The sequence below is a fragment of the Musca domestica genome, unplaced genomic scaffold, assembly GCF_030504385.1.
Source record: "Musca domestica strain aabys unplaced genomic scaffold, Musca_domestica.polishedcontigs.V.1.1 10, whole genome shotgun sequence".
Lineage (NCBI taxonomy): Eukaryota > Metazoa > Arthropoda > Insecta > Diptera > Muscidae > Musca > Musca domestica.
Window position 1 is genome coordinate 5,162,359 of NW_026712115.1, and position 560,624 is coordinate 5,722,982.

Below are 560,624 nucleotides of genomic sequence, written 5' to 3' on the forward strand. Positions count from 1 at the left end.
CGCATATAAATTTTCAGTGCTCTTACTATTCACAATAACCCGATATCTCGTGTACAATATTTAGTATTAAATTTCAGCTTTATACATCCACCCAATACTATATTTAGTACTATTTAGTACACTTCTTATAATTTTAGTACGCGTTTCCAAAACCACCTCCATATCTCAATACCAGATACCAACAGAGACCACAATATTAAATTTGAAAATTCCAGCTCCATCCCTTCACCCAATACCAAATTTCGTACCATTTAGTAATTTTCGTACAAATATAGGACGCATTTCCAAATCACCGCCACATCCCAAACACATATACCATCAGTAATCTAAATATCGAATTTCAGATTTGTATCCCTTCACCCAATACCAAATATAGTACCATTTTGTACTTTCCGAAACCACCTTCATATGCCCAGGCTACACATGAACAGCTACCCTAATACCAAATTTCAGATTTTAAGCACAAATTGTGCCAAATATAGTATCATTTAGTATTTTTCCAAAACCACCTCTTTATCATAAACCTATCATCAACAGGGACCCCAATTCAAAATTTTAATCCACATCCACAGGGACGCCTGGGCCCGTAACAATTCACCTTTCTGCGGCATAGCCGTCTATATCAACGGTTCAAAGATGGAACGCGGAACAGGAGCTGGTGTCTTCTGTGACACTCTTAATCCTACAAGCCTATAAACGACTGTAGCGTATTCCATCCGAAAATCTTTGCGTTCAAAAAAGACATAGACCTTTTGGTCACGAGGAAAAACGAGGTTAGCAATCCGTTAACTTTATACGTCAATAGTCAAGCGGCACTGAAAGCCTTAGACTCCTATACCATATGTCGAACGAATGGGGATGCAGCATCTCCAAAAGAATCTGGCCCACACTCTCGGAGAAGAGGACAATTTCTCTACTGTCATTGTCGAAACCTGATTTAAAACTTGTGGTGGGTATCATCAAAGGTCACTGCTAATTGAGGGCAATGACCTAGAAATGGGACAGAGATGATCTTGACTACGTAAAATCTGTCAAGACGAAGAAGTAATTGAGACGATCGGTCATTTGATCTGCCATTGTCCAGTATTCATTAACGTGAGACTCATTTTGGTGGGGAACAAGTGTCACATGATTTGTCTTCGTTCTCAAACACTGACCCTACAGTAATTCTTCAATTAGCCAGAAGACTTAAGTGGCTAAAGACGACTCGACAAGATTTCTAGTCGTGGATCACCCTTATAACTATATCTCCCATCAGTAATACCTTCACTTTTTTCCACCATTCTTTTCATTCTTCCACTTTCTTCATTAGAATAAACACAGTGGACCACCAGGTCTACCAGTGGAGCGGTTACCAAAAGGCAATCGTGCGTCCTTTAACCTTACCCTACCTAGTACACATTTCCAAAACCCTCTTTATACATCAAACTCATTCTCCTTCCAATTTTAAGTTTTTACAGTTCACATAATACCAAATGGTACATTTTTGAGAAGTTGTATATAGTATAAGGATTAAAAAATATTCAATCCTACCATTCCTTCTTTGGAAGAAGTAAAACTCAATAATCAAATAAAAAATATATTTTTAATTATAGTTTATTTATTGTATAAGTTTTAAATAATGCGTGTGTGTATATAGATCGAATATCGTAAATAATACATTTAGAGTTCATAACAATAAAATAATTATATTAAGCATATTACTGTAATAATAATATTATTAATTTTATAGATCTTATAGAATCCATTCCACAATAATATATTCCATATCTTTATTTGTTCCCCCACATCCTTTACAACATATGACTTGGATCATTATTAAAATATAATGGAATAAAATACAGTTTTATATACATACATAATTTTGACTTATTTGTGTGGTATTATGTATATACATACAGACAAATTGAAATATTTATTCTCAAATGGAATTATAAATGATGATAAGGAATAAGGGAACAACGACAAGCTTTACCAAAGAGAAAACAAAAATATTAAATAATTTTCAGAGATTTCGTGTAAATATGATGATAACAAAAACAAAAACATTAAATAATAATCGAACAAAAAAAAAAAAGAAAAAATACACATTTTAAGTAAGAATTTTAGACATCTGATTTGTTTCATTGGTTTTGTAGTATCTGTATGCCGAAAGGAGTTGCATTTATTGATATGGCTATGCCATTTCATGTGCTATTATAATTAAATATAACATGATATAAATTGTACTATATCTTTACGCTTATGTTGGAAGAGTAGTTGAAATAATGACATGCAAATGGATTGATTTTTGAACTCTTTCCAAAAACTCTTCTCTAAATTTTAATATTTGGAATTTTCTTACATTCGTTCAAGTCCCATCGTCTCATTGTTATATCCTCACAGTAATTAGAAGATGTTACCTGATGAAAAATTATATAATATTAATATTTCCAAATCACATTTGCCTAATCTTGACAAATGTTATATAAAACTTGTGATCCGATATGGTGCAATTTTAATAGCAAACATCCTAGGAATTGCACCAGTTTCTGAGAAACATTTAAAGTTAAATTTTAGAACCTTATGTCTTTGCCTTGCCATAGATGGACACTAAAATTTTATAAGTTTTCGTTAAAAAATTTATCAAAATTTATTTTTCAACAACATTAAAAATAGTATTAGAAATCTCAACTTATAGTCACTTGATTTTCCATATCTAATATCCATTTGAATGGTCTACATTAACAGGTATATTTTGAAAGGTATGGCTGTGGGTAATCGTCCCCACAATAGGGGTTATATTCTAATATGGGCCGACATGGACCAGTTTCAACAGCCTTATTCATATGAACACTAAACCAACAAAAATACCAATCATTTGACATAACCGCAAAACCTAAAGGCATTTTTGGAGGTTTTTAAAAATGTTATACATTTTCTTTTAATATTTGCTGGATAGAATTCTTTGTAAAGATCATATTTTAAAATATATTCCAACACTTTCAGACTCTCTTGAAGAAAAAAACTGAGATGTTTAAAAGGAAGTGTATTCTGTGGATCTTTGTGGCTAGTGTCAACATTTAAAAAACTTCTTATTCGGCATTTTTGGAACACCTCATTGCTTTAATTCGATTAATGACTTTTGCAGAAAAAAAACTTATTTTACATCCTTGGATGCCTAGGGTCCCTGGTTTATATGTTAAGACCGTAGAAAAAAAAAATTATAGACTAAACATATTTCCAAAAGATCTCAAACACCACTCAGCCCTCAACGGAACACCTATTATATTTATTTCTCCTATCTATAAAAGTGTTACGGTACCACTTTATTAAACTTTATACAGCCAAACCTCTTAGAGTACTTTCCATGTTTAACTTTATTTTCTCTCTGACCTATTTTAAATATTTCTTCCTAGATGCCTTCCCAGAATAATTGCTGTGTTATTTAAATATTATCGGGCTTAAACGGTGGCAACCTGTTTATTCAAGTATCATTAAAAAAACTGTACCACAATTTAAAATGTAGAGAGTTTTTAAGGCACCTGGAATATTATATAATGGAACCATTTGAAAAATTTTTCTAAGCTTTTGATCAAGAACAATTTTTCACTCGCTGTTTTTACTAGAGATCAAATAAATTATTATTAGATGCCATTATAACAATTACATTGATAATGTCCATTGAACTTGTAATAACATACATATTAACAAAATAATTTGACTTATTTGGAATGACTTGGAAACACAAATATCTGGATCTGATAAGAAATAAGCATAACACAATATCAAAAATAACAAACAACTCCTTTCGTTATACATTAGTTTTGTTTTTTTATAAATATATAAAGATAATATCTTTGAAATGTATATGTATATAAGTATGAATATAAGTTAAAGAGTTCGTTTCTATCTCTCTAGATTTTGTTTCTTTTGTTTTTTTTTTTTTTTCGCATTTATTACTAAGTAATGTACTTTTGTCAGTTTGCCTTTGGCATAAAACCTCTAACCCGGGGTTGCTGGTTTTTATTGCCCATTGGTCATCATCAAACCACACATTATTTCAATTACTGTTCAACCATGCTGCGCTTGATGGCCTCTTGCAGATCATCATCAAATGTTTCCGGTTTCGAATAGTCTGCACTGAATTTCTCCGGTAGTTTAGCACCATTTTCATTTAATGTGGTGGTACCCGCAGCCGCAGCAGCGGCTTTTTCTGTGTTCGACACAGCTGTGAGTAAAGTTTGGTTTTGTACTTTTAGTAAATTTTCAGTTCTGGGTATTGCAGATAAACCTAATGATGATGCTGTTTTCGATTGTATTGTTGTTGCTGCAGATAATGGCAATGAGTATTTTTGTTTGTTATTATTCAAGTTTGTGATGTTTGTCGAATTATTGAAATTGTCATTGGAAAAAGCATCGAATTTTGCAAAGTTGTCAATGTTAGTGTCGTTGTTGTTAAATGATATTGGGGATTTGTTTTGTAATTTTCCTTTGTTCAAATTTGTTTCTTTGACTGCAGTATTGGAATTCTTGAAGAAATCATCTTCAAAGTTGTTATCATTGAAGGCATCAAACATTGACGCAGCTGTAATTTGTTCGCCGGCCCCTTTACTACTGGCAAAACTGCCACCACCAAATGCATCAAATGGTGATTGACGTGACTTAGTAGTTTCCGGTGCAGAGAAGGCATCGTCAAAAGCATCCAAAGAGCTAATAGATTTTCCAGTCGATTTCTTTGGATTACTGTTCGAGTCGTAACTTTTGTTCGAATGCGTATCGAAATTATCATTAAAAGCATCTAAAAATGGATCGGGTTTATTGATCTTAGTCGATGATGCTGACAGGGTCGTTGTCTTTTTGTTCGATTCCATTGTTGAGGTAGACGATTTCGTTGAGAATGCATCAAAATCAGCAAAATTATCAAATAGATTGGATGAGTTTGATGTTGTGGTGTTGGTGGTATTGGTTGCAGTCGGTATGGGTGTATTGCTTTTCGATTTGCTATTAATGGGACCATCCATGGCACCCATGCCTGTAAAAGCACTTGATGAACTTGAATGATGTGATGGCACTGGACTGGGATTGTTATTAAGATTGAAAGATTCGAATTGATTGAGGAAGTCACTGCTAACGGTCGAATTTGATTTTGCCGTGCTATAGATATTGGAGGTTGATGTTGATATGGTTTGCATGGAATCTTGAGTGGTATTGTTAGTGGTGTTCGTTCTGTGTTTGTCGTCTAGAAAAAGTGAAAAGCAAACATTTTTTTTATTTAAAAATGAGATGTTTGGGAGAATGTTAGTAACAATATAAAAATTAGTAGTAGAATAATAGGGAGTATTAAATAGCATGGATAAATTGTATAAAACATTTGAGTTGGCTTAGTAATGTTAAAAAAATGATCAGAGTTTCATTATTCACAATGTATTGTTCCATCCCATAATGTATTCGTATGGATACACCATTGTAACCGAACAATAAGTATTACGTATTCCAGTTACCAAACAGTACGGATGTTATTTAAATAGCTTGAATAATGTCTTCACGTTATTCATTATCTAAATAGTTCGGATAACGTTTTCACGACAGCTTGGACAATTATCCACGTTCTACGAACAGCTTGAATATTATGCTCGTATTATTCAAACAGGCAGGAAACTGTATCCACCCTATCCTTTTTGGATAACGTATATTCCTTATTCAAATAGCTTGGGAAAATATCTTCACGTCATCGGTTTGGAAATCGTATCCATGCTATCAAAACAGCTCGGATAACATATCTACGATATCACCTCTATCCAGGCAGTTGATTTAAACAACAGGGAAAGCGTATCCATGTTATCCAAACAACCCGGATAGAGTATCCACTTTATCCAAACCATTCGGATAACGTACCTACGTTATCCATGTTATCCAAACAACTCAGATAACGCGTCCAAACAACTCGAATAACATATCTACACTATCCAAATGGCTAGAATATCTTATACAAATTATCCAAAAGCAGTCTATATTATGTTATGTTTTATTTCTGCTACAAAAATGTTAGTCATAAAAGGTTTAAAAACCACTTTACATATGTTTTTAACATGATGTGGAAACCTTAAACAAAAATCCGAATTAAAATATTTACAAATCATAAAAAAGTGGCAAAAGGTTAGTAGTTTCTGTGTTGTGATCAATCATGATTTATTAAATATTTTCTTAAACTCACCATCTGAGCTTATTTCATCCTTAAATACTTTCTCCGGATCTGTTGAAAACTCATCATCGTCATCGGCAAAGGGATCCTTAATATTAAATGGATCTTCATAGCGATAATCCTTGAAAGGATCATCATTGAAATCTGTCGGTCCACTGATTATTGAAGATGTCGACTTAATCGTACTAAAATGATCCGTTGTTGTTTTTGTTGCTACGGGTGCAGAAAACGCATCAAATAGACTTGTTCCCAATGTGGTCGCAGCCAGCTGCTTTGGTGTATTGGAACGGGAACGTGTTAATGATTTATTGCTATTTGTGACATCAAACGATGTTGATGATGGTGACGATAGGGCTGTAATATTTGTGTTGTTTGTATCCGTGTCAATGGATGATGATGTGATGATATTCGTGGTGCTGGTTGTAGTGGTGTTAACGTTTTTGAATAAATCTGAAAATGAGTCATCCAACTGTTTTGTTGTACTGCTGGAATTATTCGAGCCTAAAGTTATCGATGAGCTTGATGAAATGTTATTACTGTTCGTAGTAGCAGTGGATGAAGAGGTTGTGATATTGCTGGTGGCTGGTGTAAGTGTAAAATTTTCAAATAATGATAGGTTTGATGTCGATACCGAAGACGACGACGATGAGTTGGTGTTGGATGGTTTTGTCTTTAAGGGATTTGTGGCTGATTTATACGGTATCGTTGGCAGGGGCGGTGGTATAATGGGTGCCTAGAGATTCATAAATGATTTTTGGTTGTAAAAAAAAAAACAAAAAGAAAATAAAAGAAAAATATATAAATTAAAATTTAATTTAAATAAAAAATATTCTAGAAACAAAAAATAAAACAAATGCAAATTAAAAACAAATTTACAAAGAAAATAGATAACGAACTCGATTGGTGCAACCCTAAAATAAAATATTGAACCTATGTTGTTAGTTCAACAATTTATTTCAATAAAAAATTAACAAATGTCCCAATAAAATATTTTATAAAAAAAACCATAAGATATGTTTCTGTATGGCAATACAAAAATAAACTCGAAAGAAGAACGCAAGTTTTATGAACATTTTTAAAATTAAATGAAAATCAAACATTTGAAAAACCTGTAAGAATTGGGTGTTTTTCTTCTGAGTTATCTTTGGAATCCGTACACAAAACCTGGTCATTAATACATTTAGAAATAGATACTGTTCAAAAAATTTGCAACTATTTCAAATAGTATTAAATAAAAGTGGAGTAGAAAAAATTATTCACTCAAGTTTAAAAAAAATCCCAAGATTTGAAACATTGACATATTGTAGATAGTAACTCATTTTTTTAAATAAATTTCTTTTTGTAAATTTAAATATTATAAAAATTAAGGTTGCACACGATGAGCCCATATTGAAATTTAGCATACTAATGACACAAACAAACATCATACATAATGAATGTTAATACTATAAATGCAATAAAAAAACAATAATAATAATTCCCAAAAATTAACCTTGACCAAAATAAAGAATCCCATTTCATTTATTCTTTCAATACATAATTGTTTTATTTATTGTTTATTAATGCAATTGATCTATGCACTTCTTCTTTGTTATCGCTTAAATATTTTCTCCATTCATTTGTGTTTTAAATATAAATTGAGAAAAAATTAATTTGTTTGTTATATTTATTATATATAATAATGTAATTTTATGCATATATGTATATAATGTAATATTTTCAGAATGTTATTGTTTCATTTTTTTGTTTAATAATTTAACTATAGCTTTGGTTGCAATTGATAAATATTTTTTCCATAATTTGTTTTTGCTTGTTTTAAATGATAACGATGGGGCGATAACTTAAGTGTAGGCGTGTGCGAGCGCCAGTTTTGGTTGAATTGGTGCGTGTTGTAATTACAAATATCTTTTAGTTTCCATATTTGCGTTTGTTATTCATATTTTTTGTTCATTTGTTATTTTTTTCCTTATATGGGTATGTACATGACATGGTTGGGAATACGAAATGCTTATTAATTTCCAAGGTGGGAAATGTCGAGTTTATTGCCCTAGCAGAAAGCCAGCAATTGAAGATATAGTGATTCAATGTCGGGCATCAAGGAATGCAAAGGCCAAATAAATGGCTAGTTGTACCCATTGCATACACTTCTGATAGTAGATTTTCCCATTTCCCCTCGAGAGATTCGATTTACATTATGAATTTTCATAACTTTCCATCTTCTTAAAAATTCGATAAATCGATAAGCCAAAAGTCAATTTACGTAGCCCTATTACATTCAATCAATCAATAATCATAATAATAACTCCAGTTGATTTTTTTTATATTGCGCCTGAAAGTATGTGAGCATTACAAAATTCAAGTTTAGTAGCTGTAATGAAATGCACATGTGAACATATTGTTGGAGTTTAAAGAAACCATGGCAGAAGAATACAGGTAGTAGACGCATCAACGATTGGAAACATTGATATGTCAAAAAAATTGTGAATGGCTTTTCAAGTATAAGTAAATTTTTATATGTTTTCTTATACGACGTCATTCGGAGGTTTTCATATAAATAATTTTTCATTCAGCATTTTCAATTCCAAAATTGGTTTGACACTTCATTGTCCCAGCAGCTGTTATCGATGCGTCTACCTATATTCTTCTACCAAGAAACACATTTTTAAACACTTCAAATCCATCAAGTTGCCATGGTAGGAGAATATAGGTAGATGCATCAACGCTTGTGAACATTGAAATGTCAAAATTTGAAAAATATTTTGTCAAAAATAAGTAGATTTTTATATGTTTTCTTATACGACGCGAATCGGTGGTTGATATAATATGTATTTTTCTACAATTTTTACAAACTTCAATAATTTTTCATTCATAATTTTCAATTTCAAAATCAGTTTGTCCCACCAGCTGTGTCGATGCGACAACCTGAATTAATCTACCATGCAAGTTGCAGAGAGCCCATATCAACATTTGGCCATGAGCCATTTTTATTATTTAACTCTATATCAATTTATATGAGTCAAAGCTTTACAGTGGAATTCACCAAATTGTACCGTGATAATTCGAAACCCTCAATAATTCATAGCCAATTTTCAATCACTTGATTTAATGTTACTCTTAATTCAACTCCCTAAATCGAAATCATCCGAGATTGAGCAATATAACAGATAGATTGTAGTTTGTGAATTTTTATGATGAAATATTAAGACCAAGAATTCCGGCAAAATCATCAACAAGCTAAATAAACAGTAGAATTCCGAAAACGCATACCCACCCCCTAGATGAAATCTATACATCTGGTCCCATGAATATTATTTATTCTTAAATTGTAGCATTCATATTAAAATAAGTAACAAATCACATACACTGTCTGGTCCCTTGTCTCTTGCGAACCATCGGAATAGTACTATATGTTGAAATATCACATCATTAATAGAATCAACACAAAATATTATATCCTTTAAATTTTTCATAAACACGATTTTAAAGTCTTGTATAAAGCATCTTTGGAAAATATTGCAATTTCGTATACGGTTCCAAGAGACCAATCGTTGGTAACACTGCTTGACAAAATTCAGTTTTTCAGTAATAGATTTTGAAAATAGAGCTGAAAATTTGTATTTTGGATTCTTACGGGGTAGAACATTTTTCAGCAAAATATAATATTGGGTTCTTTTTGTATACGGTCAAGGTTATTAAAAGGACTTGACAACGATTGACCTGTGAACCTAAAACTCTTTTGGGGGTTTGGTGTACAAACCGAGTACTATGAAATCCACTTTCACAGACTGGCAAATACCGATAAAGTGTTACATTTTTTGATTTTTTTTTTTGTAACTGAAACATATGAGACATGAAATTTCAAAAAGTGCAAGAACTTACCTCGCAACGGAAAGAAAATAGATTCAAAAGAGCTAAAGAGTTGCTACGCTTGGCCGAAAGCGGTGAGCTGCCGAATTTGGTTTTCTCCGATGAGAAAACCTTTGTTGGCCAGCAGTTTGTAAACAAACAAAAAGGTCGTGTTTACTTGCCAAGGAGGTCATCTGAAAATGTGCACCTTCGTGTGGCAACCGAACTCAGAATAAATGTCGAATATTATCGCGAAAATATTCTGGAGGTGTATTAAAGCCTTGGACAAGCAAAGATTTTGGCCACAGACCTTGGACATTCCAACAGGACTCAGCACCATCGCACTCACCACGCGCCACCCAAAAAAAAAGGTTCCCCACTTCATTTCCAGCGCACAATGGCCATCAAAATCTCCGGATACCAATCCGTTGGACTATTGTGTATGGAGTATTTTTAAAAGCAAGTGCCAATATAAAAAATACCAAAGTGTGAATGAATGATGTCAGAAAATGGAAATAGAACGAACACAGCTGTATGAGCTGCTATAACAACAACAATTATGCTGTAAACTATGCGGCTCCGGTGTGGTGCGCCAGCGTCAGTGCTAGTGGAAGAATCTTCAGTCCTGCCAGAATGCCGCCCTTATAACCGCAACAGGGTGCCTTCTCATGACACCTGACGATCACTTATATGAGGAGGCGAAGGTCTTACCCGTGCGACAGCATAACAAAATGCTGTCAATGCAATACCTGCTTAAGTATTTCAGACAAAGCCATCCGAATCACCATCTTGTGGATAGGCAACCTCCACCCAGGCACGTAAGGAAAGACCTTCACGATCTAGAGAGAGAGGTACAGAGGTATAAGAGAGATCCTCTAGATCGACAGGCTATCAAGCGAGACTGGATAGTATTCACTCTAATGCGGTCTCAGAAGCCATTGAAGGACATAGAGTCGCAGCTGAAGAACGAGATCTACCCCGACAAACCCGAGTAGTTTTGGCTCAATTACGATCCGGATGGTGCAGCCGCCTAAATTCCTACTGGGACCGGATTAGCAGCGACGTGCAGAACATCTGCCCAGCTTGTGCCACAGGCTCACATGACACGCTGCACCTATTTCGCTGCCCAGCCAAGCCTGCTCACCTAACTCCAGTCTCGTTAGGGACATAACCCATACAGGTTGCATCCTTTTTGGACTTAGAGGCAGAACCTGATTGAATGGAGTCAAGAAAATGGACACCGAACGAACACAGATGTATGAGCTGCTACAACAACAACAAAAGTGTCGATCACCTCAAGCAAGCGCTTTGCCGGGAATGGGTAAAAAAACCCTACCCAGCAACATTCGGGCATCGTGTGACGGTTTCATTGGCCGTTTGAAGGCCATAATTCGTGCCAAATTCGAACAAATCTAAACTTATTCTAAAATTTAATGCTATTTCCGGCTCAAATTCAAAAAAAAAAATGTAAAAGTTATGTCGTTCGACTTTGTTGCAGATTTCTATCTCACTCTGTAAACTGATGCTTTATAGGAGAATTTTGCATACTCGAATATGAAGTAAGACTTTAACCTTAAAATGTGTTTTTAGCGTAGCTATTTTGTTGTTGCATAATATATTTTCGAATGTATAGTCTTTATAAAACAACAATACCGGTTTTAAGCCTATTTTTTTAGTATTGTGTCCGTATTTTTTTTTTTTTTTTTTTTTTTTTGGATTAGAAATTGAATTTTCAATAGATTAATTCAAATTTTAGTTGCTTTCCGAGCATGAACACAGATTGGCCCGTGATCCATCTATATAAATTCCACTATGGAATTCACAAACATTTCAATCCAGGTTCTTTGAAAACATGACTATTGCTGGCCCATTATTGCTAGTAAAATTTTTCCACAAATTGGTCATGTACATGCGAGTAAAAGGAGTCGCACATTTTATATACGTATGGAATTTTACAATACGAGAGATGAATGGAACTTATTAGACATTTTGTAATGAGAATGAAAACAATTTTGGCTAACAATATAAAAGGTAATTTGTTTAGAACTTCAAATAACTTGTAGTGTAATTAATTGAAAATGCTTTCCAGATATAGATTAATTCACAAAACAATTTAACACAAACGAAAATAAATTTGACTAGATGTTGTTATGTTATTCTTGTTGTTATATTTTGGATGGATGGTTCAAATTAGCAGTATTTGTTCAGCATGTTTAATAATTTTTCTAACATTCCTATTGCATACACTTTTTTTTTTGATTAGTTAGGTTTTGATAATTGTTTGTTTTTTCGTCAAATATAAACAGATAATGAAAGGAAACTTTGGTTAAAGTATTAGAGTACAGTATAATTTCAATAATGCGGTAAACATACTTAGGACCTGTTTATGTATGTCGAAAGAAAATGAATGCGAAATCCCATCCGCGTTTTGGTTGGAATCTTTATAATTTGAATAAAAATCAAAAATTTGAAAAACACACATTGAATTTGTGTTTTTCTTCACCATTAATATTCTTTCGAACACACATAAGCACACTGTTAATCTCTCATTATATCATTTCACCTAGATACATGCGAGCAACGAGAATGCATTTTGACACTTGATTCGAATCACTGAAATCATTGAAATTTACAAAACTAACTGTAACAGAACCTGTGCAAAATCTAACAAAATATTCTTTTGTATGTACCAGGCATTTTGATTGTTAACAATTCCCATTATCGAAAATATACTATATAACGAACGTTTCATAGGTTAAGGTACACGAAGACTAATAATTGATATAGTTATGTATGCTTATGTTTTCGTTAAGTGTTTAGGGAGATAGCCGAGGATAGTGAGTATGTATTAGGATTTCATATTGTATTTCATTTTTGATGTATGTAAAGGCTAATATATTGCATTTTGTTTTTTTTTTTTTTAATTTCTTTGCAATAGTATTGTTTATTTTTTATATTATTAGTAAATGTACTAAATATTGTTAAGTCACTTTTGTTTAAACAAAATTAATTATTGCTGAATTGGCCAAATTTTAAATAAATGACAAATAACAGAGAATTACATACACTAAACAACATTATTAGTCCGTTTCAGAACTGCAAGAATGTAAAAAAAACGCTACGATAGCCGATTATCCCTTTATGAAATCTTAAAAAATGCAAAACTAGTAGATTCTTGCAGGTTCCGGAACAGAGCATATATGTCATGCAACCTGTTTTAAGCTTAAGACCCGGGGATGATTAGAGAATTTGTGAATGTCATAAATAAATGGTAAAACTAATCTGCAGATTGTGAGTTTTTTAAATTAGATTCTAAACATCAACCTTACCAAATTTAATGTATGTTCACCGGTTTTGAAACTTTTTAGTCCAATCCAGAACAATTAAACATAAGAAACATATGGGATATTTCGGCTTGTATTTTTTTGTTTGTTTTTAAACTTTGACTAACATCTCGTTTTTCCGAAACAACGTCAGGACATGGAGAGAATCCTTAGAGAAACCCGATTAATTTTACAATATTTTATGAGAATTTTTTCGTTTTGAGTCGGCGCCCCTCTCTCTTTGTCTGCATGTCGACTTCTTATTTCTAATATGAAAAACATGGGGAGGGACGCTTTTAACTATTGCAGGTTATCTAAGGATGAAGAATCGCCTTTTTCGACTTCAACCACATTGACGTTACGATAACTGAAAGGGACGCCTGGGCTGGTGGTGAACCACCTCTGGATGGGCGGGGGTTTCAGTGATTCTTGTAATCAAGAAGATAGCCGAATCAGTAAAAGAACTATACAATAACATAACAGAACCAGTGGCTATATATGTCGATAGTCTGGCGGCGCTTAAAGCAATCAAATTCAGAACCACCCAAGACTGCAAGAAAACCCTCATTGCAATACGTTGATTAATTAAGCTTTTGTATAGATCCATAGCACAGCAAAATGGTGGAGAATAAAGTGGCGATTTCCAGTCAATTGATCTATCAATTGATGAAACTTTCATACCACCAATAAACTATTTTGTCAGCTGCTTCAAAAAGTCTCTTATCAAAGAAGTTGTCATTATGAAATGACAAATGAATTTTTTTCTTTATGGGGATATGACAGGACCAGTGACAATATATATGTCGATAGCTAGGCGGCCCTTAAAGCTATAAAATCCAGAACCACCTCAGCTCTCATTGAAATTTATGGATTAATTAAGCTCAATTTTTCATTAGGAAAAGGCAAAGGATCCAAGATTTGAATTTATGGGGAAATGACGATTGTCATTGAATTGGCCCAAGACTAAATTGGTACAACGTTATGACAGCAAGTCATGGCCATTTTTCTTAATTCTCTCTCTATCTATATATCTCTCCAACGACTATTAGTACGACATGTGCTATGAAAACTTAATCAAACCTTTGGAATGGCATTTTAACCCAACCGTTGCTTGCATTCTGGACATTTTGTTTACTAAAATAGGTTTATAAATTAAAACTCAATAATTACTCGTATCGACAAGTACCTTTGAGGAATTAAATCGGATCGGATCGGATAGAACTAAAGCAAATAGTAAAATCATGGAATGGAACACCAGGTTATGAATGTCACCCTAAAAATGGAAGGCAAAGTGCATCCGGAATTAAACCTGCTCTAAAAATTCAATATCGACTTAAAAAACCAAGAGAGTATTAATTTGTCAGGACATATCCCAACCCATCTATTGATGAGTAGAAATATAGTAATATTCTTTAAAACTAGCCAAATTGAGAGTAATCCCCTTTAATGATAGAGCAAGTTTAAAAACGACATAAGTAAACGGTATGAAAAGAGTCATCTGATTGCAGTGATGTCGAAGTGAAAGAAACAGATCTGTTCAGAATTTCCAGGCGAAACTTTTCTAACTGGAATAAAAACGATTTCTGAGCTATACGGCTTTAATATATAAAGCAATTAATGATGCAAAAAATTGCATTGCCTGGATTGACTTACTAATGTATTTAATTCTCTGCTAAATAATCAGTTATAAGTCTAGTTTTGCGTATTTGCAATTTATGTGAAACGAACACGAGGAGCTACAATTATTATATATAGTAATGACTAGGAGTTTGATTTAATTTATACTAAGAATGTATGTACGTTTGGATTTGCTTATCAATTGAAATACATACATCGTTTGGTAAATTGTGATTTTTTTTTTTTTGTTTGTGAAAAATCAAGAGAAAAACATTTGTAACATTTATAATAGATATAATTTCTTTGTTTGTTCAAGGGTTAATTTTCCATTAACGTTTTCTTTTTTTTTCATTTCTTATGTATGTCATCGGGTATATATGTATGTTAAGTGTTTGAGTGTGTTAATAAATTGTTAATAATTATTCTATATAAAGGAAAATTAAACTAGATTAGATACGCGACAATGAGATGTGAGTTTTTTTGGTTTAATGATACTTTTTCTTTATGGCGTTCACTGAAAATAGAAAATTGTTGCAAGAGAAAAGATATGAAAAGCATACGGTTAGTTAGTTTATTGAGGTCTTCTCAAAAGTATTTGGGGGGTTTGATTGAAAAGAGAAGAGCGGGAATTGGATAGCAAGAGAAAATATTCAAAAGATCTGAAAGCAGATCTTTCGTTAGCTTGAAAATAAAACTCATGAATATTTTTGTTTAGTTTAGAAAATAAATACCGAAATAAAGAAAACAGAATGAATGATAAATGTTTTTTTTAAAGCCATCATTGAATGAAGGATATAACGAACATAAAATTTATTAGTAACATTAGTCAACAAAAAGGCCAAAATAAAAACAGTAATTATTTAAAATTAAAAAAAAAATAACCTTAAAAAATTAAAAACAAAATATTTGTAAATTACTGCTCAACAACTATAAACGATAAATGTAATAAGCGGTGTGCATGCATTACCACCGATCCCAACGTACTGAAAAATTACCAACCTTAGTATCAAAATCGGCAAAATCAGCAAAACCTCCTGAGCCTGCAGTCGAACCAAAGCCCTCCGGCTGAGCTGGGCGATTAGGAGCCTAGTGCAAAAAAAATACAAATTTAGGGTAATTAATATTTAAATCATAAATAAGGTAGGTTACGTTCATGTCGCCTTCAATCTATTGTATGGAGGGCCGACATTTGCGTAACTCTTCAACATATTTCGATAATAAACATATAACGTTAAATGCAGCCTTTTGTGGATGTTGAAATACTTATTAGAAAATCTTCAGTTCATAGTAAAAAAAATTAATTAAATATTAAACATTCTATCCAAGCATGAAATTCAAATCGAACTGGAACACGACAGGACAAAGGTCGTGGATTACGCCGATGATGTGGTCTTGCTGATTGCTGGGAAATTCCCGCAAACTTTCTCAGATCTTATGCAGGGATCTCTAGTTAAACTCTCCAGATGGGCACGCTGCAATGGACTTGGCGTGAACCCATCAAAAACTGAGCAGAGTACGAGCTGACAAGGAAGCGGAAAATTCCAGACTTTCCACTACCAATACTTGATGGTGTTATGCTAAGCCTCTCTTTGGAAGCAAAATATCTTGGTACCATCCTAGACCAGAAACTAAGCTGGAAGAGGAACATCGAGGAGCGAAGCAGGGTTTGATTGAACTTTATTTCTGCAAAAACTCCATAGGAAAAAGCTGGGGACTCAAGCCTTACATAATCAAATGGTTATATGAGTCAGTCGTCCGACCAATTCTAACCTATAGGGGCTCGTTTGCTGGCACTCCTTGGGGAAAACCACCTTCAGTAAAAGCATTGATAAAGTCCAAAAAGTTACATCGCTACTAATTAGAGGCGCGTTTAGGAGCACACCCCAATCCGCACTAGACACCCTACTCAATTTAGAACCGTAAGGTCTATTTATAGAGGAACAAGCTGCTAGGTGTGCCCTCTGACTCAATGAACTGGGACAATGGCGGAATCAGTCCTTTGGACACTCCGTCATTTTGAAGTTTGTGGAAAGCAAAGGAAATCAGGCCATAGCTAGCGATTATATATCACTTAGGCACAGTTTTGAACTACTTGATATCCATATACCTAACAGAGACATCTGGACCCCCGACACTCCACCCAAATATGGAAAGTGGAACGAGAACTGGGGTCTATTAAGTCTAAGTATCCAACGATCCTTCAAACTAAACGACGACTTTAGAGTTTTTCAGGCAGAAATCTTTGATGTCAGGAAGGCCATAGAGCTATTGACAAACAGAATCAATGAACTAAACAGACCGGTGACTCTATATGTCGATAGTCAAGCGGCCCTGAAGGCTCTAAATTCATTTACAACCAAATCTATGGCAGTTCTGAAATGCAGGAATGCTCTGGAAAATGTAAATCGTTTGTCAAACTATGTTGGGTCCATGGGCACTGCAACATATCTGGCAATGAATTGGCCAGACGCGGATCTGTGTCAGTAGATCTAGAGATTAAGAGCTCAGCGAAGACACCCTTATGTCACTTCTTCCAAGTACTGCATAAGCATTATCTTGGAAATTTTAACAGAGCTGGCTAACTGGAAGAGGATGTAATGTCTCCAAAATGATTTGGTCGGTGAACTCCGAAAGGAGATCAAGGTAACTCACTATCCATGACGAAGCTGGACTTGAAGCTTGTGGTGGGCCTAATTACAGGACACTGCAACATAAAGGCCATGACATCCAAATGGGAGGTGACGACACTGAATACTGCAGGCTTTGTCAGGAAGTGGACGGAACTGAGACGGTGGGGCACTTACTCTGCCACTGCCCAACTCTTATATGAGTGAGGCAGAGGCTACAGGGTAAGCAAATTCTGCCAGACTTGTCCTCCCTCTCCGACATCGAGCCAGCAGTCATTCTTCAGATAGCTAGAAGACTAAAATGGACGACACACACGACACACTGATACACCGTGGATGCAAAGCTACTAACTTCTCTACTCTTTATTTAGATTCTAACTTTTTCACTATCCGCTATTCATTTCCTTCTCTTCTCTCTATTCTATTCTTCTATCTTCTTAAATTGGGACGAACATAATGTACAAACAACAACAACAACCGGGCATTCGGCAACTGCAATAAATCGAAATTGCCCAAAAAGACTTGGAAACGAATTAATTCTAGAATCTAACTAATGAGATTTAGGGAATATACAACAAATTTCTAGCGATCCAAAATGAATAGACGCTTAGTTAACATATGAAGTAATGAATTGGTTAATAATATTTAAAAACCAGTAAAGAAAGTCTTAAAGTCGGGCGGGGCCGACTTTATGATACCCTACACCACTTTGCTAATTTAGTAGACCTCCACATAACAATAAAAGTTTTTATGGGAGAATTCAATCATAAACGCTATGATTATAATTATAATTTAAAGTTCAAAGGGCTAAATATGCCAAAGCATTTGTATCTCTTAAATTCGGACTTGTATTGCCCATTTGGTGCACAATTAATTTGAAATCGGATAAAGCTATATATGGGATATATGGAAGACTTGGATATAAATCTGAACCGATCTCGATAAAATTTGGCAAAGATATTTCTGAGCTGTATTTGATATATTTCCCTGAATATCGTTGTTACGGAGTGCATACTACGGCTGTGGGTAACAAATATGACAAATCGGATGAACAGTATATATGGGAGCTATAGCTATATCTGAACCGATCTTCACCAAATTTGACATACTAACTTCTAGACCCAATTCGGTCGTAAGTGCCAAATTCCATCCCATTTGGACAAATATTAGACGTTTGGTGCACAATAAAAAGTAAATCGGACGAAGTTATATATGGGAGCTATATCCAAATCTGAACCGATCTCGATAAAATTTAGCAAATGTATTTCTGAGCTGCATTTGATATATTTCCCCAAATATTGTTGTTACAGAGTGCATATTACGGCGGCGGTGGACAAAAATAACAAATCGGAAGAACAATATATATGGGAGCTATAGCTATATCTGAACCGATTTCGATCAAATTTGGCATACATATTTTCAGACCTAATTTGGGTGTATATGCAAAATTCCATACAATTCGGGCTGATATTACACGTTTGGTGCACAATAAAAAGCAAATCGGACGAAGATATATATGGGAGCTATATCTAAATTTTGACCGATTATTTCCAATTTCAATAGGGTTCGTCCTTGGGCCAAACAAATGATCTGTGCAAAATTTCATCTGGATCGGGCAATAAATGTGACCTGTACTTTGTTTACAAAAATACATGGACAGACGGACGGACGGACAGACGGACGGACGGACAGACGGACGGACGGACATGCATAAATCGACTCAGAATGTGATTTTATGCAGATCATCAAAAGGAACTATGGGTCTATCTCGTTTCCTTCTGCCTGTTACAAACAAATGCACAAAGACATAATACCCTGACCACCTTGTGGTGTAGGGTATAAATAGACGATATTGGAATAGGCGTCAACCCGAACTCGTTCAGTAAATAAGGGAACATGGAACTGAGATGTAAATATTAAAATGCTATCAAAAAGGTTACCTCAGGAATATACCAAACCAAACTGAAGGTAATATTTTTAAAATAGTTTACAAAGATGTACATATGTGATATCGAGGAGCAACATTATATTATTCATCTGTATTATTAATCTTCAAAAGGGAGAGCATTTGGTGAACATGAACATGCCAAATTAAGCAATTCAGTTGAAAACTAAAGCTAAGGATAAATGACCTATATTGAGCATATTTTCACTTTGGGAAACACTTTCTTTACAACACTTAATACAATTAAGATATGACAGTTAAACAAAAATATTTTTCATCGTGGATTTGTTTTTGCATTCTTACCTGCAAAGGTCTTGGGGGAGCTGGCCTTGGTGGGGGCACCTTTGATTTCTTTGGAGGTAAAGCTGGACTAGGTGATTCTGGTCTTGGTGGAGGTCCTGATTTAGCAGTGGTTAGGTTTTGCTGTTGTGTCTGTGTATTTGGACTTAAAACTTGGCCCTGTCCTGTAGGGGCATGTAGGGCAGCAAATGGATCGTTGTCAAAGTTATCCTTCGCGGGCTATTTTAATAGAAAAATATATTTTATTATAAAAACATTCGAAATTCTCAATTTCCACATACCTCTGCCGGTTTGTTTGCAAAAGCACTACCGCCAAATGCATCGCCACCAAATCCGCTAGTATTGCTGCTGGCAAATGCATCGAAATTGGCATCAAATCCTGTATTAAAACTATCATCAAAGCCACCCTTTGCCGGTGCTGCAGTTGTTGTACTACCGGTAAATGGATCACTATCAAAGCCATTGCTTGCAAAACCATTATTTTTGTTGTTCATTGCTGCGGTGGTGGTATCGTTAAATGGATCATCTTTGGGGATTTCAATTTCTTTCTCCAACTGAATGCGGGCATCACTGAAGTCAGGTTCGATTTTCAATTGATATTCGGAAACTAATTCAGCATTTTCAGCATCAATGGCAGCACGACACATAAGTAGAGCATCAGTCATTTGACGTTGGGTTTCCATCAGTTGTGTGACCATAGATCTTATCTGTAATGGGAAGTAAAACGCAATCAATTATCTGCCTAAATGTTGAAAAAATTACAAAGAAGATACTAACCGAACTAATTTGTAATTGTGTATTCTGCAAATGATTGGTAAGCTTTTGTAATTCACGATTATTTTCATCGTATTCCTTTTGCAGTGAGTTCTCCTCATCTTTGAGTTTTTGCAACTCTGAACGTTTGGCATTTAGTTCACCCTCTTGTTCGTTGATAGTTTCCTCTTGTTTCTGGCATTGTTCACGAATCTTGTTGACCTAAAATAGAATTGGAATTAAGAATAATAAGGGATTAATGTTTGAGCACTGCAAATGAATGGTAAACGAAGAGATGGTATTGTCGCATTTAACATTAGTTGTTGGTTTAGCTAGCTAGACAAGAGCAGAGACACATGCACAAGATTTCTTATTTTTCGACGTTTCGTTAAAGCAGTATGTAATGGGTTTACAACAACAGAGGTTAATACAAAAAAGTATTTATTAAAATTTAACACACTTGTATACCTTTGGTATACCATAAAGAACAAATTATGAATTTTAAGATACAAAACAGAAAATGTAAAAAAATGACTAAATAATAGGGAAAGCAACACAAAACTTTTTAAGACAAAACAAAACTAAAAAAGAAAAACACAACACAAATTTTTCAAAGGAATAACAAAACCAACCTGATTTCTCATTTTAGGAATTTCGAGATTTATGATTTGCAGTGACTTCTCATACTCTAGGCTCTATGTAAATGTATTTGGGGGAGGGTTTCAGTGAAATGCGTTTTGTATTTTTTTATTTGAAATTTAATTTTCCCAGTTTGGGAGGAGATCGAATGATGATGTTGTTTTAAGAGGAATGGGCAGATTGATATAAACCAAGTTTTAAATATTAAAAATAAACAAAACAAAATTAGCAAAAGTAATCAAATAAAACAATTAAAACTCAACAAACTTGTTTAGATGTTTTCAAATAATACAATGTTAAAACTTACTTGGGCTTTAAGGTCGTCCAAACGTTTTTGGGCTTCGCCGCGTTGGTTTTCCAATTGTTTTAGCGTGGCCGAAAGAGTGTCCAATTCGCTCTGTAAAAGAAAAATATTGTAACAGAGTATCAGAAGTGAATATTCAAAATTTTGCTGTATTCCACGGGAAGAAATATTTATAGACAACTTATTCCGAAGTCATTATAAAAGACCTAAAGAAGGTATCTAGAAACAATCAATTCTTTATAAAAGGAAGGAATCAATTTAACAATGTAGTTGTTGGCTGACAACAAAGGAGACTTGTAGGTGTAAAAAATTTAGTGTTTTTATAGACAACTAAAGACAGAAGTAGCCAACAAAAAACTTCTAATGAAATGTCATTTTGCTATCAATTTACTTTGCGTGACAACCTTTCGTGATATATTTGTACATAACTAGTCCAAAGATTTCTATAAATCAATATGATTCTTGCTTTAGATGATTTGAGTGCCTTTCTTAGACCCATACAGGATTATTACTATATTATTTATGTGGTTCTTGTTTGTCTGTTTCACATATCTTAGCGGAATATCCTCTGTCCGCAGTTGGGCTATGCATTGAAAAATTTATTGAATTTTCCAACAAAAAAAAACACCACCTGCATGGAATTTGGATTTGCATATCTTACTATCGCATGAACTTATTTCCTAATTATAATAGTATTTACAATATTAACTTGCACACAAGGTCTTGGCTACCAGAGGGCCTAATCTTGTACGTAGTATAATTTAATTTAATGAAATAAATTGTAAATAAGTATTTTTTTATAAATTACTAACCTGTAAACTTCTAACTTCGCCATTTTTAATGCGTATATCAGCTTCCTTTTGAGCAATTTCAGTTTCTAAAGCTCTTCGTTCTTTCGCCAGCTCTTCGATTTCTTTTGAAATCATTTCCAATTCAGGATTAGTATATGTCGGTTTTGGTTCCTATTGAATAATGTAATTTGAAATCACTCAGAGCATTCAACTGGATTAGTGCTTACCTGTGGTTGGATATCTACTCCGGATACAATGCCCCGCATAGATGGTGGTACCATATTGGCCGTCAATACCTGAGGTGGATCAATACCTTTTTGTTTGCGTTCTACCATCCACATAGCCAAGGCAAATTGTTCCAATGTCAATTTTCCCGATTGATTGGTATCGCAAAGGGCCCTGAAGAAAATAAATTATTTAATAACATTCGCTATATCAACAAAAGGCATTCATACCAAATATGTGCCAACATTTTTTGTGGCACTCCCGATTGCAAGAAGACATTCTTTACCTCCAAACCAGACACTAGACCATCCTTATCGCGATCAGCTTCCCGAAACATTACTTCAAAACGTTTAAATTCTTCTGCACCCACAACCCAATCAGCATTGGCAGTAACCGATGGTGGAGCACCGATGGGTATTAAAGGATCTGTAGAAATTAACGGGCCAACAGTGGCTGGACCGCCAACGGGTGGAACACGCTGTATGGCTGGTGGTATGGGTATGGCCGGTGGTGGAGCAATGTCTTTGGGAAAGTTTGCTACAAAGCCACCATCACCGAACCCATCATTCGATGGTGCACGAGGCATAGTAGCACCACCAGCTATAACAGGTGGTGCCGGTTTTGGTGGTGGTACGCCTGGTTTTCGCAACTCTGGTGGCAAAACATCGGGCACCGTACGTTTTTCCAAAGTCTTATAAACTAAGTGCATGGCAACAATGAATTCATGTTTATCCAAATTGCCATCCTTATCTTGATCAGCTAAATCCCAAATTTTTCCTAATGTGTCCATAGGAAGTTTGGAATCCAATAATACTCCTTTAACCTTATTGCCGGGTAACATTCCACCAACAGGTTTTAGTGATTCAAATAGTTGTTCATATTTGAGACGATCAATGACACGAATTGACCAATCACCCGTCGGTGCAGCGGCGGGGACGGCACCAGCAGTTACAACCGGAGATGGTGGTACACGTGGTGGCATTATCTTTGGTAAATCACCCTGATCATATAAAACAAATGCAAATTAATAACGTTTATAAGATCTATTTAAAAATTTAATTTTAATGTAGTTATACAGAAGCTAGTGCGAATACGATAACAGTTTATAAAATATATGCAAAAAATTAAAAAAAAGGTTGATATTTATAATGGATATTACTATGCTTGTATTGGAACCAATTCTAGTACCACATTCAAATTCGTGGAAAATTATATGAATTTTCGAAATCCACCAATTAGGAAGTACCGATATATGTCCAAAGTGTAATTAAAGTTGAATGTATGGTCATCAGTACGGTAACAAGTAATAACTGCCGAAAGTATCAAGGTCAAGATTTCGGAAAGTGTAGATTTTTGGGAGAAAAATATAGGAATTCAATATTTAAATAATGTTCCATTTTAAACTGGAATTTAAATATCATAAAATGTATAGTGCCGTTATATAGGAGCTAAACCGAAACTGGAACAGGTACACATTGCAAGTAACATGCAAAAAACCGTGAAAATACCGAATACTGTACATAGGACAATGTGGACCTACGTAGACAATGTTCTCTCATTTGAGATAGATCCCTTTAGAAAATGTAGCTAAAGTTGTTTAAATACTGAATATCCGGGGCTATAGGAAAATGTAGGCTTATATGGACAAAGTACTGCCACACAAGCTAGAACCAAACTCTAAATACCAAATTTAAAACAATTTCGTGAGAAAATGTTACTAAAATTATCCAGATAGGGAGTACCGGGATGTACCGATTTATGGTGGCTACAGGAAAACTAGGACCTGTAAATATGCTACAGTAGTTGCAATTCATTGCGAAGATCACAAATAAAATCATAAGACTATCGAAGAATATGAGACACACAGGAAAAAGTGTATGAACATGGTCCAGTTACAAAACTTGACCTACCTACTGACAAAAAAAAATATGTTCAGAATTTTAGGCTTTTATTTCAATTCTTTTGGATGAAAGGGTAAAAAGTGAAATTCTTGAGGAGTTACAAACGGAATGACAAAATTATTATACCCGCCGTAGTATAAATTCACAAATATCGGAACAGGTTTCATTCAGGGACACCTCTCGGATAAGTTTGAAATGTTTCCCTTAGTCTTGTTATACATATTAGAGCGTTATAATTTTAAAACACCTTTTTTCAGATGTGAAATTTGGATGTTTGGAAAAAAAGGTAATTACAAGAAATATTTTCCTATGAAAAAGTCGAATTTGTCCCGCTCATACTATAACCTACATATGATATTTCGAATCATTTTTAGGTCATCAATAAGACCACGCCCCTTATTTAAAGTTATTCCAACTTTGAGTAATTAATTACAAATGTTTAAAAAAATCCACACTAAAATGCAACTCAACTCAATGGTATAACAATACATTACATTGCAATTTTTCTGATAACTAATATACTACACTGTTATTTCGAAATTGCACATTGAAGCAATTTCAAATCAAGAAAATGACAGATTAAAATGATTATTGCATTTAATCACATTTTTGCTTCGAAATACTGCACCATCGGCATTTTGCAAATTTCCATAATAGTCAACTATCAATTACGCACAATGTGTGTCCTTTTCATAAGTCACACACACAGACATGACAACGATATGTCCTTTTTCGATTGTGTAACTTCTTGTGGCAGAGCCGTACTCGGTATACTTACAACTTTTGGTGGTTTCTCCGTATCCATGTAAATGTTGTTCATGTTGTAGACATGGCCAGCCTGAGCCAATGACACCAATTTTAAGGCCACAAAGAAACCTGGCTTGTCCAAATATCCCTTGCCATTGGGATCTGACAAATCCCAGACCCGACTGAGCACCACATCACTAAGGCCTGACTTTTTGAGAAATTTGGCTGCAGCCATTGCCTCAATGGTCCCAGTTCCCTTGGGATCCATCTGTAACAAGTACACATCATTGTGAATCCAAACCAATTTTTTCTCCTAGGAACTTCCGTTCCAATTTGGTCTAAAAACTATACCTGTTTGTAGTAGGCCTCATAGATCGGCGTATGTTTGCCACACAATTTTACAAAATCGATGTTCATTTTTTGTATCCTTGTCTTCTTTTTCTATTGTTTGCGCTTTAAACAAATGAAATATCCAATTTTTTCCTAAAACATTCAATGGCAATTGTGTAGTTGGAGGTTGGAGCAGCAGAAAAAATGTATTTTATGTGTTATCACGAATCGATAAACTACTGAAAAAAATTCTGACAGCCAACACAAAGAGAGCCCGAGAGAGAGACCAACAAACAACTCAACACAACAACAAACAACACAACATACAAGTGGTGAGTTACAAGCGGCCGCAGAAAATTATTTTGCAGTGAAAAAAGACGACACCCTTTAATTTGTTTTTTGCTTTAATGAAATGGAATCACTTGCACTGACTTTAATTCATAATTTTCGAGATACCGATTGCCAAAATCACATAATATATATTTTACAACGCGAGAATTTTCCTATGTTTTTCGATATTTTACAATTTTTTCTGACTTTAATTCCTTTACACCACTCCGATAATCACATTAATCAAATTACACAGTAGACAGTAGGGATACGTAAGTCGACTTTCATTAATCGATTAGTCGACTTTTAATTTTGAAGAGTTGAAGTCGACTTGTGTCAGTGGTGAAAACTAAATGTGGACTTTTGTAATCGATTTTATGAACATTGATTTTGGGTCGATTTTCATTTTCAAATGTTTCAAATGTAAATGCCATTGTTGAATGAACGCATTGAGCCATGTTATTCGTTAAGTATTACAATCTTATGGTCCTTGTCGGTAGAAATGTAGAAAACAAAAATGACTGAAAATTGGCCACTTCGGATGATCCGGCTTCTGGGGTCAGTTTTTTCAATAGAGTAGAGCCTGTGTTTGAATCAGCTTTATCAGTTGCAATTATTTTGCAATATCATAAATTGAAAATCAGTTATCGTATCAAAAATTTGTACATTGCGTTGCGTTTCTGGAACAGACCAGTTGTTATAATTTACAAAACGACATTTTTTAGTTCAATTAGTTGATTCTTGCAGGTCCTGGAACATAGCATTTGATTTCTATTCGAAAGAGACTTATGCTCTATTCCAGATCCTACCAGTATCTAAACACTAATTTAGAACAGAGCAGTAGTTTTTCCACGATTTCTTAGCGATTCCTTGAAGTTCAAAAAAACATCAACATTAAACATTCTTGGATTACTAGTCCACCATTTACAAGTTAATAATCCAAATCCCAAATTATAAAATTGACAAATGTCTGTTCCAGAACTGCAAGAATGTAAAACGTTTTTACTACTATACCCGATTTTACCTTCATGATATAGAAACAATTAAAAAAGCTGTAAGTTCGGCCGGGCCGAACTTTGAATACCCTCCACCATTTGGTACAATATTGGCAATTTTCAAAAATATAAAATCCGTTAAATATTCTGTTAAAATCTTAAAAAAATACCGAATGTAGCCGTATATTAAGGTCTATACGACGACGTGGAGCACAATTCAATATTCAAATGTGAAACTTGAAAAAATCTGTTTATAATGTAGCTAAAATCATTAAAATACCGAATATAGGGAGGCACCATAGGGGGTAAAAAAAAACGTGGACCTGCACAGACAATTTTCTGGCATAGGCTGTAGTATCCATTACGAACTTCAAATACCAAATTTGAGTTAATTCCGTTGAAAATGTCGCTAAAATCATCAAAAGTACCGAATATCGGGAGGTACCGTTATATGGGGCTATACGAAGACGTGGACCTGCATAGAAAAATTTCTGTCTTTGACTGTAGTATCCATTTCGAAATTCAAATAATAAATTTGAAACAATTCCGTGAATAATGTCGCTAAAATCATCAAAATACCGAATATCGGAGGTACCGTTATATGTGGGGCTATACCAAAACGTGGACCTACATGACCCTTTTTCAATACCAAAAGTCCTGCAGATATAATATACATTTGAGTAAAATTTTATCAATCAACTTAATTTCGTTCGGAAACTAGAGTTATTTTCACGGACGGACATCGCTAAATCGATATAGAATTTTATGCTGATCAAGAATATATAGACTTTGTGGGGTCTTAATGTACCCTCCATACTATGGTGGAGGGCATGGTACAATAAGGAGATATAACAGCTTCGTAAAACTAGAGAAATGCAGCCCTGAGGCAAAGGCCTGCTTCCGTCAGAATTATTCAAAATTATATGCAACAAGTTGTTTTTATTTATTTGATATTATTTTTTTATTTTTACAATAAGTCAAAAGGGGAAAGACGAATGAAATTGTAATCAGCTGGTAGTTCTACCTTACTTTTTTATTGTGGACGGCATAAACAAATTGTATTTAGGGGTTAGCTTTGTTCTACCTTCTGTAATTATATAATGGTGCATACAGATTATATTAAGAATCTAATTGCAATATTAATTTCCTTTTTAAAATATTTTTATTTTCAGATAGATCAGTTATGTATATTGTAAAATTGATTGAATTAGACGACTAGGAGACCCAGTGGATCATTATTTGCATAGTTATTCCTATAATAGCTTTTAAATTTACTAGTTTTGCTATTTTTCTCGAAATCATAAAGGAAGATCGGTTATCGTAGTAAAAACTTTCACATTTTTGGTGTTCTGGAACAGACCAAATATTGGGCTGAAGCTCTTGGAAATTCCTTGTACGTCTATTGGAAACCTTTATCGAAATTCTGCTCATCACTAAATTATGAGATGTATAATGTTCTGTAGATTTTTCAATGAAGAAAGTTTTCATATATTAAGTCTGGTTTCATAAAAGGGAAATGTTTCATGACTCCACCCATGACTACGCAAAGCGAACAATAGAATTTGTTAGAAATTAGAGTGCATTGCATAAAAGGTGAGCCAGACAATAGAGCCATATTCAATAAACTTCGAACAGAGGAAATATATAGTTGTTTTGTGACTAGGGGGTCCGTAATCTCCTTGCTCCATCTTTTTATAAATCCTAGTGTAGATTAGCTTTGTTCACCATTGCTGAGGATAGGATAGAATAGTTTTTGAAGTAGCATTGTTAAATGTTTCCTTTTGCATTCTTCCTGATAAATAAGACTTGAACCATTTCACCAGACAATTAATGAAATCCATCTTATCAAGTTTCAGAAGCAGCAGATCATGATTAACCTTGTCAAATGCTTTTCCGATATCCATGTAGATAGTGTCTGACTGCATTCTATTTTTAAAACCATCGTTTACAATAGTTAGTTCTAAACATTTGTAATAGTTAAGCGATTTTTTTCGAAACCGTGCTGAAAGTTGGGTAATACAGAGGAGACTTAAAAGGACAGCGTATCACTAAGAATTTTCTCAAAGAGATTTGGTATAGCACTTAGCTTAGCTATACCTCTGGAGTCTTATTATGTCAAGTATACCTTCAAACATGCAAAAACTGATTTTGTTTATTTAATTTTCTTTTTCATTTTTTTTTTCAATTTTGCAGTTGGAAACACCACAAAACATGTATGAAATATTGGATTTTTTCCACAAAATTGAATCTAAGACTGAGGGACAATATTTGGTCTGTTCCAGAATTGCAAGAAAGTAAAAAATTCAATATTAGTAGATTCCTGTAGGTACTGGAGCAGACCAATTGTTTTATTCTAAAACTATACATTTTTTGCAAGTTAATGTGGAAAAATATATTTCTGTTGCATAATTTCAAACATTTTTTCAAAACAGAATATGGGCACCAAAAATATATTTAGGCGGTTGTCATCTACATCTGACGCTATATATAGGTCTGTTCCAGAACCTACTAGTTTTGCAAATTTCTCCAATATCTTAAAGGGAAAATCGGTTATCGTAGTAAAAACTTTTACATTCTTGCAATTCTGGAACAGACCATATATTGACAAAGACGGGTTTTATGTAGCCACTCGTACAACATTTTGATATATGTCCTGTTCCAGAACAGCAAGGATTTTAAAATTTTTACTACAACCGATTGTTCCTTTATGATATAAAGAAAATTGCACAACTAGTTGATACTTGCTGGTTCTGTAACAGAGTCTTTAGATTTTTTAATAATGTAGACGCTGTGCTTGCATATGACGTATCTTTGTAAACCCCTAAATTTTAATTTTTAACTTCTGTGTCCAATTTATATAAGAAGTCTGTCTCGTTTCTTATTGATATTATCAGAGTACTGGTCAACATCATCATATAGACTGCAGTTATAAATCTTCAATAGCGAAATGGGAAAGATTGCCACTGAAGTTTAATTTAAGCCGCCCGAAGGTTAACTGAATATGATATGCACATGCTTCTTGGTTGGACTAAAATACCATGTCAAAGGTCTGTTACAGAACTGATTTTTCCTTTATGATATAGAAAAAAAAACGCAAAACAAGTAGATTCTTGCGGGTTCTAGAACAGAGTAAACTTTACGTTAAAATATAAAGGAAAGATGGTCTGACACATGGCTCAATAAGAAAGGTTACCTAACTTCAAAGAAACTGGAAAAATGCTACTACAAGAATGAAATTTTGGTGTTGTTCCACAAGATTAAATCTAAAATAGTAGGACAATGCAGTTTTATCCCAAAATTGTACAATGTGTTGCCCTTAAACGTCAAAAGTATGCATTTATTTTGCAACCGAATTTGAAATAATTTCAAATTATTGCATTTTTCATTCAAAAAAATACACACATATACACAAAATATGTATATGTTTTGACAGAATAAGGGCACCAAAAGAAACAAATTGTATTAAGGAGGTAGCTTCGTTCTAAACTAGAAAAATGCTACTCTGTGCTGGAGATAGACTTTTAAATATGCAACAGTTGGTTTTGTTTATTTTTCTTTTTTTTTAACAAAATTCTTATATTGCGGAAAACCCGCGAAACAACAAGAATGGAATTTTTGTGTTACTCCACAAGATTGAATCTAAATCTGAATGAATCTGGCATTTGCTTATCGGACAGTTCATATTTAAATGAAACTTGTATTAATGAAAAAAGATTTATTTGTCCGACAACATCAATTTTTTATCTATATAGATTTAAATTAAAAATTCCAACGGATTTCTATGTGCAAGTATCGGTTACACATTACGCAAAGTTATCGTTCGTATCGATAACAGCTCTGTTTTGCTATAAACATTCGATAGGTCGTTTGTCGATTCATACAACCCTAATGTTGGAGTTGGAGCATATATAAACAAAAAATCAAAGTTTGAAGGAAGAAAAAAACGAAGAAAAATTTGTAATTCTCTTGGGCAGAAACAAAACTGCTACAAAATTAAGCTTTCAACGGCAACAAAACAATATAAACGGAAAAAATCAAAAATGAAATTGGAGCCGAACGTAAATGGGAGTCCGAGTCCTTTGGTAACACCATTGAAAATTTCCGCAACTCTTGGGGGAACGAAGGTGGAGCCCGCTATACCACAAGCTCCACCGCCGCCAGAGACGCCGAAATCTGAAAACGAAGAGGATTTCGATCAATTTCCGGAAGCTGATGAGGATTTAGATGATGGCAACGGTAGTTGTGTAAAAAATGAAAATGGTAGTGAGTTTAGTTCGGAATTGAAAACCTTTGCAAAAGTGGATGAGTCTGTCGACAATGAAACGGGTGAAACGGAAGAGTCGTCCATGGGCAAAAAGAAATCGGTGCGAAAAAAACGTTCCCTCAACTGGGAGGAAGCTGAGCGTGTAAGTTGACCATTTCAGCTTTTTCACTTGTAATGTCTTCCACTATAGTTGACAGGATACCCAAGATATTTTATGTATGCAGGCGTTTTTAAGTAAAATGTCTATAAGAAATACTGCGAATGTTTGTGAGAATGTGTTATCGGTGTGAATGTTAAGTTGTAGTTAAATCGTTTTGCCACCATTCAATATGGACAAGGGATACCTACCTCGTTTTTGGTCAGTGTTTGTTCTTATTGGATTTTTTGGAAGAATGTGATTTTTTTGGTAGTGAAAAGAAATTTGTTTGTTCAATATTAAATTGGGTATTTATTCAGATTTCCGTGTTCAACTGTACAAACAATAACAAGCAGTATATGATCGTTATGTGAGTAGGCCAGTAGATGGCGCTTAAAGATGTGCGTTAATTCTTGGCATATTTTTAAAGATGAAAAGAAACCTGTGAAAACTTCCAGATATTCAGGCCATTTCAACAATTTAGTTACACCCTCTACCATGAGATATAGAGTGTAATTAATCTGTCATTTTTAAACCCTCTTGTTCAGTTGAAAATACTAAATTTAAGAGGCAAACTATAGGCTAAAATTTGAACGATATATGAATGAAATTTGGCATAATTGTTTGTAGCACTCCCAAGTTGTTTGGTGTTCAAATATCGGTCCATATTTAGGTATAATTCTAATAAAACGGTACATTCAGATTTTCGTTATTTGGATAAATAACAGCTGCAGCAGACTAGAAATTTTATTAAGGATCCAATTTCTACCATTCAGCCATTTTATTCAAATCTTGGTTATTTGAATACAAGTTCTACATCTTTTTTTCTGAGTTATGAACATTTATATTAAGCCTTATAATATAATAAAATTCTGTGGAAATAGTTGACCTATTCTTGTTTACTTTAAAAGAGGTCACAACCGAAGACAATTGAAGTTTCAACACTTTCTTCATAAAAAATGCATAGTCTTAGAAAAAAAAACTTAAATTCGATTATGTTTCTTAGTTTAGTAAATTTAATTCGTATTCATATGCCCATTATCTTTGCTCTTTTAAATCGTGCAGTTTCTAAATCATAAAGTTTCTAATGTACAGGGTGAGATAAAAAAAAACTGCAACAAAGTCAAACGCCATAATTTTTACATTTTTTTTAATTTTATTGAATGAAAGCAAAATATGTCGGAAATAGCATCAAATTTTGGAATAAGTTTAGATTTGTTCGTTTGCTTTCCAAAATTTTCCAGACGCAATAGTCCAACGGATTGGCAACCGGGGATTTTTTCGGCCATTGTCCGCTGGAAATGAAGCGAGAATGTTTGCTTGCCCAATACTTTAATACATCCTCCAGAATTTTTTATTCTGATGCCACGGTCGATTAATACGAGCGGAGAGCGACCACTTTCGACCAAGCGAAACAACTCTTTAGCTCTTTTGAGTCTATTTTCTTTCTGTTGCGGTGTAAGTTCTTGAACTTTCAATTTCAATGGCTTTACCACAAGCTCATTTTTCAATAATTGCCGAATGGAATATTGCTCACGAGCCATTTTCGGCCACTGTGACGCGGGTTTCGATCAAGTGGCTTCTTTACTTTTTGAACCATTTCTGCTGATGTTGCTGTTCTCTACCGTCCATTTTATCGTTACCGTTATTCACATTTAAATGCTGGAATGCTCTAACGATAGTCACTTGTGGTTTTCCAGCCAAATATAAAGAAATCACACTATCACGCTTGAATTCCATCACGAATAACTTTTTTTCTGGAAAATTGTCACCAAAATGCTTTTGTACGCTTGTAACAAAATACAATGAGCTGTCACTGAAATAATTTTAACAGCTGTCGGACAAGTGGCTTAGAAATGACAGCAGTCTGAAGTTGGTTGCAATTTTTTCATCTCACCCTGTATATCCAACGTTTTTTCACTCACATTTCATGGTATCTTTTTGCTGACATGGCATTCTGAGAAAACTCTACAAAAGCTCACATTGTGTTACGTTCAGAGTTGCTTGAGTCTGAGAATGGATTTAGATATTAGTTTTCAAGCAGCAACTCGCTCATCTGGTCATTCTTTTTTAATACAGAAATATTTGTGTGAAGTGAAACGGATTGTGGAATTACAGGGACGAAACAAACGATAGTATGTATATATGACAAGCTTATGGAATATTTTTCTATAACAATTCAAAAGCAATCTCGATATACCTATATCATATTATGAAATAATAAAATCAACTGGAGACATTTATTCATTTAAAAATTTCCATTTGAAACTTTCAGTTTCTGACTCCTGATGTAAATCTTTTCTTTCTACAAATTGATCTAACACTGACTGCGTAAAAAGTTTTTGTGCTAAGATTTTTATATATATAGTCAGATTCTTCATTAAGTTTATGTTCAGTTGTGAATTTATTTATTTAATCTATAATTTAACTTCCTTCGACTTAATACGTAAATTTCATTGAAAGAGATCGAATAATTTTTATATGTTGTTCTCCTTTTCAGGGCCTCTTAGTGGAAATCATTAAACCAAAGGTGGAATTTGTGGAAAATAAATCAGTCGATGCCAAATCAATTAAATCGAAGCGTTTGGCGTGGTTACACGTTACCAAGCAGTAAGTTACGCACATTTTATTTCGTTGCTCTTTAAAAATTAACATCTTCATTTCTCTTCCCCCAAAAAAAAGCTTCAATGCATTAAATTTCCGTCATCGTTCGATGGAACAAATACAGGTGCAGTGGCGCAGCATGAAGAATTCAGCTAAAAAAGAATATCAACAGAAAAATCCAAAATCTACAAACATGCTGGAAGGTTTACAAATGCTCGAGTTTATGGAGGAAATGTTAAAGGAGCCAGCCATTGGTGGCACACGTAGTCAGACCCGTAACTCTGCAATACAAATTAAAAAAGAACTGCTCGATGATTTGGACGAAGAAGATGATACACCCTTGGCCGCTTTACCTGCAACCCTTTTCAATAATACCAGTAATAGTGAAGATACCCAACCTACATCAACATTAGCTCTATCGCCATCCACCTCGGCCGAATCTCAGAATTTAGAATTTCAACAAATTAGTGAGCCCATAAATGAAGTGGTGCCCGTGAAGAAAAGAAAAGTGTTACCAAAATTAAAGGAGAAACCAGCTAAAGAAAAGGACATAAAATCGCCGGGTGACAAACCCGTTATAGGTTTAAAAATAAAACGACAAAAATGTGAAGCTGCTGCATCGATGGGTGATCTGGAAAACTCTACAGCTGGTGTCACAATGACGATACCCTTAACATCGAATCTGAATGCAAATTATGTCGCTCCCATGGAAAACAAACCAGCAACACATACCACCTCCAACCTGTCAACACCGCCGCCATCACCGCCGGCGTCTAGAGATGAGAAATTCAAAAAGCAACTGTTTGATCTAATGAAACGTGCACGTTTAGCTGAAATGGATTTTGCTCGCAAAGAACACGAACAGAAATTGCGCCATGAACAACAAGAACAGGATATTAAATTACGTTATATGCGTGAATTACACGAACAACGAATTCGTTTAGCCCTATTGGAACATGAGGCTCGCATGCGTGTCTACTCTCAAGCCAGTAATATGTCATCGACAAATGAAATGGCAGCAACACTTCCGGCACCGACAATGGATACACAATAGACAATATCATAGGAAACTTTAAACGGTATTTATGTATAGACGCAATTATTGATAATATTCTATATAGAGAGTATGTAGAACTAATCGTTCATCTCAAATCACTTTGAAATACTATGCCAGATGTGAAATTGGTTGAGGCGAAACCATCTTCTTCACATGTTCAGTCGTTTTTAATAGTCAGCGACTTTTAAAATATTGCTGTGCTGTAATTTGGTTTATTCTTGGAGAAGAAATTGAATTGCCAGTAATGTAGTTGTCAAATGGTTTCTAAACTGATGACAGTTCATCCAAACCTAACTAATGATTTGATTTTCTTCAGGTCAAGGGCAATTTTCCTGCAGTTGACAATATGTTCTCATGCGAGAATTTTGGGATTTTAATGACGAAATTGTTCCATATTTCATTTATCTTCATGGACACAAATTAACCGTGAAAAATACTATCTTGAAAGTATTTCTTCTACTACCATCTTAGGGTTACATATGCGTCAATGTTTTATTGTTTGCAAACATTTTGTGAATGTGTCCCACTACCAAAACTCCTTTAATGTTCGGTTTTGCTTATGGTTCCCATTTTTCAAAAAAAAAATTAGCATGAAGCTGTGTTTATTTTGGGGCAAGTTTTGAAGTTATAGAAACGTACTCTTTAAAATTTCTTTATCTCTTATCGTTCGTATGCGAGGTAAAATGACTGTTAGTTTGTGTGTATAGTATTACGATTTATTACATTTTGCAATTTTACAAACCAATATGCATTTTAATACTAAATCAGATTCTCATTTTTTGTTCGAATCTGTTAAACTTGATGGTTTATGTTTAGCTTTTATTATTCTTGTTTAGTCTGAAGACTATTTTCTCTTATTGTCATACTTTTCTCTATTGATCTTTGTAATGAAGCCCTGCATGGGTCCCCTAACTTTGCAGGTAAATTAATTTTATTTGCATAAATTTCATAAGTATTTTTGCTATGCTTATGTGACAAAATCTATTGGGTTGAGTTTTAATTTTGAATATTTTGCAAGTTTTACTTTTTTATATTCTACTTTGTTGTTGTAACAGTAATATGTTCCATGTTGCTTTCTGTTGGTCAGATTCTAATTCCAAACTCAAAAGTGCAGCTACTTTCAAAGACTGTAGACAAGATTTTCCAAAGTGCAGCGTAGTATGCGGGCCTGTGTCGTACGCTAGGCAGACTTTTTGCACATCTTCATCTATTCGCGCCCGAAACTACCCTGGTTTGTCTAGGTAGCCGAGGTTCTTCAGCTGGAATGGATGGGATATGAACTCTGAAGACGGAATTCATACTGTACATGGAATCTGTATCAGTACGAATGCCAAGATAGTCTTCTTGATTAGAGACTCTCATACAGGTTCTTCCTGACACGCCATCCCGAACATGCTCTATAACAAAATCATATGATTATTGTGACGTAAGAAGAGAACGTAGTCTGCTGCAATTCTTGGGCGGCATTCTAGCTAGTCTGAATAATCTTCACAGAGCACACTGCAGTCGCGGTGCTAAGCACAGGTCGACCTAGTAAGACTTTCTTTTAGAAGGGCAACAAGGTCTTCTTATCTGCACCACAAGTGCTGCCGGCTAACACCTTAGGGATATTGTTCCTACTTTTGAATTTATTTCAAGATGTTGTTGTTGTAGCAGTAGTACATGCATGTGTTTGTGTTCTGCTAATCTGGTTCCAGCTCCAGGTTTAGAAATTCGGCTACTTTAACGGCCTGTAGCCAGAGATCTTCTGGGGTGAGTTGGGTAGGTTTGGCTGTGCAATTAAAGAGGTGTAGCGTATTGTGCGGGCCTGTATCAGGCGCCGGGCAGGCGACACGCACATCTTTATCAATTCGTGTTCGAATTGAGACGAATACACCATCCTGAACGTAATTGCACAAAAACTAGCCTGGTTTGGACGGTATTCATTCTATAACTGCTGATGGCATCTGCTACTGCATCGGTATGAATGCCACTTAGACCTGCCTGATAGGCTCCCGATCTAGAGGTTCTCTCCTATAGCGTTGGACCTTCCTCTCTAGATCGTGTATGTCCTTTGGTGGTTACGATGATTCTCACGGTAACACCCAAGCAGGTACTGCAACGGAAGCATATGATTATGCTGACGTAAAGGAAGGATTTTCGCCTCCTCATGTAGATGGTCCACTGGTGTCATGAGAAGGCACCCTAGACAAGATAAAATCGCAGATAGCTGTGGCTTACGCGGACAACTTGAACATGCTGTTGAATGTGACCCCTAGAATCTTGGGGTAGTTCGTGGTCGGTATTAAATTCCTCTCGACCTGCACATTCAGCTGTGTTCTCATCTTCTCAGACCATGTGGTAAAGAGTGAGGGCGTTGATTTCATGGCGGATATTTTCATATTCCTCGCGTGGAAGTATGCGGCAAGCTCCACGAGTTAGGGGTTCAGCCTTTCACATATGTCATTAACCCGACGTATCGTATGATCGCCGTCTGGAGGTCGAGGAATTCCTGAAAGGTAGCGGTTAAACAGTTCCGGAGATATGACCCCACCTTGAGGAATTCCACGTACGACTGGCGTCCACACATATAGTTGATTATCCAACGTTTCAAATTTGGCCGGAGGGTGGTTCTCTACACGTCCTCAAACAGTATGGCACGATTGACCGTATCAAATGCCTTTGATAGGTCACACGGCTTGTTCTGGTTCAATCCTCTACTAATATGTGCGGAAATGGCGTGTAATGATGTTGTGGTACACGCCAGATAATTGTGAATCGCGCAGGTGACTTGGACATACCGTCGAATGTGACGCCTTAGCAGAGGTCGGATCGGTGCTCCTCGATTTGTATTTTCAGCTGTTTTCTTACCTCCGCAAATCATGTACTAAAGAGTGTGGCCGTTGACTTAGGGCGGTTTTCTTGTTCTGGAATTCCATGTATGACTGACATTCACATATTTAACTGTTTTTCAACGTTTTAACTCTGCCGGAGGGTAATATTCTCAACGTAATACATGTGGATATAGCTATTGTGATGCTGTGTTTCCTACGAGATCATGTTGGTGATCAGCAACTGGATAACTTCCTCTGATGCTGGGTAGAAGTAATTCTTCAGGGGTCTTTACTACAGGCGATAAAAGCGAAATCGGCCTGTATGATTCACCTTTGCGGGTATCCTTTCCTGGCTTCAGTAGTGGGACCACCCGGCCCCTTTTTCAGGCTCAGGAACGATGTGGGTGTCGTCCATGCTCACAAACTAACCTACTGCGAAGCTCATCACACTTATTTGATGGTCCCGCTGCCTCTGCTGGGAGGAAGAAGATATTTTTGAATAATAGTTTAGTAAGTCCATTGACGTCGCTTAAGTATTAGATTTAAGTGTTTCCTGACAAATATACATGTTCTCAACATATCTTAACGAAAACGTATAATTCTTACATGTTAGACTTCGGAAACAATTTGTTACATGAATTAGGTTCTTGGATCGGCCTGATATGTGTACTTTTCTCGAAGCTGAGTTCAGTATTTTTACTACAAATTACCTTTAACAGCGGCAATAGACTTTGATATAGCCTTTTATATCTGCTCATTTCATTATAACATATCGAAAAGGCCATAGGTTGGTTGACCCGGACGCTATTTCACATTCTGGTGTAGTATTAATATGCATGAAAACCAATAAACTCATTATTCAATTATGTACTATAAACTAGGTTCAGTTGCATTTATAAAAAAGAAAATTACATTTTCAAAGACAAATGAAAAGAAATACTCATTTATACAAGGTTGTATTATTTGTTATATAAATAATATTTTTTTATTTTATATAAGTTTATTTTTAACTTACAGAAATGAATGTAATCTTAAGGAACAATTATTTTACATTTTAAACACACAAAAAATACATGACATTTTATTATGAAACTGCAACAACGTATTGAGATTCCTTAATAGTACATTTTGTATACCTATCAGCTGTTTTTTTAAATATTTTCGTGCTTCTTATTAGAAGTTTACACTACTATTTTTTTTTACAAAATAACACTTTTAAGATATTTTGATATTTTCCGTCTTTTTTATGTAAACTATAAATCAGTATTATACGATAAAAAGTTTCAATGCATATATAGCGAGCAGATCAAGTATTATCCATACTCCCCTTGGAGTATGCCAATCTTTTTAAACATTACGAATTAAGGAACATAGTTTAAGTTTGAGCTATAAGTTCGTATTATCTACTTTCCATCGATTGTAAAGCAGTAAATAAATGAAGAAATGTACTTAAAACGAATTAAAAATAAAAAATAAAACATTATTATCATTATTATGATTATTATGATTATTAATAATAGTAAAGTTGAGTTTTTATTTGAATGATGCAGCTGTATGGTAAGATTTCTTAATGAGAGTTGTCGTAGTCTAAGTGGAAAAAACTTGATTCGCACACCGGGTATTTTTAATTGTTTAGTCTTCCCGATTTATGATTTCCATTTTATTAAATTTTCGCATATAAAGCCTTCGGCAATATTACAGATGGCTACGCGTGGATTATACTGTGCGACAAAATTTAATTGTTTCAATACTTACGGGGGAAATTTGGCAGATTATGAAAGTAGAGTTAACAAGTAAAAAAGCAGTAAGTTCGTCAGGGCCGAACTTTAAATACCCTCCACCATTTGGAACAAATTAGGACATTTTCAAAAAAAATCCATTGAAAATTTTGTTAAAATCTTTAAAATACCTAATATCGGAAGGTGCCGATATATGGGGGATATACGATTTTGTGGACCTATATAGACAAATCTATGTCTAGGGGTAAAGTACTCACAAGGAACTCCTTGTGTGGATTTTCAGATAATTCAATTGGAAAATGTGTCTAAAATTGTCAAAATACTGAATAATTGTCAATAATTCCCTTTCAGAGGCTAAAGTGCTCACAAAGAATTCCTTGTGTAGAATTTCAGACTATTCCATTGGAAAATGTGGCTTTGATGAAGTATATATATTCTTGATCAGCGTAAAATTCTAAGACGATTTAGCCCTGTCCGTCCGTCTGTCCGTCTGTTGTAATCACGCTACAGTCAAATGGAATAAAGATAGGAAGCTAGAATTTTGCACAGATCTGTTTTTGTCTGCAAGTCAAGTTCGAAGATGGACTATATCGGTCCACGATATAGTATAGCTCCCATATAACGGTACCCCTCGATATTCGGTATTTTGATGATTTTAGCCATATTTGTCAACAGAATTGTCTGATAATCCACACAAGGAGTTCCTTGTGGGTACTTTATCCCTTGAAAGAGAATTATCTATGTAGGTCCACGATATCGTATAGCCCCCATATAACGGTACCCCCCTGATATTCGGTGTTTTGATGATTTCAGCGACATTTTTCAATGGAATTGTCTGAAATTCCACACAAGGGTTTCTTTATGAGCATGGACCTACATGGCCCATTTTCAATACAAACCAGTAAAGAAAGTCTTAAAGTCGGGCGGGGCCGACTTTATGATACCCTACACCACTTTGCTAATTTAGTAGAGCTCCACATAACAATTAAAAGTTTTTATGGGAGAATTCAATCATACACGCTATGATTATAATTATAATTTAAAGTTCAAAGGACTAAACATGCCGAAGCATTTGTATCTTTTAAATTCGGACTTGTATTGACCATTTGGTGCACAATTAATTTGAAATCGGATAAATATATATATAAAATTTGGCAAAGATATTTCTGAGCTGTATTTGATATATTTCCCTGAATATAGTTGTTACGGAGTGCATATTACGGTTGTGGGTAACAAATATAACAAATCGGATGAATAATATATATGGAGGCTATAGCTAAATCTGAACCGATCTTCACCAAATTTGACATACTAGCTTCTAGACTCAATTCGGTCGTATGTGCCAAATTCCATCCCATTTGGACAAATATTAGACGTTTGGTGCACAATAAAAGGTAAATCGGCCGAAGTTATATATGGGAGCTATATCCAAATCTGAACCAATGTCGATAAAATTTTGCAAATGTATTTCTGAGCTGTATTTGATATATTTCCCTAAATATTGTTGTTGCAGAGTGCATATTACCGCAGCGATGGACAAAAATAACAAATCGGGTGAACAATATATATGGGAGCTATAGCTATATCTGAACCGATTTCGATCAAATTTGGCATACATATTTTCAGGCCTAATTTGGTTGTATGTGCAAAATTCCATACAATTCGGGCTGATATTACACGTTTGGTGCACAATAAAAGGCAAATCGGACGAAGATATATATGGGAGCTATATCTAAATTTTGACCGATTATCTCCAATTTCAATAGGGTTCGTCCTTGGGCCAAACAAATGATCAGTGCAAAATTTCATCTGGATCGGGCAATAAATGCGACCTGTACTTTGTTTACAAAAATACATGGACAGACGGACGGACGGACGGACGGACGGACAGACGAACGGACGGACATGCATAAATCGACTCAGAATGTGATTCTATGCAGATCATCAAAAGGAACTATGGGTCTATCTCGTTTCCTTTTGCCTGTTACAAACAAATGCACAAAGACATAATACCCTGACCACCTTGTGGTGTAGGGTATAAAAAGCCTGCAGATTCATAAAATTTTGCTCAAATATTATATTTGAGTAAAATTTTATCAATCTGCTTCATTTCGTTTGGAAGCTAGAGTGATTTCCACAGAGGGACAGACGGATCTGATCAAGATATATATACTTTGTGGCGCCTTAAATGTATATTTGGAGGTGTTACAAATGGATTGACAAACTTAATATACCCTCCATACCATGAGTGTATAAAAACAGGCTGCTGTTTAAATCTTGTGGAGAGCGCCTTGAAGTATGCTATAAAAATGTTTAAAAAAGATGTGGAGAAATCACTTTACTTATTATACTATAAACATATTACAGTGAGCAATAAGTGCGCCTTGTCTCTAGCTTTAATTTATAGCCGATAAAAATTCAGTTTGAAACAACTTAACTTTCCTGTCAATATCCTGCGTATGATAACGCCGGGTGAAAACCGAATATTATAAACCGAACATCACTTCTGATTTTTTGTGCGCAGAATCAGTGAGAAATAGGGTAACTAACTATTTATGATTTCAATTCTAGCTATTGTGTGTTTAAAAATGCTTATTATTGCAAAAAATTATTGGCATAACTGAAGTCGATTAAATTTGCTTGAAATATATATTTGCCTCTACTATGTTATATTTAATTGAGATATATCTGCATTTTTTTTTACTTTCGTTGCTTCTTAAAGTTGGGAATTTTTGCGCATTTGGAAACCCTGCTATAGCCATTGTTCTCACACCAAATCCTTTTCTCTCCCTCCATTTACTATTGAATGAATTGTAAACAGAACATGAATGAATTTCCACATTGACACACTGACTTGCTTTCATTCGGTACTCGGATACGGAAGTGTGTAAACGTTTAAAGCGGATACCTGTCAGACGAAAGCTACAGGTCCTTTAAAGAAAGTTGTTTGTTTTTGCTGCGGTAACAATTAAAAAAATGGCGCGAAACTACCTAGAACAAATATGAAGATACATATATTTTAAATTTAGTTAAAATATTGTACACAAATATTAATAACAACATTAAAAGCATTATTGTTGGAATATTAATCCACTAACCAATAATAGTGGTCTAGGGATTATTGCCACTGAAATTTATGACATTCTGTAGTTCTCTTTTTGTAAATCATTTGAATGAGGTCCACGGGTGCGATAAAGTGTCAAATATTATTTATGATAAAGTGTTGGCAATTACGTGTGGTGTTGATGTTTATTGCAAAATGAAAAAACAATGTGTCAACAATAAATTAACACATTTTTTTTGTCACAAAATTATTAATAAAAGTGTAATTTTATCGAATACCGATAGAATGCAATTAAATGACATCAAATTTACGATTAATATTAAATTGATGCGCAAAAAGTCTAAGAATTCAATTGTGGATTAGATTAACTCAATACATTCCCGGTAAGTCTGTTATTCCCATATATTTTTCACACCCTATATAAATCCTGCAATATGAAATTTCAACATTAATAACAACAAGTTCGGCCGGGTCGAAATTTTAATACCCTCCACCTTTGGGTAAAAGAAATATTTTTATATAAAAATATCCGCTCACCAACCAAATTCTCTTTCTTTTACAAATCATCAACAAATCAGTGTTAAAACATTATTATACCCTACACCACAAGGTGGTCAGGGTATTATGTCTTTGTGCATTTGTTTGTAACAGACAGAAGGAAACGAGATAGACCCATAGTTCCTTTTGATGATCTGCATAGAATCACATTCTGAGTCGATTTATGCATGTCCGTCCGTCCGTCTGTCCGTCCGTCCGTCTGTCCATGTATTTTTGTAAACAAAGTACAGGTCGCATTTATTGCCCGATCCAGATGAAATTTTGCAAAGGTCTTTTGTTTGGCCTAAGGACGAACCCTATTGAAATTGGAGATAATCGGTCAAAATTTGGATATAGCTCCCATATATCTTCGTCCGATTTGACTTTTATTGTGCACCAAACGTGTAATATCAGCCCGAATTGTATGGAATTTTGCACATACACCCATGTTAGGCCTGAAAATATGTATGCCAAATTTGATCGAAATCGGTTCAGATATAGCTATAGCTCCCATATATATTGTTCATCCGATTTGTTATTTTTGTCCACCGCCACCGTAATATGCACTATGCAACAACAATATTTGGGGAAATATATCAAATACAGCTCAGAAATACATTTGCTAAATTTTATCGAGATCGGTTGAGATTTGGATATAGCTCCCATATATAACATCGTCCGATTTACCTTTTATTGTGCACCAAACGTCTAATATTTGTCCAAATGGGATGGAATTTGACACTTACGACCGAATTGAGTCTAGTAGCTAGTATGTCAAATTTGGTTCAGATATAGTTATAGCTTCCATATATATTATTCATCCGATTTGTTATATTTGGTACCCACAACCGTAATATGCACTCTGTAACAACGATATTCGGGGAAATATATCAAATACAGCTCAGAAATATCGCTGCCAAAGTTTATCGAGATCGGTTCAGATTTGGATATAGCTCCCATATATATCTTTATCCGATTTCAAATTAATTGTGCACCAAATGGGCAATACAATTCCGAATTTAAAAGATACAAATGCTTCGGCATATTTAGTCCTTTGAACTTTAAATTATAATTATAATCATAGCGTGTATGATTGAATTCTCCCATAGAAACTTTTAATTGTTATGTGGAGCTCTACTTAATTAGCAAAGTGGTAGTAGTATCATAAAGTCGGCGCCGCCCGACTTTAAGACTTTCTTTACTGGTATATTTCTTTATTGTTGATTAATAGTTTCATTAATACTTTCGGAACAAACAACTTCATATTTAAAAAAATTGAAATAAATCGTAGAAAACAAACAAATGAACAAGTTAAAAAGCAGTACGGCCGGGCCGAACTTTTAAATTTTCAAAAAATAAAATCCTTAAAAAATTCTGTTACAATTTTAAAAATACCGAATATAGCCGTTATATTGGGGTCTATACGACGTGGACATACGTAGGCATTGTTTGTCATAAGCCATTACCACATTCAAATTCGAAACTTTAAATAAACGGTGAATAATGTAGTTAAAATCATCAAAATATCGTATATAAGGAGGTGCCGGTAAATTGGAGCTGTGCGAAGACCTGGACCAGCATAGACAATTTTCTGTCACAGGCTGTAGCATCCATTACGAACTTCAAATACCACATCTCAAACAATTTCGGTGAATAATGTCGGTAAAATCATCAAAATACCTAATATTGGGAGGTACCGTTATATGGGGGCTATACGAAGACGTGGACCTACATGGCCCATTTAAGAACTTAACCTGCCTACTGGAGAAATAAACATGTGTGCAAAATTTTGAGCCATATATCTCAATTCATTCGAAAGATAGCGTGATTACAATAGACAGACGGACATCGCTAAATCGACTTAGAATTTTACGATGATCAAGAATATATATACTTTGTTGGGTCTGACATGAGTATTTCGAGGAGTTACAAACGGAATGACAAACTTAATATACCCTCCATACTATGGTTGTTGTTGTTGTTGTTGTTGATTATGAAAGATGACATTCCATACTAAAATACAAAATTTTAGGACCTTCTCGATATTATTTTTCAGATATGGCGAAAAATGGTCATATTTTGCACTAATTTACAAAAAAAATATAGTTCAGATTGTCAAAACATTTGTTCATCACCTTTTTCAATTAAACTATGTATTTTTATTAAAAAAGGGTATAATCGCTTCATGTTTAAAGCTATGAGTTTCACTTCAATACTTTACTTTTGATTGCATTTCATGGTCATTTTAGATTCTGTCTAACCCACAGCTATTTGCAGCCTTATTTCGCAGACGTTTTACCAACTTTTACTATGATCGATTATTTGCGCTGGCATTTGGCAAGAAAATGTGTTGGAAAAGCCTTTTAAACAAATATTTGTATTTGTAAAGAGAGGCACAATCGTAAAAGAGAGAATGTTTAAAGTTTACGTAGAAAATGCAAATATTTGTGAAACTATTATATTTCAAAAGCACTGGTCAAGACGATTTTTTTTAAATTGTTTTTGATTAAATAACTAATAATCATGAACTTTAATTTTACGTAGTAAAAAACAGTAAATTTTAATGCCCTATTAGCGACGACAATATTTCTATATTTGCCGGAACCCTTACTTATTTTATTGGGTTGAAATATTAAAAAAAAAACTCAAAAACCCGAAAAATCGAATTTACCGTTGTATGAGAATCATTAACAAACTTTTGATCACTATATACATGAAATACCATCGACTTTTTTCTTTTTTAAGGCAAATTGCTTAAAGGCTTGACATAACTCATCTACGCACCTTTTTTCCTGGATTTCCATTTTTTTCTCCCTAGACCATTGAACACCTTTTCTAGCCCATTTCTAATTTCCGATTTCGTTGATGTTTCACTGAAGTGATTATTTTCAATCACATTGCTCCTCTAAACTAGGATGAAGGTAGGAAGATTGAAAGGCAGAAAATTGATTACCAGTCATGAAATCTTCCATTTCAAATACTTTTTTTCTGACACCACCGCCAAAATGTTGAGCCTATTGGCTACTTGATATCCTGCTAAGATAGACAAACCGAGGGAAAAAATATGGCTGATTATTGGCGTGTGTATGTCTCAAAGCCATTTATCAAAGAGTAGAAAACTCCGGAGACAAAACTTACCACCCAACAATGCATACCACGGTCGCGTGTCCCAAAAATTCTCTCGAATCATCGATACAGCAAATTTCTCAAGGATTCAGTGACAAGAAACGAAGAGGAGAATCTAATTTAATGCACGCTTGCACAATCGACTACAATTCCAAATGAATTTTGGGAAAGTGAATATGGTTGTGGCTTGAGTTATGAATCTAATATTATCCGGACATAAATTCTATGAACGGAATTGATGCGTGATAGTGTGATTTCTTTATATTTAGCTGGAAAACCACAAGTGGCTATCGTTAGAGCACTCCAGCATTTAAATGTGAATAAATCTCTTGTGTCTCGTACCATCGCTCGTTGTCGTGATTCTGATAGCGTAGCCCTACGTCAGGGAAGTGAAAGGAAGAAAACAGCAACATCAGCAGAAATGGTTAGAAAAGAATCGATCGTGTCGCAGTGGCCGTAAAATGGCTCGTGAGCTGAACATATCGCAATATTCCATTCGGCAAATATTGAATAATGAGCTCGGGGTAAGGCCATTGAAATTCCAAAAAGTGCAAAAACTCACACCGCAACCGAAAGAATAAAGACTCAAAATAGCTAAAGAGTTGCTTCGCTTGGCCGAAAGTGTTGAACTGCCGACTTTGGTTTTCTACGATGAGAAAACAGTCATTGTTCAGCAGTTTGTAAACAAACAAAATGATCGTGTTTACTTGTCAAAGAAGTCAGCTGAAAATATGCACTTTCGGTTGGCCACCACAACTCAAGCGCCGGCCATGGTGATGGTGTGGGCCGCCATAACTGCCGATGGTCGCTCTCCGCTCGTATTAATCGACCGTGGCATCTGAAAAAATGTCGAATATTATCGCGAAAATATTCTGCAGGGCACGCAAACATTTTGGCGCAGACCTCGCTTTATTTCCAGCGCACAATGGTCACCAAAATCTTCGGATACCAATCAGTTGGACTATTGTGTATGGAGTATTGGCACTAAAAAATATCAGCGTCGATCACCTCAAACAAGCGCTACGCCTGGAATGGGCAAAAATACCGCAGAGCAACATTCGGGCAGCGTATGTCGGTTTCATTTTGAACATATTATGCACTTATTCAATAAAATTTTAAAAAAAGTAGAAACTATGGCGTTTGACTTTGTTGCCGTTTTTTTCTCACCCTGTAATAGTATCATCCGAAATTCGGTATTTTGATAATATTGCCTCAATTTTTCAACGGAATTGTATTAAATTTCGTATTTGAAGTTCGTAATGTGTACTACAACCTATTACAGTAACGGTACCTCCCTTCATTCGATATTTTGATGATTTAGCAACATTATCGACCGGAATTGTTTAAATTTAATATAAATAATAGTGTGATAGATTGATACGTAGGTATAATAATTTTAAAGAAAATTACGTTCGAAGTGTACCTGTTGCAAGAGGAAATTGTGTAGTTAGGCTTTTTACTCCTAGCTTAACACGTTTCCATTCTAAGCCAAAATCTGGCTTAATACTTCATTTTTACGTACAAAATTGGTTATTTAATAGAATATATCTTACTTGAATCCTTGAGGCTTGGATGTTTTGCCAACTGAAATATGGCGTAAAATATGAAAATGTCCACACACGTTTTTCTTATTTCTTTGAAACCGCTTTGACTCAAATTTTTCGTAATTTTTCATTATTATGTAATTATGATTCCGCCATAAACATGGTTCAAGTTCATTTATAAGGAATGACTGCTTTAATGCTACTTTACAAATTCTTCTACGCTTTACATTATTATAATCTTTTATTTCCCCATCTCTTTGGTTCGCCGTTTTGTGTGCTGAAGCTATTGTTGCTTTTTGTGCAACTTCAAATGAAATTTTTTTCTTTGGAAAATATTTTCGGGTTGGTTTGTTTGGGTTGAAAAGTAAATTTGTACATGAATGAATGATGCGTTGCGTTTTTTGCAAACACGAAAATAAATAAATAAAGATTTACAACGAAATTTTTTAGAGGAAAATACTTCAAAATACTCTTTAACGATTTTATCACATTCTTACTACCACTATGCATATTTAGTAGAGATACTCGTAAAAAATAAACGTTTATCTTGAGAATTGTTCTACTCGTACAAAATATCATTTCTGTAGAGGAATAGGAATCTAGTTTCAAGAAATGGAAAAAAATTGTCGAATGTGCAAAAATCGATTCAATTCATCGATCAAAATCTGAACCGGGTTTGAAAATTTAAAAATTTTAAATTGGCCAATTTTGTCCAATTCGTATCTGACGTAAGTCTGATATAAATATTACAACGTGTCGTCTGCTTCCTTTACTTCATATAAGATATGTGCAAATTTTTAAAAAATATTGAAATATGCGTGAGGTACCAGATATATCGGACCGAAATATTCCTCAAAAACAGACAAAACCAGTAAAGAAAGTCCTAAAGTCGGGCGGGGCCGACTTTATGATACCCTACACCACTTTGCTAATTAAGTAGAGCTCCATATAACAATTAAAAGTTTTTATGAGAGAATTCACTTATACACGCTATGATTATAATTATAATTTAAAGTTCAAATAACTAAAAATGCCGTAGCATTTGTATCTTTTAAATTCGGACTTGTATTGTCCATTTGGTGTACAATTAATTTCAAATCAGATAATGATATATATGGGAGCTATATCTAAATCTGTACCGATCTCGATAAAATTTAGCAAAGATATTTCTGAGCTGTATTTCATATATTTCCCTGAATATTGTAGTTACGGAGTGCATATTACGGCTGTGGGTAACAAATATGACAAATCGGATGAACAGTATATATGGGAGCTATAGCTATATCTGAACCGATCTTCACCAAATTTGACATACTAGCTTCTAGACTCAATTCGGTCGTAAGTGCCAAATTTCATCCAATTTGGGCAAATATTAGACGTTTGGTGCACAATCCAAGGTAAATCGGACGAAGTTATATATGGGAGCTATATCCAAATCTGAACCGATCTCGATAAAATTTAGCAAATGTATTTCTGAGCTGTATCTAATATATTTCCCCAAATATTGTTGTTACAGAGTGCATATTACGGCTGCGGGGAGACAAAAATAACAAATCGGATGAACAATATATATGGGTGCTATACCTATATCTGAACCGATTTCGATCAAATTTGGCATACTTATTTTCAGGCCTAATTTGTTGTATGTGCAAAATTCCATACTATTCGGGCTGATATTACACGTTTGGTCGCTAATTAAAGGCAAATCGGACGAAGATATATATGGGAGCTATATCTAAATTTTGACCGATTACCTCCAATTTTAATAGGGTTCGTCCTTGGGCCAAACAAATGATTTGTACAAAATTTCATCTGGATAGGGCAATAAATGCGAACTGTAATTTGTTTACAAAAATACATGGACAGACGGACGGACATACGGACGGACGGACATGCATAAATCGACTCAGAATGTGTTTCTATGCAGATCATCAAAAGGAACTATGGGTCTATCTCGTTTCCTTTTGCCTGTTACAAACAAATGCACAAAGACATAATACCCTTACCACTATGTGGTGTAGGGTATAAATATTGGTACGTGCAAAATTTAAAGGAAATCGAACATTTAAAATTTTTAAAAATTGGAGGCCGTAATTCGGGCCAAAAGTGACCAATTCGAACAAATCCAAGCTTATTCTAAAATTTTATAATATTTCCGACATTTTTTGCTTTCATTCAATAAAATTAAAAAAAATGTAAAAATTATGGCGTTTGACTTCCCTCTACAAGTCATTGCATAGTGTATAAACGCTACTCTGGTGCGTATACAAGAGGTTTTATGTATATTTCCCCGAATGTATTGCTAGATAGTTAGCAATGAACATGAATCCACTTTAAGAGGATCATTCCAATGGCAAAAGCGTTACATGTTATCATCAAAAAATAGGTAAGATATTATAAAAAAATGTTTCTTGCGACGACCTGTAGCTTTTTTGCAAGCTTTACATGGATATACATGCAGACTTTTAATGCCTCCCCACCCCAAAAAATAGTGGATTAGGTATGTGATAAAACTTTGGAAGCAGTTTCCTTTTAAAAACTCGTTGTAAATCGTTTTAATAAAGTTTTTATTTTCGTATTTGCAGAAAACGGAACGCGTCATTCATTCATTCATGTACAAATTTACTTTTCAACCCAAACATATGAACCCGAAAATATTTTCCAAAAAAAAAATCTCATTTGATGTTGCAGGAAAAGCAATAATAGCTTCAGCACACAAAACGACGAACCAAAGAGTTGGGGAAGTAAAAGATTATAATAACGTAAAGCGTAAAAGAGTTTATATGAACAATAAAGGAGTCATTCTTTATAAACGGACCATGAACCATGTTTATGGCGAAATTAGCTTCCAGGTATATATACGGGTCATAATTACATAACGAAAAATTTGAGTCAAAACGGTTTCAAAGAAATGAGAAAAAACATCTGTGGAAATTTGAATGCTTTACAATATGTTTCAATTGGCAAGGCACCAAAGCCTCAGGGATTTAAGTGAGAAATATTTTATTAAATAAACAATTCTGCACCTCTCTTGGTATTAACAATTCAGAACCAGAGGCATTGACGCGACGGAAATAAACAGAGGGCCAAACGAAAGTACATACATTTTCATCTTCTATGGAATTTATAAAAAAAAATATTCATTCGTGTACCCTAAACTGAAGTACAAGGCATTATGTATTTGTGCATTTGTTTCAAATGAAACGACACAGGCCCATAGTTTCTTTTTGATGTCCTTCATAGAAAACATATTTTGATTTGATGTCCGTCCGCCATTCTGTCTATATATTTTTGCAAGCAAAGTTCACATCGCATTGTCCGATTGTCCATTTGTATGGCTCAAAGACTAACCAATATTTTTCATCCGATTTAATATTTATTTCCTGTACAATCGTATTATGCTCTCAGTAATATGCACAGTGGTGTAGGGTATTATAAAGCCGGCCTCGCCCGACTTTTGTTTTTATACCCTACAACACTATGTGTTGGGGGTATTATAAGTTTGATTGGGCCAGAATTTATGTAACACCTCGAAATATTGGTTTCCCATATAGGAAAGTATATATGGATCTTCCTATCTCGCCGAGCTGAGTCGATCTAGCTATGTATGTCCGTCCGTCTGTTCGTCTGTCCATGTTAATTTGTAATCACTCTGCAGGTCGCAATTATGGTCCGATCTTCACGAAATTTAAAATGGAGGTGGGGTTAGGGTCAGAATAGAAGCCTATTTCTTTTGGAGATGATCGCCAAATGTTTAGGGGTTGAAATGGACCAAATACTGAAAAAATATCGGATTTTGCAGTAGCTATACAGGTCGCAATTATAGACCAATCGACGCGGAATTTCGTATGTAGCTAGAGTTTAGGGCGGGGAAGAAGCCTACCAATTTGGGTGGTCATCGGATAATATTTAGCGGGTAAAATAGACCATATCTTTTGTGTTGAAAAAATTTAAAATTTTTCATTAACCCGCGAATATATTAAATCCCGGCGAAATCACAAAGCCATGACAAGGTTACTTCTGACCTTTACATTGATTTTAACATCCAACAAATCGGATATATAGCAAAATATGTGCGATATATATGTCTATCAAAGAAGATATGCTTGAAAGATCTCTTATATGTCGAGAACGGCTGCACTGATTTCGACAGTTCTTATTAATTCAGAATGGCCTCTTGGCAAGAAACCAAAAACGTTTTAAAAAAAAAACTAATAAAAATGTCTCTCTAAAGATGAAAATATTGATTTTGTAACATTTTCTCATATTTTTTCAATTTTGTCATATTTTTGGCATATTTTCATTTTGAATCAAACATTTGGTAATATTTCTACAGCTAACAAAACTAAGTAGTTAGGATATTATATACAGATCGCATTTATGGCCCGATCCTTACGAAATTTTGCATGGGTATAAGATGAGGGTCAGAATAGAAGCCTACTCTTTTTGGAGATGATCGCCATATATTTAGGGGTTGAAATGGACCAAAAAACTGCAAAATTGTCTGCAGGTCGTAATTATCGCCCGATCCTCACGCACATTTGAATGGGGGTTACCGGACATTACAAAAGCCAAGCAGTTTTGGATGGCCATCCAAAAATATTCAATGTGCGAAATAGTTTGCCAACTTTTGTAGACAAAATACGAAAATGTCCATTCCAGTGACTTTTTGGAGAATTCACAAATACAGGAAAGACGCACTTCTGACTATTTCGTTAACGCTGATTTCGTGGAAGAACATAGTCAATTGTCTGTATCTCATATAGATGCGTTTCAGTCAAAAACCAATAATAAATGTTAATCTTTTGCCACTGTGAGAGATTATAGGTCTTTGGGAAATATTGGTTCCAGATCTAGGAAGACCATTTAAGTGCAACATCTACCAATAAATTGGAAATGAGCAAATTAGTTTAAGTTGCTATTATTCGAAAATTAGAGAACGAAACCTGATTGTTTTCTTTTATAATTTGTCACAATATCTTGTGGAATTCTTTCGAGTATCTCGCCTATATAAACAGTATCGTTTATTATAGTGTTGTAGGGTATTCAACGGTCGGCCCGCTCGACTGTAGCCTTTGCTTACTTGTTTTTACTTATTCATATGTATTTGTTATAGTACTTACTTTGGATATAGCTCCCATATATATTTTCGGCAGATTTCACATATTTGATGCACCAAACACGATACGTCCGATGTTCCGTCCGATTGCAATGAAGTTCGGCATGAGTGACTAAATTTGGTACAAAAATAAATTTCCCAAATTATATGGAAAATTGGTTAAGGTTTGGGTACATCTCCCATATATATTTTTCGGCCGATCTCATGAATGTTATGTACCAAAAACCATATGTATGTCCTATTCCAATGAAATTCAGAATGTGTGGCGGAATTTGGTTACGATAATAAATTTGTCATAATAATTAGAAATCGGTTAAAATTTGGATATAGCTCTCACATATAATCTCGTCCGATTTCATATATTTGATGCACCAAACACGCTATGTACCTCCAATTTCCATGAAATATGGAAGGTGTAACGGAATTTGGTGTAAAAGCACATTTTTTGTCAAATTATATTGAAATCGTTTCAGATTGGGCTGTGATATTATTAAGAATCATTGAACCACTACGCCTTTGCAATGGTACTAGGCTAACAGTAAAAGACTATACAACAATTTAAATAAGGATACGATTATTACGCGGAAGTATGTTGTTACCTCGAAATGTCACTCAACTTTGAAAGATTGCAGTTTCCTGCACGTTTGTCATTTGCTATGAAATTAATAAATCCGAAGGACAAACCCTTCGTGTATGCGGATTAAATTTGAGATGTTTCTACTTTTCTCATGGTCAGCTGTTCCTGGCATGTTCACGCATTACAATAATTACGTTTTTAAAATTTTTGAATTTGTTTTATTTTTTTTTTTTAAACCAACAAATATTCATGTATCTTAAATTTTGAATGCATATAAAAGCGAAAGCGCCGGCTTCACCTAGTATGTACCATAAACCAGTAAGGAAAGCTCAAAAGTCGGGCGGGGCCGACTATATGATACCCTACACCACTATGCATATTTAGTAGAGCTCTCGTAAAAAGGTTTATACAGGGCATTTCAGAGCTCTATGAGATATTTGGTACAAAATCAAAATCTATCTAATTCTATCGTGCATTTTACGAACTATAGCTATCTCTGAACCGGGTTTCTCCAAATTTTACGTATTAGCTTCTAGACTGGTGATTTGGGCTGATATTGACCATTTAGTGCACATTTAACCCGAAATCGGATGAAGATATATATGGGAGCTATATCCAAATCTGAACCGATTTCGATAAAATTTAAAACAGCTATTCCTGTGCTCCATCTAATACCTGGTACCAAATATCACGGTTGTGGAGTGAATATTACGAATGTGTGGGACTAAAACTCTAAATCGGATGAAACATGTATATGGTTGCTATATCTATATCTGAACCGATTTTCACTAAATTTGATATACTTGCTTCTAGGCTGAATTTGGTCCGATGTACTAAAATTCAGTCCATTTGGACTTATATCGGCCATTTGGTGCACAATTAACCCGAAATCGGATGAAGATATATATGGGAGCTATATCCAAATCTGAACCGATTTCGATAAAATTACAAACAGCTATTTCTGGGCTGTATCTTATATCTGGTACCAAATATCATTCTTGTGGAGTGCATATTACGAATGTGAGAGGCTTAAACACCAAATCGGATGAAAGATATATATGGGAGCTATAGCTATATCTGAACCGATTTTCTCCAAATTTGATATACTTGCTTCTAGGCCGAACTCGGTTGGGTGTGCCAAAATTCAGGTAATTTGGACTGATAGTGGACATTTGGTGCACATTTAACCCGAAATCGGATGAATATATATATGGGAGCTATAGCTGTTTCTGAACCGATTTTCTCCAAATTTGTTGTATTTGCTTTAAGGCTAATCTCGGTCACATGTGCCAAAATTCGGGCCATTTGGGCTGATATAGGCCATTTGCTGGTCAATTAACCCGAAATCGGATGAAGATATATATGGGAGCTATATCCAAATCTGAACCGATTTCGATAAAATTTAAAACAGCTATTTCTGTGCTCCATCAATACCTGGTACCAAATATCACGGTTGTGGAGTGCATAGTAGGAATGTGAGGGACTTAAAGATCAAATCGGATGAAAGATATATATAGGAGCTATAGCTATATCTGAACCGATTTTCTCCAAATTTGATATACTTGCTTCTAGGCCGAACTCGGTTGGGTGTGCCAAAATTCAGGTAATTTGGACTGATAGTGGATATTTGGTGCACATTTAACCCGAAATCGGATGAAGATATATATGGGAGCTATATCTAAATTTGATCCGATTCTCACCAATTTCAATAGGGTTCGTCCTTGGGCCAAAAAAATATTGTTTGGAAAATTTCATCTCAATCGGATAATAAATGCGACCTGCATTTTGTTCACAAGAATACATGGACAGACGGACGGACGGACGGACGGACGGACAGACGGACTGACATGCATAAATCGACTCAGAAAGTGATTCTATGAAGGTTCTCAAAAGTAACTATGGGTCTATCTCGTTTCCTTCTCCATGTTACAAACAAATGCACAAAGACATAATACCCTTACCACTATGTGGTGTAGGGTATAAAAAGCATACATTTTTGTACCCTACACCACTTAGTGGTAAGGGTATCATGTCTTTGTGCATTTGTTTGTAACATGAAGAATAAAGCAAGATAGGCCTATATTTACTTTTGTTTATCTTCATAGAATCACTTTCTGAGTCGATTTATGCATGTTAGTCTGTTTGTCCGTCCGTCCATGTATTCTTGTGAACAAAATTCAGGTCGCATTTGTGTTGTATTGTGTCTAGGATGAAAATGAGATATATCAGTCCTGAAAATTTCTAATTGATCCTCCTATCAAAAATTCTATAAATTTAACGGCTGTAATTAAGACATAAGGGGCCAATCGTAAAATGTATAGTATTTTCTGATAAGAGGATTACATATTGTACATACAGAAATCTAAATTTTCAAATCTTGTTTTGAATTCTCATAACCAATACAGAGGACGTAGGTATTAAGATATTACTTCGAAATGTTGCATCACCTCTTGGCTTCGGTCAAAAAAACAAGATATCCCGTTGCATGAAATGGACCAAAAACATACATATGTTTTAAATTCAATATTTTGGATTTCAAATTCCAATTGTTGCATCATGATCTGTATCAAACTTAGATTTGATGATTGTAAAAATCTCGTATTTTGCGAATATAGTTATCCAACTTATATTCAGTTTAAACAAGTAAAAAATCTGTAAGTTCGGTCGAGCCCAACTTGGAATATCCTCCACCAATTGGAACGAATTCGGCAATTCTCAGTAACAATAAAATCCGTTAAAATATTAGAAATACCGAATGTGGCTGTTCAATACGATGACATGGACCTGCATAGGTAACTTTTGTCATAAGCCATTACAATATTCAAATGCGAATAATGTAGCTAAAGTCATCAAAATAGCGAATATCGGGAGATACCGTTATATGGGGGCTATACAAAGACGTAGACCTACACAGACAATCTCCTGTCATAGGCTGCAGCGTCCATTACGAACATCAAATACCAAACTTTAAACAATTCCGGTAAATAATGTCGCTAAAATTATCAAAATACCGAATATCGGAATGTATCGTTATATGAAGGCTATACGAAGACGTGGACCTGCATAAACAATCTCCTGTCATAGGCTATAGGGCACCCATTACGAACATCAAATACCAAATTTGAAAGAATTCTGATGAATATTGTCGCTAAAATCATCAAAAAACCGAATATCAAGATGAAGCGTTATAGGGGGGGCTATACCAAAACGTGGGCCTACATGGCCCATTTTCAATACCAAAAGTCCTGCAGACATAATATACGTTTGAGTAAAATATTATCAATCTACTTCTATTCGTTTGGAAGCTAGTGTGATTTCCACAGACGGATAGACGGACAGACGGACGGACATCGCTAAATCGACATAGAATTTTATGCTGATCAAGAAGATACATACTTTGTGGAGTCTAAAATGTATATTTCGAAGTGTTACACACGGAATGACAAACTTAATATACCCTCCATACTATGGTGGAGGGTATAAAAATGGACTACCACTCAGCTTGATTTCCACTCTTCAATGGTAGTACCATATAGGGGTTATTCGGTAGTATAAGTTGGTATTTGTTTCTGTCATGTATTGCCTACACACTTTTTTGCCCAGCCGCATTGATTAGTTCTTTAAATTGACTTTTTTACATCCACTTCTGCAACAGACAAGGCATTCGAATTGTGACAATGAGACTTTTTTGTTTTGTTTTGATCAATACCATCTGTTCAATCTGTTTTTTTCTTCATCTTTCTTCGTTGAAATTTTTAATTTCCTCATCTCTCAATCTGTAAAGAAAATTTGCAAGTTGTAAAAAACTACCTTCATACATACATGCATGCATACGAACGTACCGAAATACATACCCACTTTTGTATGGTGTTGTCCGACTCGCATGAATTCAATCAATATTATGAAAACATGTTGGCTAAAAAAAAAAACGATGCAAAAGGTTATAACAATAAACGTGAACCGTTTCAACAATGCAAAGTAAAAGACATTTACATTTTTTTTAAATTAACTGAATTAAATAGAAACATCCTTTGTGCAACATTTAAGTTGGATTTTTCTGTGTGGCCAAAGTTGCTTCATAATTCATTGCCACCAACAGAAAAAAATAATTGTGGCCGACCACATGAATTTATCCTCGTTAGCGAAGCGGCGAACATGATTTTTTTTTTGGTTTTTAAAAACAATTTACAAAGAATTTCCACCAATAGGAAAAATGTTATTAATATTGTATATCCTGGCGTTGGTTTCTTCATTGTTACCCTAATAATGTGCAGTAGTTATATCGTAAATTATTAATGGGAAATAGTAATTAGTCAGATATATATTTTTTGTGTTAAATGTTGGTCAATATTAAAAATTCCACTAATTTCTTCATGTTCTGGTAGGGGATGTTGTATAGACTAATTGGGGATGAGTGATAAAAATTTGGCCGGAAATTGAGTATTCATTTCGCCCAATAGACTGTAACGGAGATTCGCAGGTGGACACGGCATTTTTTATAATCTGCAACATATAGTGGTAAGGGTATTATGTCTTTGTGCATTTTTTTGTAACATGGAGAAGGAGGCGAGTAGACCCATATGTAGGTACTTTAGAGGATCTTCTTTATTCATCTTTATTCATGTCATGCAGCCCGTCCGTCTGTGTATGTATTCTTGTGAACAAAATGCAGGTCGCATTTATTATCCAATTGAGATGAAAATTTTCACACCATATTTGTTTGGTCCAAGGACAAATCGTATTGAAATTGGTGATAATCGGATCAGATTTAGAGATAACTCCCATATATCTTCAACCGATTTCAAGTAATTGTGCACCAAATGGCCAATATAAGTCCAAATGACCTGAATATTGGCTCATCGTACCGAATTCAGTCAGAAGCAAGTACATCAATTTAGGTGAAAATCGGTTCAGAAATAGCTACATGTCCCATATATATGTTTCATCCGATTTGGTGTTTATGTCCCTCACATTCGTAATATGCATTCGGCAATAATGATATTTGGTACCAGATATCATATAGAGCTTGGAAATACCTTTTCCAAATTTTTTTTGAGATTGGCTAAGATTTTGATATAGCTCCCATATATATCCTTAATCCGATTTATCAAGATCGGTTCCGATTTAGATATAGGTCCCATAATATTTTCAACCGGTTTCGGGTTTATTGTGCACCAAATGGCCAATATCAATCCAAATTTGACTCATTCGACGACTTAGGCTAGAAGCAAGTGCATCAAATTTGGTGAAAATCGGTTCAGATATAGCTATAGCTCCCATATATATGTTTCATCCGATTTAGTGTTTAAGTTCCTCACATTCGTAAGCCCAAATGTAGTGCATTTCGGGACGTACATTTCTATTTTGTGGAACTCGGCTCCGATATACCTTTTTTAATATAATCCCTTTCGAAGTGATATCATGCACTCTATAGCAATCTTATTTGGTATAAAAGATTAAAATATCTCCGGCAATTTTTTTGAGTTAAAATTTGGAATTTTGGAATTTCATATTGAGATCACTGTTCATTCACTATTCTTCAGATATCCCGAAGTCCTGGATTGGCATTTGCAATTTTCTGTCATAGACTGTATTACCCATTATGATCTTACAATACGAAATTTAAAACAATTCCGAAGATTAATGTCACTAAAATCATCAAAATACTGAATATCGGGAGTTACAGTTACAGGGTGAGATAAAAAAACTGCAACAGAGTCAAACGCCATAATTTTTAGTTTTTTTTTTTTTTAAATTTTATTGAATGATTGCAAAAAATGTCGGAAATAGCATCAAATTTTAGAATAAGTTTAGATTTGTCCGAATTGGTTACCTTTGGAACGAATTATGGCTTTCAAACCACCACACGATGCCAGAATGTTGCTCTGCGGTATTTTGGCCCGTTCCCGGCGAAGCGTCTGCTTGAGCTGATCGACACTTTGGTATTTTTTAGTGCTAACCTTGCTTTTCAAAATACTCCAGGTACAATAATCCAACGGATTGGTATCCGGAGATTTTGGTGGCCACTGTGCGCTGGAAATGAAGAGAGGAACCTTATTTTCGACCATTCTTGGGTGGAGTCCTGCTGGAATGTCTAAGGTCTGCGGCCAAAATGTTTGCGTGCCCAAGGCTTTAATGTACCCTTTAGAATATTTTCGCGACAATATTTGGCATTTATTCTGATGCCGAGATCGATTAATACGAGCGGAGAGCGACCATAGGCTGTTATGGCGGCCCACACACCATCACCTTGGCCGTCGCTTGAGTTATGTTGGCCAACCGAAGGTGCACATTTTCAGCTGACCTCTTTGGCAAGTAAACACCGTCATTTTGTTTGTTTACAAACTGCTGAACAATGAATGTTTTATCATGGGGGAAAACCAAATTCGGCAGTTCACCACTTTCGCCCAAGCGAAGCAACTCTTTTGCTCTTTTGAGTCTATTTTCTTTCTGTCTTGGTGTGAGTTCTTGCACTTTTTGGAATTTTAATAGCTTTAGCCCGAGTTCATTTTTCAATATTTGCCGAATGGAATATTGCGATATGTTCAGCTCACGAGACATTTTCGGCCACTGCGACGTAGGTTTCGATCAAGTCGCTTCTTTACTTTTCGAACCATTTCTGCTGATGTTGCTGTTTTCTTCCGTCCATTTCCTTGACGTCGGGCTACACTACCAGTATCACGGTAACGAGCAATGGTACGAGACACAAAAATTTATTCACATTCAAATGCTGGAGTGCTCTAACGATAGACACTTGTGGTTTTCCAGCCAAATATAAAGAAAACACTCTATCATGCTTGAATTTTATAACGAATAATTTTTTTTCTGGAAAGTTCTCACTAAAATGCTTTTGTACGCTTGTAAACAATATAATGAGCTGTCACTGGAATAATGTTAACAGCTGTCGGACGAGTGGCTTAGAAATGACAGCAGTCTGAAGTTGATTGCAGTTTTTCCATCTCACCCAGTATACAGTTTGTAGGGTCTAAAATTTAGATTTCGAGTTGTTACTAACGGAATATCAAACTTAATATACCCTCTATACTATGGTGAAGGGTATAAAAAGGAACGAGAACACTATAAATACGAGCCCATCAATATTTTTGAGATCGATGATATCAAAAATTGTAAAATCCTTAAATGTACTTATGTAATCGTATTTTATAAAGCATCAAATCTTTATTTTGAAGAGTTATAAACGTGACAATGGCAAGTAGATGCAATAGACCCTATATTTCGCAGACACCATAACAAGTATCAGAAATTAACTTTGTTAAGATATAGTATCGATCTACTACTCTTAATCTGTTTAACACGCGTTTTGTACAGTTTCCTGGAAAAGACATTCAAATTTTGTGGACGAAAACTTTCTTCCTATAAACATTAAATAAATTCATTTCATAAATGTTATTACCAAACCAAAACGACTGGATACTATTAAATGAACCGTATAACACTGTGTAACATTTTTAGGCTCTTAGCTATAAATTCGAAGAAGGATGGAGATAGAATAACATCTGGCCATAAATCGTAATGGTATCTAGCAAAACCAGAGTTTACTTGCAGTATCATTATGTATATTCCAGGAAATGCTTATTTCAATTTTTTTTCCATTTCTAGTGTTACACTGTGTAATCAATATTCATTGATGTCCCTTTCAACACCAGCAATAGCTAATAATATTTTTGACTGCCGTATTATTTACATAATTTTTTACCCCAAAATCAAATAGGATTTTGTTTTGTTGGTCTTTGTCTCGTTTTAGTTTGTCCAATAAAGTGGTCAATAATAGAAATTCACTTAATGTCTGGCACATTTTTGCCACACACACACACATACATCGTGATGGGGTCATATTTATATTGAGTTTAAGTGTCGAAATTCAAATTGGATTACATTATGTAGGCATTCAAATTGGATTACATTATGTAGGCACGGCATGAAGGTCAATGTTTCATCTAATGCTTTTTGTCAAGCGGTTCAGGCTGTTCGATATGTATGTGTGTATGGCATTTACATTATTTATAATAATGAAATAATGAATTTAAAATTTAATAAATGTGCAAAAGAGAATGGACTGTACAATGAGGAACAATACATAGAGCAAAAATAAAATACGCATAATGGATGATATATAAGGATAATTTATGACATTTGTTATTACTAATTGGCTCTAGGGTTTTAATACCCTACACCATAGCATGTAGGGTACATAAAGTTAATCATTCCGTTTGTTACACCTCAAAATATACAGTTTAGGCACCACAAATTACTCGTATATACAGGGTGAAATATAAAAACTTCAACAAAGTCAATCGAAATAATTTTTAATTTTTTTTTTTCAATTTTATTGAATGAAAGCAGAAAATTTCGGAAAGAGCATCGCATTTTAGAATAAGTTTAGATTTGTTAGAAATGGTCACCTTTGGCACGAATTATGGTCTTCAAACGACCAATAAAACCGTCACACGCTAACCGAATGTTGTTCTGCGGTATTTTGGCCCATTCCCGGCGAAGCGTTTGCTTTCCAAAATACTCCAGACACAATAATGCAACGGATTGGTATCTATTGTGTACTGGAAATGAAGCTAGGAACCTCATTTTGTAATCATTCTTGGGAGGCGCGTGCTAAGTGCGTTGGTGCTGACTCCTGTTGGAATGTCCAAGGTCTGCGGCCAAAATGTTTGCGTGCCCAATACACCCTCAAAAATATTTTCGTGATTATTACGAGCGGAGAGCGACCATCGGCTGTTATGGCGGCCCACACCATCGCCATGGCCGGCGCTTGAGTTCTGGTGGCCAACCGAACAACCGGTGGACATTTTCAGCTGACCTCTTTGGCAAGTAAACATGACCATTTTGTTTGTTTACAAACTGCTGGACAACGAATGTTTTCTAATCGGAGAAAACCAAATTCGGTAGTTCACCACTTTCAGCCAAGCGAAGTAACTCTTTAGCTCTTTTGAGTCAATTTTCTTTCTGTTGCGGTGTAAGTTCTTGCCCGTTTTGAAATATCAATGGCTTTACCCTGAGCTCGTGTTTTTCAATATTGCGATATGTTCAGCTTACGAGCCATTTTTCGGCCACTGCGAAGCGGGTTTGGATCAAGTCGCTTCTTTACATTTCGAACCATTTCTGCTGATGTTGCTACGCTACCAGTATCACGGTAACGAGCGATGGTACGAGACACAAAAGATTTATTCACATTTAAATGCTGGAGTGCTCTAACGATAGCCACTTGTGGTTTTTCAGCCAAATATAAAGAAATCACACTATCACGCTTGAATTCCATCACGAATAACTTTTTTACTGGAAAATTCTCACCAAAATGCTTTTGTACGCTTGTAAACAATATAATGAGCTGTCACTGGAATAATTTTAACAGCTGTCGAACGAGTGGCGTAGAAATGACAGCAGTCTGAATTTGGTTGCAGTTTTTTCATCTCAACCTGTATAGGAAAAATCGTCGCAAAGAACTGTACTTATAGATCCAAGTTTACATATAGTCTCCATATAACTGTATCTTGGGGGTATTATAAGTTTGATTGGGCCAGAATTTATGTAACACCTCGAAATATTGGTTTCCCATATAGGAAAGTATATATGGATCTTCCTAGCTCGCCGAGCTGAGTCGATCTAGCTATGTATGTCCGTCCGTCCGTCTGTCCGTCTGTCCATCTGTCCATGTTAATTTGTAATCACTCTACAGGTCGCAATTATGGCCCGATTCTTACGAAATTTTGCACGAAGGTGGGGTTAGGGTCAGAGTAGAACCCTATTTCTTTTGGAGATGATCGCCAAAAATTTTCATTAAACCGTGAATATTTTAAATCCCGGCGAAATCACAAAGCCATCACAAGATTACTTCTGACCTTTACATTGATGTTAACATCCAACAAAACGGATATATAGCAAAATATGTGCGACATATATGTTTATCAAAGAAGATATGCTTGAAAAATCTCTTATATGTCGAGAACGGCTGAACTGATTTCGACAGTTCTCATTAATTCAGAATGGCCTCTTGGCAGGAAAAAAAACGTCTGAAAAAATCGCATAAAAATATCTCTCTAAAGATGAAAATATTGATTTTGTAAAATTTTCTTATATTTTTTCAATTTTGTCATATTTTTGGCATATTTTCATTTTGAATTAAACATTTGGTAATATTTCTACAGCTAACAAAACTAAGTAGTTAGGATATCAGGATATCATATACAGATCGCATTTATGGCCCGATCCTTACGAAATTTTGCATGGAGATAAGATGAGGGTCAGAATAGAAGCCTACTCTTTTTGGAGATGATCGCTATATATTTAGGGGTTGAAATGGACCAAAAAACTGCCAAATTGCCAGCAGGTCGTAATTATCGCCCGATCCTCACGCACATTTGAATGGGGGTTACCGCACATTGCAAAGGCCAAGCAGTTTCGGATGGCCATCCAAAAATATTCAATGTGTGCAATAGTTTGCCAACTTTTGTAGACTAAATACGAAAATGTCTATTCCAGCGACATCTACCAATAAATTGGAAATGAGCAAATTCGTTCAAGTTGCTATTATCCGAAAATTAGAGAAAGAAACATGATGGTTTTCTTTTATTATTTGTCACAGTGGAGTTCTTTCGAGTATCTCGCCTATATAAACTGTATGGTTTATTATAGTGTTGTAGGGTATTCAACGGTCGGCCAAACTCGACTGTAGCCTTTGCTTACTTGTTTTTGTTTCTTTATGTTTTTTTTCGACACAACGACACAAGATTATTTTATCAGAAGCTGTATATCTTTAAATAAAATAATTTCGAATTTTATTTAATTTTTCTTCATTCGCGAAAAGTCCATCTTTTCTAATTCTTCAAATTTATTCAATTTCAGAAGTTTGAATTTTGATTTTTAATCAAAACTTCATACACCGTACTAAATTCTGAGAATTTCAAAGTTTTTGTCTATTATGTAAGTTTTTCTTTTTTCGGATAGAATAATAGGAAAATGTTTACCTTTTACATCAAAAAGTCTTCAGCTGTTTCATTTTGAAGTTAACCGAGGAGGAAATAGGTAAAACTATTGTAAAATTGAGCCATATCCAATTTTTCTGTCGAAAACTATTTTAAAGCCTCCATATCTCAGCCTCAGATACCAACAGTGACCTTAATATCAAACTTTAAGATTTCAGCTCTTTAATTTTCCCCATAACCAAATTTTGTACCATTGAGTACAATTGTGGTACACATATCCAAAACCAGGTCCTTCTCTCAAACACAGACACCAACAGTGAGACCTATTTAAAATTTAAAGATTTCAGCTCTATTTCAGATTTCAAGCACTATCTGTTCACACAAGTTGTACTGAATATAGTGATATTTAGTACTTTTCATGCACCTGTAGTACACATTTTCAAAACTACCTCTTTATCACAAACCTACCACAAACAGGGACTCCAATAAAAACTTTCAAAATTCTAGCTTCATCCGTTCACACTAGACCATGCTGTTCTAAATCTAAGACCATTTAGTACTGTTCGCACAATTAGTATACATTTCTAAAAGCACCTGCATGTATCAAACTTACCTTCCAACCTTGATTCTTATACCAAATTTCAAGTTGCTTGCTCTATCTGTTCACATAATACCAAATGGTAACATTTTAGAACTTTTCGGAACCCAAAAGTTTGAATTTCCAAAAAGCCTTTAGTACATCTCTCCATCAGCGACTCTCATTTTAGCTCATTCCGTTTGCCCAATTCAATATTCAATTTTTAGAATCAAGCCTAGTCACACACCTACGCAACAACACTGGTCCTTGTGCAAAATTCCAATATTCTAGCTTCAGTTAGTCATTTCTAAGCCACTCGTCCGACAGCTGTTAAAATTGTTCCAGTGTCAGCTCATTATATTGTTTACAAGTGTAAAAGAGTATTTTGGTAAGAATTTCGCAGAAAAAAGTTATTCGTGATGGAATTCAAGCGTGATAGTGTGATGTCTTTATATTTGGCTGGAAAACCACAAGTGGCTATCGTTAGAGCACTCCAGCATTTAAATGTGAATAAATCTTTTGTGTCTCCTATCATCGCTCATCACCGTGATACCGGAAGAAGCGACTTGACCGAAACCCGCGTCGCAGTGGCCGAAAAATGGCTCGTGAGCTGAATATATCGCAATTTTTCATTCGTCAAATATTGAAAAATGAGGTCAAGGTGAAGCCACTGAAATTTCAAAAAGTGCAAGAGGATGGTGTATTAAAGCCTTGGGCACGCAAACATTTTTGCCGCAGACCTTGGACATTCCAACAGGACTCAGCACCATTGCACTCAGCTCTCGCCACCCAAGAATGGTTACAAAATTAGGTTCCTCGTGTCATTTATAGCGCACAATTGTCACCAAAATCTCCGGATACCAATCCGTTAGGCTATTTTGTCTGGAGTATTTTGGAAAGCTAGGTTGACACTAAAAATACCAAAGTGTCAATCACCTCAAGTAAGCGCTTCGTCGGGAAAGGGACAAAATACCGCAGAGCAACATTCGGGCATCGTGTGACGGTTTCATTGGCCATAAATCGTGCCAAAGGTGACCAAGTTGAACAAATCTAAACTTATTCTAAGATTTGATTCTATTTCCGACATTTTTTGCTTTCATTCAATAAAATTTACAAGAAAATGTAACAATTATGTCGTTTGACTTTGTTGCAATTTTTTTATCCCACCCTGTATATGTAGATTATGGCTGATACTGCCGTCATAAAGATTTAAATGATAGGAAAAACTCTTTTGTTTCTTGTGAATCTTTTTTAAATACCCTCATTTCTATCGATTTCCTTATTATATTTAAAATATTAAACGACGCTTGCAAGTTATGCATACTGCATTCTGCTAATATGAAATTACAGCGAATGTCATTATACTGCATTAACTGTGCCAACATTTCTTTCCTTCCATTTTCACAAAAACTTTGACAATAGGTTTATTATTATTACTTTTTTTTCTAAAAGAGACACAATATGGCAAATTAAAAGTACTTCTTAAAACTAATCAAACACTCAGTCAGAAAAGAACATTCAGGGAAGTTTTCGAACAAAGCCAACGATAGTTGCTGCCACAAAGAGATTCCTACCTTGCATTTATATTTCGAGAGAGGGGTAGTGGGCGACATACTCTTGGCGATGACAACGATGATGTGATGCAGTAATTCTGTTGGCAGATAAAGAAAAGTTTCGAGTCAACATTGCCATAAAACCACTTTTAATTAGCTTTCGGCGAACAGAAGATATTAAAGGGAATAATTTAAAAGTCGCTGGCCACAGATGAATTAAGCTAATATATGTTGACGTTTACTTTCTAGTTACTTTAGGAGTTAATGTACTTCAAAATGTGTAACTTATGTTTATAGATTACTAGCTGAACCCGGTGCGCTTCGCTACCCCTTTTGATTTTATATGCATTTAAAATTGTATTTACAAATATATGTTGGATAAAAAAAAAAAACAAATTTAAAAATTAAAAAAAAAAAAAATATTGCACTACTTTAATGCGTTAATAAACAAAACCATTAGAAAAGCAGTAACATGACATGCATACACGAAGGGTTTATCCTTTGGATTTGTTTATTTCATAGCAAATACCAAGCGTGCAGGAAACTGTAATTTTTTGAAGATGAGTGGCATTTCTATTGCAATTAGTGAATTCGAGGTAGCAACATACTTCCCCGTAATAAGCGTATTTCAAATTAATTCTTGTGTTGTCTTTTAGTGTTAGCCCAAGGCGTTGTGGGTCAATGGTTCTTATTAAAATCATATCCCAATCTGATCCGATTTAAATATAATTTAAAAAAAAATACTTTTACACCAAATTCCGCCACACCTTTCATATTTTATTAAATTGGTGCGTCAAATATGTGAAATCGGCCGAGAATATATATATGGGAGCTATATCCAAATCTAAACTAATTTCCAATTAATTTGTCACATTTATTATTGGAACCAAATTCCGCCACACATTCTGAATTTCATTGGTATCGGTCATATATATCATGTTTGGTGAAATCGGCCGAAATATATATGTTAGCTATACCCAAACCTCAACTGATTTCAATATAATTTGGCAATTTTTTCTGGTGCCAGATTTTGTCTCTCTCGCTTTGGGTGCATCAAATATGTGAAATCGCTGAGTATGTATATGGGAGCTATAATCAAATCTGAGCGTATTTGAATATGATTTGTCAAATTTATTTTTGTACCAAATTTAGCCACTCATGCCGAATTTCATTGGAGTCGGAAATACGTATCGTGTTTTGTGCATCAAATATGTGAATTCGGCGAAAAATATATATGGGAGCTATATCCAAATCTGAACCGATTTTAATATAATTTGACTAATTTATTTTCTAATCAAAATCCCGTCACACATTCCCAATTTCATTGGAATCGAACATACATATCGTGTTTGGTGCATCAAATAAACGAAATCGGTTGAAGATATATATGGGAGCTATATCCAAATCTGAACCGATTTCAATATAATTTGACGAATGTATATTCGTTTTAATTTCCGCTATACATTCCAAATTTCATTGAAATTAGAGATACATAGCGTGTTTGATGCATCAAATACATGAAATCGGTCGAAAATATATATGGGAGATATATCCAAACCTGAACCGATTTCAATATAATTTGACAAATTCATTTTTGCTCCCAATTTCGTTACTTATTTTAAATTTCATTAAAATTTGACATACATATCGTGTTTGGTGCACCAAATACATGAAATCGGCCGAAAATGTGTATGGGAGCTATATCCAAATCTGAACCGATTTCAATGTAATTTGATAAATTTATTTTCCAATCAAATCCCGTTAAACATTCCAAATTTCATTCGAATCGAACATTCATATCGTGTTTGAGGCATCAAATGAAGGAAATCGGCCGAAAATATATATGGGAGCTATATCCAAATCTGAACCGATTTCAATATAATTTGGAAAAATTTATTTTTGTTCCAAATTCCGTTACGCATTCCAAATTTGGATACTGTATCTGTAATCGATCAATAGATATGTGCATACAAAATCTAAATTTTTGGGAGGTACCTCAGATTCTGATGCTATAACTCCACTTCCAAGTGGAATTTCAAAAATGTATATAGCCTATGTTACTTTCAGGCGATGTTGCAGTATACATGCAAATTTTCAGGAAAATTTGTTCAGCGGTTTTCGAGTCCATAAATTACAAACAAACAAACTAACAAACATACAAACATTTTCCTCTTTTATAGATATAGATACTTTTAAAAAGGAGGCTTGAGTAATCGGTTTAAAATTATGATGTAAAAAATAACTTGTTTTCCACCATTAGGGAATTAAAATATTTGAAATTGTGTATTAAGGCATCAATTCCGAATAGTTGTTTGCCTTCTATCAATGTTAAATACAAATCTTCTATACATATAAAAGAGTAGAAAAATTTTGAAATTTTGTACGACTGTCAGAATTGGTGCGTAGGCGTGTGATGAGGCTGCGTTTTTCCACATTCGTACTAAACGAAAAGTACTAAAATGGACTAAAAATTAAATACTTTGTATTAAATAAATGGAATTCCGAAATTTGGAATGAGACTCACTTATGGAGTGCAGGATAGATGTACCAAAGGGTTTTTTCAAATTCAAACTTTAAGGTTCAGGAAAGTTCTAAAATGGTACAAAGCTTCTAAAATGGTATCGTTTGGTATAAACTTGAAATGTGGTATGAAAATCAAAGTTGGAAAGTAAGTTTGATATATGAAGGCGGTTTTGAAATTTGTAGCGACCCCAATACAAATTTCAAAACCGCCTTCATATATCAAACTTACTTTCCAACTTTGATTTTCATACCACATTGGTAGTGATTGGTAGTGATAAAGAGGTGTTTTTGGATATGTGTACTACAAGTGCACGAACAATAGTAAATTATACTATATTTTATACAATTTCTTATTGGGTGAACATATTGTGCTTGATATCTGAAATTTGGTATTAGAAGTCGCTGTACCTGGACGTATGGAGGTGTTTTCGGAAATGTGTACTAATAATTGTGCGAAAAGTACTGAAGGGTACTATATTTGGTATTGGTTGAAGGGATAGAGATTAAATTCTGAGATTTAAAATTCTGATTTACTCAAATTTGGTATTGGGGTTTATATCTGGAATTAAGATATGGAGGTGGTTTTGGAAATGTAGTACACAATTGTTCGAAACATATCACGTGGTACTAAATTGGGTATTGGGTAAAATGATAGAGCTGGAATCTCGAAATTAAACATATGGAGTTGTTATTGAAAATTTGAACTATAATTGTGCGAAAAGTACTGAATGGTACTATATTTGGTATTGGATGAAGGGATAGAAATAAAATTCTGGAATTTGATATAGATGTCACTGTAGGTGTCTGTGGTTAAGCTATGAAGGTGGGTTTGTGAATGTGTACTAAATTGTTCGAAAAATGCTAAGTGGTACCAAATTGGGTCAAGGAATAGAGCTGAAAATAAATACTGAAAATTGATATGCTTGGCACTGTTGGTGTCTGTTGTTGAGATAAGGAGTTGGTTTTGGATATGCGTAATTAATTGTACCAAAAATTGCTAATAGGGGAAATTAAAGAGCTGAAATCCTTAAATTTGGTATTAAGATCACTGTTGGTATCTAAGATGGAGATTTGGAGGTGGGTTTGGAAATATGTGCTATATTTGTTTAAAAAGTACTATATTGAGCTAAATTTGGTATTGAGTGAAGTGGAAGTGATAGAGCTGAAACCGTGAAATTTTATAATGCGATAACTTTTGGTTGGAACGGTTTTGCAAATGAATACTAAAATTGTACAAAAAGTACTAGGTGCTACTAAATTTGATATTGGGTGAAGGAAAAGAGCTGAAAATCTTAAATTTGATAGTGTCACAAAAAGTAATTACCAGCAGATTTTGAAAATAGAGCTAAAAATAGAAGAACTCCGTATATCGGTGTTTTGAAAGTTTTGCATCGCAAAGTAACATAATAAAGTTGAAAACTTAAAAGAAACAAAAAATTAGTGCTAAAATCCTATGTCATATGAGTTTAAGCAGTATTCATTCATTCAAAATCATTCTTCACCAAATTGCACTAAAAGTCACCAAAGAAAAGAACTCTATATTTTAATAAATATCAATAAAATTTTTGAATCAAAATCGAGAAAATTTTCTTGTTTTATCAATTTTCCATGACCTTTTTCAAGTTGATGCTTTGGAGTGACATAAAATTTTGTTCTAAGCTAAAAGTGTCAAAAGAGGAAATATCCAACATAAATTACACGATAAGTTTCAGAATAAACCATAGATCTAGGTTTGATAGTTTTTAAGAAAATTACATTAAAAATATTTATATTACAAGTAAAAATTATATGTTTAAGTTTGTTACTTCTAATTTCAAACGTTTCCATTCTAAGCCAAAATCTCCCCTAATACTTAATTTTTTGGGAAAATTATTTAAGGAAGAAATGTTCTACATCAAATTTCATTGTGAGTCTCTGAACAAAAGAAAAGCATAAACTTTTTATGTACCATAAAAAAATTGCATCGATTTTGGGTTTATATAAAAGCTTTGAAGATCAAACCCCCAAAAAGTACGCCAGCTTCTTTTTGAGATAAATTTTGCAACATTAAATAAAGAGCTTTAGAAATTTATTGGGAGCTTTAAATTTCTTCAAGAATCATTGATTTAAAAAATGAGCCATGTCAGATTAGTATTTTGTACAGACCCTAAAATTGCTAAAATTGCTTGTAGCTAAAATTCACGTTTTCGTTTAGACTCCAATAAGGACATTTTCAATTGCTCGCAGGCCATTTACGTCATTTCTACCTTAACAACTATATTGCGCCTATAACATCGTATAACACCAACACTCTTTTAATACCCTTCACCATTCTATGGAGGGTGTATTAGCTATGTCTTTCCGTTTGTAACTCCTCGAAATATACATAATAGACTGTACAAAGTATATATATTCTGGATCAGCGCAAAATTCTAAGACGATCTTGCGATGTCCGTCTGTCTCTTGTAATCAGGCTATTTTTCGAACTAATTGAGATAGAAGGTTAAAATTTTGTACACATGCATAGTTTACCAGTAGGCAGGTTAAGTTCGTAAATGGGCCATGTCGGTCCACGTTTTCGTATAACCCCATATAACGGTACCTCCCGATATTCTGTATTTTCATGATTTTGGCGACATTTCTCACTAGAACTGTTTCAAATTTCGTATTTGAAATTCGTAATGGCTACTACAGCCTATGACAAAAAATTTCGTAAACAGGTCCACGTCTTCGTATAGTCCCCATATAACAGTTTTTATTTCAGTGGTAGTTTTCGCAATTTTTTATACCTTCAGCGATATGGCTACGAGGGTATATATCATTTGATACGGTCAAAACGTGCCTAGTCGAAATAACGGTTTTAGACTCTAGGTCTATTTGGACCAAATCCGTTTCAGAATATTTGGAGTCGACCAAGCGATGTCCATCCGTCAGTCCGTCTGTCTGGCTGGCTGGTGCACGATAACTCTCGAAGGGAGTATCCGATTTGGACCAAGTACCTCCCCCACAAATGGCCAAAAAATTGGATTAATTACGACTCTCATAAAATGTGATGTAAGAGTCCGATTGTCTTCAAATTTTACGCATCCCAATATTTATTTTCACCCAATGTCTAGTGTTAAGATGGAATATATCGGTCCACTTCTTCTGGTACCTCCTCAACAAATGGTCGAAATTTAAAAAAAATATATTTTTTGCACAGAGAAGGAATCGATAATCCGATTTTGCTCCAACTTTGCAAGTCCTAATATTTACGTCAGTGCTAGGTCTGGTGCGAAAATGGACAATATCGGTCTACTTCTTCTAGTACCTCCCCCACCAAGGGGGAAAATTTTAAATAATTATAACTATCATAAAATGTTATGTAAGAGTCCGATTGTCTTCAATTTTCATACATCCCAATATTTATAATAGCCCAATGTCTGGATTTAAGATAGAATATATAGGTCCACTTCTTCTGGATCCTCTCCCACAAATGGGTCAACATTTTGAATAACCATGAAGCTCAAAAAATGCGAAATTAACATGCGATTCCTTTTAAATTTCATACATCTCATTATTTCTACTTACACAAGATCTGTTGTGTAGATGGGATATATCGGCCCAGTCCTTTTGGTATTTCCCCCCACAAAGGGGGACATTTCCATCAGCACAAGATCTTTTAAAAAGATGGTAGAGATCGGACCATTCCTTCTGGTACCTAGGGTTCAAGATTTTGAAAAACAAAACGCTCAAAGTAAGTCAAATAAGGATTCAACTCTCTTCAGATTTCACACATACAAACATATTTGCTAACACAAGATCTGTTGTGAAGTTGATATATATGTGGTACCTCAAAGGGCTACAATTTTCAATGCTTTTATCTGTCATAACTTGCGAAACAAGTCAGCGATTTCTCTGTCTATGGTGAAGTTGATATATATCTGCGAACCCTTTTCTGGTACCTCACCCACAAAGGGACACAATTTTCAATGCTTTTATCTGTCATAACTTGCGAAACAAGTCAGCGATTCTTTACAATTTGCTATATCTAAATATTTCTCCCAACCAGAAACCTGAGATGAAAGAATTTATGATTTCGCATAAACGTCGATATAAATGTTCGATTTTCTTGTAATTTTATCCATATCAATATTTTTATCTGCATTAGTTGAGGCATGAAAATTAAATACTTCGGCCGACTATATGTGGTACCCCGCGCACACTTTTTACATTTTCTAAAAATTAGCACATACCTCATATAAAGTGAAGGAAGTAACCAATATAGTCAAAAACAGGCGTGTTGCAATATTTATATCATATTTATTTGGATCCGATACGAAATGGACAATATTGGCCCATTCCTTTCAAACCTACTCCAAAGATGGTCAACAATTTGAATAATCATAACGGAAGTCAAAATATATTTAAATAATCGAACATTCGCTGAGGGTATACATCTGTCGGCAAAACCGACTGATATTTCCTAACTTGTTAAGTTTCTTTCAAATGGTGGAGGGTAATAAAAGTTCGGCCCGACCGAACTTAGCTGCTTTTTTACTTGTTACAATATCGTTTTTATTATTGCGAGAAAGTTCTTGCAAGAAAATACTATTTGAAGTCTTTGGCAGGACATTACGTTATCAAACCACCCTATATTGCATTCGCCCATCTCTGAATACCAAGAAAAATATCTAAAGGACGTTGCAAAGAACATTTTATTAGAATCTAAGTAAGTTTATTAAATATTTTCTCAAAGATTTTCGTTTCTTACAATGTTTTGTTAAGTTTGTAACTTTTGCTGATGGAAGACGGTAATATGTTCGGGGCAAACTTTTAATCTCCTTCTAATGGTAAATTACTTGGCAAAATAGCAGCATAAATAAGTTACAGATACACCGTTGGGTATTTAATGCAAAAATTTAAAAGAATTTTCATACAAAATTGATGGACTATCGAAGATATGTAGGTGTGGAAGCCTAAATTCTGATGGACAGGTGTTACTAATTACGGACTAAAATAGCAAAATTTTGGAGTGGGAGAATTCAAAGTAGTGCCAGAAAAGAGAAATTTATAATTACAGTTTAATTAATTGGAAAACGTGGGACTTTGTTAAAAGAATAACTTTATGGAAACGTAAGAAAACTTCTTTGCAAGGATTACACTGTGCGATAAATTTCAAAATTTTCAATAATTACGTGCACAATCCAACATATTGTGAAAGTAGACCTAAAAAAGAAGACACGTGTTTTACCATTTTGAAAATTTACACTGAAAAGTAACCAAAATAGAAGGGGGCCAGTGCCCCTCTCTTTCACACTTTTGGAAGTTTTTGAATTAAGATTCCTCGAAATCCGTGCATTTTACGAATAATTTGGTGGAAAATCTTATCCCTCAAGTGAGTCAATAAAGGGGTCTTTTTGGTCCTTTTTTTTAATTATGACCAAAAACTCGCTTTATCGTAGCAAGTCAAAATATTATACAATAATTATTTGCCTGCTACAGGTTCTAGAAGACGTCAAGTGTCTAAATCAAACCTAAATACCAGGAATTGATATATTGATAATTCTTTTTTACCCTCAGCCATATGGCTACCGATGGTATAAATCATTTGTTACGGCCAAAACGTATCTCGTTGAAATAAGGGTTTGGACCCTAGGCCTCTTTCGACCAAATCCGTTTCAGGACATTTGGAGTCAATCTAGCGATGCCCGTCGGTCTGTTTGTCTTTTTGACTGGCTGGCTGGTGCGCTCGATAACTCTCGAAGGGAGTATCTGATGTGGTCCAAACTTGGAATCTTGGAATCCAAAAGGATTTTACTGCACAAAAACAGAAAGGATAATCTGATTTTACACTAACTTTACAAAACCTACTATTTGTGTTAGTAATATCCAGGTGCGAAAATGGACAATATCGGTCCACTCTATCAAGTACCTCCACACAAAGGGTCAAAATTTTGAATATTTATAACTTTAATAAAATGTCTGTCTATCTGGCTGGTGCCAGGCTGATTGTCCTGAAATTACACACCTCACAATATTTTTATCGACTCAAGGTCTGGTGTAAAGATGGAATATATCGGTCCACTCCTTCTGGTACCTTCCCCACAAAGGGGTCAACATTTTGAATATACATAAAGGGTCAAAATTTTGAATATTTATAACTTTAATAAAATGTCTGTCTATCTGGCTAGTGCCAGGCCGATTGTCCTGAAATTATAGACCTCACAATATTTTTATTAACTCAAGTTCTGGTGTAAAGATGGAATATATCGGACCACTCTTTCTGGTACCTCCCCCAAAAGGGGTCAACATTTTGAATATACATAAAGCTCACAAAACGAGATATTAACATTCGATTCCATTCAGACCTGGTGCATCTCAATATATCCATCTATACAAGATCTGTTATAAAGAGGGTAAAGATCGGACCATTTCTTGTGTTACCACCCCCTCAAAGGGTCAACATTTGGAATAAGAAAACGCTCATAAAACTCGGACTAAGCATCCAAATCTCTTCAATTTCACACATCCAAAAATTTTTGCTAACGCAAGATCTGTTGTGAAGAGGATAGATATCTGCCAACCCCTTCTTGTACCTCATCCATAAAGGGCCTTAATTTTCAGTGACAGCTCATTATGTTGTTTACAAGCGTACAAAAGCATTTTGGTGAGAATTTTTCAGAAAAAAGTTATTCGTGATGGAATTCAAGCGTGATAGTGTGATTTCTTTATATTTGGCTGGAAAACCACAAGTGGCTATCGTTGGAGCATTCCTGCATTTAAATGTGAATAAATCTTTTGTGTCTCGTACCATCGCTCGTTATCGTGATACTGTTAGCGTAGCCCGACGTCAAGGAAGTGGAAGAAAACAGCAACATCAGCAGAAATGGTTCGAAAAGTAAAGAGGAGACTTGATCAAAACCAGTTACCGAAAATTTCGCAATATTCCATTCGGGAAATATTGAAAAATGAGCTCGGAGTAAAGCCATTGAAATTCCAAAAAGTGCAAAAACTTACACCGCAACAGAAAGAAAATGGACTCAAAAGAGCTAAAGAGTTGCTTCGCTTGGCCGAAAGTGGTGAACTGTCGAATTTGGTTTTCTCCGATGAGAAAACATTCGTTGTCCAGCAGTTTGTAAACAAACAAAATGATCGTGTTTACTTGCCAAAGAGATCAGCTGAAAGTATGCACCGGTTGTTCGGTTAGCCACCAAAACTCAAGCGCCAGCCATGGTGATGGTGAGGGCCACCATAACAGCCGATGGTCGCTCTCCGCTCGTATAAATCGACCGTGGCATCACGGTTGGACATTCCAACAGGACTCAGCACCATCGCACTCGGCACGCGCCACCCATGTAAGTTTTCAAAATGAGGCTCCTGGCTTCATTTACAGCGCACAATGGCCACCAAAATCTCCGGATATCAATCCGATGAACTATTGTGTCTGGAGTATTTTGGAAAGCAAGGTTTGAACTAAAAAATACCAAAGTGTCGATCATATTTTTTTAATTTTCAAGTTCCTCCGAAATGGTGATAGTACGGCCCGGCCAAACTTAGCTGCTTTTTTACTTGTTTTATTTGCTATCTTTATTATTGCGAACACACTATATACCTAAAGTGCACGGATTTCGAGAAATCTTAATTAGAACATTTCCAAAAGTGTAGGAGAGGGGGAACTTGCCCCCTCTTTTTATGTTACTTTGCGATGTAAACATTGTAAGACAAAATGGAAGTAATTGTCAAGGCTTGTAGAAAATTTAGTTAGCTGGACGAAGGTACTTGCTGATATTACTGTGAATCAAAATGTTCGTCCGAAGGGTTCTTATATTTAACTGTTGCTATTTATTTTTCAATATCCAATTAGTGTCCTTTTCTGTGGTTTTAAACAAAATAATTTTCATTGTGTTTTACCGTAATTTCCTGTACTTGTTCCATACATTTTCTGAAAGAAAATACATTTTACTTTTGCATTTTATTTACACCTGTGGTTTCCATTACCCAAACCTGTAACAGGAAGACTGTCGTTACAATTATTGTTATTCGTAACATGTGGATATGTATTTTGCAACCCTTTTTCATCACCACAAAGTTGGAGGACTGAATTTGAATGTTTTTTTCAAATGATTTGACACGTAAAATGTAACCTTTTCCTTCTTCTTTTTTCCAAAAATACTTGTGTCGCTTTAAATCCGTTGTGTTCCCTCTTTGGAAAGAAATTCAGGATGTATTCTTTCAACGATTCTAATCAACACCACACAAGAGATTTTGACCACCACAATCCTTAAGCTGCTTCCTCATCACCTTCTTCTTCCTAAACCCACTCACCCACACCAGTTCACACACGTAACCGTTTGTTTCTTTTTTCAAACATAAACAGGGCGTAAGCTGATAGCTATTCATATTTTGAATACCAAAAATCAGTCTCCGTTTGAGATGGGGGAAATGGTAAGACGTTTTAATATTCAAATTCCATGTTGCTCGTAGGTAACGAGAAAAATAACAGAAATCTAAAAATCTTATAATTCCGCTTACATAAAAGCCACAAATTCCACATGGATTCCCAGTAAAGGTCTATACTTCCTAACGCAACCGAGAAAAATGCTTGCACCATTTCAAGGTAAGGAATTTTTAGGATAATACGAGGAATTTATTAGATATTCTTGTGTAGCATACATTTTTGATGTTGTTGATAGCTTTTGTTTATTGAATTAATTGAATTCTTTTTTGAACTTGAGATCGAACGGTGAGGAAAAAATGTCATGTAAATATTTACTTGTTAAAATGTGCATGATGTACCAGATATAGTCGACCGAAGTATTCCATTTTTATACATCATCTAATACAGATAAAATATTGCTATGGGCAAAATTACAAGAAAATGGAACATTTTTATCCAATTTTATGCGAGATCATTAATTTCATATTCATCCTAGGTTTCTGGTTGAGAGAAATGTTTAGATATAGCAAGTTGTAAAGAATCGCTGACTTGAAAATTGTGACCGATTGTTAATGAGATGCTAGAAGGTCATCTTCACAACAGATCTTTTATTTGCAAAAATGTTTATATGTGTCAAATTTGAAGAGGATTGGATGCTTATTTCGCTTTGTTTGAGCGTTTTGTTTTTCAAAATCGTGAACCCTATGTGGGAGAGGTGAGAGAAGAAATTATCCGATTACTCCATCTTTCTAACAGAACTTGTGTTGATAGATATATTAAAAAGTGCCAAGTCAGAATGAAATCGGATGGATATTTCCGTTTTTCGAGGATATTCTAAATGTTGACCGTTTGTGGGGGAGGTACCAGAAGGAGTGGGCCGATATATCCCATCTGCACAACAGATCTTTTGCTAGTAGAAATAATTGGATGTGTGAAATATAAAGAGAACCGGATGATTATTTCGGATTTTGTAATCATTTTGGTTATTCAAAACTTTTACACTTTGTGGGGGAGGTACCAGAAGGAGTGGACCGATATATTCCATCTTCACGCCAGACATTTGGTTAATAAAAATATTGTGATGTGTGTAGTTTGAAGACAATTGGACTCTTACATCACATTATAATTATTAAAAATTTTGTGGAGAGGGTACTTGATGGAGTGGACCGATATTGTCCATTTTCGCACCTGACCTAGCGCTAATGCAAATATTAGGATTTCTATAGTTGGAGCAAAATCGGATTATCCTTTACCCTTCTGTGCAGTAAAATATTTTTTTTTTAAATGTCTACCTTTTGTGGGGGAGATACTTGTCGATCTGAGTTTGGTATCAAGTTTGAACCAAATCGGATACTCTCTTCGAGAGTTATCGTGCCAGCAGAGAGACGGACGGACGGATATCATTAGATCGACTCCATATATGCTGAAACGGATTTGGTCCAAAGAGACCTAGGGTCTAAAACCATTATTTCGACTAGGCACGGTTTGGACGTATTAAATGATATATATCCTCTCTATCCATATGGCTGAAAGTATAATAAAAATTAGTAAAAGAGAACGCCATATTATTTCCGAAGTTTATGATGGTTCAAATTATTGAAAACTAGCTGGCCCGGTCCGCGTTGCCAGCCCGTAGTTTTAGTTTTTTAATGCATATGTTTATGTGTATAATGAGTAATGAATCCATAGTAATTTAAAAGATACAAATGCTTCGGCATATTTAGTCCTTTCAACTTTAAATTATAATTATAATCATAGCTTATATGATTGAATTCTCCCATAAAAACTTTTAATTTTTATGCGAAGCTCTACTAAATTAGCAAAGTGGTGTAGGGTATCATAAAGTCGGCCCCGCCCGACTTTAATACTTTCTTTACAAATTTACAATTTGTTATTCTTCTTTTGTCATTTTTTTTTTCAATTTGTAATATCATATTGAATTCAGTGGATTTTTTGTGAACAAAATAAAGAATAATTTTTCACTATATACAATTTTTCACCAAAAAAATGAAATAAGTGCGAAATACGATGGTAACTGACTTCTACCTTTCAACTCCAGGGCCTACAACGTGCTTCAGCTGGAAGATGCGCAGACAAAAAGACAAAAAATTGACAAATGAAGAATAAAAAATTGAAAAAATCTTCAACTTGTTCGTTGATTTTTTACAGCAATTGTTTAAAGATCCTTACAAAGTTTGTCAATAGAATATACTTTTATTTTAAAATTCAATTGGAAATTTTTTTTCGATATTTTCCCGTTTTGAGAATTTTTGCAATGAGATCTCTTTTTCGTGATTTTTAAGCGATTAGTAATTATCTTTTAACTTTGGTGTGACCGCGTTAAATTATTTCGATATCATCTATTCCGTTTCGCAACCACATAATTCGGTACTACACCTCCATGTAACCCGCCATCAATTTCAGTTCTCAAGAAATCAAGTCAATTAAATAAATTGGTATTAATATTCGAATTCAAAAATAAAATATAAAAAAACACTACAAATGTACATTAGAAAAAAGTAAGTCAAAATGGAAAAAATCATGCAAAATAAAACATTACTATTGTACATTTCAAAAGTCAAAATGAAAATATTAACATATCCCATTTTTACCCGATTTTTTTGGATATTATCCTTTTCGGATAAGAGACAATTCCGAATTTGTATGAATCATTAAAATCAGTTCAACGGTTCTTAAGTTATAAGCGTAGTAACTAACACAACTTTCATTTATATATATGTATGTATATAAGATAGATAGATGTATAGATAGATTAAAAAGTATGCGTGGTCAGTTCCTCAGCCCCCAAACAAATACTTAGGGTTGGAGGGAAGGTCAACAGCATCTAGTGTAATAATTTTTAAACCAATATCTTCATTATTTGGGAAATATAAGGATTTTAGATAAATCTAAATAGTGGGCGTAAAAGGAGGCGTGGTCAATATTTTTTCTTTAAAAACCTAACTAGGGGTATGACAAACGTTTGTACAAAAAATTATGCAAATCGGTCCAGCCGTTTTCAACTGATTCCGTTACCAACAAACAACAATTGATTTTTATATGTATAGACTAGCTGGCCCGGTCCGCGTTGCCGGCCCGTACTTTTAGTCTTTAAGGCATAATAAATCACAGATCTGACTTATGTAGGCAGCATAATTTTTATTATAAGTAATGACTCCATTATAATGACTCCGATTTTGATTATATGTAATGACTTTATTATGAGTAATGACTCCATGACTAAATATAAATTAATATTAATGGAAAAAATTATAATTACCGTCGGTTTTAGATATTTTGAATAGCCTGATCTTATTTTTCAGCTATAGGCTTTAATTTGAGTGTTAAATACCTATATGATAAAGAACATCTTTAATCAGCTCAATTTTTGGTATTGTGAAAAGCATTCAAATGAGCTATAATTTGAAATTTATATTTCCAACGTTTAAAATCCCGTACTGTGTGGTATTTAGTTTTGTCCACCAGTCCAGTTTTGAAGGCAGAATGTTGTCAGAATAGCCAAAAAAAAATTACTCTTTTGCTCCGATTACCGTAAGATGGGCATTAATTGTTTGTCATTTAAATTGTGCGGTGGAGATCCAATAAAGTTCGTATTTTTTTTCATGTTTCTGCCACAATATCCGACTGAATGAGTCCCAGATTGACATTTCGGAGTTTATTTCATATAGACGTACATCCCAAATCTACCTTCCCAACCAATATTCTCTTGGTGGTTTCAAATTCAATAGAATACTAAATTTTCTTTTCTGACCACACATTGGTTGGGAAAGTGGACTTGGGGGTACACTAATGTGGGGACTATACTTAAATAAATGCCTATGTGGATAATTATCTGTAAGATGATTTTCTACCCCAGGTTTTTTTTTTACCCCAGGTAGCCTCAAGACTAAGATGCGCCCTTTTCCGAAAAATAAAAATTTTATAAGAAGAGGTTTTCTTCCCCCTTAGAAACAAAGATGTCAAATAAGGGCCAACAAAATTTAAAAAGTTGCCAAGACCCCGAAAATACATTAAATCATATGATGGTGATACCAAAACGTGATCATTTTTTGCAACGATGGTTTCTTCTTAAATTATCAACATAAGCTAAAATTAGTACGAAAAATATGGGTTGTTCTGTTATCGGGGGTTATGACCCATATCATGACCTGCCAAAGCGATTAAAGGTATCTTGAATGTTAAGGAAGAATTTCTATTTTGCGTCCTTTATAGTCGGTATTTAACTGATTGCAGTCCCAATGTATTTTGCATTTTGTGTTCTCATTTGACAATTTATTGCCATATGAAAGAAGCAGGTCCACTTTTTGAAATGAACCCCATAACGCTTTTTCGGTCATTTTTGTTTGTTTAAATGTGTTCGCATCTTCCAGCTGAAGCACGATGTAGGTCCTGGAGTAGAAAGCATTTAACATCGTATTGCGCCCTCATTTCATTTTTAATATTATTCATTCAGAATTCAAAACAATAAAAAAATGCGGCAAATTTTTAAAGGTCTTACGAAGTTTGTCGGTAGAATGTACTATATTTTGAAATTCGATGCCATTGAAAAATTGTCGATTTTTTCCGATTTTAAAATTTTTATATAAAAAGCGACAACAGATAAAAGTGTTATTTATAGATTTTATGCAATACGAATAAATAAATAAAATCTATAAATAACAGTTTTATCCGTTGTGGCTTATACTACCCAAAAAAACCTACGCATCATATTAGAATTCAAAAAAAAAAAAAAAAAAAAAAAAAACACTACAAATGTACATTCGAAAATAGTAAGTCAAAATCGAAAAAAATATGCAATAAAACATTACTATTGTACATTTTAAAAGTCAAAATGAAAATGTTGAAATTTCACTTTTTTACACGATTTTTTTTTTTTGGATTTTTATATTTTTTCTATTTTTTCTATTCTGCCAAGAGGCAATTCCGAATTTGTCTGAATCGTTAAAATCAGACCGGCGGTCTTCATGTTATAAGAGTAGTAACTAACACTAACAAGAAGATATAAACCCTTTGTGGGGAAGGTTCCACAAGGAGTAGGCCGATGTGCCCCATATCCACAATATTTCTATCTACGATTGGTAAATGTATCGGTTCTAATATTATGAGATCTATAATTATATAAAATGTTGAATTGTTGTGGGGAAGGTAGCAGAAGGAGCCGCCCCCTAATCCCATTTTCACATAAAATCTTGCGTTAAGGGGAGGTGTTTCTAAAAGGAGTGGGGTGATATTGCCACATTTTATATCTGATATTATAAATTGCAAAATGAACAAGAAATAGACTTTCTCTTTCTATGAGGTAAATTTGAAAATTTTGACCTTTTTGGGGAGTTGCCAGAAGGACTGACCTATTATTTTCCATCTCCGAACTTGATCTAAGATTGATAATAATATTACGGTGTAAAAGTTCGGACTAAATTGGATAATCGCTTTAAGAGTTTTTGTATGCACTAGCGAGACTCCGCTAGATCGACCATTAATGTACTAAAATAATTTCGTCCGAAGATATCTTGGGTCTAAAGCCGTTATTTCCATGAGGAAAAAATCTTGAAAGTTTGACTCACGGCGAATCTGCCTCTTGAAGTTCGAATTACATTTAATACGACACATTAGCATTTTAAAGGTTTCGTATGCATTTTTAACACAATTATCTTTAATTTTCTTAGAGAATACATACCGCTGCTAAAGAGGCATAGGTCCCAGTTTAAACATTTACAAAGCGATGTGAGTTCTTCAATTAGAAATTGTTAACATGCAGTACTAATGGTCTGGTATATGTCTTCTTCCTTTGAGGATATTCCAATGGCGGTTTTTATAGAAGTCTTATTAAATAAATTGGTGTTGTTATTAAATTGTTTTTATCACAGAAACGAACACAATCTTCCATGAGCGATAATATTCGTGGCATATGTATTTGTATATATATTTATAAATGTTTTTTAAATGTATATACTCCATATTCAAGTGAAAGAATGTGTGTTGTGATTACATACGCATGTATGTACTCTTATTAATGGATCGGAAATAGTTGAAATGAGAAATACTAGTTACAAACGAACGTTATATTAAATGGTGTTGAACTTTATTGAAATATAAAACCGTGAGCAGAGATGCGTTTTGCCATCGATTGACTTTTGAACAGTCTTCCACTGAGTATGTGTATGTTTAGACATATACAACACACAACTATATTTATTTCTCACAAAGTTACTTAAATTCAATATTTCTCACTGATTCATAGGTATATCGCAGCTCAAAACGAATAAATAAGTCGTTACAAACATTGCAATAAGATTAACGGGATTATCATTAGAGAGTATTGAAAACTAACGACAACATTACCGTTGTAAATTGGAAACCGAGAGTGTTGATATTGATTGCGGATTAACGGTTGGTGTTCAAGGTCTTTGTGTTCTCATTTCAAATGTGTATACACATTGTGTCCATCTACAACCTAAATGTCCTTATCAAAATTATTTATGTAGTTCCATTTTTATACCCTCCATCATACATAGTATGGAGGAATTATTATCTTTCCCATTCCGTTTTTAACTTTTCGAAATAAGCAATGTTGACCCTACTAAGTACATATATTCTTGATCAGCATAAGATTTTATGTCGATTTAGCCATGTCCGAACGTCTGTGAAAATCACTCTAGCTTCCGAACGAAATGAAGTAGGTCAATTAGATTTTGTTGAGATGATTTTAGGTCTCTAGAATTATTGGTATTGAAAATGGGTTAAATAGGTCCTCATTTTTATATAGCCGGCATATAACTTTACTCACAGATCTATGGTGTTCCGTTATTTGAACAGAATTTGCCGATATTCGGTATTTGGATAATTTGCATCACATTTTTCACCGAGTTGTATTAAAATTTGTATTTGGAGTTCGTAATGTATACCAAATATTTCGAACTCCAAATACAAAATTTGATACAATTCCGGTGAAAAATGTAATGCAAATCTCTCAAATACCGAATACCAGACGATTTGACGGAATATTATGAAACTGCATAATTCCACGTCTTTTTATAGCCCCTATGTTCTGTATTTTGATGATTTTAGTTCCACTTTTCCCGACATAATTTCAAATTTTGAATTTTGAGTTCGCAATGGGTACTACATCTTATGACAGAAAATTGCCTGTGCATGCATATCCACATCTTGGTATGGACCCAATATAACTGTACCTCCCCATATTCAGTATTTTATGATCTTAGCCTAATTTTTCCACAGAATTATCTCAAACTTGGTATTTGGAGTTCGTAATAGGCGCCGCCCTCGCCGTTTTCTTATTTAACACCTGATATTTGGAATTGTTATACCCTCCACCATTCTACAGAGTATATATTCTGGATGAGCTCAAAATTTTAAGACGATCTAGCCATATCCGTCTGTCTGTTGTAATCACGTTATCTTTAGCCCCCATATAACGGCACCTCCCGATATTCGGTATTTTCATGATTTTAGCGACATTATTTACCGGAATAATTTCGAATTTCGTATTTGAAGTTCGTAATGGGTACTACAGCCTATGACAAGAATTTTTGTATGCAGGTCCACGTCTTGCTATAGCCCCCATATAACGGTACCTCCCGATATTCAGTATTTTTCGTTTCAAATTTCGTAATGGAAGATCTTAATGGGTACTACAGCCTATGACAAAAAATTTCGTATGCAGGTCCACGTCTTCGTATATTCCCCATATATTACGGTTTTCATTTAAGTGGTAGTTTTCGGATTTTTTTTTTGAAATTTTTCAAGTTCCTTCCAAACTTAGCTGCTTTTTTACTTGTTATATCCTCCACCTTGAAAAGGTGTGTACATTAACTTTGTCATTCCGTTTGTAACATCCCTAAATATTCGTCGTATACCCCACAATGTATATATATTCATAATCAACATAAAATCCTAAGTCGATTTAACGATGTCCGTCTGTCTGTTGTTTTGAAAATGAGATATATCGGTCCACGTTTTCTATAACTCACATATAACGGTACTTCGTGATATTCGATATTTGGATGATTTTTGCAACTTTTCACGGATTTGTCCTAAAATTGGTATTTGTACTTCGTAATGGCTTCTAGCTCCTGTGGCGGAACATTTTGTGTTAAGGTGCACGTTTTCGTATAGCCCCACATAATGCTACCTCCGGATATTCAATATTTTGATGATTTTTGTCAAATTTTCTCACCAATTTGTCTAAAAATTTTGTATTTGTAGTTCATAATATGTTCTAGCTCTGGCGGCAGAACATGTAACGATATCCACCGAAAATCTGTATTTTCATATTTCTAGTCTCATTTACCCACGAATTTGTTTCAAATTTGGTATTTAAGAAGATTTGGTAGATGAAAATCCTTGAAGCATAAAATTGTTTAGAAAGGTTTAAATCGATATTGTCAATTTTGGCACCTGACCTATATAGGATGTGCGTAGTTTAAGCAAATCGGATACTCCCTACGTTTTATATAAGTTATGTAATTTCTTTGAAAATTTTAAACATTTGTGGGGAAGTTATTAGAAAGTTTTGTCCGATATAGCCCTTCTTCGATTTAAGTTTGGCAAAAGTTGTTTAATTTTCTAAGATGGATTGAAATAACATACTCCCTTCGATTTATCGTGCACACCAGCCAGTCATGGCAGACGGATAGGTTAGATAGACTTCAAATGTCCTAAAACGGATTTTAGACGAAGGGACGGAGGTTCTAAAATCATAATTCCGATGGAGCTCATTTAAGCCGTATGAAACGATATATACCCTCTGTAGACATAAGACAGAGGGTATAAAAGGTACCAAAAACGGAAGCAAACTATAATAAACTATCCACATCAGTGTTGAATTTATACGAAATTGAATATTCAATTTGTTAGCAGTCGTTATTGTTCAATGGATGAGTTTCCTCATATTTTTGCTCGGATGTAAAATGGATAAACCCAGCATTATATAAATGTTTACCATTTCGATAACTGAACGAAAACATTTATTTATATTGATTTGTAAATGTGTATATACGTATGTGAGTATTTATGTTTTGGACTGGTGTTGCAACGCAACAATTTGTCAACACTGTTTTTTACTTTTTCTACCACTTTACCTAGTTGTTTACACTAAAATTTAAATCAGTTCATAGTGTAATAGTATATATATTATGCATAAATATACATATTTACATATGAACACTACAGAATCACAAAATAAAATATAATAAAGATACCCGTTGGGAAAATGCATTTCCAACGTACTTCCATGCATAACAAATGAATTGTAGGATCATCTAGTTTATTTTCCTGGTCGTACAATAACAATATTTGCATTACCAACGAAAACAAGTTATATTTTACACAGTCACCTACTTTGGAACCACAAAAACGTATTATTTAGTTTGTGGCATCAATAAGTGCAGTGTGTTGTTTAGAACTTTAAGGGGCACATTAAAGTAATCAACAATTTTTATACCCTACACCATATAGTGGTAAGGGTATTATGTCTTTGTGCATTTGTTTGTAACATGGAGAAGGAAGCGAGATAGACCCATAGTTACTTTTGAGGATCTTCATAGAATCACTTTCTGAGTTGATTTATGCATGTCAGTCCGTCCGTCCGTCTGTCCATGTATTCTTGTGAACAAAATGCAGGTCGCATTTATTATCCGATTGAGATGAAATTTTGCAAACAACATTTGTTTGGCCCAAGGACGAACCCTATTGAAATTGGAGATAATCGGTAAATATTTAGATATAGCTCCCATATATATCTTCGTCCATTCCGAATAGTATGGAATTTTGTATATACAATTAAATTAGGTGTGCCAAATTTGATGGAAATCGGTTCAGATATAGCTATAGCTCCCATATATATTGTTCATCCGATTTGTTATCTTTGTCCTCCGCAGCCGTAATATGCACTCTGTAACAACGATATTTGGGGAAATATAAAGGGTGTTTTTAAGCTACATAGAACTGTAGATTGTAAAAAGTAACACAAAAAATTAAATTTTGATGAAACTTTTTTTCTATTCGTTTCAGTATACTCTGACAAATCATCATGAATAGACTCACGCTTATTTAATTTACTTTGAAAATCAGGCTCTAGAGCAGTTGGCAAATGACCCGTTGTTTTATCGCAAAATTGTGTTCAGCGATGAGGCGCATTTTTGACTTAACGGGTTTGTTAATAAGCAAAATTGCCGCATAAGGAGTAAGACCAATCCACAAAAGACCCTACAGACTCCTTTACATTCAGAAAAATGCACCGTATGGTGCGGTTTTCACTCATCGGACCTTATTTCTTCAAAAATGAGGCCGGAGCTCGTGTTACGGTCAATGGAGATCGTTACCGCACCATGATCAATGATTTTTTGTCTAAAAATATGGATGAAATTGATCCGGAGGAGATGTGATTTGACATCTCTCGATTATTTCCTGTGGGGCTACGTTAAGTCACTGGTTTATCCTGATAAACCAGCAACAATTAACGCCTTGGAGGCCAGCATTGTTCGTAACATACGGCCAGCAGTGCTAGAAAAAGTGGCCAAAAATTGGACGTCCAATGCACTTCGTCAAGAACAGCCGCGGTGCCAATATGCTCGAAATCATTTTCAAATGTTAATGTCACATATTGATCTTTCGAATAAAAAATCTGATTAAAATATAATTTTTTGTGTTATTTTTTACAATTTCAAGTTCTATCGGGTTTAAAAAAAACCCCCTTTATCAAATGCAGCTCAGAAATACCTTTGCTAAATTTAATCGAGATCGGTTGAGATTTGGATATAGCTCCCATATATATCTTCGTCCGATTTACCTTTTATTGTGCACCAAACGTCTAATATTAACCCAAATAGGATGGAATTTGGCAAATACGACCGAATTGAGTCTAGAAGGCAGTATGCCAAATTTGGTGAAGATCGGTTCAGAAATAGTTATAGATCCCCTATATATTATTCATCCTATTTGTGGTATTTGTTACCCACAGCCGTATTATGCACTCCGTAACAACGATATTCAGGGAAATATATCAAATACAGCTCAGAAATATATTTGCCAAATTATATCGAGATCGGTTCAGATTTGGATATAGCTCCCATATATGTCTTTATCTGATTTCAAATTAATTGTGCGCCAAATGGGCAATACAATTGCATATTTAGTCCTTTGAACTTTAAATTATAATTATAATCATAGCGTGTATGATTGAATTCTCCAATAAAAACTTTTAATTGTTATATGGAGCTCTTCTAAATTAGCAAAGTGGTGTAGGGTATCATAAAGTCGGCCCCGCCCGACTTTAGGACTTTCTTTACTGGTTTATATAAGCATAGTGTTTTAAATAGTGACTGCTCCCAAAATTGAGAGGGAGAGAGGTAAAGAAGATATTCTATAGAGTATGAAGTGAGATACTTTCATTGAGGCTCAAAGCATTAATTGCCATTTAAAAGGCAGTAAAGAAAGGACAAAAGACGGGCGGGCCGACTATACGACACTATGTCTATTTAGCTAAGCTAGAAAATATACAATTACATAGGAAATTCGTGAGAAGTAAATAGTACCAAAAATTGAATGCGTATTACGGCTATACAGTCGTTGCCTTTGTAAGTCGGATGCACTATATGGGAGTTGTATCTTAATCTGAACTGATTTCCCCTAAATTTGACCTGTATGTGACCTCTCGTGACAACCACTATTGCTATAAAGTGAATATTATATATATTATATATAGAATTTATAACTAGATCTGTACTGGTTTGTTCCAAACTTGGCAGATTTTACTCCTTTTAAATTTATTATTAAATTGAACAACAGGATTTTGTCCAAACTTGGTACATTGTAATATTTTACCAAACCCAGATTGAGAACGTATATAGTCAACATTGGTTCACCGATTCCGGTAACTCCCCCCTCCTTTATAGAAAAAAGAAAACAAGTAAAACCAGTAAAAAAAAGTCCTAAAGTCGGGCGGGGCCGATTTTATGATACCCTACACCACTTTGCTAATTTAGAAGAGCTCCATATAACAATTAAAAGTCTGAACCTAGATCAAGTTTGAAGATGAGCTATAAAGCTCAACTTTTTCGCTAGTACTCCCATATAACGGTACCTCCTCATTTTTCACACATTTTTCAATAATTTGTCTGAAATTTGGTATGTGAAGGTTGTTATGGTTCCTTCCTTCCAAATGGTGGAGTGTATTAAAAGTTCGGCCCACCTGAACTTAGCTGCTTTTTATACCCTACACCACAAGGTGGTCGGGGTATTATGTCTTTGTGCATTTGTTTGTAACAGGCAAAAGAAAACGAGATAGACCCATAGTTCCTTTTGATTATCTGCATAGAATCACATTCTGAGTCGATTTATGCATGTCCGTCCGTCCGTCTGTCCATGTATTTTTGTAAGCAAAGTACAGTTATCCAGATGAAATTTTTCACAAATCATTTGTTTGGCCCAAGGACGAACTCTATTGAAATTGGAGATAATCGGTCAAAATGTAGATATAGCTCCCATATATATCTTCGTCCGATTTGCCTTTTATTGTGCACCAAACGTGTAATATCAGACCGAATAGCATGGAATTTTGCACGTACGATCAGATTGGACCTGAAAATAAGTATGCCAAATCGAAATCGGTTCAGATATAGCTATAGCTGAAATATATATTGTTCATCCGCTTTGTTATTTTTGTCCTCTGCAGCCCTAATATGCACTCTGTAACAACAATATTTGGGGAAATCTATCTATCAAATACAGCTCAGAAATACATTTGCTAAATTATATTGAGATCGGTTCAGATTTGGTTATAGCTCCCATATATAACTTCGTCCGATTTACCTTTGATTGTGCACCAAACGTCTAATATTTGCCCAAATGAAATGAAATTTGGCACTTACGACCGAATTGAGTCTAGAAGGTAGTATGTCAAATTTGATGAAGATCGGTTCAGATATAGCTATAGCTCCCATATATACTGTTCATCCGATTTGTCATATTTATTACCCACAGCCGTAATATGCACTCCGTAACAACGATATTCAGGGAAATATATCAAATACAGCTTAGAAATATCTTTGCCAAATTTTATCGAGATCGGTTCCGATTTGGATATAGCTCCCATATATATTTTTATCCGATTTCAAATTAATTGTGCACCAGGTGGTGTAGGGTATCATAAAGGCGGCCCGGCCCGACTTGAAGACTTTCTTTACTGGTTCAATATAATTTTTTTTTTAATTTGGTATTTGAAGTTCGCAATGGACACCAACCATTCCATAACGTAAATCCATAATTTCTTATAGCTTCATATAATGATACATCCCGGTATTCGCTGTTTTGACATTTTTATCCACATTTTTATCGGGTTTATCGAATTTTGTTTTAAATTACGAGAATATATACAATTTTGACCTGTCCGAACATAAGTGCGGCTTTCTTATTTCACTTCAATTATTGCTTGTAATATGGCTGGAGAAAACAATCTGGAACACTTTAATGTACATAGCTGCTGGAAACATTAAAGACCAAATTTTGTAAACCATTTGTAATTGTAATTTTGTAATTCCGCGTAACTACTTTTCTATTCCCATTGGAATGCCTAAAAACTATTTTTATTTAACCACCAGCGGATTTAATTAACTTTTTTTGCGGGCTTTTAATTCTAGGAAAAATGCGAGCAGTTTTTAAACACAGGACAAAACATTTAATTTGCAAAAGCGGCCGTTTGAGGGAAAATAGTTGTGAAATAATTCATGAGAATACATGAATATGAGCAGAGGAACCAACAGATAAATTAAAAAAAAATATCATTCTATGTTGTTAAAAAGGGTGTTTGACCCTTCTTGCGAATTGCAGAAATTTCGTGTAGTAAAAGTTAACTCTTATTTTTTACGGAACCTGGACTATCCAGCCTTTTATCCTGGGCTATCTTCTAATTTGGACGTTTTGTAGAGAACTGGTTTACTTTTTTGCAGAGTATAATTCAAGTTCCCTTGGAGGCCTCTACATCCAGTTTCATTGTTAAAATTTTTGAGCCGAATAACCCTTTAGAAGGAAATGTACATTAATAACCTTTTCCATTACCAGTAGTTTGAAAATAACGAGTTTTTCCACAAAGTAATGAGCAACGTTGTTATCAAGTAATAAGCAACGTCGACACCGTGTGAAAACATACGCCTGCAAAAACCGAAGGTTTCGAGTTTGATATTTGACATCGTCAAACTATATGAAAAAAAATACAAGTAAAAAAGCTGTAAGTTCAGCCGGGCCGAACTTTGAATACCAGCCACCATTTGGTACAAATTTGGCAATTTTCAAAAAATAAAATCCGTTAAAAATTCTGTTAAAATTTTTAAAATACAAAAAGACGACATCGACCTGCATAGGCAACTTTTGTCATAAGATATTAGAATATTCAAATGCGAAACTTAAAAAAAATCTGTTCATAATGTAGCTGAAATCATCAAAATACCGAATATAGGGAGGTACCATGGGGGTTATAAAACGTGGGCCTGCACAGACAATTTTCTGCCATAGGCTGTAGTTTCCACTACGAACTTCAAATACAAAATTTGTAACAATTCCGGTAAATAATGTCGCTAAAATCATCAAAATACCGAATATCGGGAGGAACCGTTATATGGGGGCTATACGAAGACGTGGACCTGCACAAACAATCTCCTGTCATAGGCTGTAGTATCCATTACGAACTTCAAATACTAAATTTTGAAACAATTCCGGTAAATAATGTCGCTTAAATCATCAAAATACCGAATATCGGGAGTTACCGTTATATGGGGGCTATACAAAACGTGGACCTACATGGTCCAATACCAAAAGTCCTACAGACATAATATACATTTGAGTACAATTTTATCAATCTACTTAATTTCGCTCGGGAGCTAGAGTGATTTCCACAGACGGAAATCGGCATAGAATTTTATGCTGATCAAGAATATATATATACTTTGTGGGGTCTAAACTATAGATGTTGTTACAAACGGAATGACCAACTTAATATACCCTCCATACCATGGTGGATGGTATAAAAATAAAATACGATGAATTTTTGATGTAGATGTAAATCTTTAACCTAGTGTGCGGCTGCCAAAACAGAAATTGAAATATGGGTTCTTAAAATAAAACAAATAATTTTTCTCAAAACTTTTCTAAATGTTCAGACTTTTAAGGTTTTTGTATTTTATTGTTTTCCCTTTTGGAAAGATTAATAGGAAAATTTATATCTTTTACACCACAAAAAGTCTTCAAAATCTTTCATTTTGAAGTTTACCGAAGAGCATATTAGCAAAAACATTGCACAATGGTACCACATCCAATTTTTCTCTCCAAAACTATTTCAATGTCTCCATATGATAACAACAGTGTTCTCAATATTAAAGTTTAGAATTTCAGCACTCTCTCTAGAATAGACACCACAAGTGATCAAAAAAAAAAAATTGTACTTTTGGGAAATAACAGTACGCATTCTCAAAATTATATCCTTCGAATATCAAATTTAAAAATTCCAGCTCTGTCCTAAACCGAATCCCAAATTCAAGACCACACCCATATCTCAGTCCCAGATACCAAACACAGATGCCATCAGTTATATTTTAGATATTTTATCTCTATCCCTTCACCCAATACCAAATGTAGTACCATTCAGTACTTTTATGGTACATATGAACATATGAACAGCGACCCAAATACCAAATTTCAGATCTCAGGCATTGTAACAAATATAGTTCTATTTAGTACTCTTCATGTAGTTGTAGTACACATTTTCGAAACCACATTTTTATCACAAACTTACTACTAACAAGGACCTCAATTCCAGGTTCCTCCGTTCACCCTGAACTAAATTGTTCCAAATTTAGGACACTTATAGTACGCATATCCAAAACCAGCTCCTTCTCTCAATCACAAACACCAACAGTGGCATCCATATCAAATACCACGAATTCAGCTCTATCCCTTCACCCAATACCAAATTTAATATTATTTAGTACTTTTCGTAGAATTGTAGTACACTTTTCCAAACCACCTCCATATCTTAAGTCCTGATACCATCAGCGACTTCAATATTAAATTTCGGTATTCCAGCTCTATCTCTTCAACCAATACCCAATTTTATACCACTTAATACATTTCGAACAATTATAGAAGACATTTCCAAAACCACCTCAATCTTAACCACAGATACCAACAGTGACAATTATATCAAATTTCAAAATTTTATCTCTATTCCTTCACCCAACACGAAATATTGAACCATTTAGTACTTTTCATACAATTATTTTTTCGAAACCACCTTCATATGTCCAACAGCGATCCTTATACCAAATTTCAGATATCAACCACTATCTGTTCAGTCAATACCAAATTGTATCAAATATAGTACTATTTAGTTTTTGTTTAATTACAAACTTACCACCAACAGAGACTCCAATAGAAAATTTCAAAATTCCTACTTCATCCATTCAGCCTAAGCTAAACTGTTCCAAATTTAGTACCATTTAGTGCACACTTACTACACATTTCCAAAACCAACCTTAAATACCAAACTTACTTTCTTGATTCTCATATCAAAGAACTTTTCTTAACTTTAAATTTCGAATTTCGAACAATGCATTGAAACATCTATACAACACTCCATCAGTGACACTCATTTCAAATTTCGAAATTCTAGCTCATTCCTTTTATTCAATACAAAATATTAATTTTTTAGTATATGTTAGTACTTTTTGTAATATTTTAATACGAATTTCCAAAAATCCAGTCTTATCTTATCTGTGGACCAAAATTGACCCTCTGCAATATTAAGCATACCCAGGATCTATCTAATCTTGATATTGTACATAAACATAGTTCAGGAAAAAATCATCAACCTACTTACTAAATAAGCTGCCAGAAATTAATAGATATTTTTTTGAAAATTAAATATCGCATTTGGTTAGGAACAACAGTTGAAGTGTATGCTGCATTTTCAGAACGTATTTATACCGGATACATTTACATTTTGGATTTTATAATAACGCACTCAGATTTAATTAGACACGACTTCAATCATGCAAAACAACCACATCCGTCTGTTATGCAGTTCATGTTTGTGGAAAATCCACTATAATCCGGAAAAAACATATTCATTGAAATCTCAAAAACATCAGCAATATTTCGTACGATAATTAAAGAGATTATGTTATTGTTACAAATGATTATTAACAGCATAGTTTTCGAAATTTGGGCTGAATATTTAGTAGTTGGAAATGAAATATGAATTATTCATTTGGTGTTATTCTATTATTATTTTGTGTTTGAAATTATCATAAAACAATATTTTGTAGAAGTAACACACACATACACAAACACACCTCTAGGCCGATACTATATTGCAAAGAAGTTAAACAGTTTAAGGTGAAATTTAATGAAAGACTAGGAAATAAATTATATATTTTTGAGGAAAAAAAAAAACAAACAAAAAAACTGTAAATTCAGTCGGGCCGAACTTTGAATACACTCCAGCATTTAGAACAAACTTGGAAATTTTCAAAAAAATGAAATCCGTTAAAAATGCTGTTTAAATCTTAAAAATACCAAATGTCGCCATTATATTAGGGTATATACGACGACGTGGACCTGCATAGGTAACTTTTGTCATATGCCAATACAATATTCAAATGCGAAACTTGGAAAAAAATCGATGAATAATGTCGCCAAAATCATCTAAATACCGAATATCGGGCAGATCATGTAAGAGTCAGATATAAAGTGCATTTTTACACATTCATATTTACTACATTTATTGCATACTTTTTGGAGCTCACCACAAGTGTTGATATAAAACTGAGCTAAAAATCCTAATGTAAAACGTTTGTATATAGAATTTCAAATTAAATGAAATCTTTCGAATGAAACCTTTTAAGATTAATGAATGACATCTCTTTCAGCGGAAACTAAACTATTTCCACTTAAAACGAAACCTTTTCACAAATAAAATGAATTTTTTTTTCAAAAATACATTGTTATTTGTAGTAGATTTAAAAGTAAATCATCTCATTATTAAATTGAATGATATCGTTCGAGGCACTGTAAGAGCTCAACTCAGCAACCTTTAACGGATCATAACGTTGGGTACATGATAGAGCGAAATTTTCAACAGTCTACTCAACAAGACTTCCCTAACAACACAATGGATATGGTGTTAAAAATCACTTAAGTTGCGAACCGGGAATCTGTTTATTAAGTCAGATGAATAATTTTGCTTTTCAACCCTGCCCATTTAATTTGGAAATTCTATATAAGACTCTATTGTGATGTGTCAACTGGAATTAAATATGTTTTTATTCCCAATATGTAAAAGTCACAGACATAAAGCCCTTGAATTATATTTCAATATATCGGTATATAATCTAGCAGTAGACCATATGTACTCCTCTCTCTCACTCTCTCCCTTTTTATCCATCCATAAGGTATTCATCGAAAAACAACTAGAATTATGAGGCAGATATAGCTTTTTAATTTAAGGGAATTTAACTAATAGCGATTTCACATAGTGGAGGGTATAAAAAGTTCGGTCCATTCGTTATATGGTGCAGCCCCTAAATAACGGTAACGCCCATTTTATAGAATTTTGATGACGTTAACTGCAATCTTCAACCGATTTTAAACTCGATCGAATTTTAAATCCCGATACTTTTATTTTTTAAACCCTTAGCCATATGGCCAGAGAGGGTATATATCATTTGCCTGGACGAAATAAAGGTTTTAGACCCCAGGTCTCTTTGGACCAAATCCGTTTCAGGACATTTGGAGTCGATCTAGCGATGTCCGTCCGTCCGTCTGTCCGGCTGATGCGAAGATGAGCAATAGCGGTCCACTCTTTCTGGTACTTCCCACACAAGAGATCAAAATTTAAAAAAAATAATTTATTGCACACACAGTGAACGGATAATCCGATTTTGCTCTAACTTTGCAATTCCTAATATTTGCATCAGCTCTAGGTCCGGTGCGAATATGGACAATGTCAGCACCTCCCCCACAAAGTGTCAAAATTTTTAATAATTATAACCCGTATAAAATTTGATGTGGTAGTCCGATTGTCTTTAAATTACACCCATCACAATATTTTTATTAGCCCAAGGTCTGGTGTGAATATGGGATATATCGGTCCACTCCTTTTGGTAACTCCCTCACAAAGGGCCAACATGAAGCTCTTAAAACGAGAAATGAGCATCCGATTCTTTTGAAATTTCATACAACCCAATACTTCTAATTAAGCAAGATCTGGTGTACAGATGGTAGATACGGAACCAATCCTTTTGGTACCTACCCGACAAAATTTTGAATTTTGAATAATTAATTTGAAGAATTTTACTCATCCCAATATTTTCATCAGTATATGATGAAGTGGAATAATTCGGTTCACTATATCTGTTAACTCACGCATACAGGGTGAGATAAAAAAACTGCAACAAAGTCAAACGACATAATTTTTAATTTTTTTTAAGTTTATTGAATGAAAGCAAAAATGTCGGAAATAGCATCAAATTTTAGAATAAGTTTAGATTTGTTCGAATCGGTCACCATTGGCACGAATGTTGGCCTTCAAGCGTCCAATGAAACCGTCACACGCTGCCCGAATTTTGCTCTGCGGTATTTTGGTCCATTCCCGGCGAAGCGCTTGCTTGCTTTTAGTGCCAACCTTGCTTTCCGAAATACTCCAGACACAATAGTCCAACGGATTGGTATCCGGAGATTTTGGTGGCCATTGTGCGAAGAACATCATTTTGTAACCATTCTTGGGTGGCGCGTGACAGGGAACGGATAATCCGAATGCGACGGTGCTGAGTCATGTTGGAATGTCCAAGGTCTGCGGCCAAAATGCGCTTCCTTACTTTTCGAACCATTTCTGCTGATGTTGCTTATTTCTTCCGTCCATTTCACGGTAACGAGCGATGGTACGTGAGACAAAAGATTTATTCACATTCATATGCTGGAGTGCTCTTACGAAAGCCACTTGTGGTTTTCCAGCCAAATATAAAGAAATCACACTATCACTCTTGAATAACATCTCGAAAAACTTTTTTTCTGGAAAATTCTGACCAAAATGCTTTTGTACGCTTGTTAACAATATAATGAGCTGTCACTGGAATAATTTTAACAGCTTTTAGAAGTGTGGCTTAGAAATGACAGCAGTTTGAAGCTTGTTGCAGTTTTTTCATCTCACCCTGTATTTCAAATTTTTCAAAAAATACACATATCTCATAAAATGTGAGTAAAGTAATCGATATAGCTCAAATCTGATTCGTTGTAATATTTATATCACCTTAGGTCAGAAACGAAATGGACAATATTGGCCCACTCCTTCGGAACCTGCCCCATGAGGTCAACCGTTCGAATAATGGGAGTAAATATCTGTCGGCAAAACCGACGGATACTTTTTAACTTGTTAACTTCAATTTTTGTTTTATCATGCATTTAATGTCGACCCACCTTGTGAAACATTTGAATACCCTTCTCATTTCATTGCAGGTTTGGAGCCACTGTACCTGGTGTCCTCATGCATATGCAACAATTCAAAAGAGACAACGAGACAAAAACAATAAAAGCAGACAAATCAAAGAATAACATGAACCCAAAAAAAAAAAAAACCATGGATTTCGTTTGACATTCTTGTCGTTCGCACATTCAGTGGTCGTCGCTGTAACGTGGAACAACCGCAAAAGTAAATCAAACGTCAATTCGCGAAGAACGGCTCGAACTGTGGCTGTCGCTGTCTGCCAAAGTGAGAATCTGAAAAACAACCAATACGGTATTTGAACATGACAAGGGCAAATATTTACTAAATTTCAGTAAATTTTTTTTGTATCGAGGGTTTGTTTAAATTGTGAAATGTAAATAGAATTTCTAGAAAAATGTAAAGTGAATAGTTAATTAAAAGTTCTTTTGATGTGAATTTTAAACAATGAAATTTGAAATACGAAAGCAGTAATGTTGAAAAAGTCCTGTGTCTTCACCATATAATTATGACCTAGTAAAGGATTGTGAAAACTTTCCTTAATATCGGTTTCAAGGAAAAAAGTGAGCAACAAAAACGATTGTTTTTTTTTTGTTGGAGCTGTTGATTTAAATTAAAATTTCTTCAAATCAAAGATATTTTAATTAAATGGTCATTTGTGCAATCAAAATGCAAAGGTCGTTGCCATAAATACGTATATACGCATGGATGTATGTTTGAATGTGCAAATGTCTAAACAAACACGCATATCTATTAATTATTTACTTTTTGTTGGTTTTTTGTACAAATACCTAAGTAGGTAGTGTGACAGAAATAAAATAAAAAAAAAACAAAATACAAATTACAAATTACAATATTCAATAAATAAAGAAAAGAGAAAAAGCCTAAAATAAAGTCAGGAAAAGAAACGGCAAAGGAAAACGAATTAAAATGAAATAAGAAAAAATACCATCAACTCCAAATTAACATCTCACAATTGGGATATATATTGAACTGCCCTTTTGGTGGTCACGTTTTCGTTTTTGCTCTGCGGGACCCGATTTATTCTTTTCTGGATCACCATCGTTGACAATGTTGCTGCTGTATTACACAAATACAATTCTCTTTTGGTTTGGTCTGCAAAATTCCAGCCTTTCCGAGGGTCTGGCGAAAAAGTTACACAAACATGACTTCGATTATTTGCCGCAAGAAGTTTGCATTGCCCAATGTTTGAATCGGATGAAATTAAATGAAACAACGTTACCACCTCTTTTGCCCATAGAGAGGGGAAATGTTACGAAACCGGTGAGTTCATAAAATGTAATCCATTTTGTATAATTATCTATTTTAGCCTGTAATTATACTCTACAACGCTATGTGTTGGGGGTATTATAAGTTTGATTGTGCCAAAAACTATGTAACACCTCGAAATATTGATTCTCGACATAGCAATCTATGTAGGGATATTGCTATCTCGCCGAGCTGAGTCGATTTAGCAATGTATGTCCGTCCGCTCGCCTCTCCGTCTTCCCATGATTAATTGTTGTGCTACAGGACGCAAATTATGATCCGACCCTCACGAAATTGATAATAGAGGTGGGTTTAGGGTGAGAATAGAACCCTCTTGTTTTTGAAGTTGATCGGTTGAAGTGGATCAAAGACAAAAAAAAAAAAATAGATTTTGCAGCTGCTCTACAGATCGCAACTATAGACCAATCGACGAGGAATTTAGCATGGGGCTAAAAGTTAGGGCTTGGCAGAAGCCTAACATTTTGTTTGGTCATCGGACAATATTTATCGGGTAAAATAGATCATAACTTTTATGTGAAAACAATACGAAAATTTCCACTAAACTGTGAATATTTTTAATCCCTAGCCTAGATATCGCGTACATAACAAAATAGTTCCAAACTATATGTACAACAAACTCATGTTAGTTATACCGCTTATAAGTCAAAAACCACTGGACTGATTTTAACAATTCTCAACAGTTCGGATTGGCCTCTTGCCAAAAAGAATAAAATCGAAGAAACTCGCGCAAAAATATGCCAAAAAAAGTGAATATTTTTTATTGCATGCGATTTTTTCGACAACTATAGCCTTAACTTACTTGTTATACCCTCCACCATAGTATGGAGGGTATATTGAGTTTGTCATTCCGTTTGTAACACCTCGAAATATACATTTTAAACTCCACGAAGTATATATATTCTTGAACAGCATCGAATTCTATATCGTTTTAGCTATTACCGTCGGTCTGTCCGTCTGTGGAAATCTCTATAGCTTTCGAACGCAATGAAGTAGGTTGATAAAATTTTACTTGCTTTTACTTATGTCTGCAGAACTTTTGACATTGAAAATGGGTCATGTATAGCCCACATATAACGGTAACTCCCGATATTCGGTACTTTGATGACTTTAGCTACATTATTTACCGGAAGTGTTTCAAATTTGGTATTTGAAGTTCATAATGGATACTACAGCCTATTACAGAAAATTGTATATGCAGGTCCACGTCTTCGACTAGTCCCCATATAATTGTACTCCAAATATTCGGGATTGATTCAAATTTGGTATTTGAAGTTCGTAATGGTTACTACATCCTATGTCAGCCTAAGATTTTAACAGAATTTGTAACTGATTTTATTTTTTCGAAAATTTCCAAACTCGTTCCAAATGGTGGATGGTATTCAAAGGTCGGCCTTCCGAACTTACAGCTTTTTAACTTGTTGGATTTAAATTTGTATATATTTCATTGATCATGTCCTCATTTCAATCTTCAATCTTCTCCCGGGTATAGCCTATATAAGCTCAGCCAGGAAGCCCATCTGACAGTTAAGTTTGCTGTCTAAAAACATATGTAAAGTGGACCGAAGTATGCCACCTCGTCTAATACTGATAAAAATATTGGGATGTGCAAAATTTAAAGAAAATTAATGCAATTCTTTGGTTCCTCTTCTATTGAGCTTACAACCTCGTCACTCGTCAAAAAAAGTTTTTTTTTTCATAGAAGTTATTTTTAAAATAATTTCTGGGGAGAATATCCCAGACAAAAAACAAGGGAACTGATGAGGATTGGTGTCTCTTTCCGAAACCTAGGTATTCCCTGCCTTACCCCCTGGTAAACATTACCATCGTTCTCCACTAATAAACAAACGTTGTTTTTATAAAAACAACAATAAAGGGATTAAACCTGGCCATTTTGCAACAACAAAATACTGTGGTATCCCGAACAAACAAGCCAACACTGTTCCGAAAAATCGAACATTCAAAAGTTTAACCGAAATATCATTTAGATCTATTGAGATACATTGAGATACACCAAGTTTGATGGAAATTGATGACTTGTTAGGCAAAATGTTGACTCTTTATGGGGAAGGTACCAGTAGAGTGAAACGATACATTCCATCTTCACACTAGATCTTTTATTAGCGAAAATGTTGGAATGCATTAAGCTTAGAATGAATCGTTTTGGTTATTCAAAATCTTGACCCTTTGTGGGGGAGGTACCATAAAGAGTGAGTCGATATCAACCATATTCACAACAGATTTTGTGTTGATAGAAATATTGAGATGTCCCGAGTTTGTCGGATGTTAACTTCGCGTTTTATGAGCTTTATGGATGTTCAAAATTTTGACCGTTTGTGGGGAAGGTACCAGTAGGAGTAGGCCAATTTATTCCATCTTAACAAAAGACCTTGTGTTAATAAAAATAGTATGATGTGTTTAATTTGAAGATAATCGGACTCCTGCATCACATTCTATAAGAGTTGTATTAGTCCAAATTTTGACCTTTTGTGAGGGAGAGAGGTGCTGGAAGGTGTCGATATGACCTAGCACTGACAAAAATATTAGTATTTGCAAAGTATCCATAAAATTTGATGACCCTGTCTCTATCTCTAAGGTAAATTATTTTCTTTGAAAATTCTGACCTTTTTTGGGGTAGGTACCAGAAGCAGTGGACCGATGTTGCCCATTTTGGAACTCGATCTGAGTTTGTCAATAATATTCCGATGTACAAAGTTTCCCCAAATCGCATACTCCCTTCGAAAGTTATCGTGCGCACCATCCAGGCAGACAAACGGACACCCCAAGATCGAATCCAAATGTCCTGAAACGGATTTGGTCCAAAGAGATTTAGGGTCTATTTCGATTACGTCCGTTTTTGTCCATATCACTGAGTGTATAAAAATTGAGTCATCGACTGCCGTAAAATGTTAAAAGTCTATCGACCTAATTCATATAAAGGCCTGACGTTGTATAGGTTTTAAAGAACCATGGATCAGGTAGGACGAGACTGACTAAATGATACCCCAAATACAACATGTGAGATTTGATGAAATATACGCAAACATTGGAGAAAACAAAACACCAAAAGAAAAAAGAGAATTTGAAACAAATTTTGGTCTTTATAAGGATCATATCAATATATTACGATATATTGAGTGGGCAGAGATTCCCGATTTGCTGCCTGTGTTAACAACATATCCATCATGCAGATAGAGTGCATCGCACTATCACGTACACAATTATATGCTTCATTGAAATATCCCGGAGCTTAAATCTTGCAGTGTATCACACGATACAAAATCGAATCGCTTGAAACAGATTCATGGGAGCTATAGCAATATCTGAACCGTTTTTTTTTTTACCAATTTTGACATACTTGCTTCTAGGCTGAATTTGGTCGTATGTGCCTAAATCTATGCAATTGGGGCTGATATTACACATTTGGTGCACAATAAAATTGAAATTGGACGAAGATATATTAGGGAACTGTATTTTAATTTGGACCGAATATCACCAAGTTCAATATGGCTCAACCTTGGGCCAAAAAAATTGTTTGTTGACAGACGAACATGCATAAATCGACTCAGAATGTGATTATATGGAGATCATAAGAAGTAAATATGGGCCAATCTCGTTTATTTTTGCTTGTTACAAATAAATGTAGCACGGTAGGTAACAGGGGTTTATAAAGAACATGTCTAGTCTCTGTTGAAGGAGTTAAACTACCCACTGAGAACCCGAACTCTGAAGTTGCAGACATTTTAGTTGAAAGTTGGGGAAAAACCTTCAAAGTGGGGTATATGGGTGCTACATCCAAATTTAGACCAACATATACCATTTATATTAATTCTTTTGCCAAATTTCAGAGTTCCATCTACGACTTGGAAAGGAGGGTATATTAACTTTGTCATTCCGTTTGTAACATCCTTAAATATTCGTCTTAGACCCCATAAAGTATATATATTCATAACACTGTACGATACGATTTTTCACCCATGATCAAACTGACAAAATTCTGAAAATATAGCTCAAAATAAAATATACGTATCTCCCAGTTTTTCTAGATCAATTCATTTAAGCTTTTTACGAGCAATTCAATTTTTGGAGTATTAAACATTAAAAATGCAATTTTTATAGTTGTAAATTAAAAGGTAAAACTTAACAGTTAAATTAATTTGAAAATTTGGTACGCTCATTTTGACGTTTATACATATCGGTTCTTGTCTGACCAACAGTATTGAGCCAGCATATACCTCATGTCTTTGCCATTGTACCTCTTTTCAATTTCCGCGATGCTCGTCGCTGAAGTCGCCTAAGTTCGGCGGGTTGTGAAGAAAATGTATTTTGAGGGACATATTGACTACCATCGCATGGTACGAAGCAATCAGATCTTCTACAATTTCCCTCTTGTTTCCCAAAAAATTATTTATAACGTTTATGAACGCGGTCCATGCTCTTTTTTCTATGGGACTAAGCATATTTTGAAAGTCTACTCTGCTTAACAGTTGTTTGATTTGTGGACCATTGCAAACACCTTGAAGAGAGGAACAATTAAAAACTAAATAATGAAAAGAGAGACATTAAGCACTTACCCGCCGTGATCTTAGCTTCGCTCATTTTTGGAAAGATAGCTTTAAGATCACAACAAATTATCCATGTGTGTTTCTTGTAGTCTATTGAATCCAAAATTATTTTCATATTTTCGTACGTTTCAACCATACAAGTTGCGTAAGCAATTGGTACCGATGGATATTCATTTCCAATATGAAGCAATATCGCCTTCAGCTTGCTTTAAACGAGAACCCACTATTTCTGCCGACTCTTTTGACATTTTAGCATCGCGAACCAAGTCATTAAAGTCCGCTTGTGTCACAAAATGTACTGCTTCTGAACCGTATTCACTTGTCGGAAAAAATTCTGAAGGAGATAGTTCTCTTATGGACAATGAATCAACTTCAATTTGCTGGCAAGCTATATTCTTTTCCGAAGGAGCTGTTGGAAATTGTGTGCATCTAAATTGTGTCCTTATAGCTGATTGAAGGTTAGGGTAAACAATTTTTTTGCGTGTGTTATAACCGAACACACGAGTCTCTGTTAAACAGAAATGACATTGTTCAGATGAGTTCTCAGTCCGTCGTAACCAAATTGTAGGCCGGACATATATAATTTTATGTACAACCGGTTCACTTTTCCATCCATTTAATCACCGATAGCAATAATCGCAGATTACTTCTGGCACGTACCATAGGTTTGGAACATACGAAACAACGAAATACTCTTCAAAACCTTTTTCAACACTTGCATTAATACATCTTAAATGCTTTGGAGGTGCAAATAAGCAACAAACGTCACAAAATTTATTTTTTTCGACACTCCATTTCTTAACCGTTTGAACACTTACGCACTGTTGTTGATAACATCAATGTTTTTAATATCTAGGGTTACTAGGACATTAAACATATATAGGTATATACTGGCTGAATACTCCAAAAATTGAATTGCTCGTAAAAAGCTTAAATGAATTGATCTAGAAAAACTGGGAGATAAGTATATTTTATTTTGAGCTATATTTTCAGAATCTGGTCAGTTTGATCGTGGGTGAGACCAAAAGTTTAAATTTGTCGTACAGTGTAATCAGCATAAAATTCTAATTCGATTTAACGATGTCCGTCTGTCTGTCTGCCCGTCTGTCTGTTGAAATCACGATACAGCCCACATTATTTTATGTAGAGCGCCAAAATTTAGCAGAGATGATGATTTATGCCACATTTTTTCACGGATTTGTCTGGAAATTGGTATTTGTAGGTCATAACGGGTTCCTGAGCGTGTGGCAAAACATTGCATGTTTAGGTCCACGTTGTGATATAGCCCCCATATAACGGTACCTCCCGATATTCGGTATTTTAGTTTATTTTTTGCCACATTTTTTCACGGATTTGTCTAAAAATTGGTATTTGTGGGTCATAATGGTTTCCAGCTCCGGTGGCGAAACATAGCATGTATGGGTCCTTGATTTGGTATAGCCCCCATATAACGATACCTCCCGATATTCGGTATTTTGATGGTTTTTGCCACATATTTTCATTGATTTTTCTAAAAATTGGTATTTGTGGGTCATAATGGGTCCTAGTTCGTATGGCGAAACATTGTAATTATAGGTCCACGTTTTGGTATAGCCCCCATATAACGGTACCTCCCGATATTCGGTAATTTGATTATTTTTGACACATTTTTTCACGGATTTGTCTGAAAATTGGTATTTGTTGGTCATAATGGGTTCCAGCTTCGGTGGCGAAACATTGCATGCATGGGTCCATGATTTGATATAGCCCCCATATAACAGTACCTCCCGATATTCAGTATTTTGATGGTTTTTGCCACATTTTTTCACTGATTTGTTTAAAAATTGGTATTTGTGGGTCATAATGGGTCCTAGTTTGTGTACTGTTTATTTTCGAATGCTGCTAAGCATCCATATATAAGTTGTGGCTTTTATATAAGGGGTATTACGAGATTTGTAGCCTTTTTCCTCATTCTGACTTTTGGTATTCCAATTATGAACAACTATCGGGTTTTTCCTTTGTTTACGATTTCGAAAGGAATAGTTACGTATGTATCGGTGCAGAAGAGGAAGTAGGTTTAAGATTATGTCATGATCAAAGATAGCTTGTCATGTGTTTATCAAAATCAAAAAGGAAGAAATGCAGGATTTCTTAGGATAAAAACAACAACGTCGTTGGATTAAAAAGATTTAAGAAAAATATGCACTTCTATGCAGATTTGCATCAGCTAATATACACCCTCCACTATTCGGAAGTAACTAGAAATTTTTCAAAAAACATTACGTCGAAAAATACCTCTCAAATAGAAAACTTTATATGGGGGTACCGTTGTATGGGGGCTATACTAAAACGAAGACTTGCATAGACAATTTTCCGTCATTGGTTTAAGTACCCATTACGAACTTCAAATACGAAATTTGACACAATGTCGGTGAGTAATGAAGCTGAAAATACCAAATTTCTAAAACCCAGACCTATGTAAGCAATTCTTTTTCAGGGGGTAAAGTAGTCACAAAGAACTCCTTGTGTAGAATTTCAGACAATTCCATTGAAAAATGTGGTTAAAATCACATCAAAATGCCGAATGTAGAAGGTTCCGTTATATGGGGGCTATACGATATCGTGGACCGATATAGCTCAGACCGGTGCAAAATTTTAGCTTCCTATCTTTTTATACCCTACACCACAAGGTGGTCAGGGTATTATGTCTTTGTTTGTAACAGGCAAAAGGAAACGAAATAGACCCATAGTTCCATTTGATGATCTGCATAGAATCACTTTCTGAATTGATTTATGCATGTCAGTCAGTCTGTCCGTCCGTCTGTTCATGTATTCTTGTGAACAAAATGCAGGTCACATTTATTATCCGGACGTACCCTATTGAAATTGGAGATAATCAGTCAAAATTTAGATATAGCTCCCATATATATCTTCGTCCGATTTGCCTTTTATTTTGCATCAAACGTGTAATATCAGTTCGAATAGTATGGAGTTTTGCACGTACGATCAGACCTGAAAATAAGTATGCAAAATTTGATCGAAATCGGTTCAGATATAACTATAGCTCCCATATATATTGTTCATCCGATTTGTTACTTTTGTCCTCCGCAGCCGTAATATGCACTCTATAACAACAATATTTGGAGAAATATATCAAATACAGCTCAGAAATACATTTGCTAAATTTTATCGAGATCGGTTCAGATTTGGATATAGCTCCCATATATAACTTCGTCCGATTTACTTTTGATTGTACCAAACGTCTAATATTTGCCCAAATGCGATGAAATTTGGCACTTGCGACCGAATTGAGTCTAGAAGGTATGCCAAATTTGGTGAAGATCGGTTCAGATATAGCTATAGCTCCCATATATATTGTTCATCCGATTTGTTATATTTGTTTCCCACAGCCGTAATATGCACTTCGTAACAACGGTATTCAGGGAAATATATGAAATAGAGCTCAGAAATATCTTTGCCAAATTTTATCAAGATCGGTTCAGATTTGGATATAGCTCTCATATATATCAAATGGGCAATACAAGTCCGAATTTAAAAGATACAAATGCTTCTGCCTATTTGATCCTTTGAACTTTAAATAATAATTATAATCATAGCGTGTATGATTGAATTCTCCCATAAAAACTTTTAATTGTTATGCGGAGCTCTACTAAATTAGCAAAGTGGTGTAGGGTATCATAAAGTCGGCCCCGCCCGACTTTAAGACTTTCTTTACTGTTTTTTTTGACTCTAGCGTGATTATAACAGACGGTCGGACGGACAGTGCTAAATCGTCTTAGAATTTTACACTGATCAAGAATATATATACTCTGTTGGGTCTACAATTATTACTTCGATGAGTTACAAACGGAATGACGAACTTAATATACCCTCCTCACTATGTGTGGTGGAGGGTATAACAAAGTGGGGCGGTGTCCACCTATGCCACTGTGCTTATTTATCAGAGCTGCCAGTAACAAATATACATTAAAATCATATTAACTATAACCTTTTTTAACGTGTATTACAGCGATATAAGTTTTTGGAATCTGAATCAATTTCCAGTATATTAGATGGAATCGTAAATGTGGCAGGTATAGAAATATCTGAATCAATTTATTTTAACTTGACAGACAAATTTGATCCGATTACCACTAACCAATAGGGCTCGTCATTGGGATTCATTATAACCTATAAATACCAATTTTCAGACAAATCCGTGAAAAATGTGGCAAAAATCATCAAATTATTGAATATCGGGAGGTACCATTATATGGGGGCTATACCAAAACGTGGACCTATAATTTCAATGACTCTCGCACGAACTGGGACCCATTATGATCTACAACTACCAATTTTCAGAGAAATTCGTGAAAAAATGTGTTAAAAATCACCAAAATACCGAATATTGGGAGGTACCGTTATATGGGGACTATACCAAAACGTGGACCTATACATACAATGTTTCGCCACATGAATTAGGACCCATTATGACCCTCAAATACCAATTTTCAAACAAATCAGTGAAAAAAATGTGGCATAAATCATCAAAATACCGAATATCGGAAGGTACCGTTATATGGGGACTATACCAGAACGTGGACCGATATGTCTCATTTTCAATACCAACCATCCTAGACACAACACAAATTGCTCTGCTAAATTTTGGCGCTCTACGTCAAATAATGTGGGCTGTATCGTGATTTCAACAGACAGACAGACGGACTGACTGACGGACATCGTTAAATCGACTTTATTTTATGCTGATTATGAATATATATACTTTATGGGGTCTACGACGAATATTAAGTATGTTACAAACGGAATGACAAAGTTAATATACCCTCCTTTTCAAGGTGGAGGTAATAAAAAAATGCATCTGCGGATTAAACAAGTTGATTGTAGTAAGCGGTTTGTACCAGATCCAAATGTCAATAATAATGCCATTTAGCCCTGCAAAAATTTAACCCTTGGTTTTTGATCGATTCTGATATGTATTCACACGAAAGTTGTGGTCCATTTTACCCGCTACATATAATCCAATGGTCATCCAAAATGCTAGACTTCTGCCCTGTCTTGAACTCTAACTTCACGCAAAATTCGTTTCGATTGTTTTTATTTTACCGTGACCTGTAGAGCGACTGCTAAATCTGTTTTTAACTAACTGTACCCCCATGTAAATTTTCATGAAGATCGGACAATAATTACAACCTTTATATTATACCCATAACATAGTGCTGTGGAGTGTAAAAAACTTGACAAATTTCAAATCGCACGCAATATAAACCAGTAAAGAAAGTCTTAAAGTCGGGCGGGACCGACTTTATGATAGCCTACACCACTTTGCTAATTTAGTAGAGCTTCACATAACAATTAAAAGGTTTTTATGGGAGAATTCAATCATACACGCTATGATTATAATTATAATTTAAACTTCAAAAGACTAAACATGCCGAAGCATTTGTATCTTTTAAATTCAGACTTCCAAATATCCAAATCTTAACCGATCTTGATAAAATTTGTCAAAGATATTTCTGAGCTGTATTTCATATATTTCCCTGAATATCGTTGTTACGGAGTGCATATTACTGCTGTGGGAAACAAATATAAAAAATCGGATAAACAGTATATATGGGAGCTATAGCTATATCTGAACCGATTTCGATCAAATTTGACATACAAGCTTCTAGACTCAATTCGGTCGTAAGTACCAAATTTCATCCCATTTGGGCAAATATTAGACGTTTGGTGCACAATAAAAGGTAAATCGGACGAAGTTATATAAGAGAGATATATCCAAATCCGAACCGATCTCGATAAAATTTAGCATAGGTATTTCTGAGCTGTACTTGATATAGTTACCCAAATATTGTTGTTACAGAGTGCGTAATATGCAGTATATATGCGTAATATGCTGCGGAGGATAATAACAACTCGGATGAACAATAGCTATATGTATATCTGAACCGATTTCGATCAAATTTGGCATAATTATTTTCAGGCCGTGCAATGTCCATACTATTCGGACTTATATTACACGTTTGGTGCACAATAAACGCCAAATCGGATGAAGATATATATGGGAGCTATATCTAAATTTTTACCGATTATTGCCAATTTCAATAGAGTTCGTCCTTGGGCCAAACAAATGATTTGTGCAAAATTTCATCTTTTTCGGGTAATAAATGCGAACTGTACTTTGTTCACAAAAATTCATGGACAGACGGACATGCATAAATCGACTCAAAATGTGATTCTATGCTGATCACCAAAAGGAACTCTGGGTCTATCTCGTTTTGCCTTTTTCCAACAAATGCACAAAGACATAATACCCTGACCTTGTGGTGTAGGGTATAAAAAATACAAAAATATCCACTTTTTATTGACGTATTTGTAATCGATTGTCTTAGATTTAATCCTTTCTTGCCAAGAGGCCATTACGAATTCTTTTACATAAAGCTTTTACCTATTTTGTATGTATCGGTTATCTTAGCTTCATCATCACTGTATCGGTCAGAAGTGAAGAATATTCGCGGTGTAGTGGAAAATGTACTTTTTCCCAAAGAGTTGTGGTCTAAATATTGTCCGATGACAAAAAAAAAAAAAAATAGTGGGATTCCGAAATATTTTCCATCATACAAAGAAAACCTCCTTGCTAAATTTCGTGAGAATTGGGCCATAATTTTGACCTGTACAGTGTACATGATTTGTAGGGACACACATAGCCAGATTGAATCACCTCGGCGAGATAGGAAGATCCATATGTAAATCCAGTGTCCAGGACCAATATTTCGAGGTGTTACACAATTTTTGGTCCAATCAAAGTTATAATACTCCCAACACATAGGGTTGTGGGGTATAACAACCCTAATTTATAAATAAACAAAGCGAACAGAGTCTATTTTTCGGACTAAACAGCAATTATCGTTATATTCCGATTAATTTTGGTATTTTCAAATATTGCCTTTATCTACTTCTTTAAAAATCCCGAACCTCGTGGGTGTTGAAATATGTATTTCTTTCCGACATAAAACTGAAATATTTCACATTCATTTTCATTTCAGCTCCTTGAAATATGTGTTGACGCTTGTGAGAAATTCCATCCAAATCCACATCAAGACAACAAATCGACAGTTAAACGTGTTCACGAAAATTACACACTGGACTTGATCTGTCGCGATGAAAGTAGTTTAAATTTTAAAATAAATTTGCATTCCATGAGGAAGGCCAGAATGTCAGAGCTCCACAGCAATACAAAGTCCAACGATACGGCAAAGGAAACGGATGTGACGACAGCAAGAGCAACAGCAGAGAAACAAATAAAAACAACATCTTTAAATGCCGTCTCCAACGCTGAAGATGGCGACAATCCAGCTGACGATGAAAGCAACGAAGGAATGGAGCTATTTGTTATAAAAATTCATTTGGCCAATGAGACGCAGAAATTTTTAGTTTATCTGGTAAGTGAGAAAGTGTGTGTGCTTTCATTGTATAACACAACACCGAATTTAAAATATGCGATTTTGCAAGAATTGCATATTAAATTTCTGACAGACAACTTTTTGGATTAAACGAATGACGTTATAACATCGAACCACTGGGGCGAAATAATCTACAGTTATTTATTCCTGTTGTTTAACCGAGGTATGTCCACTGTAGCTTTTCTGATGCCTTCTTCAACTCGTTCGAAATTTCATTGATGTTTGAAACTTCTGTGTGCATTTATTGGATTTGGCTAGAAGATATTGAGGTATTTGGCATTTGTAGCGGTTGATGAATCCTTGCAATGGATTGCATTGGTTTGAGTTCCAAAACTCACAACCGCAAAGAGAGAACATGATTTCACACCACTACAAAATATGTTAAAGAAGAAGCACTCGAAGAAATTTCCAGACGGCACTAAGTTTTCCATCTACTCATTTGTCAGTTTAATGCGGCTAAATATGTTTAAGAGAACATATCTGCATCATCGACGTACTCAAAAATGTATTTCGAAACCATGCCGAATGTGGGGGTCCAAATTGTGAAAAATTAATTTTTCCATGTAAAATGTACAAAAAATGTCAGATAGGTAACTATTTGAGATGCGGCCCCTGTATACTGATCTGCATAACAAATTATTTGGGTCTATTACAGTAGATTATGAAAGTAGAGCTAACAAGTTAAAAAGCAGCTAAGTTTGACCGGGCCGAACTTTCCACCATTCGGAAGGAACTTGAAAAAATTATAAAAATATACGTGGAAATGACCGTTCAAATGAAAATTTTATATGACGGCTATGCGAAGACGTGGTGCTGGATAAGTATTTTTTGTCATGGGCTGTAGCAACGATTTCGAACTTTAAATACGAAATTTGATATAATTCCGGTGAATAATATTGCTAATATCATAAAAATACCGAATAAAGGGAGGTGCCTTTGTATGGGGGCTATACAAAGACGTGGACCTACATAGACAATTTTCAGTCATAGGTTGTAATACTCATTACGAAATTTAAATCCGAAATTTGAAACAATTCCGGTAAATAATGTCGCTAAATTCTTGGAAATTTCGAATATCTGGAGGTACCGTTATATATGGGTGCTATGCTAAAACGTGGACCTACATAGATAATTCTCTCCCAGGGAGTAAAATACTCAAAGGGAACACCCTGTGTGGATTTTCATACAACTCGATTGAAAAATTTGGGTACTATTATCAAAATACTGAATACCGGGAGGAACCGTTATATAAGGGATAAACGATATCTTGGGCCTATATAGACAATTCTCTTCCAGGGAGCAATGTACCAACAAGGAACTACTTTTGTGGATTTTAAGACAATTGCATCGAAAAAAGTGGCTAAAATAATCAAAATACCAAATATCTGGGTACCATTGTATGGGGGTATGCGATATCATATACCTATATAGACAATTCTCTTTCAGGTAGTAAAGTACTCTCAGAGAACTCCTTGTGTAGAATTTCAGACAAAGTCATTGAAAAATGTGGCTAAAATCAAAATACCGAATGCCGGGAGGTACCGTTAAATGGGGGCTATACGATATCGTGGACCTATATAGACAATTCTCTTCCAGGGGCGTAAAGTACTTACAAGGAACTTCTTATCTAGAATTTCAGACTATTCCATTAAAAAATGTGGATAAAATCATCAAAATACCGAATATCGACAAGCACCGTCATATGTGGGGTATACGAACACGTGGACCTGCATAGACAATTTTCTGTCAATGGTTGAAGTATCCATTATGTTTCATTTTAAGGTCGCGGTGCAAGTCACTGTTACGGACATACCAAGCATTGTTTTGAAAACACAGAACTTTTTCCAGATGTGTGTCTTTTGTACAACCCCAGAGCTGAATGCCATATAGCCAGACTGGCTTTAATGCTCGTTTTTATATCACTGATTTGTTATCAATTTAAAGGACTCATTTTCTCCCCAGCAGCCAACTTAGATGCGATATTTCATATATAATTCCTCTCGTTGTATATACCCTACAACACATAGTGGTGCATTTGTTTGTAACTTGGAGAAAGAAGCGAGATAGACCCATATTTACTTTTGAGGATCTTCATACAATCACTTTTCGAGTCGATTTATGCATGTCAGTCTGTCCGTCCCTCCAAAATTAGAGGAAATCGGCTCAAATTTAGATATAGCTCCCATATATATCTTCAACTGATTTCGGGTTAATTGTGCGCCAAATGGCCAATATCAGTCCAACTGACATGAATTTTCACACATCCGGCCGAATTCAGTGTAGAAGAAGGTGCATCAAATTTGGAAATCAGTTATCCACAAAATTAATACTTGGTACTAGATATCAGATACAGCCCAGAAATACCTCTGTCAAATTTTATCGAGATCGGATCAGATTTGGTTATAGCTCCCATATATAACTTTATCGGATATCAGGTTTATTGTGCACCAAATGGCTAATATTAGCCCAAATGAAATTGAATCGGATGTTAATTTCGCATTTTATGAGCTTGGGGGAGATACCAGAAGGAGTGCACCGATCTCTACTATCTTTCTAGCAGATCTTTGGCTGTCATTTGTCAATTCTGATTGGAATCGGATATTAATTTCGCATTTTATGAGCTTTTGAAAATCTTAACACTGTCTTATATTCCAGCTTCATACCTGCCCTTGGATTAATAAAAATATTCTAATGTGTGTAATTTGAAGACAATCGGACTCTTATATCAAATTTTATAAGAATTATAATTTTTCAAAATGTTGACTCTTTGTGAGGAAGGTACTTGATAGAGTGAACCGATATTGTCCATTTTCACATCTGGCATAGCACTGATGGATATATTATAATTTGCTGAATTGTGGGACATCCGACATAATTCAGCCTAAGAACATGTACCTCAAATTCGGAGAAAATCGGTTCAGATATATAACTAGTTCCCATATATATGTTTCATCTGATTTTGGATTTTAAATCATTGGCATGCGTAATATGCACTACACAAGAATGATATTTGGTACCAAATACATTATTGAGCTCAAAAATACCTCTGTCAAACTTTATATAGCTTCCACATACGATTTAGCTTCCACATACGCATTTATCCGATTTCAGGTTTATTGCGCATCAATCTACACTTTGTATTTTTAGTGTCAACCTTGCTTTCCAAAATACTCCAGACACAATATTCCAACGGATTAATATCCGGAGATTGTGCGCTGGAAATGAAGCGAGGAACGTAATTTTGTAACCATTCTTGGGTGGAATGTACAAGGTATATTTCGCGATAATATTCGGCATTTATTCTGATGCCACTGTCGATTAATATGAGGGGACCATCGGTGTGGCGGGCCACACCATCACCATGGCCGACGCTTAAATTCTGGTGGCCAGCCGAAGGTGCACATTTTTAGCTGACTTCTTTGGCAAGTACAACGAATATTTTCTCATCGGAGAAAACCAAATTCGGCAGTTCACCACTTTCGGCCAAGCGAAGCAACTCTTTAGCTCTTTTGAGTCTATTTTCTTTCTGTTGTGGTGTAAGTTCTTGCACTTTTTCGAATATCAATTGCTTTACTCCGAGCTCATTGTTCAATTTGCTTTGCAGTTTTTTTTATCTCAGCCTGTATATTCATATACATTCAAAACAGGTATTGCCCCATATAATGGAACTTCCAAGATTTTGCGATTTTTAGTACAGTCGATTTTGACCATACATAAAATCTTCACATCATATATAGATCAAGTATGAATCCTTCTTGCTAGTCAAAAGCCTTATTACCAAATAATATGTTTATTAAGTAGGTTTTGGCAACAGTGACTACTTACAATACGGTTTCCTAACCTCTTATTTTAACATGGACCGAGCCAATAAATTTAGAAACCAAAGACAAAAGTCGGACAAGGCCGACCACCGTGCATAGTTCGAAGAGCTTCCCGTAACAAATATGTAAATACGGGTCGTCATTATGTAACGAACAATTTGGGCCAAAGCCTTTTCAATGAAATGTGAAAAACATGTGTGGACATTTGAACACTTGGCAATATATTTTAATTGACAAGACACCCAAGGAAATATATTATTAAATAAACAATTCTGCACATATCTTAGTATTAACAATTTAAAGAGTACCAAAGGCGTTACCGACACCATCAACAGAGGAGTGTCAAACGAAAGTACTTCCCAACTTCTTTGGAATTTATATAAAATTTATATTTCTATACCATACACTGTAGGAAAAGGTATGTGTCTTTGTCCATTAGTTTGTAACGAGACAGACCTGTAGTCCCTTTTTTCCGTATAATCACATTCTGAGTCGATTTATATATCTCTACCGCCTATCTGTCCATGTACTATTGTCCGAATGTTCTATTTTTTAGCCCAAATTTACGTATATTGCGCACCAAATGTGAAATAGTAACTCAAATGGAATGCATTTTGGCACATACGACCAGTTTTGATATTTAGCTCCCACATAGTATATCATCTAAAGTAATACCCCAAGGTATCTGATACATCCTGGAAAGGACTTTGCAAGTTCTGTAGAGATTGGTTCCGATTTTAATATAGCTCCCATATGTATATTCATTCGTCATCATATCAACTAAAATTTAATGGAATTTGATGCATTCGATCGAATTCAGCCTTTAATAAAATGCGTCAACTTTGGCAGAAATTTGTTAAGGTTGGACATATTTAGCGGAAATCGATTTCGATTTTTCCTCCCATATGAAACTTCCATCCAATTTCCTGTTTGAATTTCTCTAAAGCCTTAACCCGTAATCGATAAAGTATGCAGAAATATTGAAGAAAACCAGTAAAGAAAGCCCTAAAGTCGGGCGGGGCCGTTTTTTTGATACCCTATGCCACTTTGCCAATTTAGTAGAGCTCCACATAATAATTAAAAGTTTTTATGGGAGAATTAAATCATACACGCTATGATTATAATTATAATTTAAAGTTCAAAGGACTAAATATGCCGAAGCATTTGTATCTTTTAAATTCGGACTTGTATTGCCCATTTGGTGCAAAATTAATTTGAAATCAGATAAAGATATATATGGAAGCTATATCCAAATCTGAAATGATCTCTATAAAAATTGGCAAAGATATTTCCGAGCTTTATTTGATATATTTCCCCAAATATTTTTGTTACAGAGTGTATATTACGGCTGCGGAGGACAAAAATAACAAATCGGATGAACAATGGGAGCTATATCTATATCTGAACCGATTTCGATCAAATTTGGCATACTTATTTTGAGGCCTAATTTGATATATTTCCCTGAAAAAGTTGGAAACAAGCTAACGAAACGTTGAGCAGAACATGATATAAATTCGTTTATTTCCATTTAATTAACCTGACCATAAGAGCCCAATAAACCCATATTGGATAACAATATTAGTTGGTACGATTTACTTCACATAAATTCCTAATACCAACGTATACACTGGAAGCAAATGAACATGGTTCACTTTCCGTTAGTATTAATGACTGACTACCTTGTCGGTAGATTACAAAATCTGTATACATTAATATGATCTCTCATTTTTCTCCATCTCTTTGGTTCGTTGTTTTGTGTGATGAGGTTATTGTTGCTTTTGCTGCAATTTTTTCTTTGGAAAATATTTTTGGGTTGGTTTGTTTGGGTTGAAAAACAAATTTGTTCATGAACGAAAGTTGCATTGTCCTGTAAATACGAAAAAAACGCTTTAGTAAAAGATTTACAAGGAGAATTTAACAGGAAAATACTTCAAAAGTTTTTTTATTTCAACTATTTTATCACATACCGACTACCACCATGTTTTTGGAGGGAGGTATTAAAAGTCTGCATGTATACCGTTGTAAAGCTTGCAATTGAGCTACAGGCCGTTGCATTCTATAGAAACACTATTCTACAAGGACACACAGTACTTACATAACCATATGTGAAAGTGAAATGTGAAATGAAACGCTTCTACTATTGCAATCGTCCTCTTATAGTGGATTAATGTTGGATAAATTGCAATACATTCGGGAAAAATGTATAAAAGTTCTCCTATACATACCCAATTGGTGTTTGTACCCCACCATAAGGTCGGCAAACAAATAAAAAAAAACAAGTAAAATAGTATCAGTCTGTTTTGCCGACATATTTATACCCTCAGCCTTGAGTTATGAGTTCTTTTGCCTACCGATTTTTTTTATATCCTACAGCACATAGTGGTAAGGGTATTATGTGTTTGTGCATTTTTTGTAACATGGAGAAAGAATCGAGAGTTACTTATGATGATCTTTATAGAATCACTTTCTGAGTCGATTTATGCATGTTAGTCCGTCTGTCCATGTGTTTTTGTGAACAAAATTCAGGTTGCATTTATTATCACGCTGAGATGAAATTTTCCAAAAATATTTGTTTGGTCCAAGGACAAACCCTATTGAAATTGGTGAAAATCTATTGAAATTTAGATGTAGCTCCCATATTTATCTTCAACCGATTTCGGGTTAATTGTGCACCAAATGGCAAATGCCTGTCCAAATGACCTAATTTTAAGAACATCCGACCGAATTCAGTCTAGAAGTACATCTTCAAGAAAAACGGTTCAGATATAGCTATAGCTCCCATATATATCTTTCATCCGATTTGGGGTTTTAAGTCCCTCACATGCGTAATATGTACTCCACAAGAATGATATTTCGTACCAAATAACTTATGGAGCTCAAATATATATATATAGCTGGCCCGGTCCGCGTTGCCGGCCCGTAATTTTAGTCTTTAATGCTATTATATCATCCACCTCGGAAAGGAGGGTATATTAACTTTTCATTCCATTTGTAGCATCACTAAATGTTCGTCATAGACCCCATTAAATATGCATATATATTCATAATCAGCATAAAACTCTAAGTCGATTTGTTAGTCTGTATGTATGTTTGTTTAAATAACGATACAGCCCAAATTTAGCTGAAAAATTTGTATTGTGTATAGGATGGTTGGTATTTTGATGATTTTTGCCACATTTTTTCTCGGATTTGTCTACCACATATAACGATACCAACCTATATTGGGTATGTTGATAATCCACACATTTACGCGTATAATTGCTTCAAATTTGGTATTTTAGAAGGTTTGATAAATGACAATCCTTGAAGTATAAAATTGTCCACAGAGGTACCCGTTTTGGTATGGCCCCATATAACGGCCTCATTCACTTTATGGTTTTTTGATAAGTTAACTGCATTATCCAAACAGTCTTACTGGTATATGAAGTTTAAAGTGGAACACGCTTGAATTTAGATACTTTTATATAAAAATGTTTCCTTTACCCTCAGATGGATGATAGTAATAATTCTGCCCGGCCGAACTTAATTTTTTTACTTGTTTTTAAAGTAATATGAATTATTTGTCATTGAAATTGCGCGTTGGAGACCCCATAATTTCCATATATTTTATCATAGCATAATTCAAAGACGATTAAACAAATGTCCGGCTCCTTAAATCATATGATGGTTATACAAAACGTGATCAGTTTTTGCATGGATGGTTTTTTTTCCCAAATTACCAACATTTGCCGAAATTAGTATAAAAATATGAAATATGAAAATGTAAGATATACTTGAAATCGGGTTGTATCCTTATCCGGGGGTTTTGGCCCATATCATGAACTACAAAAGTGATTTAAGGTATCGTGAAAGTTTAGGAAGAATTTCTGAAAGAATAGAAATCCTTTTCCCTTTATATTCGATATTTCACTGATTGCAGTCCCAATGAATTTTGCATATTAAGTTCTCATTGGACGGATTATTGTCATATGATAGAAGTAGGTAGGTCCACGTGTTGAAATGAGCCCCATAACGTTTTGTCGGTTATTTTTGTTTATTTAAATGTGTTCGCATCTTCCAGCTGAAGCACGATGTAGATTCTGGAGTTGAAAGCTAAATGACAGACATGAAAGATCGCCATTTAACATCTTATTGCGTACTATTTCATTTTTGATATTATTCATTCAGAATTCAAAACAATAAAAAATGTACACATCTATATAGTTTCGAAATTGAAAAAAATTCACGCCAAAAGGATTTCTTCTTTTATATTTTTATTGGCATATTTTACGCAATTTTTTTTTGCAAGATTCCATTCCGAAGTTGTATGAATTGTGAAAATCCGTCAAAACGTTCTTGAGTTATAAGCAACTAATAAAAAATTTGAAAAAAATCTTCAACTTGTTCGCTGGTTTTTTACAGCCAATATTTAAAGGTCCTTATGAAGTTTGGTCCTTACTATTATTTTGAAATTTGATTCCATTGAAAAAATATTCTCAGTTTTTCCCTATTTTAGAGTTTTTGCAGTGCAATATGCTCTTTTTTGATTTTTTAGCAATTTAGGTTTGACCACGTTAAATTATTTTGACAACATCTATTCAGTTCCGCCATTCCATAATTTTCGTCGCTTTCTACTACCTAAAAAGACTACACATCATATTAGAATTCAAAAAAAAAAAAAAAAAAAAAAAAACACTACAAATGTACATTTCGAAATAGTAAGTCAAAATAAAAAAAAATCATGCAAAATAAAACATTACTATTGTACACTTCAAAAGTCAAAATGAAAATTTTAAAATTTCACATTTTTACGCGATTTTTTTGGATTTTATCCTTTCCTGCCAAAAGATAATTCCGAATTTGTGTAAATCGTTAAAATCAGATCAGCGGTTCTTGAGTTAAAAGCGTAGTAACTAACACAACTTCCTTATATATATAGACAGATTAGAAGTATGCGTGGTCACTTCCCTGGCGCCCAAATAAATTCCTAAGTTTGGAGGGAAATTCAACATCGTGTAATAATTTTCAAACCGACATCTTCATTATCTGGCAAAAATAAAGATTTTAGATAAATCAAGATAGTGGGCGTAAAAGTAGGTGTGGTCAATATTTTTTTTCTTTAAAAACCTAACTCGGGGTGTGACGAACGTTTGTACAAAAAATTATGCAAATCGGTCCAGCCGTTTTCAACTGATTCCGTTACCAACAAACAACAATTGATTTTTATATATATAGATATATATATATATATATATATATATATATATATATATATATATATATATATATATATATATATATATATATATATATATATATATATATATATACGTTATAAGTTTTATTATGCACCAAATGGCTAATATCAGCCCAAATGGACTGAATTTTTCCGATTGAATTCATCCTAGAAGCAGATACTTCAAATTTGGTGAACATCGGTTCAGATATACATAGCTCCCATATATATATTTTATGCGATTCAGAGTTTTAAGTCCCTCACATGCGTAAACCAGATATCAGAAATAGGTGCCTAAAATTTTTGTCAAGTTCAGTCCAGATTTGGATATAACTCTTATATATATCTTCAACCGATTATATGTTAATTGTGCACCAAATGTCCAATATCAATCCAAATGACCTGAATTTTGGCATATACGACCGAATTCAGTCTAGAAGCAAGTACATTAAATTTGCAAATAGGTTCAGATATAACTATTACTCGCATATATATGTTTCATCCGATTTGATGTTTAAATCCCTCACTTTCGTAATAAGCTCTCTACAACAATGGTATTTGGTTCCAGATATCTAATAGAGCTCAGAAACACCTTTGCCAAATTATATCGAGATCGGTTCAGATTTGGATATAGATATAGCCCCCCCCCCCCCCCCAATTTCCACCTTTCTTTACTATTATATCCTATAGCTCTTAACAAATCACCATATAAAAATAAGCTATCTCGAAGTATACTAGTATTTTTGTACTACTTATTAAAAAGCGCCTGTAAAATCTAAATTTATAGTTATCTATTCGCTTGAATTTTTTTAACATTACATACTTTAATAATTAATTTCCCTTCATAGTATATATATCTGCATAATATATAAGATTCATAACTCAAGCAACAACCAAATTAATTTTCCGAAAATTCACTTGGAATTGTAGTCGATTGTGCAAGCGTGCATTAAAAAAGACACACGACAATAATTAGCCTAAACTTTTCTACCTTATTTTGTCTATCTTAGCAGGATATTAAGTAGCCAATAGACTGAAAATTTTGGCGGTGGTACCAACAAAAAAGTATTTGAAATGGGAATTGACACAGGGACTTCATGACTGGTGATCAATTGCCTTTCAATATCCATACCCTTTTTCATAATTTAGAGGATGATTGGACAAATGTAATTGAAATGCGGAACACTTCACTGAAACATCGTTTAAAACGGAAAATTAGAAATAGTCGAAAAAAGGTGTTTAATGGTCTGAGGAGGAAAGAGCGGAATCCAAGAAAAACCAGTAAGGAAAGCTTAAAAGTCGGGCGGGGCCGACTATATGATACCCTACACCACTATGCATATTTAGTAGAGCTCTCATAAAAAGGTTTATACAGGGCATTTCAGAGCTCTATGAGATATTTGGTACAAAATCAAAATCTATCTAATTCTATCGTGCATTTTACGAACTATAGCTATCTCTGAACCGGGTTTCTCCAAATTTTACGTATTAGCTTCTAGACTGGTGATTTGGGCTGATATTGACCATTTAGTGCACATTTAACCTGAAATCGGATGAAGATATATATGAGAGCTATATCCAAATCTGAACCGATTTCGATAAAATTTAAAACAGCTATTCCTGTGCTCCATCTAATACCTGGTACCAAATATCACGGTTGTGGAGTGAATATTACGAATGTGTGGGACTAAAACTCTAAATCGGATGAAACATGTATATGGTTACTATATCTATATCTGAACCGATTTTCACTAAATTTGATATACTTGCTTCTAGGCTGAATTTGGTCCGATGTACTAAAATTCAGTCCATTTGGACTTATATCGGCCATTTGGTGCACAATTAACCCGAAATCGGATGAAGATATATATGGGAGCTATATCCAATTCTGAACCGATTTCGATAAAATTACAAACAGCTATTTCTGGGCTGTATCTTATATCTGGTACCAAATATCATTCTTGTGGAGTGCATATTACGAATGTGAGAGGCTTAAACACCAAATCGGATGAAAGATATATATGGGAGCTATAGCTATATCTGAACCGATTTTCTCCAAATTTGATATACTTGCATCTAGGCCGAACTCGGTTGGGTGTGCCAAAATTCAGGTAATTTGGACTGATAGTGGACATTTGGTGCACATTTAACCCGAAATCGGATGAATATATATATGGGAGCTATAGCTGTTTCTGAACCGATTTTCTCCAAATTTGTTGTATTTGCTTTAAGGCTAATCTCGGTCACATGTGCCAAAATTCGGGCCATTTGGGCTGATATTGGCCATTTGGTGGTCAATTAATCCGAAATCGGATGAAGATATATATGGGAGCTATATCCAAATCTGAACCGATTTCGATAAAATTTAAAACAGCTATTTCTGTGCTCCATCTAATACCTGGTACCAAATATCACGGTTGTGAAGTGCATAGTAGGAATGTGAGGGACTTAAAGATCAAATCGGATGAAAGATATATATAGGAGCTATAGCTATATCTGAACCGATTTTCTCCAAATTTGATATACTTGCTTCTAGGCCGAACTCGGTTGGGTGTGCCAAAATTCAGGTAATTTGGACTGATAGTGGATATTTGGTGCACATTTAACCCGAAATCGGATGAAGATATATATGGGAGCTATATCTAAATTTGATCCGATTCTCACCAATTTCAATAGGGTTCGTCCCTGGGCCAAAAAAATATTGTTTAGAAAATTTCATCTCAATCGGATAATAAATGCGACCTGCATTTTGTTCACAAGAATACATGGACAGACGGACGGACGGACGGACAGACGGACTGACATGCATAAATCGACTCAGAAAGTGATTCTATGAAGGTTCTCAAAAGTAACTATGGGTCTATCTCGTTTCCTTCTCCATGTTACAAACAAATGCACAAAGACATAATACCCTTACCACTATGTGGTGTAGGGTATAAAAAGAGCTTTGTTTGTAACTTTGTAAGTAACTTTGTTTGAATACATCACAAGTAAAAAAAAAAAAAAACAATTTTTATACCCTAGTAGGGGGTAATATAAGTTCGATTGGGCCAAAAATTATGTAAAACCTCGAAATATTGGTTTTCGTCATAGGAAACTACATATATGGATCTTCCTATGTCGCCTAGCTGAGTCGACCTAGCTATGTATGTCCGTCCGTCTGTCCATGTTAATTTGTAATCACTCCACAGGTCGCAATTCTGATCCGATCCTCAGGAAATTTAGCATGGATTTCCTGATTTTGCAGTTGCTCTACAGGTCGCAACTAGCCTACCATTTTGTTTGGTCATCGGACAATATTAAGCGGCAAAAATATACCATAACTTTTATGTAAAAAATACGAAAATTTCCACTAAACTGCGAATATTTTTAATCCTGGCGAAATCAAAAATGTACGCAAATGTCACTTCTGACCGTTACATTGATGCTCATATCCAAGATATCGCATATATAGCAAATTATATACAATCTCGTACATCAATTAAGGGGATGTTAATTAGACCGCTTATAACTCAAGAACGGCTGGACGGATTTTGAAAATTCTCACAAATTCAGAATGGCCTCCTGCCAGAAAAATATATAATCTAAGAAAATTGCCAATAAAAGGCAAACACAATTAAAAACCAATCGACACGGAATTTTGCAAGAGGTTAGGGTTTAGGACAGAGCAGAGGTGTAGCATTTTGGACGACCCTTAAATTATATTTAGCGGGTAAACTCACAACTTTAGTGTGGATACATAGAGTGTAAATATAAGGAAAATATCCCCCATTAAAAAGCAAAGGTAACATTTGTGCAGGACAATATTCCAATACAGGGTTGCCCATATTCGACGGACCCATGTTTTTTTTTTAAATCAAATAAAAAATAAAAATTTGGCGGTTGGCAATGTTAATCATTTAATTTGTTTCAAGTAGATTTGTTTACATCAATTTTTGAATATGATATCTCTCAAATGGCCGCCTCTGGCGTTGATGACATATTGTGCCCTTTTTGTTGCATTTTCCATCGTTTTTGCCAACATTTCGGCCGGAATAGCGGCTATTTCTTCACGAATGTTGTCCTTGAGCTCTTCTACGGTCCTTGGCTTACTAACGTAAACCTTTGACTTCAAATACCTCCACAAGAAGTCAGGCGGCGTCAAATCGGGCGAACGCGGTGGCCAGTCCAAATCACCACTTTTCGACATCAAACGGCCCGGAAACAAATTCTTCAGAAAGTGCAGTGGAGCGCCGTCTTGTTGAAACCAGAACTGCCTCATACGCTTTCGACGAATAATTGGCATCACAAAATTGGCCATTTTCATTTTGCGTCAATTGAATTTTGTACGGGAACAAATGCAAATCAATGCGAATAATCCGTTGCTGAGAACGGCGTTTTTGGGATGTTCTTGGCGACCTCTCTACACTGGCTCGTACGGCAGCGATATTCTCGGCCGATCGCCTTGGTCGACTTTTATATGGCCTCTTCGGATTAGAAAGAGCCTTACCAGTCGAAAATTTTTCGTATAAACGCTTAATGGTGTTCTTAGAGGGCGCACTTCTCACATTTTTTAATGTTTTAAAAGCACGTTGAGTTTTCACAATTGACTTCTTCTGTTGAATGTAAATTTCAACTATTTCAGAGCGCTCGCGTGGCGTGTGTTGGTTCATGGTAAAAATCTGCTTGGACTGACGCTTCAAACGCGGTATGTCATTAAGCGAAGTGACACCTCTGTCAAAAGTTATGGCGTTGCCAGATGGGTCCGTCGAATATGAGCAACCCTGTATATTATAGCATTGTAGGGTATCACATGGCCGTACGGCAATAGAAGGCGCACTTCTCACATTTTTTAATGTTTTAAAAGCACGTCGAGTTTTCACAATTGACTTCTTGTAAATTTCAACTATTTCAGAGCGCTCGCGTTGCGTGTATTGGTTCATGGTAAAAATCTGCTTGGACTGACGCTTCAAACGCGGTATGTCATTAAGCGATGTGACATCTCTGTCAAAAGTTATGGCGTTGCCAGATGGGTCCGTCGAATATGGGCAACCCTGTATATTATAGCATTGTAGGGTATCACATGGCCGTACGGCAATAGAAGGCGCACTTCTCACATTTTTTAATGTCTTAAAAGCACGTTGAGTTTTCACAATTGACTTCTTGTAAATTTCAACTATTTCAGAGCGCTCGCGTGGCGTGTATTGGTTCATGATAAAAATCAGCTTGGACTGACGCTTCAAACGCGGTATGTCATTAAGCGATGTGACATCTCTGTCAAAAGTTATGGCGTTGCCAGATGGGTCCGTCGAATATGGGCAACCTTGTATATTATAGCATTGTAGGGTATCACATGGCCGTACGGCAATAGCGTTTACTTACTTGTTATACCCTCCACCTTGGAAAGGAGGGTATATTAACTTTGTCATTCCGTTTGTAACATCCTTAAATATTCGTCGTAGAACCCATAAAGTATATATATTCATAATCAGCATAAAATTCTAAGTCGATTTAAAAAAATCCGTCTGTCTGTCCGTCTGTCTGTCGGTTGAAATCACGATACAGCCCACATTATTTGACGTAGAGCGCCAAAATTTAGCAGAGCAATTGGTATTGTGTCTAGGATGGTTGGTATTGAAAATGAGATATATCGGTCCACGTTCTGGTATAGTCCCCATATAACGGTACCTCCTGATATTCGGTATTTTGATGATTTATGCCACATTTTTTCACGGATTTGTCTGAAAATTGGTATTTGTAGGTCATAACGGGTCCCTGTACGTGTGGCAAAACATTGCATGTATAGGTCCACGTTTTGGTATAGCCCCCATATAAAGGTACCTCCCGATATTCGGTATTTTAATTATTTTTGCCACATTTTTTCACGGATTTGTCTAAAAATTGATATTTGTTGGTCATAATGGGTTCTAGCTCCGGTGGGGAAACTTTGCATGTATAGGTCCACGTTTTGGTATAGCCCCCATATAAAGGTACCTCCCGATATTCGGTATTTTAATTATTTTTGCCACATTTTTTCACGGATTTGTCTAAAAATTGATATTTGTGAGTCATAATGGGTCCTAGTTCGTATGGCGAAACATTGTATGTATAGGTCCACGTTTTGGTATAGTCCCCATATAACAGTACCTCCCAATATTCGGTATTTTGATGATTTTTGACACATTTTTTTACAAATTTCTCTGAAAATTTGGTAGTTGTAGATCATAATGGGTCCCAGTTCGTATGACGAGTCATTGTAATTATAGGTCCACGGTTTGGGATAGCCCCCATATAACAGTACCTCCCGATATTCGGTAATTTGATGATTTTTGCCACATTTTTTTCACGCATTTGTCTGAAAATTGGTATTTGTAGGTCATAATAGGTTCTAGCTTCGTTGGCGAAACCTTGCAGTGTAGGTCCATGATTTGGTATAGCCCCCATATAACGGTACCCTCCGATATTCGGTATTTTGATGGTTTTTGCCACATTTCTGCTAATGTTTCCTTTACCCTAAGGTGGAGGGTATTAAAAGTTTGGCCCGGCCGAACTTAATGTTCTTTTACTTGTTTTGTTTTAAAAAATACAAGTCCATAGTATTTACTTTACAAGCAGTGAATTTAAACTTCTGTTCCGCTTACAAGGGAATAATCGTTCCTGTTTTAAGTATTTATCTCATTCAGCGGTACATTCGATTTATTTTCTAACATTTCACCCCAATAACCAAATATCCCGGCAAATAAGAAATATTTTACTCGCCAAATGCTAGGTGGTATTGAATTTCTCATGAAAATAACAAAGATTGTGTCTCATAGTTCCAAATTGTACCTATGTATTTTTTCCCAGATCCTGAGAAATGCCTAATAACCTAGAAAAAAAAACATTAAACAAAAATTTGTGTTGACCAGTGCTTTTGAAATCTCATAGTTTCACAAATATTTGCATTTTCTACGTAAATTTTAAACGTTCCGTCGTTTACGATTGTGCCACTCACAATGGAATTCACAAATCCAATTATTTGTTTAAAAGTAATGGATAATAGGAAAAGTAGGCAAAATGTCGTCCGAAGTATGACTGCAAATAGCTGTGGGTTAGACAGATTCTAAAATGACCGTGAAATAGAACTTTTTGTAGAACCATTTTTAGGAATAATCATTTTTATACCCGATACCATGGAAAGGATGGTATATTACTTTTGTATCTTGAATAATTTGTATACAAATTATTAGTAAAATTTGCTACCTATTTTCTTCTAATAAATTAATTGTTCGAGATCACGACCAGGTCAAAAGCTTCAATTTTATGATATACTTTAGCCTCAAAAATCACTGAACCTATTTTAATTAAATCAGCCAATAACCTGGGCGTATATATCATTTGATATGGCCAAAATGTGTCTCATCCAAATCAAGGTTTTAGATTCTTGGCCTCTTAGTACGAAATCCATTTTAGAACATTTGGAGGTCAAAAGTCAGGCGGGACCGACTATATGATACCCTACACCAATATGCGTATTTAGTACAGCTTCCGTAACAAAAAAGTTTATATTGGGAATTTATGTGAAGTAGATCATACCAACTATTAACCTTAGTTGAATGAGTATCATGGCTTTAGATTAGTCACAAATTGAGAACTATATCCAACCCTGAATCGATTTTCCACAAATTTGACGGATGCTTTTGTACCTCTAGTACCAAATAACATTGCTGTATAGTGCATGATGTAAACTTCGATAAGAATTATGTTAAAAAATATTTATTGGAGCAATAGATATACCGGACCGAGTTACACCAAAGTTACATCGAGTTACACCAAATGGAAAAAATTTGGGTGAATATAAAAAATTGTATCCAATTTGGGCTTATATTACATATATGGTGGACAATAACCGTAGAATTGCATGAAGATGTATATCGAAATCTGAACAGATCTCGATAAAATTTGCAAAGGTATTTTCGAGCTGTATCTGATACCAAATATTATTCTTGCGGAGTACATATTACGCATTTTAGGGACATAGACACCAAATCGGATGATGGGAACTATATATGAACCGTTTTTCACTAAATTTCAAGTACTTGTTTCCAGGATGAATTCGGTCGGAATTACATAGATTCGGTTCATTTGGACTTATATTAGCCATTTGATACCCAATAAACCTGATAGCGGGTAGAGATATATATGGGAGCTATATCCAAATTTGAACCGATCTTGATAATATTTGGCAGATATATTTTCGAGCTCTATCTGATGTCCGGTATTAAAGAAGAAGAATCTTGTGGAGTGTATTTTTCGAATGTGAGGGACTTTAACACCAAATCGGTAGAAACACTTATATGAGAGCTGTAGCTATATCTGAACCGATTTTCATCAAATTTTAAGTACTTCTTTCTAGGATGAATTTAGTTGGAATTTTGGCTGATATTAGCCATTTGGTGCACAATAAACCTGATATCGGATAAAGATATATATGGGAGCTATATTAAAATCTGAACCGATCTTGACAACATTTTGGAATACATATTACTCATGTGAAGGACTTAACTCCAAATCGGATGAAACATATTGTTACGTTCTTGGATTTTACTTAATCCCGTGTAGACGTTGTTTTATTTCCCAATACAGCTCGTACCAAATAAAACGCGGGTTCTTTCGGATTACGATTATTACAATGATTTTATTCAAACAACTTTACTTTGCACTTTACTTTACTCGACGGTTTCAATTCGCGATCTGATTCACAACTGACTGACTGCCTTTCCATTTCCCCTATTTATATGAGCCTCGCCTGTCGCTACAGAAGTTTCTAGACGATCTGGTAACGCCTAGATTACGAACAATCTACCAATGCAACGAACACATACAAACTTACATTGAGTGAACAATAACAACAACACATACAAACTTACATTGAGTGAACAATAACAACAACACATACACAGGCGAGGGGGGAACAAAGAAAGAGGAATTAAGCGATCATCAATGATGACGTTTAACAAGAATTGTACGTCAGCAACAAAATAGAAAATGAAAGAGGAAATGGAAGGATGTAGAAAAATCTATACAGTAGTTGTTGTTGTGAAGTTATTCAAATAAACTGCGTAGTAGAAATTTACGTTACAATTCAAATTCTTAAATTAACGGAATTCATCTAAATTAACTTAAATCTAAAGTTATATTCGTAACATTGCCCCCCGCTTAAGCCTGTTCGTCCCGAATAGGCACAGTTCCCGTTCCGTAGGGGGTCAGCCGCTCCAAATGTACAACTTTCATCTTCGACCTGGGACTGTCGCTCCTCTGGATGCGATAAACGACGTCATTTATTTTCGTGACAATCTTGTAGGGTCCTTCCCAGTGCGTTTGTAATTTGGGGCATAGTCCTTTCTTTCGTTGTGGGTTGAACAATAGTACCAGTTGCCCTTCTTGAAACCCATCGGTATTTGCCGCTCGATCGTACCTTGCCTTCATGCGGTTGCTAACCATTTTTATTCGATGTCGGACTGCATCGTGGACTTTACTAAAAGAGTTTTGACTGTCTTCATCTTGATTCACATCGTCGTTTGGGGTAGCACCGAATATCAAATCGCCAGGTAGCTTTAATTCATTTCCGAACAGAACTTTGGCTGGGGTCCGGGATGTGGAATCATGAATGGCCGATCTATAAGCCAGTAAAAACTTGGGAATATGCTCATCCCAGTCTCGTTGGCCACTGTCCACCACTTTCCGTAGATGTTCTTCCAGGGTGCGATTGAATCTTTCCACCATGCCATCTGATTGTGGATGTAGGGGCGTCGTTCTGGTTTTCTTGATTCCGTAGGAGTCACACATTTCCTTGAAGATCGCTGATTCAAAATTCCTCCCTTGATCGGAATGAACCTCAGATGGAACACCATAGCGACAAATCCAATTTCTGCTGAACACATCCACAATTGTCCTGGCTTCTTGATTTGGGATAGCATAAGCCTCTGGCCATTTACTGAAGTAATCCATGACCACTAAGACATACCGGTTCCCAGAGTCGCTTGTTGGGAACGGTCCAGCTACATCCATTGCGATTCTTTCAAAAGGGGCTCCTGAATTATACTGCTGCATGTAGCCTCGACTCTTCCGTGTTGGACCTTTAGCTCTTATGCACCTTTCACAATTGGCGATCCAGTCGGCAATGGATTTTTGACAGCCGACCCAGTAGAATCTCTGCTTTACCTTTTCAGCGGTTTTTGCTATGCCAAGATGTCCTCCACTTGGCCCATCGTGAAACTCCGACAAGACATCTCTTATTTTGGAGTCTGGGACGACGATCAAGTTCCGGTGAGATTTACCGTCCTCACTTTCCCATTTGCGATATAGGCAACCATCTATTATAAGTAGACTGTCCCACTGGGCCCAATAGGATTTTAAAAGAGGGCTTTCGGAGGTAATTTCTTTGCGACTAGGTCGTTTGCCCGTTTCTATGGCCGAAATTACTTTGCCCAGAATGGGATCTCTTCGTTGTTCCGTCGACCAATCTTCACCCGACTCAAATTGCAATAGTCGGACATCAACGATATTCTCTTTATTCTCAGCCTTTGAGCAGTGCTTGCATTCTACTTTGCATGGCCGACGAGACAGGGCATCAGCATTACCGTGTTTTCCGCCTTTTCAGTGCTCGATTCTGAAGTCATAACTCTGGAGCCTCCCGATCCAACGGGCTAGTTGACCTTCCGAATTCTTAAACTGCAGCAACCATTGGAGAGCAGCGTGGTCGGTCCTCAGCAGGAAATGCTGGCCATATAGGTATTTGTGGAAGTGTTTAACGCACTCAAGGACAGCAAGCAGCTCTCTCCTCGTCACACAGTAATTCCTCTCAGGTTTCGACAATGTCCGGCTGTAGTACCCGATGACTTTTTCCTGTCCGTCGATTTCCTGGGAAAGGACGCCACCGATGCCGCACGCACTTGCGTCTGTGTCCAGGACAAACTTGCCGCCAGGTATAGGGTATGCCAAAATGGGGGCTCTGCATAGCATGTCTTTGAGCTTTCTGAACGCCTCCTCCTGGTCGTTGCCCCACTGAAACCTCTGGCCTTTTTGCGTCAAACGGTGTAAACAGGCGGCGATGTTGGCAAAATTTTGGACAAATCGACGGTAGTATGTGCAGAGACCCAGAAAGCTTCGCAGCTCATGGAGATTTCGGGGCTGCGGCCAATCTCTGACGGCTTGAATTTTCTCCTTATCCGTCGATATGCCCTCCGGCGTCACATGGTGCCCCAGGAACTTCACCTCTCGTTGGAAGAGACTGCACTTCTTTGGGTTCAGCTTGAGGCCTGAAGACGAAAGCTGCTGTAGAACATCCTTTAAGTTCTTGATGTGTTCGTCGAAGTTGCGTCCCATGACTATGATGTCATCCAGGTATATGAGGCACGACTTCCACTGCAGCCCTTTTAACACACGCTCCATCAGCCTTTCAAATGTAGCCGGGGCGTTGCAGAGTCCGAATGGCATGACATTGAACTGCCAGAGACCCCCATTTACGCCAAACGCTGTTTTCTCCTTATCTTTCTCGGCGATCTCTACTTGCCAGTACCCACTCTGCAGGTCGAGGGTGGAGAACCATGACGTCACGGCTAATGTGTCCAATGTGTCGTCGATTCTTGGGAGCGGATAGCTGTCTTTCTTGGTGACATCATTCAACTTTCTGTAGTCCACACAAAATCGGGTGCTTCCGTCTTTCTTCTTGACCAAGACCACTGGGGAGCACCATGGACTTGACGATGGTTCTATTACACCACTCTTTTCCATTTCACTTATCAGCTTCTGAACCTCGTCTCTTTTTGCCAGGGGAACACTTCTTGGAGGCTGTTTAATGGGTCTCGCGTCTGCTGTATTGATTTCATGCTTCACCACTGATGTTCTTCCTTGGTGCTCTTTTGTCAACGCAAAGGTAGATGCATATTTCCATAATAGCTGCTTAGCCTTGTTCCTCTCGGAAGGTGATAATTGGTGTGTCCACTCTTTTATGTAGCCGTCGAGGTGCTTCTTCTCCATGGCAGCTGGCTTTTCGGTGCTAGTTTCCAAATTAACTACAGCTTCAGCTGGTGTGCATTGTCCAACATCGGAAAATTGGCAAATTTGCTCTTGCTTGTTTGACAGGTTCAAAACTCTAACAGGAATTAATCCGTCCTTGTTGCTTTTCACCAGGGCATTCGCTATTAGGATGTTACTGTTTCTGTTTTCTGCTGGTTCCACCACCCACAACTTCTCGGCTCCACAATCTCCATTCATTGGTACCCATATTATTGCTTCGGCACAGGGCGGTATTATCTCTGGATGGTCCGTGGTCAGACGTCTAATGGGTGTACTTTCATCGTAGCCCACGTTTAACGGAATTTCGACGTTAGACCAGGTCATCACACGTTCTTTCATATCCAGATTGATACCAAAGGCAATCATAAAATCTGAGCCTATTATCACTTCGTCTACGATATCGGCAACTATAAACTCGTAATTCTCCGATTTATTGGCAATAGTTAGTCTCAGGGTAATCTTGCCGTGTACTGCCGCGGGCTCCCCCGTTGCTGTGCGCAGTCTGACTCCATTAAGTTGCGTTATTTTTCCCTTTACCAGATCTGATCTTACGATGGACTTTGATGCGCCAGTATCTAACGTCAGAACTCGCTTATCACCATTGATGTACCCAGTTGTTGTTAGGTTGTGACTTTCCTGTTGTACTATTGCTATGGAGATTGTGGGGCCATCGTCGATGGGAGCCAGTTCATGCCCCGCTGGACTGGCTCGATTTAGTTTAACTGTAACTCATTGGTGGACTGTTGGGCCATTCTTCTACCATCTTTCGTTGGAGGTGGTGACGATGACCTGGATCGTTTGCGCTTAGCTCTGCATTCGCGCGCAATATGACCTGCTTTATCGCAGTTGTAGCATCTAACCCTGGGCTTAGTCATCCCAACTAACTTTGTCTCTTCTATTACCCGCCTCATGGCGTCTTCGATCGAGTTAACGAGAGATTTGGGTTCGCAACCTTCGGTCTCCAGTTGGCGAATCTTGTGGGTCTGGGGCTTAACAACTATTCTTGCCGTCTCTTGGGCAAGGGCAAACGACACAGTTTCGGAAAATGATGCTTTTGGTGACGCATATGTTGCATACTTAATCTCAGGGTCACGTATGCCATTCACAAAGGTTTCGATTTTCATACGGTCCAGCAATGGGTGATCCTCTCCTGGATACGTCATTAGCACCAAACGTTCCACCTCAGCTGCAAAGTCTTGTAACGTCTCGTTTGCCCTCTGTACTCTTCCCCTTAATTCCATAAGGTAGATGTTTCGTTTATGTTCGCCACCGTACTTACGTTCCAGTGCAGCAATAACATCTTCATAGTTGTTTCTAGAAGCGACAGGAATACTCTGTATAACATCAGCAGCACTGCCCTTCAATGCCAGAAGTAGTGCAACCGCTTTGTCGCTGTCGTTCCACGAATTTCTAGAAGCCACTGTCTCGAACTGTAACTTGAAAACATTGAATGACGTAGAGCCGTCAAATACAGGAGGTTTGATTTTTAGTGTGTTATCAGGAACTCGCACCGGACCACCTTTGATTTCCAGTTCCGAAATTTTCTTCTCCAGATTTGTAACCCTATGGTCGTGGGACAGAAATTTCTCGTCAACCGACTGCACTTTCTTATCCAACTCTTTAATTTGGACCTCCACGGTTTCCACTCTCCTTCCAATAACTTCTGCAATGTACTCGAGTTTCTCGTTCGTTATTCTTGAATTTTCTTCGAACCTTCTGAAATTTTCCTCAAACATTTTGGCTAGGATTTCTCTGAAATCGTCACCCCTGGCAGCTACTGACGAGACTTCCCCACCGTTGGATTCGCCCATTTCCGATAAATCCACTTCATCCTTACTGTCAAACTCATATGTATCGATGTTCATACCACGGCGCTCGAACTCATCCAACAGACGTTTTTGTAGTTCAGCCTTGTTGCCAGTAGGGGACAATTCCAATTTATTAAGTTCCTTCTTCAAGTCTTCCACTCGTAGATCCTTAAACTTCATCGTAGTATTATCGTAATCTCACTTCCGACACCAATTGTTACGTTCTTGGATTTTACTTAATCCCGTGTAGACGTTGTTTTATTTCCCAATACAGCTCGTACCAAATAAAACGCGGGTTCTTTCGGATTACGATTATTACAATGATTTTATTCAAACAACTTTACTTTGCACTTTACTTTACTCGACGGTTTCAATTCGCGATCTGATTCACAACTGACTGACTGCCTTTCCATTTCCCCTATTTATATGAGCCTCGCCTGTCGCTACAGAAGTTTCTAGACGATCTGGTAACGCCTAGATTACGAACAATCTACCAATGCAACGAACACATACAAACTTACATTGAGTGAACAATAACAACAACACATACAAACTTACATTGAGTGAACAATAACAACAACACATACACAGGCGAGGGGGGAACAAAGAAAGAGGAATTAAGCGATCATCAATGATGACGTTTAACAAGAATTGTACGTCAGCAACAAAATAGAAAATGAAAGAGGAAATGGAAGGATGTAGAAAAATCTATACAGTAGTTGTTGTTGTGAAGTTATTCAAATAAACTGCGTAGTAGAAATTTACGTTACAATTCAAATTCTTAAATTAACGGAATTCATCTAAATTAACTTAAATCTAAAGTTATATTCGTAACAATATATATGGGAGCTATAGATATATCTCAACCGATTTTCACCAAATTTGATGTAGGATGAATTCGATAGGATGTGCCAAAATTCAGGTCATTTGAACTGATATTGGTCACATTGTGCCCAATTAACCTGAAATCGGTTGAAGATATATATGGGAGTTAAATCCAAATGTTAACCGATTCTCACCAATTTCAGTAGGGTTCGTCCTTGAGCCAAACAAATATTGTTTGTAAAATTTTGATCACAATCGGATAATAAATGCGACCTGCATTTTGTTCACAAAAATACATGGCAAACGGGCGGACGCGTCTGAAATGCATAAATCGACTCAGAAAGTGCTTCTATGAAAATCCTCGTAAGTAAATGGATACATCTCGCTTCCTTCTTAATGTTACAAACAAATTCACAAAGGCATAATACCCTTACCACTATGTGGTGTGGAGTATAATAACTGACCTTATAAAAGCAAAGGCGTATCCGATTTCATTCAAATTTGGAACATTTAAATTTTTGAATCAGCCTTACGTCCGATGAGAATATTCATAAAATCGATTACCTCACAATCTTTCCCACGAAGGCTAACTCTCTTAACAATGCGAAACAATACAACGACTTTCGTCAAACTTCGTAGATATCAATATTTCTACCAACGATAGATCTTGTGTGAATATGGGACTTATCAGATCAACATTTGGAAAAATATTACGTACAGTAAAATATGAAATAAGTGACCGATGTTGCTCAAACTATGTAAGCGCAAAGGTGGAAATGGAACATACGAGTCGCTTTTTGTCTTACCTCCCACAAAATAGATCAACAACTTTGCAAAATAAAACCAGTGAAGAAAGTCTTAAAGTCGAGCGGGGCCGACTTTATGATACCCTACACCACTTTGCCAATTTAGTAGCATAACAATTAAACGTTTTTATGGGAGAATTCAATCATATACGCTATGATTATAATTATAATTTAAAGTTCAAAGGACATAATATGCCGAAGCATTTGTATCTTTTAAATTCGGACTTGTATTGCCCATTTGGTGTACAATTAATTTAAACTGGGATACAAATATATGTGGGAGCTATATCCAAAGCGGAACCGATCTCGATAAAATTTCTGAGCTGTATTTGATATATTTCCCTGAATATCGTTGTTACGGAGTGCATATTACGGCTGTGGGTAACAAATATAACAAATCGGATGAACAGTATATATGGGAGCTATAGCTATATCTGAACCGATCTTCTCCAAATTTGACATACTCAATTCGGTCGTAAGTGCCAAATTTCATCACATGGGCAAATATTAGACATTTGGTGCACAATAAAAGGTAAATCGGACGAAGTTATATATGGGAGCTATATCCAAATCTGAACCGATCTCGATAAAATTTAGCAAAGATATTTCTGAGCTGCATTTGATATATTTCCCCAAATATTGTTGTTACAGAGTGCATATTACGGCTGCGGAGGACAAAAATAACAAATATGATGAATAATATATATGGGAGCTATAGCTATATCTGAACCGATTTCGATCAAATTTGGCATACTTATTTTCAGGCCTAATTTGTATGTGCAAAATTCCACACTATTCGGGCTGATATTACACGTTTGGTGCACAATAAAAAGCAAACCGGACGAAGATATATATGGGAGCTATATCTAAATTTTGACCGATTATCTCCAATTTCAATAGAGTTCGTCTTTGGGCCAAACAAATGATCTGTGCAAAATTTCATCTAGATAGGGCAGTAAATGCGAACTGTACTTTGTTTACACAAATACATTGACAGACGGACGGACGGACATTACAAACAAATGCACAAAGACATAACACCCTGACATATATAGAATAAAAATCTTATATTCAGCGATGGGAGCACATGATATGGTTCGAACTTTGACAATCGTAGTATTTAATAAAACTTGCTCGCGACGAGCAACGTTTCTGAGTACCAGTGCAGCAAAATTATCACCTAAAGCCTACCTACCCTCTGTTTACTGGTTTTCCCTTTCGACTTTTTTATTTGAACGAAATATTTACATAGATATTATGTATTTAAAATTGTTTGCATAATTCTATATACACAATTATGTCAATATAAGTGATAAACACTTCTAATCCTATTAAATATTTTTGCGTATTAAATAAATACTTTGTCAATTTTAATTTTTATTTGTCAAATTAATTCTCCATTTTTTTTTCTTCCCGTTTTTAGTCGGATGACAATTTTTTCACCATCAACAAATTGGCTGCCAACACCGCCTACAACATTTCGGCTCTGGTTGTTCACTCGACGAATAAATACTCCGTCATTGCTCTGGATCAGCAGTTCCAAACGTTGCGACGCTCTTATACACCCGGTAACATTACCGACATTAAGGTATCCGATTTCATCGAAGACAAGGAGAATCGAATGCATTTATCGGCTGTGCTGACATGGAAACCGCCTCCAGGTAAGCCTCTTACTTGTTCTTCATCTTTTTGTTGTGGTGTGATTTTCTGTTTTGAATATTTGCGAGAGTTGGAAATGAACAAAGTAAATAAACGGCGGATATTTATAAGAGATTGTTGCAAAAGATTTTTTGCAATACATTGTTGGTTTTTATTTTAACTGGTGATGGTTTTATGGTACATAGTATTCTATAAGAATCGTATAGCATAAAATAAATGACAGAGAAGAAGAAACCATTCAAGCACTGTCGATTACAATTACAAAGAATTTAATGTTAAATTAGTTTTTTAATGGAATTTTAATTGTAATAAAAATTTTTGAAAATAGATTTTCCAAGATATTTTTTACACCCCTAGTCGTATGACTATTGAGATACATATCATACTCAGAACTCAAATATCAGGAGAAGAAGGCCTACACATCCCATTATTGTACAGGGTGAGATAAAAAAAACTGCAACAAAGTCAAACCTCATAATTTTTACATTTTTTTTAATTTTATTGAATAAAAGCAAAAAATGCCGGAAATAGCATCAAATTTTAGAACAAGTTTAGATTTGTTCGAATTGGTCACCTTTGGCACGAATTATGGCCTTCACACGCTGCCCGTCACACGCTGCCCGAATGTTGCTCTGCGGTATTTTGGTCCATTCCCGGCGAAGCGCTTGCTTAAGGTTATTGACATTTTGGTATTTTTTAGTGCCAACCTAGCTTTACAAAATACTCCAGACTCAATAGTCCAACGGATTGGTATTCAGAGACTTTGGTGGCCATTGCGGCCAAAATGTTTGCGCGCTCAAGGCTTTAATACACCCTCCAAAATATTTTCGAGATAATATTCGGAATTTATTCTGATGCCACGGTCGATTAATACGAGCGGAGAGCGATTATCGGCGGTTATGGCGGCCCACACCATCACCATGGCCGGCACTTGAATTCTGATGGCCAACCGAACAACCGGTGCACATTTTCAGCTGACCTCCTTGGCAAGTAAACACGTTCGTTTTGTTTGTTTACAAACTGCTGGACAACGAATGTTTTCTCATGGGAGACAACCAAATTCGGCAGTTCACCGCTTTCGGCCAAGCGAAGCAACTCTTTAGCTCTTTTGAGTCTATTTTATTTCTGTTGCGGTGTGAGTTCTTGCACTTTTTGGAATTTCAATGGCTTTACCCCGAGCTCATTTTTCAATATTTGCCGAATGGAATATTATGATATATTCAGCTGACGAGCCATTTTCGGCCACTGTGACGCGAATTTCGATCAAGTCGCTTCTTTTCGAACCATTTCTGCTGATGTTGCTGTTTTCTTCCGTCCACTTCCTTGACGTCGGGCTACGAATACGAGCGATGGTACGAGACACATAAGATTTATTCACATTTAAATGCTGGAGTACTCAGGGTATTATGAGTTTGTGCATTTATGTGTAACATGTAGAAGAAAGCTAAATAGATCCATCCGAAGCGAAATAGATCTATCCGAAATAGATCGATTGATAATCTCCATAGAATCGCATTCTGAGTCGATTTATACATGTCCGTCCGGCAATTTATCAATGTATTTTGGTGACCAAAATGCAAGTCACATTCATAGTCCGGTTTAGATAAAATTTCCCACAGATTATTTGTTTGACCCAAGGACGAACCCTTTTTGAAATTGTATAATAGGATCCGATTTGGATATATTGAGGCAAATTGAGCTTAGAATTAAGTTTTTCAAATTTTGTGATAATCGGTTAAAATGTTGCTAAAGCTCCCATGTATAATGTTCATCCGATTTGTTATTTTAGACTCCCATAGCAATAATATGAAAAGATATCAAATACAGCTTGGAGAGACCTCTGCCAAATGTTATCGCCTCAGATTTGGATATAGCTCCCATACAAATCTTTATCCGATTTCATGTTTATTGCACATCAAATGGTTAATATCAGCCCAATTGGATGGAATTCTGCCACTATATGCCAAGTTCAGCCTTAAAGCAACTTAAAGCAATCTAATAAAGCTCAGAAATCCCTTTAATATCGAGGTCGGTTCAGATTTATATATATATATATATATATATATATATATATATATATATATATATATATATATATATATATATATATATATACTAGCTGAACCCGGTGCGCTTCGCAACCCCTTTTGATTTTATATATATATATATATATATATATATATATATATATATATATATATATATATGTATATATATATATATATATACTAGCTGAACCCGGTGCGCTTCGCAACCCCTTTTGATTTTATATGCATTCAAAATTTTATTTACGAATATATGTTGGTTAAAAAAAAACAAATTTTATAATTAAAAAAAATTATTGCACTACTTTAATGCGTAAATATACAAAACCATTAGAAAAACAGTAACATGACATACATACACGAAGGGTTTGTCCTTCGGATTTATTTATTTCATAGCAAATACCAAGCGTGCAGTAAACTGCAATCTTTTGAAGTTGAGTGGCATTTCTGTTGCAATTAATGAATTCGAGATAGCAACATACTTCGCCGTAATAAGCGTATTTCAAATTAATTGTTGTGTTGTTTTTTAGTGTTAGCCTAAGGCGTTGTGGGTCAATGGTTCTTATTAAAATCATATCCCAATCTGATCCGATTTAAATATAATTTTAAAAAATTACTTTTACACCAAATTCCGCCACACCTTTCATATTTCATTGAAATTGGTGCGTCAAATACGTGAAATCGGCCGAGAATATATATATGGGAGCTATATCCAAATCTTAACTAATTTCCAATTAATTTGTCACATTTATTATTGTAACCACACATTTGTTAGCTATACCCAAACCTCAACTGATTTCAATAAAATTTGGCAATTTTTTCTGGTGCCAGATTTCGTCTTTCTCGCTTTGGGTGCATCAAATATGTGAAATCGGCTGAGTATATATATGGGAGCTACAATTAAATCTGAGCGTATTTGAATATAATTTGTCAAATTTATTTTTGTACCAAATTTGGCCACTCATGCCGAATTTCATTGGAATCGGAAATACGTATCGTGTTTTGTGCATCAAATATGTGAAATCGGCGGAAAATATATATGGGAGCTATATCCAAATCTGAACCGATTTCAATATAATTTGAAAAATTCATTTTTGCTCCCGATTCCGTTACTTATTTTAAATTTCATTAAATTTGGACATACATATCTTATTTGGTCCACCAAATACATGAAATCGGCCGAAAATATATATGGGAGCTATATCCAAATCTGAATCGATTACAATATAATTTAGCAAACTTATTTTTGTTCCAAATTCCGTTACACATTCCAAATTTGTAGACTGTATCTTTAACCGATCAATAGATATGTGCTTATAAAATCTAAATTTTTGGGAGCTACCTCCGATTCTGATGCTATATCTCCAGTTCCAAGTGGAAATTCAAAAATGTATATAGCCTATGTTACTTTCAGGCGATGTTGCAGTATATATGGAAATTTTCAGAAAAATCTATTCAGCAGTTTTCGAGTCCATAAATTACAAACAAACAAACAAACAAACGTACAAACATTTTCCTCTTTTATAGATATATATATATAATATATATATACATATACATATATATATATATATATATATATATATATATATATATATATATATATGTCCAGAGACAGTTTCGGGGACAGCAAAATAATTAGAATTTGAATGGATTTTATAATAGTACTTTCTTCAATATACAGGTCTAACTCGATTTCGATTCAACATTTTTAATTGCTAGGCTTGTGGGGCCCTTGATATATCTTGTGACATATTTGGGAACATTATATACGTTGTGGTAATTTTGAACCATTGTCCTTCAAACATTCACAACGTATAAGATCAAATGGGTTGCCACCAAATTGTTAAATTTATGTAGCATTGCGTCATTTTATTATCGGCGTTGATAGAAAACGAATCAGGCGCTGAGAAAATTAGACAAACAGCTGACAAACTGAACTAGTCTGGTTCTAGTTCACATCGTTCCTTTCTCGGAAATGAATTGAACTCGTTTGTTTTATCAAAACACAACACAACATTTTACAAACATTTATAAAATAAATTCAATTAAAACTAGTCCGCAGGTGTTGAAGCAAAATAAAATACCCTACAATGGCATTACCCAGGAAGCTGGTGAAATAATGATAACCTTTCCTTCCGTTATCACGCTGGTTTTAATCATGGCTTCAATGGAACCGAATCTACAAATTTTGCATTGAAACGTTGGATTGAATATGGCAAAAGAGCTTCAATATGTCACTGCCGCAAGGACATGGTGAAAATCTCAATGGAAACGTTTGTGAAACGTTTTCAGCCGATAATTGGTTGAGAGGTGTTGACTACGGTTGTCATCCAGAGTACCCGGACAAAATTTGTCCAGCGCCACCACCCACCATTAATGAATATACATATTTGAAGAGAAAATCCTCCGAATGTTCAGAAAGTTCACAGCAAAAACGTGGTTGTTCCCTAGCTTTGCGGGATGATGCGACAATTTCAAATACTTTGGAAATGGAAAACTCACTCGACGATGGTGGTATGCACTCGGAACACCATTTATTGAAAAAAGTCCCTACCTTAAAGCTGCATAAAATCAATGTAGATTCCAATGATTCACCACAAAGTACTGGTGGTGGTGGTGTTATATAAAAGTCCATTGACTATAATGCTACTGTGGCTGTACAAATTCAACTTATATGGAATGCGTTGCCATGTCCGACAGTTGGAAAAAATCTTCTCACTAATGGTTTTATAAAAAATACCAAACGTATGCGTTTTCAAACTAAAACCATACTCTTGAGTCTTTATTATACCCTTCACCACACTGTGGTACAGGGTATTATGTCTTTGTGCATATGTTTGTAACAGGCAAAAATAATCGAGATAGACCCATGGTTCCTTTTGAGAATATGCATAGAATCACTTTCTGAGTCGATTTATGCATGTCCGTCCGTCTGTCTGTCCATGTTAAATTGTAAACAAAGTACAGGTCGCATTTATGATCCGAATTGGATGAAATTTGGCATAAGTCACTTATTTGGCCCAAGGACGAACCCTATTGAAATTGGGAAAAATCGGTTCAGATTTAGATATAGCTCCCATATATATATTTAACCGATTTAATGTAAACGGTCCCTATATATCTTTCGATTTGCACGAAATTTGGTACAGCCTAATCATTTAGGTCTAGAATGATGTCTGCCAAGTTTCGTGAAAATCGGTCCAGATTTAGATATAGCTCCCATATATAGTTTCGTCCGATTTCATGTAAATGGTGTACCAAAATCCCTATATATACTTCGATTTGCACGAAATTTGGCATAACGTACTGAAGTGAGCCTAGAGTGGTGTCTGCCAAGTTTTGAGAAAATCGGTTCAGATTTAGATATACCTCCCATATATAGTTTCGTCCGATTTCATGTAAATGGTGCCCCAAAGTCCCTATATATCTTTCGATTTGCACGAAATTTGGCACAACGTACTGAATTGAGCCTAGAGTGATGTCTGCCAAGTTTTGAGAAAATCGGTTCAGATTTAGCTATACCTCCCATATATAGTTTCGTCCGATTTCATGTAAATGGTGCCCCAAAGTCCCTATATATCTTTCGATTTGCACGAAATTTGGCATATCGTTCTGAATTAAGCCTAGAGTGATGTCTGCCAAGTTTCGAGAAAATCGGTCCAGATTTAGAGATAGCTTCCATATATAGTTTCGTCCGATTTCATGTAAATGGTGCCCCAAAGTCCCTATATATCATTCGATTTGCACAAAATTTGGCATAACGTACTGAATTGAGCCTAGAGTGATGTCTGCCTTGTTTCATGAAAATCGGTCCAGATTTAGATATAGTTCCCTTTTATTATATATTGATTTTAAGTAATTGATGCACCAAGGAACCAATAGGCTGATAGGAACAAAACGTTCTGAAATTAGTATAACCTAACCTGTGACAAATTTGTTTGAAATCGCTTAATATTTGGATAGAGCTTCCATATATATATTTTCGACCGATTTCAAGTAAATTGACATCAAATTTTGCACAACGTACAAAATTGAGCATAGAATTACGTAGTTGCGTTTTGTAGAAGTACAGACATAGCCCAACGGATGACCTATTTATATTTGTTTGAAGTCGATTTACATACTTTATGGATAGATCTAGGTAGAGTCACATTTAGATAAATATCACATATTTTATTTCATCCAATTTCATGTTAATAGTCCTGTTTAATATACCCATAGTGGTGAAGGGTATCATAAAGTCGGACCCGTCCGACTTTACTACTTTCCTTACTGGTTTTTTGTTATATATTTGTGTGAATTAATTAATGTTCTTTAGTTTTTGTATAAATCGGAGAACTTTATTTTGATATATTATTAAAATAAATGTTGAGAAATAATCAAAAAATTTGTTTGCAAATTCACAAGTTTTTCTCTTGTGTATGAATACAGAAAAACATCCCCTATTTATTATACCCTTCACCACACTGTGGTACAGGGTATTATGTCTTTGTGCATATGTTTGTAACAGACAAAAGGAAAGGAGATAGACACATGGTTCCTTTTGAGGATAGGCATGGATCACTTTCTGAGTCGATTTATGCATGTCCGTCCGTCCTTCTGTAGATGTTAAATTGTAAACAAAGTACAGGTCGCATTTATGATCCGATTTGGATGATATTTGGCACAAGTCACTTATTTGGTCCAAAAACAAACCCTATTGAAATTGGGAAAAATCGGTCCAGATTTAGATATAGCTCCCATATATAGTTTCGTCCGATTTCATGTAAATGGTGTACCAAAATCCCTATATATCCTTCGATTTGCACGAAATTTGGCATAACGTACTGAAGTGAGCCTAGAGTGATGTCTGCCAAGTTTTGAGAAAATCGGTCCAGATTTAGATATAGGTCCCATATATAGTTTCGTCCGATTTAAGGTAAATGGTGCACCAAAGTCCCTATATATCATTCCATTTGCACGAAATTTATATATAGTATATAGTAGGCATATAGTACTGAATTAGGTCCAGAATGATGTGTGCTAAGTTTCGTGAAAATCGGTTCAGATTTAGATAAATCTCCCATATATAGTTTCGTCCGATTCTATGTAAATGGGGCACCAAAGTTCCTATATACCTTTCGATTTGCATGAAATTTGGCACAGCGCACTGAATTAAGACTAGAATGATGTACGCTAAGTTTCGTGAAAATCGGTTCAGATTTAGATATAGCTCGGATGCGGGAGTTACACTTAATTATTAACAGGTGCTTAGGTATTCAAATATTATTTAGTAAACCATTACCACACTGGAGGGCGGAAATATAGGGGTGATCGCTTTGAAATGCTCCATGAGGTTGCAGTTATGGTCAAGGACAACGCCTTTAATTTTCGGTGATGATCAGATAATAATTTTGGGCTGAAGTGGACCAAAAACTTATTTTTTTGTGTTTTTACGAGTCGATTTGTAGGCCACAGGCCGAATAGCACAACACAACCCACGGTGAAGGGAATCTAGACAAGCACTTAGAAGGGCTGTACTGAATATTTGTTTACCTCTAGTCGGCCAAGAGGGTGCAAATATTGCGAAATATTGCTCAAGCTCAGAATATAGAACTACAGGAATTCAAATTTTCGTTGAAGTTGTGTAGGGTATCATATGGTCGGCCCCGTTCGACTATACTGCTCGGCTCACTTGTTTTTAATCTATTTTTTTTTTTACTTATGGCTAAAATATCCTCCGTCACTTCAAAATTTTTATTTCCGCCTCAAAAAAAATCTTCCCAAAAAAATAAAAACACAAAATTATTAAGTTTATGGCAATAAATAAATTAATTATACAACAACAAAAAAATATAAAAAATGTTTTATTATTATTAATTGGGTACTAAAAAACCGATTGGATTATTAGGATTCGAGAAATGCGTTTAAGAATCACTATTGCCGTCACTTGATGCTGACTCAATTAATCGGCTATATCTTCAAGAGTAGATCGGAATAACAAAAAATATGACACCGAGAATGGGGGCCTTTGGTGCACCTTTTACATAAAATCTGACAAAACTATATATGAGAGCTATATAAAATCTGAATCGATTTTCTCGAAACTTAGCACATATCATTCTGGACCTAATTCACTACCCGGTGCCAAATTTCGTTCAAATCGAAATATATGAAGGGACTTTGATTTTCTTTTCGCGGTCTTCAAAGTCTCTTTATAGTATCCAGAGTTTTATTAAGTTGATTGAAATAAGTAGTGAATATATTTTCATTTATAATTTTGTTTTTTAATTTTTTGGTTCAACATTACAACAACATTTTTGACATTTATAAACCGATTGGATTATTAGGATTCGAGAAATGCGTTTAAGAATCACTATTGCCGTCACTTGATGCTGACTCAATTAATCGGCTATATCTTCAAGAGTAGATCGGAATAACAAAAAATATGACACCGAGAATGGGGGGCTTTGGTGCACCTTTTACATAAAATCTGACAAAACTATATATGAGAGCTATATAAAATCTGAATCGATTTTCTCGAAACTTAGCACATATCATTCTGGACCTAATTCACTACCCGGTGCCAAATTTCGTGCAAATCGAAATATATGAAGGGACTTTGATTTTCTTTTCGCGGTCTTCAAAGTCTCTTTATAGTATCCAGATTTTTATTAAGTTGATTGAAATAAGTAGTGAATATATATTCCCTTCTTACGTTTATAAATTGAAAGGCTTTTTCGCGGTTTTTCACTATTTACATTGTGTTTTCGTTGCATCGGGGGTTCACAATAATCACACAACACCACGTGTGTATACAAAGTTCAATAAGTTGTCGTTTTTAAACGACATTTAATACACATTCATATAAAATTCCATAAGTACCCACCTCAACCACCCAACAGAAATAATATAATCGATTTCATTTCCATTGCTTTCCCTTACTATATACTTCATATAATCCATTGAAAAGCTTATTTCCCCAATTTCAGGATACCAGTCTTATCGGTTCAACCAAATACAAACAGTATCAAATTTAGTACACAGTAGTACGAACCCAACCCACTTAACCCAAACATACACCCCACAGTGATCCTAAATCCAAGTTTCAGGATTCCAACTCTATTGGTTCACCCACGATTCAAATTGTACCAAATTTAGTACATAGTTGTACCAATTTGCAAAACTTCTTACATGCCCAAATCCTACACCCCCACAGTCATCCTTAATACAAGTTTCAGGATTCCAACTTTATCGGTTGACCCACAATTCAAATTGTACTAAATTTAGCACACAGTAGTACGAATTTCCAAAACATCCTACTTAACCAAACCAACACCGCCACAGTGATCCTTAATCCATGTTTCAGGATTCAAACTCTATCGGTTCACCCACAATTCCAATTGTACCACATTTAGTGCACAGTAGTACAAATTTCTAAAACTTCCCACATATCTTAATCTTACACACCCACAGTGATCCTGAATCCAAGTTTCAGGATTCCCTCTATCGGTTCACCCACAATTTAAATTGTACCAAATTAAGTACACATTAGTACAAATTTCTAAAATTTCCTACATATCTCAATCTTACACCTCCTCCTTAGTAGCCAAAAGTATTAATTTCTTAAACCGAATCCTGAACCTAATCCTACACCTCTGCAATGATCCTGACTCCAATTTTCATTGTTCCCGCTTTATCGGTTCACCCAAATCTAAATTGTACCAATTATAGTCCGATTTAGTACTTTTCGTACACATAAGTAAACAATTCCAAAATTACGTACAAATCTCAATCCGACGGTAATGTTAATTTCAAATTTCAGGATTCCAGCTCGATTTGTTCCTCCGAAAAAAAAAAGTACCAAATATATTACTTTTCGTACCCATGAGTCACTCTTTCAAAAACAATCTCTTTAAATAGACCCTACATCTCAACCCTAATTCGCATTTCAAATTTTTAGCTCAATTCATTCACATGCTACGAAATTGTACCAAATTTAGAACTTTTCGCATACTTATAGTTCGAATGTCCAAAAAACTCTTTGCTATATATATTTTACACTCCATCAGTGACCCTCATTTAAAATTTAAGAGTTCTACCTTTACCGGTTCGCCAAATACAAATGTTATCTTATTTAGTACTTTTTGTACCATTCTAGTACGAATTTCCGAATTCATTACATATATCATATATAGCATATACCTGTTACTTCGTTAGCGAATGTGGGAATAATTTAAACATATATTAACATATTATGTTATTTTCACAAAATACTGCATATGTCAGAAAAACAAATAAATCTGCACATTAATATCTACCATAAAATGAATTTGAGTACCATTTAGTACTCCGCAACCATCCAACAAAACTTCCTGCATACCCCGATCCTACACCCCCACAATGATTCCAAATTTGAGAATTTCAAATCTATTGGTTCACCCACAATTCAAATTGTACCAAATTTACTACACAATAGTACCAATTTCCAAAATTTCCTACATACCCCAATCCTACACTTCCACAGTGACCCAAAATCCATGTTTCTGATTCCAACTCTATAGGTTCACCCACAATTCAAATTGTACCAAATTTAGTACACAGTAGTACCAATTTCCAAACCTTCCTACATACCCCAATCCTAAACCCCCACGGTGTTCCTAAATCAAAATTTCAGGATTCCAACTCTGTTCTGTTCACCCACCATTCAAATTGTACAAAATGTAGAACACAGTAGTACCAATTTCCAAAACTTCCTACATACTCCAATCCTACACTCCACAGTGATCTTAAATCCAAGTTTCAGGATTCCAGCTATATCGGTTCACCCACAATTCAAATTGTACCAAATTTAGTACACAGTAGTACCAATTTCCAAAACTTTCTACATACCCCAATCCTACACCTCCACAGTGAAACAAAATCCAGGTTTCTGATTCCAAATCTATATGTTCACCCACAATTCAAATTGTACCAAATTTAGAACACAGTAGTACCAACTTCTAAACCTTCCTACATACCCCAATAATACACCTCCACAGTGTTCCTAAATCAAAATTTCAGGATTCCAACTCTATCTGTTCACCCACAAATCAAATTGTACTAAATTTAGTACATAGTAGTACCAATTTCCAAACCTTCCTACATACCCCAATCCTACACCTCAAAATTTCAACATTCCAACTCTATCGCTTCACTCTCAATTTAAATTGTACCAAATTTGGTACACTTAGTACAAAATTCTAAAACTTCTTACATACCCAACCCCACAGTGATCCCAAATTCAAGTTTCAGAATTTCAACTCTATCGGTTCACTCATAATTCAAATTGTACCAAATTTAGTACACATTAATACAAATTTCTAAATCTTTTACATATCTCAAGCTTACACCTCAACAGTGATCCTGACACCAAATTTAATGATTCTAGCTCTATTAGTTCACCTAAAAATCAAATTGTACCAAATATAGTACCATTTAGTGCTCATAAGTATTAATTTCTTTAAGTTATTGTAAATAAGTAAGTATTTTTTGGGTACTGTATTTAGTTATTATAAGTTTTCGGTCGGTTTTATATTACCATGAAGTGAATTAAGAAATGACAAATTAAATGAAATGAGTACACGAAAACGGCTAAAGATGTATTTTATAAAAAAATATATATAAGTACTATAATAATAACATAAGCCAAAATAAATTAATAATGAATATTTTTATTCATAAAAAAACACGTTTTCAATACTTATTAAAGAATAGGCTTTAAATTTAAATTAATCGTCAATAAAAATTTTACAGCATTCATAGAATTAATAAAACATGATAAAAATATTTTGAAATAAAATTATTGTAATTGTGTGTGCGTGTGTGTGAACATATCCCATACATGGGCAAGAGTATTTCATATGCATGAAAAGCTTATATCACTAAAAAAAGTAAGAAAACACTGGGTCCGTGGAATGTTGTGGCGGTGACTGTGTGTTGAAAGTGGGGAAATCTGAAAAACAAGCTGTTAGAAACAGATTATAAATTAATACTAAAACTTGTTACCAAATTGTTTAATTTCCTCGAACGGCAACTTTTTTTCGCTGGTTGTCTATCCATGTTTTTAATTGAGCCGGTGTTCTTTTACATAGGCAGATATTTTTTTCTATAGCTGCTGCACATTGCTTTATGGAAGGCAACTTCTCCAAGGCCAAAATATCTCCAAATGTTTCTTTAACGGAATCAATTTCAGCACTGCTCCACCTCTTGCGTATTGTCCGTCCGAAAGGGGATGCTAAAATATTGAAAATATTGTTATTTGTGTAGTACTAAGTTGGTTAAAATACAGCTAAGTAATCAAAAATATTAAGAATTATAGTTTCTACAATTTTTACTTACTACTACGTCTCTTCGGTTTTACCATATCTGTTTCTGAATCTTCAGAGTTTTCCTCCAAACCTTCATATTGCATACTCCCTTCGTTATCAGAAACTATATTTCTATTAGAATTACTAGTTTCGATACTATTTTGCAAATTGCACCCAGCAGCCGATAATAAAATTTTTGACACGCTTGTAATTTCGGCTACTGGCACCGGTACCCTATATATGCTTTTGTGGATGTCTTTGTGGTGGCCTAAAAAGTTAGCAAGTCTATCAACCGTCGATTCTTGCACGTTCAGCAATGAGGTATATGTTGCTATGTGTTTTCGCAGTTTTGTGCCTCTAAGTGTATCGGGAATCAATGCTCCACACTCTGATGCAAATTTTCTCAGCAAAGGACATGCTCTGCAGTAACTTTTTGCTAAGCTGGACTTACCAGGCGCACTAAATATATATGGATTTGTCTTGGAAATGCCAGCCTTTTCTCTGAATTTAAGAATAATGTTAATGGACTTAATACACAGTGGGTCGAGCAAAACGCTCACGGTTCTTCCTAACTTTCCCCGTAACGTGATTCGAACGAATTGTTTGGCGAAATTAATGGATTGTTTAGAGATATTTTCCAACATGCCAGCTTCTACACAATCAGTTATTTGTTCCTTTTTATTAAAGTTTTCAATTGTTAACCTTTCAATTTCCCCAGCTCTTCGTCGATTGAATACTTGGATAAATATTAATGTAGATTCCAAAAGTTTTTTCCAGGAAATGAAATTGTAGTTTAAGCATAATTCGGCGAAGGAATCAAGCATTATAGTTCTTAAATAATCATACAAAATTTTGATATCGTTTTTACTTGGCAAGTCATTAGTTTTTGTCCTTTTCCGATTTTCGAGATCTTCCAGAGCTTTTTTGTTGATTTGTACGGGTGTTTCCTCTACCCAAAGAGAAATAAAATTGTCTAAGTTACATTTAGAATCTTCATTTTGACATTTAATAAATTCATTTCGTTGTATCCGTGCGCATTTTTTTATTAAAGATGACAAGGATGTGGCAACAGCTGGCGTTGCGAATCCTTTATCAAAGGTCCACTTTGCTGTTTTTCGAAGTGCCTCAATAGCATTATCGAACAAATATGGTTTGAATATATCTTTCAATTCGGTTATCTCCGGCACAATTTTCATAAATTCTATTTTAAATCTACCCAAAAGGCGCATGTTTGCTCGGATTTGATCATGGTGGTGACTTTGAGAAAGTTTTTCGGATAATCTGTTACCATATCGGATAATTAATTCGTCGAAACGTATTGCTTTGGTTATGTTATCATTTCGGAGAACAGGAAATATCGTTGTTTTCATTGCAGGACTCGCAACATGGTGTATATATTGAGTTAATTTTCGCCCTTCAATAAAATTTGATCTGGAGTTGTGTTTTTGAACACATTTCCTACTGTGTTGTCGTGATGCAAATTTTGTATAAAATCCTTTACATTTTGGACAGCATATATAGTCGTCGGCTTTTCGGTTTGTTTTTTGTTGTTGTCGTCTAGATACAATTAAAATACCAGTGTTCTGATCACTGCATGTATTGTGTATGAAATCTCCTTGTTTTCGAATGTCTTCAATTAATTTTAAACGTTCTTTGCTCAATTTGGGAAGTGCCATTGCTTGTTTAACTAGATTTTCGTTTTTATGTTTTAAGAATAAATGTCGAGCAATTTTGCACTGCAATGTTTTGCAATACATGCAAAAATGTCTTTTTAGTTTTGATTTTGAAAACGGAACTCTTAACGAATCTATCTGAATTGGAGCGGTGTTAACTTCTACAATGGAACTTGTATTTACTGTTGTATTTTGTAAAGATGAATCCGGTAGGTATTCTGACACAGATTTGTCATTATATGGCATAGAGGAATCAAAACTTTCTGTAGCCAACGTACTTCTATTACCTGATGATTTAATAGCAGTAGAATTTTTTAGTCGTTGGGTTTTAAGCACTGCATTTTTAAAAGAAACAGATTCGCCACTTGATGAAGTTTCATCCCACGTTGACTCTGAAGTGTCCGACAATATATGATCACTTTGTTTGGAATGATTTTCAGATGAAGGAATTTCAATACCAGTCACTTTCGTTATAACAGGCTCCGATTCGTCTAGTAGTGTGTCATTTTTGTTACTTTTAGAGGGATTATAATCTTTCGAGTTCATCGTGCTTTTTTGTAAGACTGTAGAGTTCTTAAGATGCCCTTGTTTTTTTGCCAAACTTACGTCAAAAGCATTTAAAGAACATTCACTACCAGAATTATATATTATTTCGTGATTTCTTACATATGATGAATAATTTGAATCTTCTCCCGATGTTTCGTGATGGTTTTTATTTTGTAGTTCCATTGAATTGTCATTTATAATTTCTGGTTCTGAACTCTTCTGGACATTTGTTGTAGAATTTGGTATACATTTATTTACTTCATATGTAGGCTTTTGGTCTACATGTTTTGAGTGACTTTGTCTTCTTTTCATTCGCTTTAATTCCAGAAGTTTCTTTTTGTCATCTATAGAAAAACTTTTTTTATTTTTGCTCGTATATAATTTGTTTACATCAGATATTCAAATACTTTAAATGTTTAAGATCGTCAATAACAACAAAAGGGTTATGCGCTAGTATGCAATTAAAAAATTATTTTCAAAGTAGTGTTTTCTTCATAACAAATTTATATTATGAAATGTGGAAAATTATATATAAATTTATAAATGTTTTATCATTTTTCTGTATATTAATGACAATCTCAGACACCTTGTATTTATATTTTTGAAGTAATCATATGTGTATGTAAAACATGTGTAGTGTAAATTAAATTCCAAAACGATAACGTCATGGTACTTCCAAATATAGTAAAATGATTAGTTGTGAATTAAAATTATCATCATTGTGTCGAATATGTCTACGCTAAATAACTGTTTGGGAAGCAATATATGTTTTTGTTCAATAGTGTATATGTCTTATTTTTTAAAAGTAATATACAAAATCCATATATTGATTGACGAACTCACCATAAGATGCAATTAGTTTTGCAGAATAAAAACCACCTCTATATTTCACAACACAATCACTGCCTTGGAGTTGTGTTATAGTTTTTGAGTTAATAACAAAATAATCATCAGTGTCGTAAGCAACCAAGCTAAAAGTTTTTAGGCTGTAAACAATGAAAATGTTAATAAAACTACGCAACAACAGTTACATCATGGGTAGGCATAGATATGGGTTATATAACATATTCCAAGTAAGGTTTTATAATCAGGTGGTTCTTGTTTGATTATTTTATTTAGAATAAGAAGGTAAATAAAAACTACTTCTTTTTCTTTTCAAATATCTCTTATATGTATTAAACAAGAGAAGAACTACACATATTTGGAATCTATATATGAACCAATTTGATCTAAACTTATTGCATATCTATACCAATTCGTGCAAATTTATAACTAAATCGAATATAATTTATTTTAACTGAAAAATTGTGCAGGTTCTTGTAAAAATATATATACTAACTTACCTTTGTAACATTTCATTATTTATGGACGATGACATATTTTGTATAGAATCCCTTACAGTTTCCATCGCTTGTGATGAATAAGTATTCTTTTGTTTTGGCTGTGTTTCTTGCCTTTTGGCTTCGTCTTCTTTTATATTCTTTAAATTAGAAAGTTCTTCCTTGTTGTCTAGGAAATGAAACTGTCAATATAACTTTAAATACACCTCTTACATTAATTTACCGCTTTTTGCTATTATCGTTCCCAGATAGGATCCGCCTTTGTATTTAAAAATATATCCGTCCCCGTCAAATGGTTTGGTTTTTTTTGTGTCTACGACACAAAACTCGCCATAATTATATGACACTAATGAAAACATACTATATAAAAACAAAAAATAAAAATATAATCGAAAAGCGATAATAATGCTGTTAATATTGATGTGAGAACCAAACTAAAATATTTTCAAAAAATTTATGTTTTAGGTTGATTTTCGGCTTCTCCTGATGCTTGAAAACATATTCTTTAAAAATTTTCGCCTTCTGTCGATGCTTGAAAATTTTTTTAAAGAATCCACGTCTTGTGTTGTTTTTTGAAAATTATTTTAAAAAAACCTACGCCTTGTGTTGGTTTTATATATTTTATAATATATTTTTAAAACAATCCATCCTTTGTATTGGTTCTTGAAAAGTAGTTTTAATAAATCCAAGCCTTCTCCTTGTCCTTAAAAAATATTTAATAAATCCATTGACTTGGATTTTTTTTAAGAATATTTGTTCAAGCATCAACAAAATAGATGTTTTTTTTGAGAATATTTGTTCAAGCATCAACAAAAGTCGTGCATTTCTTTAGGAATATTTTTACAAGATTTTTTCACAAATATTTTTACGTATTCCTTGAAAAATCTTCTTAAAAAAATATACGCATCAAACAATATTGAAAAAAATCCTTTTTTTTTAATAAAAAAATCAAGCGTGAACTTTTTTTTAAAAATTTAAGAAGCAAAAATATTTTCAAAGACGTGGATTTATTAAATAATATGTTCAAGAGCGTGGATTTATTAAATAATATTTTCAAGGACGTGGATTTATTAAAAATGGTTTTCAAGGGCGTGGATTTATTAAAAACTATTTTCAAGGACGTGGATTTATTAAAAATTATTTTCAAGGACTAACTGAAGGCGAGGGTTTATATAAGAATATTTTTCAAGGCCAACTGAAGGCGAGGATTTATTACACAACATTTGTCGAAGGATTCTTATAAATATTTTTAATTCTTGAAATCTTTAAAAAATTCTAGCATCAAAAAATAGTTTTTAAAAAATTCTTAAAAAATCTACGTTGATGCTTGAAAAATATTTTTTCACAAATATTTTTACGTATTCCTTGAAAAATCTTCTTAAAAAAATATACGTATCAAAAAATATTTAAAAAAATCTTTTTTTAAATAAAACCAGTAAGGAAAGGACGAAAGTCGGACGGGCCTGACTATATGATACCCTACACCACTCTGTGTATATGCAGGAGGTGCTATTGGAACAACATAAACTCAAATAAAAACATAAACTAAAAACAAACTAAACTTAATGCAATTTGGACTAAATTCAGTAGCCTGTGCAAAATGTCGTTGCAATCTGACACACATTGGGTTTTCGTGCACTATATAGATGAAATCGGCCGAAAATAGATATGAGAGCTATATCTAAATCTGAACCGATGTCAACAAAACTTAACATATGTTAAAATATACTCAATTTGGTACGTTGAGCAAAATTTTGTCGCAATTGGATAAATATTGGGGGTGTGGTGCACCATTTAGATGAAATCGGGCGAAAATATATATGGGAGCTATATCCAAATTTGAACCGATTTTAACAACTTTTAACATACGTTATTCAAGGCTCAATCTAGTGGGTTATACAAAATTTCCTCGCAATCGGACAAATTTTTTGGATATTTTGGACCATCCGATAAATATTGGGTATGTGGTGCACCATTTAGTTAAAATCGGCCGAAAATATATATGGGAGCTATATCTAAATCTGAACCGATTTCAACAACACTTCGTACATGTTATAATAGGGTTATGTTGGTACGTTGTGCAAAATTTCGTAGTAATCGGACAAATTTTTTGGACATTGGTACACCTTTTTGGTTAAATCGGGCGAAAATATATATGGGAGCTATATCTAAATCTGAACCGATTTCAACAAAACTTAACATATGTTAAAATAGGGTTAAGCTGGTACGTTGTGCAAAATTTCGTGGCCATCGGATAAATATTGGATCAATATTGGATCGGATCGGCCGAAAATATATATGGGAGCTATATCTAAATCTGAACCGATTTCAACAAAACTTCATACATGTTATAATAGGGTTATGTTGGTACGTTGTGCAAAATTTCGTAGTAATCCGACAAATTTTTTGGACATTGGTACACCTTTTTGGATAAATCGGGCGAAAATATATATGGGAGCTATATCTAAATCTGAACCGATTTCAACAAAACTTAACATATGCTATAATAGGGTTAAGCTGGTACGTTGTGCAAAATTTCGTGGCCATCGGATAAATATTGGGTATGTGGTGCACCATTTAGTTAAAATCGGCCAAAAATATATATGGAAGCTATATCTAAATCTGAACCGATTTCAACAAAACTTCATACATGTTATAATAGGGTTATGTTGGTACGTTGTGCAAAATTTAGTAATCCGACAAACTTTTTGGACATTGGTACACCTTTTTTGTTAAATCGGGCGAAAATATATATGGGAGCTATATCTAAATCTGAACCGATTTCAACAAAACTTAACATATGTTAAATATTGGGTATGTGGTGCACCGTTTAGATAAAATCGTCCGAAAATATATATGGGAGCTATATCTAAATCTGAACCGATTTCAAAAGAAAATAATTCACGTCATTCTAGATTAAAATTTGATTCGCTGTGAAAAATTGCGTCGCAATCGGAAAAACATTGGATCTTTGGTATACTATCAATTTCAATAGGGTTCGTCCTTGGGCCAAATAAGCAGGCTCGCCAAATTTCAACTCATTCGGACAATAAATGCGACCTGCATCAGTTCACAATAATACATGGACAGACGGACGGACATGCATAAATCGACTTAAAACGTGATTCTAAGTAAATCTGTAAAAGCACCTATGGGTCTATCTCGTCTATTTGTGCATGTTACTTACAAATGCACAAAGACATAATACCCTGTACCACAGTGTGGTGTAAGGTATACAAATCAAGCATCAACAGAAGGCGTGAACTTTTTTAAAAATTTAAGAAGCAAACATCAACAGAAGCCGTTGATTTTTTTAAAAAAATGTTTTCAAGGACGTGGATTTATTGAAGAATATTTTCAAAGACGTGGATTTATTAAATAATATTTTCAAGGGCGTAGATTTATTAAATAATATTTTCAAGGACGTGGATTTATTAAATAATATTTTCAAGGGCGTGGATTTATTAAAAATTATTTTCAGGGACTAACTGAAGACGAGGATTTATATAAGAATATTTTTCAAGGACCAACTGAAGGCGAGGATTTATATAAGAATATTTTTCAAGGACCAACTGAAGGCAAGGATTTATTACACAATATTTGTCGAAGGATTCTTACAAATATTTTTAAATCTTGAAATCATTAAAAAATACAAGCATTAAATAATAATTTTTAAAAAATTCATAAAAAATTTACGTTAATGCTTGAAAAATATTTTTAAAAAATACTCGCCTCAGTTGATCCTTGAAAAATATTCGTTAAAAAAAGATACGCTTTCAGTTTGTCCTTGAAAACTATTCTTTAAAAATGTTCGGTTTCTGTTGATGCTTGAATAAATATTAAATAAATTAAGTGTTGGTTCTTGAAACTTATTCGTTAATATATCCACGCCTTCTGCTAGTCCTTGAAATTATTCTTTAAAAAATACACGCCTCAGTTTGTCCCTGGAAAATATTCATAAAAGAATACAAGCCTTAGTTGGTCCTCGGTAAATATTCATAAAAAGTACAAGCCTTAGTTGGTCCTTGGAACATATTAGTTAATAAATCCACGCCTTCAGTTAGCTCTTGAAATTATTCTTTAAAAAATCTACGCCTTCAGTTGGTACTTGAAAATAGTATTGCAGAAAAATGTATTTCGATTCAAAGCAAAATTAAATGACACATATTTCAAATCCAATGAGTTTGGTCGTAAGGCACTCGAATAAGTTCGTATAGAATAGGTATGTCTGGGTACTTTTCCAGTAATATTTACTCAGTAACTTCATTTGAGAGAGTAAGGGAGAAAATACTTTTCCAGACAAAATATTACAAAAACAAACACATAGAAAATTGTTTTTGTATGCAAAGCTAGTGTCAGTTTGATATGTCGTAAAATGCAAACAAAATACACAAAATATCAAAAATTTTATTTATTTTAAAAACATATATTTTTGGCATTTACACAATAAAATTTAAAAACATGAATGAAAATCTTAAAAATTCGTAATTCTGTAGCTTCACCGTCATTCCTCTGATTAGGACATTTCCAGCGATATGTGCAAATCTTACCAAAATGCTGGTAATCGGCAATAGTTCAATGAAATGGGATTTGTTGCTTCAAACGTTCCCAGTAGGGAATAGAAGTAAATTTTATATGAATGGGCATTGTGCTGCCGTTGTGATTTTTTTATTCCTGAATTTTATTCTACAATAGATGAAGCCCACACCAAGAATTCCATCCGTTAAAACGATATCACAACACATGTAATTTTTTGGTTTAGGGGCCGCCCTATTTATGTATGTATATATTTATACATATATGTAAAACAAATAAATCCTGCGTTATTTATTAATTTTTTTTTTGTCTGGAAAATGAAAATAAATTTCTGATACAAAACAAGGCGTGGATTTATTGAAGAATATTTTTCAAGGATCGACTGAGGCGTGGATTTATTGAAGAAAATGGCCTTAGTCTAGTTTAGGCCCCTCGAGGATGGTTTTTAAATTTTTATCACATGGGGTCCTAATTACGACTGGGTCCTGATTTTCAATGGCAAACTGAAGGCGTATATTTATTGTATATTATTTGAATAAATAATGAAATAATAATGAATAAATTAAAAAAAAATCCACGCCTTGGCTCTGTGGTGCACCACTTAGGAGAAATCGGCCGTAAATATATATGGGAGCTATATCTAAATGTGAACCGATTTCAACAACTTTTAACATACGTCATTCAAGGCTAAAACTAGTGTTATGCAAAATGTCGTCGTAATCGGACAAAGTTTTTAGGCATTGGTACACCTTTTAGGTATAATCGGGCGAAAATATATGGATTTAGATTTAGATAAAGTCTGAATAGATTTCAGCAAAACTTAACATATGTTATAATATACTCAATTTGGTACGTGGAGCAAAATGTTGTCGCAATCGGATAAATATTAGGTCTGTGGTGCACCATTTAGATGAAATCGGTCGAAAATATATATGGGAGGTATATCGAAATCTGAACCGATTCCAACAAAACTTAACACAGGTCATTCTAGGCCCAATTTCATCCGTTCTGCAAAATCGCACAAACAAAATTTATTTCACGTTATTCTATATTAAAATTCGATACTCTGTGCAAAATTACGAGGCAATCTGACGAACATTGGGTCCTTGGTACACTATCGTAAAATCGGACGAAAATATATATGGGAGCTATATCTAAATCTAAACCGATTTTCACCAATTTCAATAGGGTTCGTCCTTGGGCCAAATAAATAAACTGTGCCAAATTTCATCTCATTCGGATCATAAATGCGACCTGCATTTTGTTAACAATAATACATGGACAGACGGACGGACGTACGGACATGCATAAATCGACTTAGAAAGTGATTCTACGTATATCCTCAAAAGTAACTATGGGTCTATCTCGTATATTTTTGCATGTTACATACAAATGCACAAAGACATAATAGCCTGTACCACAGTGTGGTGTAGGGTGTAAAAATGTCAATGAGGCAGGCCTGGTATAACTGATTGTACCCTCCTCCATTAGAAATCTTAAAAAATCCAAATTTTAATGGTATGAATAGATTTTAGCTATTTAAAAAAATCTTATGAACCTATATTGGACGAAAGGTTCTGTCAAGAAGTCGATGACAAATTTTCTTGATTCCGGTAGTCAATGATCAAAATTTCTTAAACAAATTGTAGATATCTGGTATACATTGAAAAAATATATTAACATATTGCAGGAAGCATGTAGATGATGACAAAATATTTTTATACCCTACACCACACTGTGGTACAGAGTATTATGTCTTTGTGCATATGTTTGTAACATACAAAAGTATTTTTTGTTTAAATTTATAATTTTTCAAACTTACCAGATATGACTGACATATATACCCAATAATTGCACTAAATCTCGGGTTAAGGCTTGATATTCGATTAACAAATTTTCAAAATTGTTAAAAAAATTGCGAAGTACAAAATTTGGACGCATTTGGATATTCCGTTCGCTTCATATAAGATTTATAAGTTTCCAAAATATTGACCCTTTGTGGGGAAGGTACTGGAAAAGTGGGCCGATATGTCCCATCTTCCCACATTATACTAGTTTGGTTAAAATATTAGCTTGCGCAAAGTTTGGTTCAAATCGGATAACCCTTTCGCATGATGTTATAAAATTCATATTCAGCAAAATTGTGACTTTTTGTGTGTGGGAGGTACCAGGAGTGGACCGATATTCCCCATCTTTGAACTTGATTCAAGTTTGGAAGAAATATTACGATGTGCAAAGTTTGGATGAAAGTGGTTACTGCCTTCGAGAGTTATCGTGCGCACCAGCCAGCCGGACAGGCACACAGACGGACGGGCATTTGTAAATCGACTCCAAATTGTCTGAAACGGATTTGGTCCAAAGGAACATGGGGTCTTAAACCAATATTTCAATGAGGCACATTTTTGTCGTAATAAAGTGTATATACCCTCATAAGCCTTAAGGCTGAGGGTATAAAAACTGACGTCTCTGGTAGTCTCTGATAAAATATTCCTAAAAATTTAATAGGCTCCTAGTAGTCGATGAGAAATATTCTTACAAATTTGTAGATATCTGGAAGGAACTAAAAAAAACATTCTTAGAATGTTGTAGTCCATAAAAAAATATTTTTAAAAAATTGAAAGTATCTGGTAGTAGCGGAAAAATATTATTTAACAATTATATGCCTCCGGTAATCTATAAAAAATATTCTTAAACAATTCTAGGCCTCTGGAAGTCGATTAAACAGATAGTATTAACAAATTGTAGGCATTAGATAGTCGCTGAAAAAATATTTTTGGAGTAAATATATACGCCATAGAATGCAAATGTTATTTTTCACACATAAGTCGAGGTCAATTGGACCCGCTAAATATTGACCGATCATCATGAATTCAGCTATACTTATTCGTTGACCATATCCCCTTCTCCGAGTAAAATTCCGTTATGTTTGGGTCATAATTGTGGCCTCTGGAGCGACCAGAAAAATAGACAAAAATAAACTTTTTGGTCCATTTGAACCCCAAAACATTAACCCATCATTACCAAAAACAGTAGGGGTCTTCTTTAGCCAATACCGGAAATACATATTAAATTTCGTGATGATTGGTCCATAACTGTGGTCTGTATCGTGTTTACAAATTATAATAGACAGACGGACGGACGGACACACATGTCTAGATCGACTCAGCTAGCCGAGATATGACGATCGATATGCCAAAAGGTGGGCCTAGGACCAATATTTCGCGGCGTTACAAACTTTTGGGGCCGCACAAAGCTATTATACAACCTAGTTGTGTAGGGTATAACTATATCATTGTCAAAGTTCCATCTCTCACTTACCAATTCAGTAAATCTTGCAGCGTAATTTTATACGGATCCTTTGATTTGCCATATCAAATATTTCATATTTTAAATCTTCAAAATTGACCGCCACAGCATTACATGCCCGAATTTGTTCAAGAATACCACTAAAGAAATAATGTAATGTTTGGACAGTCAAATAGCCATTGTGCTGGACATCTAATATGCGAAACAAATAATGTAACGATTGTAGTTCATGACGATTATGCAAACACAGAACGAAATCTAGGAAGGTATTCACCATCAAAGGTACGACATTCATCAAAAGACTATACCACCGTACAAACTTAGAAACTCTGAACTGAATAGGGGGTAACCGGAATGGCATTGCACTTTGGCAAACAGGCGACATTGGCAGTGGCAGCTTGCACAACTTTCAAGTAGTCGTTGTAACTAATCAATTGCTGACCCATTGGTGTCACTTGTGCACAATATTTTTCCAATATCGACCACAACGTATTCAATTCCTCATTATCCAGCAGTTCTTGTGACGTTTTTGCGTAGGTTTTGCCTTAGGGTTCATGGAAAATTTTCGGTACAGTTCAATATGTTGGATGGTTAGGATTTGGTTTTCCATTTGCTGAATTGGATTTATTGGCACCAGCACATCCACCACTGCTGCTGATTTTGAGCGGTGCATTTTCATCAAATTTATGCATTTCTTCTTCGCTGGGTTTCTTTGTTTACACTTAAAGATTTTCAAATGCTTTAATATTATCCGGATGCAATTCAAGTTATTTTTGTAATTTAATAGAAATATTAAATGTGTTTTTGTTTGTTTAAGAATTCTTTTACACACAGATATTTTATCTACAACTTTATGTAAACACAGGCTGTTACTATCAATTGTGTGATCTCTTTGAAATTGAATAGAGCGGGGGATTACTCTCTTGGTTTGTCAGACACATAGCCCATTTAACAGGTCATGTAAGGCCCATTTATAAGGTCAAACAGTAAGACCAGATGATTTCATCAGTGCTGTCAAAATGCGTTCTATTTTAAATTAATCGTTTGAAAGCGTAAACAACGAATTTTACATTACGGGGGTATTTCAATCAAAATGGAAGAAAATATTCGCTTCTTACATGATCTGTTATATGAGCCTTGAGGTCATGTAAGAAGAGAATATTTTGGTCTATATTTTTTCAACTTAGGCGTGGATTTATTAATTTATTTTTTCATCATATACGTGTTTTTTTTAATGTTTTTTCAACGTAGGCGTCTAAAGAGTGAACCATTATGATAATTTTTGATAGTGATAATTGCGGCCCAACAAGAAACCAAAAACAAATTCGGTTGAACAAACTTCCAAAAATACCGAAAATTTGGGGCTACCGCTATATGCAGCTTTACCAAATCGTGGACCCAAAAAAACCTTTTTCAATACCAAACATCCCAGGAGTAGTATATATGTTCTTTCTTTAATCTTGCGAGCGATATCGTGATTTTAACAGACGGAATATATACCTTATGGGGTCTTTGGAGAATATTTGAAGGTGTTGCAAACAGAATGACAAATTTACAAAGTTATACAAATATAATATATATGTCTGTTCCAGAACCTGAAAGAATGTAAAATGTTTTACTACGATAAGAATTTTTCCTTTATGACATCAAAAATAGTAAAACATAGTACATTCTTGCAGTACGGGAAGAGGCCAATAATATAAAATATTTTACTCACCTTGTATAAAGAACAAAATACCAATGGTACGCCGATAGTTGATGCTTGACTTGATTAAATTCAAAGAAAAATTTTCAAAGGTCCGCTAATTTGTCTGCGAAGTTAAAAATCCAATTTTATGGATGTGCCAGACATGTAATCTTTCTAATCTTGTTAGAATTTGTCAGGTTTTCTAGTGAGGATAAATCTCGTCCTATCAAAAAGAAAATTGATTAAATCACAAAAAGCAACGACAAAAATTGTGTATTTTTTTATTTTATGGCTGCTTTAAATGTATGTCTCCTCTTTGTAGGCTTGTAACTTTGCAAATATATATATACATATGCAAAGTTATAAATTGACATAATTTTTACAAAACAATTTGTTTGTTTACCACCAGCCGTCAAAATGTCGTCAACATTTTCAATACAAAATATAATATAAAATATAAAACGTTTACTTACCTTGTAAAAAGAAAAAAAAATGCTAATAGCACAAAATAGAAAGGTACGCCGTTGATGCTTGAATTGTATCGTTGCTGCTTGAATTCAAAATGATTGTTGATGCAGGTCAATTGATTTTATTAACCGGTAGCCATTTACGATTGTGACTACTTTCGACTAATAACCTGTAATCATTTACACATTAAAGCTTCATAATATGAAGCACTGTATCGATTTATCTTGTTGGAATTGTTCAAGTTTTCTAGTGAGGATAAATCACCCCCTCTATCGAAAAGAATATTTACAAAATCACAAAACGCAACGATAAAAATTATGTAAATTTATTTCTTATATTTGCAAAGAAGATATATAAATTAACATTACTTATTATAAAACAATTTGTATATTTACCACCAGTCCAAAAAATTTAATAGTACGTTTACATTGTACCGGATTCCGTAACCAAGTGGGTTTAAATTGTTATATGCCAAATAAATCCCCATAATGTAGGTTAAAACCATGGCATAATTATAGAAGGTAGTTTCATTAAAGATATCGGTATTGGCAGCGCTTTTTAAATTTGGAAATCATCTATCATTTTCAAATAAATTAAAAAATATTACCATAAACTTTTGTGCACGACCAGTGGCATATTTTTAATATATTTGAAACATAATATTGTCTAACAGTTCCGCGTACTTTTTCTTGGATAAACCATTTTAAAATTACAAATACTTATGCTTATTACATATATACATATGTATATTATTATATAATGATCATGAAATTCAAAATTTGTAACAAAAATACTTCTTGCCACTGAGCACATGTTGTGCGTACATTTCGAAGAAGAATATTTCCATTTACATTTTGAAAGCAGAATGTTGTCAAAGTCAAATTTATGAAAAAATTGTATTCGTATGTTGGCAAAGGATTACCTTGTAAGTGCCGATTAATATACAAAATATGAACCGTTTATATGCCTTGTAAAGTCGAATGCCACACTAAAGTGATTTCATGAAACAAATTACACGAAATTATGAGTTCTTAGATCGAGTTCCTCAGCTGAACATTTTTTTTAAATTAATGTAGTGCTGAACTCGATGTAAGGTCGCCTACTTTATCATGAAATTACTTTAGAGGGCATTTACATTGTTCTGGATTTAGAAAATTCAGTGGGTTTTAAAAAAGTTCTAATGTACATTCTGTTTTAGTGTGACAAAAAGAAAAAAATAGCCAATATATTTATTAGCTAAACCATTGCAGCATTTATACCCAACGTGTTTAATGATTAATCGTCATTTAATCATCATTTGGATAGTCATATCGATAATGTCATTTATTAAATCACAAAAAGCAACGACAAAAATTATATTTTGTTTTTCATTTTATGGCTGCAGCGAGGAATTTATGTAAATTTACGCTACAAGCCTACAAAGAAAAAAATGCACATATTTTTTTACAAAACAATTTTTTCGTTTACATCCAATCCATAAGAAATCGTCATTTAAAATCAAACAAGTAAAAACGCCGTTAAGTTCAGCCGAGCCGAACTTATTAACTCGCCACCATGATCTGGACATTAAAAGTACATGTAATCGATCGGTACTTTTATATATATCGTTGGTTGTGCCATGGTAATTTTTTGATAGGACGATTTGACACACGGCGAGAACGAAGTTACAGCCAATTTGCATAAAAAACGGGGCCATAATCCTCAAAATACCGGTACCGCTATATTGGGGCTGTCGTAAATTTTTATATGATATTTTTTGTGGGAAGATTTGCAACCCTATCTAAATTCAAAATACCGAATTACAATCAATTCGATTGAAAGTCAATTCGGGCTATCTTATAAAGTAGATGAACATTTATAATTCTCGCTTCAAAGACTTACCAAAAATCTTCAAACGTTTTTAATTTTGATTTGCCATTTGCAAACATCAAAGACATAGAAACGTAAAGACTTGACAAAATGCATTTTGGAAAAATAGTTTATCGAAACATATGTAGGGGGCTTCTGGCATAACAGAGGCATGTAAATAATAAAAACGCGAATAAGAGGGAAAAGGTGCCCCCTACATATGTTTCGATAAACTATTTTTCCAAAATGCATTTTGTCAAGTCTTTACGTTTCTATGTCTTTGATGTTTGCAAATGGCAAATCAAAATTAAAAACGTTCCAACTGCTACAAAGGAGGAAGAAGAAAAACTTGACAATAACGAAGGTACTTAAAGTGAAGTGACGATTAGGGTGTGGCAGTGAATCAAAGGAGCTTAAGCAAACAAATGAACCCTTCGAAAATGCTTGGGCCATGAAAATACCAGCCTTCAAGCCAGTGGATAATCCAAATGGACTGGTGGAGGAGAGTTAATTTGCCACACTATTCCCGAAATATCGTGAGAGGTATTTGAAACAAGTCTGGCCATTGGTACAACAAGCTGTTGCTGAATATTATCTGAAAGCTGAACTGGATTTAATTGAAGGCAGTATGGTGGTGAAGACAACACGTAAAACCTGGGATCCCTACATTGTCATCAAGGCACGTGATATGATTAAGCTAATGGCTCATAGTGTACCCTTTGAACAGGCCAAACGTGTGCTACTGGACGAGATTGGTAGAAAGAAAAATTCTTCAAAAGACATCAACGTTTAATTGGTCCCAGTGGTGCCACTTCGAAATCCATTGAACTTTTAACTGATTGTTATGTTTTGGTTCAAGGTAACACGGTCTCGACATTGGGTCCCTATAAGGGTCTACAACAGGTTCGTGATATTGTCATCGATACCATGAACAATGTGCATCCCATTTACAACACCAAGGCAATCATGATCAAACGGGAACTTATAAAATATCCAAAATTGGCCAATGAGGATTGGTCGCGTTTCCTGCCCAAATTCTAGAACAAGAATATCAGCAAACGTAAACAAACCAAGGTTAAGAAACAAAAGAAGGAATACACACCATTCCCACCGGCACAACCCGAAAGCAAAATCGATAAACAATTCTTCGGCTTCGGCTGAATATTTCCTTAGCAAAGAACAGAAACAACAACGCAAGCAAGAGGAGGAGAGTAATGCCAAACGATCTGAGGCTGCGAAGAAACAAGAAGAGAAACGTCAAAAATAGTTTATCCCGCCTACAGAAGATTCACCGTCGTCAGCGGCAAAGAAACGTTCCGCCGATGGGCATGATAATAAGTTGGAAGTTAAGGCGCTTAAAGCCAAGTTGGCCAACGCTAATAAGAAAATGAAAAAGGCGTAGTATAATTAAGCTTTTCAAAAGGATTTCTTTGTAATCGTAGTATTTAAGTTTTATACCTTTCTTATTACATGTACTTTAGTGGAAAATAAATAATAGAGATTTTTTACTGTTTGTGTAAAGAATTGTGATTGAGGTGAATTTTATTTGAAGAAGGATAGTAGATAGAAATTGGAAATATTGTAATTTTTGTAAAAATTGGCTTCGTATATGGAATGATTGATTATTTTTATACCCTTCACCACACTGTGGTACAGGGTATTGTCTTTGTGCATATGTTTGTAACAGGCAAAAGGAAACGAGATAGACACATGGTTCCTTTTGAGAATATGCATAGAATCACGTCTAAGTCGATTTATGCATGTCCGTCCGTCTGTCTGTCCATGTTAAATTGTAAACAAAGTACAGGTCGCATTTATTATTCGAATTGTATGAAATTTGGCACAGCTCAGTCATTTGGCCCAAGGACGAACCCTATTGAAATTGGGAAAAATCGGTTCAGATTTAGAAATAGCTCCCATATATGGCACAACGTACTTAATTAAGCCTATGAGGTGTGCGAAATTTCGTGAAAATAGGTTCAGATTTAGATATAGCTCCTATATATATATATATTCGTCCGATTTAAGGTAAATGGTGCACCAAAGTTCCTAAATATCTTTCGATTTGCACGAAATTTGGCACATCGTACTGAATTCAGCCTAGAATGATGTGTGCTATGTTTCGTGAAAAGCGGTTCAGATTTAGATATAGCCCCCATATATATTTTCATCCGTACTGAATTGAGTCTAGATGTGTGCTAAGGAATTGAGTCTAGAATGATGTGTGCTAGTGTGCTAAAAAAATCGGTTCAGATTTAGATAAAGCCCCCACGTATATTTTTGTCCTATTAACACGAAAATTTGTACACCTCATTCTAGGCTTAATTCAGTACATTGTGCCAAATTTCGTGCAAAGTACAGGGCAAAATTATGATCCGATTGATATGCAATTTGGTAAAGCTCATTTATTTGACCCAAGAACTAGGGTTCGTTCGTTGAAATTGGAGAAAATCAGTTCAGATATACCACTCATATACATTTTCGAACGATATGGTATAAATGGTAAACCCAACCAACATCCAAAGTTTGTTCGATTAAAATTTATTTAAATCGGAACTGATTTCAACCGATTTCAACAAAGCTATATTAAATGGTTTGGTATGTATATGACCATTTATATTAGAACAAATTTAAAACATGTGGTTCAATTGTGTAGCTGTGTACATTTTCGTTTCAATCACAAAAAAACTAGGTATCTGGTACACCATTTAGATGAAATCAGTCTAAAATGTATGTAAGAGTTGTATAATACAGGTGTTGGGCAAATCCTCCTTCAAAATTATAGATATTGGTCCACTTTTTGTGGTAAGAGGTATTATGTCTTTTTGCATATGTTTGTAACAAGCAAAAGTTAACAAGATAATGTTTAGTTACTTTTAAGAATATACATAGAATACGTTTGTCTTCTGTCCGTCCTTGTTAAATTGTAAAAAAAGTACAGGTCTAATTTATGATTCGATTGAGATTAAATTTGGTAAAGCTTATTTGTTTGACCCCGGAACTAGGAAATTGGACAAAATCAGTTCCGATCTAGATATACCACTCATACACATTTTTGTCCGATTTGATATAAATGGTAAACCCAACTTCCAAAGCTAGTTCGATTCATTATAGGCTCAATTTTATACGTTGTGAACAATTTCGACTTAATCCGACAAACATTGGGCCTTAGTGCACCATTTAGGAGAAATCGACCGAAGATATATATGGGAGGTATATCAAAATTGGAAACGATTTCAACAAAACTTAACACATGTCATTATATGCTGAATTTGATACGTTGTGCAAAATTTCGTCGCAATCGGGAAAAATTTGCGTTAATTAGTGCATCATTTAGGAGAAATTGGCCGAAAATATATATGGGAGCTATATCAAAATCTAAACCGATTTCAACAAAACTAAACACACGTCATTATAGGCTCAATTTGGTATGTTGTGCAAAAATTCGTAACCGGAGAAAGATTGGGCCTTTAGTGCACCATTTAGGGAAATCGGACGAAAATATATAGGGGAGCTATATTTAAATCTGAACCTATTTCCACCAATTTCAATAGGGTTCGTCCTTGGACCAAATAAATGAGCTGTGCCAAATTTCATCTCATTCAGATCATAAATGCGACCTGCATTTGGTTTACAATAATACATGGACAGAGGGACATGCGTAAATCGACTCATAAAGAGATTCTTATTCGAGTGACTTACGACTAAACAGTTCCGATGTTTTGAAAAATATTTCATTTATTTTTGCTTTGATTCATTGCCTATATATAAGGTCTACCGGGAGGCGAATTCATGCCTTAGTTTTCCTGTGCTGTCAAGCGTTTACATCGCGAAAAATCAACCATAACAAGGTAAAAATACAAAATATCTTTCGGAATATCACAATAGTATTATTGTGCACGTATACTTTTGTTGGAATAAATATATTTTTCGTATATTTATTCTTCGAAAAATTAATTTTGACATTCAATGAAGACTACAGCTGGCCTTACCGGCAAACCATATAAACAAACCTTGACCAATATACATCACATATATCGGCAATCTATGCAATTTCATGTCAAACTTAGGGACTTTGATGTTTATTTACTACTTTTTAACATAATGTAAACATGTATGGCAAAGCTCGTTTGTATTGTTTGATAACGGCGCTAGTTTGTTTGATAACGGCGTTAGCATCGTTTGAGAACGGTGTTAGTGGCCTCGGAAAATTTTCCGAAACACGGCAACTCTGCCCAACATAAAATATTTAATTTTATAAAAAAATTGATATTACCGATGTATATAAAGGTATTTCTTTTACATAAGGAATAATATTAAGCAGATATTCCTAAAAAGCAATCAAACTCAATTTGTATATAAAATGTCCCCAAAAGTTGAATGTCCCCAAAACTTCCGCTAGATCTATAATTTATCGGGGACTGTCCCCAAAAAACTAAAATGTCCCTAAAAATATCATTGTATCGAAAACATGTCCCCAGAACTATCGCTGGACATATATATATATATGTATATATATATATATATATACATATATATATATATATATATATATATATATATATATATATATATATATATATATATATATATATGTATATATATATATATATATATATATATATATATATATATATATATATATATATATATAGGTTAATTGTGCACCAAATGGTTGATATCAGTCCACATTGCGTAAATTTTGGCACTTCCGATCGAATGCAGTCATAAAAGCAAGTAAATCAAATTTGATTAATATAGTTTCAGATATAGCTATATATCCCCTCACATTCGTCATGTGCAATCTACAACAATGATATTTGGTACCAGTTATCTCATAGAGCTCAGAAATATGTTTGTCAAATTTTATCGAAATCGGTTTAGAATGGGATATAGATTCCATGTATATCTTCGTCTGATTTCAATTTTATTGTGCGCCAAATATGTAATACTCGTCCAAATTAGGACTTATTTCTGAACATCCGACCGAATTCAGCCTAGAAGCTATATATATAGCTCGCATATATATGTTTTATCTGATTTTGTTTTCAAGTTCTTCAGACTCGTAATATGCACTCCTCAGTCATGATATTTCGTACCAGATATCTAATCGAGATCGGTTAGATTTTGGATATGGCTCCCATATATATCTTAATCTGATTTCAGGTTTATTGTGCACCAAATGGCTAATATATGGCTAATTTTGGCACTTCCGACCGAATTCAGCCCAGAAAGAAGTACTTCAAATTAGGCGAAAATTCAGATATAGAATTTAAACACTACATAAATTTTATAGACATCATTTCAGATACAGAATTTAAACACAATTCCGATTTGGATATAGCTTCAAAATATATCTTCATCCGATTTCACGACATATTTCTATCCGATCGGATGGATTTTAGTGAAAATCGGTTCAGTCAAAAATGCCTCCGTCTAATTTAGCGGAAACCGACTCTCTGTAGGATATACGTTCCATTCAAAATTGTTCCTTAGTCATAATAGTAGGGTAACAAAAAGTCGGCCCCGCCCGACTCTTGACCTTTCTTAACTGGTTTATGTGTGTTGAGATAGTGCTGTGCTCTCCCTGCCTTTCTTTATATCAACCTAATGCTCATTTGTAACAAACCTACCTAAAGGCAACACGAAATGTCAAGTGGATACATGAAAGGACAATTATGTGGAATATTTATAAAAGGCATTAAACGTGGTATGTCGTCCTCCCTATGTGGCACATGCCTCCTTCGTCATAATAAGTATTTACTTTTCTGTAATTATTTTTTGTGTGTTTACAGTGTAACTAATAGGTTTTCGACAACATTTGCATTCGTACTTGCATCGTTATCCATTCTTAGCCATTTTTCTTTCTCATTCAATATATCCAGTCACCCATCACTCAACTACCTCCCATATTTGTATGCCTATGTATTTAATGTTTTGTCTTCTTTCATTTCAGACATGACCTGTCATTACGACATCATTTGTTTTTCACCCGAAAGTGAGGATTACGACTTACAGCCGCTGGAAATACGTGACGTAAGTTAATGAAGAGTATTATATAATTGAATATTGAACTGACTGTAGAATTTCATCCGAAATGGTGTACTTAAGTAAATACTTTTTATTTTGAATTTTAAGGATTTTATAAAGTAAATGAGCGTAGAAAAGGCTTATTATGAAATTTTAGTGAACGTGTAGTAGGTGTATGGCAATCTAGTGACTGAGAGGGAGATTTTTCTATTGAAAAAGAAATCTGAGTTTTCAAATTTCAAAACTATATCCAAAATGTTACGATGTTTTGATCTAAAAACGAGTACTATCAAATCTATTTGGTATTTCCCACAACTCAGACTGACTATAGTACATTTTCAGCAAATTGGGCAAAAATTATTAACATTTTTCAAAAATAAGCCTTACATTTTATGGTACATCTTCCTCTATATCTATAAAAGAAGAAAATGTTTGTATGTTTGTTTGTTTGTAATTTATGGACTCGAAAGCCGCTGAACAGATTTTCCTGAAAATTCCCAATTATACTACAACATCGCCTGAAAGTAACATAGGCTATATAAATTTTTGAAATTCCACTTGGAACTGGGGATATAGCATCAGAATCGGAGGCACCTCCCAAAAATTTAGATTTTATATTCTGGTACCAAAAAAATTGCCAAGTTATATTGAGATCGGTTGATGTTTCAGTATAGCGGTTAAGATTTGGATAAAGCTCCCATATATGTATTTTCGGTCAATTTCACGTATTTGACGCACCAATTTCAATGAAATATGGAAGGTGTGACGGAATTTGGTGTAAAAGTAAAATTTGTCAAATTTCAATATAATTTCATCGGTTCAGATTGAAATTGATAAATCCGATGGAAGACTTTTCTCATGGTCAGCTATTCCTGGCATGTTGACGCGTTGGGAGACAGAGCTATTTGTTTTTTTTTTTTTTTCGCAATAAAGTATTACAATAATTCCGATTTTTAAATTTTTGAATTTGTTTTATTTTTTTAAGCAAACATATATTTGAATATGAAATTTTGTATGCATATAAAGTCAAAAGGGGTAGCGAAGCGCACCGAGTTCAGCTAGTAATAAGTATAAAAATAATTTTCTTCAGAGAATCACAATGTAAGTTGGTCTAGAATAATTCTTACTTTGACAATTTCCCCAAAATATGAAGTATAAAGGGAGATTTTGACCCGGAGCGGATACGTGTCTGAAACGCTGTCTGTAATTCCACACAAGGAGTTTCTTTTGAGTACTTTACTACCTGAAAGAGAATTGTCTATATAGCTGCACGATATCGTATATCCCCCATATAACGGTACCCCCCTATATTCGGTATTTTTAAGATTTGAACAGAATTTTTAATGGATTTTATTTTTTTGTGAGCATTTCCTAGTTCGTTCCAAATGGTGGAGGGTATTTAAAGTTCTTACTGCTTCTTGACTTGTTTTGAATGTAATTTTCATAAAATCTAATGCACTTTTGTATATAATTTATTCTGAGATTTATAGTGAAATTTTATGTGTTTTTCATCTTCTGACACATTTCGCCTAGGACGAAATTTCTATGTTACATTAAAAAAAAAAAACAAGCAAAGGCTTTAGTGGCCGACCATATGAACAATACAATATGTTGGAAGCCCCCTTATGTCCAAATCCATTTTGGAAGATTTCGTTTTTGAAACTATGTCATTGAGCCCTGTCCAGATATTACCTTAGCTTTACGACAAGGTACATTTGCCTAATATTTACGCACTCCATCGTGTTTTTAGGTATTCAAAACAATTTCACACAAAAGTTGTGGTTCATTTTTCAGCTAAATATAATTAAATGGTCATCCAAAATGCTAGATCTCGGCCTTGACCCTAACTCTATTCACATGCAAAATTCCCTGTTGATTGGGTTTCAATTGTGACCTGTAGAGTAACTGCAAAATCAGTAAAATTTTAATTTTTTGTTCCATTTGAACCCCTATGTGTACATCTCCAACAACAATAGGCTTCAATTCTGACCCTAATCCTATCCCCAAGCAAAATTTCGTAAGTATCGGACCATAATTGCGACCGCTATATAAAACTCTCAACATATAGTGTTGTGTACAATTCATAATTGTAAATCAAAATAAGAAAATCGCATGCAATAATAAATATGACAAATACAGGGTGAGATAAAAAAACTCTAACAAAGTCAAAGGCCAACATTTTTACATTTTTTTTTTTTAATTTTCTTGAATGAAACCAAAAAAGTCAGAAATAGCATCAAATTTTAGAATAAGTTCAGATTCGTTTAAATTGGTCACCGTTGGCCTTCAAACGGACAATGAAACCGTCACACGCTGCCCGAATGTCACATGCTTTCCAAAATACTGGAGACACAATAGTCCAACGGATTGGTATCCGGTGGTTTTGGTGGCCATTGTGCGCTGTAAATGAAGCTAGGAACCCCATAATTTGAAAGTTCTAAAAATGTTTTACCATAAAATAAAAGGGTAATTAGAGAAAAAACTAAAAATATGTATATTTTGTAAGAAAAAAAAATAATAATGTGTAAGCGGTTTTATTTAACATTAAGTAATCATCACAGTAATCGATGCAGTTTTCATTGAACGGGTTTGGAAATTAGTAGCCATGTTTTTTGTAACCACCACCGCCATAGCCGCCACCGCCTCCACCACCGTAGCCACCGCCACCGCCACCACCGAAACCATGGCCTCCACCGAAGCCGCTACCGCTACCACTTCCAAAACCGGAACCTGAACCTGAACCCAAACCGCCACCAAGACCATTGCCATGTCCACCAGATCCTGGGCCGCCGCCCAAGCTAGCGCTGCTGCTAGAGAAACTGCTGTGGCCGTCACTTCCGCTTCCAAAACCGGTGCCTGAACCAAATCCACTACCACCACCACCACCACGGCCTCCACCACTACCACGACCACCACCGCTGCCTTGCGATAGGGAATTGCCACCACTTGGACCGCCTCCATGGCCACCGCCAGGACCACCACCATGGCCGCCGCTACCGCCACCTGGTCCGAAACCACCGCCACCACTTCCACCACCTAGGCCAGATCCGAAACCTCCACCGCTGCCTCCACCACTACCACCACCATGACCGCCGCCTAGACCACTTCCATGGCCACCGCTGCCTGGTCCACCACCAAGGCCTCCACTACCAGGACCGCCGCTACCACCATGTCCTCCACCGGGACCAAAGCCTCCACTACCGCCTCCCAAGCCAGAACCAGAGCCGGAACCAAAACCTCCACCGCCACCACTGCCTTTGCCTCCGCCTCCACCTAGGCCGCCACCGTGACCACCTCCTGAACCAGGACCGAATCCTCCAACGTCACCACTGTGTCCTACGCCGCCACCAGGGCCAAAACCTCCACCGCCACCACTTCCACCGCCACCACCACCTCCAAATCCTCCTCCCCCGCCTCCTCCACTTCCATAGCCACCATATTTATTACTTCCACCTCCGCCATATGGCAAACCATTGACAGCACAATTTTTTTTTTCTTTTGTTTTGCCTTTAACTTCATGATTTTTTCTGTCCATCAATCTTCATGACTTTCGGCAACACTGACAGACAAAGACGGGGAAAAACACGCAATTTTCCAGGACCTCCAATGCTACTCACCAAAATCTTATTCATGTTTTGGCAAACAATCAAGGAATAAAAATGGACACAACAAGAACAACGAAACTCTTCAATAGCACTTGACCAGTTGCTGTCAATTACTGCTGTTGAAATGGAAACAGTGCCCAGCTTTTATACCTTAGCTTGGAGGTTTTTCGCTGTTCAGCTGTGAATGGCGTTGATGCTAGAGGGCGGGATGGTGCATTCCATGGAAATCGCAATCTCTCTTCAGCAAATTTCTATTTAATCAACTGAACAGCGGCCAACGTTGTTGATGATGGTGTGCCACTGATAACTTACTGCTGCTGCTGCTAATGGTGATGATGTTGACCTTCGCGTAATGATGGCAAAGTTGCTGATTACATTTGTTGTTGTTTTGCTTTTGTTAGTTTTGGTCCAATTACTGCGCAACCCTTTCTCTATTTACCCCGAACAATGTTTACATTACTGATTTAAAATTCGCCATTTCCCTATTTGAAAAAAAAAAACAATTTTCCAATCTTATTCTATTGACAGGTTGATATTTACTAAATAATGTTGAAATCGGAAAATTTGCCACTGTTCATTTTAACACGAATTTCATTGTTTAATAATTTTCAAGGAATTCAAGTTACAAGTTCAATTCCTACTTCCTAGAATTTGAATTTCCTTTCCAACGTCAATTTTTTCTAACCAATTCCTAGAAACGAGAATTTTAACAATAAATCTTCTCTATATCCATGTGGTTTTGAATTCCTTCATACATACGAATTCCAATGTTTGTATTTCGAATTGCTTGGTGTTGACTTAAAATTTGTTTATTTGTTTGGTTCGAATTGTTAAGAATAATACATAAGCAAGGCCTGGAACATTTCAGATACGTGTGCACTAAAACAAAAATTATAAAGATTTTTAACATATAACATAATTTCTCTCAATTCACACATTTGACATAATAGTTAAATATTGTTTTATCAAAAAATAATTTTGTGGTGTTTGAAATTAATTTTTAATTTTTTTATAAAGAATAGTTTTTTAAACTATTTTAATAATTTAGAAATCCAGTAGATTTAAACACCAAATCGGATGAAACATATATATGGAAGCAAATTTGAGCAAATAAATTAGGTTGAAGTGCGAAAATCCATTTGAACTAATATTAGCCATTTGGTGCACAATAAACCTAAAATCGGACGAAGATATATAGGGAAGCTATATCCTAATCTGATCCGATCTTGATAAAATTTAAATCATGTACTGCTAGGCTGAATGTAATATCTGGTACCAAATAACATTTTTATGGGGTGTATATTCCTAATGTAAGGGACTTACACACCAAAATCGGATGAAACATAAATATGGGAGCTATAGATATATCTGAACCGATTTCCACCAAATTTAAAGTACTTATTTCTATACTCAATTCGGTCGGAAGTGCCAAAATTCACACAATTTGTACTGATATTAGCCAATTGGTGCACAAGAATCCTAAAATCGGATGAAGATATATATGGGAGCTTTATCCAAATCTGAACCGAAATTGATAAAATTTGATGTATGAATTGCTAGGCTGTATGTGATATCTGGTGCTAAATATCAGTCTTGTGGAGTACATATAACGAATGTAGAGGACTTAAATCTCAAAATCGGGTGAAACATATATATGGGAGCTATAGCTATATCTGAACCGATTTTCACCAAATTTGAAGCACATGCTTGTAGGCTGAATTCGGTCGGATGTAGAAAAATTCTGCTGTGAGCCATTTGGCGCACAAGAAATCTAAAATCGGGAGCCCATATCGGGGATATGGGAGCTATATCTAAATTTGGACCAATTTTCACCAATTTCAATAGGGCTCGTTCTTGAGCCAAACAAATGTTATTTAGAAACTTTCATCTCAATTCAATAATAAGTGCGACCTGCATTTTGTTTACAAAAATACATGGAGAGACGGACGGACGGACATGCGTAAATCGACTCAAAATGTGATTCTAAGCTGATCATCCAAAGGAACTATGGGTCTATCTCGTTTCCTTCTCCATGTTACAAACAAATGCACAATCCACTATCTGGTGTAGGGTAAAGGGGTGGGTCCTTTATATGGGGGCTATACCTTTAGGGAAGCTTTAAAGACAATTTTATTCTACAAGGATTATTATGTACTAGAAAGTGCCCCGTACTTCAATAGCGAAAAGTCCACCTTAAAATTTTAGATTCGTTTCACCGTTCATTTTACTACTCAAAATGCACAATTGGTTTTTTTTTTTTTTTTTTTTTTTTGACAACATTTCCAAACGAAGCTTCATACCTCATACAGGGTTGAACATATTGCCCATGTTTTTTTTTTTTTTTTTTTGGGCCCATTCCAATCGACGAGGCTTGTCCGCAGGCAACATGCTTTGCATCAATTGAATTTTGTACGGGAACAAATGCAAATCAATGCGAATAATCCGTTGTAAAGTGGACCGAGCCATGCCCAACTGCTGAGAACGGCGTTTTTGGGATGTTCTTGGGGACCGATCGCCTTGGTCGCCTTTTATATGGCCTCTTTGGATTAGAAAGAGCCTTACCAGTCGAAATTTTTTCGTATAAACGCTTCTTAGAAGGCGCATTTCTCACATTTTTTAATGTACTAACTTTTCAGCTGCATCAGTTCGATGACACTTTATTCTTATTCAAGTCGTTCCTTAATCGAAAACGATAAATGAAAAATTATTACTTCCCCCCGCCTCCCTCTTCACCCCTCCCCCCCCAAAGATTATATTAATTAAACCCTTGCACAATTGTTTCACAGTCATTTTTTTCTGGCCATAACTATTTCCATTTCTTTTCATAATAAAAATTGGCCCCCATCATATCTAAATCCAGTGAACCAACATTGACCTCTATATCAAATTTCAGGATTCAAGATCTATACATTAACTCAACAGCAAATTTAGTACTTTTTGAATAATCATAATAGGCATCCCCAAATCCACTTCCTTCTTTCTATATACCAACACTGACCTCCCTATCAAATTTCAGAATTCTTTTGCTCTATCCTAAGGCCCAATCTCAAATTGATCACCATACTTTTCTCGATTTTACCCACATCATCATCATGTATCGGCCCACATTTTGGTATAGCTCACATACAATGGTACATCACGACATTCGGCATTTGATTATGGTACCTTCTGTTATAGGGTTTTTGACAATTTAAGCCACATTTTCTAACGGATTTATGTAAAATTAACTATTTGTAGCTCACAATGAGCTCAACAACTGGTGTCAAAAGATTGACCATATTGGTGCACTGTTTCCATTTAACGGTATCCACTCATATTCGGTATTTTGATGATCCTAGTCACATTTACCCACGGAATTTTCTCAATTTTGTCAACAATATTGTCCGTTTTGGTATAACAACCTAGAACGCTTCAACCCACTTTTTTTGTAATTTGAAAACTTGAACTGTATCCTCCAACCGATCTAACTGGCATTTCCAGTTTAAAGTGGAACACGCTTGAATCCAAATACTTTTATTAAAAAATTTTTATATAATGGTGGAGGGTATTTAAGGCTCAGCCCCGCCATTTTTTTAGTCGTTATAAAATAAATTCTTTATATTTATTATGCCCTTCTTTGAGCATTATCTATATCAAAATTTTTAACCCTATGTGGGGCAGGTGGCATAAGAAATGGTTCGATGGAAATATTGAGATGTACCATGTCTGGAATGGAATCGGATGTTGATTTCGCTTTTTATGAACTTCATGGATATTCAAAATTTTTAGCGTTTGTGGGGGAGGTACCATATGGCTGAGGGTATAAAAATCGGTAGTCACTACCTATATAACGTAAAAGTTTCTCTACCCTTGTTGCAAGCACAATTTTTGTATTGGTCAACATTTTTCATCACATCCTCCCGATATTCGGTATTTTGATGATTTTAACCACATTTTTTATAGAATTGTTTGAAATTTGCATTGTATTTTCCTAATAACGAAAGTGATGCATGCCCCTCGAATACTAAAATTTCGGCAATAACAGACATATTTTTGCATGAGCTATTTTCCAACTGGGGGCCATGGCGAACTTAAGCAGAACTTCTTTATACCCTTCACCATACACAGTATGGAGGGTATATTAAGTTCGTCATTCCCTTTGTAACTCATCGAAACAATAATTTTAGACATAACAAGGTATATATATTCTTGATCATCGTAAAATTCTAAGACGATTTAGCCCTGTTCTACCGTCCGTCCGTCTGTGGTAAACACGCTAGAGTCAAAACGTATAAAGATAGGAAGTTAAAATTTTGCAAAGATCAGTTTTTTGTCTGCAGGCAAGTCACATAACGGTACCCCCGATTTGACGATTGTAGAGACATTATTCACCGGAGCTGTTTCAAATTTCGTATTTAGAATTCTTAAGCCTATGACATGTTTTCGTATAGTATCCATATAACGGTACCTCCCAATATTTGGTATTTTGATGATTTTAGCAACATTATTATTTTTTCAAATTTCGTATTTAGAGTTCGTAATGGGAACTACAGTCTGTGACAGAAAAATGTTTATGCAGGTCCAGGTCTTCGTACATGACCCATATATCAGTATCTCCCTCTATTCGGTATTTTGAGATTTTAGCTACAATATTCATCGAAATTGTTGGAAATTTCGTATTTGAAGTTCCTAATGGGTACTCCAGCCTGTGACAGAAAATTGTCTGTCTCTGTGCCCACATATAATGGTACTTCCCTATATTCGGTATTTTGCTGATTTTAGCTACATTTCACCGATTTTTTTTTTATCAAGTTTCACATTTAAATATTGTAATGGCTTATGACAAAAGTTGCTTATGCAGGTCCACGTCTTTGTATAGACCCCAATATAACGGCTACATTTGGAATTTTTAAGATTTTAACAGAATTTTTAACGGATTTTATTTTTTATTTTAAATTTCTAAATTCATCCAAATGGTGGAGGATATTCAAAGTTCGGCCCGGTCTACTCTCTGCTGGACAATTTTTGCAGGAAAAGTAAGCAGACAGGTTAAATCAACATACCAAACCACGATATTATTTCAAAAGTAAGTAAGTTTATAAGAAGAGACTAGTGCAAGAGAAAGAATCGACCAAATTCCTATATATGTTCACTATATTCATTCCTCAAAATTTGGAAAGACTTAAAGAAACTACAACATTGTTGTAGTCCCGTTAATAATAAATTATGAAATTATACCCCAATATAATAAAAAATGGCACGCGATTCTCTTTGTTTGTAATTATCACTTTTCAATTTAAATTGAAATATGTACGCTTGATTGTACATAGATTACGCTGATTTAAAGTCTTAAAATTACGTTCTAAATAATTTTCTTAAAACTACAATCACTAAAAACAAAGGTGCAAGGTTTGTAAAAAATCTTTCTGTTCAATCTTACTAATAGGCTTGCATCACCTTCCATCCTCCAGCAAAAAAGCTGGACGTTGAAAAGCCAATGCCTTTCTAAAGAAAAACTAAACAGAAAAAAAAACTAACAACACGTAATACTCTGTTTATATTTATAGTTTGCATTGAGATTTGTAGCCGGTAAACAGATGTAATCGAATCTCTATCAAACTTGTGCACATATGAATGTGTCTTATCATTTTGAAAATATTAGAAGGGGCATTCCGTTAAATTTTATTAAATTATAAAAAAACAAGTAAGCAAAGGCTATAGTCGTGCGGGGCAGACCATGTGTTTTGTCCAAACCAATTTTGGAAGATTTTGCTTTTGAAATTATGTCATAGAGCACAAAATGCTAGACTTCTTCCCTGTCCATAACTATCTTCTCATGCAAAATTCCGTGTCGATTAGTTTCAATTGTGTGATCAGGAACATTTTTCTGTGTTCGGTTCATTTGAACCCCTAAATATTTTGCGATCATCTCCAATAGGGCCCTCTGTATCTCCAAATTTAGACTTATCTATATGATATGCTTGTCTACGATATTTGGCTATATTCGTCAACGAAATCTGCATAAACCAGTAAGGAAGCCTAAAAAATCGGGAGAGGCCGACTATATAATACCCTACATCACTATGCATATTTAGAAGAACTCTCGTAAAAGAAAGGTTTATATTACAATTTCTGAGCTCTATGAAACATCTGGTATAAAATATCATTATGGTAGAGTGCATATTCCGAAAGTTGGAGATTTAAAAACCAAATCGGATGAAACATATATATGGGAGCTATAGCTATATCTGAACCGATTTTCACCAAATTTGAAGGCTGAATTCGGTCAGATGTAGCAAAATTCACACCATTGGGACTGATATTAGCCATTTGGTGCATGAAAATATATAAAAGTGGATGAAAATATATATGGGAGCTATATCTAAATTTGTACCGATTTTCACCAAATGCAATAGAGTTCGTCCTTGAGCCAAACAAATGTTATTTAGAAAATTTCATCTCAATCGAATAATAAATGTGACCTGCATTTTGTTTACAAAAATACATGGACAGACGGACGGACAAACAGACAGACAGACGGACGGACGGACGGACGGAGGGACATGCATAAATCGACTCAAAATGTGATTCTATGCTGATCTATGTTACAAACAAATGCACAAAGACATAATACCCTTACCACTATGTGGTGTAGGGTATAAAAACCATAAGTTCGCCATTTGTGTATTTTGGATTTCGCCTGTAAGTTATTTTCAGTGTTTCGGTAGAACGGAAATGTTTTTTTCACACAAAAGTAGTGGTCCATTCTACCCGCTGTCCTAAACTCAACTTTTATGTGAGATTCCACGTCCTTTGGTTTCTATTTGTGACCTTTATAAAGGCTACAACATAAGGAACATTTTTAGTTGTGGGTCCATTTCAACCCATTGCGGACATATTTAAAAACAATAGGCCTAGCCCTTTTGAGCCTAGCCCTAAACGTATGAAATGTTCGTGAGGATTGTACTGTATATTGGACAATCTGTATATAATAACCCAAACCTATGTTGTAAGGTCAAAAAATATTGAAAAATATACACTTCAATATTAAAGTCAAATTGAAAAAATCGCATGCGATAAAAAATATGAAAAAAAACAAGTAAAAAGCAGTAAGTTCGGCCGGGCCGAACTTTGAATACCCTCCACCATTTGGAACGAATTAGAAAATTTTCAAAAAAAAAAATCCACTAAAAATTCTTTTAAAATCTTTAAAATATCTAATATAAGAAGGTGCCAAATCTATGTCTGCGTGTAAAGTACTCACAAGGAACTCAATGTGTGGATTTTCAAAATACCGAATATCGCGAGGTATCGTTATATGGGAGCCATACGTTATCGTTAACCTATATAGAGAATTCTCTGTCGGGGGGTAAAGTGCTCACAAAGAACCCCTTGTGACCATTCCGTTGAAAAATATGGCTAAAAACATCAAAATACCGAATATCGGGGGTACCGTTATATGAGGGCTATACGATATCGTGGACCCTTATAGATAATTCTCTGCCGAGGTATAAAGTACCCACAAGGAACTCCTTGTGTGGATTTTCAGACAATTCCGATGAAAAATGTGGGTAAAATCATCAAAATACCGAATATCGGGGGTACCGTTATATGGGGGTATACGATATCGTGGACCTGTATAGACAATACTCTCTCAGGGGGTCAAGTACTCACAAGGAACTACTTGTATGGATTTTAAGACAATTCCATTGAAAAATGTGGCTAACATCATCAAAATACTGAATATCGGGGGGTACAGTTATATGGGGGATATACGATATCGTAGACCTATATAGACAATTCTTTTTGAAGAGGAAAAATGTCCACAAGGGACTCCTTTTGCGGAATTTCAGACAATTCCATCGAAAAATGTGGCTAAAATTATTAAAATACCGAATACCGTGGGGTACCGTTATATGGGGGCTATACGATCTTGTGAACCTATATAGATAATTCTCTGCCGAGGTATAAAGTACCCACAAGGAACTACTTGTGTGGATTTTCAGACTATATATTCAGGGCTATACGATATCGTGGACCGATATAGTCCATCTTTGAACTTGACCTGCCTGCAGACAAAAGAGAGATCTGTGCAAAATTTTAGCTTCCTATCTTAATTTGTTTAGACTGTAGCGTGATTACAACAGACGGACAGACGGACGGACAGGGCTAAATCGTCTTAGAATTTTACGCTGATCAAGAATATATATACTTTGTTGGGTCTAAAATGATTATTTCGATGAGTTACAAACGGAATGACGAACTTAATATACCCTCCATACCATTTTTTGGTGGAGGGTATAAAAATAAAATATATCACAAAATACTGCAAAATCTATATTAACTTCATTATTGACATCTTTTTATGCGATTTTATTCTTTTATGTCAAGAGGACATGCTAAATTGACAACCAGCCATTCCTGGGATATATGCATTCTAGCTAACATCTTCTTCCTTTGTATATACACACTGTATATATTTCGCTATATATATCCTATATCCGGTCAAAATTGGTCTTTTCGTCTATTTATAATTTCGCCGGGATTAAAAATATTCGCTGTAAAATTTTACTTTTATTTAACACAAATGTTATGGTCAATTTATACACTAAATACATCATTACACTAAATATTATCCGGTGACCATCCAAATTTTTCAGTTTTTGGTCCATTTCAACCCTAAATATTATGCGATCATCTCCAAAAGCAATAGGCTTCTATTCTGGCCCTATCCCCACCTCCATTCTAAATTTTGTGAAAATCGGAACATAATTGCGATCTGTAGTGTGATTACAAATTAACATAGATAGACGTACAGACGGACGAACGGACATACATAGCTAGATCGACTAAGCTCGGCGAGATAGAAAGATCCATATATACTTTCCTATGTAGGAAACTAATATTTCGACGTGTTATATAATTTTTGGCCCAATCAAAGTTATAATACCCCAACATGTAGTGTTGTAGGTTAAAATACAGTTTTCTTGATATTTCATAGATTATTTAAAAATTTGTGAATATTAATATATCATTAAAATAATTTACTAATTGATTGATAAGCTAATTAAGACATTCATGATGACTTGTTGTTGATTTAATCCAGATTGGAAGCCAATGAGAATTCCATATCACCATGAATACATGACAGATGTTTTTTTAACGTGTGGTCTTCTAAATAATGTGAATACTCCTAATGTCTACAAAAGTTTCGTTCTTTCAATGAACTGTAACAATAACACATAGCACAGAGATTAAAACAATTTAATTATTTTCTTAGAAATCTCTCTTTGCGAATGTTATTAATGTTAATTGACAGACAAACATTTTGCCAATAGTTTACATTTATTCATATAAATATTCTTCTAAATATACATATATACATGGATGTGCAATTGTTTGAGCGTTCTATGCAAGCATAGTATGCACATACTAATTTTATTCCAACAATAAACGACTCGGCCAGAGTTGCCTAGTTAGACAACTAATTTAGCCTCAAAATGTATGTTATATGAAGAATTTAAGATACAATTAGAAAGTATATTAACTTTGTCATTCCGTTTGTAACATTGCTAAATATTCGTCGTAGACCCCATAAAGTATATATATTTATGATAATCATAAAATTCTAAGTCGATTTAACGACGTTCGTCTGTCTGTTGAAATCACGAATCACGTTCGTCTGTCTGTTGAAATTACGAATCAAATTATCTGACGTTTGACAGAACAATTTGTATTGTGTCTAGGATAGTTGGTATTTAAAATGAGATATATCGGTCCACGTTTTGGTATAGCCGCCATATGACGGTACCTCCCGATATTCGGTATTTTGATGATTTTAGTGACATTTTTTCACGGATTTGTCTAAAAATTGATTGATTTTTATTTGTTTTTCGAATTCTATATTTTCAGTTTGTTATGGGACCTACTTCTGGTAGCAGAACATTGTATAAATAGATCCACGTTTTCTAAAGTCCCTATTTAACCTCCCGATATTCGGTAAATGTTATTCACGGACTTTTTTAATTTGCTGTAGCAATAACCGTAAAATCGGATGAAGATGTACATCGAAGCTTTATAAAAATCTGAATCGATCTCGATAAAATTTGGCAGCGGAATTTTCGAGCAGTATCTTATGCCCTGTAGCAAATATCATTGTGCATATTTCGCAAATGAGGGACTTTAACACCAAATCAGATGACATATATATCTATATCTGAATCGATTTTCACCAACATTTTTTAGGCTGAATCCCGTCGGAAGTGCCAAAATTCAGTTCATTTGAGCTGATATTAGCCATTTGGTGCACAAAAAACCCTGATGTTGGATAATGGTATATATGTTAGCTATATCTAAATCTGATCTGATGTATTTGATATCTGGTACCAAATATTATTCTTGTGGAGTGCATATTACGCATATTGAACTCGGTCGGATGTGCCAATATCAGGTCATTTGGACTGATATTGGCCATTTGGTGCACAATTAACCCGATCTATGTCTAAATTTGAACCAATTCTCACCAATTTCAATAGGGTTCGTCCTTGGGCCAAACAAATATTGTTTGGAAAATTTCATCTCAATCGGATAATAAATGCGACCTGCATTTTTGTTCACAAAAATAAATCGGCAGACGGACGGAGGGACAGACATGCATTAATCGACTCAGAAAGTGATTCTTTGAAGATCACCAAAAGTAACAACGGGTCTATCTTGCATCCTTCTCCATGTTACAAAAATCTTGAAATTTGGTATGATAATTAAGCTTGGGAAGTAGGTTTGTATGGTATATACCAGAAGGAGTTTGATAAAAATATTATCATGTACCAAGTTTGAACGAAAACGGATATTCCCTTCGAGAGTTATCGTGCGCACCAGCCAAACAGACGGACGGGCGGGAGATGCATTTGCAATAGGAGATGAATTTGGAAATCCGTTCTAAAAATTGTATTAAAAGAACTAAATGACAATAAGTTATGTTTTTTTTTTTTTTTTTTGAAACCCTTTCATTTTAGGTATAAAGTGTCTTCCCCAATTTTACTGAAAACAATACTATGATTATGTTAAATGAAGTCATCAAGAGCGATTTCGTTCCTATTTCAAAAAAAAAATCTTAATCTGAAAATTTAAAAAAAAAATGTGGAGTAGGGCCAAGTGCACCTCTTTATTTAGACTTTTGATTTGAACAAGAAGTGATTTTCTCTAGTCAGCCATACCAGAGCCAATTTTGAACTTTTAAGAAAGGCAATAGTCGACTTGGACTGCTAGAATTTTTGAATATGAAAATTCGTTTGAATGAGAGTAAACATGCTATCTTTCGAACGAATTCAGACAGAAGGCTAAAATTTTGCATACATGCATAGTTTACCAGTAGACAGGTTAAGTGCGTAAATGGGCCATGTCGTCCCCCCATATAACGGTACCTCCCGATATTCGGTATTTTCATGATTTTAGCGATAGTATTTACCGGAATTATTTCAAATTTCATATTTAAAGTTTGTAATGGGTACTACAGACTATCACAAACATTTTTTTATGCAGGTCCACGTCTTCGTATGGCCCTCATATAACGGTAACTCCCCATTTTCGGTATTTTGATGATATCAGCAACATTATTCACCGGAATGGTTTCAAATTTCGAATTGGGAGATCTTAATGGTTACAGCAACCGATACAGCAGGTCCACCTCTCCCGATATTCAGTATTTTCATGATTTTAGTAATGTTATTTACCGAAATTATTTGAATTTTCGTATTTGAAGTTTGCAATTGGTGCTACAAATTATGACAAACATTTTTGTATGCAGGTCCACATCTTCGTATAGTCCCCATATGACGGTACCTCCCGATATTCGGTATTTTTATGATTTGTGCGACATTATTCACCGACACTGTTTCAATTTTGGTATTTGTAGTTCGTAATGAATACTACAGCCTATGACAAAAAATTCGTAAGCAGGTCCACGTCTTCGTATAGTCTCCATATAACAGTTTTCATTTAAGTGGTAGTTTCCGAATTTTTTTTAAATTTTCCAAGTTCCTTTCAAATGGTGGAAGGGTATTAAAAGTACCGCACGGCCGAACTTAGGTACTTTTTTACTTGTTTGTATTCATATTCACATTGAAAAATTATAATTCAGTCTTATTTTTTGATTGCCCATAACCCAAATCCAGCTCTAACCAATAAAATATTTTTTAGGCACCCAAATCTTCATCATACTAACAGCTACTCCCATAATAGAATCCATCTCTATTCGTTCTCATTTTAATATTTTTCATTCTATTGTTGCAATTTTTAAGAAATCCAGAAAGTAACAATGCGACCACATTTGTCATAAACCTACACACCAACAACAACAAAATGGCAACACTGCTTGCAAGTGTAAAAATAGCCGCCAGCGCTTGTGCAATATGATTTAATTAGTGGTCGGATTCCGAGTATTGCTTTCATTGAAATCTTTAGTTTGAACGTTTACGACAGATTGATTGATATATATGGTAGCTGGGTAATACTATGTACGTTTATGCACATATGTTTTCACATGTGGGAACAATTTCTATAACTTTGTGGTTAGTGAGCGAACGGTAGCTGGTGTTTGCACCAAGTTTTTTATTAAGTTAGTAAACACTGACTATGGTTTTCACAACGCCGTTTGTTGCATCCGGTTTTAAGCGAACACAAAGCTGCTTTAAAACGAAGCGGATATTACAAGTAATTTAACCAACAACAACAGTAATAGCTGCAGCAGGGAAAAGTAGAAGCAGTCACGGGTTTCCTGGAAATGTAATCTTCTTAAAAATGATGATAAAATGACAACAACAACAATAATTCCTGTGTATCCCTCCCTCTGTCTGTCTATCTATCTACCACGTCATGACATTTAATTATCCTCGAATAGTTTTGTTAAATTAACTTAACCTTAAGAGCTTTTCAACTCTTTATGGAAACAACTAATCTCTTTTAATAAGTTTTGCAAGAAATTTTATAAAAATAGCGTTCAAGGAGTGCTGCTTAGGAGAATTCTGTTTGTTGACATGCAAAAGTATAATACAAAAGATGGGATGTAATATATTTTTAAAGCTTACAATTTGGTTATTTTTAGATTTGGTTATTTTTAGATTTGGTTATTTTCTTTCGAATAAAATACTTTTGTCTACTCGCCCTTCTTAATTCAATCAAGTCTGTTACATTATCAGCCTCTTGGATAAATTCTGAATTGGAAAGTAATTGTAGGCAGTGCCTTTCAGAAATGTTAAATTAATTTCAATAATATAGCACTATGTTTATATTAAATTCCAGGTTTTGGTATTAAATCTTAATTAGAGACATTAAGTATAGGATCACAATAATTTACCAAACAAAATTAAATAGCCCTATATTCTACTGGGCTACATTTTTATACCCCATTAGTGATGGAAAACTTGACGTATTGCGAAAGCAACTCTGAATTTGAAAAGGATCAAGAGTTTTTTTACCCTACACCACAAGGTTGTCAGGGGATTATGTATTTGTGCATTTGTTTGTAACAGGCAAAAAAGAAACGAGGTAGACCCATAGTTCCTTTTGATGATCTACATAGAATCATATTCTGAGTCGATTTATGCATGTGTGTCCAGAAATATATTTGGCAAATTGTATCGAGATCGATTCAGATTTGGATATAGCTCCCATATATCTTTATCCAATTTCAAGTTAATTGAGAACCAAATGGGTAATATAAGCCTCAATTAAAAATATACTAATTCTTCGGCATATATAGTCCTTTAAACGTTAAATTATAATTATACTCATAGCTTGTATGATTAAAATATCCCATAAAAAGTTTTAATTGTTATATGAAGCTCTACAAAATATGCAAAGTGGTGTAGGGTATCATAAAGTCGGCCCCGCCTGACTTTAAGACTTTATTTTTGGTTAGTTTTAGCAAGGACTGCAAAATTAAAGTCTATTTCATTGTCGGACAATTAGTTTTAGCAAGGACTGCGAAATTAAAGTCTATTTCATTGTCGGACAATTTTTCAAAAGTCTGAGATAAGATAGAATTTTATGAGAACTAATGAGAACTGTGCCAATCCCTTCCAAAACAAGTTGGAAAATATCAGTAAGTGTTCCGACTGATGTATGCTCCCAACAATTGACCACTTATTTATATATACTCTTTTTCGGGGGATGAATAATAATGATTTATGAAATATTTAGTTTGAGACAAGTCAGATAAGGTAGCCATTGACTCTCCTAGCAAAAAATCTGAAAGGGGTATTCCTGTCTTACTTGAGCTCAACTATATATCCTCCGGAACATAAACAAAAGATTATTATAGACTCCTGAAAAAAAAAAACAGATAATATGGGTGAACTAGTTGTCTGGACTACGCTGCACCCTGGAAGGTACAGGTTTGAGTAACAAAAGAAAACAATAAAAGGTATATCAATCTTTGACAGCACAACATCCAATCTTCAGGTGTTTTACTCTATACACATCCCTACTGTGGTCTCAAATGCATTCATTTGATTGAAACCCTAAATGTGAACCTTTTCCCCTGTTCCTAGTTCACCTCATCAAGTAAGAAAAATAATAACAAAATGTACCCTTCTATTCAATATTGAATTATATTTAGTAAATATATAGTTATTTGGACAAAGGTTAGCTTGAAAGTACTAACTCAAAAATTCGGATTTTTTTAATAACTTTGAGTAACTTTTCGAATGAAAAACCAGCAAGGAAAAGTCAAAAATCGAAAACCCTATACCACTATGCATATTTAGTAGAACTCCCATAACAAAATAATTTATTTGAAGTAGATCATACCACCTATCAACATTTGGCTATAGAGATGTAATAAATTGGTTTCAGCGGGAACTTATTTGGGAGGCATATCCAATTCTGAATCGATTTTCGCTAAATTTGAAGGAGACATTTTAATCTTTTAAACCATATAACATTACTATAGATTGCATGATATCACTTCGAGAAGGATAATATTAAAAAATATACATATATCGGAGCCGAGTTTCACAAAATGGAACCGTGCGTCCCGAAATTCACTCCATTTGGATTGATTAAGCCATTATTTGAACAATAAACCTGAAATCGAATTAAAGATATATATGAGACCTATATTCAAATTATATATACGGGAGCTATACCTATATCCAAACCGATTTTCAAACCGATTCCAACTTTGATGTGTTTACTTTTAGACTAAATTCGGTCGTCATTTGGTGCACAATTAACCCGAAATCGGTTGAAGATATATATGGGAGCTATATCCAAATCTGAACCGATCTTAATACAATTTGGCAGAGGTATTTCTGGACTGTATCTGATATCTGGTACCAAATGTCATTCTTGTGGAGTGCACATTACGCAAGTGAGGGACATAAAACTACAAATTTGATGAATCATATATATGGGAGCCATAGCTAGATCTCAGCCGATTTTTTCGTAATTTGATATACTTGCTTCGAGACTGCATTCGGTCGGATGTACCGAAATGCCGGTCATTTGGACTGATATTGGCCATTTAACCCGAAATCGGTTGAAGATATACATGGGAGCATTATTCAAATCTGAACCGATCTTGATAAAATTTGGCAGAGGTACTGTATTTGATATCTGGTACCAAATATCATTCTTGTGCGGGCATATTATGAATTTGAGGGACCTAAAACATTAAATCGGATAGCTGTATCTTTCACCAAATTTGCTTCTAGACTGAATTCGGTCGGATGTGCCAAAATTCAGGTCAGAGTTATTTCTTGGCTGTATCTGATATCTTGTACCAAATATCATTCTTGTGGAGTACATATTACGATCGGTATAATCAACCAAAATCGGTATAATGAACCACTTGCCGATCTGTGGGTGGTTTTGCTAATAATGCTCTTCTCCGGTTAAGAAGTTCTATATAGTAAATTTCGGAAATATAACTGCGGCATCCCAGGGAACATTTCAAAACGGAAAAATATTGGATCATCATTTTCCACAGGATATGTGAAGATTGAGGAAAATCGGACACTGATTTCTGCTTTTACTAGCATAGGTATATGTGAAGAATTTAGAAAGCATTTGAAGGAATTATTATTACTCAAAAGTTAGACCTTTTGTGAAGAAGGAACTGGAAAGAGTTGACCAATACTGCCCATATATGATTCTGAACTATGTCATATCAGAATATTACCACGATCTGTCACTCAATATAATATTTTGATTTATGTGACCTCCACCATACATAGTAAAATTTAAAAAAAAATCTAAGTCGATCGAGCCATGTCCCTCAGTCTATTTTAATCACCCTAGAGTCTAAACCTTGAGATTTTGCATAGAGTTGTTAAGTTCGAAGATGAGCAATATCAGTCAACGTTTTCATATAGCCCCCATATATGTGTTCGTCCCCATAGTTTAAAATGTGGTATTTGAAGTTCGTAATCAGTTCTACATACTGTGGCAAAACATTGTCTATAGAGGTTCATCTTGTCTATAGCCCCTATTTTCAGACGGATGCGTTTAAAATTTAGTTTTTGTTATTACCAAAGCATACCAGCCACAGTTGTAGGGCCTATGTAGGGCAACGTTTTGGTATGGCCCTAATATGACGGTAGTTTCCGATATTTGTTTTTTTTTTTGACGATTTTAACCACATTTTCAACGGAATTACTGAAAATTCGGTATTTGGATTTTGTAAAGGCTGATTTAACGCACATGTTCGAAATGACAGAAGAGACGCAAACTCCTGAATACTGGCATTTCGGCATTTACAGACATATTTTTACACGAGTTACTTTCCAATTAGATTTTATTTTAATTTTTTGGAAAGACTGTATCTATATAATCCATTTTCATATTTGCTCTTACTTGACAAAAATATTGGAATGTTTTAAGTTTGAAGAAAACCGGATATATATTTCACATATTACGACAGTTATCGTCATTAAATTGTTTATCATTTGTGGTACTAGGGTCGGTCTCGATCTAACTTTGCTAAAAATTAAACGTTCACAAGTTTGGACCAAATCAGTTACTTTTTTCGAGTGCTATCGTCCACACAGACATTTTTGTGTTATCAAATGAGAAATATCTTCTTTAGTCATATGGCTGAGGGTATAATTATGACCTGTTGCAATATCTCAACTCAACTAATTTGAAATTTTTTTGCGATTATGCCGTTCATTCAGAAATATTTAAGCTGTTTGATACGATCCAATGTCTTTGAAGTTTCATGGTAGTCTTGAGATTTTAGAAAGTTAATTGCAAGCATTTTTCAAAGATTTCTAATTTTCAAGCAATTTGAACGTACAAAGACTCATTTCAAACAGACACCTGCCTATGTTTGATGTATGTACGCATGTATACGTATGAATGAGTTTATGCATGTGCGTAACGATAAGAATAATAAGACGTACGTGGAAATGACAGGAATTGCATTCCAACCGCAGTTAATTACAGGTATTGTCATATCTGCTAACATTTACACAAGACAAGGCTTTTAGTGGCCAAACTCATCTTTACAATACTAGTTTAAAAAAATAGGATATTTGTTAAAAATAATTTGTTTAAAAATTTGTATGTATGGTGTATGTATGTGTGTATGAAAATAATTAACTCTAACATTGGGGTTTCTCCAAAATAAACTTGTTGCTTATAAAGGAGAAGAAAATAAATTAATATTATAACCTACACCCCTTAGATTTTATGGAAGAGGGGCTTTTAATATGTACATATATTATATTCCATAACCAATTAAAAGTGCTGATCTTTGCATTAGAGGGAGGTAAAGGGTGATATTTTAAGAGCTATAGGAAAGCTTTTCAAAAACAACATGTAAAAAATCTGTAAGTTTGGCCGCCCGATCTTTTAATACCCTCCACCATTTGGAACGATTTTGGCAATTTTCAGAAAAATAAAATCCGTTTAAAAATTCTGTTAAAATCTTAAAAATACCGAATTTAGCCGTTATATTAGGGTCTATGCGACGACGTGGACCTGTATAGGCAACTTTTGTCATAAACCATTATAATATTCAAATGCGAAACTTGAATAAAAAAATCGGTGATAATATAGCTAAAATCATCAAAATTCCGAATGTAAGGAGGTACCGTTACATTGGGGCTATACGAAGACGTGGACCTGCTCAGACATAAGCTGAAGTATCCATTACGAACAACAAACGCCAAATTTGAAACAATTCCGGTGAATAATGTCGCAAAAATCATCAAAGTACCGAACATCAGGAGGTACCATTATATGAGGGATATACGAAGACGTGAACCTGCACAGACAATTTTCTATCCTAGGCTGTAGTATTTTTATGAACTTCAAACACCAAATTTGAAACAATTCCGTGAATAATGTCGCTAAAATCATCAAACTACCGAAAATCGGGGGGTACCGTTATATGGGAGTATACGAAGACGTGGACCTGCACAGACAATTTTCTGTCATAGGCTGTAATACCCATTACGAACTTCAAATACCAAATTGTAAACATTTCCAATGAATAGTGTCGCTTAAATCACAAAAATACTGAAAATAGGGAGGTACCATTATATGGGGGCTATACCAAAACGTGGACCTATATCAATACCAAAAGTCCTGCAGACATAATACACATTCGGGAAAAATTTTATCAACCTACTTTATTTTATTCGGAAGCTAGAGTGATTTCCACAGACGGACATCGCTAAGTCGACATAGAATTTTATGCTGATCAGGAATACATACACTTTGTGGGGCCTAAAATGTATATTTCGAGGTGTTACAAATGGAATGACAAACTTAATATACCGTCCATACTATGGTGGAGGGTATAAAAAAGGAAAGTGCATGGAATTGTGATAGTCCGATTAATATAACTTAATGTGTGAGAATTATTTCATGTAAATGTTAACAGAGACTGTGTCTCAAATGGTCCATCCGTTTAATCCAATTTGATGTTCACCGAACTCGCCTCTCTCTAACTCTATTGAGCAACTTTCATGAAACTTAAAACATTCTAAATCATTTGCTTATGTAATACAAGAGTGAAGATGGAAAACATCATTCTATTCTTTCTTGTACCACCACAAACATAAAGAGGTTAGAATTTCTGGAACCTCCCCCACAAAATTAAAAAAATTAAAAAAAAAAAACAAAATCGCATACTGAAAAAATGGAGGACTTAATGTAGTTCCAACTTGCCACATCTTAATATTAAGATAAGATATGGGTAAAGATTGAAATGGACAGTATTACTCCGCACATTCCGGTATCTTCTTTACCAAAAATTAAAACTTTTAATAACAACACTTCTTAGAGTGGGAAATTAATGTTCGATTTCATGCTTCATCTAATATATATAAAAACCAGTAAGGAAAGTCTTAAAGTAGGGCGGGGCCGACTTTATGATACCCTACACCACTTTGCTAATTTAGTAGAGCTCTGCATAACAATTAAAAGTTTTTGTGGGAGAATTCAATCATACACGCTATGATTATAATTATAATTTAAAGTTCGAAGGACTAAATATGCCGAAGCATTTGTATCTTTTAAAAATCGGAAATCCGATAAAAATATATATGGGAGCTAAATCCAAATCTGAACCGATCTCGATAAAATTTGGCAAAGATATTTCTGAGCTGTATTTGATATATTTCCCTCAATATCGTTGTTGCGGAGCGCGTATTACGGCTGTGGGTAACAAATACAACAAATCGGATGAACAATATATATGGGAGCTATAGCTATATCTGAACCGATTTCGATCAAATTTGGCATACTTATTTTCAGGTCCAATCTGATCGTACGTGCAAAATTCCATTTTATTCGGACTGATATTACACGTTTGGTGCGCAATAAAAGGTAAATCGGACGAAGATATATATGGGAGGTATATCAAAATTTTGACCGATTATCTCCAATTTTAATAGGGTTCGTCCTTGGGCCAAACAAATGATTTGTGCAAAATTTCATATGGATAGGGCACTAAATGCGAACTATATTTTGTTTACAAAAATACATGGACAGACGGACATGCATAAATCGACTCAGAATGTGATTCTATGCAGATCATCAAAAGGAACTATGGGTCTATCTCGTTTCCTTTTGCCTGTTACAAACAAATGCACAAAGACATAATACTCTGACCACCTTGTGGTGTAGGGTATAAATATTAGTATGGATAATATTACAAGAAAATCGAACATTTATATCTAATTTATGGAAAATCATAAATTCAAATTTCTTCTCAGGTTTCTGCCAAATAGAGAAATATTTAGATATAGCAAGTTGTAATGAATCGCTGACTTGTTTCGCAAGTTGTCACAGATCAAAGTATTGAAAATTGTGACCTTTTGTGCGTGAGTTATCAGAAGGGATTCATAGATATATATCATCTGCAACAGGTGTTGTATTACCAAATATGTTTGTACGTGTGAAATTTGAAGAGTGTTGAATGCTTATTTCGCTTTCTTTGATCGTTTTGTTTTTCATAACCTTGAACCCCTTTGTCAGGTAGCAAAATAAATGGTCTGATCTCTACCATCTTTATAACAGATCTTGTGTTGATGGAAATATTGAGATATACCAAGTCTTGAATGGAATCGAATGTTATTTTCGCTTTTTATGAGCTACAATAAGGTTTTAGCCTTATTGTTTTAGTTTTGGTTATCCAAATATTGACCGTTTGTGGGGCAGGTACCAGAAAAAATGGTCCGATTTCTACTGTTTTTATAAGAGATCCTGTGTTGATAGAATTTCGCGTTTTATGAGCTCAATGGATATTGAAAATTTCGACCTTTGTGGGGGAGGTACCAGAAGGAGTGGACCGATATATTCCATCTTAATTCCAGATTTTGGGTTTATAAAAATATTGGGATGTGTGAAATTTTAAGACAATTTTTACATCACAGTTTATAACAGTCATAATTATTTAAAATTTTTACACTTTGTAGGGGAGGCATCGATATTATCCACTTGACTAAAGCTGACCAACAACTGACGCTGATATTAGGACTTGCAAAGTTGGTACAAATTCGGATTATTGCTTCACTTTCTGTGCAGAAAATGTTTTTTTTTTTTGTTTTTTGAAAATTTCTACCTTTGGTAAGGGACGTGCAAGATGGAGTGGCCCGATGTATTCCATCTTGGCACCAGACCTTGGGTTAATAAAATTATTGGGATGAGTGGAATTTGACAGACAATCGGACTCTTATATCACATTTTATAAGAGTTGTAATTATTCAAAATGTTGGCCCTTTGTGGGGGAGGTACTTGATGGAGTGGATGGATATTTTCCAATTCGCACCTGACTTTGTATTGATGAAAATATTACGATTCGCAGGGTTGAAGCAAAATCGGAGTATCTTTTCTCTTTCTGTGCAATAAATTATTTTCTTTGAAAATTTTTGACTTTTTGTGTGGGAGGTACCAGAAGGAGTGGACCGATATGGACCGATCTCCGTACTCGATCTAAGTTTGACAATAATATTACGATGTACCAACTTTGGATCAAATCGGATACTCCCTTCAAGAGTTATCGTGCGCACCAGCCAGCCAGACAGACAGACGGACAGAGGGACATCGCTAGATCGACTCCAAATGTCCTGAAACGGATTTGGTCCAAAGAGACCAAGGGTCTAAAGCCGTTATTTCGATGAGGCACGTTTTAGCCGTATCAAATGATATATACCCTCTGCGGCCAAATGGCTGAAGTTATAATTAAATTTTTGTCTGTGTAGGTCCTCAGCATGAGGAGGCGTCGAATCAGTTTAACTCAACAAAAATATAGTATTTTAATAAATTAACTTTTTATTATTATTTATTATCCTTACAAAAAATCGGTATGTCGACTGTTGGAAAATGTCATACCGACATTTGTCAAGTGGTGACGACTACTGGCAAAAAATCATTTTAATAAAACTCCAAATTAATGAATTTTAATAAAAATTTATTAAAACTTTTTCGAATCTGAATAAATTCACTTTGTAATAATTGAAAAGTTCCACTCAGAATGGTGAACGATTGAAAACGCGAAAATCCTAAAACTGCCGACTACTGGTACTCTTACCCTAGGAATAATTGTTAGTCAAAAGTTTAACCAGACGGAGTGGACCTAAATATTTTTTTATACCCTACACCACAAGGTGGTCGGGGTATTATGTCTTTGTGCATTTGTTTGTAACAGGCAAAACGAAACGAGATAGACCCATAGTTCCTTTTGATGATCTGCATAGATTGCCCGATCCAGATGAAATTTTGCACCAGTCATTTGTTTGGCCCAAGGACGAACCCTATTGAAATTGGAGATAATCGGTCAAAATTTAGATATAGCTCCCATATATATTTTCGTCCGATTTGCCTTTTATTGTGCATCAAACGTGTAATATCAGTCCGAATAGTATGGAATTTTGCACGTACGATCAGACTGGACCTGAAAATAAGTATGCCAAATTTGATCGAAATCGGTTCAGATATAGCTATAGCTCCCATATATATTGTTCATCCGATTTGTTATTTTTGTCCTCCGCAGCCGTAATATGCACTCAGTAACAACAATATTTAGGGAAATATATCAAGTACAGCTCAGAAATACATTTGCTAAATTTTATCGAGATCGGTTCAGATTTGGATATAGCTCCCATATATAACTTCGTCCGATTTACCTTTGATTGTGCACCAAACGTCTAATACATGCCCAAATTGGATGAAATTAGGCACTTACGACCGAATTTAGTCTAGAAGCTAGTATGTCAAATTTAGTGAAGATCGGTTCAGATATAGCTATAGCTCCCATATATACAGTTCATCCGATTTGTCATATTTGTTACCCACAGCCCAAATATGCACTCCGTAACAACGATATTCAGGGAAATATATCAAATACAGCTCAGAAATGTCTGTGCCAAATTTTATAGAGATCGGTTCAGATTTGGATATAGCTCCCATATATATTTTTATCCGATTTCAAAGTAATTGTGCACCAAATGGGCAATATAAGTCTGAATTTAAAAGATACAAATGCTTCGGCATATTTAGTCCTTTGAACTTTAAATTACAATTATAATCATAGCGTGTATGATTGAATTCTCCCATAAAAACTTTTAATTGTTATGCGCAGCAAAGTGGTGTAGGGTATCATAAAGTCGGCCTCGCCCGACTTTAAGACTTTCTTTACTGGTTTTGATCTACGGTTAACAGAAATATTGAGATACACAAAGTTTGAGGAAAATCGCTGATTTGTTTATTCAAAATGTTGATCTCTTGTGAGGGAGGTACTAGATGGAGTGTGTATAATGAAGTTTCCCACTGTAAACAATTGTTTTTTTATACCCTACACCACAAGGTGGTCAGGGTATTATGTCTTTGTGCATTTGTTTGTAACATGGAGAAAGAAACGAGATAGATCCATAGTTCCTTTTGATGATCTGCATAGAATCACTTTCTGAGTTGATTTATGCATGTCAGTCCGTCTGTCCGTCCGTCCGTCCGTCTGTCCATGTATTCTTGTGAGCAAAATGCTGGTCGCATTTATTATCCGATTGAGATGAAATTTTGCAAACAACATTTGTTTGGCCCAAGGACGAACCCTATTGGAATTGGAGATAATCGGTTAAAATTTAGATATAGCTCCCATATATATCTTCGTCCGATTTGTATTTTATTGTGCACCAAACGTGTAATATCAGCCCGAATAGTATGGAATTTTGCACATACAATCAAATTAGGCCTGAAAATAAGTATGCCAAATTTTATCGAAATCGGTTCAGATATAGCTATAGCTCCCATATATATTGTTCATCCGATTTGTTATTTTTGTCCTCCGCAGCCGTAATATGCACTCTGTAACAACAATATTTGGGGAAATATATCAAATGCAGCTCAGAAATACCTTTGCTAAATTTTATCGAGATCGGTTCAGATTTGGATATAGCTCCCATATATAACTTCGTCCGATTTACCTTTGATTGTGCACCAAACGTCTAATATTTGTCCAAATGGGATGGAATTTGGCACACACCACCGAATTTAGTCTAGAAGGTAGTATGCCAAATTTGGTAAAGATATAGTTATAGCTCCCATATATATTGTTCATCCGATTTATTGTATTTGCTACCCACACCCGTAATATGCACTCCGGAACATCGATATTCAGGGAAATATATCAAATACAGCTCAGAAATATCTTTGCTAAATTTTATCGAGACCGGTTCAGATTTGGATATAGTTCCCATATATATTTTTATCCGATTTCAAATTAATTTCGCACCAAATGGGCAATACAAGTCCGAATTTAAAAGATACAAATGCTTCGGCATATTTAGTCCTTTGAACTTTAAGTTATAATTATAATCATAGCGTGTATGATTGCATTCTCCCATAAAAACTTTTAATTATTAAGTGGAGCTCAACTAAATTAGCAAAGTGGTGTAGGGTATCATAAAATGGGCCCCGCCCAAATTTAGGACTTTCTTTACTGGTTTTAATTTTTAGTTTTCTGTTTATTTTCTGATAAAATACTTGACAATAATTGTTGTTTGTTTGTTGTTTTAAAAAACTATTTATAAAAGTAAGTAAAATTATAAATTTTATCATATATTTGATACAATATATGCTGATAGACCTCCACATAGTAATTTGTTATAAACTTCTTAATATTTATTAAAATTTCCCAGTTGTTTGTTACAAAAAATGTTCTGAATTCATACTTTTTCCCCGGGACTACCCTTAGAACAAAAGTTTGCCCCAACATTTTACTTAAAATAGGGGAAGGAGAGAAAAAAAAGGTGACCATCTCCCACCCATTGTTACTATATAAATATAAAAGTGAACCGATCTGAAACCTTCAAAAAATTTCATTTGATCAAAAAAAAAAAACACATTTCTTTCAATTTGAAACAATTCCCTTATGTGATTTTGGAGATTTAGTTTTTTTAATAACTCGATCTGTATGTATTTTTAGTTTACTTCAGACAATCAATCTGAACCATGTGCATAGTTTTGCATGGGAAAACACAAACGTGTGGTGCGCATTCATTTTTTGAAAATTTCAATTAAGACAAATTGAGTGATATGAATATAGAATGTGCATTTGTGTGTTAACAATTTATTTTGATAGGTTTGAATGTGGACATATGTAACTCTTAACAAAATAGAAACTACTATGAGCAATGAGTTTTGTGTCAGGGGTTGGCCATTTGTGTGGATATCATACATCGGTACCTTAATATAGACTGTTAGGATTGGCTACAGCACAGGGTAATTATTTTGGTACCAATGAAGTCATAAGTGAATCGCACTGGCTGATTTTGAGGCATTACTCCTCCCGTCATCAGAGATATGTCTCAAGTTGTCAATCGTCAGAATGATTTTACTCCTACAAAAATGTACCACTCGAGGCTGACGACCAAATTTTCTTAATGGCAAAATATAACTCAAATTAGTGCTCCTTTGTACATTGTCAAAACTACAAATATAAGGGCCTTAACAACAGTTGGCCAAAGAACCCAACATTCTTTTAGGGCAGACTGGTTATTGTACAGTGAAATTATAAGAAAATTTGCTGCTAATTGGACAAAAGTGCTAAATTTTTCAGAAATAATCAAGGTTTTTAATAACAAAAATGTATGAAATGGAGGAAAATATGATAAAAACCAGTAAAGAAAGTCTTAAAGTCGGGCGGGGCCGACTTTATGATACCCTACACCACTTTGCTAATTTAGTAGAGCTGCGCATAATAATTAAAAGTTTATATGGGAGAATTCAATCATACACCCTATAGTTATAATTATAATTTAAAGTTCAAAAGACTAAAATTTCCGAAGCATCTGTATCTTTTAAATTCGGACTTGTATTGCCCATTTGATATATATGGGAGCTATATCCAAATCTGAACCGATCTCGATGAAATTTGGCAAAGATATTTCTAAGCTGTATTTGATATGTTTCCCTGAATATCGTTGTTAAGGAGTGCATATTACGGCTGCGGAGGACAAAAATAACAAATCGGATGAACAATATATATGGGAGCTATAGCTATATCTGAACCGATCTTCACCACATTTGACATACTAGCTTCTAAACTCAATTCGGTCGTAAGTGCCAAATTTCATCCGATTTGGGCAAATTTTAGACGTTTGGTGCACAATCAAAAGTAAATCGGACGAAGTTATATATGGGAGTTATATCCAAATCTGAACCGATCTCGATAAAATTTAGCAAATGTATTTCTGAGCTGTATTTGATGTATTTCCCCAAATATTGTTGTTACAGATTGCATATTACGGCTGCGGAGGACAAAAATAACAAATCGGATGAACAATATATATGGGAGTTATAGTTATATCCGAACAGATTTCGATCAAATTTGGCATACTTATTTTCAGGTCCAATATGATCGTACGTGCCAAATTCCATACTATTCGGACGAATATTAGACGTTTGGTGCCCAATAAAAGGCAAATCGGACGATGATATATATGGGAGCTATATCTAAATTTTGACTGATTATCTCCAATTTCAATAAGGTTCGTCCTTGGGCCAAACAAATGATTTGTGCAAAATTTCATCTGGATAGGGCAATAAATGCGAACTGTACTTTGTTTACAAAAATACATGGACAGACGGACGGACGAACATGCATAAATCGACTCAGAATGTGATTCTATGCAGATAATCAAAGGGAACTATAGGTCTATCTCGTTTCCTTTTGCCTGTTACAAACAAATGCACAAAGACATAATACCCTGACCACCTTGTGGTGTAGGGTATAATATGGAAATATTTTCGGTTTTTAGGAACATTCATGCAAAAACAAAAACTCGTGATATACAGTGGAAATAAGTATTTAATTTCCTTGGTGATATGTAGTAAAATTTTATGAATGATATTTTTGACGTCATCCTTCTAAAATGATGCTTTTTTGGAGATTTTTGCACAAATTCACACAAAGTACGGCTCTGACTTTGAATGTGTTTCTAATATATATAAATTTCTGTCGCTCATATAAGATTTAGACTCTTCACGTATTCTGGAACGTATAGTAATATTTTATGGCAAATAATATTGTAGAGTAAAATGAAGTTGTTAACCATATTTTTAAACCAGTAAGGAAAGGTAAAAAGTCGGGTGAGTAATGTATATTGGGAATTTATGTGAAGTAGATCATACCATCTATGAACCATATAACTTCGATTATATTAAAAACAAGTAAAAAAACAGTCGGTTTTGCCGAATGATGTATACCCCCAGCCTTGAGTTATAATTATCCTAATTGTTGACTCTTTATGGGGGAAGGTTCCAAAGCAGTTGGTCAATATTGACCAATTCGTATCTGACTTAAGACTGATATAAATATTGAAAGGTGCCAAATTTGGACTATATCGACTACTTCCTGTATTTGTATTTGTACGAGATATATGCAAATTTTTGGAAAATGTGAAAATATGCGTGAGGTAACAGATATAGCGGACCTAATGTGCAAAATTTTGAAGGAAATCGAAAATTTGTATCCAATTTAATGTGAAACCATAAATTCCGAAAACTATATATTCATATCAGATTTCTGGTTAAGATAGTTATTTAGATATGGCAAGTTGTAAAGAATCGCCAACTTGTTTCGCAAGTAATGGCAGATATAAGTATTGAAAATGTGACCGTTTGTGGGTAAGGTACCAGAAGGGGTTGGCAGATGTACATATATCATCTTCACAGCAAATATTTGGATTTGTGAAATATAAAGAGAATTGGATGCTTATTTCGCTTTCATTGAGCGTTTTGCTTTTCAAATTCTTGAACCCTATGTGCGGAAGGTTCCAGAAGAAATTGTACGACCTCTATCATCTTTATAACATATCTTGTGTTGATGGAAATATTAAGATGTTTTAAGTCTGAATGGAATCGGACGTTATTTTAGCGTTTTATGAGCTTCATGGATACTCAAAATGTTGACACTTTGTGGGGGAGGTACTTGAAGGAAAGAACCGATATATCCCATCTTCTCACCCGACCTTGGATTAATAAAAATATTGTGATGTGTGTAACTTGAAGGGAACTGGATGCTTATTTCGGATTCTATGATCGTTTTTGTTATTCGAAACTTTGACCCTTTGTGGAGGAGGTACCAGAAAGAATGGTCGAATCTCTACCAACTTTATAACAGATCTTGTGTTAGTGGAAATATTGAGATGTGTTAAGTCTGAATGGAATCAGATATCGCTTTCGTGTTTTATGAGCTTCATGAATGTTCAAAATTTTGACCCTTGGGGACCAGAAGGAGTAGACCGATACATTTCATCTTCATACCAGAACTTGGGTAAAAAAAGCTTTTATGATGTGTGTAATTTAAAGACAAACGGGAATCTTACATTACATTTTATAAGAGTTATTATTATTCCAAATTTTGGCATTTTGTGGGGAAGCTACTTCATGAAGTGGACCGATATTGTCCTTTTCCGCACCTGAACTAGCACTGATGCAAAATTTAGGATTTGCAGAGTTGGAGCAAAATCGGATTATCCTTTCCCTTTGAGTGCAGTAAATTATTTTCTTTGAAAATATTGACATTCGTGGGGGAGATACCAGAAGGAGTGGAACGACGTTGCCCATCTCCGAACTCAATCTAAGTTTGACAATAATATTACGATGTACCAAGTTTGGATCAAATCGGATACTCCCTTCGAGAGTTATCGTGCGCACCAGCCAGCCAGACAGACAGACGGACGGAGGGACATAGCTAGATCGACTCCAAATGTCCTGAAACGGAAACAATTCCTTTCAATTTGAAACAATTCCCTTATGTGATTTTGGAGATTTAGTTTTTTTAATAACTCGATCTGTATGTATTTTTAGTTTACTTCAGACAATCAATCTGAACCATGTGCATAGTTTTGCATGGGAAAACACAAACGTGTGGTGCGCATTCATTTTTTGAAAATTTCAATTAAGACAAATTGAGTGATATGAATATAGAATGTGCATTTGTGTGTTAACAATTTATTTTGATAGGTTTGAATGTGGACATATGTAACTCTTAACAAAATAGAAACTACTATGAGCAATGAGTTTTGTGTCAGGGGTTGGCCATTTGTGTGGATATCATACATCGGTACCTTAATATAGACTGTTAGGATTGGCTACAGCACAGGGTAATTATTTTGGTACCAATGAAGTCATAAGTGAATCGCACTGGCTGATTTTGAGGCATTACTCCTCCCGTCATCAGAGATATGTCTCAAGTTGTCAATCGTCAGAATGATTTTACTCCTACAAAAATGTACCACTCGAGGCTGACGACCAAATTTTCTTAATGGCAAAATATAACTCAAATTAGTGCTCCTTTGTACATTGTCAAAACTACAAATATAAGGGCCTTAACAACAGTTGGCCAAAGAACCCAACATTCTTTTAGGGCAGACTGGTTATTGTACAGTGAAATTATAAGAAAATTTGCTGCTAATTGGACAAAAGTGCTAAATTTTTCAGAAATAATCAAGGTTTTTAATAACAAAAATGTATGAAATGGAGGAAAATATGATAAAAACCAGTAAAGAAAGTCTTAAAGTCGGGCGGGGCCGACTTTATGATACCCTACACCACTTTGCTAATTTAGTAGAGCTGCGCATAATAATTAAAAGTTTATATGGGAGAATTCAATCATACACCCTATAGTTATAATTATAATTTAAAGTTCAAAAGACTAAAATTTCCGAAGCATCTGTATCTTTTAAATTCGGACTTGTATTGCCCATTTGATATATATGGGAGCTATATCCAAATCTGAACCGATCTCGATGAAATTTGGCAAAGATATTTCTAAGCTGTATTTGATATGTTTCCCTGAATATCGTTGTTAAGGAGTGCATATTACGGCTGCGGAGGACAAAAATAACAAATCGGATGAACAATATATATGGGAGCTATAGCTATATCTGAACCGATCTTCACCACATTTGACATACTAGCTTCTAAACTCAATTCGGTCGTAAGTGCCAAATTTCATCCGATTTGGGCAAATTTTAGACGTTTGGTGCACAATCAAAAGTAAATCGGACGAAGTTATATATGGGAGTTATATCCAAATCTGAACCGATCTCGATAAAATTTAGCAAATGTATTTCTGAGCTGTATTTGATGTATTTCCCCAAATATTGTTGTTACAGATTGCATATTACGGCTGCGGAGGACAAAAATAACAAATCGGATGAACAATATATATGGGAGTTATAGTTATATCCGAACAGATTTCGATCAAATTTGGCATACTTATTTTCAGGTCCAATATGATCGTACGTGCCAAATTCCATACTATTCGGACAAATATTAGACGTTTGGTGCCCAATAAAAGGCAAATCGGACGATGATATATGGGAGCTATATCTAAATTTTGACTGATTATCTCCAATTTCAATAAGGTTCGTCCTTGGGCCAAACAAATGATTTGTGCAAAATTTCATCTGGATAGGGCAATAAATGCGAACTGTACTTTGTTTACAAAAATACATGGACAGACGGACGGACGAACATGCATAAATCGACTCAGAATGTGATTCTATGCAGATAATCAAAGGGAACTATAGGTCTATCTCGTTTCCTTTTGCCTGTTACAAACAAATGCACAAAGACATAATACCCTGACCACCTTGTGGTGTAGGGTATAATATGGAAATATTTTCGGTTTTTAGGAACATTCATGCAAAAACAAAAACTCGTGATATACAGTGGAAATAAGTATTTAATTTCCTTGGTGATATGTAGTAAAATTTTATGAATGATATTTTTGACGTCATCCTTCTAAAATGATGCTTTTTTGGAGATTTTTGCACAAATTCACACAAAGTACGGCTCTGACTTTGAATGTGTTTCTAATATATATAAATTTCTGTCGCTCATATAAGATTTAGACTCTTCACGTATTCTGGAACGTATAGTAATATTTTATGGCAAATAATATTGTAGAGTAAAATGAAGTTGTTAACCATATTTTTAAACCAGTAAGGAAAGGTAAAAAGTCGGGTGAGTAATGTATATTGGGAATTTATGTGAAGTAGATCATACCATCTATGAACCATATAACTTCGATTATATTAAAAACAAGTAAAAAAACAGTCGGTTTTGCCGAATGATGTATACCCCCAGCCTTGAGTTATAATTATCCTAATTGTTGACTCTTTATGGGGGAAGGTTCCAAAGCAGTTGGTCAATATTGACCAATTCGTATCTGACTTAAGACTGATATAAATATTGAAAGGTGCCAAATTTGGACTATATCGACTACTTCCTGTATTTGTATTTGTACGAGATATATGCAAATTTTTGGAAAATGTGAAAATATGCGTGAGGTAACAGATATAGCGGACCTAATGTGCAAAATTTTGAAGGAAATCGAAAATTTGTATCCAATTTAATGTGAAACCATAAATTCCGAAAACTATATATTCATATCAGATTTCTGGTTAAGATAGTTATTTAGATATGGCAAGTTGTAAAGAATCGCCAACTTGTTTCGCAAGTAATGGCAGATATAAGTATTGAAAATGTGACCGTTTGTGGGTAAGGTACCAGAAGGGGTTGGCAGATGTACATATATCATCTTCACAGCAAATATTTGGATTTGTGAAATATAAAGAGAATTGGATGCTTATTTCGCTTTCATTGAGCGTTTTGCTTTTCAAATTCTTGAACCCTATGTGCGGAAGGTTCCAGAAGAAATTGTACGACCTCTATCATCTTTATAACATATCTTGTGTTGATGGAAATATTAAGATGTTTTAAGTCTGAATGGAATCGGACGTTATTTTAGCGTTTTATGAGCTTCATGGATACTCAAAATGTTGACACTTTGTGGGGGAGGTACTTGAAGGAAAGAACCGATATATCCCATCTTCTCACCCGACCTTGGATTAATAAAAATATTGTGATGTGTGTAACTTGAAGGGAACTGGATGCTTATTTCGGATTCTATGATCGTTTTTGTTATTCGAAACTTTGACCCTTTGTGGAGGAGGTACCAGAAAGAATGGTCGAATCTCTACCAACTTTATAACAGATCTTGTGTTAGTGGAAATATTGAGATGTGTTAAGTCTGAATGGAATCAGATATCGCTTTCGTGTTTTATGAGCTTCATGAATGTTCAAAATTTTGACCCTTGGGGACCAGAAGGAGTAGACCGATACATTTCATCTTCATACCAGAACTTGGGTAAAAAAAGCTTTTATGATGTGTGTAATTTAAAGACAAACGGGAATCTTACATTACATTTTATAAGAGTTATTATTATTCCAAATTTTGGCATTTTGTGGGGAAGCTACTTCATGAAGTGGACCGATATTGTCCTTTTCCGCACCTGAACTAGCACTGATGCAAAATTTAGGATTTGCAGAGTTGGAGCAAAATCGGATTATCCTTTCCCTTTGAGTGCAGTAAATTATTTTCTTTGAAAATATTGACATTCGTGGGGGAGATACCAGAAGGAGTGGAACGACGTTGCCCATCTCCGAACTCAATCTAAGTTTGACAATAATATTACGATGTACCAAGTTTGGATCAAATCGGATACTCCCTTCGAGAGTTATCGTGCGCACCAGCCAGCCAGACAGACAGACGGACGGAGGGACATAGCTAGATCGACTCCAAATGTCCTGAAACGGATTTGGTCCAAAGAGACCTAGGTTCTAAAACCGTTATTTCGATGAGGCACGTTTTGGTCATATCAAATGATATATACCCTCTGTAGGCATATGGCTGAGATATAAAAATATTTATTGGTGCAATAGGTATACCGGACGGAGTTTCACCAAATGATTGAATATGAAAAACTTTATTCAATTTGGGCTGATATTACATATATGGTGAGTAATAACCGTAATATCGGATGAAGATGTATATCGAAGCCATATAAAATTTATATCGATCTCAATAAAATTTTGGCAAAAATATTTTCGAGCTGTATCTGATGTCCGGTATCAAATATCATTGTTATCGAATGCATATTATGAATGTGAGGGACTTAAAGACCAAATCGGATGAAACATATATATGGGAGCTAAAGCCATATCTAAACCGATTTTCACCAAATTCGATGTACTTACTTCTAGACTAAACTCGGTCGGATATGCCACAATTCACTCCATTTGAGCTGATATTAGCCATTTGATGCACAATAAACCTAATATCGGATAATGATATATATGGGAGCTGTATCCAGATCTGAACCGATCTTGAAAAAATTTTAGGCACTTATTTCTGAGCTGTATCTGATATCTGGTACAAAAGATCATTGCTTTGGAGTGAATATTACTCATGTGAGGGACTTAAAACCCCAACTCGGGAGAAACATATGTAGCTATATCTGAATCGATTTTCTCCAATTTTTATATGCTTTCTTCTAGACTGAATTCGATCGGATGTGCCCAAAATTCAGGTCATTTGGACTTTCGTGCACAATTAACCAGAAATCGGTTGAAGATATATATGGGAGCCATATCTAAATTTGAACCGATTCTCACCCAATTTCAATAGGGTTTGTCCTTGGACCAAAGAAATATTATTCGGAAAATTTCATCTGTATCGGATATTAAATGCGACCTGGATTCTATTCTGTTATGTTGCACAGTGTAACTTTTGATAAGGAAGTTCTAAATTCATTGAGAACCCTAAGTGTCGAACTAGTCACAAAATGACTGACATCTTAGTTTGTCGTTGAAGCAAATACCCAATTACTCGTTTTCGGAAGTCAAACATTCAGATTCGTAACAAAAATTGCTAACATTATTCCACACATCCGTTCCTCTCCTTCAAAGGATTGCAAACATTTGCAGAGATCACCCTTCTGCAAAATAAAAACTACACAAGATGAATATTCTTTGAGACCATTACCTCGATACCTAACCCTTCTACCAAAAACTCAATTCACTTCCATCATTCCACGTTGCGATGTGATGGTTTTCAAGCATGTTTTCCCGTTCAGCTTAAATTCTGCATCTTTATCAAAGTTCATGGAAAAATGTGTCAATATCCAAGCAACAGTTGACATTGAAAATGCTATGAGAGCTGTTGGAAGTGGGGGGTTGCCTTTCCATTCATCCACTTTTTCTAACATTTGTTTGTGTTTAGTTCGGGGTTACCGTGCTATTAGGTAATTTCAAAAAGAAAATCACCCAAATTTGAATGAGAATTTGATCAAGCACTAAGGCCAGAATTTTAACTTTTGGCATGTGAGTGCGGCAATTCGTACTAAAGGAGCACTCAAGTACTTCATGAAGTGTCATGGTATTTAGTTAACGAACGGGTTTTAAGGTACGAAGCGTGGAAATATATTTACTATTAGCCGAACCCGGTGCGCTGACTACCCCTTTTTATTTTATATGTATTCAAAACTTTATAAACGAATATTTGATGGTTAAAAAAATTAATTCAAAAATAAAAAAAAAAAACGTAGTTATTGTAACACTTTAATGCGTAAACAAACAAATCGCTCGGTCTTCCAACGCATGAACATGCCAGGAACAGCCGACCATGAGAAAAGCAGGAACATGTCAAATTTAGTCCGCATACACGAAGGGTTTTTCCTTTGGATTTATTAATTTCATGGCAAACTGCAATCTTTTGAAGTTGAGCGGCATTTCTGTTGCAATTAGAGAAATCGAGGTAATAATCGTATCCTCAATTATATTGTTGTGTAGTCTTTTAATGTTAACCTTATATCATTACAAAGGCGTTGTGGATCAATGCTCCTTAATATAAAATCTAAATTTTTGGTAGGTACCTGTGCATTCTTGAAAATTTTCAGGAAAATCTGTGTAGCGGTTTTCGAGTCCATAACAAACAAACATACAAAGTTTTTCCTCTTTAAGATATAGATTCTTATGGTCATCATCCGTACTATAGTCCTGAATTTTTATATCGGCTATGAAAATTTCAAATTTTAGATACCAACAGAGACTTCAATATCAAATTTTTGGATTCCAACTCTATCCCTTCACCCAGTGCCCAATTTAGTACTTAACGTACAAATATAGGACGCATTTCCGAAACCACCGCCAAATCTCAGACACAGACACCAACAGCAACAGGATTTAAGCTCTATTCCTTCACCCCATAGCAAATTTTGTAAATTTACTACATTTCGTACAAATATAAGACGCATTTCCAAACCACCATCAAATCTCAAACACAGATACCAGCAGTAATCTAAATATCAAATTTCATAGTCTTATCTTCATCCCTTCGCCCTATTTAAAATACTGTACCATTTAGTACTGCTCGTACAATTATAGTACAGGTTTCCGAAACCACCGCCATATGCCTAGGCCACATGACCAGCGACCTTAATACCAAATTTCAGATTTCAAGCACTCTCTGTTCATCCAAAATCAACTTGTACCAAATATAGTACTATTTAGTACTTGTCGTGAAATTGTACTACTTTTTCTTAAAATTATCTATTTATCACAAATCTACTGCCAACTGGGAGCCCAATATAAAATGTCAACTTCATGCGTTCACCCTAAACCAAAACCTAAAAACAACCAAACTGTTCCAAATTTAGTACCATTTAGTACAGTTCGCACACTTAGTAGACATTTCTAAAAACACTTTAATATGTTAAACTTACTTCCCAACCTTGGTTCTGATACCAAAATTGAGAAGTTTAGCACCATTTCGAGTTTTAAAAAATCCTTTGGTACATCTATCCTGCATTTAGTATGGCTTTTAGTACATGTTAGTACTTTTCATACCCTTTTAATGTGAATTTCCAAAAACCCATAATTATCATTTAAGACCCGAATGGAGATTAATTTAAATAAGGATTTGAATTATTTAAATTTAAATTTGAATTAATAAATTACGACGTAAAATACAAAATGCTACGAAATTGTGTACCATTTGGTGTGTATGGTTGTGAAACGGTTTTGGAACGGGGATATCCATATACAGGGTGGGATAAAAAAACTGCAAAGTCAAACGCCATAATTTTTAGATTTTTTTTTAATTGAAAAAATTGATTAAATTAATTAAAGCAAAAAATGTCGGAAATAACATCTAATTTATAATAAGTTTAGATTTGTTCGAATTGGTCACCTTTGGCACGAATTATGGCCTTCAAACGGCCAATGAAACCGTCACACGCAGCCCAAATGTTGCTCTGCGGTATTTTGGCCCATTCCCGGCAAAGCGCTTGCTTGAGCTGATCGACACTTTGGTATTTCTTAGTGCCAACTTTGCTTTCCAAAATACTCCAGACACAATAGTTCAACGGATTGGTAGGCCATTGTGCACTGGAAATGAACGAGGAACCGCATTTTGTAACCATTCTTGGGTGGCGCGTGCTGAGTGCGATGGAGTCCTGTTGAAATATCCAAGATCTGCGCCCAAAATGTTTGCGTGGCCAAGGCTTTAATACACCGTCCAAAATATTTTCGCGATAATATTCGGCATTTATTCTGATGCCACGGTCGATTAATACGAGCGGTGAGCGACCATCGGCTGTTATGGCGGCTCACACCATCACCATGACCGGTGCTTGGGTTCTGGTGGCCAAGCGAAGGTGCACATTTACAGCGTTTCTCTTTGGCAAGTAAGCACGATCATTTTGTTTGTTTAAAAACTGCTGGTCAACGAATGTTTTCTCATCGGAGAAACCCAAATTCGGCAGTTCACCACTTTCGGCCAAGCGAAGCAACTCTTTATCTCTTTTGAGACTATTTTCTTTCTGTTGCACTGCATTTTTTTGGAATTTCAATGGCTTTACCCCGAGCTCATTTTTCAATATTTGCCGAATGGAATATTGCGACCTGTTCAGCTCGCGAGCCATTTTTCGGCCATTGCGGCGCGGGTTTCCATCAAGTCGCTTCTTTATTTATCCAACCATTTCTGCTGACATTGTCGTTTTCTTCCGTTCACTTCCTTGTCGTAAGGCTACGCTACCAGTATCACGGTAACGAGCGATGGTACGAGACACAAAAGATTTATTCAGATTTAAATGCTGTAGTGCTCTAACGATAGCCAAATATAAAGAAATCACGCTTGAATTCCATCACGAATAGCTTTTTTTCTGGAAAATTCTCACCAACATGCTTTTGTACGCTTGTACGCTGTCACTGGAATAACTTTAGCAGCTGTCGGTCAAGTGGCTTTGAAATGACAGCAGTCTGAAGTTGGTTGCAATTTTTTCATTTCACCCTGTAGTTGTGATAAGGTTTTGAAACGGCGATATCCATATATTGAATTTTGTACTAAACGAACAGAACTACATTTTTGACTTGAGAATATATACTAAAAAAACGTGCAAAAAGTACCAAATCGTACTAAATTTTGTACTAGTAATATTATGCGAACGTATAATTGCAATGTGAAATTTGTAAGGGTCGTGTGCAATCGTGATACAATTAAGTGATGTTATAATTGGAGTTGGTTTCGAATGATTAACGGAAATCCAAAAGGATTGGTCGGAATTGTGACAACTTCCTGCAAATAAGCCCAAGAGAACCCATTGTATCGAATCCATTATATTTTGGTAGGTACCGATGGACATTTTTGTAAATTTTGACAATTTGAATACAATGACATAAAATCATTCCCTTTGGCAACCCCTAGCCAAATAATGCAATATTTGTGTGTTCAGGCGAAGAAAATGTATTTAAGTGAGCGACCAACCTGGACATTATTTAATAATTTCATTTAAAAAAGTGTTGCACTTCAATGCTGGAAAATTTTGGCAATTTCCTGGAAAGTGTCATTTATGTGTATTTGTCATTTAAAAATAGTAGTTAGTTAAATATTTAAATGCAATTTAAAGTGAAAAAATGAAACACAAATAAACTGACACGCCCGAAATGCAACACAAGCGAAATTAGAAATGTTAAAATTAAATATGTATTTTCGTGGAATTTCAACATACGTACGTGCACATATGTACACACATATACATACGTATGTATCCTTGGTCATTATATTTCAGTATATGCAAAAATAGCAAAAAAACGAAGAAGCTTCCGTGACATTTTTCAACTTGTGTTATATAGGGGAAATTTGATATTCTTAAACATCAACTAAATATTTCATAAATTCCAAGGAAATTTGTCAAAAACTAAAAAATGAATTTTTTAGTTAATGATGTATTCTTACATTTTGCTTTTTGTTTATATTTCGAAAATTACTTGCTTGAGTGGCATTATTCAATTATTTTGTATTTAATTGAGAAATACATTTTTATACCCTCCACCATACATAGTATGGAGGGTATATTAAGTTCGTCATTCCGATTGTAACTCATCGAAATAATCAAAGTATATATATTCTTGATCAGCGTAAAATTCTAAGACGCCCTGTCCGCCCGTCTGTTGTAATCACGCAACAGTCTAAACGAATTAAGATTGGAAGCTGAAAATCCACACAAGGAGTTCGATGTGGGTACTTTATACCTCGGAAGAGGATTATCTATATAGGTCGCCGATATCGTATAGCCCCCAATAACGGTACCCCCCGACATTCGGTATTTTTATTATTTTAGCCACATTTTTTAACAGAATTGTCTGAAATTCCACACAAGGGGTTCTTTGTGTGCACTTAACTCCCTGAAAGAGAGTTGTCTATATAGGTCCACGAGATCGTATATCCCCCATATAACGGTACCCTCCGATATTCGGTATTTTGATGATTTCAGCCACATTTCCCAATGGAATTATCTGGAAATCCACACAAAGAGTTCCTTGTGAGTACTTTACCCCCAAACATAGATTTGTCTATATATAGGTCCACAATATCGTATATCTCCCCATATATCGGCACCTTCCAATATTAGGTATTTTAAAGATTTTAACAGAATTTTCAATGGATTTTATTTTTTTGAAAATTTTCTAATTCGTTCCAAATGGTGGAGGGTATTCAAAGTTCGGACCGGCCGAACTTACTGCTTTTTTACTTGTTACTTGTTACGTTTTTTATGTATTATTATTTCGATGTAGTTGATTTTTTTCGTAAGGAGTGATATTTCATGTAGTGTAGTGCACATTTTAGTTTAAAGGGTAATTTTTAAAGGTCTATCGGAACGTTAAAAATAAACACATAAAATTCGGAAAATGCACGAAATTGTTATTCGAATTGATAGTAAGGTCCATATAATTTAATGTTTGAAGATTATTTCATGAAAATGTTGACAACGACTGAGCCTCAAATGGTCCATCCGCTTAGTTCCATTTTAACATACTCTTTCCAACATATCGGCCGGTATCTCACGAATAAATGCATCGATGTTATCTTTCGTTAAATCGCATGATGTAGACGGCCAATTGACCGATCCCAAACGTGACATAAAATCTTCATCGAAGTCGACTCTCAATAAGTTCATTGCTACGCGTACTGTGTGGCATGTGGCACTCTTGTATTTTGGAAAAAATTGGATATCATCTCAACAATCACAGTTACGTTACGATTGGCAGCATCTTTTAAGAAGTTCGGTCCAATGAAGCTACCAGGCCATAAACATAAGCCAACGCTGACTATTTCTGGATGCGTTAGTAGCTTCTGGCTTATCTTCACGCCAAATTCGACAATTCCACTCATTTACATACTTATTGTGGCGAACAAACTTTCTTAACGTAGCACCCACTTTGATAATAAAATTCAATGATTTGCAAGCGTTGAGGCTTTATTATTGGGCTTTATTTATATGAAGATGTTTGACAGTGAAACAAAACTCGAAAGGTGAGCGTGAGCTGTTTAAAACATTGCTTATTAGATTAGAAAAAAAGTAAATAAAAGTTAGTTCGGCCGGGCTGAACTTTGGATACCCTCCACCATTTGGACGAAAATTAAAAATTTAAAAAAAAATCGTTGAAAAATACTGTTAAAAAGGATAAAAATAAAAAATATAGGGAGTTACTGTTATATTAGGGTCTATACGAAGACGTGGACCTGCATAGGCAGTTTTCTGTCACAGTACCTATAGTACCCATTAGGAACTTCAAATACGAAATTTGAAACCATTCCGGTGAATAATGTAGTCTCAAAATACCGAATGTAGGGAGGTATCGTTATATGCAGTCTGTATCCCTTTTAGATTTCGTATCCCTTGGGCTCCCGACGTTTTTAGATATAACCCCTGAAAAGTTCGAAAACCTTTGGGTTTCGGTATTTTAGATAAAACCCTTGAAGGACTCGTATCCCTTGGGTTCTCAGAGTTTTAGTTACAGCCCTGGAAGCTTCCTTATCTCCAGGGCCTGACGGATATTAATCGTGCTGGAAACCCTAAACCTCCTCTCTCAATTATAAGACTAACAAGCTAAGAGGGTAACTGCCAGGACACAACCTATGAACGAGATATACAGCAGGCCGTTGTTGGATTTTTGTCATTGGGTGAATTAAACCAGCAAGTTCTTTTAATACCGAACTTTTAGTACTCCCCACCGTTGGTTGAAGAAAACATTTTTATATAAAAGTATCGGAACTGTAACGTGTTTCACTTTAAACTACAAATACCAGAAAGACAGTTTGCTGTTAAACTTTTCAAAAAAAATCATAAAGTGGTGAGGTCGTTGTATGACGGCCTTAACAAAACGGGAACCTCTGAAGACAATTTTATACATCAAGGATTGTCATCTACCAAATCTTCTTAAATACCAAATTTGAAACAATTTAGTGGGTAAATATGACTAGGATTATCAAAATACCGAGTATCGATGGGTATCGTTACATGTGCGCTATATGAAAACGTGGACCTATATTTTCAATGTTCCGACACAGGAGCTAGAACCTATTACGGACTACAAATACCAATTTTTTGACAAATCCGAATATCAATCCAAATTTCAGATACGAATATCAGGAGGTATCGTTATATGGGGGCTATAAGAAAACCGGAACTATACATACAACGTTTCGCCACCTAGCTAGAGCCCATTATGACCTACAAATACCAATTCCGTGTAAAAATGTGGCTATACAAAAACGCGGAACTATACATACAATGTTAAGCCACCTGAGCTAGAAGACAAATCCGTGAAAAATATGGTAAAAATCATCAAAATACCGAATATCGGGAGGTACGCTAAATGGCGGCCATACCAAGTATTTTTAAAAGACCTTGCTTTCCAACCACGGTTGCGGTGTAAGTTCTTGCATTTTTGGAATTTCAATGGCTTTACCTGAGCTCATTTTTCAATATTTGCCGAATGGAAAATTGCGATATGTTCAGCTCACGAGCTATTTTTCGGCTACTGCGACGCGGATTTTGATCAAGTCGCTTCTTTACTTTTCGAACCATTTCTGCTGATGTTGCTGTTTTCTTCCGTCCACTTCCTTGACGTCGGGCTACGCTACCAGTATCACGATAACGAGCGATGGTACGAGACATAAACGATTTTATCACATTTAAATGCTGGAGTGCTCTAACGATAGCCACTTGTGGTTTTCCAGCCAAATATAAAGAAATCACACTATCACGCTTGAATTCCATCACGAATAACTTTTTTCTGAAAAATTCTCACCAAAATGCTTTTGTACGCTTGTAAACAATATAATGAGCTGTCACTGTAACAATTTTAACAGCTGTCGGACAAGTGGCTTAGAAATGACAGCAGTCTGAATTGGTTCCAGTTTATTTTCATCTCACCCTGTATATGGCAAAATAATGAACTTCTACCAGACCAAGTAATGAGTAACGGTGGCATGTCTGATTAGAAAGCCTCAGGTCGCCGATTCGAATCTCCGTGCCACCCAACAAACAAAAAAAGAAAACATTTATTTATATTTTTTCTGGCTCTTAGTAGCATTTAGGTAAATGCTTACCTATTATCACATGACAATGTAAAAAACAAGTAAAAAAACATTAAGTTCGGCCGGGCCGAACTTTTAATACCCTCCACCTTAGGGTAATGGAAACATTACCGAATATCGGGAGGTACCGCTATATAGGGCTATACAAAAACGTGGACCTATACATATAATATTTCGCCAACGGAGCTAGAACCTATTATGACCAACTAATTCCAAGTTTTAGACAAATCCGTGAAAAAATGTGGCAAAAATCATCAAAATACCGAATATCGGGAGGTACCGTTATATGGGGACTATACCAAAACATGAACCGATATATGTCATTTTCAATACCAACCATCCTAGACACAATACAAATTATTCTGCTAAATTTTGACGCTCTACGTCAAATAATATGTCCTGTATCGTGATTTAAACAGGCAGACTGGCATCGTTAAATCGACTTAGAATTTAATGCTGATTATGAATATATATACATTATGGGGTCTACGACGAATATTTAGACATGTTACAAACGGAATGAGTAGAATTGTGTCAACCTTCTTTATTTTATTTCGTTCGGAAGCTAGAGCTATTTCCATTAACGGGCGGAAAGGCGGTTTAAACTCCAAATTGCCACACAATTTTATGCTGATCAACAATACATACACTTTGATGGGCCTAAAATTGATATTTCGAAATGTTTCAAACAGAATGACAAACCTTATATACCCTCCATACTATGGTGTAGGATATAGAAATTTGATGAACTCATTTGAAATGGTATGTTTCTCCCGCATTCATATTCTTATCGCTGCCTAGAAATAAACCCTTAAAGCCTATTATATGGTAATAGTTTTTAAGGCCTTCAAAACTAAAACTAAGCAAATTCTGTTTAATTTCAAACTTATTTTCTATTTCTGTAACAGTTTCCTGATGGCTACTAACTCTATAAAAAAATCATACAAAATGTCAAAGTTAGTGACATTTTCTTTGGAGTGACGTTTATAATTGCCACCTTTTGAGTATTTAATCTACTCTTCGAGTACTACCAAGTCCTTCGACATAAACAAGGCGATTACAACGTCCTACACATAAATCCTTTACACAAAGGTAACATTGTACAACGAAAAGAAAACAAATAAAATGCGGTTGTTTTGAAAAGGCATTAATTCGTGTTCTTAGTTTTCTCCATTTATTCTTTAATTTAATGACTACATAATCAAAGGCAGTCAATTGAATTCAACCGAAATTGAAATGTTCTAACCTTACATAGCTTTCTTTTGAGTGATATTAAATTAAAAGTGTATTTCCGCAGAAGTGATAAATAAATGCATCACAACTTTTTTCAAAGAAAATGACTTGCAGCAGCTAATATGGAAATGCAGCTAATATGGAAAAATTAAAATTATGAAAAAAATCTTCTAAATTCTTAGACATATTTTAATTCGGTATGTCCCCTTAAATTGAGGTTGTATAAAAAATAACAAAAAATAAATATAACAAGTGTTAAATCACTCAAATGATTTTTTAATATTATTTAAATTTGATTTGTTGCTCAAAGAGCATTTTTGAAAAAATAACATTATTTAAATTAATTATTTTCAGTACTTAATATTTTAACGTTACAAGAGCCACCTTAATGTCATTTTTTCTGTTTTCCCTTTTTTTTATTATTTACTTTGAATTCGCCCTAAAGAGAATACATCATAACTAGCATTGTTATTGTAAATATGGATGAGCAGTCAGACGATCAAGTGATAGGCAGAGAACGCACATACGTACAAACATACATACATACGTTGAGTGCATCATCTCTGTTTATGTTATTGCTCTGCCTCTGCTGATCGCTCTGCTGCTATTCAATGCAAAAAATATTGTCCCGCTATTCCTTTGGTTGTTAAACCAGAATAGAAAAGAAATAAAACATTCTTATTTGAAACAACTAAAGAGTGAAGAAGTGTTTTAATTTGGTGACGGGCTAGAGGCAAACAAAAAAGTAAATATTACCCAACACAGTGGTTGAGTAAAAATTGCAAATTAATTTTGGAGAAAATTGCATAAAAATTAAGCTAAAAGTGGAACAAAAGGAAGGCGAGAATTTTTGGCGTGTCTCAACAGAGAAACAACATATTTGGACAAATTGCTCTTCCAGGAGAAAGAACTACGCTTGCTCAGGGAATTCTACTTGCTGTTGGATAACCGTGGTCAGATTAAAGGTGGAGAGGTGTCTTAAAACACTTTTGTCGTAAGTGGCCCTATAGACAACACAATTGCCCAGAGTAAGTCAATTTACATACTCAAGTCGAACCCTTGAGTTAGGAGTGTGTTTAATTACATATGAAACATATTCCGGGGTTGTCAAAATAGGCAATCCTCAAACATTGGCGACCGTGACAGGACACTTGTGTCTTTTTAACCTACAATTTTTGCTCCATATTACCCAAGTGCATTTGGACTTTGTTTGCCCGCCTTTTTACTGTCAGCCATTACTCTGTCATTTTGCGGAAAGAATCGGAGCCATTTTTATAAGCGATAAGGAATATTGCTGAATTGAAAATTTTGAGTGAGACAGCATTCTCGCCTACTTTTCATCTAATTTTTTGGTGCCATTTTTAAAACTATCGTTGCTCAAGTGGCTGAAGCTGAAAATTAGACTGAGACGGCATTCTCATAAACCGGCTTCTCTTTCTTGCGAAACATAATCCTATCATCGGTAAACAACGGAAAACATTTTTACACAAATTTATAAAAAATTATAATTCCAAATGACCGATGAACAAGTCCAGGGTTCCCAAAGGGACACAACCATTGAGGAATTGAAACAACAACGTGGCTCGTCAAAGGGGAGTATGACCCGAATTAAAAATATAATTGAATCCAACACTTCATTGTCTCATACAGAACTTGAGTGTCGGTTGGGAATTGTAGAATCCCACTACAAGCAAGCTTCTTACTACCAAAGTCAGATAGAAAGATTGTCTCCCAGAGATAATGGAAGAGCCGAAATTGAGGAACTATATGTTTCAATTAAAACAAAAATTCTTACTCAAATTGGGCAAGATAGACGTCCTAGTGTAACTGATCAATCTTTTGTGTTGCCTCATGTCCCATCTAATAGATTACCCAGCTTAAAATTACCGAAGTTTGACGGGAAATATCTGGAATATAAGAACTTTATAAATACGTTTAACAATTTGGTCCACAATGACCCAAATATTTCTACTTCGGAAAAATTCAACCACTTACTCTCGTGTCTTAGTGGGGAAGCGCTTGCAACCATAAAGGCATTCCAAGTCACTGGTGAAAATTACTCTAGTGCCCTTAAAAGATTGAAGGAACGGTACGATAATGACACACTAATCTTTCTTGAAAATGTGACATCAATGTTTGAACTTCCGAAGTCCAATAAACCTGTTCCAAAGCAATTGAGAAATATTGTGGATACAATTTCTGCTCTCTATAGCTCTTTGAAATCCCTTGGCTCCTTTGAACAAATTTGTGATGCCTTCATAATTCATCTCGCAATGAGCAAGGTTGATTCTGAAACCAAACAACGATGGGATGAATACATCGATTACTCTAAATTACCCTCTTGGACTGAATGTTGCTCCATGTTGGACAAGCGTTGTCAGCAATTGGACGCACAGTGCCGACGGTCTTCAAAACAGCATAACCCTACCATAACAACAAATTACTCACATAGTAATAATCAAAAACAACATTCATTCGTAACAAAAAATGTGGCTCAAGATTTTGTGTGCAGTCATTGCTCCAAATCGGGTCATATGATATCAACTTGTCAGCGGTTCATCGTTCTTACTCCTAATCAACGAATTGAACAAGCTAAACAACAAAAACTTTGCCTCAACTGTTTATCAAAAGGGCATGGTTACATACAATGCCCCTCAAAATATTCATGCAGATTTTGTAAACAACGTCATCACTCGCTTCTTCATAAGCAATCAGAACCAACCTGTCTCCGGGAAGAAGAAGAACCGTCATCATCATCTGCTACCACCCATAGCACCTTTCAAACCAAACCCAGTCCCCAAGTGAGTACTGTAATTCTTGCTACTGCATTAGTATTGGTTCGTGACTCAGAGGGAAAATATCAACTGGGCCGTGCTCTGCTTGACTCTTGCTCTCAAGTTAATTTCATAAGTGAGACATTATGCAAATCTCTTAATCTCAAGAAATGCACAAATTCAACAGATGTCTCTGGAGTTGGTTCTTCTAAGTTGAGAGTTACTCATAAAACACAAACGACAATAAGATCTCGTCTTAATAACTTCAATATGTCATTAGAGTTCCTGGTTTCTCGCAATATAACTGGTTATCATCCTGATGAGAATCTTTCCGTTAATGATTTCAATTTGCCCTCCAACATAGAGCTAGCTGATCCAGAATTTCATCGTCGACGAGGAATCGATATTTTACTCGGAGCAGAATCATTCTTTTCGCTCTTATCCGTTGGTCAAATTAAACTTGGAGAAAATTTTCCCACTTTACAAAAAACTCTCTTGGGATGGATTGTCTCTGGAAAGTATACAAGTCAAACGGCAATATCATCACAAAGATCTACTTACTCCATTGTACAACACAAAGATATTTTCCAAGAGATAAATAAAAATATTGAAATGCTATGGAAAATTGACGTCGTTGAAAGCAAATGCCAAAATATGTCCCGAGAACAAAAAGTATGTGAAGACCATTTTGTGAAAAATGTATCAGTTCAATCGGATGGACGCTTAATGGTGAGATTACCCTTTAAAGGTGACCCAAATGTGCTTGGCGATTCACGAGACATTGCCTTGCGTCGTTTCTTTTCCATAGAGAGAAAATTGAACAAAAACCCTGAATTAAAAGAGGATTACTCACAATTTCTTAAAGAATATGAGGAATTGGGCCATATGTCTCAGGTGGACGACACTAATATTTCAGTTCCCAACTATTACATACCACATCACTGTGTTCTTCGCCCCAGCAGTGTGTCGACCAAGTTGCGTGTTGTTTTCGACGCATCATGTCGAACCTCTTCACAAACATCCCTGAATGAAATTATGATGGTGGGTCCAACAATCCAGAACAATTTATTAATTACTCTGCTTCGTTTCAGATGTCATCGTTACGGAATGACAGCTGATATCGTCAAAATGTATCGTCAGGTTTTGGTTCACCCTGAGGATAGACAACTTCAGCTTATACTGTGGAGAGATGACTCCACCAAACCGATAAAAACATTTGCCCTCAACACCGTTACATACGGGACAGCTTCGGCACCATATCTCGCAATTCAAAGCCTACATTATGCTGCAGAACGTTTTCCCAACCCATACGAAGTAGGAAAAGGCATAATCATGAATGATTTTTATGTCGACGATATGGTTACTGGAGCGGATGACCTTGTATCTTTAAAACGCATTAAGAACGAAGTCACCGAAATTTTATCTTACTCGAAATTTTCACTCTCGAAATGGCATAGCAATTACCCAGGTTATGTCTCAAGTGAAGAGGAAGTAAAAGAAATGAAGCTAAATGATGACGTCACAAGTACTTTGGGTATGACATGGCACTCAGATAATGACACATTCCATTTTGAGTTTCGCCCATCCAAATCGTATGCACATAATACGAAAAGAAACATTCTTTCCCTGACGTCGACGCTATTTGACCCAATGGGTTTAATAAGCCCTCTCATCATCAGGTCAAAAATATTGCTCCAACATCTTTGGATCATAAAATGTGATTGGGATGAATCAGTTCCTCAAGAAATTGAATCAGCTTGGGAATCCATCATGGTTGATTACAATAATTTGTCCCAAGTAAAGATTCCTCGATACATTCGACTACCAAATTCAACTAACATAGAGGTCCATGAATTTGGAGATGCTTCAATAAAGGCATATGGTTGCTGTTTATATCTTCGCTGTGAAGATTCTTTGGGAAACATAGCAGTAAATTTAATCGCATCAAAGTCAAGAGTTGCGCCTTTGAAAACGAGAACGTTGCCTCGATTAGAGTTGTGTGCTGCTCATTTACTCGCAACCTTCTGGAGCCAATTAAAGCAATATTTTAACTTCCCGATTTCTCAAATCTACTTCTGGTCGGATTCTCAGATTACTCTTCATTGGATTAATTCCCACTCTTCAACCTTGTCTACTTTTGTGGGTAACAGAGTAGCTGAGATTCAAGAAACTTGCCCTGATGTCCTATGGCAATATGTTCCTACTGAACTCAATCCCGCTGATTTAGTATCCAGAGGTTGTTCTGTTTCCGATATACTGGTTTCGCCTTGGTTCGTAGGCCCTTCCTTCCTTATGGGTCCATCTTTCAATTGGCCAAATTATTCTGGCCCAAGTCTAAGCGAAGCGGACATGCATATTGAAAGACGAAAAATTACATTAATAACAAAAAAGGAGGACTTACCCTATATCCTAAAAGCAGTCCATAAATTCAGTAACTATTTAAAATGTCTCAGAATATTCTCATATATATTTCAAATTCGTTCAAGGAAATCGCTCCACTTGCCCTCTATATCTCCAGATGAGTTGACACATTCTCTCCATAGGATAGTCTGGTGCATTCAACAACATTATTTTTCGGAGGAATTCCTTGAAATATCAAAGCATGGATTTGTCTCTGGTCAGCTGTCATCATTGGCTCCATTTATAGAAGATGTCTCTGGAGTGCAATTAATAAGAGTTGGCGGCCGATTATTAAATGCCGAGCTTACACCAGAGATGAAGTTTCCTTTGCTCCTGCCCAAAATCGATCCCTTCGTAAAAATCATGGTGATATACATTCATCGCTCTAATTACCATGCTGGTCCAAGGGCCTTAGTATCTTTGGTTCAGCAGCAATTTTGGATTATCAATTGTCGGTCTTTGGCCCGTAAGGTTGTTCATCAGTGCATACATTGCACAAGATACAAACCGAAATTACTCACTCAGGTAATGGGCAACTTACCCAAAGATAGAGTTACCCGTTTCCGCCCATTTGATGTTGTTGGAGTTGATTTTGCTGGTCCCATACCAACGTATCTCAGGATTCGAGGGAAAGCTCCATCAAAATCCTACATTGCTGTCTTCGTTTGTTTCGCATCAAAGGCAGTACACCTAGAAGCGGTATCCGACTTGTCCAGCGAGGCCTTCATAGCAGCATTAAAACGGTTTACTGGCCGCAGAGGTGTACCGTCAAGAATTTATTGCGATAACGCTACCAATTTTGTTGGAGCAGAGAGGAAATTGAGTGATTTTCATAAATTTTTCCACCTCGACAAAAATAAGGAAGCAGTTGCTCATTACTCATCTGCGAAGTTCATAGAATTTTCCTTCATTCCTCCCAGAGCTCCTCATTTTGGTGGACTATGGGAAGCTGCTGTGAAATCAGCTAAAGGCCACTTGCTCAGAACGCTCCCTAGTGCTCGTCTTACATTTGAAGAGCTATGCACAGCCCTTGTTGAAATAGAGGCAATTTTAAATTCCCGTCCTATCTGCCAGATATCCACAGATCCCAACGACTTAGAAGCGCTTACTCCAGGGCATTTACTCATTGGTTGCCCGTTGCAGTGTATTCCAGAGAAGATAAAATATGACTCTGACATTTCTCATCTACAACAGTGGCAACGAATCTCAGCCATAAAGTCTCATTTCTGGAGCAGGTGGCACACAGAATACTTGGCTCAGTTACAAAATCGTTATCGCTGGAAAAACCCACAACAAAATCTTCAAGTCAACGATATGGTGCTCATACACGAAGACAATGTTCCCCCCATGAAATGGGCCATCGGTCGTGTTACCAAACTTATTCCAGGAGCAGACGGTTTTGTTCGAGTGGCAGAAGTCAAGACATCACAAACTACATTAAAGCGTCCCGTGGCAAAGTTAGCCGTACTTCCTAAAGAATAAAGTTTGATTGAAACCAGGGTTTCAATGGGGCCCGGGATGTTAAATCACTCAAATGATTTTTTAATATTATTTAAATTTGATTTGTTGCTCAAAGAGCATTTTTGAAAAAATAACATTATTTAAATTAATTATTTTCAGTACTTAATATTTTAACGTTACAAGAGCCACCTTAATGTCATTTTTTCTGTTTTCCCTTTTTTTTATTATTTACTTTGAATTCGCCCTAAAGAGAATACATCATAACTAGCATTGTTATTGTAAATATGGATGAGCAGTCAGACGATCAAGTGATAGGCAGAGAACGCACATACGTACAAACATACATACATACGTTGAGTGCATCATCTCTGTTTATGTTATTGCTCTGCCTCTGCTGATCGCTCTGCTGCTATTCAATGCAAAAAATATTGTCCCGCTATTCCTTTGGTTGTTAAACCAGAATAGAAAAGAAATAAAACATTCTTATTTGAAACAACCCAGCGGATTTTTTAGCACATACATCTTCCATCTGAGACCAATGACAATGTAGGTGCGACCCATCCAAAGCCTGTATACAATTTCTACTTACATTTACACAGCGATGGCCTAGGCCGTCAGACGAATCCGAAATCTACCGACAATGTAAGCGAATGTTGGATGGGTCCGAAATCTACCGACAACGTAAGCGAATGTTGGATGGGTCCGAAATCTATCAACATTGTAAGCGAGGGTTGGATGGGTCCGATTCCATCAACATTTTAGATTGTCGAACTTAAATTTCAGCTGTTTTTTATTAAAATATTCGTATTATAGAACAGTGTTTTCAACAATAAAATATTATTATTATTATAATTAAAAATAATGCATAAAAACGATATTCATAAAACTTATTCAAAAGACGTGGGAAGAAACAAAGCTTAAACTAAAGGAAAAAATTAAATTTTTCCATTTTTTTTATTGTAGGACATTGTCCGGAAGTGTCTGGCCTTAGGGAATTTGAAACAATTTTTATTTTTTTTTTTTTTGTGTACCGAAAATGGCCATGATTAAAGGTTTATATTCCTTAAACGCCTTTTTATTTTGGGTACCATCATAGCTGTAAGATAATATTATAGAAATGTCAATAATCTTGCAGAAGTTTTTAATAAGGTCATCTGGTGAAATTATAATATTTATGATACTAACCTGAAGGAAATAAAATTATTAATGGATTGTAACGGAGATTTCTTAATATTCTTACATATTTTCCAAAATCTTCTACAATTTTGGAATGCATGGAATCTGCTCATTTAGTACAATATCATTGTTTTCCAAACAGTGAATTTCTTTTTAAATTGTTTGCTTCCACTTTCTTTAATCGTCTTAAATTTCTCCTACTGAATCCTGACATTTTATTTAACTTATTTAACACACAACACTTACTATATTCTTATTTTAATTATTTATTTTATTAACTTTTTTTCAATATTCACAACTTGCACTTTCAAAAACACTTCACAGAATAAAATTTTGCTTTAAAAAAGAAAGAAGCATCAAAAATGAATAACGGCACAACACCGACTGCAACAACACACACAAAAAAACTTTACAAAACAATACAAAGGCATCTGATTCAGATGCAAGTGCGATGCACACATTTTATTATGTTTTGTTTTGTTCTTTAATTCTAATATGGATTTTGTTCCACAATGTAATAGCAATGCGACTCATCCAAATCGGATGCTAGTTGTATGCTATAAACCACTGTTATTTCATTTTTTCCTATTGACAAAACAGCATACATTTGGATGGGTATTAAATTGTAATGGCCAGCGGACTGCTGGGAACTAAAGAGTGAAGAAGTGTTTTAATTTGGTGACGGGCTAGAGGCAAACAAAAAAGTAAATATTACCCAACACAGTGGTTGAGTAAAAATTGCAAATTAATTTTGGAGAAAATTGCATAAAAATTAAGCTAAAAGTGGAACAAAAGGAAGGCGAGAATTTTTGGCGTGTCTCAACAGAGAAACAACATATTTGGACAAATTGCTCTTCCAGGAGAAAGAACTACGCTTGCTCAGGGAATTCTACTTGCTGTTGGATAACCGTGGTCAGATTAAAGGTGGAGAGGTGTATTAAAACACTTTTGTCGTAAGTGGCCCTATAGACAACACAATTGCCCAGAGTAAGTCAATTTACATACTCAAGTCGAACCCTTGAGTTAGGAGTGTGTTTAATTACATATGAAACATATTCCGGGGTTGTCAAAATAGGCAATCCTCAAACAACAAGTAAAAAAGCTGTAAATTCGGCAGGACCGAACCTTAAATACCCTCCTCCATTTGGAATGAATTTGGCAATTTTCAAAAAAAAAAAATAAAAACCGTTAAAACTTCTTTTAAAATCGTAAAAATACCGAATGTTGTCGTTATATTAGAGTCTATACGACGACGTGGGCCTGCATAGGCAACTATTGTCATAACAAAATTCAAATGCGAAACGGTCAAATCGGTCAATAATGTAGCTAAAATCATCATTCCATTATGAATTTCAAATACTAAATTTGAAACATTTCCGTTGAATAATGTCGCTTAAAATGCGAAAATACCGAAAATAGGGTGGTACAATTAAATGGGGGCTATACCAAAACCTGGACCTACTTGGCCACTTTTGAATACCAAAAGTCCTGCAGACATAATATATACTTGAGTAAAATTTTATCAACCTACTTCATTTCGTTCGGAAGCTAGAATGATTTCCACATACGGACGGACAGCGCTAAATAGAATTTTATGCTGATCAAGAATATATATATACTTTGAGGGTCTAAAATGTATATTTCGAGGCGGTACAAATAGATTGACAATCTTAATATACCCTCCATACTATGGTGAACTTCGTAGCCGAGCACAGAAGCGGCGAAAAACTTTGTTAAGAAAGCACCCATTTTGATAAAAAAATTCAATAAGTTGCAAGCGTTGCTCGCTTATAAGACGATTCAAAGCTCTCTAACGGGCTAAAAACAATAAAAATCAGGAGGCAACGTTGCCGGGCCATACCGAACGTAAACCGTTTTAAGAAAGTCTTTCAAGTGGAGGCAACTCTCGATTTTACAAATTTTGAATTTTTATAGTTGTCAAGAGTTTCAGCCGGTTTTCCGTTAAAACCGACTCGAATTGTATCAACCTCTTACACAAGAATATGGAATTTTTATTATGTTTCTCACTTTTTTTCAAATATTTTGAAACAACGAAAAATGGAAAATAAGTAAAATATAGAAATTTTTAAGAGGAGTCGAAGTCTAGTTATTTTTTTGGATAATGGCTCCGAATTATTTCTAACGGGAGGTCGGATTTAAAGTCAGCCAGAAATATTGCAAAAACTACGAATGCATTCAGACAAAGTCACAGTTTGGTGTGGTGCCTCATGCCATACAGAATGCGTAACAATGGGCATATTGAGAGGTTCCGTGAACATTTTACTTCAAGTTCCAGACCGGTCAATTGGCCGCCTGGATCGTGTGATTTAATGCCCATGTCTATGCAGACTGTAATGTGGTTTTCTCGTCTGTTAGGGTAAGCTCAGTCGCAGCCGGGGTCTCCATAAGGACCCACTAAACCTTATGAATTGAGAGAGTAGTATACCCCCTTTCCTGGGGTGAAAATCGGCTGTTTTATTGACTTTAGTACTAAATTACTTGTGGTTAAATCCGATAATATGGATTTGATAGGTATGTTGGCGAATTGACTTCAGGTATACTCGGGAAGTCAATATATAGCTCTTCAGGCGCAATTGATGATCGGGAATGTCAACAATGTTAATGCTCGTGTTGAAGACGAAGTGTAAGAGATGTGAAATAGTCTTTTTGACGATTTTTAGATAATCGGATTATGATGTATGGATATCGGGTTTAGGGGGTTACGATAATAATGATCCTCGGGTTGTTGACGATTTGAAGATAATTTGGAACTCCGATGAACGGACGTCGGGTGTCCGAAGATTAAAATCGTAAACGATTCCGCTGCTCAGGCTATGATCGGGAACTCTGAAGAAAAGCTACCGGCTCACATGTGTTTTCTTTTTTTGTTACCTTAACTGAAGGATCCATGCAAAATAATAAATCGATGGTTCTTTAAGCTTCGAAGTACGCGATACTTCTAGATATATTAAATCTAGTGTAGAATATGGGACTTATCGGAGTTCTGCTTCTGGTATTTCCACCACATATTAACCCACATTTTTCGACATATTTAACCAAAAAAATACGATTTCGATGGATTTGTTTTTATACCCGTCATTCCGTTTGTAACTCATCGAAATAATAATTTTAGACCCAACAAAGTATACATATTCTTGATCAGCGTAAAATTCTAACACGATTTAGCACTGTCCGTCAGTCCGTCTGTTGCAATCACGCCACAGTCAAAACAAATTAAGATGTAAAGCTAAACTTTTGCACAGTTCTGTCTTTTGTCTATATCGGTCCACCATATCTTATAGCCCCCATATAACGGTATTTTATGATTTTAGCCACATATTTTTAATGGATTTGTCTGAAAATCTACACAAGTAGTTCCTTGTACGTACTTTATCACTTGGAAGAGAATTCTCTATATAGGTCCACGATATCGTATATCCCCCATATAACGATACCCCCCGACATTCGGCATTTTGATGACTTTACACACATTTTCCAATGGAATGGTCTGAAAATCCATACAAGGAGCTCCTTGTGAGTACTTTATCCCCTGGGAGATAATTGTCTATATAGTTCCACGATATCATATTGCCCCCATACACCGGTACCGCCCGATATTCGGTATTTTAATGATTTTAGCCACATTTTTCAATAGAATTGTCTGAAATTATACACAAGGAGTTCTTTGTGAGTACTTTACCCCCAGACATAGATTTGTCTACATAGGTCCCAATATCGTATATCCACCCATATATCGGCACCTTCCGATATTCGGTATTTTTGAGATTATAACAGATTTTTTAATGGATTTTATATTTTTGAACATTTCCTAATTCGTTCCAAATGGTGGAAGGTGTTCAAAGTTCGGCCCGGCCGAACTTACTGCTTTTATGCTTGTTTCTTTTTTTTTTTTTTTGCATTTTGTAACCTCTCCCTATTTTCTTGTGTTAAATGAAAAATTAAATCATAAATGTTTTTTATACCCTCAGCCTATGACCCTATGGCTGAGGTACCCCCCAATGCAATTATCTGAAATACTACACAATTTGGAACGAATTAGGAAATGTTCACAGTACTTTGTGAGTACTTTACCGCCTGAAGGAATTTATATGTAGGTCCACGATATCGTAGAGCCCCCATATAACGGTACCGCCCGATATTCGGTATTTTAATGATTTTAGCCACATTTTTCAATAGAATTGTCTGAAATTCTACACAAGGAGTTCTTTGTGAGTACTTTACCTCCAGACATAGATTTGTCTACATAGGTCCCAATATCGTATATCCACCCATATATCGGCATCTTCCGATATTCGGTATATTTAATATTTTTTAATGGATTTCTTGTGTTAAATCAAAAATTAAATCATAAAATATTTTTTATACCCTCAGCCTATGGCTACAGAGGATATATCATTTGATACGGCCAAAACGTGCCTCATCGAAATAATGATTTTAGACCCTAGGACTCTTTAGCCAAATCCGTTTCAGGACGTTTGGAGTCGATATATGGGTGTCAGTCCATTCGTCTGGCTGGTGCGCATAATAATTCTCGAAGGGAGTATCCGACATGGTTAAAATTTAGTACATCGTAATATTATTTTCAAACTTAGATCGAGTTCAGAAATGGGCAACATTGGTCGAATTAAAAAAAATGTACTGCACAGAAACAGAAATTTTCATCCAACTTTGCGAATCCTAATATTTGTATCAGTGCTAGGTCAGATGCGAAAATGGACAATATCGTTCCACTCCATCAAGTACCTCCTCTACAAAGGGTCAACATTTTGAATAATTATATCTTTTATAAAATGTGATATAAGAGTCCTCAAATTAAACACATCCCAATATTTCTATCAAAAAAAGATCTGATGTAAAGATGGTTGAGATCCGCCCATTCCTTCTGGTATCTCCTACACAGAAGGTCAACATTTTGAAAAACCAATACGATTATAAAATCCGAAATAAGCATCCGGTTCTATTCATATTTCACATATCCCATTATTTCTACAAACACAATATCTGTTACTTGCCCCACAAAATTTTGAATAATTATAGCTCTAATAAAATGTGAAGATAATTGGACTCATCTTCAAACTTCACACACTACAATTTTATTATTGACCAAGGTGGAGGCCATAAAAGTTCGGACTGTCCGAACTTAACTCCTTTTTTACTTGTTAATATTTCTGCACATTTCAATGCTCATTGTGGATGTGTTCAATGGCAGACTTAACTTTAGTCACATTACAATAGAATTAATAATCATATTAAAACTTTGCAGAACAATTTTTTTAATGAGATTAAAATTCCCTCTTTTTGTTTTGTGTTGCAGCCACGTCAGCTGTATAAATATCGCCTGGAAAACTTAACCTTTTCATCGGTATACAAAGTGGGTATCCGAGCAACAAACACGAAAAACATGAAAGAGAGCGAACTTTTTTGGAAAACATTTCGTGCGCCATCATGCGTTCAGTGGCATAATTACAATTTCAATATTTGTGGTAAGTTGAAAGGGAATTGAGGGATTATGAAATTTGAAAACTATGTGAAAACTACCATACAAATGAAAAAAATTAATGATCCATAAAAGTTTTTAATACCTTTAATGGATTTGTCTCCATATCCATATCAAATAAAAATCTGTCATAATTAACCATTATACATGAACATGTACCAAGCCTTATCTATGTATGTGTTACTTTTCAAACTGTAAATATTTATTTAATTTCCAATTTTATTTTTAGCTCCTGAACCACCAAAAAATCTACAAATTGAGCAAACGTTCCTGGAACAAAATGTGTATTCGCTCAACATCAGCTGGAACCAGCCCCAGTACCTGCCTGACAACTACACATTATTTGTTACTGATCTCTCACCTCACGGCCAGAGACTTTACTTTAATGTTTCAAAGGTAATTGTGATTTTTTAAATCCCAACAGAGTTCAAAGAACAAAGCACAGCATGGCTATAAATTGATTCAGAAAAAATTAATTTAAAGAGATCAAAATTGTAGTCGTTTGTGAAGAGATTGTAATTATCGCTTACAATCAGTTAAAGCAAAATCATCGAATAGAAGTTAAATCAGGCAAAATATTGACAAAAAGGATGCATCAAAACTGATAATAAGATATTAAAAAGACAACTTATGGTGGAATCGATTAAAAAGTAAGACGACAAAACTGCCAGGAAGAAACTCAATAAAAATACAGAATGGTCTCAAAAGAAAAAAATCCAAAAATTATTTAAATATTTTTTCACAATCCGAACGTAACAGTAACGCCCGATTTACAATATCAAGTTAAGGATGTTAATACATATATTTTTATACCATCCACCTTGGAAAGGAGGGTATATTAACTTTGTCATTCCGTTTGTAACATCCTTAAATATTCGTCGTAGACCCCATAAAGTATATATATTCATAATCAGCATAAAATTCTAAGTCGATGTAACGATGACCGCCTGTCTGTCTGTCTGTTGAAATCACGATACAGGCCACATTATTTGACGTAGAGCGGCAAAATTTAGCAGAGCAGTTTGTATTGTGTCTAGGATGGTTGGTATAGAAAATGAGATACATCGGTTCACGTTTTGGTACAGTCCCCATATAACGGTACCTCCCGATATTCGGTATTTTGATGATTTATGCCACATTTTTTCACGGATTTGTCTGAAAATTGGTACTTGCAGGTCACAACGGGTCCCAGTTCGTGTGGCGAGATATTGCATGTATAGGTCCATGCTTTGGTATAGCCCCCATATAAAGCTACCTCCCGATATTCGGTATTTTGATTATTTTTGCCACATTTTTTCACGGATTAGTCTAAAAATTGGTATTTGTTGGTCATAATGGGTTCCAGCATCGATGGCGAAACATTGCATGTATGGGTCCACGTTTTGGTATAGCCCTCATATAACGGTACCTCCCGATATTCGGTTTTTTATGATTTTAAATGTGTCAAATGATTAATAAATTTTAGTTTCAAAATATCGAATATAGTACGTAAAAACATAAATATTAATTGGAGAACCTATGGAATGGAATCTATTTTATCACACATAACCCAGAATGTTCCAAACGGAATATAAAGGAGTAGTACGGCCTTTTTTAATAGGAACCCGACTCGCGAGTCATCTTTTTCTCCGCCCCCGAAAAGTAAATGTTATTTATTATACCCTCAGCCATATGACTACAGGGGGTATATATCATTTGATACGGCCAAAACGTGCCTCATCGATTTTAGACCCTAGATTTCTTTGGACCAACTCCGTTTGAGGACATTTGGAGTCGATCTAGCGATGTCCGTCCGTCTGTCTGTCTGGCTGGTGCGCACGATAACTGTCGAAAAGAGTAACCGATTTGGTAATATTATTATCAAACTTAGATGGATTTCGGATATGGGCAATATCCACTCCTTCTTGTACCTCCCCCACAAAATATCGAAATTTGCAAAAACATATATTTTGCTGCAGAGAAAGAGAAAGGGTAATCCGATTTTTCTCCAACTTTGCAAATCCTAATGTTTGCATTAGTGCTCGGTCAGGTGCGAAAATTAACAACATCGATCAATTCCAAATACCTCCCCACAAAGGGTCAAAATTTTGAAGACAATTCCATTGAAAAATGCGGCTAAAATCATAAAAATACCGAATATCGGGAGGTGCCGTTATATGGGGGATATACGGATATACGATATTGTGGACCTATATAGACAATTCTCTTTTAGGGGGTAAAGTACTTATAAAGAATCCTTGTGTAGAATTTCAGACAATTCCATAGAAAAATAGTGTCAATAAGGAATCTAATTTCACGTGGGAAAATACTAATTACGTCTTACCGTTAGGTATTAACTTGTACATGTCTCTGGAAGATATTCAGTGTCCAGAATTTTACGTTAACACCTCTCGTGGAATTCACAGGGGCTAGTTAACAACTTAGATGAACAACCTTTCGTTTGATCATCTCTGTTGTTTAAGTGTGGGTTAGGTTTAGGTTAAGTTAGTTTTAAGGTAAATAAAATGAGACATGCTCTCAAACATTGTAGTGCCGGGAGCAAGCACGATATACACACATAGTTTAGTAAACACTAACTAACAAATTTAAGTAAAGCCAGACGCTGAAAATACGCTTTAGTCATTAAAACAAAACATTATAGTTTTAAGTATTTCTTTCTTCACTTTAAAATTATAAACTTTCGTGTTAAAAAAAAAAAAACAAAGACTCAATAAATTTGACTTGAAAAAAAAATTTAGCTTTTGACTGTTGCGTGATTACAATAGACGGACGGACAATCTTAGAATTTTACACTGATCAAGAATATATATACTTTGTTGGGTCTAAAATGATTATTTCAATGAGTTACAAACGGAATGACGAACGTATTATGCTATTTATGGTGGAGGGAACAAAAACTATTGGAACGAATTTAAGATTTTATGGTGGACTTTTCCTTGACGAAGTAGCTGGCACTTGCTATAACAATATATTAATTCGTAGCAAATTCTATACTGATATATTCGTAGCAAATTCCACACTGATATTTTATTCAAGAATTCGCTGAGAATTCTGTATAAATCATTCAGATTTCAGTACGAAAAATAATTTATTTTTCAATAATGCCAGAAAAAATATATTTTCTTTATTGTGTTTTTATAAGAAACCAGTGAAGAAAATCTTAAAGCCCTACAGCACTTTGCATATTTAGTAGAGCTTCACTTAACAAATAAAAATTTTAATGGGAAAATTGTGACAATTAAATCATACCAACTATGATTATAGTAATAATTAAAAGTCGAAAGAAACTTATATATGGAAGAAATATAATCCAGTGAATCGATTGTCGAGGCATTTGCGCCTTTTCAATTCGGGCTTGTATTATCCATTTGGTGCACAATTAATAGAACAGTGTGACTTATTTGTTCGGGATACCGTAGTATTTTGTTGTTGCAAATGGCCAGGCTTTATCCCTTTATTGTTGTTTTTATAAAAACAACGTTTGTTTATTAGTGGAGAACGATGGTAATGTTTACCAGGGGGTAAGGCAGGGAATACCTAGGTTTCGGAAAGAGCCACCAATCCTCATCAGTTCCCTTGTTTCTTGTCTGGGATATTCTCCCCAGAAGTTATTTTAAAAAATAACTTCTATGACAAAAAATATTTTTTTACCCAAGTGACGAGATCGTAAGCTCAATAGAAGAGGAACCAAAGAATTAAATAAAACTGAAATTCTTTTGGAAAGTCTTCTAAATCTTACAACCGCACTTATAAACATTTACATCATTCTCCACTTGTTATGCTTTCGTTCAACCTGAACGAAGTAGCATAACCATGTAAGTTGGTTTTGTCTGTTACAACAAAAAGCCCTTCGTCGACCGTGCCTTGTCTATTAATAGAACAGAGTGGCTTGTTTGTTCGGGATACCGTAGTATTTTGTTGTTGCAAAATGGCCTGACCACCTTGTGGTGTAGGGTATAAAAAAACAAGTAGGAGAAAATAGGTACTTAATTTTGGTGAAATATAACCAGTAAACCAATATACTTTTAATAATAAAGTGAAATCTTAAACTATTTTAATGTATGGACGAACTTAGAAGGTTCCTGCGAACCGGCACCATCCAAAATGGTTACTTGTCTGATTTTTTCTTTGTATATTTTACATGGAAAACTTCATATTTTGCCCCCTAAAATGGTTTCGAGATGCATTTTTAGTAAAATGTAGTCAAATTAATTAAAAAACCCGGTTTTGGTACCATTTCTTTTGAATTCGTTACTTTAAAGAAACAGGATGTCAACAAGTGAGAATGGGGGTATCTGATAAACGTCTAAAGCAATCCATGGCCACACTGCACTTGTTTCATACTTTATACTCAATTAATTGTTTTCTTTTTTCGTTTCGTCTTCGTGTTTGTCATTGCAGGATGTTCATAATTTTTTCATAGACCGTATTATTATTACCGGAGTGTTTTACGAAGTGAGCCTGACAGCATCCTCTGTGGGTGGCAGCACAACCGCATCATTGACGGATGTTACAAAGACAATTGTTCATATACCTGGTAAGTCTTTCAGCTATTAAGATTTTTAATTTATGCAGGTGAGTGGAACACTACCCTAGCAGGTACAAAGAAGTCAACGTTAACCACACCATAAACAAATTAAATTACAAAATTCAATTTTTTGGTTGCGGCTGTGTATGTTTTTGTGACATCACATTTGTTTAAAAAAAATATTAAATAAAAATTAAATTTCAGCACCTAACCAATAATTTGTTGACAAATAACAAATGGGCCTTGACATTCGCAATTAAGACAACAAATGTGTTTTTCTCTTTGTACTTTGTAAATATATAAGTGTCAGTTGTGTCGTTGTCCGTAGGACGAAATCTGTTTATGTCATAAAAATGACATATTTGTCAACATGTGGGCCTTTTTTGACATGGCATAAAGTAATTGTGAATACATTTTTTTTCATTAAGGCGATTCAAAGATATTTTTAGTTCCATTGTTCAGATTACTAAAAATAGGGATGGCGTGCGAATAATATATATTGCAAATAAGTTTATGTAACATTTAGTGAGAAGATTTTCTAATATTTTCAATGTGACATATCTCCGTTTCATCAGGACTGACATTTACACACCTTGATTTAGTCAAGCTTAAATAGGTCTCGACCAATGGCTGCCTCCTCCATGTTTTCATCCCTATTTTAATAAGTTTGTTATTCCGATTTGGCGATTTCGGTCCGTCTACCCAACGAAATAAAGTAGATCGATCAAATTTTACTCGGATTTATTTTAGTCTGCAGGACTTTTGGTATTGAAATTGGGCTAAGTAGGTCCAAGTTTTGGTATAGACCCAATAAAACTATACCGCCAGATTTGAAAGTCTAACGGTAGGGTCTAACCCTAGGTTTCTTTGGACCAAACACTTTTCAGAACATTTGGAGTCGATCTGGGGGTGTTAGTCCGTACGTCTGTCTGGCTGGCTGGTGCGCACGATTACTCTCGAAGGGAGTATTCGATTTGGTCCAAACTTGGTACATCGTAATATTATTTTCAAACTTAAATAGTATTCGGAGATGAGTAATATCGGTAAACTCCTTCAAAGAAACTTATCTCATAGAAAAAGGAAGGTTTATCCAATTTTGCTTAAACTTTGCAAATTCCAATAATCGTATCTGTTATAGGTCAGGTGTAAAAATGGACAATATCGGCCCACTCCATGAAGTAGCTCCCCAACAAAAGGTCTGAAATAAGGGTTTGATTGTCTTCAAGTTTCTTGCATGTCAATATTTTTATCAACACAAGGTCTGGTATGAAGATGAAATATATCGGACCACTCCTTCTGGTACCTCCCACACCACGGGACAAAATTTAAATTAACTTTTCACTAACAATTATCAGAATTAGAGTTGTAAATACAGGGTGAGATGAATTAACTGCAACCAACTTCCGACCGTTGTCATTTTTAGCCACTCGTACGACAGCTGTTAAAATCATTCCAGTGACAACTCATTTTATTGTTTACAAGCGTACAAAAGCATTTTGGTGAGAATTTTCCGGAAAAAAGTTATTCGTGATGGAATTCAAGCGTGATAGTTTGATTTCTTTATATTTGACTGGAAACCCACAAGTGGCTGTCGATAGAGCACTCCAGCATTTAAAAGTGAATAAATCTTTTGTGTCTCGTACCATCGCTCGTTACCGTGATAATGGTAGCATAGCCCAACGTGAAGGAAGTAAGCGGAAGAAAAAAGCAACACCAACAGAAATGATTCGAAAAGTAAAGAAGCGACTTGATCGAAACCCGCGTCGCAGTGGCCGAAAAATGGCTCGTGAGCTGAACATATCGCAATATTCCATTCGGCAAATATTGAAAAATGAGCTCGGGATAAAGCCATTGAAATTCCAAAAATTGCAAGAACTTACACCGCAACAGAAAGAAAATAGACTCAAAAGAGCTCAAGAGTTGCTTCGATTGGCCGAAAGTGGTGAACTGCCGAATTTGGTTTTCTCCGATGAGAAAACATTCGTTGTCCAGCAGTTTGTAAACAAACAAAATGATCGTGTTTACTTGCCAAAGAGGTCAGCTGAAAATGTGCACCGATTGCCCGGTTGATCACCAGAACTCAAGCGCCGGCAATGGTGATGGTGTGGTCGCTCTCCGCTCGTATAAATCGATCATGGCATCAGAATAAATGCCGATAATTATCGCGAAAATATTCCGGATAGTGTATTAAAGCCTTGGGCACGCAAACATTTTGTCGGTAGACCTTGGACATTCCAACAGGACTCAGCACCATCGCACTCAGCACGCGCCACCCAAGAATGGTTACAAAATGAGGTTCCTCGCTTCATTTCCAGCCAACAATGGCCACCAAAATCTTCGGATGCCAATCCGTTGGACTATTGTGTCTGGAGTATTTTGGAAAGCAAGGTTGGCACTAAAAAATACCAAAGTGTCGATCACCGATACCGCAGAGCCGTATTGAAAGTCATAATTCGTGACAAAGGTGACCAATTCGATAAAATCTAAACTTATTCTAAAATTTGATGCTATTTCCGACATTTTTTGCTTTCATTTAATAAAATTAAAAAAAAAATGTAAAAAGTATGGCGTTTGACTTTGTTGCAGTTTTTTATTTCACCCTGTATATTGCTCATGTCGTTTTAGTAGAGTTGTTCTACTATAATACTTATATTGTTTAATGTGCAAAAACTTCGAAATAAATACTACTTTCCAAACAACGAACCTTGTAAGCCATCATCCACACCACATGTATGCCTGATGAGCGCGTAAAGTGTTTCTCTGGCTGTACTTTTCATTGCATTTTTTTTCTAGTACAGCTTTTAAAAGCACATCTTGGACCCATAAGGCTCTATTTTACCAATAAAAGAATTTTAACAGTTCTCCTGACACTATATGCAGATTTTTGAATATGTTGTTGCAAAATGGTCAGGCTTAATCCTTAATCAGTTTTATGCAATTCTTTGGTTCCTCTTCTATTGAGCTTACGATCTCGTCACTTGGGTAAAAAAGTTTTTTTTTTTTGTCATAGAAGGTATTTTTAAAATAACTTCTGTGGAGAATATCACAGACAAAAAAACAAGGGAACTGATGATGATTGGTGGCTCTTTCCGAAACCTTACCCCCTGGTAAACATTACCATCGTTCTCCACTAATAAACAAACGTTGTTTTTATAAAAACAACAGTAGAGGGATTAAGCCTGACCATTTTGCAACAACAAAATACTGTGGTATCCCGAACAAACGAGCCAACACTGTTCTATTTTTGAATATGTTTAAATCGACAATGAAACTTATTGCTATCGCTTAAAATGCCAACCTCCAAAGGAAGATACTTCCCACCAAAACATTTATTTATTGCCAAACCATTTTCCAGAATCTGAGAACGGTTCCCTTTTGTTATTTTCGTGCGAATCTGTAAATTGAGATCAACACCACAGCGTCTCCACCTACAAAGTATTGAATATCACATATTGTGTGAGAATATTTTTCACAATTTCTCTCACCCAGTTACGGTTGGCAATCCAGTTATTATAAAATATATTTCACATTTTATTTATCGTTCCAGAGAAAAATCACTTCGTCAAAGTGGTGGCAGTCATTTTAGCTCCAATATTTTGTGTTGCCATTCTATCGCTGACAATATTCATCATCTATCATCGGCGGGCGAAATTAAAACGCTACCAGGAACGATGCAAATACTTTGAGGTAAGTAAATAGAGTTATGCTATTCACAGAGCGAACTATGTTTCGTAATAGATACATGCATTGTATGTGATCATATGATATTATTCGCTAAAGAATTCAAATTGAAATATGTATGTCAAAAAAATGTCTTTGATTGTATCATACATATGTATGTTGAATATATCAATGCAATCATTGCAAAATACAAAATAAAGTAAATATGTGTGTGTGTGTGCTTTTGGTATTTTTCATAATCGGTGTATTTTGATAAAATTGTCCATGCTTCAAGCTATGCAAATAAATACATATGTGTGTCATTTGTAGGTTGTGGCCGGGTCGAATGTTGCATAGCCTTAAGGATGCTGTAACCGCTGTTCATGAAAATAGAGCTCAATGTCTATGTTAAAAATTCCTCAAAAATGCTTCTCACAAGATTTTTTCACCAACAAAAATTGGTGGGCTTATGTACCACTATTAGCATTACTAGTAATGACAATCATATAACCCAGCGTTCTAATAACAATGATAACTACTACTGCTCTACTAGTAAGCTTAAAGTAAAAAAAATATTTTCAAAACTAAAAACATTTTAAACTCTTAGAAAAAGTTAATTTTATGCTTAACAATACAGGGTGAGATAAAAAACTGCAACAAAGTCAAATACCATAATTTTTACATTTTTTAAAATTTTATTGAATTGGAAAGCAAAAATGTCGAAAATAGCACTAATTTTAGAAAAGTTTAGATTTGTTCGAATTGGTCACATTTGGCACGAATTAAGGTCTTCATACGGCCAATAAACCGTCACACGCTGCCCGAATGTTGCTCTGTGGTATTTTGGCCCATTCCCGGTTGCTTGAGGTGATCGACACTTTGGTATTTTTTAGTGCCAACCTTGCTTTCCAAAATACTGCAGACACAATAGTCCAACGGATTGGTATCGGGAGGTTTTTGGTGGCCAGTGTGCGCTGAAAATGTAGCAAGGAACCTCATTTTGTAACCATTCTTGGGTGGCGCGTGCTGAGTCCTGTTGGAATGTCCAAGGTCTGCGGCCAAAATGTTTGCGTGCCCAAGGCTTTAATACACCCTCCAGATTATTTTCGACATAATATTCGGCATTTATGCGAATGCCACGGTCGATTAATACGAGCGGAGCCAAATATATAGAACTCACACTATCACATTTAAATTCCATCACGAATAACTTTTTTTTTGGAAAATTTTTACCAAAATGCTTTTGTACGCTTCTAAACAATAAAATGAGCTGTCCGTGGAATAATTTTAACAGCTGTCGGACGAGTGGCAACGACAGCAGTCTGAAGTTGTTTGCAGTTTTTTCACCTCACCCTGTATATGATATATATATATATATATATATATATATATATATATATATATATATATATATATATATATATATATATATATATATATATATATATATATATATATATATTGTACGGCAGATCAAAAAGGATCCATTTTTGAGTGCACCGAAGCTCGCAAAAATTTATTCGTACTGCATAAATCTAACTACAATGGAGAAAGAGCTACACATAAACCTCTGATTGCGATTTGCCAAGGAGCACATATCAAAAGATTTTTCATTTTAGAAGAATCTGTTGTTCACGGACGAGAGCAAATTCAACCTTTTTGGTTCAGATGGCAGATCGTACAGGGTAAGATGAATAAACTGCAACCAACCTCGGAATGCTGCAATTTCTAAGCCACTTGTCCGACAGCTGTTATTATATTGTTTACAAGCGTACAAAAGCATTTTGGTGAGAATTTTCCAGAAAAAAGTTGTTCGTGATGGAATTCAAGCGTGATAGACTGATTTCTTTATATTTGGCTGGAAAACCACAAGTGGCTATGGTTAGACCACTCCAGCATTTAAATGTGAATAAATCTTATGTGTCTCGTACCATCGCTCGTTACCGTGATACTGGTAGCGTAGCCCGACGTCAAGGAAGTGCAGGGAAGAAAACAGCAACATCAGCAGAAATGTTTCGAAAAGTAAAGAAGCGACTTGATCAAAACCCGCGACTTGATCAAAACCCCGATTGGAATATTGCCATATGTTCAGCTTGCTTCCATTCGGAAAATATTGAAAAAATGAGCTTGGGGTAAAACCATTGAAATTCCAAAAAGTGCAAGAACTTACACCGCAACAGAAAGAAAATAGACTCATAAGAGCTAAAGAGTTGCTTCACTTGGCCGAAAGTTGTGAACTGCCGAATTTGGTTTTCACCGATGAGAAAACATTCCAGCAGTTTGTAAACAAACAAATTCCAACAGCATCATCAGCACCATCACACTCAGCACCGATCACCTCAAGCAAGCCCTTCGCGGGGAATGGGTCAAAATACCTCAGAGCGTGTGGCCGTTTGAAGGCCATAATTCGTGCCAAAGGTGACCAATTCGAAAAAATCTAAACTTATTTTAAAATGTGATGCTATTTCCGACATTTTTATACCCTCCACCATACTATGGAGGGTATATTAACTTTGTCATTCCGTTTGTAACTCCTCGAAATACTCATATCAGACCCAACAAAGTATATATATTCCTGATCAGCGTAAAATTCTAAGTCGATTTAGCGATGTCCGTCTGTCTGTCTGTCCGTCTGTCTGTCTGTCTGTCTGTCTGTCTGTCTGTCCGTCTGTCTGTCTGTCTGTTGTAATCACGCTATCTTTCGAATGAATTGAGATAGGTGGCTAAAATTTTGCACACATGTTTATTTTTCCAGTAGGCAGGTTAAGTTCGTAAATGGGCTATGTAGGTCCACGTTTTCATATAGCCCCCATATAACGGTACCTCCCTATATTCGGTATTTTGATGATTTTAGCGACATTATTCACGGGAATTGTTTCAAATTTGGTATTTGAAGTTCAAAATGGATACTACACCCTAAGACGGAAAATTATCCGTGCAGGTCCACGTCTTCGTATAGCCCCCATATAACGGTACCTCCCGATGTTCGGTATTTTGATGATTTTAGCGACATTATTCACGGGAATTGTTTCAAATTTGGTATTTGAAGTTCAAAATGGATACTACACCCTAAAACAGAAAATTGTCTGTGCAGGTCCACGTCTTCATATAGCCCCCATATAACGGTACCTCCCTATATTCGGTATTTTGATGATTTTAGCGACATTATTCACCGGAATTGTTTTGAAATTGGTATTTGATGTTCGTTATGGGAACTACAGTCTGTGACAGAAAATTGTCTGTGCGGGGCCAGGTCTTCGGATAGCCCCCATATAACGGTACCTCCCTATATTCGGTATTTTGATGATTTTAGCTACATTATTCACCGTTTATTTCAAGTTTCGAATTTGAATATGGTAATGGCTTATGAGAGACAATGCCTATGTATGCCCACGTCGTATAGACCCCAAAATAACGGCTATATTCGGTATTTTCAAAATTTTAACAGAATTTTTTAAGGATTTTATTTTTTGAAATTTTCCAAATTCGTTGCAAATGGTGGAGGGTATTAAAAGTTCGGCCCGGCCGAACTTACTGCTTTTTAACTTGTTTGCTTTCATTCAATAAAATTAAAGAAAATGGAAAAAAATATGGCGTTTGACTTTGTTTCAGTTTTTTGTCTCACCCTCTTTGTATGGAGAAAGGTAAATGAAGCACTTCTTGCCAAAAAATCTGAAGCCTACAGTGAAGCACGGTGGTGGCTCAGTAATGGTGTGGGGTTCATCTTCATCCTCTGGACCTAGTGTTTTGCATTTTATGGAGTGTATTATGGATCAGACTATGTACCTTAACATTTTGAAAGAAAGTTTGCCACTCTGTAAGGAAAAGCTTGGCCTTGGCGAAGATTATTATTTTTACCAAGACAATTGTACGCGGAAGAAATTGTATGCACCGTTTTACTTTTGTTACTACACTGTTTTTATTCATTTAAAATAATTCTTAAGTTCTACTTATGATAATTTTTCTTAACCTAGTCTAGCATAAAGTGTAAGAGAGAAAGAGAGAAATAGAGAGATACAAATCTACACATGCCTGTGCACCATGCCGCCATAAATTCTAGGGGAGGTCATAAAACATGCGTAGCTATCTCACTTGTGGCAAGCAAACATGCTGCACTTCCTTATCAGTATGAGTTAAGATTTCATCCAGTAATCTAACTCAAACATACCACATGCAGCAATTGAATTATTTATTTCTAACTCAAATGTCTATTCACCACATTTTCTTATCTTATATAATATGGACTGTATTAAAAAGATCCCTGTTTAACAAATCCCTATCATCTACACTAGTTAGCCCCGCTATTCTCTTTTATTATAAAAACATGTTCACTTATCCGTGAACATTCTTGGCAGGGGCAAAAATACGTATAAAATATAAAAATTATAAAAAGTTTAATAAATCTAAGGGAACAGACATTTTAATAGAAAAGAAATTAAGTTATGGCACCCAGGAAACTCCTCCATCTTTCCAGCCGGTCTATCTTGAACGTCCCACCTCCTTTGTCTGCCGGCTTTAATTTCCAGGCTGAATCCGTTTTATTCATCGTCCTCTTTCTGTCATCGCTCTCTGGCAACGCCATCTTACAGTCCTTAGACAGTTTATCGCCCCAGAGTTCATAATTTCTTGTCTCTCCAGCCTGCCTTTTTCTAGCTGCATAATTTCCACCAGGCATCTTCATGGCAACTTTCGCTTCCTTCAGCACCTTATTGCCCCAGCGATACAGACGGATATCCTTGTTCTTCTTCATCTCGATTGTAAACAGCTTATCTTCGACCTCTGCTTCCAACGCCAAATATTGTTGTTCCAAAAACTGAATAACGTCACTTAACTTTTGTGTTTCTCTTGGTTTTCTTGTTTGCTGTTCGTACAGCCTTAATCCATTTCTGTCAAATTTCCTTAAAATAACCCTTGCGAAAACTATTTCGGTGTTTTCCAATTGTATATTGATGGATTTAAAGCCTTGAATGCTATTCTTTGTTGTGTCCAGCATCTGCTTCACGCTCTTCTTGGACTCACTATCCATTGTTGGCTGATCCAAAATGTCATCCACCATCTTATTGAATAGCACCCTCCGATTCTCGTATGTTAATTTCAACAACTGTAGCGCCTCCTCATAAGAGTTGTCCTGCGTCCTTAGATGTTGTATTATATGACTCGCCTCTCCTTTTACCGCCGCCTTTAGCCTATGCATTTTTTCCATGTTGGTGTAGTACGGTGCATCGTGCACTAGGCTCTTGAAAAGATCATGAAACGATTCCCATTCACTTATATCACCACTGAATGTGGGAACTTCAATTTCCCTTTTATTGATCATGCTGTACGGCTGCTCCACCCTTTCTGCTATTTTTGACTGAGATTCTCTGATCGCTGCTAACATTTTTGATTTCTTCATTAACAGTCGTCTCCATTGTTCCTGAATTTCTGGATCGATTAGTATCTCCCTTTCCGCGGTCTTCACAATATTTCCGATAAAATTAAATGCTGTCTCTATATCCTTTTCCGTCTCTAGGCTATCCATCAGTATCATGGTACATTCCACCTCTCGTATGATCCCTCTAGCCTCTAACTCGATCTTGGTCGGTGCCGAGCTCTCCAACGAATCGTCCTCCCGGGAGTATGGCCCCACAGCCACATCCCTTTTGTCTGACTCCCTTATGTTCAGATTTGAAGCCCCCTCGTCGCTTTTGCTCGCCAACACCGCCGTTTCTTCCATATCTCGGATGATCGCTCTGGCCTCTAACTCGATCTTGGTCGATGCCGAGCTTTCCAACGAATCGTCCTCCCGGGAGTATGACCCCACAGTCACATCCCTTATGTCTGACGCCTTTTTGCTCAGATGTGAGGCCCCCTCATCGTGTCTGCTCGCCGTCACCGCCGTTTCTCTTGCCGCAATCTCCTTTTGACTCCGCATACTAGGGAAATTCCATTGAATGCTCCTTGCACTCAATTCTTCCCTTTCCTCTGTTTCGGGACGTAGGTTTTGAGTCTCCATTCCTTTATCATCCTTATTGTCTGCCGCCATCAATTTATTGTCTGCTCCAGTTTCTTCAGCTTCTGTTGAGTCTTCCGAAAGCAATTGTTGAGATCTTAGTTCTCCTGTTTTAATTTCATCAATTGCTTTTTCAATTTCCTGCATCAATTCTCGGGTGTAGCCGTATTCATCTTTTTTGTAATAGTCAAGATATTTAAACGGTTTCGACATCAATATCTCGTGATTTTTTAGGAAAATGTCCCATATTCCTCTAGCAGTTCTTTCCATTACGGACACTCTACAAGTGCGCATTGGATCTTTCAGCTGCTGCGCAATTATCACCAGAATGTCGACTATGTCTCTTTGGTTTTTTATCAGGGTTTTAGTTTTGTCCATTTTGTTATACGTTTCATTTATTTTGCTGGTTCTTTTATTATTATTTTTTTTTTACGTTAAGGCTCGATGGACCAGATGTACGCGGAAGAAATTGTATGCACCGTTTTACTTTTGTTACTACACTGTTTTTATTCATTTAAAATAATTCTTAAGTTCTACTTATGATAATTTTTCTTAACCTAGTCTAGCATAAAGTGTAAGAGAGAGAGAGAGAGAGAAATAGAGAGATACAAATCTACACATGCCTGTGCACCATGCCGCCATAAATTCTAGGGGAGGTCATAAAACATGCGTAGCTATCTCACTTGTGGCAAGCAAACATGCTGCACTTCCTTATCAGTATGAGTTAAGATTTCATCCAGTAATCTAACTCAAACATACCACATGCAGCAATTGAATTATTTCTAGCTCAAATGTCTGTTCACCACATTTTCTTATCTTATATAATATGGACTGTATTAAAAAGATCCCTGTTTAACAAATCCCTCTCATCTACACTAGTTAGCCCCGCTATTCTCTTTTATTATAAAAACATGTTCACTTATCCGTGAACAACAATAATCCGGAACACAAGGCTTTTAAAGTGCGGTCATGGCTGCTACATAATTGTCCCCACGTCATGGATACACCAGCCCAAAGTCCAGACTCGATGGTAAAATCCGCCAGCATACCATGTCTTGCAAAGGAATGCATACAAAATATTAATGTCTAGAAATACTTTAAATACGAAGTGTACGTGTTTGGCTTTGGCATTGAAATATGATCCCTTCTAATATTTATTTAAATTTTTACTTAAAATGAATTAAATCTTAAGTTATTTTTTGCTTTTTAAATTACTTACATATTGTACTAATAAAATGTAAAACAAACATTTTTTTGTAAATTTTGATTTTTGGAAGTTATAAGAAAAATAAAAATTTTTCTTTAGCTGTACGAGTTTCGCTTGGAGCTACTGTACTAATGTAAGTGATGGTATACAACATTTCTGTTTCCCTGATGGAAATAAATTTTTGGTGGGGGAGCTAACGGACATAATACCCGATTATGTATAATGAAGGAGATTAAAATATGATACTTCTCTACCGTTTTTTCTGCCAATAAATATTTATGACATCCTTTTATTATTACATATTAAATGTCTTATTTTGTCACAATAGGTGTTATCCTTGGTTTCTGTAATGCTACACTCATTGTATCCGTACTTTATCGCATTATTTCCAACTATGGACAATCATTTGGTTTATTAAACATAATCACACTGTAATCTTAGTAGTCCTCTAACATTCACAACACGCGTTGTTCGAATTATAAAGTTGTATCCTTTACAGTAATTTGTAAGGGGGCTATTTTCAATTGGCGACTCGATACTATGTAATTGAGACACGTGCACACATACATACATGAGTACATACATACTTATTTTGCCATCTGGATGGTATGTGATAGTCATGGCAGCGTGAATTTGTCTTGAAAGTAGTTTCTGTGATATTAAGTAGCAGTAAAGTTCAACGACGTTTGGGAATAATTTGTTTCCTATTGCTTTCATCAGGATGTAGAAGTAAATAATAAGAGTGTTCTGTATTGTAAGAGATAATCGTGAGTAGGATAATCATTTGATATGTAATGAAAAGCTTTCAATCCCGGAATAAAATTACCCAAATTTACACTTTCCCTTCCCTTAAGGGATTTATTATACCTATACCTATATCAATAAGTTTTGGTAAATGTCCATTAAAGTATTTTTACTTTTTTATGGACAAACAAAACAATTTTTTAAACTGATCAAAAATAGAAGGAATTAGTCGTTTTAATTGAGTTCTGAGATTCCAAAATCTGGCAAAACGCGCCTATATAATGAGAGACGACCTCCCGGAGAAATCAAAATCAAACTCTGAATAATGTCACCAGAGCTCGCCTATTCCGTCAACTCCCCCATAAAGAAAGGGAAATATATTGGTCAAAATTCTCCACATTCGTTTCCACAACAACAGAAAACATCACTCACCATCACCATTGGCGGTGAGGAGTACACATAATGTTGTTGTGATAACCAAATATAAGTTAACAAGTACCCGTTACTCCACAACGGACACATGGTGGAGTCGACTATGAAAGGGCGGACGACTGCAGAATTGGGACAGTCACCACTAGGCCAGTGTAAGTGATACCACCTCAATCGAATTTTTGAACATCCTACAGCATCCCTGCGTATCCTGTAGACATCCTTGCATATTCTGAAGAATTCAGCATTCACTGTATTTACTTAAATTATCCTTGAACAGTAGCTTTGAATATCCCTGACGTCTGCTTGAGTACTTATTAAGGTCTCTCGGACCCGTATTCTTAAATATCCTTGTAGTCTGCTTGAGTACTTATTAAGGTCTCTTGCAACTGTAGCTTTGAATATCCCTGTAGTCTGCTTGAGTACTTATTAAGGTCTATTGCAACTGTAGCTTTGAATATCCCTGTAGTCTTCCTGAGTACTTATTAAGGTCTCTTGCTGTCGTAGCTTTGAATATCCTTGAAGTCTGCTTGAGTACTTATTAAGGTCTCTTGTAGCCGTAGCTTTGAATATCCCTCTAGTCTGCTTGAGTACTTATTAAGGTCTCTTGCTATCGTAGCTTTGAATATCCTTGAAGTCTGCTTGAGTACTTATTAAGGTCTCTCGGACCCGTATCCTTAAACATCCCTGTAATATTCTTGTAGATTACTTGAGTATTTATTAAGAACTCCTGCAACATCTTTGTAGTCTCCCTGAGTACCTATAAGGGTCTCTTGCAATTGTATTCAAAGCTACAATTGTAGCTGGTAGTAGCCGGTAGTCTGCTTGAGTAGATTTAAATATCCCTGTAGTCTGATTGAGTACTTATTAAGATCTCCTGAACCCGTAGCTTTGAATATCCCTGAAGTCTGCTTGCGTACTTATTAAGGTCTCTTGTAACCGTAGCTTTGAATATCCTTGTAGTGTGCTTGAGTACTTATTAAGATCTCTTGCAACCGTAGCATTGAATATCCTTGTAGTCTGCTTGAGTACTTATTAAGGTATATTGCAATTGTGGCTTTGAATATCCCTTTAGTCTGCTTAAGTACTTATTAAGATTTCTTGCAACCGTAGCTTTGAATATTTTGTGGCCATTGTGCACTAAAACTGAAGCAAGGAACATCAGTTTGTAACTATTCTTGGCTGGCGCGTGCTGAGTGCGATGGTGCTGAGACCTGTTGGAATATCCAAGGTCTGCGGCCAAAATGTTGGCTTGACCAATACATTTAGTACACCCTCCAGAATATTTTAGCGATAATATTCGACATGTATTCTGATGTCACGGTCGATTAATAATAGAGAGCGACCATCGGCTGTTATGGCGGCCCACACCATCACCATTGCCGGCGCTTGTGTTCTAATGGCCAACGGAAGATGCACATTTTCAGCTGACCTCTTTGGCAAGTAAATACGATCATTTTGTTTGTTTACAAGCTGCTGGACAACAAATATTTTCTCATCGGAGAGAACGAAATTCGGCAGTTCACCACTTTCGGCCAACCACTTACTATTTTTACATTATTCGTCACTTGGCAACTGGACAATTTGTTTCCACGAACACAAGAAATTACATTTCATGCTTCCGATAAATTCCACTCAACAGTGTGTGGCTTTGACCTACTTAAATGTTCCGAGAATATATTCTTTTTTTTAATTATGCGAATTTGAAAGAAGAAAAATGATTCTTGATATTTTAACCATTCAAGTGACCTAACATTTTCCATAACTTGTGTAAAATGAAACCAATCTGTAATTTTAAATTCCTATTTCAATTATATGTTATTTTCCAAACGAGAATACGGAGACTACTGTATTGCTTCAATGCTAGCAAAAATAAAAATTGACCAAAATGGAAAGCAAATATTATTTACTTGAAAGATGAATAATTGCGAACAATGGAATATGTTATTTATATTGTGAACTCAAGTGTAGGAATATTATTGGGACGAAAGTTGTTTGCTCCAATGAAGAGAAATGCGTACAAGTATTCATCAAAAATTGAAACTGCAATGAATCTGGAAAAGACAGACACCCACACAAATGATAGGAATGAATTTAATTTATGAAGATAATGGGTTTGTTTAGTAAACGAAAATCTTTTTGCAATAATGGATATATTGGGGATATATTTTCTACATTTTTGGTTCGAAACAATATATATCGTTCGAATGCCAAGTATTGGGGAAACAGTTTCTTTCCCCAATGGAAGAGGGTATACGAGAAGAATCTAAATTTGAAAGGCCGAATATCTATGACGTTGACTGTAATGTTAGAATTTATACATTTTTAAGATCCTGGGCAATAAATTTACCTACAATTCAAGGTTTTTTCATATTTACAGTCTTCTCTCTGAGTTTGAGATAATAAGTTTGTAGCTACTTTCGGAGCAAAACAAGGACAAAATTCGTGAAATTTATGAGCCGAATAACTCATTAAATGGTAATGTAAAGAAACTACCTCTTGCATTACCAGTTGGTTGAAAATAATGGATTCCTCAATTAATTATAAAAGAACAAGTAAAAAAGTATCGGTCGGTTTTACCGGCAGATTTATACCCTCAGGCAATGTTCGATTTTTTTAAAATATGTTGACTTCTGTTATGAATTTTCAAACTCTTGACCCTCTATGGAGTGGGTTTGGAAAGAATGGGTCAATATTGGCAAATTCGTATATATATAAAATCGAACATTTATATCCAATTTATGGGAAATCATAAATTCCATATTCATATCAGGATTCTGGATGAGAGACATATATTTAGATATAGCAAGTTGTAAAGAATTGCTGATTGTTTCGCAATTTATGACAGATAAAAGTATTGGAAATTGTGTACCCCTGTGGTACCAGAAGGGGTTCCCAGATATATAGCATCTTCACAACAGATCTTGTTTTAGCAAAAATGTTTGTATGTGCGAAATTTAAAAAGAGTTGGATGCTTATATGGTTTTCTTTGAGCGTTATGTTTTTTCAAAATTTTGAACCCAATGTGGGCCAGGTAGCAAAAGAAATAGTGCGATATCTAGCATCTTTATAACAGATCTTGTGTTGATGAAAATATTGAGATGTACCAAGTCTGGAATGCAATCGGATGTTGATTTCGCTTTTTATACCCTCAGCCATATGGCTACAGAGGGTATATATCATTTGAAACGGTCAAAACGTGCCTAGTCGAAATAACGATTTTAGACTCTAGGTCTCTTTGGACCAAATCCGTTTCAGAACATTTGGAGTCGATCTAGCGATGTCCCTCTGTTTGTCTGGCTGGTGCGCACGATACCTCCGGAAGGGATTATCCCATTTGGTCCAAACTTGGTACATCGTAATATTTTTGTCAAACTTAGATTGAGTTCGGAAATGGGCAATATCGGTCCTCTCCTACTGTTACCTACCTCCCCCACAAAAGGTCGAAATTTAAAGAAAAAGTTTTACTGCACAGAAAGAGCGAAAATCGACAATATCCGTCCACTCCATCAAGTACCTCCCCCACAATGGGTCAACATTTTGAATAATCGCTTCCGCTCCGTCCGCTTTCCTTTAAATGTCACACATCCCAATATTTTTATTAACACAAGGTCTCACGTTGGGATGGAATAAAATGGTCCACTCCTTCTGGCACCTCCCCCACAAAAAGTCGAAATGTTCAAAGAAAATATTGTCCTGCACATAAAGAGAAAGGACGATCCAATTTTGTTCCAACTTTGCGAATCCTAATATTTGCATTACTGCTATGTCAGGTGCGAAAATGGACGATATCGCTAAACTCCTTCAAGTACCTCCCCACAAAGTGTCAAAAATTTTAATAAATATATATCTTATAAAATGTGATGTAAGAGTGCGATTGTTTTCAAATTACACACACCACAATATTATTATTAACCCAAGGTCTGGTGTGAAGGTCTACTCCTTTTGGAACAAACCGCCCAAAAAAGAGAAATAAGCAATAAGTCTTTAAATTTCACACATGCAAACATTTTTGCTAACACTAGATCTGTCACTAAGATGATATATATCTGCGAACCCCTTCTGGTACCTGACCCAGAAAAGAGTCACAATTTTCAATAGTTTTATCTGTCATAACTTAAGCAACAAGTAAGCGATTCTTTAAAAGTTATATCTAAATATTTCTCTCAGCCAGAAAGCTGAGATTAATATGGAATTTATGATTTCGCAGAAACTGGATATAAATGATCGATTCTGTTGTAATTTTCCCCTAAATACATTTTTTTATCTGTATTAGATGAAGTATGAGAATGGAATACTTCGGTCGACTATATCTAGTAACTCACGCACATTTTGACATTTTCTAAAAATTATCACATATATCATATATAGTGAAGGAAGTAACCAATATAGTCCAAACCTGATACGTCGCAATATTTATATCATATTTAGTTAGGTCCGATACGATATGAACAATATTGGCCCATTTCTTCAGAACTTACAATTTCAATATTTATAACAAAAGTCAAAATATATTTTAATAATAGAACATTGGCTAAGGTATACATCAGTCGGTAAAACCGACGGATATTTTTTAACATTTTTTTTAAATTAACTTTAAGAACAATTTCAGACAACATTTGTGTTAAAACAAGTAAAAAAGCTGTAAGTTTGGCCCGGCCCGGATGAATACCCTCCATCATTTGGAACGAATTTTGCAATTTTCAAAAATATAAAATCCGTTAAAAATTCGGTTAAAATCCTAAAAATACCAAATGTAGCTGTTATATTAGGGTCTATATGACGACATGGGCAATCATAGGCAACTTTTATTATAAGCCATTACAATAATCAAATGTGAAACTTGAAAAAATCGGTGAATAATGTCGCTAAAATCACCAAAATGTATCGGGAGATACCGTTATATGGGGACAATACGAAGACATGGACCAGCACAGACAATTTTCTCTCATAGGCTGTAGTATCCATTACGAACTTCTAATACCAAATTTTAAACTATTCCGGTAAATAATGTACCGTTAAATGGAGGCTATACCAAAACGTGGACCTGCATGGCCCATTTGCAATAGCAACAGTCCTGCAGACATAATATAAATTTTAGTATCAACTTACTTCATTTCGTTCGGAAGCTAGAGTGGTTTCCACAGACAAACAGACATCGCTAAATCGACTAAGAATTTTATGCTGATCAAGAATGTATATACTTTATGAGGTCTAAAATATATATTTCGAGGCGTTACAAACGGAATGACAAACTTGGAAACCAGAAATGGTTCGAAAAATAATCGAAACCCGCGTCGCAGCGACCGAAAAATGGCTCGTGAGCTGAACATATCGCAATATTCCATTCGGCGAATATTGAAAAATGAGAGTATAGCCATTGAAATTCTAAAAAGTGCAAGAACATACACTGCAACCCAAAGAACATAGACTCAAAAAATCTAAAGAGTTGCTTCACTTGGCCGAAAGTGATGAATTGCCGAATTTGGTTTTCTCCGATGAGAAAACATTCGATGTCCAGCAGTTTGTAAACAAGCAAAATAATCGTGTTTACTTGCCAAAGAGGTCAGCTGAAAATGTGCACCGGTTGTTCGGTTGACCACCAGAACTCAAGCGCCGGCCGACAATTTTTGCTTTCATCAATAAAATTTAAAGAAAAAAATTGTAAATATTATGGCGTTTGACTTTGTTGCAGCTTTTTTTTATGTCGCCCTGTATATGCCTAATTTAAACATATTAATTGATAATGAGGTTTATATAGTTTGTTTGCATTGCATTTTAATAGGTTAATCGCTTCCAAGGTTTTGCTGCGTAAAAATTTACTGCAGCAATATACCAGTAAAGTGATTCAAATCTAGTCAATATTCATATATTAAATAAATGTGTCAATCGCTAATATCCAAAGGCATAATCTCTTTCCATTAACAAAGATCCTAAAAATGATAAAAAAAAATATTTCCGCATTTTATATTTACTACATGGAACTACATGATAATTTGAAACTCCCCACACCCGAAATGATGACTCCATTTAGCTATGTGATAATAAACAAGGAAACCTTTACTCCCATGTCAGTGTATGGTGTGTCATATAATCACTCCTTTACGAATAAACTCCTTTGATTTACCTTTTTTTTTTTGTCCTTTGTTACATATCGAGGTTTTCCTTTGACATGTCATTGTCCTGGCATGAGTTAAAACAAAACGCAAACACAAATAAATTGAAAATGTTTCCCTGTTCGGTGGAGGTTCCTTTAAATTTTGTGAAAAGAAGAAATTAATCACATGTCCCGGTTTTATCAGTGCTTCTCAGAAGTGTACATTAAATAAGCCGAAAGCCAGGGCACAAAGTCAAATGTCATTTTATTCTGCGAATGTCTGGGTGGGTATATTGTTGCAGCATTACTTCAGGCGAAATTACGTAAAACGTATTTTGCGTGAACATTTCCAGCCAGAAAGCACATGAAAATGTAAAATAATAGAGAAAGGAATGTTCTCTTGTTGTTTAAAAAACAACTTCTGTGAAAATCATTAAAAGAAAGTTAACCGTTCCGGGCATTCCTATGAATTTTGTTGGATTTCCAAGAAAACGTGATGCTGGGAATAAATAATAGGAGTATAGGTGAGTTTCACTGAAGTAATGTGTTAAAAAAATCTAAAACCTTGCTGCGCAATAGCTCGTTAATACTTGAGCTTTGAATACTCGGGTTTTAGTAGTTCCCATTGTAGTTTTTTATACCTTCCACCTTGGACAGGAGGGTATATTAACTTTGTCATTCCGTTTGTAACATCCTTAAATATTCGTCGTAGACCCCATAAAGTATATATATTCATAATCAGCATAAAATTCTAAGTCGATTTAACGACGTCCGTTTGCCTGTCTGTCTGTATGTCCGTCTGTCTGTTGAAACCACGATACAGCCCACATTATTTGACGTAGAGCGCCAAAATTTAGCAGAGCAATTTGCATTGTGTCTAGGATGGTTGGTATTGAAAATGAGATATATCGGTTCACGTTCTGGTGTAGTCCCCATATAACGGTTCCTCCCGATATTCGGTATTTTGATGATTTATGCCACATTTTGTCACTGATTTGTTTGAAAATTGGTATTTGTAGGTCATAACGGGTCCCTGTGCCTGTGGCAAAACATGGCATGTATAGGTCCACGTTGTGGTATAGTCCCCATATAAAGGTACCTCCCGATATTCGGTATTTTGCTTATTTTTGCCACATTTTTTTTTTAACGGATTTGTCTAAAAATTGGTATTTGTTGGTCATAATGGGTTCCAGCTCCGGTGGCGAAACATTGCATGTATAGGTCCATGATTTGGTATAGCCCTCATATAACGGTACCTCCCGATATTCGGTATTTTGATGGTTTTTGCCACATTTTTTCACTGATTTGCCTAAAAATTGGTATTTGTGGGTCATAATGGGTCCTAGTTCATGTGGCGAAACATTGTAATTATAGGTCCACGTTTTGGTATAGCCCCCATATAACGGGACCTCCCGATATTCGGTAATTTGATGATTTTTGCCACATTTTTTTCACGGATTTGTCTGAAATTTGGTATTTGTTGGTCATAATTGGTTCCAGCTTCGGTGGCGAAACATTGCATGCATGGGTCCATTATTTGATATAGCCCCCATATAAAGGTACCTCCCGATATTCGGTATTTTGATGGTTTTTGGTATAGTCCCCATATAAAGGTACCTCCCGATATTCGGTATTTTGCTTATTTTTGCCACATTTTTTTAACGGATTTGTCTAAAAATTGGTATTTGTTGGTCATAATGGGTTCCAGCTCCGGTGGCGAAACATTGCATGTATGGGTCCATGATTTGGTATAGCCCTCATATAACGGTACCTCCCGATATTCGGTATTTTGATGGTTTTTGCCACATTTTTTCACTGATTTGTCTAAAAATTGGTATTTGTGGGCCATAATGGGTCCTAGTTCGTGTGGCGAAACACTGTAATTATAGGTCCACGTTTTGGTGTAGCCCCCATATTACGGTACCTCCCCATAATCGGCATTTTAATGGTTTTTGCCACATTTCTTCTAATGTTTATTTTACCCTAAGGTGGAGGGTATTTAAAGTTTGGCCCGGCCGAACTTAATGTTTTTTTACTTGTTTTATTTTTAAATACCATTGTTGGCATTTTATTTGGGATACCATGGTAATTTTGTTGTTGCAAAATAGCCAAACTTAATCCCATTGTAATTTTTTATTGTCCCTTTGTTCTTGACTGGAGTTATTCTCCCTAGGAGTTATTAAAAAATAATGAGAGCTACTTGCTACCTGTCAAGAAGTCCAAAACAAACCAAACAAAAAAAACTAAAAATAGAATAGCACGTGTACCAGCGTTTTTAAAGTTTTCATTGCAAAGTATTCTTAATTGGGGGAACAATTGAGTTATCCGTTGCCCTTCGCATAAGGTCCACATGGACATTTTCTATTCCTATAGAATTTTATATGAAAAAATATTTTTGGTTCTTATTTATTATTTACTTTTTACAGCGTAAGCCTAAATAACCATTGTTGTGTATACTGTTCCTCGTCTTTATACTCCAGCCCATAAGGCTAAAGAGGGTATACAGAGTGAGATGAAAAAACTGCAACCAACTTCAGACTGCTGCAATATCTAAGCCACTCGTCTGACAGCTGTTAAAATGATTCCAGTGACAGCTCATTATATTGTTTACAAGCATACAAACGCCAAGGAAGTGTACGGCAGAAGACAGCAACCTCAGCAGAAATATTTCGAAAAGTAGAGAATCGACCGCGTCGCAGTGGCCGAAAAATGGCTCGTGAGCTGAACATATCGCAATAGTATATCATTCGCGAAATATTAAAAAATGAGCTCGGGGTAAAGCCATTGAAATTCCAAAAAGTGCAAAAACTTACACCGCAACAGAAAGCAAATAGACTCAAAAAAGCTAAAGAGTTGCTTCGCTTAGCCGAAAGTGGTGAACTGCCGAATGTGGTTTTCTCAGATGAGGAAACATTCGTTGTCCAGCAGTTTGTAAACAAACAAAATGATCATGTTTACTGGCCAAAGAGGTGTGCACCTTCGGTTGGCCACCAGAACTCAAGCGCCGGCCATGATGATGGTTTGGGCCGCCATAACAACAATCGACCGTGGCATCAGAATAAATGCCCAATATTATCTCGAAAATATTCTGGAGGGTGTATTAAAGCCTTGGGCACGCAAACATTTTGGCCGCAGACCTTGGACATTGGTGACATGGTCACCAAAATCTCTGGATACCTCCTATCCGTTGGACTATTGTGTCTGGAGTATTTTGGAAAGCAAAGTTGGCACTAAAAAATACCCGTTTCGCCGGGAATGGGCTAAAATACCGTAGAGCAACATTCGGGCAGCGTGTGCGCGTGTGAGCGGTTTCATTGGCCGTTTGAAGACCATAATTCGTTCCAAAGGTGACCAATTCGAACAAATCAAAACTTATTCTAAAATTTGATGCTATTTCCGATATATTTTGCTTTCATTAAATAAAATAAAAAAAATTAAAAATTATGGCGTTGAACTTTGTTGCAGTTTTTTATCTCACCCTTTACCTGAATACGACCGAAATATATGTATGGGAGCTACACCCAAACCTCAACCGATTTCAATATAATTTGGGAATTTTATTTTCTGATCAAATCCCGTCACTCATTCCGAATTGCATTAAAACAGAACATACATATCGTGTTTGGTGCATCAAATAAACGAAATCGGTCGAAAATATACATGAAAGCTATATCCATATCTGAACCGATTTCCATATAATTTTACAAATGTATGTTCGTTTTAAATTCCGTTACGCATTCCAAATTTCATTGAAATTAGAGATACATAGTATTTATGGTGCATTCCATACATGAAATCGGCCGAAAATATATATGGGAGCTTTATTCAAATTTGTACCGATTTCAATGTAATTTTGCAGATTTATTTTTGTTTCCAATTCCGTTCAGCATTCCAAATTTGGAGACTGTATCTGTAATCGATCAATAAATATGTGCATATATAATCTAATTTTTTGGGAGGTACGGAGGAGTCCGATTCTGATGCCAGTTCCAAGGTGAATTTTAAAAATGTATATAGCCTATGTTACTTTCGGCAATATTGTAGTATACTTGGAAATTTTCAGGAAAATCTGTTTAGCGGCTTTCGAGTCTATAAAATACAAACAAACAAACATTTTCCTCTTTTATAGATATAGATTGTGCATTTTTTTCACACACCCTTAACACATTATTCTATTTATTTACATCTGTACTTTATTTTCCCCTCCACAGGAACTAGAAAAGAAAGCGCCCTCGGATTCCAAGGATACCTTCGATTTTATGCACACACTGAATGGAAATTCCAATGTCTGCGCCAACAACATTAAATCAACAATCGACGATCGAACCTTTCAATTGGATAACGAGGAGAATGCTGTGCTATTCAACGATGAAATGGAAATTAACCGCAACCACTTGACACTACACGAAGTACTGGGCGAAGGAGCGTTTGGTTTGGTGAAACGTGGCGTCTACAGAGACAGCAAAACCAATGCGCTGCATGAAGTGGCTGTAAAAATGTTGAAAGGTAAACGAAGAAAATTTGCGAAAAGCGAATAGCGTTCTATATGATGCAAATGTGTGTGGGAGTGTGTCTCTGTATCGACATTTACGTTCAAATTCATTTACAGATCATCCCAGTACCGATGAGATACGAGCATTTCGCCGAGAAATTGAGGTTATGAAATCTGTTGAGAAACATCCAAATATTGTTGGAATTATTGGCCATTGCACACGCTTTGGCGAGGATATGATGCTCTTGACCGAATACTGTAGTTTTGGCAATTTGCTGGACTTTTTAAGGTATGTTGTAAATGGAATTTGAAAATAATTACTTCAAATTTCGAGAAAAATTCTCAGGAACAAATTTTCATTGTATGCAAAGTAGTTTGAATGAAATAAATAAAATGGAATACTCCACTCGTTTTCTAGAAGGTGTATTCTTTCCTTGAAAAGGTTTACTTTTGTTGGGTTACCGATGGCCGATTTTTAATAGAGATAACATCAGAATATGTTCCCCTTAAAAGTAACCGTATGACCTGCCTCCATCCCAAAGCTTTAAGAGAAAACCTCTGGACTAAAAAGACCTTCCAGGCACGTCTGCCATCAACAACTTCAGTATAAACACCGCCCTCGGAGTCCACCGTCATTCATTGCAGCTGAAGAACCGCTGCAGCTTAGACAAACCAACATCGTTTTACAATTAAGTTTAGGATGGCGCAGCCGTATTGGGCCCGAAGATGTATGAAACGTCTTTCCGGCGTGTGTTTTTGACCCCTTTTTCAAAATATAGTAAAAACACCCTTTAAAAGAGATCGAAACAATTCATAAAAGTTTTTAAAATTATTAGTTAAAAAAATCTACATAGATCCCAGGCTTCACTTCATGATCGTGAAATATTTCCAAAAACCCCTTTAAGTATATATACGTTTGGTATAAACTCCAAGTGTTTGAAACTCTCAATTTTCTATATTTTACCCCAATTTGACATCATTCATTAGAGTATCTACTTGCATACTGTTTTACTTCCTGCATTTTGACGTTTTATAGGTATTAGCCAAAAGTTGCAACCAAATTAGCTATCTTTTCCAGTCGATATTCTGTATCGTAAAAAAAACTATTAATATTGGTCCGGCTCCGGAATTGCCCCATACAACTGTACCGTCAAATGATGTGTACTTTTAATATCCCTAACACATTGTCCAACTAAATGACCCAAATTTCTTTTGAATATTCAATTCAATGCTGGTACAGATTTGAACATATCCCCAAGGCGACGGTTACCCCAGAGTCTCTAAACACATTTCCAATCATTTTTATACCCTCCACCTTGGAAAGGAGGGTATACTAACTTTGTCATTCCGTTTGTAACATCCTTAAATATTCGTCTTAGACCCCATAAAGTATATATATATTCATAATCAGCATAAAATTCTAAGTCGATTTAACGATGTCCGTCTGTCTGTCTGTCCGTCTGTCTGTCTGTCCGTCTGTCTGTCTGTCTGTCTGTTGAAATCACGATACAGCCCACATTATTTGACGTAGAGCTCCAAAATTTAGCAGAGCTATTTGCATTGTGTCTAGGATGGTTGGTATTGAAAATGAGATATATCGGTCCACGTTCTGGTATAGTCCCCATATAACGGTACCTCCCGATATTCGGTATTTTGATGATTTATGCCACGTTTTATCACGGATTTGTCTTAAAATTGGTATTTGTAGGTCATAGCAGGTCCCTGAGCGTGTGGCGAAACATTGTAATTATAGGTCCACGTTTTGGTATAGCCCCCATATAACGGGACCTCCCGATATTCGGTAATTTGATGATTTTTGCCACATTTTTTTCACGGATTTGTCTGAATTTTGGTATTTGTTGGTCATAATTGGTTCCAGCTTCGGTGGCGAAACATTGCATGCATGGGTCCATTATTTGATATAGCCCCCATATAAAGGTACCTCCCGATATTCGGTATTTTGATGGTTTTTGCCACATTTTTTCACTGATTTGCCTAAAAATTGGTATTTGTGGGTCATAATGGGTCCTAGTTCGTGTGGCGAAACATTGTAATTATAGGTCCACGTTTTGTTTTTTATAACAACACAGAGTAAAATATGATTACGGGGTATCCAGCTGATTATGAATGTAAAGCTGAAAAAAGAAGGCAAGTGTATCGGTTTTATAAAAGTTTTCATCGCAAAGTAACCAAAATAGATGGGGCAAGTTCCCGCCTCTTCCACATTTTCGAATTAAGATTTCTCGAATTCCGTACATTTTAGGTATATAGTGTCTTCTCTTTCAAGCAAATTATTTTTGGTTCTTTTTTTAAAAATGGAATGTAAAAAGACAAAATACGCTACAAAGTTATGTGTCAGAAAATTCTACTATAGGTTCCAGAAGACATCAAGGGTTTAAGGGCCAGAAATTCAGAAAACACATTTTAGAATTAAACCAGTACTTTGACTGAGTTTGTGCAAAATTTTCCAACAAAGCCTCATTTATGAAAGATGACGTCAAAGACGAAAATATTCTTCATCAAATTATACTATTAGTCACCAAAGAAAAGAAATCTGTATTTTTATTGCATATCAAAAAAATTGTTGCATCAATGTTCCAAAAAAACCGAAAGTATTCCTTTTTTTAATAAAATAACGGTTGGTCTTTTTTAGTTAATGCCTGAACGTATTTCATTTTAGGCAAATAGTGTCAAAGAGGAAATATTTTTAACAAAATTTTATCTAAATCTCTGAATAAACTATATATATAGGTGTCATACATGGTGAGATGAAAAAACTGCAACAAACTTCAGACTGCTATCATTTCTAAGCCACTCGTCCGGCAGTTGTTAAAATTATTTCAATGACAGCTCATTATATTGTTTACAAGCGTGATAGTGTGATTTCTTTATGTTTAGCTGGAAAACAACAAGTGGCTTTAGTTAGAGTAATCCAGCATTTAAATATGTGTGAGCGTTGGTACGCTCGTTACCGTGATACTGGTAGCGTATCCCGACGTCAAGGGAGTGGACGGATGAAAACAGCAACATCAGCAGAAATGGTTTGAAAAGTAAAGGAGCGACAAATGGCTCGTGAGCTGAAGATATTGCAATATTCCATTCGGCAAATATTAAACCAGTAAAGAAAGTCTTAAAGTCGGGCGGGGCCGACTTTATGATACCCTACACCACTTTGCTAATTTAGTAGAGCTTCGCATAACAATTGAAGTTTTTATGGGAGAATTCAATCATGATTATAATTATAATTATAATTTAAAGTTCAAAGGACTAAATATGCCGAAGCATTTGTATCTTTTAAATTCGGACTTGTATTGCCCATTTGGTGCACAATTAATTTGAAATCGGATAAAGATATATATGGGAGCTATATCTAAATCTGAACCGATCTCTATAACATTTGACAAAGATATTTCTGAGCTGTATTTGATATATTTCCCTGAATATATTTGTTACGGAGTGCATATTACGATTGTGGGTAACAAATATAACAAATCGGATGAATAATATATATGGAAGCTATAGCTATATCTGAACCGATCTTCACCAAATTTGACATACTAGCTTCTAGACTCAATTTGGTCGTAAGTGCCAAGTTCCATCCCATTTGGACCAATATTAGACGTTTGGTGCACAAAAAAGGTAAATCGGACGAAGTTATATATGGGAGCTATATCCGAATCTGAACCGATCTCGATAAAATTTAGCAAATGTATTTCTGAGCTGTATTTGATATATTTCCCCAAATATTGTTGTTGCATAGTGCATATTACGGCGGCGGTGGACAAAAATAACAAATCGGATGAACAATATATATGGGAGCTATAGCTATATCTGAACCGATTTCGATCAAATTTGGCATACATATTTTCAGACCTAATTTGGGTGTATATGCAAAATTCCATAAGATTCGGGCTGATATTACACGTTTGGTGCACAATAAAAGCAAATCGGACGAAGATATATATGGGAGCTATATCTAAATTTTGACCGATTATCTCCAATTTCAATAGGGTTCGTCCTTGGGCCAAACCAAAGATCTGTTACAAACAAATGCACAAAGACATAATACCCTGACCACCTTGTGGTGTAGGATATAAAAATGAGCTCGGGGTAAAGTCATTGAAATTCCAAAAAGTGCAAAAACGTACACCGCAACAGAAAGAAAATATATTCAAAAGAGCTAAAGAGCTGCTTCGCTTGGCCGAAAGTGGTGAACTGCCGAATTTGGTTTTCTCCGATGAGAAAACATTCGTTGTCGGTTTCATTGGCCGTTTGAGGCCCATAATTCGTGCCAAAGGTGACCAATTCGAACAAATCTAAACTTACTAAAAAATTTGATGCTATTTCCGAAATTTGTTGTTTTCATTCAATAAAATTAAAAAAGTAAAAATTATGCCGTTTAACTTTGTTGCAGTTTTTTTTATCTCACCCTGTATATATACTCTATATTGTTCTGATAAGTATCCAAAATAATTTCACACAAAGGCTGTGGTCCATTTTACCCGTATGTAGTATAATTCAGTATAATTCAAGGATCATCCAAAATGCTACACTTCTGTGCTGTTCTAAGCTCTTACCTCATGAGATATATCGTGACGATGTGTTTTTAAATGTGACCCATAGAGCAACTTCAAGATCACGAAAGTTTTAAGTTTTGGTTTGAACCTCTAAATATATATGATGAAAAACAATATTGCTCTCACCCTACCACCATGCAAAATTTCTTAAGAATCGGACGTAAAATTCAACATTGTAAGTCAAATATGAAAAAATCGCATGCAATAAAAAATATGACAAAAATTGAATAAAGGTAAGAAACAATATTCACTTTTTATTGTCATATAATTACGCGATTTTCTTATATTTATCTTTTTCGGACGGACATATGTACATATCTAGATCGACTCAGCTCGGCGAGATAGGAAGATCCATATATAATTTCCCATATACAATGGAAATATAACTTTATCTTTTTTGTGACTTATAGAGAAATTTGATGATGTTATGTTGGAGAATTTTACTTTTAATATATATAAATTCCTGGCGTTTAGATAAGATCTAGACCCTTGACATTTCAAAATGCCGATAAATGTGTCTTCTTTTTAAGCTCTACTTTCAGAATCTGCTGGATTTTCCCCCGTAATTATTGAAGAAATTTAAATTTGTTGAACAGTAATTTAATGGCGTTTTCACTTTTCAGTATATCTTAAATTTTTATATATTTTTTTCATGTTTTTTTTTCAAGATCGCGTTTAAGCCAAGCTAAATATAACGCCTTCTTTCTTTATTGTCCCTAACTTTCCTTCACATGTTGGGGTTCCCTTCCAATAATTCAATTCAATTCCCATCCATAAATTTAAAAGGGCCAACAATAGAAAACAATTAAATGTCTCGTTACTAATATTTTTTATTTCTTTTTCACTTCTATGCAGAAATGAATGGCGCTTCCATCATGAAATGCAAAGGAAGAAACGGTCGTTTCCATCGAATCCTATTGCCGTGGAACTCCCACACATCGGTGACAAGGGACCAAATCCCAGTGTAGTAAATAAATTCAATGTATTTCCCGAAGAGGAAAAACCATCATCGCCACCCCCACCGCCCGGCACAGCCATCGTGCAGGATATAAATGGAAAACATAAACAATTGGCTGAAACCGTGGGAAACCGTGCAAAAAACAAAAACAACAACAACGCCAATTGTGACAATAAGGAACAACATTTCCAGAACAGTACCTGTGAAAGTGTAATTGAAAAATTAAAACGAAAATATAATGACCTAACGAATCAGAATTGCGACGACATGCAAAATGCTCAAACTGCTGGTGGCTGCAATTCCATGAAGCATGAAAAGGAGCGTGGCGGTGACATTGAAAACATAGGGACGACAGTCGAGTCATTGACACTGCCGGCAGAGGCGAATGACAAACGTAACACGGAACACACACTACCACAGTTGAAAAAATTTTTAGCTTCCAATGCATCCTCCGCATCAGCATCAGGATCCTCGTCCCAATCATTGTCTTCCTCCTCCACCACGTCGTCGTCATCATCGTCATCTCGTTTCAATTCAGCCACATCGACCATGTTGAGCTCACCAGCCACCGAAAACAAATCCTATGGTTATGAAATTTGTTGCACCAATGCCTGCAAATGCAATGTTGATGTCATCATCAAAAATATCGATTCAACCGATTCATGCCACGAGCACGAAGAGTTGGACCGTTTGCTGTTGAAACAACAAAATCCACTACAACTGGCATCGCAGCATTCCAGCAAAACAATAATTTCGATTAACAATTGTGAGTGCCTACAACGGAATGGGAGCCACCACCACCACCACCAGTTGCATGCCCCTACCCAGGTTAATGCCACCGACGACGAAACTAATGAAAATCACATCAAAGCTCACAAACACCACCATAAGGCCATCGAAAACAAAGCCTATTTCAAATTGTTCCACGGAAAAGCCAAACACAATGTTAATGGAAACTGCCACAAACATGGTGGTGGCATTGTTGCCAACACAAACAGAAATGACGGCAGCAATAGCAAAGGGTCAACAAAGACCGGGGATAAGAATGTTCATGATGATGATGATGCAGATGCGGATAATAAAGATGAAACATGGCACTCACCTAGAATTCCTTTGTCCGGTGGAGATTTAATTGATATCGCTCGACAAGTGGCCGTTGGCATGGTAAGTTAATTTATTTGAATGAAATCGCGGTATCCTCCGGCACGGAATGGAAGGAATGTAAATTAGATCAGTTCATTTGCCGTTCCGGGAAATGGAATTCGGAAAATGAAAATAAGGAAATAAATGAACTTATAAATACATAAGTAAATAAATAAATACGTAGTAAATAAAAAGATAGGCAGATAGAGAGATACATGGTTGCTAAATAGATAAATAGTTACACATCGCGCATTTTCTTCCCGTATTAAACAGATTATGGCACACAATTATGTCAATTCGTTTAAAACTTAATGTTCTGTTTTCTTGATTAATGTCAAAGTCCAAGTAACTCTTTGAGTTATATAAATATCAACATGCAAATTTAATGGGAAGATCAATTAAAAACCGTAGAAATAATATAAATTGCTAACTCAATAAAAAGAGGATAATGGGAGATATACAGGGCGAGATAAAAAAAAACTGCAACAAGGTCAAACGCCATAATTTTTACATTTTTTTAAATTTTATTGAATGAAAGCAAAAAATGTCGGATATAGAATCAAATTTTAGAATAAGTTTAGATTTGTTAGATTTGGTCACCTTTGGCACGAATTATGGCCTTCAAACGGACAATGAAACCGTCACACGCTGCCCGAATATTGCTCTACGGTATTTTGTCCCATTCCCGGCGAAGCGCTTGCTTGAGGTGATCGACACTTTGGTATTTTTTAGTGCCAACCTTGCTTTCCAAAATACTCTAGACACAATAATCCAACAAATTGGTATCCGGAGATTTTGGTGGCCATTGTGCGCTGGAAATGAAGCGAGGAACCTCATTTTGTAACCATTCTTGGTTGTCGCGTGCTGAGTGCGATGGTCTGAGTCCTGTTGGAATATTCAAGGTCTGCGGCAAAAGAGATCTGGTGGCCAACCGAAGGTGCACATTTTCAGCTGACCTCCGATACGTGTTGTTTTACATTTTTATACCCCTCACAGTAAAAAGGAGGGTATATTAACTTGGTCATTCATTTTGTAACATCCCTAAATATGCGTCGTAGACCCCATAAAGTACATATATTCAAAATCAGCATAAAATCCTAAGTGGATTTTATGATGTCTGTTTGTTGAAATCACGATAAAGCCCACATTATTTGACGTAGAGCTTAAAAATTCGGCAGAACAAGTTGTATTGTGTCTAGGATGGTTGGTATTGAAAATTATACCGGTCCACGTTTTGGAATAGTCGCCATGTAATTGTACCTCCAGATATTCGTAATTTTGACGATTTTCGCCACATTTTTTTCACGGAATTATATAAAAATTGGTAATTGTAGGTCATAATGGGTTCTAGCTCCGGTGACAAAATATTGTATGTATAAGTCCACGTTTTTGTGTAGCCCCCACATAACGGTACTTCCCGATATTCCGTGTTTTGACGATTTTTTCCACCTTTTTCCACGGATTTGTCTAAAAATTGGTATTTGTGGTTCGTAATGGGTTCTAGCTCCCGTGGCGGAACGTTGGAAATTTAGGCCCATGTTTTCCTATAGTGCAAACATAAAGATACCCACCGATACTCGGTATTTGGATAATCCTAATCACATGTACCCACGAAATTGTTTCAAATTTGGTATTTAAGAGGATTTGGTAGATGAAAAACCTTGAAGTATAAAATTGTCTTTGGAGATTCCCGTCTGGAATGGGTTTAACAGCGTTATCAAAACGATCTTACTGGTATTTTTAGTTTAAAGCTGAACACATTTGAATTCAATGATGGAGGTTATTAAAAGTTCGAATTTATTGTCTTTTTTTACTGGATAGCTATATTTTCATAATCTACTGGATGTTTCCAGAAATTATTGAAATTATTTTTTCGCATAGTGTAATTAAATTTTATATAAATTAAATATTTATTTATTTATAGTTTCACAAATTAATTATAGTACTAACAATTAAATTAACAGACGAATGTATATTTTTCACATTTTACTTTTGTTGTTATTTTTATTCCAGGACTTTTTAGCAAAGAACAAAGTTGTACATCGCGATCTGGCTGCAAGAAATGTATTGGTTGCCCCCGATAGAACAGTGAAAATTGCCGATTTCGGGTGAGTATTTTTTATCACCAAACAACGTAATTGTTTTACAATTTTAAAATCTAATTTTAAACACTTGTGACTGTTTGTACACATGTCCATTTGATTGTAACATAACTATTTCTTTCTCTTCATTCAATAGCTTAAGTCGAGATGTGTATCAGGAGAATATTTACAAGAAAACTGGAAATGGAAAACTGCCCATCAAATGGCTGGCCCTGGAATCGTTAACCCATCAAGTCTATACAACGCAGAGCGATGTGTAAGTATTTTTGTATCAAATAGATATATGTAAGTGTTCAATTTTTGGGAAACAGTTGTTGCATCCTCGGAATTAAGTTTGTAAACATATCTCTTCGCAGTCTATTGGACGTGGAATGTTAGAAATGTAGCGTTTAAACAGTGCCTGAGTTACTATCCCATCTTTCTATCTTTAGGAAACTTTTTGATTCACCCTGTGGAGTTTTGCCTTTTTATACCTTCCACCATTGTATGGAGGGTATATTAACTTTGTCATTCCGTTTGTAACTCCTTGAAACATTTATAATAGACCCTACAAGGTATATATAATTTGGATCAGCGTAAAATTCTAAGACGATCTAGCAATGTCCCTCGGACATACGTCTGTCTGTTGTAATCACGCTATCTTTTGAATGAATTGAGATAGAAGGCTAACATTTTGCATACATGCATAGTTTTCCCTACCGATTTTTATTTTCATGATTTTAGCTACAGTATTTACCGGAATTATTTCAAATTTCATATTAAGAGTTCGTAATTACAGCGTATGACAAAAATGTTTGTATGCAGGTCTACGTCTTCGTATAGCCCCCATATAACGGTACCTCCCGATATTCGGTATTTTCATGATTTCAGCGACATTATTTACCGGAATTATTTCAAATTTCGTATTTGAAGTTCGTAATGGGTGCTACAGCCTATGAAAAACATTTTTGTATGCAGGTCCTCGTGTTTATATAGCCTCAGTATGATGGTACCTCCCAATACTCGATATTTTTATGATTTGTGCGACATTATTCACCGGAATTGTAACAAATTTCGTATTTAAAGTTTGTAATGGCTACTACAGCATATGACAACAAATTTCGTAAGCAATCTTCGTATAGTCCCCAGTTTTCATTTAAGTGGTAGTTTCCGGAAGTTTTTTGAAATTCCAAATGGTGGAGGGTATTAAAAGTTCTGCCCGGCTTAGCTACTTTTTTACTTGTTTACTCTGGACTTCTACGTACGATTGGCATCTCACATACAGTGCAGTGTCCAACGTTACATACCACCAACACTGTTTTATGACATGTCCTGTTCTGGTTGAATATTCTGTACAATGATGGTACTCTCCGAAAACTAAAACAGGAAGTCTCAGCACCGGTTAAAATCTTACCCCATGTCCTTATAAATTGCTCACTAACAATGTCGTATCATTTAGTGTCTTTTAGTACTTTTTATACCCTTAAGGCTCGATTTTTTAAAAATCCCGCCCTATTTCACTACTTGTTCGTCAAATTAAATTTTGAGATTTAAAATAGCTTGAGAATTTCTTAAAAATATCTCATAAATATAAAGATTATTAAATGTAAGTTTCGACTTCGTAAATGCCCAAATTGTTTAAAAAATTCTCATTGGAGTGATGCCAGATTATAATTAAAAGCCACATTTTCGAAAGCACGTAGATTCGCAATACGTGAATCTGTGAATAAGTGAATCTCAATAAGTGATATATCCTTTTTCTAATACTTATTTTGTGCTTTTATTAATTTTTTATTCACCATGCTATGAAGGGTATATTAAGTGTGTATTCTGTTTGTAACTCTTCAAAATACGCGTTTTAGACTCGCCAATCTGTCCGCTTGTGAAAATCACTCTAGACTCCGAACGGAATAAAGTAGGTGGACAAAATATCACTCAACTGTAACTTCGGTATTCTGATGATTTGTGTCACACTTTTTCTCGCATTTTTTCATAATTGGCATTTGGAGTTCGCAATAGCCACCGTCTACTCTGGAATTTTTGCCGCATTTTTTCAAAGCAATTCTTTGAAATCTTGTAAGTTCCTTCCAAATGGTGAGATTATATAATAAATTCTCCAAGCCGAACTTAGCTGTTATTTTTTTTACTTATTTGCCTTTGTTACACTCGAACAGAAATCCCAATCCCACATATTACAACCAAGCAAATCTCTTCAATTCAATTAATTAGAATAGTATTAAATCTGACCTGAATTATTTTAAATCTCAGCAGGAACTATTTTTTATTATATTTTCAACATTTGCATAGTATAATCTTCTGCAGCTCACATTTCTTAAAACTTTTTCACATAATTTTATTAATTACCTCAACGTTAATTACAATATTTGCTAATAATTTTCAAGTGGCTTATGTTACGCATAATGCCTCTTATTAGGTTAGGTATTCCTTTTCTGAGTAATCACCGCTAATACTTAATAAAAAGATTTTTGTAGCATTGACGGATTATGATTTCATTGAAAATTATTTATTTTTTTTCAATGAAAAATTGTTTTAGAGACGCACATACGCAATAACATAATTTTAAATACTTTTGGGATTAATGAAATAAAGAAATGATAAAAATCAAATACAACATTTTATAATCGATAAGTCTCTAATACTCAAAAACACAAATACGGGTTTTGCATTTTTTTTATTTGACTGCAAAACAAGAAAAGTAAGCCAATTAAAACGGCTTTTTATACTCTCCACCATGGAAGGTATGGAAGGTATATTAAGTTTGTCATACCGTTTGTAACACCTCGAAATATACATTTTATACCAAAGTATATACGTTCTTGATTAGCATAAAATTCTATGTCGATTTAGAGATGTCCGTCCGTCTGTGGAAATCACTCTTGCTTCAGAACGAAATGAAGTAGGTGATACAATTTTCCTCAAATGTATATTATGTCCGCAGGACTTTTGGTATTGAAAATGGGCCACGTTTGGTATAGACCCCCATAGAATGGTACCTTCCTATTTTCGGTATTTTGGTGATTTAAGCGATATTATTCACCGGAAATTCAAATTTGGTATTTGAAGTTCGTAATGGATACTACAGCCTATGACAGAAAATTGTCTATGCAGGTCCACGTTTTGATATAGCCCCCATGTAATAGGACCTCCCTATATTCGGTATTTTGATGATTTTAGCTACATTATTCACCGATTTTTTCCCTAGACCTACTATAACCGCTACATTTGGTATTTTTAAGATTTTAAAAGAATTTTTAACGGATTTTATTTGTTGAATATTGTCAAATTCGTTCCAAATGGTGAAGGGTATTCAAAGTTCGACCCTGCCGAACTTTCCCATTTTTATACCCTACACCACAAGGTGGTCAGGGTATTATGACTTTGTGCATTTGTTTGTAACAGACAAAAGGAAACGAGATAGACCCGTAATATGCCCTCTGTAACTACCATATTTGGGGAAATATTCCAAATACAGCTCAGAAATACATTTGCCAAATTTTATCGAGACCGGTTCAGATTTGGATATAGCTCCCATATATAACTTCGTCCGATTTAACTTTTATTGTGCACCAAAACGTCTAATATTTGTCCAAATGGGATGGAATTCGGCACTTATGACCGAATTGAGTCTAGAAGCCAGTATGTCAAATTTGGTGAAGATCGGTTCAGATATAGCTATAACTACCATATATACTCAAATTTTATTATTCAAATGTTATCTGTCTGTCTGGCTGGCTGGTGCGCTCGATAACTCTCGAAGTGAGTATCCGATTTGATACAAACTTATTACAACTTAGACGGAGTTCGGAGATGGGAAATATCGGTGCCTCCCCCACAAAATGTCAACTTTTTCAAAGTAACTAATTTACTGCACAGAAAGAGAAAGGATAATCCGATTTTGCTCCAACTTTGCAAATCCTATTGTTTGCATCAGTGCTGGTCAGTGCGAAAATGGACAGTATCGATCCCCTCCATCAAGTACCTCCCCCACAAAGGGTCAACATTTTGAATAATTATAACTCTCACAAAATGTGACGTAATAGTCCGATTGTCTTCAAATTACACACATCACAATATTTTTTTATGTTCAAGGTCTGGTGTGAAGGTGGGACATATCGGTCTCCTCCTTCTGGTACCTCCCCTATAAAGGGTTAAAATTTAGAGTATCCATGAAGCTCATAAAACGCGAAAATAACGTCGGATCCATTCAGGATTAATACATCTCGATACTTCCGTCACCACAAGATCTGTTATAAATATGGTAGAGATCGAGCCATTTCTTCTGGTAACTCCCCCACATAGGGTTCAAGATTTTTTGAAAAATAAAACGTTCAAAGAACGCGAAATAAGCATCCAAATCCATCCATCCATCTCCTCAAATGCCCCACACACAAACATTTTTGCTAACACAAGATCTGTGTGGATATGATATACATCTGCCAACCCCTTCTGGTACATAACCCACAAAGGGTCACAATTGTATGTGTCATATCTTGCGAAATAAGTCGGCGATTCTTTACAACTTACTATATCTTAATATTTCTCTTAACAAAAATTATTACATGAATATGTAATATATCGGAATTTATTATTTCGCACAAAATTGGAAATAAATGTTCGATTTCCTTCAAATTTTGCATATACCAATATTTTCAGCTGTATTAGATGAAGTATGAAAACGGAATACTTCGGCCCGCTGTGTCTGTTACCTGACGCATATTTCCACAGTTTCCAAAAATTTGCACATATTTCATATAAAGTATAGAAAGTAGTCGATACAGTCCAAATCTGGCACTTTGTAATGTTTTAGCAGTCAGACACGAATTGATCAATATTGTCCAACTGCTTTGGAACCTCCCCAATAAAGGGTCCACAGTTTGAATAATCATAACTCAAGGCTGGGGGTATACATCTGTCGGCAAAACCGACTGATACTATTTTAGTTGTTTTTAATGTTAAAAGGATTTCGCACACGTGTCAGCTTGGAAATATTAAAGCACATATTGGTTGAAATAACGATACACATTAGCCTCATATCGATTTCCATATGTATACGTATATTTTGCACTTACGGTACATAGCGTAGGTTTTTATCAACAGATACGTCAAAACGCCCATCATAAGAAAACTGACAACATGAAATCAAAAATTTATTATCCCACATTTTTTCTTTTTCCTATGTGATAATATTTTTCCAACAAGCGTTGAAGTGCCCAACATTCAAGTGTTAAACCGCCAATAACAAAAACATTGATAACATTTCACTTATTTTCGCATTAAATTCGTTTTTAAATGAATTTCATGGTAAAACAAATAAAAAAATAAATAAAATATATAAAGGTTGAAAAAATAATTATTGAATAAATTCATATCGAGTTTTAATTAATAATAATAATGACGAAAAATGAAATGATAATACTTTAAATAAATAAATCTTATTAAGAGTGCTCCAAAATTTAAGGGGAACTTGTTGACTTGCCAATATGCCATGTCTATTCCTACTTCTTGTTTCTAATAGTTCCGTAATGTAACAAATGAACGTCCGAGATTTACGAATGAAAAGACAAATATAATTATGTGTATGCACACAAACAGACCACAAATTATGCTGCCACTTATAACTTTAAGACTTTTAAGTACATACTTGAATATATATTTTTAATTACTTCAGTAATTACATTAATTGAAGAGCTGTAAATAATTTGTGGACAGTCTATTTTGTAAAACAACAACAATTTTCTCATGATAATTAAACTTCCACACATACTCATTAAAATTACGACACATATTTATTTAAAGCCAAACAAGGATGGTTTGAAAGAAAATTTTTAAATTGACATTTTCTCCTACAAACAGTATAATAAAATCTATTTAATCCTCCTCTGCAGTATAGTGTTCCTCCGCAGATAATATACACACAAATGTTGGGCCCTTTAATCTTACTTAATTTGGTCAAATCTGTTGCAAAACTCTTTGTTTGATGGAACCTCAAATTATCAAGAAATAAGATAAATTATATGAGTGCGACGCCCACCATGTAATGTCCACAACTTCACAAAAGAATGAGGCAAATGCCTGTGTTGCCTACAGGCAACTTCATAAGAAAAAGAGGAACAAAAGCTCGGATAAAATATTATACAATATTCAATATTCATTCATAGTTATATTTACACAATAAAACCAGTACGGAAAGGTTAAAAGTCGGGCGGAGCTGACTATATGATACCCTACACCACTATGCGTAATTAGTAGAGCTCGCGTAACAAAAAATTGTTTATACATTTTTATATTACATACAGGGTGAGATAAAAAAACTGCCACAAAGTCAAACGCCATAATTTTTACATTTTTTTTAATTTTATTGAATGAAAGCAAAAATGTCGGAAATAGCATCAAATTTTCGAATAGGTTTAGATTTGTTCGAATTGGTCACCTTTGACACGAATTATGGGCTTTAAACGGCCAATGAAACCATCACAAGCTCTGCGGTATTTTAGCACATTACCGGCGAAGCGCTTGCTTGAGGTGATCGACACTTTGGTATTTTTTAGTGCAAACCTTGCTTTCCAAAATACTCCAGACACAATAGTCCAACTGACTGGTATCCGGAGATTTTTGTGGCCATTGTGCGCTGGAAATGGAACCTAATTTTGCGATGGTGCTGAATCCTGTTGGAATGCCCAAGGTCTGCGGCCAAAATGTTTCTTCAAATGCTTCAATACAACCTCCAGAATATTTTCGCGATAATATTTGGAATTTATTCTCATGCCACGGTCGATTAATACGAGCGGAAAGCGACAATCGGCTGCTATGGCGGCCCACACCATCACCATGAGCGGCGCTTGAGTTCTGGTGGTCAACCGAAGATGCACATTTTCAGCTGACCACTTTGGCAAGTAAACACGATCATTTTGTTTGTATACAAACTGCTAGACAACGAATGTTTTCTCATCGGATAAAACCAAATTCGGCAGTTCACCACTTTCGGCCAAGCGAATCAACTCTTAAGCTCTTTTGAGTCTATTTTCCTTCTGTTGTGGTGTAAGTTCTTGCACTCTTTGGCATTTCAATGGCTTTACCCCAAGCTCATTTTTCAATATTTGCCGAATGGAATATTGCGATATGTTCAGCTCACGACCCATTTTCGGCCACTGTGACGCGGGTTTCGATCAAGTTGCTTCTTTTCTTTTCGAACCATTTCTGCTGATGGTGCCGTTTTCTTCCGTCCATTTTCTTGACGTCGTGCTACACTACCAGTATCACGGCAACGAGCAATGATATGAGACACAAACATTTATTCACATTTAAATGCTGAAGTGCACTACCGATAGCCGCTTGTGGTTTTCCAGCCAAATATAAAGAAATCACACTATCACGCTCAAATTCTATCACGAATAGCTTTTTTCTGGAAAATGCTCACCAAAATGCTTTCGTGCGCTTGTAAACAACATTGTCACCGGAATAAATTTAACAGCTGTCGGACGAGTGGTTTAGAAATGACAGCAGACAGCAGTGGTTGCAGTTTTTTCATCTCACACTGTACATCCCTTTATTCGGTATTGAATCGTTTCAAATTTCGTATTTGAATTTCGGAATTGATACTACAGACTATGACAGGTCCACGTCTTCGTTTATCTCCCATATAACGATTTTCACTTAGGTGGTATTTTTCGACGGATTTTTTTAACTATTCAAGAACCTTCAAAATGATGGAGGGTATTTAAAGCTGCTTTTTTGTTTTTTAGTTCTTTTGTAGTCCGAATTTCCAAAAACCCAGCCCTCATCTCAAGTCGTGAATCTATATGGCCCTTTTTCTATACCAACAGTTCTACGGTGAAAATTTATCAACTTACTTCATTTTATTCGAAAGCTAGAGTGATTTTCACAGACGGACATAATTCGCAATATCGAAATAGAATTTTATGCTGATCAAGCATATATATACTTTGTAGGATCTAAAACGTATATTTCAAAGCATTACAAACCGATTGACAAACTCAATATGCCCTCCATACTATAGTGAAGGACATAAAAAGTTAGGGCATATATATGTGGGCATTAGCATTTAAAGAGATATCCATCTTCTGAATGTAACTTGGTTAGAAAATTTTGATTCTTAATGAGACAGTTAACTAAATGAGTGGGCTGTTAAATCTGACCTACCTACCTACGTCCTTATTAAAACTTTTGACATGGGAAAGAACCAAACTCGGTTAGTCAAAAAGGTTTGAAGATGGGGTAGGGGTGATTGAAGTATATTTTCAAAAAGATCGTGGAAAAAGGTTAGAAGTCACACCACAACGTTTAAAGGTATTAGCATTTATTATTCAAACAGGAGAATTTGATTCCACACCAATTGAAGTTAAGAGATTTTGGACAAGTTCCTAAGAAGAATAATACCACAAAAATAAGGGAGCTTACCATAGTCTTTCCGGCTTACACTTTTTTAAAGAAGAACCTATTTCTCCCCACTGCTAAATTAGCAAAATAGTTGGTATACTATACATAGAGAATTCACCCAAAAATTCCAAAAGAGCATAGCATAGAAATCAGAATAATTGGCGCATGGAGCACTTAAGCGTCACACCGCTAATATGAAGCGTTTGTTTACAATATTGCGAATTAACAATCTGACATTGAAAATATTCTCAATATCCTGCAACACATGTCCGCCACTATATTTGTGTGAATGTATAGTCCGGAACTTAACCTATCTCATACATTACTCGTACTATCACGTTCATTAAATTATAATATATCCAACTGCATACATGTACATGTACATTGGGGAGGATCAAATTGTATAGGGTACAAGAATTTGGAGGGTCACATTAGGCATCTCTGTTAGCTAACTTCTTTACATAAATATTGCCATTGTGATTCAGTATGTAAGATCCCTGTTAGGGAAGGACAAAAGTCAACCGGGGTCTTCTTAAGACACCTTAGAGAAATCTTCATTTTTTTTGAAGTGGTTGGACATTAAACCACCATCACGCCTTCATAGATTGTGAACTGGAGAAAATATCGCAGCTTAGTTAATGGGCTCTTGGAAACTAGGCCGAAGTTCCACTTTTTATAAACTCAGCCATGTGGCTACAGTTGTAATGGTAGACTATATCGGACCATTTCCTCTGGTACCTCTCCCACAACGAGTCAAAATTTTGAATAATTATGTCTCTCATAAAATGCGAAATAAGCATCCAATTATCCTTAAATGTCATACATCCTAATATTTCTATCAATCCAAGATCTGGAGTAAAGATGGTAGATATCGGCTCACCCTCTTTGATTCCTTTCTCACAAAGGGTCAAATATTTAATATTTATTTCTCTCATACAAACTTGATATATCCAAATATTTCGCTAAACTAGTGATCCCGGCTCACTCATTTTCGTACCTACGGTATTTCCTGCATAAATGATCAACATTTCGAATAATCGTAAGCTAATTAAAAATACAGAAAGAAAATAGACTCAAAAGAGCTAAAGAGTTGCTTTGCTTGTCCGAAAGTGGTGAACTGCTGAATTTGGTTTTCTCTGATGAGAAAACATTCGTTGTCCAGCAGTTTGTAAACAAACAAAATGATCGTGTTGACTTGCCAAAGAGGTTAGCTGAAAATGTGCACCGGCCATGGTGATTGTGTGGGCCGCCATAACAGCCGATGGTCGCTCTCCGCTCGTATTAATCGTGGCATCAGAATAAATGCCGAATATTATCGCGAAAATAGTCTTGAGAGTGTATTAAAGCCTTGGGCACGCAAACATTTTGGACGCAGACCTTGGACATTCCAAGAGGACTCAGCACGCGCCATCCCAAAATTGTTACAAAATCAGGTTCCTCGCTTTATTTCCAGCGCACAATGACCATCAAAATCTCCGGATACCAATCCGTTGGACTATTGTGTCAGGAGTATTTTGGAAAGCAATGTTGGCACTAAAAAATACCAAAGTGTCGATAACCTCAAGCAAGCCCTTCGACAGGAATGGGCCAAAATACCGCAGAGCAACATTCGGGCAGCGTGTGACGTTTTCTTTGGCCGTTTGAAGGCCATAATTCGTGCAAAAGGTGACCAATTCGAAAATTTGATGCTATTTCCGACCTTTTTTGCTTCCATTCAATAAAATTTAAAAAAATGTAAAAACTATGGCGTTTGACTTTGTTGCAGTTTTTTATCTCACCCTGTATACCCTACACCACAAGGTGGTCAGTGTATTGTGTCTTTGGGCATTTGTTTGTAACAGGCAAAAGGAAACGAGATAGACCCATAGTTCCTTTTAACGATCTGCAGAGAATCACATTCTGAGTCGATCTATGCATATCCGGCTGTCTATCTGTCTATCCATGTATTTTTGTAAACAAAGTAAAGGTCGCATTTATTGCCCGATCCAGATGAAATTTTGCAGAAGTTATTTTTTTGACCCAAGGTCGAACCCTATTGAAATTGGAGATAATCGGTCAAAATTTTGATATGTCTCCCATATATATCTTCGTCCGATTTTCCTTTTATTGTGCACAAAACGTGTAATACCAGCCCAAATATTATGAAATTTTGCATATACGACCAAACTAAGCCTGGAAATAAGTATGCCAAATTTGATCGAAATTGTTTCAGATATAGCTATATCTCCCATATATATTGTTCATTCATTACATATTTTTGTCCTCCGCAGCCGTAATATGGTCTCTATAACAACGATATTTGGGGAAATTTAAATTTTACAGCACATAAATACCTTTCCCAAATTTTGTCGAGATCGGTTCAGAAATGTATATAGCTCCCATATATATCTTCGTCCGATCTGCCTTTTATTGTGCGCCAAACGTGTAATATTAGCCCAAATGGGATGCAATTTGGCGACCAAATTTAGCATAGAAACAAGTATGTCAAATTTGGTGAAAATCGGTTCAGCTATAGCTATAGCTCCCGTATATATTGTTCATCCGATTTGTTATATTTTTTATTTGTTATTTGACTTTCTTTGATGGTTTGAATATGGCCATGTCATAAAAATTAAGTACCTCTCAAATAAACATGTTAAAATAACAGTCAGATTTTAATCAGTCTTGGAGAAATCTCTATAAAATCCTTAGTTTTATCAAGGTTCAGATTTTCGACCATCGCCTGGTAGGCATTTTGGTCCACCCTAACGTCAATACATTTTAAATTATTTCTGTAAATTGCTGAGCAGCTGAGTGGTTTGTGGCTACTACGTAGTATTTTGTAAAAAGGAACAACAACAACAATAAATACACTCAATGTGAGTTAAAGCAATATCAACATTGACGGAAGGAAAGTACTTATCATCAATGCCCACGTGTATCAAATCAACTACATACATATTTACATATGCGATAAACACGAAAATACGAATACATGTGCATATTTACACTATTTGTTCTGCAGAATATAATTCACATCTGGTCAGTTGTTAGTGCTTCCCCAACAGGGGATGCTCATACATGTCAAGTAGTTTTTGTTGAGGGTGGTAAACTTTATTAAATAAGTCGTAGCCAATTGATTATTGTTGTTTATTATTTTCTATTTTGTTAACCAAAATTCGTTGTATTTTGAATGTATCCGTTGGGATGAAATTCCCCATTAAAATGTACTGGCAATTTTGTTAGATTCATGCTAATGGCTTCAGAGGGTATATGGCAGCAAAATATTGCGAACAATATAAATATAAATCAATAAAAGTAAATCAATAAAAGTTCATGTAAACAAAACCCTTCTGCACTACCATTAGCTTGAAAACCAGTGAAGAAAGGATCATACCAACTGTGAATCTATTCTTTATGTATATTATGGCTTTAGAGAAGTTATAATTAGAAATAAGTAGGAACTAATGTATAGAAGATACATTCAACTCCATCCATCCACCAAATTTGATAAAGCCATTTGTACCCCTCATACCAAGTAACATTGGTATGGAGTGTATGATATAACATTGAGAAGGAATATATTAAGCAAATAACTTTGAATACCCTCCACCATTTCAAAAGAAATTCCGTTGAAAAATACCGCTCAAATGAAAACCGCTATACGGTGGCTATGCGAAGACGTGGTCCTGCATAAGTAATTGGTGTCATAGGTTGTAGTAACGGTTCCGAACTTTATATAAAAGATTTGGAACATTTCCAGGGAATAATGTTGCAAAAATTATGAAAAACCCGAACGTGGACCTACCTAGATAATTCTCTTCTAAGGGGTAAAGTACTCAGAAGGGACCCCTTGTGTGGATTTTAAGACAATGCCATTGAAAAATTTGGCTGAAATCATAAAAATACCGAATATCGGGGGATACCATTATATGGGGGCTATACGATATCTTCGAACTTGACCTGCCTGCAGGCAAAAGACAGATCTGTGCAAAATTTTAGCTTCATATTTTAATTAGTTTTTAGCGTGATTACAACAAACGGATAACGGACGGACAGACAGGGCTTAATCGTCTTAGAATTTTACGCGGATCAAAAATATATATACTTTGTTTATTTCGATGAGTTATAAACGGAATGACGAACTTAATATACTCTCCATGTCATGTATGGTGGAGGGTATAAGTTCCGGAATTGGAAATTCCGGAAATTCCGTTGCAAAGTACTGCTAAAATCATCAAATTACCAAGTACCGAGAAGGAGGTACCGTTATATGAGGCCTATTCGAAGACGTGGACCTGCATGGATAATTTTCGGTAACAGGCTGTAGCATCCATTAGGAACTTTAAGGACGAAATTTTTCGGTGAAAAGCGTGACACAAATCATCAAAATACCGAATATAGGCAGATACAGTTATATGAGAACTTTACCAAACCTAAATTGACAGTTCTATGACAAGATGTTTCTTACATAATGGGGACACATGCAGCCAATTTACAACAAATTCGGATTAGAATTTCGACCAAAACTCCCAAAAACCTTAAATCTGTCGATACAGTTATATGGGATTTTTACCTTAACGTGGTAGTCCTGTAGATTATGGCAAAAGTCCTGTAGAACTAACACATCTGAGTAAAATTTCATCAACCAATTTTATTTCGTTCGAAAGCTAGAATGAGTTCCACTGACGGACATCGACATAGAATTGTATGCGGATCATTAATTCGGGAAAACCTTTATCTGAAATGACATATGAAACTTAAGCATCACATCCATGATATTTTTATGAACCTACCCCAACTGCATCCATTACCTCATGTATTGAAATTTGCATTCCGTTCCGAACTGTAATTTATGTCTACATAAAAATATGCATTACTAACATGTTTCGTTTTCCATATTTGTAATAATTTCTAATAATTCTATAATTTCCCCTTCCTATTGCAGATGGTCATATGGTATTCTATTGTATGAAATTGCGACACTGGGTGCAACACCATATCCCTCGATACCAACAAATCGTTTGTTACATTTGCTCAAAACCGGATATCGCATGGAGAAACCTAAAAATTGCGGTCAAAATTTGTAAGTATAAGTATTGCATTTAATTTAAATGCATTAATAATGCTATTTATGTACAATTTCGCATTCGTTATTAAAGTAATGGATTATTAAATAAAAAATATTTACTAATTGAAAAAAAAATAGAATAACTGAATTGTTAATGAGAAAAAAGTAGGAAAAAGTTTCATCTTTCCTCAAGATACTCTCGGAAAATATAACCAGTAATATTTTTATATTGAAGTATCTTTAAACTACAAATACCAGTAAGACCATTTGGATAATGCTGTTAAACTTTTCAAAAGACATAAAGTGGCTGAAGGAGTTGTATGGGGGCCATACCAAAAAGGACTGTTATCTGTTGCAAGTCCTAAATGCCAAATTTGAAATACATAATATCAGTGGGAACCATTATATGGCGGATATAGTAAAACATAGACCTAGATATTTAATGTTCTGCCACTGGAGCAAAAACCCATTAAGAACTACAAATACTAATTTTTAGACGAATCCGTGGATAATGTCACAAAAATCATGAAAATACCGAATATCGGGAGGTACCGTTATATGGGTGCTATACGAAAATATGGACCTATACATACAATGTTCTGAACCCGAAACCAGAACCCATTATTACCTACATATATCAATTTCTAGACAAATCCGTTGAAAAATGTTGCAAAAATCACGAAAATGCCGAATATCAGGAGGTTATATGGGAGCTATATGAAAATACAGGGTGAGATGAAAAACTGCAACCAACTTCAGACTGCTGGCATATCCGAAGCTGTTAAAATTATTTCAGTGACAGCGCATTATATTGTTTGCAAGCGTACAAAAGAATTTTGTTCGTACCATCGCTCGAATCGTTGGCCACCAAAATCTCCGGATACCAGTATATATATATCCTTTGATACAGTCAAAACGTGCATAATGAAAATAACGCTTTTAGACCCTAGGTCTTTTTGGGCTAAATCCGTTTCAGGACATTTGGAGTTGATCTAGCGATCCCTCCATCCATCCGTCTGCATGTCTGTCTGGCTGTCTGGTGCGCACGATAACTTTCGAAGGGAGTATCCGATTTGGTTCAAACTTTGTGCATCGGAATATTATTATCAAACTTAAATCTAGTTTGGAGATGAGCAATATCGGTCCTCTCTTTTTGGTACCTCCCCAACAAAAGGTGGAAGTTTCCAAAAAATATATTTTTTGCACAGAAAGAGAAACGATAATCGAATTTTGCTCCAGCTTTGCAAATCTTAACATTCCCATCAGTGCTAGGTCAATATTGACAATATGGCTCCACACCATCAAGTACCTCCCACCCACAAAGGGTCAAAATTTTGAATAATTATAACTTTATAAAATTTGATGTGACAGCCCGATTTACTTCAAATTACACACATCACAATATTTTCCGTTGTGAAGATTGAATATATGAGTCCAATCCTTCTGGTACCTTCTCCACAAAGAGTAAAAATTTTGAATATTTATGAAGCTCATAAAACGATACATCTCAATATTTCCATCAACACAAGATCTGTTATAAAGATGGTAGGGAAAGGACCATTTCTTCTGGTACCTTCCCCACATAGGGTTCAAGATTTTGAAAACAAAACGCTCAAAGAAAGCGAAATAAACATCCAACTCTCTTCGAATTTCACACAAAAAAAAAACTTTTTTGCTGACACAAGATCTGTTGTGAAGGAGATATATCTGCGAACCCTTCGGGTACCTCAGCCATGAAGGGTCACAATTTTCAATAATTTCATCTGTCATAACTTGCGAAACCAGTCAGCCATTCTTTACAATTTGATATATCTAAATATTTCTCTCAACCACAAACCCGAGATTTATATAGAACTAGCTGAACCCGGTGCGCTTCGCTACCCCTTTTGATTTTATATGCATTCAAAATTTTATTTACGAATATATGTTGGTTAAAAAAAAACAAATTTAAAATTTAAAAAAAATTATTGCACTAATTTAATGCCTAAATAACCAAAACTATTAGAAAAGCAGTAATATGACATACATACACGAAGGGTTTGTCCTTCGGATTTATTTATTTATTTCATAGCAAATACCAAGCGTGCAGTAAACTGCAATCTTTTGAAGTTGAGTGGCATTTCTATTGCAATTAGCGAATTCGAGATAGCAACATACTTCGCCGTAATAAGCGTATTTCAAATCAATTGTTGTTTTGTTTTTTTGTGTTAGCCTCAGACGTCGTGGGTCAATGGTTCTTATTAAAATCATATCCCAATCTGATCCGATTTAAATATAATTTAAAAAAAAATACTTTTACACCAAACTCCGCCACACCTTTCATATTTCATTGAAATTGGTGCATCAAATATTTGAAATCGGCCGATAATATATATAGGGGAGCTATATCCAAATCTTAACTAATTTCCAGTTAATTTGTCACATTTATTATTGTAACCAAATTCCGCCACACATTCTGAATTTCATTGGTATCGGTCATATATATCATGTTTGGTGCATATCATATATGATATCCAAACCTCAACTGATTTCAATATAATTTGGCAATTTTTTCTGGTGCCAGATTTTGTCTCTCTCGCTTTGGGTGCATCAAATGTGTGAAATCGGCTGAGTATATATATGGGAGCTATAATCACATCTGAGCGTATTTGAATATAATTTGTCAAAATTATTTTTGTACCAAATTTAGCCACTCATGCCGAATTTCATTGGAATCGGAAATACGTATCGTGTTTTGTGAATCAAATATGTGAAATCGGCGGAAAATATACATGGGAGCTATATCCAAATCTGAACGGATTTTAATATAATTTGACTAATTTATTTTCTAATCAAAATCCCGTTACATATTCCAAATTTCTTTGGAGTCGAACATACATATCGTGTTTGGTCCACCAAATACATGAAATCGGCCGAAAATGTATATGGGAGCTATATCCAAATCTGAACCGATTTCAATATAATTTGGGAAATCAATTTTTTAGATAAAATCTATCACACGTTTCAAATTTCATTGAAATTGGGGATACATAGCGTGTTTGGTGCATCAAATGCTTGAAATCGGCCGAAAATATATATGGGAGCTATATCCAAATCTGAACCGATTTCAATATAATTTGACAAATTTATTTTCGGATTAAATCCCGTCACACATTCCAAATTTCATTGGAATCGAACATTCATATTGTGTTTGAGGCATCAAATGAACGAAATCGGTCGAAAATATATATGGTAGCTATATCCAAATCTGAACCGATTACAATATAATTTGCAAACTTATTTTTGTTCCAAATTCCGTTACGTATTCCAAATTTGGAGACTGTATCTTCTACCAATCAATAGATATGTGAATATAAAATCTAAATTTTTGGGAGGTACCTCCGATTCTGATGCTATATCTCCAGTTCCAAGTGGAAATTCAAAAATGTATATAGCCTATGTTACTTTCAGGCGATGTTGTAGTATATATGGAAATTTTCTGGAAAATCTATTCAGCGGTTTTCGAGTCCATAAATTACAAACAAACAAACAAACAAACAAACAAACAAACATACAAACATTTTCCTCTTTTATAGATATAGATTTACGTTTTTGCATCAGCTTTGATATAAATGTTCGATTTTCTTGTATTTTGCCCATAGCAATATTTTTACCTGTATAAGATGAAGTATGAAAATGGAATACTTCGGTCGTCTATATCTGGTACATCACGCACAATTTAACATTTTCTACAAATTATCACATATTTTGTATAAAGTTAAGGAAGTAATCGATATATTTCAAAGCTGGCATACCATATTTATTTAGGTCCGGTACGAAATGGACAAAATTGACCGATTCTATTCCTACTCCATAGAGGATCAACAATTTGAATAATCATAACATAAGTCAAAATATATTTAAACAATCGAACATTGTGTGTTCGTGTATTTGTTGCAAATTTTGCATATGAAATTTAAATTTTCACATATGGGGTTTTTAAATATCCACATGTGTGTCCAATACTTGAATTTCGTGTTATATATACACAGATTGTAAGATTACGATTTCGTTTAACAGTTCGGTTTTATTTCCATTAGTGATAGAATTTGTTATTGCCTATAAGGTCAGTCTACTTTGTTAACAAATATATATTCAATTAACATGCATTTCGTAGAAAAAAAAGCAATGGCATCATTATTTACGTAGTTATCATTGAATGTTCACTTAAATCAAAACCACAAATCTGAAATAATTGCACCGACTTAATTTCGAACATATATATATGCGTGTTTACGTGTGTGTCTCTCCGCTGTTAAAAATTGCAGGAAATATATGAAAGAAACTCATTACACTGTGCAAAACATACAAGTAAGGAAAGGTCAAGAGTCGGGCGGGAAAGACTGTGTGACACCCTATACCATTATGCGTATATAGTAGATCCCCTGTAACAAAAAAATATGAACCCTATTTGAATGTGTATCATGGGCTTAGAGTAGTCACAATTTGGGGTCTATATCCAACTCTGAATCGATTTTCAATAATTTTGACGTAGGCTTTTGTACCACTAGTACCAAATAATATTACAAATATTTATTGGAGCAATAGATATACCGGATCGAGTTTCACCAAATGGAAAAATTCGACTGAATATAAAAAAAAATCTGTTCAATTTGGGCTGATATTGCATATATGGTGGACAATAACCGTAAAATCTGATGAAGATGTATATCAAAGGTACATAAAAATCTAAACCGATTTCGATAAAATTTGGCAGAATTATTTTCGAGCTGTATCTTATGTCCGGTATCAAATAACATTGTTGTGGAGTGTATATTATGAAACATATATATGGGAGCTATAACTATATCTGAACCGATTTTCACCAAACTAGGCTGAATTGCTAGGATACGCCACAATTCACACCATTTGGACTGATATTAGCCATTTGGTGCACAATAAACCTGAAATCGCATAAAGGTATATATGGGAGTTATATCCAAATCTGAACCGATCTTAATAATATTTGGTAAAGGTATTTCTGGGCTGTCTATGTAATCTTGTACCAAAGATCAATGTTGTGGAGTGCATATTACGCATGTGAGGGACTGTAGACCCCAAATCGGATGAAACATGTATATGTATGTATATGTAGGTATAGCTATATCTGAACCGATTTTCACCAAATTTGAAGTACTTGTGTCTTGGATGAATTTAGTCGGAATTGCCAAGATTCAGGTCATCTGGGTTGATATTAGCCCAATAAACCTGAAATCGGGTTATTGATAAAATTTGGCAGAGGTATTTCTGGGCTGTATTTGATAACTGGTACTAAAGATCAATGTTGTGGAGTACATATTACGCATGTGAGGGACTTAAGACCGCAAATCGGATGACATATACATATATATATATATATATATATATATATATATATATATATATATATATATATATATATATATATATATATATATATATATATATATATATATATATATATATATATATATATATATATATATATATATATATATATATATATATATATATATATATATATATATCTATATCTATAAAAGAGGAAAATGTTTGTACGTTTGTTTGTTTGTTTGTTTGTAATTTATGGACTCGAAAACTGCTGAATAGATTTTTCTGAAAATTTCCATATATACTGCAACATCGCCTGAAAGTAACATAGGCTATATACATTTTTGAATTTCCACTTGGAACTGGAGATATAGCATCAGAATCGGAGGTACCTCCCAAAACTTTAGATTTTATATGCACATATCTATTGATCGGTTAAAGATACAGTCTCCAAATTTGGAATGTGTAACGGAATTTGGAACAAAAATAAGTTTGCTAAATTATATTGTAATCGGTTCAGATTTGGATATAGCTCCCATATATATTTTCGACCGATTTCGTTCATTTGATGCCTAAAACACAATATGAATGTTCGATTCCAATGAAATTTGGAATATGTGACGGGATTTGATCCGAAAATAAATTTGTCAAATTATATTGAAATCGGTTCAGATTTGGATATAGCTCCCATATATATTTTCGGCCGATTTCATGTATTTGGTGGACCAAATAAGATATGTATGTCCAAATTTAATGAAATTTAAAATAAGTAACGGAATCGGGAGCAAAAATGAATTTTTCAAATTATATTGAAATCGGTTCAGATTTGGATATAGCTCCCATATATTTTTTCGACCGATTTCATGTATTTGATGCACCAAACACGCTATGTATCCCCAATTTCAATGAAATTTGAAACGTGTGATAGATTTTATATAAAAAATATTTATTTCCCAAATTATATTGAAATCGGTTCAGATTTGGATATAGCTCCCATATATATTTTCGGCCGATTTCATGTATTTGGTGGACCAAATAAGATATGTATGTCCAAATTTAATGAAATTTAAAATAAGTAACGGAATCGGGAGCAAAAATGAATTTTTCAAATTATATTGAAATCGGTTCAGATTTGAATATAGCTCCCATATATATTTTCGACCGATTTCATGTATTTGATGCACCAAACACGCTACGTATCTCTAATTTCAATGAAATTTGGAATCTGTAGGGGAAATTAAAACGAATATACATTTGTCAAATTATAGTAAAATCGGTTCAGATTTGGATATAGCTCTCATATATATTTTCGACCGATTTCGTTCATTTGATGCCTAAAACACAATATGAATGTTCGATTCCAATGAAATTTGGAATATGTGACGGGATTTGATCCGAAAATAAATTTGTCAAATTATATTGAAATCGGTTCAGATTTGGATATAGCTCCCATATATATTTTCGGCCGATTTCATGTATTTGGTGGACCAAATAAGATATGTATGTCCAAATTTAATGAAATTTAAAATAAGTAACGGAATCGGGAGCAAAAATGAATTTTTCAAATTATATTGAAATCGGTTCAGATTTGGATATAGCTCCCATATATTTTTTCGACCGATTTCATGTATTTGATGCACCAAACACGCTATGTATCCCCAATTTCAATGAAATTTGAAACGTGTGATAGATTTTATATAAAAAATATTTATTTCCCAAATTATATTGAAATCGGTTCAGATTTGGATATAGCTCCCATATATATTTTCGGCCGATTTCATGTATTTGGTGGACCAAATAAGATATGTATGTCCAAATTTAATGAAATTTAAAATAAGTAACGGAATCGGGAGCAAAAATGAATTTTTCAAATTATATTGAAATCGGTTCAGATTTGAATATAGCTCCCATATATATTTTCGACCGATTTCATGTATTTGATGCACCAAACACGCTACGTATCTCTAATTTCAATGAAATTTGGAATCTGTAGGGGAAATTAAAACGAATATACATTTGTCAAATTATAGTAAAATCGGTTCAGATTTGGATATAGCTCTCATATATTTTTTCGACCGATTTCATGTATTTTATACACCATGCACGATATGTATGTTCGATTCCAAAGAAATTTGGAATATGTAACGGGATTTTGATTAGAAAATAAATTAGTCAAATTATATTAAAATCGGTTCAGATTTGGATATAGCTCCCATATATATTTTCCGCCGATTTCACATATTTGATGCACAAAACACGATACGTATTTCCGATTCCAATGAAATTCGGCATGAGTGGCTAAATTTGGTACAAAAAAAAATTTGACAAATTATATTCAAATACGCTCAGATTTAATTATAGCTCCCATATATATACTCAGCCGATTTCACATATTTGATGCACCCAAAGCGAGAAAGACGAAATCTGGCACCAGAAAAAATTGCCAAATTTTATTGAAATCAGTTGAGGTTTGGGTATAGCTAACATATGTGTGGTTACAATAATAAATGTGACAAATTAATTGGAAATTAGTTAAGATTTGGATATAGCTCCCATATATATATTCTCGGCCGATTTCACGTATTTGACGCACCAATTTCAATGAAATATGAAAGGTGTGGCGGAATTTGGTGTAAAAGTAATTTTTTTAAAATTATATTTAAATCGTATCCGATTGGGATATGATTTTAATAAGAACCATTGACCCACAACGCCTTAGGCTAACACTAAAAAACAACACAACAATTAATTTGAAATACGCTTATTACGGCGAAGTATGTTGCTATCTCGAATTCATTAATTGCAACAGAAATGCCACTCAACTTCAAAAGATTGCAGTTTACTGCACGCTTGGTATTTGCTATGAAATAAATAAATCCGAAAGACAAACCCTTCGTGTATATATGTCATGTTACTGTTTTTCTAATGGTTTTGTATATTTACGCATTAAAGTAGTGCAATTTTTTTTTTTTTAATTATAAAATTTGTTTTTTTTTTAACCAACATATATTCGTAAATAAAATTTTGAATGCATATAAAATCAAAAGGGGTAGCGAAGCGCACCGGGTTCAGCTAGTATATATATATATATATATATATATATATATATATATATATATATATATATATATATGGGAGCTATATAGCCGAGCCGAACTTTGAATACCCAATCAGGGGTTCCGTTACATGGGAGCTATACGATATCGTGGACCGATATAGCCCATCTTCGAACTTGACCTGCCTGCAGACAGAAGACAGATCTGGGCATCATTTAAGCTTCCTATCTCAATTCGTTTAGACTGTAGCGTGATTACAACAGACGGACAGACGGGGCTAAATCGTCTTCGAATTTTACACTGATCAAGAATATATATACTTTGTTGGGCCTAAAATTATTATTCCGATGAGTTACAAACGGAATGACGAACTTAATATACCCTCCATACTATGTATGGTGGAAGGTATAAGAAGATGACACGTGATAGAAAACCACGGCAGCACCCATCAACGCCAACTTAAACAAGTAAAAAAAGATTAAGTTTGGTCGGGTCGAACTTTTAATACCCTCCACCTTAGGGTAATGGAATCATTAGAACCAATTATGACCCACAAATACCAATTTTTAGACAAATCCGTGAAAAATTTTACAAAAACCATCAAAATACCGAATATCGGGAAGTACCGTTATATGGGGGCTATACCACAGCGTGGACTTATACATGCAATGTTTCGCCACCCTAGCTATAAACCATTATGACCAACAAATACCAATTTCCAGACAAATCCGTGAAAAATGTGGCAAAAATCATCAAAATTCCGAATATCGGGAATGACAAAGTTTATATACCTTCCATAGAATGGTGGGGGTAAAAGACAGTCAGAACCGCTTTCGTATCACCTCGAAGTAATGCTCATAATACTATAATTCCCCATACAATCTATTGTGATTAGGGTTTCGAATAATAATGATTGCCAAAAATTGATAAGGAACTCATTATTAGATAATGAAAGTATTTGCTTTAAATTAGAATCACCTGACCAACTTTCAAAATATGATCTGCTTCCGGGAATAAAATTAAATTCTACAAAAGAAATACAATTTTTCTTTAATCAAGCACCTCACAGACAAGCAAATAACCAGCTGCATGAATCATTTCGATTCTGTTCAACTATTATGGCGTCGTATTGTATATTTCTCTCTTTACTTATTTTTTTGAGCAAATATTATTTATTCCTCTTTTTCACTTTTTTTCCTTCTTTGCAGCTATGATTTAATGTACTCCTGCTGGAACAGCACCCCAAATGAAAGACCAACTTTTACTGAAATCGTAAAAAAGTTAAACGCAATGCTGACTGAACAGCAGACAATAGCTGAACCACAAGCACAAACAGTTTATCCTTCACAAGGTCTAGCTGAAGAAAAAATCCCATTCAACGACGATGACAATAGAGAAGAGGATAACGACAATAGCTCGCGACAATGGCGTGAATTGGAGAGGCGAGAGAGGTAAGTTAACAAGGAAAACATTTACTAATGAGCTAATATATGAATTTAGCTGGGATATAATATTTCAAACATACTTACACCCTTGCTTACGAACGAACGTGAGCGTGTTGGAATGTACACAAGTTGGTAATACAGAATATATGTGTGTGTATGTTATTTTTGTACGAATGAAATTAATATGAAGGGGGGGCTACACAGGAAAACTTGTAAAACAATTTTTTATCCTTGGAGTTTTCATAATATTGAAAAGCCATATAACATAAGGCAGAAGACAAAAATTAAAGAACGATCGTCGGAATTTTTGTTGTAGAAAAAAAAATCAAAAAGTGTAAAAATTGTCTTTTGTTTTCGAATCCGTATGCCTAATAGGATTCGTTAAATTTCTGGTTTAAAAGCACAATTTTTTGAATTCCTTAGTTTTGTAATGAATTGAACAGAATGGTGCAACATGAACACCCCCACCTCCACTTCTGGTGCGATCCTTCTTCAAAACGCTGTAACCATTGAAACGTCGTAGACTACAATTTTCATTGAGCTTCATAAAATCCGCCATCTCATCAATTTTACATCGCCGTCCGTTGTGGCTGAATTGCAAGACTGTATCGTTATCCGGAATTGGAACAGCAACATGTGTCGTTAGGTGCTGCGGCAATGGTTGCTGTTCAGGAGACTGAAAAAGAGACTGTAATCTCTCTACCGTATTAGACCGGATCAATTCCTAAAATTCACCCATCCTCTGCATCCATTAAATCGCATCTGTGGTGGATGATGTTTTGACAAACCAAACAGAATGGTCCGGGATTTTTGCTCAATCCCGGCCATGACTAAAAGAATTCGAAGCAGACATTCCGGGATGTATTGCTCGTATAACAGAAAAATGAACAAACACTAACATGCACACACTGAGTCATCCCGCTGCTCAGGTTTCGTGTTTTGTTTCACAGTCAATCATTTTCAGTTTGGTCTATAATTTATAAAATGATCGTCTTACAATCGAACAACGCTTGAATTTTATTATCAAAATGCGTGCTCTGTTTAGAAAGAACCTCGCACGATTCTTCCATTTTATTGTCTATAGCGAAGAAGGTCATTTTTGGCTCAATGGGTGAATATCAGCCAGGAGCTACCACTGATCCACACCAATCCCACGGCAGCGGGTTCTACGACACCGGATTGACCCGAAACAACAACTCTCCAGTTTCGGCCAGCGGCTGCCAACCCAGTGTATACATGTTCGTGTTTGTTTATTTTTCTGTATTGGGAGCAGCACATCCCGGAATGCTTGCTCCGGATTCTTTTGGTCCGTGCCGGGCTTAAGGAAAACCCCGGACTAAGGTTCTTACGGTTTGCCAAAACACCATCCACCATAGATCAGTCTCGGTGCGATGTAATGGATGCAGAGGATGGATGCATTTTAGGAATTGTTCCGGTTTAACATGGTTGCGAGACTATAGCGATAGGGACTATGTTGCATCGTGCTGTACCAACGTAGTCCCCAATGAGTCCACGACCTCGTCGTCAACTTCCGAGTCGTCGTCGGTGTAAGGAACTCCCCCGTAGTCTCCAGAACAGCAACCTTTACCGCAGCACCTAACGCCACATCGGTGCAGGAAACCAAGCTCAATGAAAATTGTAGCTTACAACGTTGCAATGGCTACAACGTATTCAGGAAAGATCGCACCAGAAGTGGAGGTGGGGGATTAGCGTTCCTGTTACACCATTCGGTTCAATACAGACCTATCTAGCTTGAGCTAGTCTCTAGTGACCCATACATGGAATGTATGGGGGTAGCAGTCAAGTGTGGAACTGCCGAGGTAGAGGTGCTTAATGTGTATATCCCGCCGGTTAATAGCTGTGAACCGTGTTACTTGCCTAATATAAGCCCACTTTTGGAAGGCAATAACCGCCTGGTACTAGGGGATTTCAATGCCCACCATGAGTTGTGGCATTCCGTCCTAGGTAATGACCAGAGGGGATCAGCGTTGGCAGAGCAGATTGACTGCTCCACATTTTGCACGGTAAACAAGGATGGCCCCACCCGAATAAGAGGAGAGTTTCACAGTTCGCCAGATTTAACCATTGTGTCACCCCGTCTGATAAATCATGTGACTTGGCAACCCGGCATTTCTCTTGGCTCCGATCATCTCCCGATAATCGTCTCCATCAGCAGATCGCCCGACTTCATAACCTCTGAACCCCGCACTCTCCTTAACCATGGGAAAGCCCACTGACCTGAGTTCAGAGAGTTCCTCAACCTTCGCTTTAGAGAACTGCCCAATCCTTCTGATGTTCGGGTAGCTGAAAGGATTTTTCCTGACAAAAGCTGCAGCCGCTCGCTATATACCTGCTGGTCGAATACCCGAAGTAAGACCAAATTTCCCAGCAGAGGCACCGGGTTAACGAATGAGCGTGATGAGCTCCGACGTACCAACCCTACTGATCCCAGAGTCAGTGAACTGACAGTGGAAGTCAACAGGTTGGTACAGGAACATAAGCGGAAGAAGTTGCTAGACCATCTGGAGTGTTGCAACATTGGAACCGATTTGAGTAAACTGTGGGTAACGGTAAAGTCACTCTCGAACCCTGGGATGATTTGACAGCAGTCACATTTAACGACGTAACTGTGACTGATCCGAAGAGGTGCGCTGACCATTGTAACCGCCAATTTGTCAAGCACCCCGAGAGTGATAGGGCGAGGCGAAGAGTACTACGTCGTATAAGAGCTCTTCCCCCCGAGGATGTACATTCACAGTGATGATGGGTGATGTTGCGAATGTCATGCGAAACGCTAAGTCACCTAAAGCGTTGGACCCGGTTGGAATATAAATGGTAATGTTGAAGCAACTGGATACACCGGGAGTTGAGTATCTACCAAAGTCCTTAACTTGTCGTTAGCCACCCACATAGTTCCCGAAGCCTGGAAAATGGGCAGGGTGGTCCCGCTACTGAAGCCTGGCAAGGATGCCAGCAAAGAAAATCATACAGGCCAATTTCGCTTTCGTGGAGCTTGCCGCCTTCTTCTATGCGAGGAATATGAAAATATCCGCCACTAAATCGACGGCCACACTATTTACCACATGGACTGCTGAGATGAGAACACAGCTGAATGTGCAGGTCGAGGGGCACATAATTCCGACCACCAACTACCCCAAAATCCTTGGGATCACATCCGATAGCATGCTCAAGTCTTTCGCGCAAGCCACAGCTATTTGCGATAAAATGAAAAGTAGGAACAAGGATATAAAGCGATAGGTCGGTCTGTGGTAAGCTATGCGGCTCCAGTGTGGTCGGCGAATACTAGTGCAACGCAGTGGAAAATTATTCAGACCTGCCAGAATACCGCCCTGAGAACTGCAACAGGGTGCCTCCTCATGACTCCTGTGGACCATTTACATGAGGAGACGAAGGTTCTTCCATTACGTCAGCATAATCATATGCTTTCTTTGCAGTACCTGTTTGGGTGTTATCGTAGGAGTCACCCTAACCACCATATGGTGGATAGAACTCCCCCACCCAGGCGTGTCAGGAAGGATCTGCATGATCTAGAGAGAGAGAGGTCCAGCGATATAAGAGAGAGCCCCTAGATCATGAAGCTTATCAAGCGGGTCTGAGTAGCATTCATACTGATGCAGTCGCAGAGGTAGTTAATAATTACAGTATGAATGCCATACTCGGACTCCACCCCCCATCCATTACAGCTGAAGAACGTCGGCTGCCTAGGCAAACCAGGGTAGTTTTGGTCCATCTTCATCTACAGGATGGTGCAGCCGTCTCAATTCGTATTGGGCACGAATTGACGAAGATGTGCGGAACGCCTGCCCATCGTGCGATACACTCCCGCACAATACGCTGCACCTGTTTAATTGCCAAACCTACCCAACTCCGTCCAGAGGATCTATGGCTACAGCTAAGTCTATGGGGCATACTTGTTTCGCCACCGGGGCTAGAACCTTATTAACTACAAATATTAATTTTAGCACAAATTCGTTGAAAAATGTGACAAAAATCATCAAACTACCGAAAATGGGCTCCGTTATATGGGGGCTATACAAAAACGTGGATCTATACATACAATGTTTCGAAATCGGAGTTAGAACCTATTATGACCAACAACTACCAAATTTTAGACAAATCCGTGGAAAAAATCATAAAAAAACCGAATATCGGGGGGTACCGTAATATGGCGGCTATATCAAAACGCGGACCGATAAATCTCATTTTTAATGCCAACCACCCAATACAAATTCTTTTGCTAAATTTTGGAGCTTTACGTCAAAAAATGTGGGCTGTATCGTGATTTCAACAGACGGACACCGCTATCTCGACTTAGAATTTTATGCTGATTATGAATATATATATACTTTATGGAGTCTACGACGAATATTTAGGGATGTTACAAACGGAATGACAAAGTTAATATACCCTCCTTTTCTAGATGGGGGTTATAAAAAGCTAAGTGCAGTATAACTGTTGACATAAAATGAGGGAATTTCGTTTTGGCGAGTTCTGACACTGGATTTGGCGATGGTAGCAGAAAAAATAAGACAGCCCTGGTGCGCTACCGTGAGCTTATATCCAACTTTTGTGGCCCTATATACAAGAATGACATGTGGTTTCAACAAGACAGTGCCACACGCCACACAGTACGAGTTCGGTGAACATTTTAATTTTTTTTTTTAATTTTAAATAAAACACAGATATTTGAAAAGAATCGTGAAATCTAGGCGACCAATTGTGGTTTCCAAAACGCGAAATAACACGACCGGAAAATAACGGATACAGCAATTATTTTATTTTCTCTTGATTTCTTCAATTCTAGGCAAGAAAAAATTTATTATCATTTCACAATACTGAACACCATCAATTGTCTGCCCTCGACGAGATCATTTTCAAAAAACAGGTCCAATGATTACGTTAAGGATGCATTTGCTTTTCGTGTATCACCCGAGGAGTTTCCTCCTCCCAAATGCTATCAGTCTGCCTATTAAAGAAGCCATCAACATGGAAATGGGCCTCGTCTCTGAAAAAAATGTTTATCGGCAAAATCAGCATTTTCATGTTGTTTCTCCAACACTCAATCTTCGATGTCTATGGTCAACTGGCTTCAGTTCCTGGGTCAATTGTCAAAATTCGCTGCATAGTAGATTTAAGGATACCAATTTACTGAGCTCAGTGTCAAATTAAGGTGGATGGAGTTTGAGCAACGTCATCACGTACAGATGTGATATTTTCAGTCGATCAAACTGGTCGACTAACAGACTCAGTATATGTAATAATAAAGAATAATTTTGTTGTTGCAAAATGGTCAGGCTTAATCCCATTATTGTTGCTTTTATAAAAACGACGTTTGTTTATTAGTGGAGAAAAAAATTTAATAAAAACAAGTTAAAAAGTATCAGGCGGTTTTTTTTCGACAGACGCATACCCTCACCCAATGTTCCTGTAAACCGGGATCAATTAAAAGACGCAACGTCTTTACCATTTGAGCGTTTGTAAGACACTGAATTTATTTATTAAAAATATTTCTTAAGAACTACTTATGATAATATGACTTAATCTAAATGATCATTAAGTGTAAATGAGAGAGAGAGAGAGAGAGAGATAGATACCAACCCTACACATGCATATGCACTATGCCACCATAAACCTTAGGGGGAGGTCATACACACGCATAGCTATCTCACATGTGGCAAGCAAACATGCTGCACTTGCTTATCAGTCTGAGTAAAGATTACATCCCATAATCTAACTCCACCATAACACATGCAGCAATTGAAAATTCTGTATTATTTATTTCTAACTCGAAGGTCTGCTCACCACATGTTCTTATCTTTTTTAATGTGGACTGTATTAAGATCCCAGTTTAACAAATCCCTCTCATCTAAACTAGGTAGCCCCGCTATTCTCTTTTATTATAAAAACATGTTCACTTATCCGTGAACAGTTCCATTATTTCAATATATTTTGACTTCTGTTATGATTATACAAACTGTTGAGCCTATATGGAGTAGGTTTCATATTTTCTATTTCATTTTTAACTAAATATGATATAAATATTGCGACATACCAGGTTTCGACTATAACGAGTACTTCCTTCACTTTATATGAGATATGTGATAATTTTTAAAATATTTTGAAATGTGCGTGAGGTATCAGATATAGTGGACCGAAGTATTCCATTTTCATACTTAATCTAATACAGATAAAAATATTGGTATGTGAAAAATTACAAAAAATTCGAACATTTGTATGCAATTCTATGCGAAATTATAAATTCCGATAATTTCCATATTCATATCAAATTTCTGGTTGAGAGAAATATTTAGATATAGCGCAAAGTTATGACAGATATAAATATTTCAAATTGACACCCTTTGTGGGTGAGGTACCAAAGGGGTTGGTACCAAAAGGGGCTGGCATCTTCACAACAGATTTGGAAAAATTATTGGATGTTCGAAATTTGAGAGAGTTGTATTTATGTGTGTTTTGCTTTTCGAAATGTTGAACCCTTTGTGGGGGAGGTTTCAGAAGGAGTTCGTCGATATATCCGATATTCATAGCAGATCTTATGTTAGTAGAAACCAGTAAAGAAAGTCTTAAAGTCGACTCTATGATACCGTACACCACTTTGCTAATTTAGTAGAGCTCCGCATAACAATTAAAAGTTTTTATGGGAGAATTCAATCATACACGCTATGATTATAATTATTATTTAAAGTTCAAAGGACTAAATATGCTGAAGCATTTGTATCTTTAAATTCATACTCGTATTGCCCATTTGGTGCACAATTAATTTGAAATCGGATAAAAATATATATGGGAGCTATATCCAAATCGGAACCGATCTCCATAAAATTTGGCAAAGATATTTCTGAGCTGTATTTGATGTATTTCCTTGAATATCGTTGTTACGGAGTACCTATTATGGCTGCGGAGGACAAAAATAATATATAGGTTGAACAATATATATGGGAGCTATAGCTATATTTGAACCGATCTTCACCAAATTTGACATACTAGCCAAATTCCATCCTATTTGAACAAATATTAGACGTTTGGTGCACAATAAAAGGTAAATCGGACGAAGTTATATATGGAAGCTATATCCAAATCTGAACCGATCTCGATATAATTTAGGAAATGCATTTCTGAGCTGTGTTGGATATATTTCCCCAAATATTGTTGTTACAGAAGGCACATTACGGCTGCGGAGGACAAAAATAACAAATCTGAACCGATTTCGATCAAACTTGGCATACTTATTTTCAGGCCTAATTTGGTTGTATTTGCAAAATTCCATACTATTCGGACTAATATTACACCTTCGGTGCACAATAAAAGGCAAATCGGACGAAGATATATAAATTTTTACCGATTATCTCCAATTTCAATAGGGTTCGTCCTTGGGCCAAACAAATGATTTGTGCAAAATTTCATCTGGATAGGGCAATAAATGCGAACAAATACTTTGTTTACAAAAATACATGGACAGACAGACGGACGGACGGACATGCATAAATCGACTCAGAATGTGATTCTATGCAGATCATCAAAAGGAACTATGGGTCTATCTCGTTTCCTTTTGCCTGCTACAAACAAACAAATGCACAAAGACATAACACCCTGACCACCTTGTGGTGTAGGGTATAATAATGGGATATGTGAAATTTGCAGAGAACCGGATGTTTATTTCGGATTTTATGATCGTTTTGACCCTTTGTGGGGGAGGTACCAGAAGGAGTAGACCGATATTGGAGCAAAATCGAATGAACCTTTCTTTTTCTGTCCAGTAAAATATTTCCGTTGAAAATTTTAGCGTTTTGTGGGGGAGGTACCAGAAAGAATGGATCGATATTGCCGATCTCCGAACTCGATCTAAGCTTGACAATAATATTACGATGTACCAAGTTTGGATCAAATCGGATACTACCTTTTACAGTTATCGTGTGCACCAGCCAACCAGCCAGCCAGATAGACAGACAGACGGACATCTTTACATTGACTCCAAATGTCCTGAAACGTATTTGGTCCAAAGAGACCTAGGGTCAAAAACCGTTATTTTGATGAGGCACTTTTGGCCGTATCAAATGATATATACCCTCCGTAGCCATATGTCTGAGGGTATTAATATAAATATTTTAAAGTTATGCATTAGTCTCTCTACAGTTAACTCTTTTGAGCATTATTGTGACCCTAAATTGATCACAATTTTGCGTAGCAGCAAAACTTTCATCATTTTGGTAAAAAAAAATTCACAATGAGAATGAGTTCATTCGTACAGCTCTTCATTTTTACCAACTTAATTTGTACCTTCTATTAACAAACAATAATAATTGTTCAAATGTCAAACAATGACTCTTCGGATGACGCTCAAATTAAAAATTGCGTTCTAGTTGAGACAACTTTTATTTCAAGTTCGGGCTGGTCACTTGGCCGCCTATATCGTGCGATTTAACGCCTTAAGACTATTTTTTTGGGCATGATTGGTTTATTAAATACATGAAATCGACCGGAAATAAATATATATATATATATATATATATATATATATATATATATATATATATATATATATATATATGGAAATTTTCCAGAAAACCTGTTCAGCGATTTTTGAGTCTATAAATTACAAACAAACTACCAATCAAACGTACAAACATTTTCCTCTTTTATGGATATAGAATATGTCCATATAGAAATTTATTGGGCTTGGGAATTTCTCATTTTTATGTGCTTTTAAAATATTTCTTTTTGGGTTTTATTCATCATTATTTGGAAAAAATACTTTCAAACCACATAGTATGCTGTTTTCTCTACAGGAAAATACCTTAGAATCGGTAACCTCAATCAAATTATTCACATTGCAATTCTAAATACCACAATCTACTCTGACAAATACATTTTTAAATTTTTTTTTTTCAGAAAAAAAATGCTTTGTATTGATGTTATTTTGTGTCTTTATTGTTGTTATTATTATTATTTTTTTTTGTTTTCTTTGCAGTCCAGTGCAACAACTATGCAACGATGATTCATATTTGAGTCCCCTGTAGATGGACAATAAAACGTTTATGACAAGAGAAAGAGATACCCTTTCAAAGCTGCAATTAACCACAGGATGTGTGCATAGATGGAATAACGATGCTGGTGCTGATGGTGACAAGGATTAAAATAATTGCAATCAATCTTTATCCTTTTCCCCAAACTGCTGATGTATTCATAACTCAACTACCAATCTTCGGACGACAGGTGTTGTGCCTCCGATATAGGATACCATCATCATTTTTATTGCATCGCATTGCATTGGTATTTGTGTGTAATATATATAAGTGTAGATATGTATGATGTGTATATATTTTATGTATTTAAAAATTATATTTTTAAAATCTACGTAAATATCAATGTACGGGTTTTTTTCTCTATGTGTGTTTGTTTGTAGCCACATCATTTTAATTAAATTCCAAATAATTGGTGTCTCTTTAATTAAACAAAACTAGCAATTTGCATATCGAATTTGTGTTAAGTCAATAAGTTATTTTTTTTAGTCAACTGTAAATAATTCCCTTTTTAAACAGAATTTGTAGTTAACTATATATGTATATATGTTTTTGTGTACTTGTACTTGTTCTTGGTGACCTAAGGCAAACCAAAGAATCAATAAAAGACTTTTAATAATTTGAGACCTTCGTTTTTTTGCACATTTACCCATGGAAGAGTAAGTAGAAATTTTTGTAGTTTAATCGAAATAAAATTAAAGGAGTCCAGAGATCATATCCGGAAACCTGAGGATTAGGAACCCTCAAGATGGAAGCTGTAGGTACAAATCTTGCAGCACTTCCAATGTTAATACCCTACACCAGATAGTGGTAAGGGTATTATGACTTTGTGAATTTGTTTGTAGCATGGACAAGGAAGCGAGATAGACCCATAGTTATTTTTAAGGAACTTCTTAGGATCACTTTCTGAGTCGATTTATGCGTGTAAGTCCATCTGTCTATGTACAGGGTGAGATAAAAAACTGCAACAAAGCCAAACGCCAAAATTTTTACTTTTTTTTAATTTTATTAAATGAAAGCAAACAAATAAAAAAGCTGTAAGTTCGGCCGGGCCGAACTTTGAATACACTCCGCCATTTAGTACAAAATACAAAAATACCGAATGTAGCCGTATATTAGGATCTATACGACGACGTGGACCTGGATTGGCAATTTTTGTCATAAGCTATTACAATATTCAAATGCGAAACTTAAAAAAATCGGTGAATAATGTAGCTAAAATCATCAAAATACCAAATATAGGGAGGTACCATGGGGGGTTATAAAACGTGGACCTACACAGACAATTTTCTGGCATAGGCTGTAGTATTACGAACTTCAAATGCGAAATTTGAAACAAATTTGAAATTTGTAAATAATAGGGAGGTACCGTTATATGTAGTATTCATTATGAACTTTGAAACAATTCTGGTAAATAATGTCGCTAAAATCATCAAAATACCGAATATTGGGAGGTACCGTTACATGGGGGCTATACAATGACATGGACCTACATGGCCCATTTTCTGTCCTATGCTTTAGTATACATTACGAACTTCAAATACCAATTTTGAAACAATTCCGGTAAATAATAGAGAGGTACCGTTATATATAGTATTCATTACGAACTTTGAAACAATTCTGGTAAATAATGTCGCTAAAATCATCAAAATACCGAATATAGGGAGGTACCGTTATATGGGGGCTATACGAAGACGTGAACATGGCACATTTACAATACCAAAAGTCCTGCCGACATAATACACATTTGAGTATATTTTTATCAACTTACTTCATTTCGTTCGAAAGCATTGCTAAATCGACATAGAATTTTATGCTGATCAAGAATATATATACTTCGTGGGGTCTAAAATGTATATTATGAGGTGTTACAAACGGAATGACAAACTTAATATACCTTCCATACTATGGTGGAGGGTATAAAAATGTCGGAAATAGCATCAAATTTATAATAAGTTTATATTTTTTTCAAATTGGTCACCTTTGGCACAAATTATGACCTTCAAACGGCCAATGAAACCGTCACACGCTGCCCGAATGTTGTTCTGCGGTATTTTGGCCCATTCCCGGCGAAGCGCTTGCTTGAGGTGATCGACACTTTGGTATTTTTTAGTGCCAACCTTGCTTTCCAAAATACTCCAGACACAATAGGCCAACGGATTGGTATCCGGAGATTTTGGCGGCCATTGTGTGCTGGTCATGAAGCGAGGAATCTCATTTTGTAACCATTCTTGGGTGGCGCGTGCTGAGTGCGATGGTGCTGAGTCCTGTTGGAATGTCTAAGGTCTGCGGCCAATATGTTCAGCTCACGAGCCATTTTCGGCCACTGCGACGCGGATTTCGATTACGTGGCTTCTTTACTTTTCAAACCATTTCTGCTGATGGTACTGTTTTCTTCCGTCCATTTTCTTGACGTCGGGCTATGGTACCAGTATCACGGTAACGAGCGATGGTACGAGACACAAAAGATTTATTCACATATAATAATGTGCTGTCACTGGAATAATTTTAACAGCTGTCGGACGAGTGGCGTAGAAATAACAGCAGTCTGTAGTTGGTTGCAGTTTTTTCACTTCACCCTGGGTTTCACCAAATTTGACAAAAGTTCTTGCAGGCTAAATTGGGCTTGTGTTAATCATTTACAAAAAAATTAATAATATAAATGGGAGCCGAGCAGAAATATAAAAATACCTATTTGTTTGTACCCGTTATTAAAAGAAAATTTATCGTACACAAACCACATTTCTTTCGTTCAAAATATTTCATTTGTTTTATTTACATTCATGTATTAAATAAACATAATTTTTTCAATATTATATTCAAGACAAGAAAAGGGCCGTACCATAAATTATAAAGCATCGAATTGGTAATTAAAAAACTAACAAAATAACAAAACTTTGGACATAACTAGAAAGTAGGAATTTGCAGGTGCTAGCAACCATTGTATGGTTACTCCAGTGGGATTGTGTGTGTCCATTTGCATTGAGAATAGTGGGTGTATGTTGTATATTTTAAGATTTGTTGTAGTTTAAGCCCAATATACTGCGAGCCTGAAAGTAAAAACAAAAATGTGATCATTTAATGAAAATAAACACAGACAAAAATAAAGCATAATTTTAGGCATTTACTAAATATATAAATAATATGGATTTTTTAGAAACAAATAAACAAAGTTTGAATATTCAACTCCTTATTGTATAGAAGATTGTGTGTGAAATAGATTGATATCAAGTGTGTTGCTCATCCCAAAGACCCGTATATATCACTTGAATAAATAAAACGCAGAAACGCAAAGATAGAAATCAGAAGTACGCCGTTGGATGAATAAGAACTATATCGCATAGAAATATTATCAGTACTTTATAAAGAACATGTTCTATAGGTATTCTGGTGAATATATAATTCATGTGTCTTTTCTAAATATGTTGATATTTAGGATCATTCTGAATATGTCTTCGAAAATTAGAAAATAGATAAAATATAATATTGGTATCTTATATAGAATACTTCCAAAGATATCCAAAGAGATCTACCACAATTGTTTCGATACGAATTCTGAAGAAAGAAGAAGATAGTTTAAAGACCTCCTTAGGTTATGAATACGACCTTAAATGGACTATTTATCGATAAAAGGTGTTCTTATTTAACTTGTAGGGCTAGAAGAACGCATTAGCACCCAAAACGTTAGGTGGGCCATAGACACATTCAACCGGGCAAGACGACGTTATTCCCACCTATTACAGTATGTTTCGACGTCAATATCTCCAATTCCAATTGTCTGCTTATGCCACATCCCGGTACTATGGAGGGAAGTTACGGTTACTTACATAACAAAAGCAGGGAAACCGATCAGTCTTTCATCCTTCCTTTTGAAAACATTAGAAAGGCTGATCGACACAGAAATCACGACTGTCATCAGCACAGTTCAACATGCCTGCAGGGAATGTAAATCCGTTGAAACAGTGCAACACGATGTTGTAGGGTAAATTGAGAAAAGCACGAATGACCCCTTGTTCACCTTGGCAGCTTTTGGGAGTCTTCAACAATGTCACACTCGAATCCATTCATGGTTTCCTTTTACGACTTAGATCTTGAGCAAAATGGAACAAAGGTAGTCGCTAACGCCGATGATGCTGTCCTATTTATTGCTGGGAAATTCCTACAAACAATCACAGACCTGATGCAGGGAGCTCCAATCACCATAACAAGGTGGGCACGTTGCCATGGACTGGGCGTGAACACATCAAAGTCAGAGCTCGTTCTCTTAACGAGGAAACCTAAATGTCTTTCATTTATACTATGCTAGATGGGGCCACGCTAATCCTCTCCTCTGAAGCCAAATACCTCGGCACTATCCTCGACCGCCAACTAAACCACACATCATTATAAATGGGTGTATGAGTCAATTGTTCGCCCCATCGTATCCTATTGAGCTCTAGTCTGGTGGCATCCCTTGAAAAAGTCATCCTACTTGACAAAGTTCATTGACAAAATTCAAAGAGCCGACACCCTACTAATAACGGGTGCCTTCAAGAGCAAACATTAAGCTGCGAGGAACACCCTATTGTGCTTAATCCCATTAAGCATACGCGTAGACGAACAGGCAATTAGGTGTGCTCCTCGACTCAGAGAACTAAATCAATGGCGCTGTCAATCCTTTGGACATTCTGCGCTCTTAGGGCGTGTAAAGAATGTGGGAGTGAAGCCAACACAAGTGATAATATTTCCCCACGGTTGAGCTTTGACTCACCGGACATTTACATACTTGTCAGAGACACTTGGGCCAGTAGCAATACAACTTTCAAGCTTAGAAACGACTGTAGCGTGTTCCAGGCGGAAATCTTTGCGGTCAAAAAAGCCATAGACCTATTGGTCACGAGGAATAACGAGGTTAGCGGTCCAGTGACTATATAGGTATATACCCAGGCGGCACTGAAAGCTTTAAACTCCTTCACAATTAAGTCTAGAGCTGTTTTGGAATTCAGGAGATATTTGGAAAACACTGGGTTGTCCATCAAGCTCTATTGGGTTCCTGGTCATTACAATATTCCAGGTAACGATAAACCTTTCAGCGGAAATGTGCTTAGACTACGAAAAGAACAACTTTAAGCTGTGGATTACCAAGAAACTGGTAGACAATGACAATAGTGGACTGCATCCCCGTCAAATTCTGAGGGAACACACCTCTGAAGAATAATTCAGTAACTATTTCTACTACTACTACTATTTTTCTGTATCTAAAATCCTGCCCAAAAACGACGAAGTCAAAGAGCAGCCCTTAATGCTTTAAAGATCTCAATTTAACTTACTGTCGTAAAAGCTGAATTTAAAGATCTGTGGACGCCGGATGTTGTTCCGCCAATTTTCATAAGTGTCATTTGTAATTGCACAGCATCATCCATTCGATTTTCCAAGAATTCCCAGGTTTTTCGATGGTCCGGGGAGTGATCTTGTAGCATATACAGTTCTGTCATTTTCATAATACTTGCCAGGCCAATGCGGCGAGTGTACCAACCAATCTATTAAAGAAGGCAATTTAAAATGTATTCTAAAAAAAAATGAAGGTTACTTACATCCACTGAACGATCTCCCGAATAGTAACAAATATCATCGACTAGAGTTAGAACCTGAGCCAAAGCTGTCGAGGCATTCTGTGGTAATGCTATTAAAGCCAACGCCTGAGGCCATTGACCCTTGTATGGTGCCATCATCTCGAGACGTAATCGAACAAAACGTACCAAAAATTCTAGAGGGTTACCAATTTCCTTTTTACCATCGTCCGTTTCTTTCTTGAGGATTTTCAATAGTTCTTCATTGCATTTGCCATTGAAATAGGAGACCAAATCGAAACCACCCTGAGGGAACATGCCATGTACCACACTGGGATAGCCGGCATCTTCGGCTCCTTGTACAATGGCATTGCGGGTCCAGCCCAAAGTGGGAACATGTTGTAAGGCAGCCTCTAAGATTTTTACACGCACAGCCTCGGCTTTGGCATCTCTTTCGTTTTCTTCTTCTTTGCTTTTAGCTTTTTCTTGTTCTTCGAATTCAGCTTCACGTTTTTCTTCTCTGGCCCGGAATTCATCAATACTTTCTGTGGATTTTTTACAATATGTCCTAATCTGATTAGTGCTGTGACATTGTGTAGTGGTGGACAGTTTTAATGAGCATCGACCAATTGAATTCCGTGAACTATCACTAGCAGCCAAAGAGTTCCAGTATTGCAGAGATTGTTGGAGTTTCTTACTGTCGGTTTTTTCATGGAAATTGTCATAATTAATGGCCACAACTGGCGAGGTGATTAAGTTACGACAGGCAACATGGCTTATGTTAACATCTGAAAATAAAAATATTGAAAGCATGTAAAAGTTATTAAATTGTTTAATATATGCTTCCGTTGCAGTACCTGCTTGGGTGTTATCGTGGGAGTCATCCAAACCATCATATGGTGGATAATACTCCCCCGCCCAGACGTGTCAGGGAGGACATACATTATCTAGAAAGGGAGATCCAACAAGAGAAAGCCTCTAGACAGAAGCCTATCAGACAGGTCGGAAAACATTATAGAACAAAAAAGGAAAAACCAGTGTTGTGCAAAATTTGCAAATACTAATATTTATATCAGTGCTATGTCAGGTGGTAAATGGGCAACATCGGCACACTCCATCAAGTACCTCCCCCACATAGTGTTAAAATTTTAAATATTTATAACCCTCGTAAAATGTGAAATAAGCATCAGATTCTCTTCAAATTTCGCCCACCCCAACATTTTTGATATCACGTAGTCTGGGGTGAAGATAGAATATATCGGACCACTCCGATACCTCCCCCACAACGGGTCAACCTTTGGAATTACCATGAAGCTCATAATGCGCGAAGTTCCGATCACTTTCTAACTTCCCAAATCTCAAATATTTCTCATAACAGTTCAAAATGTTGGATAACGACGACGCTCATAAGATCCGAAATGAAATTTCTTTTATAAAACATTTTTAATTTCACAAGATTTGGCGTGAAAATGATAAATATCGGAAATCTGTTGTGAATCTGGAATTGACTCACTCCTTCGCGTATCTCGCCCACAATTTGTTCCAATTTTGATTGATTAAAAATTGATAATAGATGCTGATTTTCTTTAAATTTTTCGCATGCCAAAATTTTTACCAGTATTAGATGAAGTGGGCCACTTTGGTCCACGATATCTGGCACCTCACGCATGTGTCAACATTTTCCGAAATTCTTTAACCTAGGCAGGGAGCTCAAAGAAAATATGGAAAAGTTAAAGTAAAGAAATTTGATGGATATAAGATAACGTCTAAATTCAGTTCCCAATGGGAAACTTCCTTCAAAAGTTAATCGACACATAGCATTCTGAAATTAATTTCACCCAAACAGCTATACATTATAAAACATTAAACTTTGGTGAAACATGTTTTTACCCTATAATCTCTATATATTTATAAGCTTGAAGGAGTTAGATATACTTATAGCTGTCATATCGACGTTTTTAGGTTAATTTGCCAGGGCAATTAAAAAGATGCAACATAGTAGATTTTTGGAGATTTTCATCGATCCACTGCTAATATGAATTCAGACAGCTACACCATCGTTAAAGAGGTAGTTGGCGATGTTCTTCAACTATAAAGATAGATGGTGGACTTTCAGGACGCTAATCAAAATTTACTGGTAAATTCTCGCAAACGATATCGGAGATAATCTCCTATTTATAAATTTTAATACCTACATTTTAAATTGATTAAATTGATAATTTCGATTTAAATACAAGACTTCGAGATTTTGAGAGTTGTGTATGTGTATGTATTATTTTTTATCAATTTAAGAAGTACACACAGAAATTCATTTAGGTCGACATTTTTCGAATTAAATGCGAAAATTTAGGAATTACGTATTGCATCGATTACGGAATTAGTAGGACATTGGACCTCTATCTCCAGATCGTGATAGTTCTTCCTGACACACCTGAACAATAGAGTACTATCCACCAAATGATGACTTGGATGACTACATCTCCTTAAACAAAACTATACCTAGTCTATACTTTATAGTTGTGAAGATTTGACCGAATTCTTTCATCCTTTTTTTTTTTTTTTTTTTTTTGCAGCACATTCACAAAGGAAAAAACTTTGACTACCTTAATGCCAACTTCCTTATACATCAAGTTAAACTAAATTGAAAACAATACATCTCAAACATGTGCAGGGTAAAAAAGTTAACATTTATTATTATTTCATAATTTGTTCGATACGTTTCTACGTATTCAAAGCGTCACTTTTCAATTCATGTATCGGAGCATTGTCGAAACACTCGCAAACACGTCCCAGCAGACTTCGAATCAAATCGAAAGTACATAGATTCTGGTTGAGTAATTCAATCTTTTTGTCACGACTCAACTGGAAATCCACACCAGCCCCGGTAGTGTCATTTTGCACAGCAATATCCAGCATCTTTAATTGTTCCATATCGATGGGGGTGTCTCGACCCTCCTGCACCTTTTTCAATTCACCTTTGTAATGGGCCTCGGACAAATCCAAACCCTTACGCAAGGGCGATAAATAGTTTTCTTCAATGTCCTTGGTAAAGGACCAAAATCCTGTGCGATTTTCGGCATCTTTCAGGGCAATGAAACGCAAAGCGTTGAGGGTAGAAATGATTTTATCCGAATTCTCGATTAGATCAGTCTCAACACCATGTGGCAGTTTACAGATGTTATGGAGAAAAATGGAACGGAAATCTTGTCCCGCAAATGTTGTGGGCAATGGTGATGATGTCTTCAATGCTTCCGCAACTAAATCCTTGTAGATTGTACTCAAATAACCACAAAGGCCTTGGTGATTGACAGTGGCCATAAGATTCTTTAAGATCAGATATTTTCCCTCATCGTCGAAGGACAAAATGTATTGGCGTAATACTTTAACACCTTGTTGCCGTATATGGGTCTGTGACGAAAATCCCACCAGATGACATAGAGATTTACAAAAATCTTTGTGAATATCCAAATCTAGATCAATGGAAGGTATCTTTCGGTTTGCCAAATTTGTGAGGGATTTTTCCACCAGTTTTAGAGCTTTTTCGTGGAGAGCGGGAAATTTTTCATTGAGCAATTCTTGGGCCAAATAAATCGTCATTTCACAGACATACATGGGATTGTAAACTCGTGGAATGTGTGAGGCCCCAATACCCTCGGCAATAACTAAATAATAGAATATGGCCAAATTGCCCAGTGGCATATCATCTTCACTCAAGAACCTATTGCCAATCCTATTTCCAGTAAGACCATCGTTCTCTTTAGCTTTTAATTTCCATCGGTATTTTGTCTCCACAAACGAGAGGAAAAAGTAAGGATCGGGCACACACTTGATAACGCCCTGTACCAGAGAACGGGCACATTGTAGCGAATAGGTGTTGGTCTTACTCTCCAACCTGTTGCTCAAGTCGAGCAGTGAAAATGGATTGCCCATAACATCGACCAGAAAACAACACAAAATGTTACGTCTACTGGCTGATGTGCAATTACGGAATATCTCCTTTTCACTGCGTGGCTTGGAACAGATATCGGACAAAAGCGGCTGATAGAATAAGTCCAGAGTGATGTAGTGCATCAATATGTTTTGAACATCTTCATCCTGTTCCAGAAGTTGCTTCTCCTTTTCATCATAGCCGACGTATAAGTACTCGGGTTCTGGTAACATGGCCAAACGGGTCCAAATCGATTGCAATGCCCATTCCAGTGACATTGCTTTACGGTCGCCTAGCCGTAAGAGGACCACTTGCATAGCTCTCAAGGCCGAGTTGAAGACGCGTTCGAACATATTTTCCTCCACCAGTTCCAGCAATTCCATTAACAAAGATTCTGGTGGGGTATGTGCGGCCATTGTCTTCAACAATTCTTCGGCACATATGAACAGCTCCGGTTCCTTCTGGTGCACTTCTTTAGTCAGGTAATCTTTGCACACATCATTGTATAAATCAATGGAAATTTCTCGCAACAAGGACACATTCCGCGGTGCCTCATTGGCGCTGGTGAATAGCAGAGCAACTCCTTCATATTGACGTTCTTTGATCAGCTGTTTGACCAAAGCCTTGAGATTTTCCCCATGTTCGGTCGGCGGTGCCGGTTTGTCAAAGCTGACTTCATTTTCATCAGTCATTGAATATTCATGTTCCAACTCTTCACTCATTGCTCGATGTCTCCAAGGTCTATTTTTAACTTCACTTTGTTCTATTTACTTCTAATGATCTATTCACAAAATTCATTAATTAATGCAAATTAATTTTGCAAATTTTGCGAACTGAATGCCTCTTTGTAATCTCGACGTACGAATTCAATGCTTTGTTGCCTCACTCACAAAAAGAGGTCATTCATAGCGTGCTCTTAGCAAGAACTACTTTTTTTCTCTCACACTCTCTTACAATTTAGTTTTAGCGCAAAAGAACAACAACAAAAGAATCACACTTTCGTAACAAGAAGAATCAACCACCATGGGGCTACAAATTATTGTGAAATAGTTTAACTGCGTTTGTATTTTAAATATTGTCCAGAAATATTTCACACATCCTTTTTTTATTTTATGTCCATTGCCTTGACTTACTTTTGTTATTTAATAATTTTTGTAATTTTATTATTTTATTTAGAGCGCTAAAATTTGCCATTTTCCTCTACTCCAGCACCACACTCAGAAACGACAAACGAAACGTCTTTTTGTACTTGTAAATAAGAACTGAAATTGAAAGCAGAAGAGAGAGCGCAACATAAAAAACGACCAAAGAGTTGTTGTTTTGTTTATTATGGGAATTGGAGATTTAAGAGAGAACAGCTGTCAAAGCAATGCACAGTGCTGTTATTTTGGTTATTTGAATGGGTGTTCCAATAAGAAATGCGTGCCATGAGGGTAGTTGCTATTAAGGGGGTTCACATTTGATGTTTAAAAACAACCCACTTGGCCGATTGTTTTACGACACCTTCATATTGGATTTTTTATTCGAATTATGTATTCATTTACGTACAAGAATTTTTAACCTTTGTAACCTTGTACTAGAAACGGGTCCCCTTGGAGGAATGAAGACAATGTGGGGCATAGCAATCACCTGAATACAATTTTTTTCTTTCGGTAGTCTTGAAAGTGACTTTTGGTAGTCGTGAAAGATGAGATAAAAAATGCAAAAAAGTCAAACGCCATAATTTTTACATTTTTTTAAATTTAATTGAATGAAAGCAAAAAATGTCGGAAATACCATCAAATTTTTGAATAAGTTCAGATTTGTTCGAATTGGTCACCTTTGGCACGAAGTATGGCCTTCAAAGGTAAATGAAACCGTCACACGCTGCCCGAATGTTGCTCTGCGGTATTTTGACCCATTCCCGACGAAGCGCTTGATTGAGGTTATCGCTTGTGATTGCTTCCCAAAATACTCCAGACGTAATGAGTCTATTTTCTTTCTGTTACGGTGTAAATTCTTGTACTTTTTGGAATTTCAATGGCTTTACACCGGGCTCATCTTTCAATATTTGCCGAATGGAACATCGCGATATTTTCAGCTCACGAGCCATTTTTCGGCTACTGCGAACTATTTCTGCTGATGTTGCTGTTTTCTTCCGTCCACCTTCTTGACTTCGGGCTACGCTACCAGTATCACGGTAACGAGCGTGACTTAAATGCTGGAGATGTCTAACGATAGCCACTTGTGGTTTTCCAGCCAAATATAAAGAAATCACACTATCACGCTTGAATTCCATCACAAAACTTTTTTGTGGAAAATTCTCACCAAAATTCTTTTGTATGCTTGTAAACAGTATAATGAGCTGTCACTGGAATAATTTTAACAGCTGCTTAGAAGCAGTCTGAAGTTGATTACAGTTTTTTTCATCTCACCCTGTATAATTCTATGCTCCAGTTTGTAATTCGTAACATTTCAATTGTTATTCGATAGTTCCGTTTAAAATTCGAACTATTCTATTTGTAATTCGAATTATATTATTTACCTTTCAAACAAACAAATACAAAGCCAATGTCAAACACTTTTTGTATTTTCGGTTTTGTATTCAAACGAAAAAATAATTATAATTACAAATGGAAAAACTCAAATTAAATTGAATAATTTTAATTTCAAATGGAATTCTCGAATAACAATTGAAATATATTGAAATTCAAATGGAAATATTCGGATTTTGAAATTCTAAAATTTTACGTTTCGAATTAAGTCAAAAAATTATTCATATATTTTTGGCAGATTGGTCGAAACAATTCTTCTTTTATTTTTATGGTATATAAAATCCGGGATTTCAAACAAATAAAATATAATGTATTATTGCCAGGGAGCCCACGGAGCATGGGACTACCTTATATAATTGTGTCATGATAATTTCATTGTAGAATTAAGAAGGTAAAGTAATGCAATCATATGATTACAACTTTTTTCAAAATTATTGACTACATCTCATTGTCAAAATGTATGTTTACAAATCCATTGTATACACACAAATCGGAGATGGGAACCTATTTTCTTTGCATTGAAATTTAACAAGGTAAGTTACAGAAAATGCAGAGATGGGAATGCTTATTTGAAATGACTTTACCTTCTTAATTTTGCCATGGGTTAATACAAACAATACACAAATAAAAAAGTTAACCATTTTGTGCTAGGGAAGAACCTGTTATTTTCGCTGTCGCGCTCATTAGAGTTAGTTTTTTACTGTTTTCCAAAAGTCTAAATTGATGTTTTCCAGCTAATCGCCTGAACTGACTGGACATTTGATATCCAAAATGAATTATACAGAAAATTCATCTGTCTGTTTGATAATACGAAAAATTGTTATGATAAATATTTTTTTCAGTAAGAAATTTTAAACTTTTTATAACTTAGTAATTGCTCTGTTCCAGATCTGCAAGAATGTAAACATTTTTAAAGTACGTTTATATATATGAGGGTTAACCCACTGGATTTGGATTTAAATTGTCATATTGTCGTGTGATTGCACAATTTATTGTCCAATGCGACAATCAAAAATAAATTGTGTTGATTTGCGGCAATCAAATACAACTCTGGTACGACAATCGTGTGAACTGTTAATAGACAACCTTGCGCAAATTTAAATTTGAAAAATGCGTCAATATTTATTGTTTTCTAGTGCGTCAATCAAAGAAGACAATACGCGTCAATAACCTGATTTTTTTTAAATAATATTTTTTCTTGTGTTTGTACCGTCAACATTTCTTTGTCGTAAGTAAAGTAAAGTTAATTTAAATTGTTGTATTTGCTATAATTATGTTCATATTATGTATTTGCAGCTTTAATATGGAATTCGGTGATTGCATTGTATACGAAAATTCAGCTGAGCTTGAGTTCTTTTCCCCCGATCAGCAACCAGAAACACCTGTGCCGAAAAAAAGAAAAAAACCAAGTGTAATTTGTTCCTGGACCTACACTGCAATACAGGAGCTGATACAAGCTGTGGAACAGCATCCATGTGTTTGGCAGTATTCATCCACCGAGTACAAAGATAGGAATAAACGGGAGCAGGCATGGCGGGAAATTGAAAAAATGTGTACAGGGCACACGGTGGAAGACTGCAAGGCCAAATGGTGCAACATTAAAACGGCCTTTCAAAATGTAAAAAAAAAACTAAAATCAAAATCTGGTCAGGGAGCCGAAAATACCATACCACATTGGCCGCATTGGTCTGCAATGCAATTTTACAACGACCACTCTGTGTCAAAAATGTCAAGTACAGTGTCAACATTAGATTTGGATGACTCTGGAAGTACTTCACAACATGCCGCTGCTGAGATTGTAAAGGTAGACAAAAGTGACATTTTGCAGCGTGCAGTTAAGTGTTTAGATGCGGAGGAAGATAATTGGCACGCGATTGGGATGTATTTGGCATCACAAATGCGAGAAATTGCCAAGAAAAACAAGAAGGCTGCGAACAAACTGCATTTCCAGCTTGTCAAAGTCGTAATGGATGCAGCTTTGGAAGCTGAAGAAGATAATTAAGCCTTGATAAATTTTTTGCGTTATATTTCATTTTTTAAATTGAATTTTTATAGTATGTATATGTAAGTTTTTGTTTTGTTATTTTGTTTGCAATATTGAAGTACCTTCCTAGTCCGTATTTTTTTAGATACTAAAAATGAATTAAATAAAACTATAGTAAATTTTCTGATTTAAAATTAAAGTTTAAATTTTATTTGATATATAAAATTATTTATATATTTTTATATTGCCAGCTCAATTCTCCAATAGGAGACATGAAATACTTTTCCATTTCATCCCGAACAGCCTTTGCTTCACTTGTTATATAAGAACTTGGAACATTTTCTGTTCCACTCACAGCATCTAGTGGGAAGTCATTTCGCCATGTACCAGGAATTAAAGCACCGTCCTCATCGTAGCGATCAACAAGCAACGACGTTGTATAATTTAAATTTTTTTTTAACAAAAAATTGTGTAATGCACAGCAAGCTAGAGTTGTAGAGGTTGTTTTCTCTGCATTAAGCTTGGAAGGGCGTGAAAAAATTTGAAATCGCTTGACCATTATGCCAAATGCATTTTCTACAACACGTCGTGCTCTCGATAGCCTGTAGTTAAATATTCTCTGCCCTGCAGATAAACTTTTACCAGGATATGGCTTCAGCAAATGTTTCTGCATGCGGAAAGCATCATCCGCAACCAAAACAAATGGAACATTTGCTTGACGACCTGGCAATGGTTTTGGAAGTGGCAAATTTAGCTCATTATTGTTTAAAGCACGTTGAAAAGTACAGTCTCCAAAGACTCCACCATCCGACACACGACCATTACAGCCAACATCAACGTATAAAAAGTTGTATTCGGCATCAACAACTGCCATTAGCACTATACTATGTGTACCTTTATAGTTATAGAAGGTGCTTCCTGAATTAGGTGGTGCTATAATTTGCACATGTTTGCCGTCAACCGCCCCTATGCAGTTCGGGAAGTTCCATAGTTTGTTAAATTTGAAAGCAACGACATTCCATTCTTCCTGCGTGGATGGTATCTACATACATATCAAAAGAAATAATAAGTCAATTAAAAAGCATAAATATGTGTGTATTTAGATTTTTCATACCTTTATGTATGCACCTTTTAACGCTTTATAAATAGCATCACAAACAATTGGTACGAAAAGTGATATGGTATTTGGGGCAACACGGAAGAAGACCGAAAGACTTTTATAACTGTCACCAGATGCAAGAAATCGAAGTGTCACAGCTAAGCGTATTTGTTCGGGAATAGCCTTTCGCATGTTTGTGTCTTGTTTTTTAATATATGGTGACACTAGTTGCAACAATTCGATAAACGTTTCGTCATCCATCCGGATAAAATTTTTAAACAAAAACTTTTGGTTTTCGATTTCCCGGAATTCCATTAATGTTTTGTCATATGCACCATCAGTGCTTCTTTTTGTGAGCCACTCTCTGACCCACGTACTTCTATTTACTTTTTTTTTCTTTTCTTTCCTTTCATTTTTCTCATCGTCAAATGCACACACCATAATTATAGCTGCTGCAATTTTCTTTTTTTTTTAAAGAACACATCTTAATAAAACAAATTTTTAAATGCTTTAACATTTTTAATAAACAAACTTTGACACATAGCAGCTGCTTCTGATATTTGCCGTGTAATAGAACAATCGTGTGACTGAAGTTGGACAATAATTGTCACTTGATGGTTTTGAGACAATATGCGGCAATCAAATTTATGAAAAGTTGGACAATCATGTGACCGCAGAGAATTTGATTGTGACAATTTATTTATTGTAGTAAAACTTTGGACAATAAAAATTGGTTTAAATTGGCGCATTGCGACAATCATGTGATCCCACCTTAACCCTACAAAAAGTTCTAACGTAAACATGGCATTACTCCCATAACCAATTCTTCATTTATGATATCGGAAAAAATGCGAAACTTGTAGAGTCTTGCAGTTTCTGAAAAATAAAACATTGCGAATATACTCTCATTTATTGGATTTTGGTTTATCAGAAATATTTTCTACAAATAATTGGCTCTTATCGTATCGTATACACACCCATACAAACAATCGATTATCATATAAAACTGTCAATTTTGAGCGACTGTGTGTATGTGTAACACCAGCAATCGATTAATCGAAAGTCGACTTACGTATCCCTAGGAAAAATGTAACAGTCGTTCAGCAGCCATCGTAGAGAGTGCTTGTTCTCGCGTAGTCGGAATTTGTTGTTTATGTTGTGAAAGAGAAGAGTGGGAGAGTTAGAGAGTTGAAATTTGCATTGATTGAAGTTTTCAGTGCTGGTGGGGAAGTGCAAATTATTTTTGCTGCCAAAAATCCAAGTTTATGAAAGAAAACATAGTTAATTGAAGTTGGCTCAAATTAAAATTGTGTTTTTTGTTGTGGCTTTAAATTGAAATATAATTATATTCAATGGAATATGGAAAATCATATTAATTCAAGTGTGGAGAAAATCTCATTGTGTTATTTACTTTTTCCCCCTTGTTTTTTCATATATTCTTAACTCTCCGGCGATTGGTGTTTAGTGGTGTATTTGTATTGTGTGCGAACGAGAGAAAAGTGCGTGCTGTTTGTTGTGCGAGAGGGTGGAATAGGAATTGCGGGGGAAAATTACTTGGCGGAGAAGTATTTTTTTACTGAAACACAAAAAGCCTGCTGCAAAGCAGAAGAAGAAAATGGTCAATTAGTGAAGTTGCAAAAATCAAGTATACAAAATTTAATTGTATTTTTTTAAACTTGTGCACGTCAAAATGGCATAAAATGGAATATCGAAGTGAAATCAAAATGTTTTAAACGCAAATACAAAATAAGTAAGAGAAAAAGAGATATCTTTATTTGTTTGCTGCAGCTCGGGGCGGCGGCTGTTGCAATTGGAAAACGATATTGTGGATTTTTGTTGGTTGGGTTTGTAGTTGTTGTTGTTGTGGTTGGTAATATACAACCTAAGTGGAGCCCAAAATCCTGTGTCGGTCACTGTGTTGTTGGTAACCACAAATGAAAAAAGAAAAAACCGGCTAACCTATCCAACCAAACAGCCAGCAGAGCAGAGCCATTGATTCATCTTTAGAGGCCAAAAGAAAAATCACAAAATCCTGTTTTGTAACCTTAAGAAATTAAGATAGAAGAAGAAGAAAAGGAGGAGAAGAAAAGAAACATCTCAACATACACACACGCCCAACTAAACTTCATAATTGTGTTCAAATGAACTTTGTGGATAATTGTGCACAAAAGCAACAACAACGAAGATGAAGATATAGCTCAAACAGCGACAAATAACTACAAAACAACGACATTAAACTAAAACAAAACAATTCAAGTGCAAAACTAAAAACAAATAAATAAACGAACGTCATTATTACGAAGAGGAGCAGCAGCAGCAACAACATCATCATCATTATTATTAGAGTCAACATCATTATTATATTTGGCTAAGAGCGGCAGAAAGCATCACCAGCCAGCCAGCAGCAGTCAACTACTTTCCCCTTTTGAAAAGAAAATTTTGCAAAGAAACGGCTCCAACATGTCGACACGTTCTCAGCTAACAAAGGATTTAAATGGTGAGTATCGTTTCAGGTTCGTGTTGCAGTTAACACCAAAATTTCTCCAACAACAGCAAAACCAAATTGTGGAAATATTAGTTTTTTTTCTCTTGCTTTTGTTTATGTCATTAAATCACAGTTTGTTTTGGGGGTTTTATTGCTGCTCCCATTTATTGCCAATTTGTTTAGAAGAAATGTTAGGAGTTTGGGTATATGGTTCTGAATTCGTTTTTTTTAAACACCTTCATTGTGGATAATTTGTGTGTGTTTATATGTGTGAGTAAATGCGTTTTGTGAAGTCTGGTGGAGGTGCATGCAGAGATGGATTCGTTAAACTTCAAAGTAAACAGGATAATTGTTTTAAGGCTAAGCCGTTCATGTATGTCAAAAAAAAAAAAAAAAAATGCGAAAGAAAAACACCAAATCTTTGTGTGTTTTAAAAATGTTTAATGTTTTTATATATGAATAATATAAAAACATTACTAACATAATGATAAAAGACAGAACTAGAAACCATATTCAAAAATAAATAAGTTATTATGTACGGAACTTGATATTTCCTAAGATGTTGGTCTAAAAAGTTCCAAAAGCATTCTTCGTATTGCTTTTAACGAGTGGAATTGAAAAGAAGGTCTAGTTTAAAACGATATAGGCAAACCATTTTCATGAGGAAGTCAAATTGTTGAGGTATTCCGGAATTTAAGTTGTATGTATTCTCTAAATGTTTTGCTATTACCAAAAAACGGTAACTTTAAAACGAAAAAATTTTCAAAAAAGACGTTGTACAAGTTAAGACCCTTACCTAACGGTAGGTTTTAGCAATTACTTTAACTTCCGAAAATAAAAGATATTAAAAAAATATTTTATCAATTAATGTCGTTAAATATCAGAAAATATAAATATCGTTAAATCTCAGTATTATGGACATCCACAATATATCGTTTTAGTTGGTCCCTGATATCTACTTATAGCAATATTTTAAGTAGAAATGTATTATGACATTGTATTTTCAAAATTCAATCACAATTTCCATAAAAATATTAGTCATATTTGAGATATAGCAAATCGATTTATGGCAAAACCTGTGAAAACCAAGACTGCCTATGGAAATATTGAAATAAATTCGAGGCTGACTTTAAATACGCAAATACTTTGTGTTTTTCTAGTTTTTGCTTGTTAGAGTGTGGTTACAGTAGTTTTTTTTGCCGGGTTAACATTTGAACATTTGACGTATAACCAATGACATTGACAGTTTAAACCCATTGGATTTACTAAATTTGATAAACTATAAATGTCGTTAAATTGATTTATCTAATTCGCATAGAAATTTTGCACACATGTGAATTTTGCCAGTAGGCAGGTTAATTTCGTAAATGCGTAATGCCGGTCCACGTTTTTGTACAGCCTCCATAAAACAGTACCTGCCGATACTCGGTATTTTGATAATATAAGCATTCTTCACCGGGGTTTTTTCAAATTACGTATTTAAAGTTCGTAACGGGTACTGCAACCTGTGACAAAATTGTCTATGCAGGTCCACCTACCCATATAACGGGTTTCATTTAAGCGGTATTTTTTACCTATTTTTTGGTATTTTTCAAGTTCCTTTTAACTATTGGAGGGTATTAAAGATTAATTTGTTAAAAAATAAGCCTATATTACACATCTTCGAATTGTGCAAATTTTCAATCGAATTGGGTACTTCTAGAACGTTATTTTTTATATATGTACTCTGTAGCCATACTGCTAAGGGTGTAGCTACTGACAAAATTACCCACAATATAAACACTTAAAATGGTGCGGAATTAAGACACTTTCATCAATCACAGAAAAGGTAATTGACTTAAATTCCGAGAGAAATTCTGAACATCGCTACACAGAACTGTTCAACTCCTCTGATGATTAGGTTATGGAAATGATTTTCCAAGCCATCCTAGCGGTTGAATGCACGAAGGACTAGCATATGGCAGCAACGAGTTAAGGGCATCTAACCCTACTAATCTGAGTGTTAGAAAGAGAGTCGAATATCAAAAGTCCTTATCTGTTGTTGGTCGCAGGACGCTATGAAGCGGACAAGTATTTCTTAAGACTTGTGAGAGAATTGCAGCAATTTGTCTCCTCATAGCACTAGGGTACTATTTTCTTTGATTCGGCTTTCTGCCGCCTCCTTAATACCCATTGGGCGAGAATTGATAGCAATTTCCCGGATACTTGGTGGACATTTTTTACCATTAGGCGATTTACCAATGGGATCATCTTGACCTATTTTTAAACATGTATGTAAACTCCCTTTGCTAGAGGACTCAGAGTATATCAATACTCTAAGTCTTACTTTATCGCCAGGAATTAATAAATATTAAGAACCCATTTCAGGATTGAAATCATCATTTAAGAAGGTTGATTTTATACTTTGGTTAAAAAATACTGCCGAAGATGTTAGATTTAGGGTATTATTACATCCAATTTATTTATAAGAGATATTTTGTCTTATTACTATACCTATTCAAGTCAGTTTTTATTTTTTTTGTTGGATTGATTTGATTTCTTTCTTGTTTTTAGTTATGTTGACCCTACCGATGTTGACCCTAATATCTACCCTATATATCTAAGATGTAGGGATTAAAAGATATCTCAATCTGAAAATTTAGAAGTACCTTTATTTAGGTTACTTTGCAAACTTCAAAACGCCGACACTCATGCTTTCTGGTACTTCGAAGCCCCTTTCATTATTATGATTTTCTCCCAATATCAGTAAAAAAATATTTAATATTGTTGTACTTAAGCCTTACAGAGTGATTTGGTTAAGCTTTCAATATCCATATCAAAGACGACCCTGCATTTTGCCTTTTTCCACTTTTCACTTTTTTGAAGTTTTTTATATTGCAACAATTTTGAAAGGATTTATTCCCTTTACAATTTTACTTCCATCTTGTTAGATACCTCATACTTCAATAGAAAAATTATTTACTTTTCAAAATAAACATATTTTATAGCCTCTTTTACAATGTTTTAATCATAATTAACACTTTCCATCTCTGGCTGGGAATTTGTGTGTAGTATGTATGCTGTAAACAGACTTCGTTCTTATTGTGTCTTCCTGTGCTGCATACTCACTGCGTTTCCTTTTTTTCTACATTATGCTTTCAAATATTTGGGGACTCATCAGGCTTACTTCATTCCAACCATTTCCGTTTTGGTTGGTGTTTAGGTTGTTGTTGTTGCTACCTTTTGTTTAGTTTGTTTGCTCTGTGTTTTGTGGCTGTCATCATTCGTAATCCTTGTGTATCCATTTACACCACCACCACCTACTCAGCTACCTCGTTCACATTTGGGTTTTCGTTCGCCTTTGAAGTTGCATTTTATGACTCGTTCGCCTGTTAATTCTTGATTCTTAATGGTCATGTGTCACCACCCAAATAAATTGTTTACCTCTTCCTCCCACACAGAATGCACTTTTTTAAATCGCATTCTCTCTCTCATCGTCTCTCTTTGTTTGGTTGGTGGGCTTGTGTTTTGAATTGAGCATTAATGTTTGACTTCGTGTCCTTTTGCAAAAAGAGAGTGACACATAGAGAAATGGAGAGATTTGGAGAATAAATGACATTTACATTGCCATTCTTTTGGCCAACAACCAAAAATATAGGTCTCTCTCCTGTTTTTTTTCTTCTTCTTGTTATCGTCATTGGCAAATAGCAAAGTTTTTGGTAAATAGGTGTATTTGTGGTTCCACTGATTGCTGAATCAGTTTTTGTAGTCCGCCACCCTTGTTCTCTGTAATGCAACTACTATTTGTCAATTCTACAACCACAATTAATCATCATCCTGTGGAAAAATGGAGCCAAAAATGTTCTCTTTTTTTTGTTCTTTTCGTTGTTATCCTCCCAAAAAAAGGGATTTGTAGAGCAATGACCCTTTTGCCGAAATGTTTCTTTGGGATGTGATGGGATATTTCATAAGGCATGTGTAAATATAGATAGAATAGAGAACTGGTAAATTTGAAATTTTAGACAATATTTTTATACAAGTTAATAGAATCGCTTATATAGCACATTTTATAACCACCAGCAGGATAATATAGAACCTGAAAAATTCGTATAGAAAGGTGGCACAATATTATGGGTTTGTATCAATACTCAATCGATTTTAGTACATTTGTATGCCCTGTGCGTAGGATAACTCTCAAATATTTTAACCAAACATAAAATGCGAAAATGGACAATATTAGTCTAGACCTTCTTGCACCGCCCCTTTCCCATAATATGTCAAAATTTTGAAAAAATAACTACTATTCCAAAATGGGGAATTCAATGTTTCTTAAATATTTTTACATTCCAATATTTTGTTTTACATTAAAGCTAGTGTAAAAATCGGTCACTTTTTTTACATTTATAGAAAAGTGAAGAGTCAAATAAAAATTTGTGTAAATATAATATCTTTCACAAACAAGGGAACTGATGAGGATTGGTGGCTTTATTCGAAAACTAGGTATTCCCTGCCTTACCCCCTGGTAAACATTACCATATTTCTCCAATAATAAACAAACGTTGTTTCAAGTCTTTTATACCCTCCACCATAGTATGGATGGTGTATGAAGATTGCTAAACTTTGTGCTTCGCCAGGCCCACAAGAAGAGTAAAAAGTTGACAAATCATAACTATTATAAAACTTAAAATAATAATTTCATTATTTTCAAATTTCGCACATCCAAATACATCAAACAAACACAAGATCTGGTGGGAAGATGGGATATGGCGGACCATTCCTCAACATACCTCGCCCATAACGGGGCAAAATTTTGAATAACCATGAAGCTTCAAAAACCCGAAATGAGCATCCGATTATTTTCATACTCTGCATATCCCAATATTTCTATCCATACAACAGCAGGTGGTAATATGCAATATTACGGGTCATCCTTCTTGTACAGGGTGAGATAAAAAACTGCAAAAAAGTCAAACGCCATAATTTTTTAATTTTTTTTAATTTTATTGAATGGAATCAAAAAATGTCGGAAATAGCATCACATTTTAGAATAAGTTTAGATTGGTTCGAATTGGTAAACTTTTTGGTCTTCAAATGGTCAATGAAACCGTCAACCGTCCCTTGCTTGAGGTGATCGACACTTTGGTATTTTTTAGTGCCAACCTTGCTTTCCAAAATACTCCAGACACAATAGTGGAACGGATTGGTACCCGGAGATTTTGGAGGACATTGAGCGCTGGAAATTAAGCGGGAACCTTATTTTGTAACCATTTTTGGGTGGCGCGTACTGAGTCCAGTTAGTATGTCCAAGGTCTGCGGCCAAAATGTTTGCGTGCCCAAGGCATTAATACACCCGCCAGAATATTTTCGCAATAATATTCGGCATTTATTCTGATGCCACGGCCGATTAATACGAGCGGAAAGCGACCATCGGCTGTTATGGCGGCAAACACCATCACCAAGGCCGGCGCTTGAGTTCTGGTGGTCAACCGAACAACTGGTGGTCAACATCTTTGGCAAGTAAACACGATCATGTTGTTTGTTTACAAACTGCTGGACAACGAATGTTTTCTCATCGGAGAAATCCGACTTCGGCAGTTCACCATTTTCGATCAAGCGAAGCAGCTCTTTTGAGCGAAATTATGAAAAATGATAACTGTTATTAAATGCAAAATAAACATCCGATTCTCAAAAAATTTTTCACATCCTAATATTTCTGTCCACACAGTATGTGCATTGAATGCGAAATAAGCATTCACACGTTCTATTATTTCTAATAAAATAAGATCTACCATTTCGGTCCACTTCTTCATGTTCCTCCCCCACGAAGGTAAAAAATTTGAATAAGCTAAACGCTCATAAAATGCACATTCGATCTCTTCATATTTCACACATCTCAGTATTTCTTCCAAAACATAATCTGGTGGTTAAATTTTTCAATATTTATGTCTTTAATAAGCTGCGAAACAAATCAGTGATTTTTGGTTTATAAAAATGGGAAGATAATGGAGCTTGGTATATATAAATTTTTTCTCTCAACCAGACATCAGATTCGAATATTGAGTTGATGGGGGTTAACATTTTGATCAACAATCATTCGCAATTTTCCCACTCATTCCGAACTTCCCACACAAATGGTTAACAGTCAAAATATATTGAAATAAACTGACATTGGCTAATGGTATATACCTCTTGGGAAACGGACATTGGCTAAGGGTACATATATCTCTCGTCAAAACCGATTGAAACTTTTTAACTTGATCTCATAACAATTGTATGATCCTTAGGAGCATTTCCTTTTCTTCATATTAGCGATTTTTAATGATATTAATAAATCTTGGTAACTAAATTTAATAATTTATTATTTTTCTTATAAAAAAATATAAATATTCAAATCCCAAATCGCTTGCCAACACTTTAACCACATCGAATTACCAGAAATAAATATATGACTTATTGATATAAATATTTGATAAAGATACACACAAAGGTTCAATTTCTGGGCAACGTTATCGTATCACATTCTGCAGCTCACTTGACCACACAAGTATACATACGCAAGCAGTAAACAATTTTGTGTGGAATAAAAGCTCACTTTAAATTGTTTTTGTTCTTTTGAAAAATTAAGGGGAGGGAATTCCCTAATTTCGTTGATTCCAAAAATATTGTAAAATGAGGCAGCAGTTCACCAACCAACATCGAATGATGCCACAATTTGTGCTGGTATCAACCACATCAAGTTTACGCCTCACAAAAGAGAACTGTTTCATTTACTCAATAGTCGGTGATATTTTGCCGCTGCTGTCATCACTTGAGTATTGACTTCAGCTGTTATTACTATATAATAATATAATGTAGGCTAGAAGTCTTTAAGTAGCCATTGACACAGCAGTTTATTAATGGGGCAATGGATGAAGTAGGGGGTGTTAAAGAGAAGTGATCGTTTTCATTAACTCAACAATGCCGCCCTGGCATCACTTTCGAGAGTTTAAAATTTGTGTTTAACTGAAAAATACAAAAACAATGTGAAGTGGTTTATTTTATCAAAAAAAAAAAAAAAATGAAAAAGCGAAATGAAAGGAGGCGTGACAGCCGAACAACATGTCTAGTAAAACGTTATTATATTCATAAACGACTTTTATGAATTTACATCTAGAAAATAGATTACAATTTACCATATATCTATCTTAGAATATATTGTGGGGTGGACCTATACCAGTTACTTCCAAATGGTTCGGTACACATTATGAACTTAATACACCAATAATAACACTGATCCACATTGATAACTTCACATATTAAACTTCTTTAAAAAATTTCCGGCATAGGCCATTTTCAAACTTTTATGATGATCACTTAAGTTTTCCATTATGAAGATAGCATGATCACGGACATCACTGTCCTTATTCAAAATTGCACTTAACTGGATTTAACGTGATTATTTCTAGGAGTTACAAACGGAATGATAAAGTTAATATACGCTTCTGATCGCATTTCGTTCAATCGAATTTTGATATTAACGAGTGAAAAAACAGTAGGTTCGACCGGGCCGAATTTTGAATACCCTTTACCATTTGAAACGAATATGAAAATTTTACTAAAAAAATCTTAAAAAAAAACCGAATATAGCTGTATATTGTGGTCTATACGAAGACATGGACCTGCATATGCAACTTTGGTCATAAGCTATTACAATATTTAAATACGACTCTTAAAAAAATCTGTTAAATAATGTAGCTAAAAACATCAAAATACCTAATATGTTGAGGTACCGTAATATGGGGGATTTACGAAGACCTGGACCTTCATAGATAATTTTCCGTCACGGAAACTATTAGGAACTTCAAATAAAAAATTTCAATTTCAATTTCGGTAAACATTGTACTTAAAATCGTCAAAATACCGAATATCGGGAGGTACTGATATATGGGGCCTGTACGAAGACCTGGACCTGCATAGACAATTTTCTGTCATAGACTGTAGTTTCCATTACGAACTCTAAATACGAAATTTGAAATAACTCCGGTGAATAATATCGCTAAAATTATCCAAATACAAATATTGGGAGCTACCATATATGGAGGCTATTCGAATACGTGGGCCTGCATAGCCAACTTTTGTCATAAGCCATTACAATATTCAAATACAAAAATTGAAAAAAAAATCCGGTGAATAATCTAGCTAAAATCAAAAATACCGAATATACGAGGTTACCGTTATATCAGGGCTATGCGAAGACCCAGACCTGCATAGACAATTTTCTGTCATGGACTTTAGTACCCATTAAGATCTTCCAATCTGAAAAGATTCCGGTAAATAATGTTGCTGAAATCATCAAAATACCGAATATCGGAGGGTACCGTTAGATGGGGACTATACGAAGACGTGCACCTGCATACAAAAATTTTTGTCATAGGCTGTAGTACCCGTTACGAACTTTAAATAGTAAATTTGAAATAATTCCGCTAAATAATGTCGCTAAAATCATGAAAGTACCGAATATCGGGACTTACCGTTATATGGGGGCTATACGAAGACGTGGGCCTGCCTAGGCAACTATTGTCATAAGCCATTACAACATTCAAATAGTTATCAATATTCAAAAAGTTTTCAATATGTGCTCATGTTTTGGTACAGCCCTATCATGAAGGTATCTACTGCTTTCACCTATTTTGATGGTCTTGCCCAGGGTCTTGATTTGGCTCTTATGTAGTGTTTTTGTCTCCCAAGGAGTAGAACAATTTTTCTCTTTTAGGATATGGTCCCCATGTAACGGTACCTCCCAGTCAACTTTTCAAACAACAGGGGGTTGAAAAATACTCATTTGAAGTTTTGATGTAATTGTTCATCCCTATGTTTATATCTATTTTGGAAAACTTCTGTAAAAAGACAGTTTGCTCTAAAAAAAAAAAAAAAAAAAAATACAATTTTCAGCTAAATTGCCGGAAATTTTTTCCAAGATTCTCAAAATAGCTAAAACCGGGAGGTACCTTCATAAGAGGGCTCTTCCAAAACATTAATCCATATCGACAATTTTCTGCCAAGCGCTAAAGTTCCTGAAAAAAACCAAAAAGATCCAAATCAATGGACCTAGCCCTCAAATAGTTGAATTCAGGGGCTGGAGAATGTAACGTTATCGCCAGATTTTTAGGGCATTTTTCAATACCAGCCGGTAAAAAGAAATCGTTTTTAAGGATCTTCCATTATTGAAGACCTTTGAAAACTACCTTTAGAAGTTTTGTTGAAGGTGTATTTACATTTACATCACATTACATCAAATGTATTTACATTTTTCCCATTATTTTCACAACACACCTCGTATGAGTGTATGTGCTTTCCATACATGATGTTTGGTTTTTTTTGTGCAGTAATATTATTTATTTTTTATTGCAGCAGATGATTCGTATTTTTTTAGAGCGGTGGTATCTCTCTCGATGCGCTCTATTGACCTCATTTTTTCCGTGTCGAAAAATTTCGTAGACACATTCAACGCCAAACAACAACAACAAAAACATCGCCGCCAAGAAGAACGCCATGTATGTTTGGTTAATACATGACGCTGGTCGTTCTATGGAAAACAAAACAAGCATTAGCCGAAAATAGTTTCGGAATAAAGAGCTATTCTAAAAAAGATTAATTTATTAAAATCGATTTTTAGAATATCCGAACATGAAATTGTTTGGAAAAACATTTTAATTTGATTTTGAATTCTTTTGAACAATAAGGCATGAACGTGTGAAAAGAGGGGGAGGGGAATTCCCCAAATGTGTCAATGGGTTGAAAAACAATTTTGGGTATGTGTTATTTTATCTTGATTTATTTTATTTTGTGGAAAATTTATTTAATATTAAGTGGCCAAAGAAGATACGCAGATGCATAATATGGTCTGAAATGTGTTAAGTGGAATAAATATAAATATAGCACTTTTATTTAAAATTTTCCATTACAAATTTTGTTTTTAGGGCGACTATTTACAAAAAAACAAATAGAATAGAATTCTTATTTCTACTAAACATCAACTAAAAGATTTTTTATTAATTGACAACATGGAGATATGGAATGTTTCGGAAGATCCCTAACTCAGTAAAATCTAAACGATGTCGATCCTAAACGATTTACGAGAAATAATGTCCCGTTATAGTATATTTTCACACTTAATTTGTATATGAGTCATTTTTTAAAAAAGTATCGGTGAAGGTGGACCGATACATCTCATCTTTCATAAAATTGAAGTGAATGGGTCAATTACTACGCGTTTTATAAGCACAGCACAAAAAAAAAAAAATGCAGGAAAAATCCAGAAGTTTATGAAAGTAGAGATAAAATTAGAATACATGTGTATCGTTATTTTAAAAGTTTACACCGCAAAATAACAAATTTACCACATTTTTCGTATGTAGATTACTTGGAATCCGTACAGGGTGATGAAAAAACTGCAACCAACTTCAGGCTGCTGGCATTTCAAAGCCACTCGTCCGACAGATGCTAAAATGATTCCAGTGACAGATTATTGCATTGTTTACAAGCGTACAAAAGCATGTTGGTGAGAATTTTCCAGAAAAAAGTTATTCCTGATGGAATTCAAGGGTGATAGTGTGATTTCTTTATATTTGGCTGGAAAACCACAAGTGGCTATAGTTAGAGCACTCCAGCATTTATATGTGAATAAATCTTTTGTGTCTCGTACCATCGCTCGTTACCGTGATACGGAAAATAGGGAAGAAAACAGCAAAATCAGTGGAAATGGTTCGAAAGGTAAAGAAGCGACTTGATCGAACCCCGCGTCGCAGTGGCCAAAAAAATGGCTCGTGAACTGAATATATCGCATTATTCCATTCAGCAAATATTGAAAAATGGGCTCCGGGTAAAGCCATTGAAATTCCAAAAAGTGCAAGAACTTACACCGCAACAGAAACAGAAAGAAAATAGACTCATTGGAGCTAAAGAGTTGCTTCGCTTAACCGAAAGTGGTGAACTGCCAAGATTGGTTTTCTTCGATGAGAAAACATTCGCTGTCCAGCATTTTGTAAAAAATCAAAATTATCGTGTTTACTAGCCAAAGAGGTCAGCTGAAAATTCGTACCTTCGGTTGGCCACCAGAAATCAAGCGCCGGCAATGGTGTGGTACGCCATAACAGCCGATGGTCGCTCTCCGCTTGACCGTGGCATCAGAATAAATGCCGAATATTATCGGGAAAATATTCTGGAGGGTGTATTAAAGCCTTGGGCACGCAAACATTTTGGCCGTAGACCTTGGACATTTCAACAAGACTCAGCACCATCGCACTCAGTACGCGACACCCAAGAATGGTTACAAAATTAGGCTCCTCGCTTCATTTTACAATACCAAAGGTTTGATCACCTCAAGCAAGCGCTTCAGAGCAACATTCGTGCAGCGTGTGACGGTTTCATTGGCCGTTTGAAGGCCATAATTCGTGCCAAAAGTGACCTATTCGAACAAATCTAAATTTATTCTTAAATTTGATGCTATTTCCGACATTGTTTGCTTTAATTCAATAAAATTTAAAAATTGTGGTTTTTGACTTTGTTGCATTTTTTTATTTCACCCTGTAGATATCAGACACAGCTTAGAAATATCTCCACCAAATTTCATAGATTCGCTCCCATACATATCTTCATTCGATTTCAAGTGTGTTGCTCGCCAAATGTGTGGAGTTGCACGAGAAATAGTGGATTGATATTGTACATTTTCACTTAAAAGTGATAGAATTTTAATCTTATGCCTAGTTTGTACTTTTTTGAAAATACAGATGTGGAAGGATACACACATATCTTAACTTTCGCAGATCTGAAAGTTGAGTAATTTCACGTTTTGTGAGAATAATGATTATTTAAAAATTTGACCCGTTATTGGGAAGGTACAAAATGGGATGGAGCCATTTTGTCAAGGCTATGAAACTCGATCTCAATTTGACATAAATGTTACGATACGCCCAATCAGCTAAAATCGGATGCCGCCTTCGCATTTTTGTGGTTTAGGTACCAGAGGAGTGAACCTATATTGTTCATTGTTCGAAATATCGACATATATCCCATAAATTTTTAGTCTGTCATAGATGTTATGTGATCAGTTTGAATTTTTTAGTCGTGCATTCTCACGTCACGTCCACATATTATGCAGATTATTTCAAAGCCAAGTGAATAACTGATATCTTATCAATAAATTTATTTAATGTTATTATTTTGAATGCGGCAACAACAATTGAAATAACCAAAACAAATGATTTCGGCAAATGTCTATATGCTCTGCTGAAATGAATTAATTTGAACTCTTATTAAAACTTTTAAAAGTTAATATTTAAGCAGTGCGAAAGTAAATAATCCCAATTAAAAACAAGTAAAATAGTATCAGTCGATTTTGCCGACAGATGTATACCAACCCTGGTCTTGAATTATGAGTATTCAAATTGTTGACCCTTTATGGGGGAGTTTCCGAAGCAGTTGGCCAATATTGTCCAATTCGTATCTGACCTAAGTCTAATATAAATATTATAACGTGCCAGATTTGGACTATATTGTAAACTTTCTATACTTTATATGAGACGTGCAAATATTTTTGGAAATGTGGAAATATGCGTGAGGTATCAGATATAGCGGACCGAAATATTCCATTCCATATAATACAGATAAAATATTGGTATGTTCAAAATTTAAAGGAAGTCGAACATTTATATCCAATTTTATGCGAAATCAACAATTCCGATAAATTACATATTCATATCAGATTTCTTGTTAAGAGAAGTATTTGAATATAGCAGGTTGTAAGGATCGCCGACTTTTTTTTTCGCAAGTTATGACAGATATAAGTATTGTAAATTGTGACCCGCAGGAATATATATCATCTTCACAAAAGATTTTGCGGTTGGATGTTTAAAATTTCAATAGAGTTGGTTGTTTATTTGGCTTTGTTTTTCAAAATTATGAACCCTTTGTGGGGAAAGTACAAGAAGGAATGCGCCGACATATCCCTTTTTCTTGTGTTAGTAGAAATAATGGGATGTGTGAAATATGAAGAGAACCGAATGCTTATTTCGGATTTTATAATCGTTTCAAACTTTCACTCTTTGTGGATGAGGTACCAGAGGGAATAGTCCGATCTCCACCATCTTTATAATAGATCTTGTGTTGAGGGAAATATTGAGATGTTGCCCTTCTTCTCCAGTCCTTCGGTTAATAAAATATTGTTATGTGTGCAATTTGAAGACAATCGGACAGTTGATTGATGCAAAAACTATGATTTGCAAAGTTGGAGCAAAATTTAATTATACTTTCTCTTAATGGGAAGTAAAATATGTTTTCGAAAATTTCTACCTTTTCTGGGGGAGGTACAAGAAGGCGCTGACCAATATTTCCCATCTCCGAACTCGATCTAAGTTTGATTATAACATTACGATGTACCAAGTTTGAACAAAATCGGATACTTCTTCGAGAGTTGTCGTGCGCACCAGCCAGGCAGAAAGACAGATGGACGGACAGACATCGTCAGATCGACTCCAAATGTCCTGAAACGGATTTGGTCCAAAAAAACCTAGGGTCTAAAACCGTTATTTCGATAATGCATATATCTAATAAACAAACTTTGTTTTTATAAAAACAACAATAAAGGGATAAAGCCTGACCATTTTGCAACAACAAAATACTACGGTATTACGAACAAAGAAGCCAACACTGTTCTATTAACAGACAAGGCACGGTCGACGAAGGGGTTTTTGTTGTAACAGACAAAACCAACTTACATGGTTATGCTACTTCGTTCAGGTTGAACGAAAGCAAAACAAGTGGAGAACGATGTAAATGTTTATAAGTGCGGTTGTAAGATTTAGAAGACTTTCCTAAAGAATTTTAGTTTTATTTAATTCTTTGATTCCTCTTCTATTGAGCTTACGATCTCGTCACTTGGGTAAAAAATGTTTTTGATGAGGATTGGTGGCTCTTTCCGAAACCTAGGTATTCCCTGCCTTAACCCCCGGTAAACATTACCATCGTTCTCCACTAATAAACAAACGTTGTTTTTATAAAATCAACAATAAAGGGATAAAGCCTGACCATTTTGCAACAACAAAATACTACGGTATCCCGAACAAACAAGCCAACACTGTTCTATATAAAATAATATTTACCCTCTTAAGCTATATGGCTGAGGGTATAATTACTCTAACAGTTTTTATACATATTGTGCAAGTACTGCATATGTTAAGGGGAATAACTATTGCTTAACGAGGGATTCTAGGTATTCAAAAGAAACGTTAAGATTTCAGAAAACTCCGTGTTAACCATGATACGACACACTAATCTATTCTATTTACAACCCAATGTTTGTCCAACATATCTTTTTTTTGTCACATTGAAAACCATTTTCCCTTACTCATTCTGCAATCGTCAAATCAATCCATGGGAAGCAATTTTTGTCCCACCCATCCAAAAGTTAACTGGAAATCTCTTGTTCATTACTCAACAACATAATAACTATGAATTCCACTTCATGCCACTTGTCTTTTGTCCAGATTTAATCACATTTATTAAGTGAATCATTCACTTACGCATTTTTTGCCATCTGCACGTACTTTCCATATTCATATCTACATAGTCGGGCATACATACGCGCACACACACACACACTCACAAACATTAGATAAGAACATGATCTTGAGTAGTTGTCTGCAAAGTACACGCAATCAATAATGTTTTATATTCTTGTAAATTATTCATGAACTACCAGTGACATAAACAACAACAACAAAACAAACGACAACAAAGTCATCAACAACAAAAACACAAGGGGTTATTGCACTTGTCATGACAAGGAACTTGGTAATAAACCCCCCAATGTTTGCACTCACAATGTTACACAATTAGTATTTGAGGGGGTGAGGGGACGAACGGCATGGTATGGCAAAATATCTCATGTAGTCACATATTCATCCGAGAGCCTAGTAAAAACAATGGAGGGGAGGAAAGTAATTAGGGAAAAGTGATAGAAAACGATTTAAGGATATATTTTATAAAAGGAAGGTCTTCTAAAAAAGGCTTTTGGAAGGTGTTTTGTGGATTGATACCTGTCATAGGTCTTTCATAAAGAGCGTATACAGTTTTAAGGACATCTACTCGGAGAAAACCGAAACTTATAGGAAGAAGAAACTCCAACAGGTTATCTTATCTGTCAAAAGAAAACGTCTACAGTTTTTCTGTGGAGAGCAGAACTTTTTTTATTTAACATATTTTAAGAGGTCTACTTTGGATGAGAACTTTGGATGATCTCTTGCAGGCACTTTATGGATAACAAACCTTATACATGTTTTCTATAAAGATGGAAGTATCTTTATAGATTTTTTGACATACAAGGCACTTAACAAATTCTCCGTAAAAAACCCAGAAAAATCTTGGAAAATCATAAAATTACGAGTTCAATTCAAGCATTCAATGGAGTAAAAAGAATCCGTCCACGATGCCGCATCCGAAATGTTATAAATACGACTTTTTTAACCTTATCCCTTAAATCTCTCGACGGAAGTGAGGTCGGAGACGACCATCGACGACTTCTTGACCGAAGTATTGTATTTTGAAAACCGTGTCAGGACGCGAAATGGCCACACAAGAGCCCGTGAGTACCGTTACAAGAAGTAGACAAATTTGAGCACCGTGCTAGGTCTCCAAGGACAGAGACATCCGAAACAATGACCAGAACGTCTCTGCCAGAACTGGTCTTCTTTGGCCATTGATAAGTGACGAGATGTTTTTATGGCAGACTCTTGATGGGTTTTCGAAAATATTTTAAATCACTTCTGCCGAGAGGGAAACTTTTACAGGACCACTAGAAAGAGAGAGGTAGAGAAAGGCCTTTAAATGTCTTCTGTGAAATAGGCATTTTAAGGTGTTTTAGGTAAGGAATACCTTGTACAGGTCTTCTGTAAAAAGAAGAGCTTTTAAAGAAGAGATGGCTTTAAGCCGTCTTTAAGGGGAAAAGGTTTTTTGCGGAGGATTCAGTGGAGTGAATACTATCTTCTGGTCCTCTAAGAAGAGTAGACCTTCTGCAGAACTCTAATAGGAACAGGTCCTATTGCAGTTTTTCTATTGAGAAAATACCTGTTACATGCCTTCAACGGGACAGAAAAACTTCGAGAGATATTTGTATTTTAGACCTCTGAGGAGCCTGCGAAAATAATTCTTTGAGGGGAAACTTTCTTTTCATAGAGAAGTCGTCTTTACTAGATAGAAGACCTGTGAAAAGTCTTCTCTAGATATAAGATCTTTAAGAGTTTAAGGCACCCTGGAAAGGTCTTATTTTCTTTATCAAAGGGCCTTTGATAAAGTCTTCTCTGGACAGAACACCGTTGAGAAATTTTCTGAAGACCAGATGTCCTTTTAGATAGATCTTCTTGGATAAAAGACTACTTTAAAAGGACTCCTATAGATAAAAAACTTTAGAGTTTTTTTTTTTCAAAAATTGGGAGAATCGCCATTCTAACGCCACCTTCCACGTATGTGCGTATTACAATGAAGTCCTGAGATATAGGCCAAAAAAAAAATTTGTTATTGAAAAAGCTATTTATAAAAAACAGACATTTATATATTCAAATGTTAGGTCTAAACATTTTCCAAAAGTAAAGGAAATAACCTTCCCCATTTTTAGGCCAAAACACACATTTTCTCCTTAAAAAATTGTATGTATTTTCGACAAAAGAATTTTTCGAAATTCTTAGGCAATTGCATTTATAATAAATGACATCTTTGGGGATACCTTCCATATAGACCCAACCTTTTTAAATCCTGGTAAGATATATTTTTCCGTGAAAACCGAAAGTTCTTTTTAAAACGGATATGTTTTAATATTTATTTAAAATGAGGCTTAGCGTTTAGAGGGAATTGCCTCTCTACCGATACCTTATACACGTATACTTTTTAAAACCTGAAGAGGAAATCTCCTCTCTAACGATGCGTCTTTTTTGCATTCCCATAACATTACGAAATTTTCCTGTCCTGTGTAGGTCACTTTACAATGTCTTTGAATGTTTTCCTTTATTCAGTAGATTAGGGGTTTTCCAGTAATTTTGAAAATTTGGTGATACAGTGTTATTTACTGTAAACATTGTAAATAACACTGAGCCACCTTGTACGGAAGGTAAAAGAAGAGTGGGCCGATATCGTAAATTTTCATACCCGTTCTATTTTACCGCCTTCCTTTCCGCGCCACCTAACATACCAACGTTGTTTGTCATCAACGTCATCCACAAAATATGCGCAAGAAGAGATACAATTATTATCATTTTTGAACGGGCCCCAAGTGCTTGTTTCCCAAAACCCTTTGTTCTCTCTCAAGTTTACTTTTCCATCCATGGCACACCGTGCCATGTGTCATCATTCATGAGACATTTGTTTGATTACTGTCTTTGTTTGGGCTGTCGTTGTTGTTGCTGCTGCCACCGTTGTTGCACAAAGAAAAAGAAGTAGGCGTTCAATTACAAAAACAAATACAAACATTTACAGAAGCAGCAGAGTGTGAACTCAACATCAGCCGTTAGCAGTTGCAGTGGCCAACAACAGCAAAGGGTGTTGTAACTGGTACGCTGTGCTGGCGATGTCGATGCAACTGTTATCAGTTCAAACAAGAATGACGACATAATCGCTGAACATGATGACGATGATGATGAGGCGATGATGACACAAAGTTAAAAGTTTATCACAATCATGGACGGTAGTCAACCTACCCACCCATCTTCGCCAACGCCATTGCCATCATCTATGCAACATTCTATGCCAGTCATCATTGTCTTGTGCTCCAATATTGTCAAGATTTATTTAAACCTGGTGACCAAAAGAACGGAAGACGACACAGAGGGCATGGGCACAGGCAGGCACATTAGGCAAACAGACATTGCCTATGGCAACCGAGCCACGCCACCAAAGAATGTAGGTGTCCTCTTCTAAGTAAAACAAAAGTTAGCTGGTGTAACAGCTACAGCTTCTTCAACGTCGTTGTTCCAAGAACAATGAATAGTTACATTGGAGGCGCAAAAAAAACGAGCGATGATGACGTTGAATATTTGAGGTGGGCTTGTCGCGCGACTCGTTGCTGAACTTAATTTAAATAATAATTTCCGTTCCGAAGGATAATTAAATGATGACGTCGGGCGGCGGTGGTAGTAACGATGTTGACGATAATAGCTTGCAACAGCACCATGAAAAGTAGGCTGAAAATTACTTTTGTTTGCTTTGTCGTGGAAGAAGAAGAGTAAGGCAGTGGTGTCATTGACGTTATAAACACTCATTTTTATTCACAGAATGGAATTGAAGAGGATCGGGCCCAAAGACGTAATTTTTAGGCGTAATATGTTATGTAATTGAATAGAATCTGTAATTTTGATTGGTTCCTCCCAATGGGTATAAAGTCAACATTTCATTTCCGGCATTATTGCTACATCAGAGCAGAGCTTCACATCGAATTTTCGGAAAATGGCCTCTCCTAATTTTGTTTTAATACGGTCAAAATTTGTCTCATATGAATAACTGTTGTAGAACCTAGTTCTCTCTGGACGAAGTCCGTTTTAGGGCGTTTAGAGTCGAACGAAAAACTCTCGAAGGAAGCATGATATATTTTTACCAAAATTGGATTAATTTCAGAGATGGGCAATATCGGTCCACTCCTTCTGATATCTCCCCTACAACAATTAAAAATTGGTAAAAAATACAGTCTCATATTAAACGAGAGGAGTTCCTGGTATGGTTAAAACTTGGCACATCGTAATATTTGGATAAGACATAGATCAGCATCGAAAATGCCTTGTATTGGTCCAGTCCTTTTTGTACCCATCCCACAAAAGGTCAACATTTTGAGTAAAAATAAACCCTTTAATGTTGAAATAAATCAATAGATTTTCCACAAATTTTCATTTTTTTTAGCGTAGTAAATTAAATATAAATGAAAACATTTTGAGAAAAAAGAAGTTAGCGAACCTCCGATGTTAGAATTTTGATATTTGCATGAGGTCAGTGTTGGGAGAGATAATGCCGGATTTCTGGAAATTCAAAATATAAATGTACAAAAAGTACTAGAAACTTAATGTGTTGGACAAACGTATAGAGCTGAAATTTGGTAAGGTTATTGCTGAGACAAGCAAAGGGACACTTTTGGAAATTCGTACTAAAAGGCACTGAACTGGTACCAAGTTCAGTGCTTTTTGTTGGACGGATGAGATAAAATCTTAAAAACTCATGACTAATATAAGGGTTTTGGAAATGTGTACTTAGTTTTGGAACGGAACTAAATTTGGGACAATTTGATGTTGGGCAAACGAATGAAGCTGGAAATAAGAAATATTGGTATTGGGGTCACTGATGTTGGTTATGGTTGAAATAAAGAGGTGGTTTTGGAAATATGTACTAAAGCATACGAAAAGTAATAAATTGTGCTATATTTCGTATTGGGGGAACGGATAGAGCTTGAAATCGAAGATTTCTCATTAAGATCACTGTTAGTGTGTAAGGGTGATATTTGGTACGAAAAGTACAAAATTTGGTATTTGGGGAAGGAATGGAGTTGAAAATCTAAAATTTAGTACTAGGATTATTTTTTGTTCGGTGAGCTTGATATATGGAGGCAAATTTGGAAACATACTATAAAGGTTATATTGTATTAAACTTTGTAGTTTGGGAATTTGAAAATTTTTAATGATTGTCGTTGATGGGGTGTAAAATAGATGTACAAAGAAAATTTGATAAGTGTACTAAAAGTAGGAAAAATCATTCAATTTGGTACCATTTGGTATTATGTGAACGGATAGAGGTAAATTTGTGAAAATTGCTGTGAGAGTCAAGTAAGCGAAGTAGAATTGCTATAAAGAAGTGGTTTTGGAAATGTGTACTAAATGTAATAACTGTACTAAATTTGGTACGATTTGGTTTTGGGATGGAGCTAAAAATATGAAATGTTGGTAATTTTCGTCAAGATAAGTTTAAATTTAATTAGCAAAGACACAAACCAAGGTGATTTTTTTCCGGTTCAGAAAGGGTTAATAAAGGGAGAGAGAGAAAAAGAGAGAGAGGTGGTATACCAAAGAAAAATTAAAGTTATTTGTCAAATTTCAAAATTTTCCGTACAAATTTAACAATTCTCAAGGAAATCGCTACATAAAAACATTATGTAGCGATTTAAGAGATTTAAAAGATTTAAAAATGAAGCTGTGTTGAGGCTGGGTGAAAATCTCGAGGAATACTTTCCGAATATATGGACCTCCGTCCGTTGGTCTGTCTGGCTGGTGCGCACAATAACTCGCTAATGGAGTATCCGATTTGGTTCAAACTTGGTACATTGTAATATTATGACCAAACTTAGATCGTGTTCGGAGATTGCAATATCGGTCCACTCCTTCTGGCACCTTCCCCACAAATGGTCGAAATTTTCAACAAAAAAATGTTTTAATGTACAGAAAGAGAAAGGATAATCCAATCCGATTTGTTCCAACTTGGCAAATCTTACTGTTTGTATTAGTGCTAGGTCATGTGAGAAAATTTACAATATCGGTCGACTTCATCAATTATCTCCTCCACAAAGGGTCAAAATTTAGAACAATTATAACTCTTATAATATGTGAAGTAAGAGCCCGATGTCATCAAATTGCACACCTTACAATGTTTTTATTAAACCAAGGTCTGGTGTGAAGATAGAATGTATCGGTCCACACTTTCTGGTACCGACCCCCCAGGGGTCAAACTTTTGAATATCCACGAAGCTCATAAAACGATTCCATTCAGACTTGGTACATCTCAATATTTTCATCAACACAAGATATGTTATAATGATGGTAGAGATCGGACCATTACTTCTGGTACCTCCCCACAAAGGGTCAAAATTTTGAATAACCAAATAACGATTATAACATCTGAAATAAGCATCCGGTTTTCTTCATATTTCACACATTCTTTTATTTTGACTAATAATTTTTGCTGCTGTGAAAATTGGATTAATCGATTCACTCCTTATGATACCTCCTCCACAAAGGGTCAACATTTTGAATATCCACGAAGCTCATAAAACGTTTAATATTCACCCACTGTGTTGAGTCCACACTTTCTGGTACCGACCCCCCAGGGGTCAAACTTTTGAATATCCACGAAGCTCATAAAACGATTCCATTCAGACTTGGTACATCTCAATATTTTCATCAACACAAGATATGTTATAATGATGGTAGAGATCGGACCATTACTTCTGGTACCTCCCCACAAAGGGTCAAAATTTTGAATAACCAAATAACGATTATAACATCTGAAATAAGCATCCGGTTTTCTTCATATTTCACACATTCTTTTATTTTGACTAATAATTTTTGCTGCTGTGAAAATTGGATTAATCGATTCACTCCTTATGATACCTCCTCCACAAAGGGTCAACATTTTGAATATCCACGAAGCTCATAAAACGTTTAATATTCACCCACTGTGTTGAGTAACACTTGTTAGTAGCAGTATTGAACTTGTCTTTTACTGTACCTTCACCATTACCCGCCCCTAAGTTGTTGTTATATACTATAGCAGTTGACACAACTGACAAACAAACGTCCCGTAGGTATTCCCCCACACCGGCCATATTCATTCTTATCAATTGCTTTTGAGATTTTCTTTTTATTTACCCACATATATTCTTCATACCCATAGATATACAATAAAATTTGAACAATTTTGTAAACCGACTTAACTAATGGATATTTTATTGGAACAGAACTTTTAATATTTTTATGGTCTTTAATTAAATTTTGAAAATTTTACTAATAAGTTCAGTTTGAATATATTTTAATTAATTTATTTATTTTTATGTTTTAAACCAGCACTTAACCCCCATTTTTTGTGAGTTAACAACTTTTGCTTTGCAGCAGAGCATATGTTTTCTGAGTTAAACAATTGTTATCAGAACACAAAAAACAATAACAATACAAAAACGTTAAAAGTTTTGTTTTCCAATTTTCTATGTTTTGTATTCGTTTTTCATTCCCTCACTGCTGATAAACGTTGATTGGAGAAACAACACAAAGTAAATAAGCCAGAATAAACAAAATAAGAAACTGAGACAGTTTGTGTTTTTAGTTGAGTGCAACGAATTTCAGGTGACCTACAAATAGAAACTAGATTGAGTTTTAGTTTTGCTAAAACGAGTAAAAATAACTATATGAGGGTTAAGTCAATTAGTTATAAAAAAAATAACTGATCTGTTGAAAAGAAAAGGTGAACTCTTATCTAAACGAATCACAAATATGCATAGTCCTCAAAAATGTTCTACAATTTCCAAGTTAATATCTCTGATATAAGTCCTTTAGAAAACTAACGGTCCTTAGAAAATTATTAAAAGCTTACAATTATGACTGAAAATCTCCAAATTTAAAATTCGTGATTATGGATATGATACTTAAACAATATACCTAATTATCCGAAATCTACTCGAATAGTCCTTCAAATATATCCCTAAAAACTCACAATTATCACTGAAATTTTTTAATCTTTTTAAAATTGGTGATTATGGATTTGATACTCCTTAAAAATCGACCAAATAGTTCTAAATCTAATGTATTAGCGCTTTTAAAATCTCTTAAAAAACGTACAATTACAACTGAAAATTTGCAATTTATCTTTGTTTAAATCCTTGATAATGGATCTAATGTCCCAATAAAATTGTGGCGGTAATTATGGCTTTTATCGTCCAGGACGATTATGGGACTGATAGTCCTTAAAACAAAAAAGAAATAAAAATTCAGAGTTTTGCCTTGTTAAGGCGAAGATCATATGTTTTATGATTTATGTGTTTGTTTTCTCTTTCGAGAAGAGCTTAATGATCTGAAATTTGCAGTGAAAAGGAAACCCAGATAGACACTATCACACACTCATCACTATGCGACGCGTTTCGCCGTTGGTTAAGCGGCTGATCAGGCATATTTGGTGTGGATGATGGCTTACAAGGGTCGTTCTCTGGAAAAATTCAGGTTGAAAGCTCACATATGACATTGTACATTTCGTATGACCTATTATTTTCACTTTATCTAATACTGACAAAAATTTTGGGATGTGCAAAATTTAAAGAAAATCGAATATTTATTTTTAATTTCGTGCGAATAATTGTTTATCAAAAAAAGACCTTTGGTGCCAGTAGGTGTGGGCCGGTAAATTTCATATTCACAACATAGCTTTGGTTGAGAGAAACATTTAGATATATCAAGTTTGAAAAGAATCGCTGACTTGCTTCGGAAGTTATGAGAGATTGTTTATGAAATTGAAAATTGTAACCCTTCGTAGGGTAGGTACCAGAAGGGGTGGGCCGATAACTATTATCTTTATATTGCATTTATACAATTTATAATTATTCAAAATTTTCAACCGTTGTGAGGGAAGTACCAGAAGAAGTGGTCCGATATTTTCCATCTTCACGCCAGATGTTGTGTTGATAGAAGTATTGGGATGTGTCGGAAGGAATCGGATGCTCATTTCGCGTTTTATGTGCTTTATAGTTATTCAAAATGGTGATTATTTGTGGGGGAGGTTATTGATGGCGTCCCACTCCCAAGCCCTTTTTCGCACCAGACCTGGCACAGACAATATTGGGATTTACAAAGTTTCCACAAAATCTGAGGGTTCCTTCTTGTTCTATAAAGGTACATTTTTGGTGAAAATTTTGAACTCTTGTGGGCCAACATTGTCCATTTCTAAACTCGATCTAAGTTTAGTAATAACATTACGATGTACCAAGTTTGGACCAATCGGACACCCTTTTCATGAGTTGTCATGCGCAATAGCCAGCCAGAAAGACAGATGGACGGACGGACGATCACTCCTAGATTGACTCCAAACGTCCTGAAACGAAGTCCTGCTGAAGCTTGAAAACATTTTCTTTAAAAATACAAGGTTACTAACCCTGCTAAACCTTTGAAAAATTCTCAATTGCTGATCTACTGACCCTTCAAAAATATTCTTCAATTCTCCTCTGGTTATACTTAAAAAAAATATTCTAAAAAATATGATTATTTCTCTGCTTTAAATAATACACATTTATGGCCCTAAGTCCTTGAAAAAAATACGTCTATGGCGGTGATTCCTTGAACAATAATTTTTTTAATAATACATGTGCTGAGCCCTTAAAAATATTATTTAAATTAAATATATATATTTTTGGGTCAAATCCGCTTGAAAAATTACCCTTGTAAAATTGTTTTTTTTATATCTATTTTTATGAATCTGAGTCGTTAAGAAATACTTATGGCTCTGAGTCCCTAATAATATGTTTTTAATTGCCACGTCCAGAGTCATTGAAAAATATTTTTTTAAATCCTCGGTCTTGGCCCTGAATACTTAATTTTTTTAATAAACTTGTTTTCTTACCTTTAGTCCTTAATTTTTTTTTTTAAATTCGTGTTTGTAGCCCAGAGTCTTTGAAAAATATTCTTAAACACTTATGTTCAAAGAGCGGATTCCTTGAAAAAATAAATCTATAAATCTAGGTTTATAACCTTTGTTATTTTAAAAATACTTTTTAAGAATCCATTCCTATGGTCCCGAGTTCTCTAAAAATTCAGAAAAAATGGATGCCTTGAAAATTTGTTTGTTTTAATGCTCGTGTTTTGATCCTGAGACCTCTTAACAACACCAAAAAATATGTTTTTTTAAATCCTTGTTAATTTCTTGAAAAATAATTTCTAAAAATCCCATTTGAGTCCTTCAAAAATAATTTTTTTTCATCCACATTGATTCCTTTAAAAAAAAATTAAAATAAAAAAACAGTCCTTTAAAAATGTATTTAATATTTTGAGTTAAAAATGATATTTGAAAAATCCATGTTTATTTTTCTGAGTCCTTTAAAAATATTTAAAACAAACTACTTTTATGGCACTGAGTCCTGGAATATATTTTTGTATCCACGACGTTTATGGCTCTTGAAAAATATTTTTGGAAATTCATGTTTGAAACTCTGAGACTTTAAAAATATTTTTTTTAAATATCTACGCATTTGAATCTGATTCGATAAAAATCAAATTTTATGGCCCTGAGTCCTCGAAAAATACATTTTTAAAAATCCATATTTTTTGCTACTGGCAGCCATTTATAAACATTCTTAAAAATATCCTCATTCTAAGATTACCGCCCAATTAAAAGTGAAAGAAACACCCTCCCCTACCCATTATTCTTCAATATTTTTTTCTAATTAAATTAACAAACTAATTATTTGTTGAAAGCAAACCTAATGATTTGTCTAATCGGATCCCGCATGTGTTTGTAGCGTACCCAGCAGCTCGAAAACGTTATTCATTCATATTTCGCCCATTGCCACCAGCAAGCACTACCACCACCACCAATACAGCCCATTTTTTTGAGAATGGGGTGTTATGGTGGCCGCAATTAGTCACTGATTGCAACGCAGCGCGCAAACACTTGTGGCTTCAAGGCATTTGTCAGGCACGCTCAACCACAGACGACTTTCGGGCAGAAGACAATGTGAAATTGTTATTTGAGTTAAAAAAAAATAATATTTTAAAAATAATTCGGAAAAAAGACAAGCGAGCGATAAGGCTGCCATTTTTTAAACTTAAAGTGCCGCGTGTGTTTGAGCTTTCTTGGGCTCATCTCGTAAGAGCGACTTACGTACGTGTGGGTGTGTGAAACAGAATATTCAAATCAAAACAAAACGAGTAAACAGACAATAACAGAAGAACGTGAAAAATGTACACAAAAGAATTGATGAATCACATCGGTGATTATTTGCAACGCATTATTGAGTTACAGGTCTTGGATACAGCCAAGAACAAAGATCGAGGTAAAACAAAAAAAAAACAACGAATCGTATTTGGATATTCTCTGATGTAACTGGAAATATGATAATGACAATTGTGAGAGAGCGAGCCTAGATAGATCGGGTATCACATTCTATATCTATTGCAATTTCCATAAAAATAATATTTTGCAATATTTATTGAAGCATACTGTAATTGTATAGCAATATTTGCCTCTTCTAAGTTTTTTAACTTATGCCAGTGGCGTTATCTATTATTCGTTCTGTTTTTGTTATCAGTTATTGTGAAATTGCAAATTTACTCAATAAATTATCGAGTTTTTATATTTCTTTGACATGATTTTCTTGGAAATATGTAATTACATACATACATATGTTTGTTCATTTTTATAGTATTTTTACAAAGAACATATTTTATTTAGCGTTGGCATTTCATTGAAATTAAAGTGCATTGGAATATATTCCATGGATAAATTGATAAGCATTGTTTGCTCGATTTTTATGCCAGTATGGAGGGTATATTAAGTTCGTCATTCCGTTGGTAACTCATCGAAATAATAATTTTAGACATAATAAAGCATATACAGGGTGAGATGAAGAAAACAGAACCAACTTCAGACAGTTGTAATTTCTAAGCCACTCGTCCGACAGCTTTTAAAATTATTCCAGTACCAGCTCATTATATTGTTTATAAGCATACAAAAGCATTTTGGTGAGAATTTTCCAGAAAAAAAGTTATTCGTGATGGAATCCAAGCGTTATAGTGTGATTTTTTTATATTTGGCTGGAAAACCACAAGTGGCTATCGTTGGAGCACTCCAGCATTTAAATGTGAAGAAATCTTTTGTGTCTCGTACCATCGCTCGTTACCGTGATACTGGTAGCGTAGCCCGACGTCAAGGAAGTGGACGGAAGAAAACAGCGACATCAGCAGCAATGTTCGAAAAGTAGAGAATCGACTTGATCGAAACCCGCATCGCAGTGGCCGAAAAATGGCTCGTGAGGCAAATATTGAAAAATAATCTTATAACTTACACAGCAACTGAAACAAAATAGACCCAAAAGAGCTAAAGACTTGCTTAGCTTGGCCGAAAGTGGTGAACTGCCGAATTTGGTTTTCTCCGATGAGAAAACATTCGTTGTCCAGCAGTTTGTAAACAAACAAAATGATCGTGTTTACTTGCCAAAGAGGTCAGCTGAAAATGTGCACCTTCGTTTGGCCACCAGAACTCAAGCGCCGCCCATGGTGATGGTGTGGGCCACCATAACAGTCGATGGTCGCTCTCCGCTCGTATTAATCGACCGTGGCATCAGAATAATTACCGAATATTATTGCGAAAAAAAATTCTGGAGGGTGTATTAAAGCCTTGGGTACGCAAACATTTTGGCCTCAGACCTTGAACATTCCAACAGGACTCAGCACAAATCTAGACTTATTCTAAAATTTGATACTATTTCCGACATTTTTTACTTCCATTCAATAAAATTTAATAAACGGTAAAAATTGTGACGTTTGATTTTTTCTGCAGTTTTTTTATCTCACCCTGTATATAATGGGTACATATGAAGATATCCACAAACTTTAGTTATCAGATAAAATTAATCACATTTTCTAATTGATTTAGCTTAATTTGCTTTCATATATAATTCTTGCAAAAATAGTTTAGAACCCCCTTACAAACATTCATTCGCTTACTTATAATGGTCAGTGTGCGCTGCATACTTTTAGGCTTACATCACAGCTGATCTGCTAAAAATCTTATGTTACTAATTTTTAATTTTGAATTAAGAAATCATAAGTTAAATCGAAATAACTAATTATCCTTCTCCTAATTTCAGGTAAGAAAATAGCTTTTGAAATGATGCAATCAAAAACAGTGAGTAAATTGTCAAGCATTTTTTAATCGATTTTTTACAAGAAAAATACTGAATTGAAAAACAGCAGGGGCTGGCCGACTATATGACACCACTATTATTATTTTTTTTTTTTCAAAACTACCCGTAACAAATAAACATTTATATTGGGAATTTGTGTAAAGCAAATCATACTAGCTATGATCGTTATCGATTGTGTGTTCTAGCTCTAAAGTTGTTTAAATTTGAAATCGAATGGAACTTACATATGAAAGTTATATCTTAATCGAATTCAACTTACGAATTTAAATCCGCCCATTTGTCAACCTGCTGTCTTTAGACCAAAGATTCGAAATACTTGCTTGTATTTGTATTTATTGGAATTATATTTTTTAAGCAATCTAATCAAAAGTAAATGTGTGATGCATACTTTTAGGCAGTGTGAATTTCTATTTTACTACTGATTTGAATTGTTTTTACATTAGAGCTTAATTAAAAGACGTATGGTTGTGCATGCAAATTTCATAATTTTTTTATTCAAAACTTTCTCAATTTTCAATTACCACAATTGGCTTGACCGGGCCAAGTACATGACAGGGAGACCGTATCAAAATGAAGGCCAGCGGCACAATTGTACTCGTAACGTACACCTCCAGAACATTGGTAGAAACGATTACAATCCGATTGATTGGCAAAGTAACCATCACTGCTGCATCCGGCAGGGGCATTGGGTTTACTCACAACTGGTGCCGAAGTTACAACGACCGAAGGTTTCCTAGTTGTGACCGTTTGTGGAGGATTTGGATTCGAACTACTACTTCCACCCAAGGCACTGTTCAAGGCATTCAACAGCACATATTTCTCACCACATTCACCACGGAAATCATCGGATTCCAAAGACCATACCATGGCACCACCCAAATTCAAAGAATTTGCCAATTGGACTTTCATGGCAATACTCTTGGCATCATCGAAGCCGATCCATTGATTGCCATTATAGGCATAGGGTACTCCATGGGCATTATCAAACTGGAAGTTATAGCCGGAATTTTTCAATTGGCAAATTTCATTGTAACCCAAGAAGCCACGTTGTTGGGTGTATGGTCCCGGTGTTCCCTCGCCCAATTGGGGGGCACCAGCCTGAGGTTGTTGGGCGTAGGCGAAGTGACGGCCATAAAATGCCAAGCCCATAATGAGCTTAGAGGCAGGGGCTCCTGGAAAGTAGTGTCAAAATTATTTTAAATTTCGACTTTGGACGGATTAGAACTTACCTGCATTCAACCAATATTTAATGGCAGATTCAACATTGTTTTCACCTTGACCCTTGAGGGGTGAATTGTAGGATAATGTGGCCTGGCTATGGAAATCATAGGTCATGACATTGATAAAGTCCACATATTTTGCAATATTAGGAATATCATACGAAATAGCAGCCGTTGTTGCCGAGGCTCCCACAGCAATGCCCAATTCCAAGTTCAATGGTGATAAACTGCGCAATGGAGAAAAGAAAATATATATTTTTTGGTCCCAGAGCTAATTAAATTTATCAGCTTCAGATTGATCAGTATTCAGTGCTCCGAAATGTTCGCTCGTATCCGATTGGAAGTGATATCCTCACGAATTAGATTGGAATTACTTCCACGAAAGGAAAAAATCGGGTATATTATTTTGTATGCCACTCGAATAAGTTAGAGTAAAATACTTCCCGAAATCGGGGAGATTCTACTCTCGATTTCGAAACAAAAAAAAAATGTATTGCGGAGCACAATCGCCATCTTGTGCCAACAAAACATATTGTAGTGTTGAACGGGTGTTTCTGTTTTTCTCCCTTGTTTTTTTTTTTAATGGAGAACTCTCAATCGCTCCCACATAAAACAAAAGAGCGGAGAGCATACTTGTACACTCCGAGTTCTCCCGCTAGCGAGTAAAATAGAGCAAATCGGAGTTCTGATATGTTTCAAGTTTCCATACTTACGCATTCTTCAATTCCTTCAATAGAGTGACAAAGTTCTGTTTGTCCCTCGGTGATGATCCTTCACGTTGTGCCGGATATTCCCAATCGATATCGAGACCATCGAAACCGTATTGTTTAATAAAAGCCAGCGAAGAATCAATGAATGCCTTTCTCTTATGGGGATCAGCAGCCATGGCCGAAAACTTGTCAGAACCTTCATTCCAGCCACCAACAACGGCCAAAATCTTAAGATTGGGATTTTTGCTTTTCAACTGCATGGTTTTACGGATCATGCCTGTTGGAGAAGAATATAACCGTTACATGCAATATCTGTTTCAGTTAGAGATAGAAACAAAACATTGTCCGACAAAATTTAATTTTCAAAAAAATAGATATGAAAGCAGAGTTAATACCGGAAGACACGTGTATCGATGTTTTTAAAGTTATTATTGCAAAATAGTCAAAATAGCGGACTCCTCTTCCACATTTTTGTGAAATTTTCGGATTATCATTCCTAGAAATCCTTTCATTATACTTATAGCGTGTCTTGAGCAATATTAGTGATAACAATACGAGGATTTTTTTCTTGAAAAAAATTAACCCTCAAGCGAGCCATCAAAGGTGTTTTTTGGCACTTTTTTTCAAAATATTGTTAAAAAAACTACCTTTAAATGGAGTCATAAAATTGCACTATGTTGCCCAGATCACATCAAAAATTAAAATTTTTGTTAAACACCAGGAACCCATAAACGTTAGAAACACATTTAGGGGTTAAGCTCGTACTTCATGTGCTTTTACGTAAAATTCCCCTATACAGGGTGAGATGAAAAAACTGCAATCTACTTCATACTGCTGTCATTTCTAAGCCACACGTCCGACAACTGTTATTCCAGTGACAGCTCATTATATTGTTTACAAGCGTACACAAGCATTTTGGTGAGAATTTACCAGAAAACAAATTATTCGTGATGGAATTCAAGCGTGATAGTGTGATATCTTTATATTTGGCTGAAAAATCACAAGTGGCTATCGTTAGAGCACTCCAGCATTTAAATGTGAATAAATCTTTTGCGTATCGTACCATTGATCGTTACCGTGATACTGGTAGCGTAGCCCGACGTCAAGGAAGTGGACGGAAGAAAACAGCAACATCAGCAGAAATGGTTTGAAAAGTAAAGGAGCGACTGGATCGAAACCCGCGTTGCAGTGGCCGAAAAATGGCTCTTGACTAAACATATCACAATATTCTACTCGGCAAATATTGAGAAATGAGCCATTGAAATTCCAAAAATTTCAAGAACTTGCACCGCAACAGAAAGAAAATAGACTCAAAAGAGCTAAAGAGTGCATCGCTTGGCCGAAAGTGGTGAACTGCCGAATTTGGTTTTCTCCGATGAGAAAACATTCGTTGTCCAGCAGTTTGTGAACAAACAAAATGATCGTGTTTACTTGCCAAAGAGGTCAGCTGAAAATGTGCACCTTTGAAAATGTGCACACCGCTCTCCGCTCGTATTATTCGACTGTGGCATCAGAATTAATGTTATCGCGAAAATATTCTGCCTTGGGCACGCAATCATTGTGACCGCAGACCTTGGACTTTCCAAAGGGACTCATCACCAACGTACTCAGTACGCGCCACCCAAGAATGGTTATAAAATGAGGTTCCTCGCTTCATTTTCATCGCACAATGGCCACCAAAATTTGCGGATACCAATCCGTTAGACTATTGTGTCTAGAGTATTTTGGAATACAAGGTTGGCCCTAAAAAATACCAAAATGTCGATCACCTCAAGCAAGCGCTTCGCCGGGAATGGGCCAAAATACGGCTGAGCAACATTCATTTGCCGTTTGAAGGCCATAATTCGTGCCAAAGGTTATCAACTCGAACAAATCTAAATTTATTCTAAAATTTGATGCTATTTCCGACATTTTTTGCTTTCATTGAATAAAATTATAGTTGCAGTTTTTATCTCTCCCTATATACTTATATACTTAAAATGTGCAGATTTCAAGGAATCTCAGTCCCAATACTTCCAAAGTATGAGGAAGTGGAGGAAACTTGCCCGCTTCTTTGGGGTTAATTTGGGATGATAAGTTTTAAAACGCCGATGCACGGATATCCTATTATTAGCACCACTTTCTTAATCTGCTTAGTTGTAATTCATATTTTTTTCTTTGATTGCACAGTGTAATTAGAGAAAAAGTAGACCTTTCGATTGTGGACTTCAAAGGATAGATTTTTGGATTCTCCGTTCAACTTTTTAACTTAGAACATACCGCGTCGATCCCTTTGGATTTTATATCCATTATTTAATTTTTTTCATCGGTACACTTACCCAATCCCGTATCCATGTCAAGCCATGTATCCAAGGATTTAAATCTTCCACTTGGACCATCAATTCCAAAGAAGCTATAACTTATGTGGGTGCACAAAAATGGATCAATATTCTCGGCCTCGAAATTGCCGTTGCCGGTGCGATATTTGGCCCAGGTGCCATAGTAGCAGTTGACCATTTTCTTGGCTGCAATGAAGATAGGAAAAAACAAATTATTTTTATTTTTTAAACATTTTTTTACAAACATCATTCCATAAGATTTTTTTTTTATTTATGAGTTAATTTAAAACCACATTTGGAATGGTGTTTTTCTTCCCTATTTATCATAAAAACACAAGCCGTAAGTTAAATTGAGAAAAAAAGTTCTTAAATACCCACCATTGACCATGGCCCCCAATGAGGCCAAAATGAATAACGAAACAGCTAATTTAATTTGGAACATTTCTACTTCTTTCACCCGATAGTTACCGCGAAGTATTAATGTTCTACCTTGACACTGAGGGTGTTTTTATAAGTTGCATTAGCATAGCGCCCTGACATAATACCGTCGGATGTTATTTTTTGATTATTTGCAAAAGCAGGCGGTTGTTGACAAATATTTCTGCCTGTCTAATATTTACGCAACTTGGTTGATTAAATAAAAAAAACTGTTGTATTGTGTTCCGACATGTATGTTGTTGTTGGTAACTTCCCCACTCAATGACGAGTAATTAACACAAAACATATTTCCTTTGATTCTTCTTCGCAGTATTGGCAAATATTATTTTCAATTTGTGCATAAAATGAGTGAAAAATTAATTCGACCTGGGTGTTTATCAATTTACGCATTAAGTGATTCAGAGCAATTTCGATGTGTGAAATCCACTAAAATATCAATCAATTCTAAGAAGTAGTACGGAGTAGCAATTTGAGATTATGAAAAATACTTTTTACATAGGCATAGAACGTTTGTTTCCGACTAAAAAGTTTCCCAAGAACTCACACATAGCACATAGAAGTTTGTTTTGTGAATCAGAATTGGATCTAACTACGAAAAAAGTTGTTAATATCAGATAAATCATAATTATTTGCCGAAAGAGTAAAACATATCATTTGTTTATTGGAGAAGTTTTTGTTCTTGTTTTTCAAGAGCCATAGGAATGTTAAAAAACACACAGAAAAATGCATGAAATCTTTATTTGAATTGATTGTACGGTCCCTATAATTTTGTTTTTGAAGATTATTTCATGCAAAAGGTTTATCCTTATCCTTAGTAAAATATTGGCATACACTTTCCAACATTTCGGCCGATCTCTCACGGATAAATGCTACAATGTTGTCTTCCACCGCATGAATTGAAGCGGACTCTTTTATATACAGGGTCAGATAAAAAATGCAACACAGTCAAACGTTATAATTTGTACATTTTTTTAAAATTTTATTGAATGAAAGCAAAACATGTCGGAAACAGCATCAAATTTTTGGAATAAGTTTAGATTTGTTCGAATTGGCCACCTTTGTCACGAATTATGGTCTTCAAACAGCCAAAGAAACCGTCACACGCTTCCCGAATGTTGCTCTGCGGTTTTTTGACCCATTCCGGCGAAGCGCTTACTTAGGTGATTGACACATTGGTATTTTTTAGTGCCAACCTTGTTTCAAAAGAAACTCCAGACACAATAGTCCAACGGATTGGTATCCGGAGATATTGGTGGCAATTGTGCGCTGGAAATGAAACGAGGAACCGTATTTTGTAGCCATTTTTGGGTGGCGCGTGCTGAGTGTGATGGTGCTGAGACCTGTTGGAATGTCCAAGGTCTGCGGCCAAAATGTTTGCGTGCCCAAGGCTTTAATACACTTTAATACCCTTTAGAATGTTTTTGCGATAATAATCGGCATTTATTCTGATGCCACCGTCGACCATCGGCTGTTATGGCGGCCCACACCATCACCATGGCCGGCGCTTGAATTCTGGTGGCCAACCGAAGATGCAGATTTTCAGCTGACCTCTTTGGCAAGTAAACACGATCATTTTGTTTGTTTACAAACTGCTGGACAACCAATTTTTTTCTCATCGAAAAAAAAAAAAACAAATTCGGCAGTTCACAATTTTCGGCCCCGCGAAGCAACTCTTTAGCTCTTTTGAGTCTATTTTCTTTCTGTTGCGGTGTAAGTTCTTGCACTTTTTGGAATTTCAATGACTTTACCCCGAACTCATTTTTCAATATTTGCCGAATGGAATATTGCGATATGTTCAGCTCACGAGCCATTTTTCGGCCAATGCGACGCGGGTTTCAATCAAGGTCGCTTCTTTACTTTTCGAATCATTTCTGCTGATGTTTCTGTTTTCTTTCGCTTTCTTCCTTGACGTTGGACTACGCTACCAGTATCACGGTAACGAGCGATGGTACGAGACACAAAAAAACTATTCACATTTAAATGCTGGAGTGCTCTAACGATAGCCACTTGTGGGTTTCCAGCCAAATATAAAGAAATCACAATATCACGCTTGAATTCCATCACGAATAACATTTTTTCTGGAAAATTCTCACCAAAATGCTTTGGTACGCTTGTAAACAACATAATGTGCTGTCATTGGAATAATTTTAACAGCTGTCGGATGAGTGGCTTAGAAATGACTGCAGTCTGAAGTTGTTTGCAGTTTTTTCATCTCACCCTGTATATTGCAATGTTTGAAGATTATTTAATGCAAATGAGTGTCTCTCAATTTATTCATCCAACACCAATTCTTTCGTAAATGTTGGTAGGTATTTCACGAATAAATGCATCATTGTTGTATTCCAATGCGTCCATTGAAGCTGGCTCGTCTGTATATCGTACGATATTATCATCGATCATCGATTCGTCTCTCTATGAGTCCATTGTCACGAGTGCTGTGTGACATCTGACACCACATGCTTGGAAAAAAGTTTGATATAATCTTCCGGTGGCGCTCACCATTTCCTAGAATTTGAAGCATCTTTGAAGAAGTGAGGTCAAGTAATACCACTAGCCCATAGACCTCACCAAACTGTAACTTTTTCTAGATGCATTGGCAGCTTTCTTGCTTTGCATTGCTTCTGGCTGATTTTCACGCCACAACCGACAATTCTTCTTATTTAGGCACAAATAAAGTTAAAAATAATCTTAGTCGTTGTTTCAAAATCGCAGAATCAAAACTTTCTTAACAGAGGACGCTTTTTGATAATTAAATTCAAGGCAAATTACAAACGAACAACGATTGCAAAGATGAATCATGGTTAAATTATAGACCAAGCTTTTTCTCAATTTTTGGATTAAGATTCTGTGGAATCCGCACATTTTAGGTATATAGTGTTATAGGCATTATTACTGATAACAATATGAGGATTGTTATAGTCGAAAATTTTAACACTCATGGAGTCACCAAAAGGGTCTTTATGGTCATTTTTTTTGTAAAATATAGTTAAAACTCCCTTTAAAAGGGATCGTAGCTAGTCAAAATATTCTACAAAACTGTTTTTCATAAAAATCTTCGGTAAGTTCCAGAATATATTAAAAATCTTTGTTTTACCTATTCGCCAGAAATTCATAAATATTCAAGTCACATTTAAGGCTTAAGTCCGGACTTCCTGTAAGTTTATGCAAAATTCTCCTAGAAAACATCATCTTAGAAGGATGACTTCAATGACTAAAATATTCTTGATTGCATTACACTATAAGTCACCAATGGAAAGAAATCTGTATTTCGATTCTATGTCAGAAAAATATTTTAAGTTTTAAATGTTAAATAAAATACAGATATTTATAAAAATGTTAAATCTTTATTACATTGTAAAGTAGGCAAAATTAGGTTATATATGAAACAAGATATCGTGGCGATGGCCGCCGCGGTTTTGCGTTCAATAACTGTTTTGCATAAATGCTGTTGTATTTCATTAATGCAGCGTCCAATTTCCTCTTTTAAGGCTTGAGTTGTCGTCTGTTTAATTGGATAAGCAATCGACTCAAAAAAAAAAATCTAACTCTCAAATATTAATAGATGTTTTCTAGAAACTGCGGACAAGTTGAATATGGCGTTCTTATTTATTACATTTTACTGAGCAAATTTTACCGAGCAAAAAGACCCTGCTCCTCATTGACTGAAATAATGATTTTAAAGGAATTACATAAAATGTTGACATTTTTACTAGTTTTTGGTTGCTTTCTTGGCATAGCAGTTCTCTCAGAGCGAATGTAACATTTCTCTCTTTTACTAGTTTTACTATTTAAAAAGTACGGGAACACAACATATTTAGCTCAATATCAGTTCTATTCCCACAGGGAGTTGTCGGTTTCTTTCGACAAGTTTTTGGCAATTTTAGAAGTTGTTTTCACATTTTAGTGAGAGGTAAGGTCCTTCTATATTAATATGAGATATTAAAACATAGGAGTTTGTAGGTCATCATAGAAATTGCCAAAAGGCAAATGGCAATATTCTTGATGTAATGTATTCAATGGATTGGTTTAGTAACGGTTTCGGAATTTCTTAATCTGATAACATTACTCGTTCACATGCTAGCAAACAAAACAGCAATGCAATTATCTTTCAAGAAAATATTCATACCTTTTGCGAATCGAAGTTGATTGATGATTGTGAACATTAGTACGTACTTCTACTTTCGCTTATCTGCTACCGGCCACACCTTTTCACTCGTAGTTTTTTGCGGTCATATCAATAACATATTTCTGAAAACAAAGAAAAATAAAAATTAAAGCAAAAAGTTTTTCGCAAACAAATTCTAAGATTACAGCTTTATCTATCAGTTGTAAACGATAAATAAGAATGCAACGGCGAGAGATAGCAATATATTATGCACATATTGATTAAAATAATTCTCATAAAGGTAAAAACAAGTTGAAAAGTTCCTATCGATTCCATGTGTGCAGAAAATTTTATTAGAGGTAAAACGAACCAAATAAAAATATATTTCTGAAAAACTATCAAATGTATTCAAAAAAGTTACCTAAAATGTGCATATCTTAAATATAGGCTATTTGACAGGTGGGAGATAGAAATTCTGACGTAATTGAGAATTCCTCGCTTGCTCGAAGAGTACAAATTTAACAAGAAGATTATTCTCCACTCTTTTGTTTGGGAGCGCTCCAAATAGATTAAGAGTTTCTTCTAAGAGAGAAATTGAGTGGAAAATAGTAGTTTTTTCTTATGTATGTTTTGTGTACGTATTTCGATTTCGAATGAAATTTACTCCCACTCGAAAAGGGAGTAAAAAAAACAAAAACACAAATTCGATAATAGTGTACCGTTTTCCACATGATTAAACTTTCCATTTCACTCCAAAACAAAAGAGTAGTGAATAAACTTCTTAAAGTCGTATTTTTCATACAAGAAGGCTCGTGAGTAAAATTGATCTCTGCTTAGTGCAAATCCTTTAACTTGTAAATGTTGCTTAATATCATTGGTACAGTGGTGCCTTTACTAATAATCTTCGTAACCTTCTAGATCGAACCTCTTGAAAAAGTACATAATTCTAAAGCATTTTTGTACAAAAGTGTGCGGATTTCGGAAGAACAGAAGCACCATCAGCTCCATACGTAAACAAGCTAATTTGTCGCATTTAAGGCACATTCAAAACGAGTCGGAAAGTAGGAAAACGTGGACCTATATTTTCAATTTTCTGTCTTCGGTGCAGGAACCCATTATGAAATACAAATACAAATTTTTAGGCAATTCCGTAGAAAAATGTGGCAAATAATATGAAAATACTCAATATAGGGAGGTACCGTTATATGGGGGCTATGCAGAAATGTGAACCTATGCATACTATGTTCCGCCACAGGTGCTAAAACCCAATTTTTTGACAAATCTGTGAACAAATATATATATAGAATGTTCCGCCGCTGGAGCTAGAACCCATTATGAAATACAGATACCAATTTTTAGAGAAATCCGTAGACAAATATGGCAAAAACTATAAAAATACGGAATATCGGGAGGTACTGTTATATGGACCTATAAAAACAATGTTTTACCACCGGAGCTAGAATCAATTGTGAACTACAAATACCAATTTTTAGACAAATTCGTTAAAAAAATATGGCAAAAATCTTTAAAACGCCGACTATCGGGAGGTACCTTTATATGGGGGCTATAAAGCCGCTGAAGCTAGAACCTATTTTGAAATACAGATACTAATTTTTAGGCAAATCCGTGGAAAAATGTAGCAAAAAAATCATTCAAATACCGAATATCAGAAGGTACCGTTATATGGCGGCTATACCAAAACGTGGACCGATACATACAATTTTTCGCCACTTGAGCTAGAATCCATTATGAACTACAAATACCAATTTTTAGACGAAGTCGTGGAAAACTGTGGCAAAAATCATCAAAACACCGAATATCGGATGGTACCGTTATATGACGGCTATTTCGGCTATATTTCATTTTCAATACCAACCATCCTAGACACAATACAAATTGTTCTGCCAAATTTTGAAGGTCTACGTAAAAATAAAAAAATGAAAATATTTCGAATTACAAATGGAATAATTTGAATAAAATATGCACATATTCAAATTACTAATGGGATTCTAGAATTACAAAAAAAAAATTACATGTCAAAAGTTGTGGTCTCAGTCATTTCGGCTGGGCTTTAATGAGTAAGTTAAAATAAGTAAGGCGTTTTCGACGTTTACAAATTGGGAATGCTAAAATCATTCACGGACTATTCATTAATTGTCTCTCGCTATTGCCCAGATTTGAAGAAAAATGCTAAACCCATTGTACTTCTAGTTTTTCGCAATTTTTCTGGCTATATTTTATTATTTTGAATAATATATGCTATGCCCCAGTACAACCTGTATCTTCAATTTCAATAAATTAAACTAGAAAAAAATAGTTTTCATTTTTATTTAAAAAATTCTTGTTTTTTTTCGAAAATGCCATTGAGCAAACCCGAACACAACAAGCCAGCAATAGCAGTTAAAAAAGTCCATAAACGCACAACACAACAGGCATTTATTCAAGACATCCAGTTAACAATCAACGACTTGAGCGATAGCCAGCCACCTCAATAATAACAACAACAACAACTAAGAAGAGCCCAACATAATACGGCCAACGAAAGACAACAAAAGAAGTGTGCCAATACTTGCTCTCTTTTTCTGAGGGGAAACAGAACACATCTTTAATAGAACTGGGTTAAATTCAAATCAATTCAAATTTTAACGTCCCCAAACAAAGAATAGCCAGCCGAAAAGAGAAAGACTAATAAAATGGCCAACAAAGAAAATAATAAAAACAAGTCAAAAGAGGTCTGGTTCGTAAGCAGTTGGGTTGGCTGGAGTTTTGAGGTAACAATCAGCCACCAATAAATTGCCGATTACTTTTTTTTTGGTTTAGAAGCAAAGTGGAGAACAAAGAAAATGAAACTGATGATGATATGGCCATAATACGCAGCGATGGCCATAATAAGCAGCTGTAAGTGGAGATTGACAATGAAACAGGCTTTTTAACGGTATCTTAATTTACTTTCATAATTAAGTTGAAAACATACAATTTGGGTCTCTGTAAAATAAATTAATTTTATAAAAAGTGAAAAAAAACATGTAAAATAGCAGTAATTTCGGCCGGGCCGAACTTTGAATACCCTCCGCCATTTGGAACGAATTTGGAAATTTTCAAAAACATGAAATCCGTTAATAATTCTGTTTAAATCTTAAAAATACTGAATGTAGCCATTATATGGGGGTCTATACGACGACGTGGACCTGCATAGGCAACTTTTGTCATAAGCCATTAAAATATTGGTGAATAATGTAGGTAGAATGATTAAAATACCGAATATAGGGAGGTACTATACGAAAACCTGCACCTGCATAGACAATTTTCTGTCATAGACTGTAGATCCCATTACAACCTTGAAATATGAAATTTTTTTCCATTGAAAAATTTAGGTAAAATCATCAAAATACCGAATTTTGGGAGGTACTGTTATATGTATGTACGACTAATATAAAAAATACTCTAATACTAATAAAATAAAATACTCTTCCAGGGGGTAATGTACTAAGAAGGAACATTTTGTGGATTTTCAGACAATTTCATTAAAAATTTTGGCTACCATCATCAAAATTCCGAATATCGGGGGGTACCATTATACCGAGCCTATGCGAAAAAGGGTCTGCATACGGAATTTAACGGGGGTACCGCTGTATGTGGGCTATACGATATCGTAGACCTATATAGACACTTCGCTTACAGGGGTATAGTGCTTAGAAAGAACTTCTAGAATGGATTTTTAGGCAATATCATCGAAAAATTTAGCTAAAATCATTAAAATAGCGAATAAAGGGAGGTACCGTTATATATAAAAGGGAGGTACCGTAAGATGAAAAAACTGTAACCAACTTCAGACTGCTGTCATTTCTAAGCCATTCGTCCGACAGCTATTAAAATTATTCACATTATGTTTACAAGCGTACAAAAGCATTTTGGTGAGAATTTTCCAGAAAGAAAGCTATTCGTGGTGGAATTTAAGCGTGATTTCTTTATATTTGGCTGGAAAACCACAAGTGGCTATCGTTAGAGCATTCCACCATTTAAATGTAAATAAATCTTTTGTGTCTCGTACCATCGATCCTGGTAGCGTAGATGGACATCAAGGAATTGGACAGCAACATCAGCAGAAATGGTTCGAAAAGTAAAGAAGCGACTTGATCGAAACCCGCGTCGCAGTGACCGAAAACTGGCTCATGAGCTGAACATATCGCAATATTCCATTCGACAAATATTGAACAACGAGCTCGGGGTAAAGTCATTGAAATTCCGCAACAGAAAGAAAATAGACTCAAAAGAGCCAAAGAGTTGCTTCGCTTGTCCGAAAGTGGTGAACTGCCGAATTTGGTTTTGTTCTGATGAGAAAACATTCGTTGTCCAGCAAAAAAAAAAAATGATCGTGTTTACTTGCCAAAGAAGTCAGCTGAAAATGTGCACCTTCGGTTGTCCACCAGAACTCAAGCGCCAGCCATGGTGATGGTGTGGGCCGCCATAACAGCCGATGGTCGCTCTCTGTTCGTATTAATCGACCGTGGCGTCAGAATAAATGCCGAATATTATCGCGAAAATATTCTGGAGGGTGTATTAAAGTCTTGGGCACGCAAACATTTTGGCCGCTGACCTTGGACATTCCAACAGGACTCAGCACCATCGCATTCAGCACACGCCACCCAAGAATTGTTACAGAATGAGGTTCCTCGTTTCATTTCCAGCTCAAAATGGTCACCAAAATCTCCGGATACCAATACATTCGACTTGTCGTGAGTGTTTTCCAAAACACTCTAAGAAAAACCAAAGTGTCGATCGCTTCAAGCAATCGATTCGCCAGGAATGGCCAAAATTCCGCAATATTCGAGCAGCGTGTGACGGTTTCATTGGCCATTTGAAGGCCATAATTCGTGCCAAAGGTGACCAATTCGAACAAATCTAAACTTATTCTAAATTTTGATGCCAATTTTTGCTTTCATTCAATAAAATAAAAAAAAAATCTAAAAATTATTGCGTTTGATTTTGTTGCAGTTTTTTTATCTCGCCCTGTAGGCAATGCTTTTCCAGAGGATAAAGTACTCGGAGGGAGCTCCTTTTGCGGATTTTCAGATAATTTCATTGAAAAATTTGGCTGCCATCATCAAAATACCTATATTTATATGGGGGCTATACGATATCGTGGACCGATATAGCTCACCTTCGAACTTCGAACCTTCCTGCAGACAAAAGACTGATCTATGCAAAATTTTAATTTCCTATCTTTATTCGTTTTGACTCTAACGTGATTACAAAAGACGGACAGGGCTAAATGGTATTAGATTTTTAAGCTGATCAAGAATATATAAATTTTTGTTAGGTCTAAAATTATTATTTGACGGAATGACGAGCTTAATATACCCTCCATACTATGTATGAGTATAAAAATATTTTATATCCTCCTTCTTAAAATAAGTTTGTGAATTCATGCATATAAGGTAGTAGGATGATGATGGGTGCCTGATTGACTAATATACCACTAAAGCTAAAATCTTGAAATTCGGAGAGTAAATTACTTCTGGTGTAAAGATGTGTGATAAAATTAAACTTTTCAAAAGTCATACTATAATGGTGCGATAATTGAAAAAGGTACTAAATGCTGTGCCATATTAAGCGATTGCGAGGAAATATGGCTCTGAATCTCAAATTTCCGAATAATGCAGCTAAGCATTCTCGGAGTAAATTCAATCACAACTTCAAATTGTTTATTTACCTTCATATAAAAATCCACAACAACTGCAATTTTTCTCAATTTCTTATGAAAAAAACACATTCCATGGATAATTGACATTTGTGTCTGCAAAAAGTAGGTTTTCTAAATAATGCGTTACAAATTCTTCAGCGACCTAATTTTTAAATAATGTTTGTTTGGTTTTCAGTTTTTTTTTTTTGTTGATACCCGTCGTTACTTTGCCATTGACATGTGCGAAAATCCGCCAAATATGGCGAAAAAACGCAGATTAAAAATAAAAAGCAAAACAAAGAAAGTAAACAAAGTAGGCGCTATTAGTTGCCGTTTTTGTCTTTCCCTCAAGACAAGACATTCGTACTTAGTCTTGCTTACAATCACATGTCTTGAAAAGATTTCATTCGAGTCGTGTCGCACTCACGCACGCACTCACTCACTCACTTGATTTTTCTGTTTGGCACACTGACTAGTTGGCTGGCAGGCTGGCTGTCTAACTAACCGAACAACAATTAAATTGGCTTGCAAAGTTTCATCAAGAATTTCCGCCCAGTTTAATGCCGCTTCAAAAATATTTCTTTTTTCGCAAGAGAGCTTAAAAAGGCAAAGACAACACCAGCAAAGCAACTACAATTGGCACACTAATAAATCACTGTCATATTATTTATTGGAGTGTTCCGAAGCAGATTGGAGTTTGAAAACAGCTGGACAATTTTATTTAAAACGAACATTTTATAACTCTTAAGCATGAGGAAAATTTCAGGAAATTAAATTGTATTGAAGATTTCTAAAATCAAGGAATCAGGCGGCTAGAAGGTCTTATTCTGAAATTTGCGGCAATACAAACCAACAAAAACTTAAACTTAAATACAAAGCCAAATAATTTACTTTCGTCGTTACCAAGTAATGGGTCGTGAAGATAAATTTTAAAATATAATAGCAAAGATACAAACCACTTCCATTTTGTGTTGGGATTAATTGAAAAAAGTATTTTTTTAATTTTAATGATTTTTAGTATTTTTTTTTTTTTGTATAAATCAACGTATGTTTAACTAGTATTAAGAAGTGTGAGTTCAACACCAGCAGCGGATAAAACAACCAGTGGAAAAGGACGTTTTTCAGTCGCCAAATAATGAAAAGATCGGCCGGGCCGAACTTTGAATACCCTCCACCATTTGCAACGAATTTGGCAATTTTCAAAAAAAATAAAATTCGTTAAAAATTCTGTTAAAATCTTAAATTTACTGAATGTAGCTCTTATATTAGGGTGTATACGATGACGTGGACCTGCATGGCCAACGTTTGTCATTAGTCATTACAATATTCAAATGCGAAACTTGAAAAAAATCGGTGAATAATGTAGCTAAAATCATCAATATAGGGAGGTACTATTATATGGGGGCTATACCAAAATGTGGACATTCACAGACAAGTTTCTGCCTTAGGCTGCATTATCCATTACGAACTTCAAATATAAAATTTAAACAACTCCGATGAATAATGTCGCTAAAATCATCAAAATACCGACTATAGGGAGGTACCGTTATATGGGGGCTATAATAAGACGTGAACCTGCACAGACAATTTTCTGTCATAGGCTGTAATATAGATTACGAAATTTGAAACAATTCCGGTGAATAATGTCACTAAAGTCATCAAAATACCGAATATCGGGAGGTACCGTTTTATGGGGGCCAAACGAAGACGTGGACCTGGATACAAAAATGCTTGTCATAGGCTGTAGTACCCGTTACGAACTTTAAATACCAAATTTGAAACAGGTCCGGTGAATAATGTCGCTAAAATCATCAAAATTCCGAGTATCGGAGGTACCGTTTTATGGGGGTTATACCAAAACGTGGACCTACATGGTCCATTTTCAATACCAGAATTCCTGGAAATATAATATACATTTGAGTAAAATTTTATCAATCTACTTCATTTTGTTTGGAAGTTAGAGTGATTTCCACAGACGGACAGACGGACGGCATAGAACATAGAATTTTATGCTGATCAAGAATATATATACTTTGTGGGGTCTAAAATGTGTATTTCGAGGTGTTACAATCGGAATGACAAACTCAATATACCCTCCATACTATGCTGGAGGGTATTAAAACATTTCCGGTGGCATTCTCTTAAAAAGAATAATGGTTATTTTTATGTAGTAAGTTTTTGGCGGAGTAATCAATACGGATTGGAAATTGCTCGGGCAATACACGAACGGTTTGTCCATCGGATTTATTAATTTCATAGCAAATGCCAAGCGTGCAAACTGCAATTTTTTAAGTTGAGTGGCGTTTATGTTGACTAAATTACGTTTACACCAAATTCCGTCACACCTTCCATATTTCATTGAAATTTCCAAACGCTGAATGTTTGGTGCATCACATATGTCAAATCGGCCGAGAATATACAGGGTGAGATAGAAAAACTGCAACAAAGTCAAACGCTATAATTTTTACATTTTTTTCAAATTTTATTGATTGAAAGCAAAAACTTTCGGAAATAGCATCAAATTTTGGAATAAGTTTAGATTTTTTTCGAATTGGTCACCTTTGGCAAGAATTATAGCCTCATCTAACCCTTTTTGGAATTTCAATGGCTTTACCCCGAGCTCATTTTTCAATATTTGCCGAATGGAATATTGCGATATGTTCAGCACACGATCTATTTTCGGCCTCTGCGACGCGGGTTTCGATCAAGTCGCTTCTTTACTTTTCAAAGCATTTTTTTCCGTCTACTTACTTGACGTCGGGCTACGCTACCAGTATCACGGTAACGAGCGATGGTACGAGATACAAAAGATTTATTCACATTTAAATACTGGAGTGCTGTAACTATGTGGCTTGAATTCCATCACGAATAACTTTTTTTTGGAAAATTCTCACCAAAATTCTTTTGTACGCTTGTAAACAATATAATGAGCTGTCACTGGAATAATTTTAACAGCTGTCGGACGAGTGGCTTAGAAATTACAGCAATCTCAAATCGGTTGCAGTTTTTTCATCTCACCCTGTATATGGGAGCTATATCCAAATCTTAACCAATTTCTAATTAATATGTCAAATTTATTATAGTAACCAAATTCCGCCACACTTTCTGAATCGGACACTCATTGGAATCGGATATACATATGGTGTTTGGTGCATAATGATATGTCGAACATATCTCGTTGGGTGCATCAAATATGTAAAATCGGCCGAAAATGTGTATGGGAGCTATATCCAAATCTAAGCCGATCTCGATAAAATTTGCCAGAGATATTTTTGTATCTGATATCTACTACCAAATATAATTTTTATGGAATTCATGTTACAAATGTAGGGAACTTAAACACCAAATCGGATGAAACATTATATATCGGAGCTATAACTATATCTGAACCGATATTCATCAAATTTGTTACACTTTCTTCTTGGCTGAATTAGATTATATGTGCCGAAATTCATTCAATTTGGGCTGATATTAACCACTTAGTGCACAATAATATAGATAAGACTCTGCACCTATATTTGACATTTTTACATGTATTTTACATATAAAATGTATCCATATAAGGTAAATATTCTCCTTACTAGCATTTATCATCAGGACCGGAGTGTATTATTAATATATATAATAAATCCAGTAAAGAAAATTAAGAATTCTTCGATTCCTCTTATTCACAGATTAGAGTTTCAATTTTTATGGATGTTCAGTATATATTCTTGATCAGCGTAAAATAACAATATCAGTCCGCCCGCCCGCATGTCCGTCTATTTGAATCACTCTAGAGTCAAAACGAATTAAGATATGATGCTAAAAAAAATTTTGCACAGACCAGTCTTTTGTGTACAGGCTGGCCAAGTTCGAAGATGGGCTATATCGGTCTACGATATCATATATTCCCCATATAACGGACGGTACCTCCCTATATTCGGTATATCGATGATTGTGAAAAATTTTTCAATGGAATTCTCTGAGAATCCACACCTGGAGTTGCTTCTGAATACTTCATCACTGGAAGAGAATTGTCTATGTAGGTCCACGATATAGTGTTGGTGGTGGTTGCTTCGCTTGGCCGAAAGTAGTGAACTGCCGAATTTGGTTTTCTCCGATGAGAAAACATTCGTTGTCCAGCAGTACTTAAACAAACAAAATGATCGTGTTTACATGCCAAAGAGGTCAGCTGAAAATGTGCACATTCGGTTGGCCACCAGAACTCAAACGCCGGCCATGATGATGGTGTGGGCCGTCATAACAGCCGATGGTCGCTCTCCGCTCTTATTAATCGACCGTGGCATCGGAATAAATGCCGAATATTATCCCGAAAATATTCTGGAGGGTGTATAAAAGCCTTGGGCACGCAAACATTTTGGCCGCAGACCTTGGACATTCTAACAGGACTCAGCACCATCGCACTCAGCACGCGCCACCCAAGAATGGTTACAAAATGAGGTTCCTCGCCCACTGGACGCCCACTAGTTCTACACACATAAAAAAACACTGCTTACCAATACAGGTCTGTTGGTCCGAAAATCGAAAAATCATCGCTTCAATATCCCAATAGTGTTATGTGGGTCAAAGTAAATGAAATGCGAGGTGGGAGGAGACACCTTGCCAACTCTTTGCGTATAATATCATAATTTTCCAAAAGTAAACGCTTAAGTGGTATAATTTTCGCACAAAGATATGCAATTTACCTCCCCACCCAAAAACAAGAGCGAGTTGTTAGTTATGTTTATCCCCCATTCATATTTGTGTGTCTCCAACTATTTGTCGTCTGTTTGTCATACTTGTTGCCTGCCAGTACGCCAAACAACACACACACACCTATTTATGTATGTCACACAAAATACTGTGAGCATGTCTATTATATCGAAGTGTAGGTTTTTTGTTGCTGTTGTTGGTTTTTTTTCTCATATTGGGGAGCTCTGTTGCTTGCAAATAATGCCCTGGCATGGAAAACAAGTTGTACAACAATTTTCCTTTTTGGCGACAACTACACTCCATATGTCACAACAACAACAACAACAATCATGTGCGATGGTGAAATTGTGTCACAAAACTAAGCCATGGAACGTACATATGTAGGTATGTGCGAATGTGTCTCCCTGCCTGCCTGACTAACTTACATTACTTACCAACAGCTAAGCTAATGGCTGGCAGCAAATTTACCATAACTCGAGTGCCAAAACCAACACCAAGCGAACTAGTCGAAGACGACTAATCCACCGACCACACTACCACCTGAATCAGAATCCAAATCAGAATCAGAACCTGAACAAAAAATAAGCAGAAAAAAGTACGAGATACAAAAAATATGAAACACAGTAAAACAAGTTGCTCGTTAAATGATCCGTTGATACTACATTACATTAACGCGCTTACATTTTGCTCTCGATGTGGTGGTGGTGGTGCTGGTTGTGCTGTTGGTCGCTTCTTGTTTTTGGCGCTGGGACAATTAAGGAAAGTTGTTTGGTTCCATGATTAGTGGTGGCGGTGGAGGAGGGGGTGACTACATTTCATTGTTACATGATTACGTTTTAATTAACAATTTGTTTTCGTCTGTCCCAAGCTCGGAATTACTCATCCTCATGTGCTCAAGGTGTGTGCATCCGATATTCTCACTTTCCCCTCAGACCGGTTGGGTTTTTTGTATGAATGGTTTTTGTTAAGCTATATTTAGATTTCTTTACATGATTCACAGAACTTTTATACAAATGGTAGCCAGAATTTATATTCATTTATGATATATCACTTTGATTATTATAAACAAGCAAAACGCACGTTACACGTGACCTTAAATTATATCCGAATCTGTTGGTTTAAAATACCTTTAACTTGATGTTGTCTTATGTGAGCGATATGAAAGTATTTTTTATGTTACTGAAAATCTTGGCGAAATAGTCCAGCCCAAACATTTAGAAAAGGATGGAAGAAACGTTTAAAGTGCCAGCCACCATAGCCCTCGGTGGCTGGCACTTTAAAAATTTAAAAATTTTGCCATTTAAAAATGAATCTGAACCAACATCGAACATTTTTGCCAGGATTTTTTATGGCCTCCAACATACATAGTATGAAGAGTATATTAAGCTTGTCATTCCGTTTGTAACTCATCGTAATAATTTTAGACCCAAAAAAGGATATATATTCATGATCAGCGTAACATTATTATCCGATTAAACCATGTCCGTCCATCTGTTGTAATAAGGCTATTTTCTGAAGGAATCGAAATAAAATACTGAAATTTAGTATACATGCGTTTTGGGTCTGAACAAGTTCGAAGATGGGCTATATCGGCCAATTTTTTTGTATAGCTTCTTATGTTAAGCATTTCGACGATTTTCCGTACAGTTTTCAGCAAATTTATGTGGAATTTGGTATTTAAAGGTTGTTAGGGATCCTATCTTTTTTCGTGGGTATCGTCCCAGTCCAATATGGAAAAAAATAGTGAGATGTGAACTTTTTGAAAAAAAAACGGATATTAATTTCCCAGTTTAGAGGAGTTATTACTATGCAAAATTTTGAGCTTCTGTGGGGGAAGAACAGGACTAAGTGAACAAATATTGTCCATATTATGATGCTCTAAATTTTAACTACATCGGTTGTTTCCTTCGCTCAATATGACATTTTGAAAGAAAGAGTACACCGAAAATGTGCTTCCTCTAATGTAGCATGTGCTAAGTTTAATAAGAAATGAACACATTTGGCTACAGAGGGTGTATATCATTTCATACGGCCAAAAGTGCTTCAACAAAACAACGGTTTTAGATCCTAAGAATCTTTGGACCAAATCAGTTTCATGACATTTGGAGTCGGTCTAAGGGAGACGGTCCGTCTGTCTGTCTAGTTAGTGCTTTTAACATTTCACACATCCCAATATTTCCACTTAAGGAATGTCTGGTGTGAAGATAGTAGATATCGGACCACTTTTTCTGGTATCTCACCGCCCCCCAAAAGCTCAAAATTTTGAATAACAAGTAAAATAGTATGAGCCGGTTTTGCCGACAGATTTGTATCCCCAGACTTGAACTATGATTATTCAAACTGTTGACCCTTTATGGGGGAGGTTATGAAGCTGTTCGCCAATATTGATCAATTCGTATCTGACCTTAGACTGATAATTCGTATCTGACATAAGACAGATTACAACGTGCAGGATTTGGACTATATCGACTACTGCTTATACTTTATATGAGATGTGTGCAAATTTTTGGAAAATGTGCAAATATGCGTGAGGTAACAGATATAGCGGACCGAAGTATTCCATTTTCATACTTCATCTAATACAGATAAAAATATTGGTATGTATGCAAAATTTGAAGAAAATCGATCATTTATATCCAATTTTATGCGAAAACCTACATTCCACTAAATTCCATATTCATATTAGGTTTCTATTCGAGAGAAATATTTAGACATAACAAGTTGTAAAGAATCACTGACTTGTTTCGCAAGTTATGACAGAGAAAAGTATTGAAAATTGTGACCCTTTGTGTCCGAAGTACCAGAAGGGGTTCGCAGATATATGTAATCTTTACAACTTTACAAAATTGAAGACAGTTGGATACATATTTCGCCTTCTTTGAGCGTTTTGTTTTTCAAAATCTTGAACCCTATGTGGGAGAGGTATCAGAAGAAATGGTGCGATCTCTACCATATTTATAACAGATCTTAGGTTTATGGAAATATTGAGATGAACCAAGTCTGAATGGAATCGGATGCTAATTTCGCGTTTTATGAGCTTCATGGATACTCAAAATTTTGACCCTTTGTGGGGAAGGTACCAGAAGGAGTAGGCCGATATATTCCATCTTCACACCAGAGCTTGGATTAATAAAAATATTATGATGTGTGTAATTTGAAGAGAACCGGATGTTTATTTCGGATTTTATGATCGTTTTGATTATTCAAAACGTTCACTCTTTGTGTCGTAGATAGCAGAAGGAATGGTCCGATCTCTACCATCTTTATAACAGATGTTGTGTTGATAGAAATATTGAGATGTTCCAAGTCTTAATTGAATCGGATTTTAAATTCGTGTTTTATGAGTTTCATGAATATTCAAAATGTTGATCCTTTGAAGGGGTGTTACCCGAAGGAGTGGACCGATATATTGATTCTTTACGCCAGAGCTTGGGTTAATAAAAATATTGTAATGTGTGCAATTCGAAGAAAATCGGACATTTGCATCACATTTTATAAAAGTTATAATTATTCAAAATTTTGACCCTTTGTCGGGGAAGTACTTGATGGAGTGAACCGATATTGTCCATTTTCGCACCTGACCTAGCCGTGATGCGAATATTTGGATTTGCAAAGTTGGAGCAAAAAAAACCAACCCGTTTCGAAATTAAAAGACTATATTTCAGTCCATTCAGTTGAAAAAGTGACTAAAACCTTCAAAATAGCAATAATAGTGAGATATCTTTTCCAAAATGAAATACAAATTAAAATGTTGTATGTGGAAATACCCTACCGAAATTCTCAGTCATATTACAAGTAGTTGTGACAAACCTTCAATTTTTATGTTTCGCTTTCGAATCATGTAAAATGAAGACGTGAGAATCATAACTAATTTGATTGAAAAATTTAGCTGAATTCTTATAATCGATATAACTGGAGGCTATCGTTTCCATTTGATCAAAATTTATTTCCCAAGAAATCTCTAAATCGTTTTCCTTCTACTTACAAGGGTATTGTACAACTCATAATGATCAAAGCTATGCTCTCTGTTAATTTGTTAACAAAAAGAAAATAGTTTTCTTTCTTCACTTAAAAATACTGCAAATTGAGTTGACATTCATTCAATTGTGTATTAAGAATTTGCATAAAAACACGATCCAATCTAGATAATCTTCTTTGCATAGAGTCTACGCTCAGACACTTGTGGGCAATCATAGCCACTAGATTTTTCAATATTTAGAATAATTTGAGGTCATATTGTGCGAATGAAGAAACAAAATAATAGCATTTCTTTAGAGCTTATTCACATTGTAATCTTCTTACATTTTTTTCATTATTTTGAATGTGTCGGATATAATTAAGGACAAGTAAAAATTACATATACAGGTTGAGATTAAAAAAAATTCCAACAAAGTCAAACGCCATAATTTTGACATTTTTTTTTAAATTTTATTGAATTAAAGCAAAATATGTCGAAAAAAGCTTAACAATTTAGAATAAGTTTAGATTTGTTCGAATTGGTCACCTTTGGCGCGAATTATGGCCTTCAAACGGCCACTGAAAAACTGTACACGCTGCCCGAATGTTGCTCTGCGGTATTTTGGCCCATTCCCGCCGAAGCGCTTGCTTGAGGTGATTGACTCTTTGGTATTTTTTTAGCTTTTCAAAATACTCCAGACTCAATAGTCCAACGGATTGGTATCCGGAGGTTTTGGTGGCCATTGTGCGCTGAAAATGAAGCGAGGAACCTCATTTTGTAACCATGCTTGGGTGGCATGTGCTGAGCCCTCTTGGAATGTCCAAGGTCTGCGGCTAAAATGTTTGCGTGCCCAAGGCTTTAATGCACCCTCCAGAATATTTTCGCGATAATATTCGGCATTTATTCCGATTAATACGAGCGGAGAGAGACCATTGGCTGTTATGGCATCTCAAATCATCACCATGGCCGGCACTTGAGTTCTGGTGGCTAACCGAAGGTGCACATTTTCCGCTGACCTCTTTGGCAAATAAACACGATCATTTTGTTTGTTTACAAACTGCTGGACAACGAATGTCTTCTCATCAGAGAAAACCAAATTCGGCAGTTCACCACTTTCGGCCAAGCGAAGCTATTGTTTAGCTCTTTTGAATCTATTTTCTTTCTGTTGCGGTGTAAGTTCTTGCCCTTTTTGGAATTTCAATGGCTTTACCCCGAGCTCATTTTTTAATATTTGCCGAATGGAATATTGCGATATGTTCAGCTAACGTGCCATTTTTCAGCCACTGCGACGAGGTTGTCGATCAAGTCGCTTCTTTACTTTTCGAACCATTTCTGCTTATGTTGCTTTTTTCTTCCGTTCACTTCCTTGACGTCCAGCTACGCTACCAGTATGACGGTAAAGAGTGATGGTAAGAGACACAAAAGATTTATTCACATTTAAATGCTGGAGTGCTCTAACGATAGCCACTTGTGGTTTTCCAGCCAAATATAAAGAAATCACACTATCACGCTTGAATTTAATCTCAAATAACTTTTTTCCTGGAAAATTCTCACCAAAATGCTTTTTAAAGTTTGTAAACAATATAATGAGCTGCCACTGGAATAATTTCAACAGCTGTCGGACGAGTGGCTTAGAAATGACAGCAGTCTGAAGTTGGTTGCAGTTTTTTCATCTCACCCTGTATTATGTTTAAATTCAAACGTCTCAGGAATAATGTCAATGCCAGGCCTAATTCATGTCCGTTTATTGAAATCTCGATAGATTATTAAAGATATATGTTTAAAATTTAACATAGAATTGGTCGTGAAATAATCGTGAATAAATACAACTTATGGAGTTTCCGACGAATATTTCGAGGTGTTGCAAAGGGAAGGATACATTTAATATATCCCCAATTTCTTGTGGAAGGTATAGAAATATGTAATAAGAGGCTGATCGCCACAGCTAAGAATCAATCAACTGCTGTATGTAATATCAAGAGCTCCGATCGCTATGATTGCTCGAATTCGAGTGGTAGTGAAAAAAGGGTAAAAACTGTCTTACTCCCCTTCCCGGTCCACAGCAACAATTGCTAATTGCTAATACAATTTGAATGCATACACAACTCAGCAAACAAAATAATTTCTCCAAACCCGAGTTCACTCTTAGAGTAAACTTTTACTCCATTTCGAATATTTTGGCACCCGCTCGTGAGATTTCCCAATAAAAAAGTATAGAAAACTTGTTTTAAAACTCATACTATTCATAAAACTCTGCCAGTACTTTAAGATGTCTGTAACTTGAACTTATCGTGTTGACGTATACGATCTGCGTGAAAAAAACGAGAAAAAATAGGGAACAATTTGAAGAAAATAGGGTTCTACTAGAAGTTATATCGAGCGCCATCTATGTTTCAATAATACAATTGTTCTTTGGTATCCATACTACAATAAGTAAACCAGAGGGGCATTAAAAAGGAAACCAATCTTTTCAAGACTATTTTGTAGGATATTCTCTGATAATTCATATTTTTTGTTAAAGCTCCTAAACAAATAAAAAATCAAAACAAAAAAATTAAACTGGTAACTAACAAATTCAATGAGTGTTCTACTACTACTTTTACAAAATTTGTCCGCCTTTGCCTATGCCGCCGTTGGTCAGTATTATTTTCTATCCCGAAAACACGCAATTGCTGGATAAGAACAAAGGCCAACTAAAATACCGATGATGATGCACCACCACTACAACAACAACATAATTCGTATTTTTGATAGCTACAAACAATTGTCAAGGAAAAACAAAATTAAAGCGTAAAACGAAAAAAGGAAAAAAAATAATAAAATCACCCAAGTGACTCATAAGATTGGCTGGTGTGGCTTTGGTCTGTTGTGACCCAGTGTGTCGACTCAAAACAGAAAATGAAAATTGAATAAATAAGTAGATAGATACGGATATTCATGCATTCATTGTCCAGCAAAGAGGTCTTAAGGGGAAGATGGTGGGGAAAAGTTCATTTTGCATTGGCATTACGCATGGAGAAAATATGAATATCAAATAAAACAAGAAAAATAGTATCAGTCAGGTTTTGCCGACAGATTAATACCCTCAGCCTTGAGTTATGATTATTCAAACTGTTTACCCTTTATGGGGTAGGTTCCGAAGCAGTTAGCCAATATTGACCAATTCGTATCTGACCTAAGAATGATATAAATATTACAAAGTGCTAGATTTGGACTATATCTACTTCTTCCTATACATTATATGAGATATGTGCAAATTTTTAGAAAATGTGGAAATATGCGAAAGGTAACAGATATAGTGACCCGAAGTATTCCATTTTCATACTTACATACAGATAAAAATATTGGTATGCGCAAAATTTGAAGGAAATCGAACATTTATATCCAATTTTATGCGAAATCATAAATTCCAATGAATTACATATTCATATCAGATTTCTGGTTAAGAGAAATATTTAGATATAGGAGGAAGTAAATAATAACTTGTTTCGCAAGTTATGACAGATATAAATATTGGAAATTGTGACCCTTTGTGGGTGAGGTATCAGAAAGGGTTGCCAGATATATATCATCTTCACAATAGATCTTGCGTTAGCAAAAATATTTGTATGTGGGAAATTTTGAGGAGATGGATAGATGGATTTGAATGCTTATTTCGCTTTCATTGAACGTTTTGTTTTTCAAAATCCTGAACCCTGAGTGGGGGAGGTACCAGAAGGAGTGGAGCCATATATCCCATTTTTATAACGGATATTGTGTTGATGGAAATATTGAGATATACCAAGTATGAACATAGACAAATGAAGATATAGACAACGAAAAGTTAGTTTTGTCTTTTTTTCCAGATGGCTCTCATCATGTTTTGCATAGTCAACATGCTGATTTACGCGTTCAAGCCACTCGACTTCGAAAATACATTTTATCGTTTTTCAAGAATTTCACTGGAATATTCCCATATTTTTCGATGTCATCACGTACTTTTCACATTTCTTTTATTATAAAATAATTTTCAGCTGACAAATATCCTACAGTTTTTGTTATTTTTAACATTTTTGAATTGAGTGACTTCAAAATTCCCACTCAAACCCCTGAAACGATATGGACGACATCTGCTGATCCGATTTTTTTCGAAGATAAACGGTGAGAGCATTTCGTTGTCTATATTTTCATTTGTCTATGGTATGAATGACATCGGATTTTAATTTCGCATTTTTACGCATTGAAGGATACTCAAAATTTTGACCCTTTGTGGGAGAGTTACCAGAAGGAATGGACCGATATATCCTATCTTCACACCAGACCTTGGTGATGTGTGAAATATGTTCTCGCTTATTTTTGATTTTATGATTCAAAATGTTGACCCTTTGTGGGGGGAGGTACCAGAAGGAGTAGACCGATATATTCCATCCTCACACCAGACCTTTTGAAGACAATCGTAAGAGTTATAATTTTATAAGAGTTTTTATTATACCAAATTTGGATCCTTTGTGGGGGAGGTACTTGATGGAGTGAACCCATATTTTCCATTTTCGCACCTGACCTAGCACTGATGCAAAATCGGATTATCCTTCCTCTTTCTTTGCAATAAATTTTTTTCTTTGAAAATGTATAATATTACAATGTACAAATCGGATACTCCCTTCGAGAGTTATCGTGCCAGCTAGACAGACGGACGGACGGACAGACATCGCTAGATCGACTCGAAATGTCCTGAAACAGATTTGGTCTAGCCATATGGCTATTTATGGTATTAAATTATCCTTATATAGAAAATTGGGGTTATTTAATACCACGGCAATGTAAAAAAAAAACAAATTATCTCTAACTCTAAAAATATTCTATTCTATATTCTAGTCATAGAAAAATATCCTTGAAAAATATTCTTCGAAACAATCTATGTTTATTTTGGTCATTGAAAAAAAAATCTTTGAAACAATCCACGTTTATGTTGGTCCTTGAAAAAATATTCTTTAAAACATTCTGATTTCTTTATATTCCTGTTTACCAAATACCAAAAATATATTCTTTAAAAGGTAAAAATTTAAAAAAATTCAATTTTATGAATCTGACAGCCCTTAAGGAGAATTTCCATTAAAAAATCAATTTTGAAATAATATCCTTTAAAAAATCCACGCTAAAGCTCTAATTGTCCTTTAAAATAGCCTTAAAAATCCATGTTATGCATTTCTGGAGTTAATGTAAGATTTAAACTTTTTATGTCTTCAAGGACCTATAGTAGAATCTTATGACAAATAATTTTGTAGAATATTTTGACTTGCCACCATCCCGTTTAAAGGGTGTTTTTAACCATATTTGAAAAAAAATCCAAAAGACCGCTTTAACATTTTTTTTTCTTAAAATTAAATTAAAATTGAAGCTTAAATTAAATTAAAATTTTCTACAAAAATATTCTTTGTATTTTTATCTGTCCGATGATTTCAAAGAAATATGTTTTGGAGGGTGAACTCTCACCCTCTATGTAAGATACTATAGATCTTAACTTAAAATAAAAAAAATCGTGTCCTTTATTTTTAATTCTACTTTGATAATCTGCTAGATTTTCCACGTAATTATTGAAAAATTTAAGCTTTTCGCTCAGTGTTATTATATTCAGCGGCTTCCAAATAATACCCCGCCTTAAATAAATGCCAATGAAATGTAATAACTCTGCTACATTTGCATTGTGTAATCTACCACTCCATTTCTCCTCATCTTTGCTGGTTGCTCCCGGAGGCCAATGAACTCTAACCACATTTCATATCCTGTCATATCCTCAAAAAAAAAATCAAATAAAAACCTCCCTCCCGAAAAAAACAAAGTTGGAATAATTTTGCAAAAAAAAACTGCTGGCAGCCAACTGAAAAAAAAAACTAAAATGGAATTGTAATTGAATTGTCAAAAACTTACAATGCTAACATTTTGTAATCTTCAAACATACAGCAACAACAATAAATTGCAAAAGAACTGAAACAAAATTAATATGATTTTGTTACATATTCATTCATTCATTCGCACACACACACTCGCACACATATTTTTATGTAAACACAGAAGAGCTATGACTCCAACATTTGTTCTGTGAATTGAATTGATTCAAATCGGATCAGCAGAACAGAACACTGCTACTAGAAATCGAATGCCATTATCAAAAGCATCTGGTGGAGTGAATGAACCGACATCATTGTGCAACGAATACACAATACATTTGATGAGGACGAAGAAGAGAGGATGCTGACCCAATTCCATGCAGACATTTTTGCTAAACAAACATCAGCAAGTATTGTTGCCGCCTGTTCACCCACAACCGACCGCCCAAACCTATTGCCACCCACCTCCACACTCTGACACACAACCTGTCAAGACACCAACTAAAATAGAAATCCTGTATCCGGGCAATACAATACAATATCCGTCCAGCCAAAACAGGAGAGAATGAACTTTACAAATATTGTTGTTGCAAAGACAGCTGTGCTATTGATGCCAACAAAAGGAAACGAAACAACAAGTAGTTTACCTTTCTTAAAATAGGCAGATGTTTTTCTATAAAATACGTTTTAATATAGACATGTTCAGTTATCCCCTTATTTGCCCTCGTGAAGTGTTATTTATAATTTATCTAGCAAGGGCGTAAACCATACAAATGTTACTCAGACTCTCCAAGGATCTATAAAGAGAGCCTGAGAAAGAATGATAAGGAGGGAAGCTTTAGCCGTCTATATATAAAAGAGTAGTGAAATAACTGATCGGCTGACTGATTGAAAAAAGTACTAAAGTGTACCGAAAATTTAATACTTTGTATTGGATGACAGAATGAGCTAGAAATTTGGAATGGGAGTCACTGATGGAGTGCAGTATAGATGTGTCAAAGGGTTTTTGGAAATTCGAACTTTAAGGTTACGAAAAGTTCTAAACGTCTAAAATGGTGTTATTTGATATTATATGAAGGGATAGAGTTAAAAATGGACTGTGGTATGAGAATCAAGGTTGGAAAGTAAGTTTTTTTTATAGGAAAGTTCTTTTGGACATGTATACTACATGTGCACGAAAGTATACGGAAATTATATAGTACTATATTTGGTATTGGGTGAGCAAATAATGCTTGAAATCTGAAATTTCGTATTAGGATCGGTTTCATGTGTAGCCTGGATATATGGACGTGGTTTCGGAAGTGTGTAATTTAATTGTACTATAAATACTGAATGGTTTTTTTTTTGTGTGTTGGTACTGAATATTTGGTATTGGGTGTAGAAATAGAGATGAAATTCGGAAATTTGATATTTAGATTACTGATGGTATCTGTGTTTGAGATTTGGCGGTGGTTTGAAAATGCGTTCAATATTTGTACGAAAAGAACCAAATAGTACTAAATTGGGTATTGGGAGAAGGAGATAGGACTGGAATCCTCGAATTTCATATTGAGGTCTCAGTTGGTATCTGAAATTTGGTGTAGGGCAGGAGATAACATTCTGAAATTTGATTTTTATACTACTGATGATGATTAGCGTTTGAGAATCCTCAAATTTGATATTGAGATCTCTGTTGATATCTGGAATTGAGACATGAAGTCGGTTTTGGAAATATTTACTATAATTGTACGAAAAGTACTACATTTGGTATTGGTTGAGGGAATAGAGGTGGAATTCTGAAATTCGATGTGGATGTCACTGTTGGTATCTGTAGTTAAGATATGGAAGTTGTTTGGGAAATGTATACTAAGAACGTGTCATAAAATGTGCCTTTGGATGTTGGGATAGATATGGAATTATAAAATTTGGAATCGAGGTCACTGTTGGTGTCTAGGGTGGTGAGTAGGGGCTAATTTCGGATATGTGTACTATAATTGTACGAAAGGTACTGAATGATACTATATTTAATATTGGGTTAAGGGATAGATATCAATTCTGAAATGTTATATATAGATAACTTTTGGCGTCTGCGGTTGAAATTTGGAAGTGGGTTCCGGAAAGTACTAGATTGACCTAAAATTTGGTATTATTGGTTCAAGGGACAGAACTGAAACCGTGAAATTTTATATTGCGATAACTGTTGGATAACCGTTTTGCAAATGCGTACTATAATTGTTCGAAACAGTACTAAATGGTAATTATTTTGGATCACTTTTGGTATCTAGGATGTAGAGATTTAAATTGTTATGGATATCTGTTGGTTTCTAGAATTTTTGCATATGGAGACGTCGAAATAGTTTTGTACAAAAAAATGGGATGTATGTCCACTGTGTAAGGGTTTTCCTAATATCCTCGGTAAACTTCAAAATGAAAGATATTGAAGAGTTTTTGTGGTAAGGGCTAATATTTTCCTATTATTCTTCCAGAAAAAGAAAAAAACTTAAATAATATATAAAACCTTGAAAGTCTAATTATTTCGAACGATGCATGAAGTTTTTATTAAAAAAAATTCTCGAACTGATAAGTTGTTCTTTTTGAGTTCTAAACCCGTTGGAACGAATCTAAAAATTTAAGGTGGACATTTCGCCGACGAAGAAGCGTGGACTTGCTAGTTTTAGAATAAATTCATAAAAAAGGAGAAAAAAGTATAAATTTACAAACAAATCATTTAATAAACCCCAAAAAAATATTCAGAAATACTTGAAACCACTTAAATCCTCGTATAAGGGGTAGAAATCTTTTTTAACAAAGTGTTGCATTGCCCCGGCACATCCACCTGCACTTTACTCATTAGCGTGTTACTTCAACACCGCCAGCTGCGACAATAATGTTTATCAGCCATTTCGTGTTAGCGGAAACTAACAAAACACTAACCGTAAAATTTATTCCGCTTCCAACTACACTGAATGTGAAAAAAATATAACAACAAAGCCGGTAGTGGAAAGAGAACAAAAGAAAAAGGAAACAACAACAAAGCGGACAACCACAAACACGAAACAAATAGCAAAATTAAAATCATATTAACCTCTGATCTAAATTGCGACGGTTGTAATCTAATATGACGGCACGCCAGCGACGACGTGTCATCGTCAAAGAGTGTGGCACAGTGGAATGATGCAAAAACTAAACATGTGATTTGTATACAAAAATTTAATTACTTAAGATCTTATTTTATTTGTTTTAAATTTGAAAAAGAAAATGTTTAAATTTATTGTTTTTTCTGCTGGAAAAGACTATGTCAACTCAGAGTAGCTAGGGTCTTTAAATCGGGGTCAGAACTTTTGAATGTTTTTTACCTACAGCTCTATAGGAAACAAAAGACTTTAATAGCTGTCTTCTCCATTTTTAAGACTTATAGAATTAATGTAGCTCTGCAAATTTCAATTTATTTCATATTCATCAAAAGATCTCACTAGGTTTTTTTTTCTGAAGTAAAATGAGTTTAGTAGCTGAGGTCTTTGAATCTGAGGTCTGATTTTTTTTGGTTAAAGCTCTACCTCAATAGCTGTTGACTCCGATTTTTTCTTATAGAAAAATGTTCTTCTTTATAAATGGAAGAGTTCAGAAGATCTCTTTTTTTCTATAAAAAAGAACTCAGTAACTGAGATCTCCAAATCTTAGGTCAGTATTATCTGCAATGGACAAAGATGTGATTTTTTAGGTTAAGTTCCTCTATAAAAACAATTTAAAAAATATCAGTCACTTTTACCGCCAGATGTATACCCTCTGTAATATTGGTTTATTTAAATATATTTTGACCAGAGTTATGATTATACATACTGTTGATCCTTTATGGGAGGGTTTCGAAAGAGTAGGTCAATTTTGTTAATTTCGTATCCGACATAAGTCTTTTATAAATAATACAGCGTGCCAGATTTGGACTACACCATTTACTACCTTCACTTTATATGGGATATCGTCGTGCAAGTGGAGTTACCAAGAGTATTGGGCTGATAAATTTCATATTAAAATCAGATCTCTGTTTTAGAAACATGTATAGATATACCAATTTTGAAAAGTGTCGCTCACTTGTTTCGCATTTTAGCCCTCTGTAGGTGAGGCACCAGAAGGGATATTTATTACCTTCACTCCAATATTGAAATGTGTGGAATTTTAGAAGAATCGGAGGTCCATTGGGGGAGGTACTAAAAAGAGTGTGCCGATATCTTGTGCCAGTAGAAATATTGGAATGCGTGAAGTTTTGAAAGAATCCGATGTTTTTTTTTTCGTATTTTAAAAGCGTTTTGGTTATTAAAAATGTTAACCTCTTTATGGGGGAGGGCCCAAAAGAATTGGACCGATATATCCCATCTTCACACCTGATCAATTGTTGGATGCTTCTTTCGTACTTTCGAATAAGAATATTTGGATGTACCATGTTTGGACCAAATCGGAAACTCCACAAACACATTTTTTAAGAATATTTTTTTTAATGAGTATCGAGGCCACAAACGTGGATTTTTTCAAGAACTACAAAAACGCTAGGATTTAAAAAAAAATTAAAACAATAAATTGACTCAAGGACTTTGAGATTGTACATCTTATTTGATAATATTTTTAAAGAACTATCGAAGCGGGACGTTTTTAAAATAATATTTATTTAAGGATCAAAAAAAAGCTATAAACATGATTTATTCAACAAATAAAATATGTTCAAGGAGTTTAAAAATCCAGTAACAAGGGCTTGCTAATTCTGTATATAAACTCTGATTTTTTTTCATTTCAAAATTTTGATTTTCTTCGGTAAAGAATATTTCGTAACCAAGATTCAATTTTTTCAAGTTTGATACCTCCTCCTAAACCCATTGTCTGTCCTCTTAGCGAAAGTAGCTGCACTCATTGGCTGTCCACGCATTATTGTAACAAATCCACTTAGAAGCGAATAACTGGCTGACTGACGTTTGAGTTGATTAAGTCCGAACGAATGAGTGGTGGTGCAGTCAGTCATCACTCAGCAATCATCATCATCGTCGTCATCATTATTGCTGTTGTTGTTTGTGGCTGGCTGGCAGATTTATTACACATGTCTGCATAGCCACTGAAGCGTGCAAAAAACACTGACTGACCCCATCGAGCGTGCGGGTTCACCGCTTCAACCTGCGAGTTTCATTGCCCGACCAAAACGGAAATATAAAAATAAATAAAAATTTCTCTATTTTTTTTTGCTTCTTTTTTTAAATAAAATTAATTAATAATGACATAATGCTGCATGCCATTTTTTTAGCTGGCTATGAAGTAGATCATCAGTTGGCTGAGATTTAGTGCCCGTCAGAGCTCATGTTTTACATATTTACAACAATACAGAGCGTTAAATAACGGCATGGATGATTGGCTGATTGGCTGGCTGGCAATAATCGGAAGCAAGCCATCACAATAAAAACCATTGTTGTAAATAAACGAAATGTATGTTAATATTGTTATTTGTACTGTTGTTGTTGCTGCTGGTACTTTCCTCTTAACAAACAACAGCAACAATGAAATCCTCAAAGCTTTAAACAGTCCCAGTTGGCCATGCATAAATATTTACCAAGCCACTTAGTGAAGCCGAGAGTCGAGCTGTTTACTGTCATCATTCAATCAGTAAACTGTCATTCAGATTTACTTTCATTGAATCCTCATTCCCCCTCTTTATCTCACTGGACTTCATCTGGTATCTAAGTACTTCGATGGATGGATGGATACAAATGACCATGGCTATATTTATTCTGGAAGAGTAGGTCAAGACCATTGTGGCTTTGAGAGTTCCAGCGATGTGTGTTTGAGTTAAGAATTAGCCATGAAAAACGTGTCAAATATTAAATGGATGGCATTTCTTTTGTAGATTTATGGGAGTCCAGTTGAGATTTTGAGGCGTCTCAGATTTCCATATTTCAGTGTGAGCCGAATAACCCATTAAAAGGTAATGTGCGCAAACTACCTTCTGCATTATTGATATTTAGGAGGGAAATTACATCATTACCATTGTCTGTCTGTAATGAGCAAATGTGGGACGTGTGTGCATCTGACTTAAAACCAAAGGTTGTGAGTTGGAGACTCGGCATTGGCAAATTTTCTAACTTGTTGATATAAATAAAAAATGTTGTTATTTCTGGTTCCTACATTTTTGATTGTCTGATTGTAACCGGCCCACCACTACCTCATTATTATACCCTCTACCTTGAAAGTTGGGTATATTAGCTTTGCCATTCCGTTTGTAACATCCCTAAATATTCGTCGTAGACCACATAAAGTGTATATTTTCATAATCAGCATAAAATTCAAAGTCAATTTAACGACTTCTGTTCGTCTGACTGTCTGTTAAAATCGCTATACAGCCCAGATTATTTGACGTAGAGCACATTTTGTCATATAACGGTACCTCCCGATATTCGGCATTTTGATTGTTTCATGGATTTGTCTAAAATTGATATTGGTCGTCCGCAATGGGTTCTAGCTCCGGTGGCGGATCATAGTATAAATAGGTCCACGTTTTGGTAGAGCTCCTATGTAACAGTACCTCCCGATATTAGGTTTTTTCACGGATTAGTCTAAAAATTGGTATTTGTAGGTCATAGTGGGTTCTAGCTCTGGTGAAAAAACATTGTGTGTAAAGGTCCACGTTTTTGTATAGCCCTACATAATGGTACCTCCGGATATTCGGTATTTAGCCTTATTTTTCCACGGATTTGTATAAAAATTGTTATTTGTAGGTCATAATGGTTTCTGGCTCGTTTGGCGAAACATTGTATGTATAGGTCCACGTTTTGGTATAGTCTCCATATAACGGTACCTCCCAATATTCGGTATTTTGTTGATTTTTGCCAAATTTGTTCACGGATTTGTCTAAAAATTGGTATTTGTAGGTCATAATGGGTTCTAGCTGCGGTAGCGCAAAATTATATGTTAGGTCCACGTTTTCGTATAGTCCGCACATAATGGTGCCTCCGGATATTCAGTATTTTGATGTTTTCACCTCATTTTTCCACGGATTTGTCTAAAAATTTGTTTGACTTTTGTAGTTCATAATGGGTTCTAGCTCCGTTGGCAGAACATTGAATATTTACGTCCGCGTTTTCCTATAGCACACATATAACGATGCCCACCAAAATTCGGTATTTTGATAATTCTAGTCACATTTACCCACGAAATTGTTTCAAATTTGAAATTTAAAAAGATTTGGTAGGTCAAAATCCTTTAGGTATAAAATTGGCTATTGAGGTTCCCGTTTTGGTACGGTCCCCATACAACGGCCTTACACACTTTATGGTTTTTTTTAACACGTTTGAATTTAGATACTTTATATAAAAATGTTTTCTTTACCCAAAGTTGGAGGGTATTGAAAGTTCGGCCCGGCCGAACTTTGCTTCTTTTTTACTAGTTTGTTTTACATAACATTATAAAATAACCTCCCCAAGGAAAATCGTTGCAATTTGCTTACAACTAACGTTCCGCAATTAAAACAATTGACATTTACTATTTCAAATTAAATGCTTAGATGCATTATTTTTTAAATATTTATTTGCACAGCTCTCCCCCAACGGAATTTTTTTGCCCCACAGATTGCCAGCTATCCCTGTAATATTCGATATTGGCATAATTCCATTTTTTCAGCAACAACGAACGTTGTGCCATCATAATTGGCAAATATGTTTTTCAGGAAATCTGTAATTTTTCGCGTTGTGTAGGACATTGCCTGAAATACATTTTTTGTTTTCTTTTTGTATTTTTTTTAATATTTGATCGATGACATAATGCTCCAACTGCTTTCGCTACTATTGCTCACATTGCAGCTTGTGTATCATCCGAATGCCAATGGTGACACAAACTTTCTGTGAATATTTTTTTTTATTCTGTACTTCCCTACTTAATGCCATCCACAGCGCGAATTACTTATTCATTTTATTATATTCCAGAGAACTTTTACTTAGAGATTCCATTTGATTGAAATCCAGAATTTGTAAATAGGGGTATTGTACATTTAATTATGGAAAAATTAAAAATTGAAAGAAAAAACGAAAAAACTTATTAAAATGTATCAGTCGTCTTGCCGACATATAGGTACAGGGTTAGATAAAAAAACTGCAACAAAGTCAAAAGCCATATTTTTTACATTTTTTTAATTTTATTGAATGAAAGCAAAATATCGCAAATAGCATCAAATTTTAGAATAAGTTTAGATTTGTTCGAATTGGTCACCTTTGGCACGAATTATGGCCTTCAAAGGCCAATGAAACCGTCACACGCTGCTCGAATGTTGCTCTGCGGTATTTTGGTCCATTCCCGGTGGCCATTGTTCGGTGGAAATCAAGCGAGGAACCTCATTTTGTAACCATTCTTGGGTGGCGCGTGCTGAGTACGATGGTGCTGAATCCTGTTGGAATGTCCAAGGTCTGCGGTCAACGAATGTTTTCTCATCGGAAAAAACCAAATTGGACAGTTCACCACTTTCGGCCAAGCGAAGCAACTCGTTTGCCCCTTTGAATCTATTTTCTTTCTGTTGCGGTGTAAGTTCTTGCACTTTTTGGAATTTCAATGGCTTTACCTCGAGCTCATTTTTCAATATTTGGAATATTGCGATATGTTCAGCTCACGACCCACTTTTCGGCCACTGCTACGCGGGTTTCGACCAAGTCGCTTCTTTACTTTTTGAACCATTTCTGCTGATGTTGCTGTTTTCTTCCGTCCACTTCCTTGACGTCGGGCTACGCTTCCAGTATCATATATAACGAGCGATGATACGAGACACAAAAGATTTATTCACATTTAAATGCTGGAATTTTTGTATTCAGCCCCTGTAAGTGTTTGGTTTGTTTTATAGAGGTGGTTTTGGAAATGTATACATTTGCGCGAGAATGACTAAATATTAGTATATTTGATACAATTTTGTATTGGGCGAGCAGATAGTGCTTGAAATCTAAAATTTGGTATTAGGACTGCTGTTTATGTGTAGTCTTGTAAAAACATTACTGAATGGTACTATATTTGGTATTGAGTAAAGGTATAGAGATAAAATTCGGAAATTTGATTTGGCGGTGATTTGGAAATGCGTTCAATATTTGTACGAAAAGAACCAAATGGTACTAAATTTGGTATTGGGAGAAGGGGATAGGACTGGAATCCTCGAATTTCATATTGAGGTCTCAGTTGGTATCTGAAATTTGGTGTAGGGTTGGAGATAACATTCTGAAATTTGATTTTTATATTACTGAGGATATTAGTGTTTGAGATTAGGCGGTGGTTTGGAAATGCGTCATATATTTGTACGAAAAGTGCTTAAAGGTACTAAATTTGGTATTGGGGTTTCTGTTGGTATCTGGAATTAATATATAGAGTTAGCCTAAAAAATGTGTACTATAATTGTACGAAAAGTACTCAATAGTACTATATTTGGTAAGGGTGAAGGAATAAAGTTAAAATTCTCAGATTTGATATGGATGTCACTGTTAGGTTCTGTTGTTGCGTAAAGGGGCTGGTTTTGCATATATGTACTATAATTATACTAAATGACACTAAATTTGGTATTGGGTGAAGGGATAGGTGCTAAAATCTTCAAATTTGATATGGATGTCACTGTTATTGCCTGTAGTTAAAATTTGGAGATAGTTTTGGAAATCCGTACGAAAAGAGGAAAATTCCACAAAATGTGTCGTTGGTGTATGGATAGAGATGAAATTCTGAAATTTGGTATTATGTTGGTATCTAGGGTGCGGAGAAAGAGGTGGTTTTGGACATGCGTAATATAAATGTACGAAAAGTTTGGTATTAAACATGGGATTTGGTCTTAAGATGGACCTAGAATACCGAAATTTTATATTGAGGATTTTGTTGGTATCTGGTGTTGATATCTGGTTTTGGATCACTGTTGGTGTCCAGGATGGAGAGTTGCATTTTTTTTATAAATGTTGCTAAATTTGGTATCGGCTGAAGGAATAGATGTGAAATTCTGAGGTTTGATATTGAGGCCACTGTTAGTCTTTAGGGTTTACATATGGAGACGTTGAAATAGTTTTGGACAGAAAGTTTGGATGTGGGACCATTGAGCAATGATCGATTTTGAAGACCTTTTGAAGTAAAAGGTACAATTTTCCTGGTTTCTTTCCGAAAAAGAGAATAACTTGAATAATATATAAAACCTTGAAAATCTAATACAAATATTCTTTGAAAAGTCCTCTAAAAATATTCTCAAAGGGTTTGCTTTTTGAAAAAATTTAAAAAGTCGCTATATAACATTATATATTTAAATTTCCTTAAAAATATTTTTAAATTTCTTCTTTTAGCTATCCAATCCTTATAAAAAATTATTTCAAATTTAAAAAAAAAAAAATATTTTTTAAAAACACGTGTATGTGTGAGGAAAAATATTGTTGGTGTTGAAAGTAGTTGAAAAAATACTTTTTATAATGCAACGTTCTTAAAATAATCAAAAAAATTCCTAAATTCCCATTTTTTTAATGCTTTGTTCGCCATATGCCCCACACAAACTGCATCATAATAATGGTGACAACGATATGGTTGTTGTTGTATTTTTGATCTGCGCCATAATATCGGATGTTATTAATTTAAATTTGCTCACTTTCATGCTATGCGAACATAAACACGTCGTTGCCGTCGTCTACCCCATTTGAATTGAATCCAGTCACGTCTAATTGAATTTTTGTGTTAGAAAAGAAAAAAAATGTGCAAATTTTTGAAATTTATGCTGATTAATAGTTCTAATGACATATTTCTGTTTCTCTTCCATTTTTTTTGTTTCAGAGAGCGTTAAGTCCATATTGGGCCGTCACACAAAAATCCTTGTCAAATATATGGTCAAATTGGAAACGAAGAATGACAAAACAGAGAATCGTGTTTTGGTGAGTTTTATTTTTGATTTATCTGAGAAAATATATTACTTTTAACAATATATAAAAAATCTACAAACAAAATGTTGTGGTCAGAATTAAGGGACCTATTTTGAAGTTCAACATAAAATATTAAACCCTAATATTGTAGACTTGAAAAGGGTAAAAAAGGTTAAAAAGAGGGGCGAGTCAGTAGAACAATTGTAGACTTAGTTTCTGAAAGAAAAACACTATTGCGCTTTTAAAATTTTGAAATTAACTTAAAAAAAATTGAAAATATAAAAATCTTATTCGAAAATGTGTTTTCATATCGGCATGCAGGAACAGCCCCAATACATTATGATATGTCCAATCATAATCAACTCCGATAATCATTATCCTCACCATCACTCGCACGTAACGCATGTTGTTGCCTTTGTTGCAATTAGTGGAGGGTGTAAATGTTCAATCATGCAACAATAATTTATCATGACCATGTTCAAGCTTCAAGCTGCCACAAGCTAAACCAAAAACAAAATTCAAACAAAAAATGTAAAGAGTAAAAGTAATGGCAACATTAAACCGCTGGCCTTAACACCTTCACCACCACCGTCACTACTGACACTCACACTTGGCTAACAACAGCAGCATCATCATCATCATGCAACCAGCTGTGAAAATGGAAAATAGAATCATCAACACCACATAGATCATCGAATAACGTTTTTTGTTTTTGCTCATCTCCTCCTTTTGTTTGTCTGCCCATCACCGTGCCACAAATTTTGTTCGCAAAGTGGAAATTTGGTTAAAATTAATTGATTGAACATTAGTTGTGTGTTTGAGTGTGTGGGTGTGTGTGAGTGCATTTAACACGCCATCATTGATTGTTGGCCACTAGACATGCAGCACGGACTCTGACTCCAAACTAAAGTGGCTGGCAAACTGCAGTCAGCCACTTCAAGCTACTGCTGCTGCTACTGCACGCCATCAAACGCCGCCACATGTTGCGTTAGGGTACTTCATTAGATGGGATTTCAATAAGCAAATATTTTTTGTGGAATTCTTTTTATTTGTTTCTTGGTTTTCAATTAATCAAATTCCAATTTGATGAAATGTCTGAGATAAGGTTTTTTTAATGGTAGCTGATTTTTATTTTTTGATAATGAAAACGTAACCATACAAAAGAGCACTCATGTAGAAATGCCACTTATTCTCCAACCCTCACATGATAGTGATTTGTCCTGATAATGCACAGTTCTTAAAGTATTTTATATCAGGAAGATATAAGTTAAAACAGAAAAGGCCATTTACATATTATGGTATACATATTCAGAGGCATTGTATTAATAAGGAGACCAAACCAGAGAGGAAACTTGATGACCATCCCTACTGTGAAAGGCTTACACAGGACCTTGCGGCTATGGAGACTAATCACCAGCTGATACGGTCGAAAATGTGTGTTATCGAAATATCGGTTTTAGACTCCATGTTGAAAATTTGGAGTCGGCATTTCGTCCTCGAAAAGTAGAATTTTTAAACACGATGTTTTTTAAATTTCTGAAATTAAATTCTTAACTTCCGACATTTTTGGAAGGAAGGAATCAATTTTCTATTATAATATTTTTATAACCTCAGCCATATGGCTAGAGAGGGTATATATCATTTGATACTGCTAAAACATGCCTCATGGAAATAATGGTTTTAGACCCTAGGTCTCTTTGAACCAAATCTGTTTCAGGACATTTGGAGTCAATCTAGCGATGTCCGTCCGTCTGTCTGTCTGGCTGGTGCTCAGGATAACTCTCGATCGTAATATTATTGTCAAACTTAGATCGAGTTCGGAGATGGGCAACATCGGTCCACTCCTTCTGGTACCTCCCCCACAAAATGTCAACATTTTCAAAGAAAATAATTTACTGGACAGAAAGATAAAGCATAATCCGATATTTATATAACTTTGCGAATCCTAATATTTGCATCAGTGCTAAGTCAGGTGCGGACAATATTGGTCCACTCTTTCTGGTGCCTTCCCCACAAAAGGTCAAACTTTTGCATAATTTTAACTCTTATAAAATGTGATGTACGAGTCCGATTGTCCCAAGGTCTGGTATGGGCCCCACAAAGGGCAAAGTTTTGAATAACTAAGACGATCATAAAATTCGAAATAAGTATCCTTTTATTTTCACATTACACACATTACAATATTTTTATTAACAAGATGGGATATATAGGTCCACTTCTTCTTGTACCTCCCCAACAAAGCTCATAAAACACGAAATTAACATCCGATTTGGCACATCTCAATATTTCCATCAACACAAGAACTGTTATTAAGATGGTAGAGATCGGACCATTCTTTCTGATACGTACCCACATAGGGTCCAAGATTTTGAAAAACAAAACGACGAAAGAAAGCGAAATAACCATCCCACTCTCTTCAAATATCACACATACAAATGTTTTTGCTACCACAGGATATGTTGTGAAGATGATATATATCTGCGAAACCCCTTTCTGGTACCTAACCCACAAAGAGTCACAATTTTCAAATTTTGCCCTTACCAATATTTTTTATCTATATTAGATGAAGTATGAAAATGGAATACTTAGGTCCGCTATATCTTCTACTTCACGCATATTTCCACATTTTCCAAAAAAATGCATATATCTTATATAAAGTATAGGAAGTAGTCGATTTGGACTATATCTGGCAAGTTGTAATATTTATATAAGTCTTAGGTCAGATACGAATTTGTCAATTTTGGCCAACTCCTTCGGTACACTCAACATTCGAATTTCCAATGACCCTTCGGTGCTTCTTTTCACAAAGCATCAAAGATCCTCATTCCAAATTTCCGGCTCCATCCTTTCCCCAGAAATCAAATTTTATACCATTTAGTACTTTTCGTACTTTCTCAGCCCATATTCCCATATACACCTCCATCTCAACCCCACCTCACAAAAAATGATCCTAATACAAACATTCAGATTTCCAACTCTACCCCTTTCTCGTATACCAGTACTTGTTTAGAACAAATTTCTAAACCCACCTTCAAATCTCAACCTTACACTCTAACAGCGACTGCAATATCAACATTTCAAAATTCCAGCTCCATCCGCTCACCCAAACCCAGATCTCACACTTAGTACACATTTTCAAAAGTTCGAAATGGCTGGAAACATTTTTGTAACATCTATCCTACATAATTTAGATTCCTATCTCTATCCGTTTGTCTAATAGATTCGTTTCAATTTTTGGTACCTTTTAGTATCCTTTTTGTACGATTTCCCAAAACCCCAAACTTACAAAATTTCCAGATTCTATCTTCAACTGTTTCGATCAACTGAATCGGTCACACATAAATGTACTCTTTATAGATTTTCAAAAATTATAAAAATTGGCGGAACTTTATCGTCCTCTTTTTGCTACTTTCCCGATGTAAACTTTCAAAACGCCGATGCATGTGTCTCATATTTTTAACACTACTTTCATAATCGTTTCGGGTTCTTTCTATAATTTTGGAAAAAAATAATCTCGTCGCACAGTGCAACTTTATAAGGCATTTCTGGTATGTAGACATAGAGGGTCGTCTGTTGTTTGAAAGACTTTAAGTAAGTTATCTGGCCTGTGGAATACCTTTTGAAGATCTTCTGATCACAGACAAAAGTGTAAAGACTTCTAGTCTAGTTAATCGGAAAATCTTTTTGTCAACAAAAGACCTTAGTAGATTTGTTATTCAGTGATTACATAATCTGTTGGTAGTATGGCTTATACGGTTTTCAGTGACACCACCAACTATAAATTCCGCTATAATACATATCATTGATAGAAAAAACTTCAGATCTATATTTGCATGACTGAACATATTTATTTCGATTATCTACAACTTGATGTAAAAATATGCCACTAAAGTCAATGACCTCTCTAAAACTTCTTCAAAATCGAAACGAAAACAAAGAAACATTTTAATTTTGCACTTTTCAATTGTAAAGTACAACTCATTTGTGCCGTTGAATAGCTTTGTAATGATTGTCGTTCATTCGTCTGTTGTAACACTTCAGATTGTGTGACATCCTTCCTTCCTGCTGCCTGACTGCTTGTCTGTCACAGGATAAACTACTTCAATATTTTCAGGCAATGTTTGTTCGTTCGACAATAACTTGCCCAAGTTGTTCAAACTTTAGCTTACAACACCCCCTCTCCGCTTCCAACTGCAGCCATCCTACAGAAAACTTTCAAATGAAAAATCTTAAGAGGAGTAGCGTTTTGTTGCATCTTCATTGTTTGAAATGATGGAAGGAGAACGGGGGGCAAAGAAGAAGAATGATGTTAAACATGCCTACTTTTCCCCAGCAACAATGCTCCTCACTAAGTGTTTGTTGTAAGAAAAGTTTTCAGCGAAAAGTGTTGTCATCGTCGCAACCAACCTTAAACACACAAACAAACAAACAAACATGCATTCATTCATTTCTTCACCCAACTATCCTTACATTTGTATGCCTCTGTGATTCCTCGACATTTACTTCTTTCTATCCATTTTTCTATCATTTGAAACGATTTTCTCAAGAAATGACAAGTTTTTCTTTTTTTCTCTTTGGGTTTTCAAGTAAGGAAAAACAATAATTTCATAGGCAAGCGCCGCCTTCCTTCTTCATCCATGGCCCGTTCATTGTTTATTCATAACAAATAAGATTACTTTTTCTTACAGCCATAAATATTATATTACAAATATACCAAATGCATACATACGTACATATCTGAATGTGTAACTGCGTGTGTGTGTGTGCGTGTTTGGTGCCATGTGATTCATGGGATCCCATTAAAAGTTTAAGAAAATTTAATTAACAATCGGCAAAAGTTAGCCAGCCGGCATTTAATTTAATGTTTATCATTTTTAATTAACTTAACAAAGTTTCCGATGAGTGGCAAATGGTAAATAACTGTTCGAGTGGTGGGGTTATTTTTTTTATTGGATGAGCCTCCATGTCATCATACTTAGATATAAAGCCCATGAAAAGGGCTTACAAAATTTGGAGGCTTTCTCTTCCATAGGACACCTTAAGCACGTTTTATATTCTACAAGCTGAACCCGGTGCGCTTCACTACCCCTTTTGATTCCATGTGCATTCAAATATACGAATATTTGCTGGTTTAAAAAAATAAAACAAATTAAAAAACCTAATTATTGTAATATTTTAATGCGTAAACAACGCGTGAACCATGCCAGGAACCGCTGACCATGAGAAAAGCAGGAACATGTCAAATTTAGTCCGTATACACAAATGGGTTGGCCTTTGGATTAATAAATTTCATAGCAAATGCCAAACGTGCAGAAAACTGCCATCTTTTGAAGTTGAGTGGCATTTCTGTTGCAATTAGAAAAATCGAGGTAGCAACATACAAAAATTTATTTTTACTCCAAATTCCGTCACACCTTTCATATTTCATTGAAAATCCGCGAAACATTCTGAATTTCATTGGAATCGGACATACATATCGTGTTTGATGCATAACATACATTAAATCGGCCGAAATATACATATGGGAGCTATACCCAAAACTCAACCGATTTCAATATAATTTGGAAAAATTTATTTTTGTACCAAATCTAATCACACACATGCCGAATTTCATTGGAATGGAACATACGTATCGTATTTGGTGCATCAAATATGTGAAATCGGCCGAAAATATATATGGGAGCTATATCCAAGTCCGAACCGATTTCAATATAACTTGGCAAATTATTTGTTGTTCCAAATGTGGAGACTGTATCTGTAATCGATCAATAGATATATGCATATAAAATCTACATTTTTCGGAGGTACCTCCGAGTCTGATTCTTATCTCCAGTTCCAAGTGGAATTTCAATAATATAGCCTACGTTACTTTCAGGCAATGTTGTAGTATACTTGGAAATTTTCAGGAAAGTCTGTTCGCCGGTTTCCGAGTCCCTAAATTACAAACAAACATACAAACATTTTCCTCTTTCATAGATATAGATAGACATTTTTTAGTAGGCTTTACTCTTCACTAGAAGACCTTTTATGGGTATTTCATAGAAGATTTCGTATACCTTGTAATTTTTTTTATCAAGGACTATGTGAGTATCTGATCTATTTGAGGACTTCGTTGACTACGAGGACCTCTTAAGAATCTGTTTTTCCCTTGTTCAAGATCATCATCCACGCCTCCTCTTCCATAGTAGACCTCGGCCTCAATTCTTGTTCTATGAAAATGGGAAATGAAAGCTTTTATAAAGGAAAGAAATGTCAAATGAAAAATTTTATAAAGGAAATATTTTTCATTTCATATTTTCATAGAACAAGAATTGAGGCCCTGATTAATGTATTTTCCTCCATATAACACCTCGGGGTCTTCTATAGAATACTCCTTTGGAGAACTCTCTTCTTTTATGTTTTATAAAAAATAATTATTTAGAAATCTATAGAGTCTTTCCAAGAAATTTACTACGTTTTTTTATATTTCTCTAAGGATCTTCCAAAAGTCCTTTAGAGGTTTATTATCTACTTCATAAGAGGTTTGTTCTCTAACGTTCAGCGCCACTCACATATGTAGGATGCGACCTCCTTGCTGTCTTTGTTGGGAAGCTCGTACACACCGTTTCTTGCCCTCACCACTTTAAAGAAGTCAACATTCAGATTATGGAATGCCATACCTCACTACTTACCGTTATCCTTGTCCACTATGTATTCGATGATGCAACAATGAGTGGAAAATCATCAATTGCATATTGGCTTCCTCTACTCCCAATTGGCGGCAAGCCGTCAGCGGTATTTTGGCGCATTTTACAATTTGACAAGGTTCATCTTTTTAATGTTTCTTGGGTATATTTCCCCGAGATTATGACTCATTTCCAGTTTCCACACTCTTCCTCTTCTGTGCAGGCTTTACATAAAAGTCCTCTTCCGGCTGAACTATTTCAGGCCCGAGTCCTAAGAATTCTTTGGACAGTCTTTTGAGTTTGAATCGAGTTAGTTTGATCTTTGAACGCTTTCGCTCTATTCACCAACCATTTTAGGATTCTCTTAGCGGGTTTTCCGAGTTCTGTCCGAATTCAGATACAAACAGGTACAAAAGTTGTATGGCCATATTCGCCGGCTCACTCATAGAAGGAAGGTCGTCCCTCGCTTTGAATATGGATTGTCATACCTCCATACCTAAGTAGCAACCATTATCCTGGTCCCCAACGTATTCGAAATACACCCCCAACAAAATGGAAATACACCCATTGCATATTGATTTTCTCAAACCCTAGTTGGCGTTTAGGTCATCGTGATCGGTATTTTGGTGCATTTTACAATACCACTGGTTCCAACTACTGCATGACAAAGTCCATTATTTCTCATTTGCAGTTTCCACACATGCTTCCATATGCTTTACATAAAAGTCCTGTTCCGGCTGACCTATTTCAGGCTCGAGCCTTAAAGATTCTTGGGACAGTCCCTTGAGTGTGCATCGATTTAGTTTGGTCTTTAAAAGCTTCATTCGTCAACCATCTTGGGATTCTCTTGGCGTTTTTTCCCGAGTTCTGTCCGAATCTCTACAAATTTCCAATTCTGATGCCGAATTAAGATGCAAACAGGTACAACAGTTGTATGGCAGTGGTCGCCGATATTAGAAAGTTTTGACGAGACCTTTCAATTTGATTCTTACTCCAAGAAAAATCCTGGCCTAGATTACATCAAAGTAGTTTAATCATACACCCAAGGGGAACCTATTAGTCCTCACTCCCGCTCAAATGTGTAAAAGTCTTTTATTCCCTGCATATGACATGTTAATTAAAACTGTTTGAAGGTCTTTTATTTTTAGCTTTAATATCTTTTGATTCAACATTTGTCCTTCCCGCCGTCTATCTCCTTTAACATTAAATCCTCTTTTAATTCCTTTGGTGAAATCCTTTCGATATAAATTCTCCGTAAGGTGGAATATATTACCCTTATAATAGTCAATGGTATTTGATGACAATTCACTCTTCCCTCCAGCATGATGTATGCGGATATAAGAAGAGGCGTCCTTTCAACGACGCCTCTAGGACTCAACCTCTCCTACCTCCTCACATTTGCTCCTTTGTTGTTTGTCGTTGTTGCATGACAACTTAAGCGTAAATAAAACTTAATTAAGACAATTGTTGTCGCTGGTAATTTGATAGTTTTGTATGTTTGTTTGTGTATTTCTTCTTCGCCTTTTTCCCTTCTCCTGGGATCCTTTTTGGCTGGCGTGTCTTTGTTTATTAGGTGTAGCCTTTTTACAAGTGTCTCCCTTGCCAGCAAGGACAGACAGACAGACAGACGTCTGTCTGTCTGCTTATCGTTGGCTGTTATTTAACACCTGAGTTATTTTAAGCCTTTAAGTTTATTAGCTATTGTCGTTTATTTTTTGTCATTATTATTACAGTTTATTGTTTAAACACGCTCATAATAGTTGTCTAAACAAATGCCCAAACATTTTGTTGATGTGAAATGTATACTCATTGTTTTCTTTTGTTTTTATTGAGTCCTTTCGTGCCGACAAGTCGTCGAATGTTTGTGTTGGTGTGCGGGGGAAATTAACACTCGATTTGATAATTGTTTACAAAAGTTATTGAAAGGTAATGTAAATAAATGAGCCTCAAGATGAGCCACAGAGGCACCGCATACATCAGCAATATGAAGTGTTTGAATATTGTATGTGATTTTCTTGAAGTACAGGGTGAGATAAGAAAATTGCAACAAAATCAAACGCCATAATTTTTAATTTTTTGTTTTTTAAATTTTATTGAATGAAATTGGAATTGGAATTGGTCACATTTGGCACGAATTATGACCTTCTAATGGCCAATGAAACCGTCACACACTGCCCGAATCTGCGGTATTTTCGTCCGTTCCCGGCGAAGCGCTTGCTTGAGGTGATCGACTCTTTGGTATTTTTAAGTGTCAACCTTGCTTTCCAAATTACTCCAGACACAATAGTCCAACGGATTGGTATCCGGCGATTTTGGTGGCCATTGTGCACTGGAAATGAAGCGACGAACCTCATTTTGTAACCTTGGGTGGCGCTTGCTGTGTCCTGTTGGAATGTCCAAGATCTGTGGCCAAAATATTTGCCTCATTCCCAAGGCTTTAATACACCCTCCAGAATATTTTCGCGATAATATTCGGCATTTATTCTGATGCCACGGTCGATTAATACGAGCGGAGAGCGACCATCGGCTGTTATGGCGGCCCACACCATCACCATGGCCGTTGCTTGAGTTCTGGTGGCCAACCGAAGGTGCACATTTTCAGCTGACCTCTTTGGCAAGTAAACACGATCATTTTGTTTGTTTACAAACTGCTGGACAACGAATGTTTTCTCATCGGAGAAAACCAAATTCGGCAGTTCAACACTTTCGGCTAAGCGAAGCAACTCCTTAGCTCTTTTGAGTCTATTTTCTTTCTATTGCGGTGTAAGTTCTTGGACTTTTTGGAATTTCAATGGCTTTATCCTGAGCTCATTTTTCAAAATTTCCCGAATGGAATATTGCTATATGTTCAGCTCACTAGCCATTTTTCGGCCACTGCGACGCGGGTTTCGATCAAGTCGCTTCTTTACTTTACCAGTATCACGGTAAAGAGCGATGGTACAAGACACAACAGATTTATTCACATTTAAATGTTGAAGTGCTCTAACGATAGCCACTTGTGGTTTTCCAGCCAAATATAAAGAAATCACACTATCACGCTTGAATTCCATGACGAATAACTTTTTTCTGGAACATTTCACCAAAATGCTTTTGAACGCTTGTAAACAATATAATGAGCTATCACTGGAATAATTTTAACAGCTGTCGGACGAGTGGCGTAGAAATGACAGCAGTGTGAAGTTGGTTGCAGTTTTTTCATTTCAACCTGTATATAAGACCGATTATATTATCAATATAGGTCCACCTTTTGGTACAGACCTTATATCTCAGATTTATCATTGAGGGTTCATACCACCATACCAATCTAGCCCGCGCTATCAATCTAACACTCCTAGTCCATGTTTTCTAAATATTAAATTTTTTAAATAAATGTCTTTAAACTTCAAAATATCTAATTCATAGTATTCAAGGCTTCAAAAACAAAATTAGGTTACCTTCAAGTCGCCTCAAAAACCATGAATGAATGATGGAATCTTCTCTTAAATTTGCCGACAATAGTACAACGATGCGAAAATGACATCAGACAATGGACACAGAAAAAACACAAAGAACTCATATTTTTTGCAGGCGCTACAAACAACAAAATTCATGTAGAACTCCCCCGTGGTCACTACTCAATGCAATGAACTAACAAATGTTTTTTTTTCTCTACCTTTGTTCCATTTGCAGGTCTTTACACCAGTGCGCATCTATTTGCTTATTGCAAAAGTTCCCACAAAGGTAATTATGTTCTTCAAACGTTGTAGATTTTTTTTTTCATTTGACTTTTCTACACAGACGTTATAAAGTCAAAGCGAAGAGGAGAAGAGAATGAAATAAATATGCATAAATTTGTATTAAATATTTTATTACTAATGCACACACAACAACACTAATTTTCTAAATTTTTTTTTCAAACATTTTATGTGACGTCTGCTTTGTGTCTAATCTTGCATTCTCCAAATTGACCCAAAAATCCCCGAATGCATCAATTAGATTGAGTGCCATTTCCATTATTTGGACATCCAAGCGGTAGAAAGCAAAAAGCCAACACATTTTTCTATCATCACCAATGATCGTCCGTATAATTTCGCCACGACCGGTGATGCGGGCAATTTCAGTACGGTAAGTTAAATGAGATTCCGTAAAAATTGTAATTTTATTGTTAATTGTTTGTTCTTCATTTTCTTTCAAAATATAGAGTGCGGACATAATCTTAACCGATTTGGCATCGGCCATAAAACATATTTTTCCAACAGTTCCTTTGGATTATATTATAAGGAAGGTAAGTACAAATAGAAACAATTAAAAAAGTGATATACCATTAAAAAGGAGCTGTTCATCCTAAATTATGTAGGATGTTTGAATAGACGGTAGCCTAAATAAGACGTAAATATTCAAAACATTATATGCAAATAATTTTGTAAAGTTAGGCTTCTTTTGCGAATTTTCGTAACTATTCCTAGATGGTACGAATGAAAACCAACCAAGCAGGAGAATACTCCCACATTTGTGATATGAAATATATGAAAGAAAAATGAGTCAAATAATGCCATATAATTTCGGGGATAGCTCGGGATATCTGATTTTATACTGACTCATCGGCGTTAAAATTTACGATGACTTTTGTGATGTTCTTCTTTTAAAAAAATAATTTTAAGAATTTACAACAAAACCAAACCTACCAACTCGGTCCAGAGGATCTCTGGCTACAGCCCATAATGGTAGCAGAATTCCCAAACCTGGACATTGAGGAAGAACCGGATTAGTCAGAAAACAAACAACGGAGCATGTTAAAACTGCTACAACAACAGATATATGCCTTCAGCATGTTACCACTTTTTTATGTACCATATGTCCCAACTTTTCTTTAGATCTGATTTTAGTAAAAGTATTGCAGGGTGCAAAGTTTGAAAATAACTGGGGAATAATTTCACATATTCATAAAAGAAATGAAGTACCCCAACAACATTACATCCACACATATCAGCCAAAAATTAAGCCAGAACAAACCGTATCGTAAAAGTCCGTGAGTTATAAAAGGCGTTTGATACAGTCAACCATGCCACACTGTTTGGGGACTTTAGAGAGAACTACACTCCGGTCAGGCCGACAGGGTGTCATCTCATGACAACAATGGATCATAGGTGCTAGCCGGCAACACTTGGGTTGCGATCAGGGAGACCCTGTTGATCTCATATAACGCGATATTTCGTGCTACACAGTGGAAGTGTATCCAGACACCTACCTACCTGGAGTTACAGCCGGATTAGCAGAACCGAATACAACAACGAAATTAGTAGTTATTTTCTGGCAACTAAATGGTCACCCCATGATCCGTTCATTTGGCTTGGGGATGCGCTTACCCATTTAGAAAGTAGAGATATGGTGCAACAGTGCCGAGTAAATAGGTCAAGCTATATTCCAAAATCTAGTGCAGTTTTTTCATTCCGTTTGAGGGTTTATCTTTAAAGATAAAGTTTGCTCCAAATTTAATTGTCATTTTTATATAAAATGCATCAATTTGTCTTCCTGGTAAGAATTTATAATGCTAACACAAATACCTCGCGGTGTCGTCTAGATGAAAAAGATGCGAACTTCTTACAGAGTGTATCCTGGATGATGAAAATTTTCAAACGAAAGTTTAAAACTATAAAAACTTGTCCATTGGACCCAGTCCATTAGACTTTTTAAAGATATCGTTGATGTTAAAAGATCTTTCCCTGTAAAAGACCGGTAGCTGGTCTTTTATAATTGGGGGAAATTGTACAATACTAATGATTACTATTGTATTGAGTTTTCCATTCCCGATGTACAGCCGTAACAAGCAGTGCTTCTGTGAAATAAGAAAGTTCTTCCGCTTAAATTGCACATGAACTCACCCTATCGCCTACCTTACCTTTGCTCCCACAACTATTTCACTATTCATGGGGTTCGAGGTGGGAAAGATAAAACAATGAAACTAGCATCGGGGGTATAACAAATAAAAACCACTACATCTCTGAAAGGATAAGTTCATTCCTTGGTAAAACATTAAGAACACAAGCAAAAAGTGGTGGTACCACCTCCTCCAATTCTTAAACAACTTCAATATATTTAAAGTGGAAACTTTGTTTTATTTAACTACAACAACAAGAAAGTCAACCATTTATCCCATGTGTGTGATTGTGTTTCTGTTACATCTATGTAGAATAAATGAAGGTGCATAAATTTTCCATGTATACATGTGTGTGCGTGTGTGTATGATTACACTTTATGCATTTTTTATGAAACATCTTTTCTCTCAAACAGAGCCCACAAAGTTCTCTGCCAACAATCACAACTCCCACGAGTTTGCAATGACATGGTAACTTTATTTTATTAAAATATTTAATTTTGTAAAAAGGCAAGCTTTGTAAAAAGGCAAGCTCAGAAAGCAAAGTAGTAATTTTGCGAAAGTTTTAGAAATGAAAGGAAAATAATGAAGGAGTCCTTCAAAAATATCCTTAAATAAACTGTGCAACAAAAAAATAATTTCGGGAAAAATCCTAAACATAGGAGATACATGTAAAGGCGTTTTCAAAGTTTACATCGCAAAGTAATAAAAATAGAGGGAGTCCTCCCTTTTTCACACTTTTGGCTATTTTTGGATCAAGATTCCTGGAAATCCGTTCATTTTAGGTATGCAGTGTCTTTGTCATAAACTTAGTCGTAGCTTACTGCACAGAAAGAAAAAAGGATAATCCGATTTTGCTTCAACTTTGCGAATCTTAATACTTGCATCTGTTCTAGGTCAGGTGCGAAAATGGAAAATATCGTTGCACTCCTTCTGAACCTCCCCCACAAAGGGCCAACATTTTGAATATCCGTAAAGCTCATAAAACGCGGAATTAACATCCAATTCCATTCAGACTTGGTACATCTCAATATTTCTATCAGCACAAGATATGTTATAAAGATGGTAGAGATCGAACCATTCCTTCTGGTACCTCCCACACAAAGGGTCAACGTTTTGAATAACCATAATTATCATAATATCCGCAATAAGCATCCGGTTCTCTTCATATTTCACACATCCCATTATTTCTACTAACACGAGATCTGGTGTGAAGATAGAATATATCGATCCACTTCATATTCATTTAGGGCCGATACGAACCTACTCCATAGAAGTTCCACAATTGTTTTTATAAAAAACAACAATAATGGGATTAAGCCTGAACAAACAAGCCTGTCTCGGTTATGGAAAATTGTAAGTGCATATCATAGTATTCGGTTTGTATATCAAAACCTCAAAATAGTTTCGGGTTCCTGGGCCAAGCTTTTTAAGGCCTCTATGTAGCCTTGGATATATACAAAAGGGAACCTAATAATTTTAAATATATTTCGCAACATTTAATATCGAGCTTTGAAAATATAGAAGAAGCACTAGGGTTCGAGAAAGATGGGTTTAAAAATGGATCATGTTTGTCTTTTTTTTTTTGGTATGTATAAGGGTTAATGACAATTTCAATGTTTTTAAGTTTTAGTCACATTTTCCATTCAATTTCGCAAATTTTTGGAATTGTGGAAGAAAATACCGATGGATGGTACCGTTATATGGGGCTATTCCTAAATCGAAATCTTTCGCAAGGAGAGAACAGACCTTTCAAGAACCCCAAGTGTCAACATTCAGCTGATTTGGCTAAAAATTGTGGCAGAATTCTTCAAAATACCGAAAATCAGAAGGTATCGCTGGGGGCTATACCAAAACGTGGACCAATATAGCCCATTCTCTATACCAAGCAGCCGTATGTATTATAAACCTTTGATAAAATAATGTGGACTCTACTGTTATTTCAACAGACAGACGGATATAGGTATCTCCTTATAATTTTATACTGAACCGGAATATACAAACTTTTTGGGGTCTCCGAAAAATATTTCGAGATTTTGCAAATGGAAAGACAAATTTAATTCACCCTCCATTGTATGGTGGATGGTATAATTATCAATGTAAGCCCAAGTTGTGGTACATTCCTTAAATAAAAGTACCCCCTGATTTTAGTTATTGCGAGGCACTTAACCATATTTTCCAATCGGTTTGGCTTTAACGTGACAGAAAATGTATCTACTCTCACCTCTTCGAGTAATTGTATGCAATGTTTTCATTGCTTGTGGGTCACATTAGCGTTTTGAAGTCCAAATATATAGTCTCCAACTCTTACCATTCATTAGTCACAAAATTACTAGTCACCTCTCGATAGCATTGTCCTATCCATTCTCTCTAACTTTTAAACCAACCTCGTAAGGTCCAATGACCCCGCTGGAACACAAACCGCTGCAAACAGTCACACGTAGAGTATGAGGAGGCTTGTCAATAATAATTCTTGGGTTTCCCGAGCTCAGATACAACTTTATTTGCTCCTTGACATAGCCACCGAGTTAGAAATGGGTCTCAACAGTCAAGATGATTTTTCGATGGAATTCTGCATTACTTTTATGCATTTTAAGGTAGACTCGGATTCTTGTGGTGTGTAAACTTAAAAATACTTTATGCAAAATACGGTATAATGCCCTTAAAGCAACATCCTTGAAAATACACTGGAGGATAAATACTTGTTAAAAACGAAAAAGTCCTTCAAGGACTTTTCTCAAAATCATAACTCCCATATACACAACATATTCCTCATACGAATATTCCCTGAATGAATGCAAATATATTTTTCCATCATTTATGGAAATCTAAACGACCACATCTTAGCCCTGTACTTGCCTTTTCGTTGCGCACCACTTGCCATCATTTGACTTCATTTCATTGCAGACTATTTGATAAATGAACTCGGCTTAAAGTTGAATCTGTCCCTGCGGTGGTAATCGATTAACCTCTGACGTCAGAGGTTTCCTCTTTTATCTATTCTAAATTAATTTTGCTTTGATGTACTCGTATTCTATGTGTCTAGCATGAGTGTGGTGTACATGTGTATGTATGTGTGCAGAAATCCATAGGCAAATAATTTATTGATACATAACAAATGGAGGCAGCATAAAACATATTCAAATAACAGTGGAGTGGAGTTAAATAGCAATGGGTCATAAAAGACTCCACAATAATGAGGGTGATATGTTGTTGTTGTGCCTGGTGGTTTAATTTTATATATTTATATTTTGAGAAATTTAGGTGCTTATATTTTTTTCAAAATCTTAAACTCTATGTGGTGGAGGTACCAGAAGAAATAGTCCGATCTCCACCATCCTTATAACAGATCTTGTGTTGATGGAAATACTGAGTTGTACAAAGTCTGGAATGGAATCGGATGTTAATTTCGCCTTTTATGAGCTTCATGGATATTCAAAATTTTGAACCTTTGTGGGGGAGGTACTAGAAGGGGTGGACAGATAAATTCTACATTCACAACAGATCTTTGGTTAATAAAAATATTGTGATGTGTATAATTTTAAAACAATTGAACTCTTATATCACCTTTTATAAGTTATAATTATTCAAAACTTGGACCCTTTGTGGGGGAGAAATTTGATTTAGTGGACTGATATTGTCCATTTTCGCACCTGACATAGCAATGATGGGAATATTAGGATTTGTAAAGTTGGAGCAAAATCGGATTGTCATTTCTCTTTCGGTGCAGTAATATATATTTTTTTTAATTTCGACCCTTTGTGCGGGAGTAACCAGAAGGAGTGGACCGATATTGCCCATCTCCGAACTTGGTTTAAATTTGATAATAATATTACGATGTACCAAGTTTGGACCAAATGGGATACTCCCTTCGAGTGTTATCGTGCGCACCAGCCAGCCGGACGGAGATCGCTAGATCAACTCCAAATGTCCTGAAGCGGATTTGGTCAAAGAGACTAGGTTTTAAAATCGTTATTTCGATGAGGCACGTTTTCACCGTATCAAATGATATATACCTTCTTTAGCCATATGACCGAGGTTATAAAAACTGTAAAGGGACGAATGTCAGTTTCTCAATAAACGAGCTCTTTAGTTGTTTTTTCCAAAAAAAAAAAAAAAAAAAAACTATTATTTCCAAATCAAGCTCTTGTATTTTGGGCAAAAAATACGATCCAATGAATCCCATAAATCGCACCAAACAATGACTTTTTCTGGATGCATTCGTAGCTTTGGTAATGCTTGCAGCTTATCTTTACTACAAACGTGACTCTGCTTATTTACGTATCCATTAAGCCAAAAATAAGCTTCGTCGCCGAACACAATTTGTCGATAAAAAAGTGGATCTTGGCCAACTATCCTAGAGCTCATTCACCAAAAGTTGTGCTTTGCTGTAGGACGTTTTCTTTCAATTCTTGCGTCAATTCAACCTAAATCCTTCCGCAACAATTTCCACGTTGTCGAGTAACAGAGACCCAATTGCTGCAAACGGCGACGAATCGATGATTGGTGTTCATCATTAACACTGGCCGATATAGCTGCAATATTTTCTTCAGTTTGCACTCTACGAGTTGGTGGTTTAATGTCCAACAATGTACATATTTGTTCGAAATTTACTCACAATAGCCTAAATAGCCGATACAATGGGTCGATTAAACTGAGCATAAAATGGAAGAAGTGCGCAAAGAACTTGCTTAACTGAGCATGCATTAACTTTGTCATTCCGTTTGTAACATTCGTCGTAGATCTCATAATGTATATATTAATGATCAACATAAAATTCTAAGTCGATTTAACAATGTCCGTCTGTCTGTTAACATCACGATACAGCCCACATTTGACGTAGAACTTCAAAATTTGGAAGCACAATTTGTATTGTTTCTAGGATGGTTGGTGAAAATGAGATATATCGGTCCACATTTTGGTACAGCCGCCTTATATCATAACCTCCCTATGTTCGGAATTTTGATGATTTTCGCCACATTTTTCGGCGGATTTGTCTAAAAATTGGTATTTGTAAGTCATAATGGGTTCTAGATCCGGTGACGAAACACTGTATGTCCACGTTTTTGTATAGCCCTCACATAATGGTACCTCCGAAAAATCTGTATTTTGATGATTTTTGCCCCTTTTTTCCACAGATTTGTCCAAAATTTGGTATTTGCTGTTCATAATGGGTTCTTGCTCCGGCGGCAGAACATTGAATATTTAAGTCCATGTTTTCCTATAGCGCACATATAACGATTCCCACCGATATAATAATCCTAGTCACATTTAAGAAGATTTGGTAGATGACAATCCTTGAAGTATAAAATTGTCTATAGAGATTCCCGTTTTGTTATAGCTCCCAAATAACGCCCTAACCCACTTTATTGTTTTTTTCTTTAATGGTGGGGGGTATTTAAAGTTCGACCTGGACGAACTTAATTTTGTTTTACTTGCTTTCTTTACAAAAGTTACAACGACATTCAGAATTAATTCAACATTTTCATTGCTCTTTTTATGCCCAACAATGCTTACTACTTTTTCTCCCAACCGGAGGATTACATTTCCAGACACTGCAGCTTCTTCGTTCTCATTGACCCATATTAATTGTAAAATGAATGAACCCGTAAAGGCCACATGTTAAAGATTACATTTGATTATTATGTTGTTGCTGGCGGCTTCCTCCTATACTTCTGTTTGTCATTCTTCTGCTCTGTTTTCTTTTATTTCTGCATGTTATTTGTACTGTTGTTGTAAGCATTCTCTATCTAAATGTGCAGCACTGCCGTTCGTTTGGGTCTTTAACCCAATTACAATAAGTTGGATCCGAAAAATAACAACAACGAAGGCTAATTGAAGAGTTTAAAACAAATGACCGATTGAAAATGGCAATCGGCCGATGGATGGATGGATGGATAGTCAGTTGGATGGGTGGATGATTCAAATTGTAGGCAAATCGAATTGACCGATTCAATGACCGGCTGAATAACTGACTGACTTACTGAATAAGTAATTGTTATTGTTCAGTGGTTCCGATGGCATGTAATTCTTGAAGATAATCATGTGTAATACATTATGTACTTACACTGACGGGGAATGAGTCATATGCGGATGGCATATTACACAGGGCAAAATATTTACCTTTGAATGAAAATAAAAAAAGAAATTATTAAAGAAAATACTAAGGTTAGAGTCATAAAGAGATGGATAGATTTAACATAGTAGACAACTTTTTGCTTTACAAGGAAGCACGGTTGGGATGATTAAGTTTTGGGTTATTTAAATACCCAGTTGTCAATGTCGTCGTTGAAAAAAATGTACTTAACTTTATTCTCGGTGTATCGGCATTATATTGATTGATTAACTTTTCAATCAAGGAATGTGGCAATGGTAGTATCGACATTGTCATTTAAATTCTTAGAAATGTCAAAGTAATCCAATATAAATTTTGTAAATATGACTTAAAGGATTACATATTTACTTCGAATCCATATATAAAAAATATTGTTGCATTGTGTTTGTAAGTGATATTCTCTGGAATGTGTGAACGGATTTTATTTCTGCAAACTTCATTTGAAAGGTGACGTCAATACCAAGGTTTTTTACCCTCCACCATACATAGTATGAAGGGTATATTATGTTCGTCATTCCGTGTGTAACTCATCGATTTTTAGACCTAACAATGTTTATATATGTTCTGGATCAGCGTAAAGATCTATTCCGTCCGTCTGTTTTAATCAAATTTTGTTCGTCTGTGTTGTACCCTCCACCATACATTGATAAAATAACTTTAGACCCAACAAAGTGTATATATGTTCTTGAACAGCATAAAATTCTATTCCGTCCGTCTGTTTTAATTAAATGTTGCCCGTCTGTTTTATTCACGCTAGAGTTAAAAAGGAATTTAGATAGGATGCTAAAATTCTGCACAGATTAGTCTTCAGTCTACAGGCAGGTCAAGTTCGAAGATGAGCTATATCGGTCCACGATATCATATATGTATTTTGATGGATTTAGCCACATTTTTAATGGAACTGTCTGAAAATCTACACAGGGAGTTATTTGTGAGCACTTTGGTCCCTGGAAGTGAATGTCTATATAGGTCCACGATATCGTATATTTCCCATATAACGGCACCTACCGATATTCGGTATTTTCATGATTTTAGCCCATTTTTCAATGGAATTGTCGCAATATCCACACCAGAGTTTTTTCTGAGTACTTTACCCCCTGGAAAAGAATTATCTATGTAGGCCTACGATATCGTATATCCCCCCGATATTCTGTATTTTCATGATTTTAGCAATATTTTTTCACGGGTTTGCCTAAAAAATGGTATTTGTTGTTTGTAATCGGTTCTAGCTCCAATGGCCGAACATTGTATATATAGGTCCATGTTTTCGTATAGCCCGGTACCTCCTGATATTCGGTATTCTGATGATTTTTGTTAGATTTTTCCACGCATTTGTCTAAACATTTGTATTTGTAGTTCGTAATGGGTTCTTGATCCGGCGGCGAAACATAACATATATAGCTCCACATTTTGGTATAGTCCCCATATAACGGTACCTATCGATATTACTGTTTTGATGAATTTTGCCACATTTTTCCACGGATTTTTCTAAAAATTTGTGTTTGTAGTTCGTAATGAATTCTAGCTCCGTTGGCGGAACATAGTATATACAGGGTTGCCCATATTCGACGGACCCATGACTCATTGGGCCCTTTCCAATCGACGTCAATTGAATTTTGTACGGGAACAAATGCAAATCAATGCGAATAATCCGTTGTAAAGTGGACCGAGCCATGCCCAACTGCTGAGAACGGCGTTTTTGCGATGTTCTTGGGGACCTCTCAACACTGGCTCGTACGGCAGCGATATTCTCGGCCGATCGCCTTGGTCGACTTCTATATGGCCTCTTCGGATTAGAAAGAGCCTTACCAGTCGAAAATTTTTCGTATAAACGCTTAATGGTGTTCTTAGAAGGCGCACTTCTCACATTTTTTAATGTTTTAAAAGCACGTTGAGTTTTCACAATTGACTTCATCTGTTGAATGTAAATTTCAACTATTTCGCGTGGCGTGTATTGGTTCATGGTAAAAATCTGCGTTGCCAGATGGGTCCGTCGAATATGGACAACCCTGTATAAGTCCACGTTTTCCTATAGCGCACATATAACGATACCCACCGATATTCGGTATTTTGATAATCCTAGTTACTTTACCCACGAAATTGCTTCAAATTTGGTATTTAAGATGATTTGTAGATGACAATTCCTTGAAGCATAAAATTGTCTATGGAGGTTCCCGTTTTGGCATGGTCCCCATATAACGGCCTCACCCACTTTATGTTTTTTTGAAAATTTTAACAGCATTATCCAAACGGTCTTACTGGTATTTGTAGTTTAAAGTGGAACACGTTTGAATTCAGATGCTTTTATAAGGTGCTCCCCCTAAGGTGGGGAGTATTAAAAGTTCGGCGAAATTAGCTGCTTTTTTACTTATTTATTTTTTTATTCTATCACATGCATTCGTGACAACCTTTTGTGGCTACAACAGCCAAACATAATTCATGCAAATTTTAATTTGTTTTTATTAAAAGTGTGAACAAACTCTCTAAATTATTTGCATTGTTGTTACAACATCAGCTAGTTAGGTAGCTCATGATTTACTTGACAGAGTTTTTACCCACTTTGACTAGAGGTGAAATCTTGACGCAGATATCGCGTGACAGTCACTCATTCCATAATTGCCTTCAATGGCTAAATGCTTGAACAAACCTCTCACATAAACATCATAAAATTATGCAAAATAATGCATCGGGTTAGGTTGGGTAAATATGGGAAATTGAATTACATGGAATTACAATCGATTACAAAGAAATTTACCTAACACACATGTAAAATGGTTTGGTTAGTCCTTGTCCAATTTGGAAAGTTAAAGCGAAAGATTTGTAACTCCTCAAAATAAGCATTTTAGACCCAGGTGGCGCAAATGTAATTTTTCTATCAGCAAATGTCATATATTTTACGATTGGCCCCCAATGTCTCAATTACAGCCAAAAACATCGGAAGTTTACTTTTGCACCGCCTTGTACATGTATATGTACTTGACAGACATTCCGCTATTTTTTGGCTGTAATTTACACATTAGGGGCCAATCGTAAGATTTATAGCATTTTTCTAATATGAGGATTACATTTTCGCCACCTTGTACGGTGTGAGATGAAAAAAACTGCAACCAACTTCAGACTGCTGTCATTTCTAAGTCACTCATCCGACAGCTGTTAAAATTATTCCAGTGACAGCTCATTATATTGTTTACCAGCGTGCAAAAGCATTTTGGTGAGAATTTTCCAGAAAAAATGTTATTCGTGATGGAATTCATGCATTATAATGTGATTTCTTTATTTTTGGCTGGAAAACTACAAGTGGCTATTGTTAGAGCACTCCAACATTTAAATGTGGATAAATCTTTTGTGTCTCGTACCATCGCTCGTTACCGTGATACTGGTAGCGTAGCCCGACGTCAAGGAAGTGAACGGAAGAAAACAGCAACATCAGGAGAAATGGTTCGAAAAGTAAAGAAGCGACTTGATCGAAATCCGCGTCGCAATGGCCGAAAAATGGCTTGTGAGCTGAACATATCGCAATATTCCATTCGGCAAGTATTGAAAAATGAGCTCGGGGTAAAGCCATTGAAATTCCAAAAAGTGCAAGAACTTACACCGCAACAGAAAGAAAATTTGAGTCTAAAGAGTGGCTTCGCTTGGCCGAAAGTGGTGAACTACCGAATTTGGTTTTCGTTGTTCAGCAATTTGTAAACAAACAAAATGATGGTCTCTACTTGCCAAAGAGGTCAGCTGAAAATGTGCACCTTCGGTTGGCCACCAGAACTCAAGCCTCAAGCCGGCCATGGTGATGGTGTGGGCCGCCATAACAGCCGATGGTCGCTCTACGCTCGTATTAATCGACCGCGACATCAGAATAACTGCCGAATATTACCGCGAAAATATTCTGGAGGGTGTATTAAAGCCTTGGGCATGCAAACATTTTGGCCACATACCTTGGACATTCCAACAGGACTCAGCACGCACCACTCAAGAATTGTTACAAAATGAGGTTTCTCGCTTCATTTCCAGCGCACAATGGCCACCAAAGTCTCCGGATATCAATCCGATGGACCAATGTGTCAATTATCTTAAGCAAGCGCTTCGCCGGGAATGGGCCAAAATACCGCGGAGCAACATTCGGGCAGCGTGTGGCGGTTTCATTGGCCGTTTGAAGGCCATAATTCGTGCCAAATGTGACCAATTCGAACAAATCTAAACCTATTCTAAAATTTGATGCTATTTCCATTGTTTGCTTTCATTCAATAAAATTTGAAAGAAAAATGTAAAAATTATGGCATTTGAGTTTGTTGCTGTTTTTTTATCTCACCCTGTACATTTGTACATTTTTCAAACCACACTGCAATTCATTACCCCTTTGATATAGCTGCTATTTTGAATCAATGAATCCACTTTTATTTTCGTCACTTATTAATAATTATAAACTTATATTGTGTGGTTATTGATGATGCACTTGTTTCGTTCTGAAAATAACCACCATGATTTTTTTCAATTCAAACCAATTCGAGATTCGAGTTTATTGCCTGCCTTAGTTCTTTCTAGTTCGTGGGGTAATGCGTTTCTGGTGTATTTTTGATGCTTTGAAACGTATCATGGAAGCAGTACTCGATTATTTTTGCCAAGCCAAGGATTGGTACTTTGGAACGGTTACCGAAACCAATTCCATGTCATTGTCGCCCAGACCAACGTCACAGGTAAAACAAAAAATTAACGTTAGAATTTAGCGGTGGCATAAACTTCAAAACAAGGTATTATTAATGCGAGAAATCTAAATCTAATCAACCTTATAATTTTATAATGCCAAAGGCAATACCGGAAATATTCCAAAAAAATGTTCGTAAAATTTTGAAACAACCCAAGTCAGATATACAAATGACCTTCGAACATGATAATAAACTAAAACAAATATTTTTGCAATGGTATTTCCGAAAAAATATCCTATATTTTTTGTCGTGGATTTTTTAAGACGAGCATTAATCCATAGAGTAATTCCGCCGACACAAGAGCAAATCTTGTGTTTTTGTGTGTGCTAATTTGTTGTCCATACTTATTTTATATTTAAAATACCAATTTTCCCTTTTTTTGTTTATAAAGCCCTATATAATTTTTCAAATTTTAATTTAAAGGTCCCAGCTATTTATCCAACAACTTTTTATATATCAAGCAACCATTTCATAGGTCAGTAACATCTCAAGTTGCTTAGAAATTTTGCTTGTACATGGTCAACAAGAAACAAAAGTAATCAAAAACTTTTCATTTACAATTTCTAGGGTTTCTTATTTCATAGTTTGCCGAAAGAAGCTAAGCATACGATGTATGTATATGCTTAGGTTTTTTTTATAGTCATTTTACTATTGTTAATAATGAGCTTCTCTATAAATATGATTCAAAAAAAAAAACCCAGATTCTAGAATTAGAAAATAATACAATTCTTATTTTCGAAAAATTCAAATCATTTTGAAAAATTCCTAAAATAAAACCGCTAACAAAGAGGGCTATACCAAAACATGGACCAATAGCAAAAAGATCTTTGACCAACTGAGAATTTTTAGCATTGAAAGAATTACCAAGTTAAAAAGCAGTAAGTTCGGTCAGGTTGAACTTTGAATTCCCTCCACCATTTGGAAAGAATTTGGAAAATTTCAAAAAAATAAAATCCGTTAAAAATTCTGTCAAAATCTTAAAAATACCGAAAAAGGGGAAAGGGGGTCCGTACGAAGTCGTGGACCTGTATAGGCAAATTTTGTCATAAGCAATTACAATATTCAAATACGAAACTTGAAAACATCCGGTGAATAATGTAGCTAAAATCACCAAAATACCGAATATATGGAGGTACCGTTAATTCGGGGCTATACGAAGACCTGGATCTGCATAGACAATTTTCTGTCACAGGCTGTTGTACCTATTAGGAACTTCAAATACGAAATTTCAAAAAATTTCGGTGAATATTGTACCTAGGGAGGTATTGATATATGGGACATAAACGAAGACCTGGACCTGCATAGATAATATTCTGGCATAGTGAATAATAATAATAAAATAATAAAAAATAATGGTGAATAATGTCTCTAAAAAAATCGAATATCGAGCTATACGATCCATATAGACATTTTTCTTCCAGGGAGTAAAGTTTTTAGAACGAACTTCTAGTATGGATTCTTAGACAATTCCGTTGAAAAATGTAACTAAAATCACCAAAATTCGGAATATAGGGAAGCACCGTTACATAGGGGGGGTGAATATACGATATATTTTATTGATTGAAAGCAAAAAATGTCGGAAATGGCATCAAATTTAAGAATAAGTTTAGATTTGTTCGAATTGGTCACCTTTGGCACGAATTATGGCCTTCAAATGGCCAGTGAAACCGTCACACGCTGCCCGAATGTTGTTCTGCGGTATTTGGAGTGCTATGGTGCTGAGTCCTGTTGGAATGTCCAAGGTCTCTGGCCAAAATGTTTACGTGCCCAAGGCTTTAATAACCCTCCAGAATATTTTCGCGATAATATTCAAACTCTGTGGAAAATGAAATGGTTAGTTCGTGGAGTTCAATATAATATACCCTCCATAGTATGTTAAAGGATATGCCAACGAGTGAGGTATCTTGAGAGCTCAGACGATTTTTCAGATATTCAAAAAGGAGAAAAAAGCGCGTGAGAAGGGAGAAAGGAGAAGAGTTCTATAATTGTTCTGATTGAGTACAGCCTTTCGGCACTGAACTTTTAGCTAGTTTGTATATTGGTGTTAGTTCCACCTGGGAGAAGAAGGTGAGAGCTTATATATGGTGTCCTATCTGAAGGGTAAAGTGAGAGATGGGAATTTCCCACAATTCGTCAGAAGTACGTTGTGCCTGGATAGTGAAATTCCTTGAATATTTCGTTAATGAACAAAGCCGCTCCTATGATGAAAATATGCCGCTAGTGATTTTTAAACAAAGAACACTCTTCTCTCCGTAGAATATCGTTCGAACGTCTTGGTAGTTTATAATTAAAAGTTCAAGCTTCAACTAACTCTAAGACAAAGTTCAAAGGGCAAAAAACGTGTTAAACCTAATTTAGAAACAGACTCTGTTGTCAAGCCCTGAATCTTATCAAGCACACATCATACCAGGCACAACCTTTTACCACAACTTCGCCAGAGTGCATGTTCGTCCACAAAAAAAACCTGAATGATTCGAGAGGCGCGACTTTCTTGGACCATATGTACCAGGATCGAGGATACTAGACAGAGGAGAAGAATAAGGACTAATTCCATAAAGAAAACCTGTAAGGTGCATGATATCACTTCGAGAAGGATTATATTAAAAAATATATATATCGAAGCCGAGTTCCACCAAATGGAAAAGTACCTTCCGAAATTCACTCCATTTAGTCTGATGTTAGCCATTATTTGAACAATAAACCTGAAATCGGATTAAGGATATATATGGGAGCTATATCCAAATCTTAGTCGATCTCGATAAAATTTGACAAAGGTATTTCCGAGCTCTATAAGATATCTGGTAACAAATATCATTGTTTTCAAATGTATATTACACATTTGAGGGGCTTTAACACCAAATCGGATGAAACATGGGAGATTTAGCTATATCTGAAACGATAAAATCGATAAAATTTGGCAGAAATATTTCTGGGCTCTATCTGATATCTATTACCAAATATCATTCTTGTGGTGTGTATATTACGAATGTGAGGGACACCAAATCGGATGAAACATATATATGAGAGCTATAGCTATATCTGAACCGATTTTCACTAAATTTGCTCCTAGACTGAATTCGGATGTGCCCAAATTCAAATCATTTGAACGGATATTGTCTTTGTCTGATATCTATTTGGCGCACTATTAACCCCAAAATCGGTTGAAGGCATATACGGGAGCCACATCTAAATTTGAACCGATTCTCACCAATTTCTCCTTGGGTCAAACTAATATTGTTTGGAAAATTGTATCTCAATCGGATAATAAATGCGACCTGCATGGACAGACATACGGACGGATGGACATGCATAAGTCGACTCAGAAAGTGATTCTATAAGGATCCTCAACAGTAAATGTGGGTCTATCTCGCTTCCGTCTTCATGTTACAAACAAATGCACAAAGACATAATACCCTTACCACTATGGTAGGTAGGGTATAAAAATGGCAATATCGGCACTCCTTCTGGTAACTTCTGATAACTTATTATAAATGGTTTATTATATAAAAATACTTTAGTTCCGACGATCTCTAAAATCAACACTCCAAAAACTTCCTTTCTTTCTGACAAGTTTTTACATTTATTGTGCTTTTTTCCTAATTCCAGATCGACATAAAACCACCGGAAAGAGTGGGTATATTCTCTGAAAAGTTTCGACCATCCGATCCGCGCAACATTGGACCATGCGGTGGTTTTAGTACTCAATATGCCTGCATGTGTGATTTCCATGGAGTGCCATATCGAGAGGAGGTTGCCTGGGATATCGATACCATTTATTTGTCACACGATACACGAATATTGAATTTACGTGATTTTGACCATTTAGAACCAAAGTAAGTCTCGCCCAAAGTATTACCTTAAAAATTGTGTGTTTTTTTAATAATATTCTTTTTTTCTTTACTTTAACAGAGACTTGATGGCCATTGTATCGGCATTGGAATACAATACATTTTTTCGTGGCTTAAAAGCTTCACATATGCGCTTATCAAATGAAACTTTGGAGCGTATTCTGCATGTGCTCAAACGTTCAATGTGGCTCGAGGAGTTGCATTTGGAAGCCCTAGGTTTAAAGTGAGTTGAAAAAGGCTGAATATTTATTATTGTATTGGTATTCAATTCTTGTTGAGATTTTCAACTAATTTTATACTTTTTCTTAATTCCTAGATCCGATTTTCTTTATAAATTGGCCATATCTGTGATTACAAATATTAATCCTGCAATACGTACCATCGATTTGAGTCATAATTTAATTGAGGATAAAGGTAAACGCCATTACACTTAAAGCTAATCCATCAAGTACTAACCTCTAAATGTTACTTTCCTCAAAAAGAAGTACAAAAACGAAATCTGCAAACTGTAAATAACTGTCCAAATTGTGTCCCAGCAATATGCATATACAACTATGTACCACTGACCCTATTTATACATTTTTTAGTTTTTTGCTAAACCCATTTCTAATCCAATTTCTCTAATATTTAACCCCAACGTATGCCTCTATTTTTATTTTTTTTCTGTTCCCGTTTCTTTTTATCCGTATCAATTTTAAATATTGTAGGTGCAAGCTCATTATGTGCCCTACTTGGAAAAATTGTTCAAGGTTTGATTAACAACAGTTAAAAACAATTCTCTCTGTGTGTGTTTGAGTTTCTTTTCGCATACAAAACAAAAAAAAAAACGGAAAACCAAATTGAAAATCATTCATTCAATCGACCAACCAACCAGTCAATCAATCATTCTCTAAATGTTGTTTAATGTTTGATTTTTTTGTTCGTCCATTCTAATAACATTTCAAATTTGAAGTTGCATTTGTGTTGCTTTTATTTGTTGCGCTTTATACATACTTCATGCATACAATAACAAACTACAACAACATCGAATTTTCAATAAAATTCTATTCTACAATTTCTCATTATTTCACACAACGATTTTTATTCTATTGAAACTTTACGCATTGAAAAACGTAAAATGAAAATCAATACGCGAGTACTCATCTTCAATGCTTTAATGAGCTCAAGGATAAATTCTTGCTGAACTTTTTTTATCAAGCTTAAAATTCTATTTTCACATCCATGGAAATCATGAAGCCTTTCCATTGTTTCAAATAATTGAAGTATGAATTAGAATTGCATTCCAAGTTGATTATGTTTTAAATGAGAAATTGTTGGGGTATACAAGGTCAATATGGTTTTACTAAATATGGTCAATATGGTTTTACTAAAAACCTTATAAGAAGTGTAATTCTCTATACGATAACCTTCCTTTTGACCTATTAAGATTTCATCAACGGCAAACCCGATTTCTTTCATAAATTATATTGTTCTGATAAATTGGTTTTGGTTCTGAATCCTGAATAGTATGGCCCTGCCGTCTATGTGATAGCATATACCACTATAATTTGCCGCAAAGTTTCTGTAAACCTAAAACCATTTTGGCTAGAATGAACGAATTCCACATGACGTTTATCTACTGCTTAAACAATAATTCCAATGACAAGGTTCGTCCTCTAATTTTCAATTGTTTGGGATATAAAAGTTTAAATTTCAAGGCCGTATGTCGTCGTTGTTACGTCCTTCCGTTTGAACAATTCTAGTAGATCTGAATCTAATATTCTTCAGAAAAATTCGTTCGCTATGGACATTCCATTCACAGGTATATGTATGGTCCATTTCATTCTCTACATAATGTCATAAGGTTATACAAAAGGATTATCTTGGTTTTGGGACCGGAGCCACGAGGCCCCGAAACATTTAGTTTCAATTAGAGACTGTCTACATTAAAAATAATTTATTGGAAAGTTTGATATTTCTCACACAAAATGTAAGGTCAATTCCACCCTCTAAATATTATCCGATGAACATTTCGAATATTAGGTTTTTATACCCTCCACCATACATAGTATGGATGGTATATTAAGTTCGTTATTCCATTCATAACTCATCGAAATAATAATTCTAAGACGATTTAAACCTGTCCGTCCGTCTGTCTGTTGTAATCACGCTACAGTCAAAACGAATTAAGATAGGAAGCTAAAATTTTGCACAGATAAGTCTTTTGTCTGTCCACGATATCGTATATCCCCATATAACGACACCTCCCGATATTCAGTATTTTGATAATTTTAGTCACATTTTCCAATGAAATTGTCTAAAATTCTACACGAAGAATTCTTTATGAGTACTTTACCTCCTAAAAGAAAATTGTCTATATAGGTCCACGATATCGTATATCCCCCATATAATAGCACCTACCGATATTCGGTATTTGGATGATTTTAGCCACATTTTGCGATGGAATTGTCTTAAAATCCACAAAAGGAGTTCCTTGTGAGTACATAACCCCCTGGAAGAGAATTGTCTATATAGGTCCACTATATCATATATCTCCTATATAACGTTTCTTACCCATATTCGGTATTTTTTTTTTTTTTTATTTTTGCGACATTATTCGCCTGAATTGTTTCAAATTTCGTATCTAAAGTTCGGAACAGTGACTACAGCCTATGACATAAATTACTTATGTAGGACCACGTCTTCGTATAACCCCCATATAACGAGTTTCTTTTGAGCGATATTTTCCGACGGATTTTTTTTTTTTTAAATTCTCCCTCCTCCTAAAATGACATTCGTGGAGCTATTTTGCATAATTTCAGATGGAGTGTTACTTTAACCCTAAAACGTTTTTTGTTTATTTTTAGTTTTTCGGTTTTTAAGAAAGTTTTGAGGCTTTTTTAGTAATCTGAAACCTATAGTCAAATTGTATGACAACCAATTTTTAGAATTTTTTAAACTGATATTGAAGATATGACATCTTAATGGAGTTTTTGAAGAAAAAGACCTAAAAGTCCCTTTGATGACTTGACTGATTCATAATTTGTTTACAAAAATATTCACCTGAATTTTGCCTTAGTACTGCGTAAAATGCATGGATTCAAAAATCGTAACCCAAATATTTTCAGAAATGTAAAAATGGGCGAAATTTTCCAGCCATACCCAGAGTGAGATGAAAAAAACTGCAACCAAAACTGCTGTCATTTCTAAGCCACTCGTCCGACAGCTATTAAAATTATTCCAGTGACAGCTCATTATATTGTTTACAGGCGTACAAAAGCATTTTGGTGAAAATCTTCCAGAAAAAAGTCATTCGTTATGGAATTCAAGCGTGATTTCTTTATATTTGGCTGGAAAACCACAAGTGGCTATCGTTAGAGCATTCCAGCATTAAAATGTGAAGAAATCTTTTGTGTCTCGTACCATCGGTCGTTACCGTAATACTGGTAGCACGACGTCAAGGAAGTGGACGGAAGAAAACAGCAACATCAGCGACTTAATCGAAACCCGCGACGCAGTGACCGAACATATAGCAATATTCCATTCAGCAAATATTGAAAAATGAGCTCGGGGTAAAGCTATTGAAATTCCATAAAGTGCAAGAACTTACACTTATTCTAAAATTTGATGCTATTTTGGACATTATTTGATTTCATTCAATAAAATTTAAAAAAAAAAAAAATAAAAATTATGGCGTTTGGCTGTGTTGCAGTTTTTTTTTTTTATCTCACCCTGTATTGGCTACATTCCGATGTAAACGTTCAAAATGCCGATACACTTGCCTCATACTTTTAGCTGTACCTTTGTATTCTACTCTGTGTGAATAGTAATGCATATCATGTATAATCCTCGTCTTAAACTTTACATAGTATGATCAGAATTAATCTAGTCCCTCGTCAAATTCTGTTCTAACATATTGGTTTTCGTCTTTTGAGACACCTTCATATATCGCTCGAACTAGGTGTTTAATATTTCTCTCTTCTCTTTAAGCCTCACCCATATAAACAGACACACACTTAGGTCAATATCCAGCCAAAACCACCACACAACACTTCCATTTTATTTAAAATATATATTGCAATTTCTCATTGAACCACAGCCACCATTACTGTTATAATAATTTTGCAATGCTTATTCCAGTTTGTTCCTTCTTAATATTTTTTCTTCATATTTTATTGAATCTCCTCATGCTTTTTTTTCAAAATGTACTAATCACATAAATGCTTTTAACTTGCAGGTGCAATACATTTGGCAGGACCTATTGCAAAAGTCTCCAAGGGTCTGTGCAAATTGGCTCTGGCACATTGTGGCCTTACATCCAAGGGTGTTAATCAAATGTCACATTCACTGTCGCTCAATCCAAGCATTCCAAATTCGTTGACACATTTAGATTTAAGTGGTAACAATCTTAAAGATGATATAACTGTAAGTCGATTCCCAAATGTGTTATTATTTATTGAAACTTAACAAAATTTATTTTATCATTTTTTTTCAGAATTTACACAATTTTTTAGCACAACCAAATGTTTTAGAATATTTAGATCTCTCTTCGACTGATATAACACTAGAGAATGTAAGTATCCGAATTTTTCGTAATAAATTCAAAAAGTTTTTAATATTTCATATGGTTTTATATTTGTAGTTATTTGGTGCCCTCTTACGTGGTTGTGCGACGCATTTAGCTCATCTTAATGTCTCCCATAATTCGTTCAGCACAAAGAAAGGCAAAGAGATACCGCCATCGTTTAAGCAATTCTTCACCAGTACTTTAAGTTTAAAGCATTTAAATATTGCCGGTTGTAAATTGCCCATGGAAGCATTGAAGTAAGTATTTTCATTGGGGTTTTTTTTCAATAGAAATTAAGAAGGATATCAAAAATTATATTGAATTTAGTGATATCTGAATTTAAAAAAAATATTTATTTTTTTCCCGGGACAGTCAGGTCTACCAACCGAAATATCCACAGTTCTACTCGGTCAAATTTTATCATTTCAGTCCAACCTATAAAGCGACAATCTGACCGCACACACATTTCGAAGGTCTTCGGAATGGCATTAAGCTCCTCAAAACATAAAACGGTTCAGAGATTTCATATGACGTTATTTGGTTGGAGGATGTGTGATCACCTCAACGGCAGTCGCTTTGTTTCATTGTTTTCAAAATAGATTCCCAAGAAAGTTTTTAGTATGACAGCAAGACGAACGAAAAATTTTGAAAATTATACTGCAAGAATTCTAAAAATCTAATAAATTCGATTTGCTTAAGCTACCAAGAGACGCCTTGACCAAAAAACAAAAGACATAGGAAGCTATGTCCAAATGCCTTGGATAACTATAACGGATTTCCTTATCTCAACTATTGCTAGCAGAAGATCTTTTTTTTAAATTGCTACCGATGGTTTCAAAATGTCATCGAAAAACATGGCAAAACATGGACCTTACTTGCCGATTTTTAATTAAATTTTTTTCTATTTTTTACAGAAATTTACTACTCGGTTTGGCATGCAACGAGTCAACAGCTGGGCTGTATTTAGATTTAAGTGGCAATACATTGGGTGCCCAGGGTGCACATGTTTTAGAATCATGCATACATGGTGTTCGTGTTTTACAAAGTTTAAATATAAGTGACAATAGTGAGTATAGCAAATCAACATTCTATGATTTGGTGCTCTTTATTACTCATGTTTGTCGTACACCTCAATTTTTCTAGATTTGGACGTCGAATTAGCTCCTGTTTTAACTTCTATTTCTAAGAATCCTTCTATACGCACATTGAATATGTGCCGTAGTTTAACTGGCATGAAATTGAAACATATTCCTACGGTAATGGAAGCTCTGGTCAATTTAATACAAAAAGATGATTTTCCATTGGCTGAATTGACTTTATCGGAAAATAAATTGAAAGTTGATATACACGATTTTATTAATGCTTTGGGCAGTAATCAAAGTCTACAAAAGTTGGGTAAGTTGTAAAGCGGGGATTATGTGTTACATCTTGATGTGTATTTTTTTCCTTCCTCAGATATATCGGGAAATTATATGGGTGATGTTGGTGCCCGCTTGCTGGCCAAAGCTTTACAAATCAACAATAAACTGCGCACCATATATTTGGATAAGAATAATATAACCCTGCAGGGTTACGCCGATATTGTTTATGCCTTGGAAAACAATTACAGCATGCGTTGCATACCATTTCCAGTATTCGATATTGCACCGCATCTAAAAAATCATCCGGAGAAAACGGATGCAATTATGCGCAAAATGCAAGAGCTACTGCAACGTAATGGCAGCGGTCTGAAACGCACCAATGGTCAAGGATTCCGTTTGCAACATGGCTTTTTACTCTCTTCCACACATCAGTTGGTCGACAAACTTGTGGCTGAGACACAGGACACAATGTCGATTGCCAAAAGTAGCAACGATTCGACATCATCATCATCGGCTGTACAACGTCTAATCGAAGATGCGGAAAATTGCAAGCAATTAATGCCAAAATTACAGGAAGCTGTTCGTTGTGAAACACATCCGGTTGAAGTGAAATTAACCCGTGTCGCCAGTGATCTAAGCTATACCATACAAAACTATTTGGAAGAAACTCTGGAGACAATGATACGCACAGGTGTTGAACAATGCCCAAAAACGTTGGGCAATCAAACTGTGATTCAAGATTTACGCAAAGTGCTCAGTGAGCGTTTAACTATACCCGAAGGATTTCTACAGCAATGTCTTCTTAACAATGCCGGCAGTGAGATAATGAATAAAGTTAGGTAAGTGTTGGAAATGTTTTCGTTAATCTTAATAGGTGTAGTATGAGATTAGATCAAGTTGATGTATGATGCTCGTTTTCTTATAGAAAGAGAAAAACAAATTGTATTTTGTTTTAGAAGGACTGTTATAATATACTGTTCTTTCTATATTTATTGTATATAAGAATTGAAATTTAAAGAAGTCTTGGCATTGTTGTTGTTTTTATAAAAACAATTTTTATTTATTAGAGGAGAAAAATAGCATTGTTTGCCAGGAGGGTAAAGCCGGTTTCGGAAAGAGCCGCCAATCCTCATCAGTTAGCTTGGTTTTTGCCTGGGGCTATTCTCCCCAGAAATTATTTACAAATGACTCGTATGGCAATAATGTTCTCGTATCTAAGTAACGATAGTAATCTCAATAGAAGAGGGACTAAAGAATTAAGTAAAACTACAAATGTTTTGACATTAATCCGAATTTAAATGATAACGCAGCCTCGACGAAGCCTGACTATTTAATATACAACAAAATGCAATTTATTTAGGTTCAAGTGTCTATGAGTTTAGTTTAAGACGGATGGAGATTAATTTGTATAGTATTTGTTTGGTTTGTGTCAGGAGTTGTATGAAGTTTGTCACTTTAAATGTTCAAAGTATTTCTATACAGGAAGAGATGAAAAAACTGCAACCAACTTCAGACTGCTGTCATTTCTAAGCCACTCGTCCGACAGCTGTTAAAATTATTCCAGTGACAGCTCATTTTATTGTTTACAAGCGTACAAAATCATTTTGGTGAGAATTTTCCAGAAAAACAGTTTATTTTTTTTGAGTAGTCATGTATAGGAGTTCTTGAAATCATCAATCAATTGTTAATTTTATTCATTTTTTGTTAATTTGTTTTAGTGTTTAATTTTAAGTAATTCTTTTAGGATTAAGGATATTATAATTAATTTAGAGTAGTCATGTATAGAACTTTTTTTGAACCGTCCATGGCCCTGTCGGTTAGGTTTCTGTACAAATTGAAAATAAATAAATAAAAAATAAATAAAGTAATTCAAGCGTGATAGTGTGATTTCTTTATATTTGGCTGGAAAACCACAAGTGGCTATCGTTGGAGCACTCTAGCATTTAAATCTGAAGAAATCTTTTGTGCCTCGTACCATCGCTCGTTACCGTGATACTGGTAGTGTAGCCCGAAACCCGCGTCGCAGTTGCCGAAAAATGGCTGGTGAACTGAACATATCGCAATATTCCATTTGGCAAATATTGAAAAATGAGCTCAGGGTAAAGCCATTGAAATTCCAAAAAGTGCAAGAACTTACACCGCAACAGAAAGAAAATAGACTCGCTTGGCCGAAAGTGGTGAACTGCCGAATTTGGTTTTCTCCGATGAGAAAACATTCGTTGTCCAGCAGTTTGTAAACAAACAAAATGATCGTGTTTACTTGCTAAGAGGTCAGCTGAAAATGTGCACCTGTGTTGTGTTGGCCACCAGAACTCAAGTGCCGGCCATGATGATGGTGTGGGCCGCCATAATAGCCGATGGTCGCTCTCCGCTCGTATTAATCGACCGTGGCATAAGAATAAATGCCGAAATTATCGCGAAAATATTCTAGAGGGTGTATTAAAGCCTTGGGCACGCAAACATTTTTGCCGCAGACCTTGGATATTTCAACAGTATTCAGCACCATCGCACTCAGTACGCGCCACCCAAGAATGGTAACAAAATGAGGTTTCTCACGTTCATAATGTCCACCAAAATCTCCGGATAGCAATCCGTTGAACTATTGTGTCTGGAGTATTTTGGAAAACAAAGTTGGCACTAACAAATACCAAAGTTTCGATCATCTCAAGCAAGCGCTTCGCCGGGAATGGGCTAAAATACCGCAGAGCAACATTCGGGCAGCGTATGACGGTTTCATTGGCCGTTTGAAGGCCATAATTCGTGCCAAAGGTGACCAATTCGAACAAATCGAAACTTATTATAAAATTTTATGCTATTTCCGAAGTTTTTTGCTTTCATTCAATAAAATTAAAAAAAAATAAAAATTATGGCGTTTAACTTTGTTGCAGTTTTTTTATCTCACTCTGTATACATTATTAAGGTGTTTGAAACCCACATTTTTGCTATAGTAATCATGGACACCTTTTTTACAGGGGACTATCTGACGGGAACTACTTTAGTGTTAGTGGAAACCACCTATAATTTTCATATCTCTTTCATATTTCCATAGTTGAATCATGTGCCAAACGTGGTAGATGATGGGAATATCTTTCAGAGTTTGTATTAAGGGGTACCCATATAATGAGCTTCAAAAGGGAGCGGCAGACTTCCTCATTGGTATGTGAGTAGTTCACCTTGCACAAGGATGTCACTGGAAATATTAACAAATAAATTGTAGCGCCTCAAGTAGTTAGCAGTACCTTGTTTCGTTTATATCAATCTCAGCACCTTATTTTTAATGACCCTGTTAAATATGTATGTACATACATATGTATTAACATCTCTCTAGAATCGAACTTTGTAACAGATAATTTCAATGAAATACGCTACTTAGATAATTTCAAAAGCAAATATTTGTGGTATCTAATTGCAAAAAAGCACACACACTTATTTGTATATTTGACAGCTCTCTTCACAGTTTCTTTTGCTCTCATTCATTGTAGCAGCAAATCTTGTTTATCAAGAGCAATTAAAACAACAACAAAAACAGAAACATTTGTTTTGGTTTTGAATTGCTTTTGCGGTTTTGTCTAATTGTTCAATTCACACTGCGATGCAAAAAGATAACGATGAATCATATTTTGAGATTCGCGCATATGATAAAATTTTGTTAGATGTGATAAAGGGTATATTCCTTTTATCCAAACACTTGTAACCGATTGAAGTTTTGGTTTAAAATATAAACGTCCGGTAAAAACGAACAGGCCGAAACGATCGCAGATTTCATGGATGTTACGTCCTATAGATAGTTCCATATGAAATCATGGATATTACGTCTTACATAACATCTTAATTTTCACTAGAATATAATCGCATCATCCAGATGGTGTAATTGTAGTTCAAAGTACAGCAAATGCATATTTTACAAAATCCGATGTAGATTTCTTATATATTTCAAATATCTACCACCACAAATTTTACAAAAGCTATTTAAATCGGGTATACTACGTCTCCTTGAGGAGTTCGTTTCGGAAAACCTTTAATTTAATGTTTTTTGTTTCCAATGAAAAAGAAAACCTGATTAAAAGTTGTAAAATGGACTAAAGCTATATAACAAAAACAAGAGCTACTAGAGATGCTATATACTACGATTACAGATTTCTTTTCTTCAGAAACCCATATAGAAATTTAATTTTGAATGTTTCCTTTTGTCACCATCTCAAAAAATGGAATTAGTTTGGAGTCAGTATTGAAACATTTAAAAATAACGATCAAAAATGCTAACAAGTAATTGTAATGTCTAAGAGGAGAGTTTGGTGAACATTTGGGACCGGTCAGTTGGGCGCCTAGATCATGCGATTTAAAACCTTTAGACAATATTTGCTGTGCTATGTTAAAGCTCATATCTATACAGACGAAGCCGCTTCAATCGTGCGATATAACGCTTGTAGACAATTTCTTGTGGGGCTATTTCTAAGCTCATGTCTGTACCACTTCATGCTACTTCAATTGACGCATTGGGAGGCTACATTGAAGCATTTAACCGTGAGTGAATAGAATAGTACTAAGAATGAATTGAACAAAGAAAGAAAGAAATCGTCAGATATATTGAGATACAGAGATGGACATAATGCATTATATTTTTAGTGCACTAACAACTTCACTACCACTACTCAATTAGTGGTAGTGCAATTTTTATTTCGCTACTACTAAACGGTTAACAATTTCACTAAATTTGTGCTTAAGCAATTTTTATGAACTACTAGCTGAACCCTGTGAGCTTCGATACCCCTTTTGCTTTTATATGTATTCAAAATTTTATATATAAATATTTTGCGTTTTTTTAATAAAAATAAAACAAACTCAAGAATTTAAAAAATGTATTTGTTCTAATGGTTTAGGAAATACAATTTTCTATCCTTCAGGAGAGTAAACAAAAAAAATCGATAGGTCACGTGGAAATTCTAAAATTTAGTCCGCATGCGGAAGGGTTTGTCTTTGGGACTTATTAATTGTCGTAGCAAATGTCAACGTCAAGTTTAACGACATTGGTTTAGCTATTGGAGGGAATCTAGGTAGCAATACATATCAACTTACACACTTCCCCGTAGTAATCATAGCCTCAATTAACTTGTTGTGTAGTTTTTTACTGTTAGCTGAGTTAGCCAAATTCTGTCACACATTCCAAACTTCATTGAAATTTGACAAACATAGCGTGTTTGATGCATCAAATACACGAAATCAGGCGAAAAATTTATATAGGAACTATATCCAAATCAGTACCGATTTCAATAAAATTTTACAAATGTATTTCCAGATTTCTTTGAAAGTGAAAAAGTATAAAATATAATGAAATATAATGCATCAAATACATGAAAACAACGGAATATATATATGGGAGCTGTATCCAAATTTAAACCGATTTCAATATAATTTGGCAAATGTATGTTCGTTTTAAATTCCGTTACGCATTCCAAATTTCATTGAGATAAGAGATACATAGTGTGTTTGGTGCATTAAATACATGAAATCGGCCGGAAATGTATATGGGAGCTACATTCAAATCTGAACCTATTTCAATATAATTTGGCAAATAGTTTTTTATATAAATTTTACCACCCATTTCAAATTTCGTTAAAATTACATATATACAGCGTGATTGATGCATCAAATACATGAAATCGAGCTATATCCAAATCTGAACCGATCTCAAAATAATTTGGCAAATTCCGTTACACATTCCAAATTTGGAGACTGTGTCTGTAATCAATTAATAGATATAATCTAAATTTTTTGGAGGTACCTTCGATTCTGATACTATATTTCCAGTTCCAAGTGGAATTTTAAAAATTTATGTAGCCTATGTTACTTTCAGGCGATGTTGTGTATACTTGGAAATTTTCACGAAAATCTATTCAGCGGCTTTCGAGGGCATAAATTACCAATAAACAATCAAACATACAAACATTTTCTTTTTTTATAGATATAGGTTTAATATATACTTTCAGGATTGAAGCTGATAAAATATTTATATAGTATGTTACTATTAAGCACACATATTATTTTGTAGAGAGGGGTATCAGATGTCGACTTTGCATAACATCAAAAATATAACTAGCATTTCCTACACTCCACTACTTTCCGAAAGATAATGGCCCCAATGACAAGCAATCCCACAAAAATGTATTAAATCATCGATAGCGGCAAATATAATCTCCCCAAAAATGTTGTCAAAACTTATTTTTGGTGTTGGCGTTTTCATTGCGATTTGTTTTTGTTTGTATTGTCTCTTCTTTTCGACGCGCTATTGACTCTACCCTATTGTTATTATTTTGGCCAATTTGGCGTAAGACGATGGTTCGGTCTATACAATTCTATTAAATCCATATGTATGAACAAACAGACGAGTATACGGGGAGATACGCACATTCACATAAAGAGATCTCTTCTTGGTGTATATGTGAGTAGTGGGTATCTGAATTGGTGTTCAAGTTGAAAAGACTCTAATTGATAAGATTAATGGCAAAAATAGTAGAAGCAAATAGCAACAACAACTAGAAATGAAACAATGAAATTTGTATTGCAATAAAATTGGCAGAGAGAGAGAGAGAGTGAGTGAGAGCTGTCAAATTACAGTCGATTTGACAAAATCGAAGGTGCTAAGGGAAAAATTTATTTAACTTAGTTTTCCACATTTGGCATTCATCCAACTATAGGTAACATGTGGAAGGACCTATTCCATGCATAGGCCGTAAAGGTCTGGTAAAAGGTCTTCAGTAAAATTTATTTTACTAGGTCTTCATCAATGGAGAAAGAGATCTTTTAATTTATTTTCTATGTTTGGGTTTTTTATAAAAGACATATAAAAATCAACTATAGAAGGTGCAGTCTTCAGTCTATAGAAAATATGTGCACATTTTTTTCCTCTGAAGGAAGGGCACCTCTTGAAAGACATATATAGAAAGGCATGTTGAAGACCTTCTTTTTAGAAAACCCTACCCTTCTTCAAACCCTAAACTTTATTAATAAGTTTTGTAAACGAAATTCTATCCATAGAGCCACTCTACGGAAGATTTTCTATTTCCAGAAGAGCTGTGTAAAATCTTCGGACCTCCTGCGGAAGACCTCTTTTTCAATACATGGTGCAGACCTTTGCCGTATTTTGGAATGCACTGTTAATTTTTTCTTAGCTTAAAAAATTGTGCATTAAATGAAAACAAATGCAAACAAAATAAAAAACCAAAACAAAACAAATACAGAAACTGACTGTGGCGCGTTGGACCCATACTCAGAAAACAAAAAAACTAAAATACCGACTTGCCGACAGAGTGACTGGCTAGCTGCCTTTTTTTGTCACTGGCGTGCGGAGTGTGGCTGTGCATATTTGAGAATCGAAACGCACAAATACGGTACGGCAGTTTTCGTTCGTCTGGCGCATTATTCATTGCGATGTTGTTTTAAAATATTCTTTCTGGCGCTGCACAATCAGTTAGTTAGCTGTCATATGGCAAACCTTTAATGGTCATCAATTAAGTGTTTAAATACAAATTTATTAAAAATAATAACAAATAAAAAACAAATCGGAAATAATTGAAAATCCAAAAAAAAAAAAACAAAACGAAACCCCTTTAAGATGGGTCGTGTCAGTGATGCATTTTGTTGTTGTTTTCGTGTACCCCCCTCGACTTCGTATGAAATTGCACCCGAATGTGATGATGATTTTGTGATTTTAAAATCGAAAAAATCCAATAACAACGATTTGCATGAACATCTCATCGATACGCATCTGCAGCAAACGACAACGTCACAAATACAAATTGTCAAACGGCAAGATCAACGTTCCAAAGACCTACCGCCGCCACCACATATACCGCAAGTAGACAATGAAGAAGCAGAATTGTTAAAAAACAACAAGTAAGACATCGCACCACCACTACCGCGACCCCAACCCAGCTGCATTCATTTGTTTTGGTATTGAAATTTACTATTATTCTGCAATTCAGCTTATTTGCTTTTTTTGCATTACAATGTGAGAGATTGGCAAAAAACAGAACTTTGATATTGACATTGACTTGGCGCTACAGATTGAATGTTCTATGTTCTCTAGATATTACGTATATTAGGTTGGAGTGTAAATGTCAATGAAAATGGTTTATTTTGAGTATCATTAGAAAGGAGTGGAAACAGACAGACACACCCCGATAAATACATTTTTTTATTTTTAGGAAGTTATCAAAAACCAATTCACCATCGGTATTTTTAAATTCCTTGTTTTTTCATTTTTTGTTTTAGAAAGATAAGAATGTTTTTGGAAGGCCAATCTAAACTTTATACGTTGATTGTAAATTACTTTTGGAAGCGCTATTAGAGGTATCCAGTTGGATTTTAAGAATAATTTTGAATAGTTTTACCCTACAAAATATTTAGATCGAGATCGGACCATTCTTTTTGTTACCTCCTCCACAAAGCGTCAAAGTTTTGAATAACCAAAACAATTATAAAATCCGAAATAAGCACCCGGTTCTATTCATATTTCACACATCCCATTACTTTTAACAAACCCGAAGTCTGCTGTGAAGATGAGATATATCGGTCCACTCCTTCTGCTCATCGCGCGTGCCATGTTTTCAGTGACGAAGCTCATTTATAGCTCAATGGGTACGTAAATAAGCAGAATTGTCGTTTTTGGTGAGAAGGTCAGCTAGAAGCATTGCAAACGCTTCAAAAAAAAGCCACTCATACAAACCGTCTCTGCAATTTTTTGAGGTAGAATGCAATCGGTAAAATTTATAATTTGTTTATGAATTTATCCGATACAGTATGGAGTTGTGGTGATTCGAAGCCAGTCTCTGCAATGTATCCAGAAAAAGTCACAGATTGGTGCCGTTCATGGGCTGGTTGCATCATTGGACCGTACTTCTGCACGGATGCTGAGAATCATAACGTAACAGGGAATAGTGAGCTCTAAACTGAAATGATATCCAACTTTTTTGTGGTTTTGATATTTCATTTGAACAATTTTTTTTTGCTTGGGGTAATGCAGGGGGAATGCAGTCGTCATTTGGGAAACTGCTAATGTAGAGTGTTGTCATTACTGGTAATGGTGAAAATGGCATATGAGCGTATCAAATTTTTGCGAAGACCGGCAGGTTGCCCCTCAATCGGAAGGGTTTGGAAAGTGAGGCATAGGAACGTTCTATAAAAAAATTGCGAGGAAGATTTATGACAATTGTAGACGTAGATTCTGTTGAATATTTTTGATATATTTTTATAAGAGCTATCTGAGCCATAACCATATTTTTAGAAGGGTCATCAGCCCATTTAAATATACCTTTTTTGGAGCTATAAGCATATATTTTTTAAGAAAAACCAAAAATATTTTTGTATATATGTTTGTAACATGTGACAGGAAATGAAATGGACCTATAGTTTTTATAGTTCATAGAATCCAGGGCTGCAAACCATTTTTTATACCCTCCACCTTGGAATGGTAGGTATATCGTATAACCGTATATATATTCATAATCAGCATAAAATTCTAAGTCGATTTAACAATGTCCGTCTGTTGAAATCACGATACAGCCCATATTATTTGACTTAAAATTTGGCAGAATAATTAATATTGTGTATAGTTTCGTTTTGGTATAGTTTCCATATAACGGTACCTCCCGACATTCGGTATTTTGATGATTTTTGCCACATTTTCAACGGATTTATTTAAAAATTGGTATTTTTGGTCATAGTGGGTTCTACCTCCGGCGGCGAAACATTTTATGCGCAGGTCCACGATTTTGTAAAGCCCCCATATTACGGTAACTCCCGATATTCGGTATTTTGATGATTTTTGCCACATTTTCCCACGTATTTGTCTAAAAATTGGTATTTGTGGGTCATAATAGGTTCTAGCTCGTGTGGCGAAACATTGTATGTATAGGTCCATGTTTTGGTATATCCCCCATATAACGGTACCTCCCGATATTCGGTATTTTGATTATTTTTGTTGCATTTTTTTAGGGATTTGTATAAAAATTGGTATTTGTAGTTCATAATGGTGGCTCCGGTGGCAGAACACTAAATATTTAGTTCCAATAGCGCTCATATAAAGTTACACACCGATGTTCGGTATTTTGATAATACTAGTCATATTTGTCCACTAAATTGGTTCAAATTTGGTATTTAAGACTCGCAATATATGACAATCCTTGAAGTATAAAATGGTCTATAGAGGTTCGCGTTTTTGTATGGCCCCATATAACGACCTTGCCCACTTTATGGTTTTTTGAAAAATCTAACAGCATTATCCAAATGTTCTTACTGGTGTTTGTACTTTTTACCGGAGCACGTTTGAATTCAGTTACTTTAAAAAATGTTTTTTTAAGTTTGCCCTCCCAACTTAATGTTTTTACTTGTTTTTTTTTTTTTTTTTTTGTGGTTGGCTCGGTTTAATGCTTCACACTAGCTTTGAACCATGGTTCGGTTTTTGAAATGGTTTTTCGAACGGCTCGAACCGTAGTTTTAGTTCGAATCGGTCCAATGTTAACCAGAAATGTTGTTCAACTTCCAAGAAACTAGGAAATATACCACTCTACTAGAGTCTTACAGTGTCAAATAGACTTTGAAGTCATGCAACAATTGATTTTGTTTATATTATAATTTTTCACAATTTTTTTAATTACGGAAAACTCGCATAACTTTTCTTGAATGGAGAGGTTATTCCAAAAATTTGAACCCATGGTAGAAAACTATTGGCCATTTCCGGCGAAAATATAATTATTTTGATAATGAATTTGAAAGAATTTTATATTGTTTTCTTTGTTTTTCATTTTGACATAGTAGGTGCACCAAAAGAGAAAAGTGTATTTAAGAGGTAGCTTTACTCGACCTCCTGTAATTGTGCTATGGTTGTAAATACGAACACAAACTGCTTGTAAAAATTCACTACGAAACAGCTGCTAATGTAGCCTCGCAACAATTTTTAATATATTCATAGCAAAAACATATTTAATTATATTAATTTAATAGTACGTTATAAGAAACTAATAAAAAAAAAGTAAGCAAAGGCTACAGTCGAGCGGGGCCGACCGTTGAATACCCTACAACACTATAATAAACGATACAGTTTATATAGGCGAGATACTCGAAAGAATTCCACAAGATATTGTGACAAATAATAAAAGAAAATCATCAGGTTTCGTTCTCTAATTTTCGGATAATAGCAACTTAAACTAATTTGCTCATTTCCAATTTATTGGTAGATGTTGCACGTAAATGGTCTTCCTAGATCTGGAACCAATATTTCCCAAAGACCTATAATCTCTAAGAAGTGGCAAAAGATTAACATTTATTATTGCTTTTTGACTGAAACGCATCTATATGAGATACAGCCATTTGACTATATTCTTCAACGAAATCAGCGTTAACGAAATAGTCAGAAGTGTGTCATTCCTGTATTTGTGAATTCTCCAAAAAGTCACTGGAATGGACATTTTCGTATTTTGTCTATAAAAGTTGGCAAACTCCTTCACACATTGAATATTTTTGGATGACCATCCAAAACTGCTTGGCTTTTGCAATGTCCGGTAACCCCCATAATTACGACCTGTTGACAATTTTGCAGTTTTTTGGTCCATTTCAACCCCTAAATATATGGCGATCATCTCCAAAAAGAATAGGCTTTTATTCTGACCCTCATCTTATCTCCATGCAAAATTTCGTAAGGATCGGGCCATAAATGCGATCTGTATATGATATCCTGATATCCTAACTACTTAGTTTTGTTAGCTGTAGAAATATTACCAAATGTTTAATTCAAAATGAAAATATGCCAAAAATATGACAAAATGGAAAAAAATATGAGAAAATATTACAAAATCAATATTTTCATCTTTAGAGAGATATTTTTATGCGATTTTTTTAGACGTTTTATGTTTCCTGCCAAGAGGCCATTCTGAATTAATGAGAAATCAGTTCAGCCGTTCTCGACATATAAGAGATTTTTCAAGCATATCTTCTTTGATAAACATATATATCGCACATATTTTGCTATATATCCGTTTTGTTGGATGTTAACATCAATGTAAAGATCAGAAGTAACCTTGTCATGGCTTTGTGATTTCGCTGGGATTTAAAATATTCGCGGTTTAATGAAAAATTTTGAATTTTTTCAACAAAAAAGATATGGTCTATTTTACCCGCTAAATATTATCCGATGACCACCCAAATGGGTAGGCTTCTTGCCAGCCCTAAACTCTAGCTACATGCGAAATTCCGCGTCGATTGGTCTATAATTGCGACCTGTAGAGCAAGTGCAAAATCAGGAATGTTTTCAGTTTTTGGTCCATTTCAACCCCTAAATATTATGCGATCATCACCAAAAGAAATAGGGTTCTATTCTGACCCTAGCCCCACCTCCATTTTAAATTTCGTGAAGATCGGACCATAATTGCGACCTGTAGAGTGATTACAAATTAACATGGACAGACGGACAGATGGACAGACGGACATACATAGCTAGATCGACTCAGCTCGCCGAGATAGGAAGATCCATATATACTTTCCTATGTGGGAAATCAATATTTCGTGGTGTTACATAATTTTTGGCCCAATCAAACTTATAATACCCCCAACACATAGTGTTGTAGGGTATAATAAAAAAAGCGTTGTTTGCATTACGACTCAAAATCCTAATTTTAGCGGCACAACTTGTTGAACAGGTCCGAACATTTTTTTAGACACATTTGTACCTCGATTTGTGCATTTCCGCATGACAAAATATCGCACTGTTCATTTGCTTTTTCCCAAGGGTCCATCCTTTCCCCCATTTATATTAGTGGTAATCGGTTCAGATTAAGGTATAACTTCCGTATTAGTTCCTTCCGATTTCTAATTTAAGCCGCTTCTAATCCGTCATTCGTATTTAGTTCTCGATAAAACGTTTATTTTTTACTTTGCGGTACTACCATAGCCATGCGTTTGGTATAAATTTGTATAGCAGCTGAATTCTTTACAAATAAATTTCTTTAAGAATCCTCAAATTTATATTTGAAAGACAAGAATAATCGGATTTCTTACGTATTCAATTTCAAATTGCCTTTAGTTACACAGTGCAATGATCGACATATCATTTGAATAATGTCCGTATACTTAATTGTTTTAAGCTGTAGTATTTATAATTACCTTGTTTTATAGAAAAATATCGAGTATTTCTGTTACACTATAACATATATACTTACATCTACATCATGTATGTATGTATGTGATTTGTAAAAATAATTATTGACTGATTAACTTTTAATCGCTCACTCTTTCTTTGTTCCCCGTTTTAATTCCAGTGAAATTGAACAGTCATTGGCTGCCTCAATATCCGATCGTGCTACAGATGAAGTCTTGGAAGCTCTAACACGTTATCGCCGCGGTTTGGGTATTGCCGACTCACCCTCTGTTATGCTGGATGAACCGCAAACACCCGACATTGTGCGTAGTCGCTCCAGTCATGTAAGTCTAAATATTTTATTTTTCATTCAAACACACACGCACAAACATACATTCGTCGCATCGCAAAGGTTATTGATACACTTTGCTATAGAAAGGAGGGTGTATTAAATTTGACTTTCAGATTTTAACATTTTCACTTTTGACTTTTAACTTTTGACGATTTAACGACGTTGTTTGGGGCTAAAACCCCCAAAAACACAGAAATATAAATTCAAATGAAGAATTCTGTTGTTCACATTCTTTTATTTGTTTCTCAAAGTTTATATCCTAGTCAGTTAAACAGAACAAACTCTGAGTAAACAAGTAAAATAGTATTAGTCGCTTTTGCCGACAGATGTATACCACCAGCCTTGAGTTACGATTATTCAAACTGTTGACCCTTCCGTGGCAGTTGGCCAATATTGACAAATTCGTATCTGACCTAAGACTGATGTAAGTATTGCATCGTGCCAGATTTGAACTATATAGACTACTTCCCATACTTCATATGAGGTATATGCAAATTTTTGGAAAATGTGGAAATATGCGTGAGGAAATAGATATAGCCGACCGAAGTATTATATTTTCATACTTCTTCTAATACAGTCAAAAATATTGTCATGCGAAATCATAAACAACATATTCTTATCAGATTTCTGATAAAATGAAATATTTAGATATAACAAGTTGTGAAGAAACGCCGACTTGTTTCGCAAGTTATGACAGATATAAGTATTGGAAATTGTGCCCCCATGTGGGTAGTTAGCAGATATATATCAGAAGGGGTTAGCAGATATATATCATCTTCACAACAATATTTGGATGTATGAAATATGAAGAGACAGTTGGATGCTTTTTTCGCTTTCTTTGAGTGGTTTGTTTTTCAAAAATCTTGAATACTATGTGGGGGAGTTGCCAGAAGAAATGGTCCGATCTGTTCCATCCTTATAACAGATCGTTTGTTGATGGAAATGTTGAGATGTCTGAACGGAATCGGATGTTAATTTAGCATTTTATGAGGTTCGTGGATATTCAAACTCCTTGTGGTACCTCCCCCACAAAGAGTCAACATTTTGAATATCCACGAAGCTCATAAAATGCTAAATTAACATCCGATTCCGTTCAGACATCTCAACATTTCCATATATATATATATATATATATATATATATATATATATATATATATAAATATATATATATATAGCACTGATGCATATATTAGGATTCGCAAAGTTGGAGCAAAATCGGATTATCATTTCTCTTTCTATACCGCAAATTATTTTCCTTGAAAATGTTGACTTTTTGTGTGGGAGGTACCAGAAGTAGTGGACCGATAATGCCCATCTCCGAACTCAATCTAAGTTTGATAATCATATTACGATGTACCAAGTTTGGAAAAAATCGGATACTACCTTCGAAAGTTATCGTGAGCACCAACCAGCCAGACTGACAGACAGACGGACGGATGGACATCGCTAGATCGACTCCAAATGTCCTGAAACCGATTTGAATTTGATGTGGCACGTTTTGGCCGTATCAAATGATATATACCCTATGTAGCCATATGACTGAGGATATAAAAATAGTTTATTCGTTGAAACACGTTCTTAAAACTTTAGACAAAAACTACTTATTTTTATAAGAGAGAAGTACAATGATATAAAGTGGATACTCCTCCAAGCACTGTTTCAAAACGACACTGAAATAACTACCTCACATAGAACAACTTCAAATTAATGCTGCTGTTAATTGGGTGAGGTGAATGCACTACCTGCAATTTTTTTAATATAAACTTTCAGTACTGGTCAATTTACTGCGTTTTAGAGTACCCTACTTGTCTACATAAACTTAAAAATTAAAATTTAATATTTAAAAGAATTTTCTCTTAATTTAAAAGAAAAATATGAAATTTGTTAATAAATATACAGAACAACTTGCTGCATTCACCAAAGATTAAAAATTACCACCCCATGAAGCGGGAAGAAAATTCCTTCGCACCTAGTCATAATTCGTTTAACCGGCCATACATATGTTCTTAAACAAATATCGTAATTCCATTTTACTCGACAACGTTGGTAAACAATTAAATTCTGTATATTTTATTTCTCGCAGCTTTTAATATAATTATCTTCATGAAATACATATAGAATAAAATTGCCACAAAAAAGTAAATATAAAAATTATTAAAATAAAAATTTATTATTATCTCCAACAAACTGCGTCATCTGTTAAAAAAAAAAACTTTGGAGCTTGTCAAGAGTTTAACTCTAAACCAAACCGTTAGACTGATAAACAGGGAATTATTAGCCCATTTACAGTGACCTACCGACAGAAAAAATGTCGTGTACATTTAGTCGCTTTTCACACGAAATCCTTGGGTTTTAAATATAACGATTTTTGTCGATAGTGGCAAAACAATTTAGAAAATTCCACTACTGAAATTTCATTTACAATGATTAAATTAGAAATTGTCGAGACCCCAAATTATATATGTATAAGTCACAAATTAGTTTAAAAGATTTTAGATTTTACTTTTTAAATTTGACACAATACAGGGAGAAATAAAAAAAAACTGCAACAAAGTCAAACGCCATAATTGTGACATTTTTTTAATTTTTTTGAATGAAAGCAAAAAATTTCGGAAATACCATCAAATTATAGAATAGGTTTAGATTCGTTCGAATTGGTCACCTTTGGCACGAATTATGGCTTTCAAACGGCCAATGAAACCGTCACGCGCTGTCCGAATGCTGCTCTACGGTATTTTGACCCATTCCCGGCGAAGAGCTTGCTTGAGGTGATCGACACTTTGGTATTTTTTATACTCCAGACACAATAGTTCAACGGAGATTTTGGTGGCCATTGGGCGCTGGAAATGAAGCGAGCAACCTCATTTTGTAACCATTCTTGGGTGGCGCGTGGTGAGTGCGATGGTGCTGAGTCCTGTTAGAATGTTCAAGGTCTGCGGCCAAAATGTTTGCGTGCCCAAGGCTTCAATACAAACTCCAGAATATTTTCGCGATAATACTCGGAATTTATTCTAATGCCACGGTCAATTAATACGAGCGGAGAGAGACCATCGGCTGTTATGGCGGCCCACACATCACCATGGCCGGCGCTTGAGTTCTGGTGGCCAAACGAAGATGCACATTTTCAGCTGACCTCTTTGGCAAGTAAACACGATCATTTTGTTTGTTTACAAACTGTTGGACAACGAATGTTTCCTCAACGGAGAAAATCAATCTCGGCAGTTCACCACATTCGGCTTTTTTTAGTCTATTTTCTTTCTGTTTCTTGCACTTTTTGGAATTGCAATGGCTTTACCCCGAGCTCATTTTTTAATATTTGCCGAATGGAATATTGCGATATGTTTAGCTCACGAGCCATTTTTCGGGCACTGCGACGCGGGTTTCGATCAAGTCGCTTCTTTACTTTTCGAACCATTTCTGCTGATGTTGCTGTTTTCTTCCGTCCACTTCCTTGACGTCGGGCTACGCTTCCAGTATCACGGTAACGAGCGATGATACGAGACACAAAAGATTTATTCACATTTAAACGCTGGAGTGCTCTAACGATAGCCACTTGTGGTTTTCCAGCCTAATATAAAAAAATCATACTATCAAGCTTGAATTCCATCACTAATAACTTTTTTTATGGAAAATTCTAACTAAAATGCTTTTGTGAGAATAATTTTAACAGCTGTCGGAAGAGTGGCTTAGAAGTGGCAGCAGTCTGAAGTGTGTTGCAATTTTTTAGTCACGCCCTGTATGTGCCAAAATTCATCATATTTGGCTTAATATTTGATGCAAAATAATAAAATCGGGCGCAGATATATATATGAGCTATGTCTAAATTTTGACCGATTATATCCAATAGGGTTCGTCCTTGGACCAAACAAATGTTTTGTGCAAAGTTTCATCTTTGTCGGGCAATTAATGCGACCTGTAATTTGTTTACAAAAACATATGGGCAGACGGACGGATCGACATGCATAAATCGAATTAGAAGGTTATTCTATGCAGATCATCGAATGGAACTATGGGTCTAACTCACTTCCTTCTCTATGTTACAAACAAATGCATAATGTTATTCCACTTTTTCCTGTCACCTTCTGGTAGGATTGTTGATCGAGCAAAACACAATTATCTCTCTGGATCTCTCCCATTCTTCTTTTTCGTGAAGATCTATTTGCGTGTCCGATGGGACTTTTATAAGTATTTTTACCACAATAGCAGCCTACTGTTGAAATTAGATGTCTCCATTTTGCTTTTCGCAGCGTATTATTCTATTTACTGCGTAGCACCTACACATCTACAATGCGATGGTTTCGTTCAAGAATGCGCAGCTACATAGGAGTTGGCACAGGTTCACTCGGAGACCTTCAATCCACAGTGTTCATCCCAGGAGGAATAAAATTGTTGATTATAAGAAAGAGATTTGCTTTGCCAGGGAATGTTTTTAGCAAGCTTGTAGACGACGATCTATGTCTGAGAATCTCTGACCTGCTAAGTAATAAATTCTTGTCTAGGATTGTACCAATGTATTTGGCGCTCAAAGAAATATCCAGTATAACTCCATTCAATACTGGCAGCAAAACCATCACAATGTTAAAAGAAGCATGTCTCATTCCGATTGTCCAATATTTTTGTAAATATTTTTTTATCATGTACTCCTTGCTTAAAAAAGACATAACTTCAACATATTCATAGTGATTAAGTCTCTAAAAGTCTCTCTCATTCATATCATATATCATTTATTAAAACATAACTTCTACTTCGTATAATTTCAGGACTCTGATGGAATGATTCTGCGAACTGGACGCAATTCCATTTTACCCAAATTAGGATTAGAATCACCCACTGTAAGTGTTGAATCACAACCACCAATGTGGTTGCAATAAAAAATACAATATGACCACGAAACAAACACAAATATACATACTAGACCCATACACAAACACTTTCATTTCATGGCATATCAGTCAATATTATTAATATTATTTATATCATAATATTTTAGAAAAAAAGAATAAACATTTTATCATTTAGTCGTGAATAAATTTAAATCCGAAAAACATTACACAAAACGCAAGTCTCCTCATAAAAACAAACAAACTTAGTTACACTTAGAAAATACACAATTCAACAATTGGAAATTGTACATTGAGTTTCAAGTTAATAACAAAAAGTTTAATGCAAGAAATGAAACCAAAATTCTGAAAACTCATCAAATCAGAATGCACTTTAGTCATCTGTCTGAGTGTTGTTATTACAATGTTTTATGTTGTTTTCATTGTTTAATTTAAGTTCGAACAATTATTTCATTTTATTCTTAAACATTACCATTTAAACATCCATTTACTTATATGTCTTTCCCCCTTCTCTTTTCACAACAACGAAACAAAACAACCAATAAAATATTTGAAAAAAAAAAAAACTCAACGAAAATTCCATCAATAAATCAACCAACCATTCATTCATTATCAATCATCCGTTTAATGCAATTTTCCAAAAAATATATCAAACTTTTTCAAAACAAATCACATCCAAATCAAATCATGTTCTCTTAAAAAAATATACCACAGAAATTGGAATATCTCAACCTTGTAAGTAGATTGTCTTGATGAAGAAAAAAAATACATTATCTCCATATCATTACAAATAATTCCAAAATGCATTTTTTCATTCATTAATACATTTTTGAAATAATTTAATTCCTAAATTGAAACGAAGAAGGGCAATGATGCATTTTATCATAGTTGTTTTGTTTAAAAATCAATAATTCTAAAACGTTATGTGGGACTACACCAAACCCTGTATTGATTTTTATATTTTTTGAGTGACCAATGTCAAACCTTCAAAATACCAGTTATCGGACGGTGTGGTAAAATGGGTGTGGTCTTTGCATAAAAGTGAACCGATGTTTTCTATATACCATAAAATTTGCAGAAATGCTATGACAATGTGCCCAATTATAGTCGTCTAGTTCGACCCATTCAAACGATAGACAGACAGAAGGACCTTCAGACAATGCAAATCGTATTTGAATGTTACGCTAATAAAGAATATATTTTTATGGGGTCTTTAATGATTATTCCGAGTAGTTGCAATATGAATGCAATATACCCTCCATTACACATTGAAGGATAAACAAGTAAAAAAGCTGTAAGTTCGGCCGGGCCGAACTTTGAATACCCACCACCATTTGGAACGAATTTGGCAATTCTCAAAAACAGTAAAAACCGTAAAAATTCTGTTAAAATCTTAAAAATACCAAATATAGCTGTTATATTAGGGACTATACGACGACATGGACCTGCATAGGTAACTTTTGTCATGAGCCATTACAATATTCAAATGCGAAACTTAAAAAAAAAATATTAAAAATGAAAAAAAAAATGTAGCTAAAATCATTAAAATACTGAATATGGGGATGTACCGTTACATGGGGGCTATACGAAGACGTGGAGCAGCACAGAAAATTTTCTGTCATAGGCTGTAGTATCCATTACGAACTTCAAATACCAAATTTGAAACAATTCCGGTAAATAATATCGCAAAAATCATAAAAATAACGAATATCGGGAGGTACCGTTATATGGGAGCTATACCAAAACGTGGACCTACATGGCCTATTTCCTGCAGACATAATATACATTTGAGTAAAATTTTATCAATCTACTTCAATTCGTTCGGAAACTATAGTGATTTACACAGACGGACACCTCTAAATCTACATAGAATTTTATGCTGATCAAGAATATATATACTTTGTGGGGTCTAAAATGTATATTTCGAGGTGTTACATACGGAATGACAAACTTAATATACCCTCCATACTATGGTAAACATCAAAATTATTCTAGCATCACCGAGTAAACGACATTTTAAACTCACTCTTGAATAAGACGCGTTAATCTGGAGCTTCATTTCGAGGGACTACGGACCCTAAATTGCCAGTTTTTGCAAAGAGTACCTTTTTAATTTTTCCTTTTTAAAAAGTTGTATCGCTTTCGTCATCTACACAGAATATAGAGGACTCCATATGACTAATGACCTACTGATATGATTGCTCGTGGTTTGTTTCTTCGCACCTCCTAATATCTATCGTCAATTTTTTTTAGTTTAATATTGGACTCCGAATTGCGAAACCAATTTATCTCTGTTCATGTAATAATGGTAAAAAAAACTCAAGGATCCACCTAATTCACCGCAATATATTTTCATGGGTCCTCTTTTACGACTTGAGTTAATCAATTGTGTCACACATCTTGAAAAAAAATCTTCAAAAAAAGTCAGTATATTTTTATACTCTCAGCCTACCCATATGGCTAGATGGGGAGGGTATATATCATTTGACGGCCAAGACGTGCCTCATCAAAATAACGGTTTTAGACCCTAGGTCTCTTTGGTCCAAATCCTTTTCAGGACATTTGGAGTCGATCTAGCGATGTCCGTACGACAAGGTATGTACGTCTGTATCCGATTGGATTCAAACTTGGTACATCGTAATATTCTTGTCATACTTAGATCGAGTACGGAGATGGGCAATATCGACCGAACCTCCTCAAAAATTTCAAAAAAAAAAAAGATTTCTGCACAGAAAGAGATATTATTACCCGTTTTTGCCCCAACTTTGCAAATCCCAATATTTGCATCAGTGCTCACTCCATCAAGTTCCTCCCCCACAAAGGGTCAACATTTTGAATAATTATAACTTTTATAAAATGTGATGGAAGTGTCCGATTATCTTCACATCACAACATTTTTATTAACCCAAGGTCCGGTGTGAAGATGTAATGTATCGGTCCACTCCTTCTGGTACCTCCCCCACAAAGTTTCAACATTTTGAATATTCATGAAGCTCATAAAATACGAAATTAACATCCGATTCCAATTTAGACTTGGTACATCTCAATATTTCCATAAACACAAGATCTGTTATAAAGATGGTAGAAATCGGACTATTCCTTCTGGTACCTCCCACACAAAGGGTCAAGGTTTTTTAATAACCAAAACGATCCCTTCAAATTACACACATCGCAATATTTTATTAACCCAAGGTGTGGTATTTTTATCTGCATTAGATGAACTATGACTCTTTATTAGCTACCACTATATCAGTTTCCTCAAGCATATTTTCACATTTTCCAAAAATGTGCACATATCTCATATAAAATATGAGAAGTAGTCGATATATTCCAAATCTGGCACGTTGTAATATTTATATCCGTCTTAGGTCAGATACGAATTGGTCAATATTGGTCAATAGCTTCGGAACCTCCCCTATAAAGGGTCAACAGTTTGAATAATCGTAACTCAGGGCTAGGGGTATACTTCTGTCGGCAAAACCGACTGATACTTGTTACTGATACTTGTTTTTTTTAATAAAAAATACAATACCATTGAAATTTTAATATAGTCCAGCCACCTTTATGAAAAATACAAACTGGAAAATGCATCATTGGCTCTAATAAAATGTGTATTTTATTAATTCCCACTCCCCAACTGTTGTACTTAAAGCATAAGTTATTTCATTTGTTTTGTTAACGTTTACATGATTGTTGTCGTCTGCATTTTAGTAATTCTTCAAATAATCTGTAGTGAGCTTTTATTTTCCGTAGATAAAGATCTAATTTTTAAGTTTACATATTTTTAGCAAATGAGCATTGCATTTTTCTCCTTTCTTGCCAATTCCAATCATTTCTCTCCCTCATTGTCCTCTCTATATTATCATTCGTAATGCCATATGCATGGTTAATCATAAACTTGAAAAATCTCTAACATAATAGACATGGATTGGACTTTGTTGATCTCTTTTGCTCAAATACAATATTTTTCTTCTCTCTTTCTTCCATTACTGCTAAAGGCTACACCACACATGCCCACCAAAAGACGTTCAGTTGCAGCCCGTAAGGTACGTCCACAATCGGTTGTGGAAAATCTAAGCCTTGGCCATATACCCGATCTATTGGAGTCGCCGTCATCACATCGTTCAACATCACAAATATCGCGACGTGACTCCTCAATTAATGGTGATGCCACCCTGACCAGTGATAGTCGTGGTGCCCTCGATGATGGAGGTGGCGATGAATGTTGTGACTCCATAACCGAATTGCCAAGTGCCTCTTTTCAATTGCAACATCTAGTCAAAGGTCGTCCGAAAAGAGCCAAGACACGTGCGCCCACCCGGCCCCTGGTTGCAGCCATTGAAAACGGCAATAGTACCAGGGAAATTGGTGAGGGCCTTGATCAATTCTTTCGACCTGGTTCGGTAACACCCACCACACTTACACCCCTAGTATCGCCCACCTCGGAGGAATGCAGCTCCCTATCATTCGTTGATAGTCCCACAATGAGTCGCAATGGCAACGATCACATGACCTCCGAAGAAACCACACCTATTCTGGAGGAACGTCGTCCCATAAAACTGGAACGGAATTCACCCTTGCTGAAAGGTGCTGCATGGACCACACGTTCACGTTCCACAGATAATTTGGAAAAATATTCACCTCTGGTGGGACGAAAATCACCACTTGTCAAAATGCGCACTGAAGGTGCTGCTGGTGGGGCAAATGACAATGTTCCAGATTCCGCACAGCCCACAACACAAGCTGAACGTTTGCTCAAAACATGTTCGGGTCGTGAGAACAAAATGCGTTCGCCCAGTACCGATTCCATTAAATCACATACGGATTCCACTACGGGTGCTAAAACCGGCAATGGTATTCTACGCACACCGATCAATTTGCAAAAACCCCGACCATGGTCAGTGGTGGGAAGTGAGCCCAAAACAGCACAAGGAACAAATTCAGTGATGCATACTAGTGCGGATTCAAGTAAAACGACGCCTGATAAATTGGATGAAGGTAATTGCTGTCTGTCTGAGAGATATAATTAGATTTTTGCCCATATAAAATCACTTTTTGTTTAATTTACAGAAATGGAAAGTGTGCCATTTGGAAATGGCACAGCCAATAACATTGGTGGCAAAGCAACAGGTGAGTTGCGATATTTTTAAAAGAGGATTAGGTCCAGTTTCTGTTCTAAGATACGACAGTGAATGCGAAAAAAATATATCAGTTAGAATGCTGTTTAGCTTCGCATTCATCAATCGCTTAGTGTATAAAAGGGATATTACAAATATATAAAAGTACACAAGAACCGATCATTCAGATACCAGTTAATCGATATTTCTGAAACCACATTCCAGGTGATAAAAAAGGTCGCTTATTCACACGCATACGACCCGAATGCACAAGACAAATACAACAATATCTTTTAATAATCGAAAAATTTCTCCGAACCTTCTCTTTTTCTCATGCACGTCTCGTCTTGTCTAAAAGAACAAAGCAATTTTTTGTCGCAATTTCTATAACCTTTGTCTCACTTGACTTTACATTTGAGGCCTATTACCGAGATAACTGATCCCTTATGATATATTGGGTTCAAAGTGAAATTTGGTACAAATTAACACGAAAAGGCCCTACGCCACACTATGGTCAGGGTATTATGTCTTTGGGAAGGAAGCAAGATAGACTCATAGTTCCTTTATATGATCTGCATAGAATCACATTCTGAGTCCATGTATTTTTGTAAACAAAGTACACGTCGTGTCAATTGCCCCTTCGAGATAAAATTTTGCACAAATCATTTGTTTGGCCCAAGGACGAACCCTATTTAAAATGGAAATAATCGGTCAAAATTTAGATATGGTTTCGTCCGATTTCCCTTTTATTGTGTAACAAATATGTAATACTAGCTGGCCCGGTCCGCGTTGCCGGCCCGTAGTTTTTGTCTATTATGCATATTTGTCAAAGCATAATTATTCACAGATATGACTGATATAAGTGTTCCCGTACTGGTCGATTAAAAGTGTTTTAAAATACCTGTACCCATATTTAAGCCGTGGTCTTCAATTTTTAAACCGTGGGCTTCAAATGTGTGGATGTGCTATACAAATCCATTTAAAAGTATATATCAATCTTATCCCCATGTAAGGGATCAAATTAATTTTTAGTATGGTAAATATCGTAGCAAAATTTTCCAGTCAAATGAGCAGTAATTTGAAAAAATTGCCAAATTATATTGAAATCAGTTGAGGTTTGGATATAGCTAACATATATATTTCGGCCGATTTCATATATGTTATGTACCAAACATGATATATATGACCGATACCAATGAAATTCAGAATGTGTGGCGGAATTTGGTTACAATAATAAATGTGACAAATTAATTGGAAATTAGTTAAGATTTGGATATAGCTCCCATATATATATTATCGGCCGATTTCACATATCTGACGCACCAATTTCAATGAAATATGAAAGGTGTGGCGGAGTTTGGTGTAGAAGTATTTTTTTTTTAAATTATATTTAAATCGGATCAGATTGGGATTTGATTTTAATAAGAACCATTGACCCACAGCGCCTTTGGCTAACACTAAAAACAACACAACAATTGATTTGAAATACGCTTATTACGGCGAAGTATGTTGCTATCTCGAATTCACTAATTGCAATAGAAATGCCACTCAACTTCAAAAGATTGCAGTTTACTGCACGCTTGGTATTTGCTATGAAATAAATAAATCCGAAAGACAAACCCTTCGTGTATGTATGTCATGTTACTGCTTTTCTAATGGTTTTGGTTATTTACGCATTAAAGTAGTGCAAAATTATTTTTTAATTTTTAACTTTTTTTTTAACCAACATATATTCGTAAATAAAATTTTGAATGCATATAAAATCAAAAGGGGTAGCGAAGCGCACCGGGTTCAGCTATAAAATATAAAAAACACTACAAATGTACATTAGAAAAAAAGTAAGTCAAAATGGAAAAAATCATGCAAAATAAAACATTACTATTGTACATTTCAAAAGTCAAAATGAAAATTTTGATATATCACATTTGTACGCGATTTTTTTGGGTATTATCCTTTTCGGATAGGAGACAATTTCGAATTTGTATGAATCATTTAAATCAGTTCAGCGGTTCTTAAGTTATAAGCGTAGTAACTAACACAACTTTCTTTTAAAAAGAATAACAAATTGAAAAAGTCTTCAACTTTTTCGCTGATTTTTTACAGCAAATGTTTTAAGATCCTTCCTTACAAAGTTTGACAATAGAATGTACTATTACTTTAAAATTCGATTCCATTGAAAATGTTTTTTTTTTGATTTTTGCAATGAGATCTCTTTTTCATGATTTTTCAGCGATTTAGAAAAAGTAATTATCTTTTAACTTTGGTGTGACCGCGTTAAATTATTTCGATATCATCTATTCCGTTTCGCCACCACATAATTCGCTACTACACTTCCATGTAACCCGCCATCAATTTCAGTTCTCAAGAAATCAAGTCAATTAAATAAATTGGTATAAATATTCGAATTCAAAAATAAAATATAAAAAAACACTACAAATGTACATTAGAAAAAAGTAAGTCAAAATGGAAAAAAATCATGCAAAATAAAACATTACTATTGTACATTTGAAAAGTCAAAATGAAAATGTTAATATATTACATTTTTACGCGATTTTTTTGGATATTATCCTTTTCGGAGAGTAGACAACTCCGAATTTGTGTGAATCGTTAAAATTAATCCAGCGGTTCTTAAGTTATAAGCGTAGTAACTAACACAACTTACATTTATATATATAGAAGATTAGTCCAAATAGGAAGGAATTTGTCACATACGACCAAATTTGGTGGAAATCGGTTTAGATTTAGATGTAGCTCATGTATATTTTTAATCCGATTGGATATTTTAGTCTTAGATAGCCGTAATATGCATTTATATATATCAAAGAAATTCAGGGTAATATATCAAATACAGCTCAGAAATACCTTTGGCAAAATTTATTTGTTTTAGCAATGCCTCTTAGTCATGCCCTGAAAAGGTCTTTGGAAGTGGTTAGTTCCAAGGAGTCGTGAGATGAACATATCGCAATATTCCATTCGGCAAATATTGAAAAATGAGTTCGGGGTAAAGCCATTGAAATTCCAAAAAGTGCAAGAACTTACACCGCAACAGAAAGGAAATAGATTCAAAAGAGCTAAACAGTAGCTTCGCTTGGCCGAAAGTGGTGAACTGCCGAATTTGGTTTTCTCTAATGAGAAGACATTCGTTGTCCAGCAGTTTGTAAACAAACAAAATGATCGTGTTTACTTGCCAAAGAGGTCAGCAGAAAATGTGCACCTTCGGTTGGCCACCGGAACTCAAGCGTCGGCCATGGTGTTGATTTGGGCTGCCATAATAGCCAATGCTCGCTCTCCGCTCGAATTAATCGGAATAAATGCCGAATATTATCGCGAAAATATTCTGGAGAGTGTATTAAAGCCTTGGGCACGCAAACATTTTAGCCGCAGACCTTGGACATTCCAAGAGGGCTCAGCACACGCCACCCAAGAATGGTTACAAAATGAGGTTCCTCGCTTCATTTTCAGCGCACAGTGGCCACCAAAACCTCCGGATACCAATCCGTTGGACTATTGAGTCTGGAGTATTTTGAAAATCTAAAAAAATACCAAAGTGTCAATCACCTTAAGCAAGCGCTTCGCTGGGAATGGGCCAAAATACCGCAGAGCAACATTCGGGCAGCGTGTGACGGTTTCATTGGCCATTTGAAGTCTATAATTCGTGCCAAAGGTGACCAATTCGAACAAATCTAAACTTATTCTAAAAGTTGATGCTTTTTCCGACATTTCTTTCTTTCATTCAATAAAATTTAAAAAAATAAAAATTATGGCGTTTGACTTTGTTTTTATCTCACCCTGCATATAAATATAATGAAATATAATGTACATTGGCCTTTCTCTTTTATTAACTACTTCATTTATAATTTTAACATTTTATTTATTATTTTTAGCTGCTGGCTTGGAAAAGAAATCTGTACGGGAACTTGCTGCTGGTCTAAATCGTTTAGGTAATTTAAAATTTTTGAAACTTGTAGTTTATTTCTAATCTTAAATGTTAAAGAATATAGAAACTCTTTAAAAATAGAATTTGAACATAATGTATGCACTTTTAATATCTTACCAACAAGTTCCTTTTGAATTCCTTGTTTCTAATTTAAATGTTGCCTCAGTAATTCATTGAGTATTATTTTTTAATGTATATCTGTAATGTCGTCAAAATATATTTTAGTTAAACATTATCAAGTATAAATACACGTTAATTCTTTTTGTTTTGTAAATACAATAATAATTATAGAAAATAATAATTAAATTATTATTGTTTTCTTACATATACATGTATATTTAAACAAAAAAAATGAATGCCTCACATATATGAGTTTTTTGAAAATTGCCTGCGAATTTCAATATCATTTACTCAAAGTTGTTTTTCGAAACATTTTTCCCCAATGGATGTTCTTGAACACAAAAACCAAAGCATCTAAACCAGATGGGTGTAATGAAAAGTGACTTATTCGACTGAATTTTCTATAATTAAATGCGGTATTTATTCATTATAAGGATGTGTTGTTACTATTTAAATTTGAGACATTTGGACTCATTGTGATCCTCCTGTGTAAAAAGAAAAGAAAGGAGGAAGAATAGAAAGTAAGTTGAGGGAGAATGAGAGGTGTATGTTTTGTAGAGAGTAAAAGAAGAAGAGAAGAAGAAAAATAATGTTGATTTGATTTTCGTTTTTTGATTCCGGCCACAGAGCCAATGTAGACCTTTTGGCCAGTTTTAGATATGTGCCTAAATGCACACTGAGATCCTGGCTCGAATGTTCACATATAGCTCGTAGTATCTCCCTTGATAGAGTAAGATAGTGACATAATAGGCGTTCAATTGTTTCATTCACTTTATTTACGGAATACGTTTTCCGTAACGTTGATTTCATTCTTACTAAATATACTGCTATACTATGCACGGAAATGTCTGGCCAAATTTGTTTTGATGCCTTCCACCGGAATAGCATACGGGTATTATTTCTTATAGTCGATGCGTATTTAAGATCCTTAGAACTCGCTGACCTATTGGACTCCTATAACGACATTTATTCCAAATTTAGCAAATTGGGCCGATTTGATGCTGATCAATTTGACAAAAGTCTTGTATATCTATAACATAACCTGCCTTCATTTGCAGTTCTGCGGTTGAATACTTCGTTCGTCACTTGTTAGAAAGTTCAATTTTGAAAGAGCATATCTTGATTTTGTTGCATTTTTATCACACATTATTAGATTCTAATTTTATAATATTTTGCTCTTTGGCCTTCTTTACGTTTTGTTTTGTCTTTTCCGTTCGAACTTAAATTAGAATTCGTGTGGTATCTGCAAGTATTTTGTTGGTCTAATCCCCTTTCGGTTCAGGTCGATTCAGATTATGAAGGGACAATGGCTCCAAAAGAAATTATACTTAAACCGATGAAAAGTATGCTTCTATTTTAACAATATCTTGTCCTTTGACCTTCATTGCATCTTCTCATATTTTTTTCCATGGTTCAGACTATTTCAGGTTGATAAATTGTGATTATCTTATCCTGTCTGAATATTGAAGAGAGAGGGGCAGTAACTCAGAATGAAATTACCCTTAAAACTATAAGTAAAATGTGTCTTACTTTTTCTATATATTTGTTCTCAACAATATATAATTACTTTATTTTCCGTAGATGAAGATTCTCCTTAAGGGATATTATACAATGGTTCTGTTTGGTAGAAAAAAATATGTTCGCAGATGCAGTAAGGTACCGAAAGTAATAATTACTTTAAATCTTACGTGAGGTGTTAGGGCCTAACTTATGGTTGTTTGTGTATTACAAACCAGCGAATAATAAACTAGAATTACTATTGGCAACAATGTTTTGTTTAAAATATATTTTTCTTCTAATTTTTAATTTTATTTAATTTTTTTACTTCAATAAAATTTATTTTTCTTCCCTTTTTATGTTTGAAATCCCAACCCAACCCCCCTCGAACCAACTGCGTGTGATGAAACAACGATTTTGTATTGTAACTTATTGCACATTTGCATAGATCTACCCCTTAAACCACAAGTATTACCACGTTCGTTACTAACGTCATCCTCATCATCGGCCATAAATAAAATCAATCGAAATTCATCGTCCTCGATAACTAGCACCAACTCCGCAACAGGAGTTTCGTCGTCGATCATAACATCTTCGATGTCATCAACTTCCACGAATGAAGTTACAACGAAAATTGTTAACACAACATCGTTTAATAATGAAATCAAGGAGATGTTAAGCAAAAGTCTAATCAGTGAGAATGGAACAAATGAAATACTAAATATACGCAACAGTCGTACCGCAACATCAACGTCACAAGAAGAAAGTAATGAAACAAGCATTGGATTTAAACGCATTGCCGGCAAAGAAATGTCGTCACTTTTTGAGGTTTGATACTTTTCGATGCCTCATTTCCATCAAACCTTTCAAATCTTTCATGCTGAACTCATTGAAAATTTTGGACAAACAATGTTTATGTTTGCCTGTATGTGTGCATTAATAACATGCTTTTTTAATGCTACACAAGAATTCATTGCAATTGCTTTATACTCATACACACTTATCTCCTCCTGTGATGTCCTGACCATTATGTGCTGTTATATTTGTGTGCGTGTGATTTTTTGTTTTAAAGTAGGTAATGTCGCGATATGCATTTAAGAATTGGTTTATATATCGTAATTATGTATTTCCTACACTTGTTCCATTAACTAATGAATGGTCTTGGTTTACATAAATTGTTAATTATTCATTCAAAAATCCAACACGAATACCAAAATTGTCTTGTCTCAGTGAAAACTAAACGAAAAACAAACAAAAACATTCTACCTAAACCACAGTGATAAAAATATAAATGTGGGTTCTTGGGTTGTCCTTTTTTATGCTTAAAAGAAGAAATTTCTCTTGCCCGCTAATTGATGCCCTTCTTCGCCCAATATAACATATCTTAATTTTATTGTGTTCTTCTTCTTGTAACGTAACGATTTGTTAATAATATTTCTATATCATTCATCCCTTAATTACAAAACATTTGCTATTTTTATTTACATTATTGTTGTAAACCTAAATATACGAAAATATAATTTAAAGTTTTTGTCTTCCTTATGATTTTGTTAAACGTTCATTGTATACTATATAAATATTTAACTACTGTTGACTGTTTTATTTTGTGATTCACCTTATGTTTGTGTGTATGTTCTCTTGTCGTATTTTTATTTACTTTTTTACAATTAACAAATTATCACAGCAAAGAAATTGCATGTTCATCACTATGTCATATTAAATGTTGGTAATATACATTTGTTTTTAATTTTTTTATAGTAATTTAATATGTCTAAAATGTGTTTTTTACATTAAAATCTATTTTAGGAGACATTAGTTGAAGGACCACAACGATCCTCCTCTATACGGCAAACTTTTAGGGATACTCAATATACCAAAGAGGATGTCGTTGATTTATGAGCAAAATAAATATAATAAAAAATAATATTAATAAAAAAGTTTATATTTAGCATTTAAGTAATAAGCAAACAACTTCAAAAGAAAAACATTAGCATTTTTGAACACAAAGCCAAGGAAACTTCCCATCCCATTGTCATCTTATTTTTTAGTTTTTGTTCTTTTTTACAATCAAAATTTTGTGCAATTGAAAGTTTTATTATTGTTTTTACTAAATGGCGTCTTAATAATTAGTTTATTAAGTAAACAGTAAGAGTGAATAAATAAATGAAGTATTTCAATGTAAAATATTTTTATATTTTTAACTTATTTAATCAAATAATAAAAATCTATTAAAAACGAACCATCTTACAGCATTAAGTAACAAATTAAAGCAGAAAAAACTGAAAAGTTATACATTACATTTATTTTCTATATAATATAATTTCGTCTATGAAACCCCTAATTCAATAACAACCCCATCCAAACAACTCTGTATCCCACACACACACACACCATATTTTTATATATATTACAAATATATTTCTGTAAATTATTTAAGACTTTTTTATATTTTTAAGTTAACCCTCATTATATAACATTCACGAAAGAAACAATAAACAACTACATGCAAATAAAACTGAATAAATGAAAAATAAAAACGAAATGTAGTTTTTTTGTTTGGGCAAAATTAGGCGGTTTGAGTGTCTTTGACTCACCCAATCGCATTACAGTGGCAACCGGCAGTCAAAACGGCCAACTTCAGTTGCTGTGGTGAAATTCCCAGACAACCTTTTGTTGGGTTGCTGCTTACAATTTGAAGCAATATATTTCTGGAATCACTTTTTTAATTAAACAGTTTTGTTTTATATGAAATAATATATAGATTAGGCGTGGTTAAAGGGTGCGTAGTTATCTCGAGGCAATTACTATCCTAAAATTAGGAAGAAAAAAGCGAACGAAAGAGGGGAAATAGAAAGGAAAATTAATTTTGTAATCTTTGAATTTAACTTTAGTCTTCTAATTAACTGAAGAATGGCTGCTGGTTTTTGTGTCGGGAAATGAAGACAGCCGTGTATAATTTGCTCCACCATAAGGCAATGTATCAGTCCGAACAGTGTTGGACAGTGGCACTCAGAGAGTGTCAGAACTGTTCTAACAGAAACTACATTCCCATTCACTTAGCCAGTTTTGTTGAAATCTTCAATTGACTTGGAAATATGTATTGTCAATTTTTCTATGTTTCAGAAAAAGATCCCTGCTCCCGTTTCATTTTCCATCTTTGAACCATCGGTATAGATAGCCATACCGTGTATAGATGAATTGTTGCGGATCCAGATGTCCCTATCAAGTATGTGGATGTCTAGTGGCTTGAAGTTCAGCCGTTGTGATATATAATCGCTGGGCTTGTCCGGTCTTTTATGTGTTGCACAAGCCCTAAATAGCAGAATGTCCAAAGAACTGGCTTCGCCATTGTTCAAGTTTTCTGAGTTTCAGGGCGCATCTGACTGCATGTTCCTCTTAAAATATTCTTAGAGTTAAGTAGGTTATCTAGTCCAGCTCCAAAATACACCTGTGATCATTAGAGATACACTTCTTTAAACTTTATCAATGCTTCTCTTGTGAGATGATTTTTCTAACAAGTGGCACCAAACGAAATGCTATTAAGCCGCCCGCTGGTTGAAATTTGTTGCAGATCCTTGAGTACCTAAAGCCATACTAAAGGAGACAGAACACCGATTTGTGGTAATCGATCTCTAGATGGATCTTTTACCCTTGTGTCAGTTGCTCATTCTGCTACTGATCATATCATCAATCCACTCTACGAGGAACAAGAAAGAACTTAGATAGAACTTCTAGTATTGATTTTTAGACAATTCCATTAAAAATGTAGCTAGCTATGCGATATAGTGGACCGATAAAGCCCATCTTCGAACCTGATCCGCCTGCAGAAAAGTTTAGCTTCCTAATTACGAACGGAATTACGAACTTAATATACCCCTCCATACCGCGCTTGGCCTTCTTGATCTCACTGTTGTTCTCGTCAACCTACTTTCATTAAGTTGGCTTAATGTTTGGATGACCAAACTGGATGAAATTGTCTGCCAAGGAGGTGGACGGACAAGATAAGGGCATTTTACCTCTCATTTACACTTCAGTCTCGATATAACAGACTCTGTAAATTTGTCTCAATGCGCCCTCTACAGACATGTGGAATACAATCTTCTGGTGATCCGAGAAAAAAGTAATTAATAACTTTATATTAAACGGCGTTAAGTTCCCAGTATAATTATTTGGAAATAGTTCCATCCAAATAGTAATTTTTCTGGTTCTTTTCTTGTGAAACATCCAAATTTTACTTTGAAGTTGCACAAGTTTAATAGATTTTTTGTCAAAAATCCTCCTGTTCAAATTAAGAGATAGAGCCCTTTTCTGAATTATCACCACGAAATAGAGCAATCAAGCTTGATATGAATATTACAGACAATGCAAGCTATTTAAAATCATGGTCATGAGATCCGATGTACCGATTATATCACATTAAAATAAATGCAAGATAAAAAATGATGTAAAAATGAATTAATATCCCTCAAAATATAATAGGAATATCGAAATATGTTATAAGCATGGTACTATCATGGCATAATTGCAGACGGTAGAACAATGTTACCCCCCAAATACAATTTTTTTCTGTTGGTGCCCCTATTCTGTCAAAACATATACACAGTTTGTATATGTGTGTGTATTGTTTTGAAAAAAGAAAATAATTTATTTTTATTTGAAATTTAGAGACAACAGAAATGCATATTTTCAACGTAAACGGGTATCAAAATGTATAATTTTAGTATAAAACAATCTTGTTCTACTATCTTGGATTCAATTTTGTTGAGAAACCCCAATATTCCATTCAAGTTTTGTAGTTTTCCGCAACATAATATTTTTGTGAAAAATGGTTAATAAACAAAACCAATTGTTGCATGTTTAAAAAGTCTATTTTTCTTATTGAGCCATGGGTACAAAGAAAAGGTGAGGTAGAGATACCAGCTGATTACAATTTTTTTCTCTTAGGGTGTTCGACTTCTGAAAATATTTTCAAAAACAATAGATGTGTCTGGTTACTTTTCCTGCAGGAATTGTCCAGCAACATCTTTCTCAGAGAGTAAGGTAGTTTTATTCTCTTTTGCAAGGAGAATGCGAAAAGCAAACAGACGGTAATACTGCAGAAGCTTGTAACTAATCAGCTGATTTGTTCAAACAAACAATTTATCCGCCATTAAAAGAATTAAAAGAAAGGAAGCAACACAAATATTACAAGTTTGAAAAATAACAAGTAAAAAATCTATAAGTTCGGCCGGGCCGAACTTTGAATACCCTCCACCACTTGGAACGAATTTGGTAATTTTCAAAAAAATAAAATCCGCTACAATTTCTGTTAAAATCTTAAAAATACCAAATGTAGCCGTTATATTAGGGTCTATACGACGACATGGACCTGCATCATCAAAATATCGAATATAGGGAGATATTATTATATGGGGCTACACCAAAACGTGGATCTGCACATACAATTTTCTGTCAAAGGCTGTGTATCCATTACCAACTTCAAATACCAAATTTAAAGCAATTCCGGTGAATAATATCGGTAAAATCATCAAAATACCAAATATCGGGAGGTACCATTATATGGGGGCTATACGATGACGTGGACCTGCACAGACTATTTTTTATCATACGCTGTAGTATCCATTACGAACATCAAATACTAAATTTGAAACAATTCCGGTGAATAATGTCGCTAAAATCATCAAACTATATATACAGGGTTGCCCATATTCGACGTACCCATGACTCTTTGGGCCCATTCCAATCGACGAGGCTTGTCCGCAGGCAACATTCTTTGCGTCAATTGAATTTTGTACGGGAACAAATGCAAATCAATGCGAATAATCCGTTGTAAAGTGGACCGAGCCATGCCCAACTGCTGAGAACGGCGTTTTTGGGATGTTCTTGGGGACCTCTCAACACTGGCTCGTACGGCAGTGATATTCTTGGCCGATCGCCTTGGTCGACTTTTATATGGCCTCTTCGGATTAGAAAGAGCCTTACCAGTCGAAAATTTTTCGTATAAACGCTTAATGGTGTTCTTAGAAGGCGCACTTCTCACGTTTTTTAATGTTTTAAAAGCACGTAGAGTTTTCACAATTGACTTCTTCTGTTGAATGTAAATTTCAACTATTTCGCGTTGCGTGTATTGGTTCATGGTAAAAATCTGCTTGGACGGACGCTTCAAACGCGGTATGTCATTAAGCGATGTGACATCTCTGTCAAAAGTTATAGCGTTGCCAGATGGGTCCGTCGAATATGGACAATTCTATATATACCAAAACCAAAAGTCCTGCAGACATTATATACATTTGAGTAAAATTTTATCAATATACTTCATTTTGTTCGGAAGCTAGAGTGATTTCCACAGACGGATAGACGGACGACATCGCTAAATCGACATAGAATTTTATGCTGATTAAGAATATCTGTCCTTTTTTCGTAGTTTCGAGGTGTTACCATCGGAACGACAAACCTAATATACCCTCTATACCGTGGCAGAAGAATACAGGTAGATGCATCAACGCTTGGGAGTATTGATATGTCAAATATAAGTAGATTTTCAAATGTCATTCGGAGGTTATTATAATTCGCGTATTTCAACAATTTTTACAAATTTAAATAATTTATCATTCAACATTTTCAATTCCAAAATTGGTTTGACAGTTCATTGTCCCAGCAGCTGTGTCGATGCGTCTACCTATCTCTTCTACCATGCTCCATACTATGGTGGAGGGTATAAAAAGATGTTAAGGTTGACAACATGGTATCTATCGGTTGGTTTTAGCGTCTATGTTGATATCGTCGCTAACTTGCCGACAAACTTCGTTAATTACCGAAATTAAAAGCATTTTAATTTTATTTTGTCAGTAACTCAAAAAATGAGTTAGAGAATTCCACTATTGAGCTTGTAAAATACATCTTATTTAGTACATATCATGGCATAATTACAAAAGGTAGAACAAAGCTACCCCCTAAATACATTTTTTTCTTTTAGTACCCTTATTCTGTGTATTGTTTTGAATAAAAAATTCCACAATTTGAAAATTTTTGAAATTCGGCTGTTTTGAATAAAAAATACAACAATTTGAAAATATTTTAAATTCGACTGCAAAATAAATGCATATTTTCGACGTTAATGGGCAGCACATTTTACAATTTTGGAAAATAGCTGTATTGTCCTACTATTTTAGATTTAATACTGTGGAAACCCCCCAAAATTCTATTCTAGTTTCGCGGGTTTTCCCCAATATAAACATTTTGTAAAAAAATTAAAAAAAACAAAGCCAGCAGTTGCATTTGACACTATAAAACTTAAAAAACTATGAAACAGAGTTGCATTTTTCTAGTTTCATTTTTCTAGTTTTTTCATATTTTCCCTCAATTTTAAAATAAAATAAATATCGTGATAAATAAATGAAATGTTTGGATTTTTTCTCAAAAATATGATCCAAACTGTTCAGTCTTTCAATTTCACGGCTAAACTGGATAATAGCTTTAATACGCGAGCCGCGATGTACGTGTCTTCCAATCATTGGTTTTGAAAATATTTTGTTTTCATTTTTCAAAACAATAATACATACACAAAATTGGCAGAAGTCGGGCACACTTAGAAAAAAATTGTAATCAGCTGATGGCTCTACCTTACCTTTTTATTGTACCATAAGTTCTGATTAAAGACAATTTGTATTGTGTAAACGCCAGATAAAGCGGAAAAAGAATGCTATTCCTGAGTTACTGGAAAAAATTACTGAGTAAGATCCATGTTAGAAGTATACAGGTAGATGCATCAATGCTTGCGAACATTGATATGTCAAAAAAATTAAATTTCTTTTCAAATATAAGTAGATTTTTATATGTTTTGTACGACGTCATTCGGAGATTATTAAAATACGCGTTTTTCAACAATATATACAAATTGAATTTTTTTTAAGATCAACATCCAACGTTGTATTGTAACATATGTCTAAAATGAAGAAGAACCATGGTAGAAGAATAAAGGTAGTCGCATCGACACAACTGCTGGGACAAAGAACTGTCAAACCAATTATAGAACGGATAATGTTGAATGAAAACTTATTTAAATTTGTAAAAGCATATTATAATGACCTCCAATTGGCGTCGTATAGGAAAACATGTGCAAATCTACTTAATTTTGAAAAAAAAAAAAAAAAAAAAAAACATTTAAAAAATTTTGACATCAATTTTTCAAAGTGTTGATGCCTCTACATGTACTGTTTTACCATGAAAATAACGTTGTGTTCATGGTAGAAGAATACAGGTAGTCACATGGACACAGCTGGTAGGACAATGATCTGTCAAACCAAATTTGGAATTTAATATTTTGAATGAAAAATTATTGAATGTTGTAAAAATGGTTGAAAAATGAATATCATAACAACCCACGATTTGTGTCGTATAAGAAATCATATAAAAATCTACTTATTTTTGAAGAAACAAAAACAAAATTTTTGGCATATCATTTTTCCCAAGCTCTGATGCATCTACCTGTATTCTTCTACCATGGTTGTGTTACAGCCCATTTAGACTAGTCATTTTAAATCAACTATAGTTGTGTTCCAGATCCTGCAAATTAGTACTAATTAGCACTAATTCTGCTACAACGCGTTCCCGTACTCCAAAAACTAGCAAAACTTGCAGCTCTCTCGAGAAAAAAATGGCGCTGAGTGGTGCACATTTCTGCTTGTTTTAGCTACATGAATTTGGCCGAGCAGAAATGTGCAAATTGTGAATTTGACATTTAATTGGCAGGGCTGACAAGGTTGAAAAATGTATTGATACGTTTCAATAAAGAAATGATCAACTTGAAAACTAAAGGAAAACTAATATTTGTCGTGCAATAAAACAAAAAGAGAAAATATGGAGCAACTGATGTATTCACTTTTGGATGATTCCAGCAGTGAAGAGGACTGGCTGAATGAGGAATCAGATTATTAATTATTATTATAAATTATTAATTTTAACTTATCGTCTTCAATACTCATTTTTTAAATGTTGGCGCCCTTTTCAGTAAGGTTTCACCAGTCCGATTTAGGCTGTTTACTTTTGGAATTTTGAATTTTGACATTTTATCGCATTTCTGCTAATTTTCCGTTCCCTTATTTTTTGAACAAACCTAAATGAGAATGACATTTCGAACTGTTCTCTCTTCTGCTAGTTTTACTACTAAAAAAGTACTGGAACACAACTTATATTTCCAAATCAAACGTTGAAACCACACGTGTTTAGATTATTTTAATACGTATACGCACACACTTTTTGTTTTCTAAAAAATTCGCAAAAATAATTGTTTGAAATTTAAAAATGGAAAGAATTGATGCTTTAACTCAAATTTTTTGCCAATGATTCGATCGACAGGAATGTCAACAAATAATATTTAACAATATACTCGGATCTGAAGAATAAATTGATGAAAATCTTGATTATAATAAAAAAACTAAATATGACCACCCGAAGTATAAGAATGTCTGCAGAGTTTAGGAGTTTGTTTCGTTTCCTGTGAAGAATGTGCAGGCAAATTTTTATCAACTATATAGTTTACAATATATATTAAACTCTAGCAACATTTTCTCTCGCTTCTGCATCAATATTATTTATTTTTAAACAGGTTTTTACTTATTCCAAAGCTTGCGTTTGTATTCGTTTGTTTCTGTTTACTGCTATTTTAAAATTAAGTTAACGATACACGAACACTGTTGCCCATTTTCAAAATATATTCAAAATATTTCGATTTAATATTGGATTTAAAACAAATGCTAGTTTTGAGTTGATTTTAATTTGTATGGTAAATCTTCGTAAAATTGAGATGATTGAGCACCTAAATCGAGATAATTTCCTTAATCATGATATGAGGGTATAGTCTAAATTATTTTTATTTGTTTCCTTAGTAACTAGGAATAGAGTTGGTAAGTTAAATCTAATTGATTGAAGCGTATATTGTATTTTTCTCTTTTACATTTTGTTTTTGGAACAACCTTTGTTTTATTTTCCATAATTGTTTTCAACAAGACACTTGATGTTACCTGTATAAATGTGCTATTCCAGTGTATAAAAGAATTGTAGCGATTTTTCACAGAAAGAAATTGACATTACTACCGGTCATACTTTGTTATCAATCATCAGTACTCGACGTTTATTCATCGTAAGAAGAAGAGTACGACAAACGCTGTTTTAGGATAAAATATCATTTTCATATTGATTATCAAAAGTTTAACTAAGATGGTAAAATTAACGCCTGAATTAATAAATCAATCTATGCAATTCATCAATCCCTGCCGGGAGCGGGAACTAGATTTGCGTGGATACAAAATACCACAAATAGAAAATTTGGGCGCAACGCTAGACCAGTTTGACACCATAGACTTATCCGACAACGATCTCAGGAAATTAGACGGATTGCCTTATTTATCACGTCTGAAGTGTTTACTTCTCAACAACAATCGCATTCTTCGGATAGGTGATGACTTACATGAATGTGTGCCTAACCTAAATTCCCTAATATTGAGTGGCAACAACCTGCAAGAATTGGGTGACTTGGAACCCCTAACTCAGCTCCAGCATTTAGAAACAATTTGTCTTCTTATGAACCCCGTCTCTACGAAACCGTACTACAGAGAATATATGGCATACAAGTTTCCACATTTAAGACTCTTGGACTTCAGAAAAATTAAGCAAAAAGATCGTAAGGCCGCTATTGAATTTTTCCGTTCAAAACAGGGAAAAGAACTACTGAAGGAAGTGGCGAAGAAATCAAAACAGAGCGCAGCTGCTGCTGCATTGGCTGATGGATCTGCTGCTAAAGCTGGTGGCGGACGATTTGCCAACCCAGAAGATATTCGACGCATTAGAGAGGCAATCAAACGCGCCAGTTCCCTAGCTGAGGTTGAGAGACTATCACAGATATTACAAAGTGGTCAAATTCCCGATAATTTTGTCCTAGAACAAAATGGAGCAACGACCAATGGAGGAGGCGGTTCAGATGTTGCCATGGAACATTAGTCATAAACCTTATTTTCTACTGTAACAAATTGTATCCCTCGTAAGTTTTAATTATAAATACAAAATTTTGAAATTTGTAAGAAGAAACTTTAAAGAAATGTATTTATTTTTGTTTTGGTAATCGATTGGCTTTATTCTTTTTCACAGAAAAAAGTTTGTATTCAAAATGACTTGAACAAGGGAAATATGTATTCATTACACAAAAGGAATCATTAAATCATAACAAAGCAAGGCTTTTTGGCTGAATCTTGGCTAAGCACCATGCATTCAAAAACCCGAGTTTATAAATATTTTCAAGTTTACATTTATATATAACATATTGCTTTCGAACACACACAAATTTGCCAATGACATGGAACGAATCGGTTTGGCTTGACTTTTATAAATGAGTAACTAAACAATTTAATTAACTACAAATTTTCGTCTATAAAGTAAATATTCAGATGTCTCAAAGTCCTTTCGCTTCCATTATGGAATCGTAGTGTAATCCGGTGTAGAAAATAATCCATGTTACCAAAAATCCCGCAAATGATGTCATAAAGCCTTCTTTAATCAATTCCCAAGCGCCGCCATAGGCCTCTTCGTCGATTGATTGGAAATGTATGGCATAAACATAAACTAGGCCACAACTTATACCAGCAAATCTGCAATGAAAAATACTTTTATTTCATGAACGTATTTGACTTTTATATCTTAAAACTTACAGAACAAGTCCCAGAAAGCCTTTCAGTGGAACAATACCCCAAACAATGCCTAAAATAATACCAAGGACTTGGCGGGACCAGTAAATAACATCTAAGAATTCATCCTGAAAATAAGAAATTAAATAGTTTTACTTTATTTTATATAGAAGTGTTCAGTTTTCATTTGTCGCCTTGATGCTTTTGTTAATATAAATATCGACCTAATTAACAGCTTAATTAAACATTCAACTTGTTAAAATAATTCACGTTGGACCCTCATCCCCCTTCAACATTTTGTCATCAGCCCTTTCTCGCATACCTTATCTAGCCACTCTGATTTTGCTGTCAACGCACGATTGCAAATCTCCTTCAGAGATGAAGATTTGGAACTGCCACTTGAATTGTGCTGTATTGTATTTGTTCTTGTGGCCATTTCAATTCAACTTATAAACTTAAAAAAGAAAATAAAAGTCACAAATTGATGTTAAATGCAATTTCACTGTATTAGAAAAGGAAAAGAACGCAGCACCGACAACGAAAATCTCGACGTGTGATTAAGAATCTATGCCGATCAAATTAAATAGTTACCGGCGGTATTGTCAGTGTTGCCATTACATATTTAACAGAATTAACTAGCTGGCCACACAACATGTATTTGACATGCACATGTTTTACATATATATTGTAAAATTTCATCTAAAAGCGCCTTCACAGAGGTGACACGAGTTGCCTGTTGTAGCCAACTAAAAGTCATTTAAAGAGTGGTACAATAATTTTCAAGCTAAGACATAGCAATAACCTGAATACAATAGGGCTGTTCCAGAACCTGCAAAAATCTACTAATTTTGCGATTTTTTTCGATATCATAAAGGGAAAATCGTTTATCGTAGTAAAAACAGATCTGAAACAGACCAAATATTTTTTGTATGTGCATCATGGCAGAAGAATACAGGTAGATGCATCAACGCTTGGGAGCATTGATATGTCAAAAAAATGTAAATGTTTTTTCAAATATATGTAGAATTTTATATGTTTTCTTATACTACGTCATTCGGAGGCTATTATAATTCGCGTTTTCAACAATTTTTACAAATTTAAATAACTTTTCATTCAACATTTTCAATTCCAAAATTGGTTTGACAGTTCATTGTCCCAGCAGCTGTGTCGACGCGTCTACCTATATTCTTCTACCATGATGTGTATGCAGGGGTAGACAAAGGGTATCCCATGGGATGTCTGTGTGTTCACCAACACACTTGTAATAAATAAATTGTTTTGAAATTTCTGTCAAAGTTGTTTTGATAGAATATTTAGCTTTATTCAAGAAGTCGATGAGGAAGTTGCTGCCGGATATTTTTATGAATACACCGTTAGAAATAAATGTTCGTTCTCCCCAAAAAAAATTAGTTTAATATCGATAATGAATGAGAAAGGTTCTAAACATCCCATCGGCTAATGTTTTTTAAAATTTTACGTCTTGAAGGCTTTTCAAATAATATTCTTAACAATCCACATCCCGAAGACTCTTCAAAAAATATTCTTTAAGAAATCCACGTATCGAGTGCTCTTCTTTAAGAAATCCATGTCTCGAAAAATCTTTAAAAAATATGAAAACAGATATAAAAATATATAATTTTGAATTTTCTGCCTAGCCCTGATTTATGGTATCGAATAAAATTACAAAGCAGAAATCAAAGTGGTTCATAACTACCAAAAGGTAGCCCTATCAGGCCAGCTGTAGGCAACTTGATATGTCAAACAAATTGTTGTAATATGAATTCGCAAGATACATAAAATGAGAAAGAAACCTGAACAATTATTAAAATTGAAAATGTTGGAAAAGTTAAAAACAACCCAAATATGAGGTATTGTATAGTTTGTAAGCGAGTACAAGCAAAGACCAATACCTTTGTAGAACAAGGAAAGATCAATACCTTCCTTAACATACACTTCTAGTTCATACATATTTCTATTTCCTACTATTCACCAAATCTTAGATTTCTTCTCTATCCCTCAAAGGGTAAATGAATCACCCAGACAATAGTCTATGTTCTTTCATAATATCTTCATCAGTTCATATTTGAACAATATATCTGGTACCTATCCTACAAAATATTTAATAATGACTATTCTCATAAAATGTGATATAATTCCCAGTTCTCTTCAAAGTAATAACACTAGATTTAGTGAAATTATTTAATCTTTATGATACGTCCCTGAAATAAAGTAAAGATAAATAAGTGGCCAAATTCTGAGTATATATTTCTGTCGAAGCTCCAACTGAACTTTTTTTTCTTAAAACTTGGATTTTTATTGATGGACGATTCCTTTAGGACTTCGAGATAAACAATTATAATACGTCCTTTAAATAAAGAAAACATAAATAAGTGATCAAATTCTGATTATATATTTCTGTCGAAGCTCCGACTGAAGCTCCTTAAAACTTGGACTTTTATTGATGGACGATTCCTTTAGGACTTCAAGATAAACAATTGGTCTCATTTCAAAAATAAAAAAAATTAGGTCTGAAATAAATCAACAAATCCACCATTTGAGATCCGCAAATATGCTTTCGAGATATAGCCACGACTGAGACCCGGAATGTTCTTCAAATATCCACGATTTAAGAGCCGGTAATTTTCTTTAAAATTTGAGGATTTGATGTGTTGAAGGAATCTACATTTTTAGAATTCCACGGCAAAATTCATTGTTTGGAGCAGCAGCCTTTGTAAATTATCCTCATTTTGGTGGTTGTTTCTTGGTTTCTTGTCTTATTTCGAGTCTTCGACTTTTTCACAAAATTTCCTTGTAAAATATATATTTTTTAAATGTAAATAAAAATAATTCAATGCATCAAAATGAAATTTTCTGATTGGTGTAAAACAATTTGCCTCAAATTTTATATGTCAAGTAAATTCGTCTTGCTTACAATTTCGACATATCAAGTTCCGACAAAAGTTGCTTTGTTGTAATTTTCGCCTATGTTGTTACCTGGTATTTCTACCATGTACCAAACGAATTTAATTTTTTTTAGTTCTGTGCGTTTTCTGTGAAAAATTTTTACCAAGGCCCATTAAATAGGTCGTCCGATTAGCCCACCTGATTTCACCCACTTTGTCAAAATACATTTGTTTATATTTGGAATTCGCCGAAAAAATGACAAGCTGTCATTATACAATAGGCCTGCCTGGTCATTTTCCTGAAGTAATTGTCTAGTAGTTTCTTTCTGAGAGTTTTATTCTCTTTTATTCTCAGCTGATTTATGAAAAACGAAGGAATAAAAAGAAGTGAAGTACACACAAATAAAATAATAAAAATAAATAAAATAAATATGTTTTATATGTTCTTCGGAAGGAGAAGAATGATTAAATGATTCTTGCAAATGATTGCAAGAAGAAATTTGTCCAGGAAGAATTTGCAAACACTCAGTGAAAGAATAACTCTCTTTTGCAGAACTTTTGTGTTAAAAGTAACAGTTGTTAAAAATTTTACGGTAACCAGACACACCTAATTCTATTCTGACTGCTTGACTGCAAATCCGATTTTTCCTCCATTCCAAAGTACGAAGACGCAAGGTCAAAAAGGAGCACAATTTGCCAAAATATGTTCATTGAAACGTCTTGCCTTCTGTATAATTTTAATACTATGCTCGTGTGCCTTGTTTCGTATGCTTTACTTTGTTTTTTTTTTCTCGTAGATGTTTACAAATTGGCCACAAAAAAGATAAAAAAGGCGAATTATTATCCGTTTCAGAAGAAATTTTGACAGTTCAAAGAAGTAAAACAGCTGTTTTTAAGGCAATGGGCCTTGATTTGTACATATTCATGCTATTCTATTCCAGAATTGCAATAATTGCTCTGTTCCAGTACCTGCAAAAATCTACTAGTTTTCTTCGATATCATAGAGGAAGAATCGGTTAAGGTAGTAAAAACGTTTACCTTCTTGCAGTTGTGGAACAGACCAAATGTAAATCTTTTTGCTTGTACCATGCGTGGTAAAATAATACATGCAAGCGCATCAAAAAAGCTGCTGTTCAATGAATTGTCAATCTATTTTAGGGAATTCAAAATGATGAATAAAAATTTTTTTTTATTTATTTATTAATTATTATTATTATTTTTTTTTTGTTTTGAATAATGAACTCTAAACTGCAACGTACAAGAAATTGAAAAAATAAATTAATTTTTTTCGACCATTAATTAACCATTAATTTGCTGAGCGAGCAAAGATTTTTGTTCTTTGTTCCATTTAAATCACTCTCAGAACTAAGATGAAATGTGTGCCATCCCTAACAAATGAGAGCATTTATCCAAAAAATAAACTTCGACAATTAAAAATTCAAAATAGAAAAATTTAATAAAATTTTACAAAATTTTGGGAAGACTGAAAATTACGAATGAAAACTACAATGTTGAATGGAGTATGTACATTCAAACGAATGTAAATTTTGTTTTCTCTCCCATCCGAGGTGGGCATTTTGTCCGCGAGTTGAAATTTCCAAAGAGGCAAAAATGTTTGTATCGACAGAAAAAATATTTGACAAGTGTCTCTCCAGCGGAATTTAAAACTAAAAAAATACAAAAATACGTTCAAAATGTCAAAATTTACACAAAAAGTTGAAAAAATCAATGAAAATTGTAAAATTAATGATATAATAAATCTTTGGGAGGAAAACAATGTTTTCTTCTATTCATATTAGTGAGAATTTCATGTATTTTCGTATAAACTTTCATTAAAATCAACAAACAAAATTTTTTAAAAAAGGAATTATTTTAATATGAATTACGAATCGAGAGCGAACAACTAGATTGAAAGTGCAATGAGAACATATCATAAAAGTTTTCACTGCGATAACCGATTTTGCTTGTGGGAACAGGCAAATTATTCGTCCGGGATTTGTTTTTAAAACAAATTGATACCTGATTTATGTAAAATGTATGAATAAAATGAAACTTTTACTTTAAAAATCGATTAGTCGATTTTTCTACAAATATTTAATTTCGATTAGAAGAGAGTGGTGCCAATTTTATCTTGGGAATTACCGAATCACAAAGAAATAGAGCGTCTGTTGCAGACATTTGATTTTTATTTAAAAGAAGAATTAAATTCTATTGACAATGGAGTCCATAAGACAAATGGATAGAAAACTCAAAAAACTTTGCGCTGAATACGAGAAGGCTGTACATGAGTTATTAGAAATATATTTAAAAGATCCTAATTGTCCCGAGTTGAAGCTAAAGCAGCTGTTTTCGAGAAACCAAGCATGGATTTTGGAGGTTTTTTTGTTGGAGATATCCAGGAAGAAGACCGAAGTACAAATTCGGCTCATAGAGGCAAGACCATACAATTCTGGGATTCATCAATATCAAAAACTTGTCGAAATGACTCATCATTACGAAAACTTTTGTGATTATGCACGGAAATATTTCGAGGATCTTAAAAAGAAGATGATTATGGAGAGCGTAGGTGCTTTTGAACACACATTTAATTGGAATATTTAAATATGAATATTTAAGGATTTATATTCGAAGTTTGTTTATTTTTCTTTTCGCAATGATATTTTTGTTTTGAGTTCTGTTGCGTTTTTCATATCAAATAAAATGAATTTGCAAATTTGTTTCAAGTAGATTTTTTTAATGAATAACAAGGTATAACAAGTAAAAAAGCAGTAAGTTCGGTCGGGCCGAACTTTTAATACCCTCCACCATTTGGTACAAATTTGGCAATTTCCAAAAAAAAAAAAAACGTTAAAAATTCTGTTAAAATCTTAAAAATACCGAATGCTTATACGACGACGTGGACCTGCATAGGCAAGTTCAAATACCAAATTTGGAACGATTCCGTTAAATAATGCCGCTAAAATCATCAAAATACCGAATATCGGGGGGTACCGTTATATGGGGGCTATATGAAGACGTGGACCTGCACAGATAATTTTCTGCCTTAGGCTGTAGTATCTATTACGAACTTCAAATGCCAAATTTGAAACAATTCCGGTGAATAATGTCGTTAAAATCATCAAAATACCGAATATCGGGAGGTACCGTTATATGGGGGCTATATGATAACTTGGACCTACATGGCCCATTTACGAACTTAACCTGCTTACTGGCAAAATATACATATGTGCAAAATGTTAGCTTTCTATCTTAATTTGTTCGAAAGATAGCGTGATTATAACAGACAGACACACAGACGGACATGGCTAATTCGTCTTAGAATTTTACGCTGATCAAGAATATATATACTTTGTTGGGTCTGACATGAGTATTTCGAGAAGTTACAAACGGTTACAACCTGGTACCCGGATATTTGATTTGAAAGTTGAAGTTCATGACCCTGGTTAGTCCCGGTCAACTAAACTTATATATACAATATGGGTGTAATTTGGTTTAGGGGGATACATCAAAGTTGTGGGGTTTCATAAAAAATGTACCTACACCAAATTTTAACAAACTCGAACCTTTCTAAAATGCTACAATATGTGTGATTTAATTATATCATCCTCCATAAGATTCCAATTGATGCCTATGTTGCCCATATTTGTTTATTTGAGTCCGAGTACCCATGTGCGCCCCAAGAAAAAATACCTTCCGGGAATTACAATTCAACCATAATAAAAATAATAAATATATGTAAGCAAACATATAAAAGTCTACTTATTTTTAAACAAATATTTTCAAAATTTCGACATATCACTTGATGCATCTACCTGAATTTGTTTTACCTTGAATTCAGTCATGTATCATTAAAATACCTACCTCTGCAAAAAGCGGAATGTTTTTATCACTAAGGTGGAATTAAGGCAACCGACTTGAAGGGTGAGATAAAAAACTTATTTTTTTTAATTTTATTGAATGAAAGCAAAAAATGTCGGAAATAGCATCAAATTTTAGAATAAGTTAAGATTTTTCGAATTGGTCAACTTTGGCCTTCAAACGGACAACGAAACCGTCACACGCTGCCCGAATGTTGCTCTGCGGAATTTTGGCCCATTCGCTTGCCCGAGGTAATCGACACTTTGGTGTTTTTTAGTGTGAACCTTGCTTTCCAAAATGGCCATCATGCGCTGGAAATGAAGTGAGGAACCTCTTTTGTAACCATTCTTGGGTGGCGGGTGGAATGTTCAAGGCTTTAATGGAATTTCTATGGCTTTACACCGAGTTAATTTTTCAATATTTGCCGAATGGAATATTGTGATATGATCAGCTCACGAGCCATTTTCGGCCCCTGCGACGCGGGTTTCGATCAAGTCACATTTTTACTTTTCAATCATTTCTGCCGATGTTGCTGTTTTCTTCCGTCCACTTCCTTGACGTCGGGCTCCGCTACCAGTATCACGGTAACGAGCGATGGTATGAGACACAAAAGATTTATTCATATTTAAATGCTGGAGTAGTCTAACGATAGCCACTTGTGGTTTTCCAGTTAAAAATAAAGAAATCACGCTTGAATTCCATCATGAATAACTTTTTCTGGAAAAATCTTACCAAAATGCTTTCGTACGCTTGTAAACAATATAATGAGCTGTCACTGAAAAAATTTTAACAGTTATCGGACAAGTGGCTTATTGTCTACAACTTGGATGGATTTTTTGAAATTGTGAAGTTCGAAATTATATAAATAAGATCGAAAAAATCTAATTGTCACATATAAATTACACACATGGTACAATAAAATCAAGGTAGGGATATAATACCATACGATTTTATTTTTTTCTTGGTTTAACATGTCAACTTTATTTCTATATGTGTACGTATTCTTTTCAATAACAAATGAATTGTTCAGAAAATTCGAATTCGGCCTTTGGCATGATATTTTTACCCAACCTTTGGTAGGGTATTTGAAACCATTCTTATGGTAGGTTATCAGGCCTTTTGCATTTTAACCTCATCTTTGTGGATATGGGCAATAAGTACTGGAAGAGATCAATTTAAATTTGACTAATGTGATGTGTAATCAGGGCTTAATTAAACGCAATTTTTGTTTACTATTTAAATAATTCGCAGTGTAAAAGCAGAGGTGTTTCACTAACAGGGTGACACAGAACTAATAATTTGACACAGCTGCGACACACCTTGTTATTGCTGTCATTGTAAAACTTTGAAGAAAAAAACACAACATTACGTCAAAACAACTAAATTTTTCTTCTTTGATTAGCCAAAGATTTTTATAACAAGACTTGTGATTAATTAAGAGTGAAAAAGCAGAATTCCTCCTGTTAATTGTCGTTCTACAGAAATATTGTGCAATATTGTGATTACAGTAACCGAACTGCCTCTATAATCGATTGGTGCAACTTGTCGAGACGTTGGTTTGTTGCTTTTGCCCTCGTTCAAAGTGTCATAGCTGTCTTCTGGCAGGGGAGAGTGAGTAATGGCAGAATCAATAGTCCAAGATTGGCTTTCGGATTTTCAACGTATCCAGGGTCAACCGGAAGAGATCAAAGAGTTTGCCGCCGAACATGACACTGAGTCGGAAATCGCTGAGGTTATATTCACCATACTCAACGAACGTCAGCGCCACGAATCATTGGTCCATGATATATGCCAGCAATTGTTGGCCTTCTATCGCAGCACGGAAAAGACATTGCAAAAGTTTCCCCTTCAATTTATACCTGTTCTAATCTATACGTACCTGCGTGCCGTAGCCGGTGGTGATAAGAAGGGCGTGCGTAGCCTAGAAACCCTGCTCATTTGCATTTACAATGGAGAGGTGTCCACAGACGATGGCAGTCCAAGAATAGTACAATTTCGTATGCCAATACTTGCGCAAGCCTCAGTATATCACGAGGAGAAGAATCTGCCAATGACTGATTTGAGGCGGTGGGAGGAGAATTGCAATCGAGAGGTAAAATGGGGACCCCATCCGAGAATTGAAGCAATAACAGCCCAGAACCGCCTGAGAATAATGACGGCATTATTATTTTGCTACAATCAACAAGTTAGTTTAACGCAAAAATCGGCATTAATTTATTTGTGTCGGGTAGCCTCTCAATTGGTCACCGAAGGTTTTACTTCGAAAATGACACATGCTCACAGGATCTCATATGGGTAAGAAAATAATTAGTTGAACAACAGATAGCTAAACTAAATAGTCTGTTAATAAGGGTTGTTTGATCACGTGTTGATTCATTGCTAATTAAGTTTGTGACCTTTAGCCAAAGAGTAAACTATGCCCTGCTCGAGATTTATTGTAATGATCTAAGCAGTAGCTAGAAATGTTCTGAAAATTATTATTTTCAATGACCATTTAAAAAAGTGAATTTTCGCATGATCTGTAGGAAACAACAAAATTATATATATACTCAAAAAGTGAGGAAGAACTGTATAACAAAATATGTAGTGCATCTCATTGGCTGGTAAAATGTACTTTGAGTATACAATATTCGTGATGTACACTTAAACATTACTTCATATAAGATAATTACAAACATTACAGACACCTGCTAATCATGCAATATTTGTCACTACGAATGTCATTGTCATTATATAATTGATTGAATGTGGTATTAATTTTGAGGTAATATGATATTCGTCAGATATATAAATAAAACGAATGTCAACCACGCCTTAAATTAATACACTAAGATATGGGCTAATTGCATTTCGTCATTTTGGTCCCTAGATGTCAAAACATATTGATCCATTGGAATGTTTGAGCCATATGTTTATGTCAATTGAATTTAATCTATTATGACAGATTATTGTGGTATAGAAACGTTCTATAAATAAAGTTATTCGAAGCTTTGTTGTAGCCTCCATTAAATATTTGAAAGTTTCATAAAAAAAGCGTCTTAATTTGGTTGCAATTATTGTTTCAGGTTCCTAGGTTTTTATGCAGGCAAATGTGTTTCTTATACTTCACATTGGACATAGCCTTTTTTATCATTCATCAGCATTTATTCGACATATTCTTACTAAAATACATGATAAATGATTCGTATGCGTAATAAATTAAATCTATATGTCCTAATTAATATTCTTAACTTATGATATGTGATGATGTCAGATCAACCTTAACTCTTTACGTCATTCAATTTCATAACAGTTAACAAAATAAAAATTGGCCCACAATTTACCCTTTTACAGCTTCAAAACAGCAACAATATAAGTTAGGGCCAGGTTTTGTGGGTCGAAAAAAAAAGGAAAGAAAAACATAAGTTCATGGTGTGTTTTCAAACTTGAGATTGTTATTCAAATAAAATAAATTCAAGAATATGAAACCAGTAAAGAAAGTCGGGCGGGCCGACTTTATGATACCCTACACCACTTTGCTAATTTAGTAGAGCTCCACATAACAATTAAAAGTTTTTATGGGAGAATTCAATCATACACCCTATGATTATAATTATAATTTAAAATTCAAAGGACTAAATATGTCGAAGCATTTGTATCTTTTAAATTCGGACTTGTGTTGCCCATTTGGTGCGCAAATAATTTAAAATCGGATAAAAATATATATGAGAGCTATATCCAAATCTGAACCGATCTCGATAAAATTTAGCAAATATATTTCTGAGCTGTATTTGATATATTTCCCCAAATATTGTTGTTGCAGAGTGCATATTACGGCGGCGGTGGACAAAAATAACAAATCGTATGAACAATATATATGGGAGCTATAGCTATATCTGAACCGATTTCGATCAAATTTGGCATACATATTATCAGGGTGTATATGCAAAATTCCATACAATTCGGGCTGATATTACACGTTTGGTGCACAATAAAAGGCAAATCGGACGAAGATATCTCCAATTTCAATAGGGTTCGTCCTTTGGCCAAACAAATGATCTGTGCAAAATTTCATCTGGATCGGGCAATAAATGTGACCCGTACTTTGTTTACAAAAATACATGGACAGACGGACGGACGGACATGCATAAATCGACTCAGAATCGACTCCTTTTGCCTGTTACAAACAAATGCACAATGACATAATACCCTGACCACCTTGTGGTGTAGGGTATAAAAAATAGAATTGTTGTTTTCTTACGACATGCCTTAGCAGAACCGAGGTATATTGCATATACCTTAAAGAAGCCCTAATATTTAACAATATTAATATTTTGATCAGTTTTTTTAATTTGTTTACATGTCCTTTTACAGTACATTAACAATTCAGCAGACTAATTTAATGTGCTTCTGAATCTCAATTTCAATGTCTCTCAAAATTAGAATATTGTTAATCGAAGAACATGGAAAATGGTTTTCGATTTCGATCAAATTTGGCATACATATTATCAGGGTGTATATGCAAAATTCCATACAATTCGGGCTGATATTACACGTTTGGTGCACAATAAAAGGCAAATCGGACGAAGATATCTCCAATTTCAATAGGGTTCGTCCTTTGGCCAAACAAATGATCTGTGCAAAATTTCATCTGGATCGGGCAATAAATGTGACCCGTACTTTGTTTACAAAAATACATGGACAGACGGACGGACGGACATGCATAAATCGACTCAGAATCGACTCCTTTTGCCTGTTACAAACAAATGCACAATGACATAATACCCTGACCACCTTGTGGTGTAGGGTATAAAAAATAGAATTGTTGTTTTCTTACGACATGCCTTAGCAGAACCGAGGTATATTGCATATACCTTAAAGAAGCCCTAATATTTAACAATATTAATATTTTGATCAGTTTTTTTAATTTGTTTACATGTCCTTTTACAGTACATTAACAATTCAGCAGACTAATTTAATGTGCTTCTGAATCTCAATTTCAATGTCTCTCAAAATTAGAATATTGTTAATCGAAGAACATGGAAAATGGATTAGCTAGTTATAGTTTATGTGTTACAAGTATTTATTGTTAAATTTTTATGATATACAATTATAATAATTGAAGTTATCGTTTTAAATATGAAAAAAATTCAATTGAATTGCTGCAGTTTTTGAAAGATAAATCAAACAACCTTTATTTTATGATATTATCAATGCTTTTTACAATGAATATATTGCATTTTTTATTTACGCTAATCATAACAATTAAACTTGTCTCTCATTTAAGCTCCGATCCATCACTAATGCCCAAATCAATGATACCACGCATTCCGTTATCCTCAGCATTCCTAGTGGAGTTAGTGCATGCCATTTATTTCGCCATGTTTAACGGCTTTGGTACAGTAGCCATCCAGACTCTGGAAGATATACATAATCGGGCATGTTTTGAAATGTATACGGAATTGATATTGATCACGAGTGCTATTCGCAATTCTCTGCATGCCAATCCTTCGGGACAGCCCAGTGATGGACCAATGGGTCTCAGTGTAGCTCTAACACCATCCACCAATACCGTTACCACCGCTGTATCTAAATCAATGATTACAAATGCATCATTCCGTACGAAAAAGTTACCCGACGACATACCCATTCAGGTGCAAGATTTAACAATGCCTCAGGCGCCACAACAATTGGCCAGTGTCACGGAGGAAACTGCCGAACAAACGCAAAATGCTAAAGAGTCAACGAGTCAGCAGGGCTCAAGAAATTCAATAATACGTCCCAGCATGGAGGGCATTAAGGCTCAGGCTCACAAGGCTTTAATTGCAGGCTTTAAAAAATCGAAAGACAAAGAGAAGGATAAAGATAAGGATAAGGACAAGGAAAAGGATACCACGAAATCATCAGTTCATCAAACTAATGGCAGTGCAACGACAAATAGTGCAGACAATATTAAACCACCGCAACGAAAATTAGACAAACATATACAACGCAATTCACTGCTTCAGTTGCAAATGGAGGGCTCAACGGCAATGGACTTTGAAAAAAGCCCTGGCCCTACGACCAAATCTAAAAACTATGATTCTATAGACACCATGGAAATGCTGCCCATGCAATCATTACTGGCCAATGAAAGTGGCAGTAATAGTTTTAGCATTGACAGTGATTTGAATGGTGGCACTGCAGTCGGTGTGATGTCGGGTGGAAGTGGTGGTGTGGGCGGCATTGGTGGTATCAATGTTGGTAGCACAGGAGGATTAGGCAATAATAGTAATAACAATAGTACAACCACCACCACAAGCAGTGACCTATTAACGACAAAAAGTTTTGATTCCAGTATTGAAATGCCAGCCATTGTTAATGCGACGACCGTTGTAGGGGGTGCTAAAACGACGAGTGATACTAACATGGATTAGTGACTTTCTAAGGCTTCCAGTAGCCGACACTGGCTATTTAAATTGCAATCAACAAAGAAAACCCCCAAGCGATAAACCATAAGAATAAAGAAACATGTTATAAAATGAAGCATCATTGATGCGTGCTATAGTTAAGGAATAAGCAAAGCAAAAGATGAATACACTAAAATATAAAAAATAACAAATGGTTGAATGTTAGAGCTTTTAAGTGGAGCAGTGTGTTACATTTCTTTTGTAAAATGAAAAGCACATCCAATGGAAAAGAAATCTGTCATAGCGTTGTGGGAAAAGTTCTGCTTTTACATCATGAAATGTAAATACATGTGTATACAAGTATTTCTTGATTGGTAGTTATTTTCATACTTTTGTTATTGTGCCAATTAATGATGAATCATTTTACTTTGCATTTGTTTTAGTAAATTTCGTATCAACAGTTTTAGAATTTGACTATCGTTAGAAAAGCACCGCTCCACAGTGTTTTTTCTTTATATTTTTTATCACACCACCTTTTATGTATTTGGCATTACATTCTGTGCTAATATTACTAAACTGCAAAGTAATTTAGTTTTTATTTCTTTCTATTTTTTCATTGAATTGTTATTTAGGTGTAAATTTATAATTTCCCAAGGCACTACTCACAAACCGCATCCAATAAAACTAAATATACTTTGAGTATGAGATATTTTAAAGAATATAAATACTTCTTTGTTAGTATGTGTACGTTTTAAAATTTTTTAAAATAACGGAACAGATTCTTAGAATGCTCACTGTACCTTTGTCGGTTAAACTGGTACTATATCTTTCCCTAAATTTCTATTCTATCTTCCTCTTAATTTTAAGTAAAAATTGTGAAGTACATAAATGAAAAGCGTTTAATAATCATTGTATATTTTTATTGTTTGTTTTCTTGTTCTTATACTTAAAAAATTAATAAATATATTTATGTAATTCTTAAACTTATAACAAATTCGTTATCAATGTATACATAAATTAAAATGGAAATAATGATGATAAATAAACAAATTATTCATTCACTTAACCACAGAGAGGCATGTCTCTCCTTATTAAATTGGTTTATATAAGTTTCAATAACAATTTATAAATGAAACAATTCTATGTTGAAAAGAGATTGAAAAACAAAGTGAATCCAAGATCTCAAACTCCTTACTAACATATAGTCCACGCCCTGTTTAGAAATTGGCAAAAAAAAATACTATGTTGCGTTCATTAACCAAACATATACATATTATCTTTTGGGCAAATTATAAAAATAAATGTTCTCCTTCGAAAGGGCAAAATGCATGTTTTTACGCATATATTTTTTATCAAAAGTTTTGAGTAGTTTAAACGATCTTTTCGGAAATAGAAGATTTGTACTTATTTAATTCAGAATTTAATACAGAAAAGTATTTCGCATTGGTTTTATGCAGTATTTTTATTGGCTATAAAAGGGCAATGATATCACAGGAACTTTTCAGATATTTTGAATATTTCAGACCAAATATTTAGAAGTTCTGGAATTAATTGCAAACATTCATCTATATGCGGTAGCTATTGTTGAAATGATTTTAACAACCATAGAAATCATTTATTTTTTCTATTTGTCCAAAAATACATTATTTTATATAATATACATTTGTGAATAATTGAATTGTTAATTAATTTTACTCTAGCAAGTTATTGTATTATTTTGAGCATTAATCGAATAAAACAAAAATGAATACAATAAATAAAAAATATCTATGTAATTGTGTGCATAATTAAAGAAAATAATAAATGACCAGATATGATAACAATACATACCTATTCTGTAATCTAAAGCCGACTAATAATGAAAATCATATATGTATTTATTGAAATGTTAATTACAATTACACCAAATCATGTTACATATTATCAATTAAATTAAAATAAAGAAATGGAAATTATAATCTACTAAAAATAAACTGTCAAGAGAAAACTATATATTCAAGTAAACAATTATTGCCTTTTTATTTGGTCTTTACGACTATAACTTACGGAATTTGCCTTGTAGAAAAATACGTGGTACATCGATACCTTCTTTTACATTAAGTGTACGACGATGTACGTACGAATTTGCCATTATCTCAAAACCATTTTCTCTAAATAAATTTGATAATTCCTGTTCGGCAAAATAATAACTTCGAGTACCATCTTGGCGCATGTAGAAATTATCGGAAATTTTATGTCCAGACTTAAATCTGAGTTGTGCCATGTCGTAACGACCATAGTCCCGAAATAGTACAATGCCACCAGGCTTAAGTATAGTGTGAAGATTTTTAATCACTGCATCGAATTTACAGGGTGAAATAGCAGACAGAACAAATATCATTGATATTATATCTATGCTTTCGGGGGGAATATTTTGATGAATTGAATTCGTCGTTGTATCGCATTGAAAGGCTTTAATACGATCCTCATTGTACTTTGGATTGGAACGAACAAATTCCACGGCCCGGGGAGAAAAATCACATGCATAAAAATAGTTATTTTTCTGTCCTAGGGATTCGAGTTCTTCCATTAAAGGAAACACAAAATTTCCAACTCCGCAACCCACTTCCAATAGTTTTCTGCACTCATTTCCCTCGCCCGATGGCAGGGAGGGATAGTCGTTAATTAATTCTTGAAATTCTCTCGTTGTCCATCGACGATCTTTAAAGAATCTAGTTTCATTACGTTTATAGAAGAGGTCCCAATGTTTTTGTGCCTATGGAGAACATGGAGACAGCAGTAGCTATTGTTATTAAACCTGAATCAAGGATTCATAACTGGCTTTTTACCTGCGCTTCTAATTGCCGAGCCTTGAACTCCGGTATTAAACGTTTATTCTGCTCTTCCAATTTCTGCTTCTCGTCATCAGTAAGAGACTTTTCTGCACACGTAAATACATCATCAATGAACTGTTCATTTGTATTCTCTTCCATTTCACTCTATTTACAAACAAATTCACGTTCACGTTTTCATTAGGGATGCAAATGTGCTCTATTGACTAATCGATTATTCGAAATTAATAACAAAATATCGGTAATGAAAAATATACAATTTATCGTTTTTGGTTTCCAGTCTTTCGGCATATGATCATGTTTTGATAATGCAGGCATTGGAGATTGTTCTGTTGTTCATCTTTCGCTCTGTTCCAGTACCTGCAAGAATCCCCTAGTTTTGCAATTTTTTCGATATCATAAAGGAAAAATCGGTTATCATAGTAAAAACTTTTACATTCTTGCAGTTCTGGAACAGACCAATTGCTTCCAACTTTTAGATAACCGACAATAAAGGGCAAAAGTCTCGCATTCGCTATCAAACAAATTTCGTTCGCAAAAACCAAGTATTCGCTTTTTAGACTGATGAAAATGATTGCCTGCAATAATCTACGAATTTTGCATTTTTTTCTCGGCATCATGAAGGAAAAATGGGAAATATTTTCACATTCTTACTCTTTTCCAGAACTTAGAAAAAAGTCTCTATGTCAATAGAATACCAACATATTACTGGCACTCCAAACTTTTCCGTCCCCCAAGAAAAAAACACTTGCTTAATCAGAGTAAAAATATCTACTCCTTGGAAAAATTATTTTATTTTAATAAATCTTGTTACTTTTTAAACTTTCCAACATATTTTGCAACACATATTTGATGATGGGGAAAGTAATTCACGCAGTTAAAATAAAAACGAACTTTATAGAGATCCATGAATATATTCAAATTCCCGGATTTAATCGATTGCCAAGTACATTAATGGTAATAATTCCCTCCAACAATAATTTTCTTTTTATCTCCTCGACATGTTTTTCTGCATACTCCTCGAAGTTTTCATAATGATGATTCATTGCGATAAGCTGTTGATATTCAGAAATTCCACAATTGTGTGGCTTCGCTTCTAGGAGTCGAATTTGTGTTTCACACTTTTTCCTACCTAGCTCCAAAAAAAAGGCATCTAATTTCAATTGTGTGTTTTTGGCGAATACTGTCTTTAGGTTCATTTCCTGGGAAGCTGATATCTCCAATAAAGCACGAGCAGCCTTCTCGTAGTCGGAACAGAGGCTCTTGAGTTTTCTATCCATTTGTCTTATTGCATCCATTGTCAAAATAATTATGTTCTTTGTCAAGCTTAAAATTAAGTTTCTGCAACGAACGACACGCCTTGCTTCCACGAGCTACTTTTTCGGTGATTCCCCTGTAACAAGAAATTTCGACTAATCGATATCAAAAATAAATAGTTGTTGAAGATCGACTAATCGATGTTTGCATTAAGAAAACAATCTAGCTTACATTAAAAAGGTAGGTAAACGCTAATCATCAGAATTAGATTACAAACTTATAGTCAACGTCTATGTGAGGTAAGACAGAAGACTGCTTTTGATAACAATTTGACAATAAACTTTGTAGTTTATTCATCACTATCGTGCTTTGACTTTCTGTGAATTTATATCTTTCTGATAGAAAAAAGTGATGCTGTCGGACACATAAATCGTTTTTCGTTGTTACAAGTTTCATTTAAGTATGAACTGTCCGATAAGCAAAAGATCAGACCATCTTCCCTTTATCTTTTAACGTAGTTTACTGAATTCATGTAGCCATATTTTATATTGATAATATGGCAATAACAGCAAAATTTATTTAAATAAAAAAGTGGATAACGCAAATCGTTTATTCTACATTGAAGAACTGATTTATAAATTTATTTCACGAAAGGAAGTAAAAATTCGTTTTGTTAATTATTTTTAAACTAAAATGAAGATGGCATTGTAAAAAAATGCAGGGACTACCAGTTACTTTTACAAAAAATTGCCATATCCCTGTAAAAAAATCTAAAGTATGGGATAAAGGAATGATATAAGAAAGGAATGATATAAGAACGGGCCATAAATTGTCAATGACATTTAACAAATGCTCCGCTCCAGAATCTACAAAAATATAATTACTGTAATAATTTTTTTATGTATGATACAAAAAAATTCAAAGTTAGTAGAATTTGGCATATTCCAGTACTGATCAAAAATTAAAAACAAATAATCAAACAAAAGAGAGTTTTTTCCATGGAAAAGTATACGAGGTAAATGTATGCTAAATTTTGATAATATTTCATTGACAACATCCAACTTTCAAAATTAAAAATAATAATTGAAAATAAATAAAAAATTCTATTTCGAAATGCGTTCCCTGGCAAAAATATACATCGTTTATGATTTTGAAATTTCCGGCATCTATATTATATAAAACAAAATTTTAATAATAAGTAATAGATCACAAGAATAATATGAATTAAGGTGGGAATACATAAAGCGCTTATCTGGCTGGCTTAAGTCATCGGCTGTCTTCTTCGGAAATGAAGAAAGGAGACTAGGGTCAAATCGAACTAAGTCAACCTAAAACTCCTTTGTTAATCTACGAAGAAGCTAGCCGATTAAAGGTGAGAACACATAGAACTAGTTTTTTACTCTCTTAAGTCATCGGCTGACTACTTCGTAAAAGAACAAATGGGTAGGTTGCCTTAGCTCAATTTCGGGCCATAATTTATATTTGTTCGCCCTATCATTCTTTGTTCTGCATACGTAATGTGGCGTTTCCACTGCACTTGATTCGCTCTCTATTCGTTGTTTGACCCTTAACTATGAAAAAACTACCTAATTCTTCACACAAAATTTCCTGAGCGAACACTCATATTTGTCCGTTGTTCAAATCAAATCACTCTCAGAACAACGAAAAAATATGTCCCATCCCTAACAAATGAGAGCATTTATCGAAAAAATAAATTATTACATTTAAAAATTATAGATAGAAAAATTTAATGAAATTTTAAAAATTTTGGGAAGACTGAAAATTATGAATGAAAACTACAATGTTGAATGGCGTATGTACATTCAAACGAAAGTAAATTTTGTTTTCTCTCTCATTCGAAGTACGCATTTGGTCCACGAGTTAAAATTTCTACAGAAAACTGCAAACAAAATAGTCAATATTTTCAAAACGTTTCTATCGGCAGAAAAAATGTTTGACAAGTGTCTCTTCAGCAGAATTTAAAAATGGAAAAACACAAAAATATGTTCAAAATGTCAACATTTACACAAAAAGTTGAAAACGTGAATGAAAATAAGAAAATTAATGATATAATAAATCTTTGGGAGAAAAACAATAATTTCTTATATTCATATTAGTGAGAATTTCATGTATTTTCGTATACATTCCCTTTAAAATCAACAAAGAATTTTTTGAAAAAAGGAATTATTTTACTATGAATTACGAATCGTGCCGTATGAACGGGTTAATTCGTGTACCTAATTCTGAGAGCGAACAATGTTGTTCGGTTTCCAATGGAAACATGCTATAAGTTGTCTGGTCCAGAATTGCAAGAATGTAAAAATGTTTACTACGATAACTTATTTCACCTTTATGATATGTGATGTCACTCCTTTATGATATCGGGTCACTCCTTCTCATACCTCCTCCACACAAGGTTAAAGCTTTGATTAATCAATTCGCACAAAATTGGAAATAAATGTTAGCTTTTGGTAACTGGGAGCATGTCTCAATAAGAAAGGTTGCTCAACTTCGAAGAAACTGGAAAAATGCAACTCTGTGCTGGAGTCTTATAGTGTCAAATAGACTTTTATTTTTCATTTTAATATTCTTATATATTTTTTAATATTCTTATATTGGAGAAGACCCGCGAAACAAGAATGGAATTTTAGGGTTATTCCACATGATTGAATCTAAAATAGTAGGACAATACAGTTTTATCCCAATGTTGTACAATGTGTTGCCCCTTTAAATCGAAAGTATGCATTTATTTTGCAACCGAATTTGAAATAATTTCAGATTATTGTATTTTTTATTCAAAACAATACACACACATACACAAAATGTGTGATAGAATAAGACCAAAATAAAAAAATTGTATTTAGGTGGTAGCGATAGATTCTTCGTGGATACACCCATGGCTCAATAAGAAAGGTTGCTCAACTTAAAAGAAACTGGAAAAATGCAACCCTGTGCTTGAGTCTTATAGTGTCAAATAGCCTTTTAAATATGCAACAATTGGTTTTGTTTATTTTTCATTTTTTAAAAAAAAAATCTTATATTGAGAAAACTTACGAAACAAGAATGGAATTTTAGGGTTATTCCACAAGATTAAATCTAAAATAATAGGACAATACAGTTTTATCCCAATGTTGTACAATGTGTTGCCCCTTAACCTCGAAAGCATGGTAGAATTACAAGGTAACCCTTTCAGGCCAGCTGGTATCTATTTGATATGTCAAAAAATTGTTGTAATTTGAATTCGCCTTCATTTACACATAACAAAATTGTAGCATGATTTCAAACTTTAACAATGCTATTGATAGAAAATCGAGATTTTACGTTTTTATAGAGTATGAGAGAAAAAGTGTATATTCAACATATGGTAGGCATAGGTAATATGGAGATCTGAAATTCGTGGATATTTCAAATAAGTGAAACAGGGAATCAATTTCATATAGGAGATAAACCGATACATGGAATTTCATCATCTTATTTGTACGGATTTTCAACTATGTTATACACTATAGGGCTTCAACTGTGAAAGGTGAATGATTCCAAAGCATATTGGATTGGTTTGGGGAACAAAACATTGGCAATTTTTGGGGTGTGAATAAATATTGAGATAATTTTTTTATTTCAAATTGTTCGAATGTATTAAAGTTATCTATACATAAAAGACTTCCTGTCTGCTATACATTTCATAGCTATGCAAATAATATGCGTGGACTCACAGTAGACTCAGCCCCCTGTATCTTCTGCAATCTTTGATCCAAATCTTAAGTAAGCCTGAGGAGTAAATATACCCTAAAGTACCTTTTAGGTAGCATGTCACTACAGCGAGAAAGCTGACGATGCACTATGGGTTTTTTTACGTTTATTTTGGCATAAACTCTAATTTCAAAGCTATTGAATTGAAATTTGGTTTGTATGCATTTTTTATGCTTCCAAGATGACCTACCAATTTTCATATGATTTGGGGCACTATTTCATATAGCTGCTATATAGCGGATCTGGCCGATTTGACCCAACTTTTTTGTTTATGAAGCTATTGAAGTGAAATTTGGTTTGTATTCATTTTTTTTACCCCAAAGATGACTTACGAATTTTCATATGATTTGGGGCACTATTTCATATAGCTGCTATATAGCCGATTTGGCCGATTTGACCCAACTTTTTTGTTTATGAAGCTATTGAAGTGAAATTTGGTTTGTATTCATTTTTTATGCCCCCAAGATGACCTACGAATTTTCATATGATTTGGGGAACTATTTCATATAGCTGCTATATAGCCGATTTGACCCAACTTTTTTGTTTATGAAGCTATTGAAGTGAAATTTGGTTTGTATTCATTTTTTAAGCCCCCTCAAGATGACTTACGAATTTTCATATGATTTGGGGCACTATTTCTTATGTAGCTGCTATATAGCCGGTCTGGCCTATTTGACCCAACTTTTTTATTTATGAAGCTGTTGAAGTGAAATTTGATTTGTATTCATTTTTATGCCCCCAAGATGACCTACGAATTTTCATATGATTTGGGGCACTATTTCATGTAGCTGCTATATAGCCGATCTGGCCGATCGGCTATGATGATTTGGAGAAACATACTGCTCATTCATTACAATAATTATACTTTTGCTAAGCCATTTTGAATGTTTAGTTTTAAATCGCTGTAGTTTACGGATGCACATTGGCAAATGCTTTTTTATATAATTAACAAAATCTTTCACTTGTTTTGATATCAAACGCATTTGGTCTTCATTTAAACTGATATTATTGATATTCTGTAACACATATTTCACAAGTGCATCTTCTGAGCGATTGTTGCTTCTCCAAATTTCAATAAGCGCTGCATGGACAAACACATGTTTATCTGCAAAACACGTGTTGGCACAAAATAGAACAAAAAAGGCTAGTTACTCATTAATTAACACACTTTTGTTAATAACTTGGCATTTATACCTTTTTGCAATGCTTTGCCATTCACAAGTTACACTCCACGGAATACAACTACAATTTATAGATTTTATATAAAGCTATACATAAACGAAACAATTCACAGTATTACAACAACAGACAATTATGACAAAAAGGGCACCTCGTCTTAAATTTACATACCTGCACTAACGTTTTCCATAATTACACATTTTATTTTTTTCAATTTTGTCAAATCAGAAGCACTTGAACTTAGCTGATCTTTACCGCCAGTTGTACCAAAACAAAGTGACTTTCAAACAGCTGACTTTAAAAGCTCGCCAGCAAAAAAGGGTTGCCACCCGTATTGATATTAAACATTTTTTTTTTTCTAATATGGGTATCTACATTTAGGAAATCAGTTAAATTTCAAAATATGAAACCAAAAAAAAATGACTTTATGCCAAAAAATCATGCTTTTTACCCATAGTGCGATGTAGTAAAAGAAAAAAGGGTACACCCCACCAGAACCACCACAAAACCTAATTTTAAAGCACCAAAACTAATTTTCCGGATATTTTCTTGTAAAGAACATTATCGCTGTTGAATATGAAATCAACGTTGCCAACGTTACCAATTGTGTAAGGATGATGAAGAGATAACAACGATTGGACATCTATTATCGCAAATGTCCTTCGTTGGCGCGCTGGAGACTACGATCACTCCATTTCCAGTCTCTGTGATTTTCAAAAATGTTGTATTGAACGTGCTATAATCAAACCAAGATGCAGCGGCTTCAGCATTACTTTCAATCGATGTTGGAAGTTTTGAATATTTGCTTTTGTAATAGAAAAAACAACAATTTTGAAAATTTTTAATTCAATATTTTGATTGGAAAAATAATTTGCCCCAAATTTTGTACTTCAAATCAATTCGCCCTGACTACAACTTTGACACATCAAGTTTCCAAAAAAGTAGCTTTGTTGTAATTTTCGCCTATGTTGCTACCTGGTATTTCTACCATGCTCGAAAGTATGCATTTATTTTGCAACCGAATTTGAAATAATTTCAAATTATTGTATTTTTATTCAAAACAATACACATACTTACACAAAATGTGTATATGTTTTGACAGAATAAAAAATTGTATTTATGGGGTAGCTTTGTTCTACTTTCTGTAATTGTGCCATGGATACTCCCTTTTTAACGTAAGCTTTTTTCTTTTTCTCCTTATTTTTCACTCTATCAGGATGATCACAATGGACCAGCAGGTCTTCGAGTGGAGCCGACTGGCTTCTTCGGGAAAGAGGCTGGCCAGCCGATGATTTATGGGTGGAAATACATAAAGCGCTTATTTAGCTTGCTTAAGTCATCGGCTGGCTTCTTCGGAAATGAACAAAGGAGCCTAGGGCCAAAATCGAAATAGGTCAACTTAAAACTCCTTTGTTCATTTACGAAGAAGCCAGCCGATGACTTAAGCAAGCCAAATATGCGCTTTATGTATTTCCAGCCTTAGGGTGGGAATACATAAAGCGCATATTTAGCTGGCTTAAGTTATCGGCTGGCTTCTTCGAAGAGGAACAAAGGAGTTTTAGGGCAGACTAATTGAGGGCAGACTGATTTCAGAATAGTCAAATATAATTACTATTTTACACCCATTACCCTAAGATGGGAACTAATTTTATTTGTCATTTAAATTGTAAATTGGAGACCCCATAAAGTCCATATTTTTCATCATTGTATAATTCAATGACGATTCAACAAATATTCGGTCCTGTGCTACTTTCACATATTTGTAATTTGTTCATGTTTTCACAATTTATTTCATATAGATGTATATCCCAAATCTACGTTCCCAACCAATATTCTCTTGGGGGTTACAAATTCAATAGAATACAAATTTTTCTTTTCTGACCACACATTAGATGTGAAAGTGGACTTGGGGATACTCCAATGTGGGGACTTTACATGAATAAATTTCTATGTGGCAATTATCTGTACGATGGTTCCTTACCCCAGGGTAGCATAAATACAATTTTTTAGTGGTCAAGACCAATATGGGCCCTACTCCGAAGATTTTATGCGAAGAGGTTCTCTACCCCCCCTTAGAAACAAAGATGCCAAATAAGGGCCAAAAATAGAAGAAAGTGGCGAAGACTCCAAAAATGGCTTAAATCATACGATGGTTATTTATGATCGATATCATGACCTGCAAAAGCGATTTAAGGTATCTTAAATGTTCAGGAAGAATTTTTGGAAGGATAGAAATCTTTTTCTTTCCCGTTCGCTCTACTATTTTGCACCCTTTATATTTGGTATTTTACTGATTGTACTCCCAAAATTTTTTGCATTTTGAGCTCTCATTGGACGGATTATTTCCACATGAAAGAAGCAGGGCCACTCTTTGAAATAAGCCCCATTAGTCTTTTTCGGTCATTTTTGTTTGTTTAAATGTCTGCGCATTTATTTTGTTCACAAAAAATCCACTGAATTCAATATGATTTTACAAATTGAAAAAAATTTACAAAAGAAGAATAACAAATAGAAAAAATCTTCAACTTGTTCGTTGATTTTTTACAGCAACTGTTTAAAGATCCTTACAAAGTTTGTCAATAGAATGTACTTTTATTTTAAAATTCAATTTTATTGGAAAATTTTTTCGATATTTTCCCGTTTTGAGAATTGTTGCAATGAGATTTCTTTTTTCGTGATTTTTTTAACGATTTTGAAAAAGTAATTATCTTGACTGAATGAGTCCCAGATTGCAATTCAGAGTTTATTTCATATAGACGTGCATCCCAAATCTCCGTTCCCAACCAATATTCTCTTGGGTCACAAATTCAATAGAATACAAAATTTTCTTTTCTGACCACACATTGGTTGGGAAAGTGGACTTGGGGGTATACTAATGTGGGGACTATGCTTAAATAAATTCCTATGAGGATAATTATCTGTAAGAAGATTTTCTACCCCAGGTTTTTTTACCCCAGGTAGCCTCAAGACTAAGATGTGCACTTTTCCGAAAAACAAAAATTTGATAAGAAGAGGTTTTCTTCCCTCTTAGAAACAAATATGTCAAATAAGGGCCAAAAAATGAAAAAAGTGGCCAACACCTTAAATGGTGATACCAAAACGTGATATTTTTTTTGCAAAGATGGTTTCTTCTTGAATTATCAACATAAGCTAAAATTAGTACGAAAAATATGGTTAAAATGTAGAATATACTTGAAATCGGGTTGTTCCGTTATCAGGGGATATGATCCATATCATGACCTGCCAAAGCGATTAAAGGTATCTTGAATGTTTAGGTAGACTTTCTATTTTGCGTTCTTTATAGTCGGTATTTGACTGATTGCAGTCCCAATGTATTTTGCATTTTGTGTTCTCATTTGACAATTTATTGTCATATGAAAGAAGCAGGTCCACTTTTTGAAATTAACCCCATAACGCTTCTTCGGTCATTTTTGTTTGTTTAAATGTGTTCGCATCTTCCAGCTGAAGCACGATATAGGTCCTGGAGTAGAAAGCATTTAACATCGTATTGCGCCCTCATTTCTTTTTAATATTATTCCTTCAGAATTCAAGCCAATAAAAAAATGTACACTTCAATATAGAAAAAAGAGAAAGAATCTTTAACTGGTTCGCTGATTTTTTGCGGCAAATTTTTAAAGGTGATTATTAAGTTTGTCGGTATTTTGAAATTCGATTCCATTGAAAAATTGTCGATTTTCCCCGATTCTAGAATATTCATATAAAGCGTTATTTATAGATTTTATGTATTTATTGGGTATTACGAATAAATACATAAAGTCTATAAATAATAGTTTTACCCGTTGTGGCTTTATATTACCCAAAAAAACCTACACATCATATTAGAACTCAAAAAAGGAAAAAACACTACAAATGTACATTCGAAAATAGTTAGTCAAAATGGAAAAAAATATGCAATATAAAACATTACTATTGTACATTTTAAAAGTCAAAATGAAAATGTTAAAATTTCACATTTTTACGCGATTTTTTTTGGGTTTTATTCTTTTCTACCAAGAGGCAATTCCGAATTTGTCTAAATCGTTAAAATCAGACCGGCGGTCTTTATGTTATAAGAGTAGTAACTAACACAACTTTATTTTACATATAGAGAAATAGATTTAAAAGTAGGCGCGTTCCTCAGCCCCTAAATAGGTACATAGGGTTGGATGGAAAGCCAACAGCATCTCATGTAATAATTCTCAAACCGATATCTTCACTTTTGGCAAATATAAAGATTTTAGATAAATCGTAATAGTGGGCGTAAAAGGAGGCGCGGTCAATATTTTTTTCTTTAAAAACCTAACTCGGGGTATAACGAACGTTTGTACAAAAAATTATGCAAATCGGTCTAGCCGTTTTCAACTGATTCCGTTACCAACAAACAACAATTGATTTTTATATATATAGATTCTCATATATTTTTATTATACAACGTCATTCGGAGGTTATTATAATTTGTGTTTTTGAACAATTTTTACAAATTTAAATAATTTTTCATTCATCATTTTCAATTTTAAAATTGGTTTGACAGTTCATTGTCCCAGCAGCTGTGTCGATGCATCTACCTATATTCTTCTACCATTTTACCTGCACTGTAAGTCATCGGCTGCTAACTCTGCGGCTCATTTTAGTGAATCATTCAGTTCATTGCGTTTTACTCATGTCTTGTTCGTAAACAACAGAAATTCCGTATTGCTCCGCCTGTCGTTTCCTTTTATTTTTCATCGGCCATTGTGTTTTGTTATTATAATTTGTTTCGTTTGGAACGTTTTTGTATTTGAGTATTATAAGAGCAACAGGAGCCGGTTGTGGAACCTTATCTGAACGTTCCAAAGATTCTTATAGGCCATTCCAGAAGGTTAGATATTATTAGAACTTGAAGACTACCAATTTGAAGGCAATTTCGTACAAAAAGGTCGTGACGATAATCATAATATCGACTAAGGGGAAGTACCGGTAGTGTTGGCTATTCTGAAGGATTGGGCCAAATAAAAACTTAAACGAACCTACCGAGATCTTCAAGCAATAAACTTGCGACAATTCTTTGGAAAATCAGGACTAAAGTCATTAGAATATCGAATATCGTGATGGGGCCATGGGGATATACGAAGAATATGTTGGTTCACGTTTTTTAAAGTGGCATTGGTACCTATTACGAACATTCCAAACCGAATTCCGTCCATTCCCATTCGAAAAATGTGCAAAAATCATTAAAATAGCAAGATATACCATTACATGAGGGCATAAAGATAATGTAAATCCAAAAAATAAGATACTAAAACCCAATATGGACAGACAAAAAACAGACAGAAAGAAGTACAGACAGACGGACAGATATACAATTACTGGGTGTTTAATGATTATTTTCAGGAGTTACAAAACCAAGACATATTAATGTATCCTCCATACTATATGATATGCATTTTATTTTGTTAGCGGCGAGAAATTCAGTTACAAGTAGTGCAAACCTTCCAATATGAACAACCGAACGTTGTCACGGCAGGACTGGACGTAATGGTATGATATCATGACGATCTGTTGCATTTTACACCACATGTGCGAAGTTATTTCTAACTAACTCCAATCATTCTTAGAGAAGTGAATTTGCAACCTGCGCAGTATATTGTTAGAAACAAACTTTATTTGCGAGTGGTAGCCAACACTGGCATTTACATGACACAAGGTATTACAACTACAAGCGTTTAAATGAGAACAACGTAAAAGTAGTCACGGCAGGTCTAGTGTACGTTGTTTGTTTCATTTATCCTAACAATCTGTTGCATTTAAAACCATCTGCAGAGCATTTACTACCAATCTCCAATCTTTGTTAAATAAGTGGAATTGTGACCTGCGCTGTATTGTGGCAAACAAACTTCTTCTGCAAGTGGTAACCAACATTGGAATTTACATGGCACTAGCCATTGCAAGTGCAGGCTTTTGAATGGAAACAACGTAGAAGTGGTCACGGTAGTACTGAACTGTAAAGGTATATGTAGCAGGAAGTGAATGTGCTCGACAGAAATAAAAGCAAGCAAAACAAATATTAATTTTTCTGATCCATGAAATTAAAACAGAAAATCGAACCATTCAACGAATACTCGCATGTAATGATTGGATTTTAAATTTGTAATAAATAAAACCACCGTCGAAATTTTCAATTAAAAAAGGCACGTCCGTTTGATTATTGATTATTCTTAAATTTATTGTTATCAGTGCATTTATTTTAGGGCATTTAACTTGCCATGGAAGAGTTTAAATCGATAACACCGACCACATCGGTGGTGAAAATATCTGCATGTTTGGAAAAAATATTTCGTAAAATTGTGGAAAGCCGCGAAAAGAAGATTGCAGAACATAATATTAAAGAAATTGAATTTTTGAAATCACAATGCAAAGCAGAAAACGTCCAACTGGGTTTAATGAGCTGTCAGACATTTGTGCGGTTGGTGGAGGACGGTGTCTTGGAGGCCAACAATGTTTTGCCCATGTTGTTGTCCATGTTGCCAAATTCTAGGTGAGTATTTGGTGTATTTTATAACTACTTAATGTTCTATTTAAATTTCGAAATTATTTTTAATTAAAAAAATAATAAAAAAGTTTTAATTTCTCCTATTGTATACCTAAGTTATCTTTAAAATGCCAATTATTAGGCGGTAGGGCTACTTTGTGTTTTTTATTAAAGTCTAATTTGTTTTAAATTCTTTAAACATGCTCTTCATCTGCTGTTGTTGCTGGTTTGGTCTTTAAACGATAATATATACTCTGAATTTTCGCTGATTTTTTTTATAAAGATACTATAGACTCCTACTTTTTTTTAAATTTTTCTTAGGGATAAATTTGTAAGCAATTCTAGAAGCCGAGGTATATTCAGAAGAGGGCTCACAGATAAACATTTTAGTTTATTATGATCGCGTTCTTGCACAGAATTATAGAATTATTAGAATGTAGAACAAAGGTTAAAACGATTGAGTTGGGAGAAAATGTTTTAGTTTGTAATAAACATGTAAGTTTTAGTAACAGTGATGTGAATGGGAAAACAAAGGAAAATGCTGTGAAAATTAAATGACTCGTTCATTATCGGAGATGTTCCACAGTACATTTCTTTGTGTTAAGTCAATTTTTCTAGTCCATTCAATAAACTCCGGCACATGTACGCTTCTCCATTAAAACAAATAATTTAACATATTTAGTATTTATCCACAAAGGACCATTTTTGATATAGCGAATATATGAACGAATCATATACAGATGAGTGCAAATTTCCACATTGTCTAATGAAGAGATGCTGATATGGCAAATTATTATTTTAATTTTGTATGCCATATTAAATCAAGTAAGCAAAGGCTATATTCGGGCGGGGCCGACCATGTGATAACCTACAACACTACAATATGTTAGAAGCCCCTTTATGTCAAAATCCATTTTGAAATTATGTCGTAGAGTATTGCCCAGATATTACCCTTAGCTTTTTGACCAGGGGTATTTTCCCAATATTTACGCACTCCGCCGTGTTGTTAGTTGTTGTGGTCTATTTTACAGATTCTTCTTCTTCATTTGAATCTAATTTTTTTGCTATCATCTTCAAATGCAAGAGGTTCCCCTGTATCTCCAAATTTAGACTCATCTATATGTTTTGCTTGTCTGCGGTATTTGGCTATATTCGTCAACCAAATCAACATGAAAAAGCCAGAAGTTCGCCTTTTGTGTATTTTGGATTTTGCCTGTAAGTTAAGTTAAGGGTTTCGGTAAAATGGAAATGTTGGTATTTTTTACACAAAATTAGTGGTCCATTCTACCCGTTGTCTTAAATTCAAACTTCCTGCGATATTTGATTGCCTTTCTATTTGTGACCTTTATAGTGGCTGCAGAATCATTTTTAGTTGTTGTTCCATTTTAACCCCAAAATATATTGCGGACATCTTTAAATACAATAGGCCTAGCACTTCTGATCTAAGCCCTACCCATATGGAAATGTTCGTGAGGATCAGACAGTAATTACAATATGTATATAATACATTGCAATATGTGTATAATGTACACTTCAATATTATAAGTCAGATTGAAAAAATCGCATACAATAAAAAATATGAAAATATCACAAAATACTACAGAATCTATGTATCATTATTGGCACCTTTTCATGCGATTTTTTACATTTTATTCTTTTATGCCAAGAAGGCATTCTGAATTGACAAAATCAAAATCGGTCCAGCGATTCTTGAGATAGAAGCATTCGCGATATATTTACTATCGGCATCTAAGTAAGAATTGACCTCTTCGTCTATTTGTGATCTTGCGGTTTAATGGAGAATTTGACTTCTATTTAGCACAAATGATATGGTCTCTTTCACCCACTAAATATTACTCGATGACCATTAGAGTTCGAAGGCTTTTGCCCAGCCCTAAGATCTAGCCCAATGTTAACTTCCGTGTCGATTGGTCTATAATTGCGACCTGTAGAGCAACTGCGAAATCAGGAAAATTTTCCAGGTCCATAATTACGACCTGTAGCGTGATTACAAATTAACATGGACAGACGGACGGACATATTACTTTTACATTTTTTGTATGACTTGTGCGGACGCATCAAATGCTTGCCATACATAATGTTTGCTGGGTACATCAATTTTTCCTTGGGATACCAATTTACAAATTATTTACCAAAAAATATTGCTACTACGCATGGATATTTATTTCAGCATGAACGCTTAAGCATATAGCAAGCGATTGAAATAAGTCTTGCCATGTTGGTACTGGCGCCCAATTCCTCCTCTATGATTTGAAATATATTGCAAATCTAATTTCAACCATTGTACTTAACGACCTACTTATGTGTATGGGTGCTTAAAGTTAGCGTCTTATGTCCTATACGAACTGTACTCAGTCACGGCGCGGCACACACACACATTCACACTTAAACAATTAATATAAGAAAAGCCAACGACCATTGTTGGTCAAGGTATGCCAAGTAGTTGGAAACGGAAACTCTAGCCATAAAACATGGCCCAAGTAGGAAGAACTTCGTGTTGTTTTCGTAGACATGAAAAATAACACAAAACAAAAAAAATCACGGCGAAAAACGCTTAAAATGAAATGTATAAGAGAACAATGTCAACAACACAAGACGAACAAATTATAAAAAACAAATCAGAGGAACGTAGTCATTAGCAATGGAACTGTTAATCTTCTAGAGTTGCTTGAATAAAACTTCAAACCAACAACAATTACATTGTTCAAACAAAACAAATCAAGGGTGGCAAAGACTTAGCGGATAGTGAGTGGTAATAGGAAATTTGATATAATTTATGCTGAGGTTTATCCTTGACATCAACATTTTTCTTTTGATTTGATTTTCGTATCATTAAATAACACTTGAGTAGTGTTTTTGTTATGGTAACACATATTTGCTACCATGCATTATTAGTTATTAAGTGCATCAACAAAAAGCACGTTATTAAATGTAATAAGAAAAATATGTCTATACCTCTTCTTTTTTATATTAATTATGACAAAGGAAATAAAATAATTTAGTTGAATGCTTTGGTACTGCATATCAGATTTTAGTAAGATTTTAAATGTGTTTTGCGACAGATCAGTTAGGAAGTAATGGGTTGGGTTATATATGCATAACTATTTGTTTGTGAGATCGGCACCTTCAAACATGCAAACTTAATTTATATCGAAGAAAGAAAAAAACAGGGTAGGAACTGTACTGATCAGCATCTCTATAGATGAACTAGAACTTATAAAGACGGCTCTAAGATGTAGAAAGGCCCTAGTGCGGGATTCGAATACGATAATCCACATAGAAGCCCTTTATATTATACATGGATATGTTTAACTATACCTGGGTACTAAAACGTAATGGGAAATGAAAAAGCTGAAGGTGGATCTCAGTTACCCGAGCTGACCTCTTATTTGAACAAAACCAAAAAACTGCTTTGAGAAGGCATGGCACACGAAGTCTACATGCAGGGAGATCTGGCCGAGCTTATCCTGAAGTAGAACTGACTCTACTATCGCTATATAATGGTGTTATAAGATTTCTGACTTCAAAACAAAATGACAGTGAAAATACTACTGTAGATTTTGTAGAAATGAGCAGGAATTAGGTACTGTCGAACGTTTGGTTTGTAAGTTTCCTATTCCCTATCGCAGATATAATATAGGCACTCTCACCTTCTTATCAGCCGTAGATCAATCCACATAAATTTTAAATTTGCAAAAAGTCTACATTGTCTTTGAAGACTTCATTGAAGACTTCATTTTTTTCCCAATTACATCGCTTCAAATGGATTACGTTTTGACTAATAATAAAAGCACGGTCTGGTCTGCAAGAATTCAGGGATATGCTGATTCCAAAGCAAAACAAGTTAAAAAGCAGTAATTTCGGCTGATCCGAACTTTGAGTACCCTCCACTATTTGGAACAAATTTGGAAATTTTCAAAAAAAAAAAAAAAATAAAATCCTTAAAAAATTCTCTTCAAATTTTAAAAATACCGAATATAGCCTTTATATTGGGGTCTTTACGACGTGGACCTACGTAGGCATCGTTTGTCATAAGTCATTACCATATTCAAATTCGAAACTTGAAATAACGGCGAACAATTCGGTGAGTATTGTACCTAAGATCGTCAAAATACCGAATATAGCGAGGTACTGATGTATGGGGTCTATACGAAGACCTGGATCTGCATAGACAAATTTCTGTGACAGACTGTAGTTCCCGTTACGAACTCTAAAGTCGTAATTTGAAACTACTCCGGTGAATAATGACACTAAAATCATCAAAATACCGAATATTGGGAGGTACCGTTATATGGGGGCTATACGAAAACTTGGACCTACATTGCCCATTTACGAACTTATCCTGCCTACTGGAAAAATAACCATGTGCAATTTTTAGCCTTCTATCTCAATTTGTTTGAAAGATAGCGTGATTACAAAAGACAGATGGACAGACAGACAGACGGAAATCGCTAAATCGACTTAGAATTTTACGCTGATCAAGAATATATATAATTTGTTGGGTCTGGCATGAGTATTTCGAGGAGTTGCAATCCAATGTTCTTTGTTGTTGCCCTAACAACAATATATGTGTTATTCGTTTCTGTTCATCTGGTTAACACTACAAGTTCGAGAATTCAGTAGGGTTGGTTTGGAAGGGCATTTGAAATCTCCAATGCCAATTTATACGCCTGCACCGTCGTTCGTTAAAGTATCCCTTCACAATCTTTCAAAATATGAGTTCAGTTATGTAAGTTTTATAGATTAACAAAGAGGAAGGGACTTATATTTTATACACATTTTTCTATGGATGGACTGTAAGAAAAAAGAAAAATGTGATACCCTATAAAACTTTAGAGATCCAAAACCATTTTAGTAGATTTTTTTAAATACTGCCATACAGCCCGGCATCTTTTCAAACCTTTGATTTTGGAGCAGGGTCTTTTACACTTTATTTACGCTTTCTGTTGTGCTGATAGCTATTCAAAACAATTTCACACAAAAGTTGTGGTCCATTTTATCCGCTAAATATAATCCAATGGTCGTTCTTAATGCTAGACTTCTGCCCTGTCCCAAGCCCTCACTTCATGCTAAATTTCGTGTCGACTGGAAAGTCTTAATTTCTTGTGGTCCATTTTATCCGCTAAATATAATCCAAAGGTCGTTCTTAATGCTAGACTTCTGCCGTGTCCTAAACCCTAACTTCATGCTAAATTTCGGGTCGACTGGAAAGTCTTAATTTCTTGGTAATTTGAACCCCTAAACATTTTGCGATAATTTCCCACAACAATAGAGGTCTATTCTGGTCAATAGACCATAATTGCGACCTGTACCGTGATTACAATTTAACATGGACACACACATGGCTAGATTGACTCAGCTCGGCGAGAAAAGAAGAACCATATATAACATCCAATGTGAGGGACCAATATTTCGAGGTATTACAATCGATCTCATAATACTCCTACAACTTTTTTGCAATATTAAATTTTTAATTTGTTGACAAAAACTTAGTTGTGTTTTGCATGTCCTTCATGGCAGTTAATAAACTGTCAAATTGCAAACTGGGCAAATTACAATACGACGCAATCAAGATTTTATTACAAGGCGTATGCCGTAACGTTTTGTAAATTGTTAGTAATTTATCAAATATTTATGGCATACCATAAAAATTATTGCTTTTTATTGTGGGTGTCGGCAGAAACCACCATTTTGCAGATGGTGGTGGATATGGCACCGATTGAGGGCAACTTTGTAATACACCGAAAATTTTGCAATTCATAATTAATGGTCATTACGACATGAAATATAATTTACCACTGTCAAGGGTTTGGAGCACATTCCATCTGAACTGCGTTTTTGTTTTCTTGTTTTTTTTTTGTGCGCTTTTTCAAATTTCTTTCCCAGTACGTGTACCCTGTGGTGGATGTACATTTGAATTATATTTTTCATCGTCTTATAAAAAGTTTAGCTTTTCATTTAAGTTTTTTTCGCGAGCAAAGTTCTTTGCTTAACATTGAACTTGACTTTGTTGTTGTTATTTTATAGAATTTCAAGGACATCTTGCGGTTACTGAATCACAATCAATGTGCAAGAAACAAAAAAATTCACTCACAATTGTCCTTGAATATAAACTTTAATGGAATTCATATGGCAATTTGCAATTTAGCTGGGCGTCTAATATTCAGACTGAAAGAAAAAACAGAAAAACTAGAAATCAAAACTAATTGCATAATATTAAGTGCCTTTCAGTGGCCTGCTATATGACTTGGCTACATAGGACTGTAATAAAGAATAAACGCATATTAAGCGTTGATGTAGATATACTCCAACTGGGAACTACTTATTCAAGAGGAAAAGGAAATTGCCTTGGCAGTAAAGTGGCTTTTATCATGATTGTTCTCTTCCACTGGTAGCATTTAATATGCAATTGTGCGGTTTTTTGTTTCTAACATTTACTGTGTTTTTTTGTTCTGTTCTCAGCTGTTTCATGAGGTGTAATGAAAAATTACCATATGTGATCATAATCCGTAATAAACATGTTACACTTATGATGAACAGGTCATAACGTTTCTCACTTACATTTTTTACAAATAGACGGGCTAATTGCTATTTTCTTTGTTGGTAGGATACATATTGTGAGACGTATTGTTGCGCCCAAGCCAAAGTAGTAAAAAATACATTGAAGTTGCAGTTGCTGACCGAAACAGAAGTGTTGTCATTTCGTATCAAAATTGTATACAATTGGGGGCTGATTGTATTTCTATGTATATAAGATTTTCTAAAAACTGCAAGACTTCCTGAAATTCTTAGTTCAGGCATATAAACGTGATAATCGCCGATGTCATGTACTCTAAGAAACAACAAGTATTATGCAAAATAAAATCGAATATGATATCATTGAGAGCTAAGTTAGATTATTGTATCCAGTTCTTAAGAATAAATGATAGTTAATAAGTTTAGAATCAAAGCAAAATTCAAAGTGGAATATTATTGGGAACCTTCTGATTAAAATTAAGGGCCTGTTTCTGCAGGACAATTCGAAAGTGAACCCGAAAGAAAAATACGAATTCTATGTATTTTTTAATTTAAATAAAAGCCCAAGACCTATATAAATTCGGCGAGGAAGCGAATTCGTAAAAAATACATATTTTTCTATTGAGTTTTATGTCAAATCTTTGCTTTTTTCTAGGCGAAAAAAACTTGTTTCGCCCCTTACATGGTAGAATTACAGGGTAGCCCTATCAGGCCAGCTGTAGGCAACTTGATATGTCAAACAAATTGTTGTAATTCGAATTCGCCTTTCATATACACAAAGAGAAAAAAGAATGCAAATAATTATTAACATTGAAAATTTTGGAATAGTAAATTTTGAGGTATTGTATGGTTTGTAAAAGAACGTATATTGGTGGACAAGCTTAGTCCAATACCTTCCTTAAGTTAATATTTGTATAAATGCGTTCATGAGTGTCGTCACGAGTCACACACATAAAAATCTCCAAGCAATTCCCTTTATCCATATCTAGAGGTAGTTAGTACAAATATAGTTTTTGTATATTTCCTAATATTCAGCATTAAAAAGATTTCTTCTCTATCCTTAAAAATTGAAATTGCAAACCAATTTTAAAAAGAAAGAACCCTTATAATATTTCGAATGGACATTTATTGATAATGTTGAGGGCTAAAGTAAATCATAACAGCTTCACGATTATACACTGGAGACGTTATAAAAAAAAAACACGAATTGATCCGCAAACATGTTTTAAAAATCTGTTATTTAAGAACCACAGATATCCTAAAAATGCCGTAATTTGAGACCCTATCCGGCATTTTTCTTCAAAATCTATATCACAACGAAACAAAATGTTCTTGCAAAATTTGATTTTTTTTAATTTCAATGAACCAAAACAAAATTATTCAATGTCTCAAAATAAAATGTTCTGATTGGTGCAAAACAATTTTCCCCCGAATTATATTTGTCAATTAAATTCGCCTTGCATAAAATTTTGACATATCAAGTTTTCAGAAAAGTTGCTTTGTTGTAATTTTCGCCTATGTTGCTACCTGGTATTTCTACCATGGGTCGGCCTATAAGCCCATCTGCCGTCAAAAGACATATTGTGATTTAAAAACTCAAAGAGGGTCAAATCAAAATAGTGCAAAAACTACCACGTTTATTGTCAAAAGTAGTCTTCTTGGCCGAGCTTATGTAGGCCTTGTTAGAAAGTTGAACTTTTGTGTGGGAAAGAGCCAAAAGGAGCTGGATGATACATTCCATATTCACAAAATTGTTGATTTGTATTTGCTATGAGAGATAAATATTGAAAATTGTGCCCCTATGTGGTGGAGGCTCTTTATAGTGAAGGGCGACATCGTCCATTTTCGCACCTGACTAAGCACTGATACTTTTATTGGGATGTACAGAGTTTGATGATCCGATTTTGTTGTGTTAGAAAAATCGTTTCTTTGAAATTTGATCTTTTGTGGTTTAAGTATCGGAAGGAGTGTAGAGTTCCATTTGTGGTAAAGCTATAGGCAAAAGTATAAATCTCTTACCAGATATCACCACATGACCAATGTTGATGTGTTGAGAGCATACAGAAGACGTTGGTTTAAACTCTACCTGGCAAACTTTACTCCATTCTGCCCGCGAAACTTCTTTCTTTGGGACCGAAAAAAGTATCCCTTCCAGGAACCACTCTCCTTCGGCATATTTTTCAAATTCTTGTTTTTAAGTAAAAGCCGCACAATTTTCCTTTTCAGATGTTATTTATTTAGATTTCCTTTCAAAATCTTTAAATTACTTCTAAATGTTCTTGACATTAACCATGGTAGAAATACCAGGTAGCAACATAGGCGAAAATTACAACAAAGTAACTTTTGTTCGAACTTGATATGTCAAAATTGTAAGCTAGGCGAATTTACTTGACATATAAAATTTGAGGCAAATTGTTCTGCACCAATCAGAACATTTAATTTTGAAAAATTTGGAAAATTTTGCAGGGAAATCTTTTGTTGCTGAGACTCGTACAGTTTATGCCGATCCTTGATATAAGAGAACTAGATAAAAGCAAATGGTATATAAATATTGGGGTGAATACCGCGTGGAATGATAAAATCAGTTGGAACAAATTCAAAACGAATACGGAGAACTCAAAATAAGGCAAGAAATCATCAATCCAACAAAAATGCACTCACTATATGGTGGATTTGTATGAACTTTTTGGGCGATGTGATTGTAGAAATTTATAAAAGTTTCGCCCCAGATAGCGGATTTTTTCAAGACCCAACTCGTGAAATTTGAAAGAATCTAGAGTTCTTCACATCATCAAATCCTGGATTTTTAAATATTTCCAGTTCTCAAATTGTGGATTTTGAAATAGTTTCAGGGATTTAAAGAAAATGTACGAGCCCCAAATCATGAGTTTTAAAAACATTCTTCCGGCGTTAAATCGTAGATTCTAAAGAATATTTCCGAGTCCGACATTGTTGAATTTTAAAGAACTATTTCAAGAGAGTAATCATTAGCTTCTCAAAATTTTTGTTTTTCAAATGAATCGAATTGTTTATTTAATGTCTTTAAGAATTCAAATCGGAGGAAGTTAAGATATATAAAATCACTGATCGTCCATATGTCTTTAATATAAGATTAGTCAAATAAACGATTTTAACATTGGCATCATAAAACTGCAGAATATTACACTATTTGTTTCTATCTCAAATTAGATTATATAGAAATGATACGTTCGCCTTTAAAAATATGCAGAATCATTTGCGCTAAATTATTTCAGGCGAATTTTCAAAATTACGCTTTCCGTTTTAAAGCAATTACCACGTGAAAGCTCTGAAACTTCTATGTCTTAAATTGTGGCCTTAAATAATGAAAACACAAATAGACGGTCGGACGGACATCGCCCAATCGACTCCAAATGTCTAACATGGATTTCATCCAAAAAATCTAGAGTCCAAAACCATTATTTCGATGAGGCACATTTTGACCTATCAAAAGGTATATAGCCGATGTATTAATTTGGCTGGGGGTATTCTAAGTTTATTTATTGTTACTGTTTTGAGTGTGAATTTTGGTAATGTTTCCGTATGGCGAATTCAAATTACAACAATTTTTTTACATATCAAATTGATACCAGCTGGCGTGAAAGGGCGAATTCAAAATATATTTTGACAGAAAACTTGGTTATCAGATGGTCCCCCTGGCCGACCTTATATAAACCTTGTAAAATAAAATTAAAAAAAAAACTTTCAAGGAAAGGGGTTTTCCTTTGACTTTACTTCTGGCAAAAACAGGTCTCAAAAGACAAGATTACTTTAAAGAACTCCAGTAAAAGGTATACCTGAATTCCTCGAAGACATACTATAATAGATAGCTCATTTAAAATTGGACCTCCTCTCTATTCTTATTGCCAAGGGAAATGTTGGAGATACATCGCCAGCGACCTCATTCCCCACAGTGGGTACATTTCAGCAATTGCGCCAGCTTAATCCGGTTGCAAGACTACAGAGAAAGTGCTTATGTTGCATCATGCTTCTGATGTAGACTCGTAAATCGTATATGGAATATGGGGGTTTGCAGTCAAATGTGAAACTGAGAAGTAGTGATGATTAAGATGTTTAGATTACCACTTAACAACAGTAGATTGTTTCGTCATAGAAATTTTAATTTTCACCACGAGTTGTGTCATTCGGGTCTCTTTATACCCTACAACACTATGTGTTGGGGGTATTATAAGTTTGATTGTGCCAAAGATTATGTAACACCTCGAAATATTGGTTTCCCACATAGGAAAGTATATATAGATCTTCCTGTCTCGCCGAGCAGAGTCGATCTAGCTATGTATGTATGTCATGTTAATTTGTAATTGTATATGTATCTATGTATTGGGGGTATTATAAGTTTGATTGGGCCAAAAATTATGTAACACCTCGAAATATTGGTTTCCCACATAGGAAAGTATATATGGATCTTCCTAGCTCGCCGATCTGAGTCGATCTAGCTATGTATGTCCGTCCGTCCGTCCGTCCGTCTGTCCATGTTAATTTGTAATCACTCTACAGGTCGCAATTATGATCCTCAGGAAATTGAAAATGGAGGTGGGGTTTACGTCAGAATAGAACCCTATTTCTTTAATGATCGCATGATATTTAGGGGTTAAAATGGACCAAAAACTCTACAGGTCGCAATTATAGATCAAGTTAAGTTAGCATGGGACTAGAGCTTAGGACTGGGCAGAAGCCCTCCAATTTTGATGGTCATCGGGTAATTTTTAGTGGGTGAAATAGACCATAATATTTGTGTTAAATAAAAGTCAAAATTTTCATTAAACCGCGAATATTTTTAATTCCGGCGAAATCACAAATAACCGAACAGGTCAATTCTGACCGTTACGTAGATGCCGATAATAAAAATATAGAATATATATAGCGAAATATATACAATGTATATATACTAAGGAGATATAAGCATTCTACTTAACATCCCTTAGCTAGAATGCTTATATCTCAAGAATAGCTAGACCGATTCTGACAAATTTTGTCAATTCAGAATGTCCTCTTGGCATAAAAGTATAAAATTTAAAAAAAAAATGCATAAAAATATGTCAATAATGATGTTAATATAGATTTTGTAGTATTTTGTGACAATTTTTTTAGTTTTTCATATATTTTATCGCATGCGATTTTTTCAATTTGACTTGTATATTTTGTAATATTTTTACACCTTACAACACAGGTTAGTGTTATTATATAGATATTGTAATTATCGTCCCATTCTCACGAAAATTTTCATAAGGGTAGGGTTAGGCTCAGAAGGGCAATATATTTAGAGGTTGAAATGGACCAATAACTAAAAATTAAATTTTTCTGTTTTCGCAGCCATTATAAAGGTCACAAATATAAACTTAAGGATACGAAATCACGCATGAAGTTAGAGTTTGGGACAGCGAGTAGAATGGACCACTACTTTTGTTTGAAAAAATACCAATATTTCCCTTCTACCGAAACGCTGAAAATAACTTTGAAGCGAAATCCAAAATACACAATAGGCAAACTTTCCTTAATGCTGATTTCGCTGACGAATATAGCCAAATTTTGTAGACAAGCAAGTCATATAGACGAGTCTAAATTTGGAGATACGGAGGGGCCTCTTGCATTTGGAGATTGTCACGAAATATTTAGGGGCCAAATGAACCAAAAACAGAACAATTTCCCTGATCACACAATTGAAATCAATCGACAATGTATTTTTCCTGAGAAGAGAATTAGGATCATCGAAGATGGATTTGCACATTAAGGGGCTTCTAACAAAGTGTAGTGTTGTAGGGTATCACATGGTCGGCCTCGCTCGACTATAGCCTTTCCTTACTTGTTTCTTAATGAAAATGAAGCAACTCACAGCTGTTGAGTGATATATAGACATGTTAATCCCCATTACTTCGGCAGTTCCTCATTTGAATGTGCTGGTCGAGAGAAGTTTAGTTCCGACCTCCAACTATCCTAAGATCCTAAGGGTCACTACCGACCACGCAAGCCACAGCTATCTTCGGTAAATTGAAAAGTAGGAACAAGTTCCTCAAAGCACTAGCCGGTGGCACTTGGGTGCGGACAAACTGACATTGTTGACCTTTTATAACACGGTAGGTCGGTCTTTATGATTGAACGTCGGCTGCCTACACAAATCAGGCTAATTTTGGCGTTCAGGACGCCTCAATTCGTATTGGTCAGGAATTTATGCCGTCTGCCCGGCGTGTGACTTAGGACCGCACAATACGCTGCATGTCTTTAATTGCCCAGCTAAACCTACCATATCCACTACCACTTACAGCCTGCGAAGGTAGCGGAAATTTTAAATCTGGAGATTGTGGATGATTGTACTATCATGGATGTCATTTTAATCTATCTTATCGAGCTTGTCGCCTTTTTCAAAGTGATATATATGAAAATATAAATTTTTACAACATGGGCCGCGGAGATCTTATTAATCCAAGAACTTAGGGGCCATGTAGATCCAGCATGGTCTGCATATACAAGTGTGGTGGAGATGTATTCAAAAATGTCAGAACGTCTCCTGTTAACTATTTTAATAAGGACACAATGGTTCTTCTCGTACGTCATCATAATCGTATTATTTCGTTGTGACAACTGCTTAGCTGATACTATCGGACTCAACTTCTATACCAGGTCTGTATACAGGGTAAGATGAAAAAACGGCAACCATCTTCAGACTGCTGTCATTACTAAGCCACTAGTCCGACAGCTGTTAAAATTTTTTCCAGTGACAGCTCATTATATTGTTTACAAGCGTACGAAAGCATTTTGGTTTAAATGTGAATAAGAGGCGACTTGATCGAAAACCGCGTCACAGTCACAAAAAAATGGCTCGTGTGCTAAACATATCGCAATATTTCATTCGGCTAATATTGAAAAATGAATGGTTACAAAATGAGGTTTCTCGCTTCATTTCCAGCGCACAATGACCACCAAAATCTCTGGATACCAATATGTTGGACTTGTGTCTGGAGTATTTTGGAAAGCAAGGTTGGCACTAAAAAATACCAAAGTGACGATCGCTTCAAGCAAGTGGTTCGCTGGAAATGGGCCAAAAAACCGCAGAGCAACATTCGGGCAGCGTGTGACGGTTTCATTGGTCATTTGAAGGCCATTATTCATGCCAATGGTTGGTCACCGAACAAATCTAAACTTATTCTAAAATTTGTAGAAAAACATTTTTTGATTTCATTCGATAAATTTAAACAACTTTTTTATCTCACCCTGTATATCATACATTTTTTATAAATGAAGAAAACATGTTGCATCTGATTTTGTATGTATTCTGACAGAAATTGGGCATAGCATTAGGGGCGTATGGAATGACAAACTTATGATGCTCTTAATCTCACAAAAAATGTAGAAACTCAGGTCGATAACATTGACTTGAACTAGTGGCCTAAAATCAAACGAAATTAATATAACCAAAAAGCATGTGAGTTCATCGGATTACATTCTGCCCTACATATTTTTATTTAAATTTATCACTTTTTTATAAACTCAATTTATTATTTTGCATGTTAAGAAGTAAATTTGCAATTTAATTTAAACATGAAATGAACATTTCACTAAGATTTATGTGTAAATGGAAAGATATTTTCACATGCGAAGTCAAATCTAGGCTAGCTAAGTTTTGCTCGATTATAAATTCGTGACTTGAAGTTTGTTGAACAATACTTCCTCCACTTTTCTGTTTTCGGTTTTTCCACAAGTTCAATAAACAAAGGTTCTTGGTGGTGGATAGTGTGTGGAAATGACCAAACAGAATTTGGTTCTTTTTCTAAGGAAGTTGTTACCTTTTTGAGTGAAGGTTAGAAGAAAGAAATAACACTTCAACACCATTAATATCCATCTACACCTACGTACATTTGATGTGGCTTTTAATTAATGTCGTTATTGTTTCTACTTACAGTCACATTCAATACACCACCATTACCGAAGGTATTGTCAGTCTCCTTCTGCTGAATTTGAAACGAAAGGCTGCCACGCTAAAGGAAAACGAGAAATTCCAATCACAATTTGGCCTTAAAACGCAACAACATCCCATGATTACTCTGCTACAAAATCCAGGGGTTAACATGAATGACGTAGCGAACAAAATTAATGGTATTTGTAATCATCACGACAAACAGTAAGTGTGTTTATGGGTCATTTTTCTCTAAAAATAAAACAATTGTTAAATTTATTTTTAGAATCAAAGAATTTAGTATAGAGTATTTGCGCCCTGTCTATTTATACATTCTGTGTAATCCACAGACCTTGTCCGATTCCAAAACCATATGGACCGGTCTCTTGACTTTAAGTAAACACAATCAGGAGGCAAAGACCCTAATGCAAGAAGTCTTGTCATGGAGCAAAATTACAACCTCTCAAAATTGCCTGTTCACATCCACCCTGCTCATAGAAGCCATTGAGCATTTCTTGAGTCAGAAAGATTTCAAACAATCCATTGAATTGTCGGTCTTTCAAATTTTGGTAGTAAATCATTTGGTAAAATTTGGCATAGATCCACGACCCAGTTTGCATTGTATTCTAAGGGTTCTGCACTCGACACGAGAACACTCACAGAGTCATTATAATGTTATGTTAGTCCTGCTCTCGGAAAGCTTGCACTTGTTATCGCCCAGCTATTTGCCAGATCTGCTGCGTATTATCTCGTTCATTGTGGTTCAGGAAAACTGTGGGCATCAATACATTCTGAACATGTGTCTAGATGGTATCATCCAGTGGATGTCTCAGACTGCATTTATACCTGCAGATGGTCTGGCCATAGCCCATCAAATTGTACGTAAAATCTTGGATGTCATTAAGGGAAATGCGGCAACAACACCCATTCAAACCAAAACCTTTGAATCAGCAACCATACGGTATTTTCATCCGGATATAGCAATGGCATTTGATTTGGCCAAACTAGTGGAATCGTACGATGATTCAGAAGACAAAGATGTCTACACATTTGTGGATACCCTCAATGTTAAGGCGAATACAACATTTTGCCAGCGGCTACATCTATTCCTGCGTGCCTTATTCTTGTCCCGTGAGCCATCGGTGGATTGTTGGTTTAAAATCTACGAAGTTATTTTGGAAATAATAAAAGTAAATGCCGACATCGCATATGATTTCCTAATGACTTATATTTTCAAGTTGGCCGGCGAACACAATCCTGAATTGCAGATGGAACTTTTAAGAGGGCTACCAAATTTCGCAATATCCAAGGTAAGGGAATCAAAACTTATTTGATGTGAGTGATTAATAATCGTGGTTTTTCTTTTATTTAAGGACAATATACCCATGATTTTGAATACCATTCGAAATTTGTGTAGTTACAATCCGACATTCAGCATGGATCTATATTTAAAACTTTGGCGTGTGGAATCCCGTACCTATCCGTTCCTGGTTAAATTACTGTCACTGCCATCCAAAGATGTTAAAAGTAATAAATGGGAATTTGATGTTGCAAAGACGTATACAATACGTGAAATATGCTATGAAAAGTAAGTTATATAAAACTCTAACCAAAGAAAATTCATACAATTGGTTACTTTGGGAAATCTATTACAAGTCGAGTCAACTCGAAGACTTTTTGGTCAATTTTGTGATACTGTCACAATAGAGAGGTGTAAGAGATCCGATAAGCAGTAATCAAAGCCTCTTCTCAAAATAACATATGATTTCGGTTTTTCAAAAAAAATTTTTTTCTAAGTTGAGATTTCATTCAAAATTAATTAAAAAGGTATAATCAATCAGTCAACAATATCTCTGTCATTGTTGCTTTGTTGTTCTTCAGTTTTGTCGTGCCTAAACGCAGATATTCTTGTTAAATTAATACTTGTCCAATCTTGTGTGTTGAGTTCAGTAGCTCAGCTTTCTCGGTGTCTATCGACTATATTTTCTTTGAAATAAATAGATATTTGTCAGAAAACCAACCTAAAACCTCAACCAAACCTAGGTTAAAGTTTTAGGTTGATTTTCCTCGTTGGACCCCAATAATTCTGCTCCATTTAATACCATAGTATATAAATACCAAAATTGTAATTTAAGTTTTCCTGGTTACTGTTCTCAAAAACGTTAAGGAACCTTATATCCCAGTCCTAATTAGGCAATGGGTCCGATTTTGTTAGTCCAATATATTTTAATTTAAATCATTTTGTAAGGGGTTAAAATTTTATTTTGTGGTCCCAGAGTAATGTATCTTTCTGCTTCTTTCTTTAACAGACCCACGCAACACGGCTCCGATTTGGTTTCCCACCTCTCTGATATTCTCAATACCTGCACCGACGATGCTGGTGATTTACCTACCTCCCTTGCTCTGGACGCCATCGTGGCTCTGTGTGACAGCAATACCGTTAATATAACATCAACCTGGCGTGCATTGAGTAGTAAATTTCGACATGAGAAGCGACCTCGGGCCCTTAAATCGCTGTATAAATTCTTTGCACACGTTCCATTGCTGCAGACACCAACACTTGAGTTTGAACAATTGGTCGACGAGGCTCTCGATCAGTTATGGTTAACCATAAGTCGTTCTGATACCGATCCGGAAATGATACGTGAAGCATTGGAAGCACTAAAACACTATGAAATTGGTACACTGCTGACACTGAAGCATATACCACCACAATTTAGGCAAGATTTGCATGTTGCACGAGAATATAAGGGTCCGAATGGTCGTGAAGTTGTTGATCTTGAACAAGAAATGATACCCGGGGAAGTATGGGTACAATTGTTGCAAAAAATACGACCAGAGTGTGGGGCCGCTGCTGCAGATTTAATTGCTCATTATATTTATGGGGAAATTAATGAATTCCGTGGAGGTCTCTATCGCCTGCCTGATGGCAAACCAGAACCTCGTAAACTTCAGGGATTATATCCAAAGAGTCCTTTGCGTGCCATTATCAGTTATTTGGTTAACCAATCACGTTATGGAGATCATGTTGCCGAACCGATAGCCGTTACCAATGCCTTGAGAGCTATATCGAAAAAGTTTCCGAAACCCATACCACCGGTTGATTGGAGTTTCCTTCATTCATTCTTTCACCTGTCCTTCGATACCAGGAAATATTGTATTCTCATAGCGAAAAATCAACTGCTACATTCGGGTACCGCTAAGCGTTTATTGGAAAACTTCCTCATGGATTTCGAGCCAAATTGTTTCGAAGAAGATTTGTTGCTATTGTTTTCTTTGCTGCCCGAAATTTCCAATGGTGTTAGCTTGACGATATTGAAAAACTTTGCCGAAAAGGTTGCAGTCTATTGTTTTAAAGAATCGCAGCTGGCTGGCTTTAATGAAGGATGTTTATTTGAGAAATTTATGGACAGTGTAAAATATATTTTCATGGGAAAATGTGAAATTCCTGAAGTATTGGACATTTTCACACTGATTGTTGAACGTTATATGGATTCCATGGATGTCGACTCGAAACTATTTCAGCGATATACTGAAGCTGTGGCTGTTTTGCCCAATAATGCCATCGATGGCCTCACTTTACCCTCGAATTGGTGGGAAACTCCCATAGGCAAGTTGAAAAAGGCTACAATAATTCGTTCGTATTTGGTATTGTACAATGGAAATATAAGCAATCCTTTGAAATGGCTTAATCCCATCATTGATGCTTATGCCACACGAAAAGAAGACCAATTGTTTTTCTTTAGGCATTTAACTTCGGTTCTGTATGCCTTTAATAGCGATGAACAATCGTGCAATTGGATAATGGAAATGTTTATACAAATTCAAGCTCTCCTGGCCGAATCATCGAATAAGGAGAAATTGGAAAAGGTATTGTATTTATTAGATATTTTTATATTATCCGTGGATGTGTTGTCCGGCTGTGCAGTGCTATTGGGCAATTTAGATGTAGTAGCCACACAACGCAACGAACGGTTTCAAATTTTCCCTGAGAGTATGCAGTTCTTATGTGATCATATTTTTTGGAAAGATCAAGAGGCGAAAGTAAGTAATTTAAAAATATTGGAACATACCAAAAGACGCACTAAAACATAATCTTCTTTATGTCCTTAAGATTTATGAGTTCCTTTATAATCTCTACAAAAACCCGGCCATACCAGAGATATATGCTTCCATTTTCAAAGACGCCATTGTATGTTCGCGCAACAAGCCATACTTTGATGCCAAGGGAATTTGGACAAAATATGTGGGCATGCGGAAATGAGTTTTGGCAGCACGAAGGATTTGATATTATATTGCTCAACTATTATTCTTATTATTATACACTTTGGCGAATTTCAAATTCATGTTACTCAAGTGCACATTAAGTGAAACTGCCATTTTTTGTATGCTTTATATGTTGATTTTGTAACTATTTATAAAATATGACATTGAATAAAACAGTTGAGTTATTTATACAATTATAAGGCTTTTAAATATTAAGCATATGAAAAATATTGGCTCCCATTCACAAGCATTTTGATTGGAAACAATGTTTCGGTTATTTTCCTCTCTAGATTGTGAAGATCTGGTCTGGCCTTTTATAAATTTTTAAGCTCCAAGCATGTTGAAATTGATAAAAAAGAGGAAAACTTGGCTAGATGAAATAAGGTATATATCCGTCGTGCGGCATTCTTACGAGTGTGAGAATGGATATGCACTATGGACGAGTCATGCTTTTCGCACCATGTTGCTATGTCCTGGAACCCAAAAAAGCCTTATGAATTCACGTATTTCAAGGAGACATTTCTTGCTTGCAATTGCATTTTTGATTTAATGACACTAAAATAGATAGATTTAGAGACATATATAGCTACTGCTCATATTATGCTATTGTAAAATTCTCCTAAATTTACGTCTGCACTCTTGGTTATATTAATCTCGGTCTGAAGGACACTACAGTTATCGTTAAGCTTATATAAGCATTTTATTATTGTGTTAGGGCAGAATACGCCAGTTCCGGTGCCTTCACCCATCTTGGAATCGTCGGGAATGGTCAAACCATCCAGAGGAGGTTCACCACCAGCCCTGACGTCCCCATCCGACATGTAATAACTAATAATATTACCCACACCCATGGTGGAATTAAAAAGGTAAAACTATGCAATCATATGTTTACAATTTTTTCAATATTATTCAATTGACAACATCTCATTGTCAAAAATTATAATTATAAATCCATTGTATACACAGAAATCGGAGATCTGGGTCTGGTTTCTTGTTCTATGAAAATATGAAATGAAAAATATTTCCTTTATAAAATTTTTCATTTGACATTTCTTTCTTTTATAAAAGTCTTCATTTCACATTTTCATAGAACAAGAATTGAGGCCCTGATCTTTTTTAATCTGTGAAATTTGACAAGGTAAATTACAGAAAATACAGAGATGGATATGCTTACTTGAAATGACTTTACCTTCTCAATTTACCACGCCTACGCTTAGCACATCTTGAATATTCAGTGGCTGGAAATGTAGCAGCACATTCAATGTAGATTGGGGAACGCTCTTGAGAGCTCCGGTGGATAATTTGGACATGAGCGACCTTAACATACTCGCATGGCACAAGACAAGGCACCTATAGGTCAGAAAAGGTAAGGTAATTGTGACGTAAATACAGTGCAAGACTTGTGTTCTGACTTGTACACCTCGATATCCCTGCTTCACTTAAAACGCTCGTCCAGAATCGTACCGATCCAGTGCATCCATCCACTGCTAGCAACGTTTTGTTTACTTTTTTGTGATTAGTACAAGTTCAGTCTTTACTGGGCTTACTCTCATTCACTACTTACCAGAAGTCAAATCAGGTGTGAGAGAACTTCCCACTGCTTGTATCTATGCCGAAAGTTTTCTTTATAGAGCTCGTTTTCCCAGCTGGAATTGATAATCCTATAAATCCAGTCAATCAGGATAACGGGAAAAATTGTCAATGAAAAGGTGGAGTTTTCCATATTCTTTAATCAGGTACGTACACAGGATGTCTTTCTAAAGCATTTAGGGGAGAGGCCTAACTGGCAAAAAATTAAATTTTTCACACAAAAAGTACAAAAAAGGGAATAGTCCAAGTACTCATGCAATCTGACAAATTAATGTAGGACAGTCTTTAAGCGGCCGTGATGTCCTTATTGTTGATAAATTTTAATTTGAACGAATTTCCTGCTCCAATAACATTTCCAAGGACCTCATTAGAAAGGAAGGGAGGCAATTCGGGGTGAAGTCTTTGGGGAATGTATGACAAGGGCTTTCAGCTTTGGGAATATGGGCCACCATTATCTCTTTTGCCACAGACTGGAACGAAACACAACCCACGACAAACCTTAAAAATATCTGCAAGATGGGTGTTCGCAATGTTGGGTGCTTCGTACCTTGTCTGTGGAAACGTATACTCTCCAAGCCAAGAAACCTAGTCACACATTGCCCAAAAACTACAGACCGATTAGCCTCCCTTCCTTTCTAATGTAGGTCTTAGATTCATTTTGAAACATTGCCAGTATAATGACATTAGGACCAGGAAACTTGAAGGGTTGGAAAATTGAAATTCGAGAGTTTTTTTTTGTAATTCGCAATATTTCAATTATAAATCGAGATTTCCAATTTTTTATGTGTAACATTCCATTTTTATTTCGAAATATTTCATTTGAAATTCGAATTATTCCATTGAAATTCGAAACAAAAAAAATCGGAAGAAATTGTTGCATTTGCTTCACATTCGCTTTTTCGAATTACAAATAAAAAAAATCGAATTACAAATTTAATATTTCAAAATTCAAATGGAATTGAAATGTTCCCAATTACATATAATACAAATGTTACAAATTACATCTTAAAAATTTAAAAAAAAAAATTTCTGCCTACCTTCCTTCGAGGTCCAACCGAGTACTATTTTTCTAAGTACCTTGTTTCTATTGCACTTCAATAATTGTTAATTTTACCATTGGGCGCCATGCCTAAAAAAAATTGCATCCAACTGCTGTAATTTCTAAGCCACTCGTCCGCCAGTGACAGCTCATTATATTGTTTACAAGCGTACAAGAGCTTTTGGTAAGAATTTTCCAGAAAAAAAGTTATACGTGATGGAATTCAAGCGTGATAGTGTAATTTCTTTATATTTGGCTGGAAAACCACAAGTGGTTATCGTTAGAGCACTCCAGCATTTAAATGTGAATAAATCTTTTGTGTCTCGTACCATCGCTCGTTACCGTGATACTGGTAGTGTAGCCCGACGTCAAGGAAGTGGACGGAAGAAAACAGCAACATCAGCAGAAATGGTTCGAAAAATAAAGAAGCGACTTGATCGAAACCAGCGTCTCAGTGGTCGAAAATTGGCTCGTGAGCTGAACATATGACAATTTTCCATTCGGCAAATATTGAAAAATGAGCTCGGGGTAAAGCCACTGAAATTCCAAAAAGTGCAAGAACTTACACCACAACAGAAAGAAAATAGGCTCAAAGGAGCTAAAGAGTTACTTCGCTTGGTCGGAAGTGGTGAAAAGCGGTGAGAAAACATTCGTTGTCCAGCAGTTTGTAAACAAACAAAATGATCGTGTTTACTTGGTAAATAGGTCAGCTGAAAATGTGCACCTTCGGTTGGCCACCAGAACTCAAGCCTCAAGCCGGCCATGGTGATGGTGTGGGCCGTCATTACAACCGATGGCCGTTCTCCGCTCGTATTAATCGACCGTGGCATCTGAATAAATGCCGAATATTACCGCGAAAATATTCTGGAGGGTGCACGCAAACATTTTGGCCGCAGACCTTGGACATACTAACAGGACTCAGCCAATGTCCAATTCGAACAAACAAAACAAACTTATTCTAAAATTTTATGCTATTTCCGACATTTTTTGCTTTCATTCTATAGAATTAAAAAAAAAATGTAAAAATTATGGCGTTTGAATTTATCTCACCCTATAGTCAACCACTGCAGTTATTCCACCATCAACGGAGTCCGCCCGAGTATGGTGAATTGCCTAAGGTCTATTTTTCTAAGTACCTTGCTACTATTTCACTTCATTAATTGTTAATTGGGCGCCATATATTACATGACACTGTTAGATGTACTAAATGATTCTCTATTGAGATGTGGACCCAGAAATCGAATATTAGCGATAACCAACAGGGTAACTTTAGACATTATATATTCGAATACGTATGTATAATCAACATTATAGGATGTCCTCTATTTATCGAAGATGCAAGAAGGCCTTTTACAAATTTTCTTTAGAAACTTGAGAAGAGAAGAAGAGAAAATAACAAATAATTTATATTTTATAAATTTTTATTAATGATAGATATGTACACTTAAAATAGTTCTTCTAAATATATGAAAAAATATATTTTTTGAGCGTTATTGTATTACATTTTGTAATAGTTTCAGCAACAAGTTAGTTGCATTGCAACTGCATCTGAGAAATATATCTATAAATATTTATGACACACTTCGATCGTTAGCAATTATATATGGTTTTTATTTTGTACCCTAAATAGTTGTCCTACTCAACTAGGTTCGATAGCTTTTAAATAAATACACAGTTATCACGTCCAAATTATCTCTTATCGTTCTAAATCTTACTCTAATTTGTACACTTGTGACTTAATTCAAATTCTAGACAAAATCATAACGATCACGGGAATCCAGCTTTTGAGGACGTCGATAGAATCTTCTACGCATTGAATTGTATTTTCGCAACGAAGATTCTCCATTGTAGTAAGTATTGAAATTATCCGCATTTGTCCTGGCATAAGCTCTTCTTCCATGCAAATCATAAGAATTTGATTGTAGGGCTTTCGATTTTTTGGAAGTCTTCTGTAGATTATCTGGCATTTCCTCTGGTTCATCGTGCACATTTGAACGATACAAACGGGGACGACGTATAGAGTCTTTAACAAAGCCCCGGGACCACACAATTGGATCTAGACTGGCATCATAATTACTCTGATGCATGCCCCAAGGTATGGCAATGGTAGCGGCCACCAGACACAACACGAAGAATGCTGTTGTTAACGACACTTTAAATCCAATGCAAATCATTTCGAATATTTTATATTGTTTTCTTTTGGTTTGTTATTTTTTGGGATTTTCGTAGTTTTTTCCGTTTTTTGTAAACATGCGTTGCTATCAGTTGTTCACAAGCGACTAATGCACTTTGAACTCTTGACAGGGTCTCTTATAGTCAGCCAGCCAATCAGTCATTGGTCGTCGGGTCGTAGTGCATACAAAGTTCGGCCGGCACGTACACACGCATGTGCAACTGAGAGTATCTTTATTGGTGTTGTTTTTGTTGCTGTATTTTACAATGTTTGTTATTTGCTCTGGGCATCGAATCAATGTATGCATACATATGTAAGTGTGCGTGTAGGGAGGAAGCATGAGTGTGTTGTTTTAAGTATTGTTACCCATATTTGGTTGTAATATCTCAACATATTTTCCATTTCTGTGGGATTTGTATTTATTGTTGTTGTATTTGGGCAAATGTTGGCACTGGAATCATGCATGTGTGTTCTATTTACCTGTGGGACAATAAGGGCTGCCATCCTGAAAGAAATTGAAAATTTGTTGAATATTATAGTGTCTCTATTGCATCGTAATGACTAGTAGTTTCTGAAGTAGGAAATAGCAATGAAAATATAAATACCATGAAAAATTTGGTGAATATTAGTAAATTTTCAGAATATTTGGAATTGGGCGCTACTATTATATGAAGATTTATTCCTACTTAAATTGAACATTTTTGCAACGATTTCATATACCAAATTGCACATAACTCTGTTGGGAAATTGTCACGATCCCCCACAAAATGCTAAAACACTTAATCAAAACTCAAAAATCCAAATTATTGGCAAAATATTATTGGTGAAACATCTGAGAATGTCGTTACATGGAGCCTATATCAGCTACATACTCAGAAATGCCTGCAATATTGCTTCGTACCCAGTCTGTGGAAAGAGGTAACAGTGACCTATATTCCAAAAGCCGAGAAACATAGTCACACATTGTCCAAAGACTACAGACCAATTAGCCTTTCTTCCTTTTTGATGAAGACCTTAGAAAAGATGCTGTAGCTGGAAATTCGTTGAAATTTAAATTCACCAACAATAAGGACGTACGCATGGGGCCCGGAATAGTTACTATTCCAAAAATTGTAGTACTTGGTGTATAGAAAATGTATTTTTTTTGCCAGTTGGACGCCCTTCCCTAAATGGTTTCGAAAGGTATTTCCCGATTGAAGAATATGGAAAACTTCAACATTTCTCATTATAGAGGGTGTTTCAACCATGTGAAGTTCGAGTCGATCCATAATGTTCTCGATGCATCTTCCATTTCCCCATTTTGGAAGTGAATAAGTTTCCGCTTCCAGTACTGTATGGGGTGGCATTGAACCTTTTTCTTTGAGTGTCAAATATCTCCGTGTGATCCTGGAAAAATCATTTAAACTGGAACAGGGACATCGAAGAGCGTTCGAAAAAAGTCTCATTGCACTCTATTTATGCAATTTATTTCAAACAGCAAGTAGTACGCTGAGACTACGGGAAGCGGGTGGATAGCACTTGCCCCGTTTTTGGTCATGCATGAATCCCGCACATATCTTCTAGTTGAAAAATCGTAGCTGAAGTTGATAAAATTAATGATTACATTGTCATGTGTGACGTAACAATACCGGAAAGAGACGCTAGGGCTGGTGGTGAACCAACCCTGGAAGGTTTAACCATGTAACCGACGAATACAAGATGGATAAAGCCACCGGGACTGTCGTATTCTGCACTTAACCAATATTTAAAAGCTCATATAAGCTTGATGACAATTGTAGCGTTTTTTAGTCGTAGATTCATTAATTCAAGAAGGTAGAAGGTAAAAGAACTCTGCATGAGACTAATAAACTATTACGTCAGGCGCTTCAAAAGCCTCGGATTGAAGAATCTGAAAAAAATAGTACTAAGGAACCGGTTGCAAGATATACAGGGTGAGATAAAAAACTGCAACATAGTCAAACGCCATAATTTTTACATCTTTTTTTTAATTTTATTGAATGAAAGCAAAAAATGTCGGAAATACCATCAAATTTTGGAATAAGTTTAGATTTGTTCGAATTGGTCACCACTGCGACGCTGGTTTCGATCAAGTCGCTTCGTTACTTTTCGAACCATTTTTGCTGACGTTGGTGTTTTCTTCCGTCCACTTCCTTGACGTCGGGTTACGCTACCAGTATTACGGTAACAAGCAATGGTACGAGACACAAAAGATTTATTCACATTTAAATGCTGAAGTACTCTAACGATAGCCCCTTGTGGTTTTCCAGCCAAATATAAGGAAATCACACTATCACGCTTAACTTTTTTTCTGGAAAATGCTCATTAAAATGCTTTTGTACCCTTTTAAACAATATAGTGACGAGTTGCTTAGAAATGACAGCATTCTGAAGTTGGTTGCAGTTTTTTCATCTCACCCTCTATATTGCCTACCTTCAAACATCATCTAATATCGATAAAAAATATTACGATGTACCAAGTTTGGACATATCAGATACTCACTTATATACGAAACTATTATAAAAAATTTAATATGAGTGTATACTTAACTAAATCTAGAGCATTTTGTTTATATCGCCCCATTGTGCACTGTTTTTTCTTCAACTGTCTTTGTCCAGTGTTGTCCTTTCTTCGTGTCTTTTTCCACTGAGTGTTCAACTATTTAACTTTTCACAAATTCTAACAATGCACCAACATTGTTCCAATTAACTGTAATCACACTGACCTTGAGCCATTTGGAAAAAAGGGTTATGACATCGATGCAGTTGTCTGGCTGACCTTATTTCGACAAAACCTATTGTAAGTAAACAATGAAAGGAGGGAATGTGTTAAATACAACACTTGCTCATTTCACGCACTAAGCATTGTTTTAGGTACGGCTAACGGAATTTTCCTTGCCATAAATTGCACCGGTTTATTTTCGAATGATGGCGTTGACAAATTCATAACAACAAGAAGAGCAAAAGAAAAACGGATGCAAGGGGAAAATGCGATTTAGGTGTTAGTCGAAATGGATGTTTCTTTGTTAAAAACATAAAAACGTGTAATGTAACTGAATGTAACAAATGGAGAATAACAAGGAGATATTTAGGTAAACACCTAGGGTTTAAACCCTTTATAGAGATTTCTTTTAATGCATAGTAGTGGAATAACATTCGTATTGTTTGTTTTTCTTGTGAATATATTCATACAAGCCTTCAAGGAATCCCGATTTACAAATGTTTTATACCCTAGGAAACCTGCTGCCGCAATTTATACCAAAATAAGTAAGCAATGATTAAGGTCGGTCGGAGCCGACCATTTTCCATAAAATAACTAAAGTCCAGGATTCATGAATATACACATTTTAGGGTTAAAGACGTAATTTGAGCTAGTTTGTGCAAAAATCTCCTATAAAGCAAATTTTTCTATGAATTACCAAAAAAAATCTAAATTTCTATTGCTTGTAAAAAAATGTTTGCAGCCGATTTCAATTTTATTGTGCGACAAATGTGTAATTAATAATTCGATATATCCGAACGAATTCAGCCTGGAAACAAGTACTTCAAATTTGATGAAAATCGGTTAAGATATAGCTATATCTCCCATATATATCTTTATCCGATATCGATCCACATGGAGTGAATTTTGGAACTTTGGTGAAAATCAATTCGGATATCGCTATAGCTATGTGTTTTATCCGATTTGATGTTTACGTCCCTCACATTTGTAATATGCACTCCACAAATATGACCACTCCTACTGGTACCTCCCTCACAACGCGTCAAAATATTGAATAATTGTGACTCATAGAATGCAAAATAAGCATCCGATTCTCTTCTCTCCTACCCCTCTGCTGTCTCTCCCACAAAGGTTCGAAATGTTCAATATTCGCATAATTTGCGAAACAAGTCAGCGATTCTTTCCAACGATGTATATCTAAATATTCTCTCGATCAGAGATCTGATGTGAATATGGAATTTATCGACTGACTCCTTCTGCCTCCCTCACAAAAGGATCAAATTATGATTAACAATTATTCAAAAAAAAAAAAAAAAAAAAAAAAAAAAAAAAAAAATGGTTAGAAAATTAGATGAAATGAAATAATGGATGAAATCCACTATATCTGGTACCTCACGCATGTCAACCTTTTCCAAAAAGCATTACATATCTCATAATAAGTGAAACATTTCAGATGAGAGGTAGACAATATTGGTTCACATTTTTAAAATCATAATGTAAGGCAAAATATATTTTAAAAAGCTGACATAGGCTGAGGGTATACAACTGTCGGCAAAATCAATTGATGCTATTTAACTTGTTTATTTAGATCTTCTTTTCAAACAAGTAAAAAAGCTGTAAGTTCGGCCGGGCCGAACTTTAAATACCCTCCACCATATGGAATGAACTTGGCAATTTTCAAAAAAATAAAATCCGTTAAAAATTCTGTTCAAATCTTAAAAATACCGAATGTAACCGTTATATTAAAGTCTATACGACGACGTGGACCTGCAAAAACGGGTGAATAATGTCGCTAAAATCATCAAAAAACCGAAACCGTTACATGGGGGCTATACGAAGACGTGGACCTGTACGCGCAATTTTCTGTCATAGGCTGTAGTACCCATTTCGAACTTTAAATCCCAAATTTAAAACATTTTAGGTGAATAATGTCGCTTAAATCACCAAAATAAATAGTCTTAAATAGGGAGGTACCATTATATGGGGTCTGGCCCGAACAGATGGACGGACGGATGGACAGACAGTCGGACGCACATCGCTAATCCAAATAGAATTTTATGCTGATCAAGAATATATATATACTTTGTGGGGTCTAGAATGTATATTTCGAGGTGTTACAAAAGGAATGACAAACTTAATATAGCCTCCAGACTATGGTGTACGGTATGAAAACCATGCTGTAAAGGCGAAACTATGCTATTTAAAAATGTGACACTTGTCGTGAAACTAAAAGTTCGAAAAGTTTAGGAATGACACTTAACATAGCAAGATATCTATAGTTGTCTATGAAATGTGTATAGTCCGATTTATGATTTGTGGATTGCATTTTACGACATAAATTTCAAATCAGATGAAACATATATGGGAGCTATAGATTTACGCTCCGAATTTGGTCGTGTGTGCCAAAATCCAACCAATTAAGACATATATTACACATTTGGTACACAATAAATATGAAATCGCAGCGGGGGATTAAAATATTAAATCGGTTGAACCATTTATATGGGAGGTATAGTTATATCTGTACCAATTTCAAGTTCGACATGCTTGCCGCTAGTCTGAGATCGTCGTATGTGCCAACATCTATTCTATTTAGGCAAATATTAAACATTGACATATATTTCATCTAAATAACCAGTAAAGAAAGTCTTAAAGTCGGGCGGGCCGACTTTATGATACCCTACACCACTTTACTAATTAAGTAGAGCTCCACATAACAATTAAAAGTTTTTATGGGAGAATTCAATCATACACGCTATGATTATAATTATAATTTAAAGCTCAAAGGACTAAATATGCACAATTAATTTGAAATCGGATAAAGATATATATGGGAGCTATATCCAAATCTGAACCGATCTCGATAAAATTTGGCAAAGATATTTCTGAGCTGTATTTGATATATTTCCCTGAATATCGTTGTAACGGAGTGCATATTACGGTTGTGGGTAACAAATATAACAAATCGGATGAATAATATATATGGAAGCTATAGCTATATCTGAACCGATCTTCACCAAATTTGACATACTAGCTTCTAGACTCAATTCGGTCGTGCGTGCCAAATTCCATCCCATTTGGACAAATATTAGACGTTTGGTGCACAATAAAAGTTAAATCGGACGAAGTTATATATGGGAGCTATATCCAAATCTGAACCGATCTCGATAAAATTTAGCAAATGTATTTCTGAGCTGTATTTAAAATATTTCCCCAAATATTGTTGTTGCATAGTGCATATTACGGTGGCGGTGGACAAAAATAACAAATCGGATGAACAATATATATGGGAGCTATAGCTATATCTGAACCGATTTCTATCAAATTTGGCATACATATTTTCAGGCCTAATTTGGGTGTATATGCAAAATTCCATACAATTCGGGCTGATATTACACGTTTGGTGCACAATAAAAGGCAAATCGGACGAAGATATATATGGGAGCTATATCTAAATTTTGACCGATTATCTCCAATTTCAATAGGGTTCGTTCTTGGGCCAAACAAAAGATCTTTGCAAAATTTCATCTTGATCGGGCAATAAATGCGACCTGTACTTTGTTTACAAAAATACATGGACAGACGGACGGACGGACAGACGGACGGACGGAAAGACGGAAGGACGGACATGCATAAATCGACTCAGAATGCGATTCTATGGAGATCATCAAAAGGAACTATGGGTCTATCTCGTTTCTTTCTGCCTGTTACAAACAAATGCACAAAGACATAATACCCTGACCACCTTGTGGCGTGGGGTATAAAAATATGGATTATCAACAATTGATAGGATTCGTCCTTGGGCAAAACAAATGATTTGCGGAAAAATTCATCTCAATCTATATTAATAAAAAGGGTAATGTAATTGACTGACTGACTTAATGACATATCAACACCCAGATTGGGTTTTTGGGAAATTCGTACTAGAACGGTACGAAAAGTATTAAAAGACTCTAAATATGGTACCTTTGACTAATATTTTTTTTTAAATTTTGAGTTAGCGTCACCGATGGAGAGAATGATAGATATACCAAGAGTTTTTAAAAATTCGCACTATAAGTGTACGAAAAGTACTAATATGCACTACGATTATGGTACCAAACGTTCGTATCATGAGAGTTAAACATTTGAAATTTGGAATGGGAAACATGGTTGAGGAGTAGAGTGGATATAAGAATGTAGTTTTGGAAGTGTGTTCAAAAGTATATGAAAAAAATACTAAACGGTACTAAATTTAGTACAATTTGAAGGAACGGATTTAGCTGGAATCCTTAGTGTATTATTGAGATGTGGAGGAAGTTTTCGAAATTTTTACTTATGTGCACGAAAAGTACTACATGGTACTAAATTTGGTAACATTTAAATTTTGGGTGAACCGATAGAATTGGAATCCTGAAATTTGAAAATAAGATTTCTATTGGACTGCATGATGTAACTTAAGTGCACTAAATTTGGTACATTTTGGATTTGGGTGAACCAATAGAGCTGGTATCCTGAAAATTGGAAATTAGATTACTGTCGGAGTGTAGGATTGGGATATGTCGGTAATTTTGGAAATTTGTATTTATATGTACTAAATTTGGTACAATTTCAGTTTGCGGGAACCCAAATAGCTGAAATCCTGAAATTTGGAATTAAGATTACTGTTGTAGTGTGTGATTGGATTATGTAGGAAGTTTTGAAAATTCGTATCCATCTGTACGTTATGGTACAAAATATTGTACAATTGTTATTTAGGGGAACCGATAAGGATGGAATGCTGAACTTTGGAATTGGGATTACTGTGGAAGGATAAGATTGGTACATGTAGGAAGCTTTGGAAATTCGTACTTATGTGTACTAATTGGTACTAACTTTGGAACAATTAAAATTTTGGGAGAACCGGTAGAGTTGAACTCCTGAAATTTGGAAATGGGATTTCTATTGGATTGTATGATGTAAGTAGTTATGGAAATTTGTAATTTTGTGTACTAAATTTGGTACAAATTGGAATTGTGGTGAACCGATCAGAGCTGGAGCTCTGAAATTGAAAATTTTGAGTGTTGGATTGGAGTATGTAGGAAGTTTTGTAAATTCGTGGTTATTAGTACTAAATTTGTACAATTGCCATATGCGTGAACCGATAGAGTTGGAATCCTCAAATTTGATATTGAGGTCACTGTTGCTGTTTATGGTTAAGATATGGAGATGGTTTTGGCAATATTACACGTTATACGAAAAGTATAAAATAGTATTATTTTGGTATTGAGTGAAGGGATAGAGTAGAAAACCTGAAATTTTATATGGATGCCACTGTTGGTGTTTTTGGTAAAGAGAAAGGGCGCCTTTGTAGGGTGGAGAGAACTAGGTTGTGGTTTTGGTAATGCATTTTGGTATGGATTTTAGGGTAGAGCTGGAATTCTGAAATTTGATATAAATGCCACTGTTAATATTTAGTTTTTAGAGAAGCAGGTGAATTTGGGAATGCGTACTAAATTGTACTAAATTTGCCGTTGAGTGAATGGATAGAGCTCGAATTCTGAAATTTGATATTGAGGTCACTGTTGGTTTCTAGGATTTAGATATGGTGGTCAATTTTTATTGTGAAACCAGTAAAGAAAGTCTTAAAGTCGGGCGGGGCCGACTTTATGATACCCTACACCACTTTTCTAATTTAGTAGAGCTCCACATAACAATTAAAAATTTTTATGGGAGAATTCAATCATACACGCTATGATTATAATTATAATTAAAAATTCAAAGGACTAAATATGTCGAAGCATTTGTATCTTTTAAATCCGGACTTGTGTTGCCCATTTGGTGCACAATTAATTTGAAATCGGATAAAGATATATATGGGAGCTATATCCAAATCTGAACCGATCTCGATAACATTTGTCAAAGATATTTCTAAGCTGTGTTACGGAGTGCATATTACGGCTGCGGAGGTCAAAATAACAAATCGGATGAACAATATATATGGGAGCTATAGCTATATCTGAACCGATCATCACCAAATTTCAATAGCTTCTAGACTCAATTCGGTCGTAAGTGCCAAATTCCATTCCATTTGTGCAAATATTAGACGTTTGGTGCACAATTAAAAGCAAATCGGATGAACTTATATATGGGAGCTATATCCAAATGTGAACCGATCTCGATAAAATTTAGGAAAGGTATTCCTGAGCTGTATTTGATATATTCCCCCAAATATTGTTGTTACTGTTACTGGGATTAAAAATATTCGCGGTTTGGTGGAAATTTTCGTGTATTTCGATTGGTTCATAACTGCGGCCAGTAGAACAACAGCAAAACCAAAAAAAAATTTCTGTTTTTTGTCCATTTCAGCCTCCTTAATATTTTGCGATCTTCTCCAAAAACAATAGGCTATTCTGACCCCAACCCCACCTTCATTCTCAATTTAGTGAAGATAGGATCATAATTGCGACCTGTAGCGTGATCACAAATTTACATGGACAGACGGACATACATAGCTAGATCGATTCAGCTCTGCGAGATAGGAAGATCCATATATAGTTTCCTATGTCGGGGACAAATATATCGAGGTGTTACATAACAACACCTAGAGTTGTGGGGTATAATGAACTGGTGGAACGACTCTAAAATTTTAAGGTGGACTTTTCCCTGACGAAGTAGCATGGATAGGCGGGCATGCATAAATCGACTCAGACTGTGATTCTATGGAAATCATAAAAAGCAACTATGGGTCAATCTCGTTATTTTCTACATTTGTCTTTAACAAATGTACATATACATTATACCCTGTACCACAGTGTGGTGTTGGGTATAAAAAGAACATCGAACAAATTATTCACACTAACCCATTCTTAATATGTTGTCTAATATGGTGTGACTTGTTAACTAGAAAATGTTAAAATCCCTCTCAAAAATTCTCAAAAGGAAATCTAAGAAAAGGATAAAAACAAATTATCACGAGCAAATCATCGGAAACAAAAAACAAAAGGGTTAAGATTTCCTTTCTAACAAACCCAATATGGAGCATGCGTAGACAATGTCTTGTGCCTTCTTTTCGTAATAGAGCTGACCTTTGCAGTTGTAAATTAAAACAAAGGCTAAATTGCACAAAACCATCCATGGTTCAGTAGGATGCAAGACATATGCCGCCATTGTGACGCTGGCATTAAAGGTATTAAAACTACATTAAAGCCAAATCCCTTTCAACTGTCGTAAATCACATTTGTATCGATTGTTCGTTTGGTCGGTGAAAAAACCCCGTTTTATCTGCCATCAGACAAGTTATGTTCTTGATTTGGATAATTCTCTGGGTATTTCATTCATTCAAACGAGCACTGTACGCCGTGTCGCCCAGGGAGGTATCATTCATAGTCTCACGAGCGTGTTCAGTTTGGGTAGGTAAAAATTGTTGTTACCCAAATAATTTTGTGAGCCCAGTGACCTCTTTACACAAAAAACAACTATTTTCAGAATAGCCAGCCGCTGTCGATCAGACAGGCAGCGAGCCAGTCGGGCATTCCATCACAATAATAAAATAATTGACAGGATATGAATGCATTATCTGTTCTTTATTTTCTTTCTTATTTCCATGGAGTTAAGCCTGAGTGAAAGGTGAAAGAGCTACAATGTAGTAATGGGAGAAGGTACATTACCATTGTTTTTGGGTCTTCACTTGAACGAGTAGGAGGAGAACGAGTGCAGAGTAAAGTGATATCTTAATGTCTATGTTCCAGTTTATATTGAAATGTGTGAGAATTTTCCTTATCTGTACTTTTGTCTATTTTTTCGGATTTAGTTTTGAGTTGAACCATTTGCAGCGAGCCTTAAGCTGTCAGAATAATTAAAATTTTGTGTTTTGTTCTTTTGTGGAGTGAAATTGATATTTAAATTAATTGTAGGGCATGAGGTTACAGTGGTCCCAAGCAGTTTTTTTGGAAGGAAAACAAAGCAATTTAAAAGGTCTGTCCGGTTTCCAAATTTGTCTTGATATTAAAAAATTAAATTGAATTATTGTTAATATTTATTATTTGGGATAGAGCAACAAATGTAACCAATCTCTATTTTCACATTATAAATAAATACAATAACACCAATTTAAGGGGTGCGGACCAATAAATCCCATTTCACACTAGCTGTAATATTCATAGAAAAATTGGGATTTTTTTCTAACCTTTTGTTTGGCCTATTTTGCCCAAACGCCTTAATTTGCGACAGATTTTGCCTAACGCAAAAACACACACACTATACAGGGTGTTTTTTATGAGCAGAATGTTTCCAAATCATGGAAATTTATTTTAAAAACCAGTAAAGAAAGTCTTAAAGTCAGGCGGGGCCGACTTTATGATACCCTACACCACTTTGCTAATTTAGTAGAGCTGCGCATAACAATTAAAAGTTTCTGTGGGAGAATTCAATCATACACCCTATGATTATAATTATAATTTAAAGTTCAATGGACTAAATATGCCGAAGCATTTGTATCTTTTAAATTCGGACTTGTATTGCCTATTTGGTGCAAAATAAATATGGGAGCTATATCCAAATCTAACCGATCTCGATAAAATTTGGCAAAGATATTTCTGAGCTGTATTTGATATATTTTCCTGAATATCGTTGTTACGGAATGCATATTACGGCTGTGGGTAACAAATATGACAAATCGGATGAAGAGTATATATGGGAGCTATGGCTATATCTGAACCGATCTTCACCAAATTTCACTAGCTTCTAGACTCAATTCGGTCGTAAGTGCCAAATTTCATCCAATTTGGGCAAATATTAGACGTTTGGTGCACAATCAAAGGTAAATCGGATGAAGTTATATATGGGAGCTATATCCAAATGTGAACCGATCTCGATAAAATTTAGCAAAGGTATTTCTGAGCTGTATTTGATATATTTCCCCAAATATTGTTGTTACAGAGTGCATATTACGGCTGCGGAGGACAAAAATAACAATATATATGGGAGCTATAGCTATAGCTGAACCGATTTCGATCAAATTTGGCATACTTATTTTCAGGTCCAATCTGATCGTACGTGCATATTCGGACTGATATTACACGTTTGGTGCACAATAAAAGGCAAATCGGACGAATATATATATGGGAGCTATATCTAAATTTTTACCGATTATCTCCAATTTCAATAGGGTTCGTCCTTGGGCCAAACAAATGATTTGTGCAAAATTTCATCTGGATAGGGCATTAAATGCGAACTGTACTTTGTTTACAAAAATACATGGACAGAGGACAGACTGACAGACGGACGGACGGACATGCATAAATCGACTCAGAATGTGATTCTATGCAGATCATCAAAAGTAACTATGGGTCTATCTCGTTTCCTTTTGCCTGTTACAAACAAATGCAGAAAGACATAATACCCTGACCACCTTGTGGTGTAGGGTATAAACAGTTTTTAATTAAAAATATTTATAGAGTACTTCGAGAATTAATCATTTGTCTGAGACCACTATACCAAGCCACCAAAAAAGGAGAAGAGTGCGTACAGAAAAAAGTTTATGTCGTTGGGGCCAGTGGCCAGAGACCAACATGAGTAAGGATAATGCGTTACCGTAAATGGAAACCGATACAGTATCATGATCAATGGATTTTTGTTGCCAAAACTTCAAGAATATTAACAATTGCCGATGTTTGGTTTAAGCTTTGAGTTTTTCTGCGATTTATTGTGACGTTTTATGGCGAGCATTTTGAGTTAAATCAGAAAAAATAATGGATCCTTTGGGAAACATTTTTACAGCTGAAGACAAAAATACTACATATTTTTATGAAAAGGAATAAAAATAAAAATATATAGACAAAATTGGCTGGTAATTTAGACTTCATATCTTCACAAGTAGTAAGTTCGGCCGGGCCGAACTTTGAATACCATCCACCAGTTGGAACGAATTTAGAAATTTTAAAAAATAAAATCCTTAAAAAATTCTGTTAAAATTTTAAAAATACCAAATATAGCCGTTATATTGGAGCCTATACGACGTGGACCCACACAGGCATTGTTTGTCATAAGTCATTACCAAATTCAAATTCGGAACTTGAAATAAACGGTAAATAATGTAGCTTAAATCATCAAAATATCGAATATAGGGAGGCACCGTTATATCGGTGCTGTGCGAAGACCTAAACATGCGTAGAAAATTTTTTGTCATAGGCTGTAGCATCCATTACGAACTTCAAGTACAACATTTCAAACAATTTCGGTGAGTATTGTACCTAAACTCGTTAAAATACCGAATATAATGAGGTACTGGTATATGGGGCCTATACGAAGACCTGGACCTGCATAGACAGTTTTCCGTCACACACTGTAGTTCCCATTACGAACTCTAAATAACTAGTTTGAAACAATTCCGGTGAATAATGACGCTAAAATCACCAAAATAACGAATATAGGGAGGTACCGTTATATGGGGGCTATGCGAAGACATGGACCTGCACAGACAATTTTCTGTCTTAGGCTGTAGTAGTATCCACTGCGAACTTCAAATACCAAATTTTAAACAATTCCGATTAATAATGTCGCTAAAATCATCAAAATACCAAATATCGGGAGGTACCGTTATATGGGGGCTTTACGAAAACGTGGACCGACATGGCCCATTCGAACTTAACCTGCCAACTGAAAAAATAAACATCTGTGCAAAATTTTAGCTTTGTATCTCAATTCGTTCGAAAGATGGCGTGATTAAAAAAGACAGGCAGGCGGATAGACAGACAGACGGACATCGCTAAATCGACTTACAATTTTACGCTGATCAAGAATAAATATACTTTGTTGGGTCTGACATGAGTATTTCGAGGATGACAAAGTTAATATACCCTCCATAGTATGGTGGAGGTATAAAAAGTCGGGCGTTGCCGACTTGATGAAAGCCGACACCACTATAACTATTTAGAGTCCCGTGTAGCAAATAAACTTTCGTTGTGGAAATTTAAGTGTTAATTGTGTATTAAGGCTTCAGAGCGGCTTAAATTTGAAATGGGTTAAAACTAGCCTAAAGAAGCTATATCTTAATCGATTTGTGTGACTAACCAAACCAAATATCGTCGCTATGTTGTACATCTTATGACTTTCGGAATAGGTAAAATCGAATGAAACTACGTTCTTTACAAAAAAAAAAAAAAAAAATAGTGTCCTTGATGTATTATTTTCTTCAAATTTGTGGGAATTATATATGGAAGACATATCTAAATCTTAACACATTTCGACAAAACTTGGAAAATGTATTTTTAGGATATACCCAATAAAACAAAAACCGCACGAGTTTTATTTTGATTATGATAGATAACATTCCGTACTAAAATACAAAATTAAAATTCTAGTAACTTCTCGATATTATTTTGACATATTTTGAATTAATTTTAAAGCACTGTAAAAAATAAGAAAAACATGTTCATGTAAAAGTATCCGAATTCAAGCGTGTGCCACTTTAAACTATATATACCAGTAAGGCCGTTTGGATAATGCAGTTAAACTTATCTAAAAACAATAAAGTGAGTGGGCCGTTATATGGGGACCATACCAAAACGGGTACCTATATAGACAACTTTACGATATTAAAACGATTGTTATCTATTGTGAGTCTTAAATGCAAATTTAAAAAAAAAATCGTGGGTAAATGTGGCTAGGATTATCAAAATACCGAATATCGATGGGTTGATGGTGTTCAATCCGGCCTCCTTTTCCATTTTCCATTTTAAAATGATCATTTTTGATGGAAACACAAGTAATAAAGCTGTAAGTTCGGCCGGGCCGATCTTTGAATACCCTCCACCATTTGGAATGAATTTGACCATTTTTAAATTAATAAATCTGTTGAAATCTTAAAAATACTAAATGTAGTCATATTAGGGTCTAAACGACGACGTGGACCTGAATTGGTAACTTTTGTCATAAGCCATTACAATATTCAAATGCGAAACTAGTAAAAACCAATTCGGTGAATAATGTAGCTAAAATCGTCAATGTAGGGAGATACTATTATATGGGGACTATAACAAAATGTGGACCTGCACAGTCAATTTCTGCCTTAGGCTGCAGTATCCATTTCGAACCTCAAATACCAAATTTGGACCTACCAAAACGTGTACCTACATGCCCCATTTTCAATACCAAAAGTCATGCAGACATAATATACATATGAGTAAAATTTTATCAATCTACTTCATTTCGTTCGGAAGCTAGAGTGATTTCCGGACGGACCCTAAATCGACATAGAATTTTATGCTGATCAACAATATATATACTTTTTTGGGTCTAAAATGTATATTTCGAGATTTAACAATCGGAATGACAAACTTAATACTATGGTGGAGGGTATAAAAAATTAATTATTACACTTCAAAAAAACCAAAAAATTTTTTTTTTCTTTGTCTTGCAAACAAGTTTTATACTTCTCAAGTTTAGCACAGTGTATTTAGAAATCTAAACAACGTCTGACTTTGAAATTTTTGGGATACTAAGTAGAATTTTGTGTTCGATAATAGTTTAAAAACATAAGGTATTTTTAAAAGCTATTAAATCCATTTCGAATTGTTCGAAATTGCTAATGGTCAACATTTCAATCAAATTTTCAAATGATCACATATTTCAATTTGGCTTTCTTAAAAAACGATTTCTAATGTGGAGGTTGTACTATTAAAGGAAATTTATTTGAACAAATGTATTAATTAGATACGGTTCTTTAATTTTCAATGGTTGGTAATTTAACATTTGTTGGTAATTAGTAAATTTCAAATCAGGTGAAAGTTGCATTCCTAATTGAGTAGGTTGAATTCGAAAATGATCCGTTGAAAATTAAAGCATGTGACGAGCGTATAATAACCGGCAGCATCTTGCACAAGTACTCGGAGATTAGATTTAGATTTATTTTAATAAGACTTTTTAATTACATAGTATTTAAAGTAGTCAAAGAAAAAAATTCTAAAAAATAATTACTTTTTATTTTAATACAATCGCTAATGCATTATATCAGAAAGGGTTTTAAAAAATCGTTATTGTATATTTGGCAGATGTATTTTAGTCTGCATAAACTGAAAAAGTTACATTTTCAATCTTTATCGTTCCTAAACTAGTCACCCTTTTTGGTGCGGTGGGTCATGATGCAATGTCTGATTGCTTAAGTAATTATTATAAATACTTGAAGTTTTATGGGTTCATTCAACCAGGTCGAACAAATCGCTGAATGAGGGGTGTTATTGTCTGCAGAGCCTACCTATGTAGCTGCCGCTGTCGCTACTGCCTTTGTTTTTGATTGATGAACACTTTACGACTTTTTATTATTTTTGTTTTACTGCTGCCTCCTATTGTTGATTACCGGCCATTTGTTTGGGCGATTGATCACGGGCTCATAAAATAGAAATGCCACTATCTTCTAAACTGCCGTTTATGTTGGTCATAAACTGAACTCTTTGTTGTTGGCCTAGAGGTGAATGCATTTGTCGGTGCCGGGTATTTAGGCAAAGCATTTAGGGCACCCATGCAAATATGAGGTCAAATAGAAACATAAAACACTTGTACGGCGCCGTGATGGAAATTTTAAATATTTAAAATAACAATGTGAGACGATTCCATATTCATCCTGGGAAGAACAAAAGTTTTATTAAGAAGTTCTTAGTTCAATGTTGTATAGGGTTTTTAAGTTGGAGTTTTTATGAGCCTACGAGACTTAACCTAACCTAATGGAAAATTTGAAAACAAATAGAAAATAGAAGTTGAGTGGGATAGTCCCGGTAAGTGTTTCGGTGTGATAATGTCCTACATATGGAGATTTCTTTGACGACCAAGTTAATCTCAATAAAAATAAGTAAAAAAACATTATGTTCGGCCGGGCCGAACTTTTAATACCCTCCACCTTAGGGTAATGGAAACATTAGAACCAATTATAACCCCAAAATTCCAATTTTTAAACATATTTGTGGGAAAATTTGGCAAAAATCATCAAAATACCGAATATCAGGAGGTACCGCTATATAGGGCTATACAAAAACGTGGACCTATACATACAATGTTTCGCCAACGGATTTCCAATTTTTAGACAAATCCGTGAAAAAATGTGACAAAAACCATCAAAATACCGAATGTCGGGAGATACCGTTATATGGGGGCTATACCAAAGGGTGGACCTATACATACAATGTTTCGCCACACGAACTAGGACCCATTATGACCTACAAATACCAATTCTCAGAAAAATCCGTGAAAAATGTGGCAAAAATCATCAAAATAGCGAATATCGGGAGGTACCGCTATATGGGGGGCTATACCAAAACGTGGACTTATACATGCAATGTTTCGCCAACGGAGCTAGAACCCATTATGACCGACAAATATCAATTTTTAGACAAATCCATAAAAAAAGTGGCAAAAATCATCAAAATACCCAATATTGGGAGGTACCGTTATATAGGGGCTATACCAAAACGTGGACCGATATATGTCATTTTCAATACCAACCATCCTAGACACAATACAAATTATTCTGCTAAATGTATCGTGATTTCAACAGACAGACAGACAGACAGACGGACACCGTACCTTAGAATTTTATGTTGATTATGAAGATATATAAATAATGGGGTCTACGACGAATATTTAAACATGTTACAAACGGAATGACGGAATTTCCAAGGCGGAGGGTATAAAAAAATACACTGAGGGGTATATAATGAAAATAGAGCTAATAAGTAAACAGGGCTATAAGTTCACTACGTTTATCAAAGTAAAATGAAATAATGAGAACAGTAGAATATATTAACTTAAAATATCAATTCGTTTAAATTAAAATAAAGAAATTAAATAGTATCAGTCGGTTTTGTCGACTGATGAATACCCCAGAACGAAGTATGATTATTTAAACTGTTCACCCTTTATGTGGGAGGTTCCGAAGCTGTTGGTCAATATTGTCCAATTCGTATCTGACCTTAGTCTGATATAAATATTACAACGTGCCAGATTTAGACTATATCGTCTACTTCCTATACTTTATTTGAAGTATGTTCAAATTTTTGGAAAATCTAAAAATATGTGTGAGGTACCAGATATAGCGGACCGAAATATTCCACTTCATCTAATACAGATAAAAACATTGGTATGTGCTAAATTTAAAGGAAATCGAACAGTTGTATCCAATTTTATACGAAATCATAAATTCCGGTAAATTACATATTCATATTAGATTTCTGGTTAAGAGAAGTTTTATTAAGAAGTTGTGTTGATGGAAATGTTGAGATATAGCATTTTCAGATTAAATGAAACCTTTTGCAATTCAAATGAAACTTTTTACAGCGGAAATGAAACCTTTTGCAGTGGAATGAAACCTTTTGCAGTGGAAATGAAACCTTTTGCAGTGGAAATGAAACCTTTTGCAACCGAAATAAAACCTTTTGCAACCGAAATGAAACTTTTTGCAAATCAAATGAAACTTTTAGATTTTTAGAAGAAAAAATAACAAAACATTTTTATTTTTAGTAGGTTTAAAATTAAATCAACTAATTATAACTAATATATAGTTAAAGAGGATTTTTTATTGATTATTAATATCTATGTTTTTATAATTTTTTGTTCTTAAAGCTTCCATAAAACACAAGTGTAGATGCAGAAAGATTGAAAAAAGTTTTTCAAGGTATTTTTTTCAAAGGACCCGAATTAGGTACCTTTTTATAATCTCCTCCATGGAAAGGGGGATATAATAAATTAGTCATTCGGTTTGTAACACCTCTAAATATTCGTCGTAGACCCCATAAAGTATATACAATCATGATCATAATTGATTTAATGATTTCCACTTATCTGTCTATTGAAATCACGACTGCTCTATCTCCATAATCAATAAAGCTGCGAAGCGGGAATCCTTTATTAGGTAAGATTAATAGTATACTATAACTATAAAAAATGTGGTAAAGCTTAATTTCACATTTCAGTCCTGGCCAAACCTATAAAGGCCAAAATTTGTTTAAATTTCTCTTTTTATCGTTAAGCATTTGGAATTTAATAGTATGGAAGCATTTTATATCAAATCAAAAAAGAACCATTTGTTATTACAATAATTGAAAATTTAAGAAATAATATAAATAAATGTAGATATTTATAATCAATAAAAAATCCTCTTTGTCAATATATTAGTTATAATTAATTGATTTAATTTAAAAACTACTAAAAATAAAAATGTTTTGTTATTTTTCCTTCTATAAATTTAAAAGTTTCATTTGATTTGCAAAAAGTTTCATTTCGGTTGCAAATGGTTTCATTTCGGTTGCAAAAGGTTTCATTTCCGCTGCAAAAAGTTTCATTTCCACTGCAAAAGGTTTCATTTCCACTGCAAAAGGTTTCAATTCCACTGCAAAAAGTTTCATTTGAATTGCAAAAGGTTTCATTTAATCTGAAAATGCTATATACCAAGTCTGCATAAAATCGGATGTTAATTTCGCGTTTTATGAGTTTCATTAATATTCAAAATTTTGACCCTTTGTGGGGGACGTACCAGAAGGAGTTGACCGATACATTCCATCTTCACAGCAGATCTTGTGTTAGTAGCAATAATGGGATCCGTGAAATATAAAGAGAACCGGATGTATATTTCAGATTTTATAATAGTTTTTGTTATTGACAACTTTTTTTTAATTTTTGACGTTTGTGGGTGTGGTATCAGAAGGAGTGGGCCGATATTGTCCATCTCTGATCTAATTTGATAATAATATTACGATGTACCAAGTTTGGACCAAATCGGATATCGTGCGTATCAGCCAGACAGACGGACGGACATCGCTAGATCGATGAGGCACGTTATGGCCGTATCAAATGATATGTACCCTCTCTAGCCATATGGCTAATGTATAAAACATACACTGATGAGTATATTATGAAAACAGAGTTAACAAGTAAAAGGGGCTATAAGTCCGATCAGGCCGAACTTTTTATACCCTTCATCACTATTTTTATCAAAGTAAAGTTAAATATGGAAAGGGTAGAATATTAACTAAGAATATAAATCCGTTTAATTTTAAATAAAAAGTAACCCAAATAGCATAAACTCAAATTATCATCCAATTTGGTTGGATATTATGGCAAAAACCTTCAACATACAGGAAATCTGGAGGTATCGTTATATGGGGGCTTTACCAACTAGTGGACCTGAATCGAATATTTTTTGCAAGGAGAGAAAAACCTACTGAGAACCCTAATTTTCGGCTGATTTGGATGGAAGTTGTGTCAGAAACCTTCAAAATATCGAAAATCGAGAGGTACCGTTATATGGGGGCTATTTCTAAACTTGGACGCACATAGCTCATTTTCAATACCAAACAGCCAAATTTCAAAGGTCTAGATTATATAATGTTGACTCTATTGTGATTCCAACAGACAGGCGGACATCGCGAAATCGGCTTAGAATTTTACACTGATCAAAAATATATATACTTTTTGAAGTCTCCCACGAATTATTTCGAGGTGTATCAAACGAAAAGACAAATTTAGAATATCCTTTATTGTATGGTGGAGGGTATAAAAATAGTAAAGTTATCTAAATAGAGGGTTCAAGATCCCCTCTTTTCCACAATTTTTGACATTTTGGGATTAAGATTCCTTGGATTATTTTTATTGATTAAACCCTCAAGTGGGTCTCCGAATGCTTCTTTTTGCTCCATATTACAGGAAACCGGTTCAACATACGTCAAAATATTTGTCATGACATTTTACTACAGGTAAAATGTCATGACAAATATTTTGTGGCGACCCTTTTTACGTGGCGACCGTTTTAGAAATTTGACCTAATTGCGGGTTAAAATTTTCGCCCAAAAAACCTTATATTGTTATCAGTAATATTGCCAAAGTGAATATGGGCCTAAAATGCCATAATTCTATAAAATATCAATCCGAAAATTTCAAATAAAGGCGGAAGAAGGAGAACTTGTAAAAAACACGATTGTACTACAAGATTAGGGGTAATTTGATTCTAAATTGATCACAATCTGGGTATTCATCCACCGATGCAACTTATTCATAAAACACGTCTTAAAATCCCGCACAGTAAAATATTCAAACGAAAGAAATGTGGATCAATGTGTCAATCAATTTTTATTTTAAGAATGACATCAATCATAATTCACGTAGCTGCTTGATTCTCTGAAAAGTCAAGACAACAACAAAAACAACTGCATGCATTGAATGTTTGTTCACCGCGATAAAGTTGTAGTTGGAATGAAGAAGATTGTCTTCAAATGAAACCGGTTGCACTTGCACTTGACATTGTACATTGGAATGATGTTGTTGGTTATGATCGGTTGGTCGGTCGGTCGCACGTACGCATGCGCCCAAATGCATTGAGATGGGTCAGTTTTTAAATTGAACTCAAATCAAAAAAGGCTTATGAAAGCACTTTGAATTTGTTTTTTCTTTCCAAATAAATCAGACCAATATGGATTCTAACTAAGAGAGCAAACGTACAAGTCCTGTACCTAAAAGAGAAGGATTAAGAACATAAAAAACGAATATCAGATAGCCTTTATCGAGATTCTCCCAAAAATATTGCTTTTCTTAACTTTGTCGTTCTTCCTAATTTAATTGGATTGATATCGTCCAAAAAAAAACATTTCTCCATTATATGTGATCAGAATGTGATAAAATCTATTCTACATCAATTCCAAAATGCTCTGCCCCAGCAGTACCACATTAGTATAAAGTTATCAATTTTAATATGCTTCAGTAATAACATATGTACGCATTTAAACTTACGCATATGTGTTTTTTTCTTTTTGTTCGAGGACATCTAATGTAGGCGATTACCAACAGCCAACCAACCAGTTATGATAGAAATTATTCGAATGCAAACAGCAACAGAATCTCAATGACCACAGGTAAAACTGGATATGGATAGTTGGACATCGATTGTTGCCATTCTATATTTTGGAAGATTTTTCTATCTTTGGGTATGTTGAGGATGCATTTTCTCACACTTGGTGTTTATTATGTACGCTACAGAATTTTGATCCGACTTTCAGAAGAAAGAATTAGAATATTTTAACAATATGAGTAAAGGAAATTGAAAAGTCAGTTGCCTTAGCCTGACAAACTAGAAATATCAGTTGGTTTGCCGACACATTTATACCCTCAGCATATGACGTCCCGGAAATTGGGATGAACAAAGTTTGAAGAAATCCGAAGAAACATTTTACAGTTTGAGAGTCATGAAACTTCAAAAATGTTGACCCCTTGTGGTAGAGGTACCAGGAGTGGGCAGATATTCCCGAACATGACATAAATCAGTTACAAATGTTTTAACATACGTGATTTAATTGTGATTTAACATACGTAATTTTCCGGAAAAAAGTTATTCGTGATGGAATTCAAACGTGATAGTGTGATTTCTTTATATTTTGATGGAAAACCACACTTGGCTATCGTTAGAGCACCCCAACATTTAAATGTGAATAAATCTTTAATGTCTCATACCATCTCTCGTTACCGTGATACTGGTAGCTTAGTCCGTCGTCAAGGAAGCGGACGGAAAATGCCGAAAAATGGCTCGTGAACTGAACATATCGCAATATTCCATTCGGCAAATATTGAAAAAAGAGCTCAGGGTAAAGTTATTGAAATTCCAAAAAGTGCAAGAACTTACACCGCAACAGAAAGAAAATAGACTTAAAAGAGCTAAAGAGTTACTTTGCTTGGCCAAACGTGGTGAACGGCCGAATTTGGTTTTCTCCGATGAGCAAACATTCGTTGTCCAGCAGTTTGTAAACAAACAAAATGATCGTGTTTACTTTCCAAAGAGGTCAGCTGGACTCAGCACCATCGCAGTCAGCACGCGCCACCTATGAATAGTTACAAAATGAGGTTCCTCGCTTCATTTCCAGCGCACAATGGTCATCAAAAACTCCGGATACCAATCCGTTGGACAATTGTGTCTGGAGTATTTTGGAAAGCAAGGTTGACAATAAAAAATACCAAAGTGTCGATCACCTCAAGCAAGCGCTTCGCTGGGAATGGGCCAAAATACCACAGAGCAACATTCGGGCAGCGTGTGACGGTTTCATTGGACGTTCGTGCCAAAGGTGACCAATTCGAACAAATCTAAACTCATTCTAAAATTTGATGCTATTTCCTAAATTATTTGCTTTCATTCGTAAAATTAAAAAAAATGTAAAAATTAGAAATACATTTGCCAATTTTTGTCCAGATCACTTAACATTTGGATATAGCTCCTTTATAAATCTTATCCAAATTTAGGTTGATATTTAGGAAATTCTAAACCACTATGTGGCGGACGGAACTTTTGCGCCATGTATTGAAGAACCGGTATATATTTGTATTACTTCAATACCCTGCCAAAAAGAACGATATTGTAAGGCCTGAATTAAAAAAAATTGAACCAATGTAACAAAACACGTCCATATAAACTTATAACCAGGGATGTAAACCGCTTCAGAACCGAACCGTGAACCATTTTCTAAAAAAAGTTGTTGAACCGAACCAAAATCCGAACTTTAATTTTCAAAAAATAGTTCGGCTCAACATATTCAGGATTTTGTGTCGTAATATAAATAACATTTTATTATTATACCCTATACCACATAGTGGTAGGCGTATTATGTCTTTGTGCATTCGTTTGTAACATGGAGAAGGAAGCGAAATAAACGATCTTCATAGAATGACTTTCTGAGCCGATTCATGCATGTCAGTCCGTCTGTCCGTCCGTTGGTCTGTCTATGTATTCTTGTGAACAAAATGCAGGTCGCATTTATTATTCGATTGAGATGAAACATTGTTTGTTTGGTCCAAGGACGAGCGCTATTGAAATTGGTGATAATCGGATCAGATTTAGATATAGCTCCCATATATGTCTTCAAACAATTTCGGGTTATTTGTGCACAAAATGGCCAATATCAGCCCAAAAGACCTAAATTTTGGCACATCCGCCCCAATTCAGTCTAGAAGCAAGTATATAAATCGGTTCAGATATAGTTATCGCTCCCATATATATGTCTCATCCGAATTGCTGTTTAAGTCCCTCAAATTCGTAATATACATTCGACAAGCATGATATTTGGTACCAGATATCTAAAAAAGTTCGGAAATACCCTTTAGCGAGATCGACTAAGATTTGGATATAGCTCCCATATATATCTTTAATCCGATTTCAGGTTTTTTGTTGTGCAAATAATGGCTAATATCAGCCAAAATGGAGTGAATTTCAGAACGTTCGTTTCCATTTTGTGGAACTCGGCTCCGATATATATTTTTTAATACAATTCTCGAATTGATATCATTCACTCTATAGCAATGTCATTTGCTATAAAAGATTAAAATGTCTCGGTCAAATTTAGTGAAAATCGATTCAGAATTGGATGTGCCTCCCATATCTTAGTTCCCTCTGAAACCAAACTATAACTGCTCTAAAGCCAAATGTTGATCTACTTCAAATAAATTATTTTCCTACGGGAGCTCTACTCATATGCTTAATGGTGTAGGATATCATATAGTCGACCCCAACCACTTTTGCTTGGATTGCTTGGAGGCTATTCCATATCGGCTAATTTATAGAATTTTGACATGCAGTTTGTGTGCGGAACTGAATAATAGCACTTAACTGAACCTGATTTAGCTGGATTTTTGTTTTGACACGGAGACACTTCAGAGCCCCTGATTATTTGTCACTTTAAAAATGCGACCAGGGAGGGTTTTTTGTAATATATATATTCTTCCGCCCGAAATTATTGCTTAGTTTTAGAGAGATAGTCAACAGTATCTCGTATACTAATTTTCAAATCGAAATCTTCATTACTTTTGCAAATGTAAAGATTTTTAAAAATAAACCTAAAAAAGTGGGTGTGGTCAATTTTTTTCTATTAAAACCTACGTGGGGGTTCGACCATTCTCAACTGATTCGACAAACGACACTTGTTTTTTTATTTTTATAGAGGAACCTCTATATACATTCAAAAAATCATAAATTGTAATTTTCTTAAAATAGCTTCTATGCTGCCCAATAAACCGCCAGAAGGGTGATCCACCGAACTTATGGATGGTTACAAAGCAAAAAAAAAAAAGCCAAACCTCTTCAACTGCGTGAAATTATGTAAGCAGAAGTGCACTCTTCTTGCGAATTGTGTAACTGTTTTCAACATTTTTCAAACTTTTGCCAAACTTGACACGATTCCACATTTCTTCCGCCAGTTCGACAGCTACGCACCAGAAGCCTTGTCAGACAAGAATTTCGTCTGGCAAAAAATTCTCTATAAATGCAACATCTTTGGCCGAAGACATTTGCAGTTGCTCTTGAACATTTGGAAAGACAGAATCTCAAAGCTCTAGTGGAAGGTCTGTCGAATCAAGTTATGAGATACATTTGTTGCATTTGGTTGGGCGTAGTGTGGTTGGTGTGCTATGCCCAGACGCGTGTCAATGCGCTGCACATTGAGAAGGCGCCAGAAATAATTCAGAGGATTACCCGGCAGGCTACGCGTTACGGCAGCTCAGTGGGCGGTGGTGGTGGCATTTCTGGTTCCATTGGTGGTGCCAGCTCCAATTATCGACCGTTGTCATCTCAAGCATCCAATTACAATGCAATACGTAACGTCGATCAATCATCGGCAGTAGTAAATCATGCCTTCTCGGGAATCAGTGGCCAGCGTACCTCGTCGGGTGTGGGTGCATTTAGTTTCGGTGGCATGGCAAGTGGTCGGCCAACAAATGGAAACGCTTTTGCCGTCAATAATTCTCCACATGGCAAAGTTGCGAGTAATGTTATCAAGGGGGGTGTTGGTGCTCCCATACGTCCGCAGTCACCCTCCAGTCAAACAGTTGTTGGGGGTATTGGTAAGGCAAATCAATTACAACATGCTCTCATGCAAGCGGCCCAATATCAATTGCAGCAAAAACAATTGTACCAACAGCAGCAGCAACAGCAACAACAATACCAGTCGCATCAAGCACCCCAGCATCAGTTGCAGCAGCAACAACCACAGCAGCGTAGGCAAGTACCACAGCAAGTCTATCATCGTCAGAGACCAGCTGCTTCCAGTTACGAATATCAGCCATTTTAGATGAAATGCTGGCTTTCATAAACTTTAGACAAATTTTTGTAAACTGATTTATGGTGTGCATTGTGGAATAGTTCGAATCGAAGTATGTTGGCTGATCTTTTGGTTGTAACAATTTTCCAGCAATAAAATTCTAAATATTTCGAAATTCATTTAAAAGTGGTAATTCTTCTTGTTCAGAGTATTTGTAAATATCAAATCGGATGAAGGTTAGGTTAGGTTAAAAGAAGCGCAGTTGCCCTAAGATTGTAATTGTGGTCATCCCGAATAGAAGAGAAAAGAAAAGGAAGGAGGAAAAAGACAAATAGTGTTGTGATGCCCGACGAGATATTATTGTGGCGTTTTTAGTCATTTTAATTTTCTGGCGAGCAGTACAAAAACTGATAGTTCTGTTTCGGAGAATGAAGACAGATCGTTGATAATTTATTCTTCCATAAGCCTATGTTCCACATCGAAGAGATTTGGATAGTGATAGAGCAAATATTCGACCATTTCAGCTTTCTCCTCGTCGTGACCCTTCAATATCGATCGACTCCGATCCACATATTGTCAATTCATCCGCTGCTTCATTGCCAAAAAAAATTCGATGGCCTGGACCGCCTCCAATGTGTTCCACACATAATGTCCCAAAGTTCTCTTAGTCTCAGGGCGCACCTGTTCCTACCTGATTAGCTCTTTGTGGGGGATATACCGGAAGAAGTGAGCGGATTTCTACCTTCTTCACAACAGATCTTGTGTCGATAGAAATATTAATATGAGCGAAATTTGCGACGATCGTACTCTTATTTCACATTTTATAAGAGCTATAATTATACAAAATTTTGATCCTTTGTGCGGGGGGTACTTGATGGAGTCGCACGTGACTTAGCTCTGACAACAATATTGGGATTTACAATGTTTGCACAAAATCTTTGACCAGAAGGAGTGGATAGATGTCGCCCATCTCCGAACGAACGATCTAAGTTTGATAATAATATTACGATGTATCAAGTTTGGACCAAATTGGATACTCCCTTCGAGAGAGTGTTACACAATTTTTGGCCCAATCTAACTTATAATACCCCCAACACATAGTTTTGTAGATTATAAAAAGGTCCAAAAGACTGCTTTGGCGACTGGCTTAAGATTTTAAAAGTTTCGATCGAAATAATCGCATTGTTATCAGTAATATTTTCGTTTCTCTTACCTCGCCATAATAAGATTCTTCAAGTGAGATCGGCTCCCGTTAATGTCCTAACGGATATCCTACTACTATGCGTTTTTAGTAGAGCTTCCGTAACAAAAAAAATGTAATGTAATGGATTAATGTGAAGTGAACTGTGAACCTTATTTGAACTGTGAACCTTATTCCAACTCTGAATCGATATTCAACAAATTTGACGGAAGCTTTTGCACCTCTAGTAGCACCTCTAGTGACATTGCTGACTTCGACTTAAAAATATTTATTGGAGCAATAGATACACCGGACCGAGTTTCTTTAAATGGTTGAATATGAAAAAATTTTTCAGTTTGAAAAAAATCTATTCAGATGAAGATATATATAGAAGCTATTTACAAATCAGAATCGATCTCGATAAAATTTGGCATAGGTATTTTCGAGTTGCATCCGGTATCAAAAATCGTTGTTGTGGAGTGCATATTACGCATGTAAGGGACTTTAGATCTATATCTATATCTATATCTGAACCGATTTTCACCAAATTTGAAGTACATGCTTCTAGGATGAATTCGGTCGGAAGTGCCACAATTCAGTCCCATGATATGACCCATTTCATGCACAATAATTCTAAGCTATTTCCTAATATAATATGATTTCGATAAAATTTTACATTTTTTTCACAATTAACCCGAAATCTCTTGAAGATATATACGAGAGTTATATCTAAATTAGAACCGATTCTCACCAATTTAAATAGGGTTAGCCCTTGGGCCAAAAAATGTTGTTTTGAAAATTTCATCTCAATTGGCTAAAAAATGCTACCTGTATTTTGTTCACAAAAATACATGGACATACTGACGGACGGACAGATTGAGTGACATGCATAAATCGACTCAGAAAGTGATTCTATGAAGATCCTCAAAAATAACTATAGGTTTATCTCGCTTCCCTCACCATGCTACAAACATACGCACAAAGACATGATACCCTTAACACTATGAGGTGTAGGGTATAAAAATTACACTATGCCTACATCTCGAATATTATGGCGCAATTTTAAAGGAATTCTTAGTTTCATATTTGGAAATTAAATTTTGGTGTAGACCTGCGTCTTTGGTCAGGAAGTTCGAATCCACAATCACTACTCTTTGAAACCCCTGTATTAAAAAAAATTAAATGTCCAATTTTAAGAGACATTTTTGAATGAAACACACGATGTTAAAAATTATGTTAAATAAATAAGTTTATTTTTCTCTCGGTACCATTTTAATCTTTTTTCGCTTGTTTAAGAGAACGCTGATATCTGGGATAGTTGGCAAGTAACACCGGTGGTAGGCCAAAATCAGCTCTTGCCATGGGATTGAACTGTTCCGGCTGATGTTGAGCGAATGCTTGGAGTTGGAGACTAGCCGGTCCGGTTTGTAAATTGTGTACGGAATATTGAGGGGCAACAAAAGGTTGGACCGCTGGCTGGGGTTGAAGCTGTTGTGGTTGTAATGGTATCTGTGGTTGTTGCTGCTGCTGTTGATTGCCATATGACATAAAGTTATTGGCATAAGGTCCAGCGGAAACTGGCAACTGAGGCATTGGTGCTCCTGATACTGGATACTGTGGAATACCTACGGGAGATGGTAATTGAGGTCCTGGTTGTGGTCTTCCGAAACTATTGCCATTTTGGATAAAGGGAGTAATAGCGTTGGCTTGGAACGAGGGATTTCCAAAGAAGTAGCCAAAGGTATTCAGTGGTGGTCTGGCGAAATTCTGGCGCATCTGCTGTGGTGGTGGCAGACCAGCTAAACCTGGATAGGGAAACGATGAAGCATATGCAGGCATGGGTGCTCTCAAGAATGAATAACTGGGAGGATATACTGCAGCATCGTTGGGGAATCCTAAATATTTGCCACTGAATTCAACTGAATTTCCTTGAGGCTGTTCTATGGCCAATTCTGGATTATTAACCTCTTGGTTGAGCAATTGGGAACGGCTAGAAGCGGTATCCTTAGTTTTGGTATATTTGTCCTCCTTTTCTTCTTTATTCTTAGTACTTCTGCGTACACGAATATTTCTTACATCGCCGTTATTGTTGTCGTAATCTTCGAATCCTTTGGCCAATGATAACTGGCAAACAACTCCAATGGCCACAAAGCCGATCAAAATTTTCCGTATATTCCACATGTTGCGGTGTTCAATTCGATACTGATTTCCAACAGAAGATTGGCTTTCAATTTTATTGGAAAAATTTCACCAGACCTTTGCGGAGCTGCCGCTGATGCAGTGAAATTTTGTTTCTGTTGTCTTCCATTTCATGTCCACTTTCTTTTTTCTCGCTCATCTGCCCACATTTTAGGTCATAGTTAGTTAGGTACACAAAGATTTTATAATCTGGTTTTATGTAAGAAATGATACGAAGCCACATTAACCACCGCCACCAATTGACACCTTTTTGGGCTATCTGTGGCAGGTATACAATGGGTTCGTTTGTCTAGCGTTTATGAGTGTTCTGTTTTACAGCTAAATGTTGGGTGGATGATGGCCAGCGAAGGGCGTTGATTATGTTGGCGGTGCTAATGCTGATGACTAAGACGACGATGATGCAGTCTCGATTAAAATTAATAAATTTGAAAGATTTTCCTTTTGTTTTCAGTCGCTAGAAAATACCATAAATTTGTATGAAGAAAACAAAAGACTTAAGACACAAACCTGCCTGACCTGTTGTATTTCCTTCAAATGTTATTTATGGAGGAGATTTAAATGTTCTATTATGATAATTAGTTGTGGGGTTAACATGCATCAGTATCCCAATTAATGGTTTGGTGTCCATTGACCCACACTCGGCGACTTTGAGTAATATGCTGTGGGTATTTGTGTGCAACAGATAAAAGGAGTATTTGATTACACCACACTGATGTGGAACATGGTATTATGTATGTATGCATTCGTTTGTATCCCAAGTCCTAAGTTTAGAAAGTTTTAAATCTTTGCTAAGGAGATCTAAAATCCTGAATTCTTTGGGTTTTCGGGATTTCGTTATATTCCAAAACCGAAATTATTGTCTATGATTCCCATCGCCATAGGACGAAGGGTATATTTCTATTTTGTCATTTCGTTTGCTACACCTGGAAATATTCGTCGTAGACCCCATAAAGTAAATATATTCTTGGTCAGAAACAATAAATTGATATCGTGTTAGCCATGTCCGACCGCCTACCTGCCCGTCCGTCTGTGGAAACTACTCTGCCTCCCGAACGGTGTGAAGTGGGCGGACAAAATTTAACTGAAATATATTTTTGGTCCGTAGAATTTTGGTATTAAAAAAGGGCCACATAGGTCTACGTTCTGGGTATAGGAGGCCCCATATAACGGTACGAACCGATTTAAGGCGTTTTAAGACTTTTAGTCATCATTTTACACAGAATTTACTGAAAGTTGGCGGTTTATGTCGCGATTCAGTTGAAGTTTTGGTATAACCTCCCAAGTGTGCTATCTGCGCAATGGGTACCACTCCTATGGCAGTATTTTTTTTATACAGACCCAGGACTTCATATAGCCCTCATATAACCGATATTCAAAATTTTTAACCGATTTGTTCGAAATTTCTTATCTTTTTCTTATGATCTCAGATCTTATGAGCATAAGTGTTACTTTCCTAATGGTGGAGGGTATTAAAAGTTCGCCGGACCACTTTTTACTTGTTTGTAATTGGATTTTTGTGATCCAAATACGGGTTTTTGCTCCAAAATATATATATCTCATCTTAACTCCTTTTCAAGTGTTGATTGAAGTTTGTGGGAAATCGGAAATAATGACTCATTTTATAGGGTAAGTGCGCATAAGTTCGGCATGTCCCAGTAATCCAGTTTTGTTTTAAAATTTAAACTTAAATAAATAGGAATAGAATTGACCAAATAATGAAATAAAAAAACGTCAACAGTGTTCTCTGCTCTCTTTCTGTAAAAATACAATGAGCTCCGTTCATTTATTACGAGAGAACAACGGTTTTTGTCAGTGAGTGTCTTTAAATGCGTGCGATAGTGCTTGTTTGTTAAGAAAAAAATTAGTGGTGGCGTCAACTTAATAATCAATTTAAGTAAATTAAATTTAATACTTTTGGAATTATAAATATTTTATAATAATAAATAACAGTCTAAAGATCATTTTATAAATTAAAAAAATACAAATCAAGCATTTTTCTGTTATATTATTTAATGCCGAAATTAGGGACAGAAAAAAGAGATTTGCCAGTAGTCGGCAGGGGGTGCCGATTACTAGAAAAATATCATTTTTGACCAATTTCACCAAAAATTTGAGCAAAGTATTAAAAAATAATTCAAAAACTATAGTTTTGAGTCGGCAGTTGCTTTATTTGTGCTTTTTGTACAACTTTTCTAAATTAAGTAGGTTTTTTTTATATCAGCTATTTGACGTTTTAGATAGCGGCGGCATTTTTTGAAAAAAATGTTGGCTATCTAAAGGAAAATGATCAATTCACAAATCTCAAATACAAGAAAGGTACTTTTTTTCTTTTTTTTATTTAATCTCATTTTTATATTAATTGAAAATCCATACGTTACTTAAAGTAACCATACTATTCTTGATTTTTTACCTATATTTGGTTTAGAATGATAATTAAATAAAACACTATTTAAAAACGAAATTAACTTCATATTCTGGATGAAACTGTGAATTAGTAATATAGCATTGTTTTATGGTATTTAAAATAAGAAATATATAAAATAATATTATTTTTACTGAAATACCATATGCCGACTACTGGCAAATAGACATGCCGAGCATTGGAAAATGGTGCCGACTACTGGAAAAAAACTACTATTTTAGTAAAATTGTAAATTTTGCCAATTTAATAAACAAAAATTCAATTTTTGTTTATTATTTCGAAAACTAAACAAAATTTGGAATTTGAACAACTTTATTTTTCTGCAATTGAAAGATTTCACTCAGAATGTTGAAAGATTGAAAAATCGAAAATCCTAAAAATGCCGACTACTGGTACACTTACCCTATTATCGGATATTATTTTTTGACTATGTTGGTCATTTGTAGAGAGGTATGAGAATAAGCTAATAAATATATTGGAATGAGCAGTTTAAAGGAAATAATAACATTTTATAAGAGTTACTATTACTTATAAAATTGACCGTTTTTGGTAAAGGCATCAGAAGTAGTGCACTGTTATTGCCTATTTTCAAGCTTTACCATAGTTTGACCTGATGACAGTAATTCTTTCAACTTTATCTAAGTACCAGCTCGACAATCATTTTGATCATATCAAATTATATACTTTTTTAAAGCGGGCAGCAGGTTATAGTTTAACGAATCTATTTTACCCTTAACCTACTCACGTACTTTATGTATCACGACTCATCATAATAGTTACAAAGAATATGTACCATTTGATATGTCAAAATTTGTTTCATCAAAATAACGAAGTTAGACCGAATGTCTCTTTAAATAAAATCCATTTAGGGACGTTTAGAATTTATCCGTTTATCTGTCTATCTGGTTTGTTTTTGATTATTCAAAATGTTGTGCCTTTCTGATCAGTTAGTGTAATTTCTAACGTTCGGACTAAATCGTTGACTCTGTTGGCTTCAAATGTGATTATTGATGATTTCGAAATTCGAAAATATACAATATATCTCGGAAACAGTTAAAGTTATGGCTTTGAAAACGTGTGGATAAGACAGTGATATTTTGCCCAATTCCTTTAGAAAACGAAATATTTATAAATCAAAGAAACCTGAAATAGAATATTACAGGAAATTGGGCCAAACTTATTAAATTGTTACCTCCATTCACTGCTACATGCTATGGAGTAAGATATCAACATTTAAATGGGGTTAATTTTAGAAGAAGTTGCGAAACGCAATGCCTGTAAATGTATATTTGTAACAGATAGAACTGCCAAATTTGGATAGCGGTGTATGATATCATATGGTTTAAAACCCCTATTTTTTGACACATTGGGATCTGCTATTCAATTCTTGGTATACCCCCGAAAACTAGGTTTGTCTCTAAATTCGGTACAAGTTTTTGGTTTAAAGTAAATCTTTAACATCCTGTTCAATGTCATATGTGGTTTATAAGTGAAAAAACGTATTGGATGGCTTTCTCTGTTATTTCGTAAACATTTTAATATGATTTTATAGCTTACTAAATATTTTAAGATTTTTTCTCTTATAGGACGCTTTCGAAAATCGATGGATAGTTTCACAAAGGCCGAACTTTTGAATAACCTGGGACATCAGATAACATTAACCCATTGTTACCAATGGTGTTACTTCCTCAGAGGAGAGATATTACACCTTTTCTTTCTTTGCGTCTTGTCCTGACGGTTGGAATCACAACAATGCTTTTTCCAGGGATCTATAGTGGCTAATCCTTGGCCTCCTCTTTACTTATATCGGTTTCAATGTTGCAACATTTACACGATTCTCGACCAACCGGTCAATAGCTCTGACTCTGGCAACAGTAGGGTTGGAAGACCGAAGCTCATTGGCTTGTTCAGCTAAATCTTGATGATACCTCGGAAAATTCTTTTAGATATTCTCACACCAGTTCATGTTGAATTCATACGAAATCGCAAAATTTTAATGTTTTCAAATAACTCAGCCTCCAACACTGAATTTTCTTACTGTGTTTTGTGAAGGAGTTAAACTATATAAAAACCTGGACCTATACATACAATGTTTCGCCACACGAGCTAGAACCTATTATGGCCTACAAATACCAATTTTTAGACAAATTCGATCAAGCAAACTTTTTTGTTTTTAACGGCACATTTCCATTTATAGATATAAGGGTCATAAAAAATTCCACCAACATTTAATTTAATATTTCTTTTATATGTAAATATACCACACCCTTTTATGTTTTTTCTTTAAATTACTAACTTTGTCAGTGCGTACTGTTGAAAATATAGGAGGTGAATTAAATTGTAAGGAATATTTAGAATACTTAAGCAGAGGTGAATATCTTTGGGTTATAAGCATCAATGCCTTAACGTATGCTTTAAAATGATGGTTTGTTGTTTCTAATATTCAAGAATAATTTAAATAAAAATTGAAATTACTTGTTTTATTTGGTTGAATGTAATACATTATTGGTTTGCATATTTGTGTATTTATGAACAGCAAAAATTGAAGCAAAAATTAAATTAGAAAATTTAAAAATAGCTAGTTGATTTTTGAAGGTTTTTGATTAGTGATCCCATGTATACCATCCACCATAATATTTCATATTTTGATTCCAGGTATATAGTGTCTTCGACAACATTAATAATAACGATGTAAAGCATTATTTTGTTGAATCTTTTGACTTTCGAGGTAGTCAACATGGGTCATTGCTATATACCAAAACTCGATTTCTATATACCTGTATCAGGAAAATACAAAGACCTAAAATGGTAAAGACCAAAGACCTAAAATGGTAAAGACCAAAGACCTAAAATGGTAAAGAGTGGACAAAATGCATAATGGAAAAAAAGTTAATGTGAAAAATATATAGAGGCGCTGCTCACAACAGTGACATGTTAGCATAAAAATTATTTTTACAGAGCAATTTTAAGAATAAAATTTTCTGTAAACCAAAAATTTGAACTAAAAATTGCATTTCACTGACGTTTGAATATTGCATTTGCTGTTAAATCAACTTAACATTGGTGATTATGTTGTTATGATATCGTAACAACAGAGGTATTTACACCTGGTGACAATATTTTGACTCTGTCTTGTCCCATCTTTATACTTCTATGTCTTTGTAAAGACTAGACAAAATGCATTTTGAGCAAATGGTTTGTGTCTACAATACAAAGAGTAACAGCTCATGGCAGAGACATGTTAATATAAAAACCACAATTACAGAAAGGAATAACAAATAAAAATTTGAAAAACCAAAATTTTGGTTTCAAAATTGTATTCCATAAACTTTTCCAGTTAATTGCATATTGCCTTAGCGGTTTAAATCACTTAACATTGGTAACTATGTTGTTACGATATCATGACAACAGAGTTATTTTCAAAGGGTTGCCATATTTTACTCTGTCTTGTCCTATCTTTATACTTCTATGTCTTTGTAAAGACTAGACAAAATGCATTCTGAGCAAATGGTTTGTGGCTATACTATCTATATAACAGTTCATGACAGAAAATGTTAATACCAAAAACACATTTATAGAAAAATATGACAAACAAAAGTTTGAAAAATTCAAAAATTGGGTTTCAAAATTCTATTCCATAGACTTTCCAAATTAATTGCATATTGCCTAAGCGGCTTAAATCGCATAACATTGCTAACTATGTTGTTACGATATCATAACAACAGAGGTATTTTCACAGGGTTGCCATGTCTTGGCTCTGTCTTGTCCCATCTTTATACTTCTATGTCTTTGGAAAATACAAAGACATAGAAGTATAAAGAGGGGACAAAACAGAGTCAAAGTATGGCAAACCTGTGAAAATACCCCAGTTGCAAAGACCTAAAATGGTAAAGACTAGACAAAATTCAATTGGTTTGTGTCTACAATATTTAGAGTAACAGCTCATGACAGGTACATGTTAATATAAAAAGAACAATTACGGAAACGAATAATAAATACAAATTTGAAAAATCCAAAATGTTGGTTTCAAAAGTCTATTCCATAGACCTTTCCAAAAATGTGCATATTGCCTTAGCGATTAAATCAGTTAAGATTTGTAACTATGTTGTTATGTTATCGTAACAGCAGGCAAAGACGTGGATCTCCATAAGTAATTCTCTGCTAAATGCTGTATTACCGATTCCTAACTCCAAATATGAAATTTGAAACAATTTCGGTGAATAATGTCGCTAAAATACCGAATATCGTGAGGTACTGCTATATGGAGGCTATACGAAAACGTGGATAGACATGACCTATTTACGAACTTAATCTGCTTACTGGCAATATACACTCGTGTGAAAAATTTTAGCCTTCAATCTCAAGTCTTTCGAAAGAAATCGCTATTACAACAGACTGACGGACATCGCTAAATCGACTTAGAATTTTACCCTGATCCAGAATATATATACTTTGTAGGTTCTAACATGAGTATTTCGAGGAATTACAAACGGAGTGACAAATTTAATATAGCCACCAAAGATTGGTGGAGGGTATAAAAATACCGAATATAGGAAGTCGCCGTTATATTGGGGCCTATACGACGACGTGGATCTGCATAGGCAATTTTCTGCCTCATGCTGTACTACGCATTACAAACTTACAATACAAAATTTGATACAATGCCTGTGGACAATGTCATTAAAATCATCAATGTACCGAATATAAGGAGATACCGTTATATGGAGACTATACGAAGACATGGACCTGCATATGCCATATTCTGTCATAGGCTGTAGTACCCATCAGGTATTATTGAACTTTGGAATATATGTTTTATATTTTTACAAATTCAAATCAATTTGTATAGGCACTTTTTTAATTTCCGTCATAAATCACGAAATCCCTTCATTCCGAGAAGTACCAACAAAATGAATACAAATTGAAAATAAAATGAATAGTTTAGATTTCAATCAGCATTCAGTGCTAATAAATGAGTGCGAATTTAAAAATTTATTACTTTTATAAACAAACTACGTCTGTTTTTCGATTCTCTGCTACGAATTTTCAATTTGTAAACTGCTAATTGCTTTTGTCATAAATTTGACTGTAGAAATTTTATGGCCTTCCCCTTCATTGATTGGATTGCTACAGATGAAAATGAAAGTAAATAATTGCTAAAAATATGTATATATTGGGTTATAAAAAATGTGCCAATTGTTATACAAACAAAAATATAAATGTACCCAGTAAAATATTGAATGTCAAAAAAACACTTGAGAATCACCTTTTTGAGCGAAAAAAAACTTTAAACGGACATGTGGCGTGGGTACGCTGCCACATTTTCCACGAATTTGTCAAAAATTGGTATTTGTAGTTCGCAATGAGTTCTAGCTCCAGTGGCGGAACATAGTATATATTGGTCCACGTTTTCGTAAAGTCTCTACATAATGGTACCTCCGGATATTCAGTATTCTGATGACTTTTGCCACATTTTTTTACGGATTTGTCTACAAATTGGTATAATGGGCTCTAGCTCCGATGGCAGAACATTGAACATATAACGATACCCACCGATATTCGGTATTTTGATAATCCTAGTCATATGGTTTGGATTTGGTAGATGAAAACCCTTCAAGTATAAAATTGTCTATGGAGGTTCCCGTTCTTGTATGGCCGGACTCACTCACTATATGATTTTTTACACCCTCCACCATTTTATGGAGGGTATATTAATTTTGTCATTCCGTTTGTAACTCCTTGAAATATTTATAATAGCCCCTACAAAGTATATATATTCTGGATCAACGTAAAATTCTAAGACGATCTAGCGATGTTCGTCTGTCTGTTGTAATCACGCCATCTTTCTAACGAATTGAGATATAAGCCAAAAATTTGGCATACATGCATAGTTAACGAGTAGGAAAGTTTTCGTCTGGCCCCCATATAACGGTACCTCTCGATATTCGGTATTTTCATGATTTCGGCTACATTATTTACTGGAATTATTTCAAAATTCATATTTAAAGTTCGTAATGGGTACTACACCCTATGACAAAAATTGTTGTATGCAGGAACACGTCTTCTTATAGCCCGTATATAATGGTACCTCCCGATATTCGGTATTTTCAATTATTATTATTATTTCAAATTTCGTATTTGAAGTTCGTAATATGTGCTACAGCCTATGACAAAAATTTTTGTATGCAGGTCCACGTCTTCGTATAGCCCTCATATGACGGTACCTTCCGATACTCGGTATTTTGATGATTTCAGCTACATTATTCACCGGAATCGTTTCACATTTCGTATTGGGTGATCTTTAGGGTTACTACAATCTATGGAAAAAAATTTCGTATGCGGGTCCGCGTCTTCGTATATCCCCTATATGATGGTACCTCCCGATATTCGGTATTTTCATGACTTTAGTGACATTATTTATCGGAATTATTTCATCGTTCGTATTTGAAGTTCGTAATGAATACTACGGCCTATGACAGAAAATTGTCTCTGTAGGTCCACGTCTTCGTATAGCCCTCTATATGACGGTACCTCCCAATACTCGGTATTTTTATGATCCGTGAGACATTATACACCGGAATTGTAACAAATTTGGTGTTTGAAGTTCATAAAGGGTACTACAGCTTATGACAAAAAAAAATCGTATGTAGGTTCACCTTTTCGTATAGCTCTCTATATAACGGTATAGCCCGATAATCGGTATTTTGATGTTTTTATGGGTACTACAGCCTACGACAAAAAAATTTCGTAAGCAGATCCACGTCTTCGTATAGTCTCAATATAAAAGTTTTCATTTAAGTGGTAGTTTCCAGAAATTTTTTGACAATTTTTCTTCCAAATGGCGAGGGTATTAAAAATTCGGCCCGGGCAAACTTAGCTGCTTTTTTACTGTTTTTTTTTGAAAATTTTGACAGCATTATCCAGACGGTCTAACTGGTATTTGTAGTTTCAAGTGGAACATGTTTGAATTCAGATAGGGAGGGTATTAAAAGTTATTAAAAGGTATTAATGTGTTATTACTTGTTAAAATACTATAGTTGTATTTCGGACCTGAATAGCTATTTGTTTGTCCTGGAAAGAAGTACCCACTACTAACTCAAAAAAAAAAAAAAAAAAAAAAAAAACATTTCCGTTGAAAAATAAAAACAAATCACCAAAATAATGAATATAGGGAAGTACAGTTACCTGGGAACTGTACCAAACTTAGATCGTAGCAAGATAGTTTTCTTCATAGTGCAAACTGCCAATTTGTTACAAATTCGGTTCAAAACTATGGCTAAAACAGCCATGTTAACTTAAATCGGAAAGGTCATATGGTGCTATACCACAACGTAAACTCGTATGGCCCATGTTCAATACCAAAAATTGTACAGACCTAAAATATATTTGAGTATCATTTTATCAGACTAATTTAATTCGATGCTAGACACGGCTAAATCGACAAAGAATTCTATGCTGATCAAGAATACATATATTATTGTATGGCCTACAATGAATTTTTCGAGGAGTTAAAAATGTACCCTCATATATACCCACCATTTTATTAAGAGTTAAGTTTGTCATAGATTTATTCACATTCATCATATTTTACCGCGATCGTATCATCATGTACTAAAGACAAGGAGTTGATAATAGTTGTTATTCGCTTATTGTGTAATTGTAAGGTATTTCGCCAAAAATATTTTTGTAAACAATTGTGATTCATTAATAAATGGGCTGGCAAAGCATCTTCTGTTAAGCCTCAAAACATCCGCAGTTTGCATTTAATTTGAATTAATCACAAATAGAATGAAATATTTATGAGAAAGTTATAATCGTCTGTCAATTGCCTACACCAATACTACTGAATAAGTACGACATTAGTAATAGGCTGTAATGAAGAAACGCACGAAAATCGTTAGTCGAAGAGAAATTTAAATTAATTGTATAAAATCATGTTCTACATTTGTGTGACACATAAAATTAGGCTAGGTTCGGAATACGAGTTCACATTTAAATATGATAAGTTTGTACCAAAGGTCATATATCATCGAAAATACTTGAGACAAAAACAGTTGATGTATATTTTCCTTTTCTAAATTCCCATCAGGCGATGAATTAAAAACATTTTAATGAGATTAGAAATAAATGGGCGCTCTTCGTACCCTATTTTGATTTAATATGCATTCAAAACTTTAAATACGAAATAATCGTATCCTCAATTAAATTGTTATGTAGTTTTTTACTCTAAGCCTAATACCATTGCAAAGGCGTTGTGGGTCAATGTCTCTTAATAAAATCATATCCCAATCTGAACCGATTTCAATATAATTTGACAAAATTTACTTTTACACCAAATTCCGTCACACCTTCCATATTTCATTGAAATTGGATATCTGTATCCATTTGGTGTATCAAATATGTTAAATCGGTCGAGAATACAGGGTGAGATGAAAAAACTGCAACCAACTTCAGACTGCTGTCGTTTCTAAGTCACTCGTCCGACAGCTGTTAAAACTATTCCAGTGACAGCTCATTATATTATTTACAAGAGTACAAAATTATTTTGGTGAAATGTTCCAAAAAAAAAAAGTTATTCGTGATGGAATTCAAGCCTGGTAGTGTGATTTGGCTGGAAAACAGGAAGTGGCTATCGTTAGAGCAGCATTTAAGCACAGCATTTAAATGTGAGTAAATATTTTGTGTCTCGTACCATCGCTCGTTACCGTGGTACTGGTAGCGTAGGCCCACGTCTAGGAAGTGGATGGAAGAAAACAGCAACATCAGCAGAAATAGTTGAAAAGTAAAGAAGCGACTTGATCGAAACCCGCGTCGCAGTGGCCAAAAAATGGCAAATATTGAAAAATGAGTTCGGGGTAAAACCATTGAAACTCCAAAAAGTGCAAGAATTTTCACTGCAACAGAAAGAAAATAGACTCAAAAGAGCTAAAGAGTTGCTTCGCTTGGCCGAAAGTGGTGAACTGCCGAGTTTGGTGTTCTTCGATGAGAAAACATTCGTTGTTCAGCGGTTTTTAAACAAATAAATTAATCGTATTTACTTGCCAAATAGGTCAGCTGAAAATGTGAATGGAGAGAGTCGCAATAACAGCCGATTGTCGCTCTCCGCTCGTATAATCGACATCAGAATAAACGCCGAATATTATCGCGAAAATATTCTGGAGGGCACGCAAACATTTTTGCCGCAGTCCTTGGACATTCCAACATGATTCAGCACCATCGCACTCAGCACGCCCCACCCAAGAATGGTTACAAAATGAGGTTCCTCGCTTTATTTCCAGCGCACAATGGCCACCAAAATCTCCGGATACCAATCCATTGAGTCTGGAGTATTTTAGAAAGCAAGGTTGACACTAAAAATACCAAAGTGTCGATCACCTCAAGCAAGCGCTTCGCCAGGAATGGGCCAAAATACCGCAGAGCAACAATCGGGCAGCGTGTGACGGTTTCATTGGCCGTTTGAAGGTCACAACTCGTGCCAAAAGTGACCAATTCGAACAAATCTAAACTTATTCTAAAATTTGATGCTATTTCCGACTTTTGTTTTTTATCTCACCCCGTTTCTAAGTTGGGACCGATTCTCTTTTGGTTAGAATGAAGATTCCACTAAGAAACATCTCTATATACTGCTTCTCTTTCCGAAAAATAATCATAATTCTGAACCCAATATTTTCCAAAGACATGCGATCTCTAAAAATATATCAGTATGTTACGAAGCAAATGGTCCTGCTACGTCATATTGGTAGGGCAAAATTGCAAGAAAATCACCAATTTTATGCGAAATCATTAATTCCATATTTATCCTGCTTTCGGGTTGAGAAAAACGCAAGTTCTTACAGATAATGTATTGGAAACTAAGACCCTTTGTGAATGAGGTACCAAAAGGGGTTGACAGATATATATCGTCTTCACAACAAATCTTGTGTTAGCAAAAATCTTTGTGTGTGTGAAATTTGAAGAGAGTTGGATGCTTATTCGCTTTCTTTTGGCGTTTTTTTTTTGAAAATCTTGAAGCCTATGAGGGGGAGTTACCAGAATCATTATAACAGATTTTGTGTTGATGGAAATATTGAGATGTACCAAGTCTGAAAGGAATCGGATAGATATGGATGGATATTTAAAATTTTGACCCATTGTGGGGGTGGTAGAAGAAGAGGTGGACCGATATATTCCATCTTCACACCAGACCTTGGGTTAATAAAAATATTGTGATGTGTGTAATTTGAAGACAATCTGACTCTTATATCACATTTTATAGGAGTTAAAATTATTTAAAATGTTGACCCTTTGTGGGGGAGACCGATATTGTTATTTTCGCACCTAACCTAGTACTGATGCAAATATTAGGATTTGCAAAAATCAAATTATCCTTTCTGTTTCTGTGCAGTAAATTAGTATTTTTGAAAATTTTGAACTTTTGTGGGGGAGGTACCGGAAGGAGTTGAATGTATTGCACAACTCCGAACTCGATCTAAATGATAATAATATTACCAAATCGAAAACTCCCTTCGAGAGTTATCGTGCACACCAATCAGACGGACAGACAGACAGACGAACGGACATCGCTAGACTGACTCCAAATGTCTTGAAACGGACCTAGGCACGTTTTGCCCGTATCAAATGATATATACCCTCTGTAGCCATATGGCTGAGGATATAAAAACACACCATTGCAATAAGCGCAGGGCAATAACATTTTATTTAAACATCAAACAAAAACATCATAAACTGTGTTAATTTGAACAGAACAATAAACTATAATTTGTAAATGGTTAGCCTCATTAAATAACTTGATTGAGAAAAAATATTTTCTGTAATTTGTTTTGCGTTCTTGCCAAAACATCTCACGATATCATATAAATTTAAATATAGTACTATTCGATTGTATATTCAAATATTTATGAAGCCAAATAAATTGGCGACAAATAAATTTCTGAAGAAGCTGTTGAGAAAATATTGTAATGATGAAATTCGATGCAATTGCTATTAAGTTTGTCACCCATGATGTTAACTATGAGGTAAACCCCCATTGATGATGCAGATGCTCTTTGTACATTACTGGGTGTGAGCAAAACTTGGTAGCATCTTGAAGCACATTTCTTATACTGTTATCAATCCGAGTATGTCAATAAATGTCTAAACTGAATGGAACAGTTATTACTTTATACGAATGAATAATAACTGTTTGCTATTTGTTTTAATCGAAATTACCTTTTTATACCCTCCACCATTCTATGGAGGGTATAATAACTTTGTCATTCCGTTTGTAACACCTCGAAATATTCATAATATACCCTACTAAGTATATATATTCTGGATCAGCGTAAAATTCTGAGACGATCTAGCGATGTCAGTCTGTCTGTTCTAATCACGCTATCTTTCGAACGAATTGAGGTAGAAGGCTAAAATTTTGCATGCATGCATAGTTTATCAGTAGGCAGGTTAAGTTCGCCATGTCGGTCCACGTTTTCGTATAGCCCCCATGTAACGGTACCTCCCGATATTAGGTATTTTGATAGTTTCAGCATCATTATTCACCGGAATCGTTTTAAATTTCGTACTCGAAGATCCTAATGGGTCCAGATCTTCGTATAGCCCCCTTAAAATAGTTTTCATTTAAGTGGTAGTTTTCGGATTTTTTTGTCTGTCTGTCTGTTGTAATCACGCTATCTTTCGAACGCATTGAGATAGAAAGCTAACATTTTGCATGCATGAGTATTTTACCAGCAGGCCCCATATAACGGTACCTCCCAATATTAGCTATTTTAATGATTTTAGCTATAGTTTTTAGTATTTAAAGTCCGTTATACATACTTCAACCATGCCTTCGTATAGCCACATATAACGATACCTCCGATATTCGGTATTTTGATGATATTAGCAACAACATTAACAGGAATAGTTTCAAATTTCGTACTTGAAGGTCGTAATGGGTACTACAGCCTATGACAAAAAATTACTTGAACACGTCTTCGTATAGCCTCTATATAAGTGCTACCATTTGAGAATATTTTTCTACGGAAATAATTTGAAATTTTTCAAGTTCCATGAAATTGGTGGAAGTTATGAAAAGCTCGGCCCGGCCGAACTTATCTTTTTTTACTTGTTCTGTTTTAAAGCTTCTGCACAAAAGATTTACACAAAAAAAATTCTAAAAATGGGGTAACCTAAATAGAAAGTTTTTCAATATTTTTTTTCTACATTTTCGGATTAAGAATCCTTGAAATCTTTGCATTTTAGGTATATAGCGTCTTCATCAATATTACGGATAACAATAAGAGAATATTTTGGCATCGAGTGAGTCAAAAAATTAATCGTTCTAGTCCTTTTTTCAAAGTATGATTAAAATAAACGGTACAGCAAGTCAAAATATTCTACAAAATTATATGTCATTAAATTCTTTTATTGCATACATGAAGACACAAAATCTTGCCAAACCTCCAGGATTTCATAAATATTAAACACATTTGATGTGTTTGGTTAAGGTTGAACTTCACTAGAGATTATGCAAAATTTTCCTGAAAGTATTCTTCACCAAATTTCACGAAATCGTTACTTCCATTCTGTATCAAAAAACTATTTTCTTCTATAAAATATAAAAAAATAATATATAATATATTTTATATAAAAAAAAAAATCAATAATATTTCTTTTTTTGATTTGATGCATGAAACTAACATAAAATTTCGTTTTAGGCACAGGAGGCCAAAAGAAGAATTATTCTACACAAAATTCTATTATAAGTCTGAGAATAAACCGTTCATGTAGCTATAATACTTGTATAAGAAAATAAGATTTGCAATTTATATATAAACAGTTTAAATTATGTGCTTACATTTTGTTTTGCTAATCTAACACATATTGCTAATCAAAAATAAAATAATAATACTTAGTTTTTTTGTGGAAAGCCTCAAAGGAAGACATTTTCTATATCAAATTTCGTTATGAGCTTTGAAGAAAAAGAAATCTGTTAATTTAATATAAACAATATTTTGGTTGGTACAATTTTTAAAAATTTAACAATTTTTTTTGGATTTGCTGCAAATTTTCATAAATTTTCAATATGTTGGTTGCGGAAAATCCCCAAGAGTTTAAGGTTCTTAGGCCAGCTTTAAGCCAGGACTTTATAGACTTCATCATATAGAAAGCGAGCCCAACATTTTGAGATTACTTTTTAATTTATTTCAAAGTCCTATTTTAAGGCTTTGAAAATTTATAAAGAGGTTTGGATCAGGTTTGTTGGCTTAATATAGTCTCTATATGTGTGGGCCGCCATAACAGCCGATGGTCGCTCTCGAATATTATCGCGAAAATATTCTGGAGGGTGTATAAAAGCGTTGGGCACGCAAACATTTTGGCCGCAGACCTTCGATATTCAAACATGAGTCAGCACCAACGCACTCAGCACGCGACACCCAAGAATGGTTACAAAATGAGGTTTCTCGCTTAATTTCCAGCGCACAATGGACACCAAAATCTCCGGATACCAATCCGTTGGACCATTGTGTCAGGAGTAATTTGGAGAGCAAGGTTGGCACTAAAAAATACCAATGTGTCGATCACCCCAAGCAAGCGCTTCGTCGGGAATGGGCCAAAATACCGCAGAGCAACATTCGGGCAGCGTGTGACGGTTCCATTGGCCGTTTGAAGGCCATAATTCGTGCCAAAGGTGACCAATTCGAACAAATCTAAACTTATTCTAAAATTTGAAGCTACTTCCGACATTTTTATACCCTACACCATATAGTGGTAAGGGTATTATGTCTTTGTGCATTTGTTTGTAACATGGAGAAGGAAGCGAGATAGACCTATAGTTACTTTTGAGGATCTCCATAGAATCACTTTCTGAGTTGATTTATGCATGTCAGTCCGTCCGTCTGTCCATGTATTCTTGTGAACAAAATGCAGGTCGCATTTATTATCCGATTGTGATGAAATTTTGCACATATCATTTGTTTGACCCAAGGACGAATCCTATTGAAATTGGAAATAATCGGTCAAAATTTAGATATAGCTCCCATATATATGTTCGTCCGATTTGCCTTTTGTTGTGCACCAAACGTGTAATATCAGGCCGAAAATTATGGAATTTTGCACATACAACCAAAATAAAATAAGTGTGCCAAATTTGATCGAAATCGGTTCAGATATAGCTATAGCTCCCATATATATTGTTCATCCGATTTGTTATTTTTGTCCTCCGCAGCAGTAATATGCACTCTGTAACAACAACATTTGGGCAAATATATCAAATGCAGCTCAGAAATACATTTGCTAAATTGAATCGAGATCGGTTCCGATTTGGTTTTATATCCCATATATAACTTCGTCCGATTTACCTTTTATTGTGCACCAAACGTCTAATATTTGTCCAAATGGGATGAAATTTGGCACTTACGACCGAATTGAGTCTAGAAGCTAGTATGCCAAATTTGATGAAGTCTAGAAGCTAGTATGCCAAATTCGGTTCAGATATAGCTATAGCTTCCATATATATTGTGCATCCGATTTGTAGTATTTGTTACCCATAGCCGTAATATGCACTCCGTAACAACAATATTCAGAGAAATATATAAAATTAGGCCTGAAAATAAGTATGCCAAATTTGATCGAAATCGGTTTAGATATAGCTATAGCTCCCATATATTCATCCGATTTATTATTTTAGTCCTCCGCAGCCGTAATATACACTCTGTAACAACAATATTTGGGGAAATATATCAAATGCAGCTCAGAAATATCTTTATCGAGATCGGTTCAGATTTGGATATATCTCCCATATATATCTTTATCCGATTTCAAATTAATTGTGCACCAAATGGGCAATACAAGTCCGAATTTAAAAGACACAAATGCTTCGGTATATTTACTCCTTTGAACTTTAAATTATAATGATAATCATAGCGTGTTTGATTGAATTGTCCCATAAAAACTTTTAATTGTTATGTGGAGCTCTACTAAATTATCAAAGTGGTGTAGGGTATCAAAAAGTCGGCCCCGCCCGACTTTAGGACTTTCTTCACTGGTTTGCTTTCATTCAATAAAATTTAAAAAAATGTAAAAATTATGGCTTTTGAATTTACGACTTTACTATCCTTATATAAGTATACCCACAGATTTAAGTTATTGCGAGAGTCACGGGGTTCTTCTGTTCAGAGACTTAAATTGAATATTTTTTCCTTTGACACTTTCTCCATAAAATTAAGTGTTATTGGAAAATTAGAAATCATTTGATTTTAAATTTTAATATATATTTCGAATATATATTAATAATATATATTATATAAACTGCTTTCCCAACTCTCATACTTTCAAATTGTAAATACATATCCCAAAATCTATATTGTAAATGTATCGAAACTTAGAACTATTTGACTTTTGGAAGATATATCTTCTCCAACATCTTCTCCCAAAAAAAGATGACAAATTTTATTTTATTTTCATTGAACATTTCTGCCTCATTGTAGCATTCGCGAATGACTGAATTTTCATTGGTTACTTGGCCAACTTGATTCTAGGCATATTTGTTTACATCATTTAAATGGTTTCTCCCACGGCAACGTTTGCGATTAATATTTTTATTGCTTTTCCTATAAAATGACCATAAATTGTAATTGCGAATAATAGTTTGATAGTTGCAATCAAACACATCAAGTCGTTGTCAATTTTATTGTTTCGAAAACAATGCGTTTTACGGTATTTTGTTTTGTGTTGGTGGTCGCATTGGCCATTGCGGGTTGCAGTGCCAATCCGGCAGAGAGCCAGGCTGTGGGAGTTCAACAATCCTTGAACGATGTAGACGGTCAAGTGCATTTAAAAAAGAAACTTATCGATTTTAGTTTTTTTCCAAGTAAAATCAAATATCGAAAAATCTCCTCTTTGTTGCCCATGAGCAAAACAATATTTTTATTTCATTGCAACAAATAAATATATGAATATTTAGTGACTAATAAATATATAGAAATAAAAAAAAAATACAAAAACTCAAGGATATAAGATTTCTAAAATACAGAAGGACATGTTTTACTCGGGTTGTGGAGCCTGCAAAAATATCTTTTGCATGGAGAAATATTTTCAGTCGAATCGAATGAGATTTGTGTACATTTTTTTGATTTTCTATAAGCTATTCGTTTTTCGTACAACAAGTACTGCTGGAAAATTTTTAAAGATACACTTACATGAATGGTTAACTAAAATCATGTTAAAATGTGTTTTAATATTTAGCACAGGCAGATCTGTTCAATATAATATTTATATAAATATAGAAAGTTTGGGTTTCCTGTACTAAAACGGTATTTAATTTTGTATATGAGGAATGCATGGAGTTTGGAATCTGAAAATTGGTATTTGGATCGCTTTTTGTGAAATAGGGGTGGCATATGAGATAGTGTTAAATTTGGTATTTGGGGAGAGGTTAAAGCCGTATATATTAAATTTGAAATGAGGGTCGCTGTTGTAGTGAAGAAAAAACGAAGTAAATAGGTTTAAGTAGTTCGAACAATAAGTACAGGGTGAGAATAAAAAACTGCAACAAAGTCAAAAACCATAATTTTTACATTTTTTTTAAATTTTATTGAATGAAAGCAAAAAATGTTGGAAATAGCATCAAATTTTAGAATAAGCTTAGATTTGTTCGAATTGGTCACTTTTGGCACGAATTATTGTGATCGACACTTTGGTGTTTTTAGTGCCAACCTTGCTTTCCAAAATACTCCATACACAATAGTCCAACGGATTGGTATCCGGAGATATTGGGGGCCATTGTGCGCTGGAATTGAAGCGAGGAACCTCATTTTGTAACCATTCTTAGGTGGCGCGTGCTGAGTGCGGTGGTGCTGAGTCCTGTTGGAATGTCCATGGTCTGGGGCCAAAATATTTGCGTGCCTAAAGCTTTAATACACCCTCCAGAATATTTTCGCGATAATATTCGGCATTAATTCTGATGCGGCTGTTATGGCGGCTCACACCATCGCCATGACCGGCGCTTGAGTTCTGGTGGCCATTTTGTTTGTTTACAAACTGCTGGACAACGAATGTTTTCTCATCGGAGAAAACCAAATTCGGCAGTTCACCACTTTCGGCCAAGCGAAACAACTCTTTGGCTCTTTTGAGTCTATTTTGTTTCTGTTGCGGTGTAAGTTCTTGTACTTTTTGGAATTTCAATGGCTTTACCCTGAGCTCATTTTTCGGCCACTGCGACGCGGGTTTCGATCAAGTCGCTTCTTCACGTTTCGAAACATTTTTTATACCCTCCACCATAATATTGAGGGTATATTTACTTTGTCATTCCGTTTGTAACTCCTCGAAATACTCATGTCAGACCCAACAAAATATATATATTCTTGATCAGCGCAAAATTCTAAGTCGATTTAACGAAGCCCGTCTATCTGTCTGTCTGTTGTAATCACGCTATCTTTCGAATGAATTGAGATAGACAGCTAAAATTTTGCACACATGTTTATTTTTCCAGTAGGCAGGTTAAATTCGAGAATGGGCCATGTAGGTCCACGTTTTCATATAGCCCCCATATAACGGTACCTTCCGATATTCGGTATTTTGAAGATTTTAGCGACATTATTCAACGGAATTGTTTCAAATTTGGTATTTGAAGTTCGAAATGGATACTACACCCTAAGACAGAAAATTGTCTGTATAGGTCCACGTCTTCGTATAGCCCCCATATAACTGTACCTCCCTATATTCGGTATTTTGATGATTTTAGCGACATTATTCACCGGAATTGTTTCAAATTTGATATTTGAAGTTCGAAATGGATACTACACTCTAAGATAGAAAATTTTTTGTGCAGGTCCACGTCTTGGTATAGCCCCCATATAACGGTCCCTCCCAATATTCGGTATTTTCATGATTTATTCACCAGAATTGTTTCAAATTATGTATTTAGAGTTCGTTATGGGAACTTCAGTCTGTGACAGGAAATTGTCTATGCAGGTCCAGATCTTCGTATAGGCCCCATATATCAGTACCTCTCTATATTCGGTATTTTGACGATACAATACCCAATTGTATTGTTTTAGATGTGGTATTTGAAGTTCGTAATGGATGCTACAGCCTGTGACAGAAAATTGTCTATGCAGGTTTAGGTCTTCGCACAGCTCCGATATAACCGTACCTCCCTATACACGATATTTTGATGATTTTAGCTACATTATTCACCGTTTATTTCAAGTTTCGAATTTGAATATGGTAACGGCTTATGACAAACAATGTCTATGTAGGCCCACGTCGTATAGACCCCAATATAACGGCTATATTTGGTATTTTTAAAATTTTAACAAAATGTTTTAGGGATTTTATTTTTTGAAAATATCCAAATTCGTTCCATATGGTGGAGGGTATTCAAAGTTCGGCCCGGCCGAACTTGCTGCTTTTTAACTTGTTTTTCTTCCGTCCACTTTCTTGACGTCGGGCTGCGCTACCAGTATCACGGTAACGGACGATAGTACGAGACACAAAAGATGTATTCACATTTAAATGCTGGAGTGCTCAAGCGATAGCCACTTGTGGTTTTCCAGCCAAATATAAAGAAATCACACTATCAAGCTTGAATTCCATCACGAATAACTTTTTTTCTGGTAAATCCTCACCAAAA

The 560,624-nt window shown here is 35.1% G+C and overlaps 14 protein-coding genes, 1 long non-coding RNA gene and 1 pseudogene across 36 annotated transcripts; 8 read left to right on the forward strand and 8 right to left on the reverse strand.

Moving 5' to 3' along the window:
- Nucleotides 1–1,580: 1,580 nt before the first annotated feature.
- Nucleotides 1,581–26,117, reverse strand: LOC131803856 (epidermal growth factor receptor substrate 15-like 1). Of its 5 annotated transcripts, none has more exons than XM_059125632.1 (14): nt 25,860–26,117; nt 25,554–25,685; nt 25,234–25,470; nt 22,785–23,554; nt 22,557–22,728; nt 22,351–22,500; nt 21,542–21,631; nt 21,228–21,290; nt 20,620–20,817; nt 20,124–20,549; nt 19,846–20,061; nt 15,970–16,056; nt 6,197–6,917; nt 1,581–5,221 (listed from the first exon to the last, which is right to left on the reverse strand). In XM_059125632.1, the coding sequence occupies exons 2-14, from the start codon at nt 25,617–25,619 to the stop codon at nt 4,047–4,049; spliced, it is 4,371 nt and encodes a 1,456-aa protein (XP_058981615.1). In that variant the 5' UTR covers nt 25,620–25,685; nt 25,860–26,117; the 3' UTR covers nt 1,581–4,046. The 5 variants fall into 5 exon arrangements, with proteins under 5 accessions (XP_058981615.1, XP_058981624.1, XP_058981636.1 ...); XM_059125641.1 differs by having other exon boundaries at nt 25,965–26,113; XM_059125653.1 differs by having other exon boundaries at nt 6,197–6,452; nt 25,554–26,117.
- Nucleotides 26,118–30,762: 4,645 nt separating this feature from the next.
- On the forward strand, nt 30,763–36,116 carry LOC101895434 (uncharacterized). The gene is made up of 3 exons (XM_005186600.4): nt 30,763–31,263; nt 33,758–33,867; nt 33,940–36,116. The coding sequence occupies exons 1-3, from the start codon at nt 30,898–30,900 to the stop codon at nt 34,913–34,915; spliced, it is 1,452 nt and encodes a 483-aa protein (XP_005186657.1). The 5' UTR covers nt 30,763–30,897; the 3' UTR covers nt 34,916–36,116.
- A 6,676-nt stretch (nt 36,117–42,792) lies between these two features.
- On the forward strand, nt 42,793–300,069 carry LOC101888248 (tyrosine-protein kinase receptor torso). Of its 3 annotated transcripts, none has more exons than XM_059125667.1 (18): nt 42,793–42,917; nt 97,988–98,536; nt 98,770–99,257; nt 110,869–111,264; nt 137,223–137,460; nt 171,195–171,274; nt 230,978–231,146; nt 231,390–231,556; nt 235,562–235,697; nt 239,236–239,375; nt 258,029–258,323; nt 258,427–258,598; nt 263,742–265,008; nt 267,001–267,095; nt 267,226–267,345; nt 280,414–280,551; nt 290,150–290,392; nt 299,394–300,069. In XM_059125667.1, exons 3-18 carry the CDS (start codon nt 99,045–99,047, stop codon nt 299,440–299,442), a joined length of 3,918 nt encoding a protein of 1,305 aa, XP_058981650.1. In that variant the 5' UTR covers nt 42,793–42,917; nt 97,988–98,536; nt 98,770–99,044; the 3' UTR covers nt 299,443–300,069. The 3 variants fall into 3 exon arrangements, with proteins under 3 accessions (XP_058981650.1, XP_058981656.1, XP_058981658.1); XM_059125673.1 differs by having other exon boundaries at nt 97,988–98,240; XM_059125675.1 differs by having other exon boundaries at nt 97,988–98,240; nt 98,773–99,257.
- LOC131803875 (uncharacterized) lies at nt 149,179–163,751 on the reverse strand. Of its 4 annotated transcripts, none has more exons than XR_009342810.1 (7): nt 163,396–163,660; nt 162,953–163,145; nt 153,617–153,753; nt 153,397–153,562; nt 152,897–153,039; nt 149,533–149,761; nt 149,179–149,479 (listed from the first exon to the last, which is right to left on the reverse strand). XR_009342810.1 is itself a non-coding variant. In XM_059125691.1 (7 exons), exons 2-6 carry the CDS (start codon nt 153,750–153,752, stop codon nt 149,654–149,656), a joined length of 777 nt encoding a protein of 258 aa, XP_058981674.1. In that variant the 5' UTR covers nt 153,753; nt 163,396–163,751; the 3' UTR covers nt 149,179–149,479; nt 149,533–149,653. The 4 variants fall into 4 exon arrangements, 2 of the variants coding, with proteins under 2 accessions (XP_058981674.1, XP_058981670.1); XM_059125691.1 differs by lacking the exon at nt 162,953–163,145 and adding an exon at nt 152,174–152,397 and having other exon boundaries at nt 163,396–163,751; XR_009342811.1 differs by lacking the exons at nt 162,953–163,145; nt 163,396–163,660 and adding an exon at nt 161,248–161,959.
- Nucleotides 165,621–166,768, forward strand: LOC131803595 (KRR1 small subunit processome component homolog; annotated as a pseudogene).
- A 2,118-nt stretch (nt 300,070–302,187) lies between the features above and the next one.
- On the reverse strand, nt 302,188–310,195 carry LOC101901689 (ubiquinone biosynthesis protein COQ9, mitochondrial). The gene is made up of 4 exons (XM_005181817.4): nt 310,056–310,195; nt 305,019–305,782; nt 304,755–304,964; nt 302,188–302,495 (listed from the first exon to the last, which is right to left on the reverse strand). Exons 1-4 carry the CDS (start codon nt 310,114–310,116, stop codon nt 302,457–302,459), a joined length of 1,074 nt encoding a protein of 357 aa, XP_005181874.1. The 5' UTR covers nt 310,117–310,195; the 3' UTR covers nt 302,188–302,456.
- A 2,304-nt stretch (nt 310,196–312,499) lies between these two features.
- Nucleotides 312,500–313,579, forward strand: LOC101888067 (uncharacterized). The gene is made up of 2 exons (XM_005181823.2): nt 312,500–312,684; nt 312,753–313,579. The coding sequence occupies exon 2, from the start codon at nt 312,760–312,762 to the stop codon at nt 313,456–313,458; it is 699 nt and encodes a 232-aa protein (XP_005181880.2). The 5' UTR covers nt 312,500–312,684; nt 312,753–312,759; the 3' UTR covers nt 313,459–313,579.
- A 77-nt stretch (nt 313,580–313,656) lies between these two features.
- Nucleotides 313,657–315,298, reverse strand: LOC101887897 (uncharacterized). Its single transcript, XM_005181822.4, has 2 exons — nt 314,555–315,298; nt 313,657–314,482 (listed from the first exon to the last, which is right to left on the reverse strand). The coding sequence occupies exons 1-2, from the start codon at nt 314,978–314,980 to the stop codon at nt 313,670–313,672; spliced, it is 1,239 nt and encodes a 412-aa protein (XP_005181879.3). The 5' UTR covers nt 314,981–315,298; the 3' UTR covers nt 313,657–313,669.
- Nucleotides 315,299–315,647: 349 nt separating this feature from the next.
- Nucleotides 315,648–449,158, forward strand: LOC101900723 (F-actin-uncapping protein LRRC16A). Of its 9 annotated transcripts, none has more exons than XM_059125715.1 (22): nt 315,648–317,036; nt 384,447–384,544; nt 394,867–394,917; nt 395,173–395,301; nt 395,378–395,461; nt 411,473–411,699; nt 411,776–411,937; nt 412,031–412,128; nt 412,422–412,463; nt 415,931–416,118; nt 416,189–416,266; nt 416,336–416,517; nt 417,175–417,326; nt 417,404–417,655; nt 417,716–418,460; nt 430,932–431,094; nt 435,865–435,936; nt 439,944–440,943; nt 441,016–441,075; nt 444,947–445,003; nt 447,065–447,444; nt 448,423–449,158. In XM_059125715.1, exons 1-22 carry the CDS (start codon nt 317,000–317,002, stop codon nt 448,513–448,515), a joined length of 4,350 nt encoding a protein of 1,449 aa, XP_058981698.1. In that variant the 5' UTR covers nt 315,648–316,999; the 3' UTR covers nt 448,516–449,158. The 9 variants fall into 9 exon arrangements, 6 of the variants coding, with proteins under 6 accessions (XP_058981698.1, XP_005181870.1, XP_005181867.1 ...); XR_009342817.1 differs by lacking the exon at nt 315,648–317,036 and adding an exon at nt 342,417–342,807 and having other exon boundaries at nt 447,065–447,691; nt 448,423–448,518; XR_009342818.1 differs by lacking the exon at nt 315,648–317,036 and adding an exon at nt 342,417–342,807 and having other exon boundaries at nt 447,065–447,687; nt 448,423–448,518.
- chitinase (acidic mammalian chitinase-like) lies at nt 345,157–349,414 on the reverse strand (the record flags this gene model as incomplete). The annotated part of the gene is given in 5 exon segments (NM_001286871.1): nt 345,157–345,851; nt 345,909–346,126; nt 346,613–346,886; nt 348,928–349,113; nt 349,306–349,414. Coding segments are annotated over 5 exon segments (1,401 nt in total).
- Nucleotides 449,159–456,751: 7,593 nt separating the features above from the next.
- LOC101887734 (probable U2 small nuclear ribonucleoprotein A') lies at nt 456,752–457,701 on the forward strand. The gene has a single exon (XM_005181821.4). It carries the CDS (start codon nt 456,835–456,837, stop codon nt 457,612–457,614), a length of 780 nt encoding a protein of 259 aa, XP_005181878.1. The 5' UTR covers nt 456,752–456,834; the 3' UTR covers nt 457,615–457,701.
- Nucleotides 457,702–457,716: 15 nt separating this feature from the next.
- LOC101900374 (GEL complex subunit OPTI) lies at nt 457,717–458,869 on the reverse strand. Its single transcript, XM_005181808.4, has 3 exons — nt 458,617–458,869; nt 458,319–458,422; nt 457,717–458,258 (listed from the first exon to the last, which is right to left on the reverse strand). The coding sequence occupies exons 1-3, from the start codon at nt 458,728–458,730 to the stop codon at nt 458,063–458,065; spliced, it is 414 nt and encodes a 137-aa protein (XP_005181865.1). The 5' UTR covers nt 458,731–458,869; the 3' UTR covers nt 457,717–458,062.
- Nucleotides 458,870–460,681: 1,812 nt separating this feature from the next.
- LOC109612254 (uncharacterized) lies at nt 460,682–461,474 on the reverse strand. Its single transcript, XR_002194422.2, has 2 exons — nt 461,227–461,474; nt 460,682–461,102 (listed from the first exon to the last, which is right to left on the reverse strand). It is a non-coding gene; the product is annotated as an uncharacterized LOC109612254 (long non-coding RNA).
- Nucleotides 461,475–466,371: 4,897 nt separating this feature from the next.
- On the forward strand, nt 466,372–472,489 carry LOC101900080 (hyccin). Its single transcript, XM_005181806.4, has 2 exons — nt 466,372–467,350; nt 470,322–472,489. Exons 1-2 carry the CDS (start codon nt 466,674–466,676, stop codon nt 471,448–471,450), a joined length of 1,806 nt encoding a protein of 601 aa, XP_005181863.1. The 5' UTR covers nt 466,372–466,673; the 3' UTR covers nt 471,451–472,489.
- A 790-nt stretch (nt 472,490–473,279) lies between these two features.
- On the reverse strand, nt 473,280–474,458 carry LOC101899913 (tRNA N(3)-methylcytidine methyltransferase METTL6). The gene is made up of 2 exons (XM_020036160.2): nt 474,252–474,458; nt 473,280–474,178 (listed from the first exon to the last, which is right to left on the reverse strand). Exons 1-2 carry the CDS (start codon nt 474,393–474,395, stop codon nt 473,459–473,461), a joined length of 864 nt encoding a protein of 287 aa, XP_019891719.1. The 5' UTR covers nt 474,396–474,458; the 3' UTR covers nt 473,280–473,458.
- A 10,647-nt stretch (nt 474,459–485,105) lies between these two features.
- LOC101899629 (focadhesin) lies at nt 485,106–505,875 on the forward strand. Of its 5 annotated transcripts, XM_059125764.1 has the most exons (9): nt 485,106–485,298; nt 485,877–485,957; nt 486,035–486,607; nt 486,668–486,954; nt 501,422–501,640; nt 501,702–502,725; nt 502,789–503,003; nt 503,725–505,459; nt 505,530–505,875. In XM_059125764.1, exons 4-9 carry the CDS (start codon nt 486,683–486,685, stop codon nt 505,677–505,679), a joined length of 3,615 nt encoding a protein of 1,204 aa, XP_058981747.1. In that variant the 5' UTR covers nt 485,106–485,298; nt 485,877–485,957; nt 486,035–486,607; nt 486,668–486,682; the 3' UTR covers nt 505,680–505,875. The 5 variants fall into 5 exon arrangements, with proteins under 5 accessions (XP_058981747.1, XP_011291800.1, XP_005181860.1 ...); XM_011293498.3 differs by lacking the exon at nt 485,877–485,957 and having other exon boundaries at nt 486,240–486,607; XM_005181803.4 differs by lacking the exon at nt 485,877–485,957 and having other exon boundaries at nt 486,277–486,607.
- The last annotated feature ends 54,749 nt before the right edge of the window (nt 505,876–560,624 follow it).

Bases quoted from the DNA above. Each gene is read 5' to 3' on its own strand.
- LOC131803856 (XM_059125632.1), bottom strand. From the start codon at position 25,619: ATGAACATCGATTTTGTAAAATTGTGTGGCAAACATACGCCGATCTAT. The intron at 22,501-22,556 runs GTAAGCACTAAT...ATTATTCAATAG, and splicing joins GAGTAGATATCCAACCACAG to GAACCAAAACCGACATATAC. The intron at 21,632-22,350 runs GTTAGTAATTTA...TTTCTTTTACAG, and splicing joins GCGAAGTTAGAAGTTTACAG to AGCGAATTGGACACTCTTTC.
- LOC101895434 (XM_005186600.4), top strand. From the start codon at position 30,898: ATGAAATTGGAGCCGAACGTAAATGGGAGTCCGAGTCCTTTGGTAACA. The intron at 31,264-33,757 runs GTAAGTTGACCA...TCTCCTTTTCAG, and splicing joins ACTGGGAGGAAGCTGAGCGT to GGCCTCTTAGTGGAAATCAT. The intron at 33,868-33,939 runs GTAAGTTACGCA...CCCAAAAAAAAG, and splicing joins TGGTTACACGTTACCAAGCA to CTTCAATGCATTAAATTTCC.
- LOC101888248 (XM_059125667.1), top strand. From the start codon at position 99,045: ATGTTGCTGCTGTATTACACAAATACAATTCTCTTTTGGTTTGGTCTG. The intron at 137,461-171,194 runs GTAAGCCTCTTA...CTTTCATTTCAG, and splicing joins GACATGGAAACCGCCTCCAG to ACATGACCTGTCATTACGAC. The intron at 258,599-263,741 runs GTATGTTGTAAA...ACTTCTATGCAG, and splicing joins AATTTGCTGGACTTTTTAAG to AAATGAATGGCGCTTCCATC.
- LOC131803875 (XM_059125687.1), bottom strand. From the start codon at position 151,204: ATGAAAACAACGATATTTCCTGTTCTCCGAAATGATAACATAACCAAA. The intron at 149,762-149,865 runs GTAAGTAAAAAT...TCAATATTTTAG, and splicing joins AAAACCGAAGAGACGTAGTA to CATCCCCTTTCGGACGGACA.
- LOC101901689 (XM_005181817.4), bottom strand. From the start codon at position 310,116: ATGGCAAATTTTAGCGCTCTAAATAAAATAATAAAATTACAAAAATTA. The intron at 304,965-305,018 runs GTAAGTAACCTT...CTTCTTTAATAG, and splicing joins CGGGAGATCGTTCAGTGGAT to ATTGGTTGGTACACTCGCCG. The intron at 302,496-304,754 runs GTAAGTTAAATT...TTTTACTTTCAG, and splicing joins TAAATTCAGCTTTTACGACA to GCTCGCAGTATATTGGGCTT.
- LOC101888067 (XM_005181823.2), top strand. From the start codon at position 312,760: ATGGAATTCGGTGATTGCATTGTATACGAAAATTCAGCTGAGCTTGAG.
- LOC101887897 (XM_005181822.4), bottom strand. From the start codon at position 314,980: ATGGTGTGTGCATTTGACGATGAGAAAAATGAAAGGAAAGAAAAGAAA. The intron at 314,483-314,554 runs GTATGAAAAATC...ATATGTATGTAG, and splicing joins TAAAAGGTGCATACATAAAG to ATACCATCCACGCAGGAAGA.
- LOC101900723 (XM_005181810.4), top strand. From the start codon at position 342,714: ATGTACACAAAAGAATTGATGAATCACATCGGTGATTATTTGCAACGC. The intron at 342,808-384,446 runs GTAAAACAAAAA...TTTTTGTTTCAG, and splicing joins AGCCAAGAACAAAGATCGAG to AGAGCGTTAAGTCCATATTG. The intron at 411,938-412,030 runs GTGAGTTGAAAA...CTTAATTCCTAG, and splicing joins TTGGAAGCCCTAGGTTTAAA to ATCCGATTTTCTTTATAAAT.
- LOC101887734 (XM_005181821.4), top strand. From the start codon at position 456,835: ATGGTAAAATTAACGCCTGAATTAATAAATCAATCTATGCAATTCATC.
- LOC101900374 (XM_005181808.4), bottom strand. From the start codon at position 458,730: ATGGCCACAAGAACAAATACAATACAGCACAATTCAAGTGGCAGTTCC. The intron at 458,423-458,616 runs GTATGCGAGAAA...TCTTATTTTCAG, and splicing joins AATCAGAGTGGCTAGATAAG to GATGAATTCTTAGATGTTAT. The intron at 458,259-458,318 runs GTAAGTTTTAAG...TTTTCATTGCAG, and splicing joins GGCTTTCTGGGACTTGTTCT to ATTTGCTGGTATAAGTTGTG.
- LOC101900080 (XM_005181806.4), top strand. From the start codon at position 466,674: ATGGCAGAATCAATAGTCCAAGATTGGCTTTCGGATTTTCAACGTATC. The intron at 467,351-470,321 runs GTAAGAAAATAA...CTCTCATTTAAG, and splicing joins GCTCACAGGATCTCATATGG to CTCCGATCCATCACTAATGC.
- LOC101899913 (XM_020036160.2), bottom strand. From the start codon at position 474,395: ATGGAAGAGAATACAAATGAACAGTTCATTGATGATGTATTTACGTGT. The intron at 474,179-474,251 runs GTAAAAAGCCAG...TGTTCTCCATAG, and splicing joins CTCGGCAATTAGAAGCGCAG to GCACAAAAACATTGGGACCT.
- LOC101899629 (XM_059125764.1), top strand. From the start codon at position 486,683: ATGGAAGAGTTTAAATCGATAACACCGACCACATCGGTGGTGAAAATA. The intron at 486,955-501,421 runs GTGAGTATTTGG...TTCTACTTACAG, and splicing joins TCCATGTTGCCAAATTCTAG to TCACATTCAATACACCACCA. The intron at 503,004-503,724 runs GTAAGTTATATA...TTTCTTTAACAG, and splicing joins CGTGAAATATGCTATGAAAA to ACCCACGCAACACGGCTCCG.